Source organism: Lissotriton vulgaris, chromosome 4_1 (genome assembly GCF_964263255.1).
Source record: "Lissotriton vulgaris chromosome 4_1, aLisVul1.2, whole genome shotgun sequence".
NCBI classification, from domain to species: domain Eukaryota; kingdom Metazoa; phylum Chordata; class Amphibia; order Caudata; family Salamandridae; genus Lissotriton; species Lissotriton vulgaris.
The window spans coordinates 744,820,153-745,396,868 of record NC_141691.1 but is presented as its reverse complement, the minus strand read 5'-3'; the positions used below and the strand labels follow the sequence as shown (position 1 = coordinate 745,396,868).

General features: G+C 44.0%; 1 protein-coding gene across 1 annotated transcript; it reads right to left on the bottom strand.

Moving 5' to 3' along the window:
* Positions 1–211,610: 211,610 nt before the first annotated feature.
* On the bottom strand, positions 211,611–576,504 carry LOC147722522 (uncharacterized). The gene is made up of 7 exons (XM_086965046.1): positions 576,322–576,504; positions 499,394–500,573; positions 432,610–432,706; positions 352,443–352,691; positions 245,368–245,501; positions 224,173–224,296; positions 211,611–212,674 (listed from the first exon to the last, which is right to left on the bottom strand). Exons 2-7 carry the CDS (start codon positions 500,547–500,549, stop codon positions 212,497–212,499), a joined length of 1,938 nt encoding a protein of 645 aa, XP_086821172.1. The 5' UTR covers positions 500,550–500,573; positions 576,322–576,504; the 3' UTR covers positions 211,611–212,496.
* Between the last annotated feature and the right edge of the window lie 212 nt (positions 576,505–576,716).

The following is a 576,716-nucleotide window of genomic DNA, read 5'->3' as shown; positions in this document are numbered from 1 at the left end:
ACAGAACTTCCTAATTTTTCATCCAGTTCCTCAACATACTCTGTGGGGTACCAGTGTCTCTGTTCCTCGTGGTCGAAGTATGTTGGGGAACGCTGCTGAACTCTCTGTGGTGTGGACTCTTCTCTGAATATTGCAAACTCAAGTAAGACACTAAGAATTTGTGTCTCATTCATGTCTTAGATGTAATTAGACCTGAATATCCAAGTCTCGTTCCTAAAATATTTTATACTGTTAGTTGTGTTTTACCCCAGGCCTAAATGTAACTTACTCATGAATTTCCAGGAGTAAGACATGCTTACTCAATGGAAAAAAATGTATGCTCCATTCATTTCTTTATGAATTGTTGCAGTTATTTATGTACTGCTCCATGATCAATACATTCCTTGTATTTACATTTTCATAAGCTCATACATATCATGATGTTAATGATGTTAATCAATTAACTTTCCAATACCCTATGCATTTCAGACCCAAATAGGCTTTCTAAAGTTTTAAGATGAAGGAAGACCTACATGTCCCAAACAGCCATTTTCAATATGTTTACTGATTAAACTATGGATGTGGGAGGTTAACACCCTGGAGAAGGGCTATTTGGGCTCAAAATGCATTGGGAATTGGGGAGTTAATTGACTATCATCATGTCATCTTAGAAACACTTCTCGCAGTGTTAGAGAGGAGGTGTAACCGAGACCTCAGAGGGGAAGGACCTGGAGATAGGGGTGGGAATTAAGGGCTATCACAGTTTGCACTGATGTGAAAGAACAATAGAGGGAGCCGGCCCACGAAAGGGAGGTGGACACTCCCACTAAGGCCAAAAACCCAAAAGTCATATGAAGCCACCTCCCATCTCTTTTCGAGGTTTGTTGTGAAATCGGTAATGGATTTTATAAAGGCAGAGGCTCTACATACAAGAATATAAAACCCCTTCTCAGTAGGCATTTCCAGTTCAATTGACACAATGTAGTACCATGTTGAGTTAGCAGTTCTGTCATCATCAACTATTGTTCCTTGCAGAAAGCCACTAATCAATGACTCTTGATGTTTACCACAAAACTATGGAATCTTTTGTCCTGTCTCAGATCTTCCCCTTTCAGGGTAATAGATTGAGAGCTTCCAACAGCTACTGCAATTTATCGAAGCAAATAACTGCCTTGGCTTTTTTAGGCTGGTTTTTGCCTGCCAGGGGCACAGGGTCAGTGTTTGTATCAGTACTGAACAGCCAAATTAGAGAGCTAGCTGGAGGTTGGTTCACAGGTAATGCTTAACATATCTGCTGCCAACACCATCAAACAGGGCAGCATGGCAGTTCACAATATATATATTAACAACACTCTGTTGTTTACGACCTTAAACAACAGAGCCACGGCACCAGGAATGCTGATAAGGTGATTTTAATGGCAGCACTCAACGCGTTTCAAAAACAAAGTTTCCTTGTTCACGAGTATCGAGGTGTTACACATTCAAGGTTTAACCCCTTAAGCGCTGCGCCCGTCCAGCGGCCGACGGCACCACTACCTCGGGAGTGCTGCCGTCGGCCATTGGACGTTCCAACTGCACCTGCGCAATGGAACGTTCAGCACTGGAGCTGGACGTTCCAAAGCAGCTAAGGTGTTAAATAAACATCACGTGACAGTGCACAAAGTAAAAAGGAGTGAAAAAAGACTTCTCGCATTCGTGCTCCTGTTTAACATTTACATTTCTGCATTTAAGTGTTTAACATTCCTTGGAAGCAATTCATTTTTCAAGTCAGTATTTAACAAAGTATATTATCTTATTAAGATGCAGCATCGGTTTGTTTAATTTTCGGTGGATTCAAATGTCCGTAACTTTATTAGCCTATCAGGCTATCTAATTCATTCCTGCCACATCAGTGTTTCGACGTGTGGTTAATACATCCCACCTCTGCTATGGTTGTAATTGCATATCAATCTATATATATATGCATATTCTATATACAATTCTGCCCAAGTGGGCATACTGTCGAAAATAATTTTTATCCAATTCAGAACAAAATCAAATAATGCAGGAAACTAATTTAAATAGACATAAATCAGGGATCAGACATTATCCACTCATATCTTTCCACTGCAACAAGATTGTCGAGATAATACTTCCAACTTCAACAGCACCTTTCATATCTGCGAGATCTGAAATTATACAAAAATGTGCAAAGTAACATATCACTAAAATTAAATTTACACTTTAAAAACTAATTTGTATATACAAGCAGCATTTATAAACATATATACATACAGTTTGCATGATGTCATTTTATTGGCTATTGATTAAAGATCAATAACAGGAGCGACTTCTGAAGGTGGAATAAATGACTTAGTTTCCTAGGTGTACTGACAAGTCTTCATCCATATTGTGTCCTTGTGGCTGTACTGTATGGTATTGTACTATCAGTTTTGATTCTAGTTGTCTAAGTTCTAGAATTCTATTGCCTCCCCTTTCTCTGGCTGGAATTGTATCCAGTACACAAAAGGACAAAACATTCGTATTTTGTCCATGTGCTTCTTTAAAGTGTCGAGCTATGGGGTACTGTTTGTCTTTTTTTGCGATAGCCCTCAGATGCTCAAGGATTCTTTTCTTAGCTGGATGAATGGTGCTTCCGATATAAAATGTATCGCAAGGGCATTTGAGGTCATAGACTGCATGATCAGTATTGCAGGTAATATGTTTCATAATCACAAAGGTTTCTGATTCACTGAGAGTTTGACTTGTTAACACTTCTTACTGTTTTTACACGCCTTACATTTGTTACACGTGTAAAAGCCACATATTGGGGTCATCCCTTGATGTTTAGAAATGGGAACCATAGTGCTTTGACATACAATGTCTTTCAGTGATTCTGTCTTTCTAAAAGTAATTTGAAACCGTTTGCACATGCATGTGCAAACGGTTTCTTGAAAGAGGATACATTCAGGCTGACATTAATAACGCCTGTAGAGAAGCCGATAAAAGAGATAGGATATATCTCTTAAGGATTGAATCAACGGAAGCAACCGCAACTCCGTTAGAAGCTCAAATCAGATTCATTACCACGTTCTCCAATCAAGCACAGGAAGTTAGGAGTAGCCTCAATACATTTTGAAAAGTATTAAAACTGATAAGGACCTGTCATCGGCGGTAGAAGACTTTCCTCAAATTACTTTTAGAAAGACAGAATCACTAGTTGGGACTATATATATATATATATATATATATATATATATATATATATATATATATATATATATATATATATATATATATATATATATATATATACGCACATATATATATATATATAGATATATATATATATATACACACAAATATATATATATATGGTGTGTCAACTAAGCACAATCTCTATGTCAAAGCCTCTGATGAGGGTGGATGCCCAGAAATGCGCCAGGCAAATAAGTGTCGACATGAGGACTGAAAGGACAAAGTGAGCAGAAAGCTTGTACCCGGAGTTGTTGTTGGGGGGTGCTGCCGTGCCGGAGGGCAAGTTGGAGCTTTGAATATATATTCCACCACTCAGGCTAGTGTCATCCATGATATTGGAATCACGGATGAAATAATAGTGCAACCCTCGGAAAAGGGTGGAAATATTGTGCTAATAAGCAGACAACAATACTGCCAAGAGTCACTTAGACAATTGGAGAATTTTCATGATTACATAAAAACTAACAAAGAGGAATACTTGCAGAGTGTGGATACATATCATGAACTTCTCAACAAATGGTGCAATAGACAAATGCTGGATATAGACGAATATTTATTCTTAAGGAATTCTGAATCCATAGTACCTACGTTCTATCAATTGCCCAAGATACATAAGGATCTGAATTCACCCCCCGGCAGACCAATAGTCTCCTCTAAAGGCGAACTAACTGAGAACCTTTCCATTTTCATTGACTCGTTCCTGGCACCCCATGTAATCAAATTAAAATCATATGTAAAAGACACCAAGGATTTCATATGCCAAATTGAGACAATAGAATGGGACCCCAATTATCTATTGATTACCCTTGATATTTCAAGTTTATATACTTGTATCCAACATGAAAAGGGAGTTGAGGCTATTCAGTTTTTCCTCAACAAAAGACCAGCGAAATATACTGTACATGGGGTCATGATAATGGAAATGTTAGAATTCTGCCTAACTGACAATATATTCATGTTTCAGGAGACCTTTAACAAACAAATATCTGGGACTGCGATGAGAACCTGCTTCGCCCCCAGCTACGCGAATCTTTTCGTGGGCTGGTGGGAGGAGCAGGTGGCCCTAGCAGGTGAAAATGCAAAGTGGGCAACAAAGGTGGTGGTATGGAGATGCTACATTGATGACCTCTTTCTCGTGTGGAGGGGCTCCTTCAGCGAGGCAGAGGAATTCATCAATGCATTGAATAAGAATAACCTGGATTTAAAATTCACCAGTGAGATTAGCAACAGGGAGGTACATTATCTCGATCTTAGGGTCTTCAACAATGGTGGGATCAAGTTAAATACAGCTTTGTACAGAAAGCCCACCGCGGGAAATAGCGTATTACACGCTACTAGCAGTCATCCCCCTAGTCTAGTCCGCAGCATACCATATGGGGAATTACTGCGGATTCGACGTAACTGCTCACGGGACTGTGATTTCATCAGGGAGGCAGAGGAATGTATTAAAAGGTTTAAAATCAGAGGGTATGACAGCAACCTCTTAGAGAAAACCTACAAAAAAGTAGCAAAGATTCCTAGAGACAAGCTACTATTGCCCAAAGTAAATACAAGGCAACTGAGCTCCACTGTTGATAAATTCCGCATGATAACAACCTTTTCTGATGATGCCAATTTTTTAAGGAAAAGACTAACAAAAAACTGGCACATATTACAAACTGACCCAGTAATTGGTAAAGATGTCCCTGTCCATCCATTAATCACATTCCGTAAATTGAAATCCATGAAAGATAAAATAGTCCAGAGCCATCTTATGCCAGCTAAACCCAAGAGTAGTGGAACACTGAAAGAAATGAGAGGTTTCTTCCCCTGTGGGAAATGCAAAGCCTGTGAGAATAGTCGTAGAGTACTAACTTACAAAGTACCGGGACTATCTAGAAACAGGGAGATCAATAAATTTATAACCTGTTCAACTCCCTTCGTAGTTTATTGCCTATCCTGTCCCTGTGGACTAAAATATATCGGCAGCACGATTAAAAGTGTTAAACTGCGGATCTTAGAACATCAACGGGCCATAACGAATCGGGATGTGACTTACCCAGTGGCTCGGCATTTTACCCAAACACATGACAGTAATAGGGATCTATTACAATATTGGGGTATAGATCATGTACCTCTACAACCAAGAGGAGGTGATAGACTTCTCAAGTTGAGAAGATTGGAGTCACGTTATATCATAGATCTGGACACCAAGACCCCGCAGGGCATGAACAGTGGTGAAGAAATGACAGTACATTTGGGTAAATTAAATATGGGACTATTGTTTTGCTTTATGGTGGATCAGTTATTTTTGAAAAATGTAACAAAAAATGTAACAGTTTTGCTAACTAGGATGCTCATAGAGATTCTGAAAAGTTTTTAATCCTGCCCTCGATATATATGATAATGGTTATAAGAAAGAAAAGACAAAGTGGATAATTCCTTTTGAGGATAATGAATGATTATATAAGTATTGAAAAAGTTTATGTTCGGTATGATATGTAAAACATTGGCTGGTGCAATGCCGAGCCACGGCTTTATCGTTGTTTTTCCACCGGCCTAAGCGGCTTATGGGCCGATACACGGCTTTATTGAATTGAATGAATTTATTAATCAGGCGCGGGTAATTTCAAGCGCCTGAAATTGGTAAATGACATGGGATTTGCCCATTATAAAATGGCCGTGCTGTTTCACGTAAAAAATGTAAGACTTTGGGCGCCGTCATTGCTATCTATGTTAAATTGCAGTGACGTGTTGATTAAAAGCCAGGAAGTATTGACTCTGTGCCAAACACTGACGAAGGACTAGACGTCCGAAATGCGTCTGTTTTGCTGCCGGATTAAAGCGTTTTGATTACCTACCTTGGAGTGCTTCTACTTTGTTCGAGAGAGAGGACGAAGGTGTGAGCTTGATATATATATATATATATATATATATATATATATATATATATATATATATATATATATATATATATATTCACTGAAAAAACCATAGGTTATAGACCATATATAGTTAGGAATTAGCATTTACAAAACCTTGAAAATTCACTGAAAAAACCATAGGTTATAGACCATATATAGTTAGGGATTAGCATTTACAAAACCTTATTTTACTCGCACAAAACCATTGAAATTCGCATATATAGTTAGTTCCACTAACTATATATCACGCACCCGCAATCCACTGCTAATGATGTCACATATTACATCATTCATGACATGGTCAGTGACATCACTGATGACATCACTGATGACATCTCAAATGACATCACTGATGACATCACTGATGACAACATCCAGTGGCTGTATGTTTCTGTAAAGTTAAAATATGTCTTACATTTTGAAGAATGAGTGGATGTATAAGTGTCTGGATGAAGGATTTAGTAGGTGCATGACTGTCTGTATGAGTGAGTGATTAAATGTGTCTCACTGAGTGCATGGGTTAGTGACCAAACTGTCTTAATGTGTGCATCATTATGTCTGTTGTTCTGTAAACTGCTGCATGTGTTGATCAGTAGCTATATGAGCAACTATATGGGTTATTGATTGGTTGCCCAAGTATTTGTATGGGAGACTGAGTGTGTGTGGGGGTGGCTGTGAGGTGTATGACTCTGTGCATAGATGTGTGAGCAGTTGATTCACTAGATGTATGGGTTCAAAAGTGCATGTGGAAACAGCTGTATGGGCGGTTGACTGTGTGCAAGAGTGTATTGGTGAGTGAATGGATATCTCAGTGCTACATGTCAAAGTAAGTACATATGTAAAACACAGTACATGTGAGAGTTGACATATATAAATAACTGTGCATAAGAGCTAGTGAATGTGTGAGTGGCTGTATGGATCATTGTGAACTTGTATCAGGAATTGTATAAGAGAGTAAATATGTGTTAGTATATATTTGAATAAATAAGGTGTGTATAACTGTATAGTTTCGGAAATGGAGGTGTGATTGATTCTTTGCATGACTGACTAGGTGTGTGAGTAACTCCATGGATGAGTGACAGTCTGTGAGTGTCTGTTTACACTGATTGTATCTAAGGTTATATTAGAGTCTGAAGAGGTTCATCGTATTATCACATAAATAATATCATCAGTGATGTGATCAGTGATGTCATTTGAGATGTCATCAGTGATGTCATCAGTGATGTCACTGACCATGTCATGAATGATGTGACATCATTAGCAGTGGATTGCGGGTGCGCGATATATAGTTAGTAGAACTAACTATATATGCGAATTTCAATGGTTTTGTGCGAGTAAAATAAGGTTTCGTAAATGCTAATCCCTAACTATATATGGTCTATAACCTATGGTTTTTTCAGTGAATTGTCAAGGTTTTGTAAATGCTAATTCCTAACTATATATGGTCTATAACCTATGGTTTTTTCAGTGAATTTCAATGTTTTTTTAATAGCAAATATCAAAAGCTGTAAAATGTATTCTTATTTTAATGGTAAAATATATTTTATATGTTTTTAATATAATTTTTTTATATGTATATATTTTTTTATTATTATTTTTTTATTCGCTACCGGTCCGCGCACCGGGTAGCTTCCCGTTAGCTCAATTTGGTTCTGCGACCCGGTCCGCGAACCAGTAAACGTTCCGTTAGCGCAACTAGCGCGTTAGAAAACAACATTGTGACGCGTCGCGTAAGCGCGACGTATCGCGTTGCCGCGTAATGCGTCTTATGACGCGCCGCGTTAGTGCACCCAGAAGCGTTCTGGAAAGCGAACCGAGGCGCCAAGCGCAGCTACCCGGAAGTGCTCTGGGTGCGTAGCGGGACGCGCAACGTAAGCGTAACAAGTCATGTGATTTGAAAATAACACTTTTTATTGGTTGATTTCACTTTTGGTTTCCTAATGATGTAAGGCTAGGTCATGTGACCTAAAAATAACACTTTTCATTGGTTTAGAACATTTTTTTTCTCAAATGATGAAAGCCCCCTCCTATTTTTCTCACTCTGACTTTCAACTTTGTGAGAGGAAGACCTATTTTGCTTATTGGAAGATGGCTTCAATTGTAGCTGCAACTGGTGGACCCCCACCACCTCCACCACCTCCTAAGAAGGATGGACCACCACCCCAGTTTATTCCCAACCCTGAAGAAGAGGAGGAAGAAGTAGAACAGGATGTACATGACATAGTATTTTAGCCTGAAGAGCCCCGGAAATCACACCGCAAGGACAATTTCATTTGGCAGTTTTTAAAATTTCCACAAGGCCAAAAAAAAGTGAATGCCCGGCATGTTACATGCCTGATATGCAAAGAAGTTCTGTCCCGAGGTACAGATAAAAAGTATAGCTTTGGGAACTATACAATGCATCGCCACATGCAAAGGTGGCATCCAATAAATTACAGTGCGGCGGAGGTGCGTAACCTACGTGAAAATCCACTAACTCCTGTGGCCACCACCTCAACGCATGAAAGTCTTTCGGGACCAGAGGCGAGGGAGACGGTCCCCACTATCCAAACAAATTTTCAACACATCAAGCTGGTGTGTATTTATTGTGGGGGTTTGATTTCTTACGGCAAAATGAGCATAAACTTAATGAACAGAGCATTTGAAAATCACAAGTGCTCCAAACGCCCCAAAAAGTGATTTTTTTTTTGCTCCTGTTGAGCCGTTTCTAATGCCTGTTTTTTGTTGTTTCCCCTGAAAAAAACAAAAAAAATATAAAACCGTTCAAAAAATACAAAAAAAAAATTTTCAGAAAAAAAATAAAAAAAATATAAAACAACAAAAATTATAAAAAAAAAGTTCTTTTCAGAACTACCTCCCCTTTATAAGAATTTGCTAGAATGTTTAGCACTCTGACAACCACTATTTCTTTTAGTTCGCGCACCGGTTCGCGCACCGGTACGCGAACCGGGAGCGAACTCAAAAATTATTTTTTTTCAAAAAAAGAAGAGTAAGTAAACTGAGAGTAATGTTAAAAGAAAGACAGTTAGAGGGAGTAACACAGAGATACTGTTTAAAGAGGGACTGAGAACAGGAGTGGAAAGAGTAGAGTAAAAAAAAGTAATAGAAAAAGGAATGAGGGAAGTAGCAAAGGCAGGAAACTGAGGGTTAAAAAAATGAAGCAGTGGAACTAATAAAAGTTAAATGTAAAAGAGATGTAACAGAATGAGTACTAAACACTTACCTTATAATTATCGTTAACTTAGTCACGTGTTATTTTTATACTTTCAATCTGTAAATGAGAGAACAAAAATTTTAAAATTGATAGAAAGTAGTAAAAGATGAGTGAGCATGAGACAAGATGAGTACATATTAAAAATCACAATTGAAAGTACATAATTAATTATACATATTAAATGGTTTATTTTTGCTGTTCTCAGAATATATCAAATTTCACTGAAAACAGTGAGTTGAAGGTATTCATCATATAACAGCGGGGAAAAAAAAACACAATCAAAATGATTGTGTTTAAAAAACCCATATAATATTATCAATGAGAAATCAGAACTCCTCAAAAGTAACTTACTTTCCATGACGTCAAAGGATGTCCTATGAACAGCTTATACTCTGTTGTGCTGTTATTATTTTCTGCCCGCCACTTTCTGAAAGATAAGCTCTATCGTTTTAAGAAAAATGAGACATACAAAGCAATTTAAAACAGCACACTAAATTACAACAACACCTAGAATCATTATAATCCAGTTACCTACCCTAAATTCTCACTTCTGAAAACAAGTCAAAAGGCAACTTTGCTTCATAGTCAAATTCTAATCATTGCCGAAAGAGCAGCCTTTTTAAAATTTCGAATAAGCTGTGTAATATCGTGAAGTTGTTAAAGGACCATCATGTCATATAATAGCTGCAGTTACAAATGTTCTTCCTGAAATCGACGACTGTGCAGCCAAAACATTTTTAATTAGACTTGACAACTTATTTACATCTGGTTTATATAGTTGGAATTGTAAAATGACATTTCACCGATAAGTTTCTATAAATAATGTAGACAGCATTACAGACTTACATCACCTCTACTCCTTCTTTTGATCTGCTGCTTGAATTAGCTTATAAACACAAAGACTTTTCGCTCTGTACTACACTTATCCACAAGGCCATATAGAGTAGGAGCTATTAGAACCTCTTGAAATTCCTCTGAACAAATCCCGAGATTCCTTCCCTAAAATTTTGGTTGTAAGAACACTAGGTAAGAATTTTGAAGGTGAAAAGGCAATCTTTTTTTGAAAGTTAAAACAGAATCATTGCAGAATGACCAGCCGTTTCCAGATTTTAAATAAGCTGTGTAATGTCCTGAAGTTGTTGAAGGACCGTCATGATATATAATTGCTGTAGTTAAAAAAGTCCTTCCTGATAATGACAACTGAGAAGCCACCAAATTTTTAATTAAAGTTGTCAATTTTGTTCCATCAGGCCTACATCGTTGGAACATTAAAATGACATACTGGCCATAACTTCGTATAATTAACGTGGACAGCATTGCAGACTTACATTGGCTACACTCCATGTTTTGATCGGCTGCTTTTACTAGCTTATTGAAGGATACTGATTTACTGTCAGGCAAAGTTAAATATATAAACCTTTCTGAGTCTACACTAGTAGTACTTGATAGCCTACAATTCTCGCAATCATTCTGCCATTGATAAGAAAGGCCAAACAGATAATCTACATCTACACCTTCATCTTGCAATATATCAAGCATGTACATTAAAAACTCCTGACAATCCTGCTGAATATTTTGAGAGAATTGTGTTTGACCTGAACATTTGTCTAACAGATTACGAATTTCAGACACACTTTCTACTCTTGTTCTATCTGCGCTACATTTCTCTAACACAGAATTCAACAAACAGCATAAACTTTGTTCTGAATTGATCACAATCTGTTCTTTTAAAGTGTCTAGTGAAAAGACAAAATTAACCACTACATTAGCATAGCAGTTGACACCAGAACTATTTTCAAATTGAAAAGCAACAACATCTTCAACAGAATTCATTTTCTTTCTGCTTACAATTTTCGGTTCATCGACTTTTGGTCTTTTTGCTACAACATCCCTACTATTACTGATATTTCTTCGTTTCCGGCCTACCACACGTTTCTCAAACAAAGGATATTGAGGCAAATGTGGCGCATACTCTCTTCTTAACCTATTGTATTCCTTAACACAATCTAGATCGGCACAAATGTTTGTGACATCACAGTCAATCAAGTACAATCCCGATAAAGTTCTGACTCGTGACAATGCTACATAAGCCATAGCCTCCTTGAACACAGAACTGCCAATATTCACCAAAGCAGTGTCTACACTTAAACCTTGCGATTTATGGATTGTCACCGCATATGCCAAGCAAACAGGAAACTGCTTACGGCGAACATATAAGTCTTTTACAAGCAAAAACCTAGCTGTGCAACGACCAATTAGCTGTACTTCCTCAATGCCATCAAATTTAATTTTTAAAAATTCTATTCCATCTTTATTTCTGTATTTCTCAAAATCAACAACATTACCCATTGATCCATTTACCAGACCTCTTTCAACATGTAAATTCCTTCTCAAAATGATACGGCAATTTAAGCACACATTCAGAGTCTTTTCAAAACCAGCAGTTTTAGATATAGTCTTCTCTAATGAATCCAATTTAGATTTCAAATTCTCAGACAAAATAATTGTTGCTCCCATATGCTCTATTCTGTCAATAGCTTCCAGTTTCACAATCTCTTGGTTTTCTAAATTCAATATTTTGTTGTTGAAGATGGAACATTCTGCAAGAGTTGGCATCAAACATATTCCAGATTTCTTCTCAGTAATTTTATGAAAAATATCCTCTGGCAGAACGTCTTCTTCTGAATACAAATTTGATAGTAATCGTGCATGTAAAGCTTCTTTCCCATGCCCGGTCACTTTCCCAATTCTAACATCTTGTAGAATATTCTTGTAATCTTCATCCTTCGCCTGACGCATATTTTCATATAAACACTGGTTGTCCTTTCACTGGTGTCAGCTGCAGAAGATCACCAAAATCAATGATGTGTTTGCCACCAAATAACACATCATACTCTGTTTTAAGAACTTCCTGCATTCTCAAATGCACAAAGGCAAGCATGACATTGGAAACCATGCTTACTTCGTCAATGATAAGAAGTTTCATCTTCTTCAGGACTCTAGATACTTCACAACAAGCATCTCCAGATAACTTGTGGTATTGTAATTTGTTATCATGCTCCACTGGCAGCATCAGTAGCCGATGCAAAGTAATACCTTTAATATTATGTGCTGCCAGACCAGTTGGAGCAGTCACAACACAAGACAGCGATGACTCAGTCCTTTTCTGCAGATAACATGAAATTGTTTTAATGAGGAAACTTTTTCCAGTTCCTGCTTCTCCACTCACGTACAGTCTGACAGGCTTCAACGACGTACATGAGCACTCTTTCTTCTCATGACTTAATCCATGCTCAATTTGTTTGGTAATTTCGTCATATATTTTCCTCTGCTCAACGTTGAGTTGTCTTTCCAAATCTTCTAAGTTAACCGCATCCTCCTGAGCATGTGCCATGGCTCTTTCCACTTCAATCATGGCAGTGGCAGCTTCATTTTCGATAACTGGTTCTCCTAGTGGATCCTGACTCAATGAAACAGAACTCTGACTGTCCTGAGAACTGTCTCTAGCAATCTCAGCTGCAATTGTTGCTTCCTGCTCGATTTCTGCATTCAACATTTCTAGATATTTTGGAAAAACAGGACATTCTATGGACTCCTTAGCTGCATTGAAAGAGTCTTCGTAACAGAGGAAATCTCCAAGCAGTTCCTCTTCTGCACGCCAAGGCTTAAAAAGTTGCAAAAGAGCTAAATAGAAAAACTCTTTTCTTTCTGGAGATTCGCAATTCAATTTTCGATGATTTACCAATTGACATTTTCTTTGCTTGACCAGACATCCCTCACTTCCAATTACAGCATACACTCCTTTATCAATATCTTCTTTGATGTTCCTCTTGAAAATGTAATTTTGTAGAACCTCATACAGACAAACATTCTCCAGGTGACTGCTTCTATTTGGATAATATGTATCCAACATGTTGGTCTTCAAAATATCTGTACTGCTTGGCTCCTTCTCCGCCAAATACTCAATTTCCCGTACAGGTTTCAGAACTCGATTACGCGTTGCAGCAAGACCAAGACTCGCCCAAATGATACTCCTAGATTTGTCATAGAGACTTGCTGAAGATAACCGGTCAGAACATTCATAAGCTCCGATTTCTCGATGCAACAACATCTTCAGACTGAAACTGTACAACATCTTGCTGAGGCTCTTTTCATGGGAAATATCCTCCCACATATCCTTCAGTTCTGTCTTTTCTTTTTTTGTGATGTAAGACGTAACATACCGAGCCACAGCCATACAGTTGTCAGCCACAAACTGTATATCCATGTTAGCATTCGACATGGACAAAATCACTGGGTTGTAGTCGTTAATGTACTTAGACTCTTCGTTTCTTTTCAAATTGTATGTGTTTTTGGGTGATTTCCTCGTCACATTATGTTGCAGCGAAGACATCAAATTGTTCACTCTTCCTTTAGATATCACCGATCGTGGAAATCCAAAACGACATTTTGTATTGTACTTGTTCTTGTTTCTGAATTTACGACAACAGTACTTTCCACAACGATGGCTTTGAAACCGTAAAACTTGTTCTCTTAGACTTTTGTCTTCCTTTGTCTTTGGAACAGCACATGTAGAATACTGTTCTATGAAATTCATCACTAAGTCATCCGGATCTGTTCCAAATTTGGGTGCATCTTTGATCCATAGTAGCATATGTATATGAGGAGCACCTCGTGCTTGATACTCCTTTCTCCAGAAGAAATCCAACACCTCTCCAAGAGGTGGATTTTTCTTGTTCGTGATGAAAGACATCATAGCTTCAAATCTATGATTGAAGTACCTGCATACATTCACTGGATCCAAAGAGCACAGTTCTCCGGGTGTCTTGAATTCAATATTTTCAATGTTTCCATTTGCCTCTCGTAGAAATTCAAGTAAGTCTTCTCAGCCATACTCAGCACAGCTGAGAGTGAGGAACCATGAGGGAGTTCCTAAGTTCCTCAGCATACATTTTGAATCACCACGACGACGGTACCAATACTCATTAGTACCACGCTGACATGCCATCAGATTAATCAGGTAAGAATCCAAAATACTGTCTTGCACATTGACTTTATCCATAAAGTCCCTTGCTGAGATATTTCGCAGTTGTACACCACTTTTCAGGATGTGATTCACTGCATAAGACAGTCCAGACAGATCACTTTCAAACAATAGATGAAACAAATAGGGAATGCATTGACGAAACCTAGGATCTTCTGCATCCAATCGTAAAGTCCGGTATTCAGAAGCAGGAATTTGATCAGGTCGCTCATCATATCGTCCTCCTCGACCAGTGGGAAATAACTGTGGAAAACACCGAGCTTCCAAACTTTCCTCCCAAATACTAATGGGACTCCCTTTGGCTTGTTTCATTTGAAACAACTCAATAGCATTCCCCATGACTTCCTTGGAATGCAAAGGATGAACACTATAATGTTCATATATTTCTTCATTTTTAGAAGCTTCTACTTTCTCAATTTGCCCAGCACACAATTCGCTGTCCTCTTCTTCACTTACTTCCTCTTCTGCAGTACATACATTCTTGTAGTACTCATTATTTTTTATCAAATACAATGTTGCCTTTTTGACTTTCCTAACATCCACTAAATCTTGCCAGATTTTCTTACTCTTTGTCGAAACCCCATTAACTAGAATAACTAGAGGTTCCTCTTCCACTTTCTCTACTCCAATTGTATTAATGTTTTTCTTCAAATCTAAAGGCAAATAAACAACTCTTCCCTTTAATCCTCTCTGTAAATCTGAGGGAGGCAATTTCCCTGTCTTTGGCTCCATTCGTACAATAGCCTGAAAGGGATGGACACTTTGAATCAAAATAGATTCATAAGTATTTAAATCCTTCAATTCATAAGGAATGTCAACCAATTCCAGATTATTATGAACCGCTCTAGCAGGCATCCGGTTTTGGTTTAATTTCTTTAAACAATAAGTACACATACGTTGGTCCGATCCCAAATCAAAACGATTTTCTACCATCAAGTATGTGGCAAAATCCTTCCATTCACTATTGTTTTCCATTTCACTTTTTGCATATAAATCCACTAACTTAGTCTGATTCTTATAATAAATCCGTCGACAACACACACAAGTGAAATTAGGCCTCTCACTTGATTTCACCTGAAAGTTGAAAATTTCCTTGTGAAACTTATCTATATTAGAAATCAGTACACTCTGTTCCACATTACCTTCTTCTACTGGGTCAATTTCAACATTGTTCTCTTCACCAGCAAAGTAACAGAACTCAATTTCTTCACAAATATTCTTCACATCTACTTCAGAACCATGCAAAAGAGCAGTGCTTAATTGTTTAAGCATAATTGCCGGACTCTTAGCATAATACAACATTCTAACTAATTTCCTCACTTTATTATGATGCACTGCTAGCATCCTGAAATGATGAAAAACACTCTGGCATACTCTCCTGGAAAGACAAGCCAGTGAATGACCACCAAACCTGTCACTTGTCTCACTCTGCAAGGATCTAATTCTTGCAACAACTTTATTTTTTGTTTTAAACTTTTCTTATTAAATGTCCGTAAAAAAATCACAAAGCAAATTGATGGAATCCTGTCGCACACTGCAACTAGAACTACACTTCCAGATGTACACTGGTCCCTTAGGACGTCTCCCTAAAACCTCATCACCTAACACCTCTTCTGCATCTGCAGACACAAGTTTTTCTTTTTCAACCGGACAACCATCTTTTACCTCATATGCTCGACCACTGGTGTCAACTGCATGCACCAAATCATTGTCCTGTAAGTAACTCTCCTCATTGAAAAATGCCTCACAACTTGAACTATGCATCCATTCTCCTGAGAAAACTTCACAAAAATTAGTACGATTAACTACTCTCTTCCATCTACTATTTGATTTGAAATCATAAATTACCTTGTTTAGTTTCCTAATTCTATTGATTACCAAAATAAATAACTTTCGCTTAATTTCGAAAGCCTGATCAATAATTTTCTCTACATTTTTCTTTCTCTTATAAAAAGCCACTTTCTGTTGACCTTTCTTAAAAATTTTTGACAAATTTCCAATTATCCTGTTGCGGAACATTCGTCTACGAATGTCTCTAAACAGATTTTTCCTTCTACTACCATGCACAGAGTTATCTCCTGCTCTAGCAGTTACATTTTTGAGGGACCTTTCCTTCCGGTTTAAATTGGCTCTCTTCTTCTGAACTAAAACATGTTCTCTAGTGATACTTTTTCGTCGGCAAATGTTTCTTAAAAAAGATTTTGTTGTCTTACCCGGAATTTTTTGGGTGACTTCACAACTTTTAATTCTAGAGGACTGCTGCAAAGGTCCATTATCTCCATTTTTATCAAGGTGCGGTGTAAGTCGCTTTGCTTCTTTTTTTTTTTCTTTGCCTTGAGGGCATGTTTGAATTTTTAAGAATATTTTTAGTTGAATCTGTGGAAAATGTATTAAAAAAATGTTAATAAATACTATTACCAAACAGTAAATCAATAACAGTAAGCAAACAATTGAATGGAAGGATTTTGCAACATACTTGATGGTAGAAAATAGCAATGGAATGGAATGCTTCAACATATGACCTGTGCTCTGTTATATGTTAATCTCAACTAATTTCGAGACTCTATTTCTATTTAGAGATTGTTCATGTTATTGTTATTGACTTAAAATTGCCAAGCACACATGAAGGCATATTTACTAGGCCCTTGCATCAGGGGGAAGTGACTTAAAATTACCAAGTACACATGAGGGCGTATTTACAAGGACCTTGCACCAGGGGGAAGTGACTTCAAATAGCCAAGCACACATGGGGGCGTATTTACAACACCCTTGCACCAGGGGGAAGTCATATGAAATTGCCAAGCACACATGGGGGCGTATTTACAAGGCCCTTACACCAGGGGGAAGTGACTTAAAATGGCCAAGCACACATGGGGGCATAATTACAAGGCCCTTGCACCAGGGGGAAGTGACTTAAAATTGCCAAGCACACATGAGGACGTATTTACAAGGCCCTTGCACCAGGGGGAAGTGACTTGAAATGGCCAAGCACACATGGGGGCGTATTTACAAGGCCCTTGCACCAGGGGGAAGTGACTTAAAATTGCCAAGCACACATGAGGACGTATTTACAAGGCCCTTGCACCAGGGGGAAGTGACTTCAAATAGACAAGCACACACAGGGGCGTATTTACAAGGCCCTTGCACCAGGGGGACGTGACTTAAAATTGCCAAGCACAAATGAGGACGTATTTACAAGGCCCTTGCGCCAGGGGAAAGTGACTTGAAATGGCCAAGCACACATGGAGACGTATTTAGAAGGCCCTTGCACCACTTATGCATCGCTTTTGACATTGACACTGTGGAGCACCATGGGGCATAAACAGCGCAGATGCATCATGCATCTATTCCATAAAAAACACGCATTGCAAGAGTCACATCGCAAGTAAATAAATTCTTATAAATTTAACAAGCATTCCTTTTCCTTAAAAACGATTTTCGGATCATAATTTGAAAACACAGCACCAGGGGGAAGTCACATAAAATTGCCAACCACACATGGGGCCGTATTTACAAAGCCCTTGCACCAGGGGAAAGTGACTTAAAATGGCCAAGTACACATGAGGGCGTATTTACAAGGCCCTGGCACCAGGGCGAAGTGACTTGAAATGGCCAAGCACACATGGGGGCGTATTTACAAGGCCCTTGCACCAGGAGGAAGTCACTTAAAATGGCCAAGCACACATGGGGACGTATTTACAAGGCCTTTGCACCAGGGGGAAGTGACTTGAAATGGCCAAGCATACATGGGGGCGTATTTACAAGGCCCTTGCACCACAGGGAAGTGATTTGAAATGTGCAAGCACACATGATGGTGTATTTACAAGGAACTTGCACCAGGGATAAGTGATTTAAAAATGCCAAGCACACATGAGGGCATATTTAGAAGGCCCTTGCACCAGGGGTAAGTGACTTAAAATGGCCATGCACACACATAGGAGAGTATTTACAAGGCCCATACACCACTTATGCATCGTTTTTAACATTTACAATGTGGAGCACCATGGGGCAAAAACAGTACAGATGCATCATGCATCTATTCAACAAAAGCGACGCAATGCAGGACTCATATCGCAAGTAAATAAATTCTTATAAATTTAAAAAGCATTCCTTTTCCTTAAAAACGATTTTCTGATCATAATTTGAAAACACAGCACAGCTCCTATGTAGAAGCACACCTTGTCAGTACTAATACTTCACATTATCTACAATTACAATTTGTAAAAGAATGCAATAGCTTTTTGGAAAACATAATGCAAACACTTCACACAAAACATCATTTTAAATGCACAACTGGCTTCCTTATTTTCTCCAAAAAGCATACTAGTCTCTTTCTAAAATAAAGGAACCATATCTCACCTTACCAAATGCTTTTTTAATTTAAAAACAGTCTCAGAGGCCCGTGCACCAGGTTGAAGTGACTTAAAATTGCCAAGCACACATGGGGGCGTATTTACAAGGCCCTTGCACCAGGAGGAAGTGATTTGAAATGGCCAAGCACACATGGGGGCGTATTTACAAGGACCTTGCACCAGGGGGAAGTCACTTAAAATGGCCAAGCACACATGGGGGCGCATTTACAAGGCCCTTGCACCAGGAGCAAGTGACTTAAAATTGCCAAGCACACATGGAGGCGTTTTTAGAAGGCCCTTACACCACTTATGCATCGCTTTTGACATTGACACTGTGGAGCACCATGGGCCATAAACAGCACAGATGCATCATGCATCTATTCCATAAAAAACACGCATTGCAAGAGTCACCTCGCAAGTAAATAAATTCTTATAAATTTAAAAAGCATTCCTTTTCCTTAAAAACGATTTTCTGATCATAATTTGAAAACACAGCACAGCTCCTATGTACAACCACACCTTGTCAGTACTAATACTTAACATTATCTGCAATTACAATTTGTAAAAGAATGCAAAATCTTCTTGGAAAACATAATGCAAACACTTGACTCAAAACATCATTTTAAATGCACAGCTGGCTTTCTTATTTTCTCCAAAAAGCATACTAGTCTCTATCTAAAATAAACAAACCATATCTCACCTTAGCAAATGCTTTTTGAATTTCAAAACAGTCTCAGAAACACACCATTTTTTCTGTAGCAAAACAAAAGGTATGCACTCCAGAGGCTGCAACCAAGAAAGGCACAGAAATGCTGATATTCATCACACATATCTCTCATGTCAGCCAATCAAAACTCTTCCCTCACTTTTTTCAAATCAACACCCTTCCCCCCTCTGCCCTTTCTGCCCTTTTTCCATAGCAACTACCTCCTGCCAGACCTCTCATGTTTACAAGTTCACACAACAATGTTTCAAATGAACTCTGAACTCTCAGTACACCTGCTAATCCACTGCAATCTTTCATAAAATCATTTTTTCTTAACCATTCAAATTACATCTTTCAAAGAACACATCTATGCACCCTAACTTTCTGTTTTCAGCAATGGAAATCCACCAATCATTGCTAATGAACCATTAGCACTGAAACTCCACAGTTTTTTTTCTTTACAAACTCCTACTGTTTCAACTGCCATTTCATTCCCACACTTCATCTGACTGCAGCAGAACCTCCTCTCGCCATGTTTTCTGTCTGGATTCTTGGACATAGCTATATCCACTGGGCTCACAGGTATGCTGATAACAGAAATTTACACAACCTCAATTTTCAAAATGTGGATATCAAATGGAATGGGCAAAGAGGATTGAGATGTCACCAATTGATACCATTGGTGAAAACCTTTTTGCATTTGCCAAACCCTGACCTCATAATAGTGCACTGTGGAGGAAATGATTTGGGCACTTTGACTGGGGTAGGTCTGGAAATGCTCTTAAAGGACACCTTTGAGCAATTAATGGCACTTTTCCCTCATAATGCCTTGGTATATTCCAATATATGCCAAAGACAGAAATGGAGGTGGTCCAATCAATTTTGTCCACAAATTGAGAAAGCGAGGAAGCATGTAAATAAGTCTGTTTCAGCTTATATGAGAGACCATGGAATGGGCGCCATCTACAACAATAACTTGTGTTACTACATGCAAGATATCTACAGAGGAGATGGTGTGCACTTCCCAGATGAGGGCAGCAGAGTTTTCATACAAAATTTAAGACTGTGTATTGGTACCTACTTATAAGTACCTAGAACTTACACAGAACACAAAAGCTCTTTTCAGAGCTACCTTAACTATAATTAGTCTTTCCAAATTTCGAATGTACCTTTTTTCACTAATTTTCACTTATGTTCGCTTCCCGGTTCGCTACCCGGTTCGCGTACCAGAAGCTAACCGCGCGAAAAATTCAATTTTTTTTTATTCCAACATATATGAGCCTCCTTAGCCACCCTCAGAAAACCTAGGGGGTCAGGATACGTCTCCCGTGCCCCTTATACCCATTTCCCACATTGTTTTTCCTCCATCTTGTGATTTAATTGAAATGAAACACAAAATGGCGAACTCCCGTTACGCTACCGGTGAGCGACCCGGTTCGCGTACCGGGAAGCGCTTCCACCGCGAAAAATCACATTTTTTTTATTTGCCCCACGGGACCCTTTAATAACCCCAACATCATTCCTAGGGGGTGAAGAGGGGTCTACCTTGCCCACTTTCATCAAATTCCCCCTTCGTTTTTCTCCTCCTCTTGACTCTCGATCCTACCGAGAGACAAGATGGCGGCCGGTCCGGACTGTTTAGAATGTTGACAGACACCCGAGAGCCAATCAGTTCCGTTACGCGTCAGGTACGCGAACCGGAGCGCTAACCGGAGCGCTGTCACAGATATATCTGTTTTTTAAAACATTAATTTCTCAAAATCCACTGGAGCACATATATTGAGACATAGCAAAGGCACGTCGGGCAAACCATATCTACAATTTTGCCAAGTTTCGTGTAAATCCATTCAGCCGTTCGAGCTAAAAGTGAGTCCAACCGCCCTATGGAAAACTCAATGTTAAAAACGCGTTTTGGGACCCCCCTTTTTTCTCGGCCCCCCTTGACAAAACCCCCCAAATTTTCAGGGGCTGCTCAGAAACAAAATGTGCCATTTTCCTGAAAATTTCAGCCAATTCCGTCCACAAACGCCAAAGTTATTCGACATAGAATTTTCAAAAATCCCATAGGAAAAAATCCTAACTATATATACCTACTGGCGACCGCCAGTAGGTAATACACACACACACACACATATATATATAGATTCGGGCTTAAGGGGGTGGAGCTAAGCTGGTGACATCAGGAGGGGCGTGACATTGTGTTAGAGATATTCTTTGCCGCTGCCTGACTCACCACAAACACCCGTGGCGCTGAAGAAGGCTAATCAGAAGCCGAAATGCATTCGCCTTGACAGCGGGTGTGCAATGTATCCTTACCTGCTGCGGATGGAATAAAGGCTGTTCCCACTTGTTCTCCTGTGTTGGCCTTTTCACTCTCGGCGGCTGCTGTTGGTGATGTTTCAGCACGGAGTCCAGTACCGCGCAAAGGGGCCCCCGTCTCACGAAGTTGGCTCTGACTTTGCTGGTTGCTGCTTCGGTGGCGTTTGGGAGTTGCCCGGGGTGCCGGGATATGTCGGAGTCCACCTGCTTGTCTGGTTCACATACGGCGGTGTTGGGGTCAATTGGCTCTACGCTGGGCTGGGCGTGCATGTCTGCCGGGTCCCCGCTTTTCTGACACCAGGAACAGGCAGGTTGAGACGGTTGGAGACCGGAGGGGACAGCGTATTCTTCTGCAGCAAAGTGGGGAACAATTGCATTACAACGACGCTTGGTCACCTCCATGCAACGTTTTCCAGTGACTAAGCAGAATGCACTCTGGGAAAGGTAGTCACTACACACAATGTGACTCGCCAATAGACATTTGCGTTTGCCATTTGGGCTTAAGGGGGTGGAGCTAAGCTGGTGACATCAGGAGGGGCGTGACATTGTGTTAGAGATATTCTTTGCCGCTGCCTGACTCACCACAAACACCCGTGGCGCTGAAGAAGGCTAATCAGAAGCCGAAAGGCATTCGCCTTGACAGCGGGTGTGCAATGTATCATTACCTGCTGCGGATGGAATAAAGGCTGTTCCCACTTGTTCTCCTGTGTTGGCCTCTTCACTCTCGGCGGCTGCTGTTGGTGATGGATCGTATATATATATATATATATATATATATATATATATATATATATATATATATATATATGGACGCTCGCGTGTAGAAACACAGCCACACTCGCGGGGAGAAACTTGAACTCGCCTATCTTGCCACAGCATGCTTGAAAGTTATTCAGTCCCATTTCGCCGTGGAATTCCTGACGCGTTTCGAAGGCTCCCGCCTTCTCTTCAGAGGATTTGGCGAACTGATGATGGGAATGCAGGTACCAGCCCTGGTAATAATCATGGCACGCCCCTAGTGGGCAGTCCAAATGTCCCAGTGCCTGATGGGACTGGTAGTCCTGTTTAGTCTTGGCGCCCCATCTGTGGATCAAGGCGGACGAGTGGTCTCCCCTCGCCAACCAGGCAACCTCACGGTAGTGGAGTAGCAGACGGATATATGCCCGTATATATATATATTCACAGAAAAAACCATAGGTTATAGTCCAAATATAGTTAGGAATTTGCATTTACAAAACCTTGAAAATTCACTGAAAAAACCATTGGTTATAGACCATATATAGTTAGGGATTAGCCTTTTCAAAACCTTATTTTACTCGCATAAAACCATTGAAATTCCATATATAGTTAGTTGCACTAACTATATATCGCGGACCCGCAATCCACTGCTAATGATGTCACATATTACATCATTCATGACATGGTCAGTGACATCACTGATGACATCACTGATGACATCTCAAATGACATCACTGATGACATCACTGATGACAACACCCAGTGACTGTATGTTTCTGTAAAGTTAAAATATGTCTTACATATTGAAGAATGAGTGGATGTATCAGTGTCTGGATGAAGGATTTAGTAGGTGCATGACTGACTGTATGAGAGAATGATTAAATGTGTCTCACTGAGTGCATGGGTTAGTGACTAAAGTGTCTTAATTTGGCAATCATTATATATGTTGTTCTGTAAACTGCTGCATGTGTAAATCAGTAGCTATATGAGTAACTATATGGGTTATTGAATGGTTGCCCAAGTATTTGTATGAGAGACTGAGTATGTGTGTGGGTGGCTGGGAGGTGTATGCCTCTGTGCATAGATGTGTGAACAGTTAATTCCCCAGGTGTATGGGTTCAAAAGTGCATGTAGAAACAGCTGTATGGACAGTTGACTGTGTGCATGAGTGTATTGGTTAGTGAATGGATATCTCAGTGCTACATGTCAAAGTAAGTACATATGTAAAACACAGTCCATGTGAGAATTGACATATATAAATAACTGAACATAAGAGCCACTTAATGTGAGAGTGGCTGTATGGATCATTGTGATCTTGTATCAGGAATTGTATAAGAGAGTAAATATGTGTTAGTATATGTTTGAATAAGTAAGGTGTGTATAACTGTATAGTTGAGGAAATGGAGGTGTGATTGATTCTTTGCATGACTGACTAGGTGTGTGAGTAACTCCATGGATGTGTGACAGTCTGTGAGTGTCTGTTTACACTGAGTGTATCTAAGGTTATATTACAGTCTGAAGATATTCATTGTATTATCACATAAATGATATCATCAGTGATGTGATCAATAATGTCAAATGAGATGTCAGTGATGTCATCAGTGATGTCATTTGAGATGTCATCAGTGATGTCATCAGTGATGTCACTGACCATGTCATGAATGATGTAATATGTGACATCATTAGCAGTGGATTGCGGGTCCGCGATATATAGTTAGTGCAACTAACTATATATGGAATTTCAATGGTTTTATGCGAGTAAAATAAGGTTTTGAAAAGGCTAATCCCTAACTATATATGGTCTATAACCAATGGTTTTTTCAGTGAATTTTCAAGGTTTTGTAAATGCAAATTCCTAACTATATATGGACTATAACCTATGGTTTTTTCTGTGAATTTCAATGGTTTTTTAATAGCAAATATCAAAAGCTGTCAAATGTCAAGTACGTGATAGGTAAAAACGTTTTCGTGTTTATGCACGCTGATGTGCTTTGAATGCTGCCCCCCCCCCCTCCCCTCTTTACTCTTAGTAGTACTCTCTCTTTGCAGATGGTGAAGGGTAGTTAACGCAGACCTTTAACCCCGTTGTAATCCGTCGTGCCTGCTTGTCTCTCCATTTGATTGATTGTTATCCAAGCATTTACTGTTTTAGAATTGGTTCTCTTTGGTTCATTCTCTATTTACAAACAAGCACAAAGTCGCAATACTCTGTTTAGTCTTTGCAGATACTGAACAATCGTGTAAAAAAATTAAAGCAATCGAGCAAAATCAGTAGGCCACTAATTGGATCTCTTTTTGACGTCGCTAAAATAGAAACATTAGGAACAACCCTTCATGAGAAATACGAAAATAGTGAGATGAATTGAGCTCCACACCATGAGGGCTGCAAGACAGCTCGGCTCCGTCACCCACCCCGCCCAAAATAACGACAAACCATATGCAAATATTAAAAATATATACAACACACCAGCAAAGTAACAGGGAAAAACATTTTATTAAATAACTATTTACATAACTATTTTATACTTTGTGTTGCCCGATCCGGCTAGCTCAATCGATCGAGCATGAAACTCATGCACTCTGATAGCAAGCGTTGCTGCTGATGCTATGCAGACCAAAACTGGTTTTCAGTTTGTACATTTTTCTAGATTTTTCCATCCGAGGTTGGTTGAGTTTGTAGAACAATGGCTTCAGATTTTCCACATATGGTGTGGTGGCGCGGACTGGGAGGGGGCGCTTCGCTCCTGCCCCCTCCCCAAGTAAGATTTTCATACGTGAAAGTACGTTAATGGTTTTGGTCCCTGAGTTGCTTCGATGTCACTGCCATTCTCAAATGGCATAAGTTCTGGATGTTGGGTGCCATAGTTCAGAGTTCTGAGCAGCGCTTGTAACACTGTCTGAAGCTGATTTCCACCTACTGCAGCTTCACTATTCTCAAAGTAAGTGAGGGTCGTTTGTGGACCTGACTGCATTTGAAAACAATGTGATATAGTACCTCCCTAAACCGCTTGACGGAGGCCCCCGAGGGGCGGTGTGATGGCACGGACTCGGAGAAGACGCTTGGCTCCGACCCCCTCCCCAAGTCTTATAGCACTGGTGTAGCCTGAGATCGCCCCCGACATAGGCGGCCGGCTCCCGGGGTCCGGCGGAACTTTTTGCCTTTTGATGACTCTTCTATTCTGGACCTTGTCCCACAATCCGTTTGACCTGAAGACACGCTGTAGTGGGGCGCCCCTTTACCGTTTTAGTTGCCATTCCGCCCGCTTTTGCTACACTGTGCCTCTTCTGCCATTCAGCTGTTTACCGCCCGCTCTTGCGACTACAGCGTCTCGCTCACCATGTAGTTGAGTTGCTCCCGCTCTTGCGATGCAACGATAAGCGGCTGCCACAGGACTCTCAAAATGGCGGCCGGCTCTTCAGATTTGGGCGTGGTCCACTAAAATGGCCCTGGGACACCTTGGAACTCGGACGCTTCCCTGATAGGGCTTGGGTCCCATTCTCGAAAGCGTCCCCTCAGCCGTGAAGATTCTACAAAAGTCTTGGGGGCCCCCGACTCCCGCAGGCTTCTGGTGGGGAGCGGCTGCCATGTTTGCTCGTGGAATGGCCACGACGGAGCTACGAGATGGTGGTGCTCTCATACTGACGCCAGCTTTAGTCTGAAACATCCAGAAACACTGTAGACTACCAATTCGATCAGTTCCGGTAGCGCCCCAACATGACCCGGTAGAAAAGAACTTGCCCTCCCCTCTTTGACTGATGGTTCTTGTTGCCTGTCCCCTCTGTTGTCATTTAACAGAACTTTTTGGACTGCTGAAAGGGGTTGTGTTCCGAACGCTGGTTGGTGGAGACATTTTGACTATATTCTTGACCTACGTTGTCGCGTAATGCGTTATATGACACGCCGCGTTAGCGCACCCGGAAGTGATCCGGGGCGCGGCGCGCAGCGCGTAACGTAAGCATAACAGGTCATGTGACTTGTTAATAAAACTTTTCATTGGTTCATTTTACTTTTGTTATTTTAATGATGAAAAGCTTGGTCATATGACCTAAAAATTACGCTTTTTATTGGTTTCGAACATTATTTTTTTTTAAACATATATGTTGTAATGTTCCAGGCTAATGTACTTTCCCGGAAAATTTACAACTGTCCTGCAAGTAAAATATATTCCTTTTTCGAGAAAAAGGGCGTTTCTTCGTCCCATGACGGGGCCATTGAGTAAAAGAGGCTCGGCCTGCTGTCTTACTCGCCGATACGCCTGATTATCAGATTCTTATCGATCACTTTATGTTGCAGGAGTGGAAAACACAACTGCCCTTGACCATTTATCTTTACTGCGTTCCTACGTATTATACCTTTTATCCGTCATGTAATTGGACTGCTTTATTTCACTTGCCTTTTACTGATTCGAAAACAGTGACTAAAAGTAAAAACTTTACCAATGTAAATACTACTACCATGTTTTGTTTTAAAAACCTTTATTGTGAAAATGTCAGTATACAAATACGGGCCTATAACCACGTGGGCCGGCCACGGAGCAAACTGGAAACGTATATGATGAGGAGACATTTACACTGTAGAGGAACGTAACGAGCGGGCCATTAGGTTGCAAGAACTAAGGTGTCTAACAGTTGCGGAATCGGTGGACGTACATTTTGTAATTAAAATACGACAAAGCCACTTACAAAAAAATCATCTAGATATACATTTGCGGGCAAGTACCATGGGTGACGTTAATTCGAACTTTCAATAGTACAGTAATCAATAACACATCAGAACTTAATATCAATAGGGATGTCGAAATATTCAATCAATTCTCGTCCCCGCCCGCCATGAGCATCAACACTACATTCATATCTCGTGATATCAAGGTTGTTCAACCAGTACACAACAAGGAGTTACGAGTCCCATTTATTCCGGCGCCATTTTGGGCGAAGCCGGGCAGGTCCAAGATATAGTCAAAATGTCTCCACCAACCATCGGCCAGACCAGAACCCCTTTCGGCCCTTTATGCTACAAGATGGTGTCTTCCATTTAGAAAATATTGTTGGCAGCATTTTGAAAGGAAAGATAAACAGCCGTTCTCCTAGTGAGTCTCACATTGTTACATTTAGGAAGAATGTTGAAGAGTAGTATGTTGAAAATCTGAAGCCATTGTTCTACAAACTCTCAACCAGCCTTGGATGGAAAAAAAATCCTGAAGAATGTACAAACTGAAAACCAATTTTTGTCTGTATAGCATCAACAGCAACACTTGAGTCAGCTTTGTGTGAAGCCGCCATTTTGATTCAATCAATAGCGTCCCCCTGCACACATTCAGGGACCTGGTCGTGTCTTCAGGTCAAACGGATTGTGGGACAAGATGCAGAATGGAAAAGAGAAAAAGTTCTGCCGGACCCCGGGAGCCGGCCGCCTATGTCATGGGCGATCTTTGGCAACACCAGGACAATAGTGAAGCTGCAGCAGGTGCAAATAAGCTTCAGACAGTGTTACAAACACTGCTCAGAACTCTCAACGATGGCACTCAACATCCAGGACTTGCCATCCGGATCTTGGCGCCTTGTGCTGGTTCCCACCTATTCACACATCGGTCCACTACTGACATCACCTCATAAGCCAACGGGGCACCCCACACCGACTTTCGGCGCAGCATTGTAGGATGGCCACACCAGTGCGGCAACTTGCTGGACACAACCTCGGTGCCATCCGAATCTCGGCGCGTTCGAGTCACTGTACCGCAAGAGTGACCGGAACTCAGCTGGACACGCCGTCTTTCGGCGCAGCATTGTAGGATGGCCACACCAGTGCGGCAATTTGCTGGACACCACCTCGGGCAATAGTGAAGCTGCAGCAGGTGCAAATAAGCTTCAGATAGTCTTACAAGCACTGCTCAGAACTCTCAACTATGGCACTCAACATCCAGGACTTGCCATCTGGATCTTGGCGCCTTGTGCTGGTTCCGACCTATTCACACATCGGTCCACTACTGACATCACCTCATAAGCCAACGGGGCACCCCACGCCGACTTTCGGGGCAGCATTGTAGGATGGCCACACCAGTGCGGCAACTTGCTGGACACCACCTCGGTGCCATCCGGATCTCGGCGCGTTCGAGTCACTGTACCGCAAGAGTGACCGGAACTCAGCTGGACACGCCGTCTTTCGGCGCAGCATTGTAGGATGGCCACACCAGTGCGGCAACTTGCTGGACACCACCTCAGTGCCATCCAGATCTCGGCGCGCTGTGATGCCTTCGGCCTACTGTAGCCGCAACTGCGGACGCAACTCAGTTGGACGGCGAGTGAAAAGATAAGGGGCGCCGCACTGCAGCCGAGGAGCCTCCATCTTGGGGGAGACGCACAGCCCCCACTGACTGACGCGACCTCACAGGCCAACGGGGCACCCCACGCCAACTTTCGGCGCAGCTTTGTAGGATAGCCACACCAGTGCAGCAACTTGCTGGACACCAACACGGTGCCATCCGGATCTCGGCGCGTTGTGCTGCCTTCGGCCTATTCGCACATCGGTCCGCTACTGACGCCGCCTCACGTGCCAACGGATTTTCTACACTTTTTGTAGCCCTATGCCGCATAACAGGTCATGTGACTTGTTTATAAAACTTTTCATTGGTTCATTTTACTTTTGGTTTCCTAAAGATGGAAGGCTTGGTCATATGACCTAAAAATAACACTTTTCATTGGTTTAGAACATTTTTTTTTCCCAAACGATGAAAGCCCCACCTTGTTTCTGGATGTTTCAGACTGAAGCTGGCGTCAGCATGAGAGCACCACCATCTCGTGGCTCCGTCGTGGTCATTCCGCGAGCAATCATGGCAGCCGCTCCCAACCAGAAGCCTGCAGGAGTCGAGGGCCCCCAAGACTTTTGTAGAATCTTCACGGCTGAGGGGACGCTTTCGAGGATGGAGCCCAAGCCCTAGCAGGCAACCGTCCGAGTTCCAAGGTGTCCCAGGGCCATTTTAGTGGACCAGGCCTAAATCTGAAGAGCCGTCTGCCATTTTAAGAATCCAATGGCAGCCGCCTATCGCTGCACCGCAAGAGTGGGCGCAACTCAACTACATGGTGAGCGAGACGCTGTAGCCGCAAGAGCGGGCGATAAACAGCTGAATGGAGGACGAGGCACAGTGTAGCAAAAGCGGGCGGAATGGCAACTGAAACGGTAAAGGGGCGCCCCAGTACAGCAGACGAGCCTCCACCTGGGGACGCCCATTCACGCCGCCTCCCCCACGCCCCCCCCCGGGGCGCCCCACGCCGTTTTTCGGAGCAGCATTGTAGGATACCAAAACCAGTGCGGCAAGTTACTGGACATCACCTGGGTGCCATCCACATCTCAGCGCGTTCTGCTGCCTTGGGACTATTCGCACAACAGACCGCTACTGACGAGGCCTCCCCGCGCACCACCCAGGACGCCCCACGCTGTTTTTCTGAGCTGCATTGTAGGAAACCAAAAACCAGTGCGGCACCCAGGTAACATCACCTGGGTGCCGTCCAGAACTCAGCACGTTGTGCTGCCTTGGGACAATTCGCACAAAAGACAGCTACTGACCATTGTGGCTTCTTTTTGCCAAAAAATGTTTAAATGTATTTACAGTTTTTGTTGCGTTCGATAGATTTATAAAGTTAATAAAGTTTTATAATCCTACTTTGTTGGAGTACTATATATTTTTAAAAAATCGGGTGAATGGGGCCTTGAATCGGGTTATTGTCATGTATGGGGTAGTGAATAGGGTGAAAGGGAGGTGTCGGGCGGGCACAGGGTGTGATTCTCAGGGAAGAGCAGCGCAGATGGGGGGAAGTTTATGGCCCATGCATGAGAGAGAGAGCGGGGGTGACCAGTGCGTGGGGGAGATGCTTGCGAGGGTGGGGAGCCGTGCTGAGGATCGGCGGCGTGCAGAGAGTGGGTCTGGTCAAGGCATCTAAAATGGCTGCCGTGCACGACAAAATTGTGGCATTGGAAAAAAGGCAAGATGGCGCAGACAATGTTTATCAATAAGGATTCATTTATAACAAAATATTTTATTGCAGTGACAAATTGGCGGTCAACACTTCCTGATTTCCATCGAATCGAACGTTAACAGACGTCACGCAGCAAAAAAAAAAAAACGCTCACGCACAGCCGCTGGAAGACATGTATCAACATATATGAGCCTCCTCAGCCACCCTCAGAAAACATAAGGGATCAGGATACGTCTCCCGCACCCCCTTATACCTAGTAATTTAATTAAAACGAAACACAAAATGGCGAATTCCCGTTTCGCTACCAGTTTGCGGCCCAGTTCGCGGCCTGAGAAGCACTTCTACCATGAAAAATCAATTTTTTTTTATTTTCCCCACGGGACCCTTTAATAACCCCAACATCATTCCTAGGGGGTCAAGAGGGGTCTACCTTGCCTCCTTTCATTAAATTCCCCCTTCGTTTTTCACCTCTTCTTCTCTCTCGATCCTACCGAGAGACAAGATGGCGGCCGCACAGCCGCTGGAAGACATATATCAACATATATGAGCCTCCTCAGCCACCCTCAGAAAACATAAGGGATCAGGATACGTCTCCCGTACCCTCTTATACCTAGTAATTTAATTAAAACGAAACACAAAATGGCGAATTCCCGTTTCGCTACCAGTTTGCGGCCCAGTTCGCGGCCCGAGAAGCGCTTCTACCATGAAAAATCAATTTTTTTTAATTTTCCCCACGGGACCCTTTAATAACCGCCACATTATTCCTAGGGGGTCAAGAGGGGTCTACCTTGCCCCCTTTCATTAAATTCCCCCTTCGTTTTTTTCCTCCTCTTGTCTCTCGATCCTACCGAGAGACAAGAAGGCGGCCGCACTGGACTGTTTAGAATGTTGACAGACACCGGAGAGCTAATCAGCTTCGCTACGCAAAGCTCCGTTACGCGAAAAGTAAGCGGACCGGAGCGCAGCCCGGAGCGCTGTTACAGATATATATCTTGTTTTGAACGTTAATTTCTCAAAATCCACTGGAGCACATATATTGAGACCTAGCAAAGGCACATCGGGCTAACAGTCCCTACAATTTTGCCAAGTTTCGTGCAAATCCATTCAGCCGTTCGAGCTAAAAGTGAGGCCAACCGCCCTATGGAAATTAACATGGGGAAAATGCGTTTTGGGACCCCCCTTTTTTCTCGGCCCCCCCTTGACGAAACCCCCCCAAATTTTAAAGGGCTGCTCAGAAACAAAATGTGCCATTTTCCTGAAAATTTCAGCCGATTCCGTCCACAAACGCCAAAGTTATTATACATAGAATTTTCAAAAATCCCATAGGGAATAAATCCTAACTATATATTCCTACTGGCGAGACGCCAGTAGGTAATATATATATATATATATATATATATATATATATATATATATATATATATATATATATATATATATATATATATATATTCGAACACAATCTGACTATCCCCGCCAGAAAAACGGCAAGCACACTGGAATCCGGTATAAAGATTTTAATTCTGCAAACCCCCCTCACCCCAGACAGACGCGTTTCGCTGTGAAAAGCTTCATCAGTGTCAGTTAGTGCTCTAATTACAAAGCCATTTAAAAGCCCGCCAGCCACTCATTTTTACATCAACATAGAAAATGGACAATATGTACAAAGAATTGGGGCGGCCATCTTATAGTGTAGCTATCAACACACATTTCTATTACTTTTAAATGGCTGAGACTATAAAGTGCATAAAGTGCATAATAAAATTACCAAACAATAACACAATGATAATCTCATATATGTACAAACTTTCATTTTGCCATATTTAGCATGCAAATTTCATAGGTTTGTAGTGACTTATTCCAACTTTTTTGTTAGCATCATTATGTTTTTTTAAAGGGGATAAATCCCCTTAGATTAAGCCACTACTACTTTTTCTTTGTCTTGTTGCCCTGTATGGGCTGGCTTAACCATTTTAACTATTTCATAATAGGCTGCAACTTACTATCGGGCAACATTATGTAGGGACTGGTTTCATTTATTCTAATGTTTCTGAAGAATATACTCAATGACTGTTTCTAGCCAGAACTCTGTTCTATAGTTTCAACTACCCCTGTTTTATAGGATTTCAAAGATGAACCCACATCTCCTCATCATTATTCAGGCCCCAAGGTGTTATTGTTTTGAGGTCAATAATGTATTTTGACTCCAAGATTCAAAGTGCCTTTTCTCTGTTACCGCCTCCTTCTGCTTTTGCAACTTGGTCCATGCAATAAAAGCTGAGCAGATCCCTATTACTTTGGTGGTATATGGCAAAATGTCGAGCGACCGGATAGTTTTTATCCTTATTTGTAATTGCTCGCATGTGCTCTAAAATCCTCAGCTTAGTGGCGTTTATTGTGCTGCCTATATATCTTTTTTTGCATGGGCACTAAAAATATATATATATATATATATATATATATATATATATATATATATATATATATATATATATATCCTACTGGCGGTCGCCAGTAGGTAGTTATAGTTAGGACCTAGTTTCCATAGGAAATCCTCAACATTCTATTTGGAATAACTTTGGCCCTGGTTGAAGAATCTTAGCGAATTTCTCAAAGAAGATGGCTCAGTCCGCTGCGCTCCTTCCCTAAAAGTTTGGGGGGGATTGGTCAAGTGGGGGTTGAGATAAAAGGGGGGTCCCAAAACTTGTTTTCTCCATGTTATTTTCCATAGGACCTTTAGACTCGGCTACAGGTCGAACGGGTGAATGGATTTATAAGAAATTTGGCAAAACTGTACAGTCCGGCTCGCAGATTACGCTTTTGTTGGAATGGTGTAAATCCGTTCAGTAGTTGTTGAGAAAATTAAAGTTAAAGTCAATTATATATCTATAGGCGCGCATGCGTGCGCGCACCCGAGTGGCTGCGCGTGAGCGGAATTTTTTTTTGCTGCGTGACGTCTGTTAACATTCGATTCGAAGGAAATCAGGAAGTGTTGACCGCCATTTTGTCACTGCGAGTAAATATATTGTCATTTCAAAGCGTTGGAACATGGAAAGGGGAGAAGGTAGAGATTGTTTTGCTGCGTAGGTTTTCTCAGGGTGTGCAGTAAGGTCCTTAAAAGCGAAAATATATATATTTTTTTCTCGAAAAAGTTGCGGGGTGCGCGCACTCGGTCGCGCACACCTTTTTACAAAAGTGTGAAAATGGAGATAAATCAGAAGTTTGAGTGCTTTGATATAAGGTGGCTCTCAAAAGAGCCCTTGTGTTAATTGAGTTGTTTCTGCATTTATAAGTAAGTACCGATGCAGAGTTTGATATAATATTGTTGGCAGCATTTTGAAAGAAAAGACAGGGGCCCATTTTCTGGTTAACAGGTGACCAGGCCAACTTTTCACGCCAGGCCCATTCCTGCAAAGTCGACCGCCATTTTTAGGAGATCTGCAACCACCGGCAGTCACTGGGTTGCAGGAGCAGATGGACTCAAGCCTGTCGGGCGAAGCATCGTTGCACCGCCACAGTGGACGAGACCCTGCTGGGCTCGTGGAACGTCGCTGTACCGCAACAGTGGGCGAGTCCTTTGCTGGGCTCGTGGAGCATCCCTATACCGCCAGAGTATGCGAACGCTTTGCTGGGCTCGTGGAGTGTCCCTATATCGCCACAGAGTACGAACCCTTTGCCGAGTGCATGGATCGTTGGGGGTGCAGCTGAGGGGCCTCCATCTGGGGAGGCTCGTCCGCGCCGCCTCTCCCTCCCAGTGGACGCCACGGCGTCTTGCTGACATTTGTTATGGCCGGACCAGGCGATGAAGAGAGGGGGAGGTCGGATATATATGAGTTATACTATTAGGTATGTCACATCCCCCTTGTGGCCTGCAAGGCACCGAAAAAAGAAGAGAATGGGAAGACAACTACATCTCGGGTCGGGCCCATGCCTTCTCTGGCCGATGGCGGCCGGCCGCTCTTTGCCATGGCCCCAGGAACGGATTCCTTGGTTCATCCTGGGGACAGGCCTTGGCGTGTGGTTTCTACTCCGGACTATTCGCGTAATGGTTCTCCACCCCAGGCCGTTGCCGACGGCTTTTGTAGACTTTCTGATGCTCAAAAACCCTAATAGAAAGCAGCCCAAAAGTAGCCCAACATTGCTACTTTGGGGAAGGAGGGGCTGCGCGCGAGCGGAATTTTTTTTTGCTGCGTGACGTCTGTTAACGTTCGATTCGAAGGAAATCAGGAAGTGTTGACCGCCATTTTGTCACTGCGAGTAAATATATTGTCATTTCAAAGCGTTGGAACATGGAAAGGGGAGAAGGTAGAGATTGTTTTGCTGCGTAGGTTTTCTCAGGGTGTGCAGTAAGGTCCTTAAAAGCGAAAATATATATATTTTTTTCTCGAAAAAGTTGCGGGGTGCGCGCACTCGGGCGCGCAGACCTATTTACAAAAGTGTGAAAATGGAGATAAATCAGAAGTTTGAGTGCTTTGATATAAGGTGGCTCTGAAAAGAGCCCTTGTATTAATTGAGTTGTTTCTGCATTTATAAGTAAGTACCGATGCAGAGTTTGATATAATATTGTTGGCAGCATTTTGAAAGGAAAGACAGGGGCCCATTTTCTGGTTAACAGGTGACCAGGCCAACTTTTCACGCCAGGCCCATTCCTGCAAAGTCGACCGCCATTTTTAGGAGATCTGCAACCACCGGCAGTCACTGGGTTGCAGGAGCAGATGGACTCAAGCCTGTCGGGCGAAGCATCGTTGCACCGCTACAGTGGACGAGACCCTGCTGGGTGAGTGGAGCGTCGCTGTACCGCAACAGTGGGAGAGTCCTTTGCTGGGCTCGTGGAGCGTCCCTATACCGCCAGAGTATGCGAACGCTTTGCTGGGCTCGTGGAGTGTCCCTATATCGCCACAGAGTACGAACCCTTTGCCGGGTGCATGGATCGTTGGGGGTGCAGCTGAGGGGCCTCCATCTGGGGAGGCTCGTCCGCGCCGCCTCTCCCTCCCAATGGACCCCACGGCGTCTTGCTGACATTTGTTATGGCCGGACCAGGCGATGAAGAGAGGGGGAGGTCGGATATATATGAGTTATACTATTAGGTATGTCACATCCCCCTTGTGGCCTGCAAGGCACCGAAAAAAGAAGAGAATGGGAAGACAACTACATCTCGGGTCGGGCCCATGCCTTCTCTGGCCGATGGCGGCCGGCCGCTCTTTGCCACGGCCCCAGGAACGGATCCCTTGGTTCATCCTGGGGACAGGCCTTGGCGTGTGGTGTCTCCTCCGGACTATTCGCGTAATGGTTCTCCACCCCAGGCCGTTGCCGATGGCTTTTGTAGACTTTCTGACGCTCAAAAACCCTACTAGAAAGCAGCCCAAAAGTAGCCCAACATTGTTACTTTGGGGAAGGAGGGGCTGCGCGCGAGCGGAATTTTTTTTTGCTGCGTGACGTCTGTTAACGTTCGATTCGAAGGAAATCAGGAAGTGTTGACCGCCATTTTGTCACTGCGAGTAAATGGTGCTCCACATTGTAAATGCGGCACACCATGGGTGGCAGAGCAGCGGTGCACATTAACTGGTGCATCTCTGGGGATGCGCCAGTTAACATAAATCTGCTCCTTTACATTTAAGTATGAGCAGGGGATACAGAGTTGGTGAAGCTTATCGAAGGTTAAAAAGAGATGAGTCCTGTTCACTGAAAACTTGGACATAGGACTCACCTCCTCAGCATCGCTGGACATGGCTAAATAATAGCTGCAAAATGTTACTGTTGTTAAACAATTTTACTATTATAGTGTCTGAGATTTGTCTCTTACTCTGCAACATCTCATTGTTGTTCTCTTTCTTTAAAGATAAGGACATTAAACATGAGTGATAATGAGCAATCCGTTGGTCTCGATCTTATTGTTGAACATGTCATTGAAACGTCAGTGGAAGTGGAACCCTTAGATGATTTAAATCCTGAGGATGATGAAGAACATGATGAGGATGCCGATTTGTCAGAATTGTATGACATAGGGTGGGAAGCTGACGTGCTTCAGCATATGGAACTATAAACATTTATTTTTCAAATTTACTGGAAATAAAAAGTGAAAATGTAAACCGTTTCATTTAAAATTAAACATAACTTGAAAAACAGGTTATGTGTAGTGTCTTTAATAAAATAGTCAAATATGCTCATAAAAATATTTCTAAACCAATGAAAAGCCTTAACAAGTCACATGACCTGTTATGCTTACGTTACGCGCTCCGCGCCGCCCCCCGGATTGTTGGTCATTCAAACTGAGGCTGGCGTCAGCATGAGAGCGCCAACGTCTCGTGGCTACGCCATTCAGAAAATATTGTTGGCAGCATTTTGAAAGGAAAGATCTGCAACCACCGGCAGTCACTGGGTTGCAAGAGCTGATGGACTCAAGCCTGTCGGGCGAAGCATCGTTGCACCGCCACAGTGGACGAGTCCTTTGCCAGGTGCATGGAGCGTCGCTGCACCGCAAGAGTGGACGAGTCCTTTGACGGGTGCGTGGAGCGTTGGGGGTGCAGGTGAGGGGCCTGCACGTGGGGAGGCGGGAGAGGCTCGTCCGCGCCGCCTGTCCCTCCCAGTGCACCCCACGGCGTCTTGCTGACATTTGTTATGGCCTGACCAGGCGATGAAGAGAGGGGGGGGGTCGGAGGCATATGCAAGACATCCCCCCTCGTGGCCTGCAAGGCGCCGAAAGATTATCGTCCGCGTCGTCTCTCCCTCCCAGTGTACCCCATGGCGTTTTGCTGACATTTGTTATGGCAGGACCAGGCGATGAAGAGAATGGCCTGCAAGGCGCCGAAAGAGGAAGAGAATGGGAAGACAACTACATCTCGGGTCGGGCCCATGCCTTCTCTGGCCGATGGCGACCGGCTGCTCTTTGCCACGGTCCCAGGAACGGATTCCTTGGTTCATCCTGGGGACAGGCCTTGGCGCATGGTGTCGCCTCCGGACTATTCGCGTAATGGTTCTCCATAGTTGTTTTAATATATTTTTGTTCAAGAATAAAAACGTTTTAATCTGTTATTTTGCTGTCGTGTGGTATATTTCTAATATTTGTCGCTCTGATGTCATTTCCCCTCCCAAATGGAACATGTGATTGTAATCTACAGCCGGACATTCCGACAGGACATGAGAGCAAAAGGGGGGGGGTCAGATCTGAAGTTGGGCAGGCGATAAGATCACGTTTTGCTATGTAGGGCTATCTATGTTCGTGATGGGGCCTAAAAGGGGGAAAGATGGCGTCGAGCTCGGTTTCTCTCACTAGTTTCACTAGTTTCATATTTCTCATGAGGGGTTGTTCCTAATGTTTCTATTTTAGCAAGGTCAAAAAGAGATCCTATCAGTGGCCTATTGATTTTGTTCGATTCCTTTTGTTTTCTCTAACGATTTTTAAGTTAAAGTTTGCTAGTACGATACAGCGGCTAGTCCGCATTTTATATATATGTCTTTTTTATTAGGGGTGTTTTCCGGTGGAGTCGGACGATCTACCTCTAATAAACGGTAAGTGTTCCTCTGAAGGAATGCGTCTTGAAAGTGGCTGACTGTAATGTATGATATTTCACTCAGTGACTTTCAGGCCCATGCTGTTTCAAAACTGTGCATGTGTTTGAAGCAGGCGTAGGTATTGACGCAGCATAGAAACTACTAGGAACCAATTGGAAGTGTTGTTTTCAAGTCACATGACTTCACATGCGTGTCTCAGGACGTGTACGCGGTGATAGTATCTGGTTGGAAGTAGCGGTCCAATTTCAAAACGTGAAAATCGAAACATATCCGGATTTAATGTATCTTCTGAGTAGTATAAGTTCTATGGTGGGTGTATGAAGAAATTTAATGAGTTGCAATCGCGAACTCCGAAATATATATATATATATAGGCGGGTGCGCGCACACGGTCGCGCACGATCGAAAGCCGATAAACGCCCTTTATAATATGCTCCTGGAGCTGTTTTTGGAAAGTTCAAATTGCAAAGTTTTCACGAAATATATAGGCAGGTGCGTGCACTCGGTCGGGCACGAAAGCCTGGAAATGCAATATCCATTTTATTGACAACTGTTGCCGAGAGTGCGCACACCGGGTCGCGCACGAAAGTTTAGTAAGGCTATTTTTATTTACAGACAAATTTTAATGTGTTTAAAAAAAGGCAAGGTACAGACTTTCGAATTCTGTATCGCTTTACAAGGAGTCTCTATGCAACTTGAACAGTGAAGAAAACGGCTTGTTTTCGAAAAAAATATTGCCAGAACTTTATTGCCAAAAGTATAGGTTGCATACACGACATTTTTCTGAATTAGCATTTTAAAAACCAATGAAATTCACAGAAAAAACCATAGGTTTGATACATGTTATAGTTAGCTGGAAATTTTACTGACATAAAACCAATGAAATTCCACGTTATAGTTAGTTGGACTCACTATAACTTGCGCGTGCAATGCACAGCTGATGACGTCACATATTACATCACTCATGACATGGTCAGTGACATCACTCATGACATCACTGATGACACCATCCAGTGAATATGTGTCTTTCTGAAAAATAAATATTAGTGAGTTATGTTTAAATATTTAAATATATATATTAGTGTTTCACTTTGTGTATAAGTGGCTACATGTGTTGGTAAGTAGCTACATGCGTATGTATATGGGTTATTAGATGTTTTTATTAGTATCAGTATGAGTGTCTATATGGTTTGGTGGGGGTATTACTTAGCACATAGATGCATGAGTGACTGACTCTCTGTTTGTATGTGTTTTGAAGACAGCATATGTACAGGACTGTATGGGTGGATGAGTGTCTATATGTGTTTGTTAGTGAGTGAATGACTGTCTCACTAGTGTCTTTATCAGTAACTACATATGTTTTAATCTAGTATATATGAATATTGATGTATATAAGTGAGTATATGTGAGAGTAAGAGATTGTAAGAGTTCCTGTTTAAATAAGTATGTGTTTCTATAAGTGATTGTTTAAGAGAATAAATATGTGTCATTTTCAATAGAAGTAAGGTGGAAGTGTGTGTACACTCTATATTCAAATAAATGGATGTTCAATAGTTTATTTGCACGTGTGAATATGTGTGTGAGTAACTTTTGGATGACTGTCGGTGTGTAACAGGATGTATAGGTGTATCACTTCATATGATGAGTGAGTATATGTATGAGTGACTATATAGAACTGTTGGTGAATGAGTGGATGTGTATATAGATAGGGGAATTACTGAATTGCTTGTTGTAACTGATATAGGTATCTCCATTTTTTTTAAATTTCAGTTTCTATTTTTGAATATGTGTCTCAAGGGTTACATTACAGTGAAAGGAGGTCTGTCACTATGTCACAAGGATGGTGTCATCAGTGATGTCACTGACCATGTCATGAGTGATGTAATATGTGACGTCATCAGCAGTGCATTGCACGCGCAAGTTATAGTGAGTCCAACTAACTATAACGTGGAATTTCATTGGTTTTATGTCAGTAAAATTTCCAGCTAACTATAACATGTATCAAACCTATGGTTTTTTCAGTGAATTTCATAGGTTTTTTAAATGCTACTTCCTAACTATAACGTGTGTAAAACCTATGGTTTTTTCTGTGAATATATATATATATATATATATATATATCTATATATATATATATATATATATATATATAGATATATATATATATATATATATATAAATTTAGCTTTTTATGTACAAGTGAAATATGAGCTTAACTATAACGTCCCTGTAACCTTTAGTTTTCACAGTGGAAAATATATAAATATATATATATATATCCCAAACACCCTTCCGATGCTGAGAAGTAACAGGCCACACGGGGGAATCCTGTTGGGAGCCTTTATTGTGGACACTGGGCATTATGCATTTTGGCGACCCTTCGCCTCGTCAGATGCCTCCACACACAAAGCACTACTCCATCTCCACCTTAAAAGTCTCCACCAGTTCTCGCATTGGTCAGAGAGATCAACCCACTGTTAATAACGTGCACACCTTCTGTAGTCTTGAAGTCTTGACTACATTACCCAGTTTAGTGTAGTTCCTATATTCCCAATAGGCTCTGGCCATTGGAATAATATATCCTATAGAATTGACGAAGGACTGAGGTCGACTAGGTCTCTAGCAAATATATTAAACTTAATTGTGAGTGCCAGCTAGCTCAGAGGTCACTAGAAACTTTCTTGAATAAACAAGAAGGGATTAGCTTCTGTAAACCGCATAAACATGACAACTTTGTTTCCCAAGAGTAAGAAATGTATCTTCAGAGTCGTGGAAACAATAGATAGATATTTTACTCAGTCAATCATGCATGCTTCGTTTCATCAGAGGTGCAGAGAAATAGAGAGACGGGCGTTTTCAATAAAAGGATTTATTGAACAGTCTTCTTTCTCATGCAGAGGAAATGAACTGCTACAATCGTAATACAGGCTGCAAAGTATAATACGTACAGTGAGAAGAGTATTATAAAATAATACTGTAAAAGCATGGTATTGTTTCTAAGCCATAAAATATATACATAAATAACAAAGACTAAAAGTACTGAACTGGTGCTTCTAAAATATGCCTACCCCGATGTACCTAACCTAAGTCAAGTACGAGGGAAGAAGTAAGTGTGGTGTAGCATAGGTTTAGTATTCTTTGCCAAGAATCTATCCAAGATTTCTGTTAGGGTCTAATCAGCCCCGTACCTTGGTTTTAGAATGAAGGAGGTCTGGTATCTCTTTGTCTCAGGACTCGATTTCCCAACACCCCACAAGGGGAGCTTGGAAACACTGGAGCTGGATTCTCAGTGAGAGAAAGGACAGCTTCTTGATCAGTGCGTCAGCTGGAGGGTTGGCTTCCTTCGGCACTTGCTGTAGCGAGCTGCGTCGGGCAAGTAGATAGTCGAACTGCTCCAAACCACTGTGTGTTTGCTAGGGCAAGTGTGGGCATATTTATACCTTGAAGGTGCTGAGTTTGACGTAAAGTTGGACATAATAACATCAGCAAAGAACCCCAAGGGAATGGCAGTTCTTTGAAAATTCCATGAGTTCTTGGACAAATCAATATTCAAGCATGGGGATGTCCCTGACTGCTCTAAGCCGACTTTCCAAGAAATCGTTGTGGCTTTTCGGAACTAGTGGAAGTATCCATGCCTGTATTTGGACTGCATGGGCTATGTCTAAATATGGTTATGATTTCTATGCCTATATAAGGGCAAGGGGAATGGTACCTATATAAGGGCATGAATCGGGAAAATTACACTTGGGTCCTAAAACGCTATACAACACCAGAGTTCTCCTATATGGGAAGGTAATGCACGGAGGTACCAAATGAATATTGATGTCCTCGGGGAGAAATGATGGTTGCTGTATTGATGTCTGGCCCCGTGTAGAAAAGGTGTCCTCTGACTCCCTCAGGCCCCCACTGATGTTCCAGCCCCTCCTGCATAAACCGGGCGTGTGGTGAGTCGGGATGCAATGATTCCCAGCTCCTCACACAGTGTTGAGCTGCTCCTGGCAACAGCCCTGTCCCTGCTACTGTAGTCTGAGGCGGGACGGCGCTACCAATCCCTTGGTGAAGTCTATAACTGTGCCAGCAATGCTCCGGCCTCAAAACGGAACGGGCTTCTTTATCACGCTGCTGGCCAGTGTAAATAAACATCCAAAAACAACCCACCGATGCCGAGAAGGAAGAGGCTGCACGGGGTAATCCTGTTGGGAGCCTTTATTGTGGACACTGGGCAATATGCATTTCGGCGACCCTTCGCCTCGTCAGATGCCTCCACACACGAAACACTACTCCATCTCCGCCTTAAAAGTCTCCTCCAGTTCTCTCATTGGTCGGAGAGCTCAGCTCACTGTTAATAATGTGCATACCTTCTGTAGTCTTGAAGTCTTGACTACATTATCCAGAGTTCACCTGAAAGGGAAGGTAATGCATGGGGGTAACACATGAATGTTGATGTCCTCGGGGAGAAATGATGGTTGCTGCAGTGATGTCTGGCCCCGTGTAGGAAAGGTGTCCTCTGACTCCCTCAGGCCCACACTGATGTTCCAGCCCCTCCTGCATACACTGGGAGGGCCGCGACTCGGGTGCAATGATTCCCGGCTCCTTGCACAGTATTGAGCTGCTCCTGGCAACAGCCCTGTCCCTGCTACTGCAGTCCGAGGCGGGCCGGCGCTACCAATCCCTTGGTGAAGTCTACAACTGTGCCTGCAATGCTCTGGCCTCAAAACAGAACGGGGCCTCTTTATCACACTGCTATTTATATATATATTTTGCCACTGTAAAAACCAAAGGTTAGAGGGACGTTATAGTTAAGCTTAGATTTCACTTCTACAAAAAAAGTGAAATTTAGCAGTTATAGATACCTGAGCTAGCTATAACGTACACCCCCACAATGCACTACTTATGACCTCACATATTACATCACTCATGACATGGTCAGTGACGTCATCAGTGATGTCATTTGAGATGCCATCAGTGATATCACCCAGTGATTGTGAATGGTTTCTACACGTTTTTGTGTGTTAAACGTATATACTAAGGAAACACAAAAGATAAATTAGTATACTTTGTGCACTACTGAGTGATTTCTTTTTTTAACACAGTGTGTGTGAGTGGGTGTCTTAGTGACTGTACAGGTGTGTGAGTGGATAAGTGAGTGGCGGTATGGGTGTATAAGTGGGTGTCTGAGTAGCAGTGCGGGTGACTCAGTGGCTGTGTGAGTTGGTGTTTTGGTGAGTGACTGGGTATGTCAGTGACTGGATGGGTGGATGAGGGAGTGGCTGTGTGAATGGCTGTATGGGTGGGTGAGTGGGTGTGTCAGTGACTGTATGGTAAGTGAATGGGTGTCTGAATGGTTGTATGAGTGAGTGACTGGGTGTTTAAGTGGCTGTATGGGTGTGTGAGTGTCTATTTGAGTGTTTGGTTAAGTGAGTTGGGTTGTGAGTGGCTGTATAGAAGAGTGACTGTCTGCAGGATTGGCTGTATGGGCGAGTGAGTGGCTGTGAGTGGTTGTTTGGATATGTGAATGGGTATGTAAGTAGTTGTGTCGGTGTGTGGGTGAGTGTGTGATTGGTTGTATGGGTGAGTGAGTGGCTCTGTTGATAGGCTGTATGGGTAAGGGGGTGTGTGAGTGGCTGCTTAGGTTAATGACTCAATTTGTCAGTAACTGTATGGGCGAGTGTGTGGCTATGTGAGTGGCTGTATGGGTGAGTGACTGGTTGTATGATCAGGCTCTATGAGTGAGTGAGTGGGTGTGTGAATGGATCTACGGATAAGTGAGTGGTTGTGTAAGTACTTGTCTGGGTCTATCAATGGGTATGTGAGTAGCTGTGTGGGTTTGTGAGTATATGTATGAGAGGTTGTATGGAGGTGTGAGTATGTGTAAGTGGTTCTGTGGATGATGTCATCAGCGATGTTATTTTAAATGTCATCAGTGATGTCACTGATCATGTCATGAGTAATGTAATATGTGAGATCATAAGCAGAGCATTGCGGGGTGTAAGTTATAGTTAGCTCAGGTAACTGTAACTGCTGAATTTCACTGGTGTTGTACGAGCATAATCTGAGCCTACCTATAATGTCTCTGTAACCTTTGAATTTTCAGTGAATTTCTAAGTTTTTTTAATTCTATTCCCGAACTAGAATGTCTCTGTAACCTTGTGTTTTCTCTGTGAATTTCTATGTTGTTTAAAATTCTATTTAATAGCTATAACGTCCTTGTAACCTTTGGTTTTATAAGTGAATTTGACATCTAAAATTATTCTTCTAAAATCAATCTTCCTTGTTTCAACCACTCCATTGTTGCTATTTCACCAACATATACTAAGTGTGTGTGTTTTTGTAATAGGTGGTTATTTATACCCCTGTTGTCATTCCATGTATTTTAACAATTTTCATCTAAAGGCTTTTATAAACGTTGGTAAAAAACAAATGCTATTAGGCCCATTTTCTGGAAAAGTACAGTGGCCAACCTTTCAAATCTTTGCAGGATTGTCTAGAAGTTCAGATGTTTGTTCGAATTTGCTAATAGTAAGTATATGTCCAACTGTGAGAAGGCTGATGCAGGAAATGCTAGCTTCAAATAAATTGTGGATTTCTGTCACACAAGGAGTTAATGACAGTGGGTCATATTTCTGCATACTGGTGTTGAAGAAACTTTTGTATATTGCCCTAAGACTGAAAGCATAGCTTCTATCTGTTTAGTCAGTGGCATGTGATTACTAATGATATCACATCCTGTGGCATCACTTTTGATGATGTCACAGAGGCCAAAAGTCATGCCCGACAGCTCAATTCTCACCCCTCCCCCGCCCCATTCCTTCACGGGAAATTTGGAAGTTGGCACCTCTGCAAGAGCTATGTTTCTAGAGCAAAGATGGCATATTACAAAATAAATGTTTTGCTGACGGTGGTGGTTCCACTTCTCCCAGGCCTGCACAGCCAAAAGGCAGTCAAGCAGTTTTTGTAAATAAGCATTGCTGCTGTAGCTGAAAATGCCGAAATCAGGTGGGTAGAAAGGTCGAACAGACAAGGCTTATTCTTGGAAGTTAGTGTGGAAACAGAACTTCTATCTAGTGCGGACATTGTATCACTCAAAATAAATAGATTGTCAAGTGGGATTTCATACCCGTGGCCCTGATGCAATGCCTCCTAGCCTGTTTTTGGTGATGAAGAGAATGTCTGACTTTTAGTCAGAAATCAGGCCACAGATGTTTAAGACATTCTTGTTATCAATTCTGAGTTGATGAGGAGGATATTCAGTCAGGCAGGGGAGGAGGAAAGGGCAGGGAGTTTAATATGGAGAACAGTGAGTTCAGAGAAGAAAATAAAGGGGAAGAATGGAAGTTATACACAATAATTTGTTTATCTACCCACTTTTGAAACACATCCCCTGGATGCCTGTTGAAAATACAGTGCAACTTAAGGCACTGCACCATACTTCTTAAACCTCTATATGGGGCGGATATATCACTCCATGAAAAAATTACACACTCTGAAGTCGAATTCATTTGTGATGCACATGTGACTTTCTGAAGTAGCTTGAAATATTTCTGCTTCACTGACCCTCCCTTTACAACATATGACCAGCACTGGTCTTATGACAAGCAGACACTTTGGGGTAATCAAGTTAAGCACTTTGTAAACCAGCAATAATAGTACAGGTTGGAGAACATGGGCAACTAGGATATAGCATGCTACTACATCTGGTACAGAGGGGATCTATTTCGCGCTATATAAAACGTTATAAATAAATAAATAAAATAATGCTACATAGACTGTGGGGATGATATACCACGTTATATCATAAACACAGGTAGCAGGAAGCAGCGTTTGCTAAGAATCATGGATAACTGTGGAGAACCTGCAGCAAGAAAGATGTGAGAAATGTGTGGCACAGCAGCGCACATGCAGGAGACAATACTTGTGCTCAGGCTTCAAGGATGAACCTGGCATGGCACCTAAAACAAATGGCTAAGAGCATTAACAGAACTTTCTCAGTGGAGCTGGGGGAGGCAAAATCCAAATCATTTAGCTCACCGTGTGGGGTGCCCCAGGGGTCTTCTTTAAGTCCTACCCTTTTTAATCTGTACGTAGCCCCATTAGCAGGAATTATAAGGGAAAGCGGCTTTACCCCGGTCTCCTATGCCGATGACACCCAGATAGTGGTATCTATTAGCAAGGATGCCAAAGAGACGGCGGATACATTCAGATCATGTATGACGCAAGTCAGACAATGGATGCTGAATAACTGCCTGAAGTTAAATGGGAATAAAAGCGAAGTACTGGTGCTGGGGGGAGATCCAAACATTTGGTCCCCGGAGTGGTGGCCTGACAGCCTTGGCAACTGTCCGGCTCCAGTAGAAAAGGTAAAGAATCTGGGTATGACTCTAGACATCAAACTATCATTTGATGCTCAGGCCAGTAAACTGGCTTCATCAGTTTGGTACATTCTGAAAATGATTAGAAAACTGCTGCCCTACATTCCAGCAGATGCTCGGAAAACAGTGGTGACTGCCCTGGCCTTGTCAAGGATAGACTATGGGAATGCCCTGTACGCTGGAGCCAAGGTACAAATTCTATCTAAATTACAAAGCTTGCTGAATGCAGCTGCAAGACTGGTGCCGGACATTCCCAAATATGAGCCTATCGCCCATAAACTTAAAACCCTGCATTGGTTCACTATCGCCAAAATAGTGCAGTTTAAATCGCTATGCCTGGCTTAAAAGGCGCTTCACAGATCAGGATCGCATTTCGTAAAAACCCATCTGAAACTGTACGAACCTACCAGGCTTCTTAGATCCAGCCAAGCCAAATTAATCATGGTTCCGAAACATTGACGGGCCAGATGGGGAGGCAAAAGTTTCCTACTACACACAGCAAAGGTATGGAACCTTCTCCCAATCCCTACAAACAAGCACTGGCGTTGCCAATAGGTCTCGCAGTAGGAACGTTGGAGCTATTGGTTTTGTAAATGACATTTTATATTTATATATTCTTATTGACAATGCCAATAACGATATATAAATATAAAATTTCATTTACAAAACCAATAGCTCAAACTTTCCTACTGCGAGACCTATTGGCAACACCAGTGCTTGTTTGTTATTGGTAAGTAGGTGTCCTCAGAAGTGTTTCTTGAATGGGGCATTTGTTTACTTCTTTTTGTTTTACATGTTTGATGATTTTAATTAGTGCCTTAAATCTGAAAAAAAATATTTCAGAGACGCCAAAGAAAGTTAATTACCTATTTGTGTTTATATTCGAGTTGTATAGCGCTTCATACCACTTGTGAGACGCTGAAGCACATAGATGGAGAGGAGCATGCTACACAGCAAAAAACTGCTTGGGTGGAAAGAGGTTGTATTTGCAGTGTGGTCTGTGGTGAAGTGTTTTGGTGTCGTACATCAGTAATCAGACTGGTGCTCTTAGCCAGTCTTGGGCTCTGGTGTTTAAATTGTAGAGGCAGGAAAATATTGAGAGGTAGAGAGTGGGCCGTTTACTTGGGTCATTTGCTATCAGTAATTATTCAGGTCCCCATGAAAGTTTCTTTTAATATGTGTAACCATGAGCCATCGACCCTTAACTATGCTAATTGTCTTAGTTGGAGGCCACCATTAAGGAGATGTAGCCTAGTGATCCGAGTTGCCGGCTTTCGCAATGGCAGCCCAGGTTCGAATACTGGCTTCAGTTCAACATCTTGTGATTCTGGGCCAATCACTTAACCTCCCATGCCTCCAAAAAAGTTCAATGTAATCTTGTGCTTATGTAAAGGACTCTAATGCGCTTGGGCCATATATGCTCGACATAAAAAATTCAAAAACAAGCATTAGCAAAGCCAAGAGGACTCGGCTTTGGGACCTGTTGGCTTTGCCAATGGTTGTAGCCACGCTGCACAGTATCCCCGATAGTGTGCAGCATGGCTTTGTTAAAAAAACACAAAACCTACAATGTAAACAGGCGTCCTTTTTAGGCACACGCATGAAGCGCGCGTGAGCCTACAAAATAACATGAGCATTTTTTTCCTTTTGTTTGCTGATCCAAGTTGAACCACTAAAAAAAATAGAAAAAAGGGAGAGGTCGGGGTTTTGGGGGGGACAACAACACGGAGGGGAAGCAATACAAAAGGTGGGTCGGAAGAGAAGGACCACGGAGGATGGAAACACAAACACCAAGGAGAGGGGAGGGGAGGTATGGAGTGGAACAAGCAACACTGGGGTGGGGCAGCAACACAAGGACCACGGGTAGGGGAATCAACACTGAGGGTGCAGGTGCATAAACAGGGCGTGCCGCGAGTCGGGATGCAATGATTCACAGCTCCTCGCACAGTGTTGAGCTGCTCCTGGCAACAGCCCTGTCCCTGCTACTGCAGTCTGAGGTGGGTCGGCGCTACCAATCCCTTGGTGAAGTCTATAACTGTGCCAGAAAAGCTCCGGCCTCAAAACGGAAAGGGCTTCTTTATCGCGCTGCTGGCCAGTGTAAATAAACATCCAAAAACAACCCTCCGATGCCAAGAAGGAAGAGGCCGCACGGGGTAGTCCTGTTGGGAGCTTTTATTGTGGACACTGGGCAATATGCATTTCGGCGACCCTTTGCCTCGTCAGATGCCTCCACACACGAAACACTACTCCATCTCTGCCTTAAAACTCTCCTCCAGTTCTCTCATTGGTCGGAGAGCTCAGCCCACTGTTAATAATGTGCATACCTTCTGTAGTCTTGAAGTCTTGACTACATTATCCAGAGTTCACCTGAAAGGGAAGGTGATGCATGGGGGTAACACATGAATGTTGATGTCCTTGGGGAGAAATGATGGTTGCTGTAGTGATGTCTGGCCCCGTGTAGGAAAGGTGTTCTCTGACTCCCTCAGGCCCACACTGATGTTCCAGCCCCTCCTGCATACACTGGGAGGGCCGCAAGTCGTTTGCAATGATTCCCGGCTCCTTGCACAGTATTGAGCTGCTCCTGGCAACAGCCCTGTCCCTGCTACTGCAGTCCGAGGCGGGCCGGCGCTACCAATTCCTTAGTGAAGTCTACAACTGTGCCTGCAATGCTCTGGCCTCAAAACAGAACGGGGCCTCTTTATCACACTGCTATTTATATATATATTTTGCCACTGTAAAAACCAAAGGCTAGAGGGACGTTATAGTTAAGCTTAGATTTCACTTCTACAAAAAAAGTGAAATTTAGCAGTTATAGATACCTGAGCTAGCTATAACGTACACCCCCACAATGCACTACTTATGACCTCACATATTACATCACTCATGACATGGTCAGTGACGTCATCAGTGATGTCATTTGAGATGCCATCAGTGATATCACCCAGTGATTGTGAATGGTTTCTACACGTTTTTGTGTGTTAAACGTATATACTAAGGAACCACAAAAGATAAATTAGTATACTTTGTGCACTACTGAGTGATTTCTTTTTTTAACACAGTGTGTGTGAGTGGGTGTTTAAGTGACTGTACAGGTGTGTGAGTGGATATGTGAGTGGCTGTATGGGTGTATAAGTGGGTGTCTGAGTAGCAGTGTGGGTGACTCAGTGGCTGTGTGAGTTGGTGTTTTGGTGAGTGAGTGGGTGTGTCAGTGACTGGATGGGTGGATGAGTGAGTGGCTGTGTGAATGGCTGTATGGGTGGGTGAGTGGGTGTGTCAGTGACTGTATGGTAAGTGAATGGGTGTCTGAATGGTTGTATGAGTGAGTGACTGGGTGTTTAAGAGGCTGTATGGGTGTGTGAGTGTCTGTTTGAGTGTTTGGTTAAGTGAGTTGGGTTGTGAGTGGCTGTGTAGAAGAGTGACTGTCTGCTGGATTAGCTGTATGGGCGAGTGAGTGGCTGTGAGTGGTTGTTTGGATATGTGAATGGGTATGTAAGTAGTTGTGTCGGTGTGTGAGTGAGTGTGTGATTAGTTGTATGGGTGAGTGAGTGGCTCTGTTGATAGGCTGTATGGGTAAGGGGGTGTGTGAGTGGCTGCTTAGGTTAATGACTCAATTTGTCAGTAACTGTATGGGCGAGTGTGTGGCTATGTGAGTGGCTGTATGGGTGAGTGACTGGTTGTATGATCAGGCTCTATGAGTGAGTGAGTGGGTGTGTGAATGGATCTACGGATAATTGAGTGGTTGTGTAAGTACTTGTCTGGGTCTATCAATGGGTATGTGAGTAGCTGTGTGGGTTTGTGAGTATCTGTATGAGAGGTTGTATGGAGGTGTGAGTATGTGTAAGTGGTTCTCTGGATGATGTCATCAGCGATGTTATTTTAGATGTCATCAGTGATGTCACTGATCATGTCATGAGTGATGTAATATGTGAGATCATAAGCAGAGCATTGCGGGGGTGTAAGTTATAGTTAGCTGATGCAGGAAATGCTAGCTTCAAATAAGTTGTGGATTTCTGTCACACAAGGAGTTAATGACAGCGGCATAGAGTTCCAGTGGGTCATATTTCTGCATACTGGTGTTGAAGGAACTTTTGTATATTGCCCTAAGACTGAAAGCATCTTTTCTATCTGTTTAGTGACTTCCTCAGTGGCATGTGATTGCTAATGATATCACATCCTGTGGCATCACTTTTGATGATGTCACAGAGGCCAAAGGTCATGCCCGTCAGCTCATTTCTCACCCCTACCCCGCCCCATTCCTTCACGGGAAATTTTGAAGTTGGCTCCCCTGCAAGAGCTATGTTTATAGAGCAAAGATGGCATATTACAAAATAAATAAATGTTTTGCTGACGGTGGTGGTTCCACTTTTCCCAGGCCTGCACAGCCAAAAGGCAGTCAAGCAGTTTTTGTAAATAAGCATTGCTGCTGTAGCTGAAAATGCCGAAATCAGGTGGGTAGCAAGGTCGAACAGACAAGGCTTATTTTTGGAGGTTAGTGTGGAAACAGAACTTCTAGTGCGGACATTGTATCACTCAAAATAAATAGATTGTCAAGTGGGATTCCATACCCGTGGCCCTGATGCAATGTCGCCTAGCCTGTTTTGGTGATGAAGAGAATGTCTGACTTTTAGTCAGAAATCAGGCCACATATGTTTAAGACATTCTTGTTATCAATTCTGAGTTGATGAGGAGGCTATTCGGTCAGGCAGGGGAGGAGGGAAGGGCAGGGAGTTTAATACGGAGAACAGTGAGTTTAGAGAAGACAATTAAGGGGAAGAATGGAAGTTATACACAATAATTTGTTTATCTACCCACTTTTGAAAGACATCCCCTGGATGCCTGTTGAAAATACAGTGCAACTTAAGGCCCTGCACCATACGTCTTAAATCTCTATATGGGGCGGATATATCACTCCATGAAAAAATTACACACTCTGAAGTCAAATTCATTTGTGATGCACATGTGACTTTCTGAAGTAGCTTGAAATATTTCTGCTTCACTGACCCTCCCTTCACAACATATGACCAGCACTGGTCTTATGACCAGCAGACACTTTGGGGTAATCAAGTTAAGCACTTTGTAAACCAGCAATAATAGTACAGGTTGGAGAACATGGGCAACTAGGAAATAGCATGCTACTACATCTGGTACAGATGGGATCTATTTCGCGCTATATAAAACTTTATAAATAAATAAATAAAATAATGCTACATAGACTGTGGGGATGATATACCACGTTATATCATAAACACAGGTAGCAGGAAGCAGCGTTTGCTAAGAATCATGGATAACTGTGGAGAACCTGCAGCAAGAAAGATGTGAGAAATGTGTGGCACAGCAGTGCACATGCAGGAGACAATACTTGTGCTCAGGCTTCAAGGATGAACCTGGCATGGCACCTAAAACAAATGGCTAAGAGCATTAACAGAACTTTCTCAGTGGAGCTGGGGGAGGCAAAATCCAAATCATTTAGCTCACCGTGTGGGGTGCCCCAGGGGTCTTCTTTAAGTCCTACCCTTTTTAATCTGTACGTAGCCCCATTAGCAGGAATTATAAGGGAAAGCGGCTTTACCCCGGTCTCCTATGCCGATGACACCCAGATAGTGGTATCTATTAGCAAGGATGCCAAAGAGACGGCGGATACATTCAGATCATGTATGACGCAAGTCAGACAATGGATGCTGAATAACTGCTTGAAGTTAAATGGGAATAAAAGCGAAGTACTGGTGCTGGGGGGAGATCCAAACATTTGGTCCCCGGAGTGGTGGCCTGACAGCCTTGGCAACTGTCCAGCTCCAGTAGAAAAGGTAAAGAATCTGGGTATGACTCTAGACATCAAACTCTCATTTGATGCTCAGGCCAGTAAACTGGCTTCATCAGTTTGGTACATTCTGAAAATGATTAGAAAACTGCTGCCCTACATTCCAGCAGATGCTCGGAAAACAGTGGTGACTGCCCTGGCCTTGTCAAGGATAGACTATGGGAATGCCCTGTACGCTGGAGCCAAGGTACAACTTCTATCTAAATTACAACGCTTGCAGAATGCAGCTGCAAGACTGGTGCTGGACATCCCCAAATATGAGCCTATCGCCCATAAACTTAAAACCCTGCATTGGTTCACTATCGCCAAAAGAGTGCAGTTTAAATCGCTATGCCTGGCTTATAAGGCGCTTCACAGATCAGGATCGCATTTCGTAAAAACCCATCTGAAACTGTACGAACCTACCAGGCTTCTTAGATCCAGCCAAGCCAAATTAATCATGGTTCCGAAACATAGACGGGCCAGATGGGGAGGCAAAAGTTTCCTACTACACACAGCAAAGGTATGGAACCTTCTCCCAATCCCTATAAACAAGCACTGGCGTTGCCAATAGGTCTCGCAGTAGGAAGGTTGGAGCTATTGGTTTTGTAAATGACATTTTATATTTATATATTCTTATTGACAATGCCAATAATGATATATAAATATAAAATGTCATTTACAAAACCAATAGCTCAAACTTTCCTACTGCGAGACCTATTGGCAACACCAGTGCTTGTTTGTTATTGGTAAGTAGGTGTCCTCAGAAGTGTTTCTTGAATGGGGCATTTGTTTACTTCTTTTTGTTTTACATGTTTGATGATTTTAATTAGTGCCTTAAATCTGAAAAAAATATTTCAGAGACGTCAAAGAAAGTTAATTACCTATTTGTGTTTATATTCGAGTTGTATAGCGCTTCATACCACTTGTGAGACGCTGAAGCACATAGATGGAGAGGAGCATGCTGCACAGCAAAAAACTGCTTGGGTGGAAAAAGGTTGTATTTGCAGTGTGGTCTGTGGTGAAGTGTTTTGGTGTCGTGCATCAGTAATCAGACTGGTGCTCTTAGCCAGTCTTGGGCTCTGGTGTTTAAATTGTAGAGGCAGGAAAATATTGAGAGGTATAGAGTGGGCCGTTTACTTGGGTCATTTGCTATCAGTAATTATTCAGGTCCCCATGAAAGTTTCTTTTAATATGTGTAACCATGAGCCATCAACCCTTAACTATGCTAATTGTCTTAGTTGGAGGCCACCATTAAGGAGATGTAGACTAGTGATCAGAGTTGCCGGCTTTCGCAATGGCAGCGCAGGTTTGAATACTGGCCTCAGTTCAACATCTTGTGATTTTGGGCCAATCACTTAACCTCCCATGCCTCCAAAAAAGTTCAATGTAATCTTGTGCTTATGTAAAGGACTCTAATGCGCTTTGGCCATGTATGCTCGACATAAAAAATTCAAAAACAAGCATTAGCAAAGCCAAGAGGACTCGGCTTTGGGACCTGTGGCTTTGCCAATGGTTGTAGCCACACTGCACAGTATCCCCGATAGTGTGCAGCATGGCTTTCTTAAAAAAACACAAAACCTACAATGTAAACAGGCGTCCTTTTTAGGCATACGAATGAAGCGCGCGTGAGCCTACAAAATAACATGAGCATTTTTTTCCTTTTGTTTGCTGATCCATGTTGAATCGCTAAAAAAATAGAAAAAAGGGAGAGGTCGGGGTTTTGGGGGGGGGGACAACAACACGGAGGGGAAGCAATACAAAAGGAGGGTCGGAAGAGAAGGACCACGGAGGATGGAAACACAAACACCAAGGATAGGGGAGGGGAGGTATGGAGTGGAACAAGCAACACTGGGGTGGGGCAGCAACACAGGGACCACGGGTAGGGAAATCAACACTGAGGGTGCAGGTGGGGTTAAGTAACATGGAGACTACATGGGAAGGAAGACAAAGGGCGTGGGTGGGTCAAAACAGATGAGAGTGCACAACGTGGAACTGGAGGAAGGACCACACTCACACGTTTTGTGGGCAGAATAATAAGTACGAGAACGTGAGAGTGCACAACGTGGAACTGGAGGAAGAACCACACTCACACGTTTTGTGGGCAGAATAATAAGTACGAGAATGTTAAAGAAAAGCAAAAGAAGAGCAAACAAAGCTGTTTTGGAGAGTGACGGGGGGAGGAGTCCTTTGCGGCAGAGGCAAGGAGTGTGTCAAATGGCCGGAGGGAAGCCGTATGGGGGCGGGAGAGCCTGGTGGGGGGGGCGGGAATGTGAGCGAGGAGCTCACGGTGAGACTGTAGGGGGTGTCGACGGGGGGAGGAGTCCTTTGCGGCAGAGGCAAGGAGTGTGGCAAATGGCCGGAGGGAAGCTGGATTAGGAGGGAGGGAGGGAGGCTGATGCGCGTGCTTGTTTGGTCATGTGACCTAGTGATTCACGTGAACTTAAAGAAAACTGCAGGAACGAAACCCTTGGTTTGACGAGCATTTCGAGGACTTAAATTCTAACTCCGCTCAATGCGCTTGCGCGCATTGATAGGTCGCGAGACCTAAAAACAGTCCATCCCTGCTCTGTTTTAGAAAAGCAGTGAAAACCTGGCTCTTCACTGCATGCTAGACTGTACGGTCGGCCCAGAATCTCTCTGACTGTCAAAGCGCCAAGACGCCCATGGGTATTCGCGCGCTCTAATGATAAATCAAATCAAATCATTACTGACAATAAACTTTACTTGCTGTGCAGATAAACAGGGTAAATGATCAACACTCTTCCATTCACTAGCCTTGTGGAAAAGGCAATAGTTGGTGCAAACATACAAGCAATAACTATGTGAACTGCCACTGTGGGGCAAGCATACCCAGTCCTACGACAGAGTGCACGGCTGCCCATATAAGCATGAAAGTGCACTGTTAGTGAGCAAGGGGGCTTCACAGCACTGGATCCGGAACCCTACTATTACAGTGCCCAGTCTCACTTTGCATGGTATTGGCTGCATCCCACCATACATGAGCCATCCAGTCATTGAACTTAACATAATGTACGCCGCTCTATTAAGGACACTTATAAGGAAACACCCGGACGTCGTTGAGCAGAAATTATCATTGTGGCCTGACACAACTAGCATCAGCCGTTTTCACAAATGGCAGGCAACAAACAAATGCTGCCACGTTTGGTGGCTTGAGGAGTCCGTAGAGCAGGAGATTTGTTCCCAGACGGGACCTTCCTATGGACCACAGACGTCATAAATAGGGAGCAGTCGACTGTGCTCGACACCTTCTTATTCCTTCGCAATTAAGCACTGTGTAAAACCACATGTAGCTCATTTGGGAGAGAGTGGAGCAGCACAGACCACTGACCACTTGTGTTGTGTGATAGCAGCAGTTTTTTTGGAACAGATGTACATCACAAACTTCACCTGGGCAATCCACCTCACAAAACTAAAGCCTCGTTATACATCAAATGAACTAACCAATCTCCTATACCCTCCCCTACTGCCCCCCCCCCACAAACCCCACCCGAGAACCATCTCATTTGCATTATAGTGCATTTAAAAAAATGTTCACTTTTAACTTTTCCCTACAGCCTAAGACTGCCTATGTCAACCTCTAAGCACCTAAACTTCCTATACTTAATCTTGAAATTCCTGCCTGTCCTCCCTTTCTACGTGGTTCACCAACTGGCAATGCCAACCAGACTTCTGTAAACTCATGCTAAACTTTCCAAGCCCCACAAGCATCTGTCTCGGTGACAGCCGTACACAAATTCATTTTGGAGGAGAGGATGTTTTTCACTCTAAAAATAGACAGCAAAAGGCACTAATGCTGCAAATAACAGCCACTCGGGTACAGGTCATTCATGTTTTTCCAATGTTTTCGCAATAGGATTTTTACCCAAACGTACTTTAATTAGAAGGTATTTTGGTATAATTTTGGTAAATTTGCACAACAAGCATAACAAGAAAACACTGATATTACAGGAGAATATGCTGGCATAACAAAAATTAATTCGTGTCCCGTGTACATATTTTGGCTGTAGATATTTTTATGTCTGTGTTTTTGCAATATATGATTTTTGCAGTCTGTTTATTCACATACTCCTGAATATTGTACCAAATCCAGAGGAATATCTGAAGAACTGGTATTTTTGGTACAGGGCATTCTTGGGCCTTTCAAGGCTTAGTGCTTAACTTAGATGGAATTGGGTGTCAGGACAATTACATCCGGTAATGCCAGGATATACAATACCTGCTGGAGCTTGATGAGTAAATCAAGTATGTATGGTTTCAACACAGTCATATTTTGATAATGACATAAGCTAGACAAAATACCCAAGACACGGTTAAGGATGGCTTTCTATGCAGTGGTGCTGAATTACCCTTTCATTATGTAATGTGTGTAGTATGAGGCATAACTTGGTTTCTCAGAGTCTCCAGTGTCATAAATTATTCTTGAGGAAACAACGTTCTACAATGTTAATAGTTTGGGAAATAAACTAACATGTCCTGTGACTAATGTGAATATCTCTAAAGGAGTGGGTTTCTATATCAATCAAGACGTTTCAGGATCAGTTTGGTAAAGCCCTCTGGTCTTACGCATCAAACCTACAAATCATCACAGCTGATAAATTTGCCTACAAAACAACATTACCAATCATTCTGATGCTCTCCACAGACTGAATTAAACACCAGTCTGTGATGGAAACCTCAGAAACATTTGGAAAGTCATTCCTGGACTAACAAAAGCAAAACAATGCCATAGCTTTTCTTTAACTATATTTTATTGAATCACTAAAAGTCATAAATATAATAACAATACATTGCCAAATGATAATGATAAATACAATAATGGAAAGGATAGTATGAGTAAGAATTAAGAACAAAGAAGAGAGAAAAGCATGTGACTATGCAATGTAGAAGCAAACTTTATAGTTTTAAGGTAGGGAGGAAGAAGAAAAGAAGGGAGAGAGGAGAAGGAGAAATAGAAAAGATAATAGCACATATGGCCTTGAAAAGATGCCTAAGTAGAGTGGTAAATATTAAATACTAAAGACCCCCATTCCAAGAAGGACACAATATTCAGTACAACAGTATAAACCTCTTTTGAGAGAATCATCATGCAAGGGTATACAATCAGGTAGCAGAAAGCGCATGTCCCTTGGTAGAGCATGATAAATAGGTAGTGAGCGGCATCCGTAGTTGCGTGCGCTTGATAGATAACTACAGTTAATCAATCTTATAGCTGTCTAACCTATGATGGTAACAAACTGAGTTCCACCAAGATAGGAGAGCGGGCTTGTCAGTTGGCTTTCAATTGGAGGTGATAGTAGAAATATCTTTGGACAGCAGTAGGTCTAGTAATTTACCAGTTGTTTTGTTCGAGCTCCAAAGGTCATGGGCTCTACCTAAGAAAAGTAAGTTTTGAGAAAAGGGTATATGAATTTTAATAATGTCAGTAATACATTTCCATATCGAAAGCCAAAATGTAGGACAGGTAAAAACATATGGAAGTCTGTACCTGGGAGAGTGTGACATAGCCAGCAAGTGTCATGTTCCTTAAGTTTGGACTTAGAAAGACAAGAAGGGGGTGTAGAAGAGTATAATGTTTGCGTGAGACTAGCAGAATAAGAAGAGGAATACATTTTTGGCCATATTTGATGCCATTCGAAACTGGCCATGAGAGCTCAGAATCAGTCCCTCATAAAGTCCCAATATGTCTTTTGGCTCTATTGAGGTCAGGTGTAATCAGAAGCATATAAATTTGAGCCGCATTCGAGTAAATTATATTGACAACAAGATGAGAAGGAGTACAGGGATGAGATGGAGCAAGGGAAAATTGCTTTGAAATGGTGTTGTTGATCAAGGTGCATAGTTTGCGATATTGGGAATTCATAGGGGCATGTAGATTATAACTGGAAGAGATTTCAGAAAAGGGAATAGGGGAGCCAGCATTATAAAGTTGAGAAATGAGCAAAATACCTTTGTTCTACCAGATCGTAATGAATAAATGTCTCCCTCATTTATTTTTAGAAACGCATTGTACCAAATAGGACTATTGAGAAACTGATCAATGGGGAATAAAATGAAAACTTAGTAAGGTTTGAAAAGAGTACATTCATGAAAGATAGTAGTGGGAAACCAATATTAAAAAGGGTTTGACATATAAAGGGTATGTTAGTGGGAAAAGGGTAATATTATAGCTTGTTCAGTAAGAACCATAACTTCAAGGCGGTGTCAAGCAATGGAGAGAGATATGTTTGTATTTGCTTGATACCAAAAGCCCTATGATAACTGACAGGATCAGGGATATTAACACCCTTTCTACATTTTGGGAGCTTTAACTTTGATAAAGAGATTCTAGGAGGATTCCCATGCCAAAGAAATTTGGAAAACATTTTTGGGATTAGGCTATAAAAGCTTTTGGATAGGCGGATAGGGAGCATCATGAGATGAAAATGAATTATAGGAAGCAGCATAATTTTAATGGTATCGTGACAACTGCACCAGGAGAGATATAGTGGAAACCATTTCTGAGTCAACAGTTTTTCCGATGGGACTTCAGAATTACTTTTTAAGCAAATCTGTAAGGATTTTTCGGGTACCTTATTCCTAAACATTTGATCTTGGTGAGATTCGAGGAATTATCTGCTCCTTCGAAAATAGCTCTAGAGCAGTATTTAAGGATAGTACTACAGTTTTATCCAAGTTTAATTTATATCCTGAAACTTCAGAGTAGAGATCTAGTTTGTGAAGGAAAGTGGGAAGAGTTCTTTCGGGCTGGACATAAATAAAAGAATATCATCTGCATAAGCTGTGAATTTGGCATTAGTCTCATGAAGTTTACAACCAGTAACATCTGGTGAAGTTTTCAATTGGTGGAGGAAGGGTTCCTGTGCTAAAACAAATAATAAAGGGGTTAAGGGGCATCCCTGTCGAGTTCCTTTTCAAAGAGGGAAGTCAGGGGATCCTATACCATTTGCCAACACCAAAGATTGGGGGGAAGAATAGAGCAATGAGACAAGATGAATAAAGTTTAATCCAAAACAGTGCCATCGTAGGGCCTTCATTAAAAAAATCCCAATTTATCCTATTGAAAGCTTTTTCTGCATCTAATAACAATGCCGCAAGGGAATCCTGTATTTCATGGGCTTTATGTCAGTACCACGCACCTGAAAACTCGGCTTCCACCGTAGCAGAAAAACAGTTCCCAAGTTCCAAACTCCACTGCAAGCTAATTATGCAATCCACCCACAGTAGAGAGGGGGAAAGTAGATTGGGAATACAAGAGAGAGACTGCCACTGCTGTGACTCTTCCTTTCTGGATACCTAGCAAGGGTCTTCACGAGCATCTGCAAGCACGAACACAAAATTACTACTTCACACTATGACCCCCCCCTCCTATGCTTTATTTCCACTCTCTCTCACAATGCTATTCCTATTAGCATTCCTATTAGCTGTACTGTGCAGTGGTTTAGCTGCTCTCTTTAAAGTTTGTATGACATTTCTACAAGTTGAACTTTGTAATATATAACTATGTTCTTTTGCTTTTTCTCTGTAGGTACTGTTGGTGATAAGTATAAATATATATATATATTTATATCTACTGAGAAATACTGTGCTTAAGAAAGTTTGAATATCAGATGGAGAAGATAGTTCTAGCTGCCTATTGAAATTTAGAGTTCCACAGTTACCCGTAGTTTTAGCTCTATAGTTCTCAAGTCTTTTCTCTGTAAACAATTGAGTTTATTGTCTCTTGTAGTCTTCTATACGACTTCCAGAATGAAAGAGGAATGTTTGTCTTGAAATAAATCAACTGCTTGACTTATTTGAGTAGCCTTCGCTTCTTCTTTCTTTTCTCAAAAAAGAATTTGCCCCACTGAGAGTAGAAAGTCTGCCAAGTTCCATAAATACCTGAAATATGAGAGACTCAGGAAATCTCTCTACGGGGTTCTGTAGACTGAATAACCTAGGAGAATGCCAGGCGAAGCACTTTTGAGGAAACACTACTCCCCTAAAGAGTTTCCTGACAGAAATCATGCGCGATAGCAAAACACTGTTTCACCACAGGATTCAACGGTTGATGTACGCTGAGCGCATTAAGTGCAAAGGTGATAACAGGAACACTTCTCCCAATGGCTGAACACAAAATAGCTCACCAAGAGAAAAATCAATTGGCCGCCGCTATCTTGGAATGCCACTGGAAACCTACATGAATCTGCTTGCATAACATCTGCAGAAGCTTCTGTGAAATGAATCGATGCCGCCTACCAGGTATATAACAAGGAAACCTCTTTAACCTTAGACCAGTGCAAGAATGGAATAGCGTAGATTTGGACCGGAACCGAGCAGTCCTGGCAGTACCTCCCCACCAAAGCCCCTTCTCCTCCCTCCTTGGGCCTCTTGGGATGTGTCTTGGGAAACACACAAACCAGTTTGGGGCATGGACATTAGAACTGGGTTCCAATTACCTTTCCTCTGCACCACAGTCTTTCCAATCTATACAATAACCTCCGCTTCTTTTCTTTAGAATCTAAAAAGCGTTTTACTTCAACTTCTTTTTCTGACTGTAACTGAACTGGGGCTGGTGGCAGATCTTTTCTCAAATCTGGTGGATTTCTTTTAATCAATGATACATGGAACACCGGATGCATTCTTAACTTACTGGGGAATTTTATCTTTACACTGAGTGGGTTTACCATTCTTTCAACCAGAAAAGGGCCAATAAATCAAGGCTGGAATTTCCTGTTCCCTTGTAAGCGCATATTGCGCGTGGAGATCCAAACCTTATCTCCTGGCTCATAAACTGGATTTTCTCTCCTCTTTTTGTCTGCCTGCTTCTTAGAAGAATTTTTCTCTTTCACCTGATTACTGGTGGCTACCTGGTAGACCTTTTACAAATCTCTAACTACAACCCCAAATTCAGGTACCTCACTCTCAAGTTTTCCTACTAACATGTTTGGATATCTGCCTGAATTAAAAAAGAATGGGGAATAACCGATGGAAGAATGTACTGTATTGTTATAGGCAAATTCAGCAGCCCAGATCAAGGTTGGCTAATCCCCTTCTTGGTCCATCTGACACAGGCACAAATATTGCTCCAGATCTTGATTTAGCCTCTCGGTTTAACCATCAGTCTCGGGATGGAAACCAGTAGACAACTGAGAATCTGCTCCCAATCTCTTCAAAAAGGTCCTCCAAAATTGGGAGATAAACTGTGGACCCCAATCGGAAATAAGCACCTTGGGAATCCAATGTGCCTCTACAATGTATTGAGTGAATAGTTTGGCCAGCTGTGCAGGATTGTGGATGGATTTTAGCGGGACAAAATAACTAATTTTAGAAAAATGGTCAACCACCATCCATATTGTAGAATAACCTTGACTGGAGGGCAGTTCAACAATGAAATCCATGGAGACTGTATGCCATGGATAAAGCGCTATGGGCAAAGGCATAAGCAAACCTTGTGGAGCCTGCCTAATGACCTTCACCTTAACATATTGTTCACAAGATGCTGCATATTGTCTGACCTGAGCTTCAACATCTGGCCACCAAAATTCTCATTTTATCAGCTCCAGTGTCTTTTTTACACCTTTGTGTCCAGCCAACGTATTATCATGACAATGTTGAATGACTTCCTTATGTAAATCCTTGCTTGGAACATAAAGGTTACCTTGATAATAAGGTTTAACATTCCTAATTTTTCTTCCAGAACCCTTCTTGACCTAATCTATCATCTCATCTTCTGAAAGGGAATTCTTGAGTCTGTCTTTCCAAGTCAGTGTATGAGATGGTTCCAATGATCTTTTCTTTGGGATTAATCATTTCTTCCTTAGAGAATTCTTTAACTTTACCTGTATTTAACCCCTTGCATGCTGCACGAATATTCACAATGTGTGGGCGTTTTTAAAAGTGGCCCTGGCCGTCCTCCGTACATGCCCACCGTAACGCATGACGGACAGCATGCAAGGGGTTAAAAAAGACAAGGCTTCTGCTTTCCCATTGGCTGATCCAGGCTTGCTAGTTAAAACAAAATTATAGTCTGCAAAGAAGAGGGACCATCTCAATTGTCTGGGGGTGAGAGTTTTGGCTGCCTTCAGAAACTGCAAATTTCTATGGTCAGTAAAGACTGTGATCTCGTGTTTAGCTCCCAATAAATATTGCCCCCATTCATGGAAAGCATCCTTAACAGCTAACAATTCCTTGTCTGCTATTGAATAGTTTATTTCAGCAGCCGTTAATTTTCGAGATCCATAAGCCACTGGATGGAGTTGACCTGTTTTCTTATGTCTTTGCGACAGGCTTCCACCGATGGCCAAATTGGATGAATCTGCTTCAACAAAGAAGAGTTCTTCAGAATTTGGATGCAAAAGAACTGGGGCTGTAGTAAAGGTTTCTTTCAGTAACTGGAAATCCTCCTGAGTTTCGGTACTCCAAACAAACTTCTCTTTCTTCCTCAGAAGGTGGGTTAGTGGACTAACTTTTTCAGAGGAATTGAGGATAAAGCACCTGTAAAAATTGGCAAATCCGATAAAGCTTTGTATTTCTTTTACATTTGGGGGAGGTGGCCAATCCTTGACCACTCAAAAATCCCAAAATTCCACTTGAATTGTATGAAATTGTATGAAAACACACTTCTCCAGCTTAACGTAGAGTTGATTGTCAAGCAATTTCTTCAAAATCGCACGCACATGCAAAACATGTTCCTCCATGTTTGCAGAGGATATGAGAATATCATCGATATATACAACTGCGAAGCGGTCCAAAAACTCTCTGAGAATGTCTTTGTCAAAATGCTGGAAGGCTGCAGGAGCGTTGCACGATCCGAAAGGAATGACCTGATACTCGAAAAGACCAAATAGAGATTGAACGCTGTCTTCCACTAGTTGCCCCCGCCATTCTCATCAAGTGGTAGGCCCTTCTCAAATCCAATTTGGTGGATATACGGGCTTTCTTTACCTGTCGAAAAGTTCAGAAATCAGAGGCAGAGGAAAACGGTTCTTCTTGGTGACTTGGTTCAAGGCTCGATAATCTATACACAGCCTGAGTTTCCCATCCTTCTTGGGGATAAAAAACAGCAGTGATGAGACTGGAGACTGAGACGGTCTAATGAACCCGTTTACTAGGTACCGGTCCAAGTATTCCTACAAATGACGATTCTCAGCTTCTGAGAGGGCATAGATTCTACTGCATGATAATGAAGCGCCTGGTTCCAATTCGATCTTGCAAACATATTCCCGATGCGGAGGTAATCTCTTGGCCTCTTGCTCATCAAAAACGGAAGCCAAGTCATGATATTTACTAGGGATCTCTTGGACTTTGACAGTACAAATCACACAAGACTGCTCAGCTAACAGAGACAATGACGATGGTTGATGATCCGTGATACACGAGTTGTAGCACTGATGTTTACAGTATTCAGAGATCAGCTCCACAATTCTTCTGGCCCAATCAATCTTTGGATTGTGTTCGGTAAGCCACGGCAAACCAAGAATGAGCTGAAATCGAGGGGCATCGATAAGACTGAATCTCAACAAACTTCGGTGTTGGCCAGGTCCAATCAATAAAATCTCCTCTGTGTCGTAGGTAATGGGTCCAGAAGAAAGTTTGGTTCCATCAACTGCTCGAACAGGTTCAGGCTTTTCCTTCCTAATAAAGTGAATTCCTAGTGACTTGGAAAATTTCTGGTGTCCCCAGAATCAATCATAACAGAGACCTCATCCACTTCAGTAATTCCAAACTTGATTAAGCTGGAAACGATTAAATGAGGGGCAGGTGATTGTATTTTTTTTTTTTTTAAAAGATTTTTATTTGCATCTTTTGGGACAAGTACATAATCATTAACTCAGAAAAAACATAATAAATTCACTTATTCCATCAAAGGAGAAAGCAAAGCAACCATAATCAATTTTTCCAAAAAATAAAACACTTCTCCAAGAAGAGTGCATAACAGTTACAAAAGACATAAAGAAAAACAAAGAAAAAAGGAAAGTATCATGACATTATCAATCCCCAAATCCTTTCCATTTTCAGCTTAGCCTGAATACCCCTTGTTGTAGCCAAAGCAGATTCCATATGATAAATTTCCTTAGCTAGGCTCCACCATTCCATAACTGTCGGCGGGTTGTGTTGTATCCAAGCCCTTGCTATTACTAATCTCGCACATGCGAGTAAGATATTAAGTAAATCAATGTTGGTTTTATTCCCCCCGAAATAGCCGACAAGCACATCTACCGGTGTTAGATCAAGAGAGCAAGTTAATTTCGTAGATATAACTTCAGTCACATCATTCCAATATTCACCTAATTGTGGGCAGGAGAAAAACATGTGAGTTATGTCCGCTGCACTCATATTGCATTTTGGGCATTTTGTGCGCTCATTAAAGTTATTATTGTTTGCCCATCTGAGAATCCTATCTGGTGTATAATATAGTTGACATATAGTTTTGAATAATTGTAATTTTAAGTTGGTCGAGTGTATAGATCGGTGGAGGCTGTTTAGTGAAGAGGTGATTAGATTAGGAGCCACAGCAGTTCCAAGTTTCCTAGTACATTTTTCTGCAAGTTTGACAGAGTCATCATTTCTATGGCTAATAAAGATTTTATAGCCTAAACTAATCCATGCTTTATCATTTTCTTTATAAATACAGTCCCACAAATCTGAATCTTGAATTTTCAATAGTCCTATTTTTCGTACCAGATAGTCTCTTATTTGAAAGTATTTAAAACGGGCACCCTCCGATATGTTATAGCAAGTTTTCAACTGTTCGAAAGAGCAAAATCCGTTGTGATCAAACAAATCTCCCAAGCTTTTAATACCCACTTCTGACCACCTAAGGGCCCATAGATCATGGAATATTTCAGGTAGACCCGGGTTAAACCACAGTGGAGTTTTATGATGAAAGTTAGAGGTCTTGCATTTGACCAAAATGGAGCGCCAGATGTTAACAAGATCTCGTATAGCCTTAAATTTAACGCGTTTAAAGTAGTTGGGGTCGTTTATTTTGTAAAAGAACATATTTGCATCCTCCCCTAGCACAAATTTGTGGAAATACATACTTTTATCTGGAATTATTAGGCTTTCGAAACTGGTCAAGAAAGCAGCCAGATAATAAGCTTTTATATCCGGTAGGCCTAGTCCTCCTTGGATAAATGGAAGTTTAAGGAGTGAGACAGCGCGACGGGCTTTCTTATACCCCCAGATGAAACTACTAATAATTCCGTCCAATCTATTGAAATAAGAATTATTTATCCGTAGAGGAATTGAGCGAAAAAGATATAGATACTTAGGTAATATTTTCATTTTTACTAAGTTAATTCGGCCTATAATACTTAATGGTAGTTTATGCCATTTCTTGAATAATATACCTGTTTCCTTTAATAGAGGCTCATAGTTTAACGCCAATATTAAATTAACATCTGAAGAAATCTTTACCCCCAGATACGTAGCCAGATCACATACCCCTTGTAATAGATTTGATGGTCTATAGTTCATAACAATTTGAGTCTTAGTACTATTTAATCTATAGCCAGATACTGAGCCAAAATCCCCAGCTTCTTTTATAATACCCTTTAGCGCTTCTTCAACATCAGTGGAGTATACCGCTATATCATCCGCATATACAGTTATTTTGAGTGAGTCTGCTCCGTTAACAAAAGGGGCAGGTGATTGTAATGTATTTGCGACAAGTTGTGTATTTGTAGCTGTCTTATCAGAAGTGCCCACAAGAGCAACTCCTCTTACTGGTGGGGCCTGTCTTTTACCCAGGAATTGTCTTCGGCTTCTTAGGACACTCTTTGACAAAAGGCCCGAGGTTTCCACAGTACATACACAACTTTCCATTTCTTCATTTTTCTCTCTCTTCCTTGTTTAATGTACCTCACACTGTGCCGATTTGCATAGGCTCTACACCCGAAGTGACTTCACTGGTTTTCACCGTGTCTGACTTGATCCTATTGAAGCGAGGAGGAAAATGTTGAATGTCCTTTCGGCACTCACTCTTTCTCTCATTTTGACGTTGATCAATTTATAATACCAAATTTTTAATTCAGAAATATTAATTCAGAAACTTCAGTGGGTCTTTCCAGAATTCCGTCTTTGAGTCCTCTATAGAAAATGGACGCTCTCTTGGCTTCAGGCCAATTGGTTTCAACAATTAACTTGTTAATATGTGCTAGATATGCGATCAACTCACGATTCCCCTGCTTGAGATCCAAGAGCTCGGTATCTGTAGTCTATGAAATGGTTCGCTGATCAAAAATACAAAGAAACTCAACCTTAAATTCCTATAAATCATATAGGATATGATCATTACAATTTACCAAAGGCGTCGACCAGTCTGCAGCCTCTCCGCTCAGGTAGGACAATATGAAGGCCACCTTGGATTGATCTTCCTTAAAAATTATGGGCCTACATAAAAAATGAAATGTGCATTGCATGAGAAAAATTTGAGCTTCATGGGGTCACCATTAAATCTTTCTTGCCCTGCGAGAGGAATAGTGGGGAAATTGCATGAATCACCTGTGTAGTCAACTCAGCAGCTGAAGGGGAGGGAAAGAAATGCTGGCGTTTTTGTTCCTTGGACATGGGATTGGACCCTATCACCAAATCGTCAACTCTCTCTCGGAGATAACTGGTTTCCTGACTTGACTTCCTAACCTCATCTCAAAGGGTCTTATTTTCCTCCGTAGTCTCACATAACTGTTTCTGTAAACCCTTCCAAAAACTGTCGCTGACGCCTTAATGTCTATCCCTTTAGCAATTCTGCCCTGTTGGAAGTTTTTGGTAAATGGTAATCTGTTGGTACACACACCTGAAAACTCGGCTTCCACAGGAGCAGAAGAACTTTTCCCAAATCCCAAACTCCACTTCAAGCTAATTATACAATCCAACCACAGTAGAGAGGGGGAAAGAGGATTGGGAATAACCAGAGAGAGACTGCCACTGCTTTTCCTCTTTCTCACTGGATACCTAGCGAGGGTCTTCACGAGCATCTGCAAGCACCAACATAAAATTACTACTTCACACTATGACCCCCCCCCTCCCTCCTATGCTTAATTTCTACTCTCTCTCACAATGCTTTTCCTATTACCTGTACTGTTCAGTGGTTTAGCTGCTCTCTTTAAAGTTTGTATGACATTTATACTTGTTGAACATTGTAATATATAATTAAGTTCTTTTGCTTTTTCTTTATAGGTGCTGGTGGTGGAACTGTTGGTGGTAAGAATAAGTATATATACATATTGATATCTACTGAGAAATACTGTGCTTAATAGAGTTTGAACATCAGATGGAGAAGATAGTTCTAGCTGTGTATTTCAATGTAGAGTTCCACAGTTAACTGTATTTTTAGCTCTATAGTTCTCAAGACTTTTCTCTGTAAGTGATTGAGTTAATTGTCTCTTGTATTTCTCTATATGACTGCCAGAACATAAGAGGAATGTTTGTCTTGAACTAAATCAACTGCTTGACTTACTTGAGTAGTCTTCGCTTCTTTCTTCTTATCTCAAAAACAAATTTGCTCTACTGAGAGTAGAAAGTCTGCTGAGTTCCATAAATACCTGAAATATGAGAGACTCAGGAAATCTCTCTACCGGGTTCTGCAGCATGAATAACCTAGGAGAATGGCAGGGGGAGCAATGTTGAGGAAACACTACTTCCCTGAAATGTTTCCTGACAGAAATCATTTGCGATAGCAAATCGCTGCTTCACCACAGGATTCGACGGTTGAAGTGCGCTGATCGAATTAAGCGTGAGCACGATAAAAGGAACACTTCTCCCAATGGCTGAACATTAGAAAGCTCACCGAGAGAAAAATCAATTGGCCTCCGCCATTTTGGAATGCCGCCGGAACCCTATATAATCTTCTTGCACAACATCTGCAGAAGCCTCTGGAAAATGAATCGATGCTGCCTGCCTGGTAAGTAACAGGGAAACCTCTTTAACCTTAGACCAGTACAGGAATGGAATAGCGTAGATTTGGATCGGAACCGAGTAGTCCTGGCACTTTATTAATAATGTAAGGTTAGACATTAATGGAAGAAGGCGAAGGGCTAAAGCTTTGGTAAATATTTTACAATCTGTATTAATTAAAGAAATGGGCCTATAATTTTTAGACTGAGTTAGGTTGAGATCCTTCTTAGGAATCAATCAAATAGTAGTATGCGCAAAAGAGTCAGAAGCGCAATTAGAATTAATGGAATGGGTAAAAAGCTTAAATAATTTAGGAAATAGAAGTTGTGCAAAATGGAGATAAAATTCTACTGTGAGATGTCAGGGCCATGGGCTTTACCTTTTGTAAGAGATTAGACAACCAAATGTATTTCTTCAATTTGAAATGGCTGTTATAGGGTGGAGAAATCTGTATGTGGTATAGGCCTAGGTTGAGAGTAGAGAAATAGACATTAAGAGACTCCTCTGATGGCAAATGCTCTGGGGAGTAAAGATCTTTGTAGTAAGAGGCAATGCATGCTGCAATATCTTGATCCCTGAACATCTGTTTGCTGTTATGAGAAGGGATGGACTTGATTGCCGATATTTCCTGTCTGCATTTTAAGTAATGGGCGAAGAGTGAACAGGCCCTGTTATTGCCCCCATAAAAGGGATTCTGAAGATGCATGGGTGCAGTAGTACATAGTGGATATTAATGGATCACAGTTGTGGATCAAGAGCAAGAAACTGCTTACGGTGAGCTACAGTGTCAGGGGACACATCCAGCATGAAGAATACCATATGATCTGACCATTGTAGAGATCCGGCCTTCTTAGCAACTGAGAGCAAGTGCATCAACTCAGTGAATTGCAGAAAGAGAATGATGATTCCTCTAGCTAGGGTGTGTGTTGTTGCCTGAAGACGAGCAAGGGCAGAGACGATGAGCCCGTTGAACAGAGAGAGGACAGGAGGACTGAAGATTCAGATTTGAAGGAATTGCTGTCGGTAAGAATGTGATCCTATTTGCACCTTTGGAACCATCCAGAATTCCAAAAAGGTGCAGATTGTTTCTTCTGTTTCTAAACTCCAAATTCTCTTTGAGACGTTTTAGTTGAGCAATGTCCTTGGTGATGTGAGAAGTAGCAGGAGACAAATCTTCCAATATGCTCCCCCTTTGTTCCAGAGTTGAAATACGCTGATTATGTAGAGACTATTTGTCTTCAATACGCTGAAGGGAGGCATTCGTGTCTGTCATAAATGGTCTTAAGGCCCATGGCTCCTCCATCACATCATCCAGGGTTAGATGACTGGGTGAATTAGTAGGCAAATCTAAATGTTTTTTGGATGCTTAACTGAAGCAGTAGTGGTAGGTTTATTTTGGATAGAACCCATTTGCTATGGTAAAGAAGTGAAATCCTACAAAAAGTACAAGGCTTTCTCCATGTTAGCCAGATGATTGAATTTGGTTAGATGATTGTGCTGAAGACAGAGAGAAGAAGCAGGTTTGGAAAGGCTGATTGATATGTAGCAATTTAACCCTTTTCGAGGCTTCCCCATACAAATATGCAAGCCAGATGAATAGAACATACAAGAACAATAACAAACTGTGGCGAAGATATATGTAGAGTAGAAAAAAGTCAATGAGACTGCCACTGTGGAAGCATTAACTCATAAAACCAAATGGTAAATCATCAGTTCATTACTGAGTATGTGTGGGCAGCATGAGGTAAAAACTATACGAAAGATACAAGAGCTCAAATGCAGCTAGTAAATTGACCTGAAACAATACGTCAATACTAAAAAATATCAAATGTTAGCAGCTTGGTAGTTACAAAAAGTAACTCGCCATTTAGAGAGGAATTACCTCATGAAGATTCAGCAATCTTGATGATATCCTTCATAGCAATGTAAAATAGCTATGATAGAAATACGGTCAATTAAAACATCCAGCAGGGACCGCTGAAGTAATTTGCTGACAGATGCTGGAATGCGAGGAACACTGCTGGATTTAGGGGCGGTTACCTCAGGCGCATTTGAGCCTCCAAGGCGAGCGTCATCCTAATGAGGAAATGGAGTGTAAAGCGCACTGTAGGTTTAAAGCATTTTATTAAGACAAAAACATAGGGAGAGGGAACAGGAGGTTAGGGTACATACATTGAGCGAAAGAAATGAGCATGATACTATGAGTGCGACGGTGGACCAGTCCGCTGTGGAAGAAGAAGCAACAGCAAATGAAAACAGCTAAATGTAAGCAATACCTCCAATCTGAGCATGGTCAACACCATCAGTCTGAGCAAAGAGTAGTAAGCAATGACACAAAGAGGCCCAACCCACCATCCCCTAGAACCCCCCCCGAACACCCCAACTCCCCCCAACTACCCCCCACCCCCCTGTCCAATGTTCCGCTAATAACATTCCCTGCCTCCCCGCCGCAACCCCCCCCTCCATGAACCCAGCCTCGCCACCCCTCCTAGTCTGCTGGAATCACCGGTGGCGTCAACCTTAGGAGCCTGAGGAACCTCGGACAGGTGAGTTCCCTAAATTCCGTAGTTAAAAGCGCACGAAAGGGTTGCCACAGCTCATCAAATTGGTCTATCTCCCCCGCTACCGTGAATGACAATTTTTCCATGCCCAGCACATGCCAGAGCCTGTGCAACCAGCCAGTGATGGAGGGGACCGTGGTGGTGTGCCAGTGGATTAGGATGTTCTGAACTGCTGAGCCCAGCGCTATCGCGATTTGCCTGCCCCTGCGGGACTTCAGCGGATACATCAGGCCATTAGGAAGGCCCAGCAATACATACGCCGGAAAGCACGGTAACTCAATTTCAAAATGCTTATCAACCTCATCAAGAACCTCCTTCCAATAAGCGGCCAACAAGGGACAATCCCAAAGAATATGTGAGAGAGTCCCCACCTGACCACAACCCCTCCAGCACTCCTTCTCGATATGCCTGTTCATCTCGTGCAGTCTCTCTGGGGTGTAATACCAGTATGTGGACACCTTGGTGAATGTCTCAGTGAGGCCAGTGTGATACGCTGAGTGTCTCGCACGGTGTGCAATCTGGTCCCACTCCCTATGGCTAAGTGTCCTACCCAATTCCCTGTGCCATCGTTCCCTGCCCGGGTTATAGTAGTGAAACGGAGGGGGCTGTAAAAACTTGTAGAGATCAGTGATCAGTTTAGCATCGGAGGAGCGGGTCACCAACCACCGCTCATATGGTGTTATCTGACGATCAGCGGTGTCCCGCACCTGGGGTTGAAGCGCCCAGTGCCGGACCTGCATATATCGCAGTCTATCCGACTCCGGCAAGTGGAACTCCTGTTGAAGGTGCTGAAAGGGGACCACACACTCCGACCCATATATCTGAAAGAGCGCTCGGCAGCTCGCCGCCCTCCAATGGGAGAAAGCACCCGGCTCCATCCCTGGGGAGAAATCCGGATTACCCACTATGGGCGTAAACGGCGAGGGGAACGTGGTGAGTTCCCGAGCCTCGCAAACTGTGTCCCACACCCTCAGGGGAACCCGCGTGACATAGGAAGCATAGAGGTTAGGGGGGCGCTGAACTCGGCGCAAGAATGGAATTTCCTGGAGGGTACGCCCTGCTACCGCTTGGTCCTGAAAAAGCCAGTGCTTATCAGATTCCCACCTGCTCCACTCTACAAGGTAACGCAGCTGCGCCGCTTGGAAATATTTCCGGAGGTCCGGAATACCAAGGCCCCCCGCCTCCGGGGCCAGCGTGGAGAGAACCCTCTTCATCCGCGGCTTGCGGCCTTGCCAGACAAAGCGTGCGACGTCAGCTTGCGTCTGCCTGATCCAACCCACTGGAGGCTGGAGCGGCAAGGCTCGGAAAAGGTACAGGATCTGGGGCAGAACCGTCTTCTTGAACGCAGCAATCCTGTCAAGCCAAGACAGCAGGCCCTTGCTCCAGCGGCCAAGCTCCTCCTTGATCTTCTTACTAAGATAGGTGTAATTAGCCGATACCATCTCTGGTAACGTCGGCGCCAGCAGAATCCCCAGGTATGGGACCAGGGATGATGACCACTGCATGGGAAAGAGCCGCTGGAGGTCCCGTTTAGTATCCGCAGCCAGAGACACGTCTATAGCTACCGATTTGCCCATATTCATTTTGAAACCGGCCACACGTGAAAAAGCGTCCAACTCGCGGACGCAGGCGGGAAGGGACCTCCTGGGATCGTCCAGGGTCAGCAGGACATCATCCGCATAGAGACTGACCGTGTGAACATACTGCCCCATCTTGATCCCGATTGCATCCGGGTTTTGGCGGATCCTCTGGGCAAATGGTTCCATGTAAAGAGCAAAGAGGAGTGGGGAAAGCGGGCACCCCTGCCTAGTGCCGCGCTCGATTGCAAAACTGCGGGAGCATAAGCAAAAACCTCTTAAAAAGACCTATATTACTTTTGATAAGGCAATGAGTCCTATGGACATTTTCACATACAAGGATGCTACAAATAGACAAAGCTTTAAGATATTATAAACATATTATTTTATTTTATTTTTCTTTGTATTTTTTTATATCATTTTACTTTTGAAGGTTTATACAGATATACATTACAACATCACATATAAAAAGTCATAACTAGTCATAATACATTGACTAGATTGCCAATAGTGCAGTTAGATAAAGTGCAGAATAAAGAAGATTTTTTAAAGAGAAAATTTGCCCCTATCGCTAATATATCTTGCTAACATACAAACTTTCATACATACCAGTCATACAAACACATTCATAATTGTTTAAAACAAACAGAAGAAAGAACATGCAAACACACTAAATAGGATATAATAACAACCCAAAGGTGCAGATGGTAGTACAATTTCTACAGATGGTATAAAAATGAGAATTCCACCGGTTTTAAACGATGATCTGTGTGGTATTGATCATTTTTTGATACATTATCCAGATCTTGTTAGGATGTACGGCCTACGTACGTTTCGGTGAAACAATCACCTTCTTCAGGGCCAAGATGGTGAAACAGACAAAACTGATACAGGCAATAAGTGAACAAAGTATTAAAAAATAAGGGGCAGTAAGTTTTCCTTTTCTGAAAGCAAAAGAGAGACATGTATAAACATTTATACATCCTGCATGATTTTACTTAGTCATTTACAAAATTTATGCATTTTGGCATTTATGCATTTATTAAAAAAGCATCCTGTAAAGTCTATGGTCTGACAGATCAAATTGTTTAAATTTAGAAAAAAGGGACTGCTATAGCATAGAGAGAGAAAAAGATCAAAAGATGGAGACATGGAGGGTATAGAGGAAAGAAATCATCATGGGAGAGCTCTTTCTCATAACAAAACTGCGGGAGCTCCACCCATTGACCCTCACCGTCGCTGAAGGGTACCTATAACAGTTGAAAACCATCAAGCAGAATTTATCACCGATGCCCAGTTTCTTAAGCACCTGCTCGAGGTAAGGCCAATGAACCCTATCGAAGGCTTTCTCGGCATCCACCGCCAGCAGCATCCGCTCGCCTGGGATCAGAGAAGCCATCTCTAGAATGTGCGTCACTCGCTTAGTATTGTCGACAGTTTGTCTGTCGGGCACAAAGCCAGCCAGGTCGGCCTCAACCAGACCTGGGAGGTGCAGGGCCAGCCTGGATGCCAAAATCCCCGTGTACAACTTGAGATCGACATTCAGGAGCGAGATGGGCCTATATGAGCCACATAAGGCCCGATCCTTCCCAGGCTTCGGGATCACTGAGACCGTCGCCCTCAGGAGATCCGGTGGGATAGCTCCTGATTCGGAGAAAGAGTTTAACAGCCGGGCGAGGATAGGGGCCACAACCGGGCAAAAGGTTTTGTAAAACAAGGATGTGTAGCCGTCCGGGCCCGGGGCTTTCCTGTGCTTAAGTCTAGCTATCGCGGAAATCACCTCCTCAACGTGGATATCGCTCTCAAGATATTCCGCCTGAGCGGGGTCCAGTGCCGGAAGGGTCACAGACTCCAGATATTCCACGGTTTCCCGCGACGAGGAGGGCTCCCCGGTGTACAGCGCCTCATAGAAACTACAAAAGGCTTCCGCCACCGCCGCATCACCGGAAACAGCCACCCCGTCCGTACCCAAGAGTTCCTTCACCACATTACGCTGTTGCGCGACACGGAGCCTGTGTGCTAAGAGTTTGCCACACCTATCCCCCCCTGTGTAGAATGCATGTTTCAGACGTAACGCTGCGTATTCCGCCCTGTCCATGTCCAGCGCCGACAGGAGCTTCCTGGCAGCCTTCAACTGCCTCCAAACCCTTGGAGCACCCGGAACGGCGGTGGACCTGTTCTAGCTCCCGGACTTGGGAAGTCAGCTCCTGCCTCTTCCGCTGCCGCTCCCTGTTCTCTGCCGAGGAGATGGAGATGAATTCCCCCCTGAGAACCGCCTTCAGCGCCGCCCACTGTGTCGCCAATGAGGTGTCCGAGTTACTGTTGTGTGCCTGGTATTCCCGTATTGCCTCCTCAATGTGTTTTACAACTGTTTTTTTGTGCAAAAGGGTGTCCCTAAGGCGCCACACCCCCCGAGAGGGGGAGGTCGCCGGCCACGTGAACGTGCCCACGACCGGCGCATGATCAGACAGTGTCAGGACCCCAATGTCCGCCGCCGTAGCAGCGGCACGCATCGGTCCACTAACCAAAAAGTAGTCCAACCGTGCGTAGGTCCGGTGCGCATGCGAGTAATAGGAATAATCCCTATCTGTAGGGTGGAGGGTGCGCCAAAGGTCATGTAGATCCATATCGGTGATTCGGGCCTTCCCGGCTTGGGAAAGTTGCCCAGTCTGCGGGAATCGCTGCCCTGACCTATCTAATGCAGAATCGAAGACTATGTTTAAGTCACCCCCCAGGATAACATGACGATCGGGGGAAGCAGTTACATCCACCAGTACCGAATCTAAAAAGCGTTCTTGATGGTCATTCGGGCTATATAAGGAACCAATAGTAAACGACGTGCCCCCCAGGCGGAGGCGGTATGCCAAAAGCCTCCCCTTCTGTTCAGCAAATTTATATAACACTTCCCCCTTGAAGGAGCTCGCCAGTAGAATAGCTACCCCCGCAATCTTGGACGCAGCAGAGGAAAAAAACTGGGTGGGAAACCTGGCGGAGCGCATTCTGTGACAGTCACGGGACAACAAGTGGGTTGCTTGCAGGAGGCATATATCAGCTTGTGTCCCCTCCAGCAGAGACAACATCGCCCTACGCTTTACAGGGTTATTCAGACCCTTAACATTAAGGGTCACCACCTTCAGGGACGACATATCTCCAAGAGTCCGGAGACGCTATGTCTCGGGCAGGCAGCCGGAGGGGGAGGGGCGCAGGGCAGCAGCGCAGGACAGGCAAAATAGGACCAAGCGCTAACACAGAAAACATCGGACGGTTCTTCCCCAACCCCTAAACAACTCCCGACCCCACCCCAAACGAACCAATGGCAACTAGCCAAATTCCAACTCAAACACAAACAACCCATTGTCCCAGTCAAGTCCCAAAACGGACAAGTCTGCAGAAAGTACCAAAAGTGGACGTCCAGCCACTCGCTTCCCCCGCTCCCCCCCGGCCCTCCCCCCGACCCCCAAACCTGGCACCCAAGAAGCTATGTCCATCTCCCCCCGGAGTGAGTCTAGGCTGTCAAGGCCACGCCGTTCAAGGCGGCAGAGTCCCTGGCCGCTTCTCTCAGGGCGCTGGCCATGTCCGCTCTGATGGTGGGCGAGTCAGGCCGCCCGGCACTCGCCGCCGATCTCCTTCTCGCCGACCGCCGTCGTCCCCCTCTATCCGAGCGCCTCCAGGTCGGTGTTGCTCCATCCTCCTCTGTAGCCGTGAGCCCCAAGACGCCGCAAATATCCTGCAAGGAGCGCAGCTGGTGCAGTACCCCGTTCCAACGAAATATCAATCGAAAGGGATGTCCCCAGGAGTACGGTGTCTCATGCTCACGCAGGAAATCGGTTGCAATCTTGAAGGACCTGCGCTTCTGCAACGTGATGGCAGACAGGTCCTGATACAGCACCACAGGTCGCTCCCGGAACGTCAATGGTTGTTTCCTGCGGGCCTCGGACATGATGCGCTCCTTCACCGGAAAGTCAGGGAGGTAGGCCAAGATGTCCGGCGGAGGTGCCGCCGACTGTCGCTGTCGGCCGACTCTGTGGGCCCTGTCGATGCGGATCGGGAAGTCCGCGGCCTCTCCCATAATCTCCCGGAACAAGTCCTGCAAGTAGCCCACCAGGTCTGTCCCCTCGTCTGCAGACGGTACACCCCGTACCCGTATGTTGTTCCTCCTTGACCTGTTCTCCAGGTCTTCGTTATGGGCTTGGAGTTCAACATGTTGCTCCCTGAGACGGAGAACGTCCTGTTGCAAATGGACAATTTCGTCGTCCCGACGTTGGGCCGCCGCCTCCACCGTCTCCATCCGCTCACCAAGGCCTTCCACTTCCCTACGGACCTCGCGCACTTCACTGGCCACCTCCTGCTTCAGCGTCTGGAAGTCCGCTTTAAGTGAGCTGAACAGTTCCTCCATGAAGGACCTCGTGACGGGGGGCTCACATCCGGTCGGGTCCGCAGTGGCTCGGGAAGAGCCCGGAGACGGTTGCGCCACTGTCCCGCTGTTGCTGGGCCCTGCTAAGCATGTCCGGCAGGGTGCGGTCCCCCTTCCTCGATCCTCCCTTACCGGACATTCGTGTCCCGTACGCTGTCACACTCAGCCAAAGCAGGAACACTGGCTCCGTCTACCTACAGTAGGCTCGGCCCTCGATGAGTATCCAAAATTCGGTAGAGTCCCCCGGAAGGAACTCCCGGCCAGATAAGGGACCTGCGCCACAGATGACAAAATGGCGGGCCAGTCTAGTCACAGAGAGCCGATCGGTGCCCAGCCAAGATTTCAACAGGGACCTCCGCTAGGGGACCCCCGGCTGGCGCGTCCCGCAGGGAGGGAGAGCCGTGCAAAAGCAGAGGTGTAGGGGACAACCTCAAGCGACACCAAAGGAGAGCTGCGTCATCGTCGCCGTGATGACAAGATGGCGGTTGGGCGGGGCCGGGTAGATCGTCCAGGCCCGGCGATGCCACCAGGGCCACTCTAGGAGCCAGGTAGACAGAGGAAAGTTCTATCCAGGGCCGTCCAACTAGAAAGGAGAGGCAGTAGACCTGGCTCCGATTCGGAGCATTGTCGCCAACTGGCCACGGGGCCGGGGTCCGCACCACAGGAGAGGCCACCACCGCAAGTCCAAGCACCACCACGATCACACGGCGGGGTCCTTGCGCAGCGGAGTCACACAGCCATTGTCCCTCTAACAATCCCTGTCGAGCACCAGGGCGAGCTTCACTCCAGATCGTTAGATATCAGCACCAGGCCCCAGCCGAGGCATCCGGACAACGCCCCGCTCTGCTCTGCCTCCTGGGCGCACCTCCGTCCTGCAATCGGTCTTTTAGCGTGCTTCCGCCGGAGCGATCGGGGCCAAAGTAGCATCAATGTGTGCCCCAAGGTCTCCGCCGCCCGTCTCTCAGCCGCTAAGCTTCAGCGGGGGGAGAGAAGCTAACGAAAAAGGGCTCGGGCCTAGTCGGGCCGGAGGAGCTGCGGGAAGAAGCGTCCGCTCACCCCGTCATCTTGGCCACGCCCCCCTAAAGCGCACTTTAGAGGGAAAATGTAGACATATTTTGTCAATGGATAACTAAATTCTGACAAAGAAGCAGCAAGAGAGAGACCTTGGGAATGAGTTCTTCGAGTCCTGTTCGTGTAAATTGGTGCTGATGCCGCACGGAGCTCTAGAGAGCCGCAGCCATCTTACTTGGCATCCAGGCCACACCCTAAACAATACCATATCAGTGGCAAGTTGTGTGTTGTACAAATGCCAAATAAAAACAATAGTATGCTGCCAAGGGGTAGAATGTGCAGGGACTGATTCAATTAAACCAAGTGTAGGCCAGTTTCCATAATATGAAAAGTCTGATGTAATGGGTGCAGAGACTCATTCTGTATACCCATTAGAGCTTTCATCATAACAACTCAAAGGGGAAAGTGCAGGCAGGGAACCTGGGTTGAGGGATATTCTCTTTCGGAATTCAAATTCTTGGTTTTAAAGATAAGACAGCATGGCAAGCCTCTACGTCAAAATGTCCCAAAATTGGTGGATCTTGCATCAGGAAGGTATATGCAAGCTTTTTTGCCTCTTTTACGACATTTGGGATCATAACAACCTAAATGGTGTGGACCCATATTCAAAAGGGAACCTATATGCACTTACAAATTGCCACAATTGCAGCTGGATCTGAATACCCAAAATTGTATGTTAATGATGGGGTTTGACCATCAAAAAATGGCATAATCAGTAGTTCTCATCTAATGGAATAGATTGGCCATGGCATAATTTTTAGTTTTGTATGGCCTACTGTTCGGGCACAATGAAACCCAGTATTTTTAGTGTCTGGACGGAGTATGAAAAAGGCAGAATTGGGGATGGGACTTTGTACAGTAGGCTTAGGTTGGACTAAAAGGATCAGCTCTACCTAGCAACATGAAGCTGTAGGGTCTAAATAACTTTCTAGATTACTCACTAGGCAGCTCTTGATCTGCTTGTATAGACTAGGTAAATGCCCTAACGATTTTGCCCTTGCAACAAAACTTTACTATTGAACAGACAAGCCGTCATTTTACTCAGGGGAAACTTTGAAAGTCTGATGGCCGATCCATCTACTTCCCCATAGCTCAACCAAGATTGAAATGGATAAAAGGGCTCCGTACAGACCTGTTTTTAATCACCAAACCACAATGAAGCCACCGACAATGGAATTGCGCTAGTTATCAGCTGTGTTAACTTATGTTACTAACATACTTGTACAATGTATGGTGCAGTGACCCACAGTTTCTTTTTAATGCATCAAAATTTAGCAATCAGTGGAATTATTATATGAACGACAGAAAAATCGTTAAAAGACAGTATCTGAGCTTTTGGATGTATCGCCAAGTTTGAGGCCAAACAAAATCCTCATCCTTAACTGCCTCCTGTTTTACATCATGTAATTTAGTTTGGCAAAAAGCAGCAGTTTGTCAAGTTATGAAAGACGTTTGAAGTTAACTCACAGTCGAAGTTCTTCTCATTACCACAGCATACCACAAATTGTATAATTATAAAACTTTTATATGTTTACTACTTATTTCCATACATTTTATTCGGAATTATTTTCTGAAGGTCAGCGTGTAGTGGTTCGTCACCGCGGAACTGAGCACTACTGTATAATGTCTTTCTTTCACAACACCCCATGTCCATGACTCACTTCGCAGAAAAATTACGTTATTCCTCAAAACGAACTAAAGCCACCCATAATTAGACGTGATTACCATATACGTTGTTTAATCATAGCGTGCATACACAAAATGTACTGATGCATGACAGCATGAGACGTGGCAGTCTGCAGATGCATTGGCACCCACAGTGCTAGGCCTGCACTGTGGCCCTTCGTGAGGAGCTATCACCAGTGTGTTTTACAGTTTTTTTACTGCTGGTTACATGTTTGTCGGGCTGAAGAGGCCCAATCCGGCCGAAACAGGTCTTGGGTGATTTGTGTTCCGGTTCAGAGACGACCTGACTTTGTAGCTCGGGGTGGACTCTCCCATTTGGAGGGACCAAGACTGATTTGCATATGGCTGGGTCTAATCGGATCTGGCATGGTGGACAAAAAACGATGGGTGGAATGCTTCCCTGGCGAAGGCAAACATTCCTCCCATCATGGCAAGACCAGAAAAATGATATGAACTACATAGGATCGAACTAAGGGGCATATTTACAAGGAAGTGGCGGAGCGCGGCGTTAGCCCCCTCTGTTTAACGCCACTCTGAAACACACAGCTGCACCATATTTACAAGAATACGGTGCAGCCTTTCATTACCCCCTGCACTGGCGCTAATTTAACTGCCTAGCGCCAACGCAAGCAGCCTAGCACCATAGTGCAAGGGTGCCTGCATTTAGGGGAATGATTGTTTATGTGCAGGAAGGTGTCCCTTCCGGCACAAACAATCTGATATGGCGTTTTGTAACTTCTATGTGTGCTGCTTAATGCAGCACACATAGAAGTTGCAAAACATATACTTTTTTAATGTTTGTCTATGTGCAGGAAGGGACACCTTCCTGCACATAAGCAATCAATAGCTTTTTGCTGATTCTATGTGTGCTGCACAACGCAGCACACATGGAAACAGCAAAAACAAGGAGAAATTAAACATTTCTCCTTGTTGCGCCAGGGTAAAACCAGGTTTTCCCTGGTCTTAATTTTGGTACTGCTCCATATTTTCACCACCCTTGTAAGTATGGGGCAGTGTCAAAATCAATGGGTGTTGTGGTGGAGCGCCTACCACTACACCCATTGCCTGTCTCTTTCACGCTAAGTGTAGCATAAAAGGGTACCTTATTCACAAGGCAGCATATACACCTTTTGAATAGGGCGAAGCCCCTATCGCCACCACAACGTTGATAAAATTGACCTGTGGTGGCGATTGGGGCTTGTGAATGTACCCCTAAGTGCCTGACTGTTGAAATCAGATTAGATTATGCAATGCTTCCATTGCATGTAAATGTTTTTCAGGTTACTAGGAGCATGGCCTGATCTGGGGGGGGGGGGGGAGACTAGCTTAGGATCGCTCACCAGGAGCCTATAAGATTACGGCCCATAAGCCTGGCTTATCGGGCCATATTGCAGAAAGAGCCCCAGAGGTTCCAGTATTTTACACCCAGAGAACTTGGGGCAACAGACGTTTAAGCGACCCCTTCTGTAATACAAATCGAGCTGTTGCTAAATGTGTTCTGGCGCAATGACAAGTGAGTGCCCCCTGATGTGCATGAGGGTGTGGCCACATGCAAACCATGGAATCCTTTACACCCATACCATTTTTCAGACCTGAACACAGTGGCAAAGAAGCCATTAGGAGGGGCACTGACTGTGTGTCAAACATAGGGGTAGTGCACAGTCACTGCACTCCCACAACGCCCCTTGGAATGGCATGGATTGTCACAGGGAACCACAATTAACCCCCTGCACAGCAATACAGTAACTCACTGCACCCACCGACAGGGGAATCTCTACCCTCATTTTAAATTCAGGCTGGTCGCCACCTCCACAGTGAAAGGCAGACCGGCGGATTCAAATAGCCAATCTGCCTTTTACTAATACCCAGTGCAGGAGCAGGTTCAGGGGAACAGTGTATTTGCTGTTCCAGTCTGCGTCCAGTGCGTACATGTAAGTGTTTCACAGAGGTGCAGAGTGGGACAGTGCACCATATCCATAATGTGTCCCAGGTGTTTTTTTTCTGGGAAAACTTCCAGGAGCAAAGCGATCCACAATCTGGGTTTACTCAATGACTCACACCTGATTCCGAAAAAACTGAAAAGACACAGCATCCGGAGAAGTGCATGCATGCTTCCTCTGCCCAGCAGCAGACTACCATGTCAGCCTAGGAGGGTTTCCTATCCGCCTGGTGATACCACCTGGGAGTGATCACTTCAGCACCCAGAGTCAAGGAAGAAAGAAAGAACCCACATAGGGAATTAAATGAGCAGAGTGCAGCACAGACCACTGTACGCAGTCGGTTGCAGGTGAGCAAGCCAGAGGCAGCAAACCACTGAATGCTTGCAGAGTAGGGAAGTAGATGAATGAAACGCAAGTCACTCTGCGACTGAGGGAAGAATTCAAACAGTTGGGATGCACTACTGTGACACCTAACTACAAAGGAGCCTGGAGCACAAGCGTCCAAATGAGAAAAATGTGCAAAGGCTGAGGTAAAGAAGCACAGGGCCTGATGAGAGGTGATTCTGAGCCTTGAAGTAAAGGGCTAAGGTCGTACCCCCAACGCTGCACCATTTGATGACATTGTTGAGCGCAACAGTTTGGAGGTGTCCATACTTTTCCCACCTGGTATGTTGTCTCTCCAACACTTTTAGGGGAACATTTTGAGGTATCCCTGCCCCTGGTTGTTTGCTACACCCTTCCTACTATGCTGAAGAAGTTAGTTGGTGTGGAACATTATCAGCGAGCATAAAAGGAAAGTCTTTTAGAATGTTGCTTTTTGCGACACAGAACAAAATGTAAATATCTGTTAATGAACTCTATGTATTCAGCAGTTAGTAAAGCAAAAGAGAAGCACTTTTTTAGAGTAATTATGAAGTGTGCCATAAGAAGAGATTGTAAGAGGATCAAAACAAATCAAGCTACTTTACTTGATGATGCACAAATGATAGACATTCACAGAAATGCATAGTCCAGCATCATTGTGCTGTGTACTTTGCTCACTAAAACTGTACGTCTGTGCACATTTAGTGGCCATATCAATAGAAAATGTGCTGTTTGTAAATAACAATGCGGTACCACACAATGCTTTAGTTACAATCAAAAACTATCCCGCCTCATGTAGGCATGCCGCAAAATGTTTGTGGTTCCAAAAATTGGGTTGTTGTTTCAAAAATGTACCTACTTTACAAAGGCATGCATAAATGTTATAACCCTGTGAACTACCTTGTTAAAAGGGCAATTAGATAATTGATAATTGAAAAGCTTCTTCACAAGGGTACATTTTTAAATCTTTATAAAGATTACACGGGTATCAAACGCTACACACATGTAACACTGGAAAACTTGTAACACTATGTTATAAGGATTCATCAATCCAGATTACACAATCGGCAGGTCTTTTTTGAGACAGAAAATTTCATATTACCTTCATTCAAATATATCGCAATGAAGTTGTTAAATGTTAAAACATGCACTTTGAGTAATCGGACTAAGACCTGGTGTAAGATAGCTCTGAGGTGTTGAACATGCATAATACCACTTTTTAACTTTCCCAGTGCATAGATCTCACCTTTAAAGTTGGCTTCCATTATATTTTACAAGCTCATGCCCTAAAGAGACTAAGAGAAGTGGCTGCATCCCATCCAAATAAGAAGCAAAAAGAAGTAGTGTATTTGTGTTCGGTTATCTACGATGACTTCAGGTTTTATGTACAGCAATTTGGCAGTGTGCCACTTGACAAATAAGTCTACAGGACCAGGTCTGGGGTGGGGGTATGGGATAAAGGTGAATGTCTGAATGATAAAAGCATGGCTGAATTGTTTTGGAAAATGTGAGAAAAGATACCCAAATTGGCAGGCTGCAGGAAACCTATTTGAAAAAGGAGGAGCATGACAAATTATCTGAAACATGAAGGCAAGACAACAGGGAGTTGGTTCGACAGACACCAAAGAAGGATTTGGTTAAATATTTGTAATACACGATGTACAATCTTGGAGGCGTGTTGACCCTTGAGCAGAACAAAACTAATCAGTTATGACATACATCAAAGGAGCTTGCTACAAGGGAAATAACCTTTACAACGCAGCAGTTACAACGTAATTCCTCTGCCATGCATTAATTACAACGCATATGCCTTTACCAAGCAAAATGTTACCACTTATATGCCTTTACCATTCTTGCCTTTACAACGAAAAGTATTTTGTAGGTATATATACACTACAAACACATACACACACACAGACACCTATATATATATTCACGAGCAACAAAAAGTAGATTTATCAGGAAACAGCTGCATCCACCCGTTCCGGCTACCTCCCGTAGCCTTGTTCACAATATATATATTTGGGCAAGGGTGTTTTTAGGATTATAGGGGGGATGAGGGCCTTTGGGTGGCAAGAGTATTTTTTAGGGTTTAGGGTGGGTAAGGGTATTTGGGTAGCAAGGGTATTTTCTGGACTTAAGGTGAGTATTGGTATTTGGGTGGTAGGGGCATTTTTGGGATTTACTGGTGGATAAGGGTATTTTTTCAGGGTTTAGGGTGTGTAGGGGTATTTGGCTGGCAAGTGGATTTTTAGGCTTCAGGGTGGGTGACGGTATGAAATGAAATGTAATTAAAACTATATCTATAAAGCGCTCGAATGCCCAGAGGCGTCTTGGCCCTGGCTATTACTTAGTCAAAGTAAATAATCAGATTAGTGAATAGGAGGTCTGTTCAGCATAGCTAACTATTTGCTAAATAACCACGTTTTTAGAGCTTTCCTGAAATGGAGATTTTGTCATTTTCTTTCATTTAAAAGGAATGGTATTCTATAACTTGGCCGTGCAGGTGACAAAACTTGGGGATGTACCAAGAAAGCTGAGCTTCAAAAATTCAGAGCTTGAGTTATGGAGTGCTTCGAAGGCAATTCACATGGCTTTAAAAGCAATCCGCTTTTTTATAGGTAACCGATGCAGGTCTTTCAGTGCCAAAGATGCCGATTGATGCTTGGGAATTCCATGTATAAATCGGGCTGCCGCATTTTGCAGTATGTGCAATTTATTAAGAAGCTTTATCTGCACGTTGGAACAAAGCGTATTGCAGTAGCTCAATTAAAAAAAGACCAGGATCCTAACCACAGTTTTTGGCTGGTTCTTTGGGATTTAAGGAAATATCTTCCTGAGCATTTTAATAGTCTAAAAAGCAGAGAATGTTACCGAATTGATTTGGATTACAAATGTCAGCTTGTTGTCAAAAAGAATTCCTACGTTTCTCACTTTCTTGACAGGTGTTGGCAGTACAACCAATTCCTGAGTCCACGGCTGGGAGACTGAAAGGAGGGATTTTTACCAAACACAAGATCCTCGGTTTGTCCTGAGTTTAATTTTAAACAGTTACTGTGCATTCAGTTGCCTATATGACACACACAATCAGGAAACCTCGATGCTGTGTTGTCTGGATTGGAGGACACTTCAACCATGAGCTAGGTATCATCAGTGTATGATATCACTGAGAAACCAATGATTTTATAAGCCTAGCCAGTGGGGTGACATCAGGGTTAAAAAGAGTGGGGACTACAAAGGGATCAGATCCAGATTTATCGAGAACTACAAATTGTTCTCGTTCGGACAGAAAAGATTTTAGAAGAGCTAAATCTGTTCGCCTATTCCCTAAGGAGTAGAGATGGTCAATCAAAAAGCCATGCTAGACCGTGTCAAATGCCGCCGAGAGGTCTAATAAAATCAATGCTGCATTTTCTCCTTTGTCGAGAATAGTTCTTATATCTTCAGCTGCCACAATAAGGGCCGAAGTTCGCTTCTAAAGCCGAACTGAGAGGAATCAAGCAGATTATTTGCATTTATAAAGGAAGCCAACATCAAAATCATGGATTTTTCTTCTATCTTGGCCGGAAAAGGCAAATGAGAAAGGGGCCCATAGTTGCCTGGATCCACAGAAGAGAAACTGGCCTTTTGTTTACTAAGGGCTGGACAGAGGATTTTTTCCAGGCCTTGGGGGAGTAGCCTGAGCTGAACATTACATTAAAAATATCAGCTAAGTGAGCAGATATTATCTCTGGGACCTGCTGAAGATTTTTTGAGGGACAAGGGTCATTGGGGAAACTTGATTTCACAGTTTAATCAAATGAAGCACATGTTCTATGGTAGGCGGTAAGTAAGACATTAGAATTTCAGAATTGAAAGGTAAATTTGTCTCATCAGAAAAACTGGGAGTCGAAAAGGATTTAGCCGTGAAAGCATTGTAAGCATCTTCAACTTTAGCCTGAAAATTCGAGGCTAATGTATTACAAAAATATTGATTTAGATTTGTATTCTTATTTTCAGGGACATTTGCAAGTTGCTTAACTATCTTAAAAAGCTCTTTGATAGAGTTTTTACCAACCTCAAATTTGTTTGAGAAATAGAGAGATTTTCTTCTATGATCATGCCTTATACTGTCTGATTACATTTTTGAATACTTGTTTTTTGCTAATTTTGTAACTATGTTTCCACTTACGTTCCTGCCCACGACAGCATTGCTTTTGGATCTGAAGTTTATTCAAAAACCAAGGTACAGATAGGATCGCCCTGTGGCTTGAGTGCTTCTTTTCAGGGGCTAACTTAGTTACTGCTTCCTCTGCCCAAAAGATATAGTCAGAGACGGCATGTTCTAACTCTTTTTGGGGTTTTGGCTTTGTGTCAGTGAGAGCCAAGTCTAGCATGTTTGGTTCAATTTTATGCCAAAGAAGTAATTTCCTGTCAAATTAAAAACCATTCGCTGAAAAGACTTTGTCCGTACGTTTTAAATCAAACATGACTGCCAGATGGTCAGACCATGTCAGATGCAGCGTCCTCTTAAAAATTAAGGAGGGATTGTCAGAAGAAATCCCATTTAGTGTGTGACCCTCTAAAGGTGTTGGGAATCCACCAATTGGGCAAAATCAAGCCTGGCCATGATAAGGTAAGGACTCTGAATCTCTATCTGAGCGATTCTCCAGATGGAAATTAAAATCTCTAAGAACTGTGTAATTCACAGTACTCAATCTGGATTCCAGGTATGGGCTAAGAGCCTGGATGAAACTAGTCCTAGAGGTATTTGGGTGGCAAAGGTATTATAGGGTTTAGGGTGGCTAGGGTATTTTTTAGAATTTAGGGAGGCTAGGGGTATTTGGAAGACAATGGAACTTTTAGGGGTTAAGGTTGGGAAGGGTATTTGGATGACAAGGGTGTTTTTAGGGTTAAGGGCGGGTAATGGTGTTAGGGCGGCAAGGGTATTTTTAGGGTTTAGGGTGGGTTAGGATATTTGGGTGATAAGGGTATTTTGGGGTTTAGGGTGGGTAGGATAATTGGGTGGCAAGGGTATTTATAGGGTTTAGAGTGGATAGGGATATTTGGGTGGCAAGTGTATTTTTAGGGTTTAGGGTAGGTAGGGATATTTGGGTGGCATGGGTGGGTGAGTGGCTCTGTAACTGGTTGTATGAATGGTTGAGTGGCTGTGTGAGGGGCTGTATGTTTGAATACGTGGGTGTGTGAGTGACTGTACTTTGTTTTCCCCTGCTTTTATCCCCTCACTTGCACAATAATCGGTTGCTCACCGCCGCTTGAGCGGGTCCGGTTCTTGGGGTGGGCTGCCGGTTTTGGGCACCATCTTTGAGTGGGGTGAGTGTTTGCTGTAGTCACCATCAGCTGCCTGCGCTTTAGTGCGCAGTAGCCAGCGAGGAACGCCTACTTAAGGCGAGTCCTTCTGTGGCCCGCCCTGACAAGGAGCGTACCGCTGCTGGAGCGCTGCGCGCGCATTTCCGCGCATTCTAGCGATTTTTAACCAAGCCTTTATCCTATTTGCTTTATTTTACTTTGTTTTCCCCTGCTTTTATCCCCTCACTTGCACAATAATCGGTTGCTCACCGCCGCTTGAGCGGGTCCGGTTCTTGGGGTGGGCTGCCGGTTTTGGGCACCATCTTTGAGTGGGGTGAGTGTTTGCTGTAGTCACCATCAGCTGCCTGCGCTTTAGTGCGCATTAGCCAGCGAGGAACGCCTACTTAAAGCTCCTCCCCTAGGGTAGCGGGATCGCGTAGCGGGCGCGCCTTCGCGTGGCCGGAGTCGTGCCAGAGTCCTGCCCGTCTGCGCCCGTACGCGCTAAGGCCGTGCGGGACGCTGCGGGTAGGTGGACTTTGGCTGCCGAGACATCTTTCCGCGAGCCGCGATGCTGACATACTCCAGAGAGAGTCTATATTCCATCGGTCAGGTCAGTCAGAGGTGTAGGCTCCCGCCCGTTCATCCGCTCTGTGGCCCGTACCGTTGCCGCTGTAACGGTTGGGCGCTTGACCCCCCGGGGTCCATCCTCCGGAAGGGCTCGTTAGTTGGCCACCGTATTAAGGGCTCACCGCCCTTTTTGCGGGTCTTAAACCTGAATGTTAGATCGGCATTGAAACACCATCAAGACATCTACGATCTAATTGAGGATGAAGCCCCCGATGTCTTTGCCATCACTGAAACCTGGCTTCAGGACGCGGATGCTGCTATTTCCAATCTAGCATGCCCCCCTGACTATTCTATGTTTACTCTTAATAGATCTTCTAGAGGCGTTGGTATAGCTCTCATAGTTAGGTCTTGTTTTACCTGCGTGTAGAGCGGCCTTAACATTGCCGGGTGTGAAAGTGCCTCTTTCAAGATCTCAGTCAGTCCCCAGTTTACGTTCTCTGGGATGGTTGTGTATCGTCCGCCGGGTAGCGATGTGGTGTTCAGAAATTCATTCCCTGATGCTGTTGGCACACTTGTTATAGATTGTGCCAACTATTCCATCTTGGGTGATCTGAACCTACATTTTGATACCCCTTCCAACTTGACGGTACGCAGCATTTCTGCTGACTTAGAGGCCTTTCAGCTCTCCCAGCTGGTTTCTCAGCCTACCCATATGGGGGGACACATCCTCGACCCCTTCTTTACTAATCTGCCGGAGACTAAAATCATATCTATTTCTCCGTTAGCGTGGACCGACCATTCCCTGGTGACCATTCAATGTCCTATACCTGTGACCCCCTCCACTCCTTCGGGCAGACGGGTATCTAGGAGGCTCTGGAACAAACTCAGGCTAGAAGACTTTCATCGCCTTCTAGCTGAAGATCCGCTGGGCCCATTGAACGGCGTGGAAGAGGGCTATGACCATTTTTGCTCTTGGATTACCAGGGCTCTGGACACTCTGATCCCCATCGTATCGAGTAAAATCAGTACCAGAGAGTCGAGTCCCTGGTATGACAGCGCCTTACGTGCCTTGAAGGGAGCCTGTAGACGGGCGGAGAGAGCATGGCGGAAGACGTATGAGGCTGATTTAAAAGCTGCGTATGCGGCTTCCGTCAAGATCTATCACCGGGCTATTTGTCGAGCCCGTGCGGCATTTTATGCTGCAGAAATTCGTAACAGCTCAAACCCGTCGAAGACCATCTTCAAGGCCGTGAAACTGTGGAATTTTAGTTTACGGGCTGAACATCATCTGCGCCAGCTTGTCACTCACGTACAGCGCACACGACGGCCATTTTAGATATCATGGTCTCCCTGTCCACGATCTATCGCCAGCGCACCCCTCTGACCCAGCAAGCATCCTCCGCGCACCCTGGCTCCCCCTCCCTCACTCTCATGAGCTTAACCCTTCTGCATGACCGTGTCCTTGGGAGTCACGCCTGCGCCTGACCAGCACCTCCTCTCCTTCCATGAATGCCCCTCTGCTGATAAACCTTCCCTCCGCGCTCAATTGTCCACGTGGCATGAATACCACTCCTTTGATGACCCCTGCCCCGTGTCCGACTGTCCACACAGGTCCGAGGCCATCACCTAAGCCAGGAGATACCATTTACTGCCCCTCATTGTATGGAGTCGCCCCTCTACAAAGGACACACTGTTGATCAGGGCCTCCCCACCCCCTGGGATATGATCAGGTGCACACATCCTAAGACTTGGCGGAACACTCAGCTGCGTGATGACCCCCTCCTCTTATCAGCAGGTTGAGGACCTCTATTGTGGAGGTATAGGGGGGGTGGGATTGACACGAGGATTACGGGGATGTCTTTTTCCTTACTTCACAATGTCTTGATTATAATAAAGAAAGGTCACATGCCATAAACCAGGGTATAAGAGGCCAGGCCTCAGAGAGGCTGTTAGAGCACCTCGAGACGATACCTTGTTGTCTGATCTGATGTGTTCTGCTCCGTCGGAATAAAACTTCTGTTTCCTGCCTTCTAGTCTCCGGCGCCTGCCTCATTGCTTGATAAATTGAATGGTACAAAGGCGGTTAGCGCCGGGCAAATCTTGAAAAAGGTCATAGCCATACCCTTTTTCCACAATTGGCGCCCAATGTGGGGCCCATCAGCGACACGTGGATCAAGTGGGAGAGGTCCCGACGACAGAGTGAACGACTGCAACGATCGGGAGAGCTCGTGTCCGATAGACCCTCGTCTGACAGCCGATCATCCGACCTTCACTAGTTCCGAACAGACCTCTCTCGAGTGATCTACGGTCCTGACTGGGAACCATCAGGAGTGCCACGAACATCACGAAGAAGAGAGGACGATCGGGCGCTGGATTCGGAAGACAGGAAACCGTCCATGCGGTCCGGGTAAGGTCGTGTAAACACGACAAATTGAGAAATGATTGTTTGATTTGGATAATACTAGTATTACGCTTTGTTGATCCCTCTGGAGATTCACCGTATGCAAACGGAGAAAACAACAGGCTCTCTCTTTGCAAACAGTGAAGGATAGGTAACGCAGACTTTTGTCCCCATTGTAATCCGTCGTGCCTATCTTCCTCCCCCACTGTTTTCCCGAACTGTCGTTCGTGGATTGTTGTCTGGAGATGTCTGCAAACAGGGAAGAACAAGGTCTCTCTTTGCAGGTAGAGAAAGAGTGGGTAACGCAAAACTTTTACACGTCGTACCCACTTATTCTCCCCATTGATTGTTTGATTGACCATACATTAAGTGTTCGGTATTGGTTCTTTTGAGGTATTCACGGCCCACAAACAACGTAGAATAGAAATATTCTGTCTAGTCTTTGTCCGCCGTGATAAGATAGGTAGTGCAGACCTTTGTCCCCGTTGTAACCCGTCATGCCTATCTTCTCCCCACTGATTGGTAGCCTGTACAGCCCGGACTGCTTATTAGAGATGAACCATCCAGCTCCACTGGAGGGCACCCCTAATAAGGACATGTTCACTAAGCATGGACTAGTCGCTATAGCTTATACTAAGCTATGGCATAAATATACGAAGAAGAACCCTGAAAGTCAGTGGCCACTGATAGGTTCCTTTGATGAAAATAAAATAAAAACATTGGAAATAGCGCTCCAGAAAAATAAGACCACGCCCACTATGCTCGACAGTCTTGGCATGTGGCGCAAAAAAACAGAACAACGGAAGAAAAGAGAAGAAGCAAAAATAGGGAAATAATTACGAAAGGCAGCCCACCTAGCCGCTAAGCAACTAGAAGAAGAAATAAAAGACAGAAAAGAAGCTGCACAAAACCAAGAATCAGGGTCGACAGGTCAATGCCCTATTAGGACCCCCTCTGCGCTCTACCCTGAATTGCCCTCCAAACAACGGACGAACGATGAGTTACTGCTAGGTCCCCCAATCATCTATATGCCCCCTCCATATGCCCCCTGCCAACAAAGCTTGCAAGTCCCGAGTGCGAGCGAAAGTGACCTTAGCGCTAGCGCACCAGCCCTCACGGCCTCCGCACCAGCCACCTTAGCAGCACCGACAGATGCCCCTGAGGCTAGCAAGCAACCACCAGCCAGACCAAACAGATTGAGCAAAGATGAACGGGATGGGATTGACAAGGTAGCAAAGATCCTAGTAGAACGAAGGGAGAGCGAAGAATACACAATGAACATGTATAACTCGCATGCCGACAGCCACAGACGGCATTTCATTTTGCGCTTCAGCTACCACACCCTGAACGCATATGAGGATAGGTATCAAAGTAAGGGCCCCGCTAAACTGACCACACTGTATAGGAAGATTGATGTCGGAGATGGGGCTGAATGTGAGGCGACGGAGCTCTTCATGCAGACGCTTGAGGTCTTCCGCCGCCTCACGGAACAAAAACCAGAAGCCAAGGTTACAGTCCCTGAAACGACCTCAGTAGAAGTAGCCAACACTATGATGCCCATCAGAGAGGCGGCCCCTTACTGGATCCCGCCACGTGGTCAGGGAACAAGCGATGATATTAATCACACAGATGCAAAAGGAAGGGTTGTGTACAATTGGGTTTACCAACCATGGGACCGACAAGATATCCTAACCTTTAAACAAACTCTGCCCGATTTAAGAAAGAACCCGACAGCATTCTATACTGAATTAGGCACAGCCTTGGGTTCGACGATAATGACTTTAGCGGACATTGACTTGTTTTTCGGGTTATGCCCGCCAGCTGACGTGTGGAAGCAAATCCGGAAGGCTGACCACACGGATCTGTTTGGACATACCTGGGACCAACTCAGTAAACTAGATACACAGCGAGAGCCTGGAAGGAAACCAGTAAAGGACATATTAGAACTCCCAGACAAATTAGTTCAGAAATTAAAGACACTGATCCCAGAGAAAAAGGTAGATTGGTCGATAGTCACGGCCTGTCGTCAGAAACCCCAGGAAGATGTGTCAGAATACTTCTCCCGATTCGAGACAGTGTTCTCCGACTACAGTGGCCAAGACATGACCACCGCAACCGGACAGCACCTGTTTGTACAAAATTATGTAAAGGGCCTATCACAAGAGGTCTCCCAAAAACTGCAGACGAGTGAGAGTAGTTGGGGGGCCTCCAAACCCGCAGCTATCCTTCAGATGGCTCAGTATTACGAGCACCAAAAGAATGAGAATGATAGGGCGTCCGAGAAAAAGAAGAAAGATTTAAAAGAAAGGGTGATGATAGCCCAGATACAAGGTATAGCGGTAGGACGGGAACACCAAAGGGGGAGCTACCAATCGACCACCCCCAGAAATCCACCTCCTAAAGGTCACACCCCAACACCCCACACTGGACGTAGAGACATTAGCGATGACCAATGCGCCTTCTGCAAAGGATTCGGCCATTGGAAATCCCAGTGTCCGGTTCTGCTAGAGATGAACAGAAATAGGGACCCCAGGGATGTGGCGGGTGGTCCGAGAAATAGAGGACAAGGACGAGGGCACACAAACGACACCAACAATGACAGATCAGGGAGATTGAACACATTTGACCGCCCCCGACAGAACCAATATCAACTATCCGACGGTGAGAATGCCCCCGATTTTGAATAGGACTGCCAGGGGCAAGGGAGGGATCCAGTCGAGCTCTGTGTTGACCAGCAAGGTCCTTATGTCACCGCTAAGGTCCTGGGTACAGAGTCTCCATTTTTGGTAGACACTGGGGCGACACGTAGTGTGTTATCGAAACGACTGATTCCAAGGGCACCCTTGTCTGGCTCACACATTACATCGATAGGTTTCGATGGGACGCCCTTCACTAACCCCCTGTCCGTACCTATCACCTTTGACCTAGAAAGAAACACCACTGACACAACATTTCTGCTCTCCTCCAACTCCCCTGACGCCATTATGGGCATTGACTTACTGAAACATTTTCGAGCTACCATTAGGTGTTCCCCAGATGGAATCCGAGTCATCCTGTACGACAACCCAGACATACCCAAATCTTGCCCTGCACGACACATGTGCTCCATAACTGATGCTGACCTGTCCATGCTTGACCGGAGGGTCTCGGGAACGCGGAGAGATTTGGACGCTATAAGCCGGATACGAAGGGCCACGGTGGCTAAACAGCTTCAATTACTTTACGGATTGTCTACTCATTTGATATATTACCACCATTGGTAAAATAGACTGAAATTATACAGGAGTTAACCCTCTACGCGGACTGCTATACCCTGAAACCCTCTCCTTGATTTTATGAAATAAAAGTATCGTCTCAGAACTCCCACCGAAACGGAAACAACTCGCCCGCCCCGCCTCCCACACAGAATTTGGTATCCAAGACATTAAGATGAAGCTCTGAGGGTCACCTAGCACATCGGACTTGGCATTATGGATATGGTGCAACTCATGTGACCTTACCTCCTAATTCTTAAAGTGAACTCGTTCTAGTGATAGCTGATCTTTTACTCGCCAAATCTCCTCTTGTTTGATCCCATGATATCTACACAATTTGGTGAACAAGGTCCTGATGAAGGTGGCTTGTCCACCGAAACGCGCGTAGACCCGCTACAAGGGCCAACAATTACACTCTGGTGCCCTTGGATCACATTAGCATAGTCATCTTGCTATTTGGAATCCAGTTCCTTCTCCATCTTTGTATGTGGTGTGAATGTAGAATGATTGTTAGCACGTGAGTGAGCTGCTGTGTATGATTGCCTTTCAGGGGACCTGCTAATTTGCTGCTGTTTTTATGACTGTTTTGTGCTCTTTATGAATTTTTTCAATTAATCTATGTATTACCTATTAATTCAAAAAGGTTCTTTTTGATCAACAATAATATTTATATGAATTTATATCTAGAAAAAATAAAAAAAGAACAAATAAATATTTTTCTGAATGAACTTTGTTTGCACTTTATCTTCTTCTGTCACTGCCCTTTGTGATTACTTAGAGATGTACACACATTATTGAATGATACGGCCACTGTAGGAACACCCTTCTTGCTTTGTGTTTTCTTGCTCCCCTCGGTTCCAGGGCCATAATTTACATATTTGAGGGGGTCCCATTGCTCATGTTTAACATGCTTGATACCCTGCCTCCGTACCTATGGGCCAAAAATGACTCTGATGTGGGACAAATGATGATTGACCCCATTCATATAACAGTAAGACAGGACGCTATGCTTCCGAAACTCCCACAATATCGGATATCCCCCGAGGGCGAGAAGGCACTGGTAGCGATCATTCAGTCTCTGATAGATGCAGGAGTGGTTGAAGAGGTGGTTAGCAACGTCTGCAACAGCCCAATCCTACCTATTGTTAAGAAGCAAGGTGAAGGAGATGAGAAGGCGTACCGCTTCATCATCGACCTACGAGAGATTAACAAAGTGGTTGTACCCCAATACCCCGTGGTCTCAGACATCACCACCATTCTGACCCTCATCCCGTCCACTGCCACCACCTTCACTGTTATCGACCTTAAGAATGCGTTTTTCTCTATCCCCATCCATCCAGACAGCCGTTATCTCTTCGGCTTCACTTTAAAATCCCGCTCGTACCGATTTTGTAGAGCTCCCCAGGGGTACACTGAAAGCCCCAGCATTTACAGCCAGGCCCTCAAAAGACAGCTGGATGCCTTCCAGCTACCAGATGGAGTGGTGTTGATCCAATATGTCGATGATATCCTTTTGGCGGCCGACACCACCCCACTTGCAACCACAGCCTCTGTCCAACTCCTACACTTTCTTGCAGAAAATGGCCATAAAGTTTCCAAAAAGAAATTGCAGTTCTGCCAGCCACAAGTGACATACCTAGGCCATCTCCTGTCCAAAGAAGGGAGGAAACTCACACCTGACCGAATCCAAACCATCCTAGACACCCCCGTCCCAAAAACACAAAAGCAAGTTCGCTCTTTGGTTGGCCTAACCTCTTTTTGCAGACAGTGGTTACCTAATTTCAGCCTCATTGTGAAACCCCTACTTGCCCTATTAACCAAAGATGCCCCCTTCCCGCTCCCTTGGACCGCTGAGTGTCAAGCATCCTTTAAGGAATTGCGAGATGCCCTCTGTTCAGCGCCCGTCCTGGGAACCCCGGATTACTCCAAACCCTTCTCCCTCTTCACCCACGAAAGGGAGGGGTGTGCATTGTCTGTCCTGACTCAGTCTATAGGTCCTAAGCAGCGCCATTGTGCCTACTTCTCCGCCACTCTTGATCCTGTAGCCAGAGCTTTGCCTGCCTGCCTTCGAGCAGTAGCTGCCGCTGCTGTCTCTATCCGCCAGAGCGAAGGAATCGTACTTTCAAATTCCCTCACCGTGTTAGTACCCCATGCTGTCGACACCCTTCTGAACCAAACCAAGACTCAACATTTGACTAGCGCACGACTGACATGGTACGAATTGACGCTACTTGCACCCCACATCACACTAAAGAGATGCACGACTTTGAATCCTGCCACATTGTTGCCCCTGCCTGAAAATGACCCCGACGTGCCTCCCATACACGACTGTGTGACCCTCACGGACGAACAGACTAGGAGTAGAGTTGACCTCCGAGACACTGCTTTTACAGACCCTGATGGAGAGCTATGGGTAGACGGCTCCTGCATCAAACTCCCAGATGGCACCACTTCAGCTGCCTATGCAGTAACGACAGCCCGAACAGTAGTTGAGACAGCCTGCATCACACAGCGATCTGCCCAGGCAGCAGAACTGATAGCTCTCACACGAGCATGCATCATAGCCACAGGGACCACCGCGAACGTATATACAGACAGCCAGTATGCCTTCGGGGTGGTTCACCATTTTGGGCTCCTGTGGAGGGAGAGGGGATTCCTGACGTCCCACGGCACCCCTATCCTTCACGGAGATCTGGTTTCTGCCCTGATTGAAGCGGTTCTCCTCCCCAAACGACTAGCAGTGATCAAATGCCAGGCACACAAGAAGGTGACAGACTTAGTCGGACAAGGGAATGCGCTGGCCGACATCACTGCACGAACCACAGCTGAGAATAGGACGGTGACACGCATGTATGTGACCAGGTCACAAGCAGAGAAATGGACTGACGCAAGGGAAATGATCAGAGACATCCAGTCGGCCAGCACCCCTCACGAACTGACTAAGTGGGCCGGGGTGGGTTTGAAGGATGATGAGGGCTGCTGGCGAACAAAAGATGCAAACAAATGGTTGCTACCTGACTCATACCTGATCCCCATACTGACAATGGCTCATTCCCCCGCACACATAGGATCTGCACCCATGATCGAACTGATTTCCAAAGTCTGGCACAACGACAAAATCCCCGACTCAGCCAGATGCCTAGTCCAGCAGTGCCTTATCTGTCTGCAACACAACCCCGGGAAAGGAACTGTGGTACCCCGGGGAGGGTTCGGGACCCCCAATCACCCCTTTGAGGTCCTTCAGATGGACTACATCCAACTAGAGAGATGCCAAAGCTTGAAGTATGTACTAGTCATCGTGTGTGCCTTCAGCAAATGGGTAGAGGCCTATCCAACCCGTGACAACACTGCCATGACTACTGCCAAAGTACTACTGAAAGAATTCTTCCCTCGCTATGGCCTTTGTCGAATTTTATGGAGCGACAATGGCCCCCACTTCATAGCTGAGGTTATCCAACTAATCCTAAAGGGATTGGGGGTGAAACAGAGATTTCACGCAGTCTTCCACCCCCAATCCGCCGGCCTGGTGGAACGCCATAATGCCACACTGAAGTTGAAATTGTCAAAAATAGTGGCAACCACCGGACTTAAATGGCCAGACGCTCTCCCTTTGGCCTTGCTATCGATGCGCTCTACTCCCACCAAACACCATTTGACCCCCTACGAGGTTGTATTCGGGCGACCGATGAACCTCTGGACTGCTCCCAAACCAACCTCCATTCATGACGTCCCGGACGTCCTACTGTCTGATTATTTGTGCAAATTAACTAAGACGTTGTCTGTCATTCATCAACAGGTGCAGCAGGCCATCCCCGATGCTTCCAGGGGCCCCGGCCACGACATCCAACCGGGAGATTTTGTTCTAATACGAAACTTCCAACGGACCAAGAGTCTGGAACCCCGGTGGACGGGCCCCTGGCAAGTGCTGATTACCACACGGACGGCGCTTCGAGTGGAGGGGAAGAGGCACTGGCTGCACGCACATCACTGCCGGAAGGTCTCTGCGAACCTGGCTACGACCGAAAACGTCAACACCCAAGAAGAGCTCCTGATCAAAGACCGACCGACATTGAACTGTTATCCCGATACTGGGGCACTTGACCTTGCAAAATTCTCTGACCCCACTGTGCCAACCAGAGAAGGGTATTTCCTGCGTCGAAAGGAGGGAGCTTCAGCTAAGTAGGCTACGGACTAAGTTGAATCTCAGAACGGTGACCTAAACACAACCAAGGGTTACCGGGAGAGAAGCTAAACGAAGTCTGTGGTTCTGCCCGCTACCGAGCCCCCTTGAAGATGATGGAAGCGCCAGATAAGAAGATGATGGAAGCGCCAGATAAGAAGATGATGGAAGCAACAGGAAATACCCACTATAGAAACCCAAAGACTGACAATTTGCACAAATCAAAGACAATCGCCCTCTTTATTGTCTTCCTCTTCTGCCTCCTCCTCATGACCTCCTTCTGGATCCTGGAGGAAAGCACACCGGCTCATGAGGCATTGCTGTCCACTGCACAACCGACCCCCATGAAAGAGCATCACCTAATCTCCCTGTCGCCTCAGCTCCGAGAAAGGTGCAGGGAATTTTGGAACAATTCCTTCGTGCAACTGTTGCACCAACACAACCTTGCTGCAAACGCTACGAACTGCTGGATCTGCGGGTTGCTCCCGCATGCCACTGGACACTCCATCCCCTTCATCCCTTCTCCTTTCTCATTTCACGGCTCCTGCCTCGCCTGGTTGATCCTCATGCAAGAGAGCCACAAGGACAACGCCACCTCCAGCCAGACAGTGTCGCACTTCTACTCTGGGTTCTGGCTGAACAAAACCGGAAAGACCTCTGCTGCCCTGTGTCCTGCGCTCACGGGCGCCACCTTCCTTAAAGACATTCCAGCCAAAGAACGAGTCGAAGTACAGGTGCTCCACAATCCAGCCAGAACCACCTTCTCTCATCTGCAAAAACAAACTACCGCCACTCTGACTGTGGCTCTGTCTGTTATCAATGTCACAGGTCTTGTGTGTCTCGAAGGCCAGGGAACACAGCTGGAGGGTCACAGTTCCTGCCGAATCACCAGAACATTGGACTCAGTTGATCCCCCTTCCTTTGTTGCTTCTCCAAATATGTACTTTGTGTGTGGCACCAAAGCTTACACCTGGCTCCCGAAAGGTTGGAAGGGTATCTGCTACATTGCCTTCATTCTCCCCCCCACGTATGTAGCCCCTGCTAACCATCACCGGCAGAGGCGTGCAGATGACATTGGACAAGCCGACTCCACTGGAGCTCAGTTCTTGGATGCAGCAAAGGGACTCGTTCCCCTGTGGGGCCCAATGGCAAACAGCTGCGCTATCCGACACCTGACCCAGGCAGTAGAAACAACGATCAACATCACGGCTGGCATCCTCGCTAACAACACAGCGGAGCTTCAGGCGGTCCGCCTTGTGGCCCTTCAAAACCGCCTTGTTCTAGATGTGGTCCTAGCCGATCGAGGAGGAGCATGCCGCATCATCGGATCTAGCTGCTGCACCTACGTGCCCGATAACTCGCCTTCAGTCTACAAAGCAATTGAACACCTCCACAAACTTTCCTCGGAGGTTCACCAGGAACAAGAAGGATGGTCGCTTGGGAGCTGGTTTTGGGACACTTTGAAGGACTGGGGTTGGAGGTTGTTTTCCTTCATACTGATACCTGTTGTGATATTATGTGGGTGTTGTTTAGGTATCCAATGTCTGCCATCTTTGTGCAGCCTTGTTTCTAACTGTATGTGCCCAAAGACTTTGGACTTCGGAAATGAGCACATGAGTCCCCTCTATGAAGTAGAAATACGTGGCCTTATGGGGATAAATCCGAACTGACAAGTTGGCGAGACATGTTAAAAGGGAGGACTGTGGAATTTTAGTTTACGGGCTGAACATCATCTGCGCCAGCTTGTCACTCACGTACAGCGCACATGACGGCCATTTTAGGTATCATGGTCTCCCTGTCCACGATCTATCGCCAGCGCACCCCTCTGACCCAGCAAGCATCCTCCGCGCACCCTGGCTCCCCCTCCCTCCCTCTCATGAGCATAACCCTTCTGCATGACCCTGTCCTTGGGAGTCACGCCTGCGCCTGACCAGCACCTCCTCTCCTTCCATGAATGCCCCTCTGCTGATAAACCTTCCCTCCGCGCTCAATTGTCCACGTGGCATGAATACCACTCCTTTGATGACCCCTGCCCCGTGTCCGACTGTCCACACAGGTCCGAGGCCATCGCCTAAGCCGGGAGATACCATTTACTGCCCCTCATTGTATGGAGTCGCCCCTCTACAAAGGACACACTGTTGATCAGGGCCTCCCCACCCCCTGGGATATGATCAGGCGCACACATCCTAAGACTTGGCGGAACACTCAGCTGCGTGATGACCCCCTCCTCTTATCAGCAGGTTGAGGACCTCTATTGTGGAGGTATAGGGGGGGTGGGATTGACACGATGATTACGGGGATGTCTTTTTCCTTACTTCACAATGTCTTGATTATAATAAAGAAAGGTCACATGCCATAAACCAGGGTATAAGAGGCCAGGCCTCAGAGAGGCTGTTAGAGCACCTCGAGACGATACCTTGTTGTCTGATCTGATGTGTTCTGCTCCGTCGGAATAAAACTTCTGTTTCTTGCCTTCTGGTCTCCGGCGCCTGCCTCATTGCTTGATAAATTGAATGGTACAAAGGCGGTTAGCGCCGGGCAAATCTTGAAAAAGGTCATAGCCATACCCTTTTTCCACAAAAGATCTTTTGGCGAAGCGGACTTCCTCTGTGACTGTGGGTTCCATTTCCCACTGCGAATCCCTGGCTTCTTACTTTCTGGGAAAAGTCCAAGCTATTTATCGGGCATTCCCCAGCACAGGGATTGACCTGGGAAGTTCCAATGGGGCACTACGTCACACTACCCTGCTTTCATTTCCCCCTCTTTCTCCGGAGGGATTTGACAAACTTGCTTTGCAAGTTAAATCTGGTTCTCCATCGGATCCAGTAAGACCTGCTCTTTTCAGAGATCAGGCCTTTATGGGACGTTCTGTTGTATGTTCCCTAGTCAACCTCTCACTGGAGTCGGGGGTAGTTCCAACTAAATGGAAGCAGGCGGTGGTATCCCAAATCATCAAGAAGCCCTCCTTGGACCCATTGAAGCCCGAAAGTTACCGTCCCATCTCACTGCTACCCTGGCCGGCGAAGATAACAGAGGCACATGTCAACTTGGCCCTGTCAGAACATCTCGCCCGGACCAACGCCCTTGATCCCACACAAATGGCTTCCGTGCTGGGCACAGCATGGAGACCGCTCTCCTCGTGATGGTAGAACATCTACGTGCGGTGTTGGATGCTGGTCAGACGGCGGCGCTGATATTGTTAGACCTCAGCGCCGCCTTCGACACGGTCTCTCACAGTATCCTTCTGCATCAGCTCGAGGAGATTGGTGTTGGGGGCCAGGCGCTGCAGTGGTTCCGCTCCTTCCTCGGCAATCGTTCCTTCTGTGTTGCCATCCCTCCCTTCAAGTCCAATTTCCAGCCACTGGCCATGGGGGTTCCGCAGGGATCCTCGCTGAGTCCCACGTTGTTCAATCTGTACGTGAGACCGCTGGCTGAGGTCGCCAGGCAGTGGGGCCTAACTTTGGTCTCATATGCCGACGACACACAGCTGGCGGTTACTCTCAGCGGGGATGCGGAACAAGATGCCCCCAGGTTTCAGGATGGACTGAAGGCGGTGGCTAGCTGGTTGACAGGGAACTGTCTCCAGCTCAATGCCACTAAGACAGAGGTTATGATTGTCGGAAGGGGAGTGGAACTATGGGGTGACCAATGGTGGCCGCCGGAGTTGGGACCAACCCAAAGTCGGAGCTGAAAAATCTGGGAGTCTGGCTGGATGCTGGTCTCACCTTCGTAGGACACACCAAAAAAACAGCTGCCTGCTGTTTTGGCCTGCTGAGAGGCTTAAGACCTGTCCTCAAATACTTTGATGCCCCAACCAGGCAGCTGGTAATCCAGGCCACTATCATCTCTTGCCTGGATTACGCTAGCTCTCTCCTGGTTGGGGCCAATCAGGCTGAGCTTACCCGCTTGCAACGGGTACAAAATGCTGCGGCCAGAGCGATTGTCGGCCTGCCCAGATTTTGCTCGGTGTCAAGTGTCCTACGCTCTTTACACTGGCTTCCAGTGAGGAAGCGTATCCTCTTCAAGGTCCTTTGTCTGACCTTTAAGATTTTGAGAGGTATAGGCCCTGAAATTATGTCCAGCTTTCTTTCTTTCTATGTCCCTACACGCACCCTTCGTTCCCAAGGCCAGTCCTTTGCTGTAGTTCCTAGATACAGGCTTTGCCGTGTGGGGGGACGTTCCTTCAGCGTCAAAGCTGCAACAACCTGGAACTCTCTTCCGGTTGAAATTCGCCTGCTGGAGGACCTCACCGCTTTCCGGAAAGCCATAAAAACCTTTCTGTTTTAGCTGCCCCCTTTAGTTTTCTGTTAGCTCCTGTTGTGTTATGTCCTTCCTTGTCAATGCCCCAGCACGCTCCTTAGCTGGAGTAGCTGTGCGCACAACAAATAACAATAACATAACATAACATAACTGTATGGGTGACTAAGTGGTTGTGTCAGCGACTATTTGGTTGAGTGTGTGGCTGTGTGATTGGCTATATGAATGAGTGAGTGGTTGTGTGAGTAACTGTATGAGTTGGTGAGTGACTGTATCAGTGAGTGAGTGCCTACATGAGTGGCTCCATAGGTGAGTGACTGGGTGTGTAAGTGGATGTATGGATGAGTGACTGTTTGATTGAATGTATGGGTAAGTGAATAGGTGTATGAGTAGCTGTATTGCATAGTCAGTGTGTATATAAGTGTTTGTATAGGTGAGTGAGTGTGTGTGCCAGTGGCTGTATTGGTGAGTTAGTGTCTGTGCAAGTGACTGTATGGGTGAGTTGTTGTGGGAGTGCTGGTATGGATGTGTCAATTGCACATGTAAGTGTTTGTGTGTGTGAGTGGGTGCATACATGGTTGTATGGGTGAGTGAGTGGTTCTGTTGAGAGGCTGTATGGGTGAGTGAGTGGGGGTGTGAGTGGCTGCATGAGTGAATAGGTGGGCGTGTGAGTAGCTGAATGGGTGAGTGAGTGGCTGTGTGAGTGACTATATGGTTGGGTGAATAACTGCGCGAGTAGGTGTATGGGTGAGTGGCTGTGTAAGTTACTGTATAGGTGAGTTAGTGGTTGTGTGAGTGCCTTAATGGTTGAATGAGTGGGTGTGTAAGTGGTTGTACGGGTCTGTAAATGGGTATGTAAGTGGTTGTCTGGGTTTTTGAGTGGGTGTATGGGAGGTTGCATAGGGATGCAAGTGGGTCTGAGTGGTCCCGTGAAAGATGTCATCAGTGAAGTCATTTGAGATGTCATGAGAGATGTCACTGACCATTTCATGAGTGATGTAATATGTGAGGTCATAAGCAGTGCATTGCAGGGGTGTAAGTTATAATTAGCTCAGGTAGCTATAACTGCTGAATTTTACTAGTTTCGTACAAGTGAAATCTGCTCCTCACTATAACATCTCTGTAACCTTTGGTTTTCTCAGTGAATTTCAAAGGTTTATTTTAATTCTATTTCCTAACTATAATAGCTCTATAACTTTAGTTTTTTTGTGAATTTGAAAGGTTTTTGCTAACTGTATTGAGTCTGTAACCTTTTTTGTGTGAATTTCTAAGGTTTTAAAATTGTATTTGCTAACTGTAAACTGTGACCTTTGAGAGTAGGTGAGTGAGTGGATGTATAGGCCAATTAGTGGGTGTGGGTGTGTGTGTGTGTGTGGCTGTGTTGCTCTGTGAGTGGTACTGCTCTGTAAGTAGGTGTGTAAGTGGTTTTGCAGGTGTGTGAGTGGATGTGTCAGTGGTGTATGGATCTGAGAGTGGATGCGAGAGTGGCAGAATGGGTGTGTGAGTGGATGTGTAAGTGTCTGTGTGGGAGCTTCAGTAGCTGTGAGGTATTGTGCCCGAATGGTACCTCACCTGCCCCTTTATCCTACAAGAAAACTCAGTGTTCAACAAAATGTCTACCTAAATGTAGTACTTTCTAATTAATTACTAAGAATTACCGCATTGGTTAAATGTCCAGTGCATAGACTACATTACATCTGCACAATGGACCAGGCACAAGAGAGGTCAAAAGGGGCGAATGACCCCAAGTCCAGGTAATGTATTGTCTGGCACGGCGGGATAGTAGAGGCGCTTTTAGAGCTGGGGCGATGGCCTGCCCCCTTGAGTTCCGTTCTGTAGTCTCGCCCCCTGGCGTGTATCCTGGTGGAACGATTGATATATATATATTTTTTTAACAAATGATTCCTCTACTTCAGAGCGCTCACGATTAGTGCGAGTAGTGCAAGACAGGAATCAATATCCACATTACATATTTTCATCAAAATAAGAAATTACTCGCACTTCAGGAGTTTCAGTTACCAGCCTGGTAACTGAAACTCCTGAACTCCTGGAGTGCAAGTAATTTCTTTTTTTGATGAAAAAAATAAAAATAAAATATATATATATATATATATATATATATATATATATATATATATATATATTCTCGCTCCAAGGTTGTCCACCATTGAGTAGCACGCGAGCAGCAGCTTTATTTATGTGTAGGTGAGGACAGGGATCCGCTTGTAGACGCCGCTCCGTAATGGATCTGGCCGACGCGTTTCGAAGCTCCATCTGCTTCTCTTCAGGGGCTTTAACGGAAGCGGTGTGCGCACCCGCTACACTTCTCCAAATACGTATAACTCACCCGCCGATGGGAGGCTCCAATGAGACTTCTGGGAAGTGTAGTGCGGAAAGCACACAATCAAGTCCTGGATGGACTCCACAAGTGGGCCCGTCCTCGATCCCATGTACGGCTGCTACTTCACTGCCGTGACCCCCACGTTAACGGGGTGGTGCATACTCTGCGGCTGGACTGCCGCATATAGATTCTCGCTCCAAGGTTGTCCACCATTGAGTAGCACGCGAGCAGCAGCTTTATTTATGTGTAGGTGAGGACAGGTTAGTGAAGTAGCAGCCGTACATGGGAGCCTCCCATCGGCGGGTGAGTTATACATATTTGGAGAAGTGTAGCGGGTGCGCACACCGCTTCCGTTAAAGCCCCTGAAGAGAAGTAGATGGAGCTTCGAAACGCGTCGGGCAGATCCATTACGGAGCGGCGTCTACAAGCGGATCCCCGTCCTCACCTACACATAAATAAAGCTGCTGCTCGCGTGCTACTCAATGGTGGACAACCTTGGAGCGAGAATTTATATGCGGAAGTCCAGCCGCAGAGTATGCACCACCCCGTTAACGTGGGGGTCACGGCAGTGAAGTAGCAGCCGTACATGGGATCGAGGACGGGCCCACTTGTGGAGTCCATCCAGGACTTGATTGTGTGCTTTCCGCACTACACTTCCCAGAAGTCTCATTGGAGCCTCCCATCGGCGGGTGAGTTATACATATTTGGAGAAGTGTAGCGGGTGCACACACCGCTTCCGTTAAAGCCCCTGAAGAGAAGCAGATGGAGCTTCGAAACGCGTCGGGCAGATCCATTACGGAGCGGCGTCTACAAGCGGATCCCCGTCCTCACCTACACATAAATAAAGCTGCTGCTCGCGTGCTACTCAATGGTGGACAACCTTGGAGCGAGAATATATATATATATATATATTTCCAACAAAGTTCCCATCGATATGATATCGGATGGCTGAGCGGAGTCGAGTGGCCTCTCATATCGATGGGAACTTTGTTGGAAAAATATTTGCACGGAATCCCTGCCGTGGAGGGGGAACCATCACCAGCTGGAAAAGCAGGATATCCAGCTGATTGAGGCGTAGATTTCGAACTGTTCGTGATCGTCAAGCACACTGCTCAAATATGCACATGAGCCTGCAGTAATGCTCCGACCCTTACTAAAGGTTTGAAACAATATTTGCTTTTAAAACTGGACACACCTTGAATCGTGACTCGCATTTGGGAACTCAATAGCCCATCATGCAACAGTGAATGCTCTCCAGCACACGCCCATTGAAGGGCGAGCATGTTAATAAAGCTCAGCTGTAAAATCAAAAAATGCGTGCATCAGTGTATTTTCAGGAGCAGCCCATGAAGAAGTGACGTAAGACCGTGAAACACATTGGCAGTAACAAACAAGTGGGGGCATGAAAGCAGGCTGCATTTTATTGCCGGATGGCTGAGCGGAGTCGAGTGCCCTCTCATATCGATGGGAACTTTGTTGGAAAACTATTTACACGGCATCCCTGCCGTGGAGGGGGAACCATCACCAGCTGGAAAAGCAGGATATCCAGCTGATTGAGGCGTAGATTTCGAACTGTTCGTGATCGTCAAGCACACTGCTCAAATATGCACATGAGCCTGCAGTAATGCTCCGACCCTTACTAAAGGTTTGAAACAATATTTGCTTTTAAAACTGGACACACCTTGAATCGTGACTTGCATTTGGGAACTCAATAGCCCATCATGCAACAGTGAATGCTCTCCAGCACACGCCCATTGAAGGGGGAGCATGTTAATAAAGCTCAGCTGTAAAATCAAAAAATGCGTGCATCAGTGTATGTTCAGGAGCAGCCCATGAAGAAGCGGCGTAAGACCGTGAAACGCGTTGGCAGTAACAAACAAGTGGGGGCATGAAAGCAGGCTGCATTTTATTGCCGGATGGCTGAGCGGAGTCGAGTGCCCTCTCATATCGATGGGAACTTTGTTGGAAAACTATTTACACGGCATCCCTGCCGTGGAGGGGGAACCATCACCAGCTGGAAAAGCAGGATATCCAGCTGATTGAGGCGTAGATTTCGAACTGTTCGTGATCGTCAAGCACACTGCTCAAATATGCATATGAGCCTGCAGTAATGCTCCGACCCTTACTAAAGGTTTGAAACAATATTTGCTTTTAAAACTGGACACACCTTGAATCGTGACTCGCATTTGGGAACTCAATAGCCCATCATGCAACAGTGAATGCTCTCCAGCACACGCCCATTGAAGGGCAAGCATGTTAATAAAGCTCAGCTGTAAAATCAAAAAATGCGTGCATCAGTGTATGTTCAGGAGCAGCCCATGAAGAAGCGGCGTAAGACCGTGAAACGCGTTGGCAGTAACAAACAAGTGGGGGCATGAAAGCAGGCTGCATTTTATTGCCGGATGGCTGAGCGGAGTCGAGTGCCCTCTCATATCGATGGGAACTTTGTTGGGAAAAAAAAAATATATATATATATATATGTATATATATTACCTACTGGCGGTCGCCAGTTGGTATATATAGTTAGGACCTAGTTACCATAGGAAATTACGAACATTTTATTCGGAATAACTTTGGCACCGATTGAGGGATCTGCATGTAATTTTCCTTAAATTTGCCTCTCTGCGCTCCGCTCCGTCCCTGAAAGTTTTGGAGGGATTAGTCAAGCGGGGGCCGAGAAAAAAGGGGGATCCCAAAACGTGTTTTCCCCATGCTAATTTCCATAGGGACATTCTGACAAGGCTACAGCTCGAATGGCTGAACGGAATTACACCAGATTTGGCAAAATGGTAGGGACTGGTATGCAGCAGTGCCTTTTCTATATTTGGTGAAAATCCCTCCAGTAGTTGTTGAGAAAATTGATTTGAGCAAATTATATATCATTATGCGCTCAACATTCTATTGGGAATAACTTTGGCACCGATTGAGGAATCTGTGTGTAATTTTCCACCCCCTGACCCCCTGAGAAGGGCTAGGGGGTCTCAACCTTGCCCCCTTTTCGTGTTTTCCACTCTTGTTTTGTGCTCTATTGTGCCTCACTTCTCCTGAGAAACAAGATGGCTGCTCAGGTGGTCCCAGAAGGATAATAACATATATAAACATTATCTGCTAATAGAATTAGCATTTACAAAACCTTTGAAATTTGTTGAAAAAAAATATAGGTTTCACGCCTGATATAGTTAGGAATTAGCATTTAAAAAACCTTGCAAACTCACTGAAAAACCATAGGTTTCAAGCCTTATATAGTTAGGAATTAGCATTTAAAAAACCTTGCAAATTCACTTAAAAAAACATAGGTTTCAGGCCTTATATAGTTAGGAATTAGCATTTAAAAAACCTTGCAAATTCACTTAAAAACATAGGTTTCAGGCCTTATATAGTTAGGAATTAGCATTTTAAAAACCTTGCAAATTCACTTCAAAAACCATAGGTTTCAGTCCTTATATAGTTAGGAATTAGCATTTAAAAAAACCATTGAAATTGCTCCTATATAGTTAGTTGTACTAACTATATTTCGCGCACCCGCAATCCACTGCTGATGATGTCACATATTACATCATTCATGACATGGTCAGTGACATCACTGATGACATCTCAAATGATATCACTGATAACATCACTGATGACATCTCATTTGACATCACTGATCACATCACTGATGATATCATTCATGTGATAATACGATGCACCTCCTCACACTCTAATATAACCTTTGATACACCCAGTGTTAAATACAGACTACCATTCTTGAAACCATTGACACACTAATACCAGTTACTACATACGCACTTACTGATTCCTAGGTCTACACACACATTTACTCATTCACCCATAGAATCACTCATGCATACAGTCACTCATCAATACAACACTATCATATGCACTCATACACCTATACAGACACTCACACACTGCCACTCATCCATGGAGTTACTCACACACCTAGTCAGTCATGCAAAGAATCAATCACACTTCCATTTCCTCAAATATACAGTAATACACACAACACCTTACTTATTCAAACATATACTAACACATACTTACTCTCTTATACAATCACTGATGCAAGTACACAATGATCCATACAGCCACTCGCACATTCACTGGCTCTCATGTATAGTCATTTATATATGCCAACTCTCACATGCACTGTGTTTTACATATGTACTTACTTGGACATGTAGCACTGAGATATCCGTTCACTCACCAACACACCCATGCACACAGTCAACCGCCCATATAGCTGTTTCCACATGCACTCTTGAACTCATACACCTAGTGAATCAACTGCTCACACATCTATGCACAGAGTCACACACTTCCCAGCCACCCACACACACACTCAGTCTCCCATTCAAATACTTGGGCAACCAATCAATAACCCATATAGCCACTCATATAGCTACTGATCAACACATGCAGTAGCTTACACAACAACAGACATACTGATGCACACATTCAGACAGTTTAGTCACTAACCCATGCATTTAGTAAGACACATTTAATCACTCACTCATACAGTCAGTCACGCACCTACTAAATCCTTCATCCAGACAATTATACATCCACTCATTCTTCAATATGTAAAACATATTTAAACTTTACAGAAACACACAGTCACTGGATGATGTCCTCAGTGATGTCAAATGAGATGTCATCAGTGATGTCATTTGAGATGTCGTCAGTGATGTCATCAGTGATGTCACTGACCATGTCATGAATGATGTAATATGTGACATCATCATCAGTGGATTGCGGGTGCGCGAAATATAGTTAGTACAACTAACTATATAGCAGCAATTTCAATGGTTTTTTAAATGCTAATTCCTAACTATATAAGACCTGAAACCTATGGTTTTTTAAGTGAATATATATATATATATATATATATATATATATATATATATATATATATATATATATATATATGTATATATATATATATATATTCACGCTTCAGATTGTCCTTGGAAATTAGCTGCACTCTACACGGATATAAGGCAACAAGCCTTTGTTAAGGGTATGAACGTCCTCCTGGCTGCTGATATCTTTAGACAGCCATTCCCTTGTCTCGCCTGGCGTGTTTCAAAAGTCCGTCTTTTTTCCTCCGAGGCTCACACTGGAAATGGTACGTGCAGCTCGAGACTTCGTTCCCATTTATTTGGGCAATTCCACACCCCCCCAGACGGGCTGGTCAGATGACATAATGTGTGCTGTGCTGCCAAAAAAAAAAAAAAATGTAATCACGGTTGCGTTTGGGCCTCCAACTGTTGGTGTTCTCTCTCATTTGGATGTATTACGGCCTGGCACCGGGTCGTGGAGAGCCCCCGCTGCCTAAAGGCAGGTCCAGTGTCATTACTCTGAATAACACGTATGGAGCAGTGTGATGTTTTCTTTTGGGATGAATCAGCGGAGCAGACACTTGTAAATGCTTGAGCAACCCATTGTGGTTTCTTTATTTTTCAGGAGACGATAGCAGCGAGAACCTACTAAAGGATTATTGAAAACTGCAAATACCAGGATGCATAGCAAAAGATGCCAGTGGGCAGGACTACATGAATATTAATTAAAGAAACGTAACGTTGCTTCTCCTTACATGCCATTTCCCAAGATGAAAGGCGCGGTGACGCCCGAAACACGTTGGAACTTCCATGGCGATATTTCCTCGTGCTGATGAAGTGTGTGCAGTGCTGCCAAAAGAAAATAAATAATTTCATCACGGTTGCGTGTGGGCCTCCAACTGTTGGTGTTCTCTCTCATTTGGATGTATTACGGCCTACACCGGGTCATGGAGAGCCCCTGTTGTCAAAAAGCAGGTCCCTTGTCATTACTCTGAATAACACGTATGGAGCAGCGTGATGTTTTCTTTTGGGATGAATCAGCGGAGCGGACACTTGTAAACTTTGGCGTTTGTGGACGGAATTGGCTGAAAGTTTCAGGAAAATGGCACATTTTGTTTCTGAGCAGCCCCTGAAAATTTTGGGGGGGGGGTCGTCAAGGGGGGGCCGAGAAAAAAGGGGGGTCCCAAAACGCGTTTTTCCCATTCATTTTTCCATAGGGCGGTTGGCCTCACTTTTAGCTCGAATGGCTGAATGGATTTGCACGAAACTTGGCAAAATTGTAGGGACTGTTAGCCCGATGTGCCTTTGCTAGGTCTCAATATATGTGCTTCAGTGGATTTTGAGAAATTAACGTTCAAAAAAAGATATATATCTGTAACAGCGCTCCGGGTAGCGCTCCGGTTCGCGTACTTTTCGCGTAACGGAACTTTGCGATGCGAAGCTGATTGGTTCTCCGGTGTCTGTCAACATTCTAAACAGTCCGGAGCGGCCGCCATCTTGTCTCTCGGTAGGATCGAGAGACAAGAGGAGGCCAAAACAAAGGGGGAAATTACCATAAGGGGGCATAGTAGATCCTCGTTGACCCCCTAGGTTTTATGTGGAGGTTTTAAAAGGGCCCAGCAGGGCAAAAAAAAAATTATTATTTTTTTTTTTGCGTGGGGAGCGCCCAGTCCGCGAACCGGAAAGCGTTCTGGGCAGCGTACTATAAGGAAAAAAGAATGGTAGACTTTTCAAATACTGTATGTTAATTGTTTGTTGTTTTTGTTGATTCTTTTTTAATTTCTTTATTTTTTAAGCATTTTTTTTATTGTGATTGTGTTTCATAATTTATTAAACTTTCTAACATTTCACTGTCAGAAATTTCATAATTCTCATTGAATATACTTTGTAGTCTCTGAGGGTGTAAAATGTCCTCATTTTTAAGGAGGTCATCTACTGCTTGCACACATTGCAGTAGTTCTTGGTCCCTAGTTTCATCCATAAATTCATTTTCATTTTCATTTTGATAAATGTTTTCTTGGCTGCTCTCTTGCAGGACAATTTTAAATTCAACTTTCTGTTCGCCTTCCATTTTGCCTGAAATTTGGATAAAAAAAAATATATTAGTAGAGATAGGGCACTGTTGGGATTAATTTTAGATAGGCAGTTTTTATCAGTGAATTTATCTTTTGGCAGTGTATAGTATCAGAGTGGAAGTAGGAATATAAAAAAGTGTCTGTGATTTAACCAAGAGAAGCCTAACTCCATCCATAACTATAACAGAGAAGTCTATCTAAATCTATAACTACTACAGAGGGATAGTATATAACTATCAGAAAAAGTTTACCATATTAACTTATAGTGCACAATATACTTCAGTTTTAAAAATATCAACTTACCTTTACAAACAAGTTGAAGTGTTTAGTGATAATTCAATTGTGATGTACAACAAGAAGTAGCAGTCAAAATGGCTGTGTTTCCTTCTCTTCCTTTATATATATTCAGGTATATAACCAATCAAATGTCAGGTAATAAAAGTAGAAAATGAAAGTAACATTTTCATTGGTTGTCAATTCCAACACTTTAGATGTGTTTTGTGAAGTAATTTACCTCACGGTATTTAGAGAGGTCTACAGGCTTAATGGCTAAATGGAATTTCAATCAAATTTGTGAAAATGAAAGGGATTGTTATGTAGTATGAGCTAATGTATATTTGGTGAGAGTGTCTCCAGTCGTTTTTCTGTGAATTACTTTCCCACCTTTTTTATTGGACCGCTTCCCGGTATGCGTCCCGGTCCGCGAACCAGCAGCGTTACGGGAGTCCACCATTTTGTGTTTCGGTCGAATCAAGATACAAGATGGAGGGCAAATAATGTTCAGAATGGGTAGAAGGGGGCACGGTAGATGTATCTTGACCCCCTAGGTTTTCTGAGGGTGGCTGAGGAGGACCATATGTGCGGGAAAAAAACATTTTTTTAGAAATTTTGCGCGGTTAGCTTCCAGTTCACGTACCGGGTAGCGCTCTGGGAGCGTAGTTTGTTAAAAATTAGAGAAAAAAGTTAGAGAAAAATAATAAATGTGAGTGATCAGATGTAGGGTAGCTCTGAGAAGAGCTTTTGGGTTTATGGTACATTTAGGTACTTATAAGTAGGTACCAATGCACAGTCTTAAATTCAAAATGAAAATTCTGTTAGCTTTGATAATTAGAGTAATGCTACTTTCTCTGTAGCAAATGAATTGATTACAGCGCACGCACACTTGTTTCACTTCCCCAAACTTCATTTGTATGTTTGGGACCATCTCCCTCGCCTCTGGTCCCGTCACTTCTTGTACAACCGATCTTCTGGCCATCGAAGGGGGATTTTCTTGCTCGTCTCGTAACTGGGCAGCACTATAGTTGTTAGGATGCCACCTACTCATATGCCGATGCATAGTGTAGTTGGCGAAACTGTATTTTTTATCAGTCCCCCTGGACAGTCTTTATTTACATATACGGCAAAACACGTAGCGTGCATTTACTTTCTTTTGGCCCTCGGAAATTTTAAAAATTGCCAAATATAGTTCTCCTTCCGATTATACCTCCTGGGCTCCTCTGGCAAAAACAGTGTCTCTTCCTGCTCTTCCTCCTCTTCCTGTTCTTCCTCTTCTTCTTGAATAATAACTTCAGCAGGTGGTCCTCTCTTGCTTGGATGTGGTGGACGTGGGGGGGAAGAACCAGCTGAAGCTACTAAAGAAGCCATTGCTCAATGTTAATAAAGGGTCTTTCTCTCACCAAGATGAAAGTCAGGGTGAGGAAAGAAGGAGGGGTTTTCATCATTTGGGAAAAGCAAAAGTTCTAAACCAATGAAAAGTGTTAATTTTAGATCACATGACCTAGTATTACATCATTAGGAAACCAAAAGTGAAATGAACCAATGAAAAGTGTTATTACCGAGTCACATGACCTGCTGTGTTTACGTTTCGCGCTTTGCGCCGCGTTCCAGTTTGCTTCCGGGTCCGCTAACTTGGCGCGTCACATGACGTATTACGCGACAACGCAAAACGTCATGCTAACGCAACAGTTACGCAAACGGAACGTTTACCGGTTCACGGACCGAGTCGCGGCTCCAAATTGAGCTAACGGGAAGCTAACCGGTTCGCGGACTGGGAGCGAAACAAAAAGAAAAATTTTTAAAAAAATTGTATCAAAAACATGTAAAATATATTTTAAGATTTAAAGAAGAATACATTTTACATCTACAGATATTAGCTTTTAAAAAACCAATGAAATTCACTGAAAAAACCATAGGTTATAGACCATATATAGTTAGGAATTAGCATTTACAAAACCTTGAAAATTCACTGAGAAAACCATGGGTTATAGACCATATATAGTTAGGAATTAGCATTTACAAAACCTTATTTTACTCACACAAAACCATTGAAATTTCATATATAGTTAGTTGCACTAACTATATATCGCGCACCCGCAATCCACTGCTGATCATGTCACATATTACATCATTCATGACATGATCAGTGACATCACTGATGACATCACTGATGACATCTCAAATGACATCACTGATGACAAGAACCAGATCCAGAGATGTTGGAGGAATGAGCGGGAAACTCAAAAGAAAGTTTGACGGTAATGATGCGCATATTGATAAAATACGCATTGAAAGATAGATCAAAGATCATGGAGGAAATCGAGACGACTATCGAAGAACTGTTGAAATTAACTACCCAGGAGAAATTGGATGCCTTTATGGAGAAGCTTCAAACACGACTCAATAAACTGGAAGAGGAGATTACAGCGCGTAAACAGCGCAAGTTTATAAGAGACTTCAAGGACTACCAAGCAGGAAGAACTCTAACGTTCCATAAGAAGTATGACCATCTGTTCACAACTACGGAATCAGGTTGCAGTAATCAAAAAGCTCAGAAAGCACCGGTGACAACCACAAGAAATGAAGTGCTAACTGAAGAGAGCGAAACTTCTGATGGCAATCTGTCTGATATCTCATTCGAAAGGTTAAGCCAAAAAGAACCTACTGCAACCCCCAGCCGTAACAACTTTCTGAAGCAGTTTCAACTGATAAACAAAGCAAAACAGGATCAATTGAACGCACAAGAGAGGGACCAGGATTTTCGGAGAGGCCGGGGACGAGGTCAATGCGGCAGAACTCGAGGACAAAAAGGAACAAAAAAGCAAGAACAAGGAGAAAAAAACGTATCGAATGCAGCTTCGCCGATGGTAACAAGAGCCAAGAGGGGAGCTAAATGACTGTCATCAATCTCTCAAACCATGAGTTATCTAGTACAGAGATCAATGTGTTATCATTGGGATTGTCCTTCTGTCCTACAAGAAGCATAGATTATGTACAGACCCGAATAGACATGTTTTATTTTCTACGCAAACTCAAGCTGAGAAAGTGGTTTCATTTACATCCAACACCTATGGGAGGCAACAGTAGGACGGATAACTTACCTACAATTGCTATATCTGATATTGCAGATTTTCAAACTGTTTGTGAATTAGACGAGGATGTTGTTCACCATGAGGACCCACTGCTCAACTTACAGGATACGGATATGGTCATTGATGATGCTGGTTTTAGTGGATTTAAACCCAAATCAAAGTTTATGCCTATGGTACATTGTGATGCCCTGGAAGTATTTGAAAAGAGTGTAACCAAGGAATTGAAAAAGATTCGGTATAAGAGGTTTGGTAGATCTAAATTTAATCTTAGAAAAGAACAATTAGTGGCCATCGATAAACTAAAGAATGATCCCTCCATTATCATCAAGCAATCAGATAAAGGGGGAAATGTGGTGGTCTGGGGAATCAAAGACTATACCTGTGAAGGACTACGACAGTTATCCGATACTACCTGTTACAAAAGAGTTGATAAGAATGAAATGTTGAAGTCTAATGTAAGATATGATGCTATGCTTGAAGACTGGAAGGACAAGGGCTTATTAACTTGGGACGAGTTTAATAGCTTGAAATGCAAACATGCCAAAACACCGGCATTATATTTGTTACCCAAGTTGCACAAGAACCCAAAAAACTCACCCGGCAGACCCATAGTCTCTTCTATGGGGTCGAAACTGGAGATGACATCAAAATACATTGACTTTTTTTTTAGACCGCTTGTCACTGCCTTACCTGCCTATCTAAGAGATACCATGCACTTTTTAAATATGATCGATGGTATTCATTGGGAACCTGATTTTCTTTTGATTACACTAGATGTAACTAGTTTGTACACTTCTATCAGACATGATCTAGGAATACAAGCCATCAGACATTTTTTAAAGGCCAGATCAATCTCTCTCTTAATGCATACCGAAATGTTGGTGGAGATGGTCATGTACTGTTTGTCTAACAATTATTTCCTCTTTAATGAACAACTCTATGTACAACTACAAGGGACTGCGATGGGCACTTGCTTCGCCCCGAGTTACGCCAACCTCTTCATGGGGTAGTGGGAGGAGCAAGTGTCCATCGAGGTCGAACAGTTCAATGAACATATCGTCCTGTGGACAAGATTTATAGACGATATTTTCGTCATTTGGCGTGGTGATCAAAAAAGTGCGAATGAATTCATTCAGACTCTAAACGCCAATGACTTAAACATTGAACTGACCTCACAAATTAGTGATAAATCCATAGTGTTCCTAGATGTGGAGGTTGAGGTACAAGACGATCAGCTAAAGACCAAACTCCACAGAAAGGCAACGGCGGGAAACAGCCTGCTATGTGCAACAAGTTCACACCCTTTCAGTCTTGTACAAAGTATACCCTATGGAGAACTAATTCGTGCTAAAAGAAACTGTAGCACAGAGGAAGAATTTGTGAAGGAAAAGAAAATCATGTGCAAGAGGTTCAGACAGAGAGGTTATGCACATGAAACAATTAAGAGAGCGAGTAATAAGGTAGATGAATTGGACAGAACTGTGCTTTTGAATCCAAAAGTCAGAGAAGATAAGAATAATAACAAAGTCAGGTTCATTACTACATATTCCAGCCAAGCATTTCAGGTGCGCAAAATCATGAAGGATAATTGGCACATACTAAAAACTGATGCCACTCTTGATAAATGTCTACATGAAAACCCCCAAATAACATTTAGGAGAGGTTTGTCACTCAAGGATGAATTAAGCCATAATCGTACTGTGACATCTACCATTCAGCAGGGCAGGAATGTGTAAGGGTTTTCTTGCTGCATGCGCTGCAAGGCGTGTGCGTACAGCAGTAATTGTTCCAAAATCAAATTACCCACTGGCAAGAGGGAATTTGAAATTAGAGGAAACTTTGATTGTAACACAGAAATGCGTGTTTATTGTCTAATCTGCCCATGCAAGAAACTATATATTGGTAGCACGAACAAAAAGGCAAAACTGAGAGTACTTGAACACAAACGAGCAATCAGAAGCAATAATGAATTGTACCCGGTAGCTAGTCATTTCAAAAGATATCATAACCAAAATGATAAACTGTTGTCTTTTGTAGTGTTAGATGCAATCAAACCTCAGTTAAGGGGAGGTGACAGAGAACATCAATTGAGAGAATTGGAGTTGAAATTTATCATTGATTTCGAAACTCTGATACCTGTAGGCTTGAACTCGAGTGAGGAATTGTCAGTTCATTTATGAGAATAGAGATTTGTGGTATAATCATCGAGACTCTTTGCAGATGATTGAATGAAATCAATGGATTTTAATTGTACATAGAATGGTGTAATTTTGACACTTTTTGTTTTTCCCGTTTTTTGTAAATTGTTTGTAAGCACAGTTTTTTCTGTCACTTTATATTAGGACTGTGCCATCAGTGGGGTGGCTACAAACTGAAGAAACTCGGCTGTCAAGATCAGAAATATCCATGTGACAACAATTGAAACAAAATCTATTGTACATTTGCTGCATGCCCATTACTATCTACTTCAATTGTAACTTTGTAGTTGAAATGGACGATGGTGTAGGTTCTAAATACTCCAGCCCACTTGGGCGAGAGTCGCACATATATTTGAATAATTGTAGTTGCGCGATTTGTATCATGGAGTCTGAGCCGCCATAAGAAGCCTTGCCTAAATTAAGAGATGGCCGTAAAACACTTGTGTCCATCAATAGTATGAGGTATAGATTGTAACCTTGTTAACAAAATCATGCATGCTTATGTCACAATTATATTTTTTCACCGAGGTATAACAGCTTTTAACATCGTTGTTTTTGCCCACTGGGGCGATATTCAAACACACTAAGTGATTCAAAGGTATTCACTAGCCACTACAAGATGGCGGCATAATCCAAGATACACAGGACGCCAGTCCTATTTTGATTGCTACCACTGGGTGTATGTAAAGGGGAGTGTACTCTGCAAACGTTACCGTGACCAAGCCTTACGGCGAAACGCGTCGGCTTTTGTAAACCTTGTTGCTTAATAAATTAATTTGAAGCATCCCGGAGTGTCCCGACCCTTTCTGAACCTGGAGGGTATGCAGAAAGCTTGTTGGTATATTTCAAAAAACGCCGATTTTTTGGAAGGGACCGCCGCATTGACAGAGCCCTGGACTACCGGCAACTGTTGCAATATATATATATATATATATATATATATATATATATATATATATATATATATATATATATATTGAGTTCCACAAGTTGCCACTTTAGAAAGCACTCCCCACAAGGTTTTCAAATGCACTGGGACAGTCTTCGTGCAGCACAAGTAATTTAATCAACACACGCCTTGCCTGACGCGTTTCAGAGTAAACACTCTTTCCTCAGAGGCAGCATGTAAGACAAAGTTCGTTACGTGAAAAACTCCAACTAACAAGTTCCCTCCAATTAATCTCCTGCCCAGCTGGGCCTGAAGCAAAGAATCACGGGAGTTGGAGTCATATTTGAATCCCAAGTGGGTCCGGACACAGAACCTGTAAAATATAAAGTACATATTTTCCTTTTGTTAGCATTGCTTGCACTAACATCAAAAGATTGTCCCAAACTCAAAGCGCCACTTGTAGTTCCAAGGCGTCACTCACGCAGAATGTCACTGGATTTGCATATTGTAACTGCAAAGGTGCTTTCCCCGACCTGGCAGGCCGTAATACATTGAGTTCCACAAGTTGCCACTTTAGAAAGCACTCCCCACAAGGTTTTCAAATGCACTGGGACAGTCTTCGTGCAGCACAAGTAATTTAATCAACACACGCCTTGCCTGACGCGTTTCAGAGTAAACACTCTTTCCTCAGAGGCAGCATGTAAGACAAAGTTCGTTCCGTGAAAAACTCCAACTAACAAGTTCCCTCCAATTAATCTCCTGCCCAGCTGGGCCTGAAGCAAAGAATCACGGGAGTTGGAGTCATATTTGAATCCCAAGTGGGTCCGGACACAGAACCTGTAAAATATAAAGTACATATTTTCCTTTTGTTAGCATTGCTTGCACTAACATCAAAAGATTGTCCCAAACTCAAAGCGCCACTTGTAGTTCCAAGGCGTCACTCACGCAGAATGTCACTGGATTTGCATATTGTAACTGCAAAGGTGCTTTCCCCGACCTGGCAGGCCGTAATACATTGAGTTCCACAAGTTGCCACTTTAGAAAGCACTCCCCACAAGGTTTTCAAATGCACTGGGACAGTCTTCGTGCAGCACAAGTAATTTAATCAACACACGCCTTGCCTGACGCGTTTCAGAGTAAACACTCTTTCCTCAGAGGCAGCATGTAAGACAAAGTTCGTTCCGTGAAAAACTCCAACTAACAAGTTCCCTCCAATTAATCTCCTGCCCAGCTGGGCCTGAAGCAAAGAATCACGGGAGTTGGAGTCATATTTGAATCCCAAGTGGGTCCGGACACAGAACCTGTAAAATATAAAGTACATATTTTCCTTTTGTTAGCATTGCTTGCACTAACATCAAAAGATGCAAATCCAGTGACATTCTGCGTGAGTGACGCCTTGGAACTACAAGTGGCGCTTTGAGTTTGGGACAATCTTTTGATGTTAGTGCAAGCAATGCTAACAAAAGGAAAATATGTACTTTATATTTTACAGGTTCTGTGTCCGGACCCACTTGGGATTCAAATATGACTCCAACTCCCGTGATTCTTTGCTTCAGGCCCAGCTGGGCAGGAGATTAATTGGAGGGAACTTGTTAGTTGGAGTTTTTCACGGAACGAACTTTGTCTTACATGCTGCCTCTGAGGAAAGAGTGTTTACTCTGAAACGCGTCAGGCAAGGCGTGTGTTGATTAAATTACTTGTGCTGCACGAAGACTGTCCCAGTGCATTTGAAAACCTTGTGGGGAGTGCTTTCTAAAGTGGCAACTTGTGGAACTCAATGTATTACGGCCTGCCAGGTCGGGGAAAGCACCTTTGCAGTTACAATATGCAAATCCAGTGACATTCTGCGTGAGTGACGCCTTGGAACTACAAGTGGCGCTTTGAGTTTGGGACAATCTTTTGATGTTAGTGCAAGCAATGCTAACAAAAGGAAAATATGTACTTTATATTTTACAGGTTCTGTGTCCGGACCCACTTGGGATTCAAATATGACTCCAACTCCCGTGATTCTTTGCTTCAGGCCCAGCTGGGCAGGAGATTAATTGGAGGGAACTTGTTAGTTGGAGTTTTTCACGGAATGAACTTTGTCTTACATGCTGCCTCTGAGGAAAGAGTGTTTACTCTGAAACGCGTCAGGCAAGGCGTGTGTTGATTAAATTACTTGTGCTGCACGAAGACTGTCCCAGTGCATTTGAAAACCTTGTGGGGAGTGCTTTCTAAAGTGGCAACTTGTGGAACTCAATGTATTACGGCCTGCCAGGTCGGGGAAAGCACCTTTGCAGTTACAATATGCAAATCCAGTGACATTCTGCGTGAGTGACGCCTTGGAACTACAAGTGGCGCTTTGAGTTTGGGACAATCTTTTGATGTTAGTGCAAGCAATGCTAACAAAAGGAAAATATGTACTTTATATTTTACAGGTTCTGTGTCCGGACCCACTTGGGATTCAAATATGACTCCAACTCCCGTGATTCTTTGCTTCAGGCCCAGCTGGGCAGGAGATTAATTGGAGGGAACTTGTTAGTTGGAGTTTTTCACGGAACGAACTTTGTCTTACATGCTGCCTCTGAGGAAAGAGTGTTTACTCTGAAACGCGTCAGGCAAGGCGTGTGTTGATTAAATTACTTGTGCTGCACGAAGACTGTCCCAGTGCATTTGAAAACCTTGTGGGGAGTGCTTTCTAAAGTGGCAACTTGTGGAACTCAATGTATTACGGCCTGCCAGGTCGGGGAAAGCACCTTTGCAGTTACAATATGCAAATCCAGTGACATTCTGCGTGAGTGACGCCTTGGAACTACAAGTGGCGCTTTGAGTTTGGGACAATCTTTTGATGTTAGTGCAAGCAATGCTAACAAAAGGAAAATATGTACTTTATATTTTACAGGTTCTGTGTCCGGACCCACTTGGGATTCAAATATGACTCCAACTCCCGTGATTCTTTGCTTCAGGCCCAGCTGGGCAGGAGATTAATTGGAGGGAACTTGTTAGTTGGAGTTTTTCACGGAACGAACTTTGTCTTACATGCTGCCTCTGAGGAAAGAGTGTTTACTCTGAAACGCGTCAGGCAAGGCGTGTGTTGATTAAATTACTTGTGCTGCACGAAGACTGTCCCAGTGCATTTGAAAACCTTGTGGGGAGTGCTTTCTAAAGTGGCAACTTGTGGAACTCAATGTATTACGGCCTGCCAGGTCGGGGAAAGCACCTTTGCAGTTACAATATGCAAATCCAGTGACATTCTGCGTGAGTGACGCCTTGGAACTACAAGTGGCGCTTTGAGTTTGGGACAATCTTTTGATGTTAGTGCAAGCAATGCTAACAAAAGGAAAATATGTACTTTATATTTTACAGGTTCTGTGTCCGGACCCACTTGGGATTCAAATATGACTCCAACTCCCGTGATTCTTTGCTTCAGGCCCAGCTGGGCAGGAGATTAATTGGAGGGAACTTGTTAGTTGGAGTTTTTCACGGAACGAACTTTGTCTTACATGCTGCCTCTGAGGAAAGAGTGTTTACTCTGAAACGCGTCAGGCAAGGCGTGTGTTGATTAAATTACTTGTGCTGCACGAAGACTGTCCCAGTGCATTTGAAAACCTTGTGGGGAGTGCTTTCTAAAGTGGCAACTTGTGGAACTCAATGTATTACGGCCTGCCAGGTCGGGGAAAGCACCTTTGCAGTTACAATATGCAAATCCAGTGACATTCTGCGTGAGTGACGCCTTGGAACTACAAGTGGCGCTTTGAGTTTGGGACAATCTTTTGATGTTAGTGCAAGCAATGCTAACAAAAGGAAAATATGTACTTTATATTTTACAGGTTCTGTGTCCGGACCCACTTGGGATTCAAATATGACTCCAACTCCCGTGATTCTTTGCTTCAGGCCCAGCTGGGCAGGAGATTAATTGGAGGGAACTTGTTAGTTGGAGTTTTTCACGGAACGAACTTTGTCTTACATGCTGCCTCTGAGGAAAGAGTGTTTACTCTGAAACGCGTCAGGCAAGGCGTGTGTTGATTAAATTACTTGTGCTGCACGAAGACTGTCCCAGTGCATTTGAAAACCTTGTGGGGAGTGCTTTCTAAAGTGGCAACTTGTGGAACTCAATGTATTACGGCCTGCCAGGTCGGGGAAAGCACCTTTGCAGTTACAATATGCAAATCCAGTGACATTCTGCGTGAGTGACGCCTTGGAACTACAAGTGGCGCTTTGAGTTTGGGACAATCTTTTGATGTTAGTGCAAGCAATGCTAACAAAAGGAAAATATGTACTTTATATTTTACAGGTTCTGTGTCCGGACCCACTTGGGATTCAAATATGACTCCAACTCCCGTGATTCTTTGCTTCAGGCCCAGCTGGGCAGGAGATTAATTGGAGGGAACTTGTTAGTTGGAGTTTTTCACGTAACGAACTTTGTCTTACATGCTGCCTCTGAGGAAAGAGTGTTTACTCTGAAACGCGTCAGGCAAGGCGTGTGTTGATTAAATTACTTGTGCTGCACGAAGACTGTCCCAGTGCATTTGAAAACCTTGTGGGGAGTGCTTTCTAAAGTGGCAACTTGTGGAACTCAATGTATTACGGCCTGCCAGGTCGGGGAAAGCACCTTTGCAGTTACAATATGCAAATCCAGTGACATTCTGCGTGAGTGACGCCTTGGAACTACAAGTGGCGCTTTGAGTTTGGGACAATCTTTTGATGTTAGTGCAAGCAATGCTAACAAAAGGAAAATATGTACTTTATATTTTACAGGTTCTGTGTCCGGACCCACTTGGGATTCAAATATGACTCCAACTCCCGTGATTCTTTGCTTCAGGCCCAGCTGGGCAGGAGATTAATTGGAGGGAACTTGTTAGTTGGAGTTTTTCACGGAACGAACTTTGTCTTACATGCTGCCTCTGAGGAAAGAGTGTTTACTCTGAAACGCGTCAGGCAAGGCGTGTGTTGATTAAATTACTTGTGCTGCACGAAGACTGTCCCAGTGCATTTGAAAACCTTGTGGGGAGTGCTTTCTAAAGTGGCAACTTGTGGAACTCAATGTATTACGGCCTGCTAGGTCGGGGAAAGCACCTTTGCAGTTACAATATGCAAATCCAGTGACATTCTGCGTGAGTGACGCCTTGGAACTACAAGTGGCGCTTTGAGTTTGGGACAATCTTTTGATGTTAGTGCAAACAATGCTAACAAAAGGAAAATATGTACTTTATATTTTACAGGTTCTGTGTCCGGACCCACTTGGGATTCAAATATGACTCCAACTCCCGTGATTCTTTGCTTCAGGCCCAGCTGGGCAGGAGATTAATTGGAGGGAACTTGTTAGTTGGAGTTTTTCACGGAACGAACTTTGTCTTACATGCTGCCTCTGAGGAAAGAGTGTTTACTCTGAAACGCGTCAGGCAAGGCGTGTGTTGATTAAATTACTTGTGCTGCACGAAGACTGTCCCAGTGCATTTGAAAACCTTGTGGGGAGTGCTTTCTAAAGTGGCAACTTGTGGAACTCAATGTATTACGGCCTGCCAGGTCGGGGAAAGCACCTTTGCAGTTACAATATGCAAATCCAGTGACATTCTGCGTGAGTGACGCCTTGGAACTACAAGTGGCGCTTTGAGTTTGGGACAATCTTTTGATGTTAGTGCAAGCAATGCTAACAAAAGGAAAATATGTACTTTATATTTTACAGGTTCTGTGTCCGGACCCACTTGGGATTCAAATATGACTCCAACTCCCGTGATTCTTTGCTTCAGGCCCAGCTGGGCAGGAGATTAATTGGAGGGAACTTGTTAGTTGGAGTTTTTCACGGAACGAACTTTGTCTTACATGCTGCCTCTGAGGAAAGAGTGTTTACTCTGAAACGCGTCAGGCAAGGCGTGTGTTGATTAAATTACTTGTGCTGCACGAAGACTGTCCCAGTGCATTTGAAAACCTTGTGGGGAGTGCTTTCTAAAGTGGCAACTTGTGGAACTCAATGTATTACGGCCTGCCAGGTCGGGGAAAGCACCTTTGCAGTTACAATATGCAAATCCAGTGACATTCTGCGTGAGTGACGCCTTGGAACTACAAGTGGCGCTTTGAGTTTGGGACAATCTTTTGATGTTAGTGCAAGCAATGCTAACAAAAGGAAAATATGTACTTTATATTTTACAGGTTCTGTGTCCGGACCCACTTGGGATTCAAATATGACTCCAACTCCCGTGATTCTTTGCTTCAGGCCCAGCTGGGCAGGAGATTAATTGGAGGGAACTTGTTAGTTGGAGTTTTTCACGGAACGAACTTTGTCTTACATGCTGCCTCTGAGGAAAGAGTGTTTACTCTGAAACGCGTCAGGCAAGGCGTGTGTTGATTAAATTACTTGTGCTGCACGAAGACTGTCCCAGTGCATTTGAAAACCTTGTGGGGAGTGCTTTCTAAAGTGGCAACTTGTGGAACTCAATGTATTACGGCCTGCCAGGTCGGGGAAAGCACCTTTGCAGTTACAATATGCAAATCCAGTGACATTCTGCGTGAGTGACGCCTTGGAACTACAAGTGGCGCTTTGAGTTTGGGACAATCTTTTGATGTTAGTGCAAGCAATGCTAACAAAAGGAAAATATGTACTTTATATTTTACAGGTTCTGTGTCCGGACCCACTTGGGATTCAAATATGACTCCAACTCCCGTGATTCTTTGCTTCAGGCCCAGCTGGGCAGGAGATTAATTGGAGGGAACTTGTTAGTTGGAGTTTTTCACGTAACGAACTTTGTCTTACATGCTGCCTCTGAGGAAAGAGTGTTTACTCTGAAACGCGTCAGGCAAGGCGTGTGTTGATTAAATTACTTGTGCTGCACGAAGACTGTCCCAGTGCATTTGAAAACCTTGTGGGGAGTGCTTTCTAAAGTGGCAACTTGTGGAACTCAATGTATTACGGCCTGCCAGGTCGGGGAAAGCACCTTTGCAGTTACAATATGCAAATCCAGTGACATTCTGCGTGAGTGACGCCTTGGAACTACAAGTGGCGCTTTGAGTTTGGGACAATCTTTTGATGTTAGTGCAAGCAATGCTAACAAAAGGAAAATATGTACTTTATATTTTACAGGTTCTGTGTCCGGACCCACTTGGGATTCAAATATGACTCCAACTCCCGTGATTCTTTGCTTCAGGCCCAGCTGGGCAGGAGATTAATTGGAGGGAACTTGTTAGTTGGAGTTTTTCACGGAACGAACTTTGTCTTACATGCTGCCTCTGAGGAAAGAGTGTTTACTCTGAAACGCGTCAGGCAAGGCGTGTGTTGATTAAATTACTTGTGCTGCACGAAGACTGTCCCAGTGCATTTGAAAACCTTGTGGGGAGTGCTTTCTAAAGTGGCAACTTGTGGAACTCAATGTATTACGGCCTGCCAGGTCGGGGAAAGCACCTTTGCAGTTACAATATGCAAATCCAGTGACATTCTGCGTGAGTGACGCCTTGGAACTACAAGTGGCGCTTTGAGTTTGGGACAATCTTTTGATGTTAGTGCAAGCAATGCTAACAAAAGGAAAATATGTACTTTATATTTTACAGGTTCTGTGTCCGGACCCACTTGGGATTCAAATATGACTCCAACTCCCGTGATTCTTTGCTTCAGGCCCAGCTGGGCAGGAGATTAATTGGAGGGAACTTGTTAGTTGGAGTTTTTCACGGAACGAACTTTGTCTTACATGCTGCCTCTGAGGAAAGAGTGTTTACTCTGAAACGCGTCAGGCAAGGCGTGTGTTGATTAAATTACTTGTGCTGCACGAAGACTGTCCCAGTGCATTTGAAAACCTTGTGGGGAGTGCTTTCTAAAGTGGCAACTTGTGGAACTCAATGTATTACGGCCTGCCAGGTCGGGGAAAGCACCTTTGCAGTTACAATATGCAAATCCAGTGACATTCTGCGTGAGTGACGCCTTGGAACTACAAGTGGCGCTTTGAGTTTGGGACAATCTTTTGATGTTAGTGCAAGCAATGCTAACAAAAGGAAAATATGTACTTTATATTTTACAGGTTCTGTGTCCGGACCCACTTGGGATTCAAATATGACTCCAACTCCCGTGATTCTTTGCTTCAGGCCCAGCTGGGCAGGAGATTAATTGGAGGGAACTTGTTAGTTGGAGTTTTTCACGGAACGAACTTTGTCTTACATGCTGCCTCTGAGGAAAGAGTGTTTACTCTGAAACGCGTCAGGCAAGGCGTGTGTTGATTAAATTACTTGTGCTGCACGAAGACTGTCCCAGTGCATTTGAAAACCTTGTGGGGAGTGCTTTCTAAAGTGGCAACTTGTGGAACTCAATATATATATATATATATATATATATATATATATATATATATATATATATATATATATATATATATATATATATATATATTCACAGAAAAAACCATAGGTTATAGTCCATATATAGTTAGGAATTTGCATTTACAAAACCTTGAAAATTCAATGAAAAAACCATTGGTTATAGACCATATATAGTTAGGGATTAGCCTTTTCAAAACCTTATTTTACTCGCATAAAACCATTGAAATTCCATATATAGTTAGTTGCACTAACTATATATCGCGGACCCGCAATCCACTGCTAATGATGTCACATATTACATCATTCATGACATGGTCAGTGACATCACTGATGACATCACTGATGACATCACTGATGACATCACTGATGACAACACCCAGTGACTGTATGTTTCTGTAAAGTTAAAATATGTCTTACATATTGAAGAATGAGTGGATGTATAAGTGTCTGGATGAAGGATTTAGTAGGTGCATGACTGACTGTATGAGAGAATGATTAAATGTGTCTCACTGAGTGCATGGGTTAGTGACTAAAGTGTCTTAATTTGGCAATCATTATATATGTTGTTCTGTAAACTGCTGCATGTGTAAATCAATCAATCAATCAATCAATGACATTTATAGAGCGCACTACATACCCGTAGGGTCTCAAGGCGCTGGGGGTGGGGGGGTGCCGCTACTGCTCGAACAGCCAGGTCTTCAGCTTCTTCCTGAAGGAGAGGTGGTCTTGGGTCAGGCGCAGGTCGGTCGGGAGGGAGTTCCAGGTCTTGGCGGCCAGGTAGGAGAAGGACCTTCCTCCTGTAGTCGCTCTTCGGATGCGGGGGACGGCGGCGAGGGCGTGGTTGGCTGATCGGAGGTGGCGTTTGGGAGCGTAGAAGTTGATTCGGCTGTTGAGGTAGCTCGGGCCTTGGTCGTGTAGGGCTTTGTGTGCGTGAGTGAGGAGGCGGAAGGTGATTCTTTTGTTGACGGGGAGCCAGTGCAGGTCTCTCAGATGTCCGGAGATGTGGCTGGTTCGTGGGATGTCGAGGATGAATCTGGCTGAGGCGTTCTGGATCCGCTGGAGTCTCTTCTGGAGCTTGGCGGTGGTACCGGCGTAGAGGGCGTTGCCGTAGTCCAGTCGGCTGGTGACGAGGGCCTGGGTGACGGTCTTCCTGGTCTCGGTGGGGATCCACCAGAAGATCTTCCGTAGCATGCGTAGGATGTTGAAGCACGCCGAGGAGACGTTGTTGACTTGCCTGGTCATGGAGAGGGAGGAGTCCAGGATGAAGCCCAGGTTGCGTGCATGGTCTGTCGGTTTGTGTGGTGTGCCCAGGGCGGGAGGCCACCAGGAGTCGTCCCAGGCGGAGGGTGAGGAGCCCAGGATGAGGACCTCCGTATTGTCTATCAGTAGCTATATGAGTAACTATATGGGTTATTGAATGGTTGCCCAAGTATTTGTATGGGAGACTGAGTATGTGTGTGGGTGGCTGGGAGGGGTATGCCTCTGTGCATAGATGTGTGAACAGTTAATTCCCTAGGTGTATGGGTTCAAAAGTGCATGTAGAAACAGCTGTATGGACAGTTGACTGTGTGCATGAGTGTATTGGTTAGTGAATGGATATCTCAGCGCTACATGTCAAAGTAAGTACATATGTAAAACACAGTCCATGTGAGAATTGACATATATAAATAACTGAACATAAGAGCCACTTAATGTGAGAGTGGCTGTATGGATCATTGTGATCTTGTATCAGGGATTGTATAAGAGAGTAAATATGTGTTAGTATATGTTTGAATAAGTAAGGTGTGTATAACTGTATAGTTGAGGAAATGGAGGTGTGATTGATTCTTTGCATGACTGACTAGGTGTGTGAGTAACTCCATGGATGTGTGACAGTCTGTGAGTGTCTGTTTACACTGAGTGTATCTAAGGTTATATTACAGTCTGAAGATGTTCATTGTATTATCACATAAATGATATCATCAGTGATGTGATCAATAATGTCAAATGAGATGTCAGTGATGTCATCAGTGATGCCATTTGAGATGTCATCAGTGATGTCATCAGTGATGTCATTTGAGATGTCATCAGTGATGTCATCAGTGATGTCACTGACCATGTCATGAATGATGTAATATGTGACATCATTAGCAGTGGATTGCGGGTCCGCGATATATAGTTAGTGCAACTAACTATATATGGAATTTCAATGGTTTTATGCGAGTAAAATAAGGTTTTGAAAAGGCTAATCCCTAACTATATATGGTCTATAACCAATGGTTTTTTCATTGAATTTTCAAGGTTTTGTAAATGCAAATTCCTAACTATATATGGACTATAACCTATAGTTTTTTCTGTGAATTTCAATGGTTTTTTAATAGCAAATATCAAAAGCTGTCAAATGTCAAGTACGTGATAGGTAAAAACGTTTTCGTGTTTATGCACGCTGATGTGCTTTGAACGCTGCCCCCCCTCCCCTCTTTACTCTTAGTAGTACTCTCTCTTTGCAGATAGTGAAGGGTAGTTAACGCAGACCTTTAACCCCGTTGTAATCCATCGTGCCTGCTTGTCTCTCCATTTGATTGATTGTTATCCAAGCATTTACTGTTTTAGAATTGGTTCTCTTTGGTTCATTCTCTATTTACAAACAAGCACAAAGTCGCAATACTCTGTTTAGTCTTTGCAGATACTGAAAAATCGTGTAAAAAAATAAAAGTAATCGAGCAAAATCAGTAGGCCACTAATTGGATCTCTTTTTGACGTCGCTAAAATAGAAACATTAGGAACAACCCTTCATGAGAAATACGAAAATAGTGAGATGAATTGAGCTCCACACCATGAGGGCTGCAAGACAGCTCGGCTCCGTCACCCACCCCGCCCAAAATAACGACAAACCCTATGCAAATCTTAAAAATATATACAACACACCAGCAAAGTAACAGGGAAAAACATTTTATTAAATAACTATTTACATAACTATTTTATACTTTTTGTTGCCCGATCCGGCTAGCTCAATCGATCGAGCATGAAACTCATGCACTCTGATAGCAAGCGTTGCTGCTGATGCTATGCAGACCAAAACTGGTTTTCAGTTTGTACATTTTTCTAGATTTTTCCATCCGAGGTTGGTTGAGTTTGTAGAACGATGGCTTCAGATTTTCCACATACGGTGTGGTGGCGCGGACTGGGAGGGGGCGCTTCGCTCCTGCCCCCTCCCCAAGTAAGATTTTCATACGTGAAAGTACGTTAATGGTTTTGGTCCCTGAGTTGCTTCGATGTCACTGCCATTCTCAAATGGCATAAGTTCTGGATGTTGGGTGCCATAGTTCAGAGTTCTGAGCAGCGCTTGTAACACTGTCTGAAGCTGATTTCCACCTACTGCAGCTTCACTATTCTCAAAGTAAGTGAGGGTCGTTTGTGGACCTGACTGCATTTGAAAACAATGTGATATAGTACCTCCCTAAACCGCTTGACGGAGGCCCCCGAGGGGCGGTGTGATGGCACGGACTCGGAGAAGACGCTTGGGTCCGACCCCCTCCCCAAGTCTTATAGCACTGGTGTAGCCTGAGATCGCCCCTGACATAGGCGGCCGGCTCCCGGGTCCGGCGGAACTTTTTGCCTTTTGATGACTCTTCTATTCTGGACCTTATCCCACAATCCGTTTGACCTGAAGACACGCTGTAGTGGGGCGCCCCTTTACCGTTTTAGTTGCCATTCCGCCCGCTTTTGCTACACTGTGCCTCTTCCGCCATTCAGCTGTTTACCGCCCGCTCTTGCGACTACAGCGTCTCGCTCACCATGTAGTTGAGTTGCTCCCGCTCTTGCGATGCAACGATAAGCGGCTGCTACAGGACTCTCAAAATGGCGGCCGGCTCTTCAGATTTGGGCGTGGTCCACTAAAATGGCCCTGGGACACCTTGGAACTCGGACGCTTCCCTGATAGGGCTTGGGTCCCATTCTCGAAAGCGTCCCCTCAGCCGTGAAGATTCTACAAAAGTCTTGGGGGCCCCCGACTCCCGCAGGCTTCTGGTGGGGAGCGGCTGCCATGTTTGCTCGTGGAATGGCCACGACGGAGCTACGAGATGGTGGTGCTCTCATGCTGACGCCAGCTTTAGTCTGAAACATCCAGAAACACTGTAGACTACCAATTCGATCAGTTCCGGTAGCCCCCCAACATGACCCGGTAGAAAAGAACTTGCCCTCCCCTCTTTGACTGATGGTTCTTGTTGCCTGTCCCCTCTGTTTCATTTAACAGAACTTTTTGGACTGCTGAAAGGGGTTGTGTTCCGAACGCTGGTTGGTGGAGACATTTTGACTATATTCTTGACCTACGTTGTCGCGTAATGCGTTATATGACACGCCGCGTTAGCGCACCCGGAAGTGATCTGGGGCGCGGCGCGCAGCGCGTAACGTAAGCATAACAGGTCATGTGACTTGTTAATAAAACTTTTCATTGGTTCATTTTACTTTTGTTATTTTAATGATGAAAAGCTTGGTCATATGACCTAAAAATTACGCTTTTTATTGGTTTCGAACATTATTTTTTTTTAAACATATATGTTGTAATGTTCCAGGCTAATGTACTTTCCCGGAAAATTTACAACTGTCCTGCAAGTAAAATATATTCCTTTTTCGAGAAAAAGGGCGTTTCTTCGTCCCATGACGGGGCCGTTGAGTAAAAGAGGCTCGGCCTGCTGTCTTACTCGCCGATACGCCTGATTATCAGATTCTTATCGATCACTTTATGTTGCAGGAGTGGAAAACACAACTGCCCTTGACCATTTATCTTTACTGCGTTCCTACGTATTATATCTTTTATCCGTCATGTAATTGGACTGCTTTATTTCACTTGCCTTTTACTGATTCGAAAACAGTGACTAAAAGTAAAAACTTTACCAATGTAAATACTACTACCATGTTTCGTTTTAAAAACCTTTATTGTGAAAATGTCAGTATACAAATACGGGCCTATAACCACGTGGGCCGGCCACGGAGCAAACTGGAAACGTATATGATGAGGAGACATTTACACTGTAGAGGAACGTAACGAGCGGGCCATTAGGTTGCAAGAACTAAGGTGTCTAACAGTTGCGGAATCGGTGGACGTACATTTTGTAATTAAAAAACGACAAAGCCACTTACAAAAAAATCATCTAGATATACATTTGCGGGCAAGTACCATGGGTGACGTTAATTCGAACTTTCAATAGTACAGTAATCAATAACACATCAGAACTTAATATCAATAGGGATGTCGAAATATTCAATCAATTCTCGTCCCCGCCCGCCATGACCATCAACACTACATTCATATCTCGTGATATCAAGGTTGTTCAACCAGTACACAACAAGGAGTTACGAGTCCCATTTATACCGGCGCCATTTTGGGCGAGGCCGGGCAGGTCCAAGATATAGTCAAAATGTCTCCACCAACCATCGGCCAGACCAGAACCCCTTTCGGCCCTTTATGCTACAAGATGGTGTCTTCCATTTAGAAAATATTGTTGGCAGCATTTTGAAAGGAAAGATAAACAGCCGTTCTCCTAGTGAGTCTCACATTGTTACATTTAGGAAGAATGTTGAAGAGTAGTATGTTGAAAATCTGAAGCCATTGTTCTACAAACTCTCAACCAGCCTTGGATGGAAAAAAAAATCCTGAAGAATGTACAAACTGAAAACCAATTTTTGTCTGTATAGCATCAACAGCAACGCTTGAGTCAGCTTTGTGTGAAGCCGCCATTTTGATTCAATCAATAGCGTCCCCCTGCACACATTCAGGGACCTGGTCGTGTCTTCAGGTCAAACGGATTGTGGGACAAGATGCAGAATGGAAAAGGGAAAAAGTTCCGCCGGACCCCGGGAGCCGGCCGCCTATGTCATGGGCGATCTTTGGCCACACCAGGACAATAGTGAAGCTGCAGCAGGTGCAAATAAGCTTCAGACAGTGTTACCCCACACCGACTTTCGGCGCAGCATTGTAGGATGGCCACACCAGTGCGGCAACTTGCTGGACACAACCTCGGTGCCATCCGAATCTCGGCGCGTTCGAGTCACTGTACCGCAAGAGTGACCGGAACTCAGCTGGACACGCCGTCTTTCGGCGCAGCATTGTAGGATGGCCACACCAGTGCGGCAATTTGCTGGACACCACCTCGGGCTATAGTGAAGCTGCAGCAGGTGCAAATAAGCTTCATATAGTCTTACAAGCACTGCTCAGAACTCTCAACTATGGCACTCAACATCCAGGACTTGCCATCCGGGTCTTGGCGCCTTGTGCTGGTTCCGACCTATTCACACATCGGTCCACTACTGACATCACCTCATAAGCCAACGGGGCACCCCACGCCGACTTTCGGCGCAGCATTGTAGGATGGCCACACCAGTGCGGCACCTTGCTGGACACCACCTCGGTGCCATCCGGATCTCGGCGCGCTGTGATGCCTTCGGCCTACTGTAGCCGCAAGTGCGGACGCAACTCAGTTGGATGGCGAGTGAAAAGATAAGGGGCGCCGCACTGCAGCCGAGGAGCCTCCATCTTGGGGGAGACGCACAGCCCCCACTGACTGACGCGACCTCACAGGCCAACGGGGCGCCCCACGCCGACTTTCGGCGCAGCATTGTAGGATAGCCACACCAGTGCAGCAACTTGCTGGACACCAACACGGTGCCATCCGGATCTCGGCGCGTTGTGCTGCCTTCAGCCTATTCGCACATCGGTCCGCTACTGACGCCGCCTCACGTGCCAACGGATTTTCTACGCTTTTTGTAGCCCTATGCCGCATAACAGGTCATGTGACTTGTTTATAAAACTTTTCATTGGTTCATTTTACTTTTGGTTTCCTAAAGATGGAAGGCTTGGTCATATGACCTAAAAATAACACTTTTCATTGGTTTAGAACATTTTTTTTTCCCAAACGATGAAAGCCCCACCTTGTTTCTGGATGTTTCAGACTGAAGCTGGCGTCAGCATGAGAGCACCACCATCTCGTGACTCCGTCGTGGTCATTCCGCGAGCAATCATGGCAGCCGCTCCCAACCGGAAGCCTGCAGGAGTCGAGGGCCCCCAAGACTTTTGTAGAATCTTCACGGCTGAGGGGACGCTTTCGAGGATGGAGCCCAAGCCCTAGCAGGCAACCGTCCGAGTTCCAAGGTGTCCCAGGGCCATTTTAGTGGACCAGGCCCAAATCCGAAGAGCCGTCCGCCATTTTAAGAATCCAATGGCAGCCGCCTATCGCTGCACCGCAAGAGTGGGCGCAACTCAACTACATGGTGAGCGAGACGCTGTAGCCGCAAGAGCGGGCGATAAACAGCTGAATGGAGGACGAGGCACAGTGTAGCAAAAGCGGGCGGAATGGCAACTGAAACGGTAAAGGGGCGCCCCAGTACAGCAGACGAGCCTCCACCTGGGGACGCCCGTTCACGCCGCCTCCCCCACGCCCCCCCCCCCCGGGGCGCCCCACGCCGTTCTTCGGAGCAGCATTGTAGGATACCAAAACCAGTGCGGCAAGTTACTGGACATCACCTGGGTGCCATCCACATCTCAGCACGTTCTGCTGCCTTGGGACTATTCGCACAACAGACCGCTACTGACGAGGCCTCCCCGCGCACCACACGGGACGCCCCACGCCGTTTTTCGGAGCTGCATTGTAGGAAACCAAAAACCAGTGCGGCACCCAGGTAACATCACCTGGGTGCCGTCCAGAACTCAGCACGTTGTGCTGCCTTGGGACTATTCGCACAAAAGACAGCTACTGACCATTGTTGCTTCTTTTTGCCAAAAAATGTTTAAATGTATTTACAGTTTTTGTTGCGTTCAATATTTATAAAGTTAATAAAGTTTTATAATCATACTTTGTTGGAGTACTATATATTTTTAAAAAATCGGGTGAATGGGGCCTTGAATCGGGTTATTGTCATGTATGGGGTAGTGAATAGGGTGAAAGGGAGGTGTCGGGCGGGCACAGGGTGTGATTCTCAGGGAAGAGCAGCGCAGATGGGGGGGAAGTTTATGGCCCATGCATGAGAGAGAGAGCGGGGGTGACCAGTGCGTGGGGGAGATGCTTGCGAGGGTGGGGAGCCGTGCTGAGGATCGGCGGCGTGCAGAGAGTGGGTCTGGTCAAGGCATCTAAAATGGCTGCCGTGCACGACAAAATTGTGGCATTGGAAAAAAGGCAAGATGGCGCAGACAATGTTTATCAATAAGGATTCATTTATAACAAAATATTTTATCGCAGTGACAAATTGGCGGTCAACACTTCCTGATTTCCATCGAATCGAACGTTAACAGACGTCACGCAGCAAAAAAAAAAAAAACGCTCACGCACAGCCGCTGGAAGACATGTATCAACATATATGAGCCTCCTCAGCCACCCTCAGAAAACATAAGGGATCAGGATACGTCTCCCGCACCCCCTTATACCTAGTAATTTAATTAAAACGAAACACAAAATGGCGAATTCCCGTTTCGTTACCAGTTTGCGGCCCAGTTCGCGGCCTGAGAAGCACTTCTACCGTGAAAAATCATTTTTTTTTTATTTTCCCCACGGGACCCTTTAATAACCCCAACATCATTCCTAGGGGGTCAAGAGGGGTCTACCTTGCCTCCTTTCATTAAATTCCCCCTTCGTTTTTCACCTCTTCTTCTCTCTCGATCCTACCGAGAGACAAGATGGCGGCCGCACAGCCGCTGGAAGACATATATCAACATATATGAGCCTCCTCAGCCACCCTCAGAAAACATAAGGGATCAGGATACGTCTCCCGCACCCCCTTATACCTAGTAATTTAATTAAAACGAAACACAAAATGGCGAATTCCCGTTTCGCTACCAGTTTGCGGCCCAGTTCGCGGCCCGAGAAGCGCTTCTACCGTGAAAAATCCATTTTTTTTTATTTTCCCCACGGGACCCTTTAATAACCCCAACATCATTCCTAGGGAGTCAAGAGGGGTCTACCTTGCCCCCTTTCATTAAATTCCCCCTTCGTTTTTCTCCTCCTCTTGTCTCTCGATCCTACCGAGAGACAAGATGGCGGCCGCACCGGACTGTTTAGAATGTTGACAGACACCGGAGAGCCAATCAGCTTCGCTACGCAAAGCTCCATTACGCGAAAAGTAAGCGGACCGGAGCGCAGCCCGGAGCGCTGTTACAGATATATATCTTGTTTTGAACGTTAATTTCTCAAAATCCACTGGAGCACATATATTGAGACCTAGCAAAGGCACATCGGGCTAACAGTCCCTACAATTTTGCCAAGTTTCGTGCAAATCCATTCAGCCGTTCGAGCTAAAAGTGAGGCCAACCGCCCTATGGAAATTAACATGGGGAAAACGCGTTTTGGGACCCCCCTTTTTTCTCGGCCCCCCCTTGACGAAACCCCCCCAAATTTTAAAGGGCTGCTCAGAAACAAAATGTGCAATTTTCCTGAAAATTTCAGCCGATTCCGTCCACAAACGCCAAAGTTATTAGACATAGAATTTTCAAAAATAACATAGGGAAAAAATCCTAACTATATATACCTACTGGCGAGACGCCAGTAGGTAATATATATATATATATATATATATATATATATATATATTTTTTTTTTTTTTACCAAGCACATTTCCTCAAGATAAAGGACGGCACCGACTCCGTGAGTTGCTTAAGAGTGAAGTTTATTTTCCAAAACTGCTGAAAAGACGCGTTTCGGCGGAAGCCTCCGCCTTGCTCACTTCACCTACTTGAATGTCAATTACAAACACATATACCTTATGACAAACACAGTTGCCTCACTGTGATTGGTGTATGGTTACTCAGGTAACACAAAAGTTTGGTCATGTGGTCACGCAACCAACATAAAAAAGTTCCTAATGTGCAAAAGTGCTTATTTAAGTGAGAAAATGCATTTTTTCCTTCATCACATTTAAATTCCAAAAACAATACTTTCATGTCATTGTGTATTAAATAAACAAAGTATTCACATTCTGTGTCTGTTTGCAAAAGTCAAAGTGCTGACTTTTTAAATACATGGCAAGATCTGTAAACCAAAACATCAGGTAAGAAACAAAAAGAGGGTCATATCACAAACAACACAGTGACCAATCGGACATTCAGGGCATTTTGTGTAGTACCCTGTGATTATAGTCAAACATTGTCCTGGTGACACGGCTTCTAGAACATATGAGTAATTACCTCAATGATACATTATATGAGACCAGGTCATTCCATAATTAACAGAGATTTTCTCTGCCCCCATGCACGTTCATAAACCAAAATAACGGAACAGAACACAAAAATTGCTGCATACACATCGTTTCCAAGTGGATTAGTGTTTGTGTGTTTTATGCATGGGGTTGTGAACCATATTCATACGTATATATTGAATTAACAAAATATCATGCCTAGACCCGTGCATCTATTCTCGGGACCTCAAAGTTTTACCTGGATTGATAAGACCCTGGCGTAACCAAACTAGATAGATAACAAATTACTACAATACTTGACACAAGGTATAAAGGAAACAAAGTATTTACACAAGTGATGGTGTAGGTGTATTACCAGCGGGAAATGGAAACTGCGGGAGTCTGCTGCACTGTTTTATAAATGTACTGTCAATGCTTCATCGGCATTAAGCCCATTCGAAATCTTGGAATCCAACAAGATAATGTATCTTGATTCCAGACGCCTGAGGGCAAGTCTGCGATTCCCCCCTCTGATACTTTTTGCAACATTGTCAATGACAAAGTACTTGATGTCAGAACTATTGCCAGCGTGTGTCTTGTGTATATGCCTAGCCACTGGGTAGGTTTCATCATTGTTCGTTATTGCGCGCAGGTGCTGCAATATACGAACATGCGCTGGATGGATGGTACTGCCAACATATCGTTTACCGCATTTGCAAACAAGGACATATACTGCGTACTCCGTTTTACATGAGTAGCAGCCTCTGATGGTGTATGGTTTGTTTCTGAATGGAACAGGGACCTCTTTGGTGTTAATGCCTTGTTTGCAAGCTTTGCATTTTGAGCATTTGACAAAACCTCTTTGGTTATTTAACCAAATGGGTGGCTTTGTGATGGTTGGTGCACTGACTACAAGCTGGTTACGCATTGATTTGGCCCTCCTAAAGGTGATTGAGGGGCTTCTGTTGCACCATTGCCCTATTACGGGGTCATTTTGTACCAAAGGCCAATGTCTCTGCAAGATCTTTCTAACATGATTATGATAGGTATTGTAACCCGTGATTAATCTAGGCATGTCGGGGACATTTTTATTCTCTTGAGTGCTTTTTTTCTTCTTTTCTGAGAATAGAAGATCCCTTCTATTCACATCGCGGCATTTATTCTCTGCTTGTGACAAAGTTTTAGCACTATATCCTCTTTTGCTAAGTCTGTCAAACAAGTTTGCCTTGGCTTCACTCACTCCTTCCTGAGTACTACAATTTCTTGTCATTCGTAGACACTCAGCGTATGGAATGGACTCTTTAAGTTTGACTGGGTGGAAGCTCTGCGCATGTAAAACCGCATTTCCTGCAGTAGGCTTGCGGTATGTTTTGGTCTGAATTTTGTTGTTTTCTACGAATAGCTCTAAATCTAGAAATTGAATTCTTTCTTTGCTGGTGGAACAAGTGAATTTGAGATTAAGACTGTTTTCATTGATTTCCGATGCAAATTTCTCTGCACTCTCATTGGACCCTTTCCATAAGATGAAAATATCATCTATGTATCTCCTATAGACTATGACATTTTCCTCCATGCTAGATGCATGGGTGACGGCTAGTACTTGCTCCTCCCACCAGCCCATATGCAGATTCGCATAGCTGGGGGAGAAGCAAGTACCCATGGCCGAACCTTGTAGCTGTTTGTAGTGTAGGCGATCAAAAATAAATGTGTTGTTCGTTAAACACCATTCTACCATCTGTAGGAGCATGATGGTATGTTCGTATAGTGCAATGGGTCTTTGATTAAGATAGTGTTTGAGTGCATTGAGCCCGTCTGTATGCCTAATGCTGGTATACAGCGACTGTACATCTAGGGTCATGAAAACATAATCGTCCTGCCATTCAAAATCATAAATTTTTCGTAGAAAGTCACCACTATCTTGTACATAAGCAGGAAGATCTTTGACAAATACTTGCAAAAAACTGTCCACATATACACTGGTTTTTTCAAATAGACTGCCTATTGCAGAGATTATAGGTCTTCCTGGGGGTTTCAGTGCATTCTTGTGTATCTTGGGTATTAGATACAGTTGAGGCATGGTCGGATAATCATTTTTAAGGAATTCAAATTCTGCTTTAGTGATCAAGTTGGCACTTTTCCATTTGTATAATTCCGCATGGAATCGTTCTTGAATGCCTACAGTTGCAATGGGACTAATTCTGCAGTAGCATTCATGATCTTGTAGTTGTGCCATCGCTTCTTCATTATACATTTTGAGTGGCCATAACACAATATTACCGCCCTTGTCAGACCACCTTACAACTATATCTGGTCTGTTTTTGATTTTCGTCATGAGATTGTTATATTTAAACCTCTTTGTCACATCAGTTTGGTAAAACTTCTTGGTACTCAATAGTGAAAGTTCCTTAAGTTCTTTTATCACATATTCTGAAAATAAATCTAAACCATCTTTCAATAACATAGGCATGAAAACAGACTTGGGTTTAAAGCTCGTTTGAGCAGCCATGTTCGTATTTAAATTGGATTGAGCTGCTATCTCGCCTGCTGATAGTTGTGAAAGTGATTCATCATTTTCCAAAGCAATCATGTCACTTAAAACCGCCATGTCTGTGATAGCTAGCCTTTGTTCTGGTTCAGTGCCTGGTTCTCTGTCAACATCTTTTCTAGCACTGTTCCAGAAATATTTTTGTAATTTAAGTTTTCGCAAAAAATGAAATAGGTCTATCCTAGTTTGGGCATAGTCAAAATTAGTAACCGTGCAATATGTCAATCCTAGAGATAAAATCTTGGTCTCTTCCACAGTTAGTTTTAAGTCAGTAAGGTTCACCACGGTGTTGTCCATATTTTCAAAATTTGTGTCTGCCATTATTGTTTCCTGTTTTTTCTGTAGGTTGGCTTTGTTTGTTTTCCCACCGGATTTCCCCCAGCGTCTGTCTTTTCTCCGTCGGCTTTTTGTTTTTTGTCTTGTTTCGTTTTGCCCCTGTACCATGCCTGCCGCTGAGTTTGCGGTCGCAGGGTTGCGAGGCGTTGTAACCGAAAATAAGTTAGCTCTTGTGCTGGTTTGGGGATTGCGCCTTCTGCCACGCGTGAACTGTTACTGTCTGTGTCTGAGCCCAAAGAGGAGCTGAGGTCAGTGCCACTTGCAGGAGCTGTAGTGTCCCCACCACTCGCTGATGCTGATAACTGCTGTCTCTTGATGTTATCAAATTTTCTTGCAAACGTGTACACACGCCCATTTATATAATCGTTTCGGTCTCTTTGAAACTTGATTGCTTTGCGTTCTTTGATTTCCTCCTCGTGTTTTACCAATTTTGTTTTTATTTCATTAAGTAGTTTCGTGATTTCATCTTGTTCTTCTCTTGACTCCAGTTCTTTAAGAATTTCCTCAATTCTAGCCATTAGTTTGTCACGGTCACTAGCGGCATATTTAATTAGGATTTTGACCATGTTCTGTGATGCTAGGGCGGAATTGTCGGCCCAGTCTTGCAGCATGGCAGGGTCTGGGTTTTCGTATGTTGGGGCTACCAAGATTCTCAGCCCCCTGGGTATTCTTCCCACATCCAGATATCTTTGTAAAGATTTAATTTCCCACCATTTAGCAATTTCCTTTTTGCGAAGTTTTTCCAATTCTCCACATAGTTTTTTGGTACTATTGTCCGGTTCAGATTCATTGCTCCGTGCCTGTATATATATATATTCACTGAAAAAACCATAGGTTTCAGGTCATATATAGTTAGGTATTAGCATTTAAAAAACCGTACAAATTCACTGAAAAAACCATAGGTTTCAGGTCATATATAGTTATGAATTGGCATTTAAAAAACCATGGTAGGTGATGTCACTGACCATGTCATGAATGATGTAATATGTGACATCATCAGCAGTGGATTGCGGGTGCGCGAAATATAGTTAGTAAAACTAACTATATAGGAGCAATTTCAATGGTTTTTTAAATGCTAATTCATAACTATATATGACCTGAAACCTATGTTTTTTTCAGTGAATTTGCACGGTTTTTTAAATGCTAATACCTAACTATATATGACCTGAAACCTATGGTTTTTTCAGTGAATTTGCAAGGTTTTTTAAATGCTAATTCAATTCCTAACTATATATGACCTGAAACCTATGGTTTTTTAAGTGAATCTGCAAGGTTTTTTAAATGCTAATACCTAACTATATATGACCTGAAACCTATGTTTTTTTCAGTGAATTTGCAAGGTTTTTTAAATGCTAATACCTAACTATGTAAGGCTTGAAACCTATGTTTTTTTCAGTGAATATATATATTTAATATAATATTTTTATTTTCAATTTTTTTTTATATGATTACAGGGTCCGCGCACCGTGAGTGCTCCGTAAGCCCACCGTAAACGCTCTGAGCTCTTACCCCGACAAATTTTTTAAGTTTCTAAAACATAATATCTACGTTTTTAACGTAGATTTTAAAGGTAGACAATATCTGCTTTAATGTAGAAAATTTTTTTTTAAACTTTTAACAACAGTATATTACTTTTTTAAGTAGTAACAAATCTCATGAGGGTACGTCGCACGTGCACGCAACATAAGAGCTCCGTCCGCGCACCGTAAAAGCTTCGAGCTCTTACCCCCAAAGTTTTATAAACTTTAAATCGTTATATCTACGTATTCATTGCACAATGTAAAGGTACACATTATCCTTGAGCCTTGAGGCCAATAGGAATCAATGGCAATTACCGAATCAGTAAATACCGATTCGGTAAAATTACCGAATTGTCAAGGGGGACAGGTTGTCACTTTGACAGCCTGTTGCACCCCTGATTCTGACTTGTGTGCCATGTCACACACATACATGGTCTTACGACATGTATGTGTGCCACATGGCACAAATGTACATGCACAGATGTGCATGTACACAGGAATTAATTATTTACCCCCGAAAATGTTAGCGTTATATCTACATATTCATTGTACAATATAAAAGTACACATTATCTGGGATAATAAAGAACATGTTTATTTTAAACTTTTAAACAACATATATAACTTTATTTAAGCAACTTTTAAACAACATATATAACTTTATTTAAGCAACTTTTAAACAACATATATAACTTTATTTAAGCAATTACAAATCTCGCAAGGGTGCGTACCAAACAGTTCTTTTTACAACTACCGCTACTGGTTAAAAAAATAACTAAATTTCTATGTTTGTATGTAAAAGTTTGTCATACTGAATGTCAAAGTGCAAAACTATAAGGATGTGGTACAGCATAAACCTATAAGGTGTTTACCTATGGTATACTGTACTACTTCCAAAGCACTGAAATGTAACATATGTATACAAATAAGTTACAACTCAATAGGCCAGATGTACGTAATCTCGATTTACCTACTCATAAATACCAAATCATACCACTTCAATATTTAAGAGTAGGTAATTCGGATGTAGGTAATTTCTCTTTTGAAATTACCGAATCTGTATAATTCAGTCATTTTACCGAATCGGTATTTACCGATTTGGTAATTGCCATTGATTCCTATAAGTCTTGAGACCAATAGGAATCAATGGCAATTACCGAATCAGTAAATACCGAATCGGTAAAATTACCGAATTGTCAAGGGAGACAGGTTGTCACTTTGACACTCTGTTGCACCCTTGATTCTGATTTGTGTGCCATGTCACACACATACATGGTTTTAGGGCATGTATGTGTGCCACATGGCACAAATGTACACGCACAGATATGCATGTACACAGGAATTCATTATTTACCTCCGAAAGTTTTATAAACTTTAAATCGTTATATCTACGTATTCATTGTACAATATAAAGGAACACATTACCTGGGATAATAAAGAACATGTTTATTTTAAACTTTTAAACAACATATATAACTTTATTTAAACAATTATAAATCTCACGAGGGTGCTAAATCATTATATCTACATATTTATTGTACAATATAAAGGAACATATTAACTGGGATAATAAAGAACATGTTTATTTTAAACTTTTAAACAACATATATAACTTTATTTAAACAATTATAAATCTCACAAGGGTGCTAAATCATTATATCTACATATTTATTGTACAATATAAAGGAACATATTAACTGGGATAATAAAGAACATGTTTATTTTAAACTTTTAAACAACATATATAACTTTATTTAAACAATTATAAATCTCACAAGGGTGCTAAATCATTATATCTACATATTTATTGTACAATATAAAGGAACATATTAACTGGGATAATAAAGAACATGCTTATTTTAAACTTTTAAACAACATATATAACTTTATTTAAACAATTATAAATCTCACGAGGGTGCGTACCACATAAGCACATCATAAGATGACGTAAGCGCTCCGTAAATGAAACGTAAACGCAACGTAAGCTTACGTGAGCGCTCCGTAAACGCTCCGTAAACACTCCGTAAGCTTACGTCCAATCATGTGACCTTATAACAAAAGATTTTATTGGTTTATAATACTTCCTACTCTAATTCTTGAAAGACCCCTCCCATCTTCATCATTCTTCTTTGGCTTTCGAGGAAGCAACACCTTTTTTCATCAGCACTTTGCTCTTGAAAAATCTACTGAAATGGCTAAACAGAGAAACCCCTAGAACACAGAGAGAGTCCATAGTACGTAATTTTTTTAAATACCCAGAAAAATAGAAAAAGGTAAATGTGCCTTTTGTCACGTGTAAAATCTGTGACACAGTACTTTCAAAAGGGGATCCACAGAAGAAATACAGCTTTGGAACTTATAGCATGGAACGCCATGTCCTGAATATACACCCAAACAAATGGAGAAAAGCTGTAATAAAAAGATCATCAGAGGAACAGGGCTCTGCTCCCAGCACTTCTTCTGAAGCAACAGCACCACCAATGCAAGCATTAATGGTTGCAAATATCCAACCTGAACTTTGAAGAATTTGATGATGCAATGCATTTGTTGCCAGAAACTAATAACCTTTGTACAAGAGTCCATTCAAGTTATCCTGCAAAAAAACAGGAAGCACAGGTGCATTACCAGGAGCATTTTTTCTTTTCTCTGAAGATTGTCTTCTGGATGAATCTTCTAATTCAGTCCTCTTGATTGATAATGCTTGCTTATAAACTCTTTGTTTGCGGCTGTTGGTAGGTATAATCTATTATGACTCTGTAGATATTTACAATCTGTTGAAAAGAAAAATATGACATATTATAGACCACTACTAACATAGCACTTAGCAATTACATTAACTAAACAATATAAACACTAGTTCACATCTCTCTTTGTGTGTCTCATATCACTCTCTGCCTGCACCATCTCCCTCTTTGCATGCCTCATCTCACTCTTTCCTTCCACCATCTCTCTGTTTGTATGTGTGTTTCATCTCAATCTCTGCCTACACCATCTGTCTGTTTTTTGTGTGTGTCTCATCTCACTCTCTGTATCTAAAACGATTTACCATACTAAATGTTTTTTGTTGAAATGTCTGGCTTTAAGTTTTTTGACAAGGAACACAATGAGTGTGTATGTGAATTAAGGAATTATATGTTCATCTTTTTCCATAATGTTAGCTGTGTGTGCTCACAGTTTGTATCTTTTAGCTTACAGGGTAGACTTCTTTTTAAAGTGTTTCTCATGCTTGGATTCAATGCTGGTACAGAGATAGTGCTAATAGTTTAATTTGGCTTGTAAATATGCTCCTTTTTTACAAGCGCCTTGCGCAACCTTTAACATGGGTGAAAGCAGTGAATATATGGAGAGGGATAGGAATAGCAGATAGAAAACAATATGAAATGGTGTGGGAGATGCATAAAGGATTTCACTAATGGCATCAATTGAGATGGATTATAAGATAAAGAGGGGCATATTTACAAGCCCCTTGCACAATGTTTAACATGGGTACAAGCAGTAAATGCATGCAGAGTGATAAAATTAGCACACAGACAAGAATATGAAATACCTTGAGAGATGCGTAAAGGATTTTACTAATGGCATAAATTGAGATAGAATATACAAAAAAGAGAGGTATATTTACAAGCCCCTTGCGCACTGTTTGACATGGATGCAAGCAGAAAATGCATGCAGAGTAATAAAATTGGCACAAAGACAAGAATATGAAATGCCTTGAGAAATGCGTAAAGGATTTTATTAATGGCATAAATTGAGATAGAATATACAAAAAAGAGAGGCATATTTACAAGCCCCGTGCGCAATGTTTGACATGGGTGCAAGCAGAAAATGCATGCAGAGTAATAAAATTGGCACACAGACAAGAATATGAAATGCTGTAAGAGATGCGTAAAGGATTTTACTAATGACATAAATTGAGAAACCTGACTCATTTTCAAAATACAACAGTAATGAAGCCCAATATGCTTGTTATGCTTCCCAATACTGCAAACAGCACTCTCTCTATATTAAATGAACCATTACTCACCTTTAAAATCACTTTTGAAAATGTAGAACAGTGTGAAACACACACCAGATTTTCTTAAGCAGAATCCCTGAACTGCAGCTCAGACACTGGAAACAGAAATGGCACAGTTTCCCACTCATTCTTCTCACTTATTTCTGCTCATTGTCAATGAAATGTCTTCCCACACTATTTCAAAACTAAACTAACATTTCAATTGGTTCTACATTTCCACACTTTCAAACTCACATAATATTCACCCATCCCCCTACTGCTCATTCAACCTGTTACCATGGTAACTCCCACCTAAGGAAGAACAGAGTTTAAAAGTTCATCATACTATGTTGCAAATGAATCCAGCAAGGTTGTTAGAACTTTCAATATAACATCTAATCATGTGCAATGTTCCTTTCAATGACCTTTTCTGAACCATTAGAATTGCTTCTTTTAAAAAACAAAACTATGCACCCTAATATGCTCTGTTGCATTTTCAGAAAGCACCAATCATTTCTTAAGCTTCAAGTGCAGTGAATGTCCACCTCTTTTTTTCTAAACTGCAAACTTTCCAACTGCCATTTAATTTACAGCCCTCATCTGAGTACAATCAGATCTGCCTTGAACATGCTTTCAGTATGGTTTGCAGGACACAGCTTTGTATTCTGGTCTAAAAGGTATGCAACAAACAGAGGAATTTTAAACCTTGATTTACCAAATGTGGATATTTTATGGATTGGCCAGAGAGGATTGAGATGTCACCAATTGATACCATTGGTGAAATCCTTCATGCATCTCCCACACCCTGACCTCATAATTGTGCACTGTGGTGGAAATGACGTATGCACTTTAACTTGCATTACAACATCCGTATAACAGAAAAACATTAAATGACTAACAGAATTTTTTTTTCCTATTAACTTAAAGTGAACAACAGAGTTCTCCTTACAAATTAACAACTCACCTTCCAGAAAGCTGTTGAACAGTAAATTCTGTCTCAATCTCACACCTCAGAAGTATACCTCAAACACTAAAATCTCAAAATGGCTGTGTTTCCCTCTCATTTCTCATACATATTCAGATACCCAGCCAATCAAATTTTATCACACACAAAATCAAAACCAAAGTAACAAAATCTACTGGAGGGATTTATACCAAACATACAAAAGGCACTGCTGCATACCAGTCCCTACCATTTTGCCAAATCTGGTGTAATTCCATTCATACTTCTGTAGATGAAAGTCTCGGACGCAATGCCCACTGGGGCAATATGTAAGAAGCTCAGGCGCATTTTTTTACCTAAATTGAACCTGTATAACTTTATTGAAAATCCGGCAGTTAAGAATTAACACCCGGGGCAGTGGCTCATTTGAAAAAGGAGTTAGCACGTAATACAAATTGAAAATGAATGCTTACGAATGCATTCAAAATACAGCAATATTTACATAAGCGTTTTAATATGCATCTTAAACGTTTATAAAAAACTCATTATGTTTGTTTTTTCAACCGCTAAACAAGGTAATTTATATTTGCCAAAAAAGCGTGAGAACTAAGAAGCTAACTCATGGTATGAAATACAGAACCACTTAAATTGTTTGTAAAAATAACCATGCTAAAATGGCCGTCACGTTGTGTTCACTTTTCCACTGGGGTGTATGGTCTGACATTTATCTTTATCTTTGTTCATTACGTAAATGTGTGCAAATGAACGCCGGTCACTAAGCGCGATCAAGGCGAAAGCTGAAACGTGTTGCTTTTTCTTTTGCTGCAAATAAAGCAACGGTTTGCTGCACTTTGACGGTGTCCGTGGATTCTTTCCAAACGGGGAGAAAGTTGCACTTGATGTTACAGGGTTCCGGTACCCTGCACACGGACCGCCCTGCTGACGGCCCCTACCTTCAACCGGATTCTGTGTGAAAAAAAATATATATATATATATTCACGCTTCAGATTGCCCTTGGAAATGAGCTGCACTCTACACGGACATAAGGCAACAAGCCTTTGTTAAGGGTATGAACGTCCTCCTGACTGCTGATAACTTTAGACAGCCATTCCCTCGTCTCTCCTGACGTGCTTCAAAAGTCCTTCTTTCTTCCTCCAAGGCTCACACTGGAAATGGTACGTGCAGCTCGGGACTTCGTTCCCATTTATTTGGGCAATTGCACACCCCCAGATGGGCTGGTTAGATGACATACAGCAAGGCCTTTTGGGATTAGAAGTACCGATAATTCACTTCCACAGACGGTGGCACTAATTACAGGAGAGGGTTGACAAGTTGACAGTACTTTTTAATGACTGGACAAGCACTAGGGGGGTAACTCATTGTAACGCTGGTCCTGACAGTAGAATACGAGACCAGTCCACTGCAAGTATTACACTGGCCAATTCAGATCCCAAACCCAGTGAGCAAGCTCTGTTACCAACATTGAATAGGGAGACACTTACATTGATGGCGGCCACTAGAGACAGTATTTTAAGGCCTCTATCAGTTACTTCTAATCTAGCCAATCGTCCACCTTTACTCCATAAATCTAGAGGGCAATGGCAGACAAAAATACAGCAGGTAGGGGGATGTGCCCCCACATGCATAGAACCCATCAATGACTTCTTCCCTCCCCCAGTCATAAATTTACCTCCTGCATCAACCCCTTAAGTCCTTATTCTTGCAGGCATCCCTGAACTTAGAAGGGACCAATATGAATCCCATCAAGAATTAAAGAATAAATGTATCCATTGGCTTGCAAACAACAGGCATTTTAGCTATGATCATGTGGAAGAGATCCTAACCACACGCAGGGTGGGCTGGATAGGCAGGCGACCCAAGGATTTACTTGGAGATTGTATCGTAATTAATTTTAGAAACCCGTCGATGGCCCAAACAATTTTAGCTAGAGAGGATGGAAGAAAATCGGGTAGCCCCCAAGTCCTTCCACTGGGTTATTTTTACCCCCCCCCCCCCCCCAACAGGCCTCACCATGATACAAGGCACTACGAGTGGGGCTGGAGAAATGAGAAATGACTCCAATAATTGCGAGTTACCTCCCCCGGACCGGACACAGGGTTTTGCCTCTCTGCTCTTTTACACACAAGTGGGGGGGTCCACAAGTCCTGAAGTGCCCGGCATGTGACTACCCTGCAGAGTCAGTACTCCATGTGTTTTTTAGCTGCCCTGGTTACTACAAGTTAAGAAAACGATGGCTGGTGCAGATTTGTAGAAACCTGGGAACTAGGCGCTGCTCTGAGGCTTTCAGGATACTGAAACACGATGGTAGTATCCCGATTGTTTACTCAGTTGCAGGTTTTCTATTTTCTATGTGGTGTACCCGCAGAATATTCTGAAAAACATCCTTAAATAGTTAAGATAATGATTCTGCAAGAAATTAAATAAGGGCACCCTTGAGGACACCTTCTTATCACCTAATGCCCGGAAAAAATATTTATCTATGGTCAGCCTTGCCAGTTTTATAACTATGTTTTATTTCTAAACGATTAGCTTTACCTGAGCTATGTATGTAGTTTTTCCAATTATGTCATAGGAAAATTGTATTTTTAATGCTTTTTAATGTGTGTATATTTTTTATATGCTCTTAATGGTTTTTTAAATGTCAGTACTGTTTCCGGCCTTGAGTAGTTTACTAGTCTACTACCATAATTGTTGTGAAAACTTCATGCTGAAGCAGCCTGCATTGTGGGGTTGCCAGTGTTAGGTCATGCCAATTGCCGCATAAAACTAGTGGTAATACTAGCGGTCATATTTTTATGATAATTGTTTTTATGTGTATGTTTATTTGCTTGTAAAGCGCTCGAAGGCCAAAGCGTCTTGGCGCTAGAGTGTGAGGGTAGGAAATAAAATAATGACCAAAGCCTATGTGGCTGTAAAGAGCCAGTTTTCTGATTATTTTCTGAAAAGCTGGAGATTTGGCTGGCATCTCAGGCACAGAGGCAGTTTGTTCCAAAGCTTAGCTGCACAGTGTATTATGGTTCGGCCCCCCCATCTAGCTCATTTGAACTTCACAGTTTCTATGAGACCTTGAGTGGCCGATCTAAGAGCTTGTGAGGGAACATATTGTGTAAAAAGTGTTCAGAGATCAGCTGTGCTTCCACCAATTATTGCTTTGTATACTAACTTTAAGGATTTAAATTCAATGTGCTGTTTAATGGGCAGCCAGTGGAGAGATCTAAATCCAGCTGATGTTGGCTGTCCTCTGTGCAACCCCAGAAGGAGTCTGGCTACCGCATTTTATAAAGACTGCAGTTTCTGTAGTTGAAATTTATCGATTCCCAGAAACAGTGCGTTGGAATAATCCAGCTTTGACAGAAAAAGAAATACCATCACTGTTTTTTGGAGCTCTTGAGGTATGAAGGGAAACATTTTTCGCAAAGTTTTTAAAAGGAAAAAACCTGAGGAGATGAGATTATTCACCTGCGCACCAAAATTCAATTTATTGTCAAAAATAATTCCCAGGTTTCTGACCTTATTAACTGGATGAGGGCACTCTCTGGCCTCTGAAGGCCACCAGGCCTGATTCCAGATGGGTTGGCCTGGTCCGAACTCCATCACCTCTGTCTTCTCTGTATTGATTTTCAGGCAGTTCAGGCCTATCCAAGTCATGATGTCAGTAAGGCAGGCGTAAAACCTGGCTGCTGTGGTCTCTGGGTGGTTAGTGAAAAGAAATAATGAGCTGAGAGTCGTCGGCATACGAGACCAACCCGAAGCCATGTCTCCTAACTAAGTTGACCAAGGGAGTGACATACAGATTAAACAGGATTGGCGATAACGCAGACCCCTTTGACAATACACAGGGGAGGTGAAAACTCTCTGACTGCATGCCATCTCAAAACAACTTCTGCTCCCTTGCCTCCAAAAAGGAGGACAGTAGGGACAGGGCGGTCCCTCCGACCCCTATGTCCCTCAGCCGCTGCACCAGGACAGTGTGGTTTACGGTGTCAAAAGCGGCTGATAGGTCAAGGAGTACAAGGACCACACTTCCCCCCTCATCCACCGCCCTGCGGATCTCTTCAGCTGCAAGAATTAGTGCCGACTCGGTAGAGTGACGTGGACGAAATCAATGCTGTGAAGTGTCCAGCAGGTTATTTATTTGCACTGTGCACTTTTCAAAAGTGAATCCCTGTCCCCTGCTTTGAATAACCCACTGTTATATCGACTGCCTTTGCTTCCATCTGGTGAAGTAATTAGGACAGAGGGCATTTTAAAATTGAGCGTGGAGATTATTAACACCTTGGCTGTTTGAGATGATCTTCTGCTGTGCTGGGCCATAATAGAAATGGGTGTGGTCATGACGAGCTCAGCTCGTCATGAGCACAGGAGCACTGTGCCTCATGATGAACTGAGCTCGTCATGAGCATGGAAGGGGTTAACCTCATATGTGTGTCAGCAATGTCTACTGTTTTTATCATTTGTTTCTCATTACATGCAATTGATTTTCTCTGTAGTTCCACATTTATTTGTATGTACTGTGTCTGCACTTTTAAGGTCATATTGACCGAAATAAAGTTTATTGAATGAATGTTAGTATCTGCATAAATAAGTGATGTGTGTGTATAAATAACGGAGTTGGTGTGTATAACTGTATACATGAGTAAATTGGTATGTGATTGATTCTTTGCATGACTGACTAGGTGTGTGAGTAACTCTATGGGTGAGTAGCGGAGTGTTACTGTATGTATAGGTGTATGAATGCATATTATAGTATTGTATTGATGAGTAACTGCATGTATAAGTGACTGGATGTGTTGTGTACAGACCTAGGAAATAGTAGGTGGTACGTAGTATGTGGCACTGTTGTGTGTATGGTTTCAAAAACAGTAGTCTGTGTTTTAGAGTGCGTATATTAAACTTTATCGGCCAGATTCATCAAAGTAAAGTCGAATCCGGCCCTTTGCGAGCGCTATTTTTGCATTTGGGATTCATCATCCCAAATGCAAAAATCGCAATTACAGAACTCGCTAAATTGCGAAGAATCGCATTTAAGGAATCTCAATTAGAGATTCCTTAAATGCTATTCATGAACCTTTTAAAAATTGCGAATTCGCAATATGGGGCCGCTATTTTCCTCGAAGTGTAACTTCGTGGTAAATAGCGAAAACTTAGAAAAATGCACTTTAGTGCATTTTTCTAAGTTGTATGTTACACACACACATGTCCTTTGGACTTGTGTGTGCACAACACCTGTGTACATTTGCATTTCAGGGGTGCTACAGGGTGTCCTTTGGACACCCTGGCACCCTTAAAATCGCCTCCTTATTTGCAATTCGCTAATTGCTAATCGCAAATAAGGATTGACTCCCCATTCATCCCTATGGACCTTTAGGCCCATAGGAATGAATGGGAAATCGCATCCTTATTTGCGATTAGCAATTGCGAATCGCAAATAAGGAAGCAGTAGAAATCGCAAAAAATATTGCGATTTCTACATGCATCCCGTTTTGCGAGTCTGTAATAGCGATTCCTTAATAATCGCTAATACAGACTCGCAAAAGGGGAGTTTGATGAATCTATATGTATATTAGGGCATCAGTATATGCATCAGATTTTCACGTGGATGATGCCATCAGTGATGTCATTTGAGATGTCATCAGTGATGTCATCAGGGATGTCACTGACAATGTCATGAGTGATGTAATATATGACGTTATCACCAATGCATTGCGGGCGCGCGAGTTATAGTTAGCTCAACTAACTATAACGGAGGAATTTCAATGGTTTTGTACTAGTGAAATGTCCAGCTAACTATAACACCCCTAAAACCTATGTTTTTTTCAGTGAATTTCTAAGGTTTTTAAAATGCTAATTCCTAACTATAACATGTCTGAAACCTATGGTTTGTCAGTGAATTTCAAAGGTTTTTTAAATGCTAATTCCTAACTATAACATGTCTGAAACCTATGTTTTTTTTTCAGTGAATTTCAAAGGTGTTTTAAATGCTAATTCCTAACTATAAAATGTTTGAAATCTATTGTTTTTTCAGTGAATTTCAAAGGTTTTGTAAATGACAATTTTTAAATGTATTAATTGTTATATTTATTTTTTTGATACTGATTCACTAAATTTTTTTAAACTATTTATTTTTAGATATTTTATTTTTTAAATTACATTATAATTGAATTATACATTACATTACAAAATATGCTTTCTCAGAATTAATTACTTTTGTTTAAATAATTTGGAAATAGGCAATATACTTTTAAGTACAGTAGTTACAGTTGTTGCAATGGGCAACACAATTTCAAACACAATGCAACATTTAGCTCAATGGGAATTTCCAGTTAAATGCAATTAGTTACTTTATGGATTACCACAGTACTGGATCCTAGATTCAGTCCTGGGACATCTCCTGTAAACAGTTGAGTAAAAGCATTTTGGTTACAGTAGTGATTTTTAAGGAATATTATTGTATTTTAAAAGTTGACACTTAGAAACTTTTTCACGTAGTTATCCTATGGGAGGAAATTGACTTAGCAGGTAAGTAGTGTTATCGTTACTTTTTCTTACTCAATGGTGGATCCTGGATCCAGCACTGATGCATCTCCTGTAAACAGTTGAAAGAATGCGTTTAAGTTATACAGGCGCTTTTTAAGGAATATTTGTAGTATGTGAAAATCAATACTTAGAAACTTTTCTGGTGAAAACCAGACAATGGATTCCTATGGAAGGAAATACAACTTACTGGTAAGTACGGTTAGAATTACTTTTCAGGGTCAGTGCTGGACTAAAAGATGCAGCACTGGGTTCTCTCCTGATAACAGGTGAGTAAGTCGGAATTCGAAGTTCAGATGATTTCAGGTGAATATTTTAAAGTTCCAAAACTCCACACTTAGAAGAATTTCCAAGTGAAACCAGTCAATGTTAGCCTCTGGAAGGAAATCCAAGTTACTGGTAAGTACAGTTAGAATTACTTTTCAGTATCAGTACTAGGCTCAAAGATGCAGCACTGAGGTCTCTCTTGATAAACAGGCGAGTAAATCGGAATTCGTAGTGCGGCTGATTTTAGAGGAATATTTGTAAGTTCCAAAACTCCACACTTAGAAGAATTTCCAAGTGAAACCAGTCAATGTTAGCCTATGGAATGAAATTCTAGTTACTGGTAAGTAGGGTTAGAATTATTTTTCGGGATCAGTACTGGGCTTAAAGATGCAGCACTGAGGTCTCTCCTGATAACAGGTGAGTAAATCGGAATTCGTAGTTCGGCTGATTTTACTTCGGTATAGTATATATAGAGCCTTTTTCCTACACCATCCCCTCCCTTCACCACTGTCCAAACATGCCCTGTGGTGCATTTTAAGTTGGGGATTTATTTGAATACTCGTATAATAAAAGAGAAAGAATTAAAAGAAAAAGAAAAAATGAATACGTTGAGGATACAAAACGAAACTAAAACTATTTAACAAGTTTCACTTTTACAAAAACACATGCACAAGTTAAACAGTGGAAATGTGAGCATGTGTCAACTGAAAAACGTGACAACAAAATGGGAGGAGCACTAAATTGATTCCATAGTGACTTCAATAACCAAAACGTATGTAAACCACACCCGTACGATGATTACTTTTGTTTCTGTGATTTAATTACGGATGACCAAACTACGAGCAAGATAAAGTTTACGATCGTCGGATTCATCTTCAGTTTATCATCCATTTCCTCAGAGGGAAAATAAAGTTAATGTATATATTGTAATATATAAGACATTATGTCCCCTCCAGAGGAGTTGGATGTATGTCAACGGAAGGAGGAAAGAATTTCAAAGAGAGGTACATTAATAGTATAAGTTTATGCTTTATATATTTTTCTAATGCAAGTGTATTATTATGATTTCTAAATGTAGTGTGTAAAAGTATAATTGTACTTTAGAGACTAAATGACGTAAGAACAGTTCATATATTATGGTCGCGAATTGAAAATACTACGAAGACGCAGAAAAAAGAAGGTTTGAAATATGTACAAATAAAAAAAAATGCTCAAGTAATTCTCTTTTTCTTCTAGAGTGAAAATGGATTTATCAGTATGTATATTGTGTAGTACTGTGACGTATTTTCACTCATGAAGAACTGGTGGTTTATCGTTGCAAGCAGTAAACATTAAAAAAAAATTAATGTTAATTAACAAATAATAAAATAATCCTTTTTAACAGTCACAAAGTTTTCATAAAGAGTAATTGAAAAGAATTGTACAAAAAACAAAGATGAAGTAGTGAGGGAGTGTTTGTAGTAGCACTTCTATTCTACTTTATCTGAAAGTAAATCATGACCTCTTATAAGAATTTGTGGAATTTCTGAATAGAAAATAGTGTTTGCGGAGAAAAAAGGGAGTGGGTGCATATTTATATAGCGCGTAGTCGACCCATAACTATATCAGCAATTTACATGAGCACTGTATTTACAATACATTTTCAGGCAGGCGTAGATTACGTCATTTCTCTTCAATAACAGGATGTGGACGCGACTCAGAGGCTAGAACACTGATTTCTAGCACCAAGTTCGACAGCGTACCTGAATGACCACATACCTATATATATATATTAGCTGCACATCATGTGCCAAAAACTGCATCCTAAATCTTTCATAGACATGTATTACTACAGCTACAACACTCCACTGAATGTACAACAAACATTCATATTTGCAGAAATACGTCATGTCCTCCATGTTTCATGTGTGCAAGGGTCAGTGATACCTGTACCATAATTGTAACGCTGTCCTTGTAAATATGCCCCCAATATCGCAAAAATACAGCGAAAATTCATGTTCGCAAGTGAAAACCTTGTTAATATATGACTGTGCACTTAACATATCAATCCACTTTGCATATTAAACATGTTTAAGTCTACTTCAGAACAGATGTTAGGATCTGACATAGCAAGAGTTTTGCTATCGGTCCTCAAATCCAGAGCCGCCTTGTAAATACAACGCTGTTGTCATACCTCCCTCTTCTTTTTTATATTCTCATAGAAACACCTACCTTCCCACTGAGAATGTCTACATTGCAACTCATTGGAGATACAAGGCGACCCCTTAGCAAACCGGCTGCTAACATGCATTCATGCATCTTAGCATCACCTAGTAAATAGGACGATATAATTTTCATCGCATTTTTGGCTTTTAAAAAATAAAAATTAGGTGAAATGGCACTTGTTAATATGCACTCAAGCTTGCTATGACTCAGCGGGAACCTTGACTCCCGCCCTGCCATAGCAAACAGCAGTGTCTCGGGGGTAGACACCCGAGACACAACAGTAGCCGCTCCTGGGAGGTGGTGTTCCCCAAGGCTTTTGACTGCTCCAGAATGGAGACCACGAGCCCCCCCTCCCAAAATATAAAAAGCACTGGAGGGTGGTAATCCCCGGAGTTTAGACGGACCTTTGAGCTCCCTCACCCAGTTATTTTGTAGCACCGAGGAATGGCAGTCCCCGAGCCCCTCTGGACCCCCATCAAATGTAATCTTTTAGACCCCGAGATTTGACCATCCCAGGGAGCTAACTTTTTAAACAAGCACAGGAGCCTGCGCTTCATTTTTATTTTTTTTACGGCGCATCCATGCACCCAGCGCACATTTCTCAATTTAAAAAAAAAATAAAAAATTGGGGGGGGCCCTAGGTATCCCTGTGGGACCCCCTGAGCAGGTCTAGAGGGTCATAATATTTCTTACCTGCCCCCTTTATACAATTTGAACACTTGTTCCACTAATTCCTGACTCTCGCTTCTACCGAGGCACAAAATGGCTGCGAACACTTCCTAGTTTCGAATGTTGACAACCACTTGACAGCCAATTAGCATTCAGCACGTTATCGGGACGGTGCGCTTAGTGTGAGCGCAAGATACGCGCATCCACCGAGGCCATAGATATATATGTACTTTTACTTGTAATTTTCTCAGAAACTACTGAACGTATTTACACCATTTAAGCAAAAGGCACAAGTCTGAACCAATGACTACCTCTTTGCCAAATTTGGTATAATTCCGTTCAACCGCTCGGGCTGTAGCCGTGATGAACAATTCCTATGGAAAATAGCATGGGGAAAACACGTTTTGGGAACCCCCTTTTTTCTCGGCCACCGCTTCAAATGCAATATTTTAGACCCCGGGATTTCTCCTTCCCGGGTAGCTAATTTTTAAACAAGCACAGGAGCTCGTGCTTCGTTTTTATATTTTTTACGGCGGATCCATGTGCCCAGCGCACATTTCTCAGTTTTTTCAAACAAAACAAAAACTTTTTTGGGCCCTAGGGGTCCTTGTGGGACCCCCTAAGCAGGTCTAGAGGGTCAAAATATTTCTTACCTGCCTCCTTTATACGTTTTAAACACTTGTTCCCCTAATTTCTAGATCCCCGCTTCTACCGAGGCACAAAATGGCTGCCAACACTTCCTGGTTTCGAATGTTGACAACCACTTGACAGCCAATCAGCCATACGCATTTTGGCCAGTGAACAAGGGCTTAACAGCCCGAAACACATATGGCCAAATGAAAGAGCGTTTCATCTGCGGCCTTCAATGCCGCCTGAGATGCAGTGTGCTTTTTCTGCGTGTGTGGCTTCTCTCAAGGTAACTTGTGGATATTTGTCTAAAAGCGGCTAGCCTGGTCGTGAGAAGCTCCGCCGCTGTAAGCGGACCCAGAGTGTTGGTAGACACCGGCGCTCATTAGGACGCAGGATGCCTAGCCTACAGAGATATTGACATTGCTGAGTGGCGCTTGTTGCGCCTTCACTTAATCAGGAATTTGTATTGTTTTGGAACAGAGTCAGGGGGCCACTTGGTTAAAGAACAGAGGAGTCCTTGGATGGCAGCAATTTTGGACTACTACAACCAGCATGCCATCGGGCACGCCCACTGGGGCGGGACTCCGTATTTCTAATAAAAGATGTTTCTTACACTCCACTCTGTCTCCATATTGTGCCACTGAACAAGGGCTTAACAGCCCGAAACGCAAATGGCCAATTGAAAGAGCGTTTCATCTGCCGCCTTCAATGCCGCCTTCAATGCGGTGTGCTTTTCCTGCGTGTTTGGCTTCTCTCAAGGTAACTTGTGGATATATATATATATTACCTACTGGCGGTCGCCAGTAGGTAGTTATAGTTAGGATCTACTTTCCATAGGAAATCCGCAACATTCTATTGGGAATAACTTTGGCGCCGGTGGACGAATCTTCACGAACTTCTCAAAGTTCGTGGCCCGCTCCGCTCCTTCCCTGAAAATGTGGGGAGATTCGTCAAGCGGGGGCCGAGATAAAAGGGGGGTCCCAAAACTTGTTTTCTCCATGTTAATTTCCATAGGGCGGTCAAACTCACTTTTAGCCCGAACGGCTGAATGGATTTCCACTAAACTTGGCAAAATTGTAGGGACTGGTACCCCGATGTGCCTTTGCTATGTCTCAAGATATATGCTCCAGTGGTTTTTACGAAAATTAACTTTGAAAAAATATATATTGGGCTACATTGGGCTATATATATGTTAGAGCCCAAATGTAGCCCAATGTAGCCCAAAGATGGCCACCAGAGACAAAAAAAAACAAATGTAGCCCAAATATCAGCCAGATGTAGCCCAACTATAGCCCAATGACAGAATGTCCCATAGTGTTCTAAAGAACAACTAGAGCGCTAACAGTCTTACTTATGACAAAAGTATGGCACACCTGAAGTCATCTTGATTGGAATAAAGTGTTAACACTTAAAACATTTAATTTGCAAAGGAACAAAACGAGGGGGTTCATTTTGCCATAGAAATTATGATTAGTGCTGAAGAAAGAAAAATTAGGGCACATTTTGAGTGACTTCTCAAATCCTCTTATATTTCATTAGAAAAATTCTGAAAAAATTAAACAAAATATTATTATAAAAAAAATAATACTAATTAATACTCACACAAAACAGCAAATTAAAAAAAATCGTAGGTTACATTCTCGATATAGAAAGGAATTAGCATTTAAAAAACCTATGAAATTCACTGAAAAAACCATAGGTTTCACACCAGTTATAGTTAGGAATTAGCATTTAAAAAACCTATTAAATCCACTGAAAAAACCATAGGTTTCACACCAGTTATAGTTAGCTGGAAATTTTACTGACATAAAACCATTGAAATTCCCACGTTATAGTTAGTTGGACTCACTATAACTTGCGCGCCTGCAATGCACTGCTGATGATGTCACATATTACATCACTCATGACATGGTCAGTGACATCACTCATGACATCACTGATGACACCATCCTTGTGACAGAGTGACAGACCTTCTTTCAGTGTATTGTAATCCTTGAAACACATATTCAAAAATAGAAACTAACATTTTCTAAAAAATAGAGATACCCATACCAGTTACAACAACCAATTCAGTAATACCACCATCTATATACACATCCACTCATTCACCAACAGTTCTATATAGTCACTCATACATATATTCAATCATCATATGTAGTGATACACCTATACATCCTGTTACACACCGACAGTCATCCAAAAGTTACTCAGACACATACTCACACATGCAAATAAACTATTGAACATCCATTAATCTGCATATACGGCTATACACACACTACCATTTTACTTCTAAGGAAACTTACACATACTCACTCTCTTAAACAATCACTTATAGAAACACATACTTATTTAAACAGGAACTCTTACAATCTCTCACTCTCACATATACTCACTTATATACATCAATACTCACATATACTAGATTAAAACATATGTCGTTACTAAAAAAGACAATAGTGAGACAGTCATTCACTCACTAACACACACATATACACACTCATCCACCTATACAGTCCTGCACATATGCTGTCTTCAAAACACATACAAACAGTGAGTCAGTCACCAACCCATGCAGCTACTTATACACAAAGTGAAACACTGATACATATATTTCAATATTTAAAAGTTACTTGTTAATATACGTATTCACTAAAATACACTTAATAAGGCAGTGAACCAAACAATTTATTTATAAAAAACATAATAAACCTAAACATCCATTTAGACACATATTTTACCATTTATTCTTCCATCAACCTTTATAAATACATATATAAAACATATTTATTTTTCAGAAAGACACACATTCACTGGATGGTGTCATCAGTGATGTCATGAGTGATGTCACTGACCATGTCATGAGTGATGTAATATGTGACGTCATCAGCAGTGCATTGCAGGCGCGCAAGTTATAGTGAGTCCAACTAACTATAACATGGGAATTTCAATGGTTTTATGTCAGTAAAATTTCCAGCTAACTATAACTGGTGTGAAACCTATAGTTTTTTCAGTGAATATATATAATATTATATATATATATATATATATATATATATATATATATATATATATATATATAAATATATATATGTATATATATATATATATCTCCAAAATTTTCTCCGTAGGTAAAGAAGGAATGCAGGACACCCAGAGCTTCAGTGAAGGTATTTTTATTCCAAGCAGACGGAAAGGTCTCACCACTTGGGCAGTACTTCATGACAAGATGTAATTTAATAATGTTGGTGCAATTATTATTTTTGTCATCACAAGGATAAGCTGCGCATCAGTATCAGAATGTTTACAGCCCGTCAGGGGCAGCATGTGCAATATGGTCACAGATACGCCACGTCTAAATGGTTTACAAATTTCTTCCATAAATAACTATGCTGGTGTTTACAGGCGCCATGGAAACGCTACAGCCAATGAAATCACTGTTTACTAAAATGTGACCTATTACGGGGATCGTTGCATTTTGTCGGCGGAATGCCGCAAATTAGGCGTTTTTCTGTGTAAATATTAGTTTAATGTCGTCATTATTGACAGTATTTGAACGAACATATTCTTGGTAAGACAAATAGGTAATTTAGACATGAATTCTCTTTTTCAGTATTTTTTCAGTATTTTGTAAAATAATCGCCATTAGTTGGTTATTGCATAATGATATTAATTTGCAATGAAATTACGGTTGTTCAAATGCACAGAAATACTGTTTTGATATCATGTTCAGTATGTTCGTATCAGTATAACCTGTCAGCTCATTTTGTGCATTAGATGTCTATACACGTGGTGTTGTGGGTTTAAAAATGGCTGGCAGCACATTTGAGGCGAGCGTGATCAAGCCTTAAGTGGTGAAACGCGTCGTGAGACCTTTCCGTCTGCTTGGAATAAAAATACCTTCACTGAAGCTCTGGGTGTCCTGCATTTCTTCTTTACCTACGGAGAAAATTTTGGATATATAGTTCATGCCTGCCGGTGGCCTGGCGGGACCGCCCTTTGACAGCCTAACTTGTTTACCGGCATTGGGGGAGAGAATCATTGTGCAACAAGTCGGCTGACCCTGGTTCCAGCGTGTGTATCGTAAGAACTGTCTATTGGATTACAGCAACACGTTTCCATTGGAGATACGAACACTTTATTGCTGTTGCCGAGCGTTTGCCAGCGCGTGGCGGGAAAAGGAGAACGGGAGTGACACTCGGGTTACGGGTGAAGCTCACGGATTCTGGATTACCGGAGCGCACTGTCTTGCATTTACGCCGGCACTGAACGTTGGGGCAGGCTGGGAGCATCTCTTTATGTTTATCTCAGATCAACTGACATAGGGAGGTGCACAGAGCTTCGATTTGGATATTTTACAAATCTAGAATGGCAGACGAATTGGATGCTCGTCGGAAGAAGACCGCTGCCAAATTATTCTTCACTGATTCCAAGACCAGAAATGAGGAGAGACCTACCAATTCCACTATAGGGACTGAGTTAAATTTACAATCCAAACTTAATAAACTGGAAAAACTACACAAGAAAGAACTTGGCAAGTGGTGGGAAGCAGAGTCACTGCAACGGTACATAGAAGTGAAAAGGGTACCGAGGGGACTTCGAATATTTACTATCCCCACATATGAGGATCCAGATGCCGAAATGCTTCAAGAATGGTCAGACAACTCGGCATCTTGCTCAATGACTATGATGCGCATATTGGTGAAATATGCCTTAAAGGATAGATCTAAAATCCTGGCAGAAATAGAAGAATTAACCACCGAAATTAGTGCGCTGATGACAAAAGAGGCATTGGATGAATTTCTCAAAAAACTAGCCACAAGAATGGATAAACTTGAAGAAGAAATAACAGCTAAAAAGCAACGCAAGTTTATTCGTGATTACAAAGATTATGTATGCGGTCGGACTCTGACTTTCCAGAGAAAGTATGACCATCTATTCGATAAAAATACTGGCTTAGCGATTCAATCAACTAGCCCAGCAAAAGAAGTCGTGGAGAGCGATATATCTGATGGGAACCTGTCGGATGCCTCCAATACGGAGGGCAACCAGGACGTGGAAGTTGATATATCAAAAAACCCCAACTTTTTAATACAGTTCCAAATGATGAACAAAAAACGCGCAGAAACATACCAGGATGCGACTCCGCAAAGGGGAAGAGGACGTGGCAACAGAGGCGGAACCACCGGAACAAGCAAGCCAAAAAGAGGAGGGCAAGGCGGAAACAAAGCTCCAATGGGAATGTCGACACGGAGCAAAAATCCGAAATGAATCTAACGGTAATTAATCTTTCCCAGAGGACCCTTACTCAGGTAGAGAAGAGTACCCTGGAACTTGGACTCTCCTTCTGCCCCACTTTGAACATGAACTTTGCTGACACTCGAATAGACCTATTCCTTTTTTCAAGATAACTCAAGCTGAAGAAATGGTTTGAGACCAAGCCCAAAACTGGGGAAACTGTGAGTACTGCAACCACTATAAGCAATCTTGATATGAGTGATTTGGAATTGTTACAGATTATTGACCCTGACTCAGATGCTGGGAACAATATTCCGGATTATGATGTTTGGGGGATGGACGTTGGAATCAATCCTGGTTCCAAATTTAAACCTAAATCGATTTTTCTCCCTGCAATCCAATGTGATGCCATTGAGGTTTTTGAGAGGGGGGTTTTAAAAGATCTGATGAAAATCCGCAATCAAAAAGCATCTTGGAATAAGAAAAATCTAAATTTGGAACAAATGACAGCTCTGGATAATCTTAGAAATGATGATACCATTGTCATTAGACAGAGTGATAAGGGAGGTAATGTGGTGGTTTTAGATAAGGAAGAATATCTCAAAGAAGGACTACGCCAATTAAGTGACACTGAATGCTATTGTCAAGTCAATTGTGATGAACTGACACAATCTAATATAGCGTTCAGGGAATTATTGGTGGAGTGGAAAGACAAGGGATTGTTAGAAAGGGAAGAGTTTCAATATTTATACTGTGCCCATCCCAAAACACCAATATTGTACCTACTTCCCAAGCTCCATAAAAACCCTACTGCACCTCCTGGCCGTCCCATTGTTTCCTCCATTGGATCCCTTTTGGAGCACACATCCAAATACATTGATCATTATCTCAGATCATATGTGCTAGCTCTACCGTCTTATATTAAGGACACAACCCATTTTTTGACCACCATCAATGGTCTACACTGGGAGACTAATTATATCTTGGTCACCTTAGACGTCAATAGTCTATATACCAGCATACAACATCAGTCTGGTTTAGAGGCGGTCAGACACTTTTTGAAAACCCGATCCATATCTTATCTGAGACATTCCGAAATGATCATGTCAATGATAGACCTTTGTCTCAAAAACAATTTCTTTTTTTTCAACAACATCTTGTATCGACAGTCACAGGGCACAGCCATGGGGACCTGCTTTGCGCCATCCTATGCTAATCTCTACATGGGATGGTGGGAGGAGCAGGTCGTCCGGGAGATGGCAGAATTTGACAACGTTGCCCTGTGGCTTAGATACATAGATGACATTTTTTTCATTTGGTGCGGAGATGAAACTTCTCTGACCGAATTTATTGGCAAATTGAATTGTAACAACCTAAATCTAACCCTCACCGACAATTTCAGTAAAGAAACTGTCGAATTTCTGGATATAAAAGTGGAAGTCTTCAATGGACAACTCAACACCAGATTATTTCGTAAACAAACAGCGGGCAACAGCATATTAAATGCTAATAGCTGTCACCCTAGAAATCTGGTGTGCAGTATTCCGTATGGAGAACTTCTCCGTGCAAAACGTAACTGTAGTACCCAGGAAGCTTATGAGGAAGAGAAAAAGATTATGTGCCAACGATTTCTTTGTCGAGGATATACCAAACAAATGATCCTTCGAGCCAAAGAACGCGTTGAAGAGAAAAACAGAGAGGAATTGTTGAATCCCAGAGTATTGGAACAGGATGAACAAAAAGTGAGATTTATTACTACTTTTTCTGGTCAAGCCAACCAGGTTCGTGGCATTTTCAAAAAACACTGGCATGTCCTGCAAACCGACACACATCTTAAGAAATATCTCAGTGACAATCCCCAAATTACTTTCCGGAAAGGGAGGTCACTGAAAAATGAGTTAAGCCATAACTATGTGACTTCTAGAGTCACTGACATCACTCGCAATGGAGGTGGCTTCAAGTGTTGTCGTAAATGCAAAGCATGCAAACAAAGTTTTGATTGTACTTCTTTGACAGTCCCCAATACCAACAGACAGTTTACAATGTGTAAACATCTTACATGCACCACACCCTACAGCATCTATGTACTAATATGTCCTTGTGACAAATGGTATGTAGGCAGTACCAAACATGAAGCCAAGAAAAGGGTACTAGAACATCTACGAGCAATCCACAACAATAATAAACAATACCCCATAGCAAGACATTTCTGTGAGAAACATATGCAGAATGAGAAATTAGTCCGCATGGTGGTTATTGATGCAGTGGATCTGGGCATACGTGGTGGGAACCGGGAACTGTCCCTCAGGAAATTGGAATCAAAATACATTGTGGACTTTGATTGTCTTAATCCTAAAGGGTTAAATAACAGTGAAGAATTGGCAATACATCTGCATGAATGAGTATTTTATTTGATATGTACATTGTCACAGGTCTTCAACTCTATTTTAATGTTATATTTTCTATTGTTTTAGATTTCATTCAATGCATGATAGCGGACGAATTGACGACACAATGGACTCTATGATACTATTATGGACATTGTTTTGACACATTAGCCTAATGGGGCAAGACTTTGCTGCTATCCTTGTAGTTTCTAACGATTTAGCCCACTGGGGCGATACTTGGGTGCTATTCTTTATGCCCACTTGGGCAGTACTTCATGACAAGATGTAATTTAATAATGTTGGTGCAATTATTATTTTTGTCATCACAAGGATAAGCTGCGCATCAGTATCAGAATGTTTACAGCCCGTCAGGGGCAGCATGTGCAATATGGTCACAGATACGCCACGTCTAAATGGTTTAGAAATTTCTTCCATAAATAACTATGCTGGTGTTTACAGGCGCCATGGAAACGCTACAGCCAATGAAATCACTGTTTACTAAAATGTGACCTATTACGGGGATCGTTGCATTTTGTCGGCGGAATGCCGCAAATTAGGCGTTTTTCTGTGTAAATATTAGTTTAATGTCGTCATTATTGACAATATTTGAACGAACATATTCTTGGTAAGACAAATAGGTAATTTAGACATGAATTCTCTTTTTCAGGATTTTTTCAGTATTTTGTGAAATAATCGCCATTAGTTGGTTATTGCATAATGATATTAATTTGCAATGAAATTACGGTTGTTCAAATGCACAGAAATACTGTTTTGATATCATGTTCAGTATGTTCGTATCAGTATAACATGTCCGCTCATTTTGTGCATTAGATGTCTATACACGTGGTGTTGTGGGTTTAAAAATGGCTGGCAGCACATTTGAGGCGAGCGTGATCAAGCCTTAAGTGGTGAAACGCGTCGTGAGACCTTTCCGTCTGCTTGGAATAAAAATACCTTCACTGAAGCTCTGGGTGTCCTGCATTTATTCTTTACCTACGGAGAAAATTTTGGATATATAGTTCATGCCTGCCGGTGGCCTGGCGGGACCGCCCTTTGACAGCCTAACTTGTTTACCGGCATTGGGGGAGAAAATATATATATATATATATATATATATATATATATGCTTTATACTCACCTGCGAAATACTTAAATTTTCATTGTAGAGGCATAGCTAACATACCCGCTTTAGTGGACATGCAGGATCTCCTAGACCAGAATCCAACATCCAGTAATGCACAAAATCCACTCAATCCTGAGGGCGATAACATCACACTAGAATCCTTGGGACTGCCCCAGACACCCAAAGATAACAATAAAACCTGTTTCATGAGACTGTCAGCAATGACATACTCAAACTCATTGACAACAGCCCCAGACATAGAAACATGAAGAAAGAACATTGGGGTGCCATTTCCAAATTACAGAAAGATGACAGGATTGTCATCAAAGCATCAGACAAGGGGGGTAACATTGTGGTAATGGATAGGGGGAATTACATACAGGAGGCACTCAGGCAACTGGACAACACAATTTGCTATGAGAGAGTAGACAAAATCTACTTAGATAACTTACAAACCAGATACCATAGTCATCTCAAAGACTGATTTGACCAAAAGCTTAATAACTGGGACGAAAGAAAGTTCTTACTCAATGAAACCCCCACCACACTGATATTTTACCTACTCCCTAAAGTACACAAAGACGCCATTAACCCCCCAGGACGCCCTATTGTATCCTCCAAAAACAGCCTACTAGAAAAAACATCAGAATACGTTGACCATTTCCTCTTTCCTTTTGTTAGGGATCTGAACTTGCACCTTAGGGACACAAAAGACTTCCTGCAGAAAATTCACAATATACATTGGGAGAACGAGTATTGGATGGTATCTCTAGACGTAGAGAGTCTCTATACGAGTATTAGACACTCAGATGGCCTCAAAGCATGTCAACACTTTCTCAGAGCAAGGAACATCAAACTGCTTGAACATACATGCATCTTACTCCAGATGATTGAGAGTTGTTTAACTGAAAATGTTTTCATGTTTAATGGAAGGTGGTATAAGCAACTACAGGACACTTCCATGGGTACCTGCTTCGCCCCCAGCTACGCTAACCTTGCGGTGGGCTGGTGGGAGGAGCAGGTACTCTGGAGCGAAGAGCTCGAGCCATGGTCCAGTAACATTGGACTATGGCTCAGGTACATCGATGATGTATTCTTTGTTTGGGAGGGAAATGAACACGACCTTCTGGAATTTGTGAGAAAGCTTAATGGTATTTCCATGAACTTTAGATTTACCATGCAACATAGTGAATTAAGCATTGACCTTCTAGACATCAGGCTCACTATAGACTAGGGTAAACTTACTACTGATCTATACAGGAAAAAAACAGCAGGCAATTCCATATTGCACTCAGCCAGCTGCCATCCACCGAACTTTAGGTGGAGTGTCCCCTATAGCGAGTTTTTACGCGCAAAGAGGAACTGCAGCACCGATGTCACATATCGAAAAAACAAACAAGATATGATTAAGAGATTCAGGAACAGGGGCTATCCAGTTAAAATGTTACAGAAAGGGGCAATGAAAGCTGATTTCATCAGCCACCATGATGCCCTGTATTCACCCCCCCCCCCAAAAGCACCAACAGAGAGGATAACTCAGAGACACCAGTCAGATTCATTACCATCTATAGCACACAGGCAGACACCCTAAGAAACATCCTCAAGAAAAGATGGCACATCCTCACGCAAGATCCTCTCCTGAAAGTGAAGCTAGGCCATCGCCTGCAGTGACGTACAGGAAAACCACTTCACTGAAAGACATTTTAGTAAGTAGTCACTTGCATATGAACACCAAAAAAACCTGGTTAGTTCAGAAAGGACGATTCTACAAATGCAACCAATGCAAAGCTTGCAGTCACAGTAACAATGTGAGTGAAGTGTCACTGAGAAGATCCAAAAAGCAATGGCGCATTGCTAAACCTATCACTTGCAGCACTGACTTTGTGGTGTATGTGATCACGTGTCCGTGTGACAAGTGGTATGTAGGATCAACCACTTTTCCGGTGAAAAAGAGAATCCTAGAGCACTGAAGGGTGGTAACTAACCGCATCTTCAGCTACAGGACCGCCAGACACTTCAGTGAGGTGCATGAGGGAGACTGGACGAAAGGCAAATACTTTGGTCTTGCTACCGTGCCTAGGAACCCAAGAGGTGGAAACAGAGTACAGGCCTTACGCTGACTTGAATCTAGACTGATACTGCTGGCTGGTAGTATGTTCCCTAATGGCATGAATAATGACGAGGAATTATATGTACACCTGTAATTCTATAAGTTTGCTTCCCAACCACCAGTTACGAATTTCCGTTTTATGTTTAACAGAGCTTGCACTGTTATTTTAACTCACTTTGCTAAAAACTCCTGTCATTCCATGTTTTTACCAGTTGGCATTTTTAGACTCTGTAACAGTTGACACCTGGAGGGTAAATTACCAAGTCATTCTATGGTTGCTATTTAAATTATATTGGGGATCATGCTGAGCCTTTTCAGTAATAGAGCAGATGGGAGATTGATGGGGATGTTACGCATACTATATTGCAATTGATGAACCATGCTAGTTACTGATTTGTGTGTTTATTTTTAACAGAATACCATCTCGACCTGGTTGGAAGAATAGCCCCTATCCTAATTGTAAGAGCACATGAGAAGCAGCGTGTTCCTTTGAACTACCGTTTCTGCTATAGACTCACTTTCAAACTCTAACCTGGCGACATCTCATCTAGATCTACCATATTCACTACCACAGCCCACTATTAGTGAGAAACATCATTAACTTAGAGGAGGAATAAGGTACTTGACATTATTCCAGTGTGTATCTGCACCTAATTTTGTATAGCACCGGGGTAAGGTTATTCCTCCCCAGAGACTGATCATGACTCCCTGTTACCCCTCCTATTGAACCCTCCAATCTGCCTGACAAGCATCTAAATGTACTATACAATTATGTTTTGTTCACTAACAGAGTATTACTTGCCTCAATGCACTAATTTACGTATTTACATTTCTTTAATATATACTCACTAACTTGTGATGGTGACATTAACCATTTCCAATTTATTAACTAAGATTACTTGCATTTAGCAATATTTTTTCTATTTCTATGCACACTGCGTCGTGCATTGCACTGTCTCTTTAAAAATGTGGGAAATTCAAAGAAGTTCATGTGACCAAGATCTCAGCCGAGATCAAAACGCGTCTTTGTTTGCCTGAATAAACCCGCAAAATTGCATATCGCATACCTGGTGTGGCTCGTCATTTTCTGCACAATCGGCAGGAATCTTCATTGAATATATGTATATATATATAAGCTTTATACATACCTGCAAAATTCTTACATTTTCATTGTAAAGGCATATGCAAGGTGAACATTTGCGTGGAAAAGGCATGTATGGTAAAAGCATTTGCTTTGTAAAGGAACGCGCGGTTATGGCATGCATAGCTCCATCATAAATCCAGCTACAAAGGTCCAGGGTTCCCCTTAAAATCACATAATGCTAGAGGAATTCCTGGAAACCACAGCATGCATGGGCAAGAGAAAGATGCTCAATTCAAACGTCCTCTCTGCAGAATTAAATATATGACAAGCCATTACAACTGCTCAAAGTGCACCAATGCTCCATGGGTGCGATAAAGCTACTGGTTCTTGATCCTGAAACCCAGAAAAGAAAAATATAAATGGGATTCTTACCATTGCAATTCTATGAAGAACCTGCCCCTGAAGGACTTCAGAAAGATTTAAGCCAACAAGAATAAATGAGTCATGACACTGCTGGCGCATGTGGACCAACTAGGTTGTATACTTATAGAAACAGGACCATCATCAACCTTCACAAATTGTTTCATGTAATACCCAATGCTGATACCTGGAATACACAGGGAGCTCCAAATGCATTGGGACTGCATGTGAATTCCTGGTATAGGGATAATATTCTTAAGTGCTGAAGTGAATGAACCTCAGACCATTCTTGATAGCCTGAATCTACTTGCTCTACATCCAACTCTGTGCGACACAGCATGCACAAGACAGGACTGCCTCTCTCTCTGGTATTGTTTGCTTTGGCAACGGATCTGCTCGCTTGCACACTGAAAGAAAACTGTAAAAGAAAAATAGTTTGGAAAGCAGAGACTATGGGCCTGATTACGAGTTTGGCAATCTTCCTGCGTGCCTCCACGCCAGCGTCCACAGGAAGACCGCCAACTTTGAAGTCAGACAAGTTTAATCATGGTGGGTGGAGTGTGCTGCGGCGGTCTCATGGGGTGCCTTTCTAAGGCTCAAAGGAGAGCCATAGAAAAGGCAGCACCATGGGACTGCCGATGCACTTTCCTGCTTCGGAAGAGAATGTCATGCATTTCTTCTCGTGCAGGAACTGGGGTGCCGATATACAGGGGGCACTACATCTGCCCACCCGACATGCACCCCCATGCATAGAGGCAACTGAGAGCCCTGTAAGACCCCCCTAGTTGCCTCACCGCCACCCTTTCCATGGTGGGGTCACCACTGTGGATAGGGTTGCAGTGAGGCAACTCATAATATGCTTGGCGGTGCTGTAGCAGCAATGCCAGTATATTGCTGCCTCAGACCACTGCATCACTGCAATGGGATCAGGCATCCGCAGTGGGTGCAGCTGTCTAGGTGCGGTCCAACTGTCGAACTTGTAATACGTCGGATGTACCGCCAATCTGGGGGTCCATGGACAGCCACCGTGACTACAGCAGTCCGATGGACTGCCGTAGTCATAATTAGGCCCTACGTTATTTTGCTTTACGTGGCTGACATTTTCTAATATATAAGTAACCTTGCTGTCATAGGGGAGTGGTAGCTGTTGGGTATAATATATGGTCATTGTATACATTTAAATTACTTTAGCCTGCTTCCCTTAGAGGATCTCATGGTTTGGGAACCACACGTTATAACAAATAACACTTCAATGTACAAGAGCCAAGCATGCCTCCAACTTTCTCAACATGATTATCAACATTTTCAACCACTGTTTGACCCTATGGAAGACTTGCAATTTACTCAGAAATGTTATGCCAACCAACTACAACAACTACAACAAGTTATATTATACCGAGCAGAAATCATGACCGTGGCAGAGCAGGAAAAGTGACCATAACATTATTGGATAATCTGTCCTAATAAAAAGTCTTGATCTTCCTTGTCACCTTCCTCAACAAATTGTAAGCATGACGTGCATAATTTCTCATATCTGGATATACACGGCCTTCTAAATGACTTTCCATCAGGCTTCTATAACCACAGTGGGATGATGTCAAACATTTAAACATAAGAAGTGAACTACTCCCAAGGACATACCCGTGTGCTACAACACTTTGTGAGCTGTCTGGTGCTTCCAGCACAATTGACCACAAAGTCCTTCTAGACACCCTGATTAAGGGTGAAGGTGACCGAAGTATGGGTCTGATATAGTTCAGGTTTCAGATGTATAACAACACCCAGAGCCTCCAAAAGCTCTTGGGCATGCATCCGACATAAAGTTACTGGCTGGTAGGCACACATCCAGGAAAGTATGCAACAGGAATGGTTGTACATTAATATATCTAAATTATAGGTTTGAATAATTTTTAAAGCTTGCTTCAGTGCAAAAATAAAATAGTGTGGTCAACGCCCTGGGCACAGGTACAAAAGTGGCCCCCATAGTGAAAAAGATTGCTAGAAACGGCCCATCTTTGCAAACTGGGACAGTTTTGAACCTGTAAAAATAAGCTGTATACTTGTTTTGCAAAGTAAGGGGGACGGCATGGATTTGAATTTGTTTTAATATCAGAGAAATCAACAGCAAAAAATGACCCAGCAGACCATAAAACAGGCCCATGATGAACAGCCAAAAAAGGCTCCACACTTTTAACGGTGAGCCCATTGGGCACTGCCTGTTTGCCCTATTGGCCAGCCCGACCTTGTCAAAGCCTTGGTCGCATAAGACTGGCAATACCTTGAAAACAAGCAACTCGTGACGGGAGTCAGAGTATGTAGGTATCACAGATTGGAGGTCTCAGACCATACAATTCTTGTTCCTTGTCTTAGTGGCATCCTCTTTTGTTGACAAAAGCTTTGAGCCCCAAACGGGGCTTAAGGGTGGGAAAAGGAAGGTAGTCAGGTGTTCCAGCACTCTGAAATTGGCAGTCCCCCTCAAGTCGTCCAATAAGTCCAACCTTGTGTTCAGTTTAAGCAACACCTCTGCGGTGCAATCTTTAAAGGCAGCTATTTCTCTTAACTCTGCAGTTGTCCCAGATGCTGTAGACCCCAAGGATTTCACTCAGTGCACAGCAGCATTCACCACTTATTCCTTTCCCAGGACCACACGCGGCGCATGCAGGTAAGCGCGGTGTGGTAGGGTGGGGTGGATTTTGACATTGGACGACGAGGAAAAATTAAATAAATAACACATTTTCCCTCGTCGTTGTCTGTCGAAACCTCCCCCCTCCCCCTCCCCAGCACCACAGCTCTTACCTGCACAGGCCCCGGCTGCCCAGGACACTAAGCTATCTTTTTCTCAGCACCCTCAATAACGTCTGTCTTTTTCACTAGGTAGATCTGAAATGGAGCCCTACACTGTGCATTCTGCCCTCATCAGCCCCTCCTCCTTTACTAACAAGCCTTTGAGGATGTTGAACGCGAAACAAAAAAGTTCTCCATCATCCTATTTTCACCGCCATTTTAAAATAGTCTAATATCCTCTGCTGGATGGCTTCAAATGAACGCACGATATACAACCTCCAGGATCAAGCAGATATTTTTCTCCAGACTTAGTCTCCTTTCCTTAAAACTGAAGTTGATAATACTGCTAATTCCTCTGTCTCTCCTAACACAACTTGTCACGTAGACTAATTTACTGTTTTACATCTTTATACATTAAAGTTTTTCCATAATTACTTGCTTTTTTCCATTTTCCCATATTCCTTTACCATTTCTTTCCCTTCCCTTCTTTTCCTCTTCCCTCTCTATCCTTTACTCTGGCTCCACTTTTCCACATTTCTATTCTGGTCTATTTTCCTCTTATCTTCTTCTTCCCCGTTTCCTTTCTTATATTATCTTATTATCCTTTTCAAAATATTGAGTCCTAAACTACTGCAGGTAAGTATTTTCTATGATAGCACTTTTCCCTATTATTATTAGGATGATCTTATATAAAGTCGCTTCTTTCATACTTACATTTGATTCATTTCTATTTTATCTATTATTAATACAAGTGATATCGATATTCTATTTCTGTCATTTTTCACTATTTATCTATTTACTAGCTTACCCGTCGCGCGTTGCTGCGATCTCAGAAGAAAGGAAATCCAAGGAAACTCGTTATGATAACATTCAATTTACATTGTGTCTTTTTTATTGAAACTTATTCATTTTAATATGGAAAACATTTTAAAGTGTTGTTTTAATTCTGTTTATTTATTCGAGTGCTTGTGGATACACTGTATTTTTTGTATTTCCGTAAGGTGCGTACACAAATAAATCAGAAGGTTTTCGGATGCGTGAGCTGGCCACATACAGTTGTCCATGTGAGAAGCAGGGATTCTCCCAATCTAGTCCACACACTTTCAGCGATTGTCCTTGTGCTTTGTTGATGGTTATTGCAAAAGCGAGTCGCACCGTAAACTGTAAACGTTCAGTATTGGAAAGATTATGAGGGCCCTGGGGCAAATATTTAACAATTATTTAATTTTTTTTGCCAGAAACCTTCGCGGGAGTGTACTCAACAACTTTTAACAATTGTTTTTTGTTTATTATTTTTTTTTTTTGCCAGAAACCTTCGCGGGAGTGTACTCAACAACTTCCCAAAGTTTCATGCCGATCGGATGAATGGTGTAGTAATGCATAAAGGACAAACAGACATACTTTTGATTTTATATATATAGACTAGCTTACTCGTTGCGCGTTGCTGCGATCGCAGAAGAAAGGAAATTTAAAGAAACTTGTTGTGATAACATTTAATTTACATTGTGTCATTTTTATTGAAACTTATTCATTTTAATATGGAAAACATTTTAAAGTGTTGTTTTAATTCTGTTTACTTATTCGAGTGCTTGTGGATACACGGTATTTTTGGTTTTACCGTCTGTTGTGTACACAAATAAATCATAAGGTTTTCCGACGCATGAGCTGGCCACATACAGTTATCCATGTGAGAAGCATGGATTCTCCAAATGTAGTCCACACACTTGCAGCGATTGTCCTTGTGCTTTGTTGATGGTCATTGCAAAAGCAAGTCGCACCTGAAACTGTAAACGTTCAGTATTGGAAACATTATGAGGGCCCTGGGGGGCGATATTTAACAAACTTTTCTTTTTTTTTTGCCAGAAACCTTCACGGGAGTGTAGTCAACAACTTTTAACAATTTGTGTTGGGTTTTTTTGTTGCCAGAAAATTTCGCGGGAGTGTACTCAACAACTTCCCAAAGTTTCATGCCGATCGGATGAATGGTGTAGTAATGCATAAAGGACAAACAGACATACTTTTGTTTATATTTATATATATATATATATATATATATATATATATGATTTATTTAATTATTTACATACAACTTGACTTCTTATGTATTCCATATCTATACGTCCGTATTCATCACTAATACCATGTATTCCGTGTTACCTTTTATTCCTATAATATTTCTTAAGTATTTATTAACAATTTATTGCTTTCACCTATTTTGTCTTACCATGTATTTTACTGTAAAACTCAATAACATGTTTCAACACAAAATAATATCCTCTGCTGCAATGGTCAAATGGTATCCTTGGGCTGTTAGGCACTGGTGCTTCATTTGATATCCGGGTCTACACCAACCAGGAAACTTCCAGAGGGGTGGGAATCCAGGGAGGGGACCATGGAGATAAATTTCCAGTGGCCCGATTTCCCAGAGGCCCAACTCCCCACATGGATAGATTCACTTCCTTCTCTCACATTACCTCTTCACTCACCCAACATGACCACGGTCTGCAAAGGGTCACAACAGCTCTAATCAGTTCTTCTTCCACCTTATCTTCCCAGCGAATATAATGATTGATGCTCCCAGAACCTCCCCATTTCTCATATTCGGAGTGTGGCTGCAGATAGAGTTGCCACCATTTCGCTTATGTAACTGGAATATGTGAACATGGAAAGTGAGGTATGGAGTGGGATGATCCCCGGAGTTCCTGCTGTAGACATCTTTCTAATGGTCACTACTACATCACCTCAAGATCTCCTTAATACAAACTCTGAGCAACGGTCTTGGCTATTCAGTAGTCCTGTGGGTCTGATAGAGGTAAAGAAATCGGGGCTCGCTAGAGAACAATACGACTCATGGGCATCTTGAGCTCAACATAGCTCGCCCTTCTGTATCTGAAATTTGGACCTTGATAATACGTCAAGAAGCCACTTCCCACAGCCTTCCCAATCAACTGCCCAGCATGAATGCTTCCCTTTTACAATAAGCAATGGCAAAGCCAATTGGTCTTGCCTTGAGACCTACTAACTTGCCATTAGTTTTAAACTATGCTGTGCTGCATGGCCTAATAAAAATAAAATCTATCACGAGGTCAGTCTTGTGCACCATGCATGCATGCGCCTACAAAACAGGCTGTTTTTTAATTCTTTTTATTTGGTGAATAGAGTTGGATTGGCAAATAAAAAGGAAATAATGCATGAAAGATTATTTTTGATGAATGTGTGGGGAGCAACATGCACAGTGTGAGTGTCAGGGAGCAACATGGAGGATGCGAGTGGAAGAAGCAGCACGCAGGGTGTGGTGGGGGAAACAATGTGGAGAGGTGTAGGGATGGAAGCAACACGGAGGGTTGGAGTAAGGAGGAAAAGCGACAGGTGAAAGAGAAGAAAGGCGCAGATGGGGGAAGCAAAATGGAGGGCATTGGTGGGAACAGAAGCAACGAGCAAGAGAGAAAAGGGGCGTGGTCGAGTTAGAAGAACACGGACGACTAAGCATTAGGAAGTGGACACAATAGCGATTGTAACATGGAGGGGGGTGGGAGAAGCACATAGCCGACAGTGAGCAACGGAGAGTGCAGGGGAAGAGAAGTACACGAGGGAGACAGCTGGAAAACACATGTACTCCTATGGAGTGCTTCATCCCAAAAAAAAAGTAGTGCTTGAAAAGAAAGCAGTGGAAGCATAAAAGGCAACCAATCAAAAGAGATAATAAAGAGACTGTGCTCCATTGGAGGGTCAAACAGAAGTTAGACAAGGTGGGACAAATAAAAAGCAGGCAAAGGAGAGTGACAGGGAAGCAAACCTATGGCAAGCAACAGGGCCTCCAAGGCCCTGCACGTTCTCAGTTTGGTTTGTATGTTCTCCACAATATGCCTCACAACTGACAATGCATGCACTATCTAGTAGGCTTGACCTAAATATGCAAAGTGCGGATCCATTAGGTTCTCTGACTCCAATCCTTCTTTCACATCAAAACAAACGTGATCAAGAAAAGCACTTTCTATCACGTACAACCTCAACACGCAATATTCTACTTAATATTGATACATCTCAAGTTCTGCAGAGTGGTTTTGGGGCTGTCATGATGATGAAGTTTATATTTATGAGGGAAATCATGAAATATTGAAAATCTTTAATGATTCTCCTGTGAAATATGGGATTTATACAACTGCATGTTGTGCAATAAAAACACTCAAACATACACCAGACTACTGTAGGCATGGCAGACCCCTGACAATAAAAATATGGTATACATATTAAGTAACTTCTGACGTTTATAGCTGTTATAATGTGAGCTGCCTAGTTGCTTCGTGATTGTTGCCATGGTGTTCTGGAGTCTGATTAGTGATTGGAATTCTGAGATTAGCTGTGGTGGCAGTTACTTCAGAGCAGGCAAGGGAGCTGCACGTATGGGGCTGGTTGTGAATATACTTTATTTCCCCTGAAGCAGTTGCATGGAGTTTACTTCAATATGTCGAAAAGAGCCTGTTTTATTGGAGGACCAGATACAGTGAAGGTCAACCCAATGTTTTGGGTGTTTGGGAGCATTGAAAGTAAGTTAACGGGCATGTCATCGTGTCTCACCACATTATGCTTGAAAACCTGCTGTTATACCATGGCAAGCTGTAAGTACTCAGGGGCGGCCTTAGGCATGTGCAAGCTGTGCACCTGCACATGGCCACCAAACCCCAGGGCCCACTACGCCAATATATATCCTTAATATAATAATCCTCTGAGGGTGGATACATATTTGCGTGGTGGCCCCTGGCAGGGATTTGGCGGCCTCCAGCTCTGCTCCACTTCCAAACACCCTAGGCCCCCGTCCCCTCGCCCGGACACTCTCTTCCAGGCCCCCTACCTATGCTCCCTGCCCAAGGCCGCCATGAGCCTAGAGCTGCCCCTGAAGTACTGATAGTAATGCCATTTCCCGGGGACTTGAATTTTGCAATATTCATCAAGTTTGAAAGTCAGTCTCAACAGGGACAGCGCATGACTCACCCAGCACAAAGCCTTCCTTCCAGCGTGAGCCAGCCTTTCCAAAGACGCAGCACTTTGATTTGAGCGCATGCAGGCCAGCACCAGGGGGGTTTGGGGGGCAGACGAACGTATTGAGGTCTGCCCCTCAGGCAGTTTGGGAGGGGTCTGGGCTGGCCAGATCGGCCATTTTGTGGTTTTGGGCTTTTTAGGGGTATAGCCCAATTATAGCCCAAATGTAGCCCAATTATAGCCCAAGTAGCCCTATGCTTATATAATCATATGAGGGGATTTGCCAAACACCATTTTAGGTTTTGGTGACCTGGTGGCTGGCAGCAGGGTAGCTAGTAATAGTTTTCTTGGCCCCACCCTCCCATCTCTCTTTTTAAAGATTTTAGCTGGGTGGAGTCTTTGGGGTTTATTCTTTGGATTAGGCCAGGTTTGTGGAGACAGGTGCATAAGGGATCTTATGGAGGTTGTCGCTTGGAACAGGTGCTTGCGGGGTTTTGATAAGTTGGCCAGAGTTGGCGCAGGTTTTTCGTTAAGTATTTGAAGCTTGGGAGCAGGGGCAGGAAAAGGGTAGGGAGGTAGTCTAAGTTTCAGGATAGATGTTTGTTAGCTACAGTTGCAGGGAGGCAGGTAGGGAACGGGGTGTCATTGGGGAGAAAGTTTTAACTGCAATACTGTGTAATGTTGTTGTTATGTTAATGCCAGGGTGGGGGAACTTTTGAGGGGATCGTAGGGACGGTGGGTCAGGGGTCAGTTATTTGGTGTATAGCGAGGATTTAGTTTTGTAAGGCAGTTACCAGTTGGTTAGTTTATAATATACGCCTGATTCAATAAAGCGGCCTTTTTCACACACAGGATGGGTCTCGGTTTGGCTTGCCCCACTCCCTCCCAAAGAGAGGGAGCGGCGTGCAGATTCCAGCATGCGCTGATCCAAGCAGTGTTCTTCTGCTTGTACCAGCCCAAAGTGTGGGGAGTAAGCGGAATGCTCCTGCCAGCTAATGCAGAGCCTCATTAACATAGAGGGCGGTCTTCAGGATCGGATCCATACATTTTATGAGCGCTAGCTGAAACAGTTTGGGGAAACTTAAAGCTGTGTTGCACAGATTGGAGACTTCATATCATCAGACTGCACCCGATGAGGCAGCACATTGGACAGAAGGGGTATGGCTACCAAGAGCCTCATCTTTGACAAGGAGGATTTAGTTGGATATAACAGCAAAAGAGGACTATGGAGTGTCATAAACATTGTAAATGGACTACATTAAATGCAAGCACACCTTACCTTTCATGGAATCAAACAAAGAACTAGTGTATCCAACCTAGAGGTGCATCTTCTCCACATTTTATAAAGGAAAAAAACATATAAGGGAAATACAACAGTGGATGGTCATTCAGTACAATCATTTGCAGCTCCTCCAAAGTTTCTCTCACAATCTGGTTCACCGCCTATTGAGTGAAAGAAATGGATTGGAAATTTCGAGAATTATTTGGAAGCCATAGATAGTTTGAAGTTTCAATCATCAAGGAAAGGAGCATTGCTGATTAATGCATTAGGAAAGGAAAGTCAACATGTTTTAAAATGTATGTTCGCTGTTTGGAGAGCAGATAGTGAAGAAATGTAAAACCATTATGTTGAAGGGAAAAAAGACTACAGATTTACTCTGGAAAGCAAGTGAATATAGTCATGCAAAAGCATAAATGTTATTCTCAGCCTGAGAAGGCTCATGGATCGATAACAAGGCTGAGGGAGTTTGCCTTAAGTTGTGATTTTGGTACGATGGCTGAATAAATGATCAGGGACCAGTTTATTGTGCAGTGCAAAAGCAAAAGAATGCAGGAGAGGTTGTAGGCTGCAAAAAAAACAACATTGTAAGAAGAAATTGAGTGCGAAAATTATAAAGGAATCAGACTCATGCATGAGGGAAATGCATCAAATTGAAGCTAGACATGTGGAAGAAGTAAATGCAGTGAGCAAATAGGAAGGAGATACAAAGTATTCTAGGGACTTGGACACTAAAGTGAAACAGGGTGTGGGAAAGGGAAAGGAGAAGTTAAGCAGGAAGCGCAACAAAACAGTGTATAAGGGATGTTACAGGTGTGAAAGTATGTTGCACTCTGCTGATTACAATGGGTGTTTTGCATGTGACGAGGATTGTCACAGATGATCTATGTAGTGTTTTGGATCCCAGGTCCAGTGAGCAAATTTTGGTTGTTCATAATGAGGAGGGCTTTGAAGTCATTTTGGAAATTTTCAGAGGTGCTCATGAATCAGATTGGAACATTTAAGGGTTACATATGTGAAATAAAACTCAAGGAGGATATCAAACCAGTTAGACAAGGAGTGCAGAAAATTCCTATAGAAGTCCGCAGTGCAGTGAAGAAAATTTTAGATGGCATGAAACGGAGGGAATCATCGAACCAGTAGAGGCGTCAGAGTGGCTTTCTCCAGTGGTGATCACAAAGAAAGGGGATGGTCGTTTAAGGTTTTGTGATGACCTGAGGTCATTTAACCAGTGCATTTTGATGGATAGTTTTCCCCTTTCAAGCATATCGGAAATGGTGTTACTTCTCAATAATGCTAGGTATTTCACCAGACTGTATTTTAAATCTGCATATCATCAGATTAAGCTATAGCCTAAATTCAAGAATTTCACAGCTTTCAGCACAATGGAAGGGTTGTTTCAATTTACTAGACTGCCTTTCTGGTTGGCGTCAGCCTCAAGTGTTTTCCACTGCATGATGAGTAGGTCATTTGGAGAAATTGCCAATGTATGTCTCTTCCAAAACGATATACTAGTTTTTGGTGCAACAAGTGAGAACTAAAAAGGTTCTCTTGTTGTTTTGTTGGAAGAGCTGACAGAAACAGGTTCGACCCTTCGAAAGGAAAAGTGTCAGTTCCTATTGAAAGAAATAGAATACCTGGTTTACATCGTATCTGAACAAGGAATCAGGCTAAAGGAAGACTTGGTAAAACTCAATAGACTAGCTCTGACCCCACAGGGAAAAGAACAGTTGCGATCCTTCATGGTGATTGTAGAGTACTATGCAAAATTTATGGACAATGTTGCAGAGAATTAAGAAAGTTGTTGAGAAATGGTAGGGACTCTTTATGGGGTGAAAGACAAGGACAAGCATTTATGAATGTCAAATTGGTAAATACTAACTCTGAAATTTTGACCCCATTATATTCTAAAAGCAGGATCATTTTAATACTTGATGCCACAGTGCTCATGGGATTGGGCAGTTGTGTCACAGTGTAAGGATGGTATGGACAAACCAGTTGCAATTGCATCTAGCTCTCTATGTCAAACAGAACGAAATTACTCAGTAATTGAGAGAGAAGCACTAGCACCTGCATGAGGCGTTGATTATTTCTGCACATATTTGTAGGAAGTGCATTTTACATTGCAGATGGATCACAAACCATTGGTGAGAGAATTGCAACCCGGGGTTACTGACAAAGTCTCAGTCAGGTTAGCACGATTTGCATCAAGATTGCAAGCCATTTGCTTGTTAAGATTACCATTAAGGGTATATAAGGGTGGTGAAAGAGCAAGTGACATGGTGTGTAGCAAGTGTGGACAATGCCTTAGAAGGAGAGTATAAGGCTGTCTTGCATGAGGAATGGGAAATAGCTGCACGAATAATTATGTTTTCAAAGAGCTGGTGAGGAATATTCGGGAAGGTTGGAAAAGGGACAGTGACGTAAAAGTTTATTGGCGCAGTTATGTGAAGTTACAAAAAGAATTGAGTAGGAGGCAACAGATGCTCTGGCTATGAGAGGTGAAAGATATGTGCCTTCGGAGGGAGGTAAGATGGAAGTTGAGAACGTTGGCGCATTAGAGCCATTTGGGGCAATTCCATACGATGAAACGTTTGAAGGAGAAATTTTGGTGGCCAAGGATGTGAAGGAGTGGGTTGAAGGGTGTGTTTTGTGTAAGGAAAGTGAGAAACAGTTAAAGATTGGAGTGGAAGAAATGGGTTCTTGGAGTGAGGGGGTGAGTGCATGGATGAAAGTCTTTACCTGATAGGTGATGGTGAAATTTATGAGAAACATAACTTCCGAGAGTGTTGTTAAAGTCTTGGAGAGAATGTTCATTACATGCGAGAAGAGTGTCGGGGAATCTTGATGATGGATAATGGTACTCTGCTCACGTCCGCCATCATGCAGAATTTTATAAAAGAATATAGGATTAGTTGTGTGTGCACTTCATTATATAACCTACAAGTCAATGGCATGGTGGAGTGAGTAAATAGCATGGTCGGAGGTATCATACAGATGGTTGTGAATGATCCGAAGGAAGGAAGAGTGATGTGGAAAAAACTGTGTTGTGAATGATCCGAAGGAAGGAAGAGTGATGTGGAAAAAACTGTGTGGGAGTACAATACCACAGAAAATGGGGTTACAGGTGAGACACCTTTTGTGAGGATTAGAAGAAGAGAAGTGAGAACAACGTTGTCGCCTCAGTGGATGAAGGAGTGTGGAGTGATAAAAGAGGTGAATGTCTGTTTGAGTGTGGGAAGGATTGAAGAAGGGGATTATGTGAAATTCAAATTTGGAAGGAGGAGAGATGGAATCAACACATTTTCGGATCCAATGAAAGTGCAAAAGGTTCAGGAATAGGATGTTGTGCTAAAGAATGGGCAGAGAAGGAATATGAGGAGGGTGGCACTGTACTGTGAAAGAAATGATGTAGTAAGGAAAAGATGGGAAGGTAGCGATGAGGGAAACAGATGCAGCAGATATTTGTTGATGGATGATACGGAAATGGCAAAAGCGGTGTGTTGTAAGAATGGAGTAGAAGGAAGAGTGATGGATGGCATGATGAGAAGTGTGGAAAGGGAGAGACATGAAGTTGGCAATTCGTGGGGTAATGGACGCAGCCAACATCCTGCGATATTTAAAGTGGTAGGTTTTGTTAGTAATTTTCTATGGTTTATTGTTTATTGTATAAAGAGAGAAGAAAAGTTATAATGTGAGCTGCCATGTTGCTCAGTGATTGTTGCCATGGTGCCCAGGATTTTGATTAGTGATTGGAATCCTGAGATCAGCTATGGTGGCAGCTCTCCAGAAAGGGAGTTTCATATATGTGGTTGGTTGTGAATAAACTTGATTTCCCCTGAAGCAGGTGCATGAAGTTTACTTCAATAGCACAGAAAATTAAATTAAACTCCTTGACTGAAGTAAAATTCAAAACGCTCCTCTTTTCTATTCTGAGCTCCAGGAAGCACACGCGGAAGTGATTTCGCTACAGCACAGTGCCACGCAGCAGAGAGTGTGTTTCTTGGCAGTGGGGCATGTCTCCCACTGCTCACTGCGCGAAGCAAGGACTTTCTTAGCTGACAGGCGGCTAATTACTTACTGCTGGGTTACAGTGGTTTCGGGGCAGCCATGGTTTCTGACCAGAGGCTCCGCTGACCCATATTCATTCGTGCCCATGGAGGGGGGCTGTTAATTTCGAGCAATATCAGTAAACCAACAAAAATTGAAAACCAAGTAAACAAGGAAAGGGCACGTGTTATGGGAATAAAGTTCATGTGTTAAACATCTGTTTTGAAAAAAAGAAAACGGACCATAAAGTTGCAAGTAAAATACAGTGTTTTGTCAGGAGCTGTTCAGAAATGAAAAAAAGCACACCACGAGCGGCTCAGGAAACAAATATAATTACATTGTTTGTTTTTATATTGCAAAATATGCTCATTACGTACGTACGCTACCACTTGGGAATACTAAGGGTTTGATTATGAGCACTCCAGAGAAAGGGTTGCTACCCTTTTCTGGGTAAAACATCGACTATTTGCACAAATTTATACTGTTTGGAGAGACCAGATTATGGAACTGCAATAATAGAGCGTGTAAAGTTTTCTGTGATATTTTTCAGCACCGTAATTCTACTTTTGTTAACTTTAAAGTAATATAGGAAAATAGTACAGGAATACTTTACAAAACTCCAGGATACTCTTTATAGCCTTTGTATTGTATTTGTGGCTTTAAAACTATATTTCAAAGGGGAAAAATCCTGAATTTATTTTCCTGTACGAGCCAGAATGGTAAAATACTGGTCGGGTAGCAACCCTTGATGGATAGATGGTATTTCTCACACCCGTTCAAAACGGATACCCTGGGGTGTAGTATTTAACAGCAGCAATAAAAAAATCAACGTATAAGCTCTTGCTTAATGCATTAGAAATCACATGCACTGATATTTTCTAGGCATTTCCCCTCATTAACTTCAAGGAGCTCAGCAGCGTTGACCTGCTGAAATCTACACTGGAGGGGATGGGAGCAAGGGGAGGGGTAGTTCGATCTTTAAAACAACCGGTGATTACAGGGTGTGTTGAAATCCGACCCACTTGTAAATACAATCCCCGTGCAAACAGATGCGTGCATAGGTGGCAATTATTACCAGGGCACTCATAATTTATTTATTTATTTATTTATTTATGGGCTTGTTACGCGCCGGCATCACACCCGAAGGTGTATCTCCGCGCGGTGCTGTGAGGTGGACAGGTCGAAAGCTCCTCCTAGAATAGTACAGTCTTTAGACGTTTCCTGAAAACTGAGTGACTCTGGCAATCTCTGAGGGAGAGGGGGAGGCTGTTCCATAGACGAGGACCCATGATGGATAGGGCTCGGCCTCCCTGTCTGGTCTTATAATGTCTAGGGACTTGGAGCAGCTGTTGGTTGGAGGACCTAAGGATGCGGGATGGACGGTGGTAGACAAATTTGTCTGTGAAGTAATGTGGTCCCAGATTGTGTAAGCTTTTATGTATTAAACAGCTGATCTTGAATTCTATCCGTTTCCGGATAGGAAGCCAATGAAGGGCTTTAAGGAGGGGGAGGGACGGTGTTCTGGGGGGGGTATTGGTCACCAGCCGTGCTGCGGTATTCTGCACCACCTGTAGTCTATTGAGCACTCCCTCATTGGCTGCTAGGAGTAAGCCATTACAATAGTCCAGGCGGCTCAAAACGAGGGCCTGGACCAGGGTCTTCCGGGTATCGTCAGGTAGAAGGGGGAACACCTTCCGAAGGAGACCGATAATGTGGAAGCAGGACCCTGCAGTGGTGTTGGCGTGGTGAAAAAGGGTGAGGTCCTGGTCTAGACGCACCCCCAGGTTCTTTACTACTTGTTTGGGGGGCGGGGCCTGTCCCAAGCTAGGAGGCCACCAGTCTGGGGTCCACAGGATTCTCGCCTCTCCGAATAACATGACCTCAGACTTTCCCACATTGCACTGTAGAAAGTTTTTGGCCATCCAGCTGGCGATTGCAGTCATGCCGTTAGAGAAAGTTTGTCTAATCTCAGGCGTAAAGGTCTTAAAAGTAAACAGCAGCTGCGTGTCGTCAGCGTAGGAGATAGGCATGAACCCAAAGGACCTTATCATGTCGGCCAGAGAGGAGACATATACGTTGAACAACGTAGGGCTAAGACATGAGCCCTGTGGGACTCCTCTAATGATGTTAGCCGAGGTGGAACTGAAGGAGCCCATGTTCACTGTCTGAGTCCGCTCTGAAAGAAAGCTGGTAAACCATGCCAGGGCAGATTTGTCGATGCCTATCTCCTTTAATCTGGCAAGGAGAATGGCATGGGATATGGTGTCGAATGCTGCGGACAAGTCCAGCAGCACCAACACCACAGACAACCCTCTATCAAGGGACATGCGTATGGCATCCGTAACGGAGAGGAGGGCGGTCTCAGTACCATGCCTGGGCCTGAACCCGGACTGAGAATGGTCTAAGCTGCCAGTCTGCTCAATAAAGGTGGAGAGATGGTGATTGACATGCTTCTCAGTCAATTTGCCGATGAATGGCAAGAGGGAGATAGGCCTCAGGTTGGTCATGTCTGACCAAGGGATGGCGGTGTTCTTTCTGATAGGTTTGACTATGGCCTCCTTCCACCTCCGGGGGACCAGTCCCTCAGATAGGGAACGGTTAATCACCGTCCGAATGCAGGGGCTGAGGACACTCCCAATGAGGTGCATGACCCGGGCAGGTACGAGGTCTACTGGGCTGCCTGATTTAATGGTCCCAATCAGAGAGTTGACCTGGTCTAAAGAGATCTCAGGTATGAATGATAGTGAGGCTGGGGCAGCACAGGCTGTTCCAGGCTGGGAACTGGAAGAAGGGGCATTCTCATCCACGGATGTGTTAGATTGGGAGATTTTTTGGTAAATGGCATCTATTTTATCACAGAAAAAACCGGCCGTGTCATCGCACAGTTTTTGGGTTAGTACTTCTGCACTGTCGCAAGCGACCGGCTTGGTAAATGTGCAGAGCACCTGGTACAACATTTTGGGGTCGTTCCCGGCCCCAGAGAGTTGGGAGATAATATGGGACTTACGGGCAGCTCTGATGTTTTTATGATAGAGTCTCATTGCTGAGCTATACCTGTCTCTATCGACAGTGCTGCGCGAGAGTCTCCAGGCTTTCTCCAGCTTTCTGCAAGCTCTTTTCTCCGTGCGTAGTAGGTCTGAGTACCACAGTTCTTGTTTACGGTCCGACCGCTGGTTACAGCGTCTTAGGGGGGCGATCATATTGACCGCTGTGCTTAAAGCATTGTTGAATTTGGACAAGGCCAGGTTGGGGGAGTCTGAGGGAAGGAAATCAGGAGGAATAAAGGCAGTTCTAAAAGAGTCAACGGACACCTTGTGCCACTGTCTGCGCCAAAGCGGCAGAGGGACAGGGTTGGGGCGTTCCTCCGAGAGCGTGGGGAGGAGGAAATGGATTATAAAATGATCAGTCCATTCCACCTGTAAAGGGGGGTGACAGGTCAAGGAATGGGAGTTAGATAGGATTAAGTCGAGGGTGTGCCCGGCCTGATGAGTCGGACCCTGGTTGTACTGTTTGAAGCCTAGGGCAGATAGGTCAGTCAGCAAATTGCGAGTATCAGCGTTATCCGATAGTTCGCTGTGAACATTGAAGTCACCTAGGAGGACAAAATTAGTTCCAGCTCTAATATGGGGGGCTAGAGTCTCCAGGAGGATAGACGAAGCCTCAGTGTAGGGGCCCGGAGGACGGTACACTAATGCTCCCTTCCAATGAGATAGGGGTGAGCAACCAATTTTAAAAACCAGTATCTCAATGTCGTCAGTGCAGCATTGATCGAGAAGAGTGACAGTGAGAGTATCCTTATAGATTACCGCAACCCCGCCGCCAGTTTTAACAGGGCGGTCAAGTCTAAGAATCTTATACCCTGAAGGGACCCCCAAGGTGATAGCAGGGACTGAATGGGGTTTAAGCCAGGTCTCGGTACAGAAACAGTAGTCGGGGCGGTTAGAGTGTATTAGGTCCCAAACTTCTGAATGGTGCTTAGGGAGAGATCTGACATTACATAGTATGCTATTACCCCCGGGGGGCAGAGGGTTAAGGTCCACAGGGGTTGGAATGTCAACAATGGGAGGACCAAACAGTGACTGGAAATGGCAATGTTTGCAGGAAAAAGGGCCCCCGGGACATGGCCCAGAGTCCTGTGCGCAGCCTTTCGGTGGCGGATGCCACAGATTACGTAGGTCTTTAGAGGAGTAACTTAGTCTATCCGCTACTCTACAGGTGGACGCAACAGATGTAGGGGTCATGGCCCCTGGCCCCGTTCGGTCACGGACGGGCACAGACGGGCTCCTCTCTGGCTCGTCTCAGGCGCGACTAAGGCGCCCCCTGCGCGCAACCGCTGCGCGCTTGGGCGACGAGAAGGCTTAAATGCCCTGCCTGAAGTGATAGCTAGAGCGCTAACAGCGCGAGAGTGTGGGTGGGGTCACTGGCTCTTCCTGTCCCGCCCTCCGCTCAAGCGGCACTGGCTGCCGTGTCGGACCGGGGCGGGGCAGGGGAAGAAATGAGCACAGGCCCGGAATCAGCGCGGTGATAGAAGTGAGTGTGCAAAAGGTATTTAAAAAGGATTATTACAATTAAAAGCACAATTAAAATATTACTGAGCGCAAGAGCGCAAGCACAGCAAACAGGTACCGGCTAGCAGGGAGCGCCGGAGCGCTGACAAAATCACAGCTGATAGTAAAGCGGAGCGGGGAGACACTGCCACCGTCCCTCCTTCCGCAAGCTGCCGCTGCTCCTCGCCGCCTTAAATGCCCTGCCTGAAGTGATAGCTAGAGCGCTAACAGCGCGAGAGTGTGGGTGGGGTCACTGGCTCTTCCTGTCCCGCCCTCCGCTCAAGCGGCACTGGCTGCCGTGTCGGACCGGGGCGGGGCAGGGGAAGAAATGAGCACAGGCCCGGAATCAGCGCGGTGATAGAAGTGAGTGTGCAAAAGGTATTTAAAAAGGATTATTACAATTAAAAGCACAATTAAAATATTACTGAGCGCAAGAGCGCAAGCACAGCAAACAGGTACCGGCTAGCAGGGAGCGCCGGAGCGCTGACAAAATCACAGCTGATAGTAAAGCGGAGCGGGGAGACACTGCCACCGTCCCTCCTTCCGCAAGCTGCCGCTGCTCCTCGCCGCCTTAAATGCCCTGCCTCAATGGTCTAACTGTCGGAATCATTGCAAAGCAATCCACTTCTGTGCATCTGGCTTCAAGTGTGTTGGCAAATATGTTTTTTTGACATTTATTAACATTAATGAGTCATATGCTGCACAGGTGAAATATGTTGATCGAAAATCATACATGCAAGGGATATGCAGATATTGACCATTTTACTGACCCTACTGTGCTCACTTATTACTCTGAGTTGGCCTTCGTCGTCTCTGTGCTTACTGTAAAAATGCATGTTCACTTCCCCACTGGCACCCCGCTTCCCAACTACAAATTAAGTGACCAGTCGTTACCTCATTCCCTGCTATACCCTTCCCCAAGATGCAGGCCATATTCCAGGGCTCCAACCCCTAAGCAATCATGTTTAGCTCACCAATCACCAGGATTGAGGACAAAAGCAGCAGACAGCTCCCAAGAGGGAACTATATACGAGACACAGAAGGGTGGCGAGGAGTTATGAAGAATAGCAGCAGTTAGTCAGTGAGTTATCACCCTGTCCCCATCTTATCCCGTTCCTTGCTATATTGAGGATATTTCGAAGCCACATGCTATCAACATGGGCTTCTGACCAATAACAATTAGTAAAAGTCACACTCGTTGGCCAACACAAACAATCTATTTTTCACGCATTACAGGAAACAGCTACTAGAGTACATCAGTCAAATATAACTGAGGAAAGCACCCTTGTCTTGAACTCAAGCAGACACTTGTCCCACATCTCCAGCCTGCAATGAGATACATAAGGGAGTCACTCAGCTCTGCCCACGCAGCAGAACTCTCCCCAGACATTCTCTTTCGGACAGGACGCAGAGGAGATTGTTATCTTGATCCAAACTCTCAGAGTAGATTTAGAAGCCTTCTTACCTTCTTGAAAGGTCCAAAAGTTCACATACAAATGATCAGACCATCAATGAACAGCCATAGATGACAGTTACACATGTACAGCTGCTGTTATGGCTAACAGATGCCAGGAGTTTGAGATAAAGAAAGACAGAGTTCAGTTTTGGTTGTGCTGCAGTATGAGTGGAAAAATCTACAACTAAGCAACCCTAGCAGTCAAGTTCCCCAGTTTCCTAAGTCTATCATCTAAAGAAAGAGCCACCAAAAAAAAGACCCGTAGAATCAGGAATTTCAGAAACGCTTATGTAAAGATTTTCATATGTTGCCTCCTGAAAGACAGACTAGCCTAATTAAAAAACCCAAACAGGAGTAATGGGCTTAACACAATACCTCTCTATTTAAAAGCCAATACAATGTCATTCCCAAGATTTTCCCTGGCTTCAATAATTGCCCTAGTGTTACTGGAGAACCCAGGTGGTTGTGAACTGAATTTAAAAGTGGAAACTGATTTTCCTAAATCAAATGCGTTTTGAAGGAACTGGAGGAACGGGCAATCTCATAAAGCCAAGGGTACCGCTAGATGCACCAAGATCCAAAGGAAGTCACTCAGTGATTACAACCTTTCATAGTCAAGTGAGGCCAGTTGTTCTGTGAGGAGGAGGTCGAGCCACTTGACAGCTCAAATGCTGCAGCTGGCACATCTCAATCTCCACAATTACGTGTAACTTTTAGAATTACAGGGTCAACAACAAAGAAGTCTATCATTGAACATGGGCAGAATCCATTCTGTAGCCAATGCAACTTACAAAGGAGGGGATACTAATCCCATGGTTGCTTAGAACAGAGATCTAGGAGGAAACAACATTCTTTGGAACACAGTGCATGGGGAAAGCCATTCACCAGGATTTCTGACCTAGAAGACAATAGGGTGACCCTGCATCTTAATCCCGCAATCATGAAAGAATCATGTCAAGGGAGTTTTCATTCAAGCTGAGATACTACACTTGTTAGGTCTCGCAGAGAGACCTATTGTGGCTAAACCAGCGGATTTCTGAAGCGGATTTCCGACAGTTCACGACGCACGTCCACATCAAAGCTATTAGCCTCCCTCCCACAGGCAACAAGAGGCTAGTTCACGACGCGCGTCCACATCACAGCCATCAGCAAACCTCCCACGGGCAGCTTGGCCTCAGGCATACACCCCAGCCCCGCTAATTACATCCCTGCTGTTTACTTCTTTCTCTGCCGTGAGGCCGTGCTTCAAAGGGATCTGCCACCATATGCCTGCCCCGCCCCCCCACGCCTCGCAACAGACTTCATTGGAATGTACCCCGTGCATTCTCCCCTCACTTTCAGCCTCTTTCCCAGCACCCTCCTTTCTCACCTCCTCTTTCTTAATTTACAGGGAGAACTTGTATTTTTTCCCGAGGCAACCAGTTCTGACACTGCCCGTCCCAGCACACACCAACTTAGAGCTTCACTTGTACTGACGCTGCCACCCCAGCACACATGCAATCTGGGTCCCCCTAATTATTTACTTTCACGGCCACCAGGCCGTGTCTCATTATTCCTTGTTTATTGCTTGTTATTTTACCTTAGTATTACAAATTTATATGTAAGCTAAATCTGGTTTGAACCTTTAAGTTATTTATTTCGGTCTACTGTTTTGTATGTTTGATGCACAAAACATCTTCGGAATTATTTTCTAGGGATTGCCTTGCTAGTTAAAAATGAACCTTTCTGGGTCCGCACGGCCGACATCTGTTTTGCATTATCGTGCCCGATAATGCAAAGCAGATGTCTTGCTGTGGCGTGCACGGGCGCACCACTTGCTTGCTTGTTAAAGCTGAAAAACACCTCCCCTGCCTCCACCTCCCCTGCCTTCCCTCCTCTGCCTTCCCTCCCCTGGCTTCTTCCCACACCCTTCCTTTTTTCGGCACTCGGCCAGAGACGTGTGCACTCAAGACTTGACCCTGTGGGGACATTAGCAGGTTCAAGCTCCCCAGCACATCCAGGAACAGCTCATTTCGTCTTGGGAGCCCCCAACAGGATGGGGCATGGGCCTCTGTGCCACCCCCTCTCGGGCTGCTTGCGTCTGACCCCCCTGGACAAGCCTCATCCCCGATCTTTGCTGCATTCCCTTCATTTGTGAACCGGGTTGGAGGCAGGGTTTTTTGCTGCTCTGCACACTAATTTTTTTGGTCGGAGAAAAATAGTTTAAAACGTGTAGGCGCCCTTTGCAGTGTTCTGCTGACATCCTCCTACACTGTGCTCTGCCCAGGAAGAGCCTGGGAAATCCTGTGGGATTGTGAGCACCTGCACTTCTCTATTCCCATTTCAGGTACTGCTTACTCTGACTTCTAACATTATCCCTTTTCTCTATAATCACGTCTCTCAACTACTAACTGCTGCATTGCTAAGCACTGAGCAAAGCAAAAGAAACACCAGTAACTTACAATCCTACAGAGACGCAAGACTGCTCTGGCTGCAAGCGGTATTTAGAAAACAAGATACCAGCATGTACCACAACAAGCTTTCTCGCCACAATTATTACTGCCTTGCCTGCTGCCACGTCTATTCTCATTCTCTGCCAACCACGCCAAATGATTGGACACTTAGAGAAGCAAAGCACGAGTTTCCATCCTCTGGTTTCACTTCTCTCTCCTGCTACGTTTATTTTCTTCTCTCCTTTCTACTCTCACTCTACTCTTCCACCTCTCTTTCGTACTTGTTTTTTTTTTGACCAGCGGGTAGTCTCTTGTTGCAGCTGTCACGAATATTTTGCCCCTTGCCCCCACTGGACTAAGTTGATGAACATGACCCTCCCACTCCCCCGCCAAGGAACCCCCAACTGCCTGACACTGAGTCATTCAGTGGGTGGTGGACATGCCAGCGCCTTAAGCGGTACATACCAGTTCAGTCAGCGCTACATGCCACGTCTGTTATTTCCCAGGGCTTCGTGCTTTCTTAAATTGGTCTGATACCAACACACAACACCAGCTCGTACGGAGGGACAGACCCACAAAACATTATCCATTACAACTGATGATCCCCGCACGCACTTATCAAAGAGCAACACGTTCGGGAAAACTTGTTTAAAATAAATTTGTTGCTTTGCTCCTGTTGTTGCTTCCACGCACCCACCACCCTCCGGCACAAAGGCAGCCTAAGCAGAAACATATTACAGGTGAGCAGCGGGTGTTTAATGTAGGTGGCTGCAGTACAAACTTAAAAAAAGACCTGACACAAATGCTGCGAGTACAAACATTAAGGTACGGCCGGATCTAGTCTAAAGCATTATTCAAATTGCGTCGCTTTAAGCAATTGCGTTTTCCTTGTTACATGGCAGGAACTCATCCCGAAGGTACTGTAGTGCTTTACATAACCGGCAGTTACATTATGCAAGGGCACATTCATTTTGGTAGATAAGGGGAGATTAAGTGATTTGCCCAAAATCACAGGATGTTGGACCCCATGCAGATACTCGGATCTGTTTTCACAGTTCAAAATTCAACTCTTCTGGCTGTTACGCCACACCTTCACTCACCTTTTCCCATCTGAAGTAATATCTGCAGAAAGTGAACGATCTTTGAAGTTTTTTGGGAGGGGCGGGGCTCCGAATGAGTACGATGTCGAACTCTCCGGAGAGTTCTCACTTCTTGCAAAATAGAAACGTAACCTTCTGTTGTCAACACATTCAAACGTTCCTTAGAACCTGACTGATATGCATATGGAAACACTAATCGTGGACAGGTTGAGAATTTGAGAATGCACGCCTTTTGGTAGAACTATCATCTTCACATGAAACGTCTTTAAAAATAAATCAGAAAGGAGGGTCACGTCTTCTTGATATGTTAATGAGTCTTCTTAAACCCCCCCAGTCAGCTTTCCAATTAACTGGGGCGCTTCCTGCCTTTGTAAAACTGTCGAAGAACAGCTTAATAGCTTTGGCCTCCCCCTGCCTCTCACGCCATTAATTGAAGTTTCGGCGCCATAAAGGGTGCACATCTGCGCCGAAAACACGTAATGCAGAACCTTCCCGCTGCAAACGCTCCTGCCATGACCTAGAGAGAGAGGGTTTCTGCAACAGCTCTCCCCAGATATAGATCTACTCAATGGGTGCATGTTAGGTATCCTCAGTTTTTAACTGCAATTAAATACATACATAAGTGCTACGACACAGATGGCATGTTTGTGCAAACAAAAAGTTGTTCATCTGAACCAAAGGATTTTGCCAAATAACACTTTCCTTAAGTACCGTGCAAAATACGCCAGTCGCAGGTAATCCCATCGCGAAAGGGATTTATGCTGCCACTGACAAGAGTAAATTACTATTTCAAGAGTGAGAAGTGGTGAGAGGATTTAGAAAAAATACCCTCAAACTCTCCACTTCGTTCTTAAACTTTCTAGTTGAACCTTGTCTCGCCCCCTCCTCCCCCTCCCCCTTAGTGGGATTTAATCCCCAGCAATATTACTTGAGTGTGGCATCTTAATATTAGCGAGTAAAAGAAATCTATCTATCTATCTATCTATCTATCTATCTATCTAGTGGCCTCACTCTATCTATTTATCTATCTATCTATCTATCTATCTATCTATCTATCTATCTATCCATCTATCTATCTATCGCCCTCTATTTATCTATCTATCTATCGCCCTCACTCTATCTATCGCCCTCCCTCTATCTATCTATCGCCCTCCCTCTATCTATATATCGCATCACCACAGCATCACTCAGCGCCACCACAGCATCACTCAGCGCCACCACAGCATCAATCTGTGCAACGATTCAACAACAACTGGTTCAAATATGTTCTCTCAATGTTTCAAGCTTTATAACAAATGTAACAAAAAGATGTTAATATTTCACTTCTGTTCTTGGATTTTCGTCACAATAAAATGCACTGAACATAATCTTCACAAAAGTTATTTACAAAAGTTTAAGCTATGGCCATTATAAATTACAATAACTTTTATTTAAGTATTTATTATTTTTAAAAAAATAAAAGCCATTGTTATTTGTAATATCAATACATCTAAGTCACGTAAATACAACACATATTGCATTACAAATGCTATAGGTGTCACATTTGCGAAAGTTAAAACTATTGCCATTGTAAATGACAAAGCTATTCATTTCGCTATTTTCTAAACCAACACATAAAACATTTGTCATTTACAATACCAATAGCTCACACTTTCCTAATGCGAGACCTATTGCATTGCAAATGCTTGTTTTTTTATATGTCAATGCACAACCTGACCTGTCTGGTGATTCTACACTGGTTTCAATAAAAATGATTTATATGAAAAAAAGAGAGAGTCTTCATTCAATCTGCAAAGTAGTCCACAGAGCCAAATGTTTTGCAAAGTTCAGAGATTATGATGGTGGTCGGATGGAAGTTATGAGAAAATGTAAGCTCGACCTAGGGGGCAAATGTACTAAACTTGTTTATGATTACAAAGAGTCCAAATACTGTCTTTGGTTAAGTCAATGTATTCTTTCCACTTGAGCCTGAGAGAGTGTGCTCTCTTTTCATACTTCCCCTTTACCCCCCACCTCTAGAGCCGTGATCTCTGCTCCACAGCCTCGAGTTGCAATTGTCACTTTTTTTTTCCGGCCCTGCAATAAAGGAGTATGCTTGACCCAGGATCATTGTTTCTGTAAGCTTCCCAAAGTGTTAAACGTGAGTCGATCAATCAATCATTTATCTCAAAATAGGATGTAGTGGCCTTTTTGAGTTTGTGCATCAGTGTTTTGTCTGTGAGTTGCCAGACACTAATAGCTCTAGGTCCCCCAAGTTTGTTGAATTTTCCCTATAGCTCTAGCCACACTGGTGGGTGATCTGATATCTGATATTCCCTTAGCTAAATGTCAAATATCTGTGACTCGAGTCACGTTAATGGTCTAGGTGAATATATGGTCCAGTCTGGAGAGGCTATAGTGTGCCCCGGACAGGTAGGTGCATTGCAGTTCAAAGGGGTGGCGGAGTCGCCAAATGTCAGCCAATCCTAGGATCGTGATAAAGGAGGCCTTAGTGGGGTCCCAACGGGTTGATTGACCCTGAGAATGCCTGTCCATGTCGTACGACATAATGACATTGAAGTCCCCACCCATGAGAACAATGCCATCGGGGTTTCTTAGCAAGAGGTCACCTAAACCTGGAAGCGTGAGGGGCTAATGGTGGGGTGGGATATAGATTGAACATTGATTGATGGGGAGCCCCAACCATGTACTCAACCGAGTCACATATTTTTTCGGGGGGTGTCGTCCAAGTTTTGTGTAGGATATATGGGACTGTGTTTTTGAGTAGGATTCCCATACCTCTATAGTCTGTAGTATAGCCTGCATGTGCCGTCATCATGTAAGTGCAACACACCATGCCATAGCAGTACCATTCCCCGCTTGATGCTGCAACGCGCCATGGCTTCGCAGGAGTTTCCCAAGAAGTGGGTCTCCTGTAGCAGTACCATTCCCTGCTTGTTCCTGACGGCCAGCCTATTTACATTCAGTGACAGGACTTTAAGTTTGGTGCGAGGGTCATGTGTCATGGAGGTGGTATGCATGTTGATTCCTGGCATGTGTCTCTCAAGATGGGTCTCAGACTTTGTGTGGCATAGATGTTATGGAAGCTGGCACTGCTCTGTAATTTGAAATTAAACATCCCAACATCAACAACAAACCCCTACTACCCTGCCTGGCGGGTTCCAAACTACCCACCTGTCCCGAATTAGCAAGGCACATGTCATCCCTGACAACATTGTGACAAACTTAGAACTGGAGGTGAGACTTGCCAACTAGGCCCGAGCCTAGTCCCATCCAATACGGATTGACTGTCTGTTCGCCCCCCGCTTTGGTCATGTTATTGCGGTGAAATTTAACAGAGACGGGCCTCAGTCCTGATCCTGTCATGCAGGTTTCGATCTGAGCATGATGTTCTAGAAGTAAAAAGAGAGAGAAAAACAGAAGGAAAGGGTGGGGAAGGAGAAGGAGAAGTCAGGTCTCAGTCGATTGCGAGGATTGTATAGTGTGTTTGCTTAGTTTAGGTATGCCTCCACCATTGGTTGACACAGGCTTGACTTAGGCTCCCTCGCTGCCTGCGTCCCCCCATGTCTGGCCCTCCAGCCATTCCCAGGTCATCTCAGGGATTTCAAAATGCCATGTCTTCCCCTTGGCAAGCACTCGCAGTTTGAAAGGGAAGAGCATCATGTCCTTGAACACTTCATTACCAGTGCCTTTTTAATTTCAGTGTAAGTGCGTCGCTGTTACTGGACTCTAAGGGTAAAATCCAGGTACAGGCTGACTGAGGTGTTCTCAAATTTAAGGTGTGGTTTGCATCGCACTACCTGAAGTATGAAGTCCTGATCCCTTTGCTCTGATGGTTCTGGGTGTTGCCACCCCCATGGGAGCCCTCACGGGCAACCTGTGGGCCCGTTCCACAGAGAAACTTTTTGAGAGACCTAGGAGTACATTTGGAATTAACTCTTTGACAAAGAGATCCAAACTCGGTCCTTCTGCACGTTCAGGTACCCCTTCCAAGTGAAGATTATTGCGCCTAGACCTTGCCTCCATGTCCTCCAGTCTTTTTTGCATGGAGGCATTATCCTTCTGTCGGTGGTCCATTTCTTTTTAGAGCGTGGTGGTAGTGTCAGAGATGGTCGCCACCTGCTTTTCTGTGTCTTGGAGGCGGTCCTTTGTTTGATTGATGTCTGCATATAGTAATGACACCTCCATGTACCTCCATGTACCTTTTACATTTTGGATGGTGGCCATTATCTCTCAGAGTGTATGTTCTGGTGCTTCTTCACATGGACTTGACTGGCCCTTAGGGGTCGGAGTTTCACCCTCTGTCTACATGTTTCTGCAGAATGCGTATTTGTCCCTCTTGTTTTGCTGAGTGCTTTTTATGCCTTTTCCACCCACCATCTTAAGATGCTGCCTCGCAGACACCACCTGGTCTCCTGGTGACCCCTACTGCATGAGGGTAGACAGAGTGCCACACAATGCTGCCTGCCAGGTCATGGGGAGAGAGGGGGCACTGACACCTACCCCCAGGGAATTAGGTCCCAAGCCCGCATCCTTTCGGCATGTGCATTTTCCCCCTGTATATACTATACCAAAGTAAGGTATAGTGGTGCACGGAGTCCAATGGATCCTCAAAGGTTTATACAGGTAAAAGTAGATAACACCTTACTCTCTATTTGTGGTAGTGTGGGCAAGCAGTAAGGCTTTATCAGAGGGTAACATTAAGCATTTATTGTACAACCTCACACAAGAAATAATGTCACACACTCAAAGACTGAACTCAGACCAATTGTTTGTATAAAAAATATTTCTTTAGTTGTATTGTATTTTTAGAACAAAGCAGTATTTGGTACAGGTATGTAAAATTGTACTTTTCAAAACAAGTTGATAAGAATATGCTAGCTGGATGAAATTGACTTTGTTACAGGTTTGTAAAACAGTTAAAGACAGTAGATATATGTAATTACTTTGTGATTACTTTTAGAGTACTTTTTAGAGTACTTTTCAGATTACTTTTTCTGCTCAGTGTGGCATGCCTAGATATCACACTGGGCAATTTCCTAGGCAAATGTAAGTAAAGTACTGTGACATTAAAACACAGTTGCTTGGGTTTCCATAAAAACACAACTCAACACAGAACCTTTTCAGAGGGAAAACAGTCAATGCAATCCTATGAAGAAAATGTGATTACCGGTCTGCAGGCAAGCAATCGATTTTGAGGGTTGAGTTTCTGGAGTGGGAACAAGGGTTCTCTCAGGGTCAAGGATGCACTCAAAGATCACCCTCAGCTGCACTAGGGCGGCTGGGTTCAGAGTGCTGAGACCCAATATTAGCCTATGGGACTAGGGGGCTGTTGGTTGGTGGCTGTTCTTGGGCAAGCCACTGGGTTGAGGGAGCAAAGCTCCTTCGGTTAAGCTCATGGAAAAAGAGGGATCCAAGTTAGCACACAAGGTGCACACACAGCGGCACAGGGGCGGCCGGGTGCAGGGTGCTGAGCTGGCATTGGGTGCCTTGTTGGTTTCAATGGGAGATCTCCAGTCGGAATAAAGGCTGCAGGTTCAGGCAGGGAGGCTTCCTGGAGGCGATCAGTGGTTGAAGAGGTAAGTTGGGATGCACAGGAATGCCTGGACACCATGAGTTGGGTCACACAAGGCTATGGGGCGTCAGGTGCAGGGGTGTCTTTAGGAGTCTGCTTTCCTTAACAGCTCCGGTCTCGGTCGGGGAGATCCTTGAGGTAGAGGCTGCAGGCGTCATTGGGAGGCTTGAGGTAGGTCAGGGATAACTAGATCGCAGGTCAGGTTCGCTGGGGGGGCCTCCTTGTACGGTTGGGCCACTTGAACTCGGACCAAGGGCATCAGGTGCAGAGTAATGCAGTCTCACGGATTTGGCTGGAGCCACAGTCTGGTTCTGGAGCAAGTCCGGTGCTCACTAGAGACAGTATCTTTGAAGGGAAGGCACAGAAGGTCCTCTGGGTTCTGGGGGGCTGCTGGACACAATGGGATTCTGCTGGAGCAGTTTGAGGTAAGGACAGGCCGGTAGGGCTGGGGCCAAGGCAGTTGGTGTCCTCCTCTTCTTCCTTCAGCACGGCCCTTCGGTCCTTCTTCTTCTTGCTTGTCTGAGGAGGCAAGGTTCGGGTTCACCCCTAAATACTACATTTTGAGGTGTTTCAGGTAGGTACAGGACAGGGCCAATGGGGCCCTTCCTTAGGGTGGGTATACCCCCTATTATGCCATCCTCCAGTGGCCTCGCCTCGCTTCCTTCACCTGAGGGGTGGAGTTGGCAAAGGTGGGCACTCCTCTCCTCCTTTCTTGGTTTTCCTGCTGAAGGGCCCAAGATATCTGCAACCTCTAATCACCAAATACATACCAGGGCGTAACCTGAGATCACAGGACAAGGATCTGGTGACTGTACCAAAAAGTTTCAGAGCAAGAATGGGCGAGCGCTCTTTCAGGTTTCGCGCCGCAAAAATATGGAATAGCCTACCGAGAGACTTAAGAAGAGACCCTTGCGAAAGTAGATTCCGTAGGCAACTGAAGACCTGGCTATTTGCGCAACCGCTGCAAGGATAAGTTTTGGTTAGTGGTCAGTATATTGTGGCCGAGCTGTAGCTAAAAGCTGCATTTCACTGAGTCATCTCTAACCGTGGGGACACACCGGTGGTGTAACCATGCGCTCTACAAATGAATAAATAAATCAATATTCTCCCTCACAAAGTGGGGGTTAGAACTGGTGGGGGCCAGTTGCAGAGAGCAGCAAAAGGCAGGGCCAGCTAAGAAAGGGGGCAAACCTTTGAAGCTTCCCCTTCGTGGACCCTCCCCATCCTGGGGGCAGGGGGGGCTTGGCACCTCTGCCCAGGCTGTATTTTGTTTCAGGACAGAGAGCACGGGAGGCTCTTGAAACAGGGGCCCAGAAACATGTCTGGGGCGGCAGCTGGTGAGCAGCCACTCACCCAGGACACTAGAGTTAGGTCGTTTTTTAGGAGGCATCTCTAAAATGCCCTCTGAGTGCATTTGGTATTAAATATAACACTGGCATCAGTGTGGGTTTAATCGGCTGAGAAGTTTGAGTGCCCCCACCCCTCATGTCAGCAGGTGCTGGGGCTCATGGGCCAACGACCGCGGCAGATGCAAGTAGGTCTTGGGGCGGGCACTCACGTTGGCACACGGCAGTTGCAGGCTCCCAATCGTAGCCCGTCTCTAGTGTGGCTTCCGGGACTGATCAGTAAGCTCAAAATGGCAGTTCCTACAGGCCATTGGCTCCACAATCAGGTATCTGGCACCTCCCTCCCACTGATTCACCTCTGGTCACAGTCCCTGTCTTCAGGACTTCTGAGGTCAGCGTCATCCGCCCTTCCTGGTGTCAGTGTTTCTTTTGACCGTGGGCACCGACGGTCCTCGTGGTGTAGCCCAGCTCCACTGCCTTAGCGACATCTAGCTATAATCGTCGGTGCCCCACTCTCTATCATGTTTTAAAGGTCAACAAGGGAGCCCGAACGAGTCAACACAGGACCTCAGGAAACATGATTATTTGAAACAACATTGGTCCCATGTAAAATAATATTTTTAACCACAATGAATATAGACACAATGGAACTATATTAGTTTGACATGTCCACCCGGACAGAGGTCTCAATCTTTACTTAATCAGGAATGAAAGAACAAAAATGAAAAAACAAGTATTCCTTCAACAGTTCAAAGTAGTGGGGCACAGGCCTGCACCCAAGCACATACAGATTTGTACAGTGAGGAAACAAGGACCAGAACAGGGCTATTAGGCAAAAGCTGCGAATTTCTGTAGTATATAATGAAACAGAACATTCAAAGAAGCACCTTTACATATACATGACATAGTATACGTTTTGTATAGGCTGCACAAAAAGGTCGACGGCGTTTCGATCCCACTACGTAATCATGGGGATCATCATCAGGACATTGAATATAGCCTAATAATTGTGAGCCTCTATTGCCTAGGGGCAGAACCCTGGCGATCTCGTGAGTATGAGCATGGGAGCGGGATGGTGAATCGGGCTGCCCAGATATGGGTGCCAGGAGGGGACGGCTCAATTAGGATACGATTGCGTTGTAGACAATAAAAGGACCCGCATCAGTCGGGTGGTTTCCTTTCCTGTCAATGCAGGCCACATATCGTGTAACAACCGAAGTCAAAGGGCCAGCTCTCATGGGAGGTTATAAATGAAGACTAGGCGGTCCTAAGGAGAGACTAACAAGCCTATTAATGAATCAGAAGCCAGCATTTACGAAGGACAATGACACTAGCCAATGACAAATATGGGTGGGGAGTGGACGGGGCTTCAAGTCCATAATCTAATACAGCATGTGCATGCACTGCCCAGGCTCGACCTAAAAACTGAAAAATGTCACAGTTTTTGGGAAAGGGACGGGTAGGCCTGCCCATTACATTTCAAATAGAGTGCAGGCTCGCAATCCCTCTGGCCCACTCTTGTTAATTCACCATGTGGACAAAAAGTCAATTGTTTTAGATTTTTAAAATACTCCCCTGCTGTACTGTAGTTTCTTACTGAAGCAGCACAGCAGCATGTAAAGAGGAGCTAAGTAGCAACGAGATGATCCTGACGCCAAGTTCGCAAGCTTTCCCCTTAACTTTATCATAAGTGGGAGAGGGGGTATTTAATGATAACACTGCCCTTTTTATGATTACATTGTGGAAAGTTGGCACATCTTTAATGCTAAGTCACATTTCAAAAAGAGGTCCTGTAAATTTGCTTTTAAGGCCCATATTTTAGTAAAGAAAAATATATTTTTATGAATCCTTGTGCATCTCTCCACGTTCTACCTCGTAGGCACATTTTACTCCTATCAAGTCTAGGTTTTATAATTTGCTTTTGGCACTTTCAGCTCTGTTTTCTACTTTTATAGATGCAGAACTACATTACCCAGAATGCAAACAGACTGAATAAGCTACTCACGAGTCAATTTGATGAAACTGTAATGTCTTCCCTTAGCTAGGTAAAGCTTAACGAAATGGCACAAACTTTAAAACGCTGATTTTGTTTGTCTAACGTAGTCTGTCTCTTAGGATTGTGGGATGTGGCATTGTAATCCATCTAATGCAGTTAAGTGTAGTCATTACAGTTTGCGTCACCTTGATTTGCTAGGACAGTCCTCTTTTCATGCAAAATTTCTCACCAAGTTTCAGCACGTCCTGGGTTTCAGAGAGGGTAGACTCAGTACAGAGGGAGGCAAGTTTTCATTTATTATGGTGCAAAATTAGTCATTAGCCCTTAGTAGAGTAAAAGAAAGGGCTTATAGGTCTCGGGAGTGTCTGTCCTATTTCAATGGGTTATTTAGTTAGAACCACATGTCCAGAATGGGAAACCCCTAACCCATTAATATAAAAAGCTTTAATTGGGGGAAAGATAGAGCTGGTAACCAGATAGATCAAGTGGCAAATCCTCTCCTCTAATGGGTAACAATTTCAAGATGTCATGAGTCTTTTAAAAACTTTTTTAGAGTTTTTGTTATTCCATGTTACTCTGGTAATCCAGATTGACCTACTAAGTGGAAATGCAGCCAACACTTGTTTTGCTACCTCGAGATGTCCAGGCCTGGGGATTTTTCAAGGCTGAACATTAGTGTGTGCATAAAGAAAACTAAGGTTAAAGGTGAAAAATTCACCAACGCATAAAAATGAAAAACAAAGGACAGGCAAAGGAATCCAATTTATGTTCAGGGGCCAGATGCCAACTGCGCCCTATTCTTATAGTGGTTTGAAAACAAAGATAACATGGAAACACCAGAGCAAGTTAAATGAAAACCTGCACAAGAAAGTCAGCAGTAATTTGCATACAAGTTTAGGTATAACAGTATGTTTTTCTATGTTTGTGGATTATCCTATTTTTTTAGTTTAGAAAATCCAGTGCCCCTACCATTAAAAGACATGAATTTTCCTTAAGACCCAATGCTGAAAATATCTCTATTAAAATTAAATTGATCTTCAAGGGGGACTTCTGTTACCATGGCCCTCTAATTCTTTATCTCTTCCTCTGTATTGATAGATAGATATAAGCTTTATTCGACAGAAATGTCATAAAAGCCATGTTTAAAATACATTTTCCTTTAAAAAGACAGGGCAAATATATTGCCTTTCCAATTTACATAGGCAATTGAGACAGAGAAATGGTCGTTTAAGCCCTGAGTTCGATAAAGCTTGTATCATCTTCAAAGTATAAAAAAAAAACATGGTGACATTAACAATTGCACATTTCTAACAGGACCCCAGCTAGTACGGATGGGGAGAATGGGCGGGGGGGGGGGGACTGTAGACGGGGATGTGGTCAGATGGGTACTTTTATGCATATAATTTGGGACTGTGACAATATTCAAACCTACTGGCGCAAAGTACACAACATCATTAACACAGTCGTGTCCACGCAACTCAGCCTAAATGTTTGTAGATGTCTACTCAATATTTGGGAACCAACGGATCTGAATGATTGCTTAACACAATGGGTAACTTTGGGGCTCGTGCTCGCCAAGAGAAATATTGTGCAAAGGTGGGGAGGGTCTCAGCCTCCTGAGGTGGGTGACTGGAAGAAAGATTTAGACTGGTCAATGTTCACAGAAAAAACAGTCTATGGGACCTGTGTGTGGGGCATGTGGAATTCCTATTGTGGGGATATATGTCAGCCACCCATCTCCTTTAACAGTGATGACCCCCTTTCGCCCTAGACCTTCCAAATTACATCTTGTACTGATTGATCTTACCTATTGTCATCTTGTGGCCTGCCTAATTGCACCTCTGTAATGTATTTGATAAGCTGGTGTTGATTAATAAAAAGTTTTTTTTTAATTCTTTAAAAAATTGCACATTTCAGTTCGTCAGATATGTTTCTACAATAAAAAAGTATAAAAGGAATCTATTAGTCATCAATATATGTGAGGGACCAATGTGCTAAAGTGTTATTAAAATGTCCCTAACATAGCAGCTGAGGTTTGACAAAAAAAGTGCTTGTGCAAGAGAATGCATGTATTTTTGCATTAAAACATACATTTGTATCTATCCTAATTTTAATTGAAGTTATACTGTTCTTGCAATGTCTCTCCACCTTATAAGCCATGCTTGTCCAAAGAACTTTGCTACACAGCATGCAAAGAACGGCCTAGGATCAGATCTAAGGATGTGTAGTGCTGTGTGCTGCGTAGTGCTGTGTTGTGGTCCGTGTGCCCAATTGCTGACAAAGTGGTTTCAGCCATTTGGCCCGTGGTATTTTATATGCCGGGCAGGCAAACATTAGTCAGGCAATGCTTTCTATAACAGTCGTGCAACATGGACAATTTTGTCCATTGTTGGTGGCCCACTTTGTTGTCACCTCACAAACAGGAAGAGTTCCAAACCTAAAATGTATATACAACATTCTATCTCTTGGTACCAAGGAAGGGCACGAGGTGTCTTATTTGTTTGTGGTAAAGAACTTCTGCTGTTAGTTTGCCTATGTTAGGCATGGAAATCTCCTGTTGGTCCACCCCATCCCAATATAAACATTTTAGTTCTTATTTCCTTGGGGGTTCCTGGCTGACCCAACAGGTTCGAATGCCTATGACTGTCAAGGTTTTTTTTGCCAGCAATCCAGTCTATTTTGCAGCCAGTGTCTAGGCGGATGATCTTGGTAAGGGCATCGGCATAAGAAAGAAGTTCAGGGGTACGCCTAATCCGGGCCCAGAAAAGTACACGGTGTAGCCTAACTACGTCAGCTATTGACCGCCTGCCCATATCCAACAGTAGAGGAGTGAGGGGAACGTATCTAGGTGCCATAATCAGGTCTCTTAAATAAAATGTATGTTCCGATCGACTAAGCTCTTCAAGTCTGTCAAAACCCCAGACCTCTGATCCATAAAGAGCTGAGCTAACTGCTTTTGTGTCATACACTTGGAGGACGGGCGCTATAGGCCTAGTCTGTGAAAGGCGGTGTCCCTTCCCTATTACTCCAGGGACGCACTTGGGTGCCATTAGCATCTTTGCTAAGTGGGGTATCCACAACATTTTGTCGTCAAGTCTTACACCGAGATAATCAAAGGTTTCTACCTTTTCAAGGGATGCCCCTCCCAGCAAAGGGCTGTTCTTATATGACCTGTGGCAGTTAAAGGCCATAAATTTGGTTTTTGTTTTCGAGCTGTTTATTACCAATCCCCGGTTGTCGCAGAAGGTTTGAAATCTATCAATAAGGTGTTGTAGTCCAACTGGGGTCTTTGATATCAACAACGTTCCTCTGTATTGACTTTCACTGACTGATTTCTGGTTAACAGTTCATCGTTTGTTAATTACTGCACAACTACATGCCAGGACTTGAAGTTCCATGTGCTCCACCGCTGTATCATTAGCAGGCAGGGGCAGCTCCTCCGCTAAGTCAGAGAAGCATCGATCCACTGCTCTCTGAGAAGGAAAAAAAGCAAAAGAAAATTAAAAGTTTATTATCATTTTCTTTTTCTTTGCTACGGGGCTGGGTTAGGGTGGGGCTCAGGTCATAGGCTAGGAGGAGTGGTGAGTGCACACTCTCAAAGTGCGCATGACTGCCTGGCTGGCCAGCCGTCGTGGTCTGGCCAAAGCACCATGCACATTTAGCATGTTTCCCACCAGGCTGCATTACACTCTCTGGTGGGGATCATGCCCAGGCCCCCAGTCCACTTTTGAGTGCCAAACCAAGGCTCTCAGACGAATCACAACACTGCATTGCAGAGTTGTGATTGGCTTAGAGGAACCAATCACAATGCTGCATTGCAGCGTTGTGATTCGATTAGGAGAGCCTGGGTGCTTCCTGGTTTGGGACTTGCCAGGAACAAAAGGAACGAAGGAGAGACGGCAGCTGAGGAAAAAAGTGTTTTTTTTGTGTTTTGTTTTTTCAAACTCTCTCTCCCTCCCGCCCCCCTACCCGAGATCCCTAACAGCCGCCACTGTTAGCAGGCAGCAATGGTGTGAAATGCAACTACCACAGGAGGGCAGTGCTAAAGGCCAGAAGAGCCCTAAAAGGTACAAACCCCTGCACTACCTGGCAACTGTCTCAAACTGCCAAAAGCTTCCGGAGAAGCTGTATGGCCAGTCCTGACAGAGCTCGAGAGTTTTCTCATATGTTCCTCAAAAACTTTGCCATTTTCCCAGCGTCGTCAGTCCTACTTTGCATGCTCCACTCTGTAGGGCTGCAGGCATGGTCTATGATGTGAATGGCCAATGATGGAGTACACAGAGGAGCCGATAGAAAGGGAAGGGAGGCTGTATGTGTCTACTTTATACTAGGAGGTGGCATTTTGTAGGTAAGGCTGGTGGGCCCATGGGCTAGCATCTTACAGGCAGATCAGGGCTTAATGGCGAACAGCTGCTACAATGGCCAAAAATCTCTGCTGCGGATAAGAAGTAATCTGACCAATCTCATTGAAGGAAGACTAGAACAATCAAAGTGTTGGTGTGTTCACCTGGCAGCACCTCACTGGACATAGCTTTTTGTGGATCTTCTGCCTCTAAAGTTGTGTGTTCATTTTGTCCAGTCTCCACAAGGCAGAATGGGTTTTCGCTAAAGGAAATAGCCTTCCAATTAAATTGTCTTGTGACAAAACAGCCTTAGGGATGCTGCACTAGTGCCTGATCAGTGAGCTGCAGTGTGCTGCCCCCATCTCCACTTACCATCCTACTAATGTGCTGTGTCCACCTTGAGAGAGTAGCCATTGTCCCACATTCACTGCATAGCCTTCCTGTGTGCTATGTTGAACTTGATAGAGTATCCTATGCCCAATTCCGAAGGTGCAGCCTCCCTTTGTGCTGTCCCATCCTTATATAGCAAGCTACCCGTGTGCTCTCTGTATCCTTACTGGGCAGCTTTCTTATTTGCTGAGCCAACCTTCACAGAGAAGCTTCCTCAATTCCGAGGTAACAATAAGAGAGCAGCTTCCACAGATCAACCTTCTTTCGTGCTGCACTCACTTTCAGACTGTCACATTCTTATGTTGTGCCCATTGCCACATAATAGCCTCATTCTGTGTTGTACCCATTTGCACAAAAAACGGAGTGCTGAGACTGTGTTTTGTGTTGTGCCCACCCCCCGAGTTCAGTACCTTTGTGTGCTTAGCTAACCTTTACTGAGCAGTCTCTTTGTCTGCTAAGCCAATTGTCACAGAGCAGCTTCATGTGGGCTGAGTCAACATTCACAGAAAAGCCATTTTCTGTGTAGCTCCGATTTTCACACAGCACATTCTATGTGGTAAGTCCACATTTTGTGTTGTGCTCATCTTCAGAGATCAACTTTCCTGTCTGTTGAGTCCACCCTATGTGCATCGAACTTGAGAAGGACACTCTTTGTAATAAAACACTATTACTTGTTATTTACCAGGTCCACCTTCCAGAGGAACCTTCTCAAAGACATTTTATGCTCCTGTGTCTTCATTCCACACACACACCAAGCCAAACCTCTCAACCTCCTTCATAGACCATGCCTTTGCCCATTTGCATAACCTTACTGATTCTCTGCCACAAACTGCTCCCATGTCAGTGTTTGTTACATACAAACAGAAAAGCGGCATTGGAAAAAAGCAATAGGTCTAGCTTTTAAATAAGTTGTGAATTTGTTGTGTGGTTGTGTGGATTTAGGAGTATTTATGTACGATAACATAGTATGTATAGTGAGAACCTGGATAAAAGGCAGAACTGTACAGTGTTAACGGCACAGATACAGTCAGCCACTGGCTGGACAGCTGTCTGGCTTCTGAGAGCATAAGCAGACTCTTACTGCATTTTGATGGAGTGTTCTTAAAAGCGGTACATCAGATGTTTCCTAAACTGAATTGGGCGTAGGGTTGTCCTGATAAATGGAGAGATATTGTTCCAGATCCTGAGTGGAAAATGCTTGTTACTTGTTTCTTTTTTGAACTTTTATTCCTCCAATGTGATCTGTCCTGGGTTTGGGTGCACCAGAAAGCCACCAGAGATGGCGTACTTGTTAGCCAGGTATATGGGAGTGCTGGTCACGATGGCTTTGTAAATGATAAAGCTTGTTTCAAAATATTGTGGGTCGCTAAGGGGAGCAGGTGAAGTTCAATCTGGAGGGGGGCTATGTGGTCATATTTCTTCAGGTCGCGAGTGTGATGCTCTGCAGGATGTACGGTGTACTTAGGGGGAGCCAGTATGGAATTTCGGAGGCCATGGAAGATGTTGTTGTCACAATCAAGATGAAAGACCACAGGGGTTTGAATAGCAGTTCTGAAGTGGCTTTCTGGGAGGAACTGTCACCTTTTTTAGTAGAGAGAGCTGTTTCCAGACTGCCTTTGTTTTCTTTGCAATTTGCTCCTTGAGGATGAGGTTGTGGTCCATGGTGAATACAAGTGACTTAGCATTGAGTGAAAGTTGGGGTTTATCTGTTCTGGTTCTTGTCACTTAGCCAGATCTGTTCTCGTTTTTTCTTGGTATTCTTTACAAATAAGAAGAATTTGTTCTTGGTGGTGTCGAGTTTCAGGTAGGTGCTAGACATCCAGGTCTGTATGAAGTGGTAGCAGGGTTTGAGACAGCGGATATCTGCAGCAGGAGAGACTTTCAGCTAGAGTTGTGCATAGTCATACTGTTGGGCACTTTGTGATAATGTTGCTGATGTACAGAAATCCAACAGGCTCCATGTAGAGGTTGTAGAAGACAGGAAAGAAGATGGAACCTTGAGGGTCTCAGCCAATGATGGGGTCTTCTGGAAAGGATAGGGGGCCATGCTAGCAAACTGTTGTTTGTTGGATAGGTAGGAAGAGAACCAGCGAGGGACTTGCATTTGAATCCCATTAGAGACTTCAGGGTGTGGATGTGGGTGGGGTGGTCAACAGTGACAAGGTCGGCTGAGAAGTCCAGCAATATCAGGAGAAAGGAATCATCTTTATTTGAGGTCAGGCGTGTTCTATCTGTGATTTTTAAGACAGCTATCACCATGCTTCAACGTGATCTGGATCTAGATTAGCAATGATGCAGGAGATGGTTGGGATCTAGTGTAGGTTTCTTCAGGGGTGGGAGGGTCTGGCCTGTCTTAAGATCTTATAGGAAGAGGACTTGAGTGAGATAAGGATTGACAATGGTGAGAGGGTGATTGTGAGAGATTTACACCATAGAGGGCTAGAAGGACAAAAGTAAAGTGTAATTTCCATAGGAGATGACTTTGAAAGAGTTGAGTATGGGGGATCATGGATGGAAGAATGGATGAATACAAGGCCAAATATTGGAATGAATAGATAAGTGTTTTGATGGATGAGTGCATGGATAACCACACTCATGCTGGTGTCACAAGAATATACACCAATCCCACCACTGCTGCTCACTGACTCATCATTGCATTCACCTATTCATCCATCGTTGCACCCAGTCGTTCCTTTATTAATGCATCCCAATCACCCGCACTTACACTTTCTAATAACCCCCACATTCATTGACTCGCCCCCCACAAAGCCCCACACCAAGACACACATTACATTCCCATTGATAACCATGCACCAATAAAAAGTCAGTTTTATTGCTTTGACAGTGCTGCCTGCTTTAATAATCAATTAGCAATATTTCAGACAGTTCTTATTTTTATAGGTTACTTTTTCTTGGATTTGGGCAGGGGTAAGGGAAATATTGCCTTATGCTGATTTCCACTATTTTGTTACTGGCCCTGACATTAAATCTGAACAATGACAATAACATCCTGATCAGGTGTCAATTCTAAATAGGCCTTTGTTTCAAACTTAGTACCATCTCTAGAACAGCTGAACCAAGCTATGTTCCGAGAGTTAGCACTATTAAAGTAATGCATGGTCAGTCAAGTTGGGGACCAATACTGAAGACCTTGGTACACCAATAGTAAATGCCAGTATCCACCTCAAATACTGCCCAATAAACCTGGCTGCCCAGGACACAGAGAACAAAAATCCACAACTACACAATCAGAGAATAAAAAGATGATAATCACAAATAGCGACTGTACATTTGTGAATTTCTGTCATAATCTGGATGCTGAGAAAGTCTGTTGAGTCCACTTCTTGATCGCACTAGGAAAGAGTGACTGTTCCCAAAAGCCAAAGTTCCAAAATGCACAGAATAGTGTACTTGAAAGGTCCCAAGTATCGCCTTAGAAGGGTCATAGGTAGTAGAAAAACACAAAATGCAAAAAACATTCTTGGCAATCCTGCAGCTTTTGATTAGAGATCAAGATTAACACTGATAAAATTAGCAAAGCATCAAACCCAGGCATCAGGAACGATAAAAGAGACAAGCAAGGAAATCCATAAATAGATTCCAGTTGAAGTTACAAATGCTAGAAGTGAAAATCAGGAACAAAAACAGTGTAAGGGGCCAAAGAATGAGATACAAAATAAGGGAAAGAAGGTACTGCAACACACCCTTCATTAGGAGATAACTTCTTAGATATTTCAAAAAGGAAATGACATAATAGGAAAAGGCTCTACTTCATCTTGGATTGGGAACCTCAAATAGCCTCCTATTAACAGACCACCATTTTGGAAAGGGTAGCTCATAAGGCTTGTCCACCCCTTTCCTGAAAATCATGGCATTCGTTTGGAACAAGAAGAAGACTGGGTTTTTAACGTTCTCTGCCCCGTCCTAAACTCCACACTTTGATGCCTGGCGTTCCAGGCAGATCACAGATCACCCCTCCAAGACAGAGAGCATAGAAATGCCAGAGCAGTCCAGTCGGTGCAGACACTAAGCCATGTTCTAAACAACGTGTCCATCAACATGCTGGCAGGTAACCCACGAAGAGATCCTTTAGCTCCAAAACACGTTGAGTCTCCAGTATGTTCTCGCCACAGATTTAGCACTTCTCTCCACTTACTAAAATTGATGTATTCACTAGAACACATTTTTCTGCAGCATCGGATGCCATTTTAGATCTTGGCTAAGCAGTCCTATTGTTTTTCAATAAACAACATATGCTTAGAGCGGGCTTCGGGTCAGGCCGTTGCTCATAATTGGATATTTTTTTGTCTACCTCAGTTCTCTGCTTCTGGTTCAAAAGTTTCTCTCCCTATTCTTGTGTTTGTCCTGTCAGAAGCTTTTCAGTCTCACGATGCTCTGAGGGGATGAGTTGCATCCTTCCACAGCATACTTGAGGGGAGCATCAGTTGAACAGCAGTCCTCTGAGCACTCCGAGGAGCCCTCCATTTCCTGGTCATATAGAACCTAGAACTGGAATAAGTAGGTTAGTGGGCCCACTTTTATACAATGAAGGTAGGCAGGAGATGTGGATCCACTGCCTGCACTTTCAGATCCAGGTGGGAGTGGTTCTCCTTCCAAGTGTCCTTTGCAGGGTGCGCTCTCCCCACAGCCTTTGTGTAGAGTGGTGCTCCTCACCGCAGGGTAGTCCCCAGCCTGGGGCACCGAAAACAGAGGTATATGGAGGGGTTTTTAATTTTAAAATAGGCACTCCATGGGCGTGCATAGGTTTCCTAGCTCTCGACTTTGTGCTTCCTGTTATAGTTCCAGCTCCCTGATGCTGCTCACCCCACTCCCAGTGAGATTTTTCTTAGAAGAAAATATATATGGGCTGCTACAAAATGCTAACGGGCCCCTTGAGCACTTTTTTTGCGCCTCACACGCATTCTTTGCACTTCCTTTATATTTTAATTTACTCTTCTAATATGGGCATCCTCCTTGTTAGAATGGTAAATGGAAAATGGATGCCAACTTCACGATGCACGTGAGATTGCGTCATGCTGCACGTGTGTACTTACATTGTAGCACATGCAATCATATAGGCACCCCCTTAGAATGGGTTTTCTTACATAAAAAACCCATTCCAAGATTTTAAGCCATACACGCGCAAGCACCTTGATACATCTGTACTCGTGCGATTATAACAAAGTATTGCGAAAGCCAGTAGCTCAACCTTCTAAAGCCAAGACCTTTTGGCTTTGGAAGAGGTTGTTGGTGCCTTGCTGGAAAAAGCTGTGGAGAAAGCTGTACTTTATTTATAAGCAGACAATGGCTTTCTTTAACACGCCAGTGCAAGAAAGAGCAAAGAAGTCTAATAGCAGCACATTTTCTGAAACAGCCAACAAAAAGTGATCACACAGTGGAACATTCCATCTGGAGCCAGTTTATAGGCAACAGACACCACATTCCTATGGCAGCTACGCTCAGAATAATGACAGGGTAGTGCATGAGCCTTTTTCAGAAATAGCATTGGTGTTGAGCCTGACGCCGAGAAAATAAGTAATATGGATGTAGCCAGAAACAGTCCCCCTTGTGTACAATTTCTATTACTGTACACATAGGACTGGTCTCAATTAGAGGTTGTCAATATTTATATTAAAAAATCTATAAATCGTAAACGTTACTCTATTCCTTTACTATTAATGACTCCACTTACTAGACCATCTGAAATGTGCTTCCAGGGATAATACTTGGAGAATTATAACCAGTGGGAGTCTGGCACTAGATTCAAATCCCAGCAGTTAAACTGTAGAAGTGATCTCTCAGTGCTGTCATTTAACCAACACCCTGAGAGTAGTGCAAATGATATGACATCCCGCTTCAGCCACCAATGGCATCACAGGAAATTACAACACATCTAAAATTGGGCCACAGGACGAATATTTTGTTACTCGAGGTGGCAGATGCAGAAATAAGAACATCAGTAAGAGTGTAATGAGACCAGGTGTCCTTCAATTGCATCTAAAGATTAAGTTCAGCGCCTCCTTTTCAACACAGATGATTTATGAAAATTCAGCTCTCAGATGCCAATTACAAACCCTGTTTCGCTGCGATGCTAGGGATTCCACTTAATGCACTAGTACTGCTTAATAACTAGCACTGATAAAGCCAAAAGGTATCACCTATGAGAGATATTGGTTTTGGCAATGTTTTGAAGCCATACTGTACAGCAGTGATGAGATGATGCTTTGCACTATGGCCAAAACACATTTTAAGAAGTACTACAATGCAGCCAGGGCTAATGCCCTTTTTACAAATAAAAAAGTGCATTAGCACTGCATGCGTCATAGCCTTTACTATTATTCTTTTAGCCATGCTGCAAAGCAGCCACACTGCTATACATGGCTACAAATCATTGCCAAAGTCGCCATTGCAAATACAGCAGGAACAAAAGGCAACAGCAGCGCCAATTGTCTCAAAGGCGAGATCTATTGGTTTCGCCAATGTTTGTTAGGTCTTGACACAACACCCCAGTGATTCTAAGTAAAACCAGTTAATCTCTCCATACCTGAAAAAGAAAAAAAAATGTTTGGCAAAAAAAATCCGTTCTCATAAAGAAAGCAATTGCACCCATGTCCATGTCTTAGTGAAAATACATTTGGAAGCAGATATCTGTTGACACAATAAACATCCATTTCGAGGGAGAAAAGGCTTCTTTGAAATGTATTTAGCATAGTAAAACATAGCTACAACTGGAAAGCAGTTCATCAAGGACAATAGGGAAGAAGAACAAATAAAAGTAGTATCTCAATCACAGCGCGATTAGCAGAAGGACAGCAATCAAGGTGAAGCCGTAGACAGTACTTGGTCCATGTTCCACCCAAAAGAAGAGGAAGTGAAGTAAGTGTGCGCTGGTCAGTTAGAAGGCAGCAATTTAGTGTCCCAATGAAAGCAACTAATGTTAAGCAATGGCTGTGCTGCAAGCCCCTTGTAGTATACAATATTTCTTGCAAGCAACAGAACATTCACTGGCACAGGCAAGACCTAAAAATGGTTACTGCAGTTTACATAGATAGGCTTCGGCACGGCTACACTTTGTAACCAGGCCTGGTCACTACGTATCTCAGATCAAGTTACGATATTGCTGCTAAACATGTTATAGAATTAAGTTTCTGACAGATACAGCCCCAAACTGAAGGAATATTTAGCCCAGTGAATGGTTCTCACCTGAAGCTGGTTAAACAGACGATTTATCTGAAAGAATCTCTACATTGTGATCTGGGCTCTCAGAAGCTACTTGTTAAAAGTCAAAAGGTGTACCATGTAAGTATGTATTCTCATTTAGAGATATATCATAGACTAGCTCTTCCCCTTTATGAAAGAATGCTTTGTGCACTTTAGCAGAATTTTACATCATGTCTAAAACTGTACCATTTCGTACTGTATATCAGATAAAGGCCAAGGATTCAAATACTGAGTGACAACGTACATATTGTTTCATTGTGTATCACCCCATTCGAACCTGTGACAATTAACACGGTTCCACTGACATTCTGCAGATAAAACTTTTTTTGCTGGGAATCAAATAAATGAGAATTTATCAAAACTAAATAGTCTTTATTGGGTCACTTTATAAAGATTCCCTTCGTTACGATTTCGATATTGTATATTCGATTTATTGATTCAAGTCAGCTCCGAAACATTTAAATATAAAACTTCTAAACATATTTTGGCTAACAAAATTCTGAGTTTATTTGCAATGATAAGAATTAAAATCAGCTGTCCAAACGCCTATTCTCAGCAAACGTTATGGGTACGAATCGGGAATCACGAATCTGCATTCTCAAGAATGTTCTGTCCTTGTTTCCCTCCTTCCAGCATGGATGCATTGTTTCAAAACGAGACGGCTGTCACCACCATCAGCTTCAGCAAATTCTTCCGGCTCAATTTACTGTAACCTCCTGCTGTTGGGAAAGTCCTTCCTTTAATTACAGCCTCCGGGTTACTGAATGCTCGATGTGTCTGCCTGTCACATGCCTGTTTATCTGCAGTTTCTCATAACAGGGCGGGACCATCCAATCGCTTTCTAAGTTTAGTGGTCCGTTTGACAAGAAGTTCTCGAAACAAGATGAACACAATGTTTTTCAACTGGTCAGTATGACCTCGACTAGCAGAGACAAAGTTCACTTGGTGTCACCACAGTGCAGGCCTCCACATGAAAAGTAACTTGAAAATGTTAAAAACTATGAAGCTTACTTTGTGGCACGTTGACGGCAAGCTCAAGCGTTAAGGACACAGCAGCAATATTGACCAGTCTACACTGGGCTGTACGTCACAGGTCAATGTGACCTTGACTGGGAGAGACAAACCGCCATGGCCTCCACATAAAAGTCACTTGGCGACGTTAAAACCTATGAGGCCTACTTATGAGCACTTTAGCACAATATCAAGTGTTATCGACACAGTCACCTGATGAATATACCTAAGTGTCCCCTGAGGGCTGTGCGTCAGAGGATGACTTATCCAAAGTGAGGTGGTACTTCCTGACATGCTTCTGGAGAAGATGCCTGTCCGGCGAGGAGTACTGGCAGACCTCACAGCTGAACACCTCCCCCGTGTGATGCCGGCGCACGTGCAGGTCCAGGTTCTTCTTCTGAATGCTGCAATGACAACAAAAGGGAGTCGGGAGTCAGACTTTTGTGCCAGATCGCGCTACCACGTCTAAATTATGTTTAGCGACTTCTGAGATTTATTTTCAAATCCGTGCAGCATTTTGTTCATCTCTATTGACAACCAGGAGAGAAACGCCTCCTTCACACACTCCTCCTATTCCCCAAACGGAAAGCGTCACAAAAGCACTTATACAGTCAGAAATAATTTTCTGGCTAGTAAAAGAGGCATGGCACATCGAACAAGCATTTGCAATGAAGTAGGTCTCGCATTTACCAGAGTTTGAGCTATTGGCATTGTAAATGACAATGCCTTTTATTTAAAACAGATAAATAAAAGGCATGGTCATTTACAATGCCAATAGCTTAAACGCTCGCAAATGCGAACCTATTACAAATGTGTTTGTGCTATAAAAAGTTTAAAAAATGTATTAGGAAAGAGCGTGACCAGCCTGCAACAGCAGATCGACAAAGCTATTTGAGAAAATAGTGCTCAGGGGCTATAATTGAAGCCCACTGACTAACAACACACATAACAGGAGGTGTCGCCATGGGAGGTTACAAAATAAGACAAGGCGGTACTAAGGAGGAACTACTAAGACTATTGACCAATGAACAACCACAGTTTACAGTGGACAACGGCACAAGTCAATGAACAATATGGGTGAAGAGTGGGCGGAGCTTCAAGTCCCTACCTGAATACAGCATGCCTCGCAGAGCATCGCATGCGCTGCCCAGGCCCAACCTAAAAAAGCCCTTCGGCGTTGGCAAATTCTGTGTTGTTCTGTGGTGAAAGGCCACCAAGAGGTGAGGAGACTGCAAATAGCTCTACTGCTCCAGACAATGTGAATTTAGGCTTCTGGTATTGAGCACATCTGCCCATCCCACCCTCGAAGCACACCATAAGTGCAGCACTCTCACTAGACATGCAACCAAAGCGGAGTATAGACGGGGTGAACCTGTTGTTAACAAAAGAATGAATAAAAGAGCATTTCCCTTTTTTAAGTTTGAAGTTTATTAAAGTATAAAGAAGCAAAGACAGAGAATGAAGAAACAGTCAGAAGTTATGAAAATCCTCAATTACAGTGACCTGTCGAAACTTAAAAAAAAGTAGCACATTGTACAGCTCCTGTGGAGAAAATAAAATTACACTTAAATCTGAGGAGTTCTTCTCTGCAAACAGGCGCTGGTAGCGAATGGAGTGGATGGCTGGGCTGTGCCACACCAAAGGTCCCTCCTACACACAAGAAGGAAGAGGGAATTCAGGAGGTAAAGACAGTGGTGATCTGAAGCAGACTGCTGCCACTATTAAAGCGGTTACTCATCTCTCCTACCTTTACCCTCAAGTCCGTGTTTTTTCACACAAAATACCATAGAGGTGGGACAGGGCGGTAAAACGGGATCCAAACAGAGTGTCCCTTTAAAGATTAAAGACCCAAGTTAAAAATCTCCCAATTTTTTTCCTGTGAAGAAAATAATATCTATGCCCTACAGATGTAGTGTATGCATGCATAATTCATATGTGATCAACAGAGCAGCTGTTTTAAATAAGTACATCAGGAAGAGTTATACAAGCGTAATGTACACATGTACATGCGTAAGTAAAAGTCACAAATGGTAGAGACTATCTCTGTGACTCAGCCCTTAGGAGGTAATGGGTTACTATGAAACCTTTTCTTACTCTTCCATTTGGTTCTGTCTTATTCCCAACTAGAAGGAGCTCAATACCAAGGAGAAGACACTGGCAGATAGTGACAGCAAAGCCCAGAGACAGGCTTCAAGCAAACAAGAGACAAATACCCTCCCTCAAAGAGTCATCCAAGGAATAAGGGTTACAGAATGAAACAGGAATGACAGTTGACTTATTAATCCAGTGGAATGAGTAGACACTCTTACAGAGCATTACACGCAAATCTTATGGCTTTGAGGAACAGAAGAGACAAGCACTTGTTTGACTAGGGCATTAGTAACATCAGAAGCAAGGGATTAATGCTTTTGATGTTTCAAAGGTAGAACTAGAGTGCAAGAATCAAGAGGGAGAGAGAGGACCAGATAGCTAGTCCAGATCCCCAGTTTATATGTCAGTAAATCAAAAAGAGACTAGCTAGGGATGGGGTTAGTATGACATTAATATTATTATTGTCATAGCGACTCTGTATTGTTTTGCCAATTAGTGGTGGCACCTGTTGGTTTTGGTCTGGTACTGACGAGTTGGTCTCGTAGGTTGTGGCATCTTTTGTAGGCAAACCTGGGTCGTTCCCAATTCCTTTGCCCTGAATTGATGATTCTCCAGTGTTTCTTTATTATTTTTGCCACTTCATTGGAGGCGGTGTTGTAAGTGGTCACACATGTAGTAGGTTGAGTATCACTCTCTTTGGTGACGTCTTCAAGTAGTGCGTCACGATTCTGGTTTCTGGCCCTCTTCTGGGTTTTCTTGATGATCGCCTTTGGGTAACCGCGGTTTTCTAGTCTGGTGGCTAGGTCCGCTGATTGTGATTTGTAGTCATTTACTTTCGAGCAGTTCCTCTCTAATACAGAGGAACTGGCCAAAGGGTAAGTTTTCTTTAAGAGGCCGGGGGTGGAAGCTGGTGTAGTGCAGCAATGAGTTTCTCGCTGTGGGTTTATAGTAGGTTGTGGTTGCTAGGGTTCCGCCTTTAGCTGTTATTTCCAGGTCTAGGAAAGGGAGTTGCTGATTGCTGGCTGTGCAGGTGAACTTGAGGTATGGGTCTCTGCTATTAAGCCAGTTCAGGAAGTTGTCCAGTTCAGGTCGTGAGCCTTCCCAGATGACTAGTATATCATCGATATATCTATGCCATTTCAGTAATAAGGCACTGGCTGAAACATGTTGACACTCTAAGGACGTAGGAGGTCGTAACCCGCCTCTAACGTCCCACAGCCTTATTTTTAACCGCTGACGGAGGCCCATTTAATAAAGTATTCTCACCCCTGGGACCTCCGCCAAGCCGTTTTAACCTCACTTACTCAAACACCCTTCACCGCACACACAGTGACATACCTGCTCCGCTGTAATAAGGCGTCGAAGCACACCCGGGACACGCTAGGTGTCACTGGGTGGGCCCGATGATGAAGCATGCCACCAACTAGGTTGGTGGGTGAGGGCTTTCTAAAGACACCCAACAGGTGCCACCACTAATTGGCAAAACAATACAGAGTCGCTATGACAATAATAATATTAATGTCATACTAACCCCATCCCTAGCTAGTCTCTTTTTGATTTACTGAGAACTAGAGTGCACCCAGGATGTGGACGTTTTTGCGAATAGACTAAGAAAAGGTCTCAGAAAGATAACTGCAAGAACGTGCTCTCGAGTGAGGTAGAAATCTGTATTTGGAACTTTCTTGATAGACTAAAGCAGCATTTGCGTCTCTCCTTTAGTCCCCAGAGTATACTTACGCATAAATGCATATAAATGGAGGCACAAAGCAGAGGAACCTAAACATACAACATGTATTTGCTCTGCAGTGGTCTTTAGAGTGGTATGTGTTAGACCTGGCATCCTTGGTGTGGTTTCCTCTGACTTTTTGCCTTCTGACTGCCTGTTTTGCTGACTTCATTTTTGCTGCTAACCAGTGCTCAAGTGCACGTGCTCTCTACTTAAACTATGGTGACATTGGCTTATCCACAATTGGCATCATTAATTTACTTATAAATGATTCTTAAAGGTCACTACATGAGACTAGGGCCTGTAAATTAAATGCTACTAGTGGCGTGCAGCACGGATTGTGCCACCCACTGCAGGAGCCCTTTAAAAATGCCTCAGGCCTAAAACTGCAGAGCCTGTATGTGGATTTTAGAATACCATGTCGGCCTAGCAGGTTAACCCTCTTGCTAGCCCCAAACTTTCCTTTATAATGCATATAGGTTACCCTTAAGGTAGGCCTTGGACAGCCCCAAGAGCAAAGTTCAGTGCATTTGGGATCCCCAAGTTTGGCATCTCTGGAAACAAAATTTAAAATCCTAACGTATGGTAAAGTTAGATTTTAAATTGTAACTATATAAATGCCATTTTTAGAAAGTTGCAAAAAACACAGTTGATGGACAGAATGTAGAACAATGTCATACATTCACCCCAGTACAAGGATCTGGGCCTAAATCCATCGTTTTTTTGCACTCCACACCACCCTGGGTTAGACACTGGCTATATGCAAATCAGCTCTGACCATGTGCCTCATGGGAACAGTCCAGTCCGAACTACCAAGGCATGTCTTTCCCAGACCGGAATCAAGCATCCAAGGACTGGTTTCTGGCTATCAGCCTTCATCAGCCTGGATAGCTTGACTCCAGTGGTGTGGAGAGCCTGGGACTCACGTCTGAGTATACCCAGCACACTCGGGGTGAAAATTGCAAAAAACACAGTTGATGGACAGAATGTAGAACAATGTCATACATTCACCCCAGTACAAGGATCTGGGCCTAAATCCATTGTTTTTTTGCACTCCGCACCACCCTGGGTTAGACACTGGCTATATGCAAATCAGCTCTGACCCTGTGCCTCATGGGAACAGTCCAGTCCGAACTACCAAGCCATGTCTTTCCCCGGCCGGAATCAAGCATCCAAGGACCGGTTTCTGGCTATCAGCCTTCTTCAGCCTGCATAGCTTGACTCCAGTGGTGTGGAGAGCCTGGGACTCACGTCTGAGTATACCCAGCACACTCGGGGTGAAAATTGCAAAAAACACAGTTGATGGACAGAATGTAGAACAATGTCATACATTCACCCAAGTACAAAGATCTGGGCCTAAATCCATCGTTCTTTTGAACTCCATACCACCCTGGGTTAGACACTGGCTATATGCAAATCAGCTCTGACCCTGTGCCTCATGGGAACAGAAAGAACATATTTGGAAGGTTCCCCTGGTTATGTTCACAGGGAGGGGAGCGAATACAACAAAAAGTAGAGACCCTGTGATTTGTGTAAGCAGAAAAGTCAGAATACTGACTGTGGAGAGAAACGTGTGGGGGAATTATGCTTTAGGTAGAAATTGTACTGGCTACGGGATGTTGAACACCTAACCCGCTGTGTGTCACACCTCTGGTAAATAGACACTGCAAACTAGGAAATGAGAACAATTTATACAATTTATTATGGTACCTCCCTATAGGGTTACACTCTAAGTTAAAAACATTGGTTAAAAACAATTATCGTCATTTTAGAAAAAACACAACATAGACATTAATTTAAAACGACAGTCAAAAGCAAGAGTCGATGCAGCGTTTCATGGCTTTACAATCGTTGCACCTTCTTCAGGACATTTGGCAATATTTGACTTGTACTCTCAAATTGAAGGCTTTGATAATTGAAGACTTAGTCGATTGGGGTCTTAAACGATTATATTTCATCTGGTGGTAACAATGCCTTTCTTCATACTATTATTTGTGCTTTTAAATCTGCACGGAGGACCCACCGGAGTTTACTTTGCGGCCTTTTTCAATTAAAATTGTCGGATCCCTTCATCAAATTGGAATCAATGCGATTGGAGTGCTCGTTTTTATTTGATCAGAGGTAGATTTATCCGATATGAACGGTTCGATTTACTTCCTCTGGTTCATCAGCCTGATTCGATAAATTCGGCCTCCCTGCTCCTCCGCGTCTGTATCGTCCATCAACTGTGTTTTTTGCAATTTTCACCCCGAGTGTGCTAGGTATACTCAGACGTGAGTCCCAGGCTCTCCACACCACTGGAGTCAAGCTATCCAGGCTGATGAAGGCTGATAGCCAGAAACCGGTCCTTGGATTCTTGATTCCGGTCTGGGAAAGACATGGCTTGGTAGTTCGGACTGGACTGTTCCCATGAGGCACAGGGTCAGAGCTGATTTGCATATAGCCAGTGTCTACCCCAGGGTGGTGTGGAGTGCAAAAAAACGATGGATTTAGGCCCAGATCCTTGTACTGGGGTGAATGTATGACATTGTTCTACATTCTGTCCATCAACTGTGTTTTTTGCAATTTTCACCCCGAGTGTGCTGGGTATACTCAGACGTGAATCCCAGGCTCTCCACACCACTGGAGTCAAGCTATCCAGGCTGATGAAGGCTGATAGCCAGAAACTGGTCCTTGGATGCTTGATTCCGGTCTGGGAAAGACATGGCTTGGTAGTTCGGACTGGACTGTTCCCATGAGGCACAGGGTCAGAGCTGATTTGCATATAGCCAGTGTCTAACCAGGGTGGTGTGGAGTGCAAAAAAACGATGGATTTAGGCCCATATGCTTGTAATGGGGTGAATGTATGACATTGTTCTACATTCTGTCCATCAACTGTGTTTTTCGCAACTTTTAGAAAGTTGGCATTTTCTTACTTTACACATTTGGTGCCTTCTGCCGGTCTCTGAAAATACGTCTGGGGTGGGTGACAGCTGGGCTTTGTGTATTCCCTCCAGACAGCCTCATACAAAGGGAGCTTAGGTGTGACTGATGAGCCATCCACATCCTACTGGGCCATCCTGGGCAGGATGGGAGGAAGGAGCGGACACTTACACCTGAATAGACTGTGCCTGGCCCAACGCAAAAGGCTGCATATCCCCTGTAGTGAGCCTGGAGCCAGTATAGGAAGGACAGGGACTCTGTGCACTTCAAATGCCTCTCTTTGAACTCCACACTCCCCCCCAAACTTCAAATGCAAAAGTGGGTATAAGTAAAATATTCCTGACACCACCAAGTCAGTACACTTGTGGACTTGAGGATACTCTGCCAGGAAGAAGGACTGTTGTGCTGCTGAAAGAACTGTCACTCTGGTGGACTCTCCTGGACCTTGATGGACACCTGCTCTGCTGTGTCTGACATGCAGCCTGTTACCCTTGTTGACTGGGGGTGAGAAGGGATAGACCTGCATTTCTACACCCCAGAACCAAAGGCTTGCTTGATTGCCTCCTATTCTGAGGTCTCAGGGACATTAAAGACTTCCAACAACCCAGCACCTGGACTAAGCCAACTGTGAGCCTTGCCCTGCTAAGTGGTGCCAACCCAGTACTGGGCCCTTGGAGGTGGGATTTCTGTGCTGCAACTAACAAAATCCACACATTGTCCTTGTTACGCTGGTCAGAACGATGCATCTCCTCCGGGACCTACATATCCCCTGCTTTGAGGACATCGCATCACCGATTGCGAAGCATGACGATAGTGCATCACCAACATCAGAAGAAGCTGCTGCATCACATTTTACCAAATCGTAATCAATACATCGCCAACATCCACAGGGATTGACGGTGACGCATCGCCTCCTTTGCTCCACGCATTGGGCATCGTCGACAGTCCAACAAGGTACAATTTTGTACTACCAGATGACGTGTAACACTCCCATCTTATCTTTATTCCTTCTGTTTCCTGGTTCGATTGTCCTATGAGTTCACGCCTAGTGGTACTAAATTGTATCTATGAGGATTTATGAGATAACAACAGGAGCCAACACTGGTTTAATGAATACATTGGGAAATTGATCAAGCCCTGATGAAGTCCCACTGCGACGAAACGCGTTGGCTGGGCCGAATGGATTGCTTCGGTCAAATTGGCATTTTTGGAATAATACTGGATTCAAAGCAACTTGCAAGACTCAGGAATAACTTTTATTCATCACATCATGACTACTTGATCTATTGCTGGAGAAGAGTTTAACCATCTGTTGATTTTGGAACAGATAATCCTGTATAGAATTGAACGCTCCTTTTAATTTGTTTTTTCACAGGAAAACTGGTTTGGACATAGGTTTCCATCCCTTATCTCTGTCTCCTAATTGTCTGTAGGAACAGAAGGCCTCCTGCTCAGGAATATTGTACAAGCCCTTCAAAGGCATCTTCACCTATGAAGGCTGCCTTTTGGGCTAACACCCTGAGTGGCCATCCTGGGAAAGAAGGGGAGACCTTGCTCTGTGGCAACTGGCTTTGTTCCGGGGCCTGGGAGCTGTTCACACAACTCCTGAGGCGGTCAGAAACCCAGCTAGGTGTCAATGCCTTTGTGAGACTACTGGAGTGCAGAGTGACAACTTTCTAAAAGCTGCTTAACTTTAAAAGTGACTTTAAATCCGACCTGTGCATCAGGTTGGGTTTAATGTCACAATTAATGTGATACCTTACTTGTTACACACTGCAGTGGAAGGCTGGGGTCCATTTTGACTCTGTCCCATGCAGGGTGGCACAACGAGTGCTGCAGCCCTGGATGAACGCTGTCTTACATGCCCTGGGTACCTAGGTTACCATACACTAGGGACATATAAGTAAGTCAGTTCTTGTCAATTGGGTGCATCCAATTCAACCTGGTACAGGATTGGAACACTGGCACTGGGGTCTGGTTCGCAGGCCTCTGCGCACTCTTGGAGTCATAAAACTAGCAGCAGCATCAGGGGCGGCTCCTCCGTGTGCATGTAGGAGCTTCACGAATAGGCCAGAGCTGAAAAATAAAATGGCAAAAAAGTTTATTTATTACAATTTTATTTTTCTGCAACCGGCCCATCCTGATCTGAGTGACAGGACGGGGCGGGGTCAGAGCTGCCAATTGGTAGCAGGGAGCTGTCCACTTTAAAATGCGCATGTTTCTTTGGGTGGCTGTCTTGCTATGACCAGCCAGACGTGCGCATTTTAAACTTCTCTTGGACAGCTGGGTTAGAGAAAGTACAGGCCTTCAGTGCTCTTAAAAGCGATGAGAGAGGCCACTCCACCCAATCCTGGCACTGTGCTCATTCTGGTAAGAGCAGTGCCAGGATTGGTTAGGGAAGTTGGTTGAATCCCGTGGTAGAGACGACCGGTGGAGGAGGACGTCGCGGTGCGACTTAAGGTAAGTAGTGGGTTTTTTTTGCGTTACCCCTGCCTCACTGCACTCGGTACATGGCAGCCACAACTGAGCAGCATCAGTCCAGAAATGTAGGGGTGAACATGCAAAATAGGCATTTCCTTACAGGCATCTTCTTATTATCACAGCAATTCTTGTTACACTTCGTCCCAGTTCATACAATCACTAGTCATGTAGGTGGTAATTGTTACTCGTGTCCGTATCCACGCTACATGCTAATAATATCTTTCTATCAAAATACAATGGATAGTTCACCATTATTGACATATTGCCCTGAATAAGTTTGTTGAATGAAATGGTTTGGCTCTATCGACTGGAGTATCACTGATGTGTCCTGGGCCATTCTCCATGCCATTTGGCTCTTTGTTGTGTCCAAGTTGGTTTGCTGTCAAACCAACCCGATCCTTAAGTAGTTAAAAGTTGAAAATGTTTCTAATAATATCCCGTTAACATTAAATGTTCGATTTATAGGGTATTTTGGTTCATATTCAGAAACTTTGTTTAGTAGGATTGAACATCAGTTTATTTGTTTGGCGGTAGGTTTCAAAGCCCTTTAGTATGCGATGCCTAGATAGCTCGTTCAGAGAAAGGAGCGTGACATCATCAGCTAAAAGCATTATCCTAACTTTTTCTCTGCACACATCTGGGGTGTCCAACTTCATGCCTAATAGAAAGTCAGGGACATTGTTTATGTACAGGTTAAACAGAAGCGGGGCTAAGACACATCCCTGCCAGGCACCAACATTTATTATAATATTATTTGTGAACTTCCCATCCATAACATATCAAACTCTAGCTGTTGTTGTTGGTGTAATCGTATGAGCACATTTAGGAGCTGGTCCAGGATATTTTTTTTTTTTTTTTTTGTATGTTCTTATATAGCGCTCGACTACCCGGAGGCATCTCGGCGCTTGCCTTGGGAACCCGTCCTGGCTTTTCCCTGTGAGATAGCCCCTAACAGGCATCCCCAAGGTGAAAGCCAGGCATCCCGCCGCGGGGGGCCGTTGTGGAGATTAAGCAAGCTTAATGCCCAGAGTTGCAGAGTGTGAACCCATGATTAGGTCAGGCACCGAAGCGAGAATTATCGAGTCCGTGGACATTTGAGCTCAAGACCCTGCCGCGTCGGGAATTGAACCCTGGTCCCGGGTCTGACCTCTGCTTCAGGGTCTGCCTGCTCTAACCAGTGAGCCACACTTCTCCCAACCAAGGAAGGTTCTCGTCTACTGAGTCAAAGACCATGTGAAGGGGGACATTTCTGCCTTGAATGTACTTTGTGCTCATTAGGTAACACCTCATGGCCTTAACAATGGTACTCAGGGCCAGATGTAGATGGCCGTTTCAGGCCACTTACCGACCGGTAACTGCCGATTTTGGCCGTTACCAATCGGTAAATGGGTGACAGGTATGTAGGGGGCATTTTTTTACCGTATCGTTAAAATTACCGATTCGGTAATTTTACCGATTCGGTAAAATAAAAATTTGGTAAATTTACCGAATCTGAGGCACCCAGATGTAGGTGGGACTCTTCTGAGTCCCAGAGGCCTTACCGAATCGGTATTTTACCATCAAATCCAATTTGATGGTAAAATACCAATTCCGGTGTGCATGCACATGTGTGCATGCACACCTATGCCATGTGACAGTCAGACCTGCCCTTAGGGCATGTATGCCTGCCACATGGCACCCAAGCCTGTTTTGGGGGTGTCAAAGTGACACTCCCTGCACCCTTGTGAAAATCGGTATTTACCGATTCGGTATTCACCGAATCGGTAAATACCGAATTTTTTCGAATCGTTATTCCAGCACATCTGGAATACCTACATATTCTCAATTACTGAATCGGTAATATTCGGTAATTTTCGGTAATTAAGAATCGGTAAATCTATTTTACCTACATCTGGCCCTCAGTCCTTTCCTAAAGCCAGCCTTGGTTCCAAAAATATATTTTCACTTTCCACCAATACATTCACTTGGATCAATAGGAGCTTCCCATAGATTTTACCCACTCCATCAGAAGAAAAATGTGTAAATAATTTGACGGGTGAAGGCGATTGTCCTTCTAGTATGAGGACAACTATTGAGGATCTACAGGATTAAGTTGGGTGATCACTGCTAAAGACACTACAACACTCTCAAAGCTGAGGGCCTTGTCTGTGCAGAGTTGTAATGACCTCTTTACAACGAAATTCCATAGCCCAGGAGACTAATCAATTTCCCTTAAGCTAGCAATCAAGCAATCCCCGGTTGGTCCGTAGGCTTCCTCTTCCTCGTTGCCCTTATGCAAGGCTTAAATGTCTATCCCAATCATTGCCCCCATCGCCAATCTCGTGTCATAGTTCCAGTCTGATATGCAGCACGTCTAATTCACTAAGACAGAAATAAATTTAAAGGCAATGTTTCTTAAAGGAAGTCACCAGGACACAGTTGTCTGCACAACATCGCATGGTAACTAAATGGACTGCGCAGCTTTGGGAATACCCGCATCCTCTAATGCGCTAATGCATTGAACGCGTTCAATTAACATGAAGTAGAATCAAGGGAGACCAGAAAAGAATATTAATAGGTCATTAAAATGCAACACTTCTGAGAATTCCAGCCTGCATTCTTCTGCAGTCTTTCACCCTGCCACAGTTGCCACGTGGGACAAAAGAAACTCGCACATTGCTAATCAGCGCGAGTCATACTCACCAGCCATATGAGCAAGCATGGCATTTGTAGGGCTTTTCACTGGTGTGGGTCCGGCAGTGCCTGCGCAGAGAGCTGGCGTCGATTGAGGCATATGAGCACATCTCACATCTGAAAGGCTTCTCGCCTGGGGAAACACACCACCAAAACCAAGATAACTTAGATTAAGACATGTTCAGAGAGGAACATACAGATCGTTACACATGGAGACACTCTTAGTCTCAGGAGCACAGTGCAAGCAAGCTTATTAGGACAAGTTAGGATGACCAAACCCGGAAATACGCAAAAGAAGAAACACCGAGCACTAAACAAAGGGCATAATGCAGGAGCGATACATTTCGAATTTCTGTTGGGTCACAAAGCCAACAAACCTATGATTTGAAACGAACTTAAATTCTGCCTATTATCACGATAATATATTTGAACAGGAAGTGAAATGGGCTATTGCTGTAATTCGAAATAGGCACCTTACTTACTTGAAACAAAAGAAGCCACAGCCCTCTTGGAGTATTCCATTTAGTTATGCAAGTGAGCCCCGGGACGTCCAGAGTCTGCCAGAACAGCATCCTGAAACTCTGCCACTGAGGGACCATAAAAGCAACAACACTTTGCCCCTCTGCGGGATACTGTTTGTATGTCAATACTATCGACATTGATTGATGTGATGTATGTAATTATTCAAAATGCCAATAAAAATGTTTATTAAAAAACAAACCACTTTGCCCCTCTCATTACTTCGACTCAGTCAAGCCATGCCATGGTGTGCTCTGCCACAAAAGTGATTGTGACTGAAATACAGTGTAGTTGTAGCAGCTGCTGGTGGGTTTAGGATCAGGAAAACAGGCAATCCAACCTCTGTGCGGATTCCCCAGCCAACTGTGGGCCCACCACTTTCCACATAGCAGCAACTTGTTGATCAAATCATTGAAGGCCTATGACAAGAGAATAATCTGTTAATCCACATAAGACGCAGAGAAGACCATTTTACCAAAGACCCTACTAAATTGGGATGTAATGGTCAATGGGCCAAAATTATTCTAGCAGGTGATGAAGTGAAGACCCTAGTCACAAGACTACCCTTTATGCAAATACATGTCCAATGGTTTCATCAAAGAGGAGATTTGCATGCAGGGTGATGAAGAATATGTAATAACTGAATTCCTGAGGCAGATGGACATTTTGTTGCCATAATGTCAAGAGTAGAACACAGTGGCATTTTGCTTTGCTTGGACCAAATGTAACAGTGAGAGTTGATGACTTTTTAGTTTTTTGTTTTTTTAATGCTTTTATAGCGCAAACGAATTCAGAAAAGGGAGTGGTGATGAACAGAGTGTCTGAATTAAGCAGACCACTCTTACCCAGTCCAAAGATCAGGGCTTGATCCATCACCGTTTTTTAGCTCACTGCACCATCCCAGCTCAGAACCTGGCTACATGCAAATTAGTCTGTCCCTGGCCCAGTGCATCATGGGAACAGGGCAAACCAGACTACCAAGCCAATTCTTATACTGGGAAGGAAACAAGCTTCCGGGGACCGGTTTCTGGCATTTCAGACGTCTTCGGCCCGGCTTGCTTGAATCCTGATGGTGTAATGAGCACGGGACTCACATCTGAGTATACCCTTCCACGCTTATGGTGGACAAATTGATTCAGAAAAGGGGGTGGTGATGAACAGAGTGTCTGAATTAAGCAGACCACTCTTACCCAGTCCAAAGATCAGGGCTTGATCCATCACCGTTTTTTAGCTCACTGCACCATCCCAGCTCAGAACCTGGCTACATGCAAATTAGTCTGTCCCTGGCCCAGTGCATCATGGGAACAGGGCAAACCAGACTACCAAGCCAATTCTTATACTGGGAAGGAAACAAGCTTCCGGGGACCGGTTTCTGGCATTTCAGCCGTCTTCGGCCCGGCTTGCTTGAATCCTGATGGTGCAATGAGCAAGGGACTCACATCTGAGTATACCCTTCCATGCTTATGGTGGACAAATTGATTCAGAAAAGGGGGTGGTGATGAACAGAGTGTCTGAATTAAGCAGACCACTCTTACCCAGTCCAAAGATCAGGGCTTGATCCATCACCGTTTTTTAGCTCACTGCACCATCCCAGCTCAGAACCTGGCTACATGCAAATGAGTCTGTCCCTGGCCCAGTGCATCATGGGAACAGGGCAGACCAGACTACCAAGCCAATTCTTATACTGGGAAGGAAACAAGCTTCCAGGGACCGGTTTCTGGCATTTCAGCCGTCTTCGGCCCGGCTTGCTTGAATCCTGATGGTGCAATGAGAAAGGGACTCACATCTGAGTATACCCTTCCACGCTTATGGTGGACAAATTGATTCAGAAAAGGGGGTGGTGATGAACAGAGTGTCTGAATTAAGCAGACCACTCTTACCCAGTCCAAAGATCAGGGCTTGATCCATCACTGTTTTTTAGCTCACTGCACCATCCCAGCTCAGAACCTGGCTACATGCAAATTAGTCTGTCCCTGGCCCAGTGCATCATGGGAACAGGGCAGACCAGACTACCAAGCTAACTTTTATACTGGGAAGGAAACAAGCTTCCGGGGACCGGTTTCTGGCATTTCAGCCGTCTTCGGCCCGGCTTGCTTGAATCCTGATGGTGCAATGAGCAAGGGACTCACATCTGAGTATACCCTTCCACGCTTATGGTGGACAAATTGATTCAGAAAAGGGGGTGGTGATGAACAGAGTGTCTGAATTAAGCAGACCACTCTTACCCAGTCCAAAGATCAGGGCTTGATCCATCACCGGTTTTTAGCTCACTGCACCATCCCAGCTCAGAACCTGTCTACATGCAAATTAGTCTGTCCCTGGCCCAGTGCATCATGGGAACAGGGCAGACCAGACTACCAAGCCAATTCTTATACTGGGAAGGAAACAAGCTTCCGGGGACCGGTTTCTGGCATTTCAGCCGTCTTCGGCCCGGCTTGCTTGAATCCTGATGGTGCAATGAGCAAGGGACTCACATCTGAGTATACCCTTCCACGCTAATGGTGGACAAATTGATTCAGAAAAGGGGGTGGTGATGAACAGAGTGCCTGAATTAAGCAGACCACTCTTACCCAGTCCAAAGATCAGGGCTTGATCCATCACCGTTTTTTAGCTCACTGCACCATCCCAGCTCAGAACCTGGCTACATGCAAATGAGTCTGTCCCTGGCCCAGTGCATCATGGGAACAGGGCAGACCAGACTACCAAGCCAATTCTTATACTGGGAAGGAAACAAGCTTCCGGGGACCGGTTTCTGGCATTTCAGCCGTCTTCGGCCCGGCTTGCTTGAATCCTGATGGTGCAATGAGAAAGGGACTCACATCTGAGTATACCCTTCCACGCTTATGGTGGACAAATTGATTCAGAAAAGGGGGTGGTGATGAACAGAGTGTCTTTATAGCGCGAACTAGACCTGAAGATTTCGGGACTCTTTACAGGAGCACCAGTTTCGTTACACAAGTACACATTCATTTGGAGATGGGGAACCAGGTTCGAGTCTCGGCGTCGGCTCAACATCCTGAGATTCTGGGCAAACCACGCAATCTTCCAGTGCCTATAAAAAATGATTAAGTCCTTGTGTAATGTAACTGGTGCTCATGTAAAGCGCTCCGATACCTTCGGTCCAGTTTGCGCTATAAAAAAACTGCAAAAAAAAATGTTAGGACAAAAGTCACATCTATGACCTCGAATCAGCATGGCTGAAACTCTTGGTGGGGTCTTAAAGATGAAGAATATCCCTCTGTAGGAGCAGATGCTGTAAGAGGGTTAAGTATAGAGTTGGATAAGTCCGCAAATTAATAGGGAGAGCCTGGTGTAGGAGCCATAATACGAGCACAGTCATCAACATAGTTTGCAAGTAAATTATGCAATAGACGTCATTTAAAACTATGATAAAAAATCGTGAAAATGTGAAAGATTGCCTCTTTAGTACATTAGAATGCATTGATGCATTGAGTGGCATTTATTAGGATTAAGAGTTTCTACAAATAAACTTAGAAACATTCATGAACACTCCCTGCTGTGACGACGATGCAATAAGTGAATAAAGCTGAAAGCTACTTGTCACGTGTACTATATATGTGGGCTATGTTGTTATTATAGGTGGAGGAACAATATAGTACATTAAAACATAAAATACAGATCTTTATACAGAAAAACAGCGTTGAATCGAGGTTTTTTGCGGTGCTCTCAAATGTGAACATAAAGGAAGAGGCGCAGAGAAATAAGGTTATTCCCTTGCGCCACTCAATATGTTCAAACTGGGAAGCCAGAATTGATCCCAGGTTTCGTAGATTCCCATTGTACAATTCAGACAAGAGATGGGTATCACTTTCACGGTCCCATTTTAAACCAGAGGTTAATCTTTAATTCTTTGAGGAGCTACATCTGTGCACTGTGTTACATAAATCCATGTACTACATGTTAAATTAAGTTGACAGAAGAAGATTACTAAATTAATGGAAGGCAGGCTGCTCTATTTTGACCTGCTTCTCCTGAATTAACAAAGATATGAATTTCAGGAGAGGCTCAACACCTTCAATGAAGACAATTATGTAGCGATCACCCTAGGCAGAACGGCAGGTTGCTGCAGACAGCGTCATGTAAGACGTCTCAGGAAAAACTACCAGTCCCAGAAGGCCAAGCGACGCCGGGATCAGGCAAAATGGGAAGATCTTATTTAAGCTCCACCCCTTGATCAAAACGGGGCTTGTCAATCCTGTTCCTGGTTCGTTCCCTGTGTGTTAGTACATCTAGAGTTCTGCCGTGGAGATTCTTGTTCAAGCAATTTCCTTCTTTATGTCCATACCCGTCACGACGACGAAGTGCCTGCGAGGCCAGTGATCAAACACCCGTCACGACGACGAAGTGCCTGCGAGGCCAGTGATCACACACCCGTCACGACGACGAAGCGCCTGCGAGGCCAGTGATCAAACACCCGCCGCGACGACGAAGTGCCAGCGAGGTCAGATCGCGGAGACCCAGCGCATCCCTGTGAGTTAAACAGAACCGCGCTTGTTGTACAGATCGAGGAGAGCGGGCTCGCTCTCTTCCGTTACCTTTGTGTTTCTTCTAGTTATCCGTTTAACCCTAGTGGGAGATTGCAGATTGCATTGTTCCTTTTTTGTATCGTTGGAATCCTTGGATATCAGGCGGCATTGCGCCTGCAGAGCCGTTGCTGCGAGTTCACCACCCAAAAGGAGTATTTTGGGTTCTTCTAGCAGTACCTTGTCCAGAATATTATTGGGGAAAGTCTCTTCCGTGAGTGATCCTGGAGCCGAGAGTGAGTTAACTCTTCGCAACCTGTTGACAGCTACAAAGACTTCCATAGAAGCGGTAGCCTTCATCCACGGAGTCTCCATTCTTACCAGTGGTAAGTCCCGGAACACGGGGGAAGTGGGGCTGTTCAAAACAGGACAGAGTCACATTATTCTCTCTCTCTCTCTTCTCACCCACCTCCAGGGAGGTCTTCCCAGTAAAGCCGCTGACATAGAGATTGAACTGAAGAGATTAGAGAAACCCACATTCCCCCACCTTGTCATTTTCCCCTTGCGGCCTCCGGCTGTGCGTGCTCTAACAGCGGTGTCTGTCCCATTGTTGGGTGACGTGCAGTGGGAGGTGGCAAGGACAGTCATCCCATCGTTCCTGCTGGGCATTGCATTAAGGTTAGTGGCGCATGCGAGTTCTTGCGCTGCTTTCAATCATTACAGATTGACAAGCCCAAGAACACTAACCAGCCCGGACGATGGATACCAATGCCGTCCTTACCTCTTTGTTGGAGAGTTTCACGGAGTTACAAACCGAGGTCCAAACATCTCGTGCCGAGAATCAAGCATTATATAAAGAAGTGGCAGACTTGCGCAGAGATATGTCGGATCTCGCCCAGAAGGAGTCGAGCCCTAAACCTTTGATTCGGCCTGCAACCCTGCCCCCACCTCAGTCATTTCAACCTGGAGGAGCATTTGCAGCCCCTTCCACACCCACAGAGGCCGCCCCTACGGTGCACATTTTACAGACCCATGGCATCCCTCTCGCTCCTCCTGAAAGGTTTTTCGGAGACCCCCGTAAGTTCGAGACCTTCCTAAACCAATGTCGCCTACATTTCCTCTGTAAACCCCAGATCTTCCAAGATGAATCATCCAAGACAGCCTTCGTAATGTCCTACATGGGAGGAAACGCTTCCAGCTGGACCATTCCCTTATTGGAGAGAAATGATCCTGTGTTACACAATTTTGCCGACTTCTGTCTTGAATTACGGAAACTGTTTGACAGAAAGTCCCACATGCTGTCATTAGATCGGGAGTTAATGACCTTACGCCAAGGATCACAGGATCTCCTATCCTACATCACCACCTTTAATCGTCTCATAGTAGAGACTGACTGGCCAGCACAGAAACGTATCTCCCTGTTCTATCAGGGCCTTCGGGGGGAATTGAAGGATGTGTTAGCACAGGTGGTGCAGCTGCCGACGACATGTGAAGAGCTTATTGATTTAACCGTACAACTGGACCACCGTTTGTTGGAACGGAGAGGGGATCGGAGCAGAGGGGACGCCCGGTATTCATATCCTCTGTTCAGACCTTGACAAACAGGTGAAGAAAAAACCAAGCCCCAAGAAGGGCCAGAACCCATGCAAATTGGAGGGATTCGGGGCCCCCTTACTAAGGAAGAAAAGGACCGGAGAAGACGACTTAAATTATGTATGTATTGTGGCAAAAGCGGACATTTTATTAATGAATGTCGAGCTCGGGCTTCTACATCCGGTAAGACCACCTTTCCTAGAGTCCAGGCCACCGCGAGGATGGAAGAGCCGTCGGAAAACTGATGGTCTTGGATCAGAAGGAGACCACTTATCCAAGACTCCTGTCCCCTCCGGTCTCTCCTTATGTAGCGAACACCCTTCACCCTGCGGTTGCGCACATGAATATCAATGTGTCTTTACGGGTGATAAATCGGAAACCTTTTCAGGTAGATGCCTTGTTGGATTCGGGGGCCACAGGGAACTATATTGATCAAGCCTATGCATTGCAAATGGGTATCCCTTGCGAGATGAAAACAACGCCCGAGACGGTCAAGGCAGTAGACGGATCAGTCCTGTCATCAGGACCTGTAACTCAACATACCCTGGCATTGTTAATGGAATACGGAGCCAACCATTACGAATACATCCAATTCGACCTGATTGACGCACCTCAATTCCGGCTCATTCTAGGAATGCCTTGGCTTACCCTACATGACCCCTCAGTATGCTGGTCGACTCGTACGGTAAGGATGACGTCCACATACTGTCACGAACATTGTCAAAACCCGGACCTTCTCCTTAGTTCCTTCGAACCCTCGCCTGCTTCTTGCATAGCTGGGGCCTGCTCCGTTGACAAGTTTTGCTGTGCCACGGTCTTACCCTCTGAGTACCATGAATTCGCTTCCTTGTTTGACAAGAAAAAAGCTACTCATTTGCCTCCACATAGGGCATATGATTGCCGTGTGGACCTCGTTCCAGGGGCAGATCTCCCCTGCAGCAGAGTATATGCCTTAACCGAAAAGGAGACACAGTACTTAAAAACCTATATCGACGACAACTTGGCCACTGGGTTCATCAGACATTCCACTTCCCCCGTGTCCTCTCCTATGTTTTTCATTCCCAAGAAGGATTGCGAAGAGTTGCGTCCATGCATCGATTATCGAGCTATCAACAGGGTGACAATTAAAAATCGTTATCCTTTGCCCTTGATTCCTGTTTTAATGGACCAGCTTAAGGGAGCTCAGTACTTCACCAAACTTGACCTTCGGGGTGCCTACCATCTGGTGCGAGTAAAAACCGGGGATGAGTGGAAAACGGCATTTAGAACCAAATTCGGCCTATATGAATATAGAGTAATGCCGTTTGGACTATGCAACGCCCCTGCCGCCTTCCAATTTTTTATGGATGAGGTGTTGCGGGGGTGTTTGGAGACCTTTTGCATAGTCTACATCGATGACATTCTGGTTTACTCTGCCACTCTCCCAGAGCACATCACCCATGTCAAGGAGGTATTGGAAAGGCTTCAACGCAACTCTTTATATGCAAAGTTAGAGAAATGCCTTTTCCATGTCCGACAAGTGGCGTTTCTGGGCTATGTGATTGATGCTCAAGGATTTCAGATGGACATGAAAAAGGTTGAGGCTATTCTCACTTGGAAAACACCACAGAATGTCAAATCCGTTCAGAGCTTTCTTGGCTTTGCCAATTATTACCGGCGCTTTGTTCAGGATTTTTCCAAAATAATACATCCGATCACAGCTCTGTTGCGGAAAAACGTTTTGTTCCAATGGGGGGAAGAAGCAGACAAGGCTTTTCAAACCCTCAAGGAGAAGTTCACGCAAGCTCCTATCCTTCGGCATCCAGACCCACAGCTGCCTTTCATTCTCGAAACGGATGCCTCCCAATATGCGCTAGGTGGAATACTGTCACAACGCCACCCTACCACCGGGCAGCTTCATCCAGTGGCGTTCTATTCAACGAAACTCACACCTTGTGAAATAAACTATACCATCACTGACAAGGAGCTCCTGGCCATTAAAAGAGCATGTGAGGAGTGGAGACATTACCTCCTGGGGGCCGTGCATACCGTGGAAATCATTACGGATCACCGCAATCTTCTGTTTTTAAAAACAGCAAAGGCCTTGACACCTCGGCAGTTGAGGTGGACCCTTTTCTTCTATGACTTCGACTTTGTTATCCGTTATAGACCTGGAACGCGGAATGGCAAGGCAGATGCTCTCTCTCGATTGGGGGAGGAAGAGACCGTGCGACCAGTGGAAACCCCTTCCATCCTCCAAGGTATTGAGAACGCCGAGGCATCCATTGCCTTGATCACCTCTGATGACTTCTTGGAGGACGTCAAAATAGCCCTCACTGATCTTGACATCCCCACATGGGTCCTTGAAGAGCCAGATCATCGTTGTGAAAAGGAACAATTGGCGTATCATCACCATGCATTATACATTCCTCGACTTGAGTTGCAAAAGACAGTGATGGAATGGGCCCATGACTCAGTATTGGGAGGACACATGGGTGAGTACAAAACGATCGCTAACGTGGAACGCTCCTTTTGGTGGCCCAGTCTCCGAAAGGATGTGAAGGATTATGTAAAGAACTGTGCGGTTTGTGCGCAAGGAAAATCTAGCCATGCTAAACCAACAGGATTGTTGCACCCCTTACCTATTCCGCCCAAACCCTGGCATACCTTGTCCATGGATTTTATAGTAGAAATGCCTCCCTGTGAGAAACAAACCGTCGTTTTAGTGGTGGTCGATCATCTCACCAAAATGGGACACTTCATCTCCCTACCCGGTTTGCCTACCTCCGGAGAGTTAGCGAAGGTATTTTTGCAGAACATCGTACGTTTACATGGACTACCAAGTGTAGTGATAACAGATCGAGGTTCACAATTCACCTCCCATTTCTGGAAAGCTCTTTGTAACACCCTGCAGATAGACGCACGCCTATCTTCCAGTTATCATCCGCAAACGGATGGTAAGACAGAGCGGTTGAACCAAACCCTAGAACAATATCTTCGCTGTTTCACCCTACAAAACACCACTGATTGGACCACTCTTCTATGGTTGGCGGAATTCGCATACAACAATGCGGTACACTCTACCTTGGGATGTTCTCCTTTCTTCTGTCTGCACGGATACCATCCGAACATGCTACCCTTTGAGTGGCCGGTTCATTCCCTCGTACCCGCTATTCAGGAACACCATGCTCATCTTCGAGCGATCTTGATAGAGGCAAGGACCAGTTTGAAAACGGCTCAGAATGCCCAGAAAACATTTGCAGACAAACGAAGGTCTCAGGAACCCGAGTATAAGGTGGGCGACAAGGTTTGGCTCTCTACTCGTAACCTGCACTTGAAAGGTGCGAAGAACAAATTGAAACCCAAATATGTCGGTCCGTATGGTATCTGTGAGGTGATCAACACTGTGGCCATGAAACTCTCTTTGCCTGTGTCTTGGTCCATACATCCAGTCTTCCATGTATCACTTCTACGGCCTTGTCTACCTAGTGTCCGGTTGCCAGGGCGCCCTGGCCCTGTGGAAGTGGAAGGGCAAGAAGAGTATGAAGTAGGAGCCATCTTGGACTCCCGTGTAGTACGGGGTCGGGTTCAGTATCTAGTTGAATGGAAAGGCTACGGCCCCGAAGATCGCTCCTGGGAACCTACGGATCACTTACATTGTCCCGATTTGGTGGCCCTTTTTCACGAACGTTACCCTGGGAAGCCAGGACGACCGCCGGGACGGCAGTCCTCGAGAGGGGGTTCTGTAGCGATCACCCTAGGCAGAACGGCAGGTTGCTGCAGACAGCGTCATGTAAGACGTCTCAGGAAAAACTACCAGTCCCAGAAGGCCAAGCGACGCCGGGATCAGGCAAAATGGGAAGATCTTATTTAAGCTCCATCCTGTTCCTGGTTCGTTCCCTGTGTGTTAGTACATCTAGAGTTCTGCCGTGGAGATTCTTGTTCAAGCAATTTCCTTCTTTATGTCCATACCCGTCACGACGACGAAGTGCCTGCGAGGCCAGTGATCAAACACCCGTCACGACGACGAAGTGCCTGCGAGGCCAGTGATCAAACACCCGTCACGACGACGAAGCGCCTGCGAGGCCAGTGATCAAACACCCGCCGCGACGACGAAGTGCCAGCGAGGTCAGATCGCGGAGACCCAGCGCATCCCTGTGAGTTAAACAGAACCGCGCTTGTTGTACAGATCGAGGAGAGCGGGCTCGCTCTCTTCCGTTACCTTTGTGTTTCTTCTAGTTATCCGTTTAACCCTAGTGGGAGATTGCAGATTGCATTGTTCCTTTTTTGTATCGTTGGAATCCTTGGATATCAGGCGGCATTGTGCCTGCAGAGCCGTTGCTGCGAGTTCACCACCCAAAAGGAGTATTTTGGGTTCTTCTAGCAGTACCTTGTCCAGAATATTATTGGGGAAAGTCTCTTCCGTGAGTGATCCTGGAGCCGAGAGTGAGTTAACTCTTCGCAACCTGTTGACAGCTACAAAGACTTCCATAGAAGCGGTAGCCTTCATCCACGGAGTCTCCATTCTTACCAGTGGTAAGTCCCGGAACACGGGGGAAGTGGGGCTGTTCAAAACAGGACAGAGTCACATTATTCTCTCTCTCTCTCTTCTCACCCACCTCCAGGGAGGTCTTCCCAGTAAAGCCGCTGACATAGAGATTGAACTGAAGAGATTAGAGAAACCCACATTCCTCCACCTTGTCATTTTCCCCTTGCGGCCTCCGGCTGTGCGTGCTCTAACAGCGGTGTCTGTCCCATTGTTGGGTGACGTGCAGTGGGAGGTGGCAAGGACAGTCATCCCATCGTTCCTGCTGGGCATTGCATTAAGGTTAGTGGCGCATGCGAGTTCTTGCGCTGCTTTCAAACATTACAAATTACAAGCATTAGCAAAGCAAAGATCTAAGAGATCCCACAGAAGTGACATGACACAAGTGAACTGTATTGCTTAGCTGCAGACACATTTTCACACTGTCCCACACCATGTGGCCTTTTTGCATTTTTCATTACTTCCTGGAGCATCGGCAATATTTCAGATGAGCCGACATTCAAGACCCTGCTGAGTGCTGTGAAAGTGTTTAGAGTAAAATCATTAGCACAACACCCCTGCCCAAGCACTTTCAAAGTATATTTCACGGTGTTCATGCTCAGCCCATCTACAATGGAAAGACAACGCAGCGCTGGTCAGCACCTCCTCTGCAGCAAGAGTGGAGGGGGGAGGCAGCGGAAGAGGCGGATTGAGGAGAGAGGGAAGGCAGCAGAAGCCATTCAAAGGCTCCGCTCGTTTTTGACTCCAGGGTCCAAGGCGTCTATCTCAAGCCTTCAGTTGATCATCCATCTCTACTATAGAAAGATATAAGATCCTCAGATCAATGCTGGTCTATCCCTGAGAATACAAATGGAAAGGTGCACCCGGAAAGAGATTGCAGTCCGTAGAAATCCAATAAATGTTGCAAGATATCGGTTTTGGTCTTTCTTTACTTTATATCCATTTGCGTAATAGTCTTGTTTGTATAACAGACTTTCAGCCACAAAGAACATCCATCCAACGCGTTTCGTTCAAAAGCACATTTTTCTCAACTTCATCAGGGCTCATATAAGTTGAGTTCAAGAAGCTGAATCCCTTTTTGATGTTGAGTCTTCATAGTTTTGTTTGGTAGAGGTAAAGTTCTACAGAGTTATATCGCTCATGTTTGTTGCTAGTATTATATCCAAGTGAGCCTTCACAAGGCCACCCATTGATGAGGTATTAAAGATTGATATCCCCAAAACTGATACCTTAATAAGTGGACCAATGCATTCCCTCTGAGGAAGTTTGAAAGAGCAGCAGGCCTGCTACAAACAGGCCATTTCACGTAAATCGAAGTGTTCCAGAAAATATATTGCATGTCATTCGCAGGGGCGTAACACAGGCCTCTGCAGTGCAGGGGGACCCCAAACACTTTAGAAGGGCTTCATTCCGTCTAAGACCAATTAGCGTCTCTGAGGTATGGGAGTCTCAGGGTCCCTCTTCACATTCTACAAGGAGGCCCCATCATTTTAGGTTATGGCACTGGTCATTCGCTAACAAACTTCCTTTTTGAAAAGTTTTACAACAAACATATCAATATAGAATTATTAGTTTGATCAAATATTTTATCTACAGATAAGGTGAGCTCCAATATGGTTTTGCTATTACTAGTTTCAATATGACCTGTAATCATTCTATTATAATGAGTGTTTTAGTACAGAGCAGAGACAGGTTTTGGTACATTTAATGACCTTGGAAAAACGCCGAAGTGCCCTAGTAGAGTTGGCCTTTTTAACACCTTCTATCTTACTGAGTACATGCAGACATCTTGACATGTACTATAGACACTCAAACCACCTCACACATTTCATTGTCATATTCCAAAGAAGGAGAACCGAAATCTGAAATTTACTAGGAAATAGGTTTTCTTTGAGTTTGGTCACTTGCAGTGGTTATGGAAGCCTGGCATTTTTTTTCCCTGAAATGGCTTGTGACTAGCTTGAAATCATGATACAAAAAGGTAATTTGAGAGCAGCCTTGAGAATTAGGAGGCTTTGAGTCTAGCCTGGGAAAGGGAATTGGACTGGAACCTAGGTATGTTTTCGTAAGTGGTGCTGTCACTCCTCCCCAACACCGAAGACGTAGTAACAGTGACAAAATTGAAAAACTAGCGGGCACAAAAAAGCTTGTAAGGTGCTAATTTTTCCAGATTATATGCCAATATGAGTGCCCGTTTGGTACCAGGTCCTTCTTATGTCTGTGTAGATAGATCAAGTTCAGGGACTGAAAATGGACAGGGCTGTTAAAGATTTTATTCAAATATTGGATACAGTTTCAATAGAGAACATAAGATGCCCCATGAAAAAAAACACAAATATTGCACAAGTTAAGATAACAGCATACATGGCCAACATACCCGATTCAGGTGGGAGACTCCCGGTTTTAGAAGAAAAAATTGGCATCATTTTACCTGTTGCTCAATTGTAATTACCTCTGTTTCAATATGTCAATGGGCAAAAGGCCTTCTCCTGATTTTCTTTCAATATCTCCCACTTTACATTTGTAAATTGTTGGCAGGTATATAAAAGGTAGCAGACTCAATGTCCTAGATTCAGGTGCTGCGTGAATCTAGCAGTCTGTGGCTTGTACTGACTACAAAACTTTGGTCTTACGAGTATTGAGCGCACTTACATTGTGAAGCTCCAAAGCAAATAAATGTAATAAATTAAAAAAAAAAGCAAAACAGTACCATTCTGGTCTGCATCGGTAGGCAGAAACAGTTAGGCATGAAGGGAGCAGGGCATTTTGGAGTTGGCGAGGCATGTACAAAGTAGCACACATGGACCTTTGGCACAAGTAAATGCATCTCTAACACATTGTTGCAACAGACTAAGAGGTGTCAGAAATCCCATATGTTGGAAATTGAGGAACCTAATAATGTAAGTATTTACTGAGGAGTTTTTTCTGAGTCTTTGTGATTGACCTGCGAGGTGGCGAGTGCAGGCTGCGGTGAGAGGAGGAGGGCTGCCTGCCGCCCCGAGCAACGACCGCCACACCGCCTACACCCGGGCTTTGGACTACAGCCCCCAGGGTGCATCACTGCCCACACACCTGCTGCGAGTCAGGGGGAGGTGCTGACACCACGCCTAAAAGCCACTCCCCTTTCTCTGCGGCGCGGGACGAAGCCGGGTCTAAGCCTGGGACCAAGGGTGTGCCTGTCCGTGCCTGTCCGTGACTGGGAAAGACTGGACTAGGCCATCCCATATAGACCACGGTATCACTTATGGTATTGTCTTCAGTGGTTGAACTATCTGTAGGGGTACTAAAGAACGGACCCAGGGCTGGGCTGGGGTTAGTTGGTGCACTCAATGTTAAACAACCAAAGGTATATTAATCTTGTGTTTTTTTGCATATTCCTTTGTGGAATCTTATCACACTGCTGTAAGAATGGGCAAATCCAACCCCACAAGCTCACGTCCCCAGACACGGCAAAAAAACTTTCTCAACTGGCTTACCTACTAATCCAACTGCCATTGATAAAATGTTGCAAAAAGCCATTGGAGCAGTGTCAAGTGCAATAGAGAGCACAGAACGACGGCTTTCAATTACTCCATTAATTTCCAATGCCCCGTTGACACAAGGGCTCCCAGTCCTATCCCCCCCCCCCAATTCACCGGGCACTATCTCCGACCTACTTACTGGCGAGCATAGTGTGCACAGCCCCAAATAAACGACCCATTAACACCCACACCTCCCAGTACCAATGCTCCTAAAGTTAATATCAGGAGCTATAAGCACCACACAAGATCTAAGAAAGGCAAGCACGCCAATAAAACATCAGTAGTCGATAACAAAGAACCAGAGGGTTCTCCGGAGGGCACGGTGCCCACAAATCTTGCATTTGCTCCCCCTGTTTGGGCAACCCACCTTTTAATTGATCTGCAAACGCACCTTGAACAACTCATCAAGACTCAGTTTAAAACTCTGATGAGTCGGATCGATAAGGTTGTTACACTGTTGAACACAAGGGGCGTGGGAGGTAGCCACTCTACTGCTCCAAATGGGATTAACGTTGCTGATACTGATACTCACAGTAATCATCATTTCTCACCAGGTCCTGTCATCTCCAACGGCCCATACGTTTAAAGGTCTGCCCCTGTGTTACCTCATGTGACTCCGTGCACCTCCGCACCCAGCTCAACCCAAGCATCCTTTAACAACATAAATGAGGCTATCCCCTCGAACCCACAAATGAACTTCCAAGGTAACAACTTGACCTACCCTGTCCAGTTATTAGCTCCTCCTGGTAGTAAACACAATCCGAACCCCATTGAATATCATCATCCATTACCCCGTCTGGACTTGCCCCCAGCAACATCCCCGTATGTAGTCGTACTAGCAGGGGTTCCATCGTTAACGTCTGCCAAAGCAAATCTTTTGCAGTGCTCAAAAACAAGACCATTCACTGGCTGAATAGGAATAGACCACTTACAGGACCAGCCCAGGGAGAAATATTGTTCGCCCGTAGAGTCAGATGGCTGGGGTTGAAATGCAAGGATATTGACGGGGACTGTGTGGTCATTAATTTTAGGGACCGAGGGGTGGTCAATCATATACTTGACTGGGGTAGTAATAATTCATATGGTACAATCTACCCACTTTCCCTGGGCTATTTCTATCCACCAGATCCAATGACCAGACGCAATGGCTGGCCAAATTCAACCTCTGCACGGAACACAGGATAGAGCAAAAACCAGCCCCTTAGAGAACATATTCAGCCCCTTGAATTATGTAGATTGACCATTATCAATGTCTAAAATATGGAGGGAAACATCTTGCTCTACCGAAGGTACTCCCCCGGAGGTGCGGGGCACAACTGGGGAGATTATCTCCATTGCAAATAACAGACTTATAGGGTGGAAGGCATTGCGTCCACATAGTGTTATTCAACTACCCCTTAGTCCTAATGTTTCTTCTGGCGAAGTTCACACTAGTTCCCCCATGATTAGGCGTCCACCTTCAGTCATCGTTATTCCTCCAGTGGAGGACCACAAGACTATGCTTATTTCTTGGAACTTAGCCGGTATCACCTCTAAACTAGATCACCCGGAGTGGGGGGTGCTTATAGACCAGTACGATCTTTGCCTATTTCAAGAAACTTGGGCCTTGACAGCCCCCCACAGACTGGGTTTTGCTACTTACCATATTCCCATCTGCCAGGGGACCAGGGGGCGACCATATGGGGGAGTTTGTACTTGGATAGGAACCCATGTGGGTTGTTCAGCAAAAGTGATAGACACTCATTCCCAGATATCCTTTGCATCCTCCATTCTTTCATGGATGGCTTAAAGGTAGCAGTAGTCAATGTCTATTCACGCCCCACTTCCTCCTCTCAGGCCTCCCCTATTTTAAATTTGCTCAATATACTCCTTTCCACACTTCCTGCCTCAACTCATAAAATATTAGGTGGGGATTTCAACTGCCACTACGAACCTTTAGATGGTATCCCTAATGTCTCCCAGGAAGAGGATTCTGTATGGTCCATCCCTGAATGCACTATGTATCCAACCAGGGGATGGACTCCTTTAGTCCTCCAGCTAAATAAGCTCACAATCTCCCACTCACTTAGAGCCTGTAATGGAAGATTTCCTTCAGATATACCCGGTAAACTCACTTTTAATAGACCAGGCTGAGGCTCCACGATAGATTACATAATGGTTAACATTGAATTATGGACTCATATCAAGGACTTTAACGTAAATACTAGACTCGATAGTGATCATAATCTTTTGTCACTAGAACTAAAGCTGCCATTGGGTCATAGCCAATTGTCTCCCTCTGAGGAGTCCCCTTTCCATCTGAACTTAATTGCTACTGCTGGCGGTAGATGAATCAGATGGGGTAAGCATGTCCAATTAGTTGACAGGGTCGCCGCACTTTACCAACATGCGGTCCCTTTTTTAAGAATGCGTTAAGCCTCCCAGTGGAAAAACTTGACCTATCACACCAACTTGCTTTTCAGAATATCCATCAAGACCTCTCTAATTAACTAGCAACTTTTTTTTACACCACCGCCAATCCTAAGGCTCGTCCTATGCGTTTCAACCTATGGTTCAATAATTCCTGTAGATTGGCGAAATGTGCCCTTATAAAGGAGGTCAAAAGTGGATCTAATGTAAGCATTAGAACAGCAAGATTTCATTATAAGAACACAATTGCTCAGGCCAAGCAAGATTGGGAGGTAGACAGATGGGCGACCATTAAAATAGCACTCGACGGCCGTGATTATAGGGCCTTTTGGAATTTAGTTAAAACTGGCATGGTTGAGGGATGTGCTGCTATTGTGCCCAATTTAAGTGAAGAGGTTTGGAACACGCATTTCAAAAAACTGTACTCCCTTACCAATAGGCCACTACTCACCGACCTTTCTTCCACACTCGAGGGGACACTTGTCTCTACCGCCTCCGGTAGTTCTAATTTGATAGCCCTGCCCTGTACCATTGAAGAAGTAGTCGCGGTCTTGAAGAGTCTACCTTCAGGGAAAGCCCCGGGTTTGGATAGACTCCCGGGAGATTTGTTCCGTAGTGAACAGAGGGTATGGGCTCCCTACATTTGGGTGCTGTTCAATGCCATCCTCCAGGGTATGGAGTACCGCACATGTGGCTAGGGGCAGAAATCATACCCATATATAAAAAGGGTTCCCCTCTTGACCCGGCGAACTATCGTCTGATTAGTTTGTTAGACGTCCTACAGAAACTGTTCGCCCGCTTCTGACTATCGAGGCTGCAGTCTTAGAAGGACGAGTATCGGATTCTGAATCCCCTACAGGCTGGTTTCAGTTCTAAGGTCTCTACCATCGACCAACTATTTAGGCTTCAACTAATTCATTGGAAATCTGTGGTTATGGAGGGGGGTAGTTTGCACTTGATATTCGTAGACTTAAGATCTGCATTTGATTTGGTCCAAAGAGATAAGCTTTGGACCATATTGAAAGATATGGGTATTTCTTCCTACCTCTGCCACTTGTTCCTACGTTTGCACCATGGCACTTTTCACTGTTTCTTAATGGCTTGATCGCTGACCTGCTGGGCAAGAAAGATTTAGACTCTCCTCGATTGGCAGATCGCAAGTTACCAGCTCTCATGTTCGCTGATGATAAGCTCCTCTTGTCTAAATCATCTATGGGTATCCAGCGAACATTGCAAGCGTTCTGTCAATTTTGTAAAAATAGAAATTTGGAGATTAATCTCTCCAAAACTAAATATATGTTTTTTAGAGCAAGTACAGTAAATTGCCCTCACCCCCTTATGGATGGTAAGGCCCTCGAGAGAACCTTTACATTTGGCTAGCTAGGGGTGACCCTGAACGACCGGATGGATTGGGAGACCCACGTGGCCAAAGCCAATTTGAAGTTGGAACAGGCATCCGGGGGTATACTTAAGGTTTATAACGATTGTTCCCAGAAAATCCTAGGACCCCTGGTAGAAATTTATAAGACCCAAGCCAGGGGAGGAGTGCTCTAAGGTGTTGAACTCTGTAGGCATGTTAGTGCCAATCCTATGGCTTCGACTGAGAATGAATTTCTCAGACGTTTTTTAAGAGTTCCCCAGAGCACCCCTATCCTCCCATTTCGACTTGATTTGGGCATGGTCTCTATCTTGGATATAATAGCCAACCGCCCTATTCTCTTTTGGAGACGTCTTTGGAGCACGCCCGAGCTCTCCAGTTACAGAGAGGAATTGAAGGACCTGTTATCTATCCTGGGGTGGGGAAGATTCCTTGACTGATGCAAGTCAGACATCTTTGCTATGCAATAGGGAGGGCAGATATCTGGCTTCTACCAGAACAGACTTGTCCCCTTATTTCTAAAAAAATCTCTTGCATCTGCCCTTAAGGATTATCGCTTGGCTACCTTATTACGGAATAGCACACTAGGCGTACTGAGTTCTAGATTCGTGGAGGTTAATTTCGATTTCCATTTTGAGCAGTTCCTGGACTATATACAGCCCCTTATGGCAAAGAAATTATATCTGCAATTCAGATATGGAACACTTTCAGTAAGGGCTTACACTAACAAGTGGATAGGTGCCCCTAGCCCTGCTCAGAGTGGTCCAGGGTGCGCTGCTAGTGTAGAGTCCGACTTGCATGTCCTTTTATTCTGCCCTTTACATAAAAAGGCCAGAGCTAAATGGATTGTTCAATTATGTAAAAATTTGGGTCTTAGGAATTATCTGGAGGTGTAGGGAATCCTAAAATATGAACCATCGTTTTTGATGGTATTCGTCACCTCCAGGTTCCTTTTCTCTATGTTGTGTACTAGAAGCGCAAAGATTAAATCAATGGAATTAGGGTGATGCGTGGTTGCAATCTCTCCTTCACACACCTGAAATGTGGAATGACTATCGGTCCTAATCTGAAGGTCAGAGTCTTAGCCTAGTACCATTGTATCTACCTGATTATTTAAATGTATTGTCTTTCTGTTTTTTAAAAATTGTTTTTATAGTATTCTATTTGATTGTTTTAAGCATTATAGACTCAATTGTGATATCATATTTATGTAATGCTGTCTTATAACTTTGTAGGACATGGAACACCTTGAATGTCGCTTTTTATCTAATCTGTTGTATTGCTTTTATGGCCGTAGGCTGATAATAAAGCTTGTTTGACTGACTGACTGAGTATTTACTGCAGACCAATGATTACCTTCTTTCGGACCCTCTCCTACCTTTCTTTCCTTCCCTTTATCTATCCTGTCAGACATTTCATCTGTAAAATTGGAGTTTCTGCTTTTTACTCTCACACATTAACACAACACATTGTTCATCATGTAAGAAATCTGGGAATTTTGCTAGATAGTTTCCTTTCCTTTCTCTTCTAAGGTAGCCAATTGTTGCACTGCCCATCTTAAAGTCTTAAAAATAATCCTGCCTTTCTTAAATGTTCATTTCCATGTTCCGGTGAATTCAGTCAAGACTTGACTATGGAAATTCAAAGTATCTGTCTTCTCTTGTTAAACTTATCTAGTGCTTCTAGTTGGTCTAGAACACAGCTGCTGGCATAATGTTGGGCTGCTCGATGAGTGAGAATATTTAGCTGGAATTGAAGTCACTACACTGGTTACCCACAAACAACTGAGTCATTTTTAAATGTATTATGCTATTGCAGACGGCTATCCACCAGCAAACTCCCCATTTTAGACACCACATTTTTCTGGCAAACTCCCAATCGAACTCTGCAGCAATCCACTGATATTCCCATATTACCCCATATTGACGTGCTATTATAAATTAATGGTCCATTAATGGAGACTAACATGCCAAATAGAATTACCGCATGTGTCCATGGAAGTCATTTAGGGGTCGCTAGGGGTCACAGCTGCAACCCCTGGCTTGCCCTTTGCTACCCCCGGCACTGCCTTTGCAACCCCTGACCTCATAGGTGGCAAAGTCAGTGCCAGGAACAGGGGCAGCTCGTCCTTATGGATGTTGGTTGAGGCACCACGTTCCAGGTTTTCGGTCAGTTTTTTTCAATACACCAATAGTGAATAAAATCATATTATTCACTATTAGTGTAGTATAAAATATAGTAAAGATAAATGGAAAATGACACTATCCGGCAGCTGAGGTAAGTAAAAACTGTTTATAAATGTATGTTCTGTTCATGCTTGTGGGTGACAGTGTGCAAATGTAAGACAGAGTGTGTGTATGAGTGAATGTGAATGTATGTGTAAGCATGTGTGTGTGAGTGAAAGTAAAGGTCAAATGGCGTGCGACGTCACTTCCGCTACCCCTGTGTTGTTGAACTGACGTCCATGCACGTGTCTCCTCAAGTTTTCCTCAATACTAGGCCAGGTAGGGGGCATCAATTCCATATGCTTTTGACAGGTGGAATCAAGGCCAGGTTTTTTACCACATCTGATATTTCTGGGTGTGTTTCAACGTCGACATTTATAATCCCGTTTTGGCCAGAAACGAGTATTTAAGAGCAGAACAGAATTAACGTTTCCTTGGTGATCAGGCCCATAAATCGGAAATGCCAAACTACTGAGGTAGGATTACGAGTGTAACACAGATAATACGATTGTAATATAATGAATGACGTTTTTATTCAGACTCGTCTTACCAGTGTGGACTCGCATGTGCTGAATCAACGAGGCCTTGAGTCTGGTCTTATAATCACAGTGCTGGCAATGAAAGGGCTTCACTCCCGCGTGCACTCCCATGTGCCTTTGCAGAGCCAATTTCGAGGAGCACTTCCTGCAAGACAGGAAGCAAACCGTGTCACAGAGGCTACGAAACAAAGGGCCTTTCACATAAACACCCTTGAGAGGAACACAGAGGGAAACGAGCGTGCTCCATAATAGCATCATTATGCGCAGCACTGGCAGTTACCACGGGATTTAGAACTGATTCTTTAAATCCAGTCTGAATGGATAAAGATTAATGTGTGAAAGTGGGGGATAAGTACCCCTCCTAAAACTACTGTGGTCATGCAGTCTGCAGTTTTTCACTTAGGTTATTAGTTGAAATATTTATGGACCTGGCATCAAATGAGATGCAGTAACAGCTTCTATAAAGGAGACTACAACAGAATTAACACTTCCAGCTGCTATATTTAATATAAGTTTGTTCATACACCTCTTTCTTATACAGGCGCCAGGCCAGGGGTTTTGCATAAAAACAGACGTCGCATCATGTGATGCTAATTTAAAAATAAATCTCAACATATTTCACTTCCTTCGAGTTACAGAACTTTAATTATGATAATACAGGTATTGTCCTAATAAAGCACATTTTACAGCTCATTCTCAATAAAATGTCTTAATTTCTATTTAGCTTTAAGATTTAGAAACTCAGCATTTCAAGAGTTTTTCCTTTATTTATGCGTGGCAAAAGTTCTGTTTTGCTATGTTAGGGAGTCTGCATACACAAATTGTACACAATTTGAACGAAGTAATAAAAAAAAAAGTGAAAACGTGCTTTTATTCATGAATTATTGGCAACATCGCATAATTTAAATGTTTTTGTGCAATCATGTTAAGAGAGGTGCGACCAAACTAGAAACCGTTAAATAACCTTGCAACATACCGTGCACCATTTTTAGGTTTCGCGGCCAGCGTCGCAGTGCGCAGCTCTGCTCACGCAGCGTGAGACCTTATGTAGGGGGTTTTGAAAGCTGACCACACGCTCGTGCGTGTGGTTTCGCTTTTGCTGGCAGCCATTGGGTTTCGCATGTTTTGTTTTTTTTTTAAATGGCATGCAATTGGGCATAGGCGGGCGCATGTCCGGCCTTTGCTCCGCCCATTCCGGTCCATGTCTAGCACGCGCAGCAGCGTGCGTTCGCCTCGCTGCCGCACTCCCTAGCCCCCGCTCCTCTGTGATGCGTGCGCACCACTGGTTTCCTTTCACTTTCGCGCGGCCGTGTCACTTTCACGGCCGCGCAGCCATTGCTTGTTTTTATATAACGAATGGTTCGTTACCCTGATCCTAGAAAATCCTCTAATGCATTAAAAATAATACCGCACTTGCAGCGTGCTTATACCATGCACGTCTTTTTCTTCTGGGAATCTGGTCACCCTATGCGCACCTTTTTTTTAGCTGTGATAGCCTTTTAGCCACACCTTCCCAGCCCCCTCCAGAGTACTACAGTTCGGGAAGGAGGGAGGGGGCTCCCCTCGCAGCAGTCTGATGGGGCTATCCTTAAGAATGCTTGCTCCACAGAAGTTTGGGTATATAATGGAGATGATAGTGCAACAGACTCATTTCCCTTTGAAGCAGGTTGCAGTGGCATTGTGCACTTGGGCGTGTATGCTTAGGTGCACCAGGACCACCCCACCACAGCTCGTACCATCCCTGCACCTCACAAGCCCCGCCCACAACATGTACCATCATTGCACACCACAAGCCCCACCCACCACTGCCAGTACCATCCTAGCACACCACAAGCCCCGCCCACAACAGCCCGCCCCGTACCATCCCTTCACACCACGATCCCAGGTCCACCATCGTTCATTACAAACTCTTGGCTGTGCACCCATTCAGGAACTGAGTAGCCCTTCTTCCACAAGCAGTCGTGCCTATAGACACCTTTCAGGCTGCATGCCTGTTTTATGTCTCGCTTTGCAGAGGGATTTTTTAATTCCCTCTGCTGTCACTTCATTGTGGGGCCGCCACATCAGACATTTATGGAGATGTGTCCTAGCCTCGGGGGCAGGCTGCCTGGTGATGGAGTGCCTTTCTCCCCAGGAATCTACCTTCCATGCTTGGAGGCATCAACAAGCAAAGATGCACCATCCAGGTGCCTGTGTGCACCCCTCCCCCGCCAGCCACCCCGCTAGCTTCTTGTTTGATGGTGCGATGCTTGGAATATTTCTTCTAAACCTGTCCTCTTTGTATTTTTGGGAACTGGTGTACTTTATAGCCAGGCAATTCGTTTAATGAACATTGATTTTCTAGGCACTGGTTTGAGACAATATATATTCCTATGCAAAGTTCAGAGCTAAACCCATCTCTCCGCCCCTGGAAATAGTTTATTCCTGCTTTCTGTTTGAGTGTTGGGAAGGGTTATTGGGGTGTATGAGCTAAGCAGCTAGCGGAGAGTCCTTGTCACTCCCCTCACCAGCCACCAACAGATTTTGAAAGGCTGAACACATAGCAGCGTGAGATTTTGCTTGATGAGATGCAGTGAAAGTGAATTGGGAAATATTAAAGCCTGATGTTCCTGGTCTTTACCCATCGCTCGTTCTAGCCAAAAGCTATTGCTTATTAATCTAGTGCTTTCTGGGAGTTGTAGTCTTGGTTCACGTTGATTAGTTGAACAATCCTGAGAAGGGTAACATGTGAATAGAAAGTTAGGGCTGGGAAATATCTGGTTTCTCAGTAGCTTACATGATCTGGTCCAGCTGTAGGGGAAAGGTTTTCTACACCACTGCTGCTAAGTGTGGTATCAAGTAGTACATTCACACTGCTTAGCGACCAAGTCCGTCTCTTTATTACCTTACAGCGCTACTCTGTTTTTTAATTCCTTTTTTTGCTTAAATTAATTTTTTTTAGTTTTTGGTTACACAAAAACCTCATTAACATTGTAACAAAATGGTACACAATGCTTCATTTTTTGTAGGAGGTAGGACCCTAGCAAAGAAGTTCAAAGGACCAGGGCAGTGGCTTTGTACATTTTTATTTCACCTCTCTTATGGGCATAGTGGTAGAAGTGGGGAGTGTGAAGATAGCACTGCAATTGGCATTGTAGTGAGCTTCCCTTGTAGTGCATGTGCAGTCTGCTTTCTCGTACAGTTGGACTGAATTATTGGAAACGTTCATGACAGTCTTAATTGTATAAATAATGCTGGCCCCTTAGTTGGGTTTAGATTTTTTTTGCACATTTACTTTCTTGTAAAGAAGTGCAAAGAAAATGCTCAATGAGAGGAGTTAAACAACACTAGAATAAAAAATAAATGTAGAGATTAGGTCACCCTTTAAAACATTGCCGCTCTTTCAGCTTTCATGTTGTGAGGGAAGACAATATGAGCACTTTTTAGCCATGGTGTTTTATGGTATTAGCAAGCAACTGATGTGAGCACTAAAACGCTTTGCATCAATGCAGAACTTCTTTCACAAGTTAGAACAAGTCTTGTCTCGTCAAAGCTGTTGCTGCCTTGCTTCAAAATGTATTCCACCTACTGCAGCTGTTACCCATGCTTACTTAATCTCTGTTAGAGCTGCCAGATCAGTAGTTCAGAAAGCCAGCCCTATTTAAGATGGAATCTCAAATGCAGATTTTTTTCCGAGCTCAGGAGCACCATGTGAAGCCTGCTACTCCTCGCCATTAAAAGTGTTCCATGGCCTCCACCCACATTGGGGCACACCAGTAGGTGGGGGAGGGGGGGTAGAAGCACTAACACAGACACCAAAATAGTGTGATAAAGGCCGCTTCTTTGGAATCAGGTGCACCCTGAACAAACACCCACCTGGCCTGTGCCGAACAAAACTAGTGCTCACGAAATAAAAACTGCCTGACAGCCCCCCTAGCCCCACTCCTAAAGGTATCCCCAACATTGCAACTGAAATACAAACATCCGCTCACAACCTACCCCCCTACCCACCGACTGCAATGACCTCAGTGACCTCAACCCCCCCTACCAATACAGCCCCAGGCCTCCTGCAAAATACCCCCCTTTTATTCTAGGAAAGCGCCACCAAGTACCAGCACCTGTCCCAGCGACACCACAACTCCTGACACCCTACCGTCCAAATGCACCATCATCCAACAACGCCCCTAGCAACCAAAAACTCACAGGAAAAGCCCCCCCACCCCGCAGAGAAAACAGGGAGCGTGGGCGGGACAACATCTTTAATACTGTCCACCCGGCTGCTGTGTCACTGCACAACAAACGGTGAGCAGTGACACAAAATGTCTGGTTATATACTGGACAAGCCCAAAACAGCCCAAAGAAAGCCCAACCAGCCCACCCAGCCCAAACCAGCCCAAACTACGGCAAGCCCGCAGTGCTCTCCTGACCCCCCCCTCCCCCCCTGCTGCCCCAAACTTCCCTGGGGGGGCAAGCCTCCCGCTGGTCGGCTCCCTCCCCAAATCCCCATTGTGCGCAAAATGATTGATACAGAGAAACAAAATTAATGGCAAGCAAACCACCATGATATGGTGGCTGATCCAGCATTGCTTTCTTACGTAGGTACTCCTGCTGTTACAGTGAAAATAGTTTAATTTGAAATATTCCACCGGAGCAGTAAGGAACTAAAAATATGAAGGACAGACTGGCGGAAAGCTACCATATCCTAAATAATTTCCATACTCTGTTATATATTACCTAAATGAGAGCTGTATGTGTATTGTCTCAGTGACCCCCTTCTTGTCTTGCCAATAAAAATCCTGAGTCCCAAAGCTTTGCATGTTTGTAGTTTCTTCTTATGGCTGGCAGTTGAGTCTGGGCTTTTTCTTTTGAGTGGTATTGGATACTTTGGGAGTGTTGGTTTCTAGGGTGTTGCATTATTATTAGCAATGCCAATGGCTCAAACTTTAATAATGCGAGGTCTATTGCATTGCAACTGCTTGTTTTTAATTAAGAATAAAATCGCATAGAATTCCAATACAGTAAGCATTCTTGGAGTTTGCGGGCATTCGGGGACAATATATTCTTATTGAAACTGTGATAACATTAATGGGAAAATAATATTCATGTGCATATTTTAAACCACCCAAATCGACTTCCCATCATATTTTTTTCCTCTTGGATAAAAACATTAAAATACATGAAAAGTAAGTTACCTACGTAGTAAAATGGGCTCCATTCATTTGCTAATTCATCAACTACTAAGAGCAAATGTAAAACTACAAAAGAGAAGATCAAAACCTGGTTTATCAGCTGCAGAAAGTAGAGAAATGTTCCACGATTCCTTCTACAAAACTACTACATAAAAGCCAGGGATTCTGTTTGTATGCTTCCAGTGTTATTTATACTGCGTTACAAAATACCATCAGGTGCACATTTAACACAATCATAAACGAGAAACAGTGATTACAAAGATGGAATACAATAAATGCCACCAGCTCAGAGCTGAACTGGAAAACTGTGGAAGAGGTTCCACAAATGAGGAGGTCATATATAGTTAGGCACAACAAAATGCCAGTAATCTGAAGCGGATTACAAAAAGGGGTTAAGGTTTGGAGCTCAGAATAGCTGGCATCAGGAAAGGCTTAACGTTCAAAGGAACACCTTTGTCAATTGTGAGTGAGCTCTGGATCCGAAACCTAAAGGGCAGTATTAACGTATGTCACAGGAAAGTGGCCCAGCTTGCACCATGTAGATTTCCTCTGAAATTTGCTCCTAGTTTTGAGCCAATTTCAGATTTTTAAGAATTCCCAAATAATTCTAGGAGCAATCCCGGAAAACTACAACAGTTATTGAGGCGTTTTTGTGAAAGTTATTATGTGAAATTTCTACAAGGTTGGAAATTCTGCATACAGAATTGTGACACAATATGCACTAGCTCATTAAACCTTTTCTTCATTCAACAACGAGGAAGCATTTTCCTTCTGCGGGAAATACCTTCCATAATACACCATCTGAAATGTGAATGTTCATTATCTCTTCCCAACTTAGAAATGCATGCTTACCTACGGCGGAAAGTAGTTGCAAGTGTTTCCAGGATAGGGAACTACATGTACGAGGTATTTCAATACCCACGAACAGTTTTTACATGCATTTGAAGGTTTGTGTGAAATAAGTGGACAGACTCTTGATGGAGATTTAGAAGTGGTTCTTTATTGTCACCTCAGCCACAGCCTTCCAGTAACTGTCGCTCTACAACTGCACTTCAAACATCAACATTCTATAGGAGCTTGGAATGTACTATTCCATAAAATGTGATATAATGTGGTATAATTTTAATAGGAGAATGACACTTCCAAAGATATCCACAAAAAATATTAATATATACCAGTAACATGCGGTGCTAAAGAGGTAGGGAAAACCACCCCATTCCCTGGAAAGCATTCACGGACCACACAAATTCATACACAATGATCCTGTGCACACGCTCAAAGTGTACAGCCAGATTACAGTAAAATAAATCAACAGCCGTCTTCTTTGTTTCTGTAGTTTTATTGCTTTCTTTCTTCAGTGGATGGTGTCATTTTATAGCCCATTGCATCTTTAACAGCCTTAGCCAACACGTGTTTCTTTGCTTTTTGAGGTAAGTAATCCCGCAACTTCTTCAGGGCTAATGTAACTCCATCTAGAGTCCTCTGCTTCCGTGGCGATTCTGACCCAAAAGTCATCCAAGTATTATCCCCCAAATTTAGGGATTACTGTTATACATCCGGGTTGTCGTCTTGATATACACCTCCGAGTACGGAGAAAGCTTTATCCTTGTGCCCGATCAAACACTTTTACTTGTTCCATGCAATCCCACAGTCCCTACAGGAGCATTTATGCAATCCTTTTCATCCACATTAAAATGCATTTCATTTGCAGCTTTTCTGTGGTCAAAATGTTATTTTCGTTTGGTTTGCAAATCTCATTTCAGGCACACACTAGTCATCCGGAGTAGAAACATTGGTATAACATTTTATCCAGCTCATCCGACCTGGGACTAACTTAGAGTTAGGATTCATTTTCTTAAACAACTCACAGAGTGTTTTCCCAGTTGTTTGATGTGGTGTTAGACTGTAGGCTTAAAGTCTTCTCATCAATTCTGCTTTTCAATCATGTCCAGCTGCCCTCGAAATCTGAATGCTTTCTTCAAGGTTCTAATGACTCTCTCAACCATACCATTGAACTCAGGATGATATAACGCCCCTTTCTTGTACCTAGTCCCATAAGTAATGGAAAAAATCTTCAAACGTAGAGCAAAACTGAACACAATTGTCAGTCAAGATAGAAGAAAAATAACCCTCTCTACCGAATACTTCTTGAAGAAGGTATATGGAACTTTTTTAAGAAACATCTCAAACCTATTTGACCACTGGCTGCCTGTTGAATAAACCTGGTTATGGTGAAGTTGAGTTTCCACCCAATCGCGCACTGTTCACTTGGCGTCCTGGCGCTTTCTGTAGTTTTATCGCATTATTTTGTGATAACAAACATATATTCACAGTACTATTTTACATCATGTTTATCAACATTTACTTGGCACTTCTGTTATTATGCATTTAATCGACATTTCTTGAATGAGCCCAATGCATTTCGGCACTCATGTGTGCCTTCATCAGGGGCAGAATCTACAAAAGGAAAATAAGAAAGCATAGTGTAAGTATTTTGTGTTTGTGGGGGGTTGTCTAGATGTGTATCCTTAATCTGTGCATACCTGGTTGTTGATGTTATGTATTGTTTATATCCTGTCCTCCAATTTGACCACTCCTCTTCTGTACAAAACACAAATACAAGCCCATTTGTAACTAATCCGCATATTCGTATAAGATTAATTGTGGTTTGCCACAAAGTACCCTACATACCTTCTATGATAGTGTCACTGGTTTCTGAAAAAGTAATGAACAATAAAACGTCTTAACTCCTTTATCTTATCCACTACATTGATGAGTTTACATCATGCTGTAGCAACATACCTTATTCAAATGTGCCTCGGGTTTCTGAAATAAACAAATCAGACCTATCCCTTAGTTACAACTCGAGAACAGGTAAAAAAATGGAAGACGGGTCGCGGTAGCTCGCCGTGTTTACCTTGTCTTGCTCCGGGCGCTCTAAATCTTCAAAACCGAAATGCAACAACGTCAGTCACCCTCGACGCCACTCCTAAATCATACAATCCAACTCTAAATAGTGCGCTGTCGACGTACCTTTGTCAATTCCATCTGCCGTTGTAAACAATTCCCGCAAACCGCTAGGTCGAGTGTCTCCGCTGGTAACTGACTTATAAATGACTCCGCTACACTCCGGGGCAACTCCGCGGAGTTAAAAACTAACGACGGACTGGCCCGTAAGTCCTCATACTTCTCAGTGTCCGTGAGCGCCATCTTAAAAAGGTGCACGATCCTGTTAATGTAGTGTAAAGGAACGCGTTGTGACCGTGTACTAATACTGCGAATAAACTCCTGATCCATTCCCTGTTGATATTTCAGTTGCTCGCCTCAGAATGGATGGGTATTTTTGATTATTACTCCCATAGCTCAGTCTTGTTGCCAAACTCCGGACAAATTACGCGGAGCTGAATATTCAAGATGTTGGAATTTTTAAAAAATTGGGTGATTCTATTTGTATGGGTACCAACCTACTCGGTTTTGCTTACAGTCCCATGGGATAATTATACTTAGAGTGTTTCTGTGTTGTTGTCAGTTATTAGATCACGTATTATGCAAAGTGGTGTGTTGGACAAGAACCATGTTTGAGTTTAGTGTGTTAAATCGCGTTTTCTGAGAATATGTGATGTTTGGACTCATAATTCAAAATAAATTTTTGGGTCACATATAATTTACATCCTTACGAGTATTACATGTTACACAACTGTTGAAGAGCATCACCCTCCTGACAATCGTAAACCCCTGGGGATTCGTTTGGCTCTGTGGTATTGAATGAGGGTCGATGCGTGCATCCTTTGGTTAACTTGTCTGCGTGTGATATATTCCAGTTGTTTCAATTGCTGACCCAAAAATGTATTTTGAATTATGAGTCCACACATCACATATTCTCAGAAAACGCGATTTAACACACTAAACTCAAACATGGTTCTTGTCCAACACACCACTTTGCATAATACGTGATCTAATAACTGACAGCAACACAGAAACACAGAGGCGATAATCGCTACCTTCTTATGTGATAAGAGACTACTGCATTATGAGTGTCACGCTATAATTCTATGTACTGATCTATCATCAGAATGTATGATCACTATTGCACATTATCGAACGGTATCAAACGTATGTTGTAACAACTTTAACAGGACATGCACAGTAATTTATTTTTTATTTTTAGTGTTATTCCCTGATGAAGGGCTTAATATAAGGCCTGAAATGCATTGGATACATCATATAACAATGTTGAATGTTGTACATACAATATGAAATGATTGAAGATGAAAACTAAACATAACGAGTAAAAAGGAAAACAAATATGAATAAACAATACTGAAGTATATGAACTGGAATTTTGTTGGAACCCTCATTTTGTACTGGGGGAACAAAAGGTGTGCCCATAGGGATGGATCTAGTGATTCGCTAGAAACACGAATTTTCAGTGAAAATAGTGACAGCTGAGACCAAACCAAATAGCATTCGGACAAATCTGAACAAACCCATGGCCGTGATGAATGAGATATGTTCTTGACATTCTTCATGAAAGTGTAACTTGAAAGTAAGCTGAAGCCAAATCGAGTTTGGTAAAAAAATTTGGCTTCATATAACCCTGAGAGAACTTCCATTGTGTAGTGTTAGAACCGGCTGTCTCTAGTTGGCAGAGGTATGCACTTCTGACAAATAGGGACACACCTTTTCTAGTCAGGGCAAGGGGATCACACCCTTTGATAACCCCTGCTCACCCCCTTGGTAGCTTGGCAGTGCAGACAGGCTTATCTCAGAGGCTGTGTGTTAAGCATTTATGGCCACATACAGTAATAAAGTGAATACACTACAAATGGGCACGACACAGTAGTATTATAAAAATAAGGATTTTTATATAAGGCTTAGCACAAGACCAAATAACGACAAAAATATACCACAATCTTAATAAATACTCTTGGAAGGGAAAATAATAGTTCAAGCGTAGTTTCTTCTTAGCACAAAGTCTTTAGTATCAAAAGCAACTCTTCTTCTTGGAAACACAGTTCTTAGCAATAATATAACCCACACGGGAGTCACACGACGTCGAGGCAAAGTTATTCCAAAGGTTCGGCGTCGACCGCGAGGAGCGCTACGTCGAGCCCGGAGTTGCACAGACCCCCACAACACAGTACCTTGGAAAAGCGAAGCACACGATGATCAGCGGCGTCGAGATGTCCGGCGTCGCGTCTTCGGCGTCGATCCGGCCTCGGAGTCGGGGCGACCTGCAGCGGCGTCGACAGATGTCAGGCAGGAGCAGCGCTCACGAGGTGAAGCAGGATACAGCGTCGTCGTCGATGTCGATGATGGCGTTGCAAGAGTGAGCAGCGCTCACGGCGTCGAGAGGGCACGAAGTCGATGCGATCAGCAGCGGTGCAGACACGGGGTCACTTGGAGCTGGAGCCGAACTCGCTACTCACTGGCGTTGCTGCTGGCGTCGATCGGGCCCGGCGGCCGGCGTCGAGGAAGCGGGACACTGGAGCCGTTACTCACGATGTCGAGCTGGATTCGGCGACGTCCGTCGGCGTCGAGATTGCTGGTTTCTTTCAGAGGTGCTGGATTCTCAAGTTCCAACAACAAGCACTTTTAGCAGATGAAGTCCTTTAGCCCTGTGACTTCAACAGGAGACTGGCACTCCTTCAGTCCTTGGAGATTTTCTTAGCAAAGTTTGAGAGTACACACACAGTTCCTCTCTCCTGGTTCCTTGGCAAAAATAAAGAAGCACTGCAGGATTCCCCCCAGCAAACAGCACACTGGCAGAAGGGGTAGGCAAGTCCTTGGATCAGCAGGCTTCTTGTCCTTGGTTTCAGGGTTCCTTGTCAGAAGTGATCTAAATTCTTGGTTCAGGGGTCCTTCTCTTATACCCCTTTTTGGCTTTGATCCCTTTGTCCATGCAGGGGAGTTTCCCAACATCCTGGGTCTGTTGTGGGTGGAGCCAGGCAGAGGCACCTGGCCTATTCACTAAGCAGGGCTGGGTCCTCAGACGCCCAGCAGGAGGTGGAGCCAGCATTGTCACTGGCAGGAGCAGAGCTATCGGCCTCCTGGTAGGAGGTGGGGCCAGGATCGTCCATGGCAGGCACAGAGCCATCAGTCGCTTGGCAGGAGGTGGAGCCAGCATTGTATCAGGCAGGGCAGGCTATCAGCAACTACTCTCCCCCTATTCTCAACGCAAATGTCCCACTCATCCCACACTGACTCATTCAGACCTCTGGAGCCACCCAGCTCCTGTCACACACACACCAAACCAGCAGAAACCAGAAATGGTTAGACAAGAAAATAGACACTTTCTAAAAGTGCTATTTTCAAACCCAGAGTCCAAAAACCATCCACACAAACGGATGCGTTATTAAACCCCGAGTTCAGGGATACCAAACTCGACATTGCACCATGCTCCCCGAGTCAGCTAGGATCATAGCATTAATAATCCTGGCGGCCCATTCTAACTAATGGAGAGCAGGTTACCTCGCAATAGTGAAAAACGAATATGGCTGTAATTCACTATTAGGACATGCCAACTTGGTCAGGCTTGTCCTACCTTATACTTACAATGCACCCTGCCCGTGGGCCTACCATAGGGGTGACTAACCTGAAGTTAAGGGAAGGTTTAGGGACTGGCAAGTAGGTGTACTTGCGTAGTCAGCGTGACAGTACCAGACTGCACGTAGGTCTAGCAATGGCAGACCTTCAGACATACTTTTACGAGGCCGCTCTTGTGGGTGGCACAACATGTGCTGCAAGCCCACGAGCAGCATTTGTATTTACAAGCCCTGGCACTCCTGGTGCACTAGACTAGGGACTGATAGTAAGCCAAATAAGCCAAACATGGAATTCAATCAATACAGTAATTTAACATAGGGAGCACTTGCACAGCGGCACTGATCAGCAGTGGCACAGTGCCCAAAGCATTATCCAGCAAAACATCGTAAAACAGTGGAGGCAAACAGAAAAAATGTAGGAGGGACTCAAGCCAATGATGCCAGGTCTAACACGTAGGGTAAAGGGAACATGTCAACAATAACTTCCTTATATAGTGGCCTAAAATCAATTCAGAGTCTGATGTCTACCGAGGCTTTTTTCTCCACCACCCTAGGAGTCAAATATTCCCCAGCTCCTTCACAACTGAGCTTCTCTAACTACCTTTTTCATATCATCATAATGCCCTACAGGAAAACTAGGCATCATTGAAATACAGATTTAGCCCCTTCCTTCAGATGAATGCAATTAACATAATTCTTCTACCACCCCAAACTCTCAGAGGATACCTCAAAAAATACTTTTTCAAAATGTGTCCAAATCTCTCAATTTTAAAATAGAGAAGATTAGATTACCTTAACAAGTACTTGTGGTCGACAATTTGGATGCACTAAAACACCCAGCTCTTTCTAATGTGGCCAAAGTATGATGTTATCACCTTTCTCTGAAACATACACTTTACCTACAATGTATTTCCCTCTGAAACTATAATCCAGCACTAAAGTAACCCAACATTTTAATGGGTTGACCATCATATCATTCCAACGTATATCTATCCTTTTCGTCTTGGTCCTTTCGTTGAAGTACTTACTAAAGTTTTCATATATAATACTAATCCTTGCTCAAGAAGCAAACATTCTAACATTCATACTTTCCACACGTACAAGGTCAGAAGGATGATCTTCAACCTGGCACACAAGTTGCAATACCTCTTCACAAACATCTTTCATAGTTTTTCTCATTCTTGAATCACAAACTGCAAAATGCCCTCCTCTTCCACAGCAATTAAACTGAAATGTCAATGCAGGACATAACTTATCTTTGGCTATGTGGCAAGCTTTTTCACAACTAAAACATTTACCATTAAAGGAAAACTCTGTTTGAGGCATGTATGGCAGTAGATACACATGCTCTGCATACTCCTGCCATCTAGTATTGGTCCCAGATGTGTGCAAGTTTCAAAGAAGTCTTTCAAGTCACGAGGTACTGTGACTCCTCTTGTTGGGAATGTGCATATGCATCAACTCCATCATTAAATTGTGTTCTTTATGCTGTTGAGTGGACGTGTCTTCCTGTGCTACAGATCAACATTGTCGCAGTGCTGTATTCGGCTTTCATGGTTCCTCTCCCTCTGCCGGCACTGTGTCCAATCGCGTTCCCTGAATTACTATCTCAGGCAAATCTGTAACCTCTGCCTCTTCCCAAGCACAAGAATCCCGCCTGCGAGTCTATCGCTCATTCCACTCAAAAAAGACTCTCTGAGATCGTCGGATCCATCGCCTCAAGGTGTGATGTAGGAGTGGAGACAACACCCCAGACCTCTTTCGCACCCAGGACCTTTAGGGGGAACAACATGCACAGCTGTTGGCTGCTGATGGGGAGGTTTTCTCGTCTGACACCAGTTCCGACTTTGACCTGGAGATCGAAGACCTTCAAACTGCAAAATTGATCAGGAATATGATTCCTCCTCCCCACTCCCTCAACAACGCTCCCACATTGAGCGGCCCACTGCAGGGGTGTCTGGCCACGCTGGATCCACAGAGGATGGCCTCTAGGCCAACACTGCCTTCAGGCCACGGTCAGCACTGAAACTCTGCTTCGGAAGCAACACCCAGCCGTGGCTCTGTGCCAAAGAAACCATCAAAGCCAGATCACTCAGCGCAAAAGCTCCAGTCTCGGCACCGACCCGCCAAAGTTGAAATCATCGCCGGTCCCAAAGACTTTATTTCCAGTTTTGAAAATCTTGGCACTACCAACCCACAAAACGATCCACCAAAAATTCCAAGATGAGATTGACGCTCGGCAAAGTCACATTATGATTCACCTCCAAACATGCCTGATCCTCACCTGCCTACCAGTGTCTGCCTTATAGGCCAGGCCTCAAAACGCCAGCTGATCTTTGAGGAGGCTCTTGATACACCCCTTCCAATGAAACATCGAAAGAAATCATGCAACGCTGCCAGCCCTCTTCCGGACATTGATTTACCACTACCCACAGCATCTCCACCAAGCCCACAGCACTCCCCATTCTCGCTTGATTCTCCACCTAACCCCTTTCATACACACCTCAGGGGTCACTGTACTCAGACATGGGGAGACATGTTGGGAATACCTATGATACACCCCAACATGGTGACATCTAGGACTCCTATGATGACAACCCTCCAGGGGACACAGATCCTGACCTATACCCAGCCCGACCCTCAGCCCCTAATGACTCAACATCTTACCAAGAGCAGCCTCGTACCACAGGTCGACATGCATGTCGACCCAATAGAAGAGGATTTCCTCTTCAAACCCCTGTCCACTACCTACTGTTCACCCCATCAGTGGCAGCTACTCCGCTATGGCGGAGGAGTGCTGCCCCACTGCTTTTGATAAAATAAAATAAAAACAACGAGTCATTATAATTTTATGTTTTCTTTGCGGGTGGGTGGACGGATCTGCTCTGCTCACGGAGTAGGGCAGGAGAGAACTGGTTCGCCCACTCTTAAGTGCGCAATGACTGTTTGGCCGGCATGCACACTTTTCCCGTTCTCCATGCAGGCTGCATTACAGCCTGTGTGGAGATCAAGCAAAGGCCCCCCTTTCCTGGCTGAGCGTCAAACCAGGATGCTTAAAACCAATCACAACGCTGCAGTGCAGATGTGTGATTGGTCAGGGGAGCATGGGTGCTTACCAATCACAATGCTGAATTGTAGCGTTGTGATTGGTCAGGGGAGTCTGGCTTTTCTTCCTGGCTTCCTGTCGCACGAGGAGAGCAGGAGCAAGGAGCAGAGACACAGGACCCGGGGGGCAAGATAGCTGTATATATATATTTTTTTTTACATTGGGCAACCTCGCAAACTTGCCAATTAACTTGGCAATCAGACAGAAAATTAAATTCAAGGGGTTCGGGTGACCTTTGTGGTCAGAACTTGTGAAAAGCGTACAGTGTATCTCCAGATTTGCAAATTGTTTTCACTCAAAACGTATTATCTATAAATGCTCGTCACACATCAATACTGGATATCTTGAAACATAGACTGCATTTTATTATTTCGTAGCTCGACGTATCCAACACTGATTAATACTTTTTAAATCTCTGATTGTCTAAATATAGTCTTTAGTCCCCCCTTTGCGTTTGAATGGTCCATAAATAACTTAGATGTATTTATTTATAAAGTTTTACATTATCAAACACAGCTGACTATGTGACATGAAAGACAATTGAAAACAACTAGTCCTCAGTGTTTATGATGTTGTGCAGAGTCGTTTGAGGGGAGTCTGATCCATGCCTCATTTTCAGAATAACTTTTGGATTATGTAAATGAGTTTCATTTAGATCCATTGTAGGTAAAGTTATCAAATGTGGCTACCCTGAAAATGTGGCATGGATCCGCCCCTCCTGGATTGGTGCTAGACACCCCTGCCTTGACCATTTTCTCATGAAAAAGCGGATTAATCGGAAAAGTCACAAATGGTTAGATGGGAATACAGACTAGTTATGCTTTTCGTAGAAGCTCCTACTAATTCTGATGCTACATGACATCACCACAGTTCAGACAAATAAAGAACCAATCAGCAAAAGTGTTCTTAACAGTTAAGTGAAACCTACTGGCAGACGATAGAGGCAATCCGAGGAAGTAAATTGATTAAGAGAATCAACATTACAAGGTACTTAGAGATGTTTCTCTTGTTTTCCTACTCCTTCAGGCTCCTAGTTTGCTGACAACACATCTCCAAGCCTAAAAGTATTGGCCATGGTTACAGCATGAAAAGAAGCAAGGAAAAGAGCCGGTAGATGGCAAAATGGGCTTCAATCCTATCCCGAGGATCCAGAGATAAATGGTTGCAACTAGTGAAAATACTGCTGTTTTCCAGATGGTGTTGTTATGGTTTGCGCCAAATAGTGGAAAACAATAGCAGCCAAATTTGAGATGTTATTCCTTTTATCTTGCTCCATGACAAAATCAAATAAGTGAACTATGCATTTGAAGGCACAAAAGTCTAAGGTTAGCGTCATGATTGCTCTGAAAAGAAGAGCTTCGCTTCTCGCTACTTTCAAGCCAGGAGCTCGCCCACAAACACCTTGCGCTGTAGTGGTGGAAAGCCCTACTCTGTGGTTGATGGATCTTTGAGACCAATTAAAATGAGTGTCATATGAGGGGAAAGATGTACAAATTTTAGGGAGCGTTTTTGAACCTTTAAAGGACATTTGATAACTGTGAATTTCGCACTTTCCGTCGTGCACACAAACTGACTAAGGGTCTTCTCATCTTTGTTAACAAGGAGGCCCAAATGCGACGACCTGGGTAACACAAATGCACCAAATACTAGACGTTACACCTTTTAAAAGAGCACTGCTGAAAGCTCAGGCTCCTTCAAGGACATTGACCAGAAGGAGCATCCACCTCTCTGTGTATTGCAACTGAAGAAGATGCCATGACCATGTGCACATCATTCTGGAGGACTAACAGTCCACTGACTAGTACATAAGGTTGACCTTACCTTGATTGCGGTGAAAATTGCTATTAAGTTATTGCTCACAACAGACCTTGCTGTACGAAACATCTAATTAAATGAACAGACCTATAGGGTATTGGTAAGCAAATTGACCCATTCCGATTAAAGTTAAGGGGGAGAATTTGTGACACCACTTCATGGGGTTCAGTGGGGTTTTGTATATACTTGTTCCTTAATATATTTCCTAAGGGCTAGTGCTGTGGGTGGCAGAAGCATCAGACTGATAAACATTTTTCACTGCCCCAACAGTTGTTGGAAAACAAGCGCTTTGGCGGACATGCAGCAGGCTGAAGTATTGCCTTTTTTTGGTGGTTGACATTCTGGCCAGACACTAACAGGCAAGTTGAGATGGCAAAATGTATGCTCGCTAGACTGTGTTAGGGGTTGAAACTGGTTCTTGACCCAGTCCCTCACACCTCTACTTTTCCCTGAGTCTCCCATGCATGTCTGCTTTATTTGGTTTTACTGACTCAGATGGAGAGCTATCAAAAGGGGGTAGGGGGTATTGTATCCCAGGTGTATGCTTTACAGGAGTCCTGCATTCATGCAGCAAAATATATTTATTGATGTTTTAATTTAAAGCAAGCCTGTCGTCATCATTGTGAGGCAGCTTACTTGGCCATAACATTAGATAGCAGGTGATGCCATACCTGCTATGTTTTCTTTACTTTGACAACGTTTCTTTACACTTAAAATTAGGTCCCTTTGGCACCTGGCAAAAACGAAAGAATTTTCCAGTGGAAAGCTCATGGAACTTGGCCTATTAAGTCCTCTAATGTCTATATTCTGGAGTTTTTTTATCATATTTGTATGTTTTTAGTGTGTCACACTGTATGCTATATTTGTTGTTTACAGTTTGTCTTTTATGATTGCTTTCAGCCGTGAAGAAGTTCTAGAAAATCTATTGAACGAAACGCATTGGCTGGAGTTTAATGTTTACAATGAGGAATATTAATAAAGAAGAATCTTGAAAGTATTATAGTGGATGTTGGTCTTTTTTCCTGGTGAACCTCCCCTTAGGGTATAAGTATCTTGATCTGGACTACAGTTACATTGAACTGTGGCAAGTGCAGGGAGTATTGTGCACAGGACTTGTTTCTTGGCCAGAATTGGAGTTTTGGTGCAGCTTCTACAGTCCGCCGCTGGAGCCTTTTTGTATATATAATGTTTCGTCTTATGCTTATCGGGCATAGATTTCAATCATGAATTGAGTTGCCACAATCTGATTGACAAGCCTTTAGTTATATTAAAAGAGGCTTCATATTCTATCCTACGCCCTAAAAACTAAATCAACAGTTGTTTCTCAAGTGTCATTTTACAAGGATATAGGTAGAAAGCAGTTGCATTGGCAATTTATGGTGCTGCACTATGAGGCTACGGCAATTCTAAACAGCTTCAAGTGATAGAAAAGCTACTTTCTATGAGTGCTGCTAAAGTCCGGGGACACCATTTACCCCCTTGTTTTTGGAGCTTGATGCAAAGTATCCAAGCTTACCTAATTCTCCTGTACTGAATGGACATTCTTTGTTAAAAAGTCCCTAGTTGATCTGGGCTACAGCCATCCCTGGATGGATCCAGCGACAATCACCTCTGATTCTACTTCCAAGATTGAGCACTAATTTTGGTCGCTTACATTTAGAACACGTATTGCATCTGCAGAAACCTTGCAACTGACTGTCAGTTACTTTTCCAGTACGCACTTGTGGGGGTTTGAGAGTTATCTGGATTGCATCTTACCACAGGCACATCACACTTTAAACTTTAAATTTAGATTGGGTGTCTTTCCTACCAGAGTGTAAATGGCAAAGTGTTCCTACAACCAGTCCTTCAGTGGGCCACGTGACTCTGAGAACGGGGGTTGTGATTCATTAGTCCAGTTTTTTTTTACTTTTTTGCACACGAAGAAACAAAAATCAACTATGTCAATGGTTAGTGCCCTTATTTGAGTTGTTGTCAGTATCAACATGTAGTAATGCGCTCGCACTTTGTTACAGAACTCACGACCCCCTAATTTTTATGTCTGTATCTTGCTATCATTGGGCGGCTTGGATTAGGACGAGAAGACCAGTTCAGGCCAATGATCTAGGGTAGTCCGGCTGAAAGACTTTCTTTGTTTGTTTTGTACCAGTGCACTGCACTTTGTTGTTGATTTAACCCCTTGGGCGCGGCAGCGATTCTGCGCGGCACATTCCGATCGCGGGTGCGGTCATGACGGCCGGGAGCTGTCATGAGCACACCAGCACTGTGTGCCATGACGGCTCCTGGTCTTCATCAGCATGGAAGGGGTTAAGATCTAGGTGAAAATTTGCTCTGTTTACTTAATATGCATTGATAACAAAGGATGGGATCTGGGCCCCTAGTGTGAACCTTCTAGTAAAAAGCTATGTTGTCTACCCCTGTGTCCTCCAACTGTGAATAGCAACAGGACTGTTGTGGTATAGTATTGTTATTTTTAAAGGAACCTTTGAAATAGTCCATAGCCCTAGGCTGTATGTATTATCCTGTCTAGAAACTGATTTTTTAGTACGGTTTTAAAATGAAAAAGTTATACAAGATCATCAAACTAGTTTTAGGATTGCCCCCTTTCTTTCATAATTGAATTTACTTGATGTTTTTATTTCAACTTCGATATTTGCACAGTTTTAGGAGTATAATTGTTATGGCTTATTGCTGAAAACATTAAAGGTAACTGACTAACTGGATTTATCAGACTTCGTGCTCAGCTAAGCCAGCTCCAACTTGAAACTGAATTGCTGAATCTGAGATCAGTCTAGACTTGGTGCAACTAGGAGAAGTAGGCAAGTGAGAGAGGTTCCGTGAAAGAGCCTAGGTGTGTGGAGCCAGCGCAGTTGTAGTTCCAGAACCTGGAACCAGAAACTGCATGGAATGAAACTCATCCATTGCCTACCAACATAAGGCTCACTAGTAGCTTGACATAACTGAGTTGAAACTCAGCCAGACAGTCACAGTAAAGTTAAGGCTATGCAGTGGTCGCTCACCCGTGGGGATATTGGCCTCTGCACAGGCAGCCTCCCTCCACTGGGAACAGGTCTGTTTGCTCACTGACTAATACTCTGTTCAATCCATCAATTTTAGCGCCAGTCCGTGGGCATGGATGATAAGCAGCAGCCATTACTGGTGTGCATCTGGGTTCTTAAGCGATATGTTTCTCTAATTGTGCTCCAATGCTCCAGTCCGGAAACAAGATAGTGAGCAGCCCAATCCCTTATCACTCCTTGGCTCCAGAAAGAGCAGAGCTAAGGGTCCCAGTTTTCAACTGTTCAGAGCTGGAGGGTATCACAGCCGGCTCAGCTGAGAGCTTCAGGCTGGACCAGCCAGTTCTTTGCAGATAAGCGCGGTTTCTCTCTCAGAAGGTAATGCTGTGGTTTAGCAAAAACAATGGCAGGCCTTGTAGAGTACACTGGCAGTTCATTCTAAAACCCACTGGTGGAAACATAGCTAACAAAATATATCTGGTCTCGTGCTCGTCATAGGTATGTGAGGGGTAAAAAGAGAGAGAGAGATGGAGTGAGTGAGGGAAAGGGATATCTGAACTGAACTGAACTGTGAAATAGAAACTTAACCAGCCTCCTGAGAAAACACAAAAAGTTACCTCAGTAAATAGGGCAGGAGGCAGGGTATGCAAACCAAATTAAAAATCAATACCAATCACTCAGTAAATGGTTCTCTAATGGGATGATAGAATGTCAGTTGTTAATATTTCACACAAAGGAGATGTAATTCACAGGTATTTATAAAAGTAACGTATTCATTAGCTCAATCATATGTCCAAGAAAATTGATGTTCATACTCCCTAGTTGTTTCAGTTTAGTAATAAAAACGACACCCTGCAGACAATTTTAACATTCGATTCATATAAACACACAACTTTACAAAAGAATGGATTTTGTAAAAATACATTAAAATGAGTTTATGGTCTGTTAATTGATCTTTTCTGCTCCATATCGTGTTGACAGTAATCCCATTTTTTTTTATCTCAACAACATTGCGTTTTGGTGGTTGCATTAGATCGATATACCTTTGTCAGGACAAACCATTTAGTAACTCATACAAACTCTACTATTATCGGGCCTCAAAACCTGAGGATATCTTCAACCCTTGTGTAACTACAATAAAATAATAAAATATATTCATAAACATTGTTTACAAACATTTTAAGCACATATAGTACTTCCCCTTCATTTGTATATTACACAGTAAACTTAAATAAATGACTCCTATATGTTAGAACAATAGTTTTTGTAAGATAAAAACGTCCACATTGGAACCATGAAAACTCAAAGGCTTTCTCGAATAATTACAATAAAGTGAAGAAAAAAAATTCAACTGTCAACCTGCTCAGTAGGAATGCTTCTTCAATAAAGTCCCATTTCTAACTGTATTCGGAGGACAGGAGGATTTTTGTGATACTGCTATTATTAGACCATACTTAATATTTCCATAAACCATAAGAACAACATTTAAAGTGCTTTTAAAATATAGCATAGTGCTGAAAATACTCCTTTAGGACTCATTCTGTAATGCTCTCCCTTTCGTTTACGAAGAATGACTTCTGCGTAAACTAAATCTGAACAAAACAAAGTTATTTTTTTTGCTTTTTATTTTATATAAATTCCATACAAAATAATAGGGATTGTTGCCTTATAGCAAATACATGTAAGCACCCAGTCAAATTGCACAAACGCCACAATTTATAGACTATTGGAAAGGTTTTAGCAATTTACATAAATTTTTAAAAAAGACATCTTGCTGAATCTTCCTGCCTATAAAACATTTGAAAGTATAAATGCCACAATATATATATATACATATATATATATATATATATATATATATATATACATACATATATATATATTTTTTTTTTATTGTGATGAAAGCAATTAGCAACTTACAACACATTGCATAAGAAGTCAAAGGTCGGGGAGACCGATCACATAATAATTCACACAGCCATTCAGCCCACATCCCGGTGCAGGGCGGCAGAACACGTTCTCAGCATTTGACTCCTATGTGATAGTAGCATATCATACAAGTTCCAGCATCAACCGGTGGAAAACAATGTCATCAAATTTTTTCATTTGTATTCTGCAACCAGCAATTAAATAAAACAAGGACCAGTGCACAACAACATTCATCTTCCCTTCAGTGTACGCTTGAAGTAAAACAACCCGTATGTGATACAGATTGAAAATCCAATACATGCCTGTTAATCTAGCTGATTCGTTTTTAGGTATTCAACAGGATACAGCCAATAGTCCTTTGGCCTCGATCTAGCTGGTAACTCCTCCTCGTAGGTTAGTAGTGTGTCTTTGCAATAGATAAGGTCCGTAATCCAGTGCCTCGTGTTTGGGGGACTAGTCCCATTCCAACCCATGGAAATCCTGCGCTTAGCAAGTAAAAGCGCTATGACACAAAATTTGCGTTTCTGTGCTCTCAAAGTAGGCACCAACCCAAGCAAACATGTGCGTATGGTACATTCAATGGGAGTATCCAGCGTAACACTCAGCATTCAGATCACTTCAGTCCAGTACTTGGCTACTGGTGAGCAGTGCCATGCTAGATGGAGAAATCCAGCATCATCCGCTTTACAGCGTTTGCATCGTGAGTCTCCGCTTAACCCATATTAACAGAGGCGTCGGGGCGTGTAATACATTTGGTGCAAATATTTATAATGGATTATTCTTAGATTACCATTGGGCATTAAGAGACTAGTTAAGGAGCAGGTAATGGTCCATTCCTCTGGCGTTAGTGGATCGGACATTTCTGCATTCCACCTTGCCATTGCTTTGTCAGTATTACGCGCTATGTCTCCTTGCATTCTAGCATAGAGTTTAGAAACTATGTTACGCGCTGTGGGTTCCGTGATCAGAAATTGCAGGGAGGACAATTGCTGTGGTTCTTCAGGATATGAGGGGTACAGTTCCCTAATCGCCCTCTGGAGGCGGTAATACGTGAACTTAAAGAGTAGTGTAGGATTGCTTATGTAAGTGAGAGTGTCTAGTGTCCTGAACTGTCCCTCTTGGTACAGGTCACCCATTTTGTCTATACCAGCTTGCCTGAGTAGATCCATGCCCACTTGTTCTTGCGTGACTGACAACGCTGGATGATGCTGCAGAGGAAGGGCAGCTGCATATAGCGGTAGTTTGTTTGTCATCTTGCCTAGCAGAAACCAAGCCTCGTTGGTAGTATCTATCGTGCTGATGTCCCGGGCATGCAATGGAGGTCTCTTATGGGGCAAAATGGCTGACAGTGGTGTAGGGAGTGCATCGCCCTCTTCTATCGCGACATGTGTCTTGAATGGTACTTCGTGATACCAGTAGTGTGCAAATTGTGCCTGTGCACATAAATAGTAAAGTAAGAAGTCCGACACTTTGAACCCACCTTGTTCAAACGGCAGAGTCAACGTTTGTAAATCGAGTCTGGCCTGTTTACCTGCCCAAATTAGATTCAGTGTTAATTTTCGAAAGACCTCCATTGGGGGTCTGATGGGGACGTTATTAAATAAATAAAGAAATTTGGGAAGAAGCACCATCTTCACTATCGCAATCCTGTCTGCCAGCGACAGCGGCAGATTGCTCCACCGTTTGATTTTGTCCTCCAATGCGCTAATGACCTTGCCATAATTCGTGCGTATGACAACTTCTGGGTCTCTATGGAACCATACGCCCAAATACCAATGCCACAATATATTAGCTTACATTTACTGATACATGGGCCATAACTGTGTATAAATTCTTGCCATGTACACGTTGGTAGGGAGCTAATGTAATATGCCAAAACTGCCATCATAAGACCTTCAAGTGTTATCTGCTCTTACAATGCACGTCATCAAAATTATCTTGCATCTACTGAGAGGAAACGAAAGGAGGGCATATCAATACAAACCCATATATTAACTGACTGCACTTTTTTATCAAACTCGGGGAATACCCATTTCTTTAATGGTATTTACCGATGTCTTACTACTTCGCCGAAGCAGCTTTGGTTACTTATTTCTTTGATGGAAGAAAAAAGGTAGTCTATTGGCTTTCCCTCCGTTTTTAAAGCAAAAAGACAATTCATTGTTATCACGCGCAGCTGTATCTAAAATAAAAGACATAACATAGGACTAAATGGTTACCATTTTACTAGACTCTTTCCTTCTTATAAAGACACCATCATGGAGTCACCAAACACACCTATTTATGTAAATACCACCTCTTGCTGTAAAAATCAGCATTAAACGTTATAGCTAAGTTCAAATCCGTTTCAAGTTACATCCACTATCCGCCATAACTTGCCTGTGGTTAACATGCCAGATCCTACTTCCTTGTTATGAAAGGTCCCAAATTACATTGGGTAACCTTTACATTTGTAGGTAGACCAGAAACTGTCACTGGGCTGCAAAGTACCAACATCTCGGGTCTCCCAGCTGCTTGCGTACTACAGACCTTCATTTGTACGCTATGGTGCTAAGAGATAGAGAACATGTACGTATTGTCAGACAACCCAATTAGATGGTGAGATGAATGCCCTGATCTAAGATGGCTCCTGTGCAATTGTGTTCCCCGGGCAGCCATCTTATATGAGGAGACTGCCGTCACAATCCAAAGCCGACTTACACAGATCATCATGCCACGTCCCACCAGCCATGCTGCTTCTGGTACATGCTTATGACAAGCTTTCATTACTCTACCATCAACACAACGCCCAGCAAAGTGCTGGGAATGTTCTGCCCGCAGCAGGGATGGTTTCTTCAGGACAGTTGGGTGGGAAACCTATATTAGAACAAAGCGCATCTAATGCAGGGACACTTCATTGTCTAGGTACTGCAATGGAAGCTGTCCTTAAGTGGACTAATATAGCTGACACCCAATCAAATACGGAGTTGGCGTAAAAAAGCTGACCAGCAAAGGGCCAGAGAAAAAGGCAGTCAGTATATATTCCTTTTTGTTGTCCTTACTTGAGCTCCGACAGGCAGCCAAAGCGGTCTTTAGCTAGCCTGAAACAGTACAGTACCATCTACACCAAAGGATGACCTAGCGAAAAGAGACTGTACCGAACAACGAACATGCGCTCACTAAAGTGTTTCAACGATTTTGGACTGTAACCGAACATCAATTTTTCTAATTTTACATAAATGGCATGGTAGAGAATTACATCTCTTAATTCCCCTCAAAGGACTGGTCTGCGTCAAGGGTGGACAACCTGGGGAGGCATTAAAGGGGTAGTTTCTCTGCTTTAATGTTCTGCACCTCTATACTTGAGGGAACAATTTATAAGTCCGGTCAGAAAAGAGCTCCAGTACCTCACAACATTCTACGTGTTGCCCACTTTACCTGTCGCAGGCCTGGAATTAGCTCAAGACGGACAGTCTTCATATTCCACCCTAGGACAGATACGGTGTCAGTGTTTCTTGCCTGGTCAAGTGACAGGATAACCTGTCTCCCCTTATCGCAGTAAATACTACAATACAAAAATGTGCCTCTGCGTTGCATAAACTATTTGCACCACCACATCAATATTCTCCAACACTGGATTCAATGCCTCCTTTCCACAATCTCCATAACTCTACCTTCAACATGATGGTGATCAATAATATGCAATGTATCTATTGGGCCACAAATGTAGTGCATGATAAAAGTAGCTAATAACTACACTGCATAATGGGGCGACACTTCTATTGCTTAACAGGTCGTTATGAAGATGGCTCAGTGAGGCAACACTGCTGACATCTGCAGTGATTGGCTTCCCGTCATTCACACCACATACATACAGTACAAATGCAGAATAACTGCTAATGAAAAATTAGAAAAACAACAAGATGGCATTACAAGGAGGATATAGGCCTACACTGACAGATTTCTGAAGATTGCTTTTACATGTGTTGTATGTGTGTGCATGTGTGCTCTGGTTGCTTGTCCACGTGCTGCCCGAGTTTGTACTGATGCTAGATAGGCAGATTGGGAGGAATGAATTTACCTGTTTGTGAAAATTGAATAAACTGGCATTGCAATTTTTGCGTTGTGTTGGAATTCATCAGTTAATTAGAAAGAATAAGCGACAAACTCTATGCTAAAGTGTGTGTGTGTGAGGAAGTGCAGTAGTTGTGTTAACATTCAAAGACTAGGCTGCAGTCTTTGCAGAGGTCAGTGTAATGAGCGCGTTTGTTGAAAGTTGTGATGGGGCTTCTTTAGCACAGAAAGCACAGGTGTCAGCATAAATGTTTATCCTCGCGCTACAAATATCTGGCAGACAGCCCAGCTTCCGGTGTGCATTGAAAATGAATAAAACCTAAGTTCCGGCCTGCAGCGAAGATTGAATATTTGGAAACTATGTATTGCATTATAGGCGCGACCTCATTTTGAAAAACTACATTTTTGTGAATGTCCAACACGAGAAAACAATTTTCAAGAAAACATTTTAGAAGACAAAAGGGAAGCATTAGTGGCCAGGGGAAATACTGAGAGATTATAAGATATAGTTCACAGTTGGAGTACATGGTAAGAGAAAAGGCACATGGTACAGGTATTTGAAGAGTGACTAGGGTATATGAAAGAATAGATGTACTATGATATTAGAAGAGGTCTTTGGTTATAGATATGGGAAGAGTTACTATGGCATACCTATGAGAAACAGGATATCGGCATTGATTCATGGGCGTAAAATTAAGGGTCGCCAGGGATCGCAGCTGTGACCCCTGGCTAGCTTCCTGCGACCCCTGACACAGCATGTGCTGCCGCCAATGCCTATAACACAGGCCGCTCGTCCTAATGGACGTCGGTTAGGACTCCCCTTCACTGGTTTTCAGTCAGTTTTTTTATTACACAAATAGTGAATAATATTATTCACTATTGTGTAATAAAAACTGGAGTACAATTAGCTGGAATATGACACTATATGACTGCTAAGGTAAGGAAGAATGCTTTTAAATGTATGTTGTATGCGTGCTTGCGGGTGAGTGTTTATGTGAGAAATAGTGTGTGAATTAATGTACATGTGTAAGCATGTGTGTGTGTGCGTTAAGGTTAAAGTCAAATGGCATGTGATGTCTCTTCTGCTACCCCTGGTATTTTGGTGAATTGATGTCCATGCATGGGTTGAGGTAATATGGTATAGGTAGGGGCAGAGATACTACTATATAGGCAGAGGTGCCACAGTTTGGCATAGATGAAAAGGGGTATATTAGGGAGTAGAGATAGTAGGTTATAGGTAGGGGTAGTGATAAAAGGTAGAAGTAAATGTGTTAGAATATATACAGGACCTGAAATACTAGGATTGGCAGGGCTGGAGAAGCTTGGGCAGTGGTAGAGGTGTCGTAGCATAAGTAGGGATAGAAGTAGTACAGTAAATGCAGGACTAGAGGGGCCGGGATATTGGTAGGGAATAGAGAAACATGGGCACAGATGCTAGCATATAGGTTCATGTAGTAGAATATCGGCACGGGGAATAGGCACTTGAGGGCAGGAGCAGAGTACAGGGTAAAGAGTAAAACTGGTGACAGAGAAGTGTAGGTGATTTGGTGTACAGGAAGAGCACTCAGAGTAAGAAAGAAAAGAAAAAGGTGAGAGGGTTGGGGGAAGAAGGAGGGTAGACAAAACGGAAAGCTAGGAGAGGGCTTTCTCTGTAATAGCGAAATAAGTGATAACAGTGATTCTGGAAAAACACATGATCTTTTTCTTCATGAAAGGCATGTGTCAGGATGGAGTCAGCAGTTTGAGAATGCCATTCATTTAAAACAAAATGATGAAAATAGATGAAACAGGTACATGGGGAAAGTGAACCTGTAGAACTGGTTTCTTTAAAAGTGTTCTTCAAAATCTCATCATACACTAATGGGCGACTATCATCTCCACAAATTCATGAAGTTACTTAGGAACTATGAGACCTGAAGAACAAGTTAATTGCCTTTGGTTAACGCCTTATCTGGTACAAACTCTATATAGCTGCAGATTTGTTACCTTAGAATTCTCCCCAGGGATCAGACTGGGAGCAGAAATTCTAGAGCAGTACCCCTGAGCGCCAGTAGGCGGGGTTGTTCGCATCTGCATCAGCGTCGTCCACACCAGAAGTGATGTGCGTGGTGCCTATATAAGTGCCACCTCAGCACACTGGCATAGTGTCTTTGTGTGACCTTTCCATGCCAGAAGCGCGGAGCCACAAAGGATGCTGATGTACTGGTGTGCAGCAATAAGGGACTCAGAGGGCTGACCCTATGCAGAAATCTGTTTTCAGAACGGGGAGGATTTGGAGGGTCAGTAAGGAATCTGCAGCTAGATAGACTCTACCAGATGAGGAGTTAACATAGGTAAGTAACTTTATCATCTGCTAGAGATTTCTAGCCGCAGACTCCTTACCTTAGAATAAATACCCAAGCAATATCTCCCCCGAGGTAGGCCTGTGAAGATTCGATCAAAGCGTTCTGTAGGACCTAACAGACAAAGTGACCGTCACAATGGACCGGACTGTACAGACAGTAATGCTTTGTGAACATGTGCAGAAATGCCCACGTAGTTGCCTGACAGATGTCTAAGACAGATTAACTGTGAAATAACGCAGTGGTCGTAGGCTTGGCTCTAGTGGAATGAGCGAGCAAACCCTCAAAGGGTCGCTTCTTGGCCAGTGCATAGCAGAATCTTATGCAGAGAACTGTCCATTATCAGATGATCCTTTTCTGCACAACCTTTCCTTTCTTTGCCTGACGTACCCAACGAAGAGTTGATCGTCCAACTGGGACTCCTTAGTATGATCATTGTAGAACGACAACGCTCTCTTTGGGCCAAGGCGGTGCAGTCTCTCCTCTTCTTTCGGAGGGTGTGACAGAGCAGGGTGATATTTTGACTTAATTGAAAAGGTGTATTTATATTCGGGAGAAAGGATGCAAGAGTACTCAGAACCAGTTTGTCTGGGTAGAATGTCATGTGGGGAGGGTTCACAGACAGTGTTTCCAGTTTGCTGACCCTCCTGGCCGATATTATGGCCACTGGAAAAGCTGTTTCGACGGTTAGTAAACTGAGTAGACAGTTGTGGAGAGAGGCTCAAAGGGTGCACACATTAGAAAGATCAAGACCAGATTTTGGTTCCATTGGAGCATAATGAATGGTCTTGGAGGGAATTGGTGTTGGAGTACCTTTAGAAAACGAGTCAAAACGGTTAACTTTAACAAAGGAGGTTGGTCCAGCAACCGCAAGAAAGCTGAAATGGCTGAAAGATAACCTTTGACAGTGCCCAAAACACAGCACTGCTAGGACAGAGAAAGAATAAATAACAAAACTTGGGATAGGGCGCAGAAAGAGGGACAACATTCTTGGAGCCACACCATGTCACAAAGTTGTCACAAATGCAGGCATATACCATCTTGGAGGAGGGATGCCTGACTGTCACAAAAACATTATAGACAGGAAATGTCGAAAGCTGTCAACTGCTGCCGCTCAATCTCCAAGCATAAAGGCGGAGCATGCACAGGTATGGGTCCAGGACCCTGCCCTGCTGCTGTGACAGAAGATCATCCAGAAGGGGCAGCATGGTTGGAGGACCGATGCTCATGCTCAGAAGTTCGGGATACAAAACTCTCCAAGCCCAATCTAAAGCCACAAGAATATCCTGCACCCGGTTGTTCCTGTTCTTTTATAAAAGGGCAGGAGTGGAATCAGCGGAAAGGCATATAGGAGACCTGAGCTCCACTCGAGATGAATGGCCTCTTGACAAAGGGCCCACGCCCCACCCCGCCCCATATGTTGCAGTACCACATGGCGGTGGTGATGTCTGTGAACACCTGCACCACCCTTCCCTTGATCAAAGGAAGAAAAGCTTTCAATGCCTGCCGGATCGCCTGTAGCTCCAACCAGTTGAATTGGAGCCGGACTCTGCCAGATACCAGAGTCTTCCGAACTTCCCCCTCTCCCATTTTGCCGCCACAACCCAGGAGTAAGAGAGAGAGGGGAGAGGGGTCTGTCACTTACCTAATCGTGGTTCGTTAGCCATAAGTACAGGTCTTTTGCAGTTCCCTCCAAGTTCTGGACCACGTCGGAGAGATTTCCCTAATGCTGGTCCCACTTCGGAGCTTGCATATGCCAATGGGCATGTATCACCAGCAGGATGTCAGTCTCACCGTAATCCAGGATAGAGGCTGAAACATCGGAATCATAGCCCGAATATCCTGGACTCGCAATTCCGGAGGATAAGCCTGAAACTGCACAGCGCCTATAACAGCTCTGATGAAAGGGAGCATCTGAGAGGGAGTAAGGTGTGATTTAAGCATGTTTATTGTGAACCCCAGTTAGTGCAGGAGGTTCGCAGTAGTATGGAGGTGGGAGACAACTGCCTGGGTGAGCCCGCCTTCAACAGCCAGTCGTGGAGGTAGGAAGACTGGAACCACTGATCTACGCAGTTGTGTTGTGAACACTGCCATCACCTTGGTTAACAGATGAGGGGCGCTGGTATGATCAAAGAGGAGCACGGCAAAATTATAATGCTTGTGGCCCACCGTGAACAGCAGGTTACGCCTATGGGCAGTCAGGGCAGCGATGCAGAAGTAGACTTCCTTCAAGTCCAGTGCTACCAAACAGTCTCCAGGGTCGAGGGCACACAGAACCTCAGCCAAAGTAAGCATCTTGAACTTTTCCTTCTTCAGGAAGATGTTGAGAAGCGCAGGTCTAGAATAGGGCAGAGGCCTCTCTCCTTCTTGGGAATTTCTGATGCTGGCACCCTCTCAATGGCTACTTTGGGCAAAAGAGCCAGCATTTCCTGATGGAGCAAGGAGAGATGGCCCTCCGTGAGCCGGTCATGAGAGGTGGCATGGGTGGAGAGGTTTCCAGAAAGGGGATGGAGTAACCTGGCTGGACGATATGGATGTGCCCACTTGTCCAATGTTATGGTATGCCAGTGGGGCAGCTGGTGGCAAATCCTGCCTCCGCTGGGTGACTGAGCTTGTATGAGGACAAACTAACAGGGTTTGGAGGCTGCAACTGTCGGGCGGGTGACAGACTGGCCCAACTTCTGGTTGGCGGTCACACATGATCTGTGGGACCTGTGTCTGCGGCCACACAAAGGCAGGGAAGCAGGTGTGGTTGGTGGCTCCTACCGTAGCCATGGAAGGGGTGAAAGGCAGACTCGGGTTGGCAGGGGCCATGCAGCTCCCGATAGAAGCATCTCCGTCAAGACATTTGACTGCCTCTGTGGCTCCCTCCTCCGTAACCACGGTGGGAGGAGAGACCAAGCCTGGTGAGGTGTCCAAACCACTGGCCTGTGCCAGTTCCACATACCAGTTGTCCTCTGGTTCGTCAAGGGGAATGTGGTATTCATAAGGGTCCTCGGAGCCATCCAAATTGTCCCCCTCTCTAGGCCTATCATAAGAAAAGGTCACTGGCTCTGACTCGGAAGGCATGACACCGGCTGGCACGGATGTTGGATGACACCGATCCAGCTCCATATCCAGCAATCCAGATCCAGCACCAGATCCATGGGACTCGACTTGCGCCGAGGATGGACCCACCAGCGGAAACCCTTTAAGGGGACCTTCCGAACTTATGAGGCCCCAACGTGCTCCAAGTCAAGTCAAGTCATAGAATTTATATAGCGCACTACCTACCCAGAGGGTCTCAAGGCGCTTAGGGAGGGGAGGAGGATTACTTGTCAAATATCCATGTTTTAAGTTGCTTTCTGAATGCTAGGTGGTTCTGGGTAAGGCGAAGGTGGGTGGGAAGTGAGTTCCAGGTTTTAGCTGCCAGGTAAGAGAAGGATCTACCTCCCATGGTGGTCTTGTTGATGCGAGGTGGGGGGTTGCTCTGTCTCTGGGAAGCTCTGGGAGGCACAGAGCGGACCCAGGCATGGACGTTGCAGTGAAAGCGAAGGAGTATGTCATTGTTCTCACACCACATTAGAGGCCTTGGACCGGCAAGGGGAAGTTGAAGGACGCTTAACCTTCTCAGATTTCTTCTTTTTGAATGACTTACCCAATGCCTTGGACTGGGATGACAATCATCGGGAGTGGTTCTACAAGCGGTCCCAGAACCTTCTGTGAGACCAGGATCTTGAACATCATGGGGTCGTCCGAGGTCGGGCAGCGAAGAGTTTGAAAGAGTGTTCCCACAGCGTCTTAGGACTCATGGCGTAGTAGTCCTTGCAGGTCTTTGAGTTGTTCTCCAGCTGCAATCAGCACAAACAAACGAGGGTAGGTCTGTCACAGACATCTGCCTGTGATTGTCATCACAGGGTTGGTTTTTTAGGGACCTCCTTAGCACATCAGGTGAAAATTCTCAAAAAATATCTTTAGCAAAACGCAGAAAAAAGCCAGCCAAAAATTGACTGGGGGTATCTCTGTCCGGATCTGCGCTGATCAGTGTGAAAAGAACAGAAGTGTTGTCAGTGCACTGGGTGGGTGCCTACAAAGTCACTGCGCACATCACTTTTGGTGCGGCCAATGCAGAGCTGAATGACGCCACCTTCCTACTGGTGTGCAGCGGTACTGCTTAAGAATTTCCAGATCCAGTCTGATGCCTAGAGATAATTCTAAGGTAAGACATTTGCAGATAGAGGTCTCGATCAGATCATGTGAGTATATAATCAGCAGCTTTATCTCAGTAAAACAGTTCAGTCAGCATATAATTCTATCTACTAACTGCAAGTGTCTGAAGCCCAATCGGTCTTACTTTACTAATTCTTGTAAAATTTTGGCGGCAGCTGGCAATCTTGGAACTGTATTTTTTATCCTACCAAGTTGGCCCTCATTGTGCGTGCAGATGCAATGCAGCTATGTTATTGCATTATTGTGTTTGTTTAGCCAGAATTAAATACATTTTAATTTATTAGAAATTCATGCTCATTGACCTTCTGCAGTTTGTTAGGACATTAGATAGCACAGGGAAGTCCTTCAGTCATGTTTCTGCTCAAATTTTTTCACATTGCAGCGATGAATGTGAAAAATCACACATTACGGGGTCTAGATGATGAGTGAGCACATGTTTCACTTATGGAGACATGGCCTTAGAAACCCCTACGGGGGCATTCTTGCGGTTTGCCTTCCTGTCATGTACACTGGTAGACACAAAGTGATTCTTTTGTTGGGGCAGATCTTCTTATTTCCTTTCATCACCTCCATCTGGCATGTGCGTGAAATAGAATTCAATTGAAGGGCAGGAGAGAGTACGTCAATCTTATGTTGATTACTTTAAATAGGTTTCCACACGCTGATGTCAAAGCTCCAGACTCACTTAGTGGATTACATTTATTAGATCATCAGAGTGTCATGAGAGCCTTCTTAAACCCTCCTCAAACGTGTCCTACCCAAAGTCCATCTTCATTGCCCATGTTTGGGGCACAGATTAAGCTGTGGTACTTCATAGGTCCTGAGCGAGACCGTAGACATTTCAAGATTCCTAGGTCTGACCAAGAGTGCTACGACCATGTTGCAAGAGCAGTTCAGTGCAGGTGTCAGAAGTATACATGCACTTACTAGGGTAGCGCTTACACAAGAGTTAATTTAAATGTTCAACTTTAGAATACCCTCTCTAACTGGAAGGTCCATGGGCCCTATATTTCAGGCTCCTGTTCATGAAAAGAAAAGAAAAACAAAACAACCACAAATTAGCCTGCAGAAACATGTCAGGTACGATAATCCACCACCAAAAAACAATGCTTTCTCTCAATCTCAGTCTAGCAGGTTTGTTCACTGTAACATCACCAGCTGTGAGAGCGATGTCAGGAAGAAAAATGAATGTCTCTGTCCCTCTAGTCTTCAAGAATTACCTGAGGCTACCCAGTGTTCCTGCGACTGCGACAGTCAGGGACGCAACAAGTGACTCCTGACGGTGTTCACACTGTCAAAAGCTTTGTGCCAGAGACTCGCACTTGGGAGATTGTTGCGTCAGCAGTCTTTTTTGTCCATGGGTTTGGTTTCAATGGAAATCTTCACCTTCTCCCTTTCCTCTGGTCGATGCCTAGATTCAGCGATTGAACACTGCTATCTCTTCTGCACTTCTCTCTAATATTCACCTGCGTAGTTCTATAATTACAAAAAAGGAACAGTTTTAGCACAATCACAATTGTGTCTCATGAGCCTGAAGCTAGAGGTTGTCCACGGTGTGCCTTGCCCTCTTTCCACACATCAATTTCTTGCATCACTGTTCCTTTACCGCTTTTCTTCAACAGCGAGGATGTAACATTGTTAAGCTTCATCATAGAGAGCTCTGTTCTTCTTGATTTTAAGCTAACTTGATTGCTGGCATGCATCAAATACTGAAACCTCAATCAAAAGACTCACTCCCAGCATACCTCATATCATGCTAGAGAGATGCATAATGGGGAAATACAATAATAGTAGTGTTTTGTCCCAGAATTTGAAATCATTTTCGCCACTCTTTCATGCGCTCCTCTATTGCTTGGTTTGTGTTCTATCTTATACTAGGGTTTCTGCTAGGAAAGCTGATCACCTCCTCCTGATACAGCTGGTGGGAGAAAAGGAATGTCAACAACCTTGCCATGCTAATGCAAGTTTTACAATGGCTGAGTTGGATGCTATCAGTTACTCCTTGTTGACACTGTTAACCCTTTCCCATTATGCTTCAAGCAGCTCCTACAATAGTGCTTGTATGCACAAGGTCCTGAACCGTTAACTAATTCACCCAGAAGCCATATGTATAACAAAACTAAAAAAAAAGACATGGAAACAAACCAGAGATTGCAAGTGATACTGCCTGCTCTGGGATGAATTGTGATCATGCTCTTCAATAGGATATTACCAGATGATCAACTAAAAGGAGCTTTGCCAAGGGTTGCAGACTCTTTCTTGTATAACGGCTACATAAAATAGCGAATACAACTGCGACAATTAAGAAACTATATTGAATCACTTATTCTCTTTCCTTAAAAATAAGAATGTGGTAGATGTATCAAGTTCAGAAGTACTCAGAACTTCTTGCTTCATGCCTACATGTAAGATACATTACTATTCATCACTTGTTGAACCTTAAAATAAATTGATGGGCGAAACATACTTCTGAAGAAACACTATATGGATTAGTTATATAGGCCCTGGGTAAAACCTGTTCTACCTTGACTTTAAAGAATGATAACACAAAGCAAACAATTGTGAATTTGACCATTTCAAGATGGGACCATGTTTAAGTTCTGATAAAGGTGTACTCATGCACCGGTGGCATACATGTCTTTTTATTTATTTCTCAGAAGTGATTTATTAACACTTTTGAGAGCATAATAAACTGTTCGGTTATTACTGTAATAAAACGTTGCACGTAAATATATTCAACAGATGCTACACGTACTTTGCCTAAACTGTTTTGTAGTCGCATTCATAATGCATTACATTTTGCCACTCAGATCTAGTCAACAATTCAAGAGGAAAGAGCAAGAGCAATGATGCTAAACTTTCTGTATGTCACCATGGCTCTTTAGTGTGGAAGTCTGGTGCTGGTGGATTCTAGAAGAAGTAAAGCGGTAGAGTAAACGGCTGGACGTGGATGTGTATGATCCTGTCCTATCTCTTTCTCGTGTGGCTGTTCATGAAATAAATTTGTTTCTATCATTACAATTGTGGAAGACGTCATAACAGAATTGACAACAAACACATCACGAACAGCATAGAACCTACGCTGCTTCTGTGCATGTCGAGCCCAGTATCTTATTTCTCTTTTGATCATCGCTTTAAGGTACAGGCTTGCACGACTTTATACATGCCTACGACTCTGTTTTACAAGGATCACGTTTTACTTGAAACTGTGTTGTAAACTTTGGCTACGCCTATTAACAGACAGCCTTTCGCGCATAATGCTGTCCTTATATGTGCCGATTTTAGGAGACTGTATAACAATATGGTAGTGGATCAATTTTGTTTGTCAGGCATAGATGCAATGTTGTCAATGACCAGAAATGCTAAGTGGTTCTTCACAGCTAATTTGTTCTCAGCAAATCGCTAAATTCCTCTTCCTCCTGATAGAAGATCATTAACAGCGCTCATTATGCCGTTCGGTTGCTACCAATTCCATCGTATGCCGTTTGGTCCTGCTCCGGCTACAATGGTTTTTCAAAGACCAATGGGTGTATTTGGTGATTTGCCAGGAGTGGTCTGTTTCCGAGATGATATCCTGGCTACAGGAAATAACAAGAGACAAAACATGACATCTAATTATTTAAGGTTATGGAGGTATTGAAACTTAAGAGCCTTACTGTCGAAAGTTTGAGGTTATGATATTTGCTGATTTCTAAACAGTAAATATCGTATCTAGGATATACTATAAGTAATGATGGTATGGAACCAAGTTGGCCGAGGCCCCTTCTCCTCAATGTAAAGATGATATTATGTCTTGTCTAGGTATGACCGAGCATTATTAAAAAATTGTTTAAAAAATGTTTACAGCAAAACATATCACTTAAGGTGCTACTTAAAAATAAGGCAAGGTTTGAATGGTCTAATGACTATCAAAAAGCATTTCAAGACAATGAGGATGATATCAGTAATGCTTCCAATGTACATGGTTATGATACATCTGCACACACATTTGTAACTACAGATGCCAGTGGAAGAGGTTTTGGAACTGTGTTATCCAAATTAGACAAGAATGGTAAGGAATTAATTGTTGCCTATGCTTAACACTTTCTTTGACCTTCTGAGAATAAATAATTTGTAATTGAAATGGAGCCTTTGAAAAGGACGTGGGCTATGGAGTATTTCTGGAAATATATTTGGAGTCAGAAATGTACTTTGCCCATTGACCATTTTACTCACAACAGATGGATTAGCTTTGGCTTCAGCAAGAATGGCAAGATTAGCAATGTGACTAAAAGAGTTTGTATATCATGTGCAGTTTGTTCCTGGAGTTAAGAATGGTGCAGCAGATTTTTCCAGCAAAATTTCTATGCCCATAGTTGAAGCTGATGACAATGAACTGAATTAATTCAATGTTGTGTGCGTTTCACCTTTGTACTGGTGTAAAAAGCAATCTCTGAGCAAGAATGTGTGTCTGCTTTATCTGCTTAATTTTTCTGATGAAATAGTAAAATAAAAGTAAAGTAGTATATCACAAAGGGGTGGAGTAAAGAACAAAAGTGCGGTCCGAAGGTAAGATGGTTTTGAATAGCTAGAAATTAACTGACTGAAAGCAAATTCTTCTTCTTGAGCGTTAGCAGAATTATTCCACCTCACAATATAAGGGGAAAAAACATCAATCAATGCCACAAAGGCCTCTTAGGTACAGTCAAGAATTAGAAAAGAATGAACAATGTACTTGTGGCCTGGAATTGATTTGGATACTGAAAGATTTGCTATGGAATGTGTTGATTGTAGGAGAGCTGACAAATCACAGAAGATTTTAAATCCCCTTTTTTGTGCCATAGAATGTCCATGTCTACCATGGGACAGTGTTAGTTAGATCTGATGGGACCCTCTATTTGGGATGATGAATCCTACAAATATATTATTGTACTGATAAATGTGTTTCCCAAATGGGTTGAACTTGAAGCAGTAGATAAAAGTGATACTCAAAGTGTTATAAAATGTTTAAAGTTTTCGCGAAAGATGGTTCCTTGCCACAATTTTGATTGAGAACAGTGTACAGTTAAAAATAACATGAGCTGTTCGAAATCATGCAAGTTTCCGGAATAAAAGAAATATTTACTTCATAGTACCATCCAAGAGGGAATGGTGCAGTAGAAATAATGAATCATAATAAAAAGAATGTGGTACAGTTTGCTAATTTCACAAGGATTAATTTTTTGTAAGAGTTTGAAAAATCGTTGTGGGCGTATAGAATCAGTAAACTTGAATCTACAGATCCCAGCCCATTTGTGACAATCTAAACCTAATCCTGGTTGGATGAGAAGAGATATTACAAAATGGAACTTAGAAGATGTGAAACAGTCAATTGAAGTAGCTCAAAGCAAGAACTGGAGCTATTATGAATTAAGATAAGGGGTTGAAGACACACCACTTTGTGTGGGTCAACTGGTACATGTGAAATGTGGAAGGAAAATACCTACACGTGAAAATAGGTTTATTAAACCTAAACAAATCATAAGGTGCTTTGAAATGCTGTAAGAATGGATGAAGGATGTGTTTGTCACATGTGTGATTTGTCATTAGTCAGGAACATGACAATGGATAATCAATCAGGGGAGGATGAATACAAAAGTTTTTGGTTGCTAGTGCATGATGAACTTTGTTAAAAAGGTTATTCAGTAGCTGAGTCTGCTTCTAACACAGTTGACTTGACAAAATAACTATTCCTACAGAGCAGACTCAGAGTAATTTGAACTCATTTCCTGTTAATGATAAACAATATCTGATAACCATGCAGAATTTACTAATGATCATTTGAATATTTCACAGAGTAGCATTGGACAGGACTTGGCATTTGATCATATGGATTCCAAGTCCACAATGAATTGTAGTAGATTTGGTAGGATTATTAGAGCACCAGCAACATTCAAAGACTATGTTATGGACGTGAACCTGCTTGAAGACTATATGGATGTGTTGCGTCCACTTTGGAACTGTACGCTTGTTTCCATTTTCATTTACATTAGTTTTCGTTGTTTTTCTTTTATTACTAATGGGGAGACTGAGAAGTGTTGTTATGATTGAATATTTGTGTAGTTTTATTTGGTATGATTATAAATTGTATGTCGTTTGGCTCTTCATTCTGTATGTCACTTTGGCTCTGCATTCTGGAAGACAGGTGCCAGTGAATTCTATTAGTCAAGTGGGAGTGGCAACGGCTGGACGTGAACGTGCATGACCCTGTACTATCTCTTTCTTATGTGGCCGTTTGTGAAATAAAACTGTTTCTACCATTAAATGTGTGTCAGACATCATTACCAGGAAGCATGATTACTTACCTGTTATGTCAAGTCAAGTCAGAGAATTTATATAGCGCACTACATACCCAGAGGGTCTCAAGGCGCTTAAGGAGGGGAGGGGGATTACTTGTCAAATATCCACGTTTTAAGTTGCTTTCTGAATGCTAGGTGGTTCTGGGTAAGGCGAAGGTAAGTGGGAAGTGAGTTCCAGGTTTTAGCTGCCAGGTAGGAGAAGGATCTAACTCCCATGGTGGTTTTGTTGATGCGAGGTACAGTGGCAAGGGCTTGGTTGGAAGATCGTAGCTGGCGGGAGGGGGTGTAGAAGGACAGTCGTGTGTTGAGGCATTCTGGTCCGATTTCGTAGAGTGCTTTGTGTGCGTGGGTTAGGAGCCGAAAAGTGATCCTCTTATTGACGGAAAGCCAGTGGAGGTTTTTCAGGTGACCAGAGATGTGTTCTTTACGCGGGATGTCTAATATGAGCCTGGCTGAGGCGTTTAGGATTCGTTGGAGTTTTTTCTGGAGTTTAGCGGTAGTACCGGCGTAGAGGGTGTTTCCATAGTCCAGTCGGCTCGTGACCAGAGCGTGGGTGACCGTTTTCCTAGTTTCGGTGGGGATCCAACGAAATGTTTTTTTGAGCATGCAAAGAATGTTGAAGCAGGATGAGGAGACGGCGTTGACTTGTCTGTTCATTGAAAGTGAGGAATCCAGGATGACGCCTAGGTTCCGTGCGTTGTCTGTCGGGATGGGTGCTTTTCCAAGGGCTTCTGGGATGCTGAGTGAATAATGTCCCTTGTTTTGTTTCCTTTTCATGAAATTAACAGATATAGTTTCTGAAAGTAACACATCTTAATTTTCTATTTAGGATTGTAACTATTTTTATTTTTTATTTTAGAAAAGGTACAACAGTTACAGTCACACAGTAGGGTGGAGAAGGGGGGTGCTGGGGGTGAACGGGGAGAAACAGAGTTATACATAAACAATTTACATACAAGTCAAATAACCGCTCGAGGTCTTTACATATAGCACCTCTAATAATCCCTTTTCCCCCTCCCTCCATGTATAGTTCTTATGAGTCAGGCACTATATCTGCAGTAAGGAGGAGCACCCGCAAATATATCGGGCAGGTAAGCTCTCTAAAGACAAATATTTCAGGCAGGGTCCCCACATCTTTTTAAATTTGGGCAGGGTGGATCTACTACCGCTGTCAATTTGTTCATGGCTAATAGATCCCTAAGCTTGCGTGTTCAGTCTGCATGTGTGGGTATGGTGTCTGTACCCCAAAGCAATTTTGATGGCTACTATTCGCCCTAGCTAGGAAAGTGGGCCCCCATGGCAGGATTGTATTAGGGAGCATGCCATATTCAGTAGGGAGGCATAGTGTGGGACACTGCTTACTCTGTGGCTGAGAATAGTTGAATTCCTAAGTAGGGAATTCCTCGTGTAGCTCAAGTGAATGGAAATGTCGTGGCTAGGAAGACCTGTTCAGCCTGCGTGATGGTAAGGTTGAGTGCTTGAGATTTGGTGTTATTCATTTTAAACCCTGAGGCCCTCTCGAACTGCTCGAGTTCCTCCAGCAGAGAAGGCAGTGATTGATACTGCTCAGTAATAGCCAAAAGCACATCGTCTGCATATAGCAGTATCTTGTGGGGTTGGCCACCATTCGAACCCCTTCAAGAAGGAGGTGGTCCTACACACGCTCCGCCAGTGACTCCATACAGAGCACGAACAAGAATGGCAAGAGCGGGCACCCTTGTTGTGTTCCCCTAGATTTAGGAAAAGGTTGAGAAATCAAGCCATTAACGCGGACCGACGCCACTGGGTTAGAGTAACTGGCCCATATACACTTCCAGAACTGGTACACAAGGCCAATAGCCCCTAGGACCAACCGTAAGAAAGGCCAATGCATGCGATTGAATGCTTTTTCAGCGTTGATTGAGAGAAGCATCATGGGGACCTGGGATCTTACAGTTTTATCTATTAGGTGGAAAAAGTCTGGGTCTGCGCTAGAAAGCTGTGATTCCTCCAACTCCCTCACCTGTGTCTCCAATTCTAGGCGTTTGGCCTTTCTCTCCCAGTTAAGTTGTGTTGATGTCGCTATACAGGTCCCCCCTCACAACCACCTTAATGGCATCCAATAGGGTCGCTGTCTTGGTGTGGGGGGACGTGTTGTTAATCTCTAAATAGTCTACGATTGACTTTTCCACCTCCCGAACGGCGGGACGTAGGATAGTAATTTAGGGTTAAAGCGCCACATCTTAGTTCTTTAACGATTCAGAAAAGGGGGTGGTGATGAACAGAGTGTTTGAATTAAGCAGACCACTCTTACCCAGTCCAAAGATCAGGGCTTGATCCATCACCGTTATTTATCTCACTGCCCCATCCCAGCTCAGAACCTGGCTATATGCAAATCAGTCTGTCCCTGGCCCAGTGCATCATGGGAACAGGGCAGACTAAACTACCAAGCCAATTCTTCACCAGAAAGGAGACAAGCTACCGGGGACCGGTTTCTGGCATTTCAGCCGTCTTCGGCCCGGCTTGCTTGAATCCTGATGGAGCAGTGAGAAAGGGACTCATGTCTGAGTATACCCAGCCACACCTATAGTGGCCAAAAACGATTCAGAAAAGGGGGTGGTGATGAACAGAGTGTCTGAATTAAGCAGACCACTCTTACCCAGTCCAAAGATCAGGGCTTGATCCATCACCGTTATTTATCTCACTGCCCCATCCCAGCTCAGAACCTGGCTATATGCAAATCAGTCTGTCCCTGGCCCAGTGCATCATGGGAACAGGGCAGACTAAACTACCAAGCCAATTCTTCACCAGAAAGGAGACAAGCTACCGGGGACCGGTTTCTGGCATTTCAGCCGTCTTCGGCCCGGCTTGCTTGAATCCTGATGGAGCAGTGAGAAAGGGACTCATGTCTGAGTATACCCAGCCACACCTATAGTGGCCAAAAACGATTCAGAAAAGGGGGTGGTGATGAACAGAGTGTCTGAATTAAGCAGACCACTCTTACCCAGTCCAAAGATCAGGGCTTGATCCATCACCGTTATTTATCTCACTGCCCCATCCCAGCTCAGAACCTGGCTATATGCAAATCAGTCTGTCCCTGGCCCAGTGCATCATGGGAACAGGGCAGACTAAACTACCAAGCCAATTCTTCACCAGAAAGGAGACAAGCTACCGGGGACCGGTTTCTGGCATTTCAGCCGTCTTCGGCCCGGCTTGCTTGAATCCTGATGGAGCAGTGAGAAAGGGACTCATGTCTGAGTATACCCTGCCACACCTATAGTGGCCAAAAACGATTCAGAAAAGGGGGTGGTGATGAACAGAGTGTCTGAATTAAGCAGACCACTCTTACCCAGTCCAAAGATCAGGGCTTGATCCATCACCGTTATTTATCTCACTGCCCCATCCCAGCTCAGAACCTGGCTATATGCAAATCAGTCTGTCCCTGGCCCAGTGCATCATGGGAACAGGGCAGACTAAACTACCAAGCCAATTCTTCACCAGAATGGAGACAAGCTACCGGGGACCGGTTTCTGGCATTTCAGCCGTCTTCGGCCCGGCTTGCTTGAATCCTGATGGAGCAGTGAGAAAGGGACTCATGTCTGAGTATACCCTGCCACACCTATAGTGGCCAAAAACGATTCAGAAAAGGGGGCGGTGATGAACAGAGTATCTGAATTAAGCAGACCACTCTTACCCAGTCCAAAGATCAGGGCTTGATCCATCACCGTTATTTATCTCACTGCCCCATCCCAGCTCAGAACCTGGCTATTTGCAAATCAGTCTGTCCCTGGCCCAGTGCATCATGGGAACAGGGCAGACTAAACTACCAAGTAAATTCTTCACCAGAAAGGAGACAAGCTACCGGGGACCGGTTTCTGGCATTTCAGCCGTCTTCGGCCCGGCTTGCTTGAATCCTGATGGAGCAGTGAGAAAGGGACTCATGTCTGAGTATACCCTGCCACACCTATAGTGGCCAAAAACGATTCAGAAAAGGGGGTGGTGATGAACAGAGTGTCTGAATTAAGCAGACCACTCTTACCCAGTCCAAAGATCAGGGCTTGATCCATCACCGTTATTTATCTCACTGCCCCATCCCAGCTCAGAACCTGGCTATATGCAAATCAGTCTGTCCCTGGCCCAGTGCATAATGGGAACAGGGCAGACTAAACTACCATGCCAATTCTTCACCAGAAAGGAGACAAGCTACCGGGGACCGGTTTCTGGCATTTCAGCCGTCTTCGGCCCGGCTTGCTTGAATCCTGATGGAGCAGTGAGAAAGGGACTCATGTCTGAGTATACCCTGCCACACCTATAGTGGCCAAAAACGATTCAGAAAAGGGGGTGGGGATGAACAGAGTGTCTGAATTAAGCAGACCACTCTTACCCAGTCCAAAGATCAGGGCTTGATCCATCACCGTTATTTATCTCACTGCCCCATCCCAGCTCAGAACCTGGCTATATGCAAATCAGTCTGTCCCTGGCCCAGTGCATCATGGGAACAGGGCAGACTAAACTACCAAGTAAATTCTTCACCAGAAAGGAGACAAGCTACCGGGGACCGGTTTCTGGCATTTCAGCCGTCTTCGGCCCGGCTTGCTTGAATCCTGATGGAGCAGTGAGAAAGGGACTCATGTCTGAGTATACCCTGCCACACCTATAGTGGCCAAAAACGATTCAGAAAAGGGGGTGGTGATGAACAGAGTGTCTGAATTAAGCAGACCACTCTTACCCAGTCCAAAGATCAGGGCTTGATCCATCACCGTTATTTATCTCACTGCCCCATCCCAGCTCAGAACCTGGCTATATGCAAATCAGTCTGTTCCTGGCCCAGTGCATCATGGGAACAGGGCAGACTAAACTACCAAGCCAATTCTTCACCAGAAAGGAGATAAGCTACCGGGGACCGGTTTTTGGCATTTCAGCCGTCTTCAGCCCGGCTTGCTTGAATCCTGATGGAGCAGTGAGAAAGGGACTCATGTCTGAGTATACCCTGCCACACCTATAGTGGCCAAAAACGATTCAGAAAAGGGGGTGGTGATGAACAGAGTGTCTGAATTAAGCAGACCACTCTTACCCAGTCCAAAGATCAGGGCTTGATCCATCACCGTTATTTATCTCACTGCCCCATCCCAGCTCAGAACCTGGCTATATGCAAATCAGTCTGTCCCTGGCCCAGTGCATCATGGGAACAGGGCAGACTAAACTACTAAGCCAATTCTTCACCAGAAAGGAGACAAGCTACCGGGGACCGGTTTCTGGCATTTCAGCCGTCTTCGGCCCGGCTTGCTTGAATCCTGATGGAGCAGTGAGAAAGGGACTCATGTCTGAGTATACCGTGCCACACCTATAGTGGCCAAAAACGATTCAGAAAAGGGGGTGGTGATGAACAGAGTGTCTGAATTAAGCAGACCACTCTTACCCAGTCCAAAGATCAGGGCTTGATCCATCACCGTTATTTATCTCACTGCCCCATCCCAGCTCAGAACCTGGCTATATGCAAATCAGTCTGTCCCTGGCCCAGTGCATCATGGGAACAGGGCAGACTAAACTACCAAGCCAATTCTTCACTAGAAAGGAGACCAGCTACCGGGGACCGGTTTCTGGCATTTCAGCCGTCTTCGGCCCGGCTTGCTTGAATCCTGATGGAGCAGTGAGAAAGGGACTCATGTCTGAGTATACCCTGCCACACCTATAGTGGCCAAAAACGATTCAGAAAAGGGGGTGGTGATGAACAGAGTGTCTGAATTAAGCAGACCACTCTTACCCAGTCCAAAGATCAGGGCTTGATCCATCACCGTTATTTATCTCACTGCCCCATCCCAGCTCAGAACCTGGCTATATGCAAATCAGTCTGTTCCTGGCCCAGTGCATCATGGGAACAGGGCAGACTAAACTACCAAGCCAATTCTTCACCAGAAAGGAGACAAGCTACCGGGGACCGGTTTTTGGCAGTTCAGCCGTCTTCAGCCCGGCTTGCTTGAATCCTGATGGAGCAGTGAGAAAGGGACTCATGTCTGAGTATACCCTGCCACACCTATAGTGGCCAAAAACGATTCAGAAAAGAGGGTGGTGATGAACAGAGTGTCTGAATTAAGCAGACCACTCTTTCCCAGTCCAAAGATCAGGGCTTGATCCATCACCGTTATTTATCTCACTGCCCCATCCCAGCTCAGAACCTGGCTATATGCAAATCAGTCTGTCCCTGGCCCAGTGCATCATGGGAACAGGGCAGACTAAACTACCAAGCCAATTCTTCACCAGAAAGGAGACCAGCTACCGGGGACCGGTTTCTGGCATTTCAGCCGTCTTCGGCCCGGCTTGCTTGAATCCTGATGGAGCAGTGAGAAAGGGACTCATGTCTGAGTATACCCTGCCACACCTATAGTGGCCAAAAACGATTCAGAAAAGGGGGTGGTGATGAACAGAGTGTCTGAATTAAGCAGACCACTCTTACCCAGTCCAAAGATCAGGGCTTGATCCATCACCGTTATTTATCTCACTGCCCCATCCCAGCTCAGAACCTGGCTATATGCAAATCAGTCTGTTCCTGGCCCAGTGCATCATGGGAACAGGGCAGACTAAACTACCAAGCCAATTCTTCACCAGAAAGGAGATAAGCTACCGGGGACCGGTTTTTGGCATTTCAGCCGTCTTCAGCCCGGCTTGCTTGAATCCTGATGGAGCAGTGAGAAAGGGACTCATGTCTGAGTATACCCTGCCACACCTATAGTGGCCAAAAACGATTCAGAAAAGGGGGTGGTGATGAACAGAGTGTCTGAATTAAGCAGACCACTCTTACCCAGTCCAAAGATCAGGGCTTGATCCATCACCGTTATTTATCTCACTGCCCCATCCCAGCTCAGAACCTGGCTATATGCAAATCAGTCTGTCCCTGGCCCAGTGCATCATGGGAACAGGGCAGACTAAACTACTAAGCCAATTCTTCACCAGAAAGGAGACAAGCTACCGGGGACCGGTTTCTGGCATTTCAGCCGTCTTCGGCCCGGCTTGCTTGAATCCTGATGGAGCAGTGAGAAAGGGACTCATGTCTGAGTATACCGTGCCACACCTATAGTGGCCAAAAACGATTCAGAAAAGGGGGTGGTGATGAACAGAGTGTCTGAATTAAGCAGACCACTCTTACCCAGTCCAAAGATCAGGGCTTGATCCATCACCGTTATTTATCTCACTGCCCCATCCCAGCTCAGAACCTGGCTATATGCAAATCAGTCTGTCCCTGGCCCAGTGCATCATGGGAACGGGGCAGACTAAACTACCAAGCCAATTCTTCACCAGAAAGGAGACAAGCTACCGGGGACCGGTTTCTGGCATTTCAGCCGTCTTCGGCCCGGCTTGCTTGAATCCTGATGGAGCAGTGAGAAAGGGACTCATGTCTGAGTATACCCTGCCACACCTATAGTGGCCAAAAACGATTCAGAAAAGGGGGTGGTGATGAACAGAGTGTCTGAATTAAGCAGACCACTCTTACCCAGTCCAAAGATCAGGGCTTGATCCATCACCGTTATTTATCTCACTGCCCCATCCCAGCTCAGAACCTGGCTATATGCAAATCAGTCTGTCCCTGGCCCAGTGCATCATGGGAACAGGGCAGACTAAACTACCAAGTAAATTCTTCACCAGAAAGGAGACAAGCTACCGGGGACCGGTTTCTGGCATTTCAGCCGTCTTCGGCCCGGCTTGCTTGAATCCTGATGGAGCAGTGAGAAAGGGACTCATGTCTGAGTATACCCTGCCACACCTATAGTGGCCAAAAACGATTCAGAAAAGGGGGTGGTGATGAACAGAGTGTCTGAATTAAGCAGACCACTCTTACCCAGTCCAAAGATCAGGGCTTGATCCATCACCGTTATTTATCTCACTGCCCCATCCCAGCTCAGAACCTGGCTATATGCAAATCAGTCTGTCCCTGGCCCAGTGCATCATGGGAACAGGGCAGACTAAACTACCAAGCCAATTCTTCACCAGAAAGGAGACCAGCTACCGGGGACCGGTTTCTGGCATTTCAGCCGTCTTCGGCCCGGCTTGCTTGAATCCTGATGGAGCAGTGAGAAAGGGACTCATGTCTGAGTATACCCTGCCACACCTATAGTGGCCAAAAACGATTCAGAAAAGGGGGTGGTGATGAACAGAGTGTCTGAATTAAGCAGACCACTCTTACCCAGTCCAAAGATCAGGGCTTGATCCATCACCGTTATTTATCTCACTGCCCCATCCCAGCTCAGAACCTGGCTATATGCAAATCAGTCTGTTCCTGGCCCAGTGCATCATGGGAACAGGGCAGACTAAACTACCAAGCCAATTCTTCACCAGAAAGGAGACAAGCTACCGGGGACCGGTTTCTGGCATTTCAGCCGTCTTCAGCCCGGCTTGCTTGAATCCTGATGGAGCAGTGAGAAAGGGACTCATGTCTGAGTATACCCTGCCACACCTATAGTGGCCAAAAACGATTCAGAAAAGGGGGTGGTGATGAACAGAGTGTCTGAATTAAGCAGACCACTCTTTCCCAGTCCAAAGATCAGGGCTTGATCCATCACCGTTATTTATCTCACTGCCCCATCCCAGCTCAGAACCTGGCTATATGCAAATCAGTCTGTCCCTGGCCCAGTGCATCATGGGAACAGGGCAGACTAAACTACCAAGCCAATTCTTCACCAGAAAGGAGACCAGCTACCGGGGACCGGTTTCTGGCATTTCAGCCGTCTTCGGCCCGGCTTGCTTGAATCCTGATGGAGCAGTGAGAAAGGGACTCATGTCTGAGTATACCCTGCCACACCTATAGTGGCCAAAAACGATTCAGAAAAGGGGGTGGTGATGAACAGAGTGTCTGAATTAAGCAGACCACTGTTACCCAGTCCAAAGATCAGGGCTTGATCCATCACCGTTATTTATCTCACTGCCCCATCCCAGCTCAGAACCTGGCTATATGCAAATCAGTCTGTTCCTGGCCCAGTGCATCATGGGAACAGGGCAGACTAAACTACCAAGCCAATTCTTCACCAGAAAGGAGACAAGCTACCGGGGACCGGTTTCTGGCATTTCAGCCGTCTTCGGCCCGGCTTGCTTGAATCCTGATGGAGCAGTGAGAAAGGGACTCATGTCTGAGTATACCCTGCCACACCTATAGTGGCCAAAAACGATTCAGAAAAGGGGGTGGTGATGAACAGAGTGTCTGAATTAAGCAGACCACTCTTACCCAGTCCAAAGATCAGGGCTTGATCCATCACCGTTATTTAGCTCACTGCCCCATCCCAGCTCAGAACCTGGCTATATGCAAATCAGTCTGTCCCTGGCCCAGTGCATCATGGGAACAGGGCAGACTAAACTACCAAGCCAATTCTTCACCAGAAAGGAGACAAGCTACCGGGGACCGGTTTCTGGCATTTCAGCCGTCTTCGGCCCGGCTTGCTTGAATCCTGATGGAGCAGTGAGAAAGGGACTCATGTCTGAGTATACCCTGCCACACCTATAGTGGCCAAAAACGATTCAGAAAAGGGGGTGGTGATGAACAGAGTGTCTGAATTAAGCAGACCACTCTTACCCAGTCCAAAGATCAGGGCTTGATCCATCACCGTTATTTATCTCACTGCCCCATCCCAGCTCAGAACCTGGCTATATGCAAATCAGTCTGTCCCTGGCCCAGTGCATCATGGGAACAGGGCAGACTAAACTACCAAGCCAATTCTTCACCAGAAAGGAGACCAGCTACCGGGGACCGGTTTCTGGCATTTCAGCCGTCTTCGGCCCGGCTCGCTTGAATCCTGATGGAGCAGTGAGAAAGGGACTCATGTCTGAGTATACCCTGCCACACCTATAGTGGCCAAAAACGATTCAGAAAAGGGGGTGGTGATGAACAGAGTGTCTGAATTAAGCAGACCACTGTTACCCAGTCCAAAGATCAGGGCTTGATCCATCACCGTTATTTATCTCACTGCCCCATCCCAGCTCAGAACCTGGCTATATGCAAATCAGTCTGTTCCTGGCCCAGTGCATCATGGGAACAGGGCAGACTAAACTACCAAGCCAATTCTTCACCAGAAAGGAGACAAGCTACCGGGGACCGGTTTCTGGCATTTCAGCCGTCTTCGGCCCGGCTTGCTTGAATCCTGATGGAGCAGTGAGAAAGGGACTCATGTCTGAGTATACCCTGCCACACCTATAGTGGCCAAAAACGATTCAGAAAAGGGGGTGGTGATGAACAGAGTGTCTGAATTAAGCAGACCACTCTTACCCAGTCCAAAGATCAGGGCTTGATCCATCACCGTTATTTATCTCACTGCCCCATCCCAGCTCAGAACCTGGCTATATGCAAATCAGTCTGTCCCTGGCCCAGTGCATCATGGGAACAGGGCAGACTAAACTACCAAGCCAATTCTTCACCAGAAAGGAGACAAGCTACCAGGGACCGGTTTCTGGCATTTCAGCCGTCTTCGGCCCGGCTTGCTTGAATTCTGATGGAGCAGTGAGAAAGGGACTCATGTCTGAGTATACCCTGCCACACCTATAGTGGCCAAAAACGATTCAGAAAAGGGGGTGGTGATGAACAGAGTGTCTGAATTAAGCAGACCACTCTTACCCAGTCCAAAGATCAGGGCTTGATCCATCACCGTTATTTATCTCACTGCCCCATCCCAGCTCAGAACCTGGCTATATGCAAATCAGTCTGTCCCTGGCCCAGTGCATCATGGGAACAGGGCAGACTAAACTACCAAGCCAATTCTTCACCAGAAAGGAGACCAGCTACTGGGGACCGGTTTCTGGCATTTCAGCCGTCTTCGGCCCGGCTTGCTTGAATCCTGATGGAGCAGTGAGAAAGGGACTCATGTCTGAGTATACCCTGCCACACCTATAGTGGCCAAAAACGATTCAGAAAAGGGGGTGGTGATGAACAGAGTGTCTAAATTAAGCAGACCACTCTTACCCAGTCCAAAGATCAGGGCTTGATCCATCACCGTTATTTATCTCACTGCCCCATCCCAGCTCAGAACCTGGCTATATGCAAATCAGTCTGTCCCTGGCCCAGTGCATCATGGGAACAGGGCAGACTAAACTACCAAGCCAATTCTTCACCAGAAAGGAGACAAGCTACTGGGGACCGGTTTCTGGCATTTCAGCCGTCTTCGGCCCGGCTTGCTTGAATCCTGATGGAGCAGTGAGAAAGGGACTCATGTCTGAGTATACCCTGCCACACCTATAGTGGCCAAAAACGATTCAGAAAAGGGGGTGGTGATGAACAGAGTGTCTGAATTAAGCAGACCACTCTTACCCAGTCCAAAGATCAGGGCTTGATCCATCACCGTTATTTATCTCACTGCCCCATCCCAGCTCAGAACCTGGCTATATGCAAATCAGTCTGTCCCTGGCCCAGTGCATCATGGGAACAGGGCAGACTAAACTACCAAGTAAATTCTTCACCAGAAAGGAGACAAGCTACCGGGGACCGGTTTCTGGCATTTCAGCCGTCTTCGGCCCGGCTTGCTTGAATCCTGATGGAGCAGTGAGAAAGGGACTCATGTCTGAGTATACCGTGCCACACCTATAGTGGCCAAAAACGATTCAGAAAAGGGGGTGGTGATGAACAGAGTGTCTGAATTAAGCAGACCACTCTTACCCAGTCCAAAGATCAGGGCTTGATCCATCACCGTTATTTATCTCACTGCCCCATCCCAGCTCAGAACCTGGCTATATGCAAATCAGTCTGTCCCTGGCCCAGTGCATCATGGGAACAGGGCAGACTAAACTACCAAGCCAATTCTTCACCAGAAAGGAGACAAGCTACCGGGGACCGGTTTCTGGCATTTCAGCCGTCTTCGGCCCGGCTTGCTTGAATCCTGATGGAGCAGTGAGAAAGGGACTCATGTCTGAGTATACCCTGCCACACCTATAGTGGCCAAAAACGATTCAGAAAAGGGGGTGGTGATGAACAGAGTGTCTGAATTAAGCAGACCACTCTTACCCAGTCCAAAGATCAGGGCTTGATCCATCACCGTTATTTATCTCACTGCCCCATCCCAGCTCAGAACCTGGCTATATGCAAATCAGTCTGTCCCTGGCCCAGTGCATCATGGGAACAGGGCAGACTAAACTACCAAGTAAATTCTTCACCAGAAAGGAGACAAGCTACCGGGGACCGGTTTCTGGCATTTCAGCCGTCTTCGGCCCGGCTTGCTTGAATCCTGATGGAGCAGTGAGAAAGGGACTCATGTCTGAGTATACCCTGCCACACCTATAGTGGCCAAAAACGATTCAGAAAAGGGGGTGGTGATGAACAGAGTGTCTGAATTAAGCAGACCACTCTTACCCAGTCCAAAGATCAGGGCTTGATCCATCACCGTTATTTATCTCACTGCCCCATCCCAGCTCAGAACCTGGCTATATGCAAATCAGTCTGTCCCTGGCCCAGTGCATCATGGGAACAGGGCAGACTAAACTACCAAGCCAATTCTTCACCAGAAAGGAGACCAGCTACCGGGGACCGGTTTCTGGCATTTCAGCCGTCTTCGGCCCGGCTTGCTTGAATCCTGATGGAGCAGTGAGAAAGGGACCCATGTCTGAGTATACCCTGCCACACCTATAGTGGCCAAAAACGATTCAGAAAAGGGGGTGGTGATGAACAGAGTGTCTGAATTAAGCAGACCACTCTTACCCAGTCCAAAGATCAGGGCTTGATCCATCACCGTTATTTATCTCACTGCCCCATCCCAGCTCAGAACCTGGCTATATGCAAATCAGACTGTTCCTGGCCCAGTGCATCATGGGAACAGGGCAGACTAAACTACCAAGCCAATTCTTCACCAGAAAGGAGACAAGCTACCGGGGACCGGTTTCTGGCATTTCAGCCGTCTTCGGCCCGGCTTGCTTGAATCCTGATGGAGCAGTGAGAAAGGGACTCATGTCTGAGTATACCCTGCCACACCTATAGTGGCCAAAAACGATTCAGAAAAGGGGGTGGTGATGAACAGAGTGTCTGAATTAAGCAGACCACTCTTACCCAGTCCAAAGATCAGGGCTTGATCCATCACCGTTATTTATCTCACTGCCCCATCCCAGCTCAGAACCTGGCTATATGCAAATCAGTCTGTCCCTGGCCCAGTGCATCATGGGAACAGGGCAGACTAAACTACCAAGTAAATTCTTCACCAGAAAGGAGACAAGCTACCGGGGACCGGTTTCTGGCATTTCAGCCGTCTTCGGCCCGGCTTGCTTGAATCCTGATGGAGCAGTGAGAAAGGGACTCATGTCTGAGTATACCCTGCCACACCTATAGTGGCCAAAAACGATTCAGAAAAGGGGGTGGTGATGAACAGAGTGTCTGAATTAAGCAGACCACTCTTACCCAGTCCAAAGATCAGGGCTTGATCCATCACCGTTATTTATCTCACTGCCCCATCCCAGCTCAGAACCTGGCTATATGCAAATCAGTCTGTCCCTGGCCCAGTGCATCATGGGAACAGGGCAGACTAAACTACCAAGCCAATTCTTCACCAGAAAGGAGACCAGCTACCGGGGACCGGTTTCTGGCATTTCAGCCGTCTTCGGCCCGGCTTGCTTGAATCCTGATGGAGCAGTGAGAAAGGGACTCATGTCTGAGTATACCCTGCCACACCTATAGTGGCCAAAAACGATTCAGAAAAGGGGGTGGTGATGAACAGAGTGTCTGAATTAAGCAGACCACTCTTACCCAGTCCAAAGATCAGGGCTTGATCCATCACCGTTATTTATCTGACTGCCCCATCCCAGCTCAGAACCTGGCTATATGCAAATCAGTCTGTTCCTGGCCCAGTGCATCATGGGAACAGGGCAGACTAAACTACCAAGCCAATTCTTCACCAGAAAGGAGACAAGCTACCGGGGACCGGTTTTTGGCATTTCAGCCGTCTTCAGCCCGGCTTGCTTGAATCCTGATGGAGCAGTGAGAAAGGGACTCATGTCTGAGTATACCCTGCCACACCTATAGTGGCCAAAAACGATTCAGAAAAGGGGGTGGTGATGAACAGAGTGTCTGAATTAAGCAGACCACTCTTACCCAGTCCAAAGATCAGGGCTTGATCCATCACCGTTATTTATCTCACTGCCCCATCCCAGCTCAGAACCTGGCTATATGCAAATCAGTCTGTCCCTGGCCCAGTGCATCATGGGAACAGGGCAGACTAAACTACCAAGCCAATTCTTCACCAGAAAGGAGACCAGCTACCGGGGACCGGTTTCTGGCATTTCAGCCGTCTTCGGCCCGGCTTGCTTGAATCCTGATGGAGCAGTGAGAAAGGGACTCATGTCTGAGTATACCCTGCCACACCTATAGTGGCCAAAAACGATTCAGAAAAGGGGGTGGTGATGAACAGAGTGTCTGAATTAAGCAGACCACTGTTACCCAGTCCAAAGATCAGGGCTTGATCCATCACCGTTATTCATCTCACTGCCCCATCCCAGCTCAGAACCTGGCTATATGCAAATCAGTCTGTTCCTGGCCCAGTGCATCATGGGAACAGGGCAGACTAAACTACCAAGCCAATTCTTCACCAGAAAGGAGACAAGCTACCGGGGACCGGTTTCTGGCATTTCAGCCGTCTTCGGCCCGGCTTGCTTGAATCCTGATGGAGCAGTGAGAAAGGGACTCATGTCTGAGTATACCCTGCCACACCTATAGTGGCCAAAAACGATTCAGAAAAGGGGGTGGTGATGAACAGAGTGTCTGAATTAAGCAGACCACTCTTACCCAGTCCAAAGATCAGGGCTTGATCCATCACCGTTATTTAGCTCACTGCCCCATCCCAGCTCAGAACCTGGCTATATGCAAATCAGTCTGTCCCTGGCCCAGTGCATCATGGGAACAGGGCAGACTAAACTACCAAGCCAATTCTTCACCAGAAAGGAGACAAGCTACCGGGGACCGGTTTCTGGCATTTCAGCCGTCTTCGGCCCGGCTTGCTTGAATCCTGATGGAGCAGTGAGAAAGGGACTCATGTCTGAGTATACCCTGCCACACCTATAGTGGCCATAAACGATTCAGAAAAGGGGGTGGTGATGAACAGAGTGTCTGAATTAAGCAGACCACTCTTACCCAGTCCAAAGATCAGGGCTTGATCCATCACCGTTATTTATCTCACTGCCCCATCCCAGCTCAGAACCTGGCTATATGCAAATCAGTCTGTCCCCGGCCCAGTGCATCATGGGAACAGGGCAGACTAAACTACCAAGCCAATTCTTCACCAGAAAGGAGACCAGCTACCGGGGACCGGTTTCTGGCATTTCAGCCGTCTTCGGCCCGGCTTGCTTGAATCCTGATGGAGCAGTGAGAAAGGGACTCATGTCTGAGTATACCCTGCCACACCTATAGTGGCCAAAAACGATTCAGAAAAGGGGGTGGTGATGAACAGAGTGTCTGAATTAAGCAGACCACTGTTACCCAGTCCAAAGATCAGGGCTTGATCCATCACCGTTATTTATCTCACTGCCCCATCCCAGCTCAGAACCTGGCTATATGCAAATCAGTCTGTTCCTGGCCCAGTGCATCATGGGAACAGGGCAGACTAAACTACCAAGCCAATTCTTCACCAGAAAGGAGACAAGCTACCGGGGACCGGTTTCTGGCATTTCAGCCGTCTTCGGCCCGGCTTGCTTGAATCCTGATGGAGCAGTGAGAAAGGGACTCATGTCTGAGTATACCCTGCCACACCTATAGTGGCCAAAAACGATTCAGAAAAGGGGGTGGTGATGAACAGAGTGTCTGAATTAAGCAGACCACTCTTACCCAGTCCAAAGATCAGGGCTTGATCCATCACCGTTATTTATCTCACTGCCCCATCCCAGCTCAGAACCTGGCTATATGCAAATCAGTCTGTCCCTGGCCCAGTGCATCATGGGAACAGGGCAGACTAAACTACCAAGCCAATTCTTCACCAGAAAGGAGACAAGCTACCGGGGACCGGTTTCTGGCATTTCAGCCGTCTTCGGCCCGGCTTGCTTGAATCCTGATGGAGCAGTGAGAAAGGGACTCATGTCTGAGTATACCCTGCCACACCTATAGTGGCCAAAAACGATTCAGAAAAGGGGGTGGTGATGAACAGAGTGTCTGAATTAAGCAGACCACTCTTACCCAGTCCAAAGATCAGGGCTTGATCCATCACCGTTATTTATCTCACTGCCCCATCCCAGCTCAGAACCTGGCTATATGCAAATCAGTCTGTCCCTGGCCCAGTGCATCATGGGAACAGGGCAGACTAAACTACCAAGCCAATTCTTCACCAGAAAGGAGACCAGCTACTGGGGACCGGTTTCTGGCATTTCAGCCGTCTTCGGCCCGGCTTGCTTGAATCCTGATGGAGCAGTGAGAAAGGGACTCATGTCTGAGTATACCCTGCCACACCTATAGTGGCCAAAAACGATTCAGAAAAGGGGGTGGTGATGAACAGAGTGTCTGAATTAAGCAGACCACTCTTACCCAGTCCAAAGATCAGGGCTTGATCCATCACCGTTATTTTTCTCACTGCCCCATCCCAGCTCAGAACCTGGCTATATGCAAATCAGTCTGTCCCTGGCCAAGTGCATCATGGGAACAGGGCAGACTAAACTACCAAGCCAATTCTTCACCAGAAAGGAGACAAGCTACCGGGGACCGGTTTCTGGCATTTCAGCCGTCTTCGGCCCGGCTTGCTTGAATCCTGATGGAGCAGTGAGAAAGGGACTCATGTCTGAGTATACCCTGCCACACCTATAGTGGCCAAAAACGATTCAGAAAAGGGGGTGGTGATGAACAGAGTGTCTGAATTAAGCAGACCACTCTTACCCAGTCCAAAGATCAGGGCTTGATCCATCACCGTTATTTATCTCACTGCCCCATCCCAGCTCAGAACCTGGCAATATGCAAATCAGTCTGTCCCTGGCCCAGTGCATCATGGGAACAGGGCAGACTAAACTACCAAGCCAATTCTTCACCAGAAAGGAGACAAGCTACCGGGGACCGGTTTCTGGCATTTCAGCCGTCTTCGGCCCGGCTTGCTTGAATCCTGATGGAGCAGTGAGAAAGGGACTCATGTCTGAGTATACCCTGCCACACCTATAGTGGCCAAAAACGATTCAGAAAAGGGGGTGGTGATGAACAGAGTGTCTGAATTAAGCAGACCACTCTTACCCAGTCCAAAGATCAGGGCTTGATCCATCACCGTTATTTATCTCACTGCCCCATCCCAGCTCAGAACCTGGCTATATGCAAATCAGTCTGTCCCTGGCCCATATAGCCAAGTTCTGAGCTGAGATGGTGCAGTGAGCTAAAAAACGGTGATGGATCAAGCCCTGATCTTTGGACTGGGTAAGAGTGGTCTGCTTAATTCAGACACTCTGTTCATCACCACCCCCTTTTCTGAATCATTTTTGTCCACCATAAGCGTGGAAGGGTATACTCAGATGTGAGTCCCTTGCTCATTGCACTATCAGGATTCAAGCAAGCCGGGCCGAAGACGGCTGAAATGCTAGAAACCAGTCCCCGGTAGCTTGTTTCCTTCCCAGTATAAGAATTGGCTTGGTAGTTTGGTCTACCCTGTTCCCATGATGCACTGGGCCAGGGTCAGACTAATTTGCATATAGCCAAGTTCTGAGCTGGGATGGTGCAGTGAGCTAAAAAACGGTGATGGATCAAGCCCTGATCTTTGGACTGGGTAAGAGTGGTCTGCTTAATTCAGACACTCTGTTCATCACCACCCCCTTTTCTGAATCATTTTTGTCCACCATAAGCGTGGAAGGGTATACTCAGATGTGAGTCCCTTGCTCATTGCACCATCAGGATTCAAGCAAGCCGGGCCGAAGACGGCTGAAATGCCAGAAACCGGTCCCCGGTAGCTTGTTTCCTTCCCAGTATAAGAATTGGCTTGGTAGTTTGGTCTACCCTGCTCCCATGATGCACTGGGCCAGGGTCAGACTAATTTGCATATAGCCAAGTTCTGAGCTGGGATGGTGCAGTGAGCTCAAAAACGGTGATGGATCAAGCCCTGATCTTTGGACTGGGTAAGAGTGGTCTGCTTAATTCAGAGACTCTGTTCATCACCACCCCCTTTTCTGAATCATTTTTGTCCACCATAAGCGTGGAAGGGTATACTCAGATGTGAGTCCCTTGCTCATTGCACCATCAGGATTCAAGCAAGCCGGGCCGAAGACGGCTGAAATGCCAGAAACCGGTCCCCGGTAGCTTGTTTCCTTCCCAGTATAAGAATTGGCTTGGTAGTTTGGTCTACCCTGTTCCCATGATGCACTGGGCCAGGGTCAGACTAATTTGCATATAGCCAAGTTCTGAGCTGGGAAGGTGCAGTGAGCTAAAAAACGGTGATGGATCAAGCCCTGATCTTTGGACTGGGTAAGAGTGGTCTGCTTAATTCAGACACTCTGTTCATCACCACCCCCTTTTCTGAATCATTTTTGTCCACCATAAGCGTGGAAGGGTATACTCAGATGTGAGTCCCTTGCTCATTGCACCATCAGGATTCAAGCAAGCCGGGCCGAAGACGGCTAAAATGCCAGAAACCGGTCCCCGGTAGCTTATTTCCTTCCCAGTATAAGAATTGGCTTGGTAGTTTGGTCTACCCTGTTCCCATGATGCACTGGGCCAGGGTCAGACTAATTTGCATATAGCCAAGTTCTGAGCTGGGATGGTGCAGTGAGCTAAAAAAACGGTGATGGATCAAGCCCTGATCTTTGGACTGGGTAAGAGTGGTCTGCTTAATTCAGACACTCTGTTCATCACCACCCCCTTTTCTGAATCAATTTTGTCCACCATAAGCGTGGAAGGGTATACTCAGATGTGAGTCCCTTGCTCATTTCACCATCAGGATTCAAGCAAGCCGGGCCGAAGACGGCTGAAATGCCAGAAACCGGTCCCCGGTAGCTTGTTTCCTTCCCAGTATAAGAATTGGCTTGGTAGTTTGGTCTACCCTGTTCCCATGATGCACTGGGCCAGGGTCAGACTAATTTGCATACAGCCAAGTTCTGAGCTGGGATGGTGCAGTGAGCTAAAAAACGGTGATGGATCAAGCCCTGATCTTTGGACTGGGTAAGAGTGGTCTGCTTAATTCAGACACTCTGTTCATCACCACCCCCTTTTCTGAATCATTTTTGTCCACCATAAGCGTGGAAGGGTATACTCAGATGTGAGTCCCTTGCTCATTGCACCATCAGGATTCAAGCAAGCCGGGCCGAAGACGGCTGAAATGCCAGAAACCGGTCCCCGGTAGCTTGTTTCCATCCCAGTATAAGAATTGGCTTGGTAGTTTGGTCTACCCTGTTCCCATGATGCACTGGGCCAGGGTCAGACTAATTTGCATATAGCCAAGTTCTGAGCTGGGATGGTGCAGTGAGCTAAAAAACGGTGATGGATCAAGCCCTGATCTTTGGACTGGGTAAGAGTGGTCTGCTTAATTCAGACACTCTGTTCATCACCACCCCCGTTTCTGAATCATTTTTGTCCACCATAAGCGTGGAAGGGTATACTCAGATGTGAGTCCCTTGCTCATTGCACCATCAGGATTCAAGCAAGCCGGGCCGAAGACGGCTGAAATGCCAGAAACCGGTCCCCGGTAGCTTGTTTCCTTCCCAGTATAAGAATTGGCTTGGTAGTTTGGTCTACCCTGTTCCCATGATGCACTGGGCCAGGGTCAGACTAATTTGCATATAGCCAAGTTCTGAGCTGGGATGGTGCAGTGAGCTAAAAAACGGTGATGGATCAAGCCCTGATCTTTGGACTGGGTAAGAGTGGTCTGCTTAATTCAGACACTCTGTTCATCACCACCCCCGTTTCTGAATCATTTTTGTCCACCATAAGCGTGGAAGGGTATACTCAGATGTGAGTCCCTTGCTCATTGCACCATCAGGATTCAAGCAAGCCGGGCCGAAGACGGCTGAAATGCCAGAAACCGGTCCCCGGTAGCTTGTTTCCTTCCCAGTATAAGAATTGGCTTGGTAGTTTGGTCTACCCTGTTCCCATGATGCACTGGGCCAGGGTCAGACTAATTTGCATATAGCCAAGTTCTGAGCTGGGAAGGTGCAGTGAGCTAAAAAACGGTGATGGATCAAGCATTGATCTTTGGACTGGGTAAGAGTGGTCTGCTTAATTCAGACACTCTGTTCATCACCACCCCCTTTTCTGAATCATTTTTGTCCACCATAAGCGTGGAAGGGTATACTCAGATGTGAGTCCCTTGCTCATTGCACCATCAGGATTCAAGCAAGCCGGGCCGAAGACGGCTGAAATGCCAGAAACCGGTCCCCGGTAGCTTATTTCCTTCCCAGTATAAGAATTGGCTTGGTAGTTTGGTCTACCCTGTTCCCATGATGCACTGGGCCAGGGTCAGACTAATTTGCATATAGCCAAGTTCTGAGCTGGGATGGTGCAGTGAGCTAAAAAACGGTGATGGATCAAGCCCTGATCTTTGGACTGGGTAAGAGTGGTCTGCTTAATTCAGACACTCTGTTCATCACCACCCCCTTTTCTGAATCAATTTTGTCCACCATAAGCGTGGAAGGGTATACTCAGATGTGAGTCCCTTGCTCATTGCACCATCAGGATTCAAGCAAGCCGGGCCGAAGACGGCTGAAATGCCAGAAACCGGTCCCCGGTAGCTTGTTTCCTTCCCAGTATAAGAATTGGCTTGGTAGTTTGGTCTACCCTGTTCCCATGATGCACTGGGCCAGGGTCAGACTAATTTGCATACAGCCAAGTTCTGAGCTGGGATGGTGCAGTGAGCTAAAAAACGGTGATGGATCAAGCCCTGATCTTTGGACTGGGTAAGAGTGGTCTGCTTAATTCAGACACTCTGTTCATCACCACCCCCTTTTCTGAATCATTTTTGTCCACCATAAGCGTGGAAGGGTATACTCAGATGTGAGTCCCTTGCTCATTGCACCATCAGGATTCAAGCAAGCCGGGCCGAAGAGGGCTGAAATGCCAGAAACCGGTCCCCGGTAGCTTGTTTCCATCCCAGTATAAGAATTGGCTTGGTAGTTTGGTCTACCCTGTTCCCATGATGCACTGGGCCAGGGTCAGACTAATTTGCATATAGCCAAGTTCTGAGCTGGAATGGTGCAGTGAGCTAAAAAACGGTGATGGATCAAGCCCTGATCTTTGGACTGGGTAAGAGTGGTCTGCTTAATTCAGACACTCTGTTCATCACCACCCCCGTTTCTGAATCATTTTTGTCCACCATAAGCGTGGAAGGGTATACTCAGATGTGAGTCCCTTGCTCATTGCACCATCAGGATTCAAGCAAGCCGGGCCGAAGACGGCTGAAATGCCAGAAACCGGTCCCCGGTAGCTTGTTTCCTTCCCAGTATAAGAATTGGCTTGGTAGTTTGGTCTACCCTGTTCCCATGATGCACTGGGCCAGGGTCAGACTAATTTGCATATAGCCAAGTTCTGAGCTGGGATGGTGCAGTGAGCTAAAAAACGGTGATGGATCAAGCCCTGATCTTTGGACTGGGTAAGAGTGGTCTGCTTAATTCAGACACTCTGTTCATCACCACCCCCTTTTCTGAATCATTTTTGTCCACCATAAGCGTGGAAGGGTATACTCAGATGTGAGTCCCTTGCTCATTGCACCATCAGGATTCAAGCAAGCCGGGCCGAAGACGGCTGAAATGCCAAAAACCGGTCCCCGGTAGCTTGTTTCCTTCCCAGTATAAGAATTGGCTTGGTAGTTTGGTCTACCCTGTTCCCATGATGCACTGGGCCAGGGTCAGACTAATTTGCATATAGCCAAGTTCTGAGCTGGGATGGTGCAGTGAGCTAAAAAACGGTGATGGATCAAGCCCTGATCTTTGGACTGGGTAAGAGTGGTCTGCTTAATTCAGACACTCTGTTCATCACCACCCCCTTTTCTGAATCACATCTTAGTTCTTGGCAGGAGTTGGGAAGGTGTAATGCAATTGTAATGGTGAGTGATCTGATATAGGAGCCACCGCAGTATCTGTATGTACTACTTACGGCAGAATCCGGGTAGATGCCAGGAAGTAGTTGATTCTTGCATTGGACTGACTTGCAGCCGAGAAGAAGGGATAACCGCTCATATTGGTGTTCAGCGATCTCCAGATATCAGACAACCCTGCGGGAAGAATGTTCCTGATGGGCCTGCTCTAGAGGGGGACGGGTCTAATAGCGAGTCAGGTAGCAGGTTAAAATCTCCGCCTACTAAGGCTTTAACATCCGTGGAGGTGAGAACCATCCCCTCCACGGTGGATAAAAAGCTCTTTGTGGTGATTGGGTGCGTACATGCATGCAACTGTACATGTGTGACGGTGGACTGAAATCCTCAAAGCAAGCATGCGGCCTCTAATTTTCGAATGTACCTGTAGGACTTGCCCTTGAAAATGAGTGGATAATAAAATCTCCACCCCCGCTTTTTTTCTAGGGCCAGAGGACCGGTATTGGCAGCTGAACCACCTCGACAATATCCGGTCCCAATCCTTTTAAATCAAGTGTGTCTCTTGTAGGAGACATATGTCACACTGAGCGGCCCTCAGTTGGGATAACAACGCTACCCTTTATGCAGGGGCATTCAGGCCCCTGACATTTAGGCTAACTATCTTCACCATGGGTGTATGGGAAGTATCTGCCATGAAAGCCCGTTAAAAGAGGGGGGTACACCTCGTCTAGTGAGGTGCTGTAAGAGGGCCGATCTCTCTCTTAGACTCTCCATTGTGGTTGGCTTATTCAATCATTCCGAGAAAGGGATTTAGGTGATCTCTTAGGTTTGTGCCATTGGGATGCTGTCGAGGATATCCGTGGGGGCACAGGGTTGTCTTGTTCCAGGTCCAACCCCAATATCGTTGCTGCTTCTGACAGGGTGCGAACCATATACTTTTCTCCCTCCCAGACAAAGACTAGGCAAAAAGGGTGGTTCCACCTGTAGCGGATCCCATTATCTCTCAGGAAAGAAGTCAGCGGTTTCATAGTCCATCGGCGCTGGAGCATGATAAAGGAGAGATCTTGATAGATGCGTACTTTAACCCCCGTGAAGAGGACATGGGGCTGATCCCGCACCTTGGTCATGAGGTCCGTATGCCTATAATTATGGGGGCACATGAGTATGTCTTGCGGGGTGCCGGGTCTCAAAGTGAGGCGTCCTGGCCAATGTTTGCTGTCTAGGAGGAGTTCCTTCTCCACCAGCTCCATTGCGATTTGGCGGAAAAGTCGCAGTATATACTCTTCCAACCTGCCCGCATCTGCCTGTAGTGGGAAGCCCTCAATTCTAATGCTGGACCTGCGGGACCTATTTTCTAAATCTTCCAAATAGTAATTGAGGTCGGCATTGCAGTCTTTGAGTTCAAGGATCTCACTGCGACAGTCTTCCAATTCCTCCTCTCTGGCATCGCCATTCATTTCCATCGAATCCACTCGCTGCTCCAAATCACCCATGTCGCGCCGACGGTCCTTCAATTCCTTGGTCATTTCCATCTATGTCGTCTCTTAAGGTGCTAAAGGGGGTTTAAATGAATCCGCGGGTGACGGGCTCTCTCCATCTGCATCTTGGTCCTTGCCTGGCTTCGGAGGTGTGCGTGTGGGTGAATAGGGCTCCTTGGTCGATTCAGCCTATTTGGAGGAGCTCTTAGTGAATAGATCTTTGACTGTGGGGTCTTTTTTGTTCTCGTGGAAGTCATTCTGGAGACTCTGGAGGAGTATGTGCACGTGGAAATGGGTAGTCCCCTTGGCAGGTAAGTCGTTACACCCCTCGTAGGTGATTGGGGCATCTGAGTGTCAGCAGTATGGCTCGCCTCTGCTACGAGTCTATCAAGCAGAGAGAGCTGACAAAGCTGCTCCTTCCTCAGCCAGTGCCGACAGTCTCTGATTGAGTACTGCCAAAGAGTGATCCCACTGTACTATGTCCTCCACGGTCGCCAGTTGATCCGCTATGTGATGTGCCAGGTAATCGGGCTGCTCCTGCCTTGTGGTGAAGGCCTCGCTTTCAAAACCCTGTCTCCAATCCAGCGGATGAGAAAGTGGGGAGGGAGGTACCCATATCAGTCACTGGCCCCCTCTGGGCCAGCCGAGACGCCCAAATGTCACACAAGGGCAACTGTCAGGAGAGGGCTGTCATAGTCAGTCTGCTTCCTTGGGTTTCTCTTGGGCCAAGATTCGGTCTCCTGCTCCAACATTTCCCCTGCTGCAGGCTGGTGGCGCTCACCCCCTCTTGCACCCCTCCCCGAGGTTCTGGGCAATCTTCGTCATCGTCGGCCGCTGCCCCCCTGGCACAGGGCCCAATGTCGGTCTCACAGCAGACCTATCAATGGCAGTCCCAGATATTGTCTCCCTGGTCTCAGCTTCTTTGCCCTGTTGCTAATAGGTATCCAATGCCCACATGCAGCCTAGCCCTCCGAGGGCGCCCTCGCATCCACTCTAACACCCTGGAGCTCACCTCTTGTGGGGCTGCCATCTTTGCATCTGGCGCGGATTGGTTGCTTCCTCACTGCACACCCACCGGAGTCTCCTGCATCCACCAGAGACTCCAGCCTTGCTCTACGTCCCGATGGGTTCAGCTCCGATCCTCCAGAGGCTCCTATGTTGGTGCTGCCCGGCCCCTGCCCCGTTCTCGGTCAGAGCCTGGGGCTCCTTCTGTAGCTCCTGCCTCGGTCGCTTGCAACAGTGCGCTGACCAGTTCCCGGCTCGTATTGGTGACTCACTATCGCAGGTCCAGGGTGGGTTGAGCCTGCTTTGAAGCCGGATGTGTTTTCTCCCATCCCGGGTCTAGGCGGTAGGCTCTGTTGCCCATGCCCTCTTTTCAGCTGCGGCTGCCATCATGGTGCCAGACCCCTCTCCAACTCTGGTTGTGCGGTCGAATTGTAGTGTAGTTCCTAGTTTCCCACTAGGCCCTGCGCATTGGAATAACATAAACAGTAGTATCGACGTGGAACTGCGTATATTCCAGGCCTCCACTGACTATGCTAAACTTAATTGGGTGTGTTACCAACTAGCTCAGAGGTCACTGGAAACTTTCTTCTCTGCATGGGAAGTGATCAGCTTCCCTGGCACAGACAAGAAGGGATTCAGCTTTCCAACAACCGTGCAACATGACAACTTTGCTCCTCAGATCAAGAGTCAATCTCTAGGGTCGTGTGAAACAATAGACATGTATTTCACTCAGTCAGATTAGTGCAGTTTACTTTCACGAGATGTAGAGAATAGAGAGACGGGCGTTTGTCAATAAAGGGTTAACATTTATTGAACAGTCTTTCATCTAGTACAAGAGAAATGTATTGCCACAATTGCAAGACTTGTTATTATAAAAAGTACGTACAGTAAGATAAGGATTGCGAAATAATACTGTAAAAGCATTGATATGGTTTCTTAGCCATACAATGGTTAAAAGTAATAAAACATATATACATTCATATATACATTAGGCTAAAATACTCAACTGGTGCTTCTAACTAAGCCTACCCCAGTGTGCCTGACCTAAGCCTAACACGTGGAAGGGGAGTAAGTAAGTAGCTTTAAGTTAAGTTGGTTTTGCCAAGGTTTGCTTCAAGAATTCTCATCTAAGGGTTTAGTCAACACCATACCTCTGAATAGAATGATGGAAGTCTGGTATTTCCTTCAGGGGGCACTCAATATCCCAGTCACCCGCGAGGGCAGACCGGAAACGCTGGAGCTGGATTTCTCTGCAGGAGAAAGGCAGCGGCTCTCTTCTCAGCGCGTCGGGAGGAGGAGGCGGGGGACAGCGTCCGCGGCAGCTGGAATCTGCTGGGCTCTTCGCAGAGGGACGGCTGTTCAGCTCCTAAGCTTACCACACCATTGTTCGCTCTTTAGCAGCGATAATGGTATCAGTAGCTTCACCACCAAGGGGACAGCAGCAGCAGCGTACTGCATGCAGCATACAACAGCAATGGGATGCACAACAGGGTGCACGACAGCAATTGCTTAAGGCAACGTTGGTAATATTTATACCTGACAGGTGCCGGGTTTGACGCAAGTTTGTTGGACATAAGACGTCAATTAAAGATGTCACTAGGAAGTGATAGCTATCAGTTGCTCATTAGAGTTCCATTACTAATCAAAACACAGCAAGCGGGGATTTCCAGGTTTGCTGAGTTTTTATCTTGTTGAAGAACTCGGAGTGTTAATCTAGGAATATCAGATAGTGACTTCTGCTCTGTCATTGCACTAATTGGTTGCAAAGGAAGTGGCAGAGAACTATGCTGGAATGTGGCTCTGTTCGTGTGAGGCCAGAGATGGCTTTTTGAATATCGCACTTGAACGGTTATGCCAATATAGGGAATAAATGGATTTATAGCCGAATAGGGGCATAAGGTCACAGTATCGATCAGGAACCTAGATAAACACGCAACACCCACTCCACGTTTTCATGTCCAATTACTAAAACTAGAGCAATTAGATGCATGTGTAACATTGCCCACCCCAAAATACATAAATGCATTCGAAATAGGCGTATATTGTAATACGTGAAATTTAGGTACTGTACGTTTTTGAAGCATAGAAATCATTCAAAAATTATTGCATATGAAATCAATGAACGATTATGCAAAAGGAATTACACATGAAGTATCTCTGACAGAAGAAGGGCGAGATAAATCATCACATATAAATGCATTGCAATAAATGTGCTAGAGGCTGGTGTAATGTTGTTATGTCTCTAGATGTGTTTAGAAATAGAAGTGTGAAGCTTCTGTTCTCTAAGAATAGTTTTTACGTTAAGCAAAGAATTGTTCGTGCCAAAAAAAAGGTCAATATTAAAAAATGTTCAATTCAAAAGAATTATTGCTTGAACGGGGAAATAGAGTTCCAACGCTTTTAGCAGTTTTTGTTGATCAAAACTGAAGGCCGAATTCAGAGTTCATGGGAACGCTGTGTGTCGGAAAGCTTCTCCAAAGTTATTGTTTCTGTATGGGTGAGAACATCGTATCAGACAGGCTCTCAAAAAATTGGTCTACAAAATCAGGTGACAGTTCAACCAAATTAGATAGCGCTGTAACTTGGCAGGTGTGAGAATGATTGCTGTCATCGTAGTCAGGAGCAGCAATGCTCACAGAAGGCCGTACCTGGGTGATGTTGCTTTTGTCAATCGCTCCACTGTTACCACCTAGTCGTAGTACAGGTGTCTCCACGAATGCCGTCATCAGGATTGGTAGCCGCTGGGGACAACACAATGCGTGAGCCGTTATCGGACTGAGCAAAGTATCGACGTCCATTGGTACTGCTGATGGAAGTGAAAGACAGATGTCCAACACGCATTCATCGCCGCAAAGCATACATCTTAGTACCGGTAAGATACAGTTCTGCCATATAGGTCTGAATGAAAGGAACCAGGTCATGTTTAGATCTCTCAGCCTGGCCAATCCGAGGACGTTAGTTATCCTGTCCCGGTAGCGCATTGCTAGGATTGTTTCTTCCATTCCCATGGGAGCTATGTCTGAGTTTCGGCTTGCCATAACGAAGCAGGAGGGTCAAGAATAAAATCCCTGCGACGAGTCCCAAAAATAATGGTATGCCGCCAAAAACAGAGTGAACAAATTAGGAACGATTCCCAAAATTGCCTGAAAAGGTGTTAGCAGTCCTGTAAAGACTGTCTTAAATATGCCTGGGATGCTTGTGGCACTAGACATGTTAAGGAGTTGGCTGACATTTCTACGAAATGCACGGGGCAATTTGTTGATAAAAGTTCATGAACTTCAGTAGCTGTCCTTGCAACTAGAAGATCATACGTCTCTTTTGATGACGTTATAGGCACTGTTGTCTGTAAAAGTACAGATTTCATTTTGCTTAAAGTATCAATTCGTATAGAATAGAGATTCAGACGAGGCCAGATGGGAGTCACTGTGTCTGCAGGCCCACTCGGGAACAATGCTTGCATACAGCATTTGACCATGGATGTTACTCTTACTAGAAAACTTTTCCCTGGCACAAGGCCACAACATCTGTGATCCGTTCTAAGAATGTAACTCCCGTTTGCGAGTTGCATAAAGAAGGGCTCTATCTGAGTTGCAGGTGTGACTAGCTGGTGGCATGAAAGGTTGTTAGAATTTCCATCACATGCTCCGTGTAAATTAATACCCTGACACAAAAGTATACCGCTTAGTGAATGTTTACAATTTTTACCACTAAGAAATACATTTTTGTCGCTGTCACTATAGCAAGAATGTGTGTATGGTAATTTCCATTCAGATTTTACATATCCTTTACCCAATTGTTCATACTGGCCAGCAGGTATGTACTCAAGGCACTTTTTAAATCGGAAATTTGTTATCGGAATTGTGATAATTCCGTGTATTATCCATTCAATGACAGGACTTTCTGACATTGTCAATGGTAATCTCTCAAGTTTTTCGATGCTCAGGATTGTATAGTCTGCTCCTTTCTGTGCCAAACTGATCTGTTTATCAGTAAAGTTAAAAATGGAAAATAATGGCCTGAACGAAGATTTTGCAGCGTCCAGCCTAATTCTATAATAGAACGTAATTGAGATTGGCCATGTTGTAACATTAGCAAGTCTCTGTCTATCACATCAAAGGCAGAGGATACAATATTGTCCAACGAATATATTCTGGAAGGCAGAGTCATTAACCCATTGTCTACTACAGAAAGTGATTAATCCAAATTAATACGATCAATTTCTCGTATTTTTTCAGCTGTTTCAATTTGTTTGACTTTCCAAGCCTCGTTGTACGCAGCATAGATACTGGTCGCTATGAAACGCTTTTGACGCTGTTTGCGTGGTCCAAGAATGAAATCGCGCAAATCAGCACCATCTTTTAGTAAAGACAAGTGTTGCTTAATTTCAGCCAGTGTGGATGATGTTAGCCATTCAAGGCAGAGTTTCCCTACACTGTATGTTGTTATTATCCCTGGATGTTGTCTCTGGGAATATCTCGGGTCTAGTCTGGTCATTTTTAACCCCTGTGTTTTATTCAGGAATCTATCTTGACAGCTGTTTGTGTCAGTAGGCCAGATTAACCACTTTTTCCAATCAGGATGTGATCTGTTTAAATGTAAAATTTGTGACACCTCTAACTCAATATCTGTGGTTGCATTTTCAGGTATTGGCTTTGGAATAGACGGTGTTTTAAGGTCTTTGATCTTAGCTAGGCCAAGACAGGATGTTTGGTGTATTGCGTCATTTAAAAACAACATTTGTTCTGGTATCATGCAGGTTCTGAATAGTGCTTCAATGCCTTGCACCTGCCAATCTTTTGTACCCCAAATTGTTTTCGTTTCAATGTTATTTTTCCAATAATCAAAACCAAATGTCATCATTTTGTCATAAAATGCTTCTGAATATATCAATTTAGAATTTGTCAGCATTGTTTTCAATCCTGTTTTATGTAACAGTTTGTAATAAAACGTTTCTGCATCACTGGTGTTAAACCCTGAAAAGTATTTGAATTTCTCAAAAAATGCTTTAGAACTGCTTTTAGGTGGTGTAGCACAATGTTCCCATTGATTATACATAAAAACATTTCTAGGCTGTGCAGATTTATGCAAGTAATGATCACCATAGTGTGTGTAACAGAATAACTGCTCATAACTAGATGAACCTTGTAAATAATCATGATCTGTAAATCTAGCTGACATTACTAAATCAGACATCATGTCATTAATACTGTTAAAGTCCCAATCATCAGAGAATGTACTGTGTTTTACAAAGTCACTTAAGGAAACCTTCAGTTGATGAGGATACTTCAGGATTTCGACCGGACCATATATCTCATAGTCTGTTTTCTCCCATACTACCCCACCAGGTATTGGAATTGCTGTGACATTTACTGTTGACAGTTCTCTTTTCTTCACGTGGGATGATCTGTGTGGTTTCAGGACTAGGTTGATGTTCTGACTTGCTGTGTCCATTGTAATATATTTTCCCTCAATGAATTTTCCCAAACAAAGTACCATGATGAGCCAAAGCAGGAGGAAAAATACACCTAGACCGAACCAGAACTCTAGCCAAGGGGAAATAAGGTAGATTTCCTTCAGTTGATGAAAGAGTTCCGTTGCTTTTTCTTTAAAAGTCTTTTTTGTTTCTGGCATCACTTCGGGGTCGTCTTGATCTTCAGAGAAGTTGTCGAAGTTGATGAAATAACCAGAGGCAGTTCTGTCAATTGTTGGGATTGTTCTTTCAATCTGTCTTTCGGTAGCACTTTCTGATGCCACATCATTGTAGACTGGTGTTGTTTCTTGACGAACTGTTTCAATCTGTGTTTCAAGAGGCACGAGTTCAATGGCATTATTGCATAGTCCTTCATTGTGCACTGCAGGCTGATCGAATGTGATTAGTCTTTCAGTTTGAACCTCTTGGATTGTTGCAAGTTTGGGTATTCTGTTGTTTCTTGGGAGTCCACAGGGCCTACTGTTGATTATAGGCCACATGCTTGTGGTTTTACCAGATCGATAGACACGACTCTGTTCTCCTTTTTACCAGCAAGGGGCGGTAGCACAACTGATCTTGTTCCGGTGACTGCCAAGACAGGTACTGCTTTTCTGTAAGAAGGCCCAAATTCCTTCTTAACCGCGATCTTTTCTCTGACTAGATCCCCAATCTTTGGAATCCAGACAGGCCTTGCTGGGGCTGTTGCTGGTGGTGCCTCGTCAGTGGTACCTGGCTGTTGCTTTAACTTTATGTTGCTTAAGGATTTTCTTGTTTCATTCAGTTCCTGTAAAACAGCCAAACGATCCTTTACATCAAAGTGCGTTGTTTCTTCTTGTACCACTGACATCTGACTATCGAGGTCCTGAATACGCATTCTAATTCCGAACAATAGTTCGTATGGGCTGAAACCTTTTAGAGAATTTCTTAGCAAATTATTAAGACTAGTCTGGACACTTATTAAATGTTTGACCCACCCAGCACCTGAACCGAATACCTTCGCTGTTGTAGATCGCTTTATGTCCCGGTTTTTTCTTTCAACCACACTAATCGCTTCGGGGTGCGACGGACAAGAATACCGCAACCCAATTCTCATGCTGGCCATGGCCTCCTTATAGGCTCGAGAGCTGAAAGCAGGACCCTGGTCAGAATGGAACGTGGTAATTGCGTATATGCCGATATGGACTCGCAAATCTTTTATAACAGTTCTAGGCGTCAGCCGAGTGCTGGAGGCCACATTTTTAAGTGTGTTTAGCCTTAACTGTGTACAATGGGACGCGCTTCTCTTCTTTGATTGCGCAGATAGACCGCCTTATGCTGTCTAGCAGGGATCCTGAAAGTACACTGGCCTGTTCATTACTGCGATCTCTGTTGCAGTCTTCACAATTTTGAGCAAAACATTGAATATCTATACTCATTCCTGGCCACCAGTACTCTGATTGTAATTCTTTCAGAGAAACCTTGATTGTTTGGTGTCTCAGACCCAACCCCATGTGTGCTTCCAGTAAGAGGAAGCCCCTCCTGCTCCTGTTTGGAATTACTCTGTCCCCCACTCCAGGGATTCGAGCAAAAGGAACGGAGTTTGCATCGATTACGTATGCATAATTGAGTGGATAGTTCACGGGTAGTGCTGCACAGTCGCCTTTTACGGTCGTTTTCACTGCCAGCATGGTTTCCCCGTCTATGTATTTTTCTGTACGCTTTTTTGTGGCTACGGAAGCCGGTTTAGTTGCTTCCGCTATGGCTGTATTAGCCAATGAATTCCCTGCAACGTGAACGCCATCACGTTGAAGACTCTGTGCGTGAATCACGTGAGTCTTTTGTAGTTCTTTGTGTAAAAGAGCTACTTGTTTCCAGAGCAATTTATGCTTTATTGTGGCACCTGTGTCATCTTTGTAGTCGTTTTCAATCCAACTCTGCAATTTATTGTTGTAAGAGTTGACGCAAAAATGAGAATCGCACACGATAAGTGTCGGGAATTCACGTTCTGCATTTTCGAGCGCCATCTTTAAACATCTGATTTCAGTTCTCTGAACCGAACAGTTTCTTACAGATTCAGTTTTTGTTACTTTCGGTCTGAATTTACCGCACAGCCAATGACCTTTAATGATCGCACATGCTGCATCGTAGGATTTTCTCTCTACGTTGAAATGCTGTACTAATCCATCTGTATAGATTATACAGGCGTATTGTGGGAGAGGCAGAGTTTCGATTTGCAGAGGATATTCTTCTTCATATTCTAAATCATTCAGTTCTTCGAATTGCGGGGCAAAGTAGTATTTCACATCTTCCGCTCCTAGAGAATCTATACACTGTATCCATTTCGGATCCAGTGACACTGTAGGCAGGTTTACTGGGCTGAATAGCGCCTCGAAGGCGGATTCCGCTGTAAGGATATTAATCCGTTTGCCGTGTGCTAGTTCTCGTTCATTTGCTAATGCGATTTGCACTGCTTTCACAGTTCTTTCTGTGTGACTGAATGCTTTTTCTGCTTGTGTGTACAAGTGAGATTTAATTGAAATTGGTACCTTTTCTCCCTCATTAGAGGTTAGGTACGTGAATCCGCATCTTCCTGGGATGACTCGGATTACAAGATCACGTGTGTTGTCACGTGTATCTAATTTTGTTTTTGCTAACATGTCTGTTTGCAGTGATCTCAAAATTTCTGTGTGTTTTTGAGTCCAATTGATTTGTTTAAAATCTGGTTTAATTAGTTCGTAGAGAGGTTTAACCCTCTCTGCGTAATTTAGAATGTATGTTCTTCCGAAATTCAGAAAACCTAGTATGGATTGTAAATTCTTCAGCGTTTTGGGAGCTTGGAGTACAGCGTACTTCTCTAAGAAGTTGTCCGCTAGGCTTTTCCCTTCACTTGATAATTCGTACCCTAAAAATAGTACTGTCAGATGGGCAATTCGAGACTTTTTAAAGTTGAATTTGTAACCCTCTGCTGCGAACCCAAGTATAATGGTGTTCACTCTTTTCAAGTGAGTATCCAAGTCGTCGTCTGTGAGATAGATATCATCTACGTAAGATAATGCCTCATCATCATAGATTTGTAGTAACTCTGTTACCCTAGCTGAGAATAGTCCTGGGCTGTTCTTGAACCCCTGTGGGAGTCGACAGAATTTTTTCTGTGACCCAAATGCAGAGAAAGCGGTCAAATATCTGCTTTCCGGTGCAATGTTTTGACAAAAGAAACCATTAGATATGTCTAATGTCGTTTTATATTTTTTCCTAACTATGTTATTCATTAGGGCTGCACTATGCGAGTTTTGTACTGCAAAAGTTTTGCAACATGTATTAAGGTGTCTGTAGTCCAAAACTAGACGATATGAATTGTCTGGCTTGGAGACAGGAAACAAACTATTCTTCATTCGAGAGGTGCATGTTTCAATCACCCCCTGGTACTCAAGTTGATCTAAAATCTCCCTGACTTGTTTTTTAGCTTCTTGCTTAATGGGATACTGTCGTTGGGCAGCTGGTTCACTTTTTAATTGGATTTTGTGAGGAGTTGAGTCCTCATCCCATCCTACATGATTTTTATATAATGCAGGTGCCTGGGCCACTGCCCATTTCCTTGCATATGTGTATTTTTTGTGAATCGGTATGTGATTCGAGAAGGCAGGCATAATCATTTCTTCGCCACGAGGGCACTCCCTGACAAACTCTGGGGGCCAATCTTTTTCAGCTAACAGAATATCATAGCCTTTTGAGAGTTTATCCCAAAATAGAACCTTTATTTTCCTAGTCTTATCACCCTCTATACGCAATGTTATTTCGTATATTTTATGGGGCTCGCTAAGTCTGGTGTCGGCAGTTTCAACCTGAATGTATTCATTCGTGTCCACTGTCTCCAGATGACTCATCAAGATCTTGCGCGCTATACTGATTTCTGCTGCACTGTCCAACATTGTCAATGCCCACTCCCCGTTTTTCAACTGTGTCCTCAGTATTCTCGGCATGGTTGATTATTCTAATACTGGCTACCTTCTTTTTCTCAAATTGAGATTTTTTACTCTGAGCAGGTTCCTTGTCTTTGGACTTGGTGTGCTCTCCTGGGTCTGACCGTCCTCTTCTTTCCGAATTCTGTGGAAAAGATCGAGAGGGACGTGTATCAATACTTTGATATCTATCAGGTTTTTTCAGATTATCCCTATTTCTAAGGTTATATCTTTTCTCAGAGGGCTCCCGCTGGGGAGACTGGCGTTCTCGAGTCGGAGTTCTTTCCCTCCGTCGAGGAGACCTTCCTCTGGACTGGAAAACTATTTCCTTGGGAGTGGATTGTTTATTTCCATCCCAGCTCTTTTTAGGAGTGTTTGAATTATTTTTAATAAATAATTTATCAGGATTTTCGAGCAGTTGGGGCTTTACCGGTTTCCCACCCAAGCTGTCTCTACCTAATTCTTCATAGCATTTTTCTATGATTTTTGCAAGCTCAACAGGATCTTCTATAACTGTTTCCTTCAACTTCTGGCGGATCGCCACAGATGATGCTTCTCCTTTTATGTTGGCTAATAATATAGCCGAGACCTGCTTGAAGTCTTTCAGTAATTTCATACCTAGATTTAAAGCGGGCTCTGGACCGTATTCATTTTGAATCTGTTTTAGCACTTCCGGTATTACCGCCATAGACGGAACACCGTGTGTTTTTGTGTAAATGGAAGCAAAGACTGTACCCCAAGTGTCGCAGTCCTCCACGTGTGGTGCGATTCCCATAGGAAGGCAGATTGTCAAGATTCTGTGTTTCTCTGTAGGGGTAGTATCAGGAAATACTGCCTCTATTTGAGTGATTTTCTGTGCTAACCAGAAAGGAATTTGTTCCCGTTTTACGGGTGTTTTACCAAGACATGACTGTATGTTCTGTGGTGTAATTTTATTAGTGTTCCCCTGATGAGGGGTCAGCTGTGGTACATTAACAGCTGGCTGGACTGTTGCAGTCCGCATTACATATTGGACTAATTGCCTATGTATTTTTATTAGTGTTTTTAGCTGTACTAACAGCTCTTCTTTAGACATTTTTACAATGTCCGGATGTGGTGTGTAGCTGGCTAGAACCGGCCACGTTGCTCCTGGTCTACCTAGTGGACCGAGCCTAGTTATGTGATCTTTATGTTTTAGGGCGCCATTAAACCAGAGCAGGTGCTATTGAAATTTAAGTGGAATTTCAATCTCCTCGAAAGGAGCGTACTCTTCCGGAGGTTCCTCTATTTTGTAATAGTGAAACTCTTTTGTTGTAGCGTTTGCCGCTGGAAAGTTTATCCATGAATAGAATACCTCTGTCTGCCGATATTCGTGAGCCTCTATCACGAAAATTACTGTACCACCTTGTGGTGTCAGTCCGTTTTCTATAAGTTTTAACGTTATAGATTTTCTTAAGTGGACCGGGATGATAATTGCACCCGGGTCTGTGTGTTCGGGACCCTGCTGAGTCGCATCTGCTGCGGCCCCAGTGATTCCGTTTTCTCCAGGCATAGTTAAAATGCAAGGTTTGCAGAGTTGGTCTCCAAGGAGACAAAGATTAGGTGCACAATATTTTGGAACACTGTATCCTTCAACGTTGAATAAACCAGAGCTTTACATAGGAATCTCTTCCTACTGAGGTCGGGCGGATTTTAACCTTTCACCCACTCCAGACGTCTATTGGAGTATTTACGGGAGAAAGGGGTCTGTGTGAAATATGCACGACTGAGTTACTCTAACGTCTTGCGTTAGTTTATCGCCTTACCAAATGTTGGGCGCCATGTTGTGTAGTTCCTAGTTTCCCACTAGGCCCTGCGCATTGGAATAACATAAACAGTAGTATCGACGTGGAACTGCGTATATTCCAGGCCTCCACTGACTATGCTAAACTTAATTGGGTGTGTTACCAACTAGCTCAGAGGTCACTGGAAACTTTCTTCTCTGCATGGGAAGTGATCAGCTTCCCTGGCACAGACAAGAAGGGATTCAGCTTTCCAACAACCGTGCAACATGACAACTTTGCTCCTCAGATCAAGAGTCAATCTCTAGGGTCGTGTGAAACAATAGACATGTATTTCACTCAGTCAGATTAGTGCAGTTTACTTTCAAGAGATGTAGAGAATAGAGAGACGGGCGTTTGTCAATAAAGGGTTAACATTTATTGAACAGTCTTTCTTCTCGTACAAGAGAAATGTATTGCCACAATTGCAAGACTTGTTATTATAAAAAGTACGTACAGTAAGATAAGGATTGCGAAATAATACTGTAAAAGCATTGATATAGTTTCTTAGCCATACAATGGTTAAAAGTAATAAAACATACACACATTCATATATACATTAGGCTAAAATACTCAACTGGTGCTTCTAACTAAGCCTACCCCAGTGTGCCTGACCTAAGCCTAACACGTGGAAGGGGAGTAAGTAAGTAGCTTTAGGTTAAGTTGGTTTTGCCAAGGTTTGCTTCAAGAATTCTCATCTAAGGGTTTAGTCAACACCATACCTCTGAATAGAATGATGGAAGTCTGGTATTTCCTTCAGGGGGCACTCAATATCCCAGTCACCCGCGAGGGCAGACCGGAAACGCTGGAGCTGGATTTCTCTGCAGGAGAAAGGCAGCGGCTCTCTTCTCAGCGCGTCGGGAGGAGGAGGCGGGGGACAGCGTCCGCGGCAGCTGGAATCTGCTGGGCTCTTCGCAGAGGGACGGCTGTTCAGCTCCTAAGCTTACCACACCATCGTTCGCGCTTTAGCAGCGATAATGGTATCAGTAGCTTCACCACCAAGGGGACAGCAGCAGCAGCGTACTGCATGCAGCATACAACAGCAATGGGATGCACAACAGGGTGCACGACAGCAATTGCTTAAGGCAACGTTGGTAATATTTATACCTGACAGGTGCCGGGTTTGATGCAAGTTTGTTGGACATAAGACGTCAATTAAAGATGTCACTAGGAAGTGATAGCTATCAGTTGCTCATTAGAGTTCCATTACTAATCAAAACACAGCAAGCGGGGATTTCCAGGTTTGCTGAGTTTTTATCTTGTTGAAGAACTCGGAGTGTTAATCTAGGAATATCAGATAGTGACTTCTGCTCTGTCATTGCACTAATTGGTTGCAAAGGAAGTGGCAGAGAACTATGCTGGAATGTGGCTCTGTTCGTGTGAGGCCAGAGATGGCTTTTTGAATATCGCACTTGAACGGTTATGCCAATATAGGGAATAAACGGATTTATAGCCGAATAGGGGCATAAGGTCACAGTATCGATCAGGAACCTAGATAAACACGCAACAGAATCTCGCCTACCAGCAGGAAGCCACCAGCTCTTCTCTGCGTAGTAGCTCAGTTGTTGCGGTCTCAGGCTGGTGCAACCCCCCCTGTCCATCTTTCTCTTGATGAGTGCGGCAGGGCTCCGAGAGACAGCCCCTACTCGGGAGCCTTCTTGGGCATGCCCTTTAATTTTCTATTTAGATGGTATTAACTTACGACATACAATAAATCCATTTGTTAGAGAAAGAGACACTGAGAAGACTGTAATCATAAGGTATATCATTTAAAATGCTTGCTTAGTAATTTAAGAAGGTGATATTGATGTAAGGGCTAAAATATATATGATTCCGTTACAGATACCGACCAACGGAAGTGGAGCACAACACCTGTAAAGGACGTCTACCATGGCAGTTTTTTTTCTCATTTACAGCTACCCTTTCCTGCCGAGATCTCCGTAGAGGCTATGAAAATCTTTATGGGAGGGGTTAGAATCTGGATAAGGAGACTGGAGACAGGTATCTCATCTTTTGGCATTGCCTAAAGATTTTAAGTGCATCAATCATTACAGTGTTTCAGTTAAAGGAATAACCATTTGGGATAACCATCCTGTAACATAGGGAAAATGTGAATTGAAAATGTACTTTGCGTCAAAGCAAATGAAGCCCCATTGACCTGCACTACTCTTCTCGGATACTACTGCATCCCTAGGTCTGCCTCTCCATTATTCCATCCCCCACCTTCAGGCCTCCTCTATGTTGGCCCTCTTTGGCATCATCCACGTCAGCTGGTACCCTCACAGAGCAGCAATGTAATATGTTGCCACCTTCTGATGATCCTTATTATATTGATGATAGAATTCCTAAACAATCAGGTGTGATGTGCCTGCTTTCCCTTGTGCGTCGTACCCTAGATGTAAACTGTTTATTCGTGAATGATAGGTTCTCCACAAGTTTTAACAGAGACTACAATAAAAGTACAGATTGCCTCTACATTAAAGTATTTGACAAAGACTAATGCAAAGGAAGAAAGAATGATTATGTTCAAGGTATTATGAGACAAACTATAGAAAGAAATGCTGAATCAATTGGAAGTTATGAGGGTTAGCATGTGTTTTATGCATGATTTCACCTGAAAGAAGTTCTGAAAGTTGGAACGAAAAGCTCTGGCTGGGTTGAGTTTTGCTGTCGTACAAGAATACCATAGACAATTCAGAACTGTCTTATGGAGTACTCACATGGTGGATTTTTGAAGTTATCTGTTGATTTTTGGACTTAAAAAACGTAAATGTCATGAGTGCAGCACACTGAAGTCTTTGAACTCATACGAATAAGCACGTCTTCTATCTAATGTTGTTATGAAATTATCATACCAGTTACGGTAACAATACTTATTGAGACCGTTGACAGCTGGGATCTGGGAGGAGTGCACCGAATGCATAACATTGTGGTGGACATAAGGGATCCGGTGAGAATATCTACTGCTGCCATTATACATTTATTTTCCTGCTATGTTGGCCTCCCAGATGCTTTTGAAAACTGATTTCTCTCTCCTCTAATTTGACTTGTCCTTGGTTTTTCAGCCTTCCAAGATATGGAAGGCTCCTATCCTTCCTATCTTCCTAAATACTTCTGCTCATGCTGCTTAGGCAGGGTAGACAGAGTCTTGGGAGGCACAAAAACATTTCACATCAGACCCAGAGCAAGCTGTATCAAACGCTGAAGTGTGCAGCAAACTCACCATGAAATGCCAGGTCAACGCAGACTCCTCTGCCTGCTTCCACACCATCCGTATGCCTCGAATGACGGAGCCACAGGGAGGCTTGACACAGAGAGGCAGTGTCCTAGGAGTAAGCGTGACTATAGGCACCCCTCCCACCCGTTATAAGGCTCATGGGGCATTATCTCCTTAGGAATCAAATCACAAAGTAGTATACCTATTTAAAAATTGTATACTGTGCATGGTTATTTGGCATGCCTTTCAAGTAGTTACTACATGTACAAACACAATTTTTAGATACCTTAGAGATATTGCTCCATGTAATAGAGTGAGTGTAGAAGGGATCCTTTTGGTCCTGAAGAAGAAGCCAGGGGAGGGCTTCGAAACATGTTGACAGACATAGGAGGTACTGCTCATTGAGGCAATATACCTCCTTCCCCACTTTTAACAATACCAGCTTAAAGGAATATTATAGACTTTTAGTCCAACAAGCCAGGTATTATTTAATTGTACTCTCTCATTCACTCCTGACCCTTCCACTCACACTCCTACACTACACATAGTCTTTCTACAATAACAGTGCTCCCATGTAGCCATCATTTGCAGCACACCCCGTCCCGCAGCGGGGCAGTAAGACCCCTATGATGATGCATGACATCAAGGGCCCTTTTGGTGTGTGAGGGGTATTTAAACAAACTGTGTGTTTCTCCACCATTGTATGAAACACAAGTAGTCTGGGAGGACACAGTTTTTACATCTCTCTGAAGGTGGATCTTTATGTTGTGTATCTATTGACTTGAGGAGGACGTATCCACCTCCATTGCTCGTGTGAGCAGAACCTCTTCACTCCCCCTTTTTTTGTTTTATTGCTTCAAAAGATCTTCAGATGGATCCCCATCCACACTAGGAAAACGGTCATGCAAGCCCTCATCACCAGCCGGCTGAACTACGGAAAAGCACTTTATGCCGGTACCATCACCCAACTACTAAAGAGACTCATGACCATACAGAATGCACCCGCCAGACTAATCCTCAGACTCCCCAAACGGACCGCATCACCCCCACCTCAGGAACCTCCACTGGCTTCCCGTCCAGAAGAGATTCAAGTTCAAGATGCTGCTGACCCACGCCTACAAAGCCCTCCAGAACAGGGTCCAACTTACATCAACCACCGACTGAACTTAAACCAGCCCACCAGAAATCTCTGCTTCGCCTCCTTTGCCCTCACATCACATCCCCGCATTTGCTGAAGCCACAGCGGAGGATGATCCTTTTCCTCCCTCGCCGCCAAGTCATGGAACGACCTCCCCCTCCACCTACGGACATCGCCCCCACTCGCTGATGTTAGAAAGGGACCAAAGACCTGGCTCTTTGACGAGAGACCTTTGAGACGGCAGCGTTTGGATACCCCCAGTATGAATAATCGCACTCTATAAGTACCGATTGCTTGATTGACTTGATTGATGGTGTCGTCCACCAAGGACACTCATGGAAAATGCCCCATAACCTGGTGCGATGCAAAGAGCATGCATGTGCACGTCTCAGTGTTTAGCATCACAAGTAACAGAGTCGAAGTCTGCAGTCTTTTGAATATTTCACCGTTGCCTTCCGATCTGGTGAAATTGAATAATAGTGGCATGCAATTCACCTTTTGGCCCTTTTTCCGCTCCTCCAGCCTCGCTGCTCTCACAGCTTTGAGTCACCTATCTACCTACTGTCTCTAATGCCTCACACCCTCGACTCAAATCCTCCATCACGACATGGGAATGTTTCCAAATGTGGCAGGCCTCGAAAGGGGTGATGTAAAAAGGCAAAGGGCACCATCCATTCCTCTAGGAGGCAGAGTTTGTTATTTCACGCCTCAATTCATCTATGCATTTGAACTAAAACGTGAATAATGTGTTAAACTTGGCGGTGCTGCGTCTCCGTGTCACAGTGCACGCCTTTCCGGACAGGCCGATCAACCTTCTTCGATTCCAAGAAGGGTGAAGCGATTCCTGTAAGAATCTGTGATAAATGACTGTTTTCTTCTATGACGTTGACGAATACTCCCTGATGTGTCATGGGTTCAGCAGCTGAAAGAATCGCTCACAACAGCTGAGACAACAACACTGAATCACAAGCGTTTGCAAAGCCATAGCTCTCAACTAACCCTCGTCGGCTCTCAGCTAACCCTCGTTTAAAATGCGTCATACTTCTTGCGACCATAGTCATAGCAAACCTTGAACACATAGAAAAAAACTGCATAAGTTCACTTCAAAATCTCACTTCGCCCTCCCTTGTGGCTCAACGGTCGAGCGAATACAATCAGCCACTCGCCAGGGTAACATTTATCACAGATGATCAACAAGCATTTGCAATGCAATAGGTCTCGCATTATTTAAGTTTGAGCTATTATTATTGTAAATGGCAATGTTTTTTGCTTTATGCTATAGTTTTCTTATGTACATAAAAAGCTACATATAAAGTATTTGTTGTTAAAATTATTTATGCAGTATTTAAATTTGTTTGCATAAAAGATTACAAGAATATCTTAGCAAAAAAGTTAAACTTTTTAATGGTAATTGACTAAATGTCCATTTGTACATTTTAATTTCAAATAGGTAAGTGTAAACATCACAAATATATTGTGCAAACAGTGCAAAATATTTTAGCCATAAATATTTTTGTTTTATGAGGTAGTTTGTAAGAAAATGATTGTAAAAGGCAAACACTGTAATTAAAATGTAACATATAACAGTACAGTTATGGCTAGTAAACATACATTAGTAGTATAGTATAATTGTAAACAAGATGTAAATAAGACTACAGAAATTAGCATGAATTATCACTTTAATATCAACTTTACAAACATTTTGAAAACACGATCACAGCTGGTAATCATGCATTGGCTTGTTATTACAAGCATTTCATTTTAATAAATATTTCTGATTCCCAAAAACAAATATGACAGTCTCTCAAAATAATGGCTTTTCAGTTTTAGTTGTATCTTTGATCTCCATGTCATCAAGTACTCATGAATATTACTGCCCCATGGACAGAGTCTGGCTTTACATGTCTACATATTAACATCCAATTCCATGAACACCCATCGCATGCCAGGGATGACCATCACCGCTGGTGAAGAGAAGCACAATTGTGTCAAGAATGCCCACAATACGTTGTGGTCCCATTATACCAGGGATGGGCTCAATAATGCCAAAGATGCCAACATCATGCCAAGCATTGCTAGACTAAAAGTGGGAATAATTCTAACAGGGACACCACCAATAAATTAAGAAGGAACACCATTACGCTAAGGCAAGCATTACCGCCTTCGGGTAAAGTCCGCGCTATATAAAAATGCATAAATACATGAATAAAGAAATACCGCCTTCGGGTAAAGTCCGCGCTATATAAAAATGCATAAATACATAAATAAATAAATACCGCCTTCGGGTAAAGTCTGCGCTATATAAAAATGCATAATTAAATAAATAAATACATACCGCAAAACATCCTCGTTACTCTGCCGGCCTGCGACCAGGAAGTCAGGCAGGCCGGCGCGACACCCGGAAACAGGAAGTAGGAGGGCGGGAGCCTACCCCGCCTCCCACGGAAGAGCCGCGATTGGAGCCGTGTTGGGAGCAGGGAGCACCGGAGCAGGCAGGAGCCTACCCTGCGCCCCGGTGCCGAAGGAGGGAAGAAGAGTCCTGCTGCCGGGCCTTGCAGCTGAGGAGAGGAAGCCGGTGAGTGCGTTGCTGAGCGGCGTGCGGGCGGAGGGAGAGGAGCATGTAGGCGCGGGGGGGGGGCCTGTGTATGTGTGTGTATGTGTGTGCGTGCGTGTGTGTATGTGTCTTGGAGTGCGTGTGTGTGACTGTGGGGGAGGGGGTGTGTGTGTGTGAGCGAGTGTCTGTCTGCGACGTGTGTGTGTGTGTGTGTCTGTGTCTGTGTGCATGCATGCGCGGTAGGCTGGGAGGGCGGCGCATGCGCAGTAGGCTGGGAGGGCGGCGCAGGACGGAACGTGCGCGTTCGCGCAGCCAAATCCGAATGCTAAAAATCGTGCCAGTTTCTTGTCCCTCATTCCCCGGCATCCGCCAGCTATAGAGTCTCTGTCCCTGTTCCAGGGCGAGACCTAAAAAGAGACAAGCTGCACAAACATCCTTAAAAAAAATCCAGCCCATTTTCCCCAAAATATAATACATAAAGATCCGTTCTGGTGGACGCATGAGTGAGTGCCTGTCTTGCGGAGTCATGCTGAGGGCAGAAAGGAAGAATATAAACAAGCATTTGCAATGCAATAGGTCTCGCATTAGGAAAGTTTGAGCTTTTGGAATTGTAAATGACAAATTTTGTATTCATGTGTTGGTTTTGAAAATAGTTAAATTAATAGTTTTGTCATTTACAATGGCAATAGTTTTAACTTTCGCAAATGTGACACCTATAGCATTTGTAATGCAATATGTGTTGTATTACGTGACTTAGATGCATAGATATTACACATAACAATGGCTTTTATTTTTTGTTAATAATTAATACTTAAATAAAAGTTATTGTAATTTATAATGGCAATAGCTTAAACTTATGTAAATAACTTTTGTGAAGATTATGTTCAGTGTATTTTATTGTGACGAAAATCCAAGAACAGAAGTGACATATTTTTTTTGTGACATCTGTAATAAAGCTTGAAACATTGAGAGAACATATTTGAACCAGTTGTTGTTGAATGGTTGCACAGATTGATGCTGTGGTGGCGCTGAGAGATGTTGTGGTGGCGAACGAGTAAAGCTGTGGCATTCAGTGATGATGTGGTAGCGCATAGTGATGTTGTGGTGCCCCTGAGTGATGCTGTGGTGGTGCTGAGTGATTCTGTATGCTATGCTATGTTTTGTTTTGCTATCCTATGTTTTGTTTTGTTATGCTAAGCTATATTTTGCTATCCTATGCTTTGATTTGTTATGCTATGCTGTGTATTGTTATGCTATGCTATGTTTTATTATGCTATGCTATGTTTTGCTATGTTTTGCTATGCTTTGTTTTGCTCTGCTATGTTTTGTTATGCTATGCTTGTTGTGTTTGGTATGCTATGCTTTGTTTTGCTATGCTATGTTTTGTTATGCTATGCGTTATTATGCTATGCTATGTTTTGTTATGCTAAGCTTGTTGTGTTTTATTATGATTTGCTTTGTTTTGCTATGCTATGTTTTGTTATGCTATGTTTTGCTATCCTGGTGTGTGTGTGGTTGCGTGTGTGTGTGGTTGTGTATGTGGTTATGTGTGTGGTTGTGTGTGTGTGGGGTTGTGTGTGTGTGGGGCTGTGTGTGTATGGGGCTGTGTATGTGGGGTTGTGTGTTTGTGTGTGTGGGTGGTTGTGTGTGTGGGGGGGTCTGAAGGGGAAATGTGTGAGGGGCAGTGTGTGAGGGGGCAGTGTGTGAGTGGTCTGTGTGAGTGGGCAGTGTGTGAGTGGGTTGTGTGTGTGTGGGGGTGTGTGTGTGGTTGTGTGTGTATGGGTATGTGTGTGGGGGGTTGTGTGTGTGGGGTTGTGTGTGTATGGAGTTGTGTGTGTGGGGTTGTGTGGTTGTGTGTGTGAGGGGGGGGTCTGAGGGGGCAATGTGTGAGGCGGCAGTGTGTGAGTGGTCTGTGTGAGTGGTCAGTGTGTGAGTAGGCAGTGTGTGAGTGGGTTGTGTGTGTGGGGGGGGGGGTGGTTGTGTGTGTGGGGGTATGTGTGTGTGGGGGGGGTTGTGTGTGTGTTGCTCCAGACTGAAAGCACTTCCCCCATAGAGGTGCCCCCCGGAACAGGAGACTGTGCTCCAAATAAGGACCTCGAGAAGTGATGCAAGGCTCCAGGTTGGTTTTGCATCCCTCAAGCAAAGCTGGCGCGAAGCCATTAATAAAGGACACAAGGCGTGTGCCGAGGATGCCGCTCGCGCGCACATGTACCGCCCGGCTAGGTGCAGTTTTCTAATGTATAGCTTTGGCAATCCTTGGACCTTCGGTAATGCCAACAAAGCATTATTGCATAGCATTGCATTGTATCGTTGACTGTTTACATTCCTGGCCTACATACATTATGCAACGTTTCTTTGAAGTTACCAGTCCGGACAGTTGTTGTTGTTTGTAATGGCTGCTTATCACCTTAATAACTCTCCCTGTCTCCACCAGCTCCGTCCCACCCGGCCCCCGCAGGTCCCCTTCCCCTTGGTGTCAGGGCCCACCGAGCTGCCACATGGCCACTGATAAGAGTGATGGATGCGCTGTAGCTGGCTCCACTGGGTCCAGTGCTGGGCTGGGAGCATCTTAGTGCACCCGTGGCCAGGAGTCTGGCAGTGTGAGAGGAGGAGAGAGAGAGAGTGCAGGGGGGTATGGAGGGATGCAGGGCAGGGAGGGGTGTAGATCAGGGCAGTCTTAGAGGGAGATGAGAAGTGTGAGGAGGGAGTGAGGAATCTGGAAAAGAAAGGATTTAAAGGAAGAATAACGGGTGGAAAAGAGGAGAGACCAGTGGAGGGAATGAAGACAGGAAGGGGAAAAGAGAACACAGCTACGGATAAAATAAATTGGTATAGAGAAGAAAGAGACGTTGGAGGGAAGAATAGAATGGAAGAGAGAATGAAGGGAAGGAAAAGAGAGGGTTTAGATTAGGGAGGGAGGGAAAGAAGGAGAGGGCGGAGGAAGAGAGTACGACAGAGGGTGGACACAGGGAAAGAAACAGGGAGGACAGGAAAGGAGGAAGTGACTTTGTCTCACTGGAGAAGTAACAGCTGCAGGAATGTCTCAGAGGACAAACAAACAAAAACAAGAGCTGGGAGAAGCTCTTGGGAGACCAGAGGGTTTAAGCAGAAAGGGCAGGTTTAGCCGAGGGTCACAAGGGCATGTGGCTAGTGCCAAAAATTGTTGAGCTGGGGAGGAAATATGGCAAACCTGGTGTTTGTGAGTCTGTGCAACAATAGAAAACAGTGACCTTTCAATTGGGAAACTGATGGAGTACAGAAGGGTAAGAAGAGTGTGGTGTTAACCATCCAGGAAGGCATGAAGGCAAGCCAGAGTGCCCCGACTGAGTTGGCTGATAGGGAGTTTAAAGAGACATTGTTGAGGTGTAAGTTGAATCTGGGTTCACTGTGGAAAAAGAGTTTCCCAGTCGAGTGCTGTGCGCCTGTGAGGGTCTAGTTGAAAGATGCATGGGTCCCGGTTTAATTGGAATTTGAGGCCCTCGTCTGAGTAACTGTTCTCAGAATGTCCGCAAAATAGACAGTTTTTTAGGAAAAAATAAGTGGGGAAAAAAACCTTACAACGGTGGTTCCATCAGAAGGAGTAGTTTCTGTCCTGTAACTCCAGTTCTGTAGTAGAGGTATCTCTGTTATAGTCATAATCTAGTGAATAGTCCCGCCCATGTGCGTGGACCCCGGCAATCAAAAATAATCTCTTAAGTTGTCAAAATAATGCAGAAACTGCAAAGACACTTAAGAGAGAATTTAAAGACAAATAATACAGCCTATATCCACAGGCTACACTGTCCAGTACTTCAACTAGAAATTCCACCAAAATTCACCACACACAGTACAGCCTGCTAGTTTCTACCATAGAGAAACCTGCCTCCCCCAGTCAAAGACTCAGGAATGATAGAGAGGAAGGCAGGGACAGACAAGCCCCATAGGCTGCCATTATGTGGCTTAAATAGGATACTGTGCCTTTAAGAGAACTTTCCAGAACTTCTCCCAGTATCCCAGAATGCATAGCAGGTCCCTCTTACTTCAGTTCTTTTTGAAGGCGAAGCACGCCAGACCTGTCGCATTCTTGTATGATGAAAAAAGTCTCCACCGGGGAGGAGGGCGGGCGCTTATGACTATAACAGAGATACCCCTACTACAGAACTGGAGTTACAGGACAGAAACTACTCCTTCTGTAGTAGGGGATCTCTGTGTATAGTCATAATCTAGTGAATAGAATGGCAAGCCCATCCCCACACCAAAGCGGCGGTGGAGAATAAATACATAACGCCACTACTGTGCGAACAAATTCCGCAGCGAAGCCTGGCCAACCTGAGCGTCTGCCCTGGCATCAGTGTCCAGGCAGTAATGCTTAGCAAAGGTATGAACCGACTTCCAAGTGGCTGCCTTGCAGATTTCAGCAATCGGCACGTTACGGAGCAGAGCCGTCGTGGCAGCTTTGCCCCTGGTGGAATGAGCCTTAGGCTTACCTCCTAAGGTCTTATTAGCCTTCTGGTAACACAATTGTATGCAGGACACAATCCACCTAGAGATGGACTGCTTCGAGGTCGCAAGACCCGTCCTGACCGATCCATAATTGATAAACAACTGGTCAGACCTACGAATATCCTTGGTTTTATCCAGATAAAATTTCAACACCCTCCTAACATCCAGGGAATGGAGAGACCTCTCCGCTGGGGATGAAGGGTTCTGAAAAAACGTAGGCAAAGTTATAGTCTGGTTGACATGAAAATCAGAAATAACCTTGGGAAGAAATTTAGGGTGAGTACGCATAACAACCTTAGCAGCATGAAATACAGTATAAGGTTCATTACAACACAACGCCTGAATTTCACTCACCCTGCGGGCCGATGTAATGGCCACGAGGAACGCCGCCTTCCAGGACAGGTGCTGCAACGAAGCCTTATGAATAGGTTCAAAGGGCTCCTTCATCAATCTGGACAGCACCACATTCAATTCCCATGAAGGCGAGGGAAGCCTGACAGGAGGGAATACTTTCTTCAAGCCTTCCAGAAAGTCTTTGATCACAGGGATCTGGAAAAAGGAAGTCTGTGAAGGGCATTTCCTGTAGGCAGTCAATGCAGCAAGATGAACCTTAATGGAATGGACATTAAGGCCAGACTGCGCCAAATGCAAAAGGTAAGGAAGGATGACATCTTCCTTGCATGTCGTAGGGTCATGGTTCTTAGACTGGCACCAGATACAAAACCTCTTCCACTTGTAAGCATATGAAGTCCGAGTGGAAGGTCTCTTAGACTCCTTCAGTATGTCCATGCAATCATCGGGAAGATTCAGATGGCCATATTGCACTATCTCAGGAGCCATGCCGCCAAACTCAAAGACGAGAGGTTGGGGTGTAACATCTGTCCCCCGAACTTCGTGAGAAGGTCCGGCCTGCACGGCAACCGAATGTGAGGAAGGAGAGACCGGTGAAGTAGGTCCGTGAACCACCACTGCCTGGGCCACTCCGGGGCGATGAGTATCATCCGAGCTCTGGACCGGGCCAGCTTGATGAGCACCGCCGGAATCAGGGGAATGGGAGGAAAGGCGTACAGAAAGCCGTTCGTCCAGTTGATCCATAACGCATTCCCCAGCGTCCCTTGCTGGAAGTACCTGGAGGCGAAGTCTCTGCACTTGCTGTTTTCGGCGGTGGCGAACAAATCTACGTCTGGAGTTCCCCACCTTGCGAAGACTTCTCCTAGTACTTCGTCGTTTATGACCCATTCGTGGTTTTCCTGAAGCAGTCTGCTCAGTGCGTCTGCCTGAACATTCTGCACACCTGGTAGATGGGTGGCCGTAATCGTCAGTCCTCTGGCCAGGAGCCAGTGCCAGATCGTCTGCGCCTCCTGTGACAGAGTGCGCGATCTCGATCCCCCCTGCTTGTTGAGGTAATACATCGTGGTGGTATTGCCCGTCTGTACAAGCAGAGAGTTGTTCTGGAAGGACGGAAGAAAGGCCTTCAGCGCCAAGTGAACAGCCCTGAGTTCCAGGAAATTGATGTGATACGTGGCCTCCATCGGTGACCACGTGCCCTGAATCTGCAAAGTCCCGGAGTGCGCTCCCCATCCCAGAAGAGACGCATCCGTCACGACAGTCTGCGTGGGAATGTCCTTGTGAAAGGGAACCCCTCTGAGGAGATTCTCCGCCGAACACCACCACTTCAGAGACTGAAGAGCATGCAGCGACAGTCGAATCTTGTCGTCCCAAGATCCTTTCCTCTGATCCCACTGGTCCTCCAAGCACTCCTGCAGCGGTCTCATGTGCAGCCGCGCGTGTGGCGTCAGGAAGATACAAGAGGCCATCGATCCCAGTAGAGAAGACACCGTCCTCACTGTTGTAGATGGAGTCGTCATAAGAGCCTGAGCCTTTCGAAGGAGTGATAATCGTCGCTCTTCCGAAGGAGACACGCTTGCTGACAGCGTATTGATGGAGGCTCCCAAGTACTGTATGCATTGGACCGGAGTCGGGACAGACTTGGCCATGTTGATGTGCAGCCCCAACTTGTTCAAGAGAACGCACGTCTTCTGGAAGTGTGCTCGCGCTTCCGAGAAGGAGGATGCCTTGATCAACTAATCGTCCAGGTACGGGTAGACGAACACCTTGTTCTTCCTCAGGTGTGCTGCTACCACCGCCATGCACTTCGAGAACGTTCTCGGCGCAGACTTCAGTCCGAATGGGAGTACTGTGTATTGATAGTGATTGGTGCCGACTTGGAACCGCAGGAACTTCCTGTGTTTGTGTGCAATGGGCACATGGAAGTAAGCATCCTGTAGGTCTATAGCGCAAAGCCAGTCCCCCTGTTGCAACTGAGGGTAAATCTGATGCAACGACAGCATGCGGAACTTTTCTCTGCGAATCCATTTGTTTGCCTGTCGCAAATCCAGAATGGGCCTGAACTCGTTCTTGTCCTTCTTGCGAACCAGGAAGAACCGGGAGTACAGACCTCTTCCTCTCTGAGACCGAGGTACGTCTTCTATCGCCCTTTTCCTCAACAGGATATCCGCTTCCGCCTGAAGCTCGCGCAGCCGAAACTGCGAGCTGACCGGGGGAATAGCTGGAGGAGGGCTGGTGAACCGAAGACTGTATCCATTGCAAACAATATTCAGCACCCACTTGTCCTGAGTAATTTTTCTCCACTCTGCCAGAAAAAGTTGGATGCTTCCCCCTACCGGAGTGGGTAACGGATCCGGGGGAAGTAAGTTCCTAGGGCCTAGGCCCCGCCTGGCCCTTGGGCGCCGGAGCCGATTGCTGGCCCCCCCTGCCCTTCTGCCGCTTCTGGAACGGCTTCCGGAATTGCTGCTGCTGCTGGGAGTGTCCTGAGGCCTGTCCTCGACCTCGGCCCTGTCCGCCGAACCGCCGCTGGAAGGGGCGGTACTGCTTCTTGGTCTCCTTGGGCTTTTCCAGGCCCACAGCCGTCAGCGTTTCGGCCTCCGCCTTCATGCGGGCCATTTCATCATCAGCATGTTTCCCGAAGAGGGTCTCACCGGAAAACGGCAGATTGGCCACCCTCTGCTGTGCGTCCGGTTTCAGGGACGTAAGCCGGAGCCATGCGTGACGCCGCTGGTTGATCCCGTGGCAAAATCCGTGAGCCGCCAACAGGGAAGAGTCCGCAGCCGCGCTGATTATCTGGTTGGCTACCAGCATCCCCTCACTCAGGACTTCCGTGAAGTCTTCACGCTGCTCCCGGGGCAAATGCTCCGCAAAGCGCTCAAGGGAGTCCCAGAGGGCGCGGTCGTAGCGACCCAACAAGGCCGTGGCACTCGCCGCTTTCATGGAGGTCGCGGAAGTACCACAAACTTTCCTTCCTGCCGAGTCCATCCATCTCGATTCCTTGTCCGGGGGAACCGTGGAGGTCGTCGTGGTGGCATGCTGCTTGCGGGCCGCCGTGACGATGACGGAGTCAGGTGGAGGCTCAGCCCTCAAAAAGGCCGGATCCGATTCGGGAGCTCGGTACTTCTTAAGCAATCTCGACGGGGCCGCCCTCGTCACAGCCGGGGTGAGAAACAGAGCCATAGCAGGTTCCTCCAGGCCCGGCACCAGGGGCAGGAGAGGACGAGACAGATGCCTCTGATGCAGCGTCTCGAAGATGACAGATGTCTTCGGTGTAGGCACCGTCAGGGAGATGCCGAGCTTCGCTGCGCCCCGCAACAGTACGTCCTGAAAGGCCACCAGGTCATCTATCGGGGACACTCTGGTGTCCGGAGACCCCGATAGGGTAGGTGAATAATCCCTGGTCCCAGAGGACCTCGTGTGAGAGCGAGACTCGCGCCTCCTATGGCGGTGCCTCGATCTCGTGGATGATCTGTGCCTCGATCTGTCCTTCCGCCCAGAGCGAGAGCGAGACCTGCCAGCTCGTGGGCGCTCCTTCGGTTTGCGCGGAGGGGTCTTCCTCGGCTCATCACGAGGCGTCTTCGGTTCCTCCCGGGGTTTCGGTTTCGGAGTCCCCTTGGGAGGAGCAGGCAGGGACGGCAGGGAAGTGGACCTCGGAGGAGGAACCTTCGGCTGCGGTGCGGGCCCATGCGGAGGGACCGGAGGTGGAGGAGTGTCCCCTGAAGGCAGTGGTGGTTTGGGCGGAGGGTCCTCCTTAGGCACGGGGGGAGGAGTCGGAGTCCTGGGCCGGGACGGAGTGTACACTTCCGAGTACACCGAGCCCGGTGTCCCTCCAGGCGAGGGGCGCGGAGATCCATCCCCATCCGCAGGCGACCTCTTCCTCTTGCGACCACCGCTGGAAGCAGCGTGACTCCTGGGACTAGAGTCCCTTTTTCACCGTTTTGGAGCGGGTGACCTGCTCCCCGACGCTGACCGCTGTCTGCTGGACGCAGAACGACGCTTCTCCGGCGTCGAATGACGTCTCCTGGACTCCGGCGTCGAGCGCCGTCCCCTCGGCGTCGACCGCCTCCTCCTCGGCGTCGACCGCCTCCTCCTCGGCGTCGAACGCCGACTCCTCGACGTCGACCTTCGTCGTCCTCTCGACGTCGGGCGGTCCGCCCTCGACGACGAGCGCCGCCGTCGCCTTGATGTTCCCGACGTCGAGGAGCCCCTCGACGTCGATCGGCGGTGTCGCCGCGACGGAGATCGACGGTGTCGCCTCGACGACGACCGACGGTGTCGCCTCGACGGCGAGCGTCGGCGCCGCTTCGACGGCGAGCGTCGATGTACGTCACTGTGCCTTCGGCGTCGGTATGACCTCGACGTCGACGAAGACGATGACGTCGACGGCGGACTCGACGTCGGTTTCACCTTCGCCGTCGAGCCGTCGCGCCGTCTCGACCCGGAGCCCCGGGGAGAAGGGGAGCACGCCGTCGTCATCCCTCTCGACGCCGTCGTCGATGCCATCGACGCCGACGGAGAATGGGATCGTTGGCTGGACTTCCTGCCCCTGGGGAGCCCCCCAGGGGCCTCAGCAGAGGCAGAGGGATCCCTCCCAGGCTGCCCAGACCCACCTGCAGCACGTTGGCGCCTATCCTCCAGGCCAGCCAGCCTGATCTTCAATCTGTCCCTGAGGGTCCTAGCAGAAAGTTGCTGGCAGATAACACACTCCTCAGGGCCATGATCTTCTGGAAGGCACACGATGCAGACATCATGGGGGTCGCTTTTGGCCTTCTTCCTCTCACATGCTGGGCACTTGACAAAAAGGCCAGGCATTTCGGAGCCCCAAAACGCCTAAAAACAGCACAAAAGTGAGAAGAGAACACCAAGCAGTAACTGCAACACTTTTAAAAGTTAAAAGTGCAAAAACGAATTCAATAAACCCTTGTAAAAGGGAGAGCTCAATGCCAGGGTCCTGTAAGCAGGAGCCGGAAAAAAGAACTGAAGTAAGAGGGACCTGCTATGCATTCTGGGATACTGGGAGAAGTTCTGGAAAGTTCTCTTAAAGGCACAGTATCCTATTTAAGCCACATAATGGCAGCCTATGGGGCTTGTCTGTCCCTGCCTTCCTCTCTATCATTCCTGAGTCTTTGACTGGGGGAGGCAGGTTTCTCTATGGTAGAAACTAGCAGGCTGTACTGTGTGTGGTGAATTTTGGTGGAATTTCTAGTTGAAGTACTGGACAGTGTAGCCTGTGGATATAGGCTGCATTATTTGTCTTTAAATTCTCTCTTAAGTGTCTTTGCAGTTTCTGCATTATTTTGACAACTTAAGAGATTATTTTTGATTGCCGGGGTCCACGCACATGGGCGGGACTATTCACTAGATTATGACTATACACAGAGATCCCCTACTACAGAAGTGGGATAATCTTTCCTTTGAAATACGTCCCTGTACTTGCTTTTATTTTTGGTATTCCCTTCTGCCAGGCTTCCATAGTTTTTATGTAGTTTATTTTCCCATATTGCACCTTTTTTCCATCCTTCGGATATCACTTCATTAATATGAGTTGCATTCCCTCAGACAATATGCAGAATTGGATGCATTCTAGGGGCTCACTATACGTTTAATATTGAATTGCAAAATTACACTTCAGTTAATCACTTGAAAGATATCTTTTAGTTGGCTAATGCAACTACATGTGCATGACAATTGTAAGAGCAGGATGTGATGCGAGCAAGTAAGATACCAAATGTAAGTATAACGGGGGAGAGGGAGTTGGGAAGCAGGAGGGGGGTTATTCAATCAAATTTGGGGTATTTTCTACTGGCAGATTACTTGCTGCCATGTTCATCTAAGCTGTCCTGCTTCCTCGACTGGCTCATGTGACTGACCAATGGAGGGGGCCGGGTTTCTGGCTTGTGGAAATCCCCAGTTACCCATTATCGAAGTAAATCTTGGCTGCAGGTATCAGAGTTATGAACATAGTATCCAGTGTGTTAGATTATAGCTTAAAAAAGTACACATACATAAAAGCAACGTTAGGGTCCTGCAGCGGAAAAAAAAGCATTTTTAAGATATATATTTAACACACGTTGGAGCGTGTCTGATAAAAATAGGCTAAACGGAAACCTTCAGAACAATAACATTGGATTACTCTAAAACTGATTAGAGCTGGCAGGTCCACTAATCCACAAGGACCTCCTGGGCCCAGCCTTTAAACTGCCAGAGCCCAGCAGGCATGCTCCCTCTGAATGCCTGTGCTGTGCAGAGCGTGACTGAGAGGTTAAGTACACACCGAGGAATAGCTTGGCTCTGTTTGTGTCTGTGTATAGCGTGACTACTGACTCTGAAGTTTTGTACTCGCCAAGCACTAGTTGGTGTGTGTGTCCGTTGTTTTGAGGTGGTGTTACCCTGAAATTATTTTAAAATCGAGGGGTAAAAAACTGTCGGGTAATAATTGCCCACTACTCACGCATGAAAACAAGTGAAAGTATGTAAGCAAAGCGGAAACAAGAAAATGGAAGTGTGTGAGAGAGGATGCGAGAGACAGAAGAGAGTGTGTGAGAGAGAGCAAGAGACAGAAGAGAGTGTGTGAGACAGAGCGAGAAACAGAAGAGAGTGTGTGAGACAGAGCGAAAGACAGAAGAGAGTGTGTGAGAGAGAGAGAGAGAGACTGAAGAGAGTGTGTGAGAGAGAGAGAGAGAGAGAGAAGACATGGTGTGAGAGAGAACACGAAGCCAGAAGATATGAAATGAAGAGGGGGCATGTTTGAGAGAGAAGGGGGGCAAAGAGTGAAAGAAAGGGAGGAAGGGAGCGGATGCCGGGACGGGGCGCAGAGATTCGAGGACTAAGAGAGACAGGGTGAGGCTGAACAGACAGAAGTGTGGTTAGAGAAAATGAAGCATAGCATCAAGTTAGCAGAGCTGGATAGAAAGGAGAATTCTGCATGAGGGACAGAAGTGAGTAGGGTATGGAATGCAGGAGTTGGGGCGAGGCAGTGGGGAAGAGGGACAGCAAGTGAGAGCAACCATGCCAGCATTCTGATTCACAAGCAGATGGGCCTGTTTATGACCTGCGGAGCGCGTGAAGTGGCTGGTGGCAATTGAAAAGAGCGGCCGCGGTCGCTTTGATGTTCTTGTCTTGTCTTGCTTTGTGGGAGGGGTAGGGGGAGCGAATTCCTGTGCACGCGCCTGGCTCACATGAACTGTACGGGATCCGCAGTGGGTAGACTTTTCGAAACCCTTACTATAAATCTTGCCTACCATCCCTACGGGATGGAATAGACGAGACCTAAAAAGCGATGGATGAAATGAATGCATGAATTAATCTCAGCCATTGCAGTTACTCGGGCCGCACCACAGACCAACCCATTTTTTTCGCCCACCACACCACCTCAGATTAGACCCAGAGGCAGGAATTAAGACTCAAAAGCAGAGACAGGTCAAATGTTTAATATTTTTGATGACTCACACATTGGGATCCACCCCCCTGAAACAGACTAGTCAGAGAGGGGGTGTGCTTGAGTTGAGAGCCACCCCTGTCTGTGATCCAGTGCTGGTGTGAATATCCCTCTTGGCAAGTGTGTGGTTCACTTTTAAAGCTGTGACATGGACCACGGGGGCGCAGCACCTCAAAGTTTTCAAGCTGTCTTGTTGCTATATTGTTCCACCTTAAACATGCAAAGGAAGCACCAACAGCAATGAAAACGACACTTGGTGGCTCAATGGACCCAAAGGAGTAGAATTTGTGATATCTGGGGCAAAAATGTATATTTTAAAATGAAATTTGTGGTCCATGAGCTTGAGACACCCCTTAATATAAATGTGGTATTTGTAGCACGTCACAGGCCCAGGTTGCTACTACGAGGGGAGAGTGAGCTTGGAGAGGCCACTGCCTTTGGACAATGCAGTGCTCCCCACACAGCAGAATCAAACTCAGGACTTGTCTCTCACATAGGAACTGAGTAGTGTGCTGGCAGTGGTATATACTGCCTTAAAGAAACTATTGCGTTATGTGCTGATCAATGAAAGAGCCATTTAAATGTAAGAATTCGGTTTGATTTTTTGTAGTAAAGATCAACAGGAGATAAAAAACACATTCTTGAAAAAAACAAGTTTGAATCCGACATTGTATGTATATAAATCGGTATACATACATGTAGATAAATACACACATACATAAAGCTGTGAATTAAAGGTCATGATAGTGAGGACAGACGGACCTGTTCAAAGACAGCACTAAGGAGTGCACCTCTGCACTTCAATAGAACAGTAGTAAACCATACAAATTCCTTCTCATTAGCAACAAGAAGCTGCAGGAACTTTGACCTCTACCCTTTACACCACTTCCCCCCAAAAACACAATAGAGTATGTTTATACTCCAGGGGACTCATTGTGATGTCGGACGGAAACTTTCCGCCCGACACCGACTTGGAATTGGGAAGACGACTCGTGGACTGCGGATACGCCCACCACATTACAACGCGACCGAACACTGTTCGTTCAGATTCCCATTGTTTCCTATGGGAGCTTATGTTCTGCCTGAGAACCGGACATAACACAAGCTCCTATCGGGTATGGGGTGTGTGTGTGTGTGTGTAAAACCCTGCACTCTGTTGCAGGCACCACAGAGTGCTTGTCACATAGTGCAGGGTTTTAGAGGAGGATCTCTTAGGTACACCCTCGGCCCCCAACTGGAGGCCGCAGGATGAAGAGGGCCCTGCTATGGGCCCACAAAGTCACTTTCCTTTTCCGTGTCTGTGTCAGACATGCCGACGCGGCAAGGCTGTTGGAAATCGACATTGTAATCCTGATGTTGGAAACGCTGTCCATAGGGGTGTACAATGTGGTTCCAACTGACACGAATACTCGGAGAGCCGGTCGTAATCGATTTGGAATGACCACGTGGTTTACCTTCCAACTGCGAACATCGTAATCGGTCGCGCGGATTGTAAACCAACCGAGTCGGTTGGAAGGAAGGGCTCCGACACGGTCGAGGAGAATCCAACTGTCGGGAGGAGGCTTTCCACCCAACATCGTAATTGTCTCCCAGGTGTCTCCAGCAGTCCATCTGGGGCTACAAGTAGCTCCTTCAAAGTAGATCACAGCCTTCAGTTCATTTGTAAATAAGCACAAGGTCACATTTTCCTTTTAAAGTTAAGGGAAGGCTATGTTTATTTTACATTATTACCATCAGGCTACAGATAGCAGGGCCTGATAATGAGCAGCGCCTAGTCAGATTTATGACCCAAGCTGGGGCACAGAGGTGAACAACTGAAGAAATGAGATATTTAACTCTGAATAAAATACCTTGTCAACTCAATATGGGAGCTGTGAACAAAATTATGTTGCTGAATATTTTTAAATTGGAGAAAATTAAAATGAAACGTTACCTTAATGCTTAAGTTAATTCTTCATATTAATATTTTCCCATTTCAAGATGTTGCATTTACAAATTGCCGGATCCTTGCTCCCAGTTGCAAGTAGACACTGTGCCGTATGTATAACTTAAAATACAGCCATTTTTTTAAATGAGAGAAATTAAAAGTGCAGAATTTTATTTCATATTATGAACATTTTTCTGCACTTTAAATTTCTCCCATTAAAAACATTATTGTATGTTTGCGTTTTACATATAACGGTGCCACATATGGCAAAAGGCATGTCCTGTGCAGCAAGTAAATACCACACAGGCTCTTAGTCACCCATACAAATATATGCCATACACAGGCGTACATGTTCGTACATCCCCAAAGAGCATGCTCTCACTGATACACAAGGAAGCCCTGTCACAGTACCCCTAGTCAAAGTATTTTGTTCAAACCAAAGTATCTGGGCCTATAGACATTAGGCTTAAAGTCAATGAAGCTGGGCATGGGGGTGCTTGGTAACAATGCACAAGTTGTCTAGCCTTCAGTAACGCACAATGATTTTCACTGATTAGAAGTAGCTTGAAAATCCACCCTCCATCACCCTTTGCTGGAAGAAGTTCCAAAACCACCATTAATTATTTTGTATGTTTTTTTTATTTCTATTTTTCTTTTCCAAATTCCATATTACAGCTAATGTTTTTTAGTAGTAGGTCTCACTACAGAAAAGGTTGGAGACTTCTGCTCTAACCTATGCATGCTGTGGAGCATAAACTTTAAGTAAAATATCTCATATTCGACAACCCAGTGAAGTAGCCTTCTAAGTGGTCTATGAACATAAGAAATGCCAAAAAGAGACCTGCAGAGCTCCTCCAAGCTGCCAGAGTACTAAAAACAACAAACTGTGTGTCTATCTCTCACACTTCTCCATCCATCACACTGCTAAGTGCTGCACCTCATAACACGATAATTGCATCTCGGTGGCTCCGACGCACAACCTGGAAACACTTCCCACCAGTGGTAGCTAGTGGCAGGGCAGGGTGGATGGTCGTGGAGGGGGCTTTTCTGCTCCTTTCCAGACAGGCATCTAGAATCCCCTGCGGCCAATCATGACCCTGCTTTCACAGCATTAGGATTTGCCTGTGCCCCCCTTGATTTGAGCTTCCAGGGAGACTGGGAGCCTGTGCCAGCTGTCTCCAACCCGGCAACACAATTCGGGTTGGAGACAGCTTCAGTGCGCATGTCAATTTGGCCCTCCTGAGATGGCCAGCCAAACCCATGCGCACTGAAGGCAGTGCACCTACCACTCCATCATCCTGTCATTCTCTGGTCCTGCCCCCAAGACTCAAGTCGGCACACTTAGAAGAAAAATAAAACGATAATAAAATGGGTTCCAAACCTGTTTTTTTATCGTTTTCTTTTACACGTTTTTGAGGGTGCTGGCAGGCGGGCGAAACTCCGCCTCCATAGCAGAGGAGCCACTGCTGCTTCCCACAAAGGATCAAAACATAGACTGCATCCTTCTAACAACACATTCTACACGGTGTAGCGTGCTATCCATGTAGGCAAACACTTCAGCATACCACACAAGGGTAGTAAGCACTATATATAAATATTGCAATACAATACAGTTGGAAAAAAATCGTATCATACTTTGTGCAATAACAAGTACAAATGAAAGATAATCACCAGTTTGAACTATAGTTCTCACCCCGCAAGGTTTTCTATCAAAAAACCCCATGAAATACAAAATTTCAATCCCAAACTATAGAAAAATAATAATTATCATCATTAAATAAAGCATGCACTATTTCACTTCATATCGGATGAAGAAACCAGTTTAATATTGAATACTTTTTCTTGAGCAACTATGGTGAATTAATTATGCTTTGCTGCCCCCTTGTGGCATATGAAAATGATGCAAGCATTTTCCGAAAAAAATATTTGTATTTCGGGAAATCCATTTTGTTTTCAAAATCTTCTGAACGAACTTGTTAAGAACCTTTATTTCAATAGAAGCGCTTTATTGCATTAAAACAATTTCTCTACAGAAAAGCTGATTAGTTGTAAAAAAGAAATGTCGTCGATTGGAAGAGTTTCACGCATGCATACACCCCCAAACCCTGCATAGACTATATCCGTTATACATAAAAACTGAAATCCAAGAGCAGGCATCTACCGCCCGAATCAGCCTGACAGCCTGCGACTCCTCATTCTCACAGATATTCTTAATAATGACCTCACACAACCTCTGCAGTACCCTCCAACAGCCAGTCTACTGGTTGCTTGCTAGTAAAGGGATTTCTACAGGTCCTGCTTGACCTAGCAAGCTAAAATGAGCTCCACAAATCAAAAGGCTGAAATCCAAACTCGGCAGGTCCTGGAGAGCAGTTTAAGGAAGCCCTCGGCTGGTTCCATCGCCCCGGCTGCACTTAGCGCTGCCACCTTTCCAGCGGCAGCTCCTCTGCTAAGGTTGGAGGAGCGTCGACCTACTGCTCTGAGAGCAGTGGAAAAAGTAAAAGTACATTGATAATAACATTGTCATCATTTTATTTTTCGTACCAGCTACGGGCTATGTTAGGGCGGGGCAGGGCTGGGGTCGCAGGGAGGCCAAACAGTCATGTGCACTTAGCATTTCTCCACCTGGCTGTGTTTCAAATGGCTGGGCCAAATGGTGATTTGAATTCATATTTACTGTTTGAAATATACAGAAAAGGGCTAAAAATAGAGACTTTAGGTGATTTCACTTATTTTTGTACGGGTCGGATGGCAACACTAGCTGCATTATATACGGGCCCACATTGCAGCTCAGCGTCACTATATACCAGCAGCAAAATCAACCAAATCTGCTGAAAATTGATTCCAACCAACCAGTGCTGGAAAGTTGGAGGGATCACGCTGGATCTTGGTATCAGTAGCTATTTCCCCAGGGAAATATGCTTGAATTTGTCCTGGTGTCATTTTCAGACACCGGGTCAAAATGCAGCAGTGCCTGCCTGTTATTTGCATTCCATTTGGACAGCAACATGCAGGCAGTGAGGGAGTTTTCTAATTTTACTTCCAGCTGTGCACAAACAAAGGCCGGATCTAAAGGGCCATCAGTCCTCCTTTTGGTCAAGTACCACCCTGGTTGGGAGCTATCTGGAGCCTACTATTTAGATGCCAATGCAAATGATCAAAATAAAGGCACACAGCTTATCACTTCACAAGTACTTTAGAGAAACTATGACTAAAAGGCAGGTTTTTTACTTTGTTCAACCCTGTTTGTAAGACAGGTGCATGCAATGTAAGGTTGATCTGTGTGTATGAGTAATTACACAATGATTTAAGTGGCACCTTTAATTCTTTTACAATGCTACTAATCCCAATGTATGATTTCGGAACACTTTACGTCACACATAGATGCACATAAATCATACAAAATGTGTAACTCAGTACAGGAAAGGTTACAAAAGACAATGAGGGCCTTAAGGGGACAAGAATCACAAACCATCCACACTAGTAGACATTATATGTAAAGAGTGAATGATCAGGAGAAACACAAAGTCAGGACATACAACATAATGGAGTGATTGTGGCTGTCTGTATTGACAAGATTTTTTACTTTCCAAAGGAACCCTAGTTATTTGCAATCTTAGAATAACAACAGATTGAGAGAGAAAAAAACCCCAAAGAGGCTCTAAGCACAGGATTTACAGTTTACATGTAGCTCCTTGATGTGAGTAAATAGATCACTGCACCAAATTAGAAGGGCAAGTAACTTATGAACCAGAAGTAGGAAAATGATCTAAACCACAAGAGTTATTTTATCACTATTATATCCTCTCGAATTTACAGGGCACACAAAGATCTCTGCAGCAGATTATTTAACCCTTCAAGATATTTTAAAACGCAGGCCTGTGTGGCCAATTAAGCAAACTAGAACAGATTTACTGTCACATATGGCCTTGTTGCCAATTTCTTTGTAGCAGATTTTTTTTTTAAATCAGTGAATAGTTGACTGTAAGGCTCTGCTTTTCAAGCCCTGCCCCTTCTGACTCCCCACTTTCCTCTTCCGCACCTTGACCTCCAATTTATGGGTTCTTGGCGTAAATATTTTCCAATTCCAGCACTGCCTCCAGCGACAAATACTCCACCAACGTGGCAAGGTGGTTGAGTTCCTCCAAGATTTTCCTACACTCTTAGCGAGAGCAACACATGTCCAACTGAACTAAAAAAGTAAGCACTGCATTCTGGGCAATGACCCTACCACCTTAAAAAAAACTGATTCACAAGGTATGAAATCCTGGAACTAGCATGCGCGGTGGTCAAGAATGCCAGCAAGCTACTAGTAGCAAATCCTCACTGCATGTCATGCATTCAAAGTTACAACTACAACACATACAACCTATGTCTTCTTCTAATATGTTGATACATTTCAAGATCATCCACAGTTGGAATCTAAAGGTGTTCTTAAGTCTTTGTTCTATTGAACTGTGTTGGAAACAGCTACAGGTCTGTCTTACATTATACAAGAGTGGCCGTACTGTTAAACATTGAGACCTGATTTGAACCGGCATAACATCATTCTCCCACCAGTAAAAGTACTATACATTAAATGCAACACCAGACCACCCAGCACTAGCAAGGCTCTTTTGCAGCCTTGCCATCCTATGTTACCCAGATAATGAAATGCTCATCTAACAGCCACCTCCAAACATTTGAACTCAAACTGGTCAGGGCGTTGCAAGGTCCTGCCAATATGCAGTATGTGCCCACAAAATATCCAAGTACACTATGCCCCATGTGGCCAAGGCAACCAAAAAGAGAATCTATGAAAGAAAGACCTATCAATTGTGGGGTAAGGCAGTAAACCACTACATAGCTTGCTTTATACTCCACTATGGCCCACCGCGATGGGATTCCTGGTCTTCACCTTGGGGATGCCCAGTAGGGGTTATCTTGCAGGGAAAGCCAGGACGGGTTCCCAAAGCAAGGGCTAAGAGACCTGTCGGTGAATTGGCGCTATATAAATCGAAATTAACATAACATAACATAACGTACTGGTTTTCATCAGTGAAGGCCACAAACCACAATATCTTAGGAGGCAGGCAACTGGTCACAGCTCTAATTGAACGAACCCAGGTTTACCCCCCGGCTTTTGCTTACATACAAAGCAGATTTACCAGCTTCTCTCTGGGACTCAGACTGCCAATGGTCCATAAAAGTAACACCTTTCAGTACGAAAATCACTTTATCAGCACGAGCTAAACCTGCTCTCTAAGTGTAAAATCTACTCAACTTCCCCATTCAAACCAAGATGTGGTAGTCCATGAATTCCACCAGGATCTTAGATGAGCTGTTGCCTTGTAGTCATAAAGTCATCTTCAAAAGTAGAGAGCACAAGAAAGAAGTATGAGAAGCAATGTATTGTGAGGAACTCACATTAACCAATATGAGCTGCAGTCCTCATACAGCCTTTGAATTCCTCACAATACGTTGTACAGTTAATGCCAATCACTCATTCCAGAATCCAGTCACACACAAGAAACCGAGTTTCAACACCAGGCTTCTTGAGGAATTTCTCAACCTGACCTCCCATAGCTGAACAACATCTTGTTTCAGAAGATCCTCATAATGGGACATTGCTTGTAATAAAGCGGTGTCATGTACAGTGGAAAAGAGGGAATCGCTGGACTTGAACTAGTAACCTACAGAGATAGTTGCTCACTGGATATAATATTTTCCAGAGTTCAACCCCTATCCTGATCTGGTCACTTTCTAATCTTCATTGACAAAACCAGGAAGACAAGAATCTCCTGCCCTACCTTTGGGTTCCTCAAAAGGGTTAACCCAACCTACTTCAATAAGTTTTATCATGTAGGCACCGTCACATCAGCTGAAGCTTCACCTGAGCACCTCTTAAAGGCCCCTTTAAGTGAACATTACTGCCACACCACTAAAGGTCGTTCCTTCTTAACAGTGGAAATAAAATCAGCCACCAAAAAGAATAACAAATGGTTCAGCTGGAATCTTACCTCCACAAAACATCAGCCACTCCAGAAACCCTGGCTGCCAACACAATAGCCACATGCACTACTGAATATATGACGTTACAATGCAAGCAAATACCACACGGTAGGTTACAACGCAGACGTTACATCATATTACACCACGCATGGCATTACATCGCAAGTCGTATCTATGACTTGCGCTATAATGCCATGCGTGGTAACATGTAACGTCCGCGTTATCAACCCGCGTGGTACTACCAGCATTGTAAATGCTGTCTCCCGCACTACTGCATAGTGAGGCAGGAGAGGTTTTGAGCATGAACCCTCAAGCCTCAGAGTCCTCAGCTGCAGAAAGATATGGATTTTACATTGAGATCTTAGAGTCGACTTGAAATGCAAGCAAATTTTAGAAAAAACCCTTTTCAAGCAAACATTTGGTGCAGGCATAGCAGAAGAAGGCTATCCTTGCACGCTTCAGGAATCAGACCACACTAGTCAGCACTTACAACAATGAGACTATGTCAACCACTATCTATCATTTAATGGGGGGGGGTGGTAATGGGTTTTCTGGGTGGCTAAGGTTTGCGCCTAAGCCGGGCACAATCCACCACTCTAATCAGGATAAGAGGATTAAATGTGTAAAATAACCCCTGCTCACCCCCTTGGTAGTTGGGCACAAGCAGTCAGACTTATGTCAGAGGCAGTGTGTAAAGCATTTGCACATAACCAGCAGTAATACAGTGAAAACACTACAAAATCACACCACACCAGTTTTAGAAAAATATCCAATATTTATCTGTGTAAAACATGACCAGAACGATAAAAATCCAACATACAGTCATCAAAATACGAATAATCCAAAAATAGACTTTATATAGAGTATCTTGAAGTCGTTAGCTCGGTCCATGGCTATCACGGCGTAGTGAACAAACAAATCCAGCAGTTCTGGTCAGTCGCTGGCCAGCTGTGGTGTTGCACTTTGGAGATGCAGGGCATCGGACCTTGCAGTGAGCTCGGGAAGAGCGAATTCGACAGGCGTTGGTTCTGGGCGTTAGTGCAAGAGTTATCAGGCGCTTGAAGGCACACGCATTGCAGTTCAAACTCTGCGAGTTTGAAGTCAGAAGCGCAGGCGTCGGGGCTGCGGCGTGAAGCGGAGGTGTGCGACGTGCAGTGCCCTCAAGTTGGGGTGCAGGCAGCAGCTTGGTGACGGGTGTCCAGTGGCGTCGGTGAGACCAGGGCTGCGGGGCGAAGTGGAGCGGTGCTCGTTGTGGTACTGACAGGTCACGGTGCAAGCAGCGGCATTCTCACTGCTGAAGCGCTGTCATTGGTAGACCCAAGCCTGTGGTGCAAGACAGGGCAATGCAATGTGTGGGGCCCACAGGTCAAGGTCATGGTGCAAGCAGCGGCGTCAGTTGACCAACTGGAGTCGATGCAGCGGACGTCGGTTGGCCAAGATTGCACTGTGGGATGGGGCAGTGCATCGAGTAATGTATGAGCGGTGCCTCAAACCGCGGTGTAGGCAGCGGCATGGATGTCAGCTTGGAGCGGTGGCATCGGTGAGACCAGGGCTGCGGTGCGACATGGGATGGTGCTCCGTGTTCTCCACGAGCAGTGTCCACTGACAACATCGTCGGGGACACCAGGGCAGTGGTGTGAAGTGAGGCAATACGGATTGCGGTGCCCACAGGTCATGGTGCAGGCAGCGGCTCGGTGGCGGCATCGGTGAGACCAGGCTTACAGTGCGAAGTGTGGCAGTGGCCTCTTTGGTGCCTACAGGTCACAAAGCCGGTGGGCATGATATGATCGCAGAGGTACAAGTTAAATGAGTTTAAGCCCTTTGGAGTTTGCAATGGTTTTGTTGGGGCAGGTTGATGTAAAGGCTGTTGCTGTAATCCAGGCTGGTGATCAAAACTGTAAGGACAATTGTAATTTTTTGTGGCAAGTGTAGGAGAGAGTGGACCCGTTGCAGCTGCGTAGGTGATGGAAGGCAGACTTGGTGACAGTGTTAATCTGAGGAGTAAAGAAAAGGTCAATATCAAACAAAACACAGGGGTTGTGAGCGGTGGAAAAGAGTTGTGGAGGAGGCCAAGAGACTTGGGCCAGCTGAAAGGTAAGCTGTAAGGTTTGGGTTTTCCCATGACGAGAATGTATGGCTTTGTCACCACTGCGGGAGAGCCAGTTTTGCTGAATCCAGTGAAGAACACGAGAAAAGCAGAGGCATAAACTTGGTTGGTTGCAGGATATGCCATCAAGCTTAATGCGAAGTTGAGTGTTGTCAGCAAACATGTCTTAACCAATCTCATAAAAATCAAGAGGCCAGATGTATGAAGAATTTTTCCAGTGGCAAACAACCCGATTCTCAGAATTGTGTAGAATGCAAACAGAAAAATGCTTTTACTGATGTACAAAATGCAATTTGAATCGCAATTTGCATTTGATATTTGAACGGTGCGTGTTTTGGGCCTCCCTTCCAAATCCCGAATCGGTATGGTATGCATTGTTGTTTTGTGACCGAATTCCAGTTGCAAAACAGTAATACTTTACCAACATTTAAGTGGTGGTAACCCAGTCGTCCCAAAATTTGAGAATGTTAAAACATATTTTTTAAGAGCAGGCAGTGTTCCCATAAACCACTGCCTACTCCTAAAAAATTAAACTGGAAAGTTTCATTTTTTCTTTTTAAACGCATCGCAATTTCCATTAAGGAAAACAGGCTGCATTTAAAAAATAATTGTTTTATTAAAAAGCAGTCACAGACATGGTGGTCTGCTGCCTCCAGAGGTGATGAAGGTGGTCTATGAAGGATGGAAGTTTGATCTGGTGGGAGCGATTTGAGAGGAAGGAAGTGAACTATGTGAGTGCAGTGTGTCTAATGCATGAGAATTGTTCTAGCCGATCCAGAAGGATTCAGATGGCAATGATATTGAATGTCACAGTCAGAGAGTATCATGGCACAAGGACAGCGATTATCCAGAGTTGAGGATCTCTTCTCTGATATTTTCAAATGTGGTTTAGTTCCTCTTCAGGGTATGAAGTTGAATGGAAGTCATGAAGGAGGCTGTTGTCTTCAATATGCGAGGAGAGTTGCCGTGAGACAGCTGTTTCCAAGGCCGTGGCAACACTAGGCAAGCCACAGATGGACCTGTAGTTGGCAAGGTTCACAGGATATGTGGACGGTTTTTTGAGGAGAGGTGTGACCATGGTGTTTTTCACAGGTTGAGGGATGGTGCCACTAGTAAGCGGGGTATTCATGTGACTAGTGGTGAGGGGTAGTATAGCTGGAAGACCTAGATTGATCACTTTAGCACTGCAGATAGCCCAGCTTGGGGAGGATTTTTTGAAGGACCTAATAAGCCTTCTACCTCAGCTTCCGATGCCAGAATAAAGTCTGGAAGGATAATTGAGGCCTTTTGTTGTGTGTCATTGAGCAGGTAGGCTGCGGTAGAGATACATTCTCTTAGGTTAGCGATTTTATTGGTGAAAATTGTTGCAAGTTTCAGTAGAAAGAGGGAGAAAGGTCTTAGAGAACTTAAAGGAAGTCACCTCTTTGTAGATTCAGAATAGTTCTTTAGTGAAGTTATTGGCTTGAGTGATACGGGATGGGAAGTACGTTTTTTTGGCTCCGATGTCCAATTGTCTATAGCCTGCGGTATTTATTCTCCACGTTGCCTGGTCAGAGGAAAGGTTCAAGCTACATGAATACCACAACACACACAAATTCTTTTGCTACTCTGGACACAACTAAAGAGTTTAAATAAAGCATATTACATATTATCATAAAATGTGCTTTGGTATTGGTAGTTTATTTTACGACATAAAAATATCTGGCGCTGCACACAGCAAACATGATGGGGTGGGGGCAATCACCATCAATTTTGAAAATAAATGTATATCTGTGAACATTCTAGGCTTTTTATGATGTACATTAAAATGCAAGCTTAGAGTCACGAGGCTCAAACCTGCATAGAGTTGCAGCTCATTCTTTTCATAAGGAAGCATACATTTCTAACTTACTGTCAGAATGAGGCGTTCCAAGTGGAAAGAGTAGAGCGGCGGTTACGGTCATCAAATATGATACAAATGTCAACCACAGGTAACGAAAAGGGAAAGGTTTGATAATGAAACTACAAAGGCTTCAAGTGTTTAAAGTAAAATTGCACTCAGAGTTTAAAGTAACTATTGAAAAAAAGATGAAATATGGAAATAATCTTATCTGGGTTATATCAATGCAAAAGTGATTTGACTTATTGACTAGGGCTTTCTAGTCTCTCAGGATATACTCTCACCCTTTAACAACAGACACAGCTGAGGAGCGCAGCATTTACGGGTCCTCCAAGATGTTCCGCAAGCGGACAATGGCGATTCGGGGGCAATTGTTAAATTGCCTCCCTCTAGAACCGGGCACCCCCAAATTATTTCAGCCATTTTGACAATGTGTCTCAGGTCATGTTCCGTCATTGTCTTGTTGATGCCATGTATGTTACCTGATAATTGCCGCAGGTCTCTGGAAATCCTGTCAGGTTATCTTGTCAGCCACATAATTGCTTCTCCAGTATGTGGTGGGGTGTGGGGGCAGAGTATGAGCTCAGCATCAATTGCCATCAAGTTCAAATTATCCATACTAAGTTCAGTCACTGCTGGAATGTTGCTCAAAAGGGACACCGCATCTACAGCATGTGGAGGGGTGGATAATCCTTTTGCAGCGATCTCAGGTCGTAGCTAAAGCTAAGCTTCCACTTTGCCAAGGACAGCCAGGAGTACCAAGCAGATAGAGTCCTGTGGCCTCCATTCTTACTATACCCTCTTGATTATGTTGCACCACCAGTTCCAAAGCACAGAGGGCACTTGCCTTTCTGCAAGGCTCTAGTGGTGTCACGCAGTGTCAGCCCAGGTGAAGAAGTCAGTGCCCACGTCCTGCAATGTCCGGATTCACACGCGCTGCCTAGGTCACACTCTGGGCTAGGCCTTGGCCTTCTAGCCGATCCTCACTGTTCGGGCTCTTTCCCGGGCGTGAGTTGTTACAGTATCTGGCGGGTTCATTTATGACTGGGTATTGCCATCTGCTTCTTTGCTGATTCCTCCACTGCTGTGTATCTTCTGCTCCAGCAAGTGCCTGACAAGCATGCACAACTTAGTTCCTGCCTAGCCCATTGACAGAGGTCATCACAGTGGCAGGATGATGTCAGGAACATGGCAGCTGCAGGGAACTGTGTCAGAGTCCTTGCCAAGCCCTTTTACCTCAGCAATTTGACTTAGCTTTGGGTTTCTTGTAGGAGGCTGGGACACCATTCTTAAGTCTCAATATTTAGAAGAATTACAATATTTTAAAAGAATTCTTACACAACAGCATTTTTAGGTGGAGTGAGGCAAGATAATATATTATTCCTTATGGTCAAATCACAAAACATTTAGCAGTCAGAAGAATAACGTAGATCCAAAATAACTGAAATGTACAGTACTGGGCCAAAGTCGTGATTCACAGAATCAGTAAGTCAAGGATTCAATATTGCATACACCAGCCACACTTTTCACCAGAAATCTATCCAGAAATAAAATGCTAGAGGTGAGAAATGCATATATGAATAAACATGACCACCATTTTTAGTAGCTTTTACTGATTGCTTTATGATATGTTCATAGCATGAAGCCTTTTTTAGAGCTATGAACTCTTCATATTTTTGGGAGTCATACTAGCTTGTTTGGTTCTTTTTTCCAAGTTAAATGATTTTTCAGATTTCTACTTGACAATAATCTCAATCTTTTAGTGTATGTTAGTGAGGGATATTAAAAAAATCTAACACATATTAGTAATCCTGTATTACCAATTGGAGTTTCCAAATGTTGGAAAGTGTGCTATAGTGTAACAAAAATAAACATTTATTTTCCCATGCCCTGTATTGTAGTGCACAGTACGTACCTGCTGCAGTCACTGCAAGCATAGTCTTTTGAGCCTTTTCTGGATTTAACTGTCGGTGCGATGTCTTGGTGACCAAGACTATGGCTCTGATTTATCCTCCGCCTTTTCCTCTTGAAGATATTTTGTATCGGGTGATCACGCTTGTGGTGCTTGTTCAGTTGGCGTCTGCATTTGAAAGTCTGACCACAAAGGGAACACATGATGGAAGTAGAATTGTTATGCGTGGCCATATGTTCTTTCAGTTCAGTACTAAAGGGAAAAAAGTAAAGAAACACTAAGAAAAGTTGCACCTTACACTTCAACAAACGTTTATACAAAATTAGAGTGCAATCACCTAGCAAGAAGAGCTGCTGACGGCAAACTGTTTGATGTAATGACCTAAGCGGCCAAGGGTATACCCAGAAGTGGTCACTTGCTCGCTTTGCCACAAGATCCAAGCCACACCTCACTGACAAGACCTAAAAAGGCCAAAATTGGTCAGGGGCTGCTTGTGTTCCTCCTGGGGGGGGCTTACCTGGCAGTTCGAGTTGGACTGTTGCCATCAGAAGGATCAGTACTGATCTGCATAAAGTGGGACTCTTTCTAAAGGAGTACAGTGAATGAAAATGATAGGTTACAATACCACCCTATAATGCGATTACCAGTGCTTAGATTATCTGCATCCCTTCTTCCCATTTCCTTTGGTTAATTTGAAGCAAATACATTACACATTAGCTAGTGTTATTTAATTTCTCAAAAGAATATTTTTTTAATAAAAAGTATATCCACTAAAACTTGTCGTCAGTATTCATTAAAAAATAAATTTAAATAATGTATGTATGAACATTTTTCGTAAACTTCTCATAAAACCACAATGCAATTCTAAAGACGAACAAATAGGGGCACACTAGAAACATTCATTGAGAGAGAGTCCATACATTTTATTAAGAGCAGAATCCATATGCCACAATTCTCATCTTTCCCAGCCACCACCAACACGGGTCTATTGTTGTATCCAACACTAAACCTGTAAAATAAAACTCTAATGATACAACTAACTCTATATTAAGCTACTTAAATTCAGGAAATGTTTATTGTAAAATGTTTTTCGAACTGGAGGGAATTCTTTTTATGCCTCATCTCCACTCCTGAACTGTTGAACCGTCTCTGTTGGCTCTTCTTTCCTCCTCACTCAGCTACATACACATATTCTTACCCTATGTCAGAGATCTTCAAACGTTTTTGCTCAGAGCCCTCCTAAGCATAATGTTTTGATGTTTGCCCCCCTTCCAACACTATATGGCAACAATTTGGGAGTGAGGGGGGGGGTGATTGTAGATGCTGGTGTTAATTTCAGGGGTGCTTTTATGTAGCTCGTAATCTACACTAAATGTGGGGTTTATAAAAAAGTAACGCCATCAAATAAAAACCGAATTGACCAAAAACACTCCTCCACATAATTGGGGTGCTGTGGGCCCCAATGCAACTCCACCTGCTGCACTAATAATGGCTGTAGCACTGAGAAGCAGGCTATCTCATTTTATGTTACTCCTTCCCCACCATATCTGACCATCACTTCAATGTCAAAACAAGATCGGCCTCTTTCTGAAAAAGAAAAATGAGCTACAGCTTGTTGCTCCCCTTTTTTGCTCCAAGGGCGTCATCCGCCCAAATGCTAGAAAGGAAAAATAAGCCCCCATGCCCACTTTGTATAGTAAAACATTCACAATTGTGATGCAGTAGGCCCCGGGGCACAAGTGTCCCTGCATCTGATTCACAAATGATAGCTACTGCCTTGCTGTAGCCTCTGACCTTTGTTAACAACATTGCCTTCTATCTCACTCCATCCCTTTCCCTCCCATCTGTCATCATCCTTTTCCCAATCATCTCTCTGATGTCCAAATCAAGTTGTCTCCTCTGCTTCACTTTGACCCTTTCTTAGGCCTTTCCTCCAAGACTGAAAGAAACTCTGCTACAGCACATATGCCCTGGACCGCTATTGTAGCTGCAGCACAATGATATCTACAACTCTGTAAAGCAGGCAGTATACTCTGCCCACTCAACAGGGCCATCACTCCTAGGTCAGGTGAGCCAAAGCAGGCTTTCAGATGCTTTACGTAAAAAAAAGAAAAACACATTTAGACTCCTCTGTTGCTTGGGAACCGTTGCGTGAGTGGCTATGGTGACTTGGGCCCTAATGCTAGCAAGGAAAATGCACCCCAACTTTCTTTTTCATAGTGTGGCTGACATAACTGGGTTCCAGTGGCCACTCACAGAGGATGGAGGGGGGCTCCTATGCAGTGAAGCAGAGAGCGGGCTAGAGAACTAAGAAGAAACATGCCTTCTCACCAGGGTGCCTGATACCTGAAAGAAATATAAATGTGTGCAATTGGTTAATCACCAAATAAAAAAGGCTGTTTTGGAACAAGTAAAGGTTTTATTTAATGGAGTCACTTTAAGCTTCATGGTGAAAATTAGTTATTCTTTTTTAGAAGTAATATATGTGTCCTTTAACCCTTTCGCTGCTAGGCATTTTCCCTATAGAAAGCTCATCCCCTTTGTGGCGATTTGGGGTAGTTCGCTCTGGGGCCACCAAAACCTTTTTTTCACATAAGGTATCGTACCAAATTTATGTCCTTCTTTCCATCATCCAGGAGATTCCAAAGGCACTCAGGGTTTGTGGGTTCTCCTGAATGGGGCTGAGAAAATAGCCAAAATGCAGCTATAATAATGAAAGGTTTGCTGTTCTAAAATCAACAGTTTGCCAGCTTTCAGGAACATGAAGCTAAAATAAAAAAATAAAAATTACCGCATTTTTAGGTCTCGCCTGAGCCAATGCGCTTGCGCTGGCGAGAATATAGTAAGGGGAAAAGAACAGTCTACCAAAACGGCGGATTAGATACAGTTCATGTGATCTATGCGCGTGCACAAACCAGCCACTTCACACACCACCATTTGTCTGTGCCTCGCATCAGACTTCAAAGGCTGCCGCTCCCCCGCTTCAGACTTCAAAGGAATGCGCTCCCGCTCCTGCTCAACCCCCCCGCCACAGCAATGCCGAGAGCTTGTCTCCGCCTGCTCTCCCATGTGCTTGCATCTTCCTACCTTGGCCCTGGGTGTTTTCTGTATTCTCCCATTCAGTGCCTTCTCGACCCCGTACCTGATTGCTGTCCAAGCCCCAGCCTTCGCTGCCTCTTTCCTTATACAGTCTCCCTGTGTTTTCCTGCTCCCCCTTGCTTTTTCCCGGCTCCATCATTCTGTGCTTTGAAACTGAACGCGCTTTGTAGCACTCAAACCTGCGTGTTCTTAGCTTCAGTCTCTGTGCTGCTGCACCACATCACTCAGGGACACCACCACATCACTCAGGGACACCACCATATGACTCAGGGACACCACCACATCACTCAGGGACACTACCACATCACTCAGGGGCACCACCACATCACTCAGGGGCACCACCACATCACTCAGGGACACCACCATATCACTCAGGGGCACCACCACATCACTCAGGGGCACCACCACATCACTCAGGGGCACCACCACATCACTCAGGGGCACCACCACATCATTCAGGGACACCACCACATCACTCAGGGACACCACCACATCACTCGGGGACACCACCACATCACTCGAGGACACTACGACATCACTCGGGGACACTACGACATCACTTGGGGACACCACCACATCACTCAGGGGCACCACCACATCGCTCAGGGGACCAGCACATCACCCGGGGACACCAGCACATCACTCGGGGACACCAGCACATCACTCGGGGACACCAGCACATCACTTGGGGACACCAGCACATCACTCGGGGACACCACCACATCACTCAGGAACACCACCACATCACTCGGGGACACCACCACATCACTCGGGGACACCACCACATCACTCAGGGGCACCACCACATGTAAATGTAAATGTAAATGTAGTTGAGCTTATATAGCGCACAGCTACCCGCAGTGGGTGTCCCGGCGCTTGCTTAGGGAACCCATCCTGATATTCCCCTGTGTGATAGCCCCAGCAGGGTATCCACAAGGTGAAAGTCAGGCATCCCGCCACGAGGGGCCGTTGTGGAGATTAAGCAAGCTATTGCCCAGAGTCGCAGAGTGTGAACCCGTGAGTCGAGAAGGCACCGGAGCGAGAATTATCGAGTCCGTGGAATTTTTAGCCCAAGACCCGCCGAGGCGGGGAATTGAACCCTGGTCCAGGACCGATCTCAGCTTCCGGGTCTGCCGCCTCTAACCCCTGAGCCACACTTCTCCACATCACTCAGGGGCACCACCACATCACTCGGGGGCACCACCACATCACTCAGAGGCCCAACCACATCATCATTCAGGGGACCACCACATCACTCAGGTAACACCACCACATCATTCAGGAACACCACCACATCACTCAGGAACAACACCACATCACTCAGGGGCACCACCACATCACTCAGGGGCACCACCACACCACTCAGGGACACCACCACATCACTCGGGGACACCACCACATCACTCGGGGACACCACCACATCACTCATGGACACCACCACATCACTCAGGGACACCACCACATCACTCAGGGACACCACCACATCACTCAGGGACACCACCACATCACCCAGGAACACCACCACATAACTCAGGGACACCACCACATCACTCGGGGACACCACCACATCACTCGGGGACACCACCACATCACTCAGGGGCACCACCACATCACTCGGGGGCACCACCACATCACTCGGGGGCACCACCACATCACTCAGAGGCCCAACCACATCATCACTCAGCACCACAACAGCACTGTCCTTGCTTGCTACCAATAAGCATTGCCATAGCCAATAGGACTCGCATTAGGAAAGTGTAAGCTATTGGCTTTGTGAATAACAATGCTATTAATTTATATATGTTCAAAGCCAACACATATTAAAAAATATTGTCCTTTACAATACCAATAGCTCACACTTTCCTAATGCGAGACCTATTGCATTGCAAATGCTTGTTTAAAGAGGTAGTTCATTTAACCAAATGTTTGTGCTTTCACTCTACTTTCAGTTTGTGGTAAAACCGCTATGAAGCCCATGGATGGGTCAGAAAAGCTGGTTTCTGAAAAGTAGACAACATTCTGAATTCAACAAATTGTCATTCATATAGATCCCTCAAGGTTTTCCCAAAAAAACAAACCTTTCAAATAAAACTTTCTGGAAATGGTAGGAAAATATTTCCATTTATGACACATTCTCTTGCAATTTCTTGTTACGATGCACAATTTACAAAAGCAATATAGCAATATATCCACTAGACCTTCCTAGATGTGTGGATATATAGAGTTTGTAAGTTTTCCAAGAACTTGAGTCAACCAGAACCAACAACTGAGCAGCACCTTACACTGGTTTCTCATTGTGTAGCGAATATAGAGCAATTCATATCGTAAAATATAGAGTAAGAAATGGGCATCAAGGAAACCTATGTATTTCTGAACTGGGCACCAGATACAGAGTTTAAGAATAGTGGTTATTTGTATATCTTTGAATTGTTTAGGTTTCGACTGCAAAAAAGCTGTGCAAGCAGCTTTTGCGCAGGAGAAATCTAGCGAGTACAGTATGTTGCTCGAGAATCCGCCCTCTGTTCCATTGGCTAGCTCCATAAATGGAGGCTAGCCATTGGAACAGAGAGGCGTCCGTCATGGCCGGACCAGATTCGGGGGCGTTCCCGAGAATTTTTGGCTTTTGGCTACGTCAGGCTACGTCAGCCAAAAGCCAAAAATTCATTGCCCATGAAATCGTCCCTGCCGGCGCCCGGCGCCCGACCAGGAAGTCAGGCAGGCCGGGGGCGGGCCTCCGGGACACCCGGAACCGGAAGTAGGAGGGCCGGAGCCTACCCCGCCTCCCCCGGAAGAATCGCTGCTGCATTGGGCACCGGGGCAGGCAGGAGCCTACTCTGCGCCCCAGTGCACTCACCCGGAAGAAGAGAGGCGGCAGATGGTGCAGGCGGGGCTCCGTTGCGAGGAGGAGAACCCCGCCGCCCAGGAGAAAGGAGCCGTCCGCCTGTCCAGCCACGGGACCTCCATGCGCTGAGGAGGGCCCGCATCCTGCCGGAACCGCAACAGCAGGAGAAGCCGGTGAGTGGGGCAGCTGTTTCTGCTTTTCCCTGCTTGTGCCTCGGTTTTCGTGCCTCTGCGCAGATCTATAGCAACCCAGCTTGGCGTGCATCTCCCGCTGCCATCTCAGTGGGCGATGTACTGGATTTCTAGGCCTTGCTCTAGTTTCTGGAGTCTGGCCTTCTCCTGACCTAAGACGGTGTAGTGCTAGGCCTGGCGGGGGATCTGCTAGTACTTGTTGTTATTTGACTTTTGACAAGCACTGTATTTGCATTTGTTTCCCCTAGTCCGAGGTTGATTTTCCAGGCGGTTCAGAGGTTTCCAATACAGACTGATTCAGTTTGTGGAGATGCGCAGTCAGTAGGTGTAAATGGTAAAGTATCTTTGGAAAGTAGATGTGTCTGCATTAAAGAATTGAGAGTTTGATGAATGAGACCAAAAGGAGGTACAAACCTGATGACAATTCTTTTAGTTCAGTAGATATGGTCATTGCCTGCCAATCCTAGGGCATAGGAGCGTTGGGGGATAGGTGACTGAGTGACTTGGTCAGTGCAGTTCTCTTGCAGGCTCTATAAGCAGTTGCCCACTACATACACAAGGCAGCTGAGCTTCCACTATAATAAATAGTTACGCTGGGCCAGCAGCATTACTAGCCCAGGCTAATTGCTGCCCTGGAGGCTCGCCTCCGTGGCTAGTCATCCCTCCTTTCTTTCCTATGCTTCCACAAGCTTTAGCTCTGCCTTGTAACTGCAGATCGTTCAATTGTTCTCATATGTATGGCGTTGGTGTGGGATACATGATGATTAAAACATTGCGCATTTTTCTTAAATAAAATAAGATTTAAACCATAATGTTTAAAAGTTTAAAGTTTATTCTGATTGCACGAATAATTAAAATCATAGCAAACATTACAGTAAATAAGCACAGAAACAAAAAAAGACTATCATAGCAATTATAAAAAATATCACAAACAAGAAAAGATTAACATTATCACATGATTAAAAGTATGAAAAATATCAACAGCACAACCCTCATTCATACTGGCAGCTGCAAGCGGTCACAGGCAGACTAAAACAAGTGCAAGCAAGCGTGCAAGTGCAAATCAGACCCTGCAAAAGGAGAAGGCCCTCGTCCTACATATACCAGAGTAAAAGAGCGAGAAGTGTCAGTCCTAATTAACCGTAGGGACGCTCAGACTATCATGGAAGAGAGTTGGCTTGGCCATTGCCTAATGAAGCAAACCAGGGTTTGTAAACTGTGTTTTCGAGTCTGACATTTTAAAGCATTGACGAGCCAGTTGTCATGAACTCAATGAATCTTGCCATCAACGGGCACGAATCACATTTCAGGCATTCAATTACCGCAGTATTATAGACCCTGATGCTCAACTACATGAAAATTGGTAAAAGATAATATCGTCTCAGAAATAGTAGAAAAGGGCACAGACATAAGACATGGAAAAGTGACTCCTGATTAAAACTACAGCCCCTACATGCAACATCCGGGGTGCCAGTCATGCGACCATACCTATACGCTTTGAGTGGTATTAGGTCGAGTCGCAAGCGCATTAGTTGAGATTTTACTGTGAAGTTTATAGGGAGTGATAAGTACGGAGGAAGAGTCACTGGTTGATATAAAATAATTTACAAGTCACCATGCTTCTTGGTATTAATGAAATGTAAGTCCTCTTGGGCTGATAGGAGTCTCGTTTGCTTCATCAATAACTTTGAAAGACTACTCAGGGGCAAAGCAATCGTCAAAAGGTCTCTGTTAACAAGTCTGTCAGTGCCTACCTGGATAAGCTTGTAGGTATCTGATTTTGGATCCTGTGTAATGTCCCACAAAAATATTTTAGTACTCCCTGCTCAGCTATTGCAAACTTGAAGCACATAGATAAAAAGATGGCATATAATACACAGTCTTAACAAACCAGATTAAACTCCAAAGGAATCTTTGCTTAAACAGAGCATGCCCGTAACTTGAACTAACGCCTGTGGCACTGGCATTGGGCCCAGTCAAGCCAGCTCGTAATACGATTAAAGTAGACAAATGCTCCGTATGCCAGTGTAGGGCTCAGTTTGCTTTCAAAAACCTTATGGATTGCTGTCAGGTTTGGGCCAGAGCGTTTTTGAAGATTATGCTAGAAAGCTCAAGTAATGCCCTTTGCTAATGTTGCCAGAGCCTCGATATGCAGGATTGGAAGGCCATGTCCATTAATCCAAACTCCTAGATACTTGATGCTAGGGACTCTTTCGACCTTCTTGGCATTTATAAACCAGGCTCCTTTTTAGGTTTCGACCTGCCGAAAGGCTGCGCACTGCGCAGCTTTTCGCGCAGGCGAAAACTTTTGTCAGAATATTGTAGCTTGGTTACCGCCTCACTCTTCCATTGGCTAGCTCCATAAATGGAGGCTAGCCATTGGAAGAGTGATCTGTCCGTCAAAGCCGGAGCAGATTCGGAGGCGTTCCCAAGATTTTTTCCCTCTCCGCCTTTCTCACATCGTCAATGGGCGGAGTTGTTTGTTTTTTTTTTCGTCGCCATGTTTTTCTCATTTGTAAGTGTCTTTTGCAGGAGTCGGCTGCGAGATTTAACTTGCTTGCGATCAGGTAAGCAGCTTTTTGTTTATTTGTTTTGTCTTTCTATGTTTACTCTTTCTCATGTCGTTTCCCCGTCTCATGTCGTCTCCCTGTTTGTTTACGTATTTCCCTGTGTCGTTGCTCTCATGTCGTTTCCCCATCTCATGTCATCTCCCTGTTTGTTTACGTATTCCAGTGTCTATGCTGCAACCTCCCACGCCACTGCCCCCCCGGCTGACCGTGTGCCAGTTCCCGCCCCCCCCCTCCCGCTGTCCGTATGCTTGTTAGTTTGTTTTGTAGTTTTATTTAGAGCAAAATGGTCCCGGAGGTATTGTACCGCGAGCACCAGATACATTAAACAGGGGTTTTAGGCACGGGGAGATTAAGTGATTTGCCCAGAATCACACGATGTTTAGCCAACGCCGAGATTCCAGCCAAGTTTCTGCGCCAGCCTCTTCTTGTTTAGCTTCCTATCAAATGTGTCCACAGGCTGTCATGTGGGACACATGCGCGCTCGTTGGTAGTATTGTTTATGTTTTTTTTATTCTGTACATTCAGCAGGCAGAGCTTCGACGAATGGGCAGAAGGGATGTATGACGTCACCACGCATACTTTTACCACGCATCCATTTACAACGCGGTTTTTACAACGCAAACCTTTACCACAAATTTTTTTTTGGGGTGCTGGATAGTGAAAAGTTTAATTTACTATTCCAACTCCAGTCCCTGTGGACACTAGGGAAGGTGTTGGATAGTAAATTAAACGTATTCCCTATCCTAGAGCGCCCCCCAGAGCAATGCGTGGTAATGGTCTGCGTTGTAAAAGCTGCGTTGTAATGGTAGTGCGTGGTAAAAGATTTGTTGTAAAGGTTGTATACCGGCAGAAGACTTGCTGCAAATGGGTAGAAGTAGTCTTTTTTTTTCATTCGTATCACCCTTTAGTCACTCTGGAATAACATTTTATCGTCTACACTGGAGTCGGTAATAGTAAAAGATGTTTCCCTAATATTTTAAATTATGTTACATATTTAAAACATTTTAATTGATGTTTTCATATTTGATCTCAGATCATTTTTTTTCCGAATCTGGCTCCATTCTAAAGAGAAAATATCCAGTACTGTTTTTTTTGTTTCTTTCCCGACATTGACCACAGTAATTCTGAATTATATGCCATTCCAAGATGTCTGTCCGGTTATCTATCGACAGGAGTCGTGCTGTATTATTGTCCAAACATCAATAAGGAACTTGGGAGGGACTATTTTGTAAAGAAAGTGGGTGAAAAACTATTGAAGTCAGGCATGAACCCAGAAGTATATAGCTGGGGCAGGATTGACATCATAGGGTTTAGGTGGTTAACCTTTAGATTTTAGGACTAGACAGGCTAGAGGCAAATTTTATGTTGCTAAGCATGGATCACCTGCGCTCGGTTCGTTTGACCAATGTAATTTACACATCATGCTTGATCCAACAAGTCCTGGTGATTGATGAAGGGATACAAATGAGTAATGAGTTGACTACAAAGTTTCTAAATGTTTTCCGTTGTAAGCTATGACATTTTAAAGGATTCAAGCACAAGATTATCTTGGTAACTGATGCAAAGCTCATAGTTCACAAAGTACGGAGTATTCATTTTATGGTGAGGGAGGACGTTTCCAAGGAACTTGAGTAGTTGATAAATTGTGGGGTCATAGAACTGATTGATGTGTCAGATTGCATATCTCCTTTGGCCGTAGCCAGACAGGTGTGTGGCTCTGGGTGGGTGTGTGTGCCTCTGGGTGAGTGTGTGTGGCTCTGGGTGGGTGTGTGTGGCTCTGGGTGGGTGTGTGTGTGGCTCTGGGTGTGTGTGTGTGGCTCTGGGTGGGTGTGTGTGTGGCTCTGGGTGGGTGTGTGTGTGTGGCTCTGGGTGGGTGTGTGTGGCTGGCTCTGGGTATGTGCATGTGTGGCTCTGGGTGTGTGTGTGTGGCTCTGGGTGTGTGTGTGTGGTAGTAATTGCTGTCTGCTGAGCTCGTCCGTAGGGTACAATAGGTCTCACATTTGTGAGAGATTAAGCTATTGGCAATGTAAATGACAATGCCATTTTTTTATCGGTTTTCAAAACCAACACATAGATAAAAAATGTGCCATTTACAATGTCAATAGCTCTAACTTTTTCAAAGGCGAAACCGTTGCATTGTAAATACTTGTTTTACCCATACTAGCATGTGATTCAGAGGCATTTCTCAAAATGTCTTTTTTTACACACCGGCTTACATTTGGAAGGCACACATGGACAGAAAAACAATTGGTATTAACAAATGTTCTATAATTCTGTGTCCCCCCCCCCCCCAAGTCTCTCAATAGAAATGGTACTTCTACATGTGGGGGTAGGACTAGTGGCAGCAAGAGGAAAGGCCCCAAAAACCAGATACCGGGAAACACCGCCACAATAACCATCCCCCCACCCCCCTCCCCCCCCTGCTCACCCAGTAACGAACAACGCTACGCCCACAACCACCACTGAAACCCCGCCATTCCACAATAATACACATGCTAGATTTCCACTACCCCCATGCCTGTGCCAACACTCCGGGAGACTTCCACGCTCTCACGTGCCTGCCCTATTGCACTCCTACTGCACCCCTCTGCTCCCTCCTCCTGCCGCGGCACATGCCTCCCACCCCCCCCCCCAGCCCGCTGACCGACACCTGTGCTCTCATTCTCCCCCTCTATTGCAGTTCTTCCACTGTTCTAGTTAACATGTTTATTACTCTACTGGTCGAGTTCCCGGACCAAGCCTCTTATTGCCATTGGTCGCAACAGTCCATGCAAAAAAACACTGACCTACTGGGCAAGGAAGACCAAATACTACCGCGCGTCCCACTACAGAGATTTCAACACCTGAACCAGAGCAAGGCCTTCTGCCATCGCCATTCATGATTCCACAACTGTTCTTGAGGGACTCCGCACACGACACACTACTAGGCGTGTTGACCATGGGAAAAAACAGGCAACCTTCACTAGGCACTGCCGGTTACATGTGCTCATTTTCATCATCACAGTGAGCTATACCATCTTACACCTGCCAACACTACAATGGCACCCCAGACACACAGCAGCCAGTTTTTTCTTTAACACCAAGGCGAATGCAGTCACAGGAGTTGCACTGGGGTACCGGCAATGCCACCAGTAAGTTAAGAAAAATCGAGAAAAAAAAATAAACAGGCCTGCTTATCAGACACACTGCTTCTCAAATTACGTCTGCATATACATGTTATACCACGCTGCCGGACCCCAGGGTTGTCGGCCGGAAAGCTGTGTTAACTGCATAATGTTTCATCTGCATACCACTCTGTGCTGCCGGCCCTTGTGGGTTGTAGGCCATACCAGCCGTGTAACTGAAAGCTAATGCAATAAAGGTCTTTAAAAAAAAAAAAAGAGGAAGGCCCAAAAAAAAGCAACATGGACACATCACATGTTTTCCACTGAGAACTGACACTTTATTTTTTGCAATGTGGGTAGCTATGAATTGTGTTCCGTAGCTCAGCCGGCACCTAGTTAAACCTAGTAAAGATGTACATTTTTTTAAACTACATACCCGCGGAATCCACAGTGAGGAGGCTTCTGTAGCTCACATTAGGTTTTCTTACCCAGAAGCCCTTGCAAACTTCAAACCTTAACTAAAATACACATTTTCCTCAGCTCTGTGATGGAAAGTTCCGGAATCTGTGGAGAGCCACGTATTTTCTACCACCTAGATTTCCCCCAGGGCTCCCGATATAAAAGATGTCTCGCCTGTATGGGTAGGCCTTGGGCCCATGACAGCAAAGGCCTCAAAACGCACCATGGACATATCACATTTTTCCTCTGAAAACTGTCCCTTTCTTTTTTTTTGCAATGTGGGTAACTGTGGAATTTGGGCCCTCAATAGGCATGCATCAAACCAAGGTCAATGGGAGTCCCGCAGAGCGACTGTCATTGATCTAGGTTTTATGTGTGCCCGTTGGAGCCACTATGACCAGACATAAAAGTTGGATACCATTTTTAGCAGAACAAATGGGGGAATGATGTTGGGAGCAATTTTGTGCATCCCGTGGTTTCCAGAAGTTTACATCACAGAAATGCAATAAAAATGTGTGATTTTATTGAACGTTTGAGATTTCCATGGCATTATGGGCAATAAAAGGTTTTGGGATCCACACAAGGCACAGCACCCTGGATTCCCCTGGATGTCTAGTTTTCAGAAATGTCTGAGTTTGGTAGGTTTCTCCAGGTGGCTGCAGAACCGGGCCCAAACACCAGAGCTATCCCTGTTGCCAATTTCTCCACATTGCATTTCGAGCCTTTTTTTCCAACAAAGGTGCTAGGCCCAGCCACACAAATGGGGTAGCATTTTTATTGGGACAGGTGGAGAAATGCTGAGTGGTAGGAATATTGGGAATTCCAGCGGTTTTGGAAGTTTATATTATAGAAATGCAAGGGAATGTTTGATTTTAGTCAAAGTTTCAGATTTGCACAGCATTTTGGGTATAAATTAAATGTCTTGGGAGTCTCACAAGGCACACCATCTTAGACTGCACAAGGTGACTAGTTTTCCAAAATACCTGGGTTTGGTAAGTTTCACCAGTTGGCAGCTGACCTGAGCCCAAAATGCGCATACATTCAGCCTAGAAGCAGGACAATATTAAGACTTAGCCCCACTCTGATACCTGTAAGTAAAATAACACATCCAAAAGAATCAAAATGTTGCCTCTTGTCGTAGGGATGGGGATGCTTTATCCCTACAGGGGAAAAAAGACTCTAATGCCCATTCAGTCCTAGGAATATTGTCTTAATGCCTACTTAGGTCTCCCTAGCCTTGTGTTTGTTTTTACACCATGTTGAATTCCCTGGTGTCAAGGGGCCTATCTGTCCCCCTTGGGGCCTATCTGTCACCCTTGGGGCAGATTTTGGGTAAACACCCACAATCCACACCCGAGGGACAGAAAGACTGATACATCTGTTCTGGAGTGAGAGCGCGGTGCGATAACTGGGTGAGCTGCCGCCACTAGTTTATTTGTTACTGTTTGGGCCTATTTTTCTTGTGGTGACTAGGCGGCCTTTTTGACTCCCCACCCCCAAGGGCAAATTTGAGTTAAACACTCTCAACACGCCCACGAGGGGTCACAAAGACTGGTGTACCTATTTTGGTATGAGCCGCCCCCACACCACTTTTTTGGAGCCAGAAAAAGAAAGAGTGCAGGGGTCTCCTCACCCAGGCATTACGCTGTGCTCTTACCACAGAACAAGTGCATCAGACTTTCTGCCCCAGTGGAGTGGATTGAGGGTGTTTACCCAAAATCTGCCCCCCAGGTGACAGAAAGGCCACTACACATCTGGGGAAAAATATTCCTCAAAATAAAAATATTAAGCGATTGCCGTTGGTTTTAAACCCAACACATATATAAAAGGCATTGTTACTTTTAATGCCAATAGCTCAAAATCTTGCAAACACAAGAGCATTTTAATGTTGGCCGCGCCCCTTTCTTTAGACGCTGCTCGCCGTATTCAGGTTAGTGAGCAGCGTCTAAACAAAGGGTCACGGACATTAATAAAGTGAAAGCACATATGGTGTGCTTTCACACAAAGCAAAACTAAAATAATTAATTTCGAAACGCTGTGCAGTATTAATTACTAAAATAAATAAGTGCAGCTGCTAAAGTGAAAGCGTCCGCCTGTAAAGTAAAAAATTAAATAAGCGCTATAGTTAAAGAGGACCGTGTAGTAATTAAAATAAATACAGTACTCAAAGCGTGCGGCGTGCTGCAATGTTGTGGATGGAATAGAGAAAGAGCATTAAAGAAAATAGTGCTCACAAACCTCTATAGCAGACCGTGTAACAACACCAGTTAAAGGTCCAGTTATTATGGGAGGTAACAAACGCAGACTAGGCAGTACCAAGGAGGGACTAATAAGCCTACTAATGACTCAGAAGCCAGCGTTTACAAAGGACAATGACAGTAGCCAATTAAAAATATGGGCGGAGAGCGGGCGGGTATTCAAAGCCATACTCATGCCTCAAAGCAGCCGATGCGCTGCCCAGGCTCGACCTAAAAAAGGATAGGGGCAACTCACCCAGGCATTGTGCCATTTTGCCACCCCAGAACAGGTGCATCAGTTTCTCTGCTCTCTGGGAGGGATTGAGGGCCTTTAACTAAAATCTGAATCCGGTTACAGAAAGACACCAAGGAATAAATAGGCAGAACAGGTTTTTCTGACAACGTCTGCATTTCTGAAGCAGTTGGCACGAACAGGAGCATGTGGAGGACCAGCTACGGCCTGACCACTTTGCTGCCAAAATAGACCCTAAGGGCTGATATCTCTTCCGCCACAGGGTGCATGTTGAGGATACGGGTCTTGGTGGCCAGGGACATCTTAAGGATTTTGGGCGCTCTGAGCCAAACGTATTTGAAGGGGCCCTGTTCAGAATAGCTTTGAAGTTATGATCCAGTTTCAGCTCTTTCATGCCCTCTTTGGCCAGGTCACTGACAGTTCACAAGCACACGGGTCCAAAACCTAAATGTGTTTACTCTAATATTCAGGGATAGTGACACGTGTTTTCAATATTGTAATACAGCAGCAGTTCACTAGTATTCCTGCAAACAATCTCTGTGACACTTCTATTTCTCATATGTGACGTCCTATTTTGATTTAAATTAATTTTTTTATGGATGTTGCATGAAACATAAACACAACCTTTCTCTACAAAATGTCTGTAATAGACTTCTACACATCACCCACATTAAAAAATAGTTTCAAGCTAAACAGCATTTAAGACTATCTGTTCAAGAATTCTTCAAGAATTATTAGGAATTTAATAATTATTCATTATTCAATTCTTACAGCAGTCAACCTAAAAGCTGGGGAATTGGGTTCAAGTCTCAGCAAGGACGCTCAACATCCTGTGATTCTGTGCAAATCACTTAATCTCTCTCGTGCTCATGTAAAGCACTCTGATACCTTTGGGTCTAGTTCACTCTATATAAAACTGCCCCTCCCTCAAAAAAAAGTGGGAGAGGTGTGGTGCAGCAATGGGAGAGCCGTAGCGCAGCGGCCGGAACGGCTGACTCTGGAGCACGTGGGTCATGGTTCGATCCCCGGTGCCGGCGACAGCTCAGCTCAGCATCATGTGACTCTGGGCAATAACTCACTTAATCTCTCCGATGATCCCCAGCGCCTTGTATCCCTTAAAGGGGTGATATGTTTGCCCTTTACAAACAAGAATTATTTTACTATAATTATAGGTCCATCAGGGCAAGACTTACTGCAGGCCAGAGCTGGCTCTATCAGGGGGCCCCCCTGAAAGGCTGGAGCCCTGGGCCAGAGCCCACTTTGCCCAGGTCTTAAAACTTTTCAGTTGGTGGCTCTTCTGTCTCAAACTTGTGGGGGCAGGCAGCAGCGTTCAGAGCCTTAACAATTCCCACACAAATCAATGAATGGGGCCAGCATATGGCTATTCTGTGTATGTGGTAGACTCAAGGACAAGGGTCACCAACCTTTTCTGTGATGAGAGCTACTTCCGATCATTGTGAGCTACTGAAGGCTAAACAACTTGTGCATTGTTTCCAGACACCCCAACGCCCAGCTTCATTGACTTTAAGCCTAATGAGCCAGATACTGTGGTTTCAACAAAATACTTTGATTTAGGGCACTATGCCAGGACCTCCATGTGTCTCAGTGAGAGAGTGGTATTTGGGGATGTATGAACATAAGTGCATATGAATGGGATTATTTGTATGGTCAACTGAGAGCCTGTAGCGTATGTACTTGCAGCAAAGGGCATACCTTTCGCTATATGTGACACCGTTACATGTATAACACAAACATACATTTTTTTTAAATGAGAGAAATTGACAATATAGAAAAATGTTCTGCAAAATATAATATGGAGCATTTTTATCTGCACTTAAAATTTCTTTAAAAAAAAAGGTTGTATTTGTCAGTTATACTTATGGCACAGTGTCTACTGAGAGCAAGAGGCCTGTAGTTTGTAAAACTGTGAAATGGGAGAAAACTAAAATGAAGACAACCTAATTATTGAGCTAAATTTCAATTTTAATTTTCCCCTATTTTAAAGCATTCCGAAACATCATTGAGTTAAACACCACATTGCTTCAGTTTTTCACCTCTGTGCCCCAGTCCCAGCCTGGACCATAAATTAGGGCGAATAATTCTGCTCCGCCAGCAGAGTTTGTAGAATTTTGCCCACTCCGTGCAGAGTTCTGAAAAACTCCACATAGCCACGCAGTGTTTTCCCTTTTGCTTGGCTCGCCAGCGTTTGCATGACCAAAGGCAGAGTCGCGCTAGAAGAGCGTAGTCCCGCGGTTCCAGATCACCGCGGACAGCATGCGACTTATTCCTGGCTCGGCTAATGCTCCACTGCCTTTGCTCATGAAGCCTTAATCTCCCTCATTAGCTGTCGGTTGATTTATCGATTGCACTAAGGTATATCACATACCCTCATGCACTGGGAGTGGCACAGCACTAGGTGACACATCTACCTCTGACCTTCCTTCCTTTGAGTACTTTAGTTGTTTTAAATTTCACAGTCATGACGAATTGCCTTCATCATTTGTGATATTTCCAGCAAGAAACTTGTTGACCAACACTTGTGCTTAGAGCCAATGTGGACCATTATATCCACTCTGGCCTACGTGTGTTTTTAATATAACCAAGGGTTCCACACATTAAATATTGACTTGATTACCCTTAAGTTATTTTTAACCCACCACCCTACTCACTTACCATACACTCATATCACGCCTCATCCTTCACTACGGCAGCTTAAAAGAACTCCGGCAAAGATCCCCCCTGCGGGGCCCGTTGGGCTTTGCAGCACCGGCCAAACGAGGAACTGCCCTATGGTGAAGCTCTCCACACCACTGGAGTCAAGCTATCCAGGCTGATGAAGGCTGATAGCCAGAAACCGGTCCTTGGATGCTTGATTTCCGGTCTGGGAAAGACATGGCTTGGTAGTTCGGACTGGACTGTTCCCATGAGGCACAGGGTCAGAGCTGATTTGCATATATGCCCCCTAAATGCAAAGTATACAGTGCAGGAATTACCTCTGTATCTGGAGCATAAGGCTAAGGTTAGCGATAAGTGCCCCAACCCTTGACCGGACAATAGTTGTCCTTTTGAGAAGACCCCTCACTCACCAACCTGGTTGGTGACATGCTTCATCATTGGGGTCCAACCCCATAGGCCGAGTGCCCATAGGGTGTGCTGCGACTCCACGGGGCATTACAGAGTGGAAACCAAGTAGGTTTACAGGATAGACGAGCAGAAGCCGCAAGTGACGGACACTTGCCGTCTTGGAACACTCGCTGCCCATGAAGCACTAATTCACTGCTTCACGTGTTTTTTTCCTGATCCAGGATAAAAACACACTTTTACACTAGACCATAATTTGTGGTCTTTATTTTGAACGAGGGCTGGACGCGCCTTAGCGTGTGCGTACCACCCCGCTCAAAAAACACGGTTCTGACGAAAACCAGTAGAATTTTTGAAAATGGTTGAAACATGTAGACCTAATTTTAACTAACTCACATAGCACACTACGCTATTTTTAGATTTATCACACTTCTCGAGACACCAAAGCCTTCCTAAATAGGCACTGGTGCCACATTATATATTTTTAACAGGGACAAAGCACTCAAGAATAAAGTCTTGTTGTGAGTAGGCTTGTCCCATTTTAAAACACTTTTCACTGTTATTTTTTTCACATATAATAAAACAAAAACCCGCTCCACTGTAACCAGGTGTCGCAGCACACCCTATGGGCACTCGGCCTATGGGGTGGGACCCGAATGATGAAGCATGTCACCAACCAGGTTGGTGAGTGAGGGGTCTTCTCAAAAGGACAACTATTGTCCGGTCAAGGGTTGGGGCACTTATCGCTAACCTTAGCCTTATGCTCCAGATACAGAGGTCATTCTTGCACTGTATACTTTGCATTTAGGGGGCACTCCTCCATTGTTGTTAAAATCTTTCCCGGGGACCAGGAGTTCCCACTACACATAGCCTGTGTAATCTCCCTTACTCTCTCCTTTGATTTACACTGATTTGCATATAGCCAGTGTCTAACCCAGGGTGGTGTGGAGTGCAAAAAAACGATGGATTTAGGCCCAGATCCTTGTACTGGGGTGAATGTATGACATTGTTCTACATTCTGTCCATCAACTGTGTTTTTTGCTATGGTGAAGCATGACACCCATTGGGGTGTGTGAGGGCTCTTGCTCCTGAAGGTTCAGATTCCCTGACAGGATCCCTCAGGCTCCTCCGACCTTCCTCCCTATAGGAACTGCACACCTCGATACATACCCCTCAAGAGGAAATCTGCCTTGGCACCAAATACTCTGAATCACACATTAAATCATGTTTCTCATATAGGCATTGTGGATACAAAGCAATCTTTTCCTGATTTTTTTAATGCTGCATGCTTTTTTCAATCGTTTAGTCAGTACTCAAAGTGCAAACCAGACCTATTAGCTTTACCAATGCTTGTTAGTACAAGTGTTGTGTGCACCGCTCCAGTATCTTTCTCCCTGCTCACATGCATGGAGACAACATGTAGAGGACATGCCTAAAACATGCATATAGTTCTTCTCAGTGGGCTCCTTTTCGTGTTAGTCTGTGGAACAGTGGAGCAGTCATAGGGAAAGGTTTGCGAGCTGCAGAATGCTACACCAGAAAACACTGTGCAATGGAAAACACACAAACATCACTTCTGCCAGGCTAGTACTCAATTGTGTGGTTGGTGTAACATACAGTTTTTGGCGAACACTGGCATTGTGTTCGGGCCACTGCTCCTATACAAAACCTGCTATCAGCCCCCTTGACAAAGCTGCTCATGGGATATGGGCAGGGCCGGACTGGCCGAAGCGGGAACCGGGCATTTCCCCGCTGGGCCGGATGGGTGGGGCCAGTTTTGTATCCACGGTGGCCCCTTTTCCTTCAGGGGGCCGGTTTTGCAGCAGTGCAGCAATATCAGCCCCCTAAGAAAAGGTGGAGCAGCGCTATTGGCAGGTCAAATCTGCCATAATTTAACAGCGGTAAAACCGACGGTATTTAGCCTATCATGCGCAATGTTGAGCCTTTAACCCCAAAATACACGTTATTCACACCAACTCGTAATAGGTGTTATCTATCACACCCATGGAATAAAGTACCCCGTGGTATCGTTATTTATCAGGTGCGCTAATTAACACCTAAACTCCTAATCAGGGCCATAATGTCTTTGCTCGCTTAATAGAGAGAATGAATGCTGGCAGATTTGGACTGGGCTGCCACTTAGCGTGGTTTGATGGACTGGGCACACTCAGTTAATTTTGTAAGGGCTTTAAGTGCCACGTTGTACAGCCTTATAAAGCGCTAACATGTACACCACACTTATAGGTGGGCTGGAGCTAGTCTACACAGGGCTGTCTTGTTATGTTCCTGGCAGCTGTGGCATGTGGGGGATAACACAGCTATGCACACACCATTACCAACGGGAACAAATGTTTGCGTTTTGAGACATACTCAGTGGTATTCTCTGCCATGCACAACACTCCCTTCTTATTCCTTGTTACAAGTAGAGTGTAACAATAGAAATCTGCACTGCCTTGTTACATCCCTGCAGCCCTTCACGTTAGCTTCAAAGATTTGCACTACCCTATGCACACCACTTCCAGCCATCACAGCATCCTGGCAAGACTACATACATTTAAAAAACACAATGCTCATTGTTGGGACAGAAAAGCTCCCTCCATGGCGACAGATTTGCACCCTTATCCTGAGTTCCCCAGCTGAATGGATGTCCAATTCCTTGGTACTCATTTTTGGTCATGGGCGAACAAGGATCATGGGTGTGTAACATGATCTAAGCCTGTCGCATGATAATGAGGTCTTGTTAGACAGGAAGGGGAGCACCAAGCGCATCCCTCATATTGGTAGAAGGCTAATGCCTTTTCCAGGAATAAAGTGCCACGAGTGGTAGCCTACCCATTTTGCGTTTAATAGCACTCAGTGTGACCAGGTCTTTTTTACCTGTGTCATTGGAGTCGTGCCTGCTAGCCCCCTCACAGAAAGTTCGCCCTCCCCCACCACAATTATTCTTCCCTTTCCCTCCCCAACTCTTACAGCCCCTTCTCCCTCCATCCTTGTCCCACAGGGAAGTCAGTGAGGAGGTGGTACCTGGGAGACTGAAATCAGAGTAGGGAATATCACATGGAATTCTGCGCAGTAATTATATGTCTGCACAGTTATTCCCCATTCTGAGGGGTTTAACTTGTAACCTCTGTAATTCCATGCAGAGAACCACAGTCTGGTAACAGTAAATCCGGATGCTGGAATCTCACCAGGGAATGTCACCCAGGGTCTTAGCAAATTTGCACTTTACAGAATCTCCAACTACACTAAATTGAACTTAGATGGAAATTTCATTTGAGGGTAGGAATGTATTATTAGCCGTTCCATTTTTTGCACTTCTTGCCAGAAGATTCGCTGCACCACTAACCTCCTACTACTAAGATATACAACCTGCTGGCTAAGCAGGCGATCACCATGCTAGAACGCTCAGACTGGCCAAGTGAGAAGAACATTAACAACCAATCGATCATGTTCAGGTAGGTGTGACAGGGAAAATCAATGTATGCGTTTAGTGACTGTAAGCAAGCATTTTACAAACTAATGCACTTGGGGTCAATTGACATCCAATTTAGGCACATTTAAATTGCATTTAGGGTTGCACAGGAAGATAATACTACAAGAAATTCAGAGTTTGTTAAAAAAAAATTATATTTCAAATTGCAAAGTTCTTGATTCAGGGCTTCACATCAACACATTGAAACCGGACAGGCTTCTTTGGTACCTTTCGTTTTCAGAGATAACATTGTTCAGAGGTGATGAAACTAGGTACAAGAACAAGAAGTTCAGGGGAGGTTCCACAAGTCTACTGCTTAAACTGCGCCCAGGGAAAGATAACTTTAAGCACCTACAGTCTCTAGCAATTTGTTGTATCTTACAAATTTACTACAAAGTATATGTGTGTGTGTATATACATATTATATGTTTTTTTCAGTGAACTTCAATGTTTTTTTAAATGCTAATTTCTAACTATTACGTCTCTGAAACCTATGGTTTTGTTCAGTGAATTTCAATAGTTTTTTAAACGAAAATTTCTAATTATAATGTGCCTCAATCCTATGCTTTTTTCAGTGACACAAGAGGACCTCATCACCCCACCAGCAGTGCACCAGAAGCCACGTTTGCAGAGTGGTGTAAAAAGGGGAGTGACCTCGAACCTCCTCTCTGCAACGCAGTTCTGTGTCGCTTACTGGAAGTACCTGGTGGGCTAGTTGGCCCCCAAGGACCCTCAGGATTTAAGGGGACTTAACCCCCCCAATTTACAATGCAAGGGTGTGTTTGCACACTTGTACTATCAGGCCTGCCCCCTCCCTGCACCACGGTGCAAATTCACCCTCTGGTGCGTTAAAAGTTGGGGGATTAAGTCCCCTTGAAACCTGAAGGGCCATTAGCCCAACAGGTACCTCCAGTAAGCGCCACAGAGCTGTGTTGCAGAGAGGTGTAAAAAGGGGCGTGGCCTCAGACCACCTCTCTGCAACGCAGCTCTCTGGCACATACTGGAGGTACCTGGTGGGCTAGTAGGCCCCCAGGGACCCTCAGGATTCAAGGGGACTTAATCCCCCAATTTACAAAGTGCCAGGGGTGTGTTTGCACACTTGTAATATCAGGCCCGCCCCCTCCCTGCAGCACTGTGTAAACGCGCCCCCTAGCACGTTGTAAATTGGGGATTAAGTCCCCTTGAATCCCGAGGGTCTCCTGGGGGCCAACTAGCCCACCAGGTACCTCCAGTAAGCGCCACAGAGCTGCGTTGCAGAGAGGTGTAAAAAGGGACATGGCCTCGGACCATCTCTCTGCAACGCAGCTCCGTGGCGCTTACTGGAGTCACTTGGTGGGATAGTTGGCCCCCAGGGACCCTCAGGATTCAAGGGGACTTAATCCCCCAATTTACAATGTGTCAGGGGTGTGTTTGCACACTTGTAATATCAGGCCTGCCCCCTCCCTGCACCACTGCAAACGCACCCCCTGGCCCGTTGTAAATTGGGGGATTAAATCCCCTTGAGTCCTGGGGATCCCTGGGGGAAACTAGCCCACCATGTACCTCCTGTATGCGCCACAGAGCTGTGTTGCAGAGTGGTGTAAAAAGGGGGCGTGGTCTTGGACCACCTCTCTGCAAAGCAGCTCCCTGGCACATACTGGAGGTTTCTGGTGGGCTAGTTGGCCCCCAGGGTACCTCAGTATTCAAGGGGAATAATTTCCCCAACTTACAACGCGCTTACAACGCGCTACGGAGCGTGTTTGCAGTGTTCTGCAGGGAGGGGGCGGGGACTCTGGCACAATGCCGGCTTTTTTTTTTCTTTTCAGAAGGGGGTCTGTGTGGCCCCCCTTCTTTTTCCATTTTTGAAGCCCTGGGGACCCCATCCCCCAGGGCCTGACCCCTATTTTATTAAGAAATAAACAGGAAGGGGGCTGCGTGCGCCCCCTCCCGAGGCCAATTTTGGTCCGGGGGACCCCATCCCTTGGACTATGGCCAGACATTTTTATTTTTCATTTATTTGGAGGGGGACCGCGTGGCCCCCCTCCAGGGCCACGTCTGGCCCCGGGGGCCCCATCCTCCAGGGCCTGGCTGCTCCGTTGGGGACCGTGTGCGGAGCCCCAATGCCCCAAGGTCCCTGCCGCCTCCCCGCCTCCTGTGGGACACAGCATTGCTTTTCCACAAGGGTAGCTGCTGACATGCAGCTCCCCTTCTGGAAAAGCAATCTGCTTTGCTTCACGGAAGCGAGAGCAGGTTTCCCTTCTCTCGCTTCAATGAAGCAAAGCTGCGTTTGCAATGACAGAGCGAGAATCGCATGGCTCCCGCCCTGTCATTGCAAACAGCAGTGTCCAGATGGTGGGCAACCCAGGACACTGCAGGAGCCGGTCCTGGGGGGGTTGCAGTCCCCAAGGCCATGAAGTGCTCCAGGAGGGGGGGCGCACAGCCCCTTCCCAACGGTTGCAAAGCCCCAGGGAGGTGGTGGTCCACGGGGCCCTGGGGTCCGTAACAGACTCTCGCATTTAAATACAAAGTGCCCTGGGGAGGTGGCGGTGCCGGAGCTTGGGGGGGCCCCACGAGGCCCCCCACCCTAATTATAAAAAAAGCCCCACGGAGTTGGCGGTCCCCTTGGCAGCGTGGGGGTAGGACCCCCCCCCATGTATTATTTGTTACAAAAGCCCGGGGAGGTGGAGGTCCCAGGGACTGCGGGGTCCCCCTGAGGGCTCCCGTTATAAGTTTATGGCAATGACCCCAGGACCTGGCCCACCCAGAGGCCTCATGACAATGAAGCGCGGGAGACCGCGTTTAATTTTTCAGGCGAGCTAACAATGGAGGGCCGCCTCTTTCCTTACAGGACGGTCCCTCCACAAACGTCAGAAGAGCCCGTTGCAGAAGTCACCACCTCGGTTTCCACCGAGTAGAAACACAGATCCCCCCACTCCCCTGACACTGTGACCTGAAATTTAAACACAGGCACTGCCCTCCACGCACACCCCACGCTTTCAAGCCTGCCATTCGCGAATTGGGCACACAGTAGTATGGTCTGGGGTCCGAGGCTGCATTAACCCCCAAGAGCAGGTTTAAAACAAGTATTTCTCAGCAAAGCCAAAAAGCTACCTTCTGCCACATTTAAATCATCATAATTGTCTGCTTCTACTTTTTTAAAGCACCCACCACCAGCCAAAAATTACTTGGTACTGCGAGTACATGGCGCAGGTGAACTTAGATAGAGTAGATGGGCATTGCAGCTTATTAACCATGTACAATATTATATATTAAAAATCACAAAGCCATTACTTGCACTTTTGCTCTTTGATGAATATATTTAAAATACATAACCACTTACATTTTGGTTTTGTTCCCGGCTGTGTACTCTGTCCGTGTGCAATGGATGTTATGCTTTGTAGCAGGGCACACAGTGCGCTCGAGTGTAACATGGGGTTTATTTCGGTATTTCTCTTGTCACAGGTACTCAGTAAGCACTGCGCTCTTTCCATCATGATCTATACAAGTAAGATGGCAGCTATAGTGCCTTGACACACAACTGGATGGAATGTGTGCTCTATAAAAACAACTATTAAATGAGTAATTATAGAAAAAGCATTGCTCTGTTTCGCGATGGCTCAATCATGTTCTTACAGTTATTTGGTCCGTTCACAGGACAGGGTTAACCACTTATAGACATCACCGTAATCCCCTCTCGCAGAGTAAATGCCACACTCTGCTATAATTGCTGCCTTTCTGGAACCCATTACTGCCGCTCATTAGATCTTGTTTCGCTCAAACCAAGCTTCATATATAAAGCCTCCGTATGTTTTCATTTAGAGCTCGGCAAACGCCACAATACCACTGGGCGGTAAGTTACTGCGTGTTAAGCTTCCAAGTCACATGACAGTGCCACGCCAAAGCCCCTGCGCCCCAGAGTTCACACACAGCCTGTCCTCCGGATGAAATGATGCACTCCTACTGACTTTAGACTCATGCGTTCGAAGGCTGCATGAAATGATAGGCTGGGTGTGGTGTGGGGATCTAGGGAAGAGGAACCTTATAAGAATAACTCTGGTGCAAAAGTTAGGGATCCCGTGTCGGCGCCCTTGAGCGCAGTCATCCCTGTAATGCAGGCAAGCTGTCCAGGGCACAGACGCATCTGCCTTTCCAGCAGCACACGACTCAGGACGCAGCATCTAGTTTTACATATTGACTTGCTGCTCACCCCTAGTTGCTGAGGTCCCCTTTACCAAACTTAACAATACTCGATTTTCCGACCTAGAGAGGATAAAAGGCTGAGCCAGCTTTCCCAGATTCAGACACCCAACATATAAATCACAGCATAAATCAGAGGCGAGTATTTAACACACTACCCCCTCGACGAGGGATTGGGCACATGCCTAATTTGTCAGCTCCGATTCTAACAGATAATGAACAAACCATCACCTCAACAGGCATCAGAAGTCTAATCCAACTAAAAAAAGCGCTCGCCTTTGTGGGAAGGCAGGGGGCCATCTGTTTTCACTCAACCGTGTTTATATTTGCATTGCGCTTTCACTTTCACTTTAAGTGAAAGCGCGATGCAAAAATAAACAGGCGGCTGAGTGAAAACAGATGGCTCAACAAAGATAAGAAAATGCTTCACTACAGCTGCAAAGCAGACGTGCCAGTCCGGATGGCTGGATGAAAAGGCGAAAGGGCGGCAACAAAAATACCTCATTTCCAATGGCAGGCCACCACGCACACCAATGGAAATGAGGGGCGGGGCTTCGAATCCCCCTTCTGAAAACCCCTCATCCACAATGTCTCTTGCTGAGCGAACAGCGCTTTGCACTACAACGCTAGGCAACACCTAAAAAAGGCTCTTTCTAAACCAAGGCCTACCTTTTTGCCAAATTTAGTGTAATTCCGTTCAGCAGTTCTCGGCCCCAGCTTGACGAATCACCCCGAAACTTTCAAGATAGGAGCTAACCAGAGCGGCCCATTCGTTTTGAAAATTTCGCAAAGATTCATCAACCCATGTCAAAGATATTGGGAAAAGAAAAAACACTATTTGAATAGAAACGAGATCCTTGCTATAACTACCGCCAGTAGGTAATATTAATGTATATATATATATAAATATATATCAAAGCTCCTAAGTACCCAACGTACAACGAGCACTCGAGCGCCAACATGCTCATGAAGAGCTTTATGGTATACAATCTGTCAGCAGAACAATAACTTTAAGCAGTTCAATTTACCATGGATTCCCGATGCTTTCAAAGCGTCCCCACTTCTCTTCAGAGGCTTTGGCAATTGAAGGCACATAGGGCACCGCCATCATAATTTAAATGCTCCAATGCATGCCCTGGATGGGACGCTCTGCATCGACTAGCAGAGCATTATGGGCCGTGCAGTGTCCTTTGTCTCCAGATGGAGCGCGCAATGTTGCTGCTGTAACATTCATAGCCCCCAGATGGCCCTTGGTGTGCCGGTGGATATGCTAAATCTGTTGCTGCCCCAAGAAGTCGGCCTGATTAATAACAGACCGCGTGGCCCCCACATCCTGGGGTGGTGCTCCTTCACGGCAGGGTGTGCAGTGTATTTATCAAAGCTCCAATGTACCCAATGTACAAGGAGTACTCGAGCGGCAACATGCTCATGAAGAGCCTTTATGGTATACAATCCGTCAGCACAACAATAGCTTTAAGCAGTTCAATTTACCATAGATGCCTGACGCGTTTTGAAGCGTCCCCACTTCTCTTCAGAAGCTTTGGCAATTGAGGGCGCATAGGATACCGCCCTCATCATTTAAATGCACCAATGCATGCCCTGGATGGGACACTCTGCCGCGACCAGCAGAGCATTATGCGCCTTTAGGAGAATACTGCTGCTCGAGAGATCCTTGTACGTTGGGTACTTGGATGGATATATATATATATATATATATATATATATATATATATATATACTACTATTATAAAGAGAGAACAGAAACCTTTTGGCAAGGTAAACTCGAGAACCACAGCGCCAATCCACACACCAAATACATTGTTGTAATCCTCAGGGTATGTAGATGGACATAGGCTGCATAAAATAAAAAAAAGTAAATTATAAAATTAAACCATAAAAACAAAGTAGTCCCCTAAAAGTAGCGCTGGCCGTGACGTAGCGCTGGCCTCGACCTAGCGCTGGCCTCAACCTAGCGATGTCCGCAACGTGCGTGATGACGACAGGCGGGGAGGAGCGGTGACGAGCAGCGAGGAGTGGCGGCAAAGTCAAGAGCGTGGGGAAGAGCGGCGGCTCAGGTAAGGCAAGAGGCGGGAGGTCTGGGCAATGTCGGGCGGGCGGGGTAAGGCAAAGGCGAGGCGGTCTGGACAATGTCGGGGCGGGCGGGGGCCAGGGCGGGAGTGCACCCAAGCCTGAAATGTTGCCCCCAGCCCCCCTTCTGCCCCGGGCAACGCTGCCGCAATCCGGAAATCCTGCCCCCAGCCCCCTTCTGCCCCAGGCAACGCTGGGGCAGGATATATATATATATATATATATATATATATATATATTCACTGAAAAAACCATAGGTTATAGACCATATATAGTTAGGGATTAGCATTTAAAAAACCTTATTTTATTTGCACAAAACCATTGAAATTCCATATATAGTTAGTTGCACTAACTATATATCGCGGACCCGCAATCCACTGCTTATGATGTCACATATTACATCATTCATGACATGGTCAGTGACATCACTGATGACATCACTGATAACATCTCAAATGGCATCACTGATGACATCACTGATGACATCACTGATGACAACACCCAGTGACTGTATGTTTCTGTAAAGTTAAAATATGTCTTACATATTGAAGAATGAGTGGATGTATAAGTGTCTGGATGAAGGATTTAGTAGGTGCATGACTGACTGTATGAGAGAATGATTAAATGTGTCTCACTGAGTGTATGGGTTAGTGATTAAAGTGTCTTAATTTGGCAATCATTATTTATGTTGTTCTGTAAACTGCTGCATGTTTAAATCAGTAGCTATATCAGTAACTATATGGGTTATTGAATGGTTGCCCAAGTATTTGTATGGGAGACTGAGTATGTGTGTGGGTGGCTGGGAGGTGTATAACTCTGTGCATAAATGTATGAGCAGTTGATTCCCTAGGTGTATGGGTTCAAAAGTGCATGTAGAAACAGCTGTATGGACAGTTGACTGTGTGCATGAGTATATTGGTGAGTGAATGGATATCTCAGTGCTACATGTCAAAGTAAGTACATATGTAAAACACACTCCATGTGAGAGTTGACATATATAAATAACTGAACATAAGAGCCAGTGAATGTGTGAGTGGCTGTATGAATCATTGTGAACTTGTATCAAGGATTGTATAAGAGAGTAAATATGTGTCACTATATGTTTGAATAAGTAAGGTGTGTATAACTGTATAGTTGAGGAAATGGAGATGTGATTGATTCTTTGCATGACTGACTAGGTGTGTGAGTAACTCCATGGATGTGTGACAGTCTGTGAGTGCCTGTTTTCACTGAGTGTATCTAAGGTTATATTAGAGTCTGAAGATGTATTATCACATAAATGATATCATCAGTGATGTAATCAGTAATGTCAAATGAGATGTCAGTGATGTCATCAGTGATGTCATTTGAGATGTCATCAGTGATGTCATCAGTGATGTCACTGACCATGTCATGAATGATGTAATATGTGACATCATTAGCAGTGGATTGCGGGTCCGCGATATATAGTTAGTGCAACTAACTATATATGGAATTTCAATGGTTTTGTGCAAATAAAATAAGGTTTTTTAAATGCTAATCCCTAACTATATATGGTCTATAACCTATGGTTTTTTCAGTGAATTTTCAAGGTTTTGTAAATGCAAATTCCTAACTATATATGGTCTATAACCTATGGTTTTTTCTGTGAATTTCATTGGTTTGTTAAAAGCTAATATCTATAGCTGTAAAATATATTCTTTATTAAGTGACGTATCACGTAGCCCGTGAGACGCCTCATGATGCATCGCATAACCGTGACGTATCGTCTCTGCAGCGCAAACCAAACCCAAAACGTAAGCGCGCCAGAACACGCTTAAAGATATATATATATTTTTTTAACCTTAATTAGACAAAATCCACACGTGCACATATCACAAACGTTCAAAAAACACAATGTCGGACTCCCGTTACGCTGCCGGTTAGCTGCCCGGTTAACGTACCAGGAAGCACCTTTACCGCGAAAAATCGCAATTTTTTTTTCTTTTGCCCCGCAGGGAACTTTAATAGCCCCCTCATCAATCCTAGGGGTTCAGGAGGGGTCTGCCTTACCCCTTTCATTCATTTACACCTTTTTTCCACCTCTTGTCTCTCGATCCTACCGAGAGACAAGATGGCGGCCGCTCCGGACTGTTTACAATGTTGACAGCCAATCAGCTACTCCTCAGACTCCCGTTACACTGCCGGTTAGCTTCCCGGTTAGCTGTCCGGTTAGCTGCCCGGTTCGCGTACCAAGACGCGTCTCTACGGCGAAAAAATCGGATTTTTTTTTTTTTGGCCCCGCGTGGCTTTATAATATTCCCCTCATCAATCCTATGGGGTCAGAAGGGGTCTACCTTGCCCTCTTTCCTTCATTTCCCCCTTTGTTTTGGTCTCCTCTTGTCTCTCGATCCTACCGAGAGACAAGATGGCGGCCGCTCCGGACTGTTTACAATGTTGACAGCCAATCAGCTACTCCTCAGACTCCCGTTACACTGCCGGTTAGCTTCCCTGTTAGCTGCCCGGTTAGCTGCCCGGTTCGCTTACCAAGACGCGTCTCTACGGCGAAAAAATCGTTTTTTTTTTTTTTTTGGGGCCCCGCGTGGCTCTATAATATCCCCTCATCAATCCTAGGGGGTCAGAAGGGGTCTACCTTGCCCCCTTTCCTTCATTTCCCCCTTTGTTTTGGCCTCCTCTTGTCTCTCGATCCTACCGAGAGACAAGATGGCGGCCGCTCCGGACTGTTTAGAATGTTGACAGACACCGGAGAGCCAATCAGCTTCGCTTCGCAAAGTTCCGATACGCGAAAAGTTCGCTAACCGGAGCGCTACCCGGAGCGCTGTTACAGATATATATCTTGTTTTAAACGTTAATTTCTCAAAATCCACTGAAGCACATATATTGAGACCTAGCAAAGGCACATCGGGCTAACAGTCCCTACAATTTTGCCAAGTTTCGTGGAAATCCATTCAGCCGTTCGGGCTAAAAGTGAGGCCAACCGCCCTATGGAAATTAACATGGGAAAAACGCGTTTTCGGACCCCCCTTTTTTCTCGGCCCCCCCTTGACGAACCCCCCCCAACTTTCCAGGAGCTGCTCAGAAACAAAATGTGCCATTTTCCTGAAAATTTCAGCCAATTCCGTCCACAAACGCGAAAGTTATTAGGCATAGAATTTTCAAAAGTTCCATAGAGAAAAAATCCTAACTATATATACCTACTGGCTATCGCCAGTAGGAGATATATATATATATATATATATATATATATCGATACCTCCGAACCTCTCTGTGGTGCCCAGCCGGAACACAACCAAAGGACGAAATACAGACTCCAAATGTTGTGGAAAATGCAGGTCTTTAATTCACCAGTTTGTCAGACGCGTTTCGAATACCTTTGTATTCTTTCTCAATTGCAAACATGTAGTCCACTTTTAGTTTTTATACAGTTTTTTTGTGTGATGCTTTCACCTCCTCCATGTGATGTTTAGAAATACTAAACACATATGCATGCTGGGACTTGTAGTTTCTAAAGGCCTCATTCAGTTAGTTTCATACTTGATTTGCACAACATTACAGCATGAATGCAGTTTCGTATAAGATGGAAAAATAGCGTAATGCACATTTTATATCAATTATCATAACATTGTTTAAGATGTATGTTTTGATTGTATGGGTTACCAATTTCATTATATATTTTTCAATGAGTATAAATGAATAAATATATACATTGATAAAATATGCCGTACAAAAATATATTTTTGAAAAAAAAAAATATATATATATATATCTTTCTTCATGTAGTAAAAAATGACAAATAAATAAACATTTCATATATACGGAATACAATATAAAAATAGAAATAAGCTATTTAAAATATTGTCACTCTAAAATTCTGTATGGATATCACGGAATAAATTCCTGATTTCATTATTGGCTAACCTCATTAACCTAAGTCGGTCAGATAACAAATGTGCAAAATTACGCAATGTGCAAAAGTACAAACCAAGTGCAAACTTTGCATTATTTTATAGCAGCATGAAAGTATTTCCTTAATAAAGTGAAAAAAGTGATATAGTAGTTATAAAACTTCACCCAATCTGTGCTACTTGCTAATGAAAATCTTGATTCATTCAAGATATTGTGTTTTAAAACTTATAAGCAAAAATAGATTGTACTTATAATGTGAAAGACTAAAAACAGTATTGAGACAAAAGTCAAAAGCAGGGGCCAGAGTACTGTTATCAAAAATGTCCAAGATATAGGAGTTTGGAGACATGTAGGGAACATTCATAACTGGTGGATAGGACATCAGAGGAAACGGTGCAAATCCTCAGTATTGTTCAATCCATTTGGCTGTCTACTATCCAGTTCTACAATAAATTTAGATTCCAGCTGTCGCAGACACTTTTCTCTGTTTCCACCTCGCGGATTATCCTTCACAGCTGCGATGACAAAATATTTTAAATCCGCTAGTTTGTTTTGGTGGATAGCTTTGAAGTGTCTTGCGACCGGATACGTGCTATCGTTATTAACGATGGCCCGCAAGTGTTGCAGAATCCTGACGTGCACTTGCTGCTTGGTACTACCCACGTGCCTAAGCCCACAGGTGCACGTCAGGATGTAAACTGCATATTCAGTTTTGCAGTCATAGCACCCCTGAATTTTGAGTTCTTTCGGGCTGAATGATGTAGTATATTTCTTGGTTGTTACACCAAATTTACAAGCCCGACATGAAGAGCATTTGTAAAAGCCCTGTTTTTCAGGTAGCCAAGGAGTACATTTCTTTTTCTTGCTAAGATCTGGGATGCTTTTAGCTATTTGGCTTCTCATAGAGATACCTCTCCGATATGTTATTGTGGGTTTATCAGGCAACTCCGGTGTCATGGCTGCATCTGTCTGTACTATCGACCAATTTCGATTGATTATGGACCGAATTTGGTGATGCTGGTTATTGTAGGTTAGAATTAACCTGTGTGTGTTAGAGGTTTCCTCACTTTCTCGCGGTTCATTTTCCTCCATATTGGACAACAGTGATTCCCTGGATCTACTATTGGCTTTCTCCAGAGCCCTTTGTAGACTATATGCCGTATAGCCTCTTCTACGGAATCTCTCAATAGCTTCTCACATACATGTGTTCGGTTGTTCCTCACTACTACATATGCGTTTAATTCGGAGAAGCTCCCCGTAGGGAATGCTATCAATTAAGTGTCTCGGGTGAGCACTCGAGGCATGTAACGTAGAGTTACCGGCAGTAGATTTTCTATGTAAAGTTGTTCTTAGCCCACCATTTTCTACATATACTCTTGTGTCCAAAAAATCTACTTCAGTACAACTTATATTTGAAGTGAAATTAAGATTCATCTGATTTACATTGATGTCACATATAAAATCATTGGCACTTTCATTGGTCCCCTTCCACAAAACAAAGACATCATCTATGAAACGTTACCACAATTTTATGTGGTCTCCATATTTTGAGGACAGTTCTTGTCTTAATGCTCCTCCCACCAGCCAACCACTAAACAGGCATAGCTGGGGGAGAAGCAAGACCCCATCGCCACACCTCTGCATTGTCTATATATCTTTTTTGCAAATACAAAGTAATTGTTATTTAAGCACCAATCAATACTTTTCATGATCATTTTGTTATGTTCATAGTTCTCGATGGGTCTTGTTGATAGGAAGTGTTTGACTGCATTCAATCCTGTTTGGTGATCTATGCAAGTATATAGGGATTCAATGTCCATTGTTATCATTTTCATACCATCTTCCCATTCAACATTGCTAATTTTAGTTAAAAAATCACCTGTATCTTTTACATATGATGGTAATTCTTTGACCAGATCTTGCAAGTAATAATCAATGTATTGTGATAGGTGCTCACTGGCACTTTCAATTGCCGATATTATTGGGCGTCCTGGGACTGGTGTCCTCTCCTTATGGGTTTTAGGGAGAAAGTATATGGATGGCAGTACAGGTGATTCATTCCATAGAAAAGTGTATTCATCTTTTGAAATCATGTTGTCCCTTTTACATTGGAGTAGATGTTTCCTCAATGTTTCGAAAGCTCTCATATATTCTTTGTTATTGGTTTCCACATAGCACTTAGTATCAGATAACTGTCGATTCACTTCCGTCAGATAGTCCTGTTTAGGCCACAAGACTATGTTGCCGCCTTTATCTGAGGCCTTCACAATTATTTCAGTGTTGTTTCCTAATTTAGTCATTAGTCGGTTATATTGAAACTGATTGGAACTCAATTTTTTGGGATGGTATTGACACGATGGTACAGATCTTTTATATCTTCCGTTGCTCTGTCGTTGAAGATGTCGATCGCGTCCTTCGGCATTATTGGCACAAACACTGATTTTGGTTTGAAAGGGCTTCTGCCAGCCCCCAGCTGATTTATTGATGCCAATTGTAACTGTTGTTGAGTAGACATATCACTCTCAACTTCATCATTGGTGTTTCCCTCTAGTGCCTGTGCCGCCAACACTCCTTCCACATCAGTTGCTGCCAATCTTATGTCTCTTTTTGAGGATGATTGTCCTGCGGATTGTTTTTTAGCTAATCCGTTCTTTATCTTGAAGAACTTAAGTAATTTTATTAATTTTCTGATGTAACTGAAAATATCTATTCGAGTCTGTGCATAATTGAAATTCCTAGGGGGGCAGTATGATAACCCCAGTTTTAGAATTTGTTCTTCATTTTCATTTAGTTTTAAGGTTGTCAAGTTAATGATTGTTTTGTCCATTGCATTATTCACTGTTGATTGCGCCAAAAGTTTATTTTTCCCCTTCCTCTTGTTTTTGTTACGCCTTTCCCTCCTTTTTGCGTTTCGGGTTTTTGCATTGCTTGGGGTTGTGGCTGTTGTTGTTTCCGTGGTCTTAGTGTTTTCAGCCTGAATTCGACTAAAAAATCAATTTCTTCACCGAGGTTCAAAGTTCTAGGTACAGAGTCTTCATCATCCGTACTGTTTATACTGCTGACACTGTACACTGAGCTATTATCGCTCTGTTCGCTCGCTGGAGTGTTTCCGCCAGTAGCTTGCTGATTAGAACATGTTGCTTGTTCCCCCGTTTGCTGCCCTTTTGCCTTTTTTGAACTTGCTTTAAGCTTTTTGGCCATGTCAAATTTCCGGGCGAACGTGTAGATTCTACCTTGTTCATAGTCTGCCAAGTCACGAGCGAATTTATATACCTTGCGCTGTTTGATTTTTTCCTCTTGCTTTTGCAGCCTATCTTTAATTTCTTTTCGCGTTTTTGCAATGTAATCATTTGGTTCCAGTTTTGCCAATTCCTCATTGATGACCTTGATTTCATCCAACAATTTCATCCTGTCAGATTCTGCATATTTGATTAGCAGGCAGACTAAATTCATTGATGCCTCTAGGTTCATTGTGCCCCACTCTTTTAACATCTGAGGATCTGGATTTTCGTAACTTGGAGCGAGTAAAATTCTCAATCCCCGCGGGACTCTGCCAGCTTCAGCATATTTGCTTAGCGACTTCTTCTCCCGCCACTTCGTTACTTCTGACCTCATACATTTTTCAAGCTTCCTTAGAAGAGTCTTGGCAGTATCATCTACTTGAACTGTGCTTTCTGTGTTTAAAGTGGCTCCCCGCTTTTCCATAATCGGCAGCTTGCTATAGATATCATCTGCAGCTGACTCCCTTGCGCGGACTTCGTCTTCTGACATATCGTTGTTTTTATGCGTTATCTTTAAACGTGTATCAAATCCCACATTTAGGCTCAAATGACAGAGCCGGTCCTGCCTGCCCACACCTGCCCACGAGTTTCACTCGCGCTTGGACACTCACCACCGTTCATGCACCGCTCTTGCCGGTCCTCCGTCCTCGCTAGGGTTGCAGCATTCACGATGGCCTGGCCTCAGCACTTCACTATATATATATATATATATATATATTCACACCAAATGCCCTTCAGCTCGGAGAGGGCACACAGCGCAGTCCCTACCATCCGGTCTGCACCTCGAGGCTGCTTGCAGTTTCTTGGATCCATTTCACAAATCCTTAAAATCCTTCTTGCCGACGCGTTTCGAGGCAAACACCTCTTCTTCTTGGGCTACTGCACAGAGACAATGACGGCTCACCAGTGTTGTCCTGATTTTAATCTTCATTTTGTTGACAACTCCGCCCACATTGGGCGTGGCATACCAGAAAATGCCTGATGGCATGCTGGTACTTGTGGTTCCGATGGTGACCATTTATTAAAATACATATAGTAGGCTCATTGTATCTGTGTCCTTTAAGAGCATTGTTCATCCTATAGTAGGTAGGATCAAAAGACTGCGCGCTGTTTGAGCCATGGGACTGCACGCTTCAGGAACGAAGACAGTTTACATTCCAAGCCTTTCCAAGCCACATACCCTTCGGTCTGCAACTCAACCTTCGGAAATGGTGCTCTTCTCCCACGGCAAGGACTGCTGTGCCACACAGCGCAGTCCCTACCATCCGGTCTGCACCTCGAGGCTGCTTGCAGTTTTTTGGATCCATTTCACAAATCCTTAAAATCCTTCTTGCTGCCGCGTTTTGAGGCAAACGCCTCTTCTTCTTGGGCTACTGCACAGAGACAATGACGGCTCCCAGTCACAGGTGTCCTCACAGAAATACATTAGCCAGACGCGTTTCGAGAGACGATATATATATATATATATATATATATATATCCATACTAATATTATAAAGAGAGAGCCCAAACGTTTGAGGCGGTTAAGCTCCGGAACTACAGCGCCAATCAGAACACCCAATACAGCCTTGGAAAGGTGAGTATAAGCAGATGGGCAAAGGCTATTCACCAGCCCAATATATACATTACAAGTGAAAAAGACCGTTTTGGGACAAAGTAGTCCGTTGTGGGCGTTCTGCTGTGAGAATAGCGTTCGGACACGTCTTGAAGTGGGCGTGTCATTTAGCATTGTTGTGGGCGTGTGCCTTCAGAGACGCCAAAAGCATTGCGGAGAGGGGGAATAGCGTCCTTGGCGTTGTGGTATTTGGCAGAGACGCTATGTGGGGCGTCTAAGTGCACCAAGCAAGTCTTTGGGGAGTGTGTGAACCTACTAAGGCACACGCCCTCAGTGTGCATGCCAGGACTGATCAGTGGCGTCGGCAGGAGCGGACACACATGTTCGCATTCTGCGGAAAGGACAACAAACCGCAGAGCACACGCTCACCTTCCACGTAACAGAAAGAGGGGTTCTGAGCAGCCGCACAACCAAGTCTCATGAAACAATAAATGTACTACTATGAACTTTAAAAAAAACTTTGCCTTGCCTAATCTAACCATTTTAGACATTATTTTTCGTACCCGGACATAGTCGGGACGGGCTGCTAGTATATATATATCTATTCTGATTGCATATATTTATTGTGTCATCCATTTGCTGCTATTAGATTTTCAATATTTGCACTATTGTCTGTAAATAATATACTTTTTTATACATATCGGAATACTTGGGTTTTTAACACTTCACAATGTACATAGATGAATTTACTTATCATGTACATATGTATGATAGTGTTTTTCACGGATCGATTTTTGCAATTTTTTACATATTTTAATCTTGTACTTATGAATTCATGTATATAATTGGCTAAAAATGTGTAAATTGCTTAATCTTGAATCGTGGTGGCCCACTTGGGCTTCATCAACCATTCCGTTGTATATGTATGCAGCAATTACGTTATGAAGTATTTCCTTCACAACAACTTAATGCACTGCCACTTTAAAAGTCCTGCTCGATTCACGCTGTTTGTCATGTGATCAAGCCTCCCTGGAGGCGAAACGCGTCATGGCGGCAGCGCTGGCTTCTACGAAATAAAACACCGTTCACCGGCTCTTTGTTACGGAGTATTCGGACATCTGTTGTTCTGTGTGACAAGATTCGCTACATATGGTACCTACGCTTTCCAGGTACGAGCAAGACCCCTTCTCAACAGGGCAACGCGGCAGAAAGCTGTTTCCGGGTTTCCTGGGATCGTTTACCTTCTCCGGCGAGGAGAACGCTGCAACGCCCCTGCCTTACCGTTGATGTGTTCCGGTGGGATAGCAGCCGGAGTTCCTTCGTCTTCATTGCCACGGAGACTGGATCTGAGCTTGAACCCCGGAGAACACCTTGGAAACGGCAGGGAGAAGTGTGCGCAACAGCTGGTAGGACATTCATCTCCAATTACCAGCGTGTCGTTTGTGTGTTTCTAATAGCAGCCACATCTACAGCGCTTACAATTATGGCCGCCGACAGACTGCGAAATCGAGCTCAGGCAGCTGATTCCATGTTTTTGGATTCCCCGGCCGGGGGGTCCTTTAATGTTACTTCCACTGTACAGGAAACTGGAACAAACACCACACGGGACTTATTTAAAAAATTGGAACGTGCAATGAGAGCAGAGCAATCCAAGTGGTGGGAGCTTCGGTCTCTTACCCGCTACTTGGAAGTAGGTCGTGTGCCCAGGGGGCTAAGAAGCACCATTGCCCCCAGTTATGAAAATCCAGACCCAGCAATGCTAGCGGATAGGGCGGAAGCAAACCTTAATTGCTCCAGCGTTTATCTGCGCATATTAGTTAAATATGCTGAAAGCAACCGAATTAAATTGCAGACCGAAATTGATGCCTTGGAAGATGAAATTTCCAAGATAGAAGTCTCTGACACAATCAACAAAATGAGAACTGACATGATGACCCGTTTGGCCAAGGAAGAAGAGATAATAAAAAAAAGAAAAGCGTTTAAATTCGAGAGGGATCGTATTGACTATTTAAATGGACAAGTTTTCACTTTCGCAAAGAGGTACGATGCAGTTAAGGCAAAGGCGCGTTCCAACATGATGTTGCGGCAACAAAAGGAAGATACCTTGCTACCCGCTACCTCTTTTTCCAGCCTGAGCTCAGCTGTGGAGAGCGATCCGGAACCGGATTAAAATCGTGAAACAGCTTTGGTGTTTACCAAGCTCACCCTAGCACAGGAGGTCGACTGTTTGTGCCAGGATCGACGCGAAACCCTAAGATCACACAAGCCCCATGCACCAAAAAACAGCGGGCAAACAACAAACGCTGGCAGCGTCGAAAATGCTGTGCCCGGAAGCTCAAACGACAACAATCCGGGCAAAACGGGACGTTGGAAACACAACCAATGGAAAACGCGGAAGCAGAAACAAAATCAGTAGTCAATCTCTCGAATATAAAACTCACTTCAGCTGAGACTGCGGTACTTGACTTGGGACTCTCATATTGCCCTCCATGCAATATGAATTATGCTGACACCCGCATGGATATTTACAGGTTCACAAGGAAACTTAAACTCAAAAAGTTCTTCGAACTACATCCGAAAAAGGATATTGAACCTGAAAATTCATCTAGTCCCACTTTCTCCAGCAGCCAAAGCCAGGCCAACTTTAACATAATTTGGGATCTACAAAATCAGTCCTCCTTGGGGAATCTGAGGGATGTTCCTCTAGAACCAATTGAACAGTGAGTTACCCCTTTTAAGCCGAAATCCACCTTCCAACCAATCATGGTACATGACAATCTGGACACATTTCAGGAAAGTGTGGTCCGTGACATCAAACAACTTTATACTGCCACCAACAAAAAAAAGTTTCACATTTCCAAACAAAACCAATGTTACAAACAACTCATTGCGAAACTTAAGAAGGACAATAATGTCATCGTCAAGCAGGCCGATAAGGGCGGCAACGTGGTCCTGTGGCCCAGGGATATGTATTTACAACAGGCGGATGCACAACTGAATGATACATCATGTTACCGCAGAAGTAACATACAGATTGTTAAAAATACATGGATTGCACAACACCAAAAACTACAAGTGTGGAGAAGTGCGGGGTTACTCACACATGAGGAATTCAAATACCTCAAGAAAGATCATCCTGTCATTCCCTCATGGTATTTACTCCCCAAAATTCACAAAGATACTCATGTACCACCTGGCCGCCCCATCATCTCGGCCATAGACAGCTCTTTGGAACACGTGTCTAAATACATCGACTTTTTTTTTGCAAAGCCATGTTAAAAATCTTCCTTCTTATGTTAAGGATTCCTTTGATTTTCTTGCAAAGATTGAACATTTCATCTGGGAGGACAACATGGTACTCATGACTTTGGATGTTTCATCCCTTTATACCTCGATCAGACATGAGGACGGACTCAGGGCTTTGGACCATTACCTAAATAAAGACTTACCTCTCCCTACGGCACACAATAAAATGCTGGTAGATATGACCAGAATGTGCCTAGAACAGAATTTCTTCATTTTCAATGGCGCAATCTACCATCGGGTCAGAGGTGTGGCGATGGGGGCCTGTTTCTCAACTAGCTACGCGTGTCTTCACGTTGGGCTATGGGAGGAACAGGTCCTAGTCGGTCAGCACCATGATTTCTTTTCTTACAACATTGTTTTATATTTGCGTTATATTGATGATGTTTTCGTGATTTGGAGGGGTAGTGAGGAAGAGGCCAGGAAGTTTGTTGATTTGATTAATTTAAACACTGTTAATCTTAATTTTACGGCGAACTTTAGCACTGAGTCAATTTGTTTCTTAGATGTCGAGGTATTTGTGGAGGGCACTAGTCTTAACACCAGACTATACAGGAAGCCGAGTGCAGGCAATACCATCTTGCACTCCAATAGCCAACACCGAGCACACTTAATTCGGAGCATTCCCTTTGGGGAAATGCTCCGAATAAGAAGAATCTGCAGCACAGATGCCGAATGCGCGGCTGCGCAGGAGGCATGCAGGTTACGCTTCCTGGCAAGGGGCTATTCCACAGAAATTTTGGCCAAGGCTATCATACGTTCCAATTCAGTAAGCAGGCAGGCAGGAGGCACTGATACCCAAAACGAGAAATGTTCAAGTGAATAATGATGTGACCAAGGATGCTCAAACTTGTTCCTCCAGAGCTATTTTAACATTCAACCGACAACATGGGGCTCTTCGCAAAATGATCAATAAAAACTGGAATTTGGTTCGCAGTGACCCTGTGATTGGTCACATGGTGGACACCAAACCGATTCTTACCTTTAGAAGATCCCCCTCAATGTCCAAGGCTCTGGTAAATAATACCTTGGAACCAAAGATTTCTACTACCTGGTCGGCATTGAAGAAGGGTTTCAAAACTTGCCCTCAATGTAAAGCCTGCCGCTTTGGCAGCAATAGGACTCATTTTAAAAGTCCTTTTTTCGAGCATCCTACTGCCATTTCCAAGTGGCTCACATGCAAAACAGAATATGCCGTCTATGTGTTGGAGTGTCCATGTGGGCTCCAATATGTGGGCAGCACTAAGCTGCCCGCCCACAAGCGGATACTCCAACACATACGGGCAATCTCTGGGCATGATCAGAACTATCCGGTTGCCAGGCTTTTCCAGGATAAACATCTAGGTGTCCCTGATTTACTTCTATTCTTTTTAATTGACTGTGTTGAGGCCTCGAGGAGAGGAGGTGACCGTGAGGCCAAACTCCGTCTCCTTGAGACCCGATATATTCTGGAACTTAACACCAAGAATCCTAATGGCCTCAACGACAGGGAGGATCTTTACACCTGTCTCTAGAATTAACTCATATGCCTGCCTATGCCTGTCCGGATATATCAATAATCAATTATTTGTTCCCTGCATATTTGTTTCCTTTTGTACATATGATGAATTTTTCTCTTTTTTATTCTCAGTACATAACCGTTTCTGATTTTAACCTTGGAATTGATGATTACTATTTTGCACTTCACTAAACTTTGCACTTCACATTATGCACTTTATATGCCTATGACAGATATTGTGACTTGCCCACTTGGGCTCTATTCTGATTGCATATATTTATTGTATCATCCATTTGCTGCTATTAGATTTTCAATATTTGCACTATTGTCTGTAAATAATATACTTTTTATACATATCGGAATACTTGGGTTTTTAACACTTCACAATGTACATAGATGAATTTACTTATCATGTGCATATGTATGATAGTGTTTTTCACGGATCGATTTTTGCAATTTTTTACATATTTTAATCTTGTACTTATGAATTCATGTATATAATTGGCTAAAAATGTGTAAATTGCTTAATCTTGAATCGTGGTAGCCCACTTGGGCTTCATCAACCATTCCGTTGTATATGTATGCAGCAATTACGTTATGAAGTATTTCCTTCATTTCCATGACACAACTTAATGCTTCACGCTGTTTGTCATGTGATCAAGCCTCCCTGGAGGCGAAACGCGTCATGGCGGCAGCGCTGGCTTCTACGAAATAAAACACCGTTCACCAGCACTTTTTGGATCGGCTCTTTGTTACGGAGTATTCGGACATCTGTTGTTCTGTGTGACAAGATTCGCTATATATATATATATATATATATATATATATATATATATATATATATATATATACAGACACACACGTTTGCTCTTCCCCTAAAACATGGCAGTATTGGCTTATACCCAACTGACATATTTAATTTACTTGCAAGTCCCTAGTAAAGTGGTACTACATGTACCCAGAGCCTGCAAATTAAATGCTACTAGGGAGTCTGCAGTACTGATTGTTCCACCCACTTAAGTAGCCCTTTAAACACAGCTTAAACTGCTATTTCGGCCTGGAAAAATATACCTTTTTATCAGGCCCAAACCTTTCTTTTATACATATAAGCCACCCCTAAGGTAAGCCCTGGACAACCCAGAGGGCAGGGCACACTGTCTTTAAAAGATAGGACATGTACTTTTAAGTGTTAGATGTCCTTGTAGTGAAAAACTCTCAGATTCGTGCAGTCTCCAGTAGGATAGCATAGAGATTTCCTTATTACATTTTCGAAGTGTAAATGCCAACTGTAAAGAGATGCACTTTTTGAGTTTGGTGCCCCTGGAATCACAATTTCAAATCCCAAATTTATGGTGGTCGGATTTTAAATTGCAATGCTGGAAATGGCACTTTTAGAATGTTTATTTGTTTGCATACTTCAGCCATTTGGTGCATGCTGCCTGTCTTTGATACATGTCTGGGGAGGTTGGCATCCGAGCTTTGTGTATTCCCCCCAGACAGCCGCACAAAATGGGAGTTTAGGTGTGACTTGATGGGCCATCCTGGGAGGATGGGAGAGAGGTGCTGAATCCAACCTCACTCACACCTGAATAGTAATGTCCTGTCTCCACACACAGAGCTGCATACCCCCTTCAATGAGTATGGAGCTAAGGCAGGATGGGAGGACTTCTGTGCACTTCAAAGACCTATCTATGAAGTCTCTATCACTTCAAAGGCACAACTGAGTATAAGTACGGGACCCCTGACACCACCACTTGAGTATACTTATGAAACTGTGATGGAGGAAGGAGGACTGCTGTGCCGCTGAAGGACTGCCACTCTGCTGGACTGCTGCTTTTCTGTATTCCTGCCTTGCTGTGCTGCCCTGCTGCCCCCTGTTCCCCTGCCTGGGTGAAAAGGGCTGAACCTGCATCACTTGAACCCAGAGACACTCCAAGGGTTAGCTGGCTTGCCTCCTGATTTGAAGCATCAGGGACATAAAAGACTACCAATGTACCTGCTTCTGCACTCAGACTGACATCTGTGAGTCTACCGTGCAAAGTGGTGCCATCCCAGTCCTGGACCTTTGGAAGTGAGACCTAAAGTGCTTGCTTCAGCTAAACCCATAGATCCTCTGTCGAACCGAGGCATCAGCACCGTTGCATGGAACAGAACTGGCATATCGCCCCTGTTGCATGGTTCGGAACTGGTGCATCACTCCTTGTTGTGTAGCATTTTAGAATCCAAGTGTAATTTATCGATTCATGCCCTTATATAGCTATAATTCACATTGCCCTTATATAGGCACAGAAATCATACCCATATTTAGGCATAACCCATCCAGTCCAAATACAGGCATGGCTACTTCCACTAGTTCCAAAGAGCCACAACAATTGCTTGGAAAACTCGGCTTCAGCAGTCAGGGACATCCCCTTGCTTGAATATTGATTTGTCCTAGAAATCATGGAGTTTTCAAAGAACTACCATTCATTCCCTTGGGGTTTTTTCATGACGTTATTATGTCTGACTTTACGTCAAACAAGGCACCTTCAAGGTATAAATATGCCTACACTTGCCCTAGCAAAGACACAGTGGTTCCGAGCAGCTCGACTATCTACTTGCCCGACGCAACTCGCTACAGCAAGTGCCGAAGGAAGCAGACCCTCCAGCTGACGCACTGACAGAGAAGCTGTCCTTTCTTTCGCTGAGAATACAGCTCCAGTGTTTCCAAGCTCCCCTCGCGGGGTGTTGGGAAATCGAGTCCTGAGACAGAGATACCAGACCCCCTTCATTCTAAAACCAAGGTACGGAGCTGATTAGATCCTAAGAGAAATCTTGGTTAGATTCTTGGCAAAGACAAACTAAACTTATGCTACACCTCACTTACTTCTTCCCTCGTACTAGACTTAGGTTAGGTACATTGGGGTAGGCATATTTTAGAAGCACCAGTTGAGTCCTTTTTAGCTTTGTTATTTATGTATGTATTTATCTATGGTCTAGGAACCATACAATGCTTTTACAGTATTATTTTATAATACTCTTCTTACTGTACGCATTATACTTTGGAACTAGTATTACGATTGTAGCAGTTCACTTTACTTGCATGAGAAAGAAGACTGTTCAATAAATCCTTTTTATTGAAAACGCCTGTCTCTCTATTTTCTCTGCACCTCTGATGAAACGAAGCATGCACGATTGACTGAGTAAAATATCTATCTATTATTCCCACGACTCTGAAGATCAGTTTTATTCTTGGGGAAACAAAGTTGTCATGTTTATGCGGTTGTCAGAACCTAATCCCTTCTTGTGTATTCGAGAAAGTATCTAGTGACCTCTGAGGTAGCTGGCACTCACAATTAAGTCTAATATATTCAATAGAGACCTAGTCAACCTAAGCCCTACGTCAAATCTATAGGATATATTATTCCAATGCGCAGAGCCTATTGGGAATATAGGAACTACACTACATGGAGCCCAACGTTTGGTAAGGCACTAATTTAACGCTAGATACTAGAGTAACTCAGTCGTGCTTTTCATAGAGACCCCTTTTTCCCATAAAATACTCCAATAGACATCTGGAGTGGGTATAAGGATAAAATATCTGCCATTACTAAGTAGGACGACAATCCTATGTATTAGTTTTGGGATTGTTCAACGTTGAAGGATACAGAGTTCCAAAATATTGTGCACCTTATTTTTGTTTCCCTTAAACTTTCTCTGCAAACTTTCATTAAACAATGTCGAATAACGATGGCAATAACGCAACCAGTGGAGCTGCAGCTGCAGCCCAACCAGGTTTAGACGTTACAAGTTTTCAAGAAAACGACCTGGATGCTATAATCATCCCGGAAAACTTAAGGAAAACCATCACTATAAAGCTTATAACAAAAGGCCTATCCCCTAGAGGTGGTAGGGTAATTTTTGTCATAGAGGCACACAACTATCAGCAGACAGATGTATTCTATTCATGGATTGTCTTCCCTCAAGCAAATCCAGTAACACATGTGTTCCACTTCTACAAAGTAGAGGAACCTCCAACTGTATACGTTCCTTTCGAGGACATTGAAATTCCACTAACTTACCAAGAGCATCAGCTCTGGTTTAAAGGCGCCCTACAACATCTAAATCACATTACCAGGCTCGGTCCACTAGGTAGACCAGGAGAAACATGGCCGGTACTAGCCAGCTATACACCACATCCTGATATTGAAGAAATGTCAAGTGAAGAGCTATTAGTTTAACTAAAACAACTAATAAAAATACATAGACAAATGGTTCAATATGTCATGCGGACTCTAACAGTCCAACCTCCTATAAGGATTCCACAACAAACCCCTCACCAGGGGAACACACATAAAATTACACCACAGACTATACAATCAGTCATTGGTTAATTGCCTGCAAAAAGGGAACAAATTCCATTCTGGATAGCTCAAAAATTACTCAAATCGAGGCAGTATTTCCTGATTGCACACCTCATGAGAAATACAGAATTTTAACAATCTGTTTACCAATGGGGATTGCACCACACCTAGAGGACTGCGACACATGGGGAACAGTCTTTGCTGCAATATACACAAAAACACATGGTGTTCTGTCTATGGCGGTGATACCAGACGTCATGAAACAGATTCAAAATGAACACGGGCGGAGCCTACTTTAAATCTGGGTATGAAATATTAGCTAATAAAGTGAAGCAGCATCCGTGGTGATCGGCCAAAAAATAAGAGACATTGATATAACTGAGCAACCATATGAACTGGCCTGAATAATTGAAAAATCCTATGAAGGACTAGGAAGAGATAGTTTGGGTGGGAAACCAGTAAAACCCCAACTAACAGAAAATCCTTAAAAGGTCTTTATTAAAAACACTCTCACTACTCCTAAAAAGAAGTGGGAAAATACTAAACAAACTTCCAATGAGAAGCGTTCACAGTCCTGAGGAAGGTCTCCTCAAAAGGAGCCCTCTGAAAAGAGGTATAACCTCAGGAATAGGGATAATTTGAGAAAACCTGTTAGATATCAAGATACTGATACGCGTTCCTCTTGTACCTTTCAGACTTCCTCACAGAAATCGGAAAGAAGAGGACGGTCAGAACACAAGGAAGAACGCGTGAAGTCCAAAGACGAACAACACGTTCCAAAAAATAAGAAAACTGAATTAACTAAAAAGAAGGTAGCAGGTCTAAAAATCAGAAATGCCGATGATCTTGAGGACACAACTCAAGAACGGGGAGTAGGCCCAGACAATGCTGGACAGCGCAGCAGAGTTCACCATGGCTCGCAAGATATTGAAGGATCATCTGGAGATAGTGGACTTGAATGAGTACATTCAAGTTGAAACAGCTGATACCAGGGTTAATGTACCCCATAAGTAGGCTGTCCGGAATTCGGTTTAAAACGACTGTACCCGAGAAAACCCTACAGAATGAAAATCAGCTGACCTGGTTTAAACAGAGTGTCACTGTTTTTCATAGTTGTTGCGCCTTTTGGCCATTTGGTGGAGCCAAAGCATTCAATTGGCCTGCCTGTGGTGGCCTGGCACAGAGGTGTCAGGGGAAAACATTACTTGCAAACACAAAATGGTGAGCAGAACCACGTCGAAAACTCAGCAAAAGCGATGAGTAAATGGCTGATGTTAAATTCTCCGCTGTACATTCAAAAGGACAGTAGGAAGCACCACCAATCAGGATTAGCGCACCGCAAAACTAAGCTACTTCTAATTGGGCACCAACTTCGGTCTGTGGGTATAGCCTTTAGAAAAAAATGCTCGCCACTTGATTACATTAATTCCACCATGAGGCTTCAGGTGTTTAAGGAAATTGTTAGATTCCTGAATTGTGTACCTTTATAAAATATGTTGCTCTTCAAGCTACCTCAAAACTCCATGAGGGGGGAAGACAGGCTTTATTTTTTTCAGCAACATCTCAGTGCAGGACTCTCTGAGGAGCCACGCGGCAATCGGTTATTCCTGCAGTGGCTCGAGCTTGAGATACTGCAATTTAAAGAAGTAAGTGGGATAGCGGTGCTGCAATGCAGCCACTGACTGTGTGCGTGTGATTAATGAATTCCATGAAACAGCACGCGATCGGCAGCTGTCACAGCCAGTGGGTGCCGGTCGTGTACAAAACTCATTGCAACTCAGAGGTTTTGTAGTGTCCTGGCATGGCTGCATGTTCCACTGTTGCTAATTTATTTAGCATATATTTACCATGTTTGAAACTGTGCTTTTGTCTGCCTAATTGGGATGAAAGGTGAAGTGTGCCTCTTTCAATTTCAAACGTAGGAGTGAAAAAAGAAATGCGTAGATGGTATGGCAATGATGTTCAAAACCTTCACTATGTAAATAAGCTTAATTTTACTCTCCTCCACGACTGAAAATGGGCCACTGTGTATTTACACACAGTAGCGCAGCTAGAGCCAAATTTCGGTGATCGGGGGCGGGGGGGGGGGCAGGCTTTGAGGGGGCTAAGAATTTTTTTCGGGGGAGGGGGGGGGGTGAGGGAGGAATGGCTGATTCTTCCAGAAATAGGCAGAGTGGAGCTGCAGGGGCTCTAAGAAGGGGTGAGAAACAACAATGCCTCATTAAGAAGCAACTGGTCTTTTAAAGACCTGTGAAGTACTGTGTGTGTGCCAGGGAAGCTGTCTCACCCTGGCTTCCACACACAAATGTAAGACTTTCCCTAATAACTAGGTTTCCCATGCCAAGGGGGAGGCTCAGTGACAAGACCTGTACCTTCCGACCCATCCCCGAGCACCCTTCCTGTGTTCCACGCCCCTGCAGTTCTGCTTCGCAGGCGCAGAACCGATCAGGCTGAAACTCAGGTCCATGGGTTGCCTGTCACAGGCCTAGAATTGCCAGCAGCTGCACTGGAAGCCTCATGGCCGTTTCCCTTCAGCTAAAAAATATAATAACTGGAGAAGGAAAGACTCTGGGTTGAGTCTGAGGGTATGTGTCTGCCGAGGCGTGCCAACTGATGCCTGCACAATGCTCACCTGTCATCATGCTACTGCCTCCTGCAACCCCCACAGGGCTATGAAAGTGTTTTTTTTATTTTAATGCATGCAGCATGCTTTTCAAAAGAATCGGCATTCTGTAATCTGGTGACCTTGGATTCGTCTCTCAGAATCTGGGAAAGAGCTCAGTGCGAGGGCAATTTCCACCGGCTCGAAGAAGAAGAGTCTGAAACTCAGAAATCCTACTGCCTCTTTAAATGTAGAGCAGAAAGCAAACATATAAAGGATTACTTGTCACACCTGAACCATTACTGCTCACCATTCCCTGGCAACCTCAATGTGCAGAAGCATTTAGTTTATCCTAGCATGCGTGTACTAGTTTAGCATGCAAGGGAACCTGTGGGGCACATAAAGACGGGGACCCTCAGCAAAGACGGAGCACGTCTTGACTCACATTGGGGGCCCACTGACACAACTTATCACTGTACTCAGAAGGTGCAGGGAGCTCGCCAGCTTACAGGGAACAGTACAGTAATTCACAGCAGAGCACATCAGTGTTCCATTTCTTAACTGAGATCTTCTCTCTAATTCAACTGAGCGCATGTCTGGCTATATTTACTTGCTGCAAAAGCCAAGACAAGTGCCTCACATTTGCATTTCCCCTTCCATTTCTGCTTTTGGCCATCTCTCTCTCTCCTCCAATCTCATTGATACCCCTTCTTTTTTATCTCTTTCCCTCTCTCCTCCTTTTGTTTACCTCCTCCCCTCTCTCCCCTCTCCCTACTCCCATTGTCTCCCTCCTTCTCTGTCTCTCCTCCTTCAGTCTTTTTCTCTTCTTCCTTCTCATCCCTTTACCCCCTCGATGATACAATGCAATGAAACACTCTCTGAGCAGGAGAGGGGTAGCGACTCTGGAACACAGACTGTAACTTTCAACTTGCTGAGTGATCAATTAACGCTTTCATTTAAAACAAGCATTTGTATTGCAATAGGTCTCTCATTTACTTGAGTTTGAGCTATTGACATTGCAAATAACAATGCCTTGTATTTTTGTTTTTGTTTTTAAAACATAAATAAAAGGCTTTGTCATTTACATCACGAATAGCTTAAACTTGCATAAATGTGAGACCTATTGCATTGAAAATGCTTTTAAATCTGAGCTGCGGACTCAAAGGACAATGGAAAGTATTTCATGATTGTATTAAGCTTCTGAAATGTAGAGCAGTATACACTTTCTGAAGAAAAATGGAAAAAGAATAAAAGCAAAGTGTTCCATAAACACCGGTAAAACACTATTTCAGTTATTTTTTATGGCGCGAAAATGAGTAACCACTGAAAAGCACTGTTTTTTTGAGGCAATGAAATCACTGGAAAACACTGAAAAAACACCACCAGATTTTCCCAAGAATAGAAACTGAAAACAGGAAAGCCTACCCATAAGTTATATGAAGTAACGCTCCGGATGGAGGGTGACATAATTAGGAAAATAAGAGCACTCTTTTGGGAGAAGCTCTCTAAGGGTTATGACATTCTTCTAGCTGAAAAAGACGGGCCACCAAAATTTGTCAGGGAGTGCCCACACAGCAAAGACATCATTATGCCATCCTTCTCGAATCATATTTCAATTCATTTAAAATACACCTATGCCAGAAAATGGCCAGTAGCCCAGGCTCCAGCATTATATAAAAATCATGTAGGATGGGATGAGGATTCTCCGCAACATAAAATCCAGTTAAAAACTTAACCAACTGCACAGAGGCAGTATCCAGTTAAGCAAGAAGCTAAAAAATAGGTCAGGGAGATCTTAGATCAACTTGAATACCAAGGGGTGTTGAAACATGCACCTCGTCAATGAACAATCCTTTGTTTCCTGTCTCCAAACCAGACAATACATATCGTCTAGTTCTGGACTACAGACATTTAAACTCTTGTTGCAAAACCTCTGCGGTACAAAACTCACACAGTGCAGCACTGATGAATAACATTGTGCGCGAAAAATATAAAAGTACATTAGATATTTCTAACGGTTTCTTCTGTCAAAAAATTGCACCTGAAAGCAGGAACGTGACCGCTTTCTCAATTATGGGGACACAGCGCCACTTCTGTTGTCTCCCCCAGGGATTCAAGAATAGTCCAGGTTTATTTTCAGCCAGAGTAACAGAGTTTCTACAAACGTATGATGATGAGGCATTATCTTATGTCGATGACATCTATCTAACAGACGATGATTTGGACAGGCACTTGAACAGGGTGAACACCATAATACTTGGCTTCGCCTCTGAAAGGTATGAATTCAACTTTAAGAAATCAAGAATTGCCCACCTCAACGTCCTTTTTCTAGGATACGAGTTATCAAGTGAAGGCAAAAGCCTGGCAGCCAACTTTTCAGAAAAATTTGCGCTTCTCCAACCTCCAAAAATGCTGAAAAACTTACAGTCAATTCTAGGTTTCCTGAATTTCGGAAGAACATACATTCTAAATTACGCAGAAAGGGTTAAACCTCTCTACGAATTAATCAAACCTGATTTTAAAATAACGAATTGGACTCAAAAACACAAAGTAATTTTGCATTCAGTGCAAACAGACATGTTAGCAACATCACATTTACAGACACGCGTAAACGTACGCAACCTTGTAATCAGAATAATCCCTGGAAGATGCAGATTTACATACTTAACATTTAATCCCTCCTATGCTCGTGACGGAACCGTCCCGTCACAAGCCTCGGGTGGGCTGTGCTGGTGACGGAACGGTTCTGTCACGGCCCTCTCGCCGTGCCTGCAGGGCGCGAATTTCACACCTGCGCTAGATGGAACCGTTCCGTCACAAGCACAGCTCACCCGCGTGCCGTGACGGAGCGGTTCCGTCACGAGCACGGGACTGCCGCGCGGCCCCCACAACCCCTTAGCACTGCGGCGGAATAGCCACCGCAGTGAAGGGGTTAATGAAGGTGAAAAAGTACCAATTGCTTACAAATCACACTTGTACACACAAGCCGAAATGAAATTCACTTCACAAAAAAAAGTCTGACAGCGGTTCAAACTGCAGTAGCAAAAGAAAGAGCTCTCAAACAGGGTAAACGCGCAATGGTTGTTACTCCTGTACCTGCCTTAGAAGCAGTGACAAAAGCTAGCATTCCTAATGCAAAGGCTTTACATCTAAGATGGATACAATGGGTTAACTCTCTTGCTGCAACAGACGTTCAATATGTTTTTGACCCCTACTTGAAAACTCAAGAATTTCGACAAAACGAACAAGAATGTCCTCTGCCGACTGAAATTCTGCCTCTGGAACAGTACGAATGTACAATATATACAGACGGATCAGCACAACCCGCAATTGGGGGTAAACAAGCTTATAGTGCTGCGTGCGCGATTGTTAAAGGTCGCTGGCACGATGGTAAATTCTGACCTATGGTCACAAAAACTCAATCTCTCGGAGACTGTACAGCTCAGCGAGCTGAACTACAGGCTTTCAAGATGGCGCTTGAAAATACTGATCGCGAATTCCCCACACTCATAGTGTGCGATTCGTGTTACTGGGTCCGGTTTTACAATGAATACTTGCAGAACTGGGTTCAAAATGGTTCCAAAGATGCAAAAGGTGGCACCATCAAGTATAAGTTGCTTTGGGAACAAGTAATTCAATTACAGAAAGAACTACAAAAGACTCACATGATCCATACACTGAATCATCAACGTGATGGCGTTCACATTGCAGGGAATTCATTGGCTGATGAAGCCGCGAAGGCAGCTGTGCAAACACTCGTTCAAAAACAAAAATAGACAGCGAAATAATGCAGGCTGTCGCCGCTTTCAATAAAGACAGCGGTAAAACGTTACCAAAAGGCTTTCCACTCAAGTACTCAAATATAAATGATGTCAATAATGTTCCATTTGCTCGAATTCCTGGAGTGGGGGATAGAGTAATTCCGAACATGGAACACAGATTAGGACTGATCTTAGCAGCACATGAAGGACTCGCCTCTGCACATGCAGGTGTATTCGCTACAGTGTCATTATTAAAACAAAGATACTGGTGGCCGTGCATGAGGAAACAGACCAGAAACTATGTTTTGGAATGTGAAATCTACCAGAAAATGAAAGTTTCAACAGTGAAACGCCGGGCACAGACGCCCCTTTTAATTTCAGATAAACCATTAGCATGTGTTTACCTGGACCACTGTGGTACCTTACAAAGGGATGGTAACTACAAATATATCATGGTTGCAGTGGATTCATGCTCAAGATTTATTTGGATGTGGCCTCAGCGCTCGGCTGATGCCAGAACTGTTATAAAAGATTTGCGAGTCTTTATCGGCACATACGCAATCGGCACGTTACATTCTGACCAGGGTCCTGTGTTTAGCTCCAAAGCTTACAAAGAGGCCATAGCCAATCTGGGCGTTGCATTGCGGTATTCAAGTCCATTAAATCCTGAGGGAAATTTGGTTGTGGAAAAAACTGCGACATAAAGCAATCTATAACAGCTAGGGTACTAGGCTCGAATGACAGGTGGGTCAAACTTCTAATAAGTGTCCAACGTAGTCTTAACAATCTGCCAAGAAATTCTCTGGGTGGAATCACTCCATATGAAATGCTTTTTGGTACTAGAATGCTGGTCCAGGACCTCGATCGTCACACTTCAGTGGTGGAACAAAAACCCTTTGATATCAAAGACCGTTTGGCTGGATTTAAAGGAGAAGTCAAAGCAACACAATACAGAAGCCAACAACCACTGAAGGAGAACCACCCGTCCCAGAAAGGCCTGTCTGGATTCCAAAGATTGGGAATCTAGTCAGAGAAAAGATCGCGGATAAGAAGGAATTTGGGCCTTCTTACAGAAAACCAGTACCTGTACTAGCAATCCACGGATCAAGAACAATGTTACTGCCGCCCCTTGCTTGAAGAAAAGAGAACAGGTGCGTATCCATCGACCTGGTCAAACCACATCATGTGGCTGATGTAGTAGGCCCAGTGGACTACAAAGATGTAGCAGAAGACCAAATCTTGTTACTATCCAAAAGGTTCAGACTGAGAGACTAATAACATTTGAAGACTCTGCAGCACAGAACAAAGGACTAAGCAATAAAGCTATGGAACTTGTACCTCTTGAGACCCAATTTACAGTTCGCCAAGACACTCCCGTCTAAAATGATGTAGCATCAGACTATACTAATATGACGAAGGATCCGGTAGCCCCAACGATTTCAAATAATCCTGATACAATTCCAACAATTGACAGAACTGCCTCTGGCTATTTCATCAACTTTGATACGTTTTCTGAGGATCCCAGTGAGCCTGAAATGACGCCAGCAAATAAAACTTTTACAGATCAAGTAACAGAACTCTTTCAGCAACTTGAAGAAACTTATCTGGTTTCACCATGGGTTGAACTTTGGATTGTGCTTGGCGTACTTTTTCTCTTACTTTGGCAATTCATGGTATTAACTTTGGGGATGCTGATAAAAGGAAAATATAGTAAAATGGGCACAGCAAGTAGGAACATCAACTTGCTTCTGAAGCCACACAAATCATCTCATTGTGAACAAAGAGACTTGACATCAGTGAACATCACAGCCGTTCCTATACCTGGTGGTATAGCATGGGATAGAACTGATTATTAAATTTATGGTCCGGCAGAGCTGCTGAAGATTCCACATCAATTTAAGGTTTCCTTGAGTGACTGTTTCACAAAGCACGTTTTCTGATGATTGGGACTTTGAGACTGTTAATAATATGATGTCAGATTTAGAGATGTCTGCTAAATTTATAAAACATGAATACTTAGGTTCATCAGATTATGCATAAATGTATTGTTATAATCACTACTCCTTATTCGACCTTCACTTTTCAAAACAAAACTTCCAACTTTAAGAACTCTATTTTTTCAGCGATTTGACTTTTTCCAAAATCAAACTTTTTTTGGCACAAAGTAATCTGCTTAAAGTAGAACTATTCTTAGAGAACAAGAATTTTTTGAAACACTTCAAAAAAGACAACATTTGACCTTGTCCACAACCTAAACAATATATATATTCGGTCATGGAATGGTCTCGACCTTTCTTCTGTGTTTAAGAGCCATTTCATAAATGTTATTTCATGACTCAAGTCAAGTCAAGTCAATAATCTTTATTTGGATATTTCGTTATCCCTAAAAGTACACACATAATCATGTACATGGTCATGATAATAAAATCACATTAAAAGTAAGATAAAAACGTTGTTATGTTTTCCATTTCATTGGCAACAAGGGTTAGCAAAAATATTCAACAAAGTCTCATTTAAATGGGAAGAAGTGCATGAACTTTTTCCCAAAACCCACCTATTGAAGAGGGGCAGAACTAACGATCAATAGCGTAGGATGTATTTCACATTGACTCTTCTCCTAGCGAGCTCCACTCCTGTCAATATCTTGACAAACTTGATCTAGCACACCACTGCTCCTTCACCAGTGATACCGCAGGACCCCAGGGAGATCCAGGGCCCTCACCAAGATCGGTGAGACACCGTGAACTACAGGCAGAGACCGAGAAGTGTAGAGTGATTTCCAAGATGGTGACCTCCTGGCAGATGGTGCAACCTCCACTTATGAAGCAGTCACCAGGCTTTTGGACTGGAACGCCTTAACAGGTCTGCCACTGACCAAGAGTGATCCTACTTACACATAAGAGCAGACTGCTACCGTACACAGGCTACACACTGCACTTCTGACACCCACACAAATGAGCATTATCATAGTAGGTTTTATCCAGTGACAGGCGCCCAACCAATAAAAACAGTGAAAATCTGCATGATTCCTTTCTTTTATTTATTCTCCTTACTTGACGACCTCTATGAAACTAAAGTTAATCTGGTCTAGGTTGAATAGGTGCAGAGCTCTGAGATACTGAAAGCTGGGTGACTAGACTCAAGTTATTCAGTGGTATGCTTTCATTTACTTTGAGTATTAGTAACAAACTGTTTAAAACAAATGCCATGAAGCCCATAGAGAAGGGAAGAAAAAATATCTGTTGTATAAGGGATCCTGGGGAGCAGGCAGAGAGTTGGTAGACAACATGACATGATGAGTGAGGTACACGGTAAAGTGTGAGCTTTTTGGATAATGGAAGAAGGAACAGGAGGGGGTTCCTTTCCTCCCACCCACTGTAATGAAAAACGTAAGGGAGGAGAGGATGATGGGTAGCCAAAAGGCAAGCCAGATTTAGCTCCTGGGGTGAGGGTTATAAATAAGGAGCTTGCCCCGGAGCAAGGATAACTACTAGGTCTGAATACTTGAATGCCATGTTTACATAAATGATGCAGATGTAGACTGTGCAACAATGATTTGGAAAATTGCGTTACTGCTAAGTGAGTCAATTGAAAACATGACCAAATAAGATATTAAAAACACATATCTGTTGTATGCATTTTTGTTAATTGGGCAACATAAAATGCACTCTGCGATTTTGTAAAACACGTACTAAGTAGTAAAGATAGGATCACAGTGAAAGGGCCCTTAGCTGCTGATGAGAAACATTAAAATCACGTGTGCATGCAACTTCGTTACCAGACACCACCTTCCTAAAATATTCTTTGAAGGTCCAGTAGGGCCAATGAAGATTTAGAAAACAATATGCCTCAGGAGTACCATCATATGCTCTTCTCCTTTGTGTATTTTACCATGTTGTTGTCACTCCGCAATGTGGATATTAGAACTGGGCTCTTAAGTTACTCCACAAAAAAGGTGTCTTGTGGTAGAACTTGGTGGACTACCATGCAGTGGTCCCTAAACTGTCAAAACATTGGTTATCATTGAATCTGTGGACTAACAACAAGTGAAAAAACTCATCTTTAACCAACAATCACTTATAATTTCACACAGATACCTTGCCGTACCCTAGTGCCCCCAGATGAGATTTTAAAATATTTGAACCAATTACATGCAAGTTGATGACAATTTACTTCAGCTAATTTTCGTTTGCATATACAGAAGAAAAGAATGGACCTTCAGTGTCTTCTTTCATAGGCATGTGATTATACTGTTATCAACCCAGTACTTGTGATCAGCCCAGAGCGTAATTCCAATGTTGACCTCATGTATTGCATAAGATCCCTGCTTCTGAAACAGCAGGGAACAGCCTGCTGTGGAAGGTTGGCAACACTTACATGAGTGAGGGTAGCTGGAAAGAGTGACCCAGTCTTCTTGAGTTCCTCTGTGTCTCTTTGTCCAAAGGTCCATATGTGGCACAGATATCAAGATATCCGATGGTTAAGTCTAAATTCTTCAGCCACATCTGTGTTTACATTTTAGGTAACACAGGGCCCTATTTCATTAAACTGCATAGAAAGTATCATTTTAAACCAGCCAGTTCAGACCTTCACATTTTGAAATGCTTAACTGGATACTGACTGGTTCTCACAGGCCTACTCATCTTACACAATAGTGCCAGGCTAACCATGGGCACCACCTACTTCAGGGACCCGGTTATCGTGCACCCGAGTCCTTTACAGGTAAAATTCACTTGCCCTGATGCTTTTCTCCATAATTTATTTTTCCATGTTTCCTCTTCATAATACTTTTCATTATGACCCCACGGGGTCTCTCATGCAATTCTTGGTGTGCTCCCTCCATTCAGAAATAGCAGTCCGGGTGAGTTCATCAGACGCCTTTGCCTTATATTCCTTGTTATAATTAATGGCAGTACAATATTGTACTTGTTCCCTCCTGTGATGTTTTTCTCTCTTTCAGACTTTCTGGGACGATTAGTGAGCATTGTATGGCATGACAGTCTGCTGCACATGTGTTCTTATCAACCAGGAGTTTATGCCTGCTTCTTATTCTGATTTTCCTTTCTTCTTACAGTTGGATTCCTTACTCCCTCCTAATCCTAGTCCTGATGATGCTCCCATATACTTAAGGGATCGAAACGCCGCCGAGTTTGATATTTACCTACCCTTCAATGTACTATTGTTATTGTTACGCTCATATATTACGAACACTCTGTGTGATGCAGAAACATTATTGTATCACAGTGTGTATCACATGTCAACACCGAGCACGTTGCATCTTTTCATTTATACACATCTGTAAATACTCCAATTTTTAGCATATGCAATTCATGATTTAAATTCTTCGTTTTTTAGAATAAATGTTTACAATAATATTTTTGGGCATTTTGATTAAACACATTGCTGCGGCGGCTATTCTGCCGCAGCGCTAAGTGGGCGGGGCGGCCGCATGCTGGTGACAGAACCGCTCCGTCACCAGCCGCGGTTGGGCTGTGCTTGTGACGGAGCGGTTCCGTCATGGCCCTGCCCGCTCAATAGAACGCGCCGTGCAGGCGCGGCGGCAGGGCCATGACGGAACCGCTCCGTCATCAGCACAGCCCAACCGCAGCTGATGACGGAGCGGTTCAGTCATCAGCATCGAACGGGTTAAACACGGACTGTTTCTTTCTTAATACTTAATAAGCCCAGATCCCTATTGACTTCAGGGTATACCCCTGTTTAAAAACTACATAACATATTATAACATTTGTATTTGTAAAGCGCAAGTTCACCCCTGATGGGATATCTTGGCGCTAAATAACAAATATTTATTGTTACCCAACTCAATGGTACTCGTTTTATCATCGACCACAGATGGATGAAAGGCTGCGTGGACCCGCCGTGACCCAACATACATTTTAGGTAACTGCACCTTGCACTCTGGCGTTGGCAGTTTTTCCAAATTATAACAGCAAAAAGGCAGATAATACATGCAAAGTGATATGAGCCCAAATGGTCCTCTGGACATCTCACACTCCATGGCTATTCCAAACAACTAAGAACTCAGAATGCAATACCTTATGCCACCCCAGGCAGGTCTGCAAAAATCCCCTCAATGATTCTACACACACCAGAGTGGAAGATCCATCTAGTTATATCTTAGTGCAATACATTTACCCATTACAAGGCGGACATAGTGGAATCGAATCCTGGAGTATATTCTACAAAATCCATAGCATACTCCTTCATGACTGAGATAATTTGAGACGGGTTTCCAGTTCAATTGTTCGGATTATTCCCGAAAGCCCAAAGCATGACCAACTTTGGTTCCTCCAGACAGGCTGCATTGTAATATCTTAGGCCAACCCTCATAGGACAAACCCCATTGTGGTATCACCTACACCACTGCTGCAGGAGGGACAGTGGCATGATAAATATTAACTAGTGACTTCAGCTTCAAAGGGGTTTACTAATCCTAATAATGATTAATTTACTGCATGAGACTGTTTCTCTAGATACATGATCAAGAGAGTGAGCAAGGGAGTTTTTAAATGGAAGACTGAGCGAAGCAACAAATAAGAGATATAATATGATGATGAAGGCCTGGCTCAGCTTCCAGGCATACATCTGGGAATCCTTGTTATTATAAAAAACTCTTGAACAGGGCTCAGATTGAGTTTATGACATTTCAGGGTGAAGGGATACATTGCAAGTCCTCCACATTGGGCCCCATAGAAACTGTATTGCACAGTTAAGACAGATGCCTACTATAGTCAATACAGTATGGGCATTTGGATGAGAAAGCCTTGTTAAAGGAATCCTTTTTCGCTCATACATGTGACACTGGAGACAGAGGTGACTGCTCTGCAATGCCTCTCAGAACCCATTAGAGTACCATGGACTTTAGTTAGAGACTTGCACATTTTTCCCACGTTAGAGACATTAGCTCTGTCCAGATTTTCCAAGAAGATGTAAAACTTCCAATTTCTTTTTCGCATCTGAAGGCATAAAAGCACTTGCTGCTACAATTAAATTCTTCCACTGCAATTGCATTTAGACCTCTCCAGGTGACGAAAATTCAAGCACAGTTACTCATTGTTCTTTTGTTCTGGTGAGGACCTGAAGATTATTTGCACAGTTGACATGTCAGCAATTGCGAGTAGCCATGTGACAGACCTCTGTTGTCACAGTTCTATGTGATGGTCATTTAGGACTTAATACTGTGCTAAGTTCTCCTGTTACTTGTATCATCACTATTTCTGCTTGTAACATATGCAATTCCTTGAACAAGCACTTCGAACACGTATTGATTACCAAAGCACCAAGCACTTCACTGTTGGATATATATTTTGTTAAGTAAAGTAAATACTCTATAAACTGCATCACTTTTACACTTCTTTTTCATGGCCCCCTAATTCTATAGATTACCAGGAAGGCTGAGTTTGATCTGATTTGATAAAGTTACATTGCTATCAAAGAAGCAAAAGGACTGATAAAGAGGGAAAGGGTTCTTGGGGTTGGTGAGGAGCTTAAAAGCATTCAGGTAGGAAGTAGACAGCTGATGTAAATACCGAAATAAGTATTTTCTCTAAATCAAGAGAATCAAGGAAGGTCAAGCCTCAGAAATACATCTGAAAAACAGTATTTACTTGAAAGATGGCACCTGCAAAACGTAAATTATGAAAAGGGCAGAAGGGGCAGCCTCTGGCGGATGCTGATGCCTCAAATATAAAGGGGGTCAGGAAGGAAATATGACAATCCCCAGAGAAGAATGGATGGGGACAACTCTGAGAAATAAAAGGAAGAAATCCTAACTCAAAAATTCCCTGCAAGATGAGGAGGGTGAGTCAGTGTGTAGATCAATTAAGGATTTCATCGGCAAACACTTCAAAAGGAAACAATTCCAATCAGACTCACAGATAATGGGGGATGTGGATAATTTGGAAGACGAAAATAGCCAGCAAGATGTGTTAAGGCGAAATGCCTTTTCCTCAGAACCTAGACTTTCCAAATCACCTCAGCTTTTCTCCGTTCAAGACAAGAGGGATCCCAATTGGTGGAGAAAAGCATCAGGGTGAGAAAGGAGATCACTGCATGGAATATAGAAATGAACAGGGAAAAAACATGGAGCAGCTGCAAGGGTTCAGATTACGAGGCCACAGAAGGCTCAGAACACAACTCTTCCCTAAGGATAGAAATTATGGCAACACCATCGACCTCAATGTGTGACATAATGATAATGCTACAAAAAACATTGCAAGGTCTATTGGTTGGAAGTAACCATGATGAATAATGATATTCTAAAGGCACAAAAGGATCAACTGCAGAACATTGTGGGAGAATTAAAAGTGATCCAGAACCATATGCCATCTATAGTTAGACCCGTAGACATTGTTGACCAAAACATGGAAGGCACTGGGGATGCTTCTCTGCAGATGGAAATGCAGAATGTGTAGATCTCCAAATGACTTATCCTCATTAAAAAAACAGGAAGAACCAACAAGATATAGCCATATATACCCGGGCCAAAAAGAGTGAGGAAGATCCCTGGAAATAGGAGAAATGAAAAACAGCAGACAGAAAATATCCTGTGAGGTTCTACACATGAGAGTAAGTAAAAGATAAAAAGCCCCATAAGAGACATAAAAAGGGAATTGGAAGGGTGCTCCTGGAGAAGGAAGGAAGGAAGGAAGGAAGAAGAGGGAATAAAGGTAACAAGGAAGAATTCACGCCAACCACAAAAAAGTGAAAAGTACATAGATAATCAACAAGGGGAGGGATGTGAGAGAACTGTAGCCCGTGAGGAAAAAAGGAAGTATGCTGAATGCCTGAAACAGTAGGAAGGGAGAGCAGGATAGTGCGGGTCTACAAAGCACAGGAAAAAATAAAGAATCAAATATGTGGCTATATTTTGAACCAGCACAACTAGGAAAGGGCGGTAAAAAAAACGAGAAAGTTATATCCCTTAACGGTCTCAATTTCTCTTTGCTTTCTCTAAATACATCAGCCTGAGAGAAATGGTAACCAATAACCTTAGACAAGTCGGGTTCCTACAGAATTGCAAAAGACAGGAAATAACTAAAGTTCTGATATATTCAGGGCTAGTAAAAACAGTGTTGATAAAGGCAGAGGAAGAATTACAAAAGGAAGGGATAAGGCTAGTTTCAGAAACAGAAGTACCCGGAGCAGGACACCCAGGTGAACCATTCTTGCGACATCACGCAGGACTTGGGTCAAGACAGGTGAGATTACTAGATAGGATACATGAGGAAAAAGGCAACATCGAAATCACTGTTGACAACGTAGAGACATGCAATCACTGGGGTAATAGGAGTTTTGAAAAGAGGTATGGGAGCCCATTTCAAACTGACCCAGATAAAGAGGGGTATTTAAGCAAAATCGGCTAGGGGGTTGGGTCATCGCACAGCCTTTGGATACTAACTTGGAACATTAAAAGGTTTGGGAGAAGGACAAAATTAGGAAACCATAAAAAATGTGCAACCTCCCATGAGATCATATTCTTGCAAAAAACTTGGCTGTGCGACGAAACCCCCACAATCAATGGGTTTTGTCCAAATAAATAGGCATGCAACAAGGAGTCGGCAGGGATGCCCCACAGGGGGGATAATGACCTTAGTATTCACTAGGATAGCGACAAAGGTAAAACCCCTAGAAGTAAAATGCGAATGGCTTGTGGGTTGCAGAGTGCTACTTCGGGACCCAGACCCAAATTTGATAGTGTGGTATTTATGAATGTATATATGCAGGGGGTGAGTCCGGAAACCTATGGATTAGGAATGGGGTGCTTTAAAGTAACCTGGATTATCTGTGCGAAAAATATGATAAAGACATGTTTATCTTAATGGGAGACTTAAACCACAAAATGAATCCAAAAATGATTGACCCATGGTTCAAAGAGATGTTGGGTACTTACATTATAAATGCAGCGAGATTCCCTGAAACTAAAACGTCAGCACAGGATATTGCATTAGGAAAGTACTTGGCCAGGAAGAACCGGTTCTGCCTGAATGGCAGGATGGAGACTGATCCCTAAGCTAAGCAAACATTCAAGATTGGCTCGCAAACCTGCCCAATTGACCAGATTTATATGTATGCCTGGTATTTCGAAAGCATTAAGAGCTTTTCAGTAACAAAAGGAGAGGGAAGTGACCCTGATCCCCTAAAATTAGAATTAATTAGGTGGGGAAAGAGCCCCACAGGAAAAAAGAATCCCTCTGAAATTGGATTACCCAAGGGACCTCACTACAAGAATAACTGAGGAATGCATGGAAAAACTGGATAATTTGCTGAAGAACTTCAAAGTGGACAATGTAAGGGTAGTAAATCTAGAGAGGTATAAAAAATATAATCAAACAAGTGGTCAAGTGCCTTAGTGTTAAGATAAAAGCAACAGCAAATGCCAAAAGAAATATGGCTAACTATGGAAAGAGAAAGGAATGGTTCAGAGAGGAATGTCTAAAATTAAAGAGGTTAACAAGGAAAGGGGAGCGAAGTTTCAACGTAAAGTATGATTTTGAAAGGAATAGTAATCTGGTAAAACTAAGGAAAATGTATAAAACATGTTTCTGGAATCAGAAAAGGAAGTTTAAAGAGAAAAGCTGGAGCAACTTACTTTAAGCAATAGAAACAAAAATGTAAGAAAGTTATGGAAGCTAATACAGGAAGGCTCCGGCAAAACTCAGGGTGTAATGAATTGTGTGGTGAAGGAAGCTGCTTGGGAGGAATACTTGGGGAAAATCTATGGTAAAAGGCAAGAGCCAGCGGAAAGAAGTAGAACCCACTTGGTAGGGGTGGAGGGTGGCATTCGAGTACACTTAACTGTAGAGAATATAAAACTAACTATAGTAGATTTTAATCTGAGCTGTGCAGTGGGCACAGATAATCTCCCAGCCATAATAATAAAGGCTCAGCTGGGGTGGTGGGCAGATGTTCTGCTTCGGTTGTTCTCCTTTATATTTGACAAAGGACAATTCCCAGATAGTTGGAGAGGTGCAATAATAAGACCCATCCATAAGAGAGGAGATATAAGGTCTCCTAAAAACTATAGGCTGGTCCCGCCGTAGCCCAGGGCCGATTTCTACAGCAGTAAACTCCCACCCCACCCCCCAATCCACCCCCCTCCCCGGGGCCACTGAAGCGACTGAGAGGACGGCGGCAACGGGGTGCACCTGAAAATCCCCCGACAACAGTGACAGGGCGCCGCTGGACGGCTCACTGGCCCCCGGCCTCGAGTTACGCTGCGGGAGCCGGAGGCGCTCTGCACAGAGGCAGTATAACAGACCCGGTGCCGGGCCGAGTCAGACGGGGTGCGGAGCCGGAGTCCGGGGCGAGAAAGGCGCTGGAGCCCCCGTGAGAGGAGCTGGGGGGCCCGGAGCCGCAGCAAAAAGCAGAGCGCCCGGTCCCCTGCTTGGAGGCGGCGCAGGGAGCAATCTAGCCTGGGGTCGAAAGGCCGAGGCGGGAAGCGGCTCTCCCCTGTCGGCTCGCCCATGGAGCGCGGCCCCACAGCACTGACAAGGAATGGAGGTGAGGAGAGTGAGGGGCACCGCAGCAGGCGAGGGGGCCACCAATTAAGCCCACGGGGACACTGAACTTGGGAGGAGGCCCCGGACTCAGCAATTGCCCCCATTTTAGTTGAGCAGTGCAGCAGGCACCGGGGTGGACCCGGTGGAGCCTGGCAAACAATCACACGGCCCACACAGGAAACTGAAGCAGCCCACGCTGAAACATCCTCACAGACGATACCCAAATCCACCCAACTAATAATTGCCAGCGCTGGGCGGGGAAGAGGCCTGAAGCTGCGCCATTTTGAGGAGCCACTGCGGAGCGGGCCCAGGGGAGCATTCGGGAGAGCCCAGCATCCGTGACAGTTACTTCGAGGGGGCTGCAGACACACTACACGACATCTGACAGGCACGGATAGCACTGGGGGCATAGGAAACAGCAGCCACGACCAAGGGGCCAAGTGCGGAGGCGGGGACCGTGAGGGAGAGATGAGTTAGGGGGCCACCAGGTTCCCCAGAGGCCTGCCAGGCAGGAACCCACCCCCCGGGGAGATCACACGGCGACCTCAGCGTTGCGTTCATGCCCACCGAACGTAGGGCTCTGGAGGAGCGGCGGGCCCCTAGCGCACTATACGTGGTTAGGGTCGCGGCAGGGAGCTGGTGCTCGAACTACGATTGGACCCACCACAGCCCCACTGGTGCATGGACATAGGGTGGAACCGGCCCACGAGAGAAACGCTGATGCCCCGGGGCTACCTCGCAGAGCGGTCCCAGGACGCTGGTGAACGCAAATGGCGGGACTGCGCAAGAAAGGTGACCGCACCCTCCCCGACATGCTCGCTAAGAGCCAGATGAAGGCCGATAAGGGGTCACCGTCTCCAGGGGCCGGGAAGTCACAACCTGACCTAGCGGGTGAAGAAGTGCCCATTACCAGGTCCTTCCTGGAATCCTTGTTTAATTCCCTCAGAGCTGACTTCCAGACATTGAAGCAAGAAGAAAACGGCCTGGGCGAGTGGCTGGTCGCGATCCTTGAAGCAGACCATGCCAGGAGTGACGAGATGGAACAACTGCAACAGGAGGTCATTTGCTTGAAGGACCAACAGCTGAATCTGCAGTCCCATGCGGAGGACTTAGAAAACCGGTCCCGTCAAAACAACATACGGGTCCGAGGGGGTCCCTATCAAAGAAGAGGGGGCGGACATTACAAGCTACCGACAGGCCCTTTTCCGGGACATCTTGGGGGAACCTGCGGACTTTGAAGTACGAATTGGCAGGGCCCATAGGGTAGGGCTCCCGAGACGTACACCTGCCCCACCGCCGGACATTTTGGCCATCCTGCCTGACTTCCCACTCAAAGAACGGATCCTCAGAGAAGCCTGACGGCAACAGCCTACTCATTTCGGGGCCATCCCAGAGCCCTCTACCAGTATCTCTCTGCCATTACCCTACAAAAGCGGAAAGCATTCAAGGTGGCCACGGACTTCCTGCGCAAGAAAAAGATACCATACTCCTGGGGCCACCCATTCCGCCTGATCTTCAAATGGAACGGGGCCCTTCTGCAACTGAGATCGCTGCAGGACACATGTGCACTGCTAGGGATTGCTTCACCGGAGGAGTCACCTCCATCGAAATCACCACGAGGCCCGTCCCGGGGAGGCTGGCAAAAGATCAGCCACAGACGTTCCCCCGAGACACACTTGAAACCGGAGGCCCATATCATATCACAGGAGAGGGCCACTGCTATAAAGGAGGTTGCTAGAGAAACGTCGTCCTCGGAATGAGTACTTGACTAGGGGGGGACATCTCAGCATGATCACAGTATAGGTCTTGGGGCGGGCAGGGGGCCACGGAGGCCGCCACTGGAACTCGCCTCACCAAGTAACACTACCACAGTCCTGCGCAGGACCAGCAGAACTGGGCCAATGGTTATCTACCAATTGTGGGAGTTGGGGTGGGGAGTGTGGGTGCTGGAGGGAGTTCGGGAGGGGGTCGGGGGGAGGGGAGGTCCATCACGCGGGGTGGGGGATGGGAGTTGGAGCTGGAGGTCAGGGGGGTAGGGAGGGTGGGAGAGTTCAGGGTCAGGGTTTGTTTGGGAGGTTGTTTTCTGGGAGGGGGGGCTCCCCTTTGTCCACTCTTTTCCCCTTTTGTTCTGTTTCTTCTGCACTGTACAGAAGCCTGGTGCCCATTGCACAGGGCTATGACACTACACGGCCTTAAAGTCCTTTCCCTCAATGTGCGGGGGCTCAACAACCCGATTAAGCGCCGGGCAGTCCTCTCCCTTCTGGAGCACTCCTCTGCTGACATTTGCCTCCTCCAGGAGACTCATTTGTTGTCCAAAGATCATCACCGCCATAGGACACGGGCCTTTCCCAAACAACTCTTTTCCTCTTCCTCTAAAAAGTTGGCTGGGGTGGCAATACTACTATCTAGAACTTTCAAGGGCAGGGTGCTGCGGCGGGAGGAGGAGATCAAGGGGCGGCTTTTGGTATGCCACATTCTGATAGCAGGACTGACACTACTGGTGGGCTCGATTTATGCGCCCAACAAGGGGTAGGAAATCTTCCTCCAGACCGCGCTGGCGGCCGCTACTCCCAACACTGAACGACATCTGCTGCTTGAGGGCGACCTTAACCTCGTTTTTCATAATGTGGCTGACCGCTCTTGCCAAAGGTCGGGTCAAGTGGGGTCCCTTTCCAAATCTGGGCACACACACCTTCAAGATCTGGGCCTCACGGATCTATGGCGACATTTCCACCCACGTAGCACCGCATACACATACCACTCTGGGGCCCATAAGTCCTACGCCAGACTTGACTACTTCCTCTGCACTTCTGAAATGCTACCGCGGGCGCGGGAAGTGGAAATCTTGCCGGCCTCACTCTCTGACCACTCCCCAGTGGTTGCCTCGTTCCTTTTCCCAGCTGCACCACCCACACAACGACACTGGCATCTTAGGGAGAACCTTCTCCACACCCCATCGATCGTGGACCAAATTCGGAAAGCCATCAAGGACTTCCAGATACACAATAACAACACCGAGACAACGCAAGCTACTCAGTGGGCTGCCCTCAAGGTGATACTGTGTGGCAAATTTATTTCTATAGCCTCAGCCAATAATCATGAACAAGCGCAGAAAAGAGCTGAGATGGCACGTCGAGTGTCGGAGCTGGAACAAATGCACCAGCGCACGGGAGTGGCAACGGAAGATGCTAGCCGCTCTGGACCAAGACGCGGCGGAATACGCGTCCCTCCACCTCTGCCACGCCTACTATACCGGGGGTGAGCGGTGCGGACGGCTCCTAGCGAACAAGTTGCGCGAGCAACGCCAGCGGCAGGGGGTGCAGGCCATACAGACGGAGCACGGTAGTGTTGTCACAGACGAAGCGGCAATAGCGGAGGCCTTCGGGTCGTTCTATAAATCCCTCTACACCGGCGATACACTTGACCCACAGGCAAGTCAGTCGTATCTCCATGGGGCGCACCTCCCCTCCCTGACCCCTGCTCAGGCGGAGTTCTTAGACCGACCCATAGGCCTGGAGGAGGTAGTGTTGGCGATCATACGCTTGAAGCTTGGGAAGTCCCCTGGCCCTGGCGGGTACCCCGCGTCCTTTTACAAGACATTCTGCCACCAGGTAGCACCACTTCTGCGTGATCTTTTTAATTCCTTCTCTCAGCCAGGTGCAATCCCTGCAGACCTTTTGGAAGCTGCAATTTCAGTTATACCGAAACCAGGTCTGGACAAAACTCGCTGCGGTTCCTACTGGCGAATGTCATTATTGAATGTGGACTTCAAGTTGTACACCGGGATTCTGGCAAGCCGGCTTGCACCTTACATGTAACAACTGGTCGAACCAGACCAAGCGGGCTTCATAACGCAACGGCAAACTGGCGACAACACGAGGAGGGTCCTCCACCTCATTGAAGCTAGTTCACGCACAAGGCCAGGTTGCATGCTCCTCACTATCGACGCCGAAAAAGCGTTTGATAGGGTGCACTGGCCCTATCTGGAACTGGTGCTACGTCACCTCGGTCTGGGGGATGTCCTGTGCTCTCGCATCCTAAATTGCTACAGGCAACCCACTGCCTCTGTCCGAGTCAACGGTCACACCTCTTCCCGCTTCCCGATTGGCAGGGGGACCCGACAAGGCTGTCCCCTCTCTCCTATCTTATTCACCCTCTACAGCGGATCTGGCAACACGCCCTTATCAAGGGCATACCTTTCGGCAGCGACATTCATAAAATCAGCCTTTATGCAGACAATATTCTACTCTCTCTTACCGAGCCAGCCCAATCCCTCTGTGCGCTTTTTATTGAACTCCACGATTTTGGCCTCGCCTCCGGGTTCAAAATCAACTCGGATAAATCATTTGCCCTTAACGTCTCCCTGACACCGGAGACGTTAGCAGAGGTGCAAGAGGAACAGGATGTGCAATGGTCTTGCACCACGGTCCCCTATCTCGGCATCCATTTAGGCCCCACCATTCCGGCGACTATTGAGGCGAACTACGCTCGCAGCTCCGCGAGGAACTCCGGCGCTGGAAGCGCCACTCTCTCTCATGGCTAGGGAGGATAGCCGCCACGAAAATGACCCTGTTGCCGCAGATAATTTATTTGTTCCAGACCTTGCCCCTACGGCCACCGAAAGGCTGGATCCAGCACACGCAATCTGACCTCGCACGCTTCATATAGCAGGAACGGTGCCCCCGCTTTAAGCATGACATAGCGATCCTCCCACCCGACCATGGCGGCGTGGGCGTTCCTGACCTTCAACTCTACTTTAACGCCGCGCAACTCCGCTGCCTGGTGGAGTGGTACCAACTGGAGTCTGGAAAAATGTGGCTCTTCCAGGACCAGGCGGTAGCGGGCAGACTCCTCCAGGGGATTCCCTTTCTGCCCAAGCACCACAGGCCGCCCAATCTCTACGCGTCCCAGATCCGGGGCATGGCTATGGAGGTATGGGATCAGGTCGCGACCAAACACGAGTTGACATCGTTCCCCTCCCCTCTGACACCGCTCTTTGCTAACCCCGACTTTACCCCAGGACTGGACCATAAAGCTTTTGCAGCCTGGCGACAATCCCCTTGCAGGGCGCTGGGCCATCTTTTTCATTTGAAAGGTATTCTCTCCTTCCCACAGCTGAAGGAGGACTATGGCATCCCGGAAGACAGCCGGCTTTCCTACCTGTAGGTGCGTCACTGGGCACTCCACCCAGAGGTTCGACCCGGTGCACAACGACTTCTAACTCCCTACGAGAAATGGCTGGTCACCCGCACCTCAGAGAAGAAACTAATCTCAGCCCTGTATCAACATCTCCTCCTCACGGGCACTTACACATACAACGCGGGCAGATGTCGGTGGGAGCGGGAACTGGGGAGGGTCCTAACACATAAAGATTGGGGTAACATCTATCACAGAGAAAGACACTCTGCATATCACTCTGGGCTGACCGAGACCTTGACTAAAGTGGCCACCTACTGGTATCACACGCCTGAGCGCTTGCACCGGTTTGACCCCCGTATCAGTGATCGCTGTTGGAGAGGGTGCGAGGAACTGAGTACACTGGAACACCCACTCTGGAGCTGCGATCGCATACAGGGGTATTGGGTCACGATATTAGATGACATTGATTCACACCTAGACACCCAACTCCCACGATTCCCTGCGTACATCCTGCTGGGACTGCCTAATGCACTGATGTACCCCTTGAAATCCCGGAGGGTTCGCCTGATTGCTATTGCGCTAGGGACGGCTATGCAGAATATTTTAGCACACTGGAGGACGCCACAGGCCCCCCGCATACAGGTTGGCTACACAGGTTGTGGATGGTGCTTGGAATGGAGAAGCTATCCCTGGTACAGGCGGGCAGGGGGGGGGGGCGACTTTCCAGAGCTTTGGCGGCCATTCCTGACCCTCCTCACAGGGGAGTTCCGTAAGCTCAGTTGTCCCGCTACCTCCGCCTTCTCCGATTGGCAGACACCCCCATCCCGGATACGCAGGCACCCAAGCGCAAACAGAAGCCACGTGCGGATGCTACTCTTGCTCATTGACTCACTTCTTTTTTTACTAGACCCTTTTTTGTTTTGTGGACAAAGGGGGCGGAGAGGGGGGAGGGATCTGTTGGATTGTTCTTGGGAGTTCTGTACGACCTATAGCACAGATTGGCTTCTTCAACCGATGGACATGCTTATTCTTATACCATTGAAGCTTACCGCTCTGTATTTGTTTGACACGGGTGGGTCTGGTTGCTATGTCTTTGGTGAAAACTCAATAAAAGATTTAAGCCATAAAAACTATAGGCTGATTAACCTTTTAGATGAGGGTGAAAAAGTCTTCAAAAAAACTCATACTTGAAATACTGAAGGAGTGGGTTGAATCGAAATCAATGGCCCCCTAGAACAAGATGGCTTCAAAGAGAGTCACTCCACAATTGATCACTGCCGGTCCATCGCACGGTTGTCGATCCAGCAAAGAGGGAAGCTGTTCTGTAGCTTCGTAGACTTCCGTGCTGCTTTTGATTTGGTGGACCGGGACTGTCTATAGCAAACCCTGAAAAATGATGATATTCCAAAGGGAATTTTGAGCATAATACAGGAGCTATATTAACACCATTCAGCCCAAGTTATTATTGATACTTAGGGATCAATGGTGCTGAGAATAGAAATTAAAAATAGATTAGGACAGGGATACGTGCTGGACCCACTGCTATTCTCCATATTCGTCACGGATCTCCCCAAGACACTGGCAGGGGCAAAAGGCATTAGTCCCTAGAATGGATGGGAAACACATATCATGCCTTTTGTATGCAGCCAACCTTGTCATTTTAGATCAGATGGAGATGGGTCTACAGAAAAAGTTAGATGCATTTGAGGATTACTGTAGCCACAAACAGTTAAATGTAAATATGGATACAACTAAAGTGGTGTGTTTTGGTAAAAAAGTTGATAAGTTCGGGTGGCATATGGTAACTGCTACACTGGAAACAGTTAACGATTATAAATACTTAGGAATTTGGTTTGAAAGGTCTGTGAATGGGCATACCCATGTGGAGGCCATAAAGGGGAAGGCCCTTGCCTCTGTGAGGGGCTTGAGAAATGTCAACCGAGACTATGGGGATATGTCACACAGACCAGTTTTGAAAGCCTTCGTGGCCATGACACCGCCGCAACTACAATATGGAGCTGAAATACTTTGCATCAGTGGTAAAAGCGGGTGTGAAGCAGTGGAAGGGAAATGTATCAAGACCTTAATGTCCCTGCCAGTTTTCTCCATGGTACAGGCCATTAGACAAGAGGCGGGTCTGACCACACGGAACATATCGGCCCAAACGGCTTTATTAATATTCTGGAAAAGAGTGGACCAGGAAAGGGAACAGAAAGTCTCTCATTGGTGCAAAAAACGAGATCCAGTATAGTGAACTAAAATAGGTCAAAGGGGTCAGAAAATATCTGATATCTGTTTGCAGCGATATAAAGGTGAGCCTATGTCATGAAACCCTGCAAGTTGACGTCTCAAAGGGGGAGCCGAGGTCTATAGAAAAAGAAATATCCCAGGATAAGGACTGGCTGTATTTGGGAGGGAAAGAAATCTGCTGAATTCATGCTAAATTCATGAGAAAAGGGAATCTGGTTTCCCAAACTTGGATATTTTACCAAACCGTTGGCTTAGGTGCAACGTATGAAGAATTAGAATTTACATCAACCCTTACAGTGCAAATAGGAAAATAAAAACAGAATGATCCAACCTGATGGAAATTGCATATGTGGGCTACATACAAAATGCGACATTTTGCACGTTAGTGGATTGCTTTAAGGTGCTGCCCTTGCTGAAATTGTTTTCACATCCATTATTTTTAAATATGGAGCAATGAACTGAGCACAGTGTAGTAATGAGGTCCACACGGTGTAAGGTTCCAGAACATTTAATAAGTTAAATTCAACACAAGTGCTCCCAGCTTGACAGGATCGTAACTGATCAACATTCTACTGCTGCCTTCCAGTGACAGCCCGGGCCATACCAAGTGGGAAGGAAGCGAGAGGGGGGAAACAGGAGGGAGTGGGTGGTACCAAGTGCCAAGTTACAACACATCATCCTCCCTAGGGAGACAAAGAGGGGAAATAGAATGGGACAGCTGAGAGGGGGAGGCGGAGAGGAGGAAAGAATGGGGGGAAAAGAGAGAGAGAAAGAGAAACAATAAGAGAGAGAAAGACAGTTGAGCAAGGGGGGAAGAGATGACTGCAACTGCTCTAACATGAAAAGCTGGAGGTCCTTCACAGACGACCTAAACCCCGGTAAGAACCTGGAACATCTAGAGGGGTGAACCCAAAGCCTCAAGCAAAACTGGCAGATGGCCCCTCTAAGCGAGATAACCAGTCTCTGAGAGGGCGGGGTGGGGAAATCCCAGGACTGGAGGGTGGATGCCTGAAACTGTATCTACTCTTCACCCCCGTTTATGCTAACCGTAAGGTGACTAGGAATCCCCTTAATCTCCCGGTTATATCAGATGGGGAAGGGTAAAACATGGGCTGGACGCCCCAACCTCCCGTCCACCCTGAACCCCAAAATTCTTAACAAGAGACTGTGAGACCTATTGCTCTTATAATACTAGTGTATGAGCTCACGGTAATTATGTGAACACTGGTGAGACATCACTACCCCATGGTCATAGACCAAGAGGCCTACACTTCAGACTTCTAGTTATACTCCGCAAAATGTCACATGTGGTATAACTGTAAACCAGTGTTATTGGTTCTGTGACGACCAACCCAAAGTCAAACTTCTGGTAATCCTCAGTTCAAAATTACACAGGAAGTGTTACTGACAACAAGAGTTATTAGTTCTGTGATGGCCAACCAAATGTCCTGGCCTTAATCCAACGTGGAAATCCGGACTGCCCAGGCGGATGCTACAGGGTAAAAGATTCCTAGAACATCTGCTTTTCCGCTATGCCAGCCAGCCACCGGTCAATTCCAAGCATAGTTCGAGGAGTGAGCATAGCACCTGATCGTGTGTCTCTTTACCCTCTTCCCCCGTCTTTTCATATACTTCCCGGACACCTGGGAACTCTATTTCTAATGTGCTCCATTCTTCTCTCTCTCGTATCGTCACCTCCATCCAGGTGAGTGATACTAACTTTAAGATCTTTCCCTTTGGTAGTTTCCTGGACCAGACCGCACTGCGCCTGCGCCTGGTAACACCACAGACCTCATACCCCTTTTCATATTCGTTGTCTGGTCTATGCCATCCTCCCACTTCGGATCTCTTTCCATACTCAGCACCTGATCCTCTGAAATGGGTTCATTCCATGAAGCTTCATGCCACTCTCTCCAATAATTGCGTCGAATGGGATTACACTTTTCCTCCTTTACTCCTTTAGTTGGAGTTACCTTACATTTACCTTTACTAATCAGCTCATTTTCTTTTTTCCTAACTTCTTCAACTTTTTCCTTCACAGATTCCTTGCTCATATTCTTTCTCCTTTCAAGTCCTTTATATGTACCACGTTTTACTTTGAGATTGTCCATAACCACATTTTTTCTCCATTCCACTCTCCAAGCAGTTCCTTTCCATGCCACCTCACCCTTATATGGTGGTTTCCTTTCTTTTAACCACTCAAGCCTGGCTAATTGTGTGCTGTTGATTCTCACCAGATTACTCCTGTGTTCATTGCCTTCTAGGTATATCATACATCTTGATTTCTTTTGTTCCACTCCTCTCATATCGAAGGGTTCAATCTCTGTGATGTAAAACGTTTTCCTTGTACTTCTTTTCTTGTATCTCCATTCCAACTCTTTGCTCCCTGTTATGTTATTGTCATCACCTATGTACGTTTTAAGGGATATGTTGGACTCTGAGTTCAAATCCAAAAGCTCCAGCTAATTTACTTTTCCACAAACTCGTGCTCACCGTGGAATAATGTGACACAGAATCAGCGACAGTATCAATATCACTTCCTCCAGAGTTGATAGTACCCACAGGGTTAACTTTACTCATGTTCATCCCCACTTTGTCATCCTTTTCATCCCTGAAAACTCCGTACCTTTGTACATCACCAGACATAACTTGCAAATAGTGATCCATTGTATCTTCCATAACTACTTCACCTACATTCCTTCCTGCTTCCTCTTTGTCCATCTTTTCAATGTTGATGTAGGCTTCTTCCCCTCCTGCACCTAATCTATTCAACAATATTTCCACCTTATCATTGGGAAGTAATGATTTTTTCTCATTCTCTATTTTAGCCTCCAAATTACAAAAATATACCTTCCATTCTTCCCTTGTATTTGTAGTAATACCATACCTTTCAAAAATTGGCTCCGGTGGAGATACGTTATACCTTTTGTTTATGTCCATGTTATTTTGCTATAAGATCAGATAAGCAGAACACCAACAGTAAGTTTCACTCGGTTCTATGCTACTAGCGATGCACGCAGTAGGTGAAAAGAGTAGGTAAGCTAAATTTCACCCAGCGCAATGGCGTGTTTGCTCCGGAGCCCATTTTTCATTCACCATGAGGAGTTCTCAATACTAGCTAAGGTACCTTATCCTGTACTAACGAGGTAACGCTGTTATCATCATTTGTCGATATCTCCTCCTCCTGACACGGCGATTCCTTTACTTTGCTCAATTATTTTAAATTGCTCACTCTTATTTTTTTTTTTTCCTTTACTTCAACTTTCATATAAATCTAGTGATCACTGCCACATCCTCTTCCTCCACTTGCCCTTAAATTCAAAATTCGGCTTTACCACACCTTACCGGAGTAGCTTCACGTGGTCTGCTGGTTAAATTGGCATCAAAATGGCAGTGCGTTATCACTTTTGCTAGAGTGTAAGCCCATTCAGTATGCAAGGAACCTCACTCACACGCTCCAAACCTAATGTTTTCTTTTGTTGCCCACTGGAAATCTGAGGAGAAATCTCACTTCCAACGCCGTTCACAGGCTTCACACAGCGCTCAACTCAATATCCAAAACGGTAATCAAGGAAAGACTTTGCTCTCAGCTGCGCTGACATCTCCTCCTCGCATCGAACGAGGCTATCTCAAATATTCTCACAGAAAGTGACGAAGACTGCGAAGTCCTCTTTCTTTTCCACAATTACAGGGCGGGAACTTCCTGTTGAGGACTCTGTGGTTCCTCGGAGCAAGACCTGCTACGTCTTCTCCCTCACGAGTGTTCAGTGCTTCCCACGCCCCGCACACCAGTCCTCACAAACCACGGAGGGGACAAAGCAAGGTGCTTACAGGGCGCCCACTCAGTGACAGGAACAAAAACAATGCCTCCATTAGTCGTGCGCTGCGTCACCTTAACTTCTACAGCTTCGCTCTTAGCCCCAAGCTCCTTAATGGCAACCCGTCAGGCTGAAGACTGCGCACATTCCAGTAAAAAGCGACCAGATTTCATTTCATCTCTTCCGGTTTGCTCCCGGTGAGTCCTAGACCTTTTATTCACTAGCCACACTCCTCCTATAGCACAAACAATGCTAGATTTATCCACTTCTAACAGCGGTGGCAGATATTTAAATTCGTTCCTTTTTTTCGCTTAAATTTCTTCACTCAGATTAGGATACTCAAAGTCTCTTTGCCTCCACACGCTCTCCTACGCGCTTGGCTGCTTTGACTTCCCCTCGCGCTCAGCCGTGCCTCACAAAAGATCAATATGCAGTTTCAGGGAATAGATCGCTCCCTGCCCCGCTCACTTCTCCTCCTCCATTCCACAATGACTCACCAATATGCCTTTGGTTGATACTAGTAAGCTCCGTGTCGTCTTATTTCTTTCAGTCGACACTCTCTGCTTTTCTGCTCCGGTGTGGTTCAATTCCTACACATAGCACTGAGGAGAATTACACTTCTTTCCTTCCGGCTTTTCACAACCGAGGGAAACCGCCACTAAATTGTGCTTCACTTCCCCGTAGTTCGGTTGATTTGTCATGCGCTGAACTGTTCTTGCTGCATATTTTCACACGCTTCAATGCTTAAAATGTCCACACGGTGGCAGTGCCCTATCCAAATTGGTATCAGGTTTGCTCTGTAGATTTGAGGAGAGGTTTATGAAATGTGACGGAACTTTGGGCTGCACTCAAAATGCGCTGATTCGTCTCTCTATTACTTGCGGAGACAGAGAACACTGGGTACTCTTGCCTCGCTCACTTTTAAACTCAGTCACCGAGGCTCAATTTATTAAGTTCAAACACTGCGTTGACGATTCCAAATTCATTCCCCGCTCCACTCAGCTCTCCTCACAACGCTGAATCTGCTCACCTCACGAACTTGCGCCTGTTCCAGAGCTCATATTCTTGGGTCTAACTCCACTCAACATTTCTTTTTCACACGGACTGCCCAAGGTAAATCCTTTGTTTATTACTTCATATTTTCTTTTTCCCCGTCCAAGCTCATTCAATTCCAGGGGAGAGCACCTCACTGACCCTGGCTCAGCTCCGTTTCCCTCGTCGCCAAGAAATGTAGTAATGAGGTCCACACGGTGTAAGGTTCCAGAACATTTAATAAGTTAAATTCAACACAAGTGCTCCCCGCTTGACAGGATCGTAACTGATCAACATTCTACTGCTGCCTTCCAGTGACAGCCCGGGCCATACCAAGTGGGAAGGAAGCGAGAGGGGGGAAACAGGAGGGAGTGGGTGGTACCAAGTGCCAAGTTACAACACACAGGCAATAGAGTTTATTACTGATATGCAAAACTTGGACACCGCAAGTACTTTTGGCAGGTTTATGACTGCAATTAAAAAGTCATGCTCAGATAAATAAAATGAACCAGTAGTCTAGATAAAATATTTTAGCAGTTATAATAAGAAATAAATGGTATAAATATATTCTGGAAGTTTAAAGACACTATTTTATCTTGGTTTTAAACGGGAAACACATGAGGTTTCAACAATACATAATAAAATGAAAATGCATTTACTAAATTAATGATAGGTGAGCTAATTTTAAATTATGAACTTTGCTAATCTTGTAGAAATGTTCTAATGATATGAGTCCGAAGGGATATATACATATTATGGACTTTTATCTGTTTTAAATTATGATGGGCAGCATTTGAATTGTGATGCTGACATTTTTAATTGTATAATATTGATTGCTTGAATTGTTAAATGTTTTAGATAATGTGATTATACGTGCTATTGTGTTGTTTAAAGACAACTGGTCTAAATAAACATTCTATTGATTGATTAATAGATTGACATTGTAATTTTCCAAAATCCTCATATTAATAGGACTAACAGTATGACATACATCTTGCCGTCCCGTAACTTTTTAGTTTGTTATGAATAAATCCATCTGAAACATTGTTCCCCTATGCTGTTGCCCACGCACAAAATATTAACTAACAAAAAAAGGTAAGGAAACTAGAAAATACCACAGTATGCTTCAGGCCATAAAACACCACGGGGCAAATGCATCAAGCATTTTTCCATTTGCAAACGGGCTGATTCGCAGATTCGAGCCATTTGCGAATCGAAAAAGGCCTTTACAGATACATGTACCTTTTGTCATTCACAATTTAGGTAATCGCTTTTTTTGTGATTACCTAAATTGCAAATGCATTTAGGGAATCGCAATTTGAGAATCCCTATTTGCTGATGCATGTAGCCTTTCCTAAATGTGAACTGTGCATTTAGGAAACGCTAATTACCATCAACTTCAAGTTGATGGTAATTTGTGCATGCTTTGAAAAATGCACAAAAATGCATTTTTCAAAGTGCCATGTAGCGCACACATTCCCATAGGGCACGTGTGTGCTTCACATGTGCACACGTACCTTTTTTGGGGGGAGTGCATCAGGGGGGCCTTAGGCCCCCAGGCACCCTTGGATTTGCATTCGCAATTTGTGATTACCAATTTGGTAAATGCAATTTGCGAATGCATTACCATTCATTCGGAAAGACCCAATGAAAGGCAAATTGCACCTGAGCGCATGAGTGATACAATTCTATATCGGGCGTACCCAGGCCCTCCTGCTCGATTGGAGGCGTGAGAGTCTCCCAGGTGACCCGCTGCTGGCCACCCGCCCACACCAAGGAGATCAGTTTGGATGTAAGTCGCTTCTTAAATGCAGCCGTGAGTGGGAGCGGGAGGTTTACTAAAGTATAAAGGAACTTAGGCAATACTACCATCTTGGCGATGGCAAGTCTCCCAGTGAGGGAGTGGGAAGCGCCCTCCAGCGGGGGAGCAGGCCCTCGAGTCTTTCCATTAGTCTGCCGTAGTTGTAATGCCATAGCTCCTTGTGGTAGCTGCAAGTTGTAGAACATGGTTTCAGGATGGAATCAATTATTAGAAGCGTGTACGGGGGTGGTTCCAGCCCTGTGAATGATGTCTGGCCAAGTGAATATATTAAACTACCAGCCAATCACAGCTCCATAATACCTGCTTGCTTTCTACGCTAACCTCTCTCCTCAGATTCCTGTCTTTCTCCTAAGCCCTCTCTGCCTGACCCTCTCAATTTACAGACCCCATCCTCGTTCCTCAGTTCCTCTTGGATTTGCTGTTCCTGCTTCCTCAAAAACCAACAGCTTAGTCTCTCCAACCCAACTTCTCTCCATAGCCACCTTGTTTTTTTTCAGCCCTGCATTTCTCTTACTTTCTCCAGTCTGCTGAACCAGTGCTTTTGGTACTACACATAATGATGAGACCGCAATCAATAAATGATTTCAGTTTCGGGTGTACAAAGTTCTTGGTCATGAGCGCCACCATCTACACAGCCAATCTCTCATTGCAGGGGCAAACGCTTGTGTGAACTGGGACCACATGCACAAAAGCGATAGCCAATGCTGGGATGTTGGTGCACTACTCTATAGTCATGTACCTGAAGTAGCTTTTCTAACGGAACAAACTGTAGCCGTTTGCAGTTAGTTCGAAGCTTAGGTGACATGGAGACAGCGATTCCGGCAGCAAGCCCGCCACATATCAGTTAGTGATGCAGCAAACGCACAGTAATAGGCAAGATCTAAAGTGGTTCCATGTCAGGAAAGACATGCTCTGATTCAGAAGCAGTCGCCTTTCGCTGTATCTCACAGCACTTTAAATTCTTGCATTTGTAGTTTCATTTTCAAGAGTACAAATTCTAGGATGCAAAGAATCAAAAGCTGAGGTATCCTAACTATCACAAACTCGAAAAGGGACCACCATAGACCTTCCTCACAGTGCAATGCAACTGGCCTCAAATGTCATCCAATGCAGACCACTGCCAGAGTTAAGTAGCAAAAGCTATCTCCCTCAAAGGCCTCTCCCATACTGCACCCGGAAGCCCAAACAGGCCATTCTTGAATGATAAACAACCCATCTGCTCCATGCTAGGCCTAGAGAAAACAGAGAGACATGTGTGTCACACATTTTTATTCATTAACATTGTAATAATTGCAGTGTCACATCAGTAAAATCAGACCAATATCAAAGGAAGAGACCATAGCGTCCCCAAGGGAGGGGGCGATCACCTCTAAGTTGAAGTTGGTGCAAATGAAAATACAGCACAGTATTTATGCTACTGGGCCAACTTTGGTCAAGATGGGATATGGAGATGAGACTAGTTGTCGACGGCGATGTGGTCAGGAAGGCTCCATATTTCACATAATATGAGAATGCCCTCATATTATTAGATATCGGAGAGCGGTTCACTCGTGTAGGGGGGTAGTTATGGAACAGACGATAGCTATGGAGGCCAAACGCTGCCTCCTAAATATATGGGAAACAATGGACTTGGGTAGCAAAGAGAAAGCTTGGGTGACTTTAGGATTGATGGTCGCCAAGAGGAATGTTGCACGGAATGGGGGGGTGCACTAAACTCCAACACTAGGGGAGTGGGACGGGGACATGGACTGGTGCATGTATTGAGAAAAAACAGTATATGTATCACAAGGCTGCCCTAGAAAATGAATGCAAATATGGGGGAAATGGAACGCATATAGGAGTAACATATGAGAACCACCCACGTTGCCTGCGCATCCGTCCCTGGGAAAGTCAACACCCTGATATGTTAATGTTCACTGTATAGTAATCTTCATGTGATAATATAGAACTGTATGTAGTGTATCACTGAATATCATGACATTTGATTTGGGTCACATGCAAGCTGTGATGTTGTTATGGTTAATAATAAAAAGAAGTGTAAAAAAATGAAAGAGTCCATATCTTCAGTGTAAGTAAAATGCAAGCTAGAAGAAGTAAGTGAGATGGTGTACTGACACATTTTTCAACTTTAGGGTTTGCAAACTGTTAGCACTTTGAAAAGTTGGTGAATCTGAAAGAAAAGGGGTAGCAATAACTGGGGGATTTCTGAAAGGGAGGGTTTAACAAGGTGGCATACTGTTGGACTATTTTATGTGGGTAAAGTCACAAAACGAACTCATAATGGCTCATGAATTTTACCGAAAATCTCATGAATTTTAACCACAGGTCTACGGTCTCAACTGACTTTCTAATGCCAGTGGTAAAGTACAAATTTAACTGAATGTGTGTGCTTCACAATTAGAATTTAAAATAATTTACTCATCACAAATACCACACATTTCATATTCTAAATTAATAAAAATTGAAGTATCAATCTGCGTTTGAGAAATTCTAGATTAAATGAAAAAATATAGTGATCCATAGTGAGTCATAAAATTCAGTTAATACATGGTATAAAATAAGAAGACTCAAACCAAACAACATTATGCTCTGAGTTTCCTATGCATATCATCTTCAGCATTCTCACATGGTGCAGAACTAAGCCAGCCTACAACATTCAAGTTGATCCCTAAAGAAGATCTCAAGCGTGATATATGCATTGATATTTGAACCAGTCTGTATTTCAAACATGCAGATCTGAACAGTGCATACAGGGCCACAGGACAAAAGTTTCCAAAAGTTACCTACACTCTGAAGAATCGTTGGTCACACTCTGTACACCGATGAGGATTTATGCCATAGTCATGGGTGCACAAATGCTTGTAGACCTTCTTCCATTCTGTATCTGCAGTGAAGAAAAAGCAGCAAGAGGATCACATCAAATGTAAATTGGAATCATTCTTCTAGATTGGTAAAATGGTAAAAGATAACTTCTGTAAAGTACACAAATAATTTAAAATAGGATTTAACAAGGTATAACTACAACTGAACTACGTTATTCCTAATAATAGTGTGGGACACCATTAACCTTAATTGCAACAATCCACTATGATGCAGGTAAACTAGGGATAATTGTTCCTTTGATTAAAAAATATACATATTCACTGCTTCTTCAACTCCCTCCCAAGGTCCTTACGATAACAATCGTGTGGAAGTGTATATTTGTAGATAAGAAAACATCTGTTTTTTTTATCTATATCTATTGATTTGTCATTTGTGTTCTGCAATTATTTTCCTACTAACGCAGTCTAAGTCAAACAAATTACATTACCAATAGTAGTAAGGCGGGTGCAGAGAATTGATTCTTTATGTGCGAGAAGAAACAATAGTGTCACTAGAAGTACCCAATCGTCTATAAAATTACTCATTTGCAAGGCATTACTAAGAAATACTGTTTCATGAACAAAGAGATATATTTCTGCAGTTCCCTCAAGGATTACTTTTAGAGCGCACTAATACCAAAGAGACATCATGAGGCTGAAGACTACCCCCAACCTTCTTAAAGCAGCCACCCCAATTAGCAAACGAGAAAGGGTCCAGAAAATCTGCTTTTCCTTTTAAGAAGGAGTTACAATCTCAACTAGGGAGTCATTGCGTTGTTGATGTTTTGCAACTAGAATTATGGCCGTAAACCATTGATAAATCAGGATTTGATTCACTATTTGGAAGGGACGCCCAAAACACACCTCTTCCGAATAGTGATTCGGAAACCATTTCTAAACCCATTTCAAGTCGTTAAATTGGCTCAGTAAATAAGAAAAAGTGTTTAGCAGTTGCAAAACCTTCAAGTTACTGATTCTCAGGGTGTTCAACCTATAAACTACTTGGAATATCTAACTCTGAGTATGCTTGCCATGGATGGTGCGTGTACCATACCTGTCACGACACGTGGAGACTCTCAGTAAGTTTGTGATTATTTTACAAGTAATCAAATTACTGAAGTGAGGGAAGCCTTCAGATGTTATACAAATTTGCCACTGTAAGGTCTAAATTATTTATACCGGAATTTTCAAACACCTTAGTGATAGTGTTGTTCACTGGGTGAGCCCAAGATTGTTTGGTTGTTTTTTAACTCATGTAAACAAGCACCACCAATTGAAGCCTGTGGTATTTTGTCAGTTTTAAGAAATCCCCAATATCTTTCATCGACATGGGCCCCATCAACTACAAGCATCTTGAATTTATCTTGCATACCTGAACATATCTATGATCAGAGTACGGAGGAGCAGCCATTGTGCTAAAGTTACAATAATAGTTGCCACAATCTACCACCCCATGGGGGGATGGGGTAGGGGAGTCACACCACAGTAAAACAATGACATCTTGGATTTCTCATGATGCTGCAAACCTATCTGCACCCCACCAAATTAACGTTGAAGCTCTTTAGATTGGGAGACACTTATGGCTTGAGTTTTTCAGCGTCTTTCTCAAGTCATTGAACCTATGTCACCAGGAGTCCCACCGTTCCCCTCCATTTTATTTTCTGGGTAAAAACAATAAATATTTGCATTGTATGCATTTAATAAAACATGGTAGACTTTCAGTTTCACATTGTTAAAGGTACATGAAGTATTACCTGAGTATTTGTGTCCCTAATCTGCTGTAGCGTGTGGTAAAAGATGTGGCTGGAATTGGCAAGGATAGGCTATAGGGCCTGATGTACTAATAGAAAGGTCGCAAAATGTATTCCAAAATTGTGCGCCTACTTCCCCGTTGTGAGAATATTTTTTTAAGAGCAGGCAGTGGTCCCATGGACCACCGCCTACTCATGAAAAACAAAACAGAAACCTTTCATTTTACTTTTTTTAAATGCATTCCGTTTTCTTGCAGGAAAACAGGCTGCATTAAAAAAAAACTGCTTCATTTAAAAAGCAGTCAAGACATGGTGATCTGCTGACCCCAGCTGTGAGTGCTGGCTATTCCCAATGGGGTCGCAAATTGAGAACTGCCTCAATATTAATGAGGGAGGTTGTTTGCAACCCCATTGGGAATCGCAAACAGTGTCTGAGACACTGTTGTAAATCCTATTTTGCGAGTCACAAAATTACGCAATTTGCGAGTCGCAAAATGGAAGGGTCGTACATCTGGCCCTTAGTCTCTGAAACAGAAGTCGAAAATCTTCACCGTAAGGAGGCAGATGGCTGTAGCCGAAGACAGTTCCACAAAGCCGGATACCTCTTTGCCGAAGGACCGATAAAAATGATTTGCTACTGTGGAGAATATAGCAGGAGAAGCCGTAAAGTCAATTCAACTGGTGATGCACCTCCAGCGAATAGGCAAGCAGGTTGGTCCCGGTCTCTTCCTGGTTCTCAGAACAGTTTTTGGCGAACCAATTTAAGTCCTCAGTTTTGAAATTAGGCCATCTGGTCACCTTTAGCACCACAACCAAGGGTCCAGGATTGGTGGGACACCTCTTCCACCTTCCTCTGGAAGGTGGAAGAAGCTTCTGGAATGGTTTGTTGATGTGCATGGAATTTTCTGACTCCTCTGCCAAGCTGTCTGCAGTAACAATGTGGAGGTGTTAGGTCTTTGTGTGAAGGCAGAGCACAACCTATTCAGTTGCAAGTGGGGCGGTGCTCAGCCCTCCAATCCTGCCAGCAGATGGCCCATTGAGGCACACCTAATCACTCTACTGTGCAGCTATCTGGGAGGAATTCCCATAGTATAGCTGTCAGTTACATCCAGTCATTTGGCCAAAGACAGGCAGACACCAAAGAGCAAAGGGCAAAAAGTGTAAACTTCCTAAAAGTAAAAGACATACAATTGATAGATGGTATGCAGAACAAATCAAAACAATAACCCCCCAAATTAGAGATCTGGGTTAAATCCAAGATTCTTTTGCTCACCATGCCCTCCCAGTTTAGACCTGTGTGGCACGGTGAGCAAAAGAATGATGGATTTCTCACCCTAAGTGCGCCGGGTATGCCCAGACGTGGGTCCCGGGCTCACTGTGCCACTGGATTCAAGCTATCCTGGCTGATGAGGGTTGAAACCCCGAAACCGTTCCTAGGATGCTTATTTCTGGTCCAGGGAGAAACTGGCTTGGCAGTTCGGGCTGGACTGTTCACATGAGACATAGGGTCAAGACTGATTTTCATATAGCCCGCTTTAAACTGAGGTGGCATGGTAAGCAAAAGAATTATGGATTTAACCCAGATCTCTTGACTAAGGTGAATGTTTTGATTTGTTCTGCATTTCGTCCATCACTTGTGTGTCTTTAACTTCCTAAAAGTGGCATTTTCAAAAGTGTAATAACAAAACCTGATTTTACAATTAAATAGGGGTTTTCAATAAAATTCAACAGACATCAAACCTGACATAGCTACCTGCTCCCTATTGGAAATTACAACTTATTAAATGTAAGAATGTTCTCCTATAGAAAGGGTAGGCCTCACAGTAGTGAAAAAATAATGTTGGAGTTATTCACAACCAAGACATGTAAAACTAAATAGCAAATATCCAACATTTCAATTACAAGGAACCCTGCCCTATGACCTACCTTAGGAGTGACGTATGTCATAAAATGGGAGTTTAAGGCTTGGCAAGGTGGTTTAAAAGCCAAGTACACATAGCAAAGTAAAGCTGCATTCAGGCTGCAATGACAGGCCTGCAACATGTTTTAAGGTGTTACTTAAGTGGGTGGTACATTAGGTGCTGCATGCCCACTGGTAACATTTAGTTTACAGAGCCTGGGTATATGGTATACCACCCTACATGGGACTTTTAAGTAATTAAATATGCCAATTAGGTGTAAGCCAATCAAATCATGTTTAGACGACTGAGCACAAGCACTGGTTAGCAGTGGTAAAGTGCACAGAGTCATAAGGCCAACAAAAACAAATCCAGAAAAACAGTGGAGGGTAAAAGGCAAAAAGTCTGGGAGTGACCCTGCAGAGAGGGCTAGGTCTAACACTGTTGCAAGGGACTGGCAGATCCCCACAAATTAGTAACAGCACATTCGCTCTCCTTCACTGCTGCATGCAGTGTCTGGTCGCCCTCGTACCCACTGCTTCCATTATTGACCATCCTCAAATGGTTTACAAATAGTTTATTATTGGTTTACTGTTCCAAATTGGCTGATGAATTGCTTCTAAACACAAAGAACACCTTGGAATAGTAAATCAATAATACATCATTGGCTTACCATTCAGAGATGGCATCTGGCACCTACACACACCATCTTTGAATAGCCTTAGCATTATCATTCCAAGATGGTAACCACATTTCTTGCTAACACCTCGGCCATCTTAGAATGATTAAACAATAGTAAGCAATGCCAAGACCGCTCAAAGGTGGGTGTGTGTTCACAAATATTGGCAAAGCTAATAACTCAGACCTGTCAACCAAGGCTAGACCTATGCTTTTTTTATATAAACATTTTTATTTGCATTTTATTATAACTCAACAGTACATTCATGTCATCATCTGCTTGCATTACCCTGTCTCCCACCCTCCCCCCCCATACATTTCTGGTAAATTTCACATCAGTCTGACCCAAGGTCCAAAGTGTTGTGGTGCAATAGTCTCTTATTTCCAGCCGCAAGAGCCTCCGGAGGGAACAGTTCAATGCGTTTATCACTCTAGTTCATGTGGATCTCTCATAGGCCCCCATCCAGCCCGTGGCATTTTCTCCATTTGCCCCAAACCTTACGAAAGTTCTTCGGGCAGCCCCTAGCCTTGTAAGTGACCCTTTCGGCGGCCATGTAAAGATCCAACCCTCTCCTCCATTCCTCCAATCCTGGCGATTCTGGGGCACCCCAGTACTTTGCTATGTCCCTTTTTGCTATCACCAGTGCCAACACCAGAAAGATCAGTTGGGGGTGCGCCAAGTCTACATCATTTGTCATGCCTAGCAGAGCCAGCCTGGGTTCCGGCCGGAGAGAGGTCTCCAGCACCTCGCCCAGTTCTTCAAACACCTTACCCCAGTAGTCCTGTATCGAACTGCACGCCCATATGATGTGGAAGAAGTCCCCTCCCGTGCCCCTACATCTAAGGCATCTTGTGTCATCCGTTCTACTCATTTTATGTAGCCTCACTCTGTTGTAATATGTCCTGTGGAGGACGTTAAATTGAATAAGTCGCAGCCTTAGTCGGCCACCTCCCTGGGGTGCATTAGCACCATGCCCCAGTCAATATCTTCCATGTCTCCCACCTCATTCTCCCATGTCATTCTAAGTTTGCCCAAGTCACCCAGCATGTTATTCGTCAACGTTTTATTCGTGAGTGAGACCGCTTTTCCTGGTATCTGTTCCTGCAGGAGCCTCCCCTCCAGAGGTGCGTAGTCTGAGACCTCATCTACCTGGATCTTTTCCGCCCGCCAAGCATGTCTCAGTTGTGCGTACTTATAAAATTGCGTGCGGTGCAGTCCAAAATCCGAACACAGGGCCGCAAATGATTTCAGCTCTCCCCTGGCCACTATGTCTCCCAAGGTGGAGATACCTATATCATCCCACTCCCGGAAGCCTTTTATTTTGTTCAGTTCGATGAGCCACCTGCAATGCCAGATCGGCGTTTGTCGAGTGGGCCTCCTCTCCCACCCCGTGCGGTTCATCGCCCTATTCCACAACTGCAAAGTGATGCCCGTAGCGTGGAGAAGATGCCCCCGTCTAGTTCCTCCGTAGAGGTAGTACATCAGGGACCTATCTGACAATCTATGTCTCTCAAGGGCATAGGTGGGGTGATCTGCCTGCGCATGTAGCCAGTCATTAATTGGGGCTATCTGTTCCGCCCATTAGTATGCCTCCAAATTTGGGAGCGAGATCCCTCCGCTGTATTGAGTTCGCTGGAGGGTGTTTAGTGCTACTCTGGGTTGCTTACCCAGCCAGAGAAAAGATCTAAGTTCCGTGTGTATTCTTACAAATACTTTTGGCGGAAGTGGATAGTATTTATTCTGTAGGGCATATAGGAATTTGGGTAGTGTGATCATCTTGAATATAGCCGCCCGACCCAGCATAGTGAGCGGGAGCTGCCTCCAGCGGGTCGCGTCTTCCGTGAAGTTTAGTATTATTCGTTCTAGATTCTGTTGGTAAGAGCGTTTTCTATCCAGGGAAACATACACCCCGAGGTACTTGAACCCCTCTGCAGTCGTCACCAACCTCCCGGGGAGGTCAGGCCAGCGGTTTCGCCCCTTAGGGTCATAAAGGATCGACTTGTGCCAGTTTACCTGGTCGCCAGCGTGCCTGCCATACCGTTCCAGTTCCGAAAAAAATTCCGGTATCGTATCCTTTGGGTGCGTAATGTATAGTAGGAAGTCATCCGCATAGAGTGATATTTTCTCCTCGATGGTGTCCAGCACCCCTTTCCTGAATCCCCTAATGGCCACATTCTGACGGACCTTGGCTGCCAGTACTTCTATTGTGATTGCAAAGAGGAGAGGGGACAATGGGCAACCTTGTCGGGTCCCCCTCTGAACCGGGAACTCCCGCGACAAAGCCCCGTTCACTCTCACCCTGGCTCTAGGTTCTGTGTATAGCAGCTGGACCCACAGCCGAAATGTAGGGCCGAAACCAAATTTCTGCAGGACGCCCTCAAGAAATGGCCAATGGACGGCGTTGAAGGCCTTCTCAGCGTCCAGGGATAGGAACCAGTGGGGCTCCCCTCTCCCTTGTACCTCTTGCAGCCAGTTGTGAGTGCGCCGGAGGTTTAACCTGGTGGCCCTCTCCGGGAGGAACCCCGTTTGATATAAATGTACTAAATCCAATATCACCTACCGAAGTCGTAAGGCGAGGATCGTCGCCAGTAGTTTCGTTTCTATATTCAAGAGGGAGATGGGGCGGTATGACGCACAGTCATCTTGCGGTTTCCCCTCTTTATGTATTGGGATTATAACCGCCATACTCAAGTCTGGGGGGAGTTTCCCTTCTTGTAATGCCTCCACGAAGAGTCCCTTCAGATGGCAAGTTAGGAGGTCCACCGTGCACTTAAAAAACTCTGCCGGAAACCCGTTGGGGCCCGGGGATTTACCCGGTCTCAACTTGGACAGGGCCCCTGAGTTCTCATTCAATGTGATGTCAGCCTCTAGGCCTTTTTGGGTCTCTGGGGTCAGGCACGGCAAATCTATTGTTTCCATATACTGTAGCGCTTCCTCACATGTCCCTAGATCTCTAGCCGCGTAGAAGAGTTCATAATGGTCAGCAAATACCTCTGCAATTTGGGTATCGGATCTAATCAACCGCACTGGCTGCGCACTCCTTTTTACTCTGCCACGCCAATAATTTGCCAGACTTATCCCCCACATCATATAGTCGGTGCAAGGTAGCCAATGCCTGGGTTTTGGCCTCTCCCGTGACCAGCTCTCAATATTGTTTCTGCATGTCTGTCAGTCTTCTGAGCATTCCTATCTCTTTCGATGCCTGGTATTCCCTCTCTAGTTCTAGGATATCCGCCTCCACCGCCAGGGTTTCAGCATGGAGCTTTCTTCTCTCCGTCGCTAATCTATCTTGTGCCCTGTCACGTATTACTGTTTTTAGTGCCTCCCAGAATGTCACCCCAGAGCATTAATTTTCAGCGACAAATACCTTCACGTCTGCTCCCAGGCCTTTTAGCACGTTTGCATTTTGTAGATCCCAAGCTGTCAGCCTGAAGGAGCCTGTTCCTAGCCCCTCCAATTCCCACTCTGACCAGTAATGGGGAGTGGTCGGAGATCCCTCTTGCTTTATAATCCGCCGTATCATCAACTGCTAGGATTTGCCTGGACAAGAAGATGTAATCTAGTCTCGAGTACACTTTATGTGGGGCCGAGAAGGAGAAAGTCAGCTGATCAGGGTGTAGACACCTCCATACGTCTGTAAGCCCCATGTTTGTGATCATCTGGGACAGGGGGGGGGTCCGGGTCCCATCCCTTGACGCTCCCCCCGTCTGATCCAGCCCCAGATCCAGCACATCGTTAAAGTCACACCCAAGGATCTGTGTAGTGTCCGCCGTGTCTAAGAGTATATCTACCACTCTCTTTAGCCTGGTGGCCTGCAGTTTTGGGGGGGCATACACTGAGAGTATTGTGTATTCTGGTCTATTCCACGTCCCCTTTACCCCCATATAAGTCCCCTGTGGATCCGTCCATGTTTGTCCATGTTTGTGCTATACAGAACGGTGTGGTCTTTTTCACAATTATAGCCACCCCTCTCGATCCCGTGGTGTACCCTGCGTGAGATAATACCTTGTAGCGACCCCTGGCTAGGAAGGCACAGTTTGTCCCTTTAAGATGAGTTTCCTGCAACAGTGTTATGTCAGAGTTTAGCCTTTTGATATAGGCGTTCACCAGGCCTCTCTTTATCTTACTGCCAAGCCCGTTGACATTCCATGTCAGGACACTGAATCCCCCCTTGTCTCTATGGCTTCTCACGTGGTCCCCCGACATTCTGATGTGTGTGTTGCATAGTATGGTCGGTCACCTGTATGGAGGTGTCGTTCGGAGTACGTGGGTGTGTGGCCATGATGACATAATGTTCCCCTCTCCAACTCCTCCCCTCCCCACAAATGTCTCAACCCCCAACTGAACATCCCAAGACCCCTTACCCCCCTCTCCTCCCGCCCCACCTTTCCCCCTATCCATCCCATCAGTGCAACAGGCAGCATGGTGGACTTCTAGGCAGAAAAGGTCTGTCGCCCCCCCTAGAAACCGAACTATATTGTCCCTGGACTCCTAGCTACACTGCATACAGTGCTTCCCTGAATGTACAAAGCCCTGTGGTGCTGTAACAATACCCTCAATACAGTAAGCCAAAGAGTAAAATAGGGGGTGGCGTGGTAACTTGCGTGTCTCTCAGCTCTGTGCCGGATCTCAGTCGTCCATATCTTTGTGAGGTCAAGAGTGTGAGTCCTGCACGTCTCCTGGCGAGGGCCCCACGTCCGGGGCCGGTTCCTGCTCCATCTCATTGATAGCTATTACCAGGGGGTGCATGGATTGTTCCTCGGGATCGTCGGTGTCAGTCGTCTCTCCGCCGGGTTCTTCCTCTCCCTCCGATCTTTCTTTCCCTGCAAGGCAATGGAATCGTGATCCTGTCAGATTGTCTGTGCCCGAAGATGCCGAATTGCGTTTCCGTCTCGGGGTCATACGTTTGGCCGGATGTGGTGTTGTGTTCACCCTCTTAATGCCCCTCATATTTCTTGTCCGTTTCGATCGCGGTTGTTCCCACCGCGTGTCATTGGTGGACTGTTGCCTCTCCATCCCGGTTCAGTTTTCCTCAGGCCTTCGAGTGGGGGGAAGCTCCTCTAACCACTGCCAAGCCTCGTCAGGGTGGGTAAAGAAGTGGGTCTTTCCTTTATAGATGACTTTCAGCTTTGCCGGGAACAGCAACATATATTGAATCTTTAGGTCTCTCAATTTCGCTTTCACTGCGTCAAAGGAGCGCCTCATTTTCTGCACCTCCTGGCTGTAGTCTGGGAAGATCATTATGTTGGCATTTTCCAGGCGTATCTCCCCGAGTTTCCTAGCTTCTCTGAGGATCAAGTCCCGATCTGCAAAGTTCAGGAAGCGAGCTATGACCGGCCGTGGTCTCGCGCCCATCGGAGGTCTCGCCAAAAGCGCCCTGTGCGCCCTCTCGATCACAAAGAACGTCGAGAATTGCGCCGCAGAGAAAGTTTCCAGTAGCCAGATATGCAGGAATCCCTCCATGTTGGCCCCTTCAATTCCCTCCCTAAAACCTACAAAGCGAGGTTGTTGCGTCGTGCCCTATTTTCCGCATCGTCCACTTTCCATTGTAGTTGCCTGTGTGATGCCTGGAGCTCCGCCATGTCTTTCTTCACCGTAGTTATCGTGTCTTCCGCCTCCCCCAGTCTGTTCTCCGCCATGGTGACCCTCTCCGTCAGATTGCGGAAATCTTGGCGCAATAAGGTGACCTCTGATCCCACCTCTCCGATCTCAACTTCCAGGGCACTCCGAAACGCCTGTATATCCTCCCTGGACGCCTGTATGGCTCTCATCAGCAACTCTGTGTCGGTGCGGGCACCTGAAGACTCCATTGTACCCACCGGGGGGGCCACCGCGTAGCGTTCCATGGTGCCCTATCTCGGCGTCTTAGGGGCCGGATCTTTTTTCCCCATTTTGAACTTTCTCTTTAGGCCAGGTGTCTCCTCCTCAGCGCGTGGTAGTTTATCCCTGGATTCCAAACGCAGCCAAAGCAGTATCAGGCGCCCCGGGTCCCGTGTTCGCTGTCTCTATGTGGGCCACCGGCAACACTCTCTGGAGTCCCCCTATCTGTCGTCACCGGGCCGGGTGCAGCGCGTCGCCAGAGCCGGTGTAAGGTGACTCTCGCAATCGCCCATGCCGCTGTGAATGCCGCAGATGTGGCAGTGCGCCGTGTGTGTCGTGGCCCGGTGGCCCGATATTCACCTCCCAGGCCACCCAGTGCCGAGAGACGATGGTGAGTGGTGGCGGTTGCCTCAGCTGGGGGGATGGGAGGGGCGGAAGATCATCCGTGTCCCGGTGTCCAAGGTCTGATGTGGTGTGGGGGGGGTCGCTCTACCCACCAGGCAGGCCCGAGTCCAGGGGAGGCTGTCAGAGATTGTCACCTCTCCCTCCGCCCTCAGGTTCCGGAAGGCAGGCCGTTTCCCCCTTGCCGATGGGCCGATTGCCCCGAGCCTCCTCACCTCCCTATGGCCTCCGGGCAGACTCGTGCTCTGGTCGTGTCGAGGCCCTCCACCTGCGGCCGCTCGGGTAGGCGACCTCAGCGCCGTTCACAGCCCGGCAGCGCTCGATCTCTGATCCTGGGATGGGCCACCAGGGTCTTCCGCTCTTTACTCTGTGGCCCCTAGCAGCAACCCAAGGTCGGAGGGGACTGCAGGTTCCTCGCGTCTGCCCCAGCGGAGCCTCCCGATACTTCTTCGGCGCCTCCCGGGTTATGCTTTAGGGCGCTGCCATTTTGGATTTGTCCAGAGCCGGGCCCTGCGGGGGAAATAATCATCCGCGACCCGGTTCTTGGGTCTTGTAGGCGAGATATTCTGCGTCCCGGATTGTTACGGGACCCTCATGGGTCCGTGCAGGTCGAATTCCGGTCCTTCGGACGCCGGATTTGCAGCAGATTTTTATCGGCTGTGGAGAACTATTGAGGGTGCCGACTCACTCGGCCATGCTTCAGGCCACGCCCCCCGGCTAGACCTATGCTTGTTCAAGATATAATGACAACATCTTTAGCAAGTTCATTAGATTCGTTATTTTGTTGATGAAACCTGGGAGCATTGCTGCAACTCCTGTTAGGCTTTGGGACATACATCAATAACCACAGTGAGCAAGTAAGCAACCAAGCACAGTCTACTTCCTGAATATGGATCAGTTATAGTGTTCCTAAAAACGAGCAGTGAAATTCAGCAGCTCCAGACCAAATAATCGAGGGCATTGTTCATTCAAGGCTTCTTGTGTTTACCTAATATATTACTCTACAGCAAAAGGTCGCTATAGTTCTTTGCCAGCATGCCACTCTGACAGATTGAGTGGGATGATCACAGACTGATTTCAATGCTTGTCTCAACTTGCCCTCTCTGACACTACTTTGATTTAATTGCTGGATATAGGGCTCTTCCATTTCTCATTCCATGTGCTTTGCAGCTCGAGTTAGCCATGTCATACACATTGAAGAGACTTACCAAGACAGATGGCAATGGGAACTGGGCCCCAGTGAGGAGTTCTTCCCTGTGTTCCACCTTTGGCACTGTCCGAATAATGCTTGTTTTCAGCACTGTCTTAGTGCTTGGAGAGAAGGCTAGAGGATTAATAAAGCACACTTTAAAGGGCACAGCAAGAAGTGTTGTGTGTTTCAAACTGCACACTTTGGGACTTCGAAGAGTATGTTTTAGCTTCAGTTTCAGCGCTGCCTGGACAGAGGAGAGGCTGAGGCACGGCTAAAGAGGGCAAGTCTATTTCACCTTCCAGACTTTAGGCAGCTGATTTCTAAACGCCTAACTGAATCAGAGATGGAAGGAGGTTAAAAGAATGGAGATCTATATCAGTGTTTCATCCTTTTGAAAAGTTCCCTTTCCTACTGCCTCTGGACGTGCAGCGATCACAGACAAGGTATTAGAAAGAGAAGCTACACAGCCACTTTCAAATATAGGATTGTTACCGTCACACACAGCCACACTTCTAATGTCAACTGCTACCGGCCACCTTACAGGAGATGACTTGCACCACCGGAAGACAATTACAGAGAAACTCTGTTGTGACCTAATGTGGGTGTCCCCTTTGGGACACTGTTTCTGTGATTGCTTTGTTGTGTCCCTGCGCGGACACCATCCCTGTAGTGAGGTCACCAATTGTGAACTGTCACATTTGACAGTTAATAGCTGATCACCAAACTGACGGGAACTACAAGGCTCCGATCCATGTAGGAGCCAGTGTTGGTGTTTCATAATAAAGAACTCCTTTTCATCACATAAGCTTTGGAAGTTCTTTACAAAGTGGCGACGAGCGCCGACACAGAACCCACGGAATTTAAAGGAAAAATTCTGGGAAAAAAAGCAGTCAGTCGTGTATACTCAGAAGTCTTTCCAGTGCGAGAGAAAAAGGTAAATAGAATTGCATTCCAGCAAAAGAAAACTTCTTCAACTACGGAAAAACAAAGTGAGCTAATTTTGGAAAAAGAAAATGAAAAACTACTTGTGATAAAAAAAAGAAAAGAAAAAAAAGAAGGAGAAGCAAAGACTATGGTGAGCAAAGTGAGAAGAACATAAGAAAAATCACAAGTGGAAAAAATTGTAAAATATCGCTGTAATAAAGGAAGGTAAAACTTCTGGAAAGAAACTGAGTGGATGAGGAGCGCACCGCGTACATAGTATACCTGCCAGTGCACCCTGTTCAACCTTAATGCTAAAGAGGAAACCTTCGCCCTACCCTACGTACTATAACAGAAGAAAAAAAAGGTACAGCTTTATTAAATTGAAATGGCAACACTTCTGATATGTTTTTAGTCTTCAACGAACTATCCGGATTGTAACTGTTGTTTCCAACTGTCAAACCCTGACTGAAACAGCTGAGAGGAATTCAGCCGCGCAAAACGTCATCACGTTAGATAGTCAACTTACGCGGCGGCCATTTTGTAGTACCAAGAGGGAATAGACTATAAATCAGATCGACGGTCTAGTGGACCTAATTACAACGTAGGCGCTATCTTAAGTTTGAAAAAAGAATAAAAAAACACTCAGCGCCTCATTAACGATATCGTGACGGGATATCGGGCTCCCTCGAGCAACACTCCACAAACGTCCACCGCTATCACGGACAAATAAGGAAATAACACAGTACGCACAATATTTAAAAAAAAAAATTATGAAGTAGAATATGTTATTAAGAGAGTGCTTTGGACTTCAATATAAAATGCAAAGGGGTGTTATAAACAGTTTTGAAATATACACATATCAACAATACATTTAGCAGTTGAACAGTAGCGCACTTCCTACATTTAAACAGGAATAGCTGTCACACATATTAAACTCTGATAGTTAGATAACTAAATCTTCTGTCGGAAAATATTTGTAAGTAAAATAAAGTTACAGGAGTACAAACCAAAGACATTTTTACAGAAATATGGCATCGGGTTGTGTGTGGAACCTTTCTCCGCCAGAGACATTCCTACGTGCTGGAGGTGAACCAGCACTTAAGTGGGAAGAATGGAGGGAATATTTCTTCAACTATATCTCCACATTAGAGGAAGATGAAGAAGTAAAGGCTGAAAAAAAGAACAAAATGCTCATGCATTGCTTAGGTGCAGGCGGAAATAAGGTGTACAACGCAATAAATAAGAAGATTAGGGCGGAAAATGAAGGTGATGTATTTACCAATGCCATAGACGATCTGAATACATATTATATACCAACAGTATGCGTTGGCGTGGATCGTTACAAATTCTTCCATAGAAAGCAGGGTGAGGAAGAATCAATTGATGATTACGTTTCTGCACTTAAGAATCTTGCAATTAATTGTTGTTTTGGTGCACTCCACAATGAGTTTATAAGGGATGAGATCGTGATGCAGGGTTCAAATTCTAACATACAAGACAACTTGTGGGCTAAGGGAGAATACCCACTTCAAAATATAATAGACATTGCACGCAAAGCTGAACTCACAGGAAGATGTGCTAAAGCAGTACTATCGGAGAACAAAGAAAAAAAAGGTGACACCATAAGTAGGGGGTCAGATCAAAAATCTAACAATAAACAAAGATGGAATAAAAGGAACTACAAACCAACACAAAGGAAATGAGACAACAAACTGGGGGCACTGTTACAGATTCTTGAGCACATCTCATATGGCCAATGATCCAAAATGTCCTGCACGTGAAGCAAAATGCACTCATTGCGGTCTAAAAGGTCCTTTTATCAAGGCATGTAATAAAAGGAAACCGCAACACGTGAGAGTAGTAGAATGTGCAGGAGAAGATGTTCAGAACGCATCTGATGATGAGGACATGAACATGTTTATACTGAACATCGATGATGAACTGAGTAGTGAAACACATGAAAGCAGTGAAACAAAGATGAAAACTAAGACAAGAAAACCCATATGTTGCATGACAATTGGTGGTGTGGAGATAAACATTGTGGCAGACTCCTGCTCGCCTTATACAATAGTCAATGAAGGAGTCTGGAAAGAAAAGTTCCAACCACGCATTAGAGGAAAACTTGTAAAACCTGATATAATTATCAGATCATTCACAGGGGAGCCAATCGACGTGTGCGGCTACAGAACATTGGACTTCATGTACAAAGGTAGAGAGGCTGTAGGTAAACTCTATGTCTCAAAGGTGGGACCATCGGTTCTAGGGTGGATGGACCAAGGAAATCTGGGCATCATCCTTGATCCAAGCAAAAGCGAGCCCGTACTAAGTTTGTCAGACAATGATGACTGTGCTACATCCTTGCTCATGAAGTACCCTAAGATATTCAGTGGCGCTGTGGGAGCATTGAAGGGGTATCAACATAAAATCAGACTAAAGGAAATCACAACCCCTAAGGTACACAAGGCAAGAAACATTCAGTTTGCCAGCTAGACAAGCTAATGAAGGAAGGAATAATTAAAAAAGTGTAAGCGTCCGAATGGGTCGCACCTCTTGTTGTCGCTCAACGACCCAATGGCAAGTTAAGGCTCTGTGTTGATTTACGCGACCTAAACCAAAACATCATAGTAGAACAATATCCACTGCCCAAAATAAATGAGATATTGACTAACACCAAAGGAGTAAAGTGGTTCTCCACAATTGACTTAAAATCCGCCTATCACCAGGTACCCCTGCATCGTGACAGTAAGAGACTAACGACATTCGTTACTCCTTTTGGGTGTTTTAGGTTTACACGAGTACCCTTCGGTTTAGCATCAGCGGCCGCTATGTTTCAAAGGCTCATGAACAACATCTTTGAAGGAGTCCCAGAAATATTACTCTTCCAAGATTACATTTTAATTATGGGAAAACCGAAGGAAGAGCATGACGGCAGAGTTGAACAGGTTCTGGAAATTCTGAACAATAAAGGATTGACAGCAGAATTTTCAAAATGCAAGTTTGCAAGTAATTCTGTCAATTATCTTGGACACCAAATCACTGGAGAAGAAATCAGCCCAAAAAAACCTCATACAGGCAATAAAGGACTCACCAACACCAACTAACAAAGATGAACTGAGATCATTCTTGGGATTAGTGGAATTTTACTCAAAGTTCATCAAAAATTTCTCACTTAAGACTTATACGCAACTTAAGCTTATGAACAAATTTGAATGGACTGAAGAATACGAAAAAGCATTCCAGAATCTGAAAGCAGACATGTGTGCAGCCCTACCTTTTCAAGGTTTCGACCCCTCCTTACAAAACTTTGTAACCACAGACGCAAGCAACAAGGGACTAGGAGCCGTACTCAAACAAAAGGACACAAGAGGTGTGGAATACACCATAGCCTTTGCATCATGCTCTCTTACACAAGCAGAGGAAACATTTTCCGTAATTGAGCGTGAAGCACTGGCATGTGTGTGGGCCCTAGAACACTTCAGGCAATATGTTTGGGGAAGAATGGTAAACTTGTGCACCGATCACAATCCCTTCACACCACGAAGGGTTTATACACTGCATCACCAAGACTAGCCAGATTATCAGTACGCCTGTTTGACTACACGTACAAAGTCCACTATGTACCAGGAGTAAAAAATGTTGTCGCAGATTTTTTAAGCATAATGCCCACAGGAAATACAAGTGACAAAGAGGAAAAAGAAGTGGATGAAACTTGCATAGCACATGTACTTGATAAAACCAGCGGAATCACAAAAGAGGAGTGGCTGTTGGAGCAAAGTAAGGACGAAGTACTATGTAATGTTATACGGAAAATAACGGAAGGTTGGACAGACAAGAATAAACTGACAGAACCCCTATAACACTTCTGGGAAGTAAAATACGAATTATCGTTAGAAAATGGGTTCCTATTAAGAAATGGAAGAGTTGTTTCCACCTATAAATGGAAGAAAGAAAATACTTGAGATATGCCACAAGGGACACTTAGGCATCGCCAAAACAAAGAGCAGAGTCAAAAACATGCATTGGTGGCTAGGTGTCAGCCTTTCAGTGGAAAGAACAGTAAGGGAGTGCAAAATGTGCATGGACTCTGACAAAACACAGGTGACATTTAGACCACCTTTGCACCCCATTACCTGCCCATCCATGCCATGGGAAAGAATCGGCATCGACATTATGGGATCAATACCTGATGATCTTGATCAATGGTACGTGATAGTAGTTATTGACCACTACTCCAAGTGGCCAGAAGTAAGAATTGTTAACAAACCATATACACTAAATGTAGTTAAGTTCATGGATGAAACATTTGCATGTGAAGGTCTCCCAAAGCAGATAGTGAGCGACAACGGTGCACAATTCACTTCTGATATATTCAAGGACTACATAAGCAGACACAGTATTGTACACAAGACAACATCGGTATATCATCCTGCAGGTAACGGAGCAGTGGAGAGATTCATCCGAGTCTTGAAGGGCATATTGCAACTCGCGAAAAGCAACAAACTCAACTGGAAAACAGAAATACTCAAGACAGTGTGGGCATTCAGAATTACACCATGCAAATCCACATGTCACACCCCATTTGAATTAATGCGAGGCAGAACTCCTCTATCAAAGGACAATGTGGGTTGGGTTAAGGCAGCTAAAAGAGTACGCTGGCCGGCACAACAGCTCAAGCAAAGACTCACGCAAGCTCAGCTCAAGTACAAGACGAACTACGACAACAAGCATGGGAGCAAGCATGTCGAACTTAAGGTGGGAGACGTGGTAAAGGTAAGGAAAAGTGGACATATAGGGAAATGTCTAGAAAGATTCACTGCTCCCCTGACCGTGCGAGAAGTTTACTTCAACTCTGCACTCTTGAGTGACGGTAAGGTATGGCACTTCTCTGCAATTTCTGCCTACAGTCATCCCATACAAAGCCCAGAAGACACCAAGCAAGAAACATTCCGCTTGCCCACAGAGATTACAAGGAACTCACTCAAGACACAAAAAAGAAATGTGGCACAACCTTGCTTATCCGACGATGAGTCTGACTATGAGTTTCCTGTACAACCCAATGTGATTGGAAGCAACATTTCACGGCCCACTTCAGCGCCAGCTTGTACATCATCCAATACCACTAGCGCAGTGAGGGTCAGACGCATGTTACCACCCACGCCCGCAGGCGACACATCAGGGCCACCGGCAAAACTTACAGACTATATTTGCGAATAGTCACATTGTTCTGTTTTTTCCCTTCCTTTCCATAAGGAGGGAGATGTGTCGTGACCTAATGTGAGTGTCCCCTTTGGGACACTGTTTCTGTGATTGCTTTGTTGTGTCCCTGCGCGAACACCATACCTGTAGTGAGGTCACCAGCTGTGAACTGTCACATTTGACAGTTGACAGCTTATCACCAAACTGACAGGAACTACAAAGGCTCCAATCCATGTAGGAGCCAGTGTTGGTGTTTCATAATAAAGAACTCCTTTTCATCACATAAGCTTTGGAAGTTCTTTACAAACTCATGGCTAGAGTACAGCAGAGGGGTTCATAAGATGCCCTAGCACGGTAAGTGAGAATGCGGATGCTGGACTTAATACGTACAGCATAAATGTTAAGCATCTAGATGACACCCAATTCAAGTCAAGAGAGATAGAAGAAGCTATCACTTCTTCAAAAGTGTAATAAAGGAGAGCTTTCTGTGCCAACAGTATATGTTCAACACTTTCGAGCCTGGTCGAGTCCAGAATGCACCTGGAAAAAACATATTCAGTGAGCTGTGGAAGGTCCAGAGGGATGCTCCAATCTAGTTGCAGAGTTAAAGACTTAACAACAAAACTTTCTTACAGCAAAATTGCATCTTTGTTAAACTCTTTCACTCAAACGAAACCAGAAGCTGCAATGTGTGGGTAATAGAAAAAGTAAGGTACTGACAAAAGAAATGGGCATTGCGCACAGAAGACACAACAGTAAGCTAGCCGAGAGATTTAAGTTCAGAGGCGCTGGGAACTTAGAACTTTGAATCTAAGGATGTGAAAGACCAACATCTTCTAGCAGTTTACCCTTAGTGGTTTACCCCTATATATAAAAATAAGAAGGTCTGAAAACCTTAACATAGTTTAAAAAACTTTGAACCAAGTAGGAATGCTGCAAATCAAAGGAAATGATGACTGTCATGTAGTGAACGAAGAAGCACTTTCTTAGTTGAAGGGACAACACAAGAAATAATGATCCTGCACAGTGCAAGACCACTGAATTCAGGGAAAAGCATAAGGAGAGGAACAATCATATTTATTTTGAAGGTTCATATCAAACTCAGATCATGGCCACAATGGTATTTATGATATGTCAAATAAAATAAATAAAGCTTCAAACAGGGAAGGTGGCATCCTCGCAACAAATGAGTGAACAAGTTGACTAACTGTTTCGTAAAAGGAGGCATTCAACCTCTGTAGAGAAACATTGCTGAATTAAGTTGATGAGGCAGAAAGTGCCCAGCCAAAGAAAATCGAGGTGACAGATAAGACTAGGAAGTGACTGTAGGCAAAGTTGGGGGACAAAGAAAATATAGCAAGATGTGAAAATCTGTGATTGTCGGGGATTCCCAGAAGTATGGTCAAAAGACAACTATAATTCCAGAGCTGATTTCAAAACACTATGTCAAAATGCAATACTGAATTCATAAATTATTTCTTTACTCTTTTTCCAGGCAGGATACTAAGGGGTCCATTAGGATGTAGGGCGGATCGCCACCTCCCGCATGCCATTGGCGATGCGCCCTACATCCTTCCCCGCCCGCCACCCATTTCCCCCGCCATATTAGTATGGCGGGGGTACCGCGGCGGACCAGAAGACCGTCTGCTGCTTTTCTGGCTGGTCGACAAGTCAACCAGGTGGAAAAGTGTTTAATATGGTGGAGGTATCTGCTAGACACCGCTATCCATATCAGGATGCAGGAGGGAGGCAGCCTTTCCATGGCGGCAATGCATGCGGATTTTGAAGTTGGGGTCCCATTCCGGGCCCCCAGGATGTTGGGGGGATGGGGGTGGCACATGGACGCGGTGCCTGCCACGTTGTGCATGCATATGCACAACATACATTTTTGGCATCGCGGCGGGTGATGTTGAAAGCACCGCCTGCCGCAATGTTAAAAATGGCGGGCGCATCCTAATTACCCCCACGGGACAGCCGCACTTATGGCGGGCGGTCCCTTTTTACGTCAGGATGGCGGGCGGACAAAGTTCGCCCGCCATCCTAATGATGCCCTTGGTAGTCTTTAATAGCCACTGCCAAATCTTTGGTGACGTGGTGGCAGCCAATCAGGTTTTATCTCTAGATCTGCCAGCTACGCTGATCCTCCGCTGCGTGATTTATACATACATTTTGAATCTTCATTTCTCAAAAAACTACTGCGCAGATCTACACCAAATCACAAAAAGCATGCTTTACTGACCTAGATATAGCTTCCTGGCAAATATGGTGTAATTCCATTCTGCCATTTTTGCGGTATTGCAGTTCAATTTTCTAAAATTGCTAGGGGATAACATGTTTAGGAAACCTCCCTTATGGATGGATGGATAGATAGATAGATAGATAGATAGATAGATAGATAGATAGATAGATAGATAGATAGATAGATAGATAGATAGATAGATAGATAGATAGATAGATAGATAGATAGATAGATAGATAGATAGATAGATAGATAGATAGATAGATAGATAGATAGATAGACAGACAGACAGACAGACAGACAGACAGACAGACAGACAGACAGACAGACAGACAGACAGACAGATAGATAGATAGATAGATAGATAGATAGATAGATAGATAGATAGATAGATAGATAGATAGATAGACAGACAGACAGACAGACAGATAGATAGATAGATAGATAGCTCTCCTGAGGCGGAAGCCGGGAGATTGACCATAGCATTACCAGCGCTTTTTTAATCATATCAGTTTGTGTTTTGAAAACCTATATTAATAAGATTCCTGCACATTGCTAGTCGCACTAACTTTACTGCCAGAATCGCCCAATATTCAGCCGATTGAGGTGCTGAGTGGGAGGCGGCATTTCAGCGGCCATATTGGGCGTAGACACAGCCCCAGCGCTCTAGCACTCGAGGCTCCACTATAAAAACATACGGGGATGCCTCCGCGCAGCGGACGCGGTCAGCGGGCGCGACGGAGTCGCACCGAAGTCGAGCCCAAGTCCAGCCCGTCTGAGCCTGCCGCGCCACGGACGGGCTGGGGGCTGCTCCTTCTGCTCCAAAAGTCAATCCAGGTCAGATATCTAGAAAAAAGAGTTACTGTCACTGAACCCCAGCTGCATACAATGTCATCATGCCATAAATGTGGATAAATGGCTAGGGCCCATTTGTTGCATTATCTGTAAACAAACTTTACAACCCCACCTAAGGCCGTCTAAGAAAACTATATACAGGGTCATCAATGGAGGGCTAATCAACGCCCGCTAGATGTGCAAGAATGCACTACACATGTACGACTTAATCTCGGAGACCAAACTGGACTGTCTCTTAGTCACTGAAACGTGGCTCAGAGACTGGTCCAGTCCAGACATTGTACATGCACTGCCACCCGGTTATCGGATACAGAGACTAGATAGACCCTTACAGAGAGGGGGGGGGCTAGCCATTATACATCGAGACACTCTTAAATGCAACATTTCGGAATTATCCGACATTAAAGGAGCGGAATGTCTAGCCTTTAGTCTACAGGCCCATGACTCTTTTATGTTTTCCGGAGCGTTAATATACCGCCCACCAGGACAAGCGAGCCACTTTTTGGAAAGTATGGGTGAAGTCCTCACCAATCTAACGCTAAAGGCTGCTAATTTTACCTTATTAGGAGACCTAAACCTGCACCTTGACAGCACTAGCGACCCAAATGTGCTGTGTTTTAAAGATATTATGCATGTGTTGGGACTGACAGTACTCACGACTGATCCTACACACATAGCCAGGCATGTTTTAGATTGTATCTGTTCTAATCTTAATACCATTAGGGTTTCAACTCCCTTTCCCCTAACTTGGACAGATCATAAATTCATCACATTTAATCTCAAAACCGATGAAACTAAGGCTGTAAAACCAGATATAGTGAGAAATGAGAAACCGATTCCATGCTGGGCGAAAATTATTGATCACCCGGACCTACCAAACTGGGTAAAAGAAAATAAACCACCTCTGCACGGGGAAGTTGTCGCTGATAATTTTAGCTACGAGAGATGGATGAGATCCATAAGGGAGAAACTGACCTCCGGGGGAGCACGAAAATTAAAATCTAGACAAGGGAAAATCTCAGCTCCCTGGTTCACTAGTGAATTAAGAGACACACTGCAAATAGTGCGAAGACTAGAACGAAAATGGCGTAGGCACTATAATAATGACGACCAGGAAGTTTTTAAGACAGCCAGAAGGAAATACCATGCACTAATCAAACGTACCAAAATGAACTATTTTACAAATCGGATTGAAGCCTCACAGAATAAACAAAAGGAAATTTTCCGAATTTTAAATAGTTTCCGAAATCCAAAATTTCTATCCCAGGAAATTCCACCCTCACAGACTTTTTGTAACGAGATTGCAAATTATTTCGAACAAAAAATTATAAATCTTACCAAAGACTTTCCTCAAATCCCCCACGACGATGAAGACACTGTACAAGACAATAAGCCTGGGTCAGCCAACTGGAACACCTTTGCTATGATTAGTCTTGCAGACTCTTCACAAACCATCTCAAAACTTAAATCTGGCTCGCCACTTGATCCCTGTCCCCCCTCATTGCTTCACGCAATTAAAGAAGAAGTAAACCCCGTGATTAATGCCATTCTCAACACATCACTCCAATCTGGAGGTGTCCCTACCTCATGGAAGACTGCAATAGTCAAACCATTGCAAAAAAAGACTCTACATGATCCATCAGTTTTATCAAACTTGCGGCCCATCTCGCAATTCCCTGCCATATGTAAATGTGCTGAAACCCTTGTCAATAAGCAGCTTTCAACATTTTTGGACGAAAATAACATCCTTCATCCAAATCAGGCAGGGTTTAGAGCAAACCATTCCACAGAATCGGCACTTCTGTCAACGACGGAAGCCATAAGAGCTGCACTAGATCTAGGCAAGAGGGCAGTTTTAATCCTCCTAGATCTATCTGCAGCATTTGACACAGTTTAAAAACTTCCTGTTGCACAGAAGACAGATAGCCATGCTCGGACAATTCCATTCGGAAGAGAAGAAGATTGGTTCAGGGGTGCCACAGGGCTCAAGTTTGAGCCCTACCTTGTTTAATCTTTATATGGCTCCCCTGATCAACCTTATTGCTTCCTATGACGTCAGTACTATAGCGTACGCAGACGGAACTCAATTGGTCCTGGTTCTGGATGAAAACTCAGAAAAAGCCGAACAGGTTCTGAAAGAGTGTCTGACCGCGACCTTCAACTGGACCTTCAACTGGATGCATGATAACCATCTTAAATGCAACTCTGCCAAAACAGAGATCTTACCATTTGGGAAAAACAACCTCTTCTCCCCACACACCAGCTGGCCATCTGATGCGGAAGCTCTACCAAACACCATCAGTGCAACACGAAATTTGGGAATAAAATTTGATGAGATGCTCTCTTTCAAACAACAATCTAGAGAAGTGACTGCCCTTTGTTTTAATATCCTAAAAGGCCTCAGAAATGTTTTTGATTTCCTGCCTCTATCAGCCCGCCGCACTGAAGCAATTGCATTAGTTACATCAAGAATAGATTACTGTAACAGTCTGTATGCAGGGGTGGCAAAATCTATCCTGCACAAATTACAGATGGTACAGAATTCGGTGGCGCGGCTGGTTCTAAGGTGGCCCAGAAAATCATCAGCATCGGCCGCTCTGGACATGCTGCACTGGCTTCCTATTCAGAAGCGTATTTTGTTCAAAGTCCTTGTGATCACCTTTAGGGCTTTTCACAAGCGTGGTCCACAATATCTGTATAACAAGTTCAACAGATACCACCCCACAAGAGAACTTAGGTCAGCTACTGCCAACTTGATGACTGTCCCCAAGTTTAGATTTGCCACAAAGGGAGGAAAATCTTTGGCAGTCTTAGGAGCTAAAGCATGGAACAAACTGCCCTCCCATCTTCACACAATTACGTCAGAACAGACTTTTAAAAAATCCCTTAAAACATGGATCTATGGCCTAGCCGAATCAGTTTGCAAATCACTTGTCTGATTTCCCTGTGCACAAAACATCTACAATCAGTTAAAACATATCAATTTATCAGCAATGAAGTCGCAGCGCCAGGATGCTCCTTGGAGCGACAGCGCGCTATATAAATATCCCAACATAAACATAAACATAGATAGATAGATATTTTTTTTTATATTGAGTGACATATTGGTGCGTAAACAGCTGTATAAGGCCTATTTGACAGAATGGCGAAATGAAGGGTTGATTAACCAGGATGAGTATATGTTTTGACGCAATGACCGATCGAGAATAGCTGTGATATTCTTGATTCCAAAGTGCCCAATAGCAGACTGATTATATCAGCCCAGAGCAGTCTCCTTGAGAATTCATCAAAGGTGCAAGAGAGGGACCTTGATAATCAATGTCAGAAATACACCACTATTGTAAAACATTCTTTACCATTATGTATTCGCTATTGAATATTCAATGTAATGCATCACTGTTTTTCAATGGAAAATGCCAATAACTGTTTTTTAAAATAAAGCGAATGCATCAAAGTACATTGCTTACTTTCTTCAGCAATACATTACACATTTATCATCTTACGTAAAGGACACAGGTGACTTTTTGAAACTTATATGTGATATCCAGATGGAAGATGACTATAATTTGATTTCATTAGACGTGACAAAATTATATACAAGTATTTGTCAAAGCTACTATTTTCAAAGTCGTCAGGTTAGATTACACAGGCATACACAGATGCTGCTTGCAATGGCTAAGACTTGCTTGGAGAGCAACTTTTTCCATTTTCTTAATACAATATTTAATTAAACTAGTGGAACTGCAATGGGCACCTGTTTCGACCTCAGCCACACCTGCTTGCATGTGGGCTGTTGAGAGGAACAGGTGCTCTGCAGGAATCACAGGTGGTCATGAGACAGTCATATAAATGTCTTGAAGAGTTTTATAGATGATCTCTATGTTGTATGGGGAGGATACAAAGAGAGCGCAGAACTGTTTTTATAGGAGATTAATACGAATAGCCTGAATTTACACTTTACACACCACATCAGCAAAGCGAGTGTTCCATTTCTAGACCTGGAAGTATACATTAGCAATAGGAAGCATAAAACATGGTTATTCAGGAACGAAACTGCAGGGAACACAATCTTGCAAGCATCCAACTTTCACCCGAAGCACACCAAGGTAAGTATTTCCCTATGGCGATTTGCTGTAGGCCAGAAGGCACTGTAGCACCAACCCAATAGACTTCAATGTCAGGGAGAGACGAGAGACAGGTTTAAGTAGAGAGGGTATAGCGAACTGGTAATAGTTCAAGCCCAAAGGGCACCAAATAAAAAAGAGAAATATGCCATTCTGTTATCAGGACCAAAAAAACGACTGAAGGGGGAGTAAGATTTATAACTCCATAAAGCAGCCAGGACAAAGAATTAAGGGCCTTACTCAGAAGGCATTGGCAGATAGTAAGATCAGATCCCATAATCGGTGAGCTGATGTCAAGAAATCCCCAAATTACTTACAAGCGAACACAATCTATGAGGGATGCACTAGTAAAGAGTGGCCCTGAGATGGTTAAACAAAGGAGTTGGTTGCAACCTAGAACAGGTTTAAAAAAATGCTCCTGATGCAAAGTCTGAACCATAGGCAAGAATACCCTTGAGTATACATCCCCATTAAAAGACAAGCCAAAAACGATTAGGAGTCCATACAACTGTAGAACAGACTCTGCCATCGATGTATCGATATGGACATGCAACCTATGTTATATTGGAATAGGATGTGAAGCAGCTGTCAGAGCTGCCAGAAGCTGGGGATCCGGGTTCCAGTCTTGGTGCAAAATACTGTGACCCTGGGCAAATCACTTAATCTCCCTGTGTTCATGGACAGCGCCTGGATATCCTCACTGTTGATAAGCTGCACTATATAAATCTACAAACAAAAAACCAAGTACAACACTTGCAGTACATAATAGGGTGATACAGCACATGCATGCTATAAGTAACGTTGATCAGGCATACCCAGTAGTAAGGTTCTGTGAGCTATACTATAACCACGATCCCAAACAAATGAGTTCTTTTGTAATTGAGGCAGCACCAATCAACAGAAGGGCTGGTGATCGAATAAAGGCACTGGGGGAGCTTGAGATGCGCTACATTGTAAGTTTAGACTGCAAACTCCCCAATGGGCTCAATATAAATGAGGAGCTGTACGCCTGCCTCTGAGTATGGACAAATGACAGGTTGGCCCATATGAGCTTGACCTTATATCACTATTTTCTTTATTACATGCCACTTCAGGATGTATGTTATGTTGATTAACTATTTGAGTTTGCAAGTACTTTAGTGGTGATGGAATTTGCGTGCAAAGAGGAGCAACTAGGAGTGATTTTGTACTTTTAAAGTCACAATAATATTCACATTGCCCGTTTTTAGCTATATGCTTTGACATTACGAATTCACTATAATTTGTAACACGCAGTTGATGAAAAATATTTCCATGTATATGGCATAATACAGATGGAAGGGCATTCCTGACATATAATTATTTGCCCACATGTGCTTGGGAGGGGTATGCCGATAAGAGGTATTTTAACGGAAGTGTCTGCTTACAAAGGCTTGAGCATTTATACTGTATAAGAAAAGGTATTAGCACCCCAAAACATCCGCCCAACATGCACATATGAACTTTAAATGTCTATATCCACATTGACTCAATCAGTGGTGTAATAGTGCTATATTCAATGTGAGAAATGAATTTATCTGCCCGTAGAAAGTCAGATTGACTGAGCAAATATATCATAGTGTACTGTACGAATTTAATATTGACACTTATGCGTGACGCTAATTTTATAGATGTGTTTCACAGAAGTGTCAGCCCACAAAGGCTTAACTATTTCCACTGTATGTTTTAAGGAATTAGCACCCTAAAAAGTACGCCCAAAACACACATATGCACTTTAAATGTGTATGTCAACATAGAGTCAATCACTGGTGGAATATTGCTATGTGCAACCTGAATAATAAAATTATCTGCCCGTAGAGAGTCTGATTGATCTAACAAATGCATCTTACTGTACTGTATTATATCTCGGGCTGTAACACTGACATTTGTACAGGTCGCATACAATGTAAATGAATGACTGACATAAGAATTTAATTTTTTTCAATCAATTTCAATTCACAATTTTAGTTTGTGATTATATTGGTAAATCAGTGCAATGGGCTAGCCAGGTGAAGTTTGATTGCGCCTAATACTATGGTCAATGTATTTCTCCTCTTTGCATCATTATGCAAGTCTTGTCTTTATATCTGTGATGATGTATTCATTGAAAGATAGCATATGGAAATGACGTGCATGAGATCTAACCAAAGGACGACTGAAATGCGTAATGGTGGTTATGATGGATACTTGAAAAAATAATTGAATTGAATCTGGCGTCTGCATCAATCCTTGTTGGACAGTATGCAAGGATTGTTTGGTTGGATTTGGAAGTATATATATATATATATATATATATATATATATATATATACACATATATATATATATCTCTATCTATATATATATATATCTCTATCTATATATATATATATATATATATATCTCTATCTATATATATATCTCTATCTATATATATATATATATATATATATATATATATATATATATATATATATATATATATATATATATATATATATATATATATATATATATATATACACAAGGCCTCCGGGAAGGCCGAAACGTTATGCTGAGGTGCGCCTTCGTAATGATTGAATAAACCACTGCTCACCTGCATCTGGGTCTCCTCTCTTCTTCTGCGCCGTTTGGTATCCGGAATTGGGCTCCAGGCGAGAGATAGCTGAGATAGTTTCATATATATATATATATATATATATATATATATATATATATATATATATATAACAGCTCCCAAACACCAACCAATTGCACTCACGAGTGGGTGCACACGAAAACGGGGGTGTGCCCGTTTTTAAATTACGCTCCAAACTTCCAGGAAATTAACTCCAAAGGAAAGTAGCACACGCAGGGGAGGTTTCCACAGGTATTTAATGAAGAAACCAACAGCAGCGACGCATTTCGCCTTGGGGCTTCGTCAAGTTGTGCAGAGAGCCGAGGCGTGCGTCAGATTTAAAAAGACACCATGCAAACTCATTAAAACAAAGGTAGGACTTTGCGGTACAAACATGGTCGCCATATTGGAATGGTAAAGTTAGTGTATACTATTCTACACAATGCTGTACATGCAATTCAAAATTATTTCATCGTAAATACGGTTAATCCTAAAGACCAAGGAAATGTACAAGTAAGGGATGCCAATGCAGGACCCAATAATATCGTTAATCGAAATGCGCAGTCACCTCCTATCAACATGAATCTCGCCCGTGATGGGCATGCAGGACACCTCCACAAGCATGTATTACTTGAAAGCAAAATGAGTGCAAAATGAACAAGATATACAAGGTTGCACACGTGGCAAAGATCCACCGGAATACGTGTGCCTCAACCCTCATTAATGTAAGTAATTAAGCTGAATATACAGTGTGAATGTTAAATGGAATGATGTCTCGCTTCTATGACGCCCTGGATGGGCAACAATTAAATATATAGAGTTTGAACCAAGGAGTCAAAATAAGTCATGGTGTATCAGCATAAAACCATTAAAACAATATGTAAATTCATCAAGAAACACATATTCGAGTAAAGAAAGGCACAGTCAAGGAAAATTGAGGAAGAGCTACAGTATATGCTAAAGATCACAGGAGATCATATCCATCCAGTTAACCTAAATGGACTGATAATTCCTCATGCATGTTGAGACCATACGGATGTTTGCTCTGTAGATCTATAATGTACCTGGATTCGAGTCGTCTAAGTTTCAGCAGACGATCCCCACCTCTAATATTAAATGGCACACTATCAATGCATATATAAGCTAACAGATCCCTGTTGCTTTTATGCATTTTGGCAAAATGCCTAGCCACCGGGTAAGCGTCATGCTTCTTAGCAATAGCACGCATATGTTCTAATATACGCAATTTTACCGCATTAGTAGTGCTGCCAATATACTTTAGGCCGCAAGGGCACATTAAGCAGTAAATAGCATAAGGCGTGGAGCAAGTTAGAAATTTGCTAATTCTTTTCGGAATAGTGACACCCGGTATCTTGTAAGTAAGCGTCCGCTTACTAAATTTGCAGGCCTTGCAGCGGCCGCAAGGGTAGAAGCCATTAAGAACAGGTAACTTAGGTGTTATTTCAGGTGCAGAACAATGACTAGAAACCAGGTGATCCCTTAGCGATCTAGCTTTTCTGAATGTTATGAGGGGATTCGTGGGTAAGTCTGATTTAATAATGCTGTCTGACAGTAAGATGTTCCAGTTTTTTCTTAAAATGTGCTTAATCTGGCCAGCATTATTAGAGAAAGTAGTGATGAGACGAAAGCTACCATTACTGGATCTATTTTTCTTTTTAGTCTTAAGAAGCTCTTTACGTTTCATTATCTTCACTTTCTCATAAGCTTTATGAAGCACCTTGTCACCATAGCCCCTTACTCGAAATCTCAACATGCTGGCATGTGCTGCTTTCTCAAAATCACCATCATTAGAGTTATTTCTTCGTAATCGTAATAGCTCCCCATAGGGGATGCTATCCACTAGTTGGCGGGGATGACTGCTGGTGGCAAATAACGTGGAATTGCCCGCTGTTTCTTTCCTAAATAGTTTAGTCTGTATAGAACCATAGCTATCAATATAGACTGTAAGGTCCAAATAGTTCACAGAGGTTTGACTGATAGTACCTGAGAACTTGAGGTTGATGTCATTGTCATTAAGAGCCTCTACAAAATTATTGGCAATATCGACAGGACAGTCCAAGATGATAAACAGGTCGTCTATATAACGGTACCACCTTATAATTTTACTGTCCCATTCAGAATGTTGCTCGCTCCAGGTACCCTGCTCCTCCCACCACCCCACGAAGAGATTCGCGAAGCTGGGGGCGGAGCAGGCACCCATAGCGACTCCAGACATTTGTCTGTACAATTGCTTGCCAAATAGAAATATGTTATTGTAGAGACTGAACCTCATAAATTCCATTAACATCTTATTGTGCTCATAGAATTTAACTGTACGTTTTTCCAAAAAGCTGGACATGGCTTTAAGACCATCACCATGTGCTATGCACGTGTATAGACTGGTGATGTCAAGTACCAGCATACAATAAGTGTTCTTCCAGGCAATTTCATCAATACAATTTAGGAAATGTTTAGTATCTCTAAGATAGGATTTTAGGGACATCACCAGGGGAGACAAAAATGAGTCCACATAAATGGAAAGGTTTTCAGTCAAACTCCCATTGGAAGCCACAATTGGCCAAGGTACATAAAGATTTGATAAATCCTCCGGGTAGGCCAATTGTGGCTTCCAATAGGAGTTTGACTGAAAACCTTTCCATTTATGTGGACTCATTTTTGTCTCCCCTGGTGATGTCCCTAAACACATGGTGATGGTCTTAAAGCCATGTCCAGCTTTTTGGAAAAACGTACAGTTAAATTCTATGAGCACAATAAGATGTTAATGGAATTTATGAGGTCTGGAGTCGCTATGGGTGCCTGCTCCGCCCCCAGCTTCGCGAATCTCTTCGTGGGGTGGTGGGAGGAGCAGGGTACCTGGAGCGAGCAACATTCTGAATGGGACAGTAAAATTATAAGGTGGTACCGTTATATAGACGACCTGTTTATCATCTTGGACTGTCCTGTCGATATTGCCAATAATTTTGTAGAGGCTCTTAATGACAATGACATCAACCTCAAGTTCTCAGGTACTATCAGTCAAACCTCTGTGAACTATTTGGACCTTACAGTCTATATTGATAGCTATGGTTCTATACAGACTAAACTATTTAGGAAAGAAACAGCGGGCAATTCCACGTTATTTGCCACCAGCAGTCATCCCCGCCAACTAGTGGATAGCATCCCCTATGGGGAGCTATTAAGATTACGAAGAAATAACTCTAATGATGGTGATTTTGAGAAAGCAGCACATGCCAGCATGTTGAGATTTCGAGTAAGGGGCTATGGTGACAAGGTGCTTCATAAAGCTTATGAGAAAGTGAAGATAATGAAACGTAAAGAGCTTCTTAAGACTAAAAAGAAAAATAGATCCAGTAATGGTAGCTTTCGTCTCATCACTACTTTCTCTAATAATGCTGGCCAGATTAAGCACATTTTAAGAAAAAACTGGAACATCTTACTGTCAGACAGCATTATTAAATCAGACTTACCCACGAATCCCCTCATAACATTCAGAAAAGCTAGATCGCTAAGGGATCACCTGGTTTCTAGTCATTGTTCTGCACCTGAAATAACACCTAAGTTACCTGTTCTTAATGGCTTCTACCCTTGCGGCCGCTGCAAGGCCTGCAAATTTAGTAAGCGGACGCTTACTTACAAGATACCGGGTGTCACTATTCCGAAAAGAATTAGCAAATTTCTAACTTGCTCCACGCCTTATGCTATTTACTGCTTAATGTGCCCTTGCGGCCTAAAGTATATTGGCAGCACTACTAATGCGGTAAAATTGCGTATATTAGAACATATGCGTGCTATTGCTAAGAAGGATGACGCTTACCCGGTGGCTAGGCATTTTGCCAAAATGCATAAAAGCAACAGGGATCTGTTAGCTTATATATGCATTGATAGTGTGCCATTTAATATTAGAGGTGGGGATCGTCTGCTGAAACTTAGACGACTCGAATCCAGGTACATTATAGATCTACAGAGCAAACATCCGTATGGTCTCAACATGCATGAGGAATTATCAGTCCATTTAGGTTAACTGGATGGATATGATCTCCTGTGATCTTTAGCATATACTGTAGCTCTTCCTCAATTTTCCTTGACTGTGCCTTTCTTTACTCGAATATGTGTTTCTTGATGAATTTACATATTGTTTTAATGGTTTTATGCTGATACACCATGACTTATTTTGACTCCTTGGTTCAAACTCGATATATTTAATTGTTGCCCATCCAGGGCGTCATAGAAGCGAGACATCATTCCATTTAACATTCACACTGTATATTCAGCTTAATTACTTACATTAATGAGGGTTGAGGCACACATATTCCGGTGGATCTTTGCCACGTGTGCAACCTTGTATATCTTGTTCATTTTGCACTCATTTTGCTTTCAAGTAATACATGCTTGTGGAGGTGTCCCGCATGCCCATCACGGGCGAGATTCATGTTGATAGGAGGTGACTGCGCATTTCGATTAACGATATTATTGGGTCCTGCATTGGCATCCCTTACTTGTACATTTCCTTGGTCTTTAGGATTAACCGTATTTACGATGAAATAATTTTGAATTGCATGTACAGCATTGTGTAGAATAGTATACACTAACTTTACCATTCCAATATGGCGACCATGTTTGTACCGCAAAGTCCTACCTTTGTTTTAATGAGTTTGCATGGTGTCTTTTTAAATCTGACGCACGCCTCGGCTCTCTGCACAACTTGACGAAGCCCCAAGGCGAAACGCGTCGTTGCTGTTGGTTTCTTCATTAAATACCTGTGGAAACCTCCCCTGCGTGTGCTACTTTCCTTTGGAGTTAATTTCCTGGAAGTTTGGAGCGTTATATATATATATATATATATATATATATATATATATATATATATATATCGCCAGTAGGTAGTTATAGTTAGGATTTTTTTCAATGTTAAATCTCAAAATTCTATTTGGAATAACTTTGGCGCCGGTTGACGAATCTGCCTGAAAATTTCCTCAAAATGGCCTCGCTGCGCCCGGTCCTTCCCTGAAAGTTTGGGGGGAATTTGTCAAGCGGGGGCTGAGATAAAAGGGGGGTCCCAAAACGTGTTTTCCCCATGTTAATTTCCATAGGGCGGTCGACCTCACTTTTAGCCCGAACGGCTGAATGGATTTCCACCAAACTTGGCAAAATTGTAGCCCGATGTGCCTTTGCTATGTCTCAAGATATGTGCTTCAGTGGATTTTGAGTAATTTAGGTTAAAAAAAATATATATATATCTATGGCAGCGCCCCGGTACGCGCTCCGGGGAGCGCTCCGGGCGCGCCACGCGACTTGTGCGCAGAAAGCTGATTGGTTCTTGGGTGTCTGTAAACATTCGAAACAGTCCGGAGCGGCCGCCATCTTGTGTCTTGGTAGGATCGAGACACAAGAGGTGGCCAAAACAAAGGGGGAAATGACCATAAGGGGGCAGGGTAGACCCCCCCTGACCCCCTAGGTTTGATGTGGGGGGCTATAAAAGGGTCCCGCTGGGCAAAAAAAAAAAAGCCCGATGTGCGTTTGCTATGTCTCAAGATATATGCTCCAGTTGTTTTTAAGAAAATTAACTTTTAAAAAATATATATTGGGCTACATTGGGCTATATATATGTTAGAGCCGAAATGTAGCACAAATGTAGCCCAATGTAGCCCAATATAGCCCAAAGATGGCCACCAGAGACAAAAAAATACAAATGTAGCCCAAATATCAGCCAGATGTAGCGCAACTATAGCCCAATGATAGTATGTACCAGAGTGTTCTAAAGAACAATTAGAGCGCTAACAGTCTTACTTATAAAGTGAGACTTTTAGTTAGGAATTAGCATTAAAAAAACCTTTGAAATTCACTGAAAAAACCATAGGTTTCACACCAGTTATAGTTAGGAATTAGCATTTAAAAAACCTATTAAATTCACACAAAAAACCATAGGTTTCACACCAGTTATAGTTACCTGGAAATGTTACTGTCATAAAACCATTGAAATTCCCACGTTATAGTTAGTTGGACTCACTATTTATTTATTTATTTATTTCTAAACTTTTAGAGCGCGAACAAATACCACGAATGGTGTCTCGGCGCTGGGCAGACAGAGGCACTTCCTGTGCATTATTGAGTGAATAACCAAGTCTTCACTTGCTTTCTGAAGAGCAGCAGTGAAGAGCTGTTTTTTGTGTGATGGGGCAAGGAGTTCCAGAGCCTCGAGGCAGCTACCAAGAAACGTCTGTCTCCCCAAGTGACTGTTCTCACTCGTTGAATGCATAGGGATGCGGATGAGGCAGATCTTAACGCTCTCTTGGGAACATACAGCTGCAGTGATTCCCTAAAAAAGTCGGGTCCTTGGCTATTCAGTGCCTTGTATATAATACGCAAAGCCTTGAATTTTGTTCTTTTTTTTACTGGGAGCCAGTGCAGTTGGTAGACGACGGATGAAATAGGCGCGAACTTGGGAGTTTTGGTCAAAATTCGTGCAGCGGCGTTCTGCGCGTATAACTTGCGCGTGTAATGCACTGCTGATGACATCACATATTACATCACTCATGACATGGTCAGTGACATCACTCATGTCAGTAAAATTTCCCGCTAACTATAACTGGTGTGAAACCTATGGTTTTTTCAGTGAATTTAATAGGTTTTTTAAATGCTAATTCCTAACTATAACGGATGTGAAACCTATGGTTTTTTCAGTGAATTTCATATGTTTTTTAAATGCTAATTCCTAACTATAACTGGTGTGAAACCTATGGTTTTTTCAGTGAATTTCATATGTTTTTTAAATGCTAATTCCTAACTATATATAAGGCCCCAAACCTATGTTTTTTTCTTTGAATTTCAAAATTTTGTTAATAGCAAATGTCTATAGCTATGAAATTTAATATTTTTGAAAATGAATGAATCCTATATTTTATTTGTTTTTAAAACAATTTTTTCAATGTATATTTAAAAAAATTTTTTTTTACCCTGGAGCGCTCCCGGGGCGTGCCCCGGTGAGCGCCCCGGAAAGCGCCCCGGAAAGCGTAGTCTTTTGAAGCGCCCCAGGGCGCGCTCCGGAGAGCGTCCCGTTAGCGCTATTGCCGCGAACGAAAACATCATCGTGACGTATCGCGTAGCCGCGTCCACGTGATACGCACGGCGTAAGCGCACCCGGAAGCACTCGAGCGAATACGATCGCGCAATGTAAACATCCGACGCGCTTACGCGACGCGAACCGGGGCGCGCCGCGTACGCGCGTCGGTCATGTGACCTGAAAATAACACTTTTTATTGGTGCAGAACAGTTTTGGTTTCATAATGATGAAATCCCTGGTCTTGTGACCTGAAAATAACACTTCTCATTGGTTCAGGCCTTTTTTTTTTCCAAATGATGAAAGACCCCACCTTTTTTCCTTATTCTGACTTTGTCCTTTGACTTAGGAAGACCTGTTTTGCAATCTTTGAGGTATATTTTGTACTTTGAAATGGCTACAGTAGCAGCAGCAGCTGGAGCATCTGCACCACCACCACCACCACAACCACCAAGAGGACCACCACAAGATTACATTGGTGGTCAACAAGAGGGGGAGGAGGAGGGGAGGAGGAGAAGATGGCTGCAAGAACACAATACCCCATACCAGCCAAGACCACACATTGTATGGGAGTTTTTTTCGATCCCAGAGGGCAAGAAAAAAGTCAATGCGGCCAAGGTGACTTGCCTAATCTGTGGCATGGAACTTTCAAGGGGGAACCCTAATAAAAAATACTCTTTTGGAAACAACACCATGATTCGCCACATGCAACGCAGGCATCCGATCAACTATTCTGCTGCAGAGATGAGGGAACTGGCCAGTAACCCTCCCCAATCTTCAAGCACCACATCCAAAAGAAAGCAACCCAGTCCATCGGGACCAGAGGCATGGGAGACGATCCCTTGCATTCAGCCACGGTTTGGGGATTTCCGAATAACATGTATTCATTGTGGTAAGACCATCTCCTATGGTGAACTGAGCATAAAGCTCATCGTCGATTTTTTTTTGCTCCAGTTGAGCCATTTTCAATTTCCTGTTTTTTCGTTTCTCCCCATAAAAATAGCAAAAAGATATAAAATAGTTCATAAAAGCCAAAAAAAGTACAAAATGTTCCAAAAACACTAAAAAACCATATAAAACAACAAAAAGAAGAAAAAAAACTGTTCTTTTTAGAACTACCTCCAATTTATAAAAAAAGGCTTTCTTTTTTTAAAACTCTGTCATTCTTCATTCCCCATGGGCCGCTCCCCGGTCCGCTCCCCGGTGCGCATACCGGGCGCTCCCCCCGCACAAATAAAAAAAAATAAAAAAAGATTTTGCACCGGGGGGCGGTTTTATAGCCCCCACATCAAACCTAGGGGGTCAGGGGGGTCTACCCTGCCCCCTTATGGTCATTTCCCCCTTTTTTTTTCCACCTCTTGCGTCTCTATCCTACCTGACACACAAGATGGCGGCGGGTCCGGACTGTTTAGAAAGTTTACAGACACCCGAGAGCCAATCAGCTTTCCGTGCGCACCTCGCGTGTCGCGCCCGCTGCGCTCCCCGGTGTGTGTACCGGGGGCGGCCATAGATATATATATTTTTTTGAACCTAAATTACTCAAAATCCACTGGAGCACATATCTTGAGACATATCAAAGGCACATCGGGCTACCAGTCCCACAATTTTGCCAAGTTTGGTGGAAATCCATTCAGCCGTTCGGGCTAAAAGTGAGTTTGACCGCCCTATGGAAATTAACATGGAGAAAACACGTTTTGGGACCCCCCTTTTATCTCGGCCCTCGCTTGACGAATCCCCCCCAAACTTTCAGGGAAGGACCGGAGCTCCGCGAGGCAAATTTGAGGAAATTTTCAGGCAGATTCGTCAACCGGCACCAAAGTTATTCCAAATACAATTTTTAGATTTTGCATTGAAAAAAATCCTAACTATAACTACCTACTGGCGACCGCCAGTAGGATATATATATATATATATAGATAGATATATATATATATATATATTCACAGAAAAAACCATAGGTTATAGTGGATATATAGTTAGGAATTTGCATTTACAAAACCTTGAAAATTCAATGAAAAAACCATTGGTTTTAGGCCATATATAGTTAGGAATTAGCATTTACAAAACCTTATTTTACTCGCATAAAACCATTGAAATTCCATATATAGTTAGAAGCGCTAACTATATATCGCGCACCCGCAATCCACTGCTGATGATGTCACATATTACATAATTCATGACATGGTCAGTGACATCACTGATGACATCACTGATGACATCTCAAATGACATCACTGATGACATCACTGATCACAACATCCAGTGATTGTATGTGTCTGTAAAGTTTAAATATGTTTTACATATTGAAGAATGAGTGGATGTATAAGTGTCTGGATGAAGAATTTAGTAGGTGCATGACTGACTGTATGAAAGAGTGATTAAATGTGTCTCACTGAGTGCATGGGTTAGTGACTAAACTGTCTTAATTTGTGCATCAGTATGTTTGTTGTTGTGTAAGCTGCTGCATGTGTTGATCAGTAGCTATAAGAGTGGCCATATGGGTTATTGATTGGTTGCCCAAGTATTTGAATGGGAGGCTGAGTGTGTGTGTGGGTGGCTGGGAGGTGCGTGACTCTGTGCATAGATGTGTAAGCAGTTGATTCACTAGGAGTATGAGTTCAAGAGTGCATGTGGAAACAGCTATATGGGCGGTTGACTGTGCATGGGTGTGTTGGTGAGTGAATGGATTTCTCATTGCTACATGTGCAAGTAAGTACGTATGTAAAACACAATACATGTGAGAGTTGAGATATATAAATAACTGAACATAAGAGCCAGTGAATGTGTGAGTGGCTGTATCGATCACTGTGAGCTTGTATCAGGGATTATATAAGAGAGTAAATATGTGTTATTATATGTTTGAATAAGTAAGATGTGTATAACTGTATAGTTGAGGAAATGGAGGTGTGATTGATTCTTTGCATGACTGACTAGGTGTGTGAGTAACTCCATGGATGAGTGACAGTCTGTGAGTGTCTGTTTATACTGAGTGTATGTAAGGTTATATTAGAGTCTGAAGAGGTTCATTGTATTATCACATGAGTGATGTGATCAGTGATGACAAATGAGATGTCATCAGTGATGTCATTTGAGTTGTCATCAGTGATGTCATCAGTGATGTCATTTGAGATGTCATCAGTGATGTCATTTGAGTTGTCATCAGTGATGTCATCAGTGATGTCATTTGAGATGTCATCAGTGATGTCATCAGTGATGTCACTGACCATGTCATGAATGATGTAATATGTGACATCATCAGCAGTGGATTGCGGGTGTGCGATATATAGTTAGCGCTTCTAACTATATATGGAATTTCAATGGTTTTATGCGAGTAAAATAAGGTTTTGTAAATGCTAATTCCTAACTATATATGGCCTAAAACCAATGGTTTTTTCATTGAATTTTCAAGGTTTTGTAAATGCAAATTCCTAACTATATATCCACTATAACCTATGGTTTTTTCTGTGAATTTCATTGGTTTTTTAATAGCAAATATGAAAAGCTTTAAAATGTCAAGTACGTGATAGATAAAAACATTTTCGTATTTATGCACGCTGATGTGCTTTGAACGCTGCACCCCCCCCCCCCTCCCCTCTTTTGTCTTAGTAGTACTCTCTCTTTGCAGATACTGAAGGGTAGTTAACGCAGGCCTTTACCCCCGTTGTAATCCGTCGTGCCTCCTTGTCTCTCCATTTGATTGATTGTTGTCCAAGCATTTACTGTTTTAGAATTGGTTCTCTTTGGATCATTCTCTATTTACAAACAAGCACAAAGTCGCAATACTCTGTTTAGTCTTTGCAGATAGTGAAAAATCGTGTAAAAAAATAAAAGTAATCGAGCAAAATCAGTAGGCCACTAATTGGATCTCTTTTTGACCTCGCTAAAATAGAAATATTAGGAACAACCCTTCATGAGAAATACGAAAATAGTGAGATGAACTGAGCTCCACACCATGAGGGCTGCAAGACAGCTCGGCTCCATCACCCATCCCGCACAAAATAACGACAAACCCTATGCAAATATTAAAAATATAGACAACACACCAGCAAAGAAACAGGGTAAAACATTTTATTAAAAAACTATTTACATAACGTTGGTTTATAAGATGATGTCAGTAGTGGACCGATGTGTGAATAGATCGAAAGCAGCACAAGGCTCCAAGATCCGGATGGCAAGCTCCTGGATGTTGGGTGCCATAGTTTAGAGTTCTGAATTTCAGCCTTTTTCAATGCCTGTGCTTTGTTGAATCAAAATGGCGGCTTGACACAAAGCTGACTCAAGCGTTGCTACTGATGCTATGCAGACCAAAACTGGTTTTCAGTTTGTACATTTTTCTAGATTTTTCAATCCAAGTTTGGTTGACTTTGTAGAACGATGGCTTCAGATTTTCAACATACGGTGTGGTGGCGCTGACTGGGAGGGGGCGCTTCGCTCCTGCCCCCTCCCCAAGTAAGATTTTCATACGTGAAAGTACGTTAATGGTTTTGGTCCCTGAGATGCTTCGATGTTACTGCCATTCTCAAATAGCATAAGTTCTGGATGTTGGGTGCCATAGTTAAGAGTTCTGAGCAGTGCTTGTAACACTGTCTGAAGCTTATTTCCACCTACTGCAGCTTCACTATTCTCAAAGTAAGTGAGTGTCGTTTGTGGACCTGACTGCATTAGAAAACAATGTGATATGTTACCTTCCTAAACAGCTTGACGGAGGCCCCTGAGGGGCGGTGTGATGGCCATGGACTCGGAGAAGACGCTTGGCTCCGACACCCTCCCCAAGTCTTATAGCACTGGTGTAGCCTGAGATCGCCCCCGACATAGGCGGCCGGCTCCCGGGGTCCGGCGGAACTTTTTGCCTTTTGATGACTCTTCAATTCTGGACCTTGTCCCACAATCCGTTTGACCTGAAGACAAGCTGTAGTGGGGCGCCCCTTTATCGTTTTAGTTGCCATTCCGCCCGCTTTTGCTACACTGTGCCTCTTCCGCCATTCAGCTGTTTACCGCCCGCTCTTGCGACTACAGCGTCTCGCTCACCATGTAGTTGAGTTGCGCCCGCTCTTGCGGTGCAGCGATAGACGGCTGCCACAGGACTCTCAAAGTGGCGGCCGGCTCTTCGGTTTTGGGCCTGGTCCACTAAAATGGCCCTGGGACACCTTGGAACTCGGACGCTTCCCTGATAGGGCTTGGGTCCCATTCTCGAAAAGCGTCCCCTCAGCCGTGAAGATTCTACAAAAGTCTTGGGGGCCTCCGACTCCCGCAGGCTTCTGGTGGGGAGCGGCTGCCATGATTGCTCGTGGAATGGCCACGACGGAGCTACGAGATGGTAGTGGTCTCATGCTGACGCCAGCTTTAGTCTGAAACATCCAGAAACACTATAGACTACCAATTCGATCAGTTCCAGTAGCGCCCCAACATGACCCGGAAGAGAAGAACTTGCCCTCCCCTCTTTGACTGATGGTTCTTGTTGCCTGTCCCCTCTGTTGTCATTTAACAGAACTTTTTGGACTGCTGAAAGGGGTTGTGTTCTGAACGCTGGTTGGTGGAGACATTTAGACTATATTCTTGACCTACGTTGTCGCGTAATGCGTTTTATGACACGCCGCGTTAGCGCACCCGGAAGTGATCCGAGGCGCGGCGCGCAGCGCGTAATGTAAGCATAACAGGTCATGTGACTTGTTAATAAAACTTTTCATTGGTTCATTTTACTTTTGTTAATTTAATGATGAAAAGCTTGGTCATATGACCTAAAAATTACGCTTTTTATTATTTTCGAACAATATTTTTTTTTCAAACATATGTTATAATATTCCAGGCTAATGTACTTTCCCGGAAAATTTACAACTGTCTTGCAAGTAAAATATATTCCTTTTTCGAGAAAAAGGGCGTTTCTTCCTTCCATGACGGAGCCGTTGAGTAAAAGAGATTCGGCCTGCTGTCTTAGTCGCCGATACGCCTGATTATCAGATTCTTATCGATCACTTTATGTTGCAGACATGAAAAACACAACTGCCCTTGACCATTTATCTTTACTGCGTTCCTACATATTATACCTTTTATCCGTCATGTAATTGGACTGCTTTATTTCACTTGCCTTTTACTGATTCGAAAACAGTGACTAAAAGTAAAAACTTTACCAATGTAAATACTACTACCGTGTTTTGTTTTAAAAACCTTTATTGTGAAAATGTCAGTATACAAATACGGGCCTATAACCACGTGGGCCGGCCACGGAGCAAACTGAAATCGTATATGATGAGGAGACATTTACACTGTAGAGGAACGTAACGAGCGGGCCATTAGGTTGCAAGAACTAAGGTGTCTAACAGTTGCGGAATCGGTGGACATACATTTTGTAATTAAAATAGAACAGGGCCACTTACAATAACATTTTCTAGATATACATTTGCGGGCAAGGAGTTACGAGTCCCATTTATACCGGCGCCATTTTGGGCGAGGCCGGGCAGGTCCAAGATATAGTCAAAATGTCTCCACCAACCATCGGCCAGACCAGAACCCCTTTCGGCCCTTTATGCTACAAGATGGTGTCTTCCATTCAGAAAATATTGTTGGCAGCATTTTGAAAGGAAACAGAAACAGCCGTTCTCCTAGTGAGTTTCACATTGTTACATTTAGGAAGAATGTTGAAGAGTAGTATGTGGAAAATCTGAAGCCATTTTTCTACAAACTCTCAATCAGACTTGGATGGAAAAAAAAAACCTGAAGAATGTACAAACTGAAAACCAATTTTTGTCTGTATAGCACCAACAGTAACGCTTGAGTCAGCTTTGTGTCAAGCCGCCATTTTCATTCAATCAATAGCGTCCCCCTGCACACATTCAGCGACCTGATCGTGTCTTCAGATGAAACGGATTGTAGGAAAAGAAGCAGAAAGGAAAAGGCAAAAAGTTCCGCCGGACCTAGTGAAGCTGCAGCAGGTGCAAATAAGCTTCAGACAGTCTTACAAGCACTGCTCAGAACTCTCAACTGAGGCACTCAACATCCAGGACTTGCCATTCGGATCTTGGCGCCTTGTGCTGGTTCCGACCTATTCACACATCGGTCCACTACTGACATCACCTCATAAGCCAACGGGGCACCCCACGCCGACTTTCGGCGCAGCATTGTAGGATGGCCACACCAGTGCGGCAACTTGCTGGACACAACATCGGGGCCATCCAGATCTCGGCGCGTTCGACTCACTGTACCGCAACAGTGACCGCAACTCAGCTGGACACGCCGTCTTTCGGCGCAGCATTGTAGGATGGCCACACCAGTGCGGCAATTTGCTGGACACCACCTCGGTGCCATCCGGATCTCGGCGCGTTCGAGTCACTGTACCGCAACAGTGACCGCAATTCAGCTGGACACGCCGTCTTTCGGCGCAGCATTGTAGGATGGCCACACCAGTGCGGCAATTTGCTGGACACCACCTCGGTGCCATCCGGATCTCGGCGCGTTCGAGTCACTGTACCGCAACAGTGACCGCAACTCAGCTGGACACGCCGTCTTTCGGCGCAGCATTGTAGGATGGCCACACCAGTGCGGCAATTTGCTGGACACCACCTCGGTGCCATCCGGATCTCGGCGCGTTCGAGTCACTGTACCGCAACAGTGACCGCAACTCAGCTGGACACGCCGTCTTTCGGCGCAGCATTGTAGGATGGCCACACCAGTGCGGCAATTTTCTGGACACCACCTCGGTACCATCCGGATCTCGGCCCGTTGTGCTGCCTTCGGCCTATTCGCACATCGGTCCGCTACTGACGCCGCCTCACGTGCCAACGGATTTTCTACGCTTTTTGTAGCCCTATGCCGCATAACAGGTCATGTGACTTGTTTATAAAACTTTTCATTGGTTCATTTTACTTTTGGTTTCCTAAAGATGGAAGGCTTGGTCATATGACCTCAAAATAACACTTTTCATTGGTTTAGAACATTTTTTTTTCCCAAACGATGAAAGCCCCACCTTGTTTCTGGATCATTCAGACTGAAGCTGGCGTCAGCATGAGAGCACCACCATCTCGTGGCTCCGTCGTGGTCATTCCGCGAGCAATCATGGCAGCCGCTCCCCACCGGAAGCCTGCGGGAGTCGGGGGCCCCCAAGACTTTTGTACAATCTTCACGGCTGAGGGGACGCTTTTCGAGAATGGAGCCCAAGCCCTAGCAGGCAAGCGTCCGAGTTCCAAAGTGTCCCAGGGCCATTTCAGTGGACCAGGCCCAAAACCGAGGAGCCGTCCGCCATTTTAAGAGCCATGTGGCAGCCGCCTATCGCTGCACTGCAAGAGTGGGAGCAACTCAACAACATGGTGAGCGAGACGCTGTAGCCGCAAGAGCGGGCGCAACTCAGCTAGATGGCCGCCACCTGGGGAGGCCCGTTCACGCCGCCTCCCCCACGCCCCCCCCCCGGGCCGCCGCACGCCAATTTTCGGAGCAGCATTGTAGGATACCAAAACCAGTGCGGCAGTTTACTGGACATCACCTGGGTGCCTGTCGTACATGTTGTGTCAGCCATGTGACACTGGACACAGACCGCTACTGACGAGGCCTCCCCCCGCACCACCCGGGACGCCCCACGCTGTTTTTCTGTGCTGCATTGTAGGATCCCTAAACCAGTGCGGCACCCAGGCGACATCACCTGGGTGCCGTCCAGAACTCTGCACGTTGTGCTGCCTTGGGACTATTCGCACAAAAGACAGCTTCTAACCATTGTTGCTTTTTGTGTTGAGAAATGTTTAAATGTTTTTAGTTTTTATTCCGTTCGTTAAAGTTAATAGTTAATAAAGTTTTATAACCTTACTTTGTTGGAGTGTTATCTATTTTTTTAAAAACGGGTGAATGGGGCCTTGAATCGGGTTATTGTCATGTGTGGGCTTTGGAAGTGTGCTGCTGCAGGATCGGACATTTCAAACTCAAATGCACGTTCTTTTTCTTACCTTTCCGAAGCATGGAGCGCAATAGCAAGCAGAGAAAGGGTGATGCACGTGTTGAACACTACCTGACCTGGCAAGTTGCTGGCAGTGCCCCCCCGCCCGCTCCTGAAAGAGGAAACACACACACCGCCGCTCCGAGTACTTCACAAATCTTTAAAAGACCATGCGCTTGTTCATGAGGCTTAAATGGTTTATCACCTCTTCTAGAACCCCTGCATCGACCCTCTGACGTTTCCTGGAAAAATTACCATGTAACACAATACCAAGCCCTGTCAGCTGAAACCCCCAAGGAATCGTGGGGCATATTATCAAGGGGGTTTATCTCCGCTTTTTTGGCTTTAAAAGCCTTGAAAGCGGAGATAAAATTATCTCCCTATTACCAAGCTGTCGCTAACACCAGTTAGTGACAGCTAAAAGGAGATAGCGACCATCTTGGGCCCCGCTTTGCATGTCAGTGATACTTATCACTAATGACATGCAAAGTGGCGTGCCAAGATGTTAGCGACTGGAAACAGTCCCTAACATCGCTACCTTCTATTACCAACTTTTGGAGATATTCGCGCTAAGCGCGAATATCTCCAAAATCTAACACCTGCCCTGAGCAGTTCTTAGCCATGTTATCCAATGGGAGGTGGATAACATGGCTAAGAGCATTTGCTCGATAATACATGAATATCGCTGACTTTTCTGCGATAATAGCAAGGTTTATCTGCGATAAAAATCGCCGATGTACGGCGATAATTTTTGTCTCTAAACAAGTTAGAGACAAAAATTATCGCTAGTTGTTCGTAATATGCCCCCGGGTTTTTGCTTGCAGAAATCGGGAGGCGGGAGACTAGCACTGAAATCAGTAGTCACACGCCTGAATCGGGAGGATTGGCATGTCTGAATTCTCTACAGCTGGGGCCATAAACTACATCCGCAGGGTTAGGTGATAGCCTGGGACCAGCCTGGCATCTAAAATGGCTGCCGTGCACGACAAAATTGTGGCATTGGAAAAAAGGCAAGATGGCGCAGCCGCTGGAAGAGATGTATCAACATATATCAGCCTCCTCAGCCACCCTCAGGAAACATAGGGGATTAGGATACGTCTCCCGCACCCCCTTATACCTAGTACTTTAATTAACGAAGCACAAAATGGCGAATTCCCGTTTCGCTACCAGTTTGCGGCCCAGTTCGCGGCCCGTGAAGCGCTTCTACCGTGAAAATTTTTTTTTTTTTATTTTCCCCACGGGACCCTTTAATAACCCCAACAACATTCCTAGGGGGTCAAGAGGGGGATACCTTGCCCCCTTTCATTAAATTCCCCCTTAGTTTTTCACCTTTTCTTCTCTCTCGATCCTACCGAGAGACAAGATGGCGGCCGCTCCGGACTGTCACGCAGCAAAAAAAAAAAAAAGCTCACGCACAGCCGCTGGAAGAGATGTATCAACATATATCAGCCTCCTCAGCCACCCTCAGGAAACATAGGGGATTAGGATACGTCTCCCGCACCCACTTATACCTAGTAATTTAATTAACGAAGCACAAAATGGCGAATTCCCGTTTCGCTACCAGTTTGCGGCCCAGTTCGCGGCCCGTGAAGCGCTTCTACCGTGAAAAATCATTTTTTTTTTTTTTTCCCCACGGGACCCTTTAATAACCCCAACAACATTCCTAGGGGGTCAAGAGGGGGATACCTTGCCCCCTTTCATTAAATTCCCCTTTCGTTTTTCACCTCTTCTTCTCTCTCGATCCTACCGAGAGATAAGATGGCGGCCGCTCCGGACTGTTTAGAATGTTGACAGACACCGGAGAGCCAATCAGCTTTCTGCGCGCAAAGTTCCGTTTCGCGAAAAGTAAGCGGACCGGATCGCTGCCCAGAGCGCTGTTACAGATATATATCTTGATTTAAACGTTAATTTCTCAAAAACTACTGGAGCACATATATTGAGACCTAGCAAAGGCACATCGGGCTAACAGTCCCTACAATTTTGCCAAGTTTCGTGCAAATCCATTCAGCCGTTCGAGCTAAAAGTGAGGCCAACCGTCCTATGGAAATTAACATGGGAAAAATGCGTTTTGGGACCCCCCTTTTTTCTCGGCCCCCCCTTGACGAAACCCCCCCAAATTTAAAAGGGCTGCTCAGAAACAAAATGTGCCATTTTCCTGAAAATTTCAGCCGATTCCGTCCACAAACGCCAAAGTTATTAGACATAGAATTTTCGGAAATGCCATAGGGAAAAAATCATAACTATATATACCTTATGGCGATAGCCAGTAGGTAATATATATATATATATATATATATATCAGCTCCGTATTCCTATTATTGCCCAGCCGGGTTCAGGAAACAGCACTCACGAGCACAGCAGTGTATTTAGCAGGGGGGTTTATTCAGAACAGACGCGTTTCGGGAGAACACTCTAGGCAATAGACTGCATAGTCTGTGTGACATGACATAAATTTGTTTATTTTCTTCCCACCCTTACAGCCAGGGACCTCATATGTTAATGTCCTTTTACTTGCTGCACTGGCTTTACATTTTCCACAAGGGAAAAAGCCTTTGGTGTCCTTTAAAGTGCCTAGTTGTTTGTGGATAGGTGGTAAATAGCTATGAACTATTTGATCACGTAATGATCTTGCCTTCCTGAACGTTATTAATGGTGTGCTGGGAATGTCAGGCCCAACAATTTGGTCAGATTTTAAAATATGCCAATGTTGGGACAGAATTGATCATAGTTTGAAGGAGTCCGCAGCATAGGGTGTTATCATGCGGAATTTTCCATCTGTAGTAGTGCCTGATTTCTTGACAAAAAGACTAGTGCGAGGTATTTTCCTGACCTTATTGAGGGTCTCTTGGAGAAGATGGGGATTGTACCCTCTCATTACAAATCTCTCCACACATTCATTAGCTGCTCTTTCAAAATGTTCATTCTGACTGCAATTGCGTTTCAGCCGCAAAAATTCCCCGTACGGAATGTTATTGATCAATTTCCCGGGATGGCCGCTGGACACGTGTAAGACGCTATTTCCAGCAGTGGGTTTGCGGTAAAGTTGTGTGCAAATGCGTCCATCACTGATATTCACTTTTAGGTCCAAATAATTGACCTTTTCCCTGTTGATTTCACCAGTGAATCTCAGGCGATGCTCATTGTCGTTGAGTATCTGGATATACAGATTGGCTTCATCAATTGATCCGTCCCACACTAGGAACAGATCATCTATGTATCTGCTCCATGCCACCACTTTGTTGTTCCAAGTGGCAAGCCTGGGGGCCCAGGCTACCTGCTCCTCCCACCAGCCTACAAATAAATTCGCATAGCTGGGGGCGAAGCAGGAGCCCATGGCCGTACCAGACAGTTGGTGATACATAGTGTCCTGAAAGAGAAAGATATTATTATGCAAGCAGAATGCAATTAATTCCAATAACATCTTATTATGCATTGCATATTTGAGTTCTCTTTTGTTTAGGAAATATTCCACTGTGTGTAGGCCCTGTGTGTGATCTATACAAGTATATAAACTTGTGATGTCCAGGGTGATCACAAGTTTATATACTTGTATAGATCACACACAGGGCCTACACACAGTGGAATATTTCCTAAACAAAAGAGAACTCAAATATGCAATGCATAATAAGATGTTATTGATGAATTAATTGCATTCTGCTTGCATAATAATATCTTTCTCTTTCAGGACACTATGTATCCCCAACTGTCTGGTACGGCCATGGGCTCCTGCTTCGCCCCAGCTATGCGAATTTATTCGTAGGCTGGTGGGAGGAGCAGGTAGCCTGGGCCCCCAGGCTTGCCACTTGGAACAACAAAGTGGTGGCATGGAGCATATACATAGATGATCTGTTCCTAGTGTGGGACGGATCAATTGATGAAGCCAATCAGTATATTCAGATACTCAACGACAATGAGCATTGCCTGAGATTCACTGGTGAAATCAACAGGGAAAAGGTCAATTATTTGGACCTAGAAGTGAATATCAGTGATGGACGCATTTGCACACAACTTTACCGCAAACCCACTGCTGGAAATAGCGGCTTACACGCGTCCAGCCGCCATCCCCGGAAATTGATCAATAACATTCCGTACGGGGAATTTTTGCGGCTGAAACGCAATTGCAGTCAGAATGAACATTTTGAAAGAGCAGCTAATGAATGTGTGGAGAGATTTGTAATGAGAAGGTACAATCCCCATCTTCTCCAAGAGACCCTCAATAAGGTTAGGAAAATACCTCGCACTAGTCTTTTTGTCAAGAAATCAGGCACTACTACAGAAGGAAAATTCCGCATGATAACACCCTATGCTGCGGACTCCTTCAAACTACGATCAATTCTGTCCAAACATTGGCATATTTTAAAATCTGACCAAATTGTTGGGCCTGACATTCCCAGCACACCATTAATAACGTTCAGGAAGGCAAGATCATTACGTGATCAAATAGTTCATAGCTATTTACCACCTATCCACAAACAACTAGGCACTTTAAAGGACACCAAAGGCTTTTTCCCTTGTGGAAAATGTAAAGCCTGTGCAGCAAGTAAAAGGACATTAACATATGAGGTCCCTGGCTGTAAGGGTGGGAAGAAAATAAACAAATTTATGTCATGTCACACAGACTATGCAGTCTATTGCCTAGTATGCCCCTGCATGTTGAGATACGTTGGGAGTACCATCAATTCCGTCAAATTAAGAATATTGGAACATATGCGGGCCAATGCAAATAAGGATTTTTCATACCCAGTGGCCTGTCATTTCTCCATAAAACATGACAGTGACAGAAACCTTCTAAGGTACTTTTGTTTGGACCAGGTAGGAGAGAATCCGAGAGGGGGCAATAGATTGCTCACACTTAGGAGACTTGAGTCCCGATATATTATAGATCTGGAGACTAAGGCGCCAAAAGGTCTGAATATGGGAGAAGAATTGGCCTCTCACCTGGGTTGATAAAATGGATTACAGTATTATGTGAGTGCATCAAGTATAGCATGATGTTTTGAAATGTATTACAGTCTGGAGTTTTTGTGATGAAAGATGCTACCTTAAGCGATATTTGCTTTTATGAATTGCTTTGGTTTGTTACACCTTTAGTGTGGCAGTCCTAATGGGCTGCAATTGCCGATCCACGGCAAGATTTGCCCGACGTTCTCGCATTTATTTTGTGATTTTTCTGTCTGGGATCTGATTTGCCCGACGTTCTCGCATTTATTTTGTGATTTTTCTGTCTGGGATCTGAGTTGTGTTTAACAACGAACTGTTATCTTGGCCACAATATGTTTTTGAATATGTATAACGAGTGGTTTATTGTCAAGATAACAACTGTGCCGATACACAGCTTTATATCTGGTGTAACTGACTTGTTAGCAGTTCCATTTAGCTTATGTCTAAAATGCACATTCAAAGATGGCGCTCAATGTCGCGCTTGTGGTATAGTCCTTTGTTTGTTTTGAAAGTCTTGACAAACATAGATAATGGTGTTGCATACTGCCACTCTGATGTGAATACCGACGAAGGGAGTGTTCTCCCGAAACGCGTCTGTTCTGAATAAACCCCCCTGCTAAATACACTGCTGTGCTCGTGAGTGCTGTTTCCTGAACCCGGCTGGGCAATAATAGGAATACGGAGCTGACATATGACCGCGGACACCATCGCGGTAGAAGCACCCGCTTGTAGAGTGACTCGTTTCCATGGTGTAAACTGGAGCGTGTATATATATATATATATATATATACTAATATAATAAAGAGAGAGCCCAAACCTTTGAGGCGGGTAAACTCAGGAACCACAGCACCAATCACAACACCCAATACAGTGTTGGAAAGGGCAGTTGCAGCAGAAGGACATAGGCTATGCAGACGCCCACCATATACATTTACAAGCATTTGCAATGCAATAGGTCTCGCATTAGGAAAGTTTGAGCTATTGGTATTGTAAATGACTAATATTTTATTTATGTGTTGGTTTTGAAAATAGCGAAATTAATAGCTTTGTCATTCACAATGCCAATAGTTTTAACTTTCACAAATGTGACTCCTATAGCATTTGTAATGCAATATGTGTTGTATTTACGTGACTTAAATGTATTGATATTACAAATAACAATGTCTTCATTTTTTTAATAATTAATACTTAAATAAAAGTTATTGTGATTTGTAATGGCAATAGCTTAAACTTTTGTAAATAACTTTTGTGAAGATTATGTTCAGTGTATTTTATTGTGATAAAATCCAAGAACAGAAGTGAAATATTAACATCTTTTTGTGACATTTGTAATAAAGCTTGAAACATTGAGAGAACATATTTGAACTAGTTGTTGTTGAATGGTTGCACAGATTGATGTTGTGGTGGCGACGAGTGATGCTGTGGCATTCAGTGATGCTGTGGTAGCGCATAGTGATGTTGTGGTGCCCCGGAGTGATTCTGTGGTGGTGCTGAGTGATTCTGTGGTGGTGCTGAGTGATTCTGTGGTGGTGCTGAGTGATTCTGTGGTGGTGCTGAGAGGTTCTGTGGTGGTGCTGAGAGGTTCTGTGGTGGTGCTGAGTGGTTCTGTGGTGGTGCTGAGTGATGCTGTGGTGATGCGATAGATAGAGTGAGGGCGATAGATAGAGTGAGGGCGATAGATAGAGGGAGGGCTATAGATAAAGGGAGGGCGATGGATAGATAGAGGGAGGGCAATGGATAGATAGAGTGAGGGCGATAGATAGATAGAGGGAGGGCGATGGATAGATAGAGGGAGGGCGATGGATAGATAGAGGGAGGGCGATGGATAGATAGAGGGAGGGCGATGGATAGCTAGAGGGAGGGCGATGGATAGAGGGAGAGAGGGCGATGGATAGAGGGAGGGCGAGGGATAGATAGAGGGAGGGCGATAGTTAGAGTGAGGGCGTAGGGTACTGCCCCTAGAGTACCCTATTCCTGCTACAAGCAGCACACAGCATTGATGACACATGAGCTGTCCTGCAAAAAGTGTACATTTGTGGTCCCTGAGGATCAGTTTTTGCCCCTTTGCTCTAAGACAGCAAAAGTGAGAAAGAATGAGAAATAAATAGAGATAGAGAATGTGAGAGAAAAATTAGAAGAGGAGAGAAAGAGACAGAGAGGGAAGGATGACAGAGTGCAGAAAAACATGTAAGAGAGAAAGAAAGAAAAATAAGGCAGAGAAAGATAGGATATGAAAATAGAAGAAAACAATGAGGATAAATAGATATAGAAAGGAGCAAAAGAAAGGCAGTGAAGGAAAAATATACATTAGAAGAAAATTAAAGGAAGAAAAAACGAAACAGTGAAATGAATGAATGAAAGGAGAAGAAAAAGGAATGACAGAGAACGGCATAAAGAGACAAATAAGGAAATCAGAATTGTGAAAGAGGAAAGAAGGCAAGAGAAAAAAGACAACAAGAAAAGGATGTGGTGTAAGGCAAGAAGAAAATGAGAGGTACAAAGGCAAAGAGAGAAGAAGTTAAAAGAAAATGGGAAAGAAAAAAGGATATATTATATTTTGTGAGTTATTAATGTCTTGAGTAGATGTTGTTTCTTGCAGTTATTGTAATGATTTAAATAAATCTGTTATATGTATGTGTTAAACAATATCCTATATAGAAGACACGGCCATGATCTAAATATCAAAAGATGATGCAGATATTGAAAATACCACTAGTTACATTAATCACCGATACAAGAATATTGATACATTAAAAAAGCGTAATAGGTTATTGTTGTTGGATAGCTAGGAATGTAATTAAAATAAGAATGAACCCGGGCTAAAAGCATAAAAAGTCAACATTTTGTAAATGTCAGTGTATTTTACTCTGCATCATGTTTGAAACTGCAAAAAGTGAGAGGTGTCTGCCTTATAGTGTAGAGTCTGGATCAATTATGACGGTTTTGTCATAAACAGCTTTGCATTTAAAATATACAAGTCCAGACCAGCAGTGCGCAACAACTTTTAACTCCTTACAGAGTCAATAGATTTCGCGCTAACAATTTTTTTAAAAGGTCAAAAGAAAAGCCGAGCGCAAACATTTCCTGAGCCTATTATATATTGGGGTACTTTGCGCATCGGGGTTGAATGATAGGGTAAAAATGCGTGAGCTAAGTAGTACTATGCACAAAGTGGAACGAAAGTGTCTATTGTCTATGTCCTTTTCCCATTCAACAGACACGTAATGGGTGTGAAAACTGTGGTGTGGTGAACGTAACCCCAATGATCGGATTGCGACACAAGTATAACTCATGTTACATGAAATGACAAGTTTCACATAAATACGTTCACCATTACATTTTCTTACACAGCCCAAAGAAATTAAATCTCAAATACTGATTATCCACGACAGATTAACAAAATACACATGTCAGGTAATACGTTCCTATTAATACACATTTGCGGGGGGGTTTGTGTTGGGGCGCGCAGCCGCTGCTCTGTTCGGATTTCACGGTTTGCTGGTCTGGGGGCAGAACGGCTGGTGGGAGTGCTGAGGGCGGCATGGTGCGTGCCGCAGTGAGTGCATGGGGATAGGGTTTGCGTGTCCGTAGGGTCGTGTTGTCTTTGGGAGGGGGGAGGAAGCGGTGGTGGAGTAGCGCGCTTAGGGGGCGCTCCTTGCTCCGGCAGGCTGCAGGCATTGTACGGGGGCCTCCGGTTGTTTCGGCGTGTCGGGGGTGGGAGGTGTTGCAGGGGTGGCCTTGGGGGGTCCCGGCTTCCGCTTGCGGTTTGCGGGCTGCGCGGTTTTGCAAGGACGCTATTTTGTACCTTGTAACATAGATGATGCAGGCCCTTCTTCCACATTCTCGGCAGAAACGCCTCAAATAATTGTCCCGGCTTCCGCTTGCAGTTTGCGGGCTGCGCGGGGCCGCGCGCTCTCCGGCGGGGCTGTGCTGCTGCTGCGGTTGTCCTCGTGGTAGGCGCCCACGTGGGACATGCTCGTGGTGCCTTGGCGGGGCTTGCTGGGCTTGCTTGCGTGCTTCCCAGAGAGACAGGAAATTGGGAACGCGCGCTTTCCTGAGCGTGCGCGTGCCAGTCTCCTGTCTCCTGGAAGCAGACCCGGCAACTATAGTATCGCGCCTGCGCGATGCATATGGCTTCGCCATATGCATGGCAGGCGCAAGACCTAACTACGGCTGTCGGTCCCAGTCACTCACATTTAGCTGAGTGGAGTGCTGCCTAGCCCGCCGGGGCACCAGGGATGCCCGAACAGTGCAGTAACGACACATGCTCAAACTAACCCTTTAAAATTAAATATATTTACAATGCAGGAAGGTCAGATATCACAGACCTGTATGTGTGAGGCCCGCAGCGATAACCTGTTTCCAGCAAACTGGTCCGGTCGATGGCGCATTGTAATGGGAGGTACGGGGGAGGGGGGCATAATGATGAGAGGCAGTTGTGGCACAGGCTGCAAAACTAAACTTCAGAATCCTAAATGACGCCTTCCTCGCTCTGCTGGTGGGGCGCCATGCCCTCTAAGTCCTGTCTCCCTGGCAAAATATGGATAATGTTTCAGTCCTGAGACACCATGAATTCACATGACGCCTGCGATGGTGATGCATGTCAGCTATAGTCGCTGAGCCCAGCCTATTCACATTTATTAATTCTACACCAGGGCAGACCAGCAATGCACTGCATGGTGTAGAGCAGCCGTGTCACACGCACTGCAGCTGCCAGAGTAGCGTGCTTCTGTGCTTTGCTCAATGAATTACTTTAGCGCGGTCAGCTTTTCCTGCTTGTCACCAACTTCACAAAGCCCTATAAATGTGTTAACTTTTTATTATAGGGGGGTGGGGATAGGTTGTGGGTTACAAAAACGTGTGTCTCCAAAACTGAAGTACAAATACCAGCAATCATTACTTACAGGTGCTGCATGGTCTCCATGTGTGCCTTTACTTCTGCAGTGTGAACTGTATATATTAATGTTCACGTAAGTCCCAAGGTATAATAACTGTAAACTGACATCACATTCAGAAAGAACAATCCTTGAACCAAGTCAGGAGCTGCAGAACCACTGCCTGAATGCTTTAGTATAATAGCTCACCCTTTGTATCATCAGTTGTTCACTGAAGGAGTGGGCACTCCTTCAGACAACACACCAGCAGAGGTCTTTACACTCACTGAGCGTTTTTCCCCATCATTACACACCTACAGTACTTGCTAGGCCAGGCCATTTGTACAACTCTAAATCAGCAGGAAAAGACTGTGCCCAAGACATTAATATTCATGCCTAAACATAACAAGCACGTACATGTTTTAAATCAACGGTGGTAGAGAAGCTGCAGCAATACATTGCAAATTTCCTAATTTCAGAAAAACATGCACAACTAGAAGTACCGCAGCTGCAGGGAAAGTGCACATCGAACCAGATGGATTGGGGAAAGAGGCATGTGACTCACTGGATCGCAGACTGGGGAGGGGTGTCTGCAGCTGCACAGTAAAAAGGAGGGAAAATAAACGAACATGCGGAGAATGACGGATGGGCTATGGGCAGTTCTCAAACATGGTACACAGGGAAAGGTCGTGCCGATGTGCCCTGGTGGTTGAAGTGAACAGGGCGTGACTTGCCAACCCATGCAGCTTTTTTCCACGGGTGGCTGTACCTGAGCAGTTGATCCCTTTGCCGCCCTGGCCTGCTATCTAGAGGCGAACCATGTGTCCACAACAACCGGTTCCCTCGGCGCTGAAGAGCGTGCTGCTAATGGAAGAAAGGCGAAGAACACCCAGGCGTGCTAGGCCTAGCCACTACACTGCCTCTAGGTGCTAGGTGCAGCGCTTAAATGCCACTAACCCTGGAACTTCTAGCTGTTCCTTCCAGTCTGGATCGGAAGGTCGAGTACACACAGCAAGAGAAAGGTCGACTGTGTGCCTGTAATATGCCATGCGCAGGTATGGGGTGGGAGTGATGTCGGCATGGCGTGTACAACTCTCATCAGCCCAGCCAATGCTGCTTCCTGGAATTGTGCACTCAAGGCCCTTGACGAGTCTGACACAGGCTTTCATTTCCAGTCCCGTGAAAGGCTCCCAGGCCAAAGGTTGAGTTTCAGGCACTATACCTCACCCTGGCATTCCAGCCGTTTTAATCAAAGGTGTTGTGGCATTCGTTGTTGGACGCCAGGCTGATGGACACGCAGGACACGGCCAGCACCAGAAGCACCCAGGTGAGGCACAGCGGTGCCTCCGCCATGGCGGCCCGGAGGTTGGGGCGGGGCTGTGGGCCTGGGGTCTCAAGCTGAGCACAAAGCGCCACCGCCTGTCTCCTCCTGCACAGGGTGGCCCTCCAGTATGCCCGGCCCACCCAACGTCCTGTGTCCAGGTCTGCCCTCAGCACCCAGTGCCTCTCAAGGGCATGTTGTGCGCCGCAGCTGCAGATTTCCTGTCCCCGTCTGGGAGCCGAGGTTTGGGACGCAGAGTCCTGGCACCGCTTTGATACTGTCACAGTGAGCGAGTGCAAATAAGCAGAATTCCCAAACTCTTGTTTTTGCCGCCCTCTCCCTTCTGCCGCCCTAGGCGACCGCCTAGTCTGGCCTAATGGTGTAAACGGCCCGTGCTTTGAAGTGGTAAAATAAAACCAGCCTCACAGAACACTCACGCAGGTACACATAATATGAGTGGCTTGCATAACATTAACCACACAGACCTGATCGGCGAGAACACGCACATGCGGAAGACAGGCAACACCCAAGTCTGTCTCCGAGATAAAATGAACTTATGTTACACTGAAATGCAAAAAGGAGGAATCCTCAAGGAGAAGTGGACGCACTATCTAGTGTAGCCCCAAAAGTGAGAAAAAGACCAGTGGGGTTACTACAATGGAGTATCAAAAGAAAGCACATTATTTTCACATGTAAATAGATTTTTAATACGTTCAGAGCGCTTTACATAGCACCAATTACGTTACACAAGGACACACATTCATTTTGTGAGGCACGGGGATTTGCCCAGAATCACAGGAGGTTTTCGCGATATTCCCGAGACTCCAACCGTGTTCCCCAGGTCCGAGGTCGAGCGCCCTAGCCGTTAGGCCAACTCCTCTCTTCTTACCACTGAATGCAGGAGCAGGTTAACTGAGTCATGCCTTTCGTTGCAGAAGCAGCATGTACTATCTATGTTTGGGTGATGCTACAATGACCCATGCTTATCACATATGGTGTACTTGTAGGAAGAGAAAATAAACTTAAGCACTTTCCCTCCCTCGATGCTTCGATGCACCAGAAATGCTTTAATATCAACGGGAGGCAGGCGAGCGTGGGTGAAATAAAAGAACCAGCGTTTGTCGGGCGATCCACCCATCCTGCATAAAGAGAAGATTGCGACCTGTGTACTTTTGAGAAGAGGGAGGAACACTACAAGCTGCTCTACCAAGTCGCACAGATGAGAGAGTGCGTGCCCTGGGAGAAGGCGTGAGCACGAGCAGCGTTCTGAGTTGTGGGAGGCTGCTTTCCAGGAGGACAACACCTGGCCACTGCGAGCGCGTTCGCGCGCGCGTGGCCGGCGCAAATCGCTTCCTTCGGCAGAAATGCGCGCGCCAGGTGCTGTCCTCCTCGGAAGCTGAGCCGATAACTATAGGTCTCTGGCGAGAGCGAGCTTCGCTCGCTTCTAGCCGAGACCTAAAAAGGTAAAAGAACAGTACCAGCAAAGTAGTCCCTTGTGGGCGTGTCTGCGTTGTGCTGTGGGCGTGTGCTGGAGGCGTGACAAACGCTGGGGGCGTGTGGTACGTTCCGCCCTTCATGCCAGGTCTCATATTGTGTCCTAATCCCACCCTGCTCCCTTTAAATACCCCTGCACCCCATAATCATAACCCACCCTTACTCCTTAAAATACCCCTGCACCCTTAAACACTAACCCATCTTAACCCATCTTGACCCTATAAATATACCCTGTACCCCAAAACCCAAACCTATCTCTAAACCCTAAAACTACCCCTGTACCCCCAACCTAGCCCTGAACCCTATAAATACCCCTGTACCTCAAAACCCAAACCTACCCCTGAAACCTAAAAATATCCCTGTACCCCAAAACCGAAACCTAGCCCTGAACCCTAAAAATATCACTGTACCCCTGAACCCTAAAATACCCCTGAACCCTAAAACCCAAACCTAGCCCTGAACCCTTAAAATACCCCTGTACCCCAAAACCCAAACCTACCCCTGAACCCTAAAAATAACCCTGTACCCAAAAACCAAAACCTAGCCCTGAACCCTAAAATACCCCTGTACCCCTGTACCATGCAGGTAATTAATCTTGTGGATCAAAAACCCTTTGACAAGAACAATCAATTACTGGTAACCATGGACATCGTGTCACTGTTCACGAGTATCCCGCAGGGACCAGCGCTGACAACAATACGGAGAGCCTTAGCATCAAGACCTCAACCAGCCGAGGTACCCACTGAATTTCTAACCGATTTACTGGAGATCGCAATGACGAAGAACTTCTTCATATTCCAGAATAAGTTCTTCATGCAAAGCCAAGGAGTGGCGATGGGGGCAGCATTTGCCCCGGATCTAGCGATCCTCTACATGAGTGATTATGAACAGCACCATATCCTTTCCCCAAACAACCCTTTTGTAAATAGTATATCCGAGTACCGCAGATACATAGATGACATTCTGATGTTCTGGACTGGACAGAAGCAAGAACTTGAGGCATTCACTCAATGGCTTAACACCCAATCAGAGGACATTAAATTCACCACCAACTGCAGCAATGAGTCCATTGATTTCCTGGACATTAGCATCAAAGAACGGGACGGATTGCTATATACCACACTGTATAGGAAACCGACCGAGAGGAATACTCTACTTAGATACACGAGCCACCATACCCGGGCCCTACGGGACAACCTACCCTTCGGGCAGTTCCTCCGTATTCGGAGGAACTGCACCATGAAGGATGATTACTTTGCTGAATCAGATGAACTCATCTCCCGTTTATTGGAAAGAGGATATCCCAAAAGGCTGGTCAAAAGAGCACGCAAAAGGGCGTGGTTCGGAGACAGAGAAACCCTGCTTGTACCCAGGAACCGTAAACCCCCAGAAGACAGGATGATCTGTGTTACCACGTACTGTAGCAAGAGCAATGAGATACGCAAAATAATTAACAAACATTGGAGTATCATATCAGATGTAATTGAAGTGCCAGACCCCCCCATGCACGCTTTCAAAAAAGCCAAAAGCGTCAGAGACCTTGTGGTCCGTTCTATGCTTGACACCCCACCGGCTCCAACCATACAAACAATGTGGAACCTACCTACCATAATTGGAAACTACAAATGCAGTAGTTGTAAGGCCTGCGCACTGTGCATAGAAACAAAGGCAATTACGCACAACAATCTGACCATCAACCTGAAAACGCTAACAAATTGCAACAGTAATGGAGTTATTTACGCCATCTTCTGTCCATGTGGCTTGATCTACATAGGCCAAACTAAGCAAAAAATTTAAAACAGGATACTGCAACACTGCAGCAGAATAAGATGCCAAACTATGGGCGAAAACTCACACACCTGAATCTCTCAAATGGGTGGTCATCGAAAAAAATCACACTGGGACCCAGGGGCGGAGATCTGAACTCCATTATGAATATAAGAGAGTGCAAATGGATGCAGTTCTTTGACTCTGTGCAAAATGGACTAAATGAGATGGATGCCACCTTCTCCCAAATGGCTTTGATCAACTGTGAATAATCCAATGGGTTGGAATATAGGAATACATAATTGGTACACTTCTTTTGGGAATGTATAGCAGTGAATTTAACTTTGAGTTCTCCACTCTAATGTATATATATATCTATACATGTTGGTATGTTATGTGCCGTTAAAAATAATTCAGTGCTTTTGTTTGTAACAACTGATTTCATTTGATCATGATAACCCGATAGAAGTTTGTTGCATTATCCAAGCTAAACGGTAGGACTGCATGCAGCCCAATACAATGTAATACTGGATTTATATGCTGAATAAGCAATCTAGTGTCCATAACTGCATTGTATGTCAAATGTAATCACCATCCTAACAAGGTAATGCATAGCGATAGATACCCCATAAAACAAAGTATTCCTTTGCTTAAACATGTCCCGACTATTTTCCTAATCGCAAGAAACTCCTAGAGACTCTTTAATACACACCCTAGGGACACAGCAGGCTCCCGGCGGGGCTTTGCGCATACTCCCTAAACGCGGTTTGGCTGCCCTCACCTGATTGGTGGAACAGGGTCGAGCCCTCGGGAAGTATTGAGTGACTGCACCTCGCGGCTGTTCACTCGCGGCTCGGTAGAGTAGATGAATGCACACGCTCCGGAGCGATTTCCACGGTAAGCCGTACTCTATCTAACCGGAGATAACCTTTATACGCCTTAAGTTTACTTAGATGTCATTACAATGCCGAACCCGCTCGGGTATGAACAACTTGGTGCCCGAGTGAGCCCTTCGAACATTACCCGGGCACATTCACTAAGTGCATACGTGTACTTCGGGGCACTCGAACCAACCAAGATTCTTTTAAATTACCACAATACGAGTCTTTAACCTTAGGAATTTGGACTCGTGTAGGCATCATTTTGAATCCCCTTTGACTATATAATCTAGAAATGAGTCTTTTAACCACATCGGGGCTCATTCTGACCAGATGCACCATTGCTTTTATTCCTCAGAAATCAAGTGGACTGCGAGATTTGTTTACGAACCTGGAAGTGTCTCAACCGGACACGAAAATACCAAACAGACTGATTGGAAAGCGTTTGATGTCCCAGTAAGTGCCCCCTTTTGTTGTTTCCCCCGAATTGAAACACAGATAGGGTTTCACAGATACCCGATAGTAACACCGAACCTTTATTTTAAAAATATTTTTAGGTTATTTTCACCTACAGAGGAACCGAAGATGGTCCAACTCTAAAGGCCACTGAACGGCCCATTAATAAGTAAGACGCCCACTTTTCTTCACTCAGTTGTAGTGCAATCGTGATTTATACCTAGGTTCTGATACATTCCTTTTTAAATTGTATTATTTATAGGCGCTCCTGTTCTTTAATGTCCTGAAGAAGACCCCAGCATGAGGCTTCAAACAACCCTTAAACCAGGGGTCGAAACGTAGACCAGATTATACCCACCCTCTAATCATAGGAGAAATTAATGGAGCAATACAGATCCTATGTTAAAGAGCCGATTGGAACTAATGAACTAAATTAGTCTGTAAAGGCCGCACCGAATATCACTGTGATTGTTTTATGGTCACAACAACCTTTACCCAGTCCTCACCTTTACCCCATCACACCCATCCCACCTAACTGCCTCTTTTCCTTGTCACTTTGAGCGCGTTGAAATGTCATAATGCAGACAATATGTGTGAACCTACGTACAAAGTCTATATATGAATTTAATTGAGACTTGTGTCCTTCAATATGTGTTTGATTCAATGAAGTAATTGATCTTTCCATATGTTGAATTTGTATTTTACGACTTTTGGTACTTTTTGAATGATACTAAGTACCCAGGTTACTAGGTGCTAAAATAAATGCTTTTGTACTACACGGATGGAATCTTGATAATTCACTAATGCAAATATTCCTACGATATATTTAATGTTATAATTAATCAATAGACCCTGACCATTGTATACGTATCTATTTAACTGACCCAGGTCAGAGAGTTCTTAGGGTATACCCCGTTATAAACTCACCACAAAGTTTTTTAAGGAATCTTTAGTATATAGATTGAACAGACAAACGGCAATCTTTCGTTTCTGAGTAATTTCACAATCTTGCAGATGTTGGAAACAAAATACAGACGGGTACTTGGATTCGCCAGGTATTTTTGAACTTCATACTGTTTTTACTAATAATTGTACAGGTGTACGTGTAGTTCGGCATCCAAGTTGTGCCCAAAGGGATGTTCTGTGCCCATTGCTAGAATCATTCGGGATTCAAGTTTGCGTAACATTAGTGTTTGATCTACCCCTCTTTCAGAGAGTTTGCATAGTTTTATTCCAGCATATCTAAGCAAATTTGGATTGGATTGATGGCATTTAGCAAAATGTGTTGCCATGGGGTAACTCGTATCCACATTCTTGATCGCTCTCAGATGTTGCAAGATTCTAAGTTTAAGTTTATTGATTGTACTTCCTATATACAGTTTTTCGCAAGGGCACGATAGTCTATATACCACACATTTAGATTCACATGTTATGTGGTCCCTTATTTTTTCAATCCGTCCACACTGTAGTCTGTATTCTGTTAAGTTCGTACCATGTTCGCAGGCCTTGCATTTGAAACATTTCCAGAACTCCGGTGTTGTTAGCCATGCTGTTTTCTTGGGGATTTTTAACTGTAGGTGACTTTGAGTTAAAATGTCACCAAGTGATGAAGTTTTTCTATAACAAATGCTGGGATAAGAGGTCAGATTTTCCTTTAATGTTTCATCAAGCATTAAAATGTTCCAATTTCTTTTTAAAGCTTTTTTAAGTTCCTTACTCTGATTGTTATAGTCGATAATTATTCTTGTTACATTTTCCTTTTCCATATTGTCTGGGTAGAGGTTCTTATCTTTGTTTTTATTCTCTCAAGGTAGGAGGAGATCTTTTCTTTCCTTCAGGTTCATCCTTTCTTTTGCAGATGTAATTACTTCCATAGGATAACCTCGTTCCTGGAATCGTTTGCTCAGTCCATCAATTTCCTTCGCCAGATCAACATCTTCTGAGCAATTCCTTTTGGCTCGAAGCATTTGGCCATAGGGAATGCTCCACTTAAGTTTGTTTGGATGTCCACTATTCGCATGCAACAAACTATTGCAGGACGTTAGCTTTCTATGAATTTTTGTACATAGTGTTTCATTTTTGATGAAAACTTTAACGTCGAGAAAGATCAGGGTAGTTGCACTGATTGATGAAGTAAAGTGGAGGTTAAGATTATTATTCTCCAGTGAGTTTATGAACATTTGCAAGTCATTGATGTTACCTTCCCAGATCATGAACAAGTCGTCTATAAAACGACACCAGAATTTGATTCTTGATTCATGTTTCTTCTCTTCTTCCAGTACTTCAGTCTCCCACATGGCCATTAGGAGGTTCGCATACGTGGGCGCAAATGATGTACCCATTGCGGTACCCTGTTTTTGTAGGTACAGGTTGCCCAAGAATAGAAATGCATATATATATATATATATATATATATAGAGAGAGAGAGAGAGACACATATAATATATATATATATATAGATATATATAAATACACACACATACATATATACATTTTTTTTAAGCTAAATGATGTATTTTGGAGCAATTAGAACAAAAAAACATTTTTTCAAATAGGAAAAAGTTTTATTAGAAAAAGTAAGTGAAACAGGAGACAGAAGCATGTATTAGGTAGAGGCCTACATTCTGTCTGTTTTGAAGATGCTCCTGCAATGCTCAGCTAACAATGAACCCTGAACACAAATATAAAGTTCCAGTCTTTTTTAAGTTTTCATGAAGAGATAATTTATTAAACAACAAAGGCAATGGGTAATCTCTGCCAAATAGATACAAATTCACTGAAAAAAAATAGTTAAAGATTTGTAATGGTTTAGCAAAGAGTAATCTACAAGAGCACTGAAATTTGTCACTTATAGTATACAACACCGTCACGCAAAACACTGAACATGCGTATATCACTTTGCCGATGATATATGAAACAAGCCTGTCGATCAAGAGCAAAAAATTGGCAAGTGGTGCGAGTTACGGTGTGTGATGCTGGTTGCATACCAAAACTGTAAATTTTCAAGGTTTGTGTTTGCTGCACTATATCTAACCTATAATTGTGTTTTTCCAATGTGGCAGAAAAAAATATACAAAGCACATTTCCAACAGATCAAATTTGTAAAAAATTCAAATGTGATTGAAGGAGTGGTGAATCACTGAATCGCTACATTAAACACAGTTATACACAAAAGTGTTCACCCATTCACCTCTAACTGCCACCTTTTTAAAATGTTTATCTCTCAAAAACAACATGACGACTGTACACCAAACCAACAAAAGCATATTTCCTGATTAAAATGATACGCGCATGCAACGTTTGGTATAAATCCATTCATAGTTCCTGAGAAGTATTACAAATATAGCCCAGCAGGCATTAAAGGGTTAACAATTTTGATTATCTTCGACTTTTTGGATTCGCAAATCCTTCATGAATGAAGAAATACAAAAAAAAGGAAATTGGTCCTATGAGGAAGCCTTCTATCTTGTCGATGCATTAGGATACGGGGGATCTAGAGTTGGCACCGTGGATCCAATCGATTTTTATTTACTGCTGTAAGAGACAAACATTTCCTTGGACATGGCCATTTCATGATGTCCTGTGTTCTGAATAAAAAATGTAAAGACCATATAAAGAGGTCAGAGAGGGACAACCCGCTGATTTCCTGGCCACAGTGCCCTCAAAGGATCTCCAATGTAAATAATATATTAATAAAAATAAAAGAAGTTGTGGAATCTATGGAACCTCAACATCTAAAATTGTGGACAGGGACCCTGGCACAAACACAGGTACCTCAGACTCTGGCTGACATTTTAGGAGTTGAGATCCACATACCGAAAAGATCCAAGGCTAGTTCCATGCTCTACTACAGCGGACACCCAGGGTAAGCTTCTGCATTGGTAACGCCCATAGACAGATATGGAATCGCAGACCCCCTAAAGGGAAGGTTGCTCTTGGTTTGCAGTACCTGGGCATAAATCTTCCTTGGCTGGAAGTTCTAATTCAGGATCTGCGAACCAAAACAATAATAATAGAAATAATTATAATAATAATAATAATAATAATAATAATAATAAATAAGGCCAAGCTCAATGGATCAACCCTTCTGCTCAGCAGGGGTTGGCCAACTGGAGCAGGTTTGGTGCAGGGCCTGAATGAAGGCCAGTTCTTTTGACATATTCAATGGGTGTTATCTACCCGTGCTGGGTAGGACAGACTCTGTTGCCAAACCCTGGTGCACATGGCTAAAGGCTGTGCACAGCAGGGGTTGGCCACTGCTGTGCTTTGGGTGCCGAAGGCCAAAGAACAGATATAGAGAGGTCTGGGTGTCTGCGGCAGGTTGGGAGCAAGGCCTGGCCGCATACCAGGCCCTGCAGTCAATCCCACTGTGCAGCTTCAAAGGTAGTAGGGGAAGGAGGCCCATATTTTGTTAGATGCAGCCAACAGTATGGAATTGGAAATTAAGTACATCATTAAAAAAACAATGAAATTCACTGACAAAAAAACGTAAATTTGCCATTTATACTTGCCAATGCACGGTGTGCAGACAAAATACGAAGTTGGAAATGTCGAACTAAATATAGAGTTCTAAATATCGTGAGTGAGAAATTTCGACAGCGAGAATATCGTTGTCAAGAATATTGATTTGAAGGTAAGAAATATTGTTTAAAATATCTATTTTTCAATTAGTATTATGTATTTTAGGATATATTTTAAATGTATGTGATGTATTTTTTTAGATAAGTATTGTTTATGTTTTTAATACATGTGGTACATTTTTAGGAGTTATTATTTTATGTTTTCGAGTTCTGTAGCGGGTTGTGGGTTTTAGAGGAATAGGGTGGGAAGTAATTTGATTATAATAAATTAATGATTTTTTACAATTTATTAATATTTATTCAATTGAGATTTTATAGTGTTAATTGTGGGATGTAATGTATTTTTAATTAATTATTAATTTGTTGTTAATTAATATTAAATAATTATTTGGTCATTAATTATGGTAATTGTGTAATTAATTTTAGGTGTGGGTTGTGGGGGTTTTAGGGGTAAAGGGTGAGAAGTAATTTATTTTTTATTTAATCATTACTTGTTACTTAATATTAATGAACTGAAAATTAAACATGGAAATTGTGTAAATAATTTTAGGTGGGGGTTGTGGGGTTTATAGGGGTAAAAGGTGGGAAGTAATTTACTTTTAATTAATTAATAATTCACTATTAATATTTAATTAATTGAAAATTAAATATGGAAATTGTGTATTTTAGGTGTGGGTTGTGGGGTTTATGGGGGTAAAGGTTGGGAAGATAACGAATGTGTATGTGTTTTAATTTGTTTTAAAAAAAAATATTTATTTAATTGAAAATTATGTAATTATGGAAGAACATTTTATTTTTAACTTAGATGTGGGTTGTGAATTGTGTGGTACTATAGGGTAGGATGTAATAACATAAATGTATGTAATAATGTTTTTGTTTACAAATAATTTCTAACTAAAAATATTTGTTTAAAAAATATTTTTATATTTAATATAATATTTGTCGGTATTTGTGATATGTATTTAATATCATATGTTTTTTTTAAAGTTCATAATATAAAATATATTTGTATTTTAATTTTTAACATTTATATCTTTTTATTTATTTTGCATTTCAAATATTTTTTGTTGTTAATATTTTATTTGTTCTTAATTTTGAATTGATTGGAGTGGGAATAGTAGGTTTTACCCCTCCGCTATCCAAGACTTTCCCTACTGTTGCACTCATTGGAGTGGGAATAGTAATTTTATCTCTCCGCTATCAAACACTTTCCCTACTGTTCCACTGACTGGAGTGAGAATAGTAATTTATACCCCTCCTCTATTCAACACTGTCCCTGTTGTTGCATGCATTGGAGTGGGAATAGTAATTTTTACCCCTCTGCTATTCAACACTTTCCCTATTGTTACACTCACTGGAGTGGGAATAGTAATGTTCACCCCTACACTATCCAACACTTTCTCTTCTGTTGCATTGACTAGAGTGGGAAATTTAAGTTTAAATATTTTAATGTTTTAATTAATAATAGAATGTTTTTAACATAAATGTTATGTTATTGGTATATATATATACATATATATATATATATATATATATATATATACATATATATACATACATATATATATATATACATATATATACATACATATATATATATATATATATATATATATATATATACATACATACAATTACTACTCCGGCGCTTGAAACCACCAAACGGAGAAAGACACGGAATACAAAATTGACTTGCTCACTGCTGGCTGCAGTGACTTTTATTAAAGTTGGTGCGAGATGTTGTCAGACAGGATGACGCCTTTCGGCTAACGTGTAGCCTATATATATATTTGTTATTTTTTTATATATGTTTAAAACTATAAAATAAATTTAAATTAATAGTTTATTAATTGTTTTACAGTACATATAACTACTATATATGTGTGTTCACATTTTTTAAGTTAAGTTTATTTGTTATATTTGTTAAAATGTATATTAAATCCATATTTTTTTATATTAATTGTATTATTTAATATATATTATTTTATATACATATATAAATAACGATATTTTGTACATCTATATTTATGTCATTGATATTTTTGGGGGCCATTTTTGTGCTTACCTTTAGAAATATAGGATGTTGATATTTTTGACGTTGATATTTATTATTCCATATTGTTGTAAGGGGATGTTGTTGGGTGTCGATGTTGTCGGTGCATGTACACAGTGCACACCATAACTCGCTCCACCTACCATGTGCCAAACACCGATTTGCCAATGATATAGAAAACAAGAAAATAACTATCAAGAGAATAACATGGCGGGAACATGAGGTGTGGCACTGATCACCATTCCTGCCAAAGTTTACCTTTACTCAATAGCCATATACTTGTACTGCAGAATACTCTAAAAAAGGACTGAATGGAGAACTACCCAGGAACTCAAATAATACTGAACAATGAATGAAAAAATATTAAAGTTAGCAAAAAACAAATAAATGAGAAAACAATTATTGCTTCCAGAATGCTCAAGTGTATGCATTGTGCACAAACCGCAGAGAAACCGTTTATAGATCCATACACCTTCTCGCTTAAAAATAAAAATAATCTCAATTCTGTAATCATATTTCTGTTTTGAAAACGGAAGTAAAATGGTTCTTCTGCAAGTTCGATAAAAACAGAAGGAACTTTAATGAAGCCCTGTTGTTACAAAGGTTGGCACACAATAAAACATGTAGACAAAAGATAAACATCACAACGCTTTCTTACCTGTGAAATCACAGTGTGGACACTTGAAATGATCTTCAATGTGACAAGCCAAGTGGAGATTTAGAATCTGTTCTGATTTATAAAAAGTAGAACACTTCGAGCACTGGAAAACATTCAGTTTTTCCTGATGCCTTTTCTTGTGCAATTTCCATGTGCTTCTCATCTTAAATCCTTTTTGGCAGACAAGGCACTTGTATGTCTCATTGGCTGTCACATGGGTTTCTAAGTGTTTCTCCATCAGACTCCAATCTGACATGCAGCAGCTGCAATGAAGACATTTAAATCCTTGGGCCCTGTCATGGCATTTCATATGGGTTTTGTAAGACTCTTTGGACTTGAGTTCACAATCACAAAGTTTGCAAACATGCTTTCTTCGGTCAGCTCGGAGCCAGGGCCGAAAATTGTTCTTCCGAGCAACACTCATATAGTTCTGCTCAGCCTTGTCCTTTTGCTGATTGCTATTTGTCTCCCATCTTGCTTCAGGCAAAGGGACTTTGGTCTCAGCTCCTAGTGCCTGGGATTTAATGATGGACGTGCGACAGAGACCAAGAGACATGAGGTGCTCAGACTGGGCCTTCTCATCATCTGTGCTCTTTCTGGATTCAGAGGCATCTGCTGAGCATGGGATTGGGTTCGAGGCTACTGAGCTTGGCTCGTCAAGCTGAAAATTTGAGGTTTCTTCTTCAAACAGTGTATTGACGTCACAAGCGTGGGCCACCTGTGTGCTATCACTATGATCTCCAAGGCTTATATCACAGGACTCAGGACTCATGTTGTTAAGAATTCTGTACATGGGCAAAAGGAAGGGCATCTTTTCCAGGTTCACTTCATTTTCTTTATTTTCTTGACCAATTTCATCCTCAATACTGTAGTTGTCATTTTCTTCTTGGTCTGCGCCTATTCCAGGGCTTGCGGAAATTAGATGAATACGGTCAAGCTCATGATCATTAGACACATGGATCTTGATTTTATTTTTGATACTAGTGGTAAACTGGCAAAGCTTGCACATGTACATTTTGACCAAAAATACATCCACAAGGTTGGCGATTTGCTCTTCAAAATCTTCACTGGAAGAGGAGCAGAGCCTCGTAGTAGTGATTTCCTCAGTTATATGCAGGGTGATCGATGGAATATATTTATATTTGAGCTCATTCATCTTCCCTTCAGGGGAATGTAGAGTCTAAGGTAAAAGAAAGATGAAAAGAAGCTAAAAACGGACTCTTATAATACACTGTACTTCAACATTTTAAGGTCCACATTAGACAACTAAAAACGAACAGTTAAAAATCTTGTGAACCAAACCATGCTACAAAAACATATGAACAACAGTCCCAAACATGTTCCTTTGCAACTACTTTGACTGCTGGTGAAAGACATACTTCTGTTGGCATCCAACATTTTCGTGTTGACAGAGACTTACCTAATGCTCGCTGTAGCAACCCCATTTAATACTGCTCCCAGTAGAAAGTACAACATCACTCTGGTTTATAGAGCAGGAGACATGAGAGCCTAGATAGAGATGGATTTCAACCAAACTTACGTGGTGCATGATATACGAGGACGGAACCAAGATGGTCATATCCAGACGCTGCCTACATTCATGTGGCAACATTTTTTCTTCTGTTTATTACTATGGATACTACTGCAATCGTGAGGCAGGCATAGTGACCTATTGTTCATTAACTGAGTTAAAGTGATTCGAGAATAGAAAACAACACGGTAAATGAATTAAATAATGGTTACTTGTAATGAAGTTGAACAGTTCTTGAGTCCCCTTTGGGAAACAACCATTTTATGAGCGACAAAGTCACAACAGCTAAAGGCTTCAAGTCATGCACTCAGTATAGGAAGGTTAAAAGGATCTGATGCTTTGTTGTACTTTTTCCAATAGATACTTCTTATTTTGCAGCATAGGGTGGGAGTAGGATTTATCCTTAAGCTACTCATTCAATTGGATCTTGTGAAGTGCAATATGACTGACATTTCGTCCTGTCATAGGCAGCCTTATAAAAATAATATCTATATATGGGAATTCATTAAAGTGCCGCTCATGGAACGTTAATGGCCCTTCAAATAAAATCAAGAGTGATGCATTTCTTAAATCAAAGCAATATGGCCTATCACCTATTTGGCAATGATTGTAAAGTCCTGCAGGGATATGGCTTTTTGAAGGCGTGTCACTAAGGCTTCCATAGAGGATCCATAGGAGCAGGAATCCTAAACAATTGACAATTCCCCCTGGAAATAGATCCCATATGGGTAGGCAAGTAGGGACTATATGTGGTGATTAATGGATCCATTTACAATATGCTCATTACACTAGTCAATGTGCACTGCCCCCTCAGAAATACTGTAGTAAAAGTCCCATCAGGATTCACAATCATTGGGGAGTTTTCAATGGCCTTATGAATGGTGATTTAGATAGAGCAGGGCCCTTTTATTAGCCCCTCCATCCTCTTATCCCCTTGCATCATTCACCATGTCCAGGGGTTACAGCAAAATCTGGAAACATTACCACCCAAGGCAGTGGGTTATACTTTTATTTTAGGAGCACTCTCACATTGATTACTTGTTCACCCCCATTGCCTATGTACACATCATCATGGAGATACAAATCTCTCCCACCAAGATCGAAATGAAGTTTAGATACAATGTATGAATCCAAATCTCACTCACTGTAGAGTTTGAGACCTTGGTGGCTAAACAAACAGGAATAATATAAACTCAACACAAACACAGTAGAATCCCCTGCAACCCTCTGTAAAACCAGTAAAGCTGTCATCTGAGGGAAAGCCATATTAACAGTAACTCATTTAAAAAGAAAAAGAAACAAAGGTCTCCCGACCTAGAAAATGCAGTGTTATAGGCAGAAGAAAAAAGCAAAGCGGACAAGTCAGTTGGCAATTTACACCATGTGAGAATTTGGGTGTTTATATGATATGGCTGTCGAGCCTTACAGAGGAATACACTTGCATAACACGTCTTGGGTCCAGACAACCTTATTTCTATTACCTTGGCTCAACCCTGTGTAGCTGTGACTTCGAACAGAAAGGCTTGATAAAGAAACTTAGTGTGAAGCATTTAACAGCACAATTATATGAGTATGGTGCTGCATTGATTGAGCCAGAGAGAGGAAGCAAGCCAATACATAATACACATGGGCAACAAAAGAGTTACATGTCGCAGGTTACAAAACTCTTTTTTCCCCAGCCCTTCCCAGCACTGTGGGTAGGCCCAAGGGGGGTTTGATCACCTATATAGCGAACACAATCCCTAGCTTGAAACTGCTCAAAATCGAAAATATGCCAAACTTCCAACTAATTTCTATCTCAGTTGGCAAAGACACTATTGTCATCCTAGTAAACTTCTACAATAACCTAGAAGAGGATAATTTTATTAAAATTCTTCAGACAATCCAGGAAAAAAATCGCTAGAGCTACCAAACTATACAGTAAAAAGGCTACCGTCCATTTACTATGGGGAGGAGACTTCAACATTCATCCCTGCCCATGTTTGAACAACCATAACTGTGGGATAGTGGACGAGCAAGATAATCCCCTTGCTCATTTCACCCATGATGGAAAAGGGGAAGCGATGAACAATCTTCTTACAGACCTGGAACTGTCAATAGTAAATAAGCAAAATCCGGATGATAATACTTTCTACCCCACATACCTAGCGAGGGGTCATGAGACCACTGTCGATTATGTCCTTTCAACGGATGGGCTGAGACAGCTAACCACAGACTTTACCTTATTGGCAAATGATTTAAGCGACCACTCAGCACTTAGAGTGGACTTGGTCCTCCTAGATCACCCAACACAGACAACCATAATCGCACACACCCTTTCGCAAAATCGGCTATAAGTGGGCAGACCAAATGGTTTTACGGTGAAATGGGGTAAGATAGACCCAACCCAACTAAGCAGTAACATAATAAAGACGCTATATCTTAATATAATAAAATGCCTAGATTTGGAGTCCGACGATAACACCATCCTTGAAAACTTCAAGATTATTTTGGACAAAACCAAACAAATGCTGACCAGGGAAAATAAATCAAACAACCTAACAACTCCAGGCTGGTTCAATCATGAATGTACCACCGCATTAACCAAGCTAAAAGAGGCTCTCAGGCCACCAAAAAGAGACATACAATTGATTAAACATCTAAGACTCCAGTAAAAAAAGGTCAGGAAACAAAGAAAACAGGAGCTGAAACAGTCCTTGTGGAACGACCTACACAAAAGCTCACTCACAAAGAACAGCGAGTCTTTTTGGCGGATTGTGAAAACCCCTTTTCGCTCCGATTCTAGCAGACCTCAAATCGACGTAGCGATTGAAGAGGAAATATGGGTGAATCATTTCTCCCATATATTCAAACTAACATCATCAAATGAAGAAACAACTCACTCTCATCCTCCTGTCGACTTTCCAATAAACATCCAGTTTGATATTCTTGAGGTACTGCAAGCATTGAATCTAAGCAAAGGGGGCAAAGCCCCAGGACCAGACGGGGTCCCTGTTGATCTTTTTAAACAACATCCAGATCTTTGGGCCCCTATTCTCACTAGAGTATGTACTGCAACAGCGAGATTGGGCTTAATGGAGTCTTGGTCCAACTCCATTATGGTCCCTATTTTCAAAAAAGGGGACCGCCAAGATGTCAAATGTTACCGACCGATTTCCTTACTAGATTCCGTTGGAAAAGTAGTTGGTAGAGTCATTCTGGAACAACTCCAACAATGGGCTGACGACAGAAAGATTTTATCGGACCTTCAATTCGGTTTCAGAGAAGGGTTTGGAACCGTAGAACAGGCCCTCAACTTAAGCCTAATTGTATCCAAGTACATCCACGCAAAGCAGGGGACAATGTACATGGCGTACGTAGACTTGTCCTCTGCTTTCGACTGTGTATCTCACTCAAAGTTATGGACTCTTCTGCGAAACATGGGGGTGGATCCCCCACTACTGTACTTCTTAAGGGAATTATATACGAACGCTTCTGCGAGAGTGCGCTACGGGACAAAGGGCGAGCTTACCCCGTCATTCAAGGTAGAGCGAGGAGTCAGGCAGGGGTGCGTCCTTGCCCCCTTCCTCTTCTCCCTGTACACAAACGGGCTGGAAGAGAAGATGTTGAAAGGGGGGCAGGATCTCCCAAGACTAAAACAACGCATGATCCCGGCACTGCTCTACGCGGATGACGCGGTAATTTTGGCTCGCACCCCCATAGAACTTCAGAAGTCCCTAAATAAATACGCTGATTTCATGGGTACACTAGACCTGCATATAAACGTGAAAAAAACGTTCGTAATGGTGACTGGTGGAGGGAGAAAACGAATAAAGAACATCACTCTTAATAACCAAAACCTTGAGAGAACCCCACAGTATCCCTATCTGGGCATAATGATCGACGAGAAACTAAATTGGAAAGCAGCTATCAAGTCGAGGAGACACCTTTTTAGGAGAGCCAATACTGCCTTGATTAGTTTCTCACAAAGACTAGGAAGGAGATCACCAGTGGAGATGCTACAAATCTACTCTGCAAAATGCCTAGCCACTGCCCTATACGGGGCTGGCGTTTGGGGACACGTTGACGCTGCATCCCTTCAAACAGCTGAGAACTCATTTATTAGATTCCTCTTATCTGCCCCCAAGTGGTCATCTACATATGCATGTCATATGGAACTGGGAATCCCCTATATAGAGGACCTAATTAAAGTCCAGCCACTGCTACTCTGGAGGCGCATATGGTTATCCGACAAGAACATGCTGACCAAGGCCATTTTAGAGGATTCAATGGCCCTGGATAACGCGCATAGAATAGCCTGGCTTACCTACGTAAAACGATTCTTTATGGACATGGGTTTAGAAAGATATTATCTTATTCCACTATCTCTGACTGAAATAAGCAAGAAGGAGCTGAAACAGAAAGCAATGAGCCACCTAGAGTCACTCAGAATCACCCTGCTTTCGAATAAACAATCTGTACAACACGCAAACATGGTACAGTTATCGCCACAAATCCAGCCCTATCTTGCACTGGAAATTAACTCATATGAAAGGATGCTCTTAACCAGACTAAGACTCAATCTGTTTCACAGACTAGTCGCTTTCCCGCAAACGAACACTTGGGAATCAAAATTGACCTTATGCCCCTGTGATGAGACTTCCGCACAAACATGTATGCACACGATACTGTTCTGTAAATACTATCTCCCCCACAGGAAAATCTGGCTATTCCCACTACTAAAAGCATGGGGTCTTAGACAATGTCGTCTGGCCATGATCCTTTTACAGATGTTAGACTCTGAGCGCACCTGTTATCATATACTGAACTTTTTAAAATGTATTATTAGGCATCGAAGGAATCTTTAAAAATCTTTCTGTGTGAATTATTTTAATGCTGTAAATTTCATATTGCTGCTTTTATGGTTTTATAATGACAAAAACCGAATAAAGAAATGTATATATGATAATACACTTTACGGGGCAATGAGGGCTATGGTTCTGTATCGCCCATGTTTTATTAAGCACTTTATAACATCCCTCAGTTTTGCAGGAGAGGAGTTACCTGAATACCTTGCAAATAATCCTCTCCAACATCTTATAGCTCACCATAGAAATACCCTAGAAGAAACACTAACAACTGATTAAATAGCTAAAGCCATTGCGCATTTAACAAATCATAAAATACCTGGCCCTGAGGCATAAAACTAAGAACCTGTCAGATTTACTTACCCAAGCATCACACAATTCATGATCAAATGCAAAAGAAAAGGGAAGTTTACCAAAGGATCTGGAGGAAGCGCATATAATTGTCAGTCTAAAACCCAATACACCTGCAGACCAATGCGCTTCTTATAGGCCCATCCCCCTAATCAATAGTGAAACTAAAATATTACCTGCAACCTTAGCCAATTGGCTTTCTAAAATTCGTACCGACTCTGATAGCATAGATAGAAAAGAACGAATGGGCGTAATGCTCAAAGACTTTGGGATTTTGTCTGAAACCAAATCTCATATCAAACTACTGTATAAAGCACCATCAACGCGTGTGAGAAAGAGAGGTTATCTTTCAGATCCCTTTCAAATAAAATTAGGCACAAGACAAGGATGCCCACTGTCACTCCTACTTTTTAGGTCGAGCCTAGTGCAGCGTGCATGCGCTGCGAGGATTCTTGTAGCTGCTCTGAGTGGGTCTGGCTCCCCCCACGCATTGGGTTGGCTTTAGTGTGTGTCTTTCAATAATGAAAGCAAGCAAATGGCTTAAGGCAGGTGCATGTCCCACCTCTTTTGTAATGTTCACTCCCACTGCGTTTTGCCTGTGGGAGCGAGCAGCAGCACGCAGGGTGACAGCTGCATTCCTCGTGGGTCAGGTTACTATCTACTTGTTTAGCTTCTGAACACGTTATTCTAGAGGGGAAACGTGTGCTTTCTCTGCCCCCTTGTTTTCTTTTCTTGTGTGTTTGTTAAGTAATTGCTGGTCTGGCTGCAGGTCTGTTGGGATGTGAGAACATGAACCTGTATGTCAGTAGGTAATGCGTACAATGGTTTCTAAGCACATGGTGAGGTGACGTGCGGTTTTTTGTGAAAGTGTTCAATTATTCAAACCTCAATTCTTGTTGATTCTAAAGCGGTTTTAGAAACCTTAGGTTACAAAACCTTTACTGTCAGTGAAATATTGACAAACTATTTCAGAGTAATGGGACTATAAAACATGTCGAAAAGTGTGCCTTTTCGAGGTTATTAAAATAACAAATTAACACAGTATTGCAAAGGAACTTAAAAGCACAGCGATACCAAGACTTTGACTGTCACTCAAAAAGAAGTTGCAGTGCTTACACTAACAGCCTGTGGCAGATCCAGCATGGTTTGACCCCAGAGCGTTGCGGGATTAAGCTGCACAATCCCAAAAGAGTTAAAGAAAATATAGGAAATTCAGGTTCGGTAAAAGGACAGTGGAGCAAAGGGCCACACACTATTTTTAATGCGGATTTTGCCCTTTGTCCGATTTTGTGTTTCTTTTGTTAAGGGAAAAAATGTAGTAACTTCTACACGGCAGGCAAAGATTTTTGGATGATAAAAAATGACTTTCGAATAATACTGACAGCTCCACAAAGTGCATTTCCTGCCTAACTGGAGTCCACAGCGATATCCTTATTTTATCTAACTGGTGACCTGCACCAGACTCGCTTTGCAACTTAACTCTACCTGAATATATTCTTTAACTGTTTTCGCATGAAACTGGAACATCAGAGCCTGCTATCACAGATTCAGAAATCATTTTTAACTCAACTGCAGGCGCTGATGTAATCTCCTAGGTGAACAGAGAATGACTAAAATAACAAGAGGAGCCACACAGCTTCTTGCAAAAGATAATTCTGACTGAGCCCACTTAAAAGTTAACAAGTATCGACTGCGTATCAGTCGACTCAGTCCTCTTCCAATCCCGTTTTTGGCGTGTTCCATGGGGCTCTATATTATGGTCTCCAGTGTTTGGTATCTATATAGCCATGGCTTTAGGTGGGATGAAAAAAACGAAGTGTCTTTCAAAGGGGCGTGGCCAATGTAATTAAGGGCGTGGCGTTAAAATATGTCTAGCACAGTGTGCTGCCCGACTGGTATTTTGCTGTTTCTGTCGTATCCAGATACATAATGCAACAAGTAACATTAGACCTACAACTAAGCAGGACTATTGGCTTTCTCAGTGGTTGTTAGCTGCATAGGAAAAAAAACTAACAACTACAGCTTTGTTGTATAGAATATTGAAAATGCTTCAGTGCTAAAATGATGTGACTGTGAAAAAACATTTCTGATAATTATTTTTTGCTAATTTTATCCATATTTATTTTGGGTTTTGTGAAAAAATGAATTAGAAAGGTGTATATTTCTACATTTATTTGACCGATAAATATGCACTCATGCCAGAACCACTGCCAGGTTTCAGGGATATAAACACACTCAGATGATAAAATATGCTCTTAAAAAAATGCACATTTTAATATCAAGGTTGTGCATATCTATTGCTGTTAAGGCTCTTTAATACAATTCCTTTACTTTCTTAACCCCCTTACCTTTCGATCAACAGAGCTATTGGCCTGGTAGTCATGATTAACAGCATTTAGAACCGCTCAAAAAGCAACCCAATTTCTGTTTTTCTCCGCATTTAAAAATAAATATAGACGGGAAAATAAATGTTTTTCTATTTGTATTTATCTGTAAAAATCAGTAAAAACAGAAACCAAGGAGCCCTAGTTATAATTGAGACTAACATTTAATTTTCTATTGAAATTCTAGATCCTGATAAGGTTTGTTGGATTGTACCAGTTCATGTGTAAAAACAACTGTGGCATTGTGCAGCAGTAGGCCATAATTCTTTCTCTTATGACTATATTTAGGACATTGGGATTTTTAAGTGTCTAACTTGCTAGGAGTAGATTGTGTGAGTTACCGACTCTAATTGACTGAGTTCTATTGTTTCTGCTTTCATAAATATTTACATTTCAGAAGCTGGAACTTTGCCTTCTGCAATGCACAGTTCAGTAAATATTCAGATCCCACTAAGGTTGTATTGCTTCCAAGAAGGCTAAACTAACACAATAACTACAGGCTTTGGTATGGTTAAAACTTTTTAAACTAAATGAGCAGGTCAAGTTCAAGTTCAAGTTCAAGTTCAAGTTCAAGGATTTATATAGCGCACTACTCACCCAGAGGGTCTCAAGGCGCTTGGGGAAGGGGGGTTCATTTTTTGTCGAATAGCCAGGTTTTAAGTTCTTTTCTGAAGGAGATGTGGTTTTGTGTAAGGCGGAGGTGAGTGGGGAGTGAGTTCCAGGTCTTGGCCGCCAGGAAGGAGAAGGATCTACCACCCATGGTGGATTTTCGGATGCGCGGGACTGCGGCGAGGGCTTGATTGGAGGATCTTAGTTGGCGGGTGGGTGTGTAGAAGGACAGTCGAGTGTTGAGGCATTCGGGTCCTAGTTTGTAGAGGGCCTTGTGTGCGTGGGTGAGGAGACGGAGCGTAATTCTCTTGTTGATGGGAAGCCAGTGGAGGTCTTTTAGGTGTTCAGTAATATAATCTTGGCGAGGGATGTCCAAAATGAGTCTCGCTGATGCGTTTTGGATGCGTTGGGGTTTTTTCTGTAATTTGGCTGTGATTCCGGCGTATAGTGTGTTTCCATAGTCCAAACGACTCGTGACTAGTGCGAGCGTGACAATCTTTCTTGTCTCGGGGGGATCCAGCGGAAGATTTTTTTGAGAATACGAAGTACGTTGAAGCAGGAGGATGAGACTGCGTTGACTTGTCTGGACATCGAGAGTGAGGAGTCTAGGATGAAGCCAAGGTTACGTGCGTGGTCTGTGGGTATGGGTGCTGTGCCCAGAGCCGAAGGCCACCAAGAGTCGTCCCAGGCAGAGGGGGAAGATCCTAGGATGAGCACCTCGTTTTGTCTGAGTTGAGTTTTAGGCGGCTGTGTTTCATCCATTCGGCTACTTCTTTCATGCGTTCGTGAAGATTGGTTTTGGCGGTGTTAGGGTCTTTGGTGAGGGAAAGGATTAACTGGGTGCCGTCGGCGTAGGAGATGATGTTAAGGTTGTGTTGGCGCGCGATGGATGCGAGTGGGCTCATGTAAACGTTGAAGAGGGTGGGACTGAGTGATGATCCTTGTGGTACGCCACAGATGACTTCAGTGGCCTCTGAGTTGAATGGGGGAGTCGGACTCTTTGAGTTCTCCCGGCGAGGAATGAGATGATCCAGTCCAAGGCTTTTCCTTGTATGCCGATGTTGCTGAGGCGTTGTATGAGGGTGCTGTGACAGACTGTGTCGAAAGCGGCGGAGAGGTCGAGTAGAATGAGGGCCACTGTTTCTCCGTTGTCCAGTAGTGATCGGATGTCGTCTGTCGCTGCAATGAGGGCGGTTTTGGTGCTGTGTTTGACTCGAAATCCGGACTGAGAGGGATCGAGGGAGTTTTTGGATTCAAGGAAGACGGCGAGTTGGCTGTTGACGGCTTTCTCAATGACTTTGGCAGGGAATGGGAGGAGGGATATGGGTCGGTAGTTTTTAAGTTCAGAGGGGTCTGCTGTGGGTTTCTTCAGGAGGGCGCTGAGTTCGGCGTGTTTCCAGCTTTCTGGGAAGGTGGCAGAGTTCAATGAGCAATTGATGACATCACGGAGATGGGGTGCGATGATGGAGTCTGCTTTGTTGAAGATGTGGTGGGGGCAGGGGTCGGTTGGCGAGCCAGAGTGGATTGAGTTCATTAGGCGGATGGTGTCTTCAGTGGTGATTGGGTTCCAGGCGCTGAGGTTGTTAGTTGGCGGTGTAGGATCTGAGGGGGGTGGGGAGGGTTGTTCGCAGGGAATGTTCTCGAAGCTGTTGTGAATGTCGACAATTTTGTTGTAGAAGAAGGAGGATAACGCATCGCAAAGGTCTTGGGAGGGAGTGATGTCGTTAGATGCTGCGGTGGAGTTGGTGAATTCTTTGACGATGTTGAAAAGTTCCTTGCTGTTGTGGGCGTTGTTGTCGAGTCGATCATTGAGTGCTGATTTCTTGGTGGATCGAATCAGTTGGTGGTGTTTGCGGGAGGCTGCCTTGAGGGTGGTCATGTTGTCGGTGGTTGGGTTTTTTCTCCCTGTTTTCTCTAGGGTGCGGCATAGCTTCTTCGATTTTTTAAGGTCATCATTGAACCAGGGAGCCTTTTTGTGACCTGATTTGAACTGGTGGTTTTTCAGGGGTGCTAATTCATCCGCGCTGTGTGTGATCCATTGCTTGAGTTTGGTGGCAGCTTGGTTTGGGTCCAATGAGAGGGTGGGAGGGTTCTGGTTGAGTGATGTGAGGAGTTGCTCGGTGGTGATTTTGTTCCAGTTTCTTTGGGGCATAGGTTGTGGGGGGTTGTGGGTCGAGGTGGTTTTGTAGCTGAAGTGAACACAACTGTGGTCCGTCTAATGGAGAGCTGTGGTGCGATCGAAGGAGATGTGTTTGCTGGAGGTTAAGATAGGGTCGAGCGTGTGTCCGGCAACATGGGTGGGGGTGTCAACAAGTTGTTTGAGTCCGAGATTGGCCAGGTTGTCCAGAAGGGTGGTGGAGTTGCTGTCGCATTAGTTTTCAAGGTGGAAGTTGAGGTCTCCTAGTAGAATGTAGTTCTCGGAGGCGAGGGCATGTGGGCTGATGAAGTCAGTGATGTCATCGCTGAATTGTGTACGGTTTCCTGGAGGCCTGTAGATGAGGGTGCCTCTAAGTGTGGTCCTAGGGTCGGTGTGGATCTGGAAGTGGAGGTGTTCGGCGGTTGCAAGATTATCGCCGGAGCTGGTCGTGATTTTGATGGTGTTCCTATGGACGATGGCGATGCCTCCTCCTGTTTGATTGGTGCGGTCTTTTCGGATGATCTTGTAAGCGTCCGGGATGGCTATGGCGATGTCGGGTGCTGATGATGCGTTCATCCATGTTTCTGTAAGGAAGGCGATGTCCGGTGACGCAGTGTCGAGTAGGTCCCAGAGTTCATTGGCGTGTCTGTGGACCGAGCGGGTGTTCAGCAGGATGCACTTCAGGTGGTTAGAGTTGGAGCTGTGTTTGGAGGAAGTGGATTTGGTGTGGGTCCTGATGCAGGTGAACTTGCAGGAGTGGCAGGCGAATGGACCGTGGGTACGTCCTGGGGCGGCTTCCCAGCAATGTGGTGTGCGTCCGGGGTTAAGGGCAAGGAGAGTAGCAGCGTCGTACGTTACGCGAGTGGGGTGGGTGTAGCGAGGACCAGGGGGTCTGGCACTGGGCGCGGACGGGCGTAGACGGGCTTACCTTTGGCGCACCTTCGGCGCGCATGGGGTGCGACCGCTGCGCGTGAACGCTGCGCGCAAATGCATCTGTCATATATGGATAGTGGAAGGGGAGGGGCGAGGGAGGGTCAGCTGGGAGGCGGGGCGGGCTGTGGGGGACGGGCTCTGAGGCACCACCAACAACAACTAAAATGTTGGCAGCGCAAGAAATACACATACACACTGGCATACACACTGCTGAGCAGGAGCACTAAGTCATCTTTACTTAAATGGGAATAAAGCAACCGTCAAGCTGACTAACCAGGAGTGACTAGAGTATGCCAGATTAAAAGATGTTATGATCCAAAGATATGGTCTGGCCGTTTATAAGTTAAAGTTCCTTTTAAAACATGGCTGCATGCCGCTGAGAAAATTTGGGCGAGCTGGTTGAAAGGGAAGACGAGCCAAGGATTTGGGAGTAGTGCATAAAAAAACGTGTGCACCTAGCCTGAAGAAAACGAATCCTAAGCAGCAGGTAGTAGCTGCTAACTAGTGAGTTGCCACCAAGGTTTAATTTTTATTTGAACCATTTTTATTAATTTTTTTAAAGTAAGTCACCAGGGTTTGATAAAAGGAGGTTTAGCAACATGGCTATGAGGGCAAGGGAAAGGGAACCAGGGGACCCAGCAGGAATAGGCATCCAAGTGAATGTTCCTGTGCACAGGGCAATAATACCTAAAGTTAAGGGTTCTTTCTCCCTACTCTGGTGTGAGTGTAATCCTGCTCCCAATCTAGACAGGGGGACTATGGAAGTGTTTATATTCTGCAGAGTCCTAGTGAGTTAAATGTTATAAATCAGTATGGGGACAGGAGTTCTTCCCTTCCTCAGACCCCCTCCCCCAGTAAAGGGGTAAGTGTTCCTCAGCACACTTGATGGAACAAGAAAGAAATGTGCACAAAATAAATAGGGAAAATTATGTGAACTACTATGGAGCTCATAATGCTATGAACAGCTGAGGATAAGTTTTCATCTAATTCCAAACTCTAATCTAATTTTATTTCGGTTCTAATATTTCTTTTTCAGCACAATCTCATCTTTTGGCACTATATGCAGCAAAGAACAGTTTTAATATTGTAGGAAGAGTTTTTCATTTTCATTACCAAAAGATTTATCAGATGGATCCAGCTCCACCACCTTTAATTATACGGGAAGTGCTGTCAAATGTTCAAATCACTAAACTCATTCAAAAGCAGTCTGCATCTATTTCACCATCCTTTCTAAAGACGGACATAAACAAGGTTATAAATTCTCTTGTTACTCACAAGACCTTGCAGAAACAATGGTTATACCCTTCTGGCCATAGCAACAGCGATTTACATTAACAGTTGAGCATCACAATTAATCCGTCAGGATCAATACGGTTACATGGTAAAAAATGTATTAAGGAGTTAAAGTAAGAACGTTAAATAGATCTACTCTAAAATTTCAAGGGACTACCACATTGATAGACTTTCTTTAATCAAAATAAATGCAATCAATTCTTTAGGTAAGTAGATAGTCTCTATATCAGCCTTTTGTAGGGAAACATGCCAGCTTACAATGGTTATATATAAACCAAGGGGGTTTGGAATTAGCCTGCTCTAATATTTTTAGGTAGCAGCATATAAATAAGATATATATAATGTTGTGATAATTTGCATAAGAATGTCTCTAAATTAATTTTTTTATTTGTTAAAAGATATATCAATCCAAGTACCACATTTTAGAAACAGAATGTAATATCCAAAGCCAGTTTGGTATCAATCACCGGTTTCTGTAGTAGACAGACAGACGTTCCTTTTTAGAAGCTTACTGTGGAGTGATAAAAAAGTATTTTCAGGGAAGTCTTCTTTTAATTGTATTCAATAGAAGTACTATTATAGTTTCAGTAAAGTAAATTATTAAGCAAAAGGTTTTCTCTAATCATTTTGCAGTAGTGTTTGGGATAAATCAAAATACATGAAGTGCTACACTTCATTGAATACAAATAGTGGTTTGCTCCCAAATTAATTGCTAGATCATTTAAAACCGGTTTATGGAAATCAAGTTTACTACCAGGCTTTGTAATGTGGTTGAATAAAATAAAGAAAGTCTACAAATCAGAAAAGAGCAAATGCAATGAGTATGAAATAAGAAAAGGAGCCATATGTAAATGTGAAAAATGTGGAGAATATTCTCTCAGTATATACTATTTTGTAATGCATGAAAACAATATTAGAACTAGACACTTTACATGGTGATCTAGAATAGTTATTTCTTTTTGATTGCTTAACAGCTAGTAGTGTTATAATTTATGGGCAAAGAAACAAGAGACACCCCCCCCCCCATCTGCCAGTCCTGCCAGCAATTACTTGACCGTTTACTGTCCAAAGTATGGATTTTCCCAGGCCTTAAGTACCAATACATGGTCATTTTAGGAAGTAATTCCCTTCGTAATACATTACTAAGTATCAGGGCAGAGCTTTTAAACGCCTTATCCTTCTCCCTATCACTTAAATTCATTCACACACCTTTCTCTCTCTCTCATCTCTTTTGGCATAGTGTCTTCCCTGGGTGACTGGATGTCAAGCTAAACCTATATACAGTGGAGATAATGTGCTTGTCAAGCTCTTCCCCCAGCATACACCTTTTCAAGGAAGTAAGTTCCTTAATGCTCCTGTTCTCATCGCGGGTTGTATCACCAAGTGCTATATTTGCAAATGGCATAATTATTCTTTGTGAGGTAATGCAAATTCTGCCTCAATCTCTTCAAAGCTCTAGATCTTACCCCTCTTAAACAGTGAGCCCAACAGCATGCACTTAATGCCTCACCATAATTGAAATGTCCATATATCAAACCCTAGCAAAAGGTCTGGGAGTATCAAAAAAAAGTATGAAGAGAAATAGAAATGTGGTGTCGTTCTGAGGTGTAACTGATTTGTCTCAGGTGACCAGTGACACCCTAGTTACTGGTGAGGTATACAATCCCCAACGTCTATGCCATTTAGCTAGCTGCATTGCTATCCACAGCACAGCACCCTAAATTCTGTGGTCTTAGAAACACCACTGTTTAGCAGTTTATATTTTATCACATTCCCAAATGTCTCTAGAAACACTATCACACATTCCGTGCACCTCTTCAGTACCTGCCTTTTCTTAGTATAATAGGCAAAAGTCAAAATATTTAGTCTGAGGTGTACATATACATTTCTCAATTCAGGATGGTTCCCCAGGCTGAGATACTGCTTACAACCATCACCTGACTTGTTTCATATACAGAGACGAAGCTGTGAGTGTGGTAAAGTGTCTATCAAGATTATTTATAAGATCCACTGTTTATATTTCCTTTATACCATCATGCTAGCAGTCACAGTGAGCAGTTCTAAATAACACCATATTTGTTAAAATCCTAGTCAAAACAGAGTTGACGTAACTGCCAAAACTCTGGTATAATAAGATGTTCAGGCATTGATATCACATTTTTCACTGAGTCTTTAAAAATAACACTTCATGTTTATTTGTCTACACTCTAATCCAGAGTAAAACAAAATTTTACTTAAGCGTGTCCCCAAAGGATTAACTCTAATCTCAGCTTGACATGGGGAGTATTAAGTATTAGATTCAATAACACCCTACTCGACTAGGTCTGCATAGGCTCACCGATTACTCAGTTATCAACCAGCTGGAAATCAATATCAAAAAGACCAAAGTAATATCATTAAATCATCAAATATCTAAACAGGAGAAATGGTGGCTCAGGAGGTCTAAAACTGAGGAAACTGTAACATACACGTACCATGGGTTCAAATTGGACTGGTGGAGCTCCTTTGCTGCACAAAAATAGCCATTACTGCAAAATCAGACACACTAAATGTTGCCTTCTCTAATTTAAAGTAAAGCCTGTGGGGCACAACCTAAAGGCATTGATAACAGTGATAAAATCAAAATTGATTCCGACTATATCATAGGGAGGCAAGATAATGCTGGGTGAAGTTGCTAATCTTCTGGAGAAGCTTGTAATACAAACGTATAAATGAGTGTTTCGGCTACCAGAATCTGCTTCTTCAGCACAAGAAAGACTAGAATTCTCTTTCATAAAACAATCACTAGCTACACAGGAGCGTTCGTTAAATGTTGTCATCGATTGTGGAGTGCCCCTAAAGGTTCACTTGTACATCTGGCTTGGGCGAGAATAAACCCACAAAGGGGGAAAAGGCCAGTTTGCCAAGTATCTACAGAGAAGCATAGAGAATCTTGGTATTTCAAATTTATGGCAACTAAACACGAGTGATTATACTTTTAAGAAAACTTTAAATAAATATATACAGCAGAAAAGCTGCCTAAAGGATAAAGGAGCATTAGAAAAACGAGTGCATCAGTGGCTAGTATTACATTCTTACAATACCATCAAGCAACCACACTACTTTGAGGCAGCATTGTCATTGACTATAAAGATAGAATTTACACAAATGAGATTTGGTCTCCTTCCATCTTTTGAATTTATACTTAAGTGGCAAAAAAAGACCCAACATCAGGCAAAAGAAACGTTTATGCATATATTTTGTTTATGCCCTAACTTATTGGTTCTTCAGAGACCTTTGCTGCATAAAGAGTTTTTAGCTCTAGAGTTAAGAACCTGTAGGTTGGTTGCCATAGAGGCTTTAAACCCACAGAACTCCATGTTAAACATTTGACTGGTGCAATTCTTAGCAATTTTTAATAAGCAGATACAAACACTATAAATACAGCTAAATACTATGGCTTAGACACGGATACACTTTAAAGGAACTCTAAAATGTTACTATTCAATTATGGGCAGTTAGTGGGCGAAAACAGGGAATTATTGACCCCTATCCCATTGTTGTTGTGATATTGTTAAATGGTGGAGCTGCTAGGGGACAGGTATGAGGAACCCTGTTCCCAATCCTGTCTAATGTTGGGTGCTCAATATCTCGCTTTTATTTAATCATAGGGCACATTTCATTTCCCTATCTGTAGTCCAAAGTCCTATAGCAATACATTAAAATGTCATTCAAAAACGTATGTACCATGGAGCTGATCTTTAAAAATATAAATCATTATTAAAGTTATTAACACATACAAAAAAAGATACAAATATACATATCCACGCCGCGGAAGATGCACCACCTGAAAATGTCAGGACTGCGAGGCTGTGTACTTTCATCGCCTGCCAGCACGAGGGACGCATAAATTAAACCAGGAAAGCAGTCCACAAGCCCACTGGAGGGCTATGAAAAAGTGACTTTAAATTGGGGAATTAAAACAATTTGGCAGGAAAACGGAACCTACTGGAAGGCTGAATTGAACTTCAACACCCAGCATGCCACTTACTGGGAAGTGACTGCTCTTTTGGGACAAATATGTATGAAGTACTTTACCGTGTCTTGCCAAGCTCCCCCTCCCCCTATGATTAAGGTGTTTGTTAACACCGAAACGCGTCAGGGACAGGAAATAGATGGGCTGCCTTTCGTGGTTTGCAATAAAGGTTTGTAAACCATCCTTCGCGGAGTGGCGTCTTCATGTTCTGGAGCACCTGGAGGAATATATATATATATATATATATATATATATATATATATATATATATATATATATATATATATATATATATATATATATAAGTGACCAATCCAAATTGAAATTAACATATGAGAGTTTCTACAACAAAGTATTGGCTTGGAAAACATCGGGAGTAATAAGCAAAGATGAATATTTGTTTCTAAAAAATACTACACCGATAACACCGGTACTCTATTTTATTCCCAAGTTACACAAAGATCCAATTCACCCCCCTGGGCGTCCCATCATCTCTGAGAAGAACAGTTTAACTGAACATGCATCACAATATATTGATCATTTTTTATAGGACTTTGTACAAGCTTTACCCTCATACCTTAAAGACACTGGTGATTTTTTGGCAAAATTACAGACTTGTGAGTGGCAAAATGATTATTTATTAATCACAATTGATATAGCCGCACTATATACGATCATAAATCACAAGGATGGTATGAGAGCTATTGAACATTATTTGGCACAAAGACCTGCAGGCTATAGACATCATAATAAAATGATCATGGATATGATGGACTTTTGTTTGAATAACAATATCTTTCTGTTCCAACATGTGTTAAACCAACAATTGAGGGGAGTTGCTATGGGGGCCAGTTTCTCCCCCAGCTATGCGTGTCTCCACATGGGCTGGTGGGAGGAACTGGTTCTCCATAGAGAATACTCCAACACCCTCACACAACATGTAAAATGTTGGTGGCGTTATATAGACGGTCTGTTTTTAATTTGGCATGGTACAAAATCTGAGGCAATCAAATGTATTTATCAGCTGAATCTAAATGATTTAAATTTACAATTCACTTCAGAAATTAGTGCAGAGTGGGTCCTTTTTTTAGACGTAGAAGTCTATATTGAAGATGGCAAAATAGAAAACAAGATGCATAGAAAACCCAGCGCTGTTAATGCAGTACTACATGCGCAGAGCCATCATCCAAAACACTTGGTTCAGAGCATCCCCTACGGGGAGAGGCTACGAATAAAAAGGATCTGCAGCACTAGAAAAGAACTAATAAAAGCACAACAGGATTGTAAATGAAGGTTTTTAGCCCGTGGGTACAGCAACAAATGTATTATTGCTGCTATTTTAAAAACTGAACAAATAGACACAGAAGATCTTCTAAAACATGTAAGACCAGAGACCAATACAACTGTTAATACTGTAGTGCAAAAGGAAACAATTGAAAAGAACCTACAAATGATTTTAGAATGATTGTATGGTACAGTGATCAACAGAAAGAGGTAACACACATAATACAGAGAAATTGGCCTTTGGTCAAAAGTGATCCTGTCCTAGGCCCAAGTTCACCTCTCAGACCATCGATCACCAACAAGAGGGCACCAAACATGAGAGATAAATTAGTGGTAAATAACCCAATTGAATAACCTAAAATAAACTGGCTAAGTCAACGAAAAGGTTTCTTCAGGTGTAAAACCTGTAAAGCCTGCCAGAATGGAGTTAATACCACCAGTTTTTCAAAAGCATTTGGGGCAGGTGAACATATAATTACAAAATCTCTGTCGTGTAAAACAGAATATGTTGTATATGTCCTCGAGTGTCCCTGTGGGCTTAGGTACGTGGGAAGTACCAAGCTGCAGGGGCACAAAAGGATTTTGCAACATATTAGAGCAATTAATAACCGTGACCCAGTGGCTTGACATTTTAACGAAGCTCACCAAGCAGATTCTAAGCTCTTGAAATACTATATCATAGACAGTGTACCCTTCAACAAAAGAGGAGGTGACAGGGAAGGTGCTCTGAGAAACCTTGAAACAAGATATATTTTGGAACTTGATTCAAAATATCCAAATGGCCTCAATATAACAGAAAACCTATACACTTGTCTATAATATGTATAAACAAAAAGACTTCGGAATTAATCTTTTAAGGTCAGTTTTGGGTCAGAGTTTCAAACCTTATAGAGATCAGTCATCACAGTAACAAATCGATGTAAATTATGCATGATAATTGTGAAAGAGCATTTTGAAAACATGTTTTTAGGCAAGATTAGTGCTCAAGTGAAGTACAACTTATTTCATCAAGGATATGCTGCGAAAAAGACATACAGTGATAAAATGAATTATGAGCATCACGCTGTTATGATTGTAGGTCGTCTTTGGCGATAATTTCCTACATTACCCATGATGCTGCCGAGTTGCAATTGGATTACGCGGATTGAGCTACAAAACGTTATTGTTGCTGTTTTCTTTATTGAATTATGTTGGAATGGATTATTTTTACGAATGTATTTTAACTCGTGGTGGATGCAATGTAATTATGAGGCCCAAGCACGGTTAATTCAGATAATTTTTAGAAATATGCTTCTATCTAAAAAAATGTTTACAGTGTAAATTGTTTAAACCATATGCCTTAATTAATGACATTTCATTATGAGTTGTTGCATAAATAGTGATGTTCATTAATAATGTAACACGTTGATGAGAAACATAAGACACAGTATTTTTTCAATTTTTATGAACTGTTCAGCGTATTTCTATGGGAAATGGAGACACAGGAAGTTACTTGAAAAAGGCAAATGCCGAAACGCGTCGTCCTTGTTAACTAGTGCACAATAAAGGTTTTTGTGCCGGTTTCCTTGTGTACTGTCCTTCGATTCCAGGATAATTTGTTTGGAGTGGGAGAAAGTTTTGAATTACGAGGGGGCTGCTGCTGCCACCGACGGCATCAACGTTGCAGGCAGGGGACTGTTTGGGCAGCTTCTTGTGAAGTGGATATATATATAAACATACACATCACAAACATTTATGGACCAACATCTAAATGCAACGAATCTAAGTTGCCAATACCCATATATTTCTATAATAATTAGTGCTCATGCACATAATCTGAGTGATACACTATGAGGTAGTCTTCTATGCACATGAGGTAACAACACCTCTACACTCATTCATCTAGTGTGCTTTATAACTAAAATCACGATTTTCGTAATTATACAGACTCCTCCCGTCAAAACTGTCGACGCAGATGCCTTTCAGCCTTCTATTTCCTCTTGGCCTCCTCAGTTCTATGTTCCCCATATTCCCAACATGGATTGACTCCTTTTTACTTTTTTTACTTTTCTGGTGGTTTTTGGTAATAACCTCCTGTGCAAGATATAACACAGCATGCCCTGTATAATTAAAAGGATAGTGTATTAAATGTGTACATAAATATACATATATCTTATGGATTAATTTAGGTTGGTTTCATTATCCTTGTCCTGAAGAGGCTGAGAAGAAATTGAAGGCTGAAACGCGTCCGTGTCTGCAGTTTTGACGGGAGGAGTCTGTTTAATTACGAAAATCATGATTTTAGTTGTAAAGCACACTAGATGAATGAGTGTAGAGGTGTTGTAACCTCATGTGCTAAAAAGACTACCTCATAGTGTATCACTCAGATTAAATGCGTGAACACTAATCATTATAGAAATTTATGGGTATTAGCAACTTAGATTTGTTGCATTTAGATGTTGGCCTATAAATGTTTGTGATGTGTATGTTTATATTATTTGTATGCTTTTTTCTTTGTGTTAATAACTTCAATAATGATTTATATTTTCAAAGATTGGGTACATTTGTTTTTAAATGACTTTTTAATGTATTGCTATAGGACTTTGAACTACAGATATAGTAATTCAATGTCCCCTATGATTAAATAAAGGAGAGATATTGATTCCCCTGTACCAATTTTTTCCTGCATATTACGTTGTTTCATACCCAGGTACAAGAGGGTGATTTGGGTAAACCACTTTTGCTTTTGTTATATAATGTTGGGTGCTCAGCATTGGTTAGCTTAAACAAAGCACAACTGTGTGCCCATAAGAAAGGATTAATTATTTATGCTTATTTGCACATTGCATGTTTGCACAATTTTCTTCTCCTTAGACAGGTTAATATAGGATGTTTCATGTTTTTAACCTATTAATGCTCTTAACCTCTTAATGCCCTATTGCACGGTATTTCATTAATGCTCGTATAATGCACATTTGAACAATTTTCTTGCGCTTAGCCAGGTTGGTATAGACTAATCTATGACTTTAAACTGTTCATCCTCTTTACATCGTATGTCCTTTAATGTTTTCATAATGCACTTTTGTTTAATCTTCCTGTGCTTAGTTACATGATAGTCAGTATTTTGGTGCTGCTTGAAGAATACATTCGTAAATAATTTTCTTGTGCTTAGCGAGGTTGATATAGTATGCTGTATGATTTAAAACAGTGTATGTTCCCTTGCACAGTATGTCCTTTGATGCTCGCACAATGCACTTTTTGCATGATTTATTTGTTTAGTCAGTTGTTTTAGCTTTGTGATTAAGCTGAAGATGTAATGCAGATTTGTTTAGTTTATACTGTGTGTGTTTAGGGTTTTTAATAACTAATAATAATAATAATAAGACCCTAGAGGTGAAAAATACTATATTACTTGTTTCCAAACAACCCCATACCCCTGTGCTGTACGGTGTGGAGAACACAGCCTTGGCATCATACAGTTTTAATGGCAAATCTATATTGAATACACAATAGTTGGTCTTGAATCGGACTAGTTTATTAACATTGTATGCAAAATTACAGCTTTCCAAATTCGGTCTATACATGTCAAGCTCTCTTTAGAATGAAATAATCTGAGTCTACATACAACCTTCTACACATTATTACCGCAAAATATTTTTTAAGAGCTCTTTATTTCAGCAATGAAGCAATGATTAAAAAACTAAGGAGTTACATAGTGTGAGAAGTTGGCCTGGCATATCCGGTCCACTATTCTAGTGGGCACCTTGCACCAGTCCAAACGACTCTCATTGATGGTAGGTTTAAAGACAAACTATATAGAAAGCTATCCTAGTGGGTGGTAGCTGTGGGGAGCAGCCTTCAGGCTAAGTCTTGAAGGAATGTAAAGCAGCTTGTTTTACCAGTCTATAATCTTATGAATGACCAAATGAAAGGAGAACCACACCAGGTATATATATAAAATATATGTATGTATTTTAAACACATCCCTCTAGTCTCTTTATGAGGCTAGAGGCAAAAGTACATTCAGTAAACTTATTTAGCACACAGTAAATTAGCACAATATACGTTGAGCCCTAGGGGAGTACAAAACCATATATTAAGAAAGTGGTATAAGAACCACGACTGACATAGATCCACCCAAGGTAGTGACAAAGGGGACCCACGGGGACGCATGCAGTGACTAAACACAGCCGCGAATCACCATAAACTTCTATGGGGAAAGTCGTGGTTGGAATTTTAAAGATAAAGGACACTTAGAAGAGACTTGGGGAAAACCCCTTTAGAACTAGGCAGTTCTAGAATCAATGCCCATGGGAGCGCTGGAGTACTTGAGTTACCTCACCCAGGGAAGCCGGTTATTTTCTCAAAGTCAAAAATCTGGCTTAGTCCTAAAAATATCCTGTTAATATTTTCAGTTGTGACCTATGCAGCAGTTCTGAATCCTTACTAGGATGAGAGCACTGTTTGTATTCAGATCTATGTTCTTTAGTCTTGGCACCTTACAACTCTTAGAAAATACCATTGACCAGATATATGGCTCTAAAAGGAAGATGTGTTTGTTAATGGTACCAGCTGATTAATATATTCAAGGAGCCATTAGTTAAACAGAGCACATTGCTCCTCAATTTGAAGGCAAGAGCAGAAAGAGAATCTTTAAACTCATGGATTACTTTATCTGATTTCAGTGTTTCCCACTGTTGTAAAACAAATGGTTGTTGTTTGCTACATATATGGGAGCCCTAAGGAAGGTATATGCCATTTTATATAAAAGTGATCACCCGAACTGCATAGTTCAATCGATACATACAGACTACCATAACTGATCCAGTGTATGGCTTTTCTTTTTTTTTTAATGGTATGGAGCTAACAGGACCTTTTGATTTTAAGAAAATTAAACGTATAATACACTTATTTAAAGAGGCTCTCAGATAGCTCTCTTTATCCATCAGTCTATTGTTGTTTCATTCACGTTTTGCTTCTGCCCACTACAGCATACAGTAGGGGTCAATGGGTCAGCCTACTGAAACCACAGCCTAACTCGGTTTTTCAGCTCTGGTATTGGCCAAGCTCTTTTGTTTTTAATAAAATTATACGTAGAATATATTTATTTAAAGAGACTTTCAGCCAGTTGTCTTCACCCATTAGTCCTTTGTTTTTTCATTCATGTTTTGCTCATGCCCACTACAGCATATAGCATGGGGAACGGGTCAGCTGACTTTAGCTACTGGCTACCTGCACTTTGAGACAGTGCATTTTGCTCTTTCACAAGGTGCATATTCATGCACAAAGATGTCCCTTCACTGCCAGGGTTTTGTTTTTACTTTATTATTATCACTCAGGCCTCAAAAAATCATAAAAACTTTACTAGACCTTAAGGTCTAGGAGCTTAAATACTCTACTCGACCTATTTATAATGTGCTTCACCCATTAACTGCTTTCAAATTATGTGATCCTGGGCAAATAGTTTAATTAATTGATTTGCCATTTTCTTCTATATCACATATAAGAGCACCTTCAAACACATGAGTCAGAATGCCTGCTCTACAAAAACGATTTCGTTTTATTTAATAAACTAAACCTTTGCTCCATATACAATACAAATCTAACCACATATAGGATGCACATTGCCGCTGACTTGCCTCTTAGTTCATTAACTGCATTGTCATCACGGCAGGGACAGGAATGTTTCCCAAATCAGGTTTAAAAACTATCACTTTTAATAAATACATACCTGAAGCCTGAAGTGGTAACACACTTATTTGCAATAAACATATTTTCCTTTGAAATGGCAACAAAATTTCCCACTGACATGTGGTTTTACTAATAAAACTATATAGTGTACAATGTTTGGAAATCCAGTTACTGCAAATATTTGCCGTTTGCACATCCCCAAGTAAAGTATTCTGATCTGTTTTGCTCCTATTTAAATCTTTGTTTACATCACACTTCCGATTACAAAAGAAATGTTCTTTCGTACTCCCCGATATATTCTAAAATACTTGTACTATCTTTTTACAATCTGTTTAAATGTTGTGTGTTAGAAAAAAACTGACATTTTACAGCCTGTTGTTTCACAATGATTGTCAGCCAGCTCACTTGACAAAAACATTTAATTGTAATAAGAGAAAAAAGTAAGCACAATTTTCCAGGATCAGGTCAGCAACAATTAGTAAAAAGCAAACTGACATTTGACCTCTGGCCTTGAACAGACAGCAAATCTGTCAAGATAAAAAGAAGATTTAAAGATGTCTTTATTGCTCATTCACTTTCTGAATTAACAGAACACCTGCTCCTTCCCAGCTTAAATTCACTGGGCAGAAGGGAGAGTAGGTGCTAATAATTGCTTGCCCTGATAAACTCGGACTCGCCATAGCAAGTGGGTGAGTAGATTTTTCAAGGCCTGTATTGTTAGGTCGAGCATTCGAGACCTCTTGTATATACTTTAGTATATACTTATATGTGTATGTACTTTGTGGGCTCTGGAGATCAGCCATAGGACTTGTATGCTTCGGCTTAGGAACTTTTTTCTATTCAACTTTCTCTATTTAATTTTCTTGATAGAAAACGACCAGCAGAGGTCAGTAAAATACCAGAATCACTTTAGCATTCTCTAGATTGCAGGCATTAGAAACTTGTTTTCCACAAGACAATAATATATTTTTTTAAATCTTGAAATTTCAGTGATATGACCACCGAAGGCACTGTTTTTATATAAAAAATAGAGCTTTGGACTATTACCTGCTGAAAGGCAATATTACTCTCCATTTGTTCCCATACCTGGCATGTCACACAGTTTGGTGCTTACTTTCCCTCCATGTTAAAGAACAGTAGATGTTTCATCATCCAGGCTAATGTGTTGCATAGTTAAATACATATAAGGTCCCAAAGGCGAGACCGATTGCCATGCAAATGCTTGTTATTACTTTGGTGTTGCCTTTGTATTTAGAGCCTGATGTGATGGCAGGACGCTTTCCAGATCTGAGCATATGGCACATTCCAGCATTTTCAGATCCTGTCTCCTGCTAATGCTGCTGTAAATTCATTCTGGAGAGGACTTTCCTAATCCAACTGCTGCTATTTCACAGCATATCAGATTGCGTCCATTCAAAGCTGTTCTCTATAAAGTTATACTGTTTTTAGTATGCGTGCAATACAGTGCATTTATAACTGCACTTCTGTATGTGATGCTGGTAGGTACTTTAATTGAAAACTACAGATACCTTTAAACTAATTTAATCTGTATGTTCTGCTTGTCTGGCTTTCTAATTGTACTTCAGTGTGCTTGTATGCCGGGATTAAATAGCTATTTAATTATTATACTACTAAGTGAAGCTGTGCAATCTATTACAAGTACCTTTAATATCTTTTTATCTTTGCAACCCTGTCTAATGTCCTATCTAGTTGTTTGTCTGTCTATCCATCTATCTGCCGACCTACCTACCTGGCAGTCTAGATATCTATCTATCTCTCTGGCTCTTAACCTGCTTCTCTATCTTCCTACGTATCTGTCTGCAGTCTTTTTTTCTTAACCTATCTGTCTGCATTTCTATTTCTCGTAGCCTACCAATGTATCCATCTCTCTATCAATCTATCTATCCATCCATCTATGAATCTTTAACCATGCAATATTCTCTACGTATGCAGCCATCTCCATTTAGCTGTCTATGTAACAATATCTATCCATACAAACATCTTTATCTATCTTTGCAAGTCTCTATGTATTGACCTTTTCAACTCTATTTGTAATAAAAATTTATAAAAACATGACCAAAAAAGCATTAGCAAAGTCAAAAAGCTGAAAGCCAGTGTCCTACTGATTGGCTGTTTTAAGTCTGGTTTTACCAAAGACCTTTTGATTTCACTAAAGTTGTGCGTATAATATATTTACTTATAGGGTTTATCAACCAGACTTTACCCGTTAGCCTGTAGTTGTGACATTCACATTTTCCTCACCTACTCCTACATGCATCACAGGGCAATGGGTCAGCCCACATCAACCATTGGCCAGCTTCCCCAACAATTAAGTTTTGCAGAACCATGAGAGACCAAGACAATAATTGCCAAACCAAAAGGCTGGTGGATAACATCAGACCTACTGACTTTGCTAATGCATGTTATGTGTTGGAGCCTGTTTATTCTTGATTAGATTGAAGTGTTGTGTGGCGTTTTAGGCTCAGAGTGAATTTTCCCGATTTATGCCCTTCTATAGGTACAATTCACATTGCCCTAATATTGATTTGTCCTAGAACTCATGTACTTTGCAAAGAACTACTGTTCCCTAGGGGTTCTTTCCTGACGTTATCATGCCCGACTTTCCGTCAAACTAGACACCTTCAAGGTATAAATATGCCTTCACTTGCTCTAGCAAGACACGGTGGTTCGGAGCAGTTCAGCTATCTACTAGCCCGCTACAGCAAGTGCCGAAGAAAGCCCATCCTCCAGCTGATGCACTGATCGAGAAGCTGTCCTTTCTCTTGCTGAGAATCCAGCTCCAGTGTTTCCAAGCTCCCCTTGCGGGGTGTTGGGAAAACGAGTCCCGAGACAGAGATACCAGACCTCCTTCATGCTAAACTAAAGGAATGGAGCTGATAAGAACCCAAGAGAAATCTTGGATAGATTTGTGGTAAAGAAAACTAAACCTATGCTACACAATACTTACTTCCTCCTGCGTACTAGACTTAGGTTAGGTACATTGGGGTAGGCGTATTTTAGAAGCACCAGTTGAGCACTTTTATTCATTGTTATTTATGTATGTATTTTTATATGGCTTAGAAACCATACAATGCTCTTACAGTATTATTTTATAATATTGTTCTTGCTGTACACATTATACTTCGAAGCCTGCATTACGATTGTAGCAGTTAATTTCTTTTGCATGAGAAAAAGACTGTTCAATAAATCCTTTTATTGAAAATGCCTGTCTCTCTATTTCTCTGCACCTCTGTTGAAACGAAGCATGCACGATTGACTGACTGAAATACTTATCTATTGTTTCCACGACTCTAGATATACATTTCTTATTCTCGTGAATTCGAGAAGGTTTCTAGTGACCTCTGAGCTACCTGGCACTCACTATTAAGTTTAATATATTCGATAGAGACCTAGTCGACCTCAGTCCTATGTCTAAACTATAGGATATATTATTCCAATGCGCAGAGCCTATATAAAGAAGGTAGAAGGTCTAAAATTGAGACATGCCGAGGATCTTAAGGACACAACTCAAGAAAGAGGAGTGGGTTCAGACAATGTTGGACAGCGCAGCAGAAGTAACCGTAGCTCGCAAGATCTTGAAGGATCATCTGGAGACAGTGGACTTGAATGAGTACATCCAAGTTGAAACTGTAGATACCAGGGTTAGTGTAAGTTATATGAAGTAACACTCCGGATGGAGAGGGACATAACTAGAAAAATAAGAACACTCTTTTGGGAGACGCTCTCTAAGGGTTACGACATTCTTCTAGCTGAAAAGCTGTCCAGCTGAAATTGTCAGGGGGTGCCCACATGGCGAAGACATCATTATGCCAGCCTTCTCCCATCAAATTCCAATTCATTTAAAATATACCAATGCCAGAAAATGGGCTGTAGCCCAGGCTCCAGCATTATACAAAAATCATCTAGGATGGAATGAGGATTCCCCTCACCATAAAATACAATTAAAAACTCAACCAACTGCAGAAAGGCAGTATCCAGTTAAGCAAGAAGCTAGGTCAGGGAGATCTTAGATCAACTTGAATACCAAGGGGTGATTGAAACATGCACCTCGTCCATGAACAATCCTTTGTTTCCTGTCTTCAAACCAGACAATACATATCGTCTAGTTTTGGATTACAGACATTTGAACTCTTGTTGCAAAACCTTTGCAGTACAAAATGCACACAGTTCAGCACTAATGAATAACAATGTGTGTAAAAAATATAAAACCACATTATATATTTCTAACGGTTTCTTCTGTCAAAACATTGCACCAGAAAGTAGGTACTTGACCGCTTTCTCAATTATGGGGACACAGCTTCAATTCTGTCGTCTCCCCAGGTATTCAAGAGTAGTCCAGGGTTATTTTCAGTAAGAGTACCAGTTACTACAAACCTATGATGATGAGGCATTATCATATGTCGATGACATCTATCTAACGGATGATGACTTGGATAGGCACTTGAACAGGGTGAACACCATAATACTTGGCTTCGCGTCTGAAGGGTATAAATTCAATTTTAAGAATCGAGAATTTCCCACCTCAACGTTCTTTTCCTAGGATACGAGTTATCAAGTGAAGGCAAAAGCCTGGCAGCAAACTTCCTAGAGAAATGTGTGCTGCTCCAACCTCCAAAAACGCTGAAAAACTTACAGTCAATTCTAGGTTTCCTAAATTTCGGAAGAACTTACATCCTAAACTACGCAGAAAGGGTTAAACCTCTCTACAAATTAATCAAACCAGATTTTAAAACAACTAATTAGACTCCAAAACACACAGAAATTGTGCGGTCAGTGCAAACAGACATATTAGCAACAACACATTTACAAACACGCGTAACATGGGTGGTAACTACCTAATATATTCTCATGAGTAGCATATCCATATGGAGTGGACAGGTAAGTCTTTTTCTATACCGGTACAGACTCATCCTTCTCCCTTTATTTCATCTTTACCCCCTTCTTTTGAACTTGCATTTAAATATATTCCAGTTAGGGAGCCATCAACTTGTTACCTGCTTTGGATCCCCCCTACAATTTAGGGTTTGCTTCAATAGCAGCTTTTATGTGTACTTTATTGAATTTCTCCCTGACCAACGACCCCGCCGCCGCCAGAGCCAACCTGCACGAAGGGATGAAAGAGGTAGCCGAGTGGATGACAACCAGCCGCCTGAAACTGAACTCGGACAAGACGGAGGTCCTCATCCTGGGCTCCTCACCCTCCGCCTGGGACGACTCCTGGTGGCCTCCCGCCCTGGGCACCGCACCCAAACCGACAGTCCATGCACAAAACCTGGGCTTCATCCTGGACTCCTCCCTCTCCATGACCAGGCAAGTCAACAACGTCTCCTCGGCGTGCTTCAACATCCTACGCATGCTACGGAAGATCTTCTGGTGGATCCCCACCGAGACCAGGAAGACCGTCACCCAGGCCCTCGTCACCAGCCGACTGGACTACGGCAACGCCCTCTACGCCGGTACCACCGCCAAGCTCCAGAAGAGACTGCAGCGGATCCAGAACGCCTCAGCCAGACTCATCCTCGACATCCCACGAACCAGCCACATCTCCGGACATATGAGAGACCTTCACTGGCTCCCCGTCAACAAAAGAATCACCTTCCGCCTCCTCACCCACGCACACAAGGCCCTACACGATCAAGGCCCGAGCTACCTCAACAGCCGAGTCAACTTCTACGCTCCCAAACGCCACCTCCGATCAGCCAACCACGCCCTCGCCGCCGTCCCCCGCATCCGAAGAGCGACTACAGGAGGAAGGTCCTTCTCCTACCTGGCCGCCAAGACCTGGAACTCCCTCCCGATCGACCTGCGCCTGACCCAAGACCACCTCTCCTTCAGGAAGAAGCTGAAGACCTGGCTGTTCGAGCAGTAACGCCCCCCCCCCCCCCCCCCCCCCCACCGGCGCCTTGAGACCCTACGGGTATGTAGCGCGCTTTACAAGTGACACTGATTGAATTTCTTGCTATAAACATAAATTTATGATGATAATAGGTTCAGGTCATATCTCAGATATTACTATACCGTAAATTATTAGGTGTACCAACCATCATATTGACTTATTAGCACAGAGATTGTACACACAGCATTTATGCTTTTGTTGCTATCTGTTCACACTGATTAAAATAGGTAGTTCTTTTTTAAATTTTGACTTCATTTTTTCTTCTTTGCAAACAGTTTGCTTCCTAGATTTGACATATGTATTTAATCATTACGCAATAGTGCCTTTGATATAAAGTGACGCTATGAAAACAACTTCGTATTTTAGATCGATGCCAGTTCCAACATGGCGCCCACACGCTAGACCCTCTTGGGACAGTCGTACTATCGCGGTATTGCTTATTTCCGGTGGAAATTCATCCCGTCATTGCAACATTAGTATTTTGCATCTAAATGCCTGTACTAACATGGCGCCCCCGTATTAGTCTTTGTTGTGAGGCTTGCTAGACTCTTGCAGTATTTTGCATTCTTCTCGCGAGACCTTTAGACATAAATCATGCCCGCCCCCACTAGCAATGGCTGCATCGTTAGAGGAGGGGATGAGATCTTATCCGATGATCAGGATCTTACTATACTGCCTCCGCCTAAGCGAGTGTGTATGAAGGGAAAGAAAGTTCCACCTATAAGTCTACCGCCCGTGATACACACCATTCCTGAGACAATAGCCAATAAGATACCACCAGCAATTATGGCACAAAGTAAGCGTAAACGGGCAACCCTGGGGAAAAATAATACCAAAACTCAAACTAGCAATCGGCCCCCAGATCCTAAGTCTTTCTTGGTAGACCTGGTCTCTACTATTCAAAGACTTACAAGCCCATTAGAGAAAAGATTGGCACTGCTAGAAGAAGGACAAATTTCCATTCACAATAAATTAAACAAATGAATCGAATTAGTTTCTAATCCATCGAATGAAGATGTGGAACGGCCTCGTAGGGAGCCTTTTGGTAGTCAGAGACAGGAAGTCCACAGTATTAGTAATACGGATAAAAACGACAGAGAAGGTAGTATAATAAGGCATAACAATAATCAAGATGGAAAAGAGGGAGTAGGAGGTATGGACAATCCAAACAAAGGGAGAACACCTCTTAACAACGTCCACCTACAGGGAAATGCATCAAAGACTCCTACACGAATAGCGCGCCAAGAATCTTTTACTCTAAACCTTCCACCTACTACAGCTCCCTACACTATAGTTCTGGCAAATGTCCCGCAGATAGATGATCCAGATAAATAATGTTGGGCTACCCTGCGAAACAAGTCCATTCATTACTTGGGCCTAAAGACAGGTCTAGCTAAGGACATGTTCGAAGCCTTTAAAATGGTGAGACGTGTCGCTAGGGTGGGTTGGGAGAGGAAGCCCTGGAAGGGGGATTGCGTGGTTCTGACACGGAGTTCCCAGGCTTTGGTCAACAACATTTTTAAACGCATGGGGCAAGTTGACCTAAGAACTGACGGAATTAAAATCCTCCCACTGGGCTTTTTTTATCACCCACGCTTGTTAAAGAGAGGAAATCCCATGACGAGGCACAGTTTTCGAAATGACAACTTGATTTATAATATAGCGGTTAGCAACAGATTTGAAGCTCTGAGGCAACTTGATGATGTGGATTGATTCCATGATAGTTCTTACAAAATGGGGAGTCCAGGCAAGAAAGTAGATATACCTCGAGCGCAGCATTCAAACAAGGTTTTATTAGTCAAAGGGGTTTGGGTTTGGTTTACGAACATTTTTCCCCACTGATGAAAGAGGAATCTAGAAACACGTGTCTGGGGATACACTTGAAAAATACTGGTACTGGCACTGGCCAACAAACTTCGAAAACTGTGAGTGAAGCGAGCAACTTTGAACCACATCGACCATGATGCATGAGGTAACTCAGCTGTGACGTGTTAGCAGGGTGCTCCAAACCCCTTTGAAGGATTTATTAGTGTTGCAGAATGACGCCGACTCAGCATTTAAATAAGGCTTAGTTAGTGTCCCAGAAAGAAGTTGATATGCCGCCAGATGTAGTCCCCACAAATATTGAAGTTGTAATTTCTAACGATGACGTGGATCAGGATAGAAATAAGGCCCTACATGTTAGTCTAGTAACCCACTGTATGGATCAAGTTAGACCTGAAGTAGGAAAATCAGTGGACAGTATGGCCAGAGAACAGGGGGAGGTTGACATTGAGATAGAAGCACCAAAAACTACTCATGAGATTACTGCGATGTAGCTGTTAAATCTTCAATAATTCCTGGGCTTGTGAGGATAGCCTCGTGGAATGTCTGCGGGCTGGAGAGTAAAGTCTCAAATAATGCCTGGAAAGACTTTATTCAGAATTTTTAAATAATTTGCATCAAAGAAACCTGGCTCATAAATGAAAAGCATTTAGACGGATATAAAACATTTCATACCGCAGCGGTTCGGTCCCTACATGGAAGAAACAAAGGGGGAATCTGTGTTTATGTATCCAATATACTTAGGGTGCAGAATGTTAAAATGTTAAAGAATACAGCTTATTATCAAATGGTGTCCATTGATCTATACCCACCAATAAAGCTATTGGTGGTAAATTTCTATAATAATATCGATAATGTTAACTTCATGGATGTGATAAAAACGTATATGGAAGACCTAAAGGTTCAAACCTCTGTAAAAGGAAGTGATTTAATTCTGTTGTGGGCAGGGGATTTTAATATAAACGTTTGAACCCTGAACGTGTGTGGCTATGAGGAAAACAAACTTGAAGCAAGTGGTTGTCTGAAACACTTTGTTCATACAGAAAGAGGGGAAAAAATCAATGATATCATGGCCATGTTCGATCTTGGTTTTGTAAATATGATGTGCTCCCCAAATGTAAATTTCAGCCCCACCTATATAGGCTGAGGTTTTAACTCAGTAATTGACTTCATTATTCTTTCAAACCGACACTTTAATCGGGTGAAAAAATTCATGATCTGCCCAAATGGCCTAAGTGATCATTTGCCCCTTAGCCTACATCTAAAATTACCTGACAGTACTGATTCCTCCACTATAGAGCGTTTGGCATGGTCGCAAGATATTTTTTTGGCAAGACAGAATTGCTTTGCCTTAAGGTGAGGTAAAAAAGACCCTAAAAAATGTAATGCAGGCATTATTTCAAAGGCGTTAGCACAGATTCTTGTTTGCCTAGATGAAGACACCTCTCATGCTGAGGTCTTGGATGCCTTTTCACAGGTGACCAGTGTTATTCAAAAGTCACTCTCTATATCAAGTAAAAATAGGCAACCCAAGAGCAATGGGTGGTTCAACGCCCATTGCACTAAAACACATTTCCTACTTAAGGCTGCACTTAGCACACAATTAAGGGATTATGACCTAATTAGAGCATGCAGGAAGGCATACAATATAGCCCTAAAACAACGTAAAAAAGAAATAAAAGAACAGGCTTGGCAAAACTTGTATGAAGCTGCTCAACTTAGCGATTCTAGTTTGTTCTGGCAGGCAGTGAATGCCCCTTTTTTTCTAAAGAGGATACCCCGAGAATTGAAATCGCTATAGATGAAAACACCTGGATTGATTTCTTCTCGAAAGTATATAACATTGAGGATGGCAATTCTGTTAGGTTTTTGGAGACTAGTTTGCTGGATAGAGATGAGCATGAGCAATTTCCGATACCCATAGAGTTTACGTACAAGGAAGTAACATCGGCAATTAATAATAGCAAAAGAAATAAAGCACCGGGTCCTGATGGGATTCCAAACGACATATTTAAACTGAATATTGACCTTTGGGCCCCACTTTTAACACGTTTTTTAAACGGCCTGCTATTTCAAAGGATTCATAAAAACCTGGTCCGAATCGATAATACCTATCTACAAAAAAGGGGACAGAGAGAATCCTGCTAACTACAGGCCCATATCACTCCTGGGCTCATTAATGAAGATAGCAGGAAGGGTGGTTTTAAAGAAACTACAAACCTGGGCTGACGATAATACCATCTTGAGCCGGGTCCAGTACGGTTTTAGGGAGGGGATGGGTACCGTGGAGCAGGTCTTAAATTTCGTGTTATTTCAAGGGAAATATAAACAGGCAAAGAAAGGGTGCTTATATGCCATATTCGTTGATCTCACAGCCGCTTTTGACTGTGTTGACCATAATAAGCTCTGGGTAGTTCTGGAACATTTGCGGGTGGAATCTGTGATTGTGCAATTTCTTCGACAACTTTATGCAGGAGCCACCACAAAGGTGAGACACGGCCTTAAGGGAGAATGCACCGGGTCTTCCCGCATAGAAAGGGGTGTTAGACAGGGCTGCGTCCTGGCCCCATTCCTCTTCTCCATATATACGAACGCTTTGGAGGAGGAGATGGAGGCCGGGGTAGTGGACACACCAAGATATGGCGACAAGCAGGATGGTACCCTTCTCTATGCGGATGGCGCGGTGCTAATGGCCAGAACAAAACAAGTGCCCAGAAGGCACTTTCCAAATACATTGAGTTCATGGATGAAAAGAGCTTAAGATTAAATGCCAAGAAATCATTTGTGATGATGTGTGGGAAAGGACGGGCTAAAAGCAAATCTATCCAGGTGGGTGATGTTACTATTGAGCACACTAAAACATTTTCCTACTTGGGGGTGCTTCTTGATGGGGTGCTTCTTGGGGTCCTGCAGTCAGGAGCAGGACCTTATTTTTTAATTTCAAATGTATTTTATTGGGTATTGCAGCAGGTTGAAAAGTAGACATCATATCACATTTTACAGGCGGACGGCATGTATAGCGGACGGGACAGACCAACATGTCTTCCCTAAAGAGGAACAACCATTTAATACAGACATGCCAGGTGGCTATAATGACATCAGTAATGCATATGACTCACGATGCATGTGAATGAAGTAAGAAGAAAAACAAGAACCAATAACTCCCATCCCACCCTCTACCCCCCCCCCATCCCGCCCCCACCCCGACCAGTGTGCCATGTGGTGTCATGCGGATCATCAACGGCCAAAGAAGCCCAATATCAATTCCCAGAGGGTCAGCGGGGGCTATTTGTGGCATCGGTGAGATGCAGAAGTCTAAGATATTTGGGGCATGTAACTTCGTTAAATTCCCTGGATAGGAGGGTCAGCAAGGGAAGCCATGTTTTGCGGAATGCATCTGTTGAGTTGGTGAGGGTGGCCTGAATGCGCTCCATTCCCAGGGTATACCAGAGCTTGTGTAGCCAACCCGTGTGGGACGGTTTAGTTGTGTGTGTAGCGTCTTGTATGGCGATTCCCATTTGCCGGCCTTTTAACGACTTCATGGGGAAGGTCAGCAGGTTGGGCAAGCCTAGCAGTGTGTATGCCGGGAATCTCGGTATTTCGGTCTCAAATATGGAGTCTATATCATCCAGGACCACTTTCCAGTAGTCCCCAAGTTCCGAGCAGTCCCACAGCAGGTGAGTCAGGGTGCCTTTCTCCCCACATCCCCTCCAACACAGCTCGCTACGCGCTGGGTTCCCTTTGTGTAAGCGGACTGGGGTGAGGTGCCAGTACATGGCGAGTTTTACTGCTGTTTCCCTCGCCGCTGTGTTGCGTGTAGTGTGGGAAGCCCTATAATAAATGAAGCCCCACTCCTTAAATGTCAAGGACCTGCCCAGTTCAGTCTCCCATCTTTTCTGACTCGGTGTTTTAACCGGAGTGAACGGTGGTGTGAGTAGTTTGTATAATTCAGAGATGAGATGTTTATCCGTGTCTTTAGTGAGGAGCCACTTCTCAAATGGCGACATGGGGCGGCCCACTAAGGCAGCGGTGTCCGGGGTTGTAAGCCAGTGTCTAAGTTGGAAGTATTGGAAGAGGTGAGGATGTATTATATCGTACCCTTGTTTGATGTCAGTGAATGAAAGGAATCCCCGATGATCAAAGAGGTCACCCGCAGCTCGACATGTCGTGTTTCGCCATTGGGAAAAGGAGCCAGCTCCAACTCCCGGGGGGAAATCAGGGTTGTCCAGAATGGGAGTGAATGGGGAGGGCAAAGTGGTGAGATTATGTTTAAGTGCTACCCTATCCCATATTTGCATGGCCGTTCGTGTGATAGGAGACCGCAGCATATATCGTGGCCGATGTTGCCTCGCGAGGAAGGGGATCCGCCATGACGGTGATTGTGCCATTGCCCTGTCTTGGAAGAGCCATCTCTTCTCTGATTCAGGTCTGTGCCATTCTACCAAGTAACGGAGTTGAGAGGCCTGAAAGTATCGCATGAGGTTGGGGACAGGACCTTATTTTTTAAGCGCTCAATTGCAGCATTAGTAAACTTTGCCCAAAAATAAGGATCAAGGCCACCAGAGATTCTCCTAAAAATATATGTAGCCAAATGCAGAAGTATAGCACTTTACGGGTGGGGATTTGGGGTTTCCAGAATGTAGCGTCAATCCAAATTGCAGAAAGTTGCTTTTTAAGATATATTTTAGCGTTACCTCAGGGCTCCTCAGTTTTTAATTGCCATGCAGATTTAGGAATGGAGTTTATTACAGATCTCATAAAATTACAACCCATCCTACTCTGGTATAGAGTTTGGTCTGTAGATGCGCTGGGCCTAAATCGTGAAATTATAAAGGATGTAATGGCTTTGGATAACTCTAGATGTATTCCATAGCTAGCTTATGCGAGGAATACATTTACGGATCTGCATAGGCCCGAACTGTACAATAACCCCGAACTAATCTGCATGATGTCGAGAAAGGAATTGAAAACCCTATGTATGAACCATTTCGAACTCCTTAGGATCAATGGGCAAAATAACTAAAAAATCTGTGGTTAAACATCAAATAACCTTGGTTTGTAATATTATCCAACCTTTTTTGCGCCATTGCACAGGGGGTTTTGATAGATTTATTCTGACCAGGTTTAGATTCTAAACATGCCATCGTCTGGTAGCATTTCCATCTAAAAATGATTGGTCAAAGAATCTGGAGTTTTGTCCGTGCGACAATTTATCATTGTAATCCACCTTCCAAGTGGTTTTATTTTGTAAATACTATGAGTTCGAACGTAAAAGGTGGATTAAGCAATATCTGAAGCAGGGCGTATGGCGGCAATGCCGGACGGCTTATTTATTCCTACAACAGCTGGAAAATGAAGTCTGTGTGGCAACCATGTCTGTTTTTTTAAAAAGTATCCTGAGGAAACGGAATTTTTTAACTCACTAATTGTAGTAATGAATGTTTTAGTCTGTTATTGCCAATGTATAATTTAACTTTTAATGTACATTTATGATATTGTATGAAATGGTTTACTGTGATTGCTGCTTATATGATTTTATGTAAGCATGGGTGGAAAATCCGTTCAGCTCGCGGATTTTCGGTAAATTCGCAATCCGCGAGATACGCGAATTTCCCGCAAAATACGCAAGCGGAACAGATTGGGTCAAAAGTTCAAGCTGACTTTTGTAACTCTTTTAGAATGGCGCCGGCAAGCTGCCAGAGCAATTCTAAAATAGTTACAAAAGTCAGCTTCAACAGGAAGCTCTAATAGATAAAGTAAAGCAGGTGCTCGAGTTGAAGGTCAACTTCAGTTACACAATCATTAATCACCCCAAACTTGGGGTGATTAACGATTGTGTAACTTAATTTGACCTCCAACTCGAGCTCCTGCTTTACTTTATCTATTAGAGCTTCCTGTTGAAGCTCTTTGTAGCTATTTTAGAATGGTGCTGGCAGCTTGCCGGCGCCATTCTAAGTGGGGCTGAGGGCAGAAGGGCACAAAAGTGGGACAGAGGGCAGAAGGGGATAAAAATGAGTGGGGCAGAGGGCAGAAGGGCACAGAAACGAGTGGTACAGAGGGCAGAAGGGCATAAAAAATGAGAGGGTGGCAGTGATTAACCAGGCAAAAAAAAAAACGCGAACACGCAAAGTGCCCCGCGAACACCCGCGAACACGCAATGTGCCCCGCGAACTCGCAAAAATAAAAAAATCCGCAAATTCGCACGAATTTGTGAATTCGCAACTCCGCAAATTTGCAGATCGCGAATTCGCAAAAATTTGCCCATGCTTAATTTTATGTTTGCTCTAAAATCGAATAAGCTTTTTCTGATCTGATCACTTGATTTATTTAGCTATCCCTACTTTGCAGGTAAATGTGGAAGTTCTGATCAATCTCCTACTGGATTGATTTTATTACAATTACGTCTTCACTAATTTCAAGACAGAAATACTACGTACATCCTGGAGATAACTTTTCTCCACCACAGTTGTAAGTAAGCTCCTTAGAGAATATAATATTCCCATCACAGTGTCACCTAGGTTGTTGTCATCTAACCGGTAGCTTTGTTCCTTTTCTGTAGTCATTGTTAAAGACGATGGCCATACACTGACCAGTACGCAGCATACGTCTACTGAAAAACCTCCTAGTACTAAACATGTAGGTTTTGATTAGATTTCCAACTCTTTTCCTGGTGTTGGCCCCCTTTTTTCTACAAGTATCATACATCTTGCCTTTTCACACTTGTTGGTGACATCTATAACTTCTCTGCTGAGATCTTGGGCTTTTTTGGCTCTACCTCAATCTATTCACTGTAAATATCTGACACACTTTTTCTGTGATGAACTGTTATCTAATTTGCAAGTCTCATTTTTCACAATCTTACCTTTAAGCACACAAAATGCTTTTATAATCATTAAGTATGTTTTTTGATTAGCTGTACAGCACAGACACTTAACATTATATTGTGTTATTGCAGATATCTAGAACCCCCTTCCTTCCCTGGATATCGATTGTTTGGCTCTGATGAAGGTGATAACATCATACTTTCACCGAAACATACGTAGGCCAGTTACACACATCTGAAAATTCCAACCCAAGAACATATGCCATAGAAAGGATTTTTCCGAAATCAAAAAGATGGACTGATGCCCTTTTTGAATGTACCTTTATAAGACAAATTGATTATTGTCTCAGATGTGTTTTTTCTTATAAACATTTCCTGCACAGTATGTGAGCTAGTATGTTTGAGAGTAATGAACGGTGAGAAAGGTTGTATGAGAGAATGAGTTTGATTTCACTTCTGTTTTCTCTTGTGGGGGTTATAAACTGATACAAATCTTCTTGAATGGAGAAATAATAGAATGTGATTTTTCATTTGTATCTTTGTTAGAATCTGTGTTTTTGTATGATATTGCAAATAATTGTATGTCTTGTATTTTGTTGGAAAATAATTTTTATATACAAAAATATAACTACAAATCAAAAAAAGAGAAAAATAAAGTGTTTGGATGAATAAAACAAAATCCATATGAAAGACAATTCTATCTCTCTTCTTTTGTATCTGTGCTGTACACTAAATCATTACAAGTGAAGCCACTGCCAAGATTTAAATTAGATAGGTTAGACAAGAGGTTGCTTTAGTTTGTATTTTCCTTATCCCCCTCCTCTTGAACCTAAAGTAATCAGGAGGTGCCTTAGCTTCATAGCAATTCTTGCGTTTTTTAGGTCGAGCCTGTTCTATTCCGCAAGGAATGGGATAGGGGAGAATTTTAGTGTTGCATCAGGAAAGCTAAACCAGCCGGCGGATTTCCACAAGTGCATGTGATCGTGAACGTGCATCCGCCTGCTGGTTTAGCTTTCCCGATGCAACTCTAGGGATCCGGTCCTTCCCCTGCCCCCTGTTGCACGCGCTTTCAATCCTCCTGCCTCAAGCGCGTCCACTTCAAAGCCATCTGTTGCTCGGCCTCACTTCTCCACTTCTCCTCCCCCCTCCTCCCCCCTAATTACATCCCTGTTCACGGCAGCGAGGCCGTGCTTCAAAGGGATCCGCAGTCCCGCTGTCATTAATCTGGGCTTTTGCTTGGAGGCAGTGATGCTAAAAGAGTGGGCGTTCCTCGGGGGGAGACTCTCACCGCAGCTGCATTCCTTTTACTGTGTGCACACCACTTGCAGGACGCCCCTTGCCCTGTAACCAGACATGCGGCTGCCTCTTGTCCAGCTGCTCAAACTAGTGCCCCCTTGCCCCCCGCCCCTCTCTCTGGATACGTCTGCCTTCATGAGCCCCCTTGTGTCATACCCGGAGAAAGCCTCCCACCCCCTCCTCCTCAGTTCGTGCTAGTCCGAGGAATCCAAACACTTTGCCCAAGATTACCGGACATCGCTCCACACTGCATCCGAACGCCACTCCCAGTGCCCCAAATCGACCTCTCCACCTCAAAGGCCGGTCGCCGCCTCCTGGGACCCGCCACTGCCTGCCTCAACAACACTGCGCTCCGAATCCCCTCCGCAATCCGTGGCCCCCCAGCAGCCAGATAAACATTCCTCCCTTACAAATACAAGCGCCACCCCTGTACCGAACCCTGCCGCACTCCATCTGCTGTACAAACTTCCACACCATTCACCCATGCAAACCCGCACCCAAACTCAACCCCTCCCTCCCCCGTCTTCGTGCATTAAATTACCCTGTAGTACGTTCCCTGACTCCCTAGCTTGGCACATATCTGTGGGCCGAGCCTGGCAAAAAACATCCATCCTCTTGTGAATAGCGCCAAAACTGCTGATCTGCATTTCCCAGCACGCACACACCTGACCCGCATTGATAACACTCTCCCCACCACACTCCAAAAACCACCTCCCTACCACACTCCAAAAACCACCCGATCGTGCCTACTCGTGCAACCACCTCCCCCTCACATAACATCCATTCGGATTCCCATGCAAAACATACTATCTGCAATGTAGATCGCAGGAAGACTGGGCTTTGAACCACCATCCAATGACACAAGCTGCTCTCCAAACCCTCTCCCCATACGGTTTGGAGCCAAAATCGCAATCACTTCTTGGGCAGAGGACGGACACCCTTCCCCCTCTCCCCACCATAGACACACTCCCACAACATGAAACAGTCTTCCAGCGACATACTCGTTTGTGATAAGGCCACCAGAATTTCGAATTGCCTTAATAGCTAGTCTTCCCCTGCTCACTCTTAAGGAGCTTTACTGTCGCCTACGATGATTACAGAACGCATGTTGAAAGTGTGTCTTAGCCTTTGCTTATTTCAGCACCTGGCAACAAATCATAAAGCCTGAAAGTGAAAGCAAGTGGCTTCGGCACATCAGCTCTCCACGCAGAACTCGTGCATGCTGACTATGCACATCTTTGTATTCCTGTGTGAAAACACAGAAAAGAAGCTTGAGGAGGGCTCGTAGTTTATTGTATCAGGCCAGTGGCAGGAGAACCTACGGCTGTAAATCCTTTGCAGTTTTATTGTCTCCAAGCACCGGGTCATGACTCAACAGCATTGATGTGCATTTGCTGTAAAGCACTGACCTTACCAGGCAGGGTTGGTTTCTACGATTCCTAGTCACATGGCAATCAGTGCATGCTCTTTGGGGACAGGGGGTTTCTAACATGTTAATCAAGCCTTGAACATGCCCTGCCCACTTCTCATAAGGTAGTCACATCGAGGGTCTCTCACATGCACTGGGTTCACTTTATCTGCAGGAATGGTTACAGTGGCTTGTGAAAGTTATGCTTAGGATTTACATATATATGTAAAATAATGCAGCTCACAAAGTGATAAACACTATTGGTTAGAATCAATGGGACAGCTACGTTTGCTCTGCCAAACCTCTGCAATTTCCCTTACTGAAAACATCAACAGCTGCTATTTTTTCAAAGGTGCTCAAAATATCTAAAATCGCCCTCACTGTCTATCGCCCTCACTCTGTCTATTGCCCTCACTCTGTCTATTGCCCTCACTCTGTCTATTGCCCTCACTCTGTCTATCGCCCTTACTCTATCTATCTGTTGCCCTCACTCTATCTATCGCTCTAACTCTGTCTATCGCCCTTACTCTATCTATCTGTCGCCCTCACTTTATCTCTCGCACTCACTCTGTCTATCGCCCTTTATCTATCTGTCGCCCTAACTCTATCGCCCTCACTCTATCACTCTATCTATCCCCCTCACTCTATCTATCCCCCTCACTCTATCTATCCCCCTCAATGTCTATCACCCTCACTCTGTCTATCACCCTTACTCTATCTATCTGTCACCCTCACTCTATCTATCGCCCTCACTCTATCTATCGCCCTCACTCTGTCGCCCTCACTCTATCTATCGCCCTCACTCTATCTATCTGTCGCCCTCACTCTGTCGCCCTCACTCTGTCGCCATCTATCTATCTATCTATCTATCTATCTATCTATCTATCTATCTATCTATCCATCTATCTACCTATCTACCTATCTATCTATCTATCAGACTCTATCAATCATACGCCCTCACTCTATCTATCAATCTATCGCCCTCACTCTATCTTTCAATCTATCTATCGCCCTCCCCCTATTTATCTATCGCCCTCCCTCTATCCATCTATCGCACTGACTCTTAGCTATCTATCGCATCACCACAGCATCACTCAGCACCACCACAGCATCACTCAGGGGCACCACAACATCACTATGCGCTACCGCAGCATCACTCGTCGCCACCACAACATCACTCAGGGCCACCAAAGCATCAATCTGTGCAACCATTCAACAAGTGGTTCAAATATGTTCTCTCAATGTTTCAAGCTTTATTGCAAATGTCACAAAAATATGTTAATATTTCACTGCTGTTCTAGGATTTTCGTCACAATAGAATACACTGAGCATAATCTTCACAAAAGTTATTTACAAAAGTTTAAGCTATTGCCATTATAAATTACAATAACTTTTATTTAGGTATTAATTATTTAAAAAAGTTAAGTCATTGTTATTTGTAAAATCAATACATCTAAATACAACACATATTGCATTACAAATGCTATAGGTGTCACATTTGCGAAAGTTAAAACTATTGGCATTGTAAATGACAAAGCTATTAATTTCGCTATTTTCAAAACCAACACATAAATAAAAAAATTGTCATTTACAATACCAATAGCTCAAACTTTCCTAATGCGAGACCTATTGCATTGTAAATGCTTGTTACTGTAGGCTTTATTGTTAAAAAGAAATTATATGTTTTGTGCTTATAATGTGACCTGTTCTTGCTACTTTCATTATTTACTATCATAACTTTATTATCACCCTATCTGTTTTTGTTATCACTACTTCACTCTCTTTCTTTGCACCGTGGAAGGCCTCAAAACCTTCGGTTTCTCTGATGAAGACTTTGCCACTATGATAGGGCAAATAGCAGGTAGTAGTAATACTCATTCCAACACCACCAATAATAACAACAGTAAATGGTTGAAACTACTAAACTTAAAAAAAAAGGGCAAACGGATGGAATCCCATGCATTTTATATGCTAGAATACTTGAAAGTAGGAGTAATACCATCCGGTCTGAGAGTCAGAAACGTACCGACTCTCTTTGTTGAGGTGCGCAAATTTCTGGAGCGTTGGTCGCTCATTGCAAACCGATGCTCCAGAGATTGGATGCTACTCATTGTGGGGACGGTACGGGAAATGATAGTTATCTTAAATCAAGAAATCCAAGACTTAGATGATAAACTTAAAGCGAGCCCAGCTTTAGAAGACGCTAAGACAAAATTAGAAAGTATAAATCAGGAGATCCAAGAATTTGATGACTATCTAATAAAGAAAAAAACTGAAAAACTCAGAAAGGATGTAAGATGGTTTTCGCAAGAAAAAATCTACCCTTATCTGATGACTAACTACTACCAAGAGGGACCATCAGACCAGGCCCAATATAACCCACGTCCTAACCGACGTGGCAAAACCCTCACTTTTTCTGACACCAATTCCTCAGATTCTGACTTTGATGGACTGGGAGGAGGGGAGGATCCACATTATAACCATTGTGACAGAAATCAGAGAGGCCATTTCTCTGACCAATATCAAAGGGGTCAAAGACATTCCCCTTTTTTATCGAGGGGCAGAGGCAGAGGCAGGGCCAGAACTCGATTTCCGAGGACAGACAGGAACTTTTACCAACCAATAGATCCTCCACATCCGCAGCCATATATGCAGACAAGGAACCATCAATATTGGAGGTCGTGAAAACATCTAAAGATTCACAAATTCCCATCTTTAACCTATCTGAAAATATTCTATCCACCCATGAAGTAAGTGTGTTGAGTATGGGGCTCTCGTTTGTCCCAAGAACACAACTTAACCGATTTAAGTTAAATCAAGATATGTTTTCGTTTTTCCAAAAAGTTAGATTTTAAAAAATACTTTCAGACAGCAGAACACAGGGAAGAGGAAGAAAACCTATCAGGCTGCAAACCACCATCCACCTTCACACCTACTTTGGATATGTTAGGTCCGGAAGTGTGTATCTTTGAAAAAAATGTAATTAAAGAGTTGGAGAAAATAATGAAATTTATGCCGAAACCTCAACCTAACTTGAGTAATACAGAAAGAAATGCTCTGGAAACCTTGCAATGCAACCCCCATATCACAATTAAACCCTGTAATAAAGCAGGGGGTATAGTGGTAATGGACACATCAAAATACACAGAAAAAATATGTCCGGGATACCCGTCACCCCCTCCCAACACAATCCCCAAGGATGGGAAGACGGACACAGTTCTTGACTTTTGGAAGGCGGGAGGGAGTTACCCTCCCGGCCGTATTTATTAAAATATGAAACAAAATCAAAACATTTAAAATAACAGTTTCATATCATGTACAATTTCATTTTCACATTACGATGTTTATTGGCTAACCTTAACACAGCTCTAATACAAAGGTTCTCCTAGCCGATTCTAAACATCCTGCAAATGCATATACTCAAAATTAAATTGTACATCCTAACATTACGGGCCAACGGCAAGGTCGTAACCGGTGTCAGTTCCCTAATACCAGAACGCCCCCCTTACTTGTAAGGGGCGGGCGCACAGAGGACTGTACCTCTGTGCCAACTTCCAATTTCCCTTGTCTTAACGGGGGCCCCATATTTACTCGACGCCATCTTAGTGGTCGTCCGAGGACTCGTGTGAGGTGTCTAGAAGGTAGCGTAGACCCCCCTCCCACCCCACACTGCTTACCACATCCGCCGTCGCGGATGTCCTGGCCCCGGGAAATTCCCAGGAGGGGCCCGTAGCCCCTCCTCCCCAGGGAGGGGCCTATGACCGCCTTCCCTTTCGGCGGCCCCATCCTTAGAGGGGTACCGCCTCCCCGTGTGAGGGGCCAATGGCCGCCTCCCCCCGGGCGCTCCCATCCATAATGGGTGGCGCCCCACCTCTAGGAATCTTCCAATTACTGCTCACCGATCATGACCTTACCGCCACAGGCCGGATAGTTGACCGGCTATCCGGACCCCCCACAAACTCCTACTAAAGGTCATGGCTACACAAACTCTTTAACCAAGCTATGAAGTCTCCTATGAGTAAGACATTCCCCTCCCGGGACAAATGGACCCCATCTTCAAGATACATATGGTCCCCCCGAAAACATCCATGTGGAATACAATGCAACTGGCCTGAACGAAACAACCTACTACGTTTGTTATTAACTTTCTTTACCGACTGATTCAAAGCTGACACAGAGAGGGCCCCCCGCCACACCCTTCTAGGAATCATGTGTGACCATGCAATCGTGCACCCCGGAACCCTTCTTGCCAACCAACTCACTGTGGATAAAATTAACTCGAGAAGTACTCGTCGACCAATGGTTACCAAATCATTGCCCCCAAGATGTACTATGATTACAGACGGCGGTGACCTCGTCCGCCCTAGCAGTCCCTCCATAAAAGTTTGAAACTGGTCAATACAGAGTCCGCCCCTTCCGTGGAAGGTCACCCTGCACCCGTATTCCCCAGCCACGTGAATCATGTCACCTGCTTTGAATACGTCCGCGGCTCGCCTCACGTATGAGTGGCCAACGACCCACACCACTCTTCCCTCAGCCGGTGATCTTTGACCGCTGGTCCCCAGGTGTCGGGTCAACTGTACAGTCCGCCCCGCAAAGCCTGCTCGCGAAACTGTAAATCAAACAGAAAACAAGAAGCGTGAGTGCATGACATTAGCTTCACAACATGTGCAACCGCACATACCTTTTATAACAATTCGAGGACCAACGCCCCAACTGTTTCACCTTTTCAACACTCAGACCCCTGGCTGTAGCCTCTGTAGCAGCCCCTATCCGGAAGGAATGGGTCCCAAAATCGCTCGGGTTCAAGCCCGCTGCTGCGATTGCCATTGTTAACACCCGCTGGAACTGAAACCTAGTCAGTGGGGTGGCGTCGGTGTGCCTCAGCAAGCTTCCCCCCATGATGCCGCCCTCTGCGCTAAATACTCCTCCACGCATTTTACCGGGCACATGGGAGATCCTGGAATCCGCTGGACTACCACACAGTCCCCGATCGCTCCCTGATCGGTCTTGGACCTGGCTATTGAGACTACCATCGTCTCCCCCTTAATTTGAATGTGTTCTCGACACAGACCTCCCCCCGTATCCTGCTTATTCCTCGCCACCAGTTCGCTTACCCGCATAGCCCCATGGAATGCTAATGCAAAAGCGGCCCGGAACAGCACTGTCTCTGATTGAGATGAACATGTCGCAGGGAGTACGGACATTAACAGGGACAACCTTTCTAGACCTATCGGGTGCCTCTCATCCACCCTACGACCCTCAAGGCGTTGCCACCCACGCAGAGCCTTTTTTACGAGAAAGGACGATGTGGGGTCCTGGATGCCATGAGCCTGAGCCATGAAGGCAATGGCGGCCCTGTGCCTATTGGCTGTTGCCAGTGATCGGCCTGCCTGATGTAGTGATACCAGAAATTTCAGGACATACTCCTCCTGCCCCCAAAGCTCCCCCCTAGCTGAACCCAAAAATTCCCAATAGGAACGGAACGCCCCTTCATATGCCTTCCTTGTCCTGGGTGCTAGACTCTCTCCCACGAGGTTTTGTAATCCGGGGCACCGAGAGACCAGAGAGCTTCGGGAAATGGTGCCGCCACCAAGTCCGCTGAGGGCAGAAAACCCCGGAAGGCCTGCATGTGGGAACGAGAGAGCGCATCAGCCGCCTGGTTCAGTACCCCAGGCACGTGTCTTGCCCTAAAGTGGACGTTTAGTCTCATACATAGCAGGACAATTTCTTTCAGCAATCTCAAAATCCATTTGCAGCGTGCTGCCTGATTATTGATACATTCAACAACGGTCATATTATCAGACCAGAACACCACAGTGCGATCACGAAACCCCTCTGGCCATGTTTTCAAGGCCACCAGAATGGGGAACAGCTCGAGAAACCCAATGTTACCTGTGAGCCCACCATCGTGCCACCACGCCGGCTATGTTCGTGCCGACCATTGATTACCAAAGATGGCGCCAAAGCCCACACTCCCCGCCGAGTCGGTCCACAACCCCAGCTCCTCGGAGGAAGCTGGCGGTTTGTTCCACACGACGCGACCGTTGAAATCCGCCAGAAATGCCAGCCATATGCACATATCCTGGCGAACCTCTGCTGACAGTCGTGTGCGGTGGTGCCCTTCCTTGAGGCCAACCATGGCTTGTGCGATAGAGCGGGAAAAGGGGCGTGCCATCGGTATCACTCTAAGGGCAAAGTTAAGCTGACCCACCGCTTGTTGCAACTGATGGAGAGTTACTTTTTTCTCGCCGAGGCACATTTCAAGTGAGGCTTTAAATTTCATTACCTTCTCCTTGGGCAAACGGAAGCACCCCTCTACAGAATCGAGCTCAATTCCCAGAAACTCGAGTGAAGTAGATGGCCCTACCGTCTTGCCTGGTGCCAGTGGCACGCCAAAACGTTTCATGAGATTACAGAACTCCCTCAAAGCCTGTGCACATTCCGTGTCCCCAGCTGCCCCCAGAAACAGAAAGTCATCAAGGTAATGCATAACCTGCGTAAAGCCCGTGGCTCTGGTGAACGCCCATTGCAAAAAAGTACTGAACTTCTCAAAATACGCACAAGAGATGGAGCAACCCATCGGCATACATTTATCCATGTAGTAGCGTCCTTGAAACACAAAACCTAAAAGACGCTGGTCGTGTGGGTGTACCGGGAGCAACCGGAACGCTGACTCGATATCTGATTTAGCCATCAGCGCTCCGGGGCCCAGGCGATTCAACATGGCGACGGCCTCATCAAAGGATGCATACCGCACCGAACAAACTCCCGGGTCAATCGCATCGTTCACCGAAAGACCCCTAGGAGCGGACAAATTATGGATTAACCTGAACTCACCCGGGTCCTTCTTGGGGACCACTCCCAACGGTGAACAAACAAAGTTAACAATCGGCGGGTTTTCATATGGACCCGTAACCCGACCTCGGGCCACCTCCTTTGCAATCTTTGCCTGTACCACCGCCGTATTTTGTTGAACCGATAGTTGGTTCTTACACTGTGCTCCCCCCCGAAAATCCCCCACCGGGATGCGGAAACCATATGAAAAACCGTCTCGCAACACTCCGGCAGAGACATAATCAGGATATTCGTTCAGCCAAGGGATCATTGCCATGATATCAACGGGAGTAGGTAACGGTGCCCCTCGGTCGATGTTAGACCTGTTTGGCCCCCCCTCTACCTCCTGTATCACCATTCTTGGCTCTGCACGAACTCTCGGGGTATGAAGATTGTCCGCACCCTGCACACTTATGCCTGAACTTGCATGTCCCTTGTGGCCTAGTGCACTTGCCCCTGTTAAAGCTCCAACAGACCCCTTTTCTACTCGAGTTCCCGTTACTCTTTGTGTGCTGATCGCTGTTGGCGCCCGCCCGAAAGGGCGCCACCACATAATGGCGGGAAGGCTCCGCCCCATTCCCGCCGAAAGAAGACGACTTCGTCGTGTTCGGCATAACCTGCTTCTGCCAAGAAATGGAGTCGAAACAATCCCACGTCAGGGATGAGTCGTGCTCCTTGGCCTTACGAAATTTGTTATCATAACCCATCCATTGATTGCCTTCATACGTTTCATAAAATTCCATTATACGTGTCTGGTAACAGGCTAATCCCGACAATACTTCAGGCCTACGTTCCCCCATGATTGCAGTGAACATTCCAAACGCTCTGGCCCAATTAGCGATCGTTTCATCTACTCTGAAACCCGCCATTTTTGCACGCCATAAACTCGGATGCAACAACTCCTTCTGATTTCTAACGTGCTCTATCTCATAGTGATCGGTCAACAGCGAAAACGTTCACATATTTATCCGCCCAAATCCTTTCTTTCACATCCATCGGGATATGTTGGACCACCTTTTCCCTCCTTGAGGGTAACGATCCCTCCCCCGCCATTGGCAACGGCTGCTTACCCGAACCAGTAGCTGGATTTGTTGTTGCTGCTGTTCCAACGCTCGACGCCGGTTGTTCCGAGGGATTCTGCGGGGAAACAAGAGGACAAGGTGCCTTCGCAGCATCTCTCGATTGCCGCAACTGCTTCATTATTAATCTGGCCTCCTCGGCCGTGTCTCCCGGTGCCACAGCACCCTCGTTGCTCTTGCCTAACCACGCCGCCAACTGGGCGGCCAGTTCGGGAGGCATATCCCCCTCGTTCACGGGTGTAACTACCACAGGGATCGGCTGTCCCGCGTTCGGGATCGGAACTGGGGCCTCAACTGGACTGACCGGGCTCGCCGGAGGTGACTCGGGCACCGGGGCCTCCCCCCCTGCCGCCCTATTCCTGGCCCTTTTACCTCTCCCGGCAGGGACTACTCCCTGCAATGCTGGCCCAATGACTTTCTTCGGTCTACCCGTACCATTCATTGCCGCCATCTGCTTCTTCATGTTCGCCATGTCTTTCACCAGCATGCGAAGCATTTGTTCGGTCCCGACCTTCTTTCCGACCTTCTTGCCAGGCATCGTTCACAGCTATTCGATTCGAGGTCCTGGATCCAAAGCTTCGGAATCACTGAAATGAGAAACACAAAAATTACAAGTTCTCAAAATTGGCTCCTTGTTCCGTCTCGGGCTCACGTGCAACGAGGAGGTGCAGCTTCCAAGCACAGGAACAAGAGGATGCTTCCTTAGATTGTTGCTCTTTTATTCTTCCTCGGGAGGGCGTGTACCCTCGTCCGATCCGCCTACGGGGCGTGACCAACGGTGTAGGTGTCTAGGACAACCCCTCTTGGGCGGGAAAAGGCGCGCCCCGGCTACGCCGCTTTGGGCATACCAGCCGGGACACGCCCCCCGCCCAAAATGGTTTCCCGGGGGGGGTCAGGGCACCCTACCATACGTTCGGGGGGACCGAGAGGTCGCCCCTTTCCATTAACATCATGCTGCAAAAACCCGAACACTATAGGAAAGCAAACACGAGAGCCCTCGCTAAACTGAAAACTACGATAGATACCACCGTACAAAAAGCATTTGTTGATGGTTTCCTACGTCAGAAAGAAATGGACTTTCTTGTGAAACCTAATACAGTAACACCAGCTCTATATGGTGTACCAAAAACACATAAATATGCCTCTGATCCTCCTCTCAGTCCCATAGTTTCTTTACTTAATTCATGCACTGAACCATTGTCACAGTATATTGATACATTTTTATGCCCTCTTACTACACAAGATGCATCTTATGTCAAAGATACAGGGCACATGATAGCCACCCTAGACCATGCACCTTTTAACCATGAAACACAGATCCTAGTTACCCTTGATATTGAATCACTCTATACTAACATCCCCCAGGACCTAGCCATAGAAGCGGTGGCAGCGCTCTTGGCTAGGACACCGGGGGATAGACCAGACACTTTCATTTTAGAGTGTCTGACTATAGTATTACAAAACAACTATTTTGAGTTCAATCATGAGTTATACCAACAGATCAAGGGTACCAGCATGAGGGCTTCTTGTGCCCCCAGCATAGCGAACATCTTCATGGGGGAGTTTGAACGCAAACATGTATTTAATGAGGCAGCCCCTTTCTTTGAAAATGTGGCCAAGTGGCATAGATTTATTGACGACATGTTCTTTATATGGACAGGCTCAGAATCAGATCTCCAGGAATTTGTGTCTTGGCTCAATTTAGCAGACACCAATCTGAACTTCACGTATAATTTTTCATCAAACAAAGTGACGTTTTTAGATATTTGGATTAAAGGCATGGATGGTCAGCTGGAAGTTAGTCTTTTCAGAAAACCAACTGCTAAAAACACCATACTGGAACACAGTAGCTTCCACCCCCATGCCAAAAAGACTTGATCCCCTTTGGGGAATTCCTACGAATTCGAAGGAACTGCACTCACATGAAGGACTTCATGTACCACCCAGAACAGTTACAAAATCGGCTTGTCTTACGAGGATATCCCAAAAGACTTATAAGACAATCCCTTAAATGAGCGAAATATTATAATAGGGATGCATTGACCAACAATACCCCCAAGCAAGTTGAGGACAAATTGGTCTGTGTAGTAGACCATTCCAGTATAAACTATAAAATCAGACAGATACTGGATAAAAAACTGGAAAATTCTCAACACCCATGAAAGAGAGGAAACATTACAGAAGCCTATGGTAGCTTTCAGGAGAAACTCAAATTTAAGAGATAAATTGGTACATAGCAGATCTAAACCACACGCAGAGATCAAACAAACAACTATAGATGGGCTACCACCGCCAATGGGAAACTACAGATGTGGCAATTGCCATGCCTGTGAATTTGCCATTACCATGCAGACATAGACATATGGAGACAAATCAGGGGTTATTAACCATATGTCAAATTGCAGAAGTTCCAATGTGATCTACCTGATACTTTGCCCATGTGGGCTAGGATACATTGGGGAAACGTCAATAGAGTTCCGTATTAGGTTCTCGGAACACAAATCTGCAAAAAAAACAAATAAACTACAAGCACCTATGGTTAGTCACTATCATGACCAACAACATACGGAAAATGACATGAGGTGGGTCATTTTAGAACGTGTAAGAAACACACCAGGAAAAGACCCTACTAAAACTAGAAAACAAAGAGAAACATGCTGGATTTTCTCCGAAGGGGTATAAATGAAGAAATAACATGGGTGGTAACAACCTAATATATTATCATGCGTAGAATACCCATATGGAGTGGACAGGTAAGTCTTTTTCTATACCGGTATAGACTCATCCTTCTCCCTTTATTTTATCTTTACTTTACCCCCTTTTGTAAGTCTCGGCTAGTAACGCGCTGAAAGCGCGTTCTCGCCGAGAACTATAGTCGGCGTCTCAGCAGTCTGAGAACGCCGAAGTGAGACAAGACCTGGCCGTCCGCAGCGTTTCCCCATAGGATAACGTTGTGCGCGTGGCCAGGTCTTGTCTCCACAGCATGCCAATGCAGACCGGATCGCGTTGCGCGCCTCTCTGGAATGCAGGGGGAGTCTGCATACCAGCGCGCGGTGCTGCTAAAGAGGAGACTGAGTGCGGGAGAGGCGGAGGCAGGCTTACAGACGAGGATGCACTAAGGAAGTGAAATGCAATTTTTAAGGCCAATACCTTACTGTAAATGTAATTGCTTTTTGATAAGAGTCACTTGCTCGTCCAGCTTTGGAATACATAAAAAGGTGCCTCCCACTGTTTTCAGCCGGATCATGACCAGCCACATTTGCGGAAATCTGCGACCAAAAACCGGGAGTGTCCCGGAAAGTCCGGGATGCATGGTCACCGTAGCCTGTAGCAAAAGTTCAGTACCATACTTATTTATCCCGTAACATCACAGCAAAAAAGTTTTTTTACACAGTTATTTTTAAGGTGTTCGAACCTTAAGGAACAGTCATCCACTCCCCACTTGAGGGCAGCTATAAATCGTCGTCCTTAATGAATTACTAATGAAATTAACCCCACACTCTCCTGTTTGTAAATGCATTAATTAGTAAAGAAATCCAGTCCAGTTCTTTAAAGGTAAAGTATATAAATCCACAACCGAGGTTATAAAAAATACTTTATTGCTTTCATAATTATATTCACTCAGTTAGTGGGTGAGTGGCGGCAACTCAAATCTCCCGCGGCACGTTTTATAACTATTAAAAGCACGTGCTCTGGTGCGGCCAGCAATCCACACACTAAGGAAACACAAGTTCACCAACTCCTTGCACGTTTCTCATGACCCACTGACCACGCAGATAATTTCCTACCAGTAAATGGCGTCGACTCACCTTTAGTGTTAACTGTCGGCCTTTCATATATAATGTGATCTGTGTCACCGGTATTTCAGCCTGTCAGTGGTCAATGCCGTCTGTAATATTTTCATTTGTTTGGCAAAATGTTATTTACTGAAATAGATCTATCACAAATGTAAAAATACAACATAGGGTTCTGGCAAAGATCACACTAGCAGAGGGTGTTGGTTAACGACTGCGCGGCCGGCCTTGAAGCTGGGGAAGCAGGTTCGAGTCTGGTGGGAGGCTCAAGCATTCTGTGATCCTGGGCATATAGCTTAATCTTCCCGTGCCTAAAAATAACATCTCCGTCTGTAACGCAACGGGTGCTCATGTAAAGAGCTCCGACCCCCTTCTGGTGTAGTTCACGCTATATAAAACTGCAAAATAAAAATTATTCTAATTTACTGCTGTAAAAAATTAAATATCAATTTACAGTTGATAAATTCAAATAATGCCTACAATCTGTACGCGGTACGACCAATACACCTAACAAGCTTGAAAATAAACGCGTACCCCACGGATGCATATACAATCTGCGATCATGAAACTGGAAAATAGTTCACAGATAGCTGCCGCGTGTATCATCTGGTACTGTCAACATGGCTCGGCTCCAGATAACACAATCAGGGCTGACGAGTGGCCTCGTCACACCCGTTTGAAAGTGGATTACCGCCGGGCTGGATGAGGCAACGAGAAAAAACATACAATGAAAGCACCAGCGAGTAACAGAAAGGATTAACCTGGCACCGTATTGTGTCGCCGCAGAAACACGTTAAACATGCAAAACACCACGGACACCACCACTGCCATGCACACACAGACACCACCACTGCCATGCACACACGGACACCACCACTGCCATGCACACACGGACACCACCACTGCCATGCACACACGGACACCACCACTGCCATGCACACACAGACACCACCACTGCCATACACACGGAAACCACCAATGCCATGCACACACGAACACCACCACTGCCATGCACACACGGACACCACCACTGCCATACACACACAGACACCACCACTGCCATGCACACATGCACACCACCACGGCCGTGCACACACGCACACCACCTCATTATGCAGGAGCTGCGCCTCTCGCCCCGTTATGATGTCTCGGGCGTAAAAGAAAAATGTTATTACCAGGGCTCGACAAATCTGAAAAATTGAACTAGTCCTGCAGGTCTAGTAACTTGGAAAATCCCCTCGACCCAACTGCAACCTACTTGACCTCTGTCTTTGAAAACAGAGCAAAAGTGACAAGTTAACAAGATTTAAAGGCATCTTTATTGCTTAGTTCCTTTGTGAGCAATAAAAATGCCTTTAAATCTTGTTATCTTGTCACTTTTGCTCCGTTTTCAAAGGCAGAGGACAAAAGTTAGTTTGTTTCCTACTCGCCAGAAAGGGCGAGTAGGAGCTAAAAATAGCTCGTCCTCATCCATTCTCCCTCGCAAATGCGAGCGGGCGAGTGGATTTGTCGAGCCCTGATTACATCTCGCAAGTTGTGTTTTTTAAATTATTTTTTATCCTCTTTACGGTTTGTGGCATATTGAATTTTACATTGTCTGTTATTCTATTAAACTATGTTCTGTCCCGTCCCCCCCCCCGCACTTCAAATAAGGCATACAATCTACAACATATCACTCTGCACTGCTACAAGTTAAACACTTGTGGTCATTGACTATGTCTGTTGACTTCCATTACAAAGGCGTAGCGAACAAGGCCTATATTTATTCAGCACCGCAAAACTAGCACTCTATATTACTGGCAACTTTGCTTGGCATAAGCAACAGCTAACCATTCACAAACAATGTTTATATACCAATTGCAAATAAAAAAAAAGTTAATGCAAAGCATTGTCATTTACAATGCCAGTAACTCAAACTTTAATGCTGCGAGACCTATTGCATTGCAAATGCTTGTTTAACCTTGCATTTAAATATATTCCAGTTAGGGACCCATCAACTTGTTACCTGCTTTGGATCCGCCCTACAATTTAGGGTTTTCTTCAATAACAGCTTTTATGTGTACTTTATTGAATTTCTTGCTATAAACATAAATTTATGATGATAATAGGTTCAGGTCATATCTCAGATATTACTATACCGTAAATTATTAGGTGTACCAACCATCATATTGACTTATTAGCACCGAGATTGTTCACACAGCATTTATGCTTTTGTTGCTATCTGTTAACACTGATTAAAATAGGCAGTTCTTTTTTAATTTTTAACTTTATTTTTTCTTCTTTGCAAACAGTTTGCCTCCTAGATTCGACATATGTATTTAATCATAACGCAAAAGTGCCTTTGATATAAAGTGACGCTATAAAAACAACTTCGTATTTTAGATCGATGCCAGTTCCAACATGGCGCCCACAAGCTAGACCCTCTTGGGACGGTCGTTGTACTATCGCGGTATTGCTTATTTCCGGTGGAAATTAATCACGTCATTGCAACATTAGTATTTTGCATCTAAAGGCCTGAACTAACATGGCGCCCTCGTATTAGTCTTTGTTGTGAGGCTTGCTAGACTCTCGCGGTATTTTGCATTCTTCTCGCGAGACCTTTAGACATAAATCATGCCCGCCCCCACTTGCTATCTCTTAGTCACACCGGTCCTGTGGGAGACGGAGTAAATCATGACGAGACGCTAGCACTTTCATCGGGTAAGATCAATTACGCCACTTACTTTATTTACGTGGTTGTGTACAGAGTAGTAGCTTTCCTTTCAGTTAATATCTAGACTTAGCTGTGGGTGGAACACAGGACTACTTCGCTGATAGTGTCTCTATCGGAAGCCTTTTTAAATAATTAAGTAACATTCTTCTCCTTCATCGGCAATTACTTTCCCTCGTGGCAAGGATCGAGTTACTTTAGTCTACTTGCCCCCTTTACCAGCAATACTTTGGCATATCGCAATTGACTTTTCCATAAACCACTGATGTACAGTATTCCTGATATATGCAGCTCACATATCGGATGTTTATCTTCTACAGTAGAGGGTTACCAGGCACAGTGTATTTGATGGCCCTGGAGTATTAGTCTGCTCTCTTTTCAGCAATCGTTTTCTCTCGTGGTAAGGATCAAGTTACTTTAGTCTATTTGCCCCTTTAACCAGTATTACTAATGTATATCGCAATTGATGTCTACTTAAACCACTGATGGTCAGTACTCCTGATATATGTAGCCCACATACTGGATGTGTTTTTTCTACAGTGGAAGGTTACCAGGAACAGTGTATTTGATGCCCCCCCCCCAAATAGATGGTGCACTTTGTACCAGACTAATACAGTATGCACGTTGCATGCTTCTTAGTTGTCATATGACATTTTGCTTTAGGATATTATTAGATTTTTTTGAGCCCCCACTTTTTGTTTCACAGCCTATCAGCGCAGTCAAAGTGAAACGATGTAGTATTTACTGGGTCATCCAGTGATAGGGCTGACTAGTAGTAGGTCACTCTATATATGGTCACAGTACACCTTAACAGACTTGCAGACAGAAATACAGTTAGCTACATATGCTTACTTCTATATACGTTTTTAATAAAGAGAAGCCACCTTATCACAACAATGCTGTCTTGACCAATCTTTCAGATAAAAGTATTTAACACTATTGTGCATATGTAGGGCCTCAATTATATAAAGGCCTCTCTAGTATTTTCTCTTAAATAGTGCAGCTTCTCTGTCCTTTCAGTAACTCTTGGTTACATCAGACACTCTTTGTACATTTATCTTATATGTTCTCTTGCTTTCACAGACTTACGTTTTAATATCAACATGTTTAAAACTGTGTCCAAAGAGAATATTTGAACATTATCACAGGATTGCAAACAATAAACTAACCTGAAATTTTAAATAGGTAAGACTCTGCTTAGATACACAAGAATATGTCAGATTCACATTGTACCCACTTGATTTATTTAGCTATCCCTACTTTGCAGGTAAATGTGGAAGTTCTGATCAATCTCCTACTAGATCGATTTTATCAAAATTACGTCTTCACTAATTTCAAGACAGAAATACTACGTACATACTGGAGATAACTTTTCTCCACCACAGTTGTAAGTAGGCTCCTTAGAGAATATAATATTCCCATCACAGTGTCACCTAGGTTGTTGTCATCTAACCGGTAGCTTTATTCCTTTTCGGTAGTCATTGTTAAAGACGATGGCCATACACTGACCAGTGCGCAACATACGTCTACTGAAAAACCTCCTAGTACTAAACATGTAGGTTTTGATTAGATTTCCAACTCTTTTCCTGGTGTTGGCCCCCTTTTTTCTACAAGTATCATACATCTTGCCTTTTCACACTTGTTGGTGACATCTATAACCTCTCTGCTGAGATCTTGGGCTTTTTTGGCTCTACCTCAATCTATTCACTGTAAATATCTGACACTTTTTCTGTGATGAACTGTTATCTCATTTGCAAGTCTCATTGGTCACAATCTTACCTTTAAGCACATAAAATGCTTTTATAATCATTAAATATTTTTTTGAATAGCTGTACAGCACAGTCACTTAACATTATATTGTGTTATTGCAGATATCTAGAACCCCCATTTCTTTCCTGGATATATTGTTTTTTCGGCCCTGATGAAGGTGATAACATCATACTTTCACCGAAATGTACGTAGGCCAGTTACACACCTCTGAAAATTCCAACCCAAGAACATATGCCAAAGAAAGGATTTTTCCGAAATCAAAAACATGGACTGATGCCCTTTTTGAATGTACCTTTATAAGACAAATTGATTATATTCTCAGATGTGTTTTTTCTTATAAACATTTCCTGCACAGTATGCGAGCTAGTATATTTGAGAGGAATGAACGGTAGAAAGGTTGCATGAGAGAATGAGTCTGATTTTACTTCTGTTAAGATTTTCTCTTGTGGGGGTTATAAAGTGAAACAAATCTTCTTGAATGGAGAAATAATAGAATGTGATTTTTCATTTGTATCTTTGTTAGAATCTGTGTTTTTGTATGATATTGCAAATAATTGTATGTCTTGTATTTTGTTAGAAAATAATTTTTATATACAAAAATATAAATATAAATAAAAAAAGAGAAAAATAAAGTGTTTGGATAAATAAAACAATATCCATATGAAAGACAATTCTATCTCTCTTCTTTTGTATCTGTGCTGTATACTAAATCATTACAAGTAGAGCGCTGCCAAGATTTAAATTAGATAGGTTAGACAAGAGGTTGCTTTAGTTTGCAAACACGTGTAAACGTACGCATCCTGGTAATCCGGATCATTCCAGGAAGATGCGGATTCACGTACTTAACCTTTAATGAAGGAGAGAAAGTACCAATAGCTTATAAATCACATTTGTACATACAGGCTGAAATGAAATTCACTTCTACAGAAAAAATTCTGACAGCGGTTCAAATTGCAGTAGCAATAGAGAGAGCCCTCGCACAGGGAAAATGCGTTATGGTCGTTACTCTTGTACCTGCCTTAGAGGCAGTGACAAAAGCGAGCATTCCAAATGCAAAGACTTTACATCCGAGATGGATACAATGGGTTAATTCTCTTGCTGCAACAGACGTTGAATACGTTTTTGACCCTTACTTGAAAACACAAGAATTTCACAAAATACGAACAAGAATGTCCTCTGCCCACTGAGATTCTGCCTCTAGAACAGTACAGATGTATAATTTATACAGATAGATCAGCACAGCCCGCAATTGGGTGTAAACAAGCTCATAGTGCTGGGTGCGATTGTTAAAGGTCGCTGGCGCGATGGTAAATTCTGACCTATGCTCACACAAACGCAATCTCTCAGAGATTGTACAGCTCAGCTAGCTGAACTACAAGCATGCAAGATGGGGCTTGAAAATACCGATCGCAAATTCCCCACACTCACAGTTTGCGATTCTTATTACTGCGTTCAATCTTACAATGAATACTTGCAGAACTGGATTCAAAACGGTTTCAAAGTTGCAAAAGGTGGCACAATCAAGCATAAGTTGCTTTGAGAACAAGTAGTTCAGTTACAAAAAGAGCTATAATAAACTCATGTGATCCATACACTGAGTCATCAACGTTATGGCGTTCACGTTGCAGGGAATTCAATGGCTGATGAAGCCGCGAAGGCAGTAGTGCAAACGGCTTCCGTAGCTGCAATCACTCGTTCAAAAACTAAAATAGACAGCGAAATAATGCTAGCTGTCAATGCCACAAGCAAAGGCAGCGGTGCAGCATTACCTCAAAATTATCCACCCAATTATTCATACATAATTGACGCAAACTCCGATCCTTTTGTTCGAATCCTTGGAGTGGGGGATAGAGTAATTCCAAACAGGAGACGTAGAGTAGCTTTGATACACAAAGCACATTTGGGAGAGGGTCTGATACATTAAGGGATCTCTGAATCTATATTAGAATTAAAGGAGACGTAACAGTGGCCATGGATGAATGCCCACATTCACGAATTTGCAATTAATTGCCATGACTGCAACAGAGAACGCCGCCAGATACCGGACTACAGTATAGCCAGCCGAGTACAGACACCATTGTTAGACAGCATTAGACTATCTACATGCAGACGTCCCTATGGACAAATGCATTCCCACAAATATTAAGACAAGATTCATTTGGATGTGGCCTCAGCGCTCGGCTGGCGCACAATCTGTTATAAAAGATTTGCGAGTCTTTATCGGCACATACGCAGTCGGCACGCTACATTCTGACCAGGTCCTGCGTTTAGTTCAAAGGCTTACAAGGAGGCCATGGCCAATCTGGGCTTTACATTGCAGTATTCTAGTCCATTCCATCCTGAGGGAAATTCGGTAGTGGAGAGAAAAAAACGGGACATAAAGCAATCTATAACAGCTAGGGTATTAGGCTCGGGTGACGGGTGGGTCAAACATCTAATAAGTGTCTAACGAAGTCTTAACAATCTGCCAAGAAGTTCTCTGGGAGGAATCAGTCCATATGAAATCCTTTTTGGAACTAGAATGATTGTCCAGGTCCTTGATCGTCACACTTCAGTGGTAGAACAGAAACATTTTGATATCAAAGAACGTTTGGCTGTTTTGCAGGACTTGAATGAAACAAGGAAAAGTCAAAGCAACACATTGCAGAAGCCAACGACCACTAAAGGGAAACCACCCGTCCCAGCAAGGCCTGCCTGGATTCCAAAGATTGGGGATCTAGTCAGAGGAAAGATTGCGGACAAGAAGGAATTTGGGCCTTCTTACAGACAACCAGTACCTGTGCTAGCAATCCACGGATCAAGAACAGTGTTACTACCACCCCTTGCTGGAAGAAAGGAGAACAGGTTTGTATCTATCGACCTAGTAAAGCCACATAATGTGGCCGATCATAAGTAGTAGGCCAAGTAGGCTCCAAAGATGTAGCAGACGACCAAATCTGACTACTATCCAAGAGGTTCAAACTGAGAGACTCATCACCTTTGAAGAATCTGCATTGCTAAAAGAAGGACTATGCAACAAAGCCATGGAACTTGTACCTCTTGAGACCCAAATAACAGTTCGTCAAGAAACGCCTGTCTGCAATGAATACCATCTGACTATACTAATATGACAAGTGATCAAGTAGCTCCAGGGATTTAAAATAATTGTGGTGCAATACCTACAATTGACAGAACTGTCTCTGGCTATTTCATTAACTTTGATACGTTTTACGAGGATCCCAGTGAACAGGAAACAACGCCAGCAAAACGAACTTTTAAAGAACAAGCTACAGTACTTTTTCATCAACTGGAAAAGACTTATCTGGTTTCACCATGGGTTGAACTTTGGATTGTGTTGGGTGTACTTTTTCTTCGACTTTGAGAATGCTGATAAATGGGAGATATAGTAAAAAGGACACAGCAAGTAAGAACATCAACTTACTCCTCAAGCCACACAAATCATCTCATCGTGAACAAAGAGACTTGTCATCAGTGAATATCACAGCCGTTCCTATACCTGGAATAGATTGGGACAGAACTGATTATTACATCCTTGATCCTGCAGAGCTGTTGAAAATTCCACAACAATTCAAGGTTTCCTTGAGTGACTTTGTTTCATCTAGCACCTTTTCTGATGATTGGGACTTTGAGACTGTTATTATTATGATGCCAGACTTAGAAATGTCTGCAAAATTTACAAATTATGAATACTAAGAAAGGTTCATCTGATTATGAACAAACGTACTGTTATAATCACTGTGGTCATCATTTATTGCACAAATCTGCAAATCCTAGAAATGTTTATATTTATAATCAATGGGAACATTGTCCTACGCCACCAAAGGGTAGCTCAAAAACTTTTTATGAAAAATTTCCATACTTTTCAGGTTTTAATATTTCTAATCCAGAATCATTTTATTTTAAAAATACAAATAAGACAGGACTGAAAAGTATGCTGACAAATACAAAGCAAATTTATTCTGCTGCCTTTCATGCTCAATTGTCTACTTTAGGCTTTGACTTCTGGAAAGACAACATTGACACAAAAACTGTCTGGGGCACAAAAGACTGGCAGGTGCGGGGCTTAGAAGCTTTATTTAGAGCCTGCATCGTCCCTGAACAAATAATGTTTTTAAATGACACTGTTCAACAGACATCTTGTCTTGGCTTAGCTAAGATAAAGGATTTAAACAAACCGCCATAACTACACCTGATAGTAAAAACACTACAGAGGGGGTGGTCGACGTAAATACTATTTTACTTAACAACAGAACAGATCCTGAATGGAAAAAATGGTTAATCTGGCCAACAGACACAAACAACTGTCAAGAGAAATTCCTGACTAAAACACAAGGGTTCACATCCACTAGGCCAGATCCAAGATATGTCCAGAGACAACATCCAGGGATAGTAACATCATACAGTGTAGGAAAACTGTGCCTTGAGGGGCTACAAAAATCCACACTAAAAGAGGTAAAACAACACTTATCTTTACTTAAAGATGGCATTGATTTAACCTCATGAGCGCTAGCGGAATTCCGCTCGCACGCTGAGATTTTTAAAAACGCACTTTACGTGACGAGCTGGGCTCGTCATCAGCGTGCGAGGAGGCTACGCCATGACGAGCCCAGCTCGTCATCAGCGTGGAAGGGGTTAAGGGACTCCTTACAAGGACCTAGGAAACCGCGTCAAACGTTTTATATACGCCGGTATCTATGCTGCTTATAATGAAGCTTGGAAAACAACGCAAGCAGAGACTGCAGAACGAATACGAGAAATTGATCGTATTAATTTCGAGAATTCTCGCTCTGTAGTTGACAATGGGGGACGAGTCTGTAATCCAGAATATATTCTTTGGACAGCATAGTATCTTCTGCCATGGACATAATGGAACAGGACTTGGTCATGTTACAACATGGGTTTTAACAACGGGAGAGGGAGGGAAGAAAACACTCTCAGTCCCGCAGGAAAATGTATTTCAAACAACAGAAGAGTGTAATTCAATAGGTGTGTATAAGCACAAGCAAGGGAGAAAGGTGAAAGAAATAAATCTCATTGGATTTTTTCAGGAAGCCCTCACTCCCCACCCTGGTTGGTGACATGCTTCATCATCGGGCCCACCGGGAGAAGCCGAATGCCTACCCGGTGTTCTACCACGCCAGGATACTGCGGAGCTGGTTTTTTGTGAAAAAGGTTAAAAATGTCCAGGTTGTATCCCACATAAAAAACTTTATTTAGTGGTCAACCTGATATATTAAAATGATGAATTGGTAAACTACCAAATAAATTGTTTGGATATTTCCACTTAAAGTGGGGTCAACATGTTTCTGCCCTTTATGTGTAAATTACTGGGCATTCTTCAGGACCATGGGAAGTGTACCTCGGCGGTATGGGCGCGCTAAGGCCCACCCTAACCTGAGGACGTGATAGTTCAAAATTAGTGTAAAAACTAGAAGGTGCAAGAAAAAACAAAAGAGAACAAACCAACAAGTTATGGGGATTTCCCTCAAAATCAGAGGAACCTGTGTAGTCTGGAAAAGGAGAGAGTAAAGTGACATACATACATATAGAAAGAAAAAAACACGTAGCTAGTTCAGTCTGTCTCATGGGTTCTCTAAGGACCGATCTCTGAGAGATGTGCTTTTGACTAGTCATACACTGGTGACCATAGTGTCATAGTAAATATATCTGTGGTAGATCCACCGGCCTAGAAGAGGCACACCTGTGAACAGACATGCTCTATGCAAGAAGAAAAGGCGTAAGAATTGGCCCTCCACGCTGATTGTGGCGTTAATTCGATACTCGTGGTTAGAGATCAATGGGCCAGAATGCGGGGCCAGTGGGTAGACAGGGACTTGATAAATGACCCAGCGCAATCGTAATCAAAATAGTTACGTATGGACTCCCACTTGTCAAATAAAAGATCCACACACCATAGGTCTCGGGAGGGGGTGGAGGCGAAAATCGCACACCCTGTAGGATGAAGGACAATAAAATGACAGAAAACGGAGTTTAGTTACAGTCGGTAAAAAGATGCACGAGGCATCGCGAACCACTTAGCTGTTGGTTGAGATGGAAAGGAACTCACGCCTGCAACGCCTGGCACCCACTCGATACCTGCGTACTGCCTCTTAACCGGGCCTCGTGGATGTTGGTCGTGGAGGAGGCATCATTATTGTAGGTACGGATGAGGTGTCGAACCCAAAAGTGATGCGTGGTGGCAAGCGTGTGAAGCGCGTTCAATCAGGTCTGAGTTCACGCTAAAATGAAAGCGAGGCTTGGAACGCTGACCTACTTTGATCCGAATTGTTAATCGTCAAAGCTTTATGGAGCAGACAAATAATGGACACCGTTCGCGTTTGTATTAATGAGAGGCTAAGATGTTGGCCTGCTAAGTATACAGAATTATCAATCGGCAAAACTTAATGGAACGGATAATTGTGGAGAGCTAATATTGTAAGCAAGACATTGGTATTAGGCAGTAAAAAGTAAAAAGGAACAAATAGGTTTATTGGTTAGTAAACCGAACGAAGGTCGGGTATTTAGAAAATAATTTTTTTTTTTTTTAAATACCTTGGTATATAGTCCAGGTCTTGGTAGACGTTAATATGTGATCGCGGGGGTACAGGTAATACCACCAGCGAAAAATGAAGCATTAAATCTAGGTGAATGGTATGTATCATATTCCTCAGCAACCACTTTTAGCAGATGGGTCATGGTTATACCCACAGCGTGTAAATGAGACAATCAATCTGAGTGATGGTATGGTGTGTATCATATTCCTCAGCAAGTACTTTAAGCGGAATGGTCATGGTAATTTCAGGACTAGTATCATTGTTAGTATGGTCTGGAAACAAAAGAGATTATTAGTGTTTAAATACTGATGACCATGGTATCCCGTCGTTTAAACCATTCAGGTGTGTCCCCAATCTGTACACCCAACGCTGTTCTTTTTCGAAAAGGGCATTGGTGATGTTTTTCCCAAAGGCCACTGGTAGCCGCTTCTCCTCCTCCATAGGATTATGGAGGAGGTATATAGATGATATCCTCCTCATCTGGAAGGGCGATGAGACCCTACTGGAACATTTCTTTAACTGGCTAAACACACCTAGACCCGAATTTGAAATGTACACACTGTAATAGCAAAGAGGAAGTTGTGTTTCTAGATGTGGTTATTACAGTGAGAGGCACAGCCCTAACCACCAGAACACACTACAAGCCGACTGCTAAAAATAACTTACTGGAATTCTCAAGCTTCCACCCGAGACCGCTCAGGGAAAATCTTCCATATGGCCAGTACCTAAGGATCCGGAGAAACTGTAGCGATATTAAGGACTACCGGGAACAAGCTACTGACCTAACCCAGAGACTAAGATCAAGAGGCTACCATACAAACATTTTAGACAAAGGCAATAAACGTGCCTGGAACCAGCCTCGTGAAGCACTTCTTGAAGACAACGTGAAAGAACCCAAGGATGCACCACTCAGGTGTGTTACTACATACAGCAGTCTGTCAAACGCAATGAAAAAAAAATCGAACAAACACTGGAGTATCATCACCAGCAACAACAAAACCTGGGAAAAATCTCTTTTCTCCTTTAAGAAAGGAAGAAGCTTGAGAGATCCTGGTCCATACACGCCAGCAAGTAGAACCCACAAAAATGTCTAATGATAGGTCAATCACCAGTGCTTGGGGTCTCCCACCAATAACCGGTCACAAACCCTGTTCAAACTGTAGTGTGTGTCACCTGACTAAACACACTAATCAATTATCCTGTGAACCTGGCATATTCTGGACCCAAAGAGTCCACACAAATTGTAATTCCACTAATGTGGTTTATTGGATCACCTGCCCTTACCAAAAAAGATATGTGGGCATGACTACTCGCAAAATTAAACAGCGAATTTGCGAACACCGCAGCAACATAAGGTGTCGTAAGGTAACAACAAAAATGAGCGAGCATTTTCTCCTCTTAAATCACACCCCAAATGATCTCCACTGGACTATCATCGAACAAGTGGCCTTTGGGAAAAACATCACCAATGCCCTTTTCGAAAAAGAACAGCGTTGGGTGTACAGATTGGGGACACACCTGAATGGTTTAAACGTCGGGATACCATGGTCATCAGTATTTAAACACTAATAATCCCTTTTGTTTCCAGACCATACTAACAATGATACTAGTCCTGAAATTACCATAATCATTCCACTTAAAGTAGTTGCTGAGGAATATGATACACACCATACCATCACTCAGATTGAATGTCTCATTTACACGCTGGTGGTATAACCATGACCCATCTGCTTAAAGTAGTTGCTGAGGAATATGATACATACCATTCACCTAAATTGAATGCTTCATTTTTCGCTGGTGGTATTACCTGTACCCCCGCGCTCACATATTAACGTCCACCTAGACCTGGACTATATACCAAGGTATTTTTTTTTAATTTTTAATAATTTTTAATTTCTAAATACCCGACCTTCATTCGGTTTACTAACCAATAAACCTATTTGTTCCTTTTTACTGCCTAATACCAATGTCTTGCTTACAATATTAGCTCTCCACAATTATCCGTTTCACTCAGTTTTGCCGATTGATAATTCGGTATACTTAGCAGGCCAACATCTAAGCCTCTCATAAATACAAACGCGAACGCTGTCCATTATTTGTCTGCTCCATAAAGCGTTGACGATTAACAATTCGGATCAAAGTAGGTCAGCGTTCCAAGCCTCGCTTTCATTTTAGCGTGAACTCAGCCCTGATTGGACGCGCTTCACACGCTTGCCACCACGCATCACTTCCGGGTTGGACACCTCATCCGTACCTACAATAACAATGCCTCCTCCACCGACCAACATCCACGAGGTCCGGTTAAGAGGCAGTACGCAGGTATCGAGCGGGTGCCAGGCGTTGCGGGCGTGAGTTCCTTTCAATCTCAATAAACAGCTAAGTGGTACGCGATGCCTCGTGCATCTTTTTACCGGCTGTAACTAAACTCAGTTTTCTGTTATTTTATTGTCCTTCATCCTACAGGGTGTGCCATATTCGCCTCCACCCCCCTCCCGAGACCTATGGGGCGTGGATCTTTTATTTGACAAGTGAGAGTCCATACGTAACTATTTTAATTACGATTGCGCTGGGTCATTTATCAAGTCACTGTCTACCCACTGGCCCCGCATTCTGGCCCATTGATCTCTAACCACGAGTATCGATTTAACGCCACAATCGGCATGGAGCACCAATTCTTACGCCTTTTCTTCTTGCATAGTGCATGTCTGTTCACCGGTCTGCCTCTTCTAGGCCGGTGGATCTACCACGAATATATTTACTATGACACTATGGTCACCAGTGTATGACTAGTCAAAAGCACATCTCTCTGAGATCGGTCCTTAGAGAACCCATGAGACAGACTGAACTAATTACGTGTTTTTGTCTTTCTATATGTATGTATGTCACTTTACTCTCTCCTTTTCCAGACTACACAGGTTCCTCTGATTTTGAGGGAAATCCCCATAACTTGTTGGTTTGTTCTCTTTTGTTTTTTTCTTGCACCTTCTAGTTTTTACACTAATTTTTAACTATCACGTCCTCAGGTTAGGGTGGGCCTTAGCACGCCCATACCGCCGAGGTACACTTCCCATAGTCCTGAAGAATGCCCAGTAATTTGCACATAAAGGGAAGAAACATGTTGACCCCACTTTAAGTGGAAATATCAATGTATTTGGTAGTTTCCCAACACATTGTTTTAATATGTCAGGTTGACCACTGAATAAAGTTTCTTATGCGGGATACAACCTGGAAATTTTTAACCCTTTTCACAAAACTTTCACTAAAAAACCAGCTCCGCAGTATCCTGGCGTGGTAGCACACCGGGGAAACATTTGGCTTCTCCCGGTGGGCCCGATGATGAAGCATGTCACCAACCAGGGTGGGGAGTGAGGGCTTCCTGAAAAAATCCAATGAGATTTATTTCTTTCACTTTTCTCCCTTGCTTGTGCTTATACACACCTATTGAATTACACTCTTCTGTTGTTTGGAATACATGTTACAATGTGGTCAGTCACAATCATGTTCTATAATGCTATTGGGCTGGATGTTATAAAACCTCCGTTCAGGCTATGTGGCATGGCTACTAATCAACACCACGTCATTGTTTTCTGAATTTAACCTTACAGATAAACAAATCACTTTGGCACAAAGAGGCGCAGACTATACGGTGCTGAGCATAGAAAAACTGGAAAGATTACCATTAACTGTTTCCGAGAAGCCAGTGACAGAATGGATAATACAAGGTACAATCACTCGGTCTGTTACAATTTTCCATTTTCAGTATTGCTTAAAATATATACCAGCAGGCGTATATATATACATCAAGAATCCTGGGATTTACCTTATACACACAGTTGTTGGAGTGGGGGAAAAGAAGTGTTTCTTAGTGGTACAAATTGTGAAAACACACTAAGCGGTACACTTTTATGTCAGGTATTAATTTACACGAGGCTTGCGATGGTTCTTCAAACAACTTATCCTGCCACCTGTAAGGTTCTCCAGCTGAAGTGATAGATCCAATTTTTAGGCAGCTTTCTAATGGAACTTATATTATGTTGAATGGTCATAGCTGCTGTGGCATGTTGCCAGGAATACCCTATCTCGTAAGCGTGTCAGCCAGGGTCACTTGTCGTATGCAAGTATTGTTTCCTAAAACCAAGACAGACGGGGAGTCGCCGTTATGGCCTTCACTGAACATCTCTTTTATACAAATTGATACTTTAAGCAGAATGAAAGACATTCTTTTACAAAAAACTGTGCCACTGACCTCGTCCAAGGAGACGTATGATCTGCAAGTTGCAAGCACTTCTGCAGATACATGCCCTTTTATTCACAAACTGCCCAATACATTTCTCAGAAATGTTAGGTCGTATCTTAAACATGTCTGATACCAGTGGTATTGTACATGTATTTAAGACAGTTTTTTCGGGACTGTTAGCACCCCTTGAAGCAGTCCTAGGCATTTTTCCAAACTTCGTGCACTCAGTGTTTGGCGGCCTGCCTCTCATTTTGGGATTCGTTGCAGGGATACTATTTTTGTTCCTTCTGCTCCGATATGGCAAGTCAAATCACCATCGACATCGAGATCACCTTGGAGAATACCCTCCTGGCATTGAAGTGTCGTGAGCGCACGATACAAATCCTGGGCTTGGCTCGATTAAGAGATTTGAATATCATGGTGTTCCTATTGTTTCGACCAATCTGGCAAGATTGCATCTTACCTGTTCTAAGATGCCTGCTATGTGGAGAAGAATGCGTGCTAGACATCTGTCTGACACTCCCTTCAGTCCTGCCAACGGAAGTAGATACTGTGCTTGGACCAGTAACAGCTCATGCACTGTGTTGTCCCCAGCGGCTACCAATCCTGATGACGGATTTCGTTGAGATCTCACAGGCGCACAATGCTGACGGTGAGATACGTGGAGCAACAGGCACACAGGTACCATCTTCTTCGAACATTGCTAATGCGGCTGACACTGACGGCGATGCTTCGCATCAATGTGCGGTTAATCCGCTTAACAAGGTAGTCCAACTTTCACCTACAATAGTAGACAAATTCTTTATAGACTTAGAAGATTTGATGTTTTCTCCGAACAATGACACTGACTCTTCAAGCTGGTACACAGTGTTCTGAGGGACTCTGAATTCGACCTTCATTTTTCAAAACAAGCTTCTAACTTTGGAACTCTATTTTTCTCTATGATCAGACTTTTTTCCAAATGTGTATATTTTTTTTTACACAAACCAATCTGCTTAAAGTAGAACTATTCTTAGAGAACAAGAATTCTTTGAAATACTTCCAAGAGAAAATATTTTACCTTGTCCACACTAAAACAATTTATATATTCTGCCATGGAATGGTATAGACTTTTTTTTCTATATTAAAGAGCCATTTCATGAATGTATTTTCATGATTCATTCGGATAGCATTTTTCAAATGTCATCTATATGCTTTGAATGAAACTTTGCTTTTAAAATGCCTTCAGCACAAATGCTCTTTTCGTGTACAACCAGTACCAATGCATTTTTTATGTATTTTAGGTGGGTTATAGAAGACATCACGTTTAGATATGTTTTAATGTGTTTAGAACTTAGTAATGTCGTACATTATAAAGTGGAGTGGGTGTTGTGTGGCGTTTTAGGCTCCGAGTGAATTTTCCTGATTTATGCCCTTGTATAGGTACAATTCACATTGCCCTAATATAGGCATAGAAATCATTCCCTTATTTAGACATAGCCCATGCAGACCAAATACAGGCATGGCTACTTCCACCCATACCAAACATCACAACGATTTCTAGGAAAATCGGCTGAAGCAGTTAGGGAACTTCCCCCTGCTTGAATATTGATTTGTCCTAGAACTCATTCACTTTGCAAAGAACTACTATTCCCTAGGGGTTCTTTCCTGATGGAGAAGTGTGGCTCAATGGTTAGAGCGGCAGACCCTGATGCAGAGTTCTGGCCCGGACCAGGGTTTAATTCCCGCCTCGGCGGGTCTTGGGCTCAATTTCCCCGGACCTGATAATTCTCGCCTCAGTGCCTATTATAATCACGGGTCCCACTCTGCAACTCTGGGCAATAGCTTGCTTAATCTCCACAATGGCCGCAACAGCGCTAGGATGCCTGGCTTCACCTTGGGGGTGCCCAGGAGTGGGCACTTCACAGGGAAAGACCAGGAAGTGTTCCACAGCGGTATGTGTACAGCGCCTTGAGACCCCTTCGGGGGCGATTTGTGCGCTATATAAGCACTACATTTACATTTAGGTTATCATGCCCGACTTTATGTCAAACTAAACACCTTCGAGGTATAAATATGCCTTCACTTGCTCTAGCAAGACACAGTGGTTCGGAGCAGTTCGACTATTTACTTGCCCAACGCAGCTCGCTAGAGCAAGTGCCGAAGGAAGCCGACGCACTGATCGAGAAGCTGTCATTTCTCTCGCTGAGAATCCAGCTCCAGTGTTTCCAAGCTCCCCCTGCGGGGTGTTGGGAAATTGAGTCCCGAGACAGAGATACAAGACCTCCTTCATTCTAAACTAAAGGTATGGAGCTTATAAGAACCCTAGAGAAATCTTGGATAGATTCTTGGCAAAGAAAAATAAACCTATGTTACACAATACTTACTTCCTCCTGCGTACTAGACTTAGGCTAGGTACATTGGGGTAGGCATATTTTAGAAGCACCGGATGAGTACTTTTAGTCATTGTTATTTATGTATTTATTTTTATATGGCTTAGAAACCATACAATGCTCTTACAGTATTATTTTATAATATTGTTCCTTGCTGTACGCATTATACTTTGCAGCCTGCATTACAATTGTAGCAGTTCATTTCAAGACTGTTCAATAAATCCTTTTATTGAAAATGCCCGTCTCTATTAGCACCTCTGTTGAAACGAAGCATGCACGATTGACTGAGTGAAATACTTATCTATTGTTTCCGCGATTCTAGAGATACATTTCTTATTCTTGGGAAACAAAGTTGTCATGTTTATCCGGTTGTCAGAAACTAATCCCTTCTTGTGAATTCAAGAAAGTTTCTAGTGACCTCTGAGCTAGCTGGCACTCACTATTAAAACTATTAAGTTTAATATATTCGATAGAGACCTAGTCGACCTCAGTCCTATGTCTAACCTATAGGATATATTATTCCAATGCGCAAAGGCTATTGGGAATACAGGAACTACACTACAGAACGGAAAGAGGAGCTTGTTGGATTCAAGAGCATTTGGGTTTGCTGTTAGTTCATCAGCCCAGTAATTAAAATCGCCCACTATAAATGGTTGATTAGAAGTCACAAGAACTGGGCTAATGAATTTATAGTATGGCATAGAAAAAACTAGCAGAATAGCCAGGAGGACGATAATTTGGTCGAATTAGTACTTGCTATTATTGCCTTTTAGAAAAACCAAAAGATCTTTAATATCATCCAGATCAATTACATGCTGGGTGGTTACTGGGATGTTGTTAAAAATCACAGCAACTGCGCCTCCAGCTTCATTTGCTCTTTGGTTCTAAAAATAGCTGTATAAATTTGGCACGCCAGTTATGATTCAGGGCTATATGGGGCTGAAATGCAATTTTCAGATAATAACAGCACATTTAGATCATTAGCCATGAATAGATCTTCGATTTCAAGCACATGTTTATGGAGTGCATGTGAATTCAAACAGCCACAATGAAGAACAGAAACACAGATGACATACCTACATGTCATGAGATTTTGGGCTCTAAACTAGTAGTACTTCTAAAGATGCCATTAGTTTTTAGGTCAAGCCTAGAGTCAACGCGCATGCGCTACTCTGCGAGACTTGTTGTAGTGGAGTACGGAGTAGATGTGCCGCCCACTCTCCGCCCATGTTTGTCATTGGCTTGTGTCTTTGTCCTTGGTAAATGCAGGCTTCTGCTTAGTTAATAGGCTAGTTTGTCCTGCTTCAGTACCTCCTTTTCTTCATTAGTAACCTCCCATGGTGACTGGCCCCTTTCCTTAAGTTGCTACACGGGATGCTTTAGTTTAGTCTGTATTTTTCAAAAAAAGGGAGAGTGTGGCCCATACGGACAGAAGTGGGGTAAGGGCCCAATAACTTTACACGAAAGACAAGAACCCACACTTCCATGAATTTCACACCATATAATTTAGGGATGAAAAAAGATAAACACTATTTAATGCGTTTACCTTGGCGATTAGTTGCGCCAGTTTTATTAATCAATTTTCACGAAAAAAGAACATGTCACTATAGCCAAGAGAAATATCAAAGCCTTAAACGTAATGACCACGACAGTTTTAGTGTTCAATATTTACAATGAGAAATTCAATATTTACAATGCAGAAATGTAATTTAAACAACGAATTGACAAAACATACAAAAATTGTGAAACTGTGCAAAACTAGTACACAAACGTCATTATGTGATATCATTTTACAAATAAAATGCGGGGAAGAATTATCGGAAGAATTATCCACATGTTTTTTTTCAACTTTTTTTGTGAACCAACAGTTTTTTAAAGACTGAAATATAATATTTGGCAAAAAAATGGAGATTGTTAGTAGGTCTCCAAAAACAACACGACAACCTCTCGGTAGAAATGTTGATAGGCTTTTAGATCATAAACAATTTTAAATGTTTACAGGACTTGATCCTATCCGCCTACGCGTTTCGAGTTTGTGAGGATTCTTCTCAAACTCTCTTCAGGGCCAAATGAATTCCATTCCCCATTTGTTAAACCTCTAGGGACTCGAGGTAGGTTAGTTCATCCAAATAACTTGTGGAATTTTGAAGGATTTGTGCGTGTTTCTGGCTATGGTTGAGGAGGCCAATTGGTCGTACTGCTATTTTTCAGTTTCCTTCATTTTGAAAACAAAGCGTTTGTTTATGTTGAACCGTCTGGCGTGTTAATTACCAACGGTATCTCAATGAGTTTGACACTCACGGTGTCACCGCCGGAGTCTTCCTCTGGCAACGCGGCTCTTTTAGTTCAGGAGCGTGCATGAAGGAATGAGGAAGTGATGCACGCTCCTGAACTAAAAGAGCCGCGTTGCCAGAGGAAGACTCCGGCGGTGACACCGTGAGTGTCAAACGCTTTGTTTTCAAAATGAAGGAAACTGAAAAATAGCAGTACGACCAATTGGCCTCCTCAACCATAGCCAGAAACACGCACAAATCCTTCAAAATTCCACAAGTTATTTGGATGAACTAACCTACCTCGAGTCCCTAGAGGTTTAACAAATGGGGAATGGAATTCATTTGGCCCTGAAGAGAGTTTGAGAAGAATCCTCACAAACTCGAAACGCGTAGGCGGATAGGATCAAGTCCTGTAAACATTTAAAATTGTTTATGATCTAAAAGCCTATCAACATTTCTACCGAGAGGTTGTCGTGTTGTTTTTGGAGACCTACTAACAATCTCCATTTTTTTGCCAAATATTATATTTCAGTCTTTAAAAAACTGTTGGTTCACAAAAAAAGTTGAAAAAAAACATGTGGATAATTCTTCCGATAATTCTTCCCCGCATTTTATTTGTAAAATGATATCACATAATGACGTTTGTGTACTAGTTTTGCACAGTTTCACAATTTTTGTATGTTTTGTCAATTCGTTGTTTAAATTACATTTCTGCATTGTAAATATTGAATTTCTCATTGTAAATATTGAACACTAAAACTAACGTGGTCATTACGTTTAAGGCTTTGATATTTCTCTTGGCTATAGTGACATGTTCTTTTTTCGTGAAAATTGATTAATAAAACTGGCGCAACTAATCGCCAAGGTAAACGCATTAAATAGTGTTTATCTTTTTTCATCCCTAAATTATATGGTGTGAAATTCATGGAAGTGTTAGTTTAGTCTGTAAGCACTCTTTTCTTTATTGAGTGTCTTACTTGCAGGCACTGCGTGCTTTGCTACATTCAGCAAGCAATGCCGGCTTTCTGCCGTGTTTGCCCGCCCCACCACCGTTCCGAGATCACAGCTTTTAATTTATTTTTTAGCTCATGGCCACCCGCCAGCCATTTCCTTTTGTTTTCATTACTTTTGTTAGAATTTCTGCACCGGCGTAGGAGCCACAATGGCATCAAATGTAAGAAATAGAAAAACTTTTGATGCCATCATGGCACCAGCGCAGAGATAGTAGTAACAAAAGCTAGGAAAATGAAAGGAAATGGCGGGTGGCCTCTTTCAGCATGTAAATTAATCGGAAACAAGTATTTCAGTACAATAGGTCTCGTATTTACATGATTTTAAGAATTGGAACTGTAAATGACAATAGCTTTTATTTATGTTTTAAAAACCAAAACATAAATAAAAGGCATTGTCATTTACGATGCCAATAGCTCAAAGTCACGTAAATGCAAGACCTATTGCATTGCAAATGCTTGTTAAGGAATGGAGTCCATCTCGGGCAGCAATGTTGGAAAGTTTCTGAGGGCCAGATTTTCCTTAGGTGAATATAGTGAGGAAAAAAACAGAGGCTGGCTCCTGTTTACGTAAGGTTGGGTGCCGACACAGTGTCAGACACTGTATGAAACTTGCACTGCTTTCGGCCTCAACTGCTGAGCTCTCAACTATGCTCAGTGAAAAAAACTACCGATGAACACTCTGAACTCACCCGGACTCCTAGAAAATACTCAGTTTGTAGTGTGTGCTACATACAGCATTACAAACAAAACTACAGAAACTAAACCTGCCAACTCACATGTAGCCACCGGGTGACACATGATATATGCTCGCCTCACACGGTCAGGCAGTAGGAGCTATTATCGCACTGTGGCAGGGAATATGAGCTGAAAACCACTGTAAACAGTAGATTTCCAGCTCATTTTTTGAGGCTTTGAACTGCTGACGTCTATTAAGGGGGTGCGAAAACACCCCAGAACATTGGCACCAGCCTTGACAATATTTGTTTTTTTTAAAGGAGGGGGCCAGGGGGCAGGGTAGGGGCAAAATTAAAAATTTGCTAACATTCGTGCCAAGAATTTTCAATTCCATTAAGGAGAGCCTCCGTCCTGCCATAGAATTGTCTCTTAGGTGCATCTCGGCACAAGGCCCCGCCTTCCCTGCCCCCTCACACAATGAGATTTGTGTTCAGGTTGACAGGTATGAACTAGGTAAATTAAACACTCCTAGGAAATAGTGACGCTCATAACATGCAGCATGAAGTACAACGTGAAACAGACTGACTTTGCCTGCATTAACCGTACTAAAACATATTGTCAAAATAGAGATTGGCTTTTTTATTTTTAAAGTTGGGTACTTAAACAGGGTTACGTTTCAATATATTGCTTTTAATTACTGAGCTGAGCACTTCCAAGACCCTTCCCACTTAATACCATATAAAGTGAATGGAGAAAAAATATATATTCTTCAAAGGATGATGCTGCTTTACAAATAAATAATCTACTCGAAGCCTTCAGAGGCATGCTGCTTGTAGGTATATTATTGAAAACACTACGACACACACCAAACAAATGAGATTGACTTGGCATGCATGGTTATCTCACTTAGTGCGGCTGTAAACGAACGTGAAGCGAGTGCTTTTACATATCAACATTCCCGATTCAGGAAGTTCTCACAATTTTTAAGCCAAAGTTCGATTTAGGCGTTCTCTCGCTTCAAATATCTGCCGTTGAATCGTTCGTCAGGAGATCCTAAATATCCTCGATATTTTTTTTCTAAATGTTCATATTTGCTAATGAATGGCGAATTGTAAGCGAGATAAACACAACCAGTGTGTATGATTGGGGCCCCAAAAAGACTTTCAATGTAGCTCTGCGATTCAAACCGTGTAGCAGCCAAATGTTGCTTGATAGTTCGAAGCAGGTAAGACTACTACTGCTACACAGGGACTGTTGTCGTGTCCCTACTTAACTTCTCTGTGAAAACTCACCTGCGATGTTCTTGCTCCTTCAGACCTTCTTTGGGGCGGCCATCTTAGACTGGGTCATTGCCTTCGTTTGAATAGGTATTAACAGAAAGCAGGTAAGTGAACTTAACAGTTGAACTGGCCAATACAGTGAAACTACTTCAACGAACATAACCATAAAGTTAGATGATGCCAACAAACCAGAGTAATAATGCTAACAACAGTTTTGTGTAGAAACAAAAACTGAGAAGAGCGTCACGTCAAAGCCTGCACGTAGGACACTAAAATAGAAGACATAGAGGTTAAACGTTAAAGTTTATGCCAGTTTTGCAGAGGCCATTTTCAAGCAACCGGTACCATCTTTCAGTGAATTTACTGGGGAAATGAGTTTTACATTTGCAACATGGTACAAACATTCT

Bases quoted from the DNA above. Each gene is read 5' to 3' on its own strand.
- LOC147722522 (XM_086965046.1), bottom strand. From the start codon at position 500,549: ATGAATGAGCTCAAATATAAATATATTCCATCGATCACCCTGCATATA. The intron at 245,502-352,442 runs GTACGTACTGTG...CCTGTCTTGCAG, and splicing joins GCTTGCAGTGACTGCAGCAG to GAAGTGCTCCTCGAAATTGG. The intron at 224,297-245,367 runs GTAAGACGAGTC...GTGTTTCCCCAG, and splicing joins GCACATGCGAGTCCACACTG to GCGAGAAGCCTTTCAGATGT.